The following is a 435511-nucleotide window of genomic DNA, read 5'->3' as shown; positions in this document are numbered from 1 at the left end:
GTTAAAGAGTTCAAAATAATGGTATTAAAGACGCTCCCCAAACTCAGAAGAAAAACAGATGAACACAGCAGGAACTTCAACAAAGAGATGGAAAATATAAGAAAGTACCAAACAGAAGTCACATAGCTGAATACAATAAATGAACTGAAAAACATTCTAGAAGGGTTCAACAACAACGAAGCAGAAGAAAGGATCAGTGAACTCAAAGACAAGGCAAAAGAACTCATCCAATCTTAACAGCAAAAAGAAAAAAGGATGAAAATAGTGAAGACAGTTTAAGGGACTTATAGCACAACCTCAAGTGATATAGCATTCACATTATAGGAATTCCAAAAGTAAATAGAGAGATGAAGGGGAAGATAATTTATTTGCAGAAATAATGGATAAAAACCTCCCTAACTTGGGAAAGGAAACAGACATCCATATCCAGAAAGCCCAGAGTTCCAAATAAGATGAACTCAAAGAGACCCAAATGAAGACACATTATAATTAAAATATCAAAACTTAAAGACAAGGAAAGAATCTGAAAAGCAGCAAGAGAAAAACAATGTGTTGTGTAGAAGGGAACCCCTATAATACTAACAGCAAATTTTTCATCAGAAACTTTGGAGGCTAGAATGAAGTACCATGATATAGTCAAAGTACTGAAAAGAAAAACTTCCAATTAAGAATATTTCTACCTACACAAGTTATCATTCGGATTTGAAGGAGAGATAAAGAGTTTTCCAGACAAGCAAAAGCTGAAGGAGTTCACAAACAGCCCAAAAAGAAATACTAAAGGGACTTATTAGACTGACAAGAAAGGGTGCTAATTAGTAACAAGAAAACATATGAAAGTGTAAATCTCACTGGTAAAGGTAAATATATAGTAAAGCTAGTGGATTAATCACCTACAAAGCTAGTATGAAGGTTAAATACAAAAGTGATGAAAAAAAACCTGTAACTGCAACTAACGATGTACAAGATGAAATGATCTAAAATGTGATATCAAAAACATAAAACATGGGAAAGGGGTAAAAATGTACAGCTTTAGAATGAATTCAAACTTAAGCTGTTATCAACTAAAATAGAATGTCATAAACATAAGTTGTTATATGTAAGCCTCATGGTAACCACAAATCAAAAACCTATAGTCAATACACAGAAGATAATGAGAAAGGAATCTAAGCATATCACTAAAGAAAGTCATCAAAACAAAAAGGAAGTCAGAAAGAGAAAAGAAAAAAAGAAAAGAAAAACAGAAGAAATACAAAAAAAAAGAAATTATCAAAATGGCACAAAGTACATACCTATCAGTAATTACTTTAAATGCAAATGGACTAAATTCTCCAATCAAAAGACACAGAGTGGCTGAATGGATAAAAAAAAATAATAAGACACATCTATGTGTCACCTATAAGAGACTCACTTCAAATGTAAGAAATTATATTAACATCTTTTCTGGCCATAAAGGTATGAAACTAGAAATCAACTTAAAAAATAAAATGAAAAAATTAAAATAGGTAACATGCTACTGAACAACCAAAGGTTGACAAAGAAACCCAAACCAGAAATCAAAAAATACCTTCAGACAATAATGAGAATAAAAATAAAATATACAAAAACTTACAAGACACACCAAAAGCAGTTCTAAGAGGAAAGTTCATAGAAACAAAAAAAAATCTCAAGCAAAAACCTAACTTTGCACCTTCAGGTAATAGAAAAAGAAGATCAATTAAGTCCAAAGTTAGTAGAAGGAAGGAAAAAACAAAAATCAGGGCAGATATAAGTAAAATAAAGACTAAAAAGACAATAGAAAGACCAATGAAGCCACGAGATGGTTTTTAAAAAGATAAAATGAACAAATTTTAGTTGGACTCACTAAGAAAAACAGAAAGAGGATATAAATACATAAAATCAGAAATGAAAGAGGAGTTGTTACAACTACTACTACAGAAATACAAAAGATCATAAAATACTTATATGAACAGTTATGCATCAGCAATTTGGACAACCTAGAAGAAACAGACAAATTCCTAGAAAATACAATCTTCCAAGACCAAACCATGAAGAAATAGAAAATCTAAACAGACTGATTGAAGATCTAAGGAGACTGAATCAATAATCAAAAACTTTTCTTGGGGTGCCTGGCTAGCTCAATCATTAGAACAAACAACTCTTGATCTCAGAGTTGTAAGTTTAAGCCCCACATTGGGTGCAAAGATTACTTAAAAATAAAATCTTTAAAACAAAACAAAACTTCCCAATAAACAAAAGCCCAGGACCAGATGGCTTCACTGATGAATTCTATCAAACTATTAAAGAACAGTAAGACCAATTCTTTTCAAACTCTTACAAAACCAAAATACAGAAGAAGGAACACTTCAAACTCATTTTACAAAGCCAGCATTATACTGATATGAAAACCAAACAAGGATACCACAAGAAAAAAAATCATAGGCCAATATCCCCAATAAACATAGATGCAAAAATCCCCAACAAAGTATCACCAAGCTAATTTTCAACAACACATTAGAAAGATCAAAAACCACGATCAAGCAGGATTTATTCTAGCATGCAAGAATGGTTCAACATCCACAAATCAATCATAGTGATACACCACATTAACAAAGGGAGAAAAATCATTGATCGTGCAGAAAAATTATTTGACAAAATTCAACATCCAGTTATGATAAAAATTCTCAATAATGTGTATATAGAGGAAATGTACCTCAATATAATGAAGGGTATATATGAAAATACCATAGCTAACACCATTTTCAATGATGAAAAGCTGAATGCTTTTCCTCTAACATTAGGAATAAGACAAGGATGCCCACTATCACCAATTTTATTCAACATAGTACTGGAAATTCTAACCAGAGCAATTAGATAAGAAAAGAAGGAAAAGTTATCCAAATTGGAAAGATAAAAGTGAAAGTGTCACTATTTGTAGATGACATGTTATTATATATAGAAAATTTTAAGGACTCCAACAAAAAACTATTGCAAGTAATGAAAAGATTCAGTAAAGTTGAAGAATGCAAAATTAGCAAAATATATATATATATATATATATATATATATATATATATATATATGTATATATACATATATAAAATTGTTATGTTGTACACCCCAAAGTAATATAATGTTGTAAGTGAATTAACCTTAATAAAAAAATGAAAAAAGGCAGACATTAAAAAACAAGAAAGATCTCAAATCAACAACCTACCTTTACAACTTAAGAAACTAGAAAAGAAGAACAAATTAAGCCCAAAGCTATCAGAATAAAGGGAACAATAAGAAATAGAGCAGAGTTCAACAAAACAGGGAATAGAAAAATAGAGAAAATCAATGGAACTGAAAGTTGGATCTTTAAGGAGATCAGTAAAATTGACAAACTTTTAGCTAGATGGACTAAGTAAAAAGAGAGAGAGAGAGAAGATTCAAATTACTTAAATGAGAATTTTTAGTGGACATTTTTATTGATTCTGCAGAAATAAGAGAATTATAAGAGAGTATTATGAACACCTATATGCCAACAAATTGAATAAACTTGAAATAGACAAATTCCTAGAAATACAAAAGCTATCAAGACTAAATCATGAGGAAATAGAAAATCTGAATAGACGCATAACTAATAAAGAACTGAATCAGTAATCAAAATCTCCTGACAAAGAAAAGCCCTAATCCAGATAGTTTCTCTGGTGAATTCTATCAAACATTTAAGAAATAATTATTACCAGCTCTTCTCAAACTTTTTCAAAAAAATGGAAAAGGAGGGAACACTTCCTAATTCATTCTATGAGTTTTAGCATTACCCTGATGCCAAAGCCAGACAAAGACACTACAAGACTACAGACCAATATCCCTTATGTGGCTATGAACATGAGTGTACAAATATATCTTTGAGATCTTGCTTTAAGAATTTTTTAAAGCAAATATTACATTATCTTGTGGTGTTATCATGCATATAAATGTAATACATATAATAGCTATAGCATTGATGATGAAGGAAAGGGAGACCAACATAATTACAAGTTTGCTACATTTTACATTAAATAATACAATCGTATTTACAAGAAATGCATACATTAATCTCTAAAGAAACTACAGAAAAATAATGCAAGAGAGATAGCTAAAAAGTCAATAGTTAAAATAGTTGCAAAAATTATTCAAAAAATCTAAGAGAATGCAGAAAATGGAATAGAGGAACAAAAAACAAAGGGGAATTAAAAGAAACAAATGGACTAAACATGGCAATTAAAAGGCAGATATCAAAATAAATTTTTAAAGAAGAGCAAGACTCAAGTATACACCACCTATAAGAAATACACTTTAATATAAAAACACAGATAAGCTGAAGACAAGTGGATAGGAAAGACCATGCAAACAATAAACATAAGAAAGCTGATGTGGCTACATTAATATAAGACAAAATAAACTATAAGAGTATTACCAGAGCTAGAGTCACATTTCATACCAGTGGGAGGATCAATTCATCATGACGATATAACAATCATAAATATGCTTGTGCCTAAAACCAAAGTTTCAAAGTATATGAAGTCAAACCCATAAAAAAGAAAGTCTCAAATTTTGCAAAATAATGTACCATTGGACTAAGAGTCAAGACACCTGAATTTAGCCATTTACCAGCTGACTGCCTTGGACAATTCATATTATCTCTCTCAGGCATTGTTTATTCATCTTAGAAATAATAATAACACCTATAGTTAAGATTTGTTTTGTGGATTGAAAATAATGAAAGTGAAAGATCTAGGATAGCATCTACAATCAACTAGAACCTAAAAAATGCTTATCACACGTATTGAATCAGAATTCTTTTCTATTCTTACCACTGCCTAAATCAAGGTAAGAAATGAAGACTGAATAAACAGTAAATAACATATTAAACAGTAACACTGCTGAAACACTTTTGATAGGGCAGAGGGACAGATGGTCTTTAATAGAATTATTGCAGAAGCAACATGGACCTTTGTATCTATTTCTCAGCTGAGATCCTAACCCAAAAGGGACTTTTCCTATGAAAAGGGATCTTCCTGGCCACATCTGTCTGTCAGAAACTAAAAACAGAGCACACATTTAAAATAAAATGAAAGCTTCAGGGCCCTACAGAAGCCAGTCATGGGGTTAATAAACAACCTGGGGGAGGGGGGGGAGGGGTAATAAACAACCTGGGGGAGGGGGGGGAGGGGTAATAAACAAACTGGGCAGCCACCATTTTCTAGAGCATATTAGTAGGAAGCAAAATTACTGGAGAATTTACCTATGTTGTAGTATTTATAATTTTGAGAACTTGTTAATAAAAAAAATGAGAATTTTTGACAACTGATAATATAGAGAACGACTATCACAGTATCAAAATGGAGTATAAGCATGACATGGGATGCATACAGGTGGGAAGAAAAAGAGAATTTCACAATGAGAAACACCACTTAAAAAAAATGGCAGTATCATATTTAAAACCTAAAAGGATACATGAGTACTGATGTCAAAAAGTGCCAAATTGACAGTTTATTGCATGTTTTCATTTATATCAATGAATATTAAAAATAACATGGGTTTATTCCTAAATACTTGTTCACTCTCAACTACTATTTTTGTTCTCTTAATAAATTTTCAATATAGATAATTGAGCCTATTATTGATATACCTGGTTGACCCTCTACCTGAAAACAGCAGAGAGTCTGATGCTCAGAGTTATCAAAGACAGAATATTTTCACAATGCTTTCTTCTTTCTGAGGGTGCTATACATGGCAAATGAATTTTCCCCCCAAAAAGGATATTTTTAACACAAGAGAATATTCCTATTCCAGAGTCATGTCTGATAGTTCTTACATGACTAAAATGATGAAAAGTTAGTATTAATGACAGGACACTGAGGCTTATACATTAACCAAATGTTCCTAGTGCTTCTAGAAACTTAAAAGATGTTATAAGTCAATCTCTACTTTTCTATGGCAAAGATAATTACCTGACATAAATGCAACCTCTGACAGACCTTGGGGAAAAAACACATACATCAACCTGTCATACTATGATTTCTTGATAGGTCAAATTTCACTCCCAGTGGCTCGCCAAGTGCTGAGCATATTACCACCTGGTACAGAAGTGTAAAATAATATTAGCTTCAATAATAACTCAGGCTCTACCTGTGACATTATAGGAAATCAAGCCCATGACAATTTTTCATGAATCTGAGTTACTTATTCAATGGGAAAATTATAATTCTACCATAATAATTTATATACAATATTAATATTAATGACTCATTTCCTGGTAGTTAAAAAAATACATGCTTAAGTGAATAGTCATAAGCAAAGGAAGAATGTGGTTCTGTCAATCATGCCGGTATTGTGTTTTCTATATGTCAGTAATTTAAAATTGTCTGAAAATAGCCAATGGATTTCCATCTAATATACACATAGGCCCATGTGATTTTCTGCATCAGAAAGATCCAAAATTACAAAATCCCTTAGAGATATTAATGTAAGACAAAAAAGACCATAATGTGATGGCACTCATCTGTTGAGTGATGAACTAAAGAGGATTACCCTAAATGTGACCAATGGAGAAAATTTATATTTTTGCATGAGCTTAAAGCCCACAAATGAATCACTTGATCACATTAATATGGCTGCTAGAATTTTTATAAAAGTGCTACTAATAGACTATACTGGCAAACAGTAACCATAGATACGGCGGCTCTGTTTGAGTGTAAATTTCAGGCAACCTGAGGGGCAGAATCAGTAGCAGGTTAATAGGAACTTCATAGGTATGAGTGACATTCACTAAGCAAAGTACTAGATTATACATCATCACTGAACACTTTAGACAAACCTGGAGAAAGTATAATCAACAGGAACATTTCTATATGGAATAACATAGCGTATGCATAGATAAAATGCTATCGAGTTTTGTAATTGCCACTTACAACATGGAGGAATAAGGTCAGCAAGAATTAAATGTCCAATTTCACACAGCAAGGCAGCCATGAAGCTGAAACTAGTCAACAGAAGAGAAAATTTATAGCTTTCAAATACCTGAAATATACCTGATGTGGTATACAGTTACTGCTTCATGCTGAGCTACCATTTGTTCTTGATGCAGGATAGTAACAAAAGAAATTAAAATTTAAAAGATTAAAAAGTTAAAACAACCCACCCACACAGACCTCCACCAAATGCATTATAGCCTTTGGATTTCCCTGGGACATAACCATTGGAAATGTGCATTTCAGCAATAAACATGGTACTTTTCTTGCATGTTCTCAGTGCTTTTGTTTTGAAAAAGCTACACATTTTACCACAGATGAACCCTTAAAGGAAGGAAGTGCACACATTTTCCTTTGAGTTCCTTTAGTTCAAGTGGCATTAGGTATATAATTATTGTGTTTGCGTATACTCCAGTAAATGCTCTCTTAAAATTTGCCTGAAAAAACTACACAGCATTTCACATTTCAAAAATGAAAGCTCTTTTTTAAAAAGTCAACCAAGATAGTCTTTTACCTATAATAACAGGCAAATCACTTAGACTTAGAACTCAATTACAGTACCCTGACATTCTAAGTTCACTTTTTTATATTGCTTGAATTCACTACATTTAAAAAATAGAACAACACACAAAAGAAATACAGTTAGAAAATAAAAGGAAAAAAATAACTTTCTTATTATAGTCGCAGCAATGTGTTTAATGATTAGATGCTTTTAGGCATAAGAATGAGACTTTATAACATTTACCTTCCATACAAACTATAAATATTATATATAATAATATATATTTATTATATAATTTTAAATATAATAAATATATGCAAAATAGTTGCTATTCTTTAATACACTAGCCAGTACAGCATCCCATTATAGTACTTCCTCCTTAAATTAGTACCTTAATGAAATTTTTTTGCAAATTTTTATCCTATCTGATACAGCAAATAATATTTATATATATATGCAAAATGGAAATCAAATGACTATTAAAAGAAAAGTTATTTTGATAAAGGTGTATAATAGAAGCATGCATTAGCTTTTTCTTTGTTTCTTTCTTTCTTCCTCCTTCCTTCTCTCCCTTTATTTTTTAGAGGGAGGGAAAGGAGAGAGAGAGAGTGCACAAGCAGGGGAGAAGAGGAGGAAGAGAGAAAGAGAGAGAGAAAGAGAGAGAGAGAGAGAGAGAGAGAGAGAGAGAGATTTTTAAGCAGGCTCCACACTCAGCATGGAGCCAGATGCAAGACTCAATCCCAAGATCCTGGGATCAAGATCTGAGCTGAAACCAAGAATCAGAAGCTCAGCCAACTGAGCCACCCAGGCAGCCCTAGTTTTTTTTCTTACTATCTACTTAACATAATTTTTTTCAATTATTAGAAACTATTTATTATACGTCCATATTTATATGTCCATATTTGTACAGGTTGAATATGTAACTCAGATTACTGAAAAATTTGTCATTAACTTAATATCTCTAAAAATCATGTCTAAATCTTGAAAAATAACTGATGAATAATTACTGATGAAAACATTATTTTACACACAAAGATGAAAGAATACTCAGCACTTTACAAACCATTAGTAAATAAAGTTTTACCCACTAAGAAATCAAAATATGACAGTTTGATGTATATCATTTCTTGAGTCATTGTGGTATTTATTACAAATTAGGTAAATGCTATTCATGACTGATCTATGTAGTATACCATACCTTTTTTTCCTTTCTTGCACAAATTATTATTGGTCTAATAATCTGTATATTTATCACTATTAGTCCTAAACATAATGTCTCAGTTATGTAAATCTTCACTCATCATATCTAAACCCATCAGGAAGCCTAACAATTCCATCTTCAAAGAGATATTTCTCCCAGACACCTCTGACTTGCTCAATCTGGTCAAGTTGCTCGGCAGTTATTTTCATATATCTCTTCATTCCCATCCTGAGATTCCCTTCCCCTCTCCTTGTCCCAGATCTCCCATTTATTGGATCCTGCATATTTTTTTCTCAGTTTACTCCCTGCTTTGGGAAAAGCACATACTTCAGTAGTTTCCTGGAAGAGAATACATGTAAGATTCTTTTTTCACCTATCTTGCGTGTCTGAAATGTCCTATTTTTACTCTTATGTCTGATTGATAGTATAGAATTCTAGATGGTAAATAATATTCACTGGAAATTTTCAAGACCATCATCTAGCTCCAGCATTGCTGAGAAGTCCATTATCATTCTGATCCTTAATCTCTCGAAGGAAATATATATTCTTTCTCTCTCTCAAAATTTTCAGTTCCTTCATGGATCGATCAGGTGACTTCACTTGAAGAGATAAAACAGGAAGCATATGTGATCAGTTGTCTCTCTGGCCTGTGATTTGCCTGTTTGGGCCCTCTCTGTTTGTGTACTTAAAGAGAGAAGCCAAAGAGTTAATTCATGTCTTAAACATCTCACAAATCAAAAAACAAATGATCTCAGAACAACACACCGTAGCTAAGGCTCTTGTCCCAAATCTCCTCACCATCAAAACCAGGGCCTGTTCTTTATTAGACAAACTCCCCACTAGGTTGTTACTTCGAGACTTCATACTCATTGGCTTATTCAATCCTAAAATCCAATCAGAGGCACAGAGGTCTATTTTGGGAGAGCGGAACATTTCACTGTGCTTAGAAACACAAAGCTTAATAATACTGAAAGCCAGTATTTAAGTGGCCAGGTCATGGTGACCATTTAAAAATATTCTCTAAATCACTCTCATAATAATATGCTGATCATGACTTGCAGGGCCCCTTTTCCCACAGAGAAACATTCAAAAAGATTTTTTTTTTACCTTGCACATTAGTTTTTATTGAAGTGTAGTTGACACAATATTATATTAATTTCAGGTGTACAACATGGTGATTCAACATTTATAAACATCATGAAGTGATTGCCAAAATGAATCTAGCTACCATCTGTTACCATACAAAGTTGTTACATATCATTACATATTACCAAAAAAGATTTAAAAAAATACACACACACACAGAAATTATAATGCGGGGCACCTTGATAAAGGACCATGATATTTTTTATAGAAATGTTTCCTCAATTTTATCTCCAAAATTATGAATTTTTACATGGTTTCAGAAGCTGCAAAACGATGTTCAGGATAAAGAATCAGAAAATAAACTAGATATGACTTTGAGATTCGATATGTTTCATTTGCTTTATTGACTATATTCTTTTTAAAAATTCCGGACGAGGGAGTTGAACTATGTACCTTAGAACTCTTAATCCAGGGTTTTTATTACTGAGCATAATTAAAGATATTAAACCATATTATCTTCTGTACAAATGATCATGTTGGTGTTGGGGGCAAAACAATGAACCTTTCCCTTTTCACAGTTGTGTGCAGAATTTTCTGTATACCTGGTTTTCCTTATGCCTCACTAAAATCTTTATGTTTATGAGGTAACATTAAAGTAACTCACTTGTGGAAGTTTTTCTAATTAACCAAAGAAAAGATTTTTTTTTAGTTTAACAAATACTATATGGTAGGCACACAATAGAAGTCATCTTCATTTGTCCACCTCATAATAATTAGTTCTCACTTGATTACTGCATAGCGAATAATTTTAGCCACATTTGACAAATTTAAAAAACTGAAGACCAGACATATTAGGTAACATGACCCACTTCCCAAAGTTATAAGTGACAGCATTAAAATTTACACGCAAGTCTTCTTTTAACTCAAATTCTTATGCTTTTCCAGTTTTGATGAGTAGATTTAAACAGAGTATGATGATGTTTGCTTGACTGTCACTAATAGAACATTCAAACGTTTAAGACATTTTCCTTCTAACAGGAAAAAACGTTTAAGTTTTAAAAATTGCTTTAAAACTTTACAACTATTATGAAAATGCACAAAAGTCCTTAATAATAATAAATGGTCAGCTATATCACTTTTATAATGGAAAGCATTTGTTTCAACGTCTGCTTCTAAAACTGGTAAGCCAGGTAATTCAGGTAAGATCCTGGCTAAAGATCCAGACTGAGAACAAACATTCTCCCCAGAGAACCTAATGAAATACAGTACGGAAATAATCATCAGGAATATGAGTATGGGGTATCACCAGTAGGCCAAGAAATTTAACACATTTCTGGAAGACAGCATACTGGGGCATTTCTCTTGATAAAAATAGGAGTGAGAATACACTAAATAGAACCCACAGGGCCAGAGTTACCCCATTTGTCTGTTGAAACCCCAAACGCAGCAGATGTAATAAGGGGTAAGGTGCAATACGAGTCTGAAAACAGTAGAATTAAGTGAAGATATGTGTACAGAACAACAATGAGGGTCAGATATTCCCTCATTCTTTTCCTCCACCCCAACTCAGGACACAGGCATCTGGTATTTAGCCCAGTCTTATCCCAATCCTAAATGGCTCCTCACTTAAGAAATTATCAAGAAAGGTAGTGTATATACTAGCTCCCTAGAATAATATTCTTCTCGTTCTGACATCTGAGGGCCTATAGCCTGATCTCCAATTCCCCACTTGTTCATTCTGTCTATCTGGAGTCAGTACAGGGAATAGAAACCATTCTACGTTGGTTTTTCTGTGGGGGGGGAGGGGGAGGTTGAATAAAGGAAACTAGATGATTACAAAAGCAATGGAAGTGATAAAGTAACAAGATCTAAATCAGCTTTCAGATAGGACCCTCACAACAGTACAGAACTGATCTATAAGAATAGAAGCTACTTCTGCCAAAGTAAAACTATGAAAACTACTGAGTTCATGAACATACAGATTGGAAAACAGGAACCAGGAAAGAGCTGCTGCGCGTTCTGACAGGCTCCAGAAAGCTGGAGATGAGAGCCTGAAACACTCCTGCAGAGGTGCACCTCCAACACCTTTACTGCCAGCAGGAAATGGCCAAAAGACAAGAGGGAGAAGATCTTTTCTATAGTGTGCAGAACCTACTTGGCTTCTAGAAACTTGGCCACTGGTGATTCTAGGGAATAGTATCTTGTTTTCCAGTTGGTGCAAAAAGTTAAGACTCAACAGAAGGTGCAACTAGACCATACCCCACAAACTCAACCCCAGGAAGAGCATGTGAACATTAGCACTTCATGACTTACCCCACAAGGAAATCCCAGTCAGAATACCAATCACAGCAGAGACCTGATAGGAATCCACACCTATTTACACAATAGCACAAAACCCCACACCACCGACCCATCCCTTCATAAATCATCATTAAGGACAACCAAAGATCATGAGGCCTGAGAGGAGAACCAACATTGTAAAAGAGAATGATGACCAAAATAAGAAATTTCACATCACCCAGGAAGCAGAAGAGACACCTCTAACATGATCAGGGAGATTAATGTAAGCTAGGATTCTTGGGGAAAGTGTTAACTAGAGAATGTGAAAGCATTCTTAGAGATTTATGTTAAAATCGCTACAATTAAACAGCATAAAATATTTGAAAGTGTAGAGACAAAAATATGGACAGAAAATATGAATAGAAGGAGGTAAATAAAAGATCTATACAAGAGATACAGCCTCCAAGTAGCAGGAGTTCCAGAATAAGAGAACATACTCAAATGCAGCCCAACCCAGAGAGCATCCAATCCAGACTAGAGCAGGAGGATAGGGGGGTCTCCAGGAGGAGAAAATTCTGGAAAAAGGAGAACTTCTCACATTAGGTAGTATAATGTAAAACTCAAGAAACTAAAAAAAAACTTCTCTTAAGAGTAATACAATTTTGGTAACACTATTCCTATAGAAATGTCATCCTAGCACACATTTGACAATGACCAACAATATAAATGCTGCTCACTACAGTGAAGACACTTTTAGAGTAAACCCAAAATTATCCAGATTTTAAATGTCAGCTCAAATGTATAAAATATTACATGGGGCAAATAAAACAAACACACAGGATGAGTCCAGGCCACAGACCCCAACCATCAGCTGACAGAACCGTCAAAATGGTGGTGTTAAGCCAGAAATTTTCAAAAGTTTCATTTTATTTGAGAAGTTTGTAGCCATTACCATGTTTGATTCAGAAAGTCAGGCAGGGGAGGAAAAGCATAAATACTATGGCTATGGGTTCAGAAAAAGTATATAAATGTCAACACATTAAAAAAAAATTAATCTATAGTTGATTGATCATGGCAGGCAAAAAAGTGGGGAAAGGTGAAAAAAAGGATAGGGAGACTGGAGTCCCTACCTTATGAGTGGGAAGCCAAGAGATACTGTTGGTAGTTGAGAGCATACGCACAAAAAAGAGAAGTGTAAACATAACACGAGAAATGCAGAAGAGATCAGTATAAGAAATTAAAATAGTTTAAATATTTGAAAGGAGGAGGAGAAAAAGTGAGCCAAATTCTCATGTTTCAGAGAAGGTGTCAGTAGATGTTTATTAAATACCTACTCCATGCCACACACTAGGCCAGGTGCCAAGGATGCAGTAATGCACACAGGAACAAGAGGGGGAAACTGATGCTTGAAAGGTATCTCATTGTTGTTCACCCTCTCTCCTCTTCTAGAATGCTTTATTATTCTTGTTTTCTGGAAAATGTCTATTCCTCCAACACAAATTCATGCTTAAATGCATGGAATCTGACCATGACTGAAGAAACAGAGGTAAAAATATATAATCTAGAGCTATGGAAGTAACCATTAAGAAATATAAAAACAAAGAGTAGAACAAGGTTGCCTACCGGTAATAAATAGCATTAGTGATGGGATGGGGAGTTGTGGAGGAGACTGTTCCTTTCCTTGAAATGCTCTTTGCACTAAGAGGCCACTGTGACTGAAACATGGCCCCTTCAGTGACAGATTTATTGCTCTGGCTGCTGGGAGTGCTGTTCACCATCAACCCCTTCAGCAATTGTCTCAGGTGCAGAAAGTCATTCCTCCCAAGTCAGGCAGCTTCCCAGGCAGCCACATTTAATGACAGACTGATCCTGAAGTTAAGGTTGGCCATCTCAACCCAACTTGGAACCAAGAAATCTTCAGAGCCATTCTAGCTTCTGCGAGTCACATGATATTGTCACTGGGCCTTCACTTGTACATATTTCTGCTTTCATTCCGTTCCACAAGGGTTAATCCCAATAGTGTTCAGTAATAACCCATTCACTAAACTTTCTCTCACAACTCTCTATGACAATTTAGTGGAGGTATTGCACTGATAAACACAAGTTTAAATGCTAGAGGAGTGCCAGTGATGGTTTATTCACTGTAATACACAACAAATAATTAGCCAGTAAAACAGAGAAGATTTGTGACAATATAATTCACTTTCACTTTTATTAACGTAAGTTTCACTTAATTTTATTCCACTTTGTTCTCTTTCATATTTTTGTTAAGGATTCTCTGCTTTCTACCTAATATCTAGCCCAAACATGAAACTGGAGTATCATTTTAAATACAAAGAAAACATTAGTAGTTGTTTATTACTGTGTTTCCTTTCTATTATACACTTTAATTTCATCAATATTTCCTTCATGACAAGATATCGTTACTGATTGGGCAAAAAAACACATCTCAGTTTTGAAATCTATTAGCTCATATATTTTTATAAAACTTTACCACCAAGTGACAGTAAATTCTTTTTTGCAGTGTATCTCTGCAAAGCAAAGATTGTAGCTACATTAGTTATGTATCTGATTCCTAAATATTTTACATAAGGCAGATGATCAATAAATTTTTAAAGCATGAGTGAATGAATGAATGAATGGACTTGCTTCATACAATATTTCATCTAGAAATCTTTATACAATTATTAGCACATGCTGACTTCTTGCTATTTTACCCATGATATTCTAAGTTCTAGGCATGTCAATCTCCTTGCAGTTCCTAGACACTCCAGGAAGTCTCTGCTCCTCAATCATTAAGTTCATAAGTATTTATTAAATATGTACTCTGGAACAAACTGAGTGTTGATGGGGGGTGGGAGGGAGGGGAGGGTGGGTGATGGGTATTGAGGAGGGTACCTGTTGGGATGAGCACTGGGTGTTGTATGGAAACCAATTTGACAATAAATTTCATATATTGAAAAAAAAAATATGTACTCTGTGCCCAGGTAGTATGGCAGGTGCTGAGGATACAATTACACTCGTGGTTTGAAATGTATCTTGTTGTTCACCTTCTGTCTTCTGCCTGGAATACCTTATTGTTTTGGTTTTCTGTCAAATTTTTATTCTTCCAAAATAAAGTCGTGGTGAAGAGTGTGGAGTCAGACGACCAACATTCAAAGCCTTGCCCAACAGTTACTATGAACTTGACTTTAACCAAGTTCCTTCACCCGTAAGTCCGTTGTTTTCTCCTATTTAAAATATGGATAATAATTACTTCTGCTTCTTACCAGTTGTTGAAAGGTTTAAGTGATACAATATATGTAAAGATCTCAGGTTAGCCCCTCTTCATAATTGTTTAATAAATGTTAGCTATTATTGCCAATATTACTGGGTCCCACTGCTAGAAAAATAGTTGAATGCTGACAACAAATTCCAAGCTATATTAGCTGCCACCAAAGTAGTGTGATGTTAGAACATCAACAGATCTTTTACTCTTTTTATGAAACTTTTCTAATCTGAAAACATAAAATATTGTCTAGTATGTGTAATAGAGAATTAATAACCAAGCTAACCTATCATATCCAGAAATCACTACAAAGTTGTGGAAACTGTGGGAAAAAGAGAAAAATTTGGAAAGGAACAAAGGAAGGGAACTCACATTGTTCTAGGTTTAAGGAAGCAAGTGTTTCAAAGCATATCCATTTTGCTTTATTTATTTTTTTTAATTTATTGTCAAATTGGTTTCCATAACATTTTGCTTTATTTGGTTCTTTGGCCACTTCTGTGAACCATGTAAAGCTTCCACAATTGTCCTCAAGATTCAAGAATTGAAAATAGTACACTGTTTTCATGTTTTCCTTTTATTATGGAATAAAACCAATACTAGAAACCAGAATATATAGCTTCTTGTCAAATGTTCTCTCAAGTATCCAAAGTTCTTAATATGCACACAAATAATTTTATTTTATTGTTTTAAGTGTTTATTTATATTGTCTGCCAGCACAGAGCCCTACGTCAAACTCGAACTCACTAACTGTGAGATCATGACTTGAGCTGAAATCAAGAGTCAGACGCTAAACTGACTGAGCCACCCAAGCACCCCCACAAAGGATTTTAAATCAAAGCCTTTTATTAAAAGGTTCTTTCCTGTGTCAAGCTTAAATGATCTCGATAATCACTGTGGTATCACTTATGTGAGTGCATGGATGTGCAGCCTCTCCATCAACAAAACACAGAGTTCCACAGGAGGGATAAAGTGGAAACAAGTGTCGCCACAAACATAGTGAATTGATACTCTTTTCTGCCTCCTCTTTCAATCGGGCAATCGATCAGCAGCATACATTAAGCACCAATCATACACTCATTCTGTAGGTAATCTAAGATATTGAACCTGATCTTACTTACCTGAAATTTAAGTGAATGCCAAACTTCTGCCCATGCAACAGTGAATATTCTAGGGTTGAACAGTTTTTCTACTTGGAGATCTTGGACTCAAGTGCCTTAAGTGTAATAAAATCAACTTACTTCCAGAGTTGTTGTGAAGATTAGCTGAGATACCATATGAAAGTCACTAGAGCACTGCCTAGCGCATAATAAGAGATCGAGAAATAGTAGCTAGTGCCATAGGTAATGTGCGTATCCGTAGTAGTGGACAGCTAAATTTTGAATAGTTTAAGCCTGTGGGTTCAAACGGTAATGACGTGCTTATGGAAGCATTAATGTGTATTAATTAGCTGGATGTCCATTTTTGGAGGAAGAGCTTTTTTCCCTAAATGAGATTTTACATTCCGTTTTAGGGCCACCATATCAAAATAACACAGACTGAGTAGTTTAAACAAGAGAAATGTACTTTATCACAATTCTGGAGGCTAGGAGTCAAAGGTCAAGGTGTCAGCAGGTTTGATTTCTTCTGAGGCCTCTCTCCTTGGTTTACAGATGGCTGCATTCTTGCATGTTCACCTGGTTGTATCTCTGTGCATGTATGTTTCTGGTGTCCCTTCTTCTAAGGGCTCCAGTCATAGTGGAAGATGGCTCACCCTGAAGACCTTGTTTTAACCTAATCACCTCTTGAAAGACCTTACTTTCAAATATGGCTACATTCTGAGGTAGTAGGGGTCAGCATTTCAATAAATGAATTCAGGGAGGACACAATTCAGACCGTAACACCTTTGCAAGGACACATAGCCTCACAGGGATGGACTATATACAACAAGCTTTATTATTGCCTTGTCCAAGGAACCCAGTGGAAAAGAAAAGAAAGGATCCTTAGCCAAAGTGAGAGAGATAAGGGCAAAGTCTGTGACTATTGCAGAAGAATGTGACACACACCTAAAGCATGAAAGAGTAAACAGACACTCTGTGGATGGATGTGCAGATTGAGTCTAATTATACAGAGGAAAGAGGAATGGAATTTCCCTCAGTAGGTCTCATAAGGTTTAACTACAGGGCACAGAATGAGAGTATGTCCTAATACCTCAGTGTCTGGAGAGATGATTACTGGCACAAGCCATCTCCTTCTTACAGGCTAGCATTGCTTTCTTTTCAGAGTCAACAGGAAACAGAAGAGGGTGTCTAATGTTATTTATTTGTGGTGTCCATGCACTCAGGGTCTAGAAATGCCCAGGCAAGATAAATATGCCAATACTTTAGACTGAATGATTATGAAAGTGTCATGGAAGATGTCACTATGAAGTACTATTTTCTGGAGCAAACTTTGACACCAGCAACATGGTCTTGCTCCATAGAAGCTATAATATGTAATGGTTAAGACTCTAGGCTCTTGCTCCAAAGTTGGCTGGCTCACAGTCAGAAGTGATACTTACTAGCTGGATGACTTTGGGTAAATTCCTTGACCATTGCTTCTCAACAACTTCATATCTAAAATGGGAATAATACTGGTTCTTTCATCACTGGGTAGCCTGGGAATTACCTGAGGTAAAATGTGCAAAGTGATACGAATATTTCATTACCAAGGAATCCAGAACAAAGAACTCAATCTCACTAGAGGGGATGAAATTTCCAAAATTTTCATTGTCAGATACAGCAAATAAAAATACAGGATACCCAATTAAAGTTTATTATCCTATAAATAATGACTATTTTTTGAATAAGTATGTCCCAAATGTTACATGAACACTCTTATACTAACAGTTTATTTGTTGTTTATTTTAAATTCAAACTAACTGGACAGCTTGTATTTTATTAGGCAACCAGAAAAGAAACGTATTGAGTGACATTGACAAAGAATATCAAAGAGCACAATACCTTGAATTTTGAAGTTGTTTAAAACACACATACCTTAGGGCTGACTGAATAATTTAGTAGAGCCAAAGGGCTACAATGTAGAGAACCTGTGAAAGAAATGGAGCATTCAGATTGGGATTGCATTAGGAAAACTGGGTAGCTACAAAATAGAAAAATGAATTACTAAGTATCATGAAAGTAGCAACTGAATCATCATCTCAGTTCAGCAGAATTTGTGCATTTAGAAGGTATTCAATAAAAGCCTGATACATGAAAAATTAGTGAATGATTAAACAAATAAAGAACACAACTATTTGAATGAATAAAATATTTGATAATAGTAAATTAGAAAGTATGAGGTAAATGAAAGGGATCATGGATTCAGGGAGATAAGTTAGGAATGGCTTGTGGGACTCCAGCTGGAGGGAATGAAGAACAGTCTAGAATAGATGGAGTTGAAATGGAGAAAAAAAGGTTCTCAAAATATTTCAAGATAAAAGTCACAGGACAGGGGAACTACACACAAGCTTTATTACCATCATCCAGCTGAGAATGCTCTCCTCAAAAATGTATCAGTTCACTGTCAGGATGGCTAAAATTAACAACACAAGAAATGACCGGTGTTGGCGAGGATGCAGAGAAAGGGGAACCCTCTTGCACTGTTGGTGGGAATGCAAACTGGTACAGACACTCTGGAGAACAGTATGGAGGCTCCCCAAGAACTAAAAATAGAACTACCATACAATCCAGAAATTGCACTATTAGGCATTTACCCAAAGGATAAACAATACAGGTTCAAAGGGGTACATGCACCCCAATGTTTACAGCAGCATTATCAACAATAGCCAAACTATGGAAACAGCCCAAGTGTGCATCGACTGATGAATGGGTAAAGAACAGCAGTCTACATAGATATAGATGATATAGATATAGATACAGGTATTGATATAGATAGATGTATATATAGATGATATAGATGTAGACATAGATTATAGATATACACATAGATGATATAGATATAGATATGGATATATATAGACAGATATTACTCAGCCATCAAGAAGAATGAAATCTTGCCATTTGCAATGATGTGGATGGGGCCAGAGTGTGTTATGCTAAGCAGAATAAGTCAATCAAAGAAAGAAAAATACCATATGATTACATTCATATGTGGAATTTAAGAAACAAAACAGATGAACATATGGGAAGGGGTGGGAGCAAGAAGAGAGGGAAACAAACCACAAGAGACTCTTAATGATAGAGAACAAACTATGGGTTGATGGAGGGAGGTAGGTGGGTGATGGGCTAGATGGGTGATGGGTACTAAGGAGGGCACTTGCTGTGATGAGCACTGGGTGCTGTATTTAAGTGATGAATCAATGAATTCTACTCCTGAAACCAATATTGCACTGGATGTTAACTAAAATTTAAATTCAAAAAAAGGTAAAGGAAAACCAAAACCAAAACAAAACAACAAAAAGAAATGCATTGGTTTGGATGCTTCAACTTTGTGGGGGTTTTTTTTTTGTTTGTTTTTGTTTTTAATTTTTTAAATGTTTATTTTTGACAGAGAAAGAGAGAGAGAGAGACAGAGAGACAGAGCATGAGTGGGGGAGGGTCAGAGAGAGAGGGAGACACAGAATCTGAAACAGGCTCCAGGCTCCCAGCTGTCAGCACAGAGCCCGACACAGGGCCTGAACCCACAGATAGCGAGATCATGACCTCAGCTGAAGTCAGTCGCTCAACCGACTGAGCTACCCAGGCACCTCTGTTGCTTCAAACTTTGTTTAACATGCATTCTAGTGGGCAAAACCCTTCCTATGAATCCATCAAGGCTTTCCATTTCAAAGATTGTGGGAAGAGTACAATAATGAAAACCAAAAATTTGTTGCTGTTGTTGTTGTGTTTTTTTCACATAAGAGGTTTAATCGTAATCAAAAGTAAATATTCATTAGACAGTGAAGAGTCACATTGTCTAGAAGCAGATTTTTAAAAGTAAAAGATAGGACATGTATACATAAGTATTTGAGAGACCCAATGTAAATAAGCTTCATCTGAGAATGTTGTTCCAGTATTCTGATCTGTACACATACCAGACACATCCGAAGACTCCCTCCTCTTGAATATAATACAAGAGAAAAATACAAGTAAACCTATTCGAAGTGGCAAATCACAAAGGATTTTCTCTTCTAACAGGTACACACAAAGTGCTTATTGATGCTGTATCAATAATGCTCATGCATGAACCAAGAAAGGAATAAAAAGAGTTGAAAGAAAGTCAAGTCATTATAAGGCTTATTTATATAAATGAAGTATATCTCTCATTAGCACAGAAAGGTATTGAATTTTTCAAATTGTTAATATTTCTTTAAGCTTCACAGTTATGGAAAATCTGCAGCAGGAATAATCTTATATTTACGAGAAATAAGTATTACCATTAGTGTGACTGAGTGTTTTAGAATTCATGGAGAAATTGCAGGGGTTTATTTTGTTTTTTAATGTTTCATGGTTTTGGCATATCAGAAAACAATTTTTAAAGGCATTGTTCCCTAACTTTCAAACTCATTTATTTAAAAAAAAAAAAAATGATGTTTCTGATGCAATTAACCCTAGTTCAAATTTTTGAACACTAATTGGTCTCATTAACAAAGAGATTTTTTTCCTTTTAACTCAGAGGGGTACAAAACTTTTCCAAAAAAACCCCAAATAGTTATACAGGGTTGAACTTTGAAATGTTCTCTGTGGAACTTCTACCAGAAAAAGCAGGTTGTCTAGTACACGCCATTTAGTTGGATGGCATGAGAGCAATGCCACAGTCCCCAGAATGATCAGACCAGACATTCACACCGTCCCACTTTCACCCCGCTCACGCTTTCGCCAAAGGATGCTGTGCTCCCACTGTTACATATTTAGAAACCCGTTTTCATATTTTCTGAGTATTCTATAATCCAGCACTTCAGGAATATGACTGCAGTAAGGATAGAACAGAATTAGAGCAAGAGCCAAACGGAGACACCAACAAGAGTGTTTCCACCACTATTTCTCCCTCAGAAGCAAGGACGGATTAAGAGTCTGTAGCAGTGACGTGAAAGCGGAATGTTCAAGTTCAGCCTATACTCTATGGCAAAATTAATACTAACGTTAGCAATATTCAAAATGAAAAGCTAATAGGCAAAATACTGCAAAGAAAAACATTTCTTTCAATTCCTTAGTCTTGTTATAATCTTAACACCTAATGGGACTCCACAAAATGCTGAGTTACCTCACAAAGAATTGATAATATTGTTACAAGAGAGTCAAAAGGTAATATTAGCAAGTAACCAAGCTTTGTTTTTATTCATTCAATATTTATTAAACCATAATTCAATGTGCTAGGAATTACAGGAAGTATATTAATAGAAGCATATTAATCTGTTACATTAAGTACAGCACATGAATAAGTCTTCATGTGGTTCCAAGAATCTATTAACATAAAAACTAGTTAGAAGATGGAGTGCCTGGGTGCCTCAGTCAGTTAAGTATCGGACTTCGGCTCAGGTCATGATCTCATGGTTCATGGGTTCGAGCCTAGGGTCAGGCTCTGTGCTAACAGCTCAGAGCCTGGATCCTGTTTCAGATTCTGTGTCTCCCTCTCTCTCTGCTCCTCCCCCATTTGTGCTCTGCCTTTCTTTCTCTCTCTCTCTCTCTGTCTCTCTCTCTCAAAAATACAATGAACATTAAAAATTATTTTTAAAATACCAGTTAGAAGCAAACACATGATGGTGGTCATGATTGCCACACTATGAGGGAAGATGCTATGTACATCTACGAAGTTTAGCTCTTGGCCTGTGGAAAAGTCAGAATTAGTTACCTAAATTAATGCATTTTCACAAATTAAACAATTTAATTTTTTAATAGAAATATTAGGTTCCTAAATCAAACATAATAAGCCAAAGAAGAAAATTAAAAAATGATATCTCCTCAGCTTGGGGGGAAAAACGCTCACATTCAGTATTACCTAAAATCAGAATCATAAGTCTTGCTTCAAATGAGTGTATAGTTTGTCAAGAAAAATGACTGATATCTAAATAGCTATAATACAAGCTAGAACATGATTAAATGCCATATGTGAGGACCAGAGTATGAGATGGTAGTTCAAAGAAGGGAGATAAAGTATACTGTTAGGAAATCTGCCATACTCCATAAGGCAGACAGTATTTGAGTGTGTGTCCAAGTCTTTGGGAGGGTTAGGATCCACTGGCCTGAAGAGGGAGTTCTACGTAGAGGGAATAACACAAGCAAAGTTGCAGAAGTAAGAAATTCTGAGACATATACCACCAGGTCCAGAGAACAATTCCATTGGCAAATGCTATGCATAAAGGGGAAATATAAGTAATAATAGGGAAATAGTGAGAACACATAGGGAAATAAAATTTCCCTGATTTCTGAGTGCTCCTGTAAAAAGCTGGAGACATAGAAATAAAAAAGAAAAATGCTTGCTTTCACTTTCCCTAGAAACATTTTACCTTCCATATATCATTAAGATTAGATCTTCACTTATTTGTACAGTTAACTGCTCTGATCTGTACATATGATAAAACTTCTCTTATCTCCCCTAGAGAGCCAAATGCTTACAATCTGGATTAGGCACCTAGATTAAGAAATCAAGGTATCACGAAGACTTTTTCCCTAGGAATTTGTAATTCAAAAGGGATAAAACCCAGACATTGGATACATCTTTTGGTTATAAAAGCTGTGGATCCCAGGGTTTACATGTTCCTTGGAAACATGTATTTATATTCTAAAAGGTTCCAGTGAGTGACAACCCAGAATCCTTTCCATTCCATTTCAAAAGATCAAAGGGTTTTTTTCTCCTTTCAGAAGGAGACAGGAACAGTTAGTTGTCTTTCTCCTCCTGAACAAATCCATTGTTCTCCATCTCTCCTCTAGGGAGTGAAACTCATCACTTGCCTTGAAAGTGTCCATAGGAGTTTATGTTCCCTCAGTCTAGCTGTGGAGAACGAAATGTCACAATGTTACAGTTGATTTGGTTGTAAGTATCAATACAGAACTCTTCCCTCACACAGCTGCCTCCTGTTCTTGTATTAACATATATATATATATATACACACACACACAGACACACACATATATAAGTCTAAATATACACACCCATATACATAGATATGCAGCATTCATGTACACAAATACACACATAAGGGAGAACATCTCAGAACCTTCATCGTTTTTGACAAAACAGAGATCATGATGAACATTCACTGGCAAGCCAAAAGTTTTAATTTTAAAATGCTTCCTTTTGAACTGCAGGAAACACCTTCCAAAAGCTGCAGGGAAGTGGTGTCTTATCCCTGCAGACATTACAACTGTTTCCAGCGTAGTATCATTTCTTTGAAAGATCGGCTCTAAAATGTCACTGCAGCCCACAACAGAGAACTTAGAGGCAGGTGAAAATCCAAACAGAAATTGAAACCTGAGACAATTTAGTTCAACAAAACTCAATTCTATTTAGTTAACTCTGCTCTTGGGAATTTGAGGATACTAAAAAAGATATTTTTCAAGACGGCTTCCTCCAAGGAACGGACTTTTTTTTTTTCTCATGAGACAAGACAAATACACACTTGAACTAGACCATGCTAATATTTTTAATTTAGACAGTAGTTGATAAAAATGGTTAGGAAGAGAAAACTCTGCATTTAGGAGACCGTATTTCTGAAGGTGTGTTCAGAAAGACTCTTCCTTCCCTACTTTGTAAGTAATTAGCAATTTCCTTATATTGTGGTTCCCCAAATGGAACTGATAACTCTATAACTACCTGCCTGCAACCCTTAACAATCTCCCAAAGCACCAGATGTCAAAGAAGATAAGGATGGAAAGGCTGGGTTTACCAGGGTTAGAAATCATTTATAAGAGCATCTAGAATTTGCTTGATTTTCTCATTCAAGATCTTTGTACCTCTTGACTTTGGAGTGAAATAAGGTTGAGTGTGATCTTGGACAGTTTACCTAATCTCTATGAGATACAATGTTCTCTTCTGTGAAATAATGAAGCTATGCAGATGAAATGAGATGGCAGGTATAAAATAACCATCATATCATCTGACTCACAGACACTCAATAAATATTGTTCTCTGCTCTCCTGAAGTCACTCCTCTTATATATTCCTGATTCTAGAAATGGCTTTCAAGTGAAATGTGGGACAACAGGGATGTCATTGTGTTGAGCAGAGGTGGATAGTCAGCAGTATATAAGAACATAAAATTGCTTATGATTTTCAGCTTTGGTCATAAATATGAAAGGTGACAGACACAGGAAAAATATTAAGAGAGAGTTCCCTATGGCAGTGCAAGCTGCAAAATCAGGCAAAACATGAAAAGCAAGTGTTTGATTGAATTTTTCTCCTCAATGAAAAAGTAGTAGCAGTGACAGGCATACAAGTGGGAAAAAGCATGGATCCAACTGAATTTTTAAAATATGTAAACAGGATTGTATTCAATTATAGGAAAAGTATCAACAGCACATAGTGTGATCAAAAACGTTTCTAAGTTAGAGGGCAAAAAATTAAGAATTCATGATTTTTGAAAATTTTAATAATGTAATTGGCTCAGATTTTCAATAAATTGCAATGTTTTCTCAGGAGAAAGAGCAAAGAATAGAAATTAATCAAATACCAAAAAGTGAAAATTACATTTGGTTGAACAACAGCAATGAATCTCAACATGTGCTGGAAACTCAGGAAAGTTGATTCACCATCAAGCTTCTTGAATGATTGGACCTGGGTGAATAATCTTTTCCGATAATATTCCTTGTGTCTTTTACTTCTCAGTGTGTGATCACTGTCATCATTTGATAACGAAAAAGTTTTTAACTGTAATAAATCAGTGTGTTTTCATAGTGCTACCTGGCTGCAAATCTGAGGTAACATCAGGCACAGGCTCTCTTTACTGATCTTAAAGTTTGGAGAAGGCAAAAATCAAGTTCTGTCTGAATATTGTGCTTTTGTTTTTCAAGATAAACTATTGCTGTTTGAGGGTTTTGTGGGTTTTTCTGAGTTTGCTTTATATACGTTTCTTCTAAAAAATATATTGATCTAGGGCACCTGGGTGGCTCATTCGGTTGACCTTTCGGCTTCGGCTCAGGTCATGATCTCGCAGTTTGTGAGTTTGAGCCCCGCGTCGGGCTCTGTGCTGACAGCTCAGAGCCTGGAGCCTGTTTCGGATTCTGTGTCTCCCTCTCTCTCTGCTCCTCCCCCGCTCGTGCTCGCTCTCGCTTTCTCTCTCTCTCAAAAATAAATATTAGGGGCGCCTGGGTGGCGCAGTCGGTTAAGCGTCCGACTTCAGCCAGGTCACGATCTCGCGGTCTGTGAGTTCGAGCCCCGCGTCAGGCTCTGGGCTGATGGCTCGGAGCCTGGAGCCTGCTTCCGATTCTGTGTCTCCCTCTCTCTCTGCCCCTCCCCCGTTCATGCTCTGTCTCTCTCTGTCCCAAAAATAAATAAAAAAAAAAAAAAATAAATAAATAAATAAATAAATAAATATTAAAAAAAATTTTAATATATTGATCTGACCGATATGATACCAAGATTTTGCTTTCTAAATAGGGAATTTTTAAGCTTCTCCTTTCTCATCTGATTACAGTTGCACCTGTTGAGGACAGGAATTTCATAGCTCACAGTTTTTCCCTATGTACCATATACCCAATAATAAGATTCTTGGTCAATTTCCCTCCTAAGACTTCAAGCCCCCTGAATATGTGGAATGCATTCACTGCTTCCCTCTGTCTTGAAAAAATAGAAATAACAAATTCATTATGTTAATTACTTTCTCAAGTATACTTACCAATTTGCATAAATTTCTCAAAAAATAAATCTGGCATTTTTTAATAAGCTTGCAAAGTTCCAATTAGAAACAATTTGCCAAAAACGGTACTAGACTGCTTTTAAATGGCGTTATTAAAGAGCGGAAGGGGACCTGTCCATTGAACCTGCTTCAAATGAGGTAATAAAATTATGATTAAATGAAATCAATGCCAAGGGAGGCTACGAGAGATCTTAGAACACCTGCTCCTGCCTCAGACATTTTTTTACCTTTTTATTGAAATGTAACATGTGTACCGAGAAATACACAAGTCATTAGTACATAACTCAAAGAAATGCCACAAATTTAATGTGCCTGTGCAATAAAGAGCCTCTTGTGAATTACTGTTCTGGTCACTACTCCTCTCCAAAAGAAAAACGACTATTCAAACTTTTAAACCATAGGTTTATTTTGCTGTTTTGAAGTTTATATAAATGGAATCATACAGTATATGCTCTTGTGTACAATTTATTTTGTTCCATATTAGGCTTATGAGATCAACCCACCTTGTAGGCATGAGACTAGGTTTGGGCAAATCTGTATTTTCTGCCTCCTCAAGTGGTAGACATTCCCAACCTGTAATATTCACATAAAATGCTGAAACCAGTAGAGTAATAGCTTTAAATTCTGTGAAATGGTCAACTTATTATGAAAATGAAGTATATACAAAAGTAGAGAGAAGAATGAAATGAACTCACACGTAGCTAGCATCTAGTGGCCACGACTTCGTCGGCTAAGGAATTCTTATTTCATCTAAAATTCCACTTGCTTCCCTCTCTTCAATTCACAATGTGGGGTTATTTCTTAAATACCCAGTATCATTCCATCTATAAACATTTCAGTGTTTAACTCAGAAAACAACAAGTTATTTTAAAATTTAGTTTAGGGGCTCCTGGGTGGCTCAGTCAGTTAAGCATCTGACTCTTGATTTCGGTCCAGGTCATATCTCATAGTTCATGAATTCGAGCCCTGGGTCAGGCTCTGCACTGACAGTGCGGAGCCTGCTTGGAATTCTCTATCTCCGTCTCTCTCTACCCCTCCCCCATTCACTCTCTCTTCCTCTCAAAATAAATAAACATTTTTAAAAATTTATTTTAAATACTATTATCATCCCTAAAAATAAAAGAATTTCTTAGTGTTCTGGTTAGCATTCAAATGTCCCAATTTTGTCATTTTCCCCATGTTTTCTGTTTGTCTGGTTGGTTGCTTAAAGCAGTGTCCAAAGTCCACGTGCTTTATTAATTAATTAATTTGTTTTTTGAGAGAGAGAGAGAGAGAGAGAGAGAGAGAAAGGGTGCACGTAAGCAAGGGGCAGAAAGAGACAGACAGAACTGGGGATCACCAGAAGTGAGACTCGTGCTCAGGAATTATGAGATCATGACTTGAGCCTAAGTCAGATGCTTAACCAACTGACGACCCAGCCACCTTTTTTTTATTATTATTCCTTCCTTACTCCCTTGAGAGAGAGAGAGAGAGAGAGAGAGAGAGAGAGTGCAGGGGAGGGGCAGAGAGAGACAGAGAGAGAGAATCCTAAGCAGTGTCCATGCTATCAGCACAGAGCCCAATGGAGGGCTTGAATTCACGAACTGTGAGATCAAGAACTGAGCTGAAACCAAGAGTCAGATGCTTATCTGACTGTGCCACCCAGATGCCCCAAAGTCCTTGTGCTTTAAATTAGGTTAATATGTCCCTAGCCACCCTTAATCTTGTTTTTTTCCTTGCAATTCATTTTTTTTTTAAATTTAGAAATGGAGTGGTCTTAAAATTTTGCCAAAGTATGGGTTTTAATGCTTGCCTTCCTTGGTGTCATTTTTCTTTTTCTTACTAGATTAGCTAGTGGTTTATTTTGTCTATTTTTCTCCCAAGGAAATTAGCTTTTACATTTATTCTTTAGTTCCATTGTTTTTATGTTTTTCAGCTCATTAACTTCTGTTTTATCTTTATTAACTCTACTTTCTTTTACTTTACTCTTTTTCTAGTTTATTGAGCTGTTTAATCTATTTCTTTTTTGTGTTACTTAAATAGACATTTGTACTCTACTTTTTTGTTAGTCATTCTGCTGGTGTCCCTGCTGGTACCCTGCTGGTATTTTTTTATGTCATGCTCTATAATTTTGAAAAAATTTTATAATTTTATTTTTTTAATTTGACCCAAAAGTTTCTTAACATTTTTTTTCTTTGATTTCTAAGTTGAACAACCTACTTGGTTTCTGTTTTCTAGTTGTTGTTGTTGTTGTTTTGGCCATTATTCTTTTGTTTTAAAAGTTTCCCCATGTACATTCTCTGTTGAATCTCTTGCATTTTATGCTTTATGAATTATTGCTGTGTTAGTGTACACATAAATATTAATAACTATTAAATTTATTGTGATTCATAGCCTTTAAGATTATAAAATATACTTATTTATCTCTTTGATGATTTTTGGTCTGACTTCTGCCTTGAAAGGTATGGTTGTGAGCCCTGCTTTCTTTTGATTTGTATTCATCTAGTATATCTTTGCCCATCTTTTATTATTTTTAAGAAGGTTTGCTGAGACATAATTTACACACAGTAAAATTCACCCTTTTAGGTCTACAGTTCTATGAATTTGGACAACCATAAATAGTCATGTTGCTGCCACCAATCAGGACATAAAATAGTTCTATCACCACAAAAAGTTGCTGTTTTTAGGCAACTAGTTAATAGTTAACCTCCTCCATCCCCTGACAATTACTGAGCTGATTTTACCACTACCAAGTTTTGTCCCTTTTTTTTTTTTCAAAGTTTTCATTTAAATTCCAGTTAGTTAACATACAGTGTTATCTTAGTTTCAGGTGTACAATACAGAGATTCAACACGTCCATACAACACCTGGTACTCGTCACAAGTGCACTCCTTTATCCCTAACACCTGTTTCACCCATCCCCCACACCCCCCAACCTCCCCTGGTAACCATCACTTTGCTCTCTACATTAAGGGTCTGTTTCTTGGTTTGCCTCTCTTTTTTCTTCCCCCTGTACTCTTTTGTTTTGTTGCTTAAATTCCACGTGAGAGACATAATATGGTATTTGTCTTTTCCTGACTGACTTATTTCGCCTAGCTTTACCCTTGCTTCCATAACTTCGCATAAAGCTTTTGAAAGCTATCCACATTGCTGTGTGGATCATGGGTACATTCATTTCTGGTACTGTGTGGTATCTGTTTTATGGTGTACATAGGTGTTTATACATTCACCAGTTGAAGGATATTTGTGTTATTTCCATAACTGGGCAAATAGTGAACAAAGCTGCTATAAATATTCACATAATAGTTTTGTGTTAATAGCCTCATTTTCCTTTAGTAATTACCTAGGAGTGGAATAGCTGGGTCACATGGTAAACATATGCTCAGTTTAATGAGAAACTGCCAGACTGTTTTCTAGAGTGGTTGTACTACTTTGCATTCTTATCAGCAATGTATTAGAGTTCCAGCTGCTGTCAGTTGTATTTTTTCCCATTTCCTTTGCTTTTCTTTACTTTCCTTTATTGCCCTTCCCTCCCTCCCTTCCCTTCCACCCCTCTTTTCACAATTCTAATTGGTGTAACATGTTAATGAATTATGGTTTTAATTGGCATTTCCATAATGGTGGTGATCATTTCATGTACTTATTTGGCCATTGGTAGTTCTCTGATAAATGTATGTTCAAATTCGAAGTCCTGCACCATTTACTTTATATGGAGTTGTGAGAGTTCTTATAGTTCAGATATCAGATCTTAGACATTTCTTTTGCAAGTAGTTTCTTCCAGTCTCTGGCTTGTCTTAATTTCTTAACAAAGAATTTAGAACAGCAGACGCTTTTAATATTTATGTCCAATTTATCATTTTGTTTTATGGTGTGTGTTTTTTGGTGTATGTGTTCTATCCAAAAATCTTTGCCAGATCTAAAGTCACCAAGATTTTCTCATGTTTTCTTCTAGAAATTTTACAGCTTAATTTTTACATACATTTCTATGACTCATTTTGAGTCACTTTTTGTGTATGGGTGTGAAGTACAGGTCAAGGTTCAATATTTTTGCATATCGATGTCAGATTGCTCCAGCACAACTTACTTAAAGACCATTCCTTTCCATTGAGATGCCTTGGAAATTTGTCAGTGTTAAGTGATATAGGTATGGGTCTATTTCTAGACATTCCATTGTCTTCCATGGTGTCTAACTTTCACTAATACCACATTCTCTTGATTATTGTCACTTTCTAGTAAGTATTGAAATCAGGTGTCTTTTTTTTGTTTGTTCTTCTTTGGGATTGTATTGAATCTACAGATCACTTTGGGGAAAATTGGTATATTAGTAATACTCAAGTTTTCCAGTCCATGAACACAGTGATTTGTTCATTTATTCAAGTCTTCTTTGATGTCTATCATCAAAGCTTTATACTTTTTAGTATAAAGTATTTCACATATTTGATAGATTTATCTGTATTGTCTGTTTTTTGGTGCAGTTGTAAATGGGACTTTTCATTTTTTAATTGTTCATTGCTAGTATATAAATTTGATTTTTGCATTATGCTTATATCCTGTGACCCTGCTCAAGTCACTAATTAGTTGTAGTGGCTTTTTTCAACATCCTTTGGAATTTTCTAACTCAACGGTCATATTGCCTGCAATGTGTCTGTAAATTTATTTCTTCCTTTCCAATCTGTATGTCCTTTGTTTCTCTTTTTTGCTTTATGACACTGGCTAGCAGCATCTATGAGACGTGAATAGAAATGGTGAAAAAAGACATCCTTGCCTTAGTTCCAATCTTGGTTATAAAACATTCACAACTGAGTATGATGTTAGGTGTAAGGCTTTTGTAGAGGCTCTTTTTCAGGTTAAGGAAGTTCCCTTTTTCTCCTAATATAATTCCATTATGATCATAGGTCATATTTTGTAGGATTATAATCCTTTCATAATTATTTTAATGGCTCATAATATGATCCATCTTGTTGAATATTCCATCATATATTTGAGAAGAGTGTGTATTCTCTTGATATTTATTATTCTATAAATATCAATTAGGTTAAGTTGATTGATAGTATTTTTCTACATCCTTGGTGATTTTCTATTTTATTGATTACAGAAAGAAGAATATTACATCCTCCCTGTCAGTTTTTGCTTCATGTAATTTGAAGCTTTATTGTTAGGTGCAAACACACATAGCATTATTATGTCTTTTTGGTGAAATTAGTCCACTTGGTGAATTACTCCCCCTTTATGTCTAGTAATTTCCTTGTTCTGAAATCTACTTTGTCTTACAGAAATATATTCCTCCAGTTTTCTTTTTATTACAGTTTGCATAATACATCTTTTCCACACCTTTTAAAAGTTATTTTTGTTGTTGTTTGTTTTCTTTTAGAGAGAGAGAGAGAGAGCACTTGCAGGAGCCAGGGAGAGTCGCAGAGGGAGGCGGAGAGAGGGAGAGGGGGAGAGAGAGATAGAGACAGAGACAGAGACAGAATGAATCTTAAGCAGACACCATGCTCAGTGCAGAGCCAGACACAGGGCTCAATCCCATGACCCTGGGATCATGACCTGAGCCAAAATTAAGAGTTTGACAATCAACTCCCTGAGCCACCCAGGCTCAAAATTCTTATTTTGAAAAACTTAGAATTACAGGAAAAAAAACTAAAGGGAGTGCAGGTAGTTTCCTTCCCCTTCCACAGTGTTAATATCATACAAAACCACAGAATAGTAATTTAAAAAAAAAAGCAGGAAATCAATGTTATACGATAGGAGCAACTAATACACAGCTCTATTATTTTCTGGCTTTCATCTTTCCTTTCTTTTTCTGGTACAGGATTCAATTCAGGATCCCACATTTCAAATAAATGCTGTCTCATTATTCTTCAATCTGTGGTCTTGCTTAGCCTTTTTTTATCCCCCTGTGTGACATTGACACTATTGCAAAGTATTGACCACTTATTTTGTAAAATTCCCCTCAATTTGACTGTGTAATATTTTTTCATCTTAGACTGAAGTCAATTTTCCAAAAACAAAAAAACACAGAAATAATATTGGGCCCTTCTCTAAGAATACCAAGTGGTAAATGATGTTGATATGATTTATTACCAATGATGTTAATATCGATCACTTAGTTGAGATGGTGGCTCTTATGTGTCTGCCCTGTAAAGTAACCCTTTTCATTTTTATATTTTTAAAAATTTTGTGGGAAGATGTTTCAAGTTTATGCAAATTATCTGTTTCTCATCATATTTTGGCCCCCAATTTTAGCATTCAGTTTTGATTCTTGTCTGTACCTATTATTACTGTGGTGTTTGACTAATGGTGGTTTTTATTTCCCTCATTCCATCTACATTTATTAATTGTATTCTACTATAAAAAGGTATAACTTCTATTTATTTATTATTTATCCAGTCACTTGTTTATATCTGTATGGACTTATGTACATGTAATTTTCTTCTGAGTTATAATATAGATTTTTTTTCTCAACTTGTCCCAAATTTGGGCATTTGAAGTTGGAAACTTTATTCTGCACATTCTCTCATTATTTTTCAATTCTTTGTTATTTTCAGAAAACACACAATGTTCCAGATTCATTTTATAATTTACCTCATTCATACTTAAAAACTTCAAGGAGCCCTGGTCCCTTTTATTGGGAAATATTTAGAAACCATGTCCTGGATGTACCATTTGCTTATTAATATTACTTTAATAAATTTTATCAAAATTCATTTAGGAAATTGTCCATTTCATCCACATTTTCAACTCTTTTTTCATAGATGCCTGCAATGTAATCTCATGATTTAAAAAAAAAACTTTCCTCTGATACAATACTTACCTCTTTGTTTTGTCTTAGCTTCTGTGTACATTCTTCTTTTCTTTTTTCACCAAATTAACTAGTGTTGTGTCTTTTGTGCTCACTTTTTTTTTAAAATGAGATTTTTGAATTATTGACTAGGTCCAATGTTTTTCTCTTCTTGACCTCATTAGCTTTTTATCATTATTATTTCCTTCTTTGAGTTTTGTGGTAGGCAGAATAATGTCCCTCTCAAAGATGTACATATTCTTATCCCCAGAACCTATTAGGTAGCAGAAGGAATTAAGGTTGGAGATAGCATTAAGGTTGCTAATCAATTGATCTTAAAATAGGGAAATTTGGGGCGCCTGGGTGGCTCAGTCGGTTAAGCGTCCGACTTCAGCTCAGGTCAGGATCTCGCGGCCCGTGAGTTCGAGCCCCGCATCAGGCTCTGGGCTGACGGCTCAGAGCCTGGAGCCTGCTTCTGATTCTGTGTCTCCCTCTCTCTCTGCCCCTTCCCCGTTCATGCTCTGTCTCTCTCTGTCTCAAAAATAAATAAAACGTTAAAAAAAATTTTTTTAAATAGGGAAATTCTTCTTGGTTTATCTGAGATCATGTGCGTTGTAGGGTTGGTTCCTTATGAAGACTTATGTTGTCCTGTTGGCAATCTCCAGCATTCCCAATTCAACCTTCATCTTCACTTTCCCAGTGAATTAGAGACTTCCCTTACTCCAGTAAGCCCCCCTCCTATCTTGACTAGTTACATCTAGAGAGACCTTATTTCCATGTAAGTTCACATTTTGAGGTACTGGGAGTTAGGACACAACTGAACACATAACTAAGCAATCTTTTGTTCCAAATCCAGTCCATTTTTGAAGTTTTACCAAATATACTACTTTCAGGTGATTCCTAACTGATGACTATAAACTTTAGGAGTGGATTTGTTCTTTATTAAGCAACAATTTAATTCTGAGATACATTCTGCTATCTTTTTGGATCAAAAATATTCAAATTCTACCATTAAAGGATTGAGTTGATTTATAAACTTCATAATTCTATGTTGATTTGCACTCATGACCTTGGAGATACTGAGATAAAGTTTAGGAAAGATTTGCCTAAAGTATAGCCTAAGAAACAATATACATAATACCCAACCAGGCATCCACAATTTAAAATAAACATTAAATAACTTATATTAAATACATTTAAATTATTTTAATTATAAATATTAATTTTATATAAATATTAAGTAAATCATTGTACATATAATTAAACGAATTAATTTAAGATTTTGATAAGACTAATAAAATAATGCATATTATAAATTAACATTAAGAAATACTTACACAATTTTATATTGCCCACAGATATCTGGAAAGGGGGTCTGAGAATCAATAGGATTGGCAGGGGTTTCCCCAAATGATTAATGAAAACTGTGGGTAGAAATGTCCAAATTGCATTACCATGTCAAGGAAGAGTAAGCTCATGTCATGAAACATAATACTGTGTTTTGGTTCCCTGTAATACATCTCTCCAGGCCACTGTTCCTTGTGTAGATGAAGAGTCAGGGTGCAAATGAATCATCTAATGGTTATTATATATCTCACTTTCTCTAAAGTGTTCTCCTTCTGTCTCAAAAGTTATATACGTATATAAGGGTTGATTATGAGGTTCCTCTCATTTGAAGTGGTTAGTTAATATATGGAGGTAACACAAGTAAGGAAGGATACAGTGGGGTCCCTTGGTCATTTGTATTACATTGCCTTCTATCTGTGTTTGAAACAAGTTCTGGTACAAACAGAATGCCTGGCCTCTTAGGATTATAAGCAACCCCACTTAACTGCCGAAGTAACATGCTTGCCCTGTACTCTCTCTGAGTCTTGTGACTCCCATGAACTGTTAATCCGTAGGAATTTTGCATTAACGGGGCACGCTGAACACTATATGATAATGGAGAGCAAAGGAACACTAGACACACTATCTTGCATGTACCTTCTCTGTTCACATGCATGCTCCCATAATTCTCTTACAAATCACAAATTCAAAGATAAAATTAAGAATGTCAAGAATGGAACTGGAGGGTATTATGCTAAGTGAAATAAGCCAGGCAGAGAAAGACAGATACCATATATTTTCACTCATATGTAGATCTTGAGAAACTTAACAGAAGACCATGGGGGAGGGGAAGGAAAAAAAAAGTTATAGAGAAGGAGGGAGGCAAACCATAAGAGACTCTTAAGGACTGAGAACAAACTAAGGGTAGATGAGGGCTGGGAGAGAGGGGAAAGTGGCTGATGGGCAGGGAGAAGGGCACCTGTGGGGATGAGCACTGGGTGTTGTATGGAAATCAATTTGACAATAAATTATATTTAAAAAATTAAAATAAAAAAAAAAGGAATGTCAAGATGACAACAGGAAAGCATTAAACCAAGCATACGGTCCTTCTCACTGTGGAATCTTGTGCAGCTGCTTAGGTCAGATGCCCACAAAGCCCTCTCTACTCCCAAGTTGGTTGTCACATACTCCTGACAAAGTGATAAAAAAGGCATATCATCTGTATATTATTCTGTCTAAAAGCTCATAATCCCAGTCCAATGCTGAAATATATATCAGACAAACCAAGATTGAAGGAAACTACAAAATACTTGGCTGGCACTCTCAAAACTATCAAGGTCATCGAATACAAGAAAAAAGCTGAAAAATTATCAAAGATCAGAGTACACTAAGAGACAAGATGACTAAATGAGATATGATAGGCTAGACTAGAATGTGGAAGAAAAAAGGCATTAATGATAAAACTGACAAAATCCAAATAAAGTGAAGTATTTAGTTAAAAGTAATGTGCCAATCCTGGTTTCTTAGTTTTGACCAATGTAGGGATAATGTAAACTGATAACATTGGGGGAAACTGACACCTGATGAGGGTATGTAGCAACTCTCTGTACTATATGAAATTCTTCTGCAGATCTTAAATTATCCCAAAATAAAAAGTTTATTTTTAAAAGGTATTTTATCCCACTTTCTCTTCTACCTATTATCCTCACTTTTAACCTGACAAATAAACAATGATAATGATAATATTATGTTTTAAAATAAACTTTTCAAGGTGCCTAGGTGGCTCAGTCAATGAAATGTCTGACTCTTGATTTCAGCTCAGGTCACAATCTCATGGTTTGTGAGATTGAGCCCCCCATCAGGTTCTACACTAACAGTGCAGAGCTTTCTTGGGATTCTCTCTATCCCTCTCTCTCTCTCTCTCTCTCTCTCTCTCTCTCTCTGCCTCTGCCCTATGACTGCATGTTCTCTCTCAAAGTATATTTAAAACAGTTTAAAAAAAAACTTTAAAATGAACTTTTCTCGAAGAATTTTAATGGCAACTAAGCTAATAAATGGAAATATAAATTAGAATTTTTTTAATGTTTGTTTATTTTTGAGAGAGAGAAAGATAGAGTATGAGCGGGGAGCAGGGGGGTAGCAGAGAGAGAGGGAGACACAGAATCTGAAGAAGGCTCCAGGCTTTGAGCTGTCAGCACAGAGCTGGACATGGGGCTCAAACTCATGGACTACAAGATCATGACCTGAGCTGAAGTTGGATGCTTAACTGACTAAGCCACCCAAGAGCCCCTAAATTATAAATTTTTCAAAGATATGATTAAATTATGCAGAGAAAGGGCTCCTGGGTGGCTCAGTCAGTTGAACATCTGACTCTTGGTTTTGGCTCAGGTCACAATCTCACAGTTTCATGGTTCTGCATGATCTCACATCAGGCTCTGTGCTGACAGCATAGAACCTAAGTAGGATTCTCTCTTTCTCTGCCCCTCCCCAATTCATGCGTGCGTTGTATGTGTGTGTGTGCACGTGCGTGTGCTCTCTCTCTTAAAATAAATAAATAAATTAAAAAAAGTCTACTAAATATCTTAGTTACAGAAAAAAAAAACAGCATTCATACAAGAAGCAATAGGTTCTGTTTAGGTAATAACTTCATATCTGCAACAAATATAGGAAATTCACATTACCTCTTACCATTCTCTATCTTTGAAATGGCAAATCTCACATTAATATCAAAATGTAATAACAGTTCCTTAGACTATTTTCATCTATGTTTCAACAAAAGCTATTGAGATAACTCTAATACACAAAGAAGTACTGTTCAAGGTTAAGAAGAAAAAATGTGGGATGAGGATAAAACCTTTGTGTCACCAAGTTTTATAGCTGATAGCAGATAGAAAAATACTGTGCACACCTTCTCAAACTGGCATCTCAGAAATCCTTTGTGTATGACTAACTGCCTTGATAAACTGCAATTACATTTGTAGCAAAAGGTCCTGGAGAGGAAAGGTACCGACCCAGGGAAAATGAAAAAATCCCAAGGCACTCTTTGAAGGCCATTTGTGGCCAAACTTAAATAATTACAACATGAGCCCAGCTTTTTAACCATATAACTCTTCAATTCGTAAGCTGAACCACAGGTGTATAACATAGGTTAATACATCTTTTATTTAGTAAGAGTATAGCAAACAATTCAGTAACATGAAAATCAAACTATTATGTAAAAATATTATACTAGTGCAAATTTTAAGGTCAACATAATTGTTTGGGTAATGCAAAATAGTTACTTTTGTGATAATGGCACTTATAGGTGATCATTTAAAATTTTAATTCAATGTTTACTAATATCAAAGTTACACATGTTCATAGTTTCAAGACTCCAACAGATTGTATGAGGCTTATCATAAGAAACAGCAGGTCTCCACTTGACTCCATCCCTATTTCCCAATCTTGAAATATTCAAATTCACTTTTTTTTCAGCTGATTCATTAGTATATAGTTCTGGTAAGTTTTTTATATCTATACGCATTTTTTTTATCTCAACAATAATACTGGGTTTCTGTATCAGAGGCAGACCAACTGTTTACTCACAGAATATCTTGCCTCAGTATACGCTATGCTCCATTTCATCCACAAGGCAATTATTTCTCAAGTTTCATTGCAGGCTCCGTTTTGAAGAAACCAATATAAAACAGGGTCTGTCTTCACTTTACGTGCAGGGATTCTGTATTTCCGATTCCAGAAATTATGAAATTGGGAGAGTATATCGAAGCTGTCACATCTACCCTCTCCCCTACCGTAAGAGACACAGAGACAGAGACAGAAAGCCTTTCTTGGAAGAACAGGGAAAAGTGTAAGCATTTGGCTCTGGGAGAGATAAGAAAAGTTTTGTTAACCTATTGTCCTTCGAATGGGGGCAGAGGGCTCTGCAATGAAGGATAACTGATTACAGGTCAAGCAGCCTTAGGGGATGTGAAGACCAAATGGGTCTGGGGGGAAAAGGAGACATTCTCTCCGCTTTCAGCAGTCAGCTTCCATTGCTCAGAAAGCCCTGACCATGCAGAAACACGAAAATATTCATATTGCTTCCTGACGTATTTCACATTTATAAATACCATACTTATATTGCTGTTTCTAACTTTTAAAATTGTAGGCACTACTTTTGGCACCTCACTGTTTCACATGCCCCCAAATGAATACTCTCTGCCCCCACAACTCTAAATGGAGTTATATCATAATCCTGGTTAGCTCAATATTCAACATGTATATTATTACTGCCATGTAAATGATACTCACTTTTGATGCATGTAACACACTATGATAGCTTTTGATAGCTTTCCTATATTGCTCAATAATAGTCTTCTCTGCAGTTAATAATGTACTTCTCCCCTCCCCCCTATTATTTAGTACTCTATTTACTTACCCACTAATTTAAGGCCACACTCTCCCCTCACCTATCTTTACTTACTATGTTAGGTAGATAGTCTACCCGGTTCACCTTGTTGAGGAACTCTTCGGAAGAATTATGACGTGCAGTCTCAGAGAACAACCCTGTAGCCATGAAAGTCAGGGATCTGTAGCAGTCACCTTTGCTTTCTCACCTCACATTGTCTCCCCTTGTGTGATTCCAGCTGCAGCTGGAACAGACCATGCCCTGTGATTTCAGACTTACCTTGTTGTGGCATCATACCATCTCAAGCTCTCTTTGTACAACTTTCTGCCCTCTGACCGGGCACCTTAGCCAACTCCCAAATGTGGCCCAGAAGTGAGGAGGAGTTAACCTTCCAGGGGTAAGATCAAACAACTGGGATGGTGGCCACTGGATGAGAGTTTCAGCCTCCTCTCCCGCAAGGGAACAATTCTTGGGGCCACTTTAGATGCTTCTCTGGAATGGAGTCTTAGTTGCTTACAGTGACACTAATACAGGCATTTTTATATTGGTTTTTTTTCTCTTTCTTTTTCCTCACTTCTCCATTCCCTCACTCCTACTCCCTGGGATTATCTCCCAACATAAGGCATTACCAAGTTCTTGTTCCAAGGAAACCCAACATAAAACAGTATCTCCCTTCACCATCATCCTGGCATTTTTTCTCCTCCTTTCCCTTTGGTTGTCATCCCTGCTCTATGGATCCGGTTTTTTTTTTTTCTCTCTCTCTCTCTCTTTCTTGGTTTTACCCTCTTTTTTTGTGAAGCACATCCTTCCATAGTCTCCTGAGAAAGTATCTTCCTTAGAATTTTGAAGACATTTTCCAATGTTTTCTGGCTTTCGGTCATGCCTCCAAGACATCCAATGCTTTGTAACAGATACTGTATTAAATATATTTTCCTCTCAGGGCACCTGGGTGGCTCAGTCGGTTGGGCATCCAACTTCCGCTCAACGGAAGTTGAACTCACAAATTTCAACATTTGTGAGTTCAAGCCCCACATCCGGCTCTGTGCTGTCAGCTCAGAGCCTGAAGCCTGCTTCAGATTCTGTGTCTTCCTCTCTCTCAGCCCCTCCCCTGCTCACACTCTGTCTCTCTCTCTCTCTCAAAAATAAAGAAACATTTATAAATAAATAAATACATACATACATACATACATACATACATACATACATACAATACCCCTCTCTGGAAGTTGCAGGATCTTTCTTTTTTTTTCCCCTTAGTATGCTAGAATGTCACTTATATGGTTGTGGCTATTATCCATTCACTTGGGAAACTGATTGAAAATTCTCATATTCCTACTCTAGAAAATTTACTTGAATTTTTTAATGATTTCCTTTCCTCCATTTCTTTGTCCCCTTCTCTAGAAATCCTATTTCACAGATGCTGGATTTCCTGGAATAGTCTCCTAGTTTCTTTACAGTTCTCTTTATAGTGCTCTTCTATTTTTCATCTCTTTCTCTCTCCCTCTCTCTCCCTCTCTCTCCCTCTCTCTCTCTCTCCCTCTCTTTTTAATTACTGTCTGGGACAGTTCGTCAAGTTTATCTTGCAATCCTTTTATTGCAGTTTTAGTTTTCACTGCATACTTAAAATTTCTAGAGCTCTTTTTGTTCTATGAATTATCCTTTTTTATTTCACCATGAATATAGGTCTTATTTATGGATTCTGTGTCATCTTTCATCTCATCGCATATAATAATAATAATGGGGGCAGAGGGTTTTTCTTTTTTTTTTTCCCTCCCTGAAATTGCTTCCTCAAAGCTGCTGTTGTTGATTTTCTCTCTCTTTCATATTTAATGTTGAAGCATTAGAAAGCTGACTGGGCCCTTCTGTTTGTTGTTCTCAAAAATTTCTGGAAGGTAACAAGGTTGGTAATTTGGGAAGTGTATTGTCTCTTTTGCTGATCTGAGCCAGCATTGGAGTGTTGACCCTCTCCTACCTGGAAGGTTTAGTGTGTCTGCCAATGCTCTGGACTAGAGTAGAAGAAAGCTGGAGTTCTCAGACAATGCAGAAATTCTTAGTTTTATTATCTCGAGAGAATAAAACTTCTCTTTTCTGCTTGAAAGGGAGAGGAGTAGTGAGCCCTGCCGTCAACGGAATGGGAGAAGGGATCTTGTGGACCCAATTGTTTGTTAAAGAATTTTTCAACTAATCATTCTGGTTTTAGCCCCTCCCTTATCTCTACAACTAAGAGTAACAAATCAGTAACAAGAAGTAACCAAAACCTGAGCCTCCTGGGAAATTTTATTTTTAAGTCGTTACCTTCACCACTGCTAATACAGAATTCAGCATTTTTGCATCTGCTAGGGCATTGGTCACTTTATCCGCTTTCTAGTTAATAAAATCTTTTTTACTTTCTCCTCTCTGAATTCTTTGTCCACGTGTCTTACACGATTTTAAAAGTCCTATACTATCATATTAGTGCTATTTTAGGAGGTAGTGATATACAATTGTGCACTCGCTGCCACAGTTTCAATCAGATGTGCTATGTTTAATAATTCATAAAATGTTCTTATATAGAAATATCTACTCTCTTGTCTTCATTTTCTTAAATAGGGTTTATCATAAACAATTTTACTTTTTTCCTAATTTATGGCAATTTGATTGATCAATTATATGATTTTTGTACAATAAATTATATCCTCAACATTTTATTTCATAATATAGGAGGCTACTTATCTTAAACTAGGTAGCCCCCAAGTTTTCTAATTTTGCTTAATTTTATACTTTTATTCTATAATTATTTGGTTTATTTTTAATTAATCTTTGTATCTCATTACTGACAGGATGAATTAGTGGCTTCTATTCCACCTATTTTACATACAATATGGAAGGCTAGAGTGGTTCTACTCTATAAAGGCATAAAATAAGAAATTACTGTTTCTCCTCTAGGGTTTTGATGGTTTCCTGTCTCACATTCAGGTCCTTCATCCATTTTGAGTTTATTTTTGTGAATGGTGTAAGAACTTGGTCTAGTTTCATTCCTCTGCATGTTGCTGTCCAGTTCTCCCAGCACCATTTGTTAAAGAGACTGTCTTTTTCCCATTGGATATTCTTTCCTGCTTTGTCAAAGATTAGTTGGCCATACTTTTGTGGGTCCAATTCTGTAGTCTCTATTCTATCCCGTTGGTCTATGTGACTGTTTTTGTGCCAGTACCATGCTGTCTTGATGATTACAGCTTTGTAGAAGTTGTGGTTTATATATACAATGGAATACTACTTGGCAATGAGAAAGAATGAAATATGGCCTTTTGTAGCAACGTGGTTGGAACTGGAGAGTGTTAGGCTAAGTCAAATAAGTCATACAGAGAAAGACATATACCATATGTTTTCATTCTTACATGGATCCTGAGAAACGTAACAGAAGACCATGGGGGAGGGGAAGGGGGGAAATGTTAGAGAGGGAGGGAGGCAAACCGTAAGAGACTCTTAAAAACTGAGATTAAACTGAGGGTTGATGGGGGGTGGGAGGGAAGGGAAAGTGGATGATGGGCATTGAGGAGGGTACCTTTTGGGATGAGCACTGGGTGTTGTATGGAAACCAATTTGACAATAAATTTCATATTTAAAAAAATAATAAAAAATAAAGGCATAAAATATTAAAATAAATTTTTATAGGTACTTTGCTGGAGGTCCTAACCCTCTATTTTCCCTCTCTTGCTTACATTTTTAATATGATTGATATTATTATAATATGGTCTTCGAATAAATGAGGCCTTGTTGTACCTTAATAACAATAATAAAGATGATGGTGGTGGTAATAATCAAAATTTCTAAAATTTATTGAGGACTCACTTTAAGAACAATTTTAAGTGCATTATGTATATGTCTCATTACAATCTTACAAAGAAGTAGTATTATCTCCACTGTTGTAACAAAAGGAAAACAGAGGACTACACCAAAGATACTGCCTATTCCTAGAGTGAAAAAAAACCGAGAATCTGGGATTTTCCCTCCAGTTTGACTGACTCCGAGGTCTCTGTTTTCCCATTACCATGCTATACTGACTGATTCTGCAAAGCAGCATAATGGATATCACAAATGGACAACAGATATCATAAGCACATTTTTGTATGATTTATAAAGTTTACATGCTGGCCAAGATTAAATCAAGGACAAGAAGCTCAATGAAAAGAGTCATTGCGGTCACAAGGTGAATGCATGTGTAGCGGCTGCCAATCCCCAACCCTGTATGTCACAAGCCTGCTCCTGAGTTTACAGAGAATCTGATACCAAAGATATTTAACATCCACTGTGACAACTTCTTAGATCAAGGCAATATACACTTATTCACAATTCACAGTGTACCGAACCGAGGTAACTGAAAAACTGGGGATATAAAGAAAAGATATATATTCTCTGCCTACAAGGGACTTATAGTCTAGTTGGAAATATAAAACTTGTATGAAAATTCAAAGAATTTCACAATATAATAAAATTTTTTAAAGGTTTGAAATGCACGCAGGATAGCATTACTTCAGAAGAGAGAGCTTGGTAGAGATGAGTAGTGGTGTGCAGCAGCCAATTCTTGAATATAGACTGAAGGGTTATAGAGCTTTCAGACTGACAATGAGGAGTCACAAGGTTTGCTCATCAGGTGGAGATACCATATGAAAGACAGAAATGAAAAGCATACATATAGTTGCAGGGCAGAGAGGAAGAGACACAGCAAAGAGGATTCCTACCTAGAGAGGGGATTGTGAGCAACGCAGTCAAATAGAGGCAAGGTGGTATAGTGGAATTGTCTCATAGAGGGGGCCATTGCATAAATACTAGTCAGGATTGAAGACACCAGGCAAATCAGGCTGAGCAATCTGGGCAGTATCCTCTGGCTAAAGGGGAGATTTCTTAAGTTTTTTCTAAGAAGAATGACATAATGGATCCTTAGGAAAAATAATCAAAGTGATATATAAGAAGGAAATAGGAAGAAGGGCAGGAGCTTCTCATGGCTGACAAGATATCAGAAGAAAACCGCAGAAATCTGGGCTTGAGGTTACGATTGCCTAGATACGTGAGAATGAAGAAATGCACAATGGGGGCCTACTCTTTTATAAAGGAGACATTACCAGGTGTCATGGCTAGTAAGAAAAGAAATAGAAAGTTAGAAATAGCGCTCGGGTTTTCAAATCAAATTATCAGAATTATTTATGAAGCTCCCAACACTCAGGATATGTAACATCTTAGTCATCCCCCATCGAACAGGCTCCCTGCACCTCTGAACTGAATTAGTATTTTTGATTTGGGCCCAGCTGGTAGTTCTGGGACGTTTGCCAGAGGATCTGCTGACCAGCTTAATAATTACATGTTTATTAGAATGTGTAATTTATGAAAACAACTTGAAAAATGAAACCCAAGACTGCCTTGAATGAAAGAAACCTTATTAAATGCAAAAACACATTTAATTTATTTATTTGATTCTATCCTGGAAAGGAAAGAGAGTAAACTCTCATACCTATACAGAAAACCCAATAATTATTTACTCATTTAACTAATTGCTCAATTAAGTCACTAACATACCCATTCAACAAATATGACATGAAGCACATACTACTTGCCAGGCACTGTACTAGGTATTGAAGATAGAAATAATAGTAGAATAATATCCCTCCCCAAGAGGCTCATAGAGTGGTCAAAAGAATAATTCAAGATGTTGGGGAATCACAAAGGGGTGGCAGTTACCCACATCACCTCTGAAAGTGGCAGGAATAAAAATGGGCAGTACTCTGATGTGGAAAAGGGCAAGAGGTGCTTCATCATTTAAGTGAAATAAGCTTTGCCCCTTTTCTCTTGCTCTAGAGTCATTTTTGATCTCCTTCTTTCTTTACACCCAACATCGAATCCATTAGCACATTTTAGGAGGTCTACCTTCACAATCTATCCCAAATCTGATTGTTTTTCTCATGCTATCTACTGCTCTGTACGCAGCTAGTTCCAGTTCCAGTTATCTCACACATGGACTAATGCAATGGTCTTCTCACTGGTCTTCCTGCCTCTATTATGGCCTCCTAGCATCTCATCACCCAAATTCAGAATGGGCTTTTTGGAGTTAAATCAGATCTTGTCACTCCATTGGTTAAAATCGATGCTCACTTAGAGTATAATGTGAAGTTCTAACCATGCCCCATAAAGCCCTACACAGACTGCACTTATCTCCAATCTCCTCCCCATTCTCCAGCCCAGCTTCCATGTGCCATATGGCCTCCTTGCTGTTCTCCAGAAAACCAAGGGCACTCCCACCACAGGCTTGCATGTTACTGTTCTCTCTGCATGAAACAGTTTTCCCTACATAGCTGCTTCTCTTCTTTTTGTCTTTGCACAAGTATCACTTAATATAGCATCTTCCCTAAATCTTTAGTCCTATTACTGTTTTATTCTTCTTGTTTATCACATATTTGTTTATTGTTTGACCCTCCCTGCTGAAATGAAAATGTCACAAGTACAGAATACTTGGTATATTTTTGTGTGCTGCAGTATCTCTAAAATAATGTGTGGCACAAAGAATGCCCAAATACAGACAGTATTAGTTGAATTAGCAAGTCAAATATAACTGAAATAGCTCAGGGATTTTTCTTATTTTCAGCCTGCTTAAGTGGGCAACTAAACAAAGGATAAGTATTGAAATGATAACCCTCATTTGTAATCATCAAGTCTTTAACCTGTAACACCTGTAAAGTTTAAGGAGCCTATAGGTTATCTTCATTCATATAGGATTGTACAGAGATTTCAGACTTATACAGATCATTTTAGGAAATTTTTAAAAATAGAAAAGTATGCTTTAAAAAATCAGCTAGAAATTTATTTCCCCAGGTTATCCATGGCTAATATCTTCACGTGGGTGTCATAATGCATGTACAATTTTATACTCTAATTTTCATTATCCAATATTTAGGCTTTTCTTAGCACTAAACAAAATTCTTTGAAGCTATATGTGTGTGAGAGAGTTTATACACAAACTGCTTTCCAGAAAGGATCTATCAATACACACCTCAGTGAACACACATGGTATCTGTCTCTCCTTGCTGATGCTGAGAACTCAGAGGCAAGGTAGTAGCGTGGTTGAGAGCTCAACAGCCAAAGGCACACTGCCCAAGTCCAACCCTAGCTTCGCCACTTACTAGCTTTGTTTGGGAAATGTGTGTCATCTCTCATTGCCTCACTTTTCCTAGCTATAAAAAGGAGCTAACAACAATACCAAGCTCACAGGCTTATCGTGAGAATTAAGTTGGGTAAACATAAGCAAAATGCTTAAAATAATGCCTAGCAACTACTTAACATATACAAATGTTAGCTGGGAAGCTGAAGAAAATAATATTCAATATTGTATACGAACATTTAAGCATGAGGAAAAAGTGATAATATCCCTTTATATGGTTATAAACATATTGACTAATTTTTTATTTCTTGATCATTTTTTCATATTTAGTCTAAGTCCTTTGCTTATAATTTATAGATACATAAGGGTTATTTATATATTGAGATTAACTCTTCACATATTTATTGAAAAATTCCTGTAATTTGTTGCACCATTTGTTCATTAATATTATGCATTTTATTTGTAATGTAAAGAAAAATTTTAATTTATATTATCAAGCCTATCAACTTGTGCTTTCAAATTTTATCCATTATTTTATGCTTCTACATTTTCTCCAATATTTTATGACTTAGAATTTTATATTTAGCTTTTTAAGTTATATGGAAATTAGTGTATGATAGGATGTGAGAATTTACCTTGAAGTTTCTATGGAGCAAATTTTCTCAATATCATTTATTTAAAAATCCATCTACAGCCATTCTTTTATTATACTTCCTTTAGACTAAGTTTATATGAATTTATAATATAAGTTTATTAAGTTTATATGTATATCTATATACACACACACACCCATATACATATATCAAAATTAAATTTTCTATCCTAAATATTATTTTACATTTTATGTCAATATTTATAGAATAAATAAATGAATTTGAGCTGAGTGGACAGTAAGGATAAAAAGTACATTGGCAGAGTTTTCTTTTGTCTGTCCAAATAAGGCTAAATATTTCCTTCATAGGGAACTTTTCATACTAAATTCCAATTAAAGGTAAAAAGCAGTGTGTGAGAACCTCCTGCAGAATTTGCTGCACGCAGATGATCTGTGCAACACTAATAGCTTCACATACTCAATGTGATTGTGCATGAGCCTGTTACTAATAAGCCCACTCAAATAAGCTGGCTAATGTATAGCACAATAAATAGAACAATTAGAAATGTCACAGCGTCAACCAAAGCATTTCTGAAATTCTAATCTTTGTTTCTAACCATTTGGGCTTGTTTCCCTGCTGTTGTTTCTAAAGCTCACACTCTCATTAACACAGAAAAGAACAGAGGCTTTCAAGACTTCTGTGGAAGGCCTGCTGCTGATCACTTGCCCCCATATTTTTTAACGAGCCTGAACATTTGAAAGTAAATGAATTTTAAGTGCAGCATCTTGAACTCATTTCAAAATGAGTATGTAGATCTCATTTCTAGTCCTTCAGTTATTAGAATTAGATAAATGAATGAGTGGATGGATAGATCAGTCAATCAGGTAAAAGGCCATCCATTTCCTGCCTTGTACTGTTGGACGAGATGACTGCAATTAACTGTCTGAGGTCCCTCCACTAGGGAGGAAGCACAGTCTTCCTCTGGGCACCCAGCAGGAGAGATGCTAGGGCTGAGGTTAACATGTTTTTGGATCACAACAGACCTCAGTGAGATAAACAATTAAGTTAAGGACATTCCAGATCATTTTATCCTTGAATTCTTTTTGACCAATTTTTCCTGGTCAAAGTTGCTATGGTAAGATAAGCTTGTCTTCTACATGATTTTTTATGAGGTATAAAAGCCACCCCTAATGCTTGTTTTCATTTTATGGTCAAATGTCTTTAGTGTTTTCGGTAGATTTATGTGTTTTGGGAGACATTATTGTGGTATTTTTTTTTCTGGTTTCACTTGTATTTTTGCAAAGATTTGTGACCCATTTGTGTAAAGAAATGTAGCAATAAAAAACTTTACTTTGTTAAAATCTTCTTGGGCTGTATTCTTTGTTTAATTCAAAATAACATCATCTGATACATGGATAGACTCCAATTAGGTAAAAACACAGAGCATCTATTTTAGAAAATAGGTATATACTGTATAAACCAATGCTAACATCCAGCTTGCTAATTAGGAATACAGACTGTCAAAGATCAACTTAGAGAGACACATGTCACTCAGAACTCCCAGGGTGCCTGGGGTGTTCAGTAGGTTAAGTGTCTGACCTCGGCTCAGGTCCTGATCTCGTGGTTTGTGAGTTCAAGCCCTGCATCAGGCTCTGTGCTGACAGCTCAGCACCTGGAGCCTGCTTCAGGTTCTGTGTATCCCTCTCTCTCTCCCCCTCCCCTGCTCGCACTCTGTCTCTCTCTCAAAAATAAACAAATATTAAAAAAAAACTCCCTACAAAATAAAGAAACTACCATGGCATCATACCACATTTAATCAGCAGATGATGAAGTCTATTTACAGTAGAGTTATGACTATTATATTGTTATGCTATATTCATAGGGTCCAAAGCAAGCTCTGAGGGAAAACTGGGACATCTGCAGATGTGTCAAATGGCTAGCAGAAAAAGATCAAAGTCTTTCAAGGTTGTGGTTATGGAGGCTCGTAATCCTGTGTTCCTTCCAAGTACAATCATATCCTGGCTACAACGTGAGAATCTTGTGAAAGCTTGGAGTGAACTTCAAATAAGGCTCTTGCGTATGAATCACATCCACAGGCTATAATAAATAAAGTATTCCATTTTCCCAGGAGAAAAGTATTTAAATTATTAATCGTGCTCAACCTATGAAGAACTGGCCATCAATACTACTTGTACAGATACTAAATTATCTCTCACCAAGGAATATTCCAAATTTAAACACCTCACATATGAATATCTGTTATCTTTTACATGTTCTGATGTGTCAACAGGCTTTCTAGGATTGAGAATATGATTGATTGTTTCAGTGAGGTGCTAATCATCAGGGTAACAAAAATAGAGAATGTCAGAAAGAATCATTCACAGAATCCTTTTTCAGTTTACTACATCAGGAATCCAAGTGAGAAAAGAGAAATAGGAAATCAGACCTTTCAAGGGAATCATTTTAATCAACCTCATCAGCACTGCTTTGGTTCAAAAATGTGGAAGATACACAGTTCCTTCGACATGTTTTCCATATTAAATATTTAAAACAATGATGAAGAGGCTTCCAGGATCAGCTATGACAAAGAGATTAGAAATTACCACCACTCCATCCTTAACAAGAAAAAGCCGGACAAACTGAAAATCAATGACTTGTTTTGGACCCATCAGAGAAATGACATCACAGTACAAACTAAAACCCCATCATCTAAAGAGATACATACACCCAGAGACACAGGCTAGATCAGCTCCCTTCAAGCAAAAGCGTCTGGGGCCATAAGTCAGTAATTCTGATGACTTGTTAGAGGCTGAATACTCCTAGTTTGTCCATTAAGACAATAATAATACATAAAATTAAATTAAAAATTATGCAGTTTGGAAATGAAGAAATAAAACCATTTTTATTCAAAGACAGCATGTTGTTTATGGACAACACTCCAAAGAATCTATTAAAAAAAACTATGAAGAAATTCCCAGAACCAATAACAAAAATGCAAAATTTCAAGATACAAAGTCAAAATACAGAAGTCAGTTGCTGTATACCAGCATTAAGCAATTGGAATCTGAAAGTTGAAAAGCAATCCCTTTTACAATAGCATCCAAAAACTGAAGTACTTTGGCATAAATCTAATACAGTTTGCACAGGATATATATAGCAAACTAAAAAAAAAAAAAAAAAAAAAAAAATAGAAACAAACCAAAGAAGAAATCAAAGGATCTAAAAGAGTCAATACAAAACTGAAGAATAAAGTTGGAAAACTTACACTACTTGATTTTAATGTTTACTATAAAGCTGTAGGAATCAAAACAGCACACTACTGGAGAAAGAATAGATCTATATCAATGGAACAGAAGAAAATCCCCAAAATAAAACAGCAATTCAATAGAGAAAAGGTAGCCTTTCCAACAAAGTGCTGGAAAAATTGGACATCCTTAAATAAATAAATAAATAAATAATTAAAATTTTGCAAAACTCTAGACCCAGACCTTACATCTTACACAAAAATTAACTCGAAATAAATTTAAAACCTAGATGCAGAACACCAAAGTATAAAAATTTTAAAAGAAACAGGAGAAAATCTGTTACTTCAGTTTTGGTAGTGAGTTTTTAGATAAAATACGAAAAGCACAATCCAATTAAGAAAAAACTGGTAAGCTAGACTTTATTAAAAATAAAGTTTCTGCTATATAAAAGACACTAGTTAGAGAATGAAAAAACAACTCATGGATTGAGAGAAAATACATGCAAAACACATGTCCAATAAAAAGACTTATACACAAAATACAAAAAGAACACCTAAAACTCAACAATAAGAAAGCAAACAACCCAATTAAAAAATACCCAACAGATCTGAACAGACACTTCACCAAAGAATAAACACAAACAACAACAACAAAAACAAAGTATCATTTGTCATTAAAGAAGGGCAAGCTAAATAACAAGAGCTCAACAACTAGGAGACTAGCTAAAATCCAAATTTTGACCATACAAATTGCTGACAAGAATACAGAGCAACAAGAACTCTCGTTGGTGGAATGCAGAATGGTTCAGCTACTATGTAAGGTCATTTAACAGTTTCTTACCAAACTATACTTTCAACTAGACAATCAAGCAATTGAGCTCCTCCTTATTTACCCAGCTGGTTTGAAAAACTTATTTCCACATGAAAACCTGTACTAGAATCCTTACAGCAGCTTTATTCATAATGGTCAAACATTTGGAACAGTCAAGATGTTCAATAGGTGAATGGATAAACAAACTGGTACATCCATATAATGGAATTATTAGTCAGTGTGATAGTCAGCTATCAAGCAATGTAAATAATAAGGATGAATCTTAACTGCAGATTCTAGTGAAGGAAGCCAGTCTCAAATGACTACCTACTACATAATTCTATTTATATGATGCTCTGAGAGAGGCAAAAACAATAGCATTGATAACAGATCAGTGTTTACAAAGATTCAGTGGGAGGCAGGTGCTGATTGGTGGAACACGGGAGTTTTTAGAATGATGAAACTCTTCTGTGTTTACTGTAGTGGTAGCCACGTGACACTATGGATTTGTAAAAATTCATAGGACCTCACAGGACGAAAAGTGACCCTAACCGATAGCTATTTTTAAAAAATCACTTAGGAGGGATCGAAGGATGGAATAAATATGGTGACAAAATAATCTAACTGTATCACAAATGTATGAAACAATGTCACTGAAGTGGATAGGGAAGAAGGATGCCCTCCCAAGTAATTCTGGAAATGAGTGGAGATTGTAAAACTAATGTCAAAAGAGGTATTTCTTAAGTCCTGTACTATAATTGATAGTTTTTTTCCTTCACAGGAATATAGATTAAAATTTCCAAAACTACTATAAATATATACTTCACTTTAATAATTAGGTAAATATATGGCAGATGGTGGGAGCCAGGTTTCTCAAAGTTGACATAGAAAATTAAAACTAAGTAAGCATTAAGGCTAGAATGCTCCATGTGATATTGGATTTGAGTTGGAGATATCAGTAAAGCTCATGCTTAACTTAATGAAGACACAGATAACATGCATAAAGAAATATAGATACTTATAAATACATGGGTTAGGAAGGAAAATACAATGGTACATGGGAGCCAAGTAAAAGAGCTCCTCACAACCAAAGTTGGAATACTTTTTGCTCAAATAAATGATATTCATACTAAAATTATAACTCTAATAGTAAAACAAATATCTATAGGTCCATACTAATAAAAATAAATTATTGAATAAAGAAATAAAATGGGAAGAATGGGAAGAACAGTTTATGTAGCAAATCCAAAGAAACTTTGTAGACGCTGTATGTTCAAGGAGCTGGAGCTCGACTCCCTACTCCTTAAGTGTAGGTGGTACAATGATTTCTTTCCAAAAGATACAGCATGAAAAAAAAGGGGGGAAATAACTTTAACTGTAGAGAAATTTAACAAACGCTACCTCAACCAGGTGATCAAAGATAACAACAGTGAAAATCACAATGATAGTATGTACCCTTGATATGATGTGACGATAACAGCACTTACCTCCCTGCTCTTCCTCCTAAAAACCCATAACCCCTGTAATAATCATGAGAAAAACATCAGACAAAATTGATTAAGAAATATTCTACAAAATACCTGACTAGTAATCCTCAAAACTGCCAATGTCTTCAAAAATAAATAAAGCTTAAGAAACTGTCACAGCCAAGAGGGCCGAAGGAGATATAACCAAATGTAATGTGGTAGCCTGGCTGAGATCCTTAAACAGTAAAAGAAAATGAGGTAAAAGGGAAGGAAATATGAATAAAATGTGGAATTTAGTTAAAAATAATGTACAATATGGTGACAGATGGTAACTACACTTAGTGTGGTAAGCATACCATAATGTGTAGAATTGTCAAATCACTATGTTGTACGTCTGAAACTAGTATAACAATAACTATACATCAAAAAATACTCGAATATCTTTAAAATAGAAAAAAACACATATGGATATAGAACAAAAATTAATTTTCTAAAAAATAATAACGCACAATACTGGTTCATTATTAATAGAGGAAATTGGGTATGAGGTATATGAAAATTCTCTATATTATTTCACAACTTTTCTATAAATGTTTAACTATTCTAAATTTTTTTAAGTATTAATATATTTTAGATACAACATGAACCCCTCACTCAACTGATTGTTTGCAAATATATTCTCCCATTCAGTAGGTTGCCTTTTCATTTTATTGACTGGTTTTTTTTCTTTGTAGAAGCTTCTTTCTCAGTTTGATATAGTCCCACTTGCTGATTTTTGCCTTTGTTGCTTCAGCTTTTCGTATCATATCCAAAAAATCATTGCCAAGACCAATATCAAGGAGCGTCTTCCCTATGTTTTCTTTTAGGAGCTTTACAGTATAAGGTCTTATATTTAAGTTATATAAAGAACGCAAACAACTCAATAATAAAAATAAACAATCTGATTATAAAATGAACAGAGGAAATGAACAGATATTTTTCAAAGGAGACATCCAAATGGCCAACAGATACATGAAAAGATGTTCAACATTACCAATCATCAGAGAAATGCAGATCAAAACCACCAGGAAATACCACCTCACATCTGTTAGAATGGCAATCTATAAGGAGACAAAAGATAAGAAATGTTGGCAAAAATGTGGAGAAAGGAAACTCTTATGCACTACCTGTGGGAATATAAATTTGTATAGTCACTAAGGAAAAGAGTATGGAGGATTCTCAAAATATTTAAAATAGAACTATCAAAGGCTTTCATGCAGACGGTTTGGAAAAAAACCAGGGAATAAGTGCCAAGCCTTAGCCTGTTCCTATGTTTTAAATGTGTTTCTTGACTATCTCATTTTCTAACTTCAAGTCTAGAATGGCAACTACTTCATTGGTAATTACTTTGAGTAGAAATGCCTGAGTCTTGTACCATACTTGGATATTGGCTAGAAGTCATGCATCATCCCTCTAAGCAGGAAATGTCAGCACAAACGATGCAGATTACAAAATGAGAAAATCCAAAACAAAAGTTCATGTGCAAGTCTCCCAGGTGTACAAAGTGGGACATTGAATGGATGAGAAACATCATGAACAAAGATTCAAAACCTACATGAAATGGCAAGTTCCAGAGGTTGACAAGTTGATGAGAAAGGTGCCCACAGGCTGGTATCTGGTGAAGGACACTTCCTGGTTCATATATGGCCATCTTTTCACTGTGTTCTCCTCACGTGGTAGAAGAGATCCAAGATATTTCTCTAAATCTTTCGAAGGCTTATGGATTACAGACATGGTGATGATCATGATCAATGGAAAACCTCAACTACTTTTCTCTGAATTTGAAGACATCATCTATCATGTTCTCTGTCATCTTCCCTAACCATAGTCCCTGAATGAAGACAATTCTCTACCCCTTAGAAAATGAAAACAGGAATATTATTATCTTTATGACTAATTCCTCCTTTAATTTTAAAGATGGGCATCAAATAAAGTTTATTGGTATCAATGGTTTGGACTATAATCTATAAAAGTTTAAATTATTCCATATGAGGCAGAAGTACATAATCATCCTCTGATCCTAAGAATGACCTTAAAGCAATCAGATTGGGGCATCTGGGGGGCTCAGTTGGTTGAGCATCCAACTTCGGTTCAGGTCATGATCTCATAGTTCATGAGTTCGAGACCCACATTGGGCTTGCTGCTGTCAGCACAGAGCCTGCTTCAGATCCTCTGTCTCCCTCTCTCTCTACCCTTCTCCTACTCAAGCTCTCTATCAGCAATAAACATTTAAAAAAAAAAAAAAAAGCAACCAAACTTATAGATGAGAATGGGAAAAAAAAGAACTATCATTGAGGTAACCATCCTACTTCTGGGTATATATCCAAAGGAAATAAAAACTAAATTATTAAAAAGTTATCTGCATTCTTATGTTCGCTGCAGCATTATTAACAATAGCCAAGATATGGAAACAACATAATCATCCGTCAACAAATCAATAAAGAAGACATATGATATTGTGATATATCATATGATACATGATAGAAAGATAGAAATCCTACCATTTGCAACAACACAGATGGACCCTGAGGGCATTATGCTCAGTAAGGTAAATCAGGGAAAGAAAGATACTGTATGAAATCACTTACATGTGGAATCTAAAAAATGTGAACACATAGAAACTGAGATTAGAATGGTGGTTACCAGGAGCTGGGGAGTCGGGGAATTGGGAAGATGTTGGTCCAAGATTATAAATTTGCAACCAGAAAATGAGTAAGTTCTAGAGATATAATGCACAGCATCGTGATTACAGTCAACAATACTGCATTATATACTTCAAAAATGCTAAGAGATGAGATCTTAAATGTTCTAACCACAATAAATAAATAAATAAATAAATAAATAAATAAATAAATAATATTTATATGACATGATAGAGATGTTAGCTAATGCCATGGTGATGATCATACTACAATCAACACTTCACACACCTTAAACTTACACAATTATATGTCAGTTAAAAGGTATTAATAAGATGCACACAATATTGAAGATTCCCCTGTAGCTTACATAGGTTTTTTCTCCCATCAATTTTTATAATTAGTGTTCAGGATTCAAATTCTAACTCAAATTAAATATTATTAGAATGCATTTTAAATACATTTTTATCAAGTTTAATTTTGACTATGAAAACACAGACCTTTTTAGTATGAACATACAAATATATATATATAATTGTCTTTTTATTTTTCTGTTAATTTTACTTGGGTGTTCCAAAATTTCCATTAGGTGGGTCATTTTTGGAAACCAACAGATCTCATTCAATAATTTCTCCTAAGTGAGAATCACACAGATGCATTTGCCACCCCCCCTCCCCCACCAACACACACTCACTACAGTTCTTTTAATTCACAAACTCTTGATGAATTTTTTCTTTAAATAATCAGCATATTTCAGTAGGAAATAGTACAGTATGGTGTTCTGATCCTATTTCTTTAAATAAAACTGAAAATAGAATTGCAAGGTTGAGGCTTGAATCTTTAATAGATTTATCATTTTGACAACATTATTTAATGTGGATTCCAGAACTCCAGGCACACCTTTACACATAAGAGATTCTGTGTGAAGAGAAAAACATATTACTTCAGTTTCAGAGTTTTCAAATTGATCTTAATGTGTAAAGCTTTTATACCTTCCTATCCTTGCTACAACACCATCAATACATAAATACTATGCAGTGTGTTTCAATCCGATCTTATTTTTTAAAGGGTTCATCTCCCATATGACTATGCCACCTCCACAGTTTGTTTTGTTGTTTCTTTCAAATCACTTAATGTTTCTCAGCATTTCTCTTAGAAGAGTCTAAGTGAGAGGTAAGAAGAGTTAACTTTTCAAAAACTGATTTCCTACAGACTGGTCTTTCTGAGAGGTGGTGGCTGCTGGCAGAGCAGAACCAACTGGAAATACAAACCACTCCACAGAAAAGAGATACAAACAAGTACTAAGGAATTCAATTCTATAAGAATGCTAAGGCAGTAGTGGATCAGGGTTGGAAGCCAAGGATTTGTTCTGTCATAGATCTACAACACAAGGCATGGACCCAAGTCTCTGATCATAGCAGCTAGGCTTATACTCTTCCAACCAAAAATAGTAATATGACAAATCAGTGCGGATGGTCAAAGTTCTATCAGATCATAGGACCATGACTACAATACTCAGCCTGCAGTCTAGACCATGTGATAGTACTTCTTCTGCCAGGGGACCAGCTCTTAGAGTCTGATATCTAACTGCCTTATATTCCTGTGGGCTCCTCCAGAGTGCCTTTTCAGGCTGCACTGCAAATCTGCTAGTCCTCCTATATCACAAGTTTCTCTTTACAGACATCCAGGCTTGGTGTGTGTGTTCTTGGGTCATTTATCCTCATTTGTTTGACAATTTGGTGCAGAAAGCTAGACATCTTGCCCCAAACTTACCATAGGCTTCAAAAGGGGAACCAAGGGATTAGAGATCAAGAACATATCCAAGGAAGGTTAAGAAATTATTCAGAGGATGGTGGGATCTATCAATGATGAGGATTTGAATTACAGGTTACTAATTTGTTACTTATCTCTTCTGTTAATTGTATCATACACCAGGGACCAAAGACAACCTTCTTTTGTTATTATTAATGATCTTGAAGGGATTTTCCCAGAAATGAAAAGTCTCCATGAGGGAGAGAGGGAGATTAAAGCTACAATTTGCTAACTGATAGGGGAGAAATAACGTTCTTTTGATTTCATCCTTTATCTTCTTCTGAAACTAAGTACATTAGTCCAAAACCAAATAGTGTTGCTAGGGTGCTCCACGTGCTCCACGTTCTGTGTATACAGAAATTAAGATTTAAAAAGACCAAAAACACACGGCCCTCCCATTAGAAAAGTAAGTCACATCTAAAGGTACCAAGTAAACCTGACAGAGTCACTCGATATACTTTTTTAAGGAGTCTCCCAATTATAAGGCTATAAAATAACTTTCAGATAAAGGACATGAATATGATGAGATCTATGATGTTCCCAACCTTAATTTATATAAAATAAAACACTGGAAGGTGGGAATGGGGGCATCCTTCAACTGACCAAAGAACTGGTGGGATTGCACTAACTGCTTAATACCTAAGCTATGGGATAAAGAGAGGGCTCAGAACTTTCTAAAAATGGAGGCAAAAGGGACTTCAAAACTATAGCTACTCCCTACGGTTTAAAGTTTATAAAGTGAATGGTCCTGCAAAGTAGCCCCTCAAGAGTCACCAGTCAGGGGCGTCTCATTTGCAGAACCATTGCCTATCCAACTGTGGATACACCCATATAGTTTAAGCACTAGAGACATTGTTCTATTTACCATTGGACTATCCAGATATCATCCAAACAAACAATGAAACACTCTTCAAAGATCTGGAAATACAACAGTCTAGTTCTGGTAGGGGAACTACTATCATGCTCTGCTTTAGTCACAGAGTGCAGCACAAAGGAGAAACTTACTCCAAAACCCTAGAACTCTGCGTTATGTTCTCTTTGGGACATAGCAGAGCCTCCATGTAGCATCCCCTTTTATCCTTTAAGTGTAATTGATCTACTGGGTCAAAGCCCTGAAATTTCAACTTGTTGCAAATCCTTTTCTTATTCTGGGACCCTTTCAAGATCTGCAATTAATCAGTAAATGAATTGAAAGAGCATCTCCAAATATGAAGTATGTTGACTTTGATATTCAGAGAAGCCCACCAATTGTGACTCTTTCTTTGTATGGAGCGGTAGGAGGTAGAACAATCCCTTTCATTTAAGGAGCTATCTTAACATTTCTGAGATCATTCAATCCTTAGAGACTTTACCAATGCAGCTGCCCCCTGAAATTTTATTTCCCATCCTCTGGCTTATGTTTCTTACTGTTTCTTACTGAGATAGCTAGGTACTTGCTCATTTCCTTTTCACCAACATAATGTCGTACATGTAACGGACCATAGTGAGGATCTATAGGATGATCAAGGTCCCTGTAGACTTTTATGATTATATTATGAATATACAGAATATACAGATATTCTACCATACCTACCTGAATTTTCCACAACAAAATAGACCTAAATATGGACATTTTAAAAAGGACCATCTCTGCATCTTTCAAGTATTAAGCCCATTATTCCTACTGAAATTAACGAACTCAATCCACAGCAGTATCTTCCATCGTATTTTATTTACCTTCTGCTGTGAGTAACCAGGACAAAATGATACTCCATTCCCCAATGTAGTTCTTAATTTCTTGGTGAAGGGCATGTCTGCCAGACCCTCCTAGATATGTAGTTAGAGAATGACTAAACTAGGTGTATACAAATATGTGTACTTCAATATTTCTATTTCACTAATTGTTGGGACTTGGTCCTCTAAAATATAAAATGGAAGCCCTTACATCTCACCTCACTCAACTGTGGGCAACAATTGTGTCGAAGCTTTGATTAACCAACCCAGTACACATAATCCCTCTCCAAATTGCCAGATCCAACAAATCTTAAATTCCAGTTAGCATACTCACTAATAAATCAACCTAATATATGTGAAAATTTTATATTCTTTATGGATTGGTCTAAGATTTTTTTCCCTATGTGCTCCCAAGTTACAATAGAGATGGCTGGAATCCATAACTCCTATGGTATCTAGGCTACCTTTTCCAGGAGAAGGGTTGGCAATTATTCCTGAGATACAATGGTATCAAATAGTTGCTATTGGCCTAGCAATAGATGCAATACAAAATAAATGAATAAATTTTTGTTAAATCTAATATTAGACTGTAAAATTATATTAAATAATTATAATTATTATAAGAATTATATTAAGTAAAAGTAATATATATATATATAATATATATATATATATATATATATATTATATATATATATTTTAGACACAGGGCACACGAGCAGGGGGAGAGAGGCAGAAGGAGAGAGAATGTAAAGCAGGCTCTACACTCAGTGTAGAGTCCAATGTAGGGCTTCATCCCACAACAGTGCAATCAAGAACTGAGCTGAAATCAAGAGTCAGCCAAGCCACCCAGGTGCTCCTTAGAAACAAATAATAAGGAAAATGAAAAGGCTCAATGAGGGGCGCCTGGGTGCCTCAGTCGGTTAAGCATCCAACTTCAGCCTAGGTTGTGATCTCACAGTCTGAGTTCAAGCCCCCCATCAGGCTCTGTGCTGACAGCTCAGAGCCTGGAGACTGCTTCGGATTCTGTGTCTCCCTCTCTCTCAGCCCCTCCCCTGCTCATGCTCTGTCTCTCTCTTTCTCAAAAATAAATAAAAATTAAAAAAAAAAAAATTAAAGCCTCAATGAAAAATTAAAATATGCAAAAATTCTAATTTTCTTGGGGGGAAGGAATAGTGATATTGTAGGCAAATGAAGAATTTAAGAGAAAATATTATTTTTCAATATGAGGGTTAAAAGAATGTAAGGATAACTACAAAAAGATACAATCTGTAGCATCCAAACCAGCAGTGGAAACAAAAAAGTTTAAATAAGAAAAAAGTTATCAGATTCACTTAACAGAACAAAGGAAAGAAGATGAAAGCAAGTTAAGAACATGGTAAACAAACAGGAACAAAAACAACAACAAAAATCTATGGTGGAAATAAGTCCATACCTTGGGGATATTGTTATTTCAGTTCCAAACCACCACAATAAAACAAATATTCCAATCAAGTAAGTCAAATTAATTTTTTAGTTTCTCAGTTAGGTTTACACTGCACTGTGGTCTGTTAAGTATGCAATAGTATTCTGTCAAAAGAACACAATTTTTATTGCTAAAAAAATGCTAACCATCATTTGAGCTTTCAAGTCATCATCACTGATCATATATGACCATAACAAATAAATAATCAAAGAATTTGAAATATTGCAAGAATTACTAAATGTGGCACACACATGACATGAGCAAATGTTGGAAAAATGATGCTGATAGATTTGCAAGATACGAGGTTGCCACAAACTTTCAATTTGTAAAAACACAGTATCTGCAAAGCACAATAAAGCAAACTCACTAACAGGAAGTATGCCTGTAATAAAGATAAATGTAAATGACCTAATATTAGCTATGAAAGAACAAACATCATTAGAGTGGAAAATTCACTGGTTGCTGAATTAATGAAATCTATTGTTTTGTGACATCTTTACCAGGGGGCTCTTAACAGTGTTTTTTTTTTAATGTTTAGTCATTATTTTTGAGAGAGAGAGAGAGAGAGAGAACAATCAGGGGAAGGGCACAGAGAGAGGGAAACAGAGGATCTGAAGTGGGCTCTGTGCAGACAGCAGAGTCCAACATGGGGATCGAACCCATGAACTATGAGATCATGACCTGAGCTGAAGTCAGACACTTAACTGACTGGGCCACCCAGGTGCCCCTCTACTCTCTACTTGAAACAGAGTCAGGACATTTCACTTAAATTATATCAGCTAGGAGAAAGAGCTATGTGCTATGCATGTCAGTACCACTAGGGTTCAATATAAATAACGAGTATAAGTTGCAATGTTTAAAGTTGGGTTTGTCTAGAGAAACATCTTTAGGAAAAAGAAGAGGAGAAGGGGCAGAGGAAGGAGGAGAAAAAGAAAAAGAAGGGAGGAGGACGATGAGGAGGAGGGGAACAATTAATCAAAGGCTCATTATCTCCTTCCCAACTAGTGGCAGTCAGCATAATTCATAATTAAATTACTAAATTTGAAATGCTGTTTAATGGCAGTTGCTACATAAATTTGACTGTTGTATTAATTTGATTACAGATATTAACAAATAGTAATTGGTCCTGGATCCACTTATAGTGTCTTTTTGGTTTGTTTTGTTTTGAGAGAGAGAGAGAGAGAGAGAGAACGAGTGCACATGGGGGAGGGGCAAGACAGAGAGGGAGAGAGAGAATCCCAAGCACAGAGTACATCTCATGACTGTTAGATAATGACCTGAGCAGAAATCAGGCATCCCTTGTCTTTTCTTTTAAACTATCCACCCACTCTTCATTTTTTATACCTCCCAGTTGTTGAGTCCTGTGGTTGGTTGTCTGTGTTTTAATATTTATAAACATACACACATTAGCCTCTTTTGCCCATTATATGCATGCTCCTTGAATTCTTAAAATACATATTGTTCTTGTATTTCTAGTGTAGAGCTTTGTTGATAATGGATGCCTTTTTGCTGTTTCTAGAGGTGAATAATAACAGCAACATTAATATTTGTGGTGGGTGTCCACTGGAAAGCCTCATGCCCTGTAAGACTTGCTTTACTTCACATGAGCAAGTACCACTATCACAATGATTTACTTACCTTGCCTCTACATGGGATTATACCCTGTGGGAATAAATATGCATTTAAAATCCTAAATAATGGCAGTGAATTTGCCTAGAAATTATGCATGTGGGTTGTATAATGTTTTGGCATGCCTCAAATTCATCATAATAGGTTTGGATACCTTTTCACAATAATTTACTTAGAAAAATACATTCAAATTTTCACAGCCTTGGATAATGCAATTCGTGTCAAGAAAAGGATTACTAATTCCCTTAATGATTCATTCGATACTCAACTCTAGAGAATGCAGGAGTCTAGAGGAAGGTATCATTTTGCAATAAATGTCAAAAACATGTTTTATCTAAATAGCTCAACATACAGTACTGACAAAATTTAGTTAGAGATAATTTATACCCTTCAGTGGCCAGAGTAATCTATGGGTTTCTTCAAATTGCTTTTGTCTATAAAATAAATTCAATTTGCTTTACCACATGAAGCACAAATTTAAAGCAATATTTCATAAATCTCTGTCACTGAAGATTAAAGTAATCTTTAATTTACAAATACTGCCATCAGCCTGTGAGCTTTATGTTGCTGGGGTCTGAAAATTGAGTTAGATAACATAAAGCTGATTTTCAACCTCACCTGCTAGTAAAGGCGAGATTTCTAATAAAATAAGAAGAGATAAGCCACTATTAATTGTCCCCAAAGATATCCTCTGTGCACTAATATGGTTCTAAACTCTTGTTTGTCTAAACAAGTTTCCTTTAATAGAGCACTCGGGGTAAGGCATTTCAGATATGTCCACAGTTGTCTGTCTCAGTAACTCCACACAGTAAATTTCATATAATGTTTACATCTGCTGCATAAAATCAAAGACTTGTATAACGTCTTTCAGCCCTTGTAGGAAAACACATATTACCAATAGATTCCCTCATCTAAAATGATTGGTTCAACACTACACATCAGTCACAAGCCCAGTGTGAACTGTAATGAAATTAAACTTTATACTAATGTATATATTAAATTTCCAGCAGGCTAGTGTCTAGCTACATCAAAAAAATCCATTTCAAAAACCAATGTAAGAAAACAGTTCAAGATGGCAGCTAAGGAAGATCCGGAACTCACCTTCTACCACAGACATTAAATCTACAGCAACATATGGAATAATTTCCTCTAAAATAGACCTAAAAAGTAGCTAAACAGCTTCTTCTCAATAAACACTAAAAGTCCCATATCAAGAGGGGTATGAGCAGCAGAGATATGGTTTCACCAAAAATCTACCTCTGGCATGGTAAACTCCAATCAAGGGGAAATATCACAAATCTATAGCTTCTACCTGAAGAGTAAAGGTGCTCCACATCAGACACCTCAACCCTTAGGACTTACATCAGAGAGATGAGCCCCCAAAATGCCTGGCTCTGAAAATCAATGGGACTTCACATCCAGGAGATCCAAAAGACTGTAAGGGACTGATACACTTCTCTTGAAGGGCTCATGTGCAAACTCACCTGCCCCAGGCACCAGCACAAAAGCAGCAGCTTGATAGTACCTAGATAATATATAGAGATTCATTTTCCCACCTCAAAGCATCTCTTTGGGGGGGGGGGTATAGGGGTTGTTGGGACGTTATGGGGATAGAGGTGCTGGTGGGAATCATTTCTGCATTCTCCCCCTACCTTGATAGTGCTGGCAAAAAAAACCCTGGCCCTATCTGAGCTCTATGCTGCCACACACACCCCGGGACTAAGCTCTCCTGATGCTTTGCTAAAGCCAGCAGGCACATGCAATCCACACAGGAGATATTCCTTAATCACCTGGCTCTGGTGGACAGAAACGCTTGAGTTCCTGGGTCCCAAAGAACTGTTAACAATTGGAGAGACAGTTATTGGCAGACAACCACCAACAGGGCATTGCACAGACAGCAGACTGAAACACATCCTCAGTTTTTCAGTGAAAAAAAAAAAAAAGGCCCATTTACTTTTCCTAGATCTTCTGCCTGAGGGTCACACTTGAAGTGTGCCACACATCTAGAAGCTACAGTGGAGTTCTCAGGGAATGTAAGCAGGGAGACACCATGCATGTACTCTCCCTTAATCCCACTGCAGCTCACTAATACCTTCCAAAAAGGAGCTTAGACTCTCTCTGAAGCTCTAATTACTGATACTTCCAGAGGATATTCCAGAGGATACTTCCAGATCACCTGGTCTGGAAACCAGCAGGGTTACAATGTTGTCTCACAGGAATATGTGTGTGTATGTGTGTGTGTGTGTGTGTGTGTGTGTGTGTGTGTAGACATAGATATAGATATACATAATATATGATATATGATATATATACACATATATATACGTGTATATATATGTGTATATATATATATACATATGTGTATATATGTGTGTGTGTATGTATATGTATACGTGTGTGTGTATATATATATATATATATATATATAGTTAAGGGTTTGGCATCCAATCAGCCAGACCTATCTTCAACAACTGGGACCTATTCAGAATAAATTACCCTGCTTAGACAATCACAAAGGTTTGAGAGACAACCAAGAGCTAAAGAAAGGTTGAAAGATAAGCTTCATTTCCTACATAAGGCCACTCCTTCAAGACAGGGAGAGGTAGCTGTTTTGCCCAAGATATAGAAACACACAGAGTCAAGCAAAATAAAAAAACAGAGGAATATGTTCCAAACAAAAGAACAAGATAAAAATCTCAAAAAAAAATCTTTAATGAAACAGAGGGAAGTAATTTACCTGATAAAGAGTTCAAAGTAATTGTTATAAAGATGTTACTGAACTTGGGAGAAGAATGGATGAATATAGTGGGAGCTTCAACAAAGAGATGAAAAATAGAAGAAAGTACCAAACAGACTTTACAGACTGAAGAATACAGTAACTGAACTGAAAAATAAACAAAAGTGGTTCAACAGCAGACTAGATAAAGCAGAAGAAAGGATCAGTGACATAGAATATGAGGCAGTAGAACTCATCCAAACAGAGCAACAAAAGAAAAAAGAATTAAAAGTGTAAAGATAGTGTAAGGGACATCATGAAGCAGAATAACACTTGCAATATAGGGGTCATACAAAGAGAAAATGAGAAAGGGAAAAAAACACCTTATTTGAACAAATACTGGCTGAAAACTTCTCTAAAAGAAACAGACATCCAGATCCAAGAATCCCAAATCCAAGAGTTCCAAATAAGATGAACCTGAAAAAGACCCACACCAAGACATATTATAATTAAAATGTCAAAAGTTAAAGACAGAGAATTTTTAAACAAGGGAACTTATTGCATACAAGAAAATCTGTAAGGCAAAAAGCAGATTTTTTAGAAACTTCACAGGCCAGAAAGGAGTGGAATGATACATTCAAAGTGCTGAAAGACTAAAAAAAAAACACAAAACTTCTAACCAATAAAACTATACCTAGTGAGTTATTATCCAGAACTGCAAGAGAAACAAAGAATTTTCCAGACAAACAAAAATTAAAGAAGCTCATCACTTCTAACCTGGCCTTACCACAAATGTTAAAGGACTTTCTTTAAGTTGAAAAAAAAAGGCATTGATTAGTAACAACAACAACAAAAAAAAATATGAAAGTGTAGATCTCACTGGTTGAGGTAAAATATAGTAAAGGTAGAAGATAATCACTTATCAAGCTAGTATAAAGGTTAAAAGGCAAAAGTAAAAATAGATGTAACTACAAAATCAGTTAAGGAACATACAAAATAAAAAATGTAAAATGCAGGGCACCTGAGTGGCTCAGTTGGTTCAGTGTCCAACTTCAGCTCAGGTCACAATCTCATGGCTCACGAGTTTGAGCCCCGCATCAGGTTCTGAGCTGACAGTTCAGAGCCTGGAGCCTGCTTCAGATTCAGTGTCTCCCTCTTTCTCTGACCCTACCCTGCTCGCACCTCTCTCTCTCCCAAAAATATATAAGCATTAAAAAACATTTTTAATGTAAAATGTAGTATCAAAAACATGAAATATAGGGAGCAGGGAGTAAAAATGTAGCATTTAGAATGTGTTTAACTCTCTCCCTCTGTTTTTCTCACACTCTTGCAGGCTCTTTCTCAAAAAAGAAGAAGAAGAAGCAGGGCGGGGGCGGGGGGGCGCCTGGGTGTCTCAGTCAGTCGAGTGTCCAACTGTTGATTTTGGCTCAGGTCATGATCTCATGTTCATAGGATCAAGCCCTGTGTTGCTCTGTGCTGACAGTGTAGAGCCTGCTTGGGATTGTCTCTCTCCCCCTCTCTGCTCCTCCCCTGCTTGTTCACATGTGCTCCCTCTCTCCCCCCCCCCCAAAAAAAAAACCTTAAAGGAATTCTCAAACTTCAGTTGCTATCAACTTAAAAAAATATCTAAACATATTATATATATAGGCTGTTACATGTGAACCCCACTGTAACCACATAGCAAAAACCTGTAGTAGGTAAACAGAAGAAAGGAATCTAAGCAGAACCCTAAAAAAATAATCCCACCACAAATGAAGAGAGTAAGGAAAGGAACACAGAACTGCAAAAAAGCCAGAAAATGATCAACTAATGGTAACAAGTACAGCCATAAAAAAGATGGAATCCAGCCATATGCTACCACAGGGATGGATCTTGAGGGTATGTGGGGTTATGCTAAGGGTAATAAGTCACACAGAGAAAGATAAATACCGTATGATTTCACTCATATGTAGAATTTAAGAAACAAATGAACAAAATAAATGAACAAAGGGAAAAAAGAGAGAGAGGCAAACCAAAAAAAAAAAAAAAAAAAACCCAGACTCTTAACTATGGAGAACTGATAGCTACCAGAGGGAAGGTGGGGGAGGGGGGGAAGAATGGGTTACATAGGTAACAGGGATTAATGAGTACACTTTTTGATGAGAACTGGGTGTTATATGGAAGTGTTGAATCCCTGTATTATATACCTGAAACTAATATTACATTGTATGTTAACTAACTGGAATTTAAATTAAAACTTAAAAAAAAAATGGCTGTACCATTTTTCATTCCCACTAGCAACGAATGAGAGTTTCTGTTGCTCCACGTGGTCAACAGCATTTGGTGTTGTCTTAGATTTTAGTCTTTCTAATAGGTTTACAGTAGTATGTTGTTATTTTAATTTGCAATTCCCTGATGAAATAGTATGTTGAATATCCTTTTATACACTTATTTGCTATCTGTATATCTTCTTTCTTGAGTTGTCTGTTCATGTGGTTTTCCCATTTTTAAATTAGTTTGTTAATTTTCTTAATATTGAGTTTTTATGTGTTTCTTGTATGTTTTGGAGACAACTCCTTTATTAGATATGTGTTTGCAAAGATTATCTCCATGTCCGTCACTTGAATCCTCATTCTCTTAAAAGAATCTTTCACATAGCAGAAGCTTTTAATTTTAATGAAGTCCAACTGATTTTTTCTTTCTTTACTTTGGTTTGTATATAAAAAGTCATCACTAAACCCAAGGTCACCTAGATTTTTTCCTCTGTCATCTTCTTTAAATGTTATATTTTTGTGGAGCACTTGGGTGGCTCAGTCAGTTAAGCATCTGACTTTTGGTTTGGCTCAGGTTATGACCTTGGGGTTTTGTGGGTTTGAGCGCCACATCAGGCTCTGTGCTGGTTGTGTGGAGCCTGCTTGGGATTCTCTCTTCTCTCTCTGCCCCTTCCCCACTCACACTGTCTCTGTCTCTCTCAAATAAAATAAAAAAATATTTTTAAAAAAAGAAGGAAAAAAACTTTTAAAAATGTTATACTTTTGTATTTTATGTTTAGGTTTGTGACTGTTAGAAAACTTTTGTTGACAGTGTAAGATATCTGTCATTGTTGTTTGCATGTGAATGTACAGTAGTTCCACCAACATTTACTGAAGACTCTACTTTTTCCATCAAATTTTTGTCATGAATGGGTATTAGATTTTTTCACTGTCTTAGTTCCTCTGTCAAAAATAAGTGGACTAATTTTTGAGGCTCTCTATTCTGTTTCTTTATTCTATTTGTTCTTTCACCAATACAATGCAATCTGGTACAGTAGCTCTATAGTAAGTCTTGAAGTCAGATAGTGTCAGTCCTTTGACTTTATTTTTCTTCAATACTGTTTGACTATTCTAGATATTCTGCATGTATATATAAATTTTCAAATCAGTTTGTCAGTATCCACAAATTAATTTGCTTGAGTTTCACTTGGGATTGTACTGAATCTATAGATAAGATTAGGAAGACTTGACATCTTAACAATACTGAATTTTCCTCTCCATTAACATAGAATACTCTCCATTTATTTATATCTTTGACTTGAGTTTTCTAGTTTTTCTCATGTTCTTTAAGCATTTCATTTTTGAAACAAAGTGTTCTATTTTTAATTTCCATATAAACAATGTTGTCTTTTCAATTTCAAATACAGTTGTTCACTGCTAATATATAGGAAAGCAACTGGCTTTTGCATGTTAACCTTGGGTCCTGCAACTTTTTTATAATCATTTCTTAGTTCCAAGAGTTGTTTTGTTGATTCTCTGGGATTTTCTACATAACCACTTTATGTCATCTGTGAACAAAGATAATTTTATTTCTTCTTTCCCAAACTGTATATTTTTATTTCCTTTTCTTGTCTTATTTCGTTAGCTAGGACTTCTAATACAATATTGAATAGGAGTGATGAGAGGAAAATCCTCCCTTTTTCCTAACCTTAGGGAGGAATTTACCAGTTTCTCATTATTAAATGTGATGTTACCTGTAGGCTTTTTGTAAATGTTGTTTATCAAGTTGTAGAATTTCCCCTATCTTCCTAATTTACTCAGTTTTTGTCATAAATGGATGTTATATTCTTGCTAATATTTTTCTGCATCTATTGATATGATTACATGATTTTTCTTTTCTAGTCTATTGATGTAATAGGTTATATTATTTGATTTTGGAATTCTGAGCTAGTCTTGTATACCAAGGATAAATCCCACTTGATGGATAATTATTTTGTTTTTACTTTTCTATATTTATTTTGAGACAGACAGACACAGAGAGAGAGAGAGAGAGAGAGAGAGAGAGAGAGAGAGAGAGAATCCCAAGCAGGCTCCACACTGTCAGCATGGAGCCTGATGAGGGGCTCAAACTCACAAACCGTGAGATCATGAGCTGACCCAAAATCAAGAGTCAGACACTTAACTGAGCCACCCAGGCACCCCTGGACATTTCTTTTTGTACATTATTGGATTTAATTTGCAAATATTGTGTTGAGGATATTTGCACATAAAGTTCATAAGTCCTATTCATCTACAGTATTCCTCCCTTATAATGTCTTTGTTTGGTTTCAGTACTGGAGTATATTTTAAAACCTTAATCTGATTTCAGAACCCATGGTTTTTAACTACTATATTCTACTACCTGAATGGGTTTTGACACTTGACTTTCTACCATGAACCAGGCATTGTTAGGTATTTTCACATATATTGTCACATTTTTCTGAAACAGATAGAAGAAAAGATAATCCTGGAAGAAATAAGCAGTTCGGTCTCATTCCTAAAATGAGTATAATCATAATGTCCCCTCATGAGGTTTTTATGAGGAATAAACCATGCAATGAATAATAAACACTTAAAGTATTTAAATAATTCACATACAATGTGTTCTTTGGATGATAGTGCTCTAAATGAATACCTATCCTATTATTAGACATTTCTTCTTCAATGATGGATAGGTTCTTCAGAATCAGCCTTTCTAAAATTAAATCTCTATTTCCATTTCTAAAACCCTGTTACCTTCTCTTCCATGTTACCTTTCTCTTCTAACAGTTTATAAGCTGACCTAGACATCAAGCTATAAAATGTGGAGTTAGCATTTTTATTTCTCCTTTACCCAAAACTAATTGTTTTGTTTCTCTTAACTATGGGAAGTACTTCCTAGGGCATCTCCCTACCTTCAATATTTTACTCAACTCATTTTATACCCTCCTAACAGAATCATATTTCTGACTAAGGTCAAAACTAATTCATCTCATGATCTATTTTATTATAGCATTCAACAGCTTTATATTTTATTATATAAATAGTCAATATATTTTATTATAGCATTCAACAGCTTTATATTTTATTATATAAATAGCCCATATATTTTATTATAGCATTCAAGAGCTTTAGCAAGCTAAAGCAAGCTTTAGATTAGCTACTTATCTAGCCACATATCTTAACATCTCAGCTTCACACTTTCTACTCAAGCCAGACTATAATACCTCCCTTTCTCATTAAGTACATACTCCATATATGTATTCATGCTATTTTTTTTTATACAACATGGCTTGGCTTTCTCTCCCACTTTTAAAATATCCCATTCATCCCTACAAGCCCAAAAAGACATCTCTTTCTTCCTGAAGATTTTATACACATTAATATAGCTCCTGGCTTCAGGCTTCCATATTTTCCCTTGAACAATATAGCATCAATACACTGTTTTATAGGTTTATGTGCCTGCCTTCCTGCTACACATGAGTTCCTTGAAATCAGGAATTACCTACTTGAATTTTGTATCCACAGTGCTTAGCATAGTGCTTGACACATAGTTGATATTCAACAAATCTTGTTGAGTTGAATACATAAATATTTTAAATAATACTCCCAAATTTTACTATCTTATTTTTAAAGCAAAATTTAAAAATTAACTATTACTATTAAAAATGGTGATGGCTAAAGGAGAAATATAAAATCAAGTATTTAAAAATGTAATTAAAAAAAGAGATGATCACATTTTCATGATGTAAAATATATACATGAATTTCATTTATCACTGTAAATATCAAATAAGATACCTTTTTTAAAGAAATGTAAAAAAACCTAGAAGAGATTCCACGTCACCAAAATTAAACATGTAGAAGATGTCTTTTCAGATTAATTACAATGACATTGTAACAGAGTTTAGAAACTTTTAATCAATATATATTTTCAGTAATGTATTGATAAAAGCCATGGATGAGCAAACTGATGCTTCCAGAACAGTCATATTATAACACTGTAAAACATCTTCTCAAGTTCTACCATCACTGAAATAAAGCACCATAGGAACTCTGCAGGCCCAATCACCCACTTTAGAAGAGGCAGAAGGGGACCATACCACTGTTCTTGCTGAAATTTCAACATGAAGTATAAGTACTATATTAAGATCAAACAAAACAAGAATTTTTTACCCATGAACTAATTGTGACCTCTAGTCTTCCTATTCATCAGAAAAAAAAAAAAAAAAGGAATGAGATACTCTAGAGCAGCAAGAGAAGGAAACCAACTATGTACAGCCTATAGCCTACTACTGTACAATAATCCATGAGCTAAGAATACTTTTGATATTTTTAGAAGTTTGTAAAAAGAAGAAAAAGAAAAGCAGAGGAAGAAGAGGAGGAAAAGGAGAGAAGAAGTATAAGACATAAACCATGCACATCCCACTAAGCCTAGAATATTTACTATATGGCCCTGTGGAAAAGTTTGCTAATCCTTCCTTTTGAGCAGTACTACCTAACAAAACTTCCTGTGATGGTAGATCCCTCTGTATTTTTGCTGTCCTGATACAATAGTGACAAAAAACCCAAGTAACTATTGAGTCCTTGAAATGTTATTAGACAGTCTGGTGGCTACCACACTGGATAACACAGCGCTAAAGCACAAATTTTACTGTTCCAATAGTTCTGAACCTTCAAATGCCATGAGCAATGAACAAAATAGAAACCAAGCCACTATTGCCTGATCAGTATTGAGTTATTTAGTTAATCTAACTCCTCCTCAAAGATTTTCCTTTCCTTCCATTTCATACCCTTTATTATTCTATCTCCCTATTTCTTTCCAATGTATCTCCAGCCACCTTGCTAACCCATTCTCTTATGTTTTAAATTGAAAAGTAGAACACAAGGACAACCTAGGATCCTACTTCAAAGATAGATCTATTTCTGTAAGATTAAGTCAAAATTCTAAATCATTGCGCTTAAAGGAGTATAGTAGAAGGAGTTTAATTTTTCTTTTTTGGTACTTGGTTAAATCATACAGATCTGACAGACACATTATGAACTGGCCTAAAGATCCAACCACCATGTATAATGTAATTTCTGTAGAAAATTCTATTCAGATTTCTAAACACCTAAACTAAAAACTTGCCACAAACTTTATGACAAACTAGGAATAAATTGTGTATAGTGTAACAATAAAAATCACTTACCAGTTGTGCAGTACTATGAGTCATGAAACATATTTACTTAAGCCCTATGGAAATTTTTATACAACTTCATATATAATACAAATACTCTGCATTTGGAACTAGCTAGTGCCTTAATACTTGCTTGCCCTTGATAATCACCTCTCTTCCAAGGCAGTTTTATTCTATCACAATGACACTTCCAAAATTAAACAAATCTCCCTCAGCATACAGGCAAAAACTTTTATTGCAAAAAGAATTGGACTACAATATCACCCTTAAAACATTTTCCAAAGCTGCATTCTTTTTAGTATTTTATTTTATTAACCACAAGGTTTAAGACAAGTTTTGCTGTGTAATATATGTACATTATTTCTTAGAACTTAGAATTACACTTCCAGTTTGCTAATTTCAGATCAATTCAGAAAGTGAAAATTAATTTTTGTGCCAAAGGAATTGTTTTTGTTAGATTTTCCTTTGGACTGTAAGTTAGCAACCTTTAATACACTTTTTTTGTTAGGTAAAAACATAAAATGGGCAATACATAAATGCTGAGAATATCATTCAATCATGTTTTTAAGTAGCTATCAAATGCTCTCTTTAGTAAGCTTCTCAAAGGGAAATGACTATGTCTAGAGTAAATGATACCAAGCATCATAAAAATACGCCAATGATTTTTATCTGTCAAAAATGGCTAGTAAAGGAAAAGTACAATTTCTATGGGCAGGAGAGGGAAAGAAAGACCTATTCCTCATTATCTTTATTATTCCTTAGAACCTTTATTTTTTTCTTTTCAATTTAAATTTTAATTAGTTAACATACACTGCAATATTGGTTTCAGGAATAGAATTCAGTGATTCATCACTTACATATAACACCCAGTGCTCATCACAAGTGCCCTCCTTAGTGCCCATCACCCATCTAGCCCATCTCCCACCCACCTCCCTCGGACAACCTATAGTTTGTTCTTTATCACTAAGAGTCTTGGGGTTTGTTTCCCTCTCTTTTCTACCACCCCCTTCCCATATGTTCATCTGTTTTGTTTCTTAAAGTTCACATATGAGTAAAGTCATATGGTATTTGTCTTTCTCTCATTGACTTATTTCACCTAATACATTCTAGCTCCATCCATGTCATTGCAAATGGCAAGATTTCATTCTTTTTGATGGCTGAGTAATATTTTATTGTATAAATATACCACATCTTCTTTACCCATTCATTAATCAATGAACATTTGGACTCTCTCCATAGTTTGGTTATTGTTCATAATGCTCCTATAAACATTGGGGTGCATGTACCCCTCTGAATCTGTATTTTTCTATCCTTTGGGTAAATACCTAAAACTATAACTGCTGGATTGTAGGGTAGTTCTATTTTCAGTTTCTTGAGGGACCTCAATACTGTTCTGCAGAGTGGCTGCACAAGTTTGCACTCCTACTAACTGTGCAAGAGGGTTCCTCTTTCCTTGCATCCTCGTCAAAACCTGTTCTTCTGTTGTTAATTTTAGCCATTCTGACAGTGTGAGGCGTTATCTCATCATGGTTTTGATTTGTATTTCTCTGATGATGAGTGATGCTGAGCATCTTCTCGTGTGTCTGTTAGCCATCTGGGTGTCTTCTTTGGAATGTCTATTCATGTCTTCTGCCATTTCTTCACTGGATTATTTGTTTTTGGTGTATTGAATTTGATAAGTTCTTTATAGATTTTGGATACCAACCTTTTATCAAATATGTCATTTGCAAATATCTTCTCCCATTCTTTTTTTTAAATTTTTTAACATTTATTTATTACTGAGAGACAGAGACAGACAGACCATGAGCAGGGAAGGGGCAGAGAGATAGGGAGACACGGAATCTGAAGCAGGCTCCAGGCTCTGACCTGTCAGCACAGAGCCCAACATAGGGCTCGAACTCACGAACTGCGAGATCATGACCTGAGCCGAAGTCGGACACTTAACCGCCTGAGCCACCCAGACCACCCTTTTCCCATTCTTTAGGCTGCCTTTTAGTTTTGTGGATTGTGTCCCTCGCTGTGCAGAAGCTTTTTACCTTGATGAAGTCCCAAAAGTTTATATTTGCTTTTGTTTCCCTTGCTTTCAGCGACATGTCTAGTAATAAGTGGTTCCAGCCGAAGTCAAAGAGGTTGCTGCCAGTGTTCTCTAGGATTTTGATGGTATCCTGTCTCACAGTTAGGTTCTTCATCCATTTTGAATTTGTTTTTGTGTATGGTGTAAGAAAAGTGGTCCAGATTCATTCTTCTGCATGTCATTGCCCAGTTTTCCTAACACTATTTGTTGAAGAGACTGTCTTCTTTCCATTCAGTCGTCTTTCGTACTTTGTTCTCTACTCTGTCCCACTGATCTATGTGTTTGCTTTTGTGTTAGTTCCATACTGTCTAGATGACTACAACTTTGTAATAAAGCTTGAAATCCAGAATTGTGATGCCTCCGGTTTTGTTTTTCTTTTTCAGGATTGTTTTGGCTATTCAGGGTATTTTCTGGTTCCATACAAATTTGAGGATTGTTTGTTCTAGTTCTGAAAAAATGCTGGTGATATTTTGATCAGGATTGCATTAAATGTGTAGATTGCTTTGGGCAGTATAGTCATTTTAACAATGTTTGTTCTTTCAATCCATGACATGGAATGTTTTTCCATTTTTTTGTGTCATCTTCAATTTCTTTCACAAGAGTTCTATAGTTTCCAGACTATAGATCTTTCACTTCTTTAGTTAGGTTTATTCCCAGGTATCTTATTGTTTCGGGTGCAATTGCAATTGGGATTGACTCCTTGATTTCTCTTTCTACTGCTTCATTATTGGTGTATAGAAACCCAACAGATTTCTGCACGCTGATTTTATATCTGTGACTTTGCTGAATTCATGTATTAGTTATAGAAAATTTTTGGAGTCTTTTGGGTTTTCTACATAGAGTATCAATCATGTCATCTTCAAATAGTGAAAATTTGACTTCCTTGATGATTTGGGTGCCTTTTACTTCTTTTTTTTAAATCTGATTGCTAAGGCTAAGGTTCCTGACCATAGGGGAAAGGCTCTCTGTTTTTACTCATTCAGGATGATAATAACTGTGGGTCTTGAGTATGTGGCCTTTATGATGTTGTGATATGTTCCATCTATCCCTACTTTGTTGAGGATTTTTTATCAAGAATGGATGCTGTATTGTGTCAAATGCTTTTTCTGCATCTACTGACAGGATCATATGGCTTTATCCTTTCATTAATGTAGTGCATCACATTGATTGATTTGCAAATATTGAACCAGCTCTGCAGCCCAGGAATAAGTCCTACTTAATAATGGTGAATAATTCTTTTAATGCACCACTGAATTCGATTTGCTAATATCTTGCTGACAATTTTTGCATCAATGTTCATCAGCGATATTGGCCTGTAATTCTCCTTTTTAGTGGGGTCTTTATCTGGTTTTGGAGTCAAGGTAATGCTGGCTTCATAGAATGAGTTTCCAAGTTTTCTTTTCTATTTTTTGGAATAGTTTGAGAAGAACAGGTATTAACCCTTCTTTAAATGTCTCCTACAATTCCCCTGGGGAAGCTATCTGGCCTAGGACTCTTATTTATTGAGAGATTTTTGAAGACTGATTCCATTTCTTTGCTAGTAATGGGTCTATTCAAATTTTCTATTTCTTCCTGTTTCAGTTTTGATAGTTTGTGAGTTTCTAGGAATTTGTCCATTTCTTCCAGATTGCCCAGTTCATTGGCATATAATTTTTCATAATATGTTTTAATAATTGTTTGTATTTCTTTGGTTTTATTTGTAATCTCTCCTCTTTCATTCATGATTTTTCTATTTAGGTCCTGCCTCTTTGATAATTCTGACTAGAGGGTTATCAATTCTGTTAATTTCTTCAAAGAGCCAACTCTTAGTTTCATTGATATGTTCTACTGGGTTTTTTGTTTGTTTGCTGCTATATAATTTATTTCTTCTCCAATCTTTATTATCTCCCTTCTTCTGGCTTTAGGCTTTATTTGCTGTTCCTTATCTAGCTCTTTTTGATATAAGGTTAGGTGTTGTATTTGGGACTTTTCTTGCTTTTCAGATAGGTCTGAATTGTAGCATACTTCCCTCTTAGGCCTGCCTTTGCTGCATCCCAAAGGGTTTGGACTGTTGTGTTTCATTTTCATTTCTTTTCATATTTTTTAAAATTTCTTATTTCCTAATTAACCCACTTATTCCTTAGTATTCCTCCATGTGTTTGAGAGCTTTCTAAATTTTTTCTTGTGGTCGAGTTCAAGTTTCATAGCATTGTGATTTGAAAATAAGCATGGTATGATGTTTATTTTTCTGCACTTGTTGAGGGCTTATTTGTGATCCAGTATGTGATATATTTTGGAGAATGTTCCATGTACATTCAAGAAGAATGTGTGTTCTGCTGCTTTAGAATGAAATGTTCTTAATATATCTGTTCAGTCCATCTGGTCCAGTATGTCATCCAAAATCATTCATTGTCTCCTTGCTGATTTTCTGCTTAGGTGATCTGTCCATTGCTATAAGTGAGGTTAGTTAAATTCCTTTACCATTATTGTATTATTATCAACTAATTTCTTTATGTTTACTAGTAATTGATTTCTATATTTGGGTTCTTTCAAGTTGGGACACAAATATTTACAATTGTTATATCTTTTTGATGCATAGACCTCTTAATTATGATATAATGCTCTTTTTCATCTTTTGTTACATTCTTTGTTTTAAAATCTAGTTTGTCTTACCTAAGTATGGCTACTCTGGCTTTCTCTTGACATCCATTAGCATGACAGGTGGTTCTCCATTCCCTCACTTTGAATCTGCTAATGTCTTTAGGTCTCAGATGAGTCTCTTATAGCCAGCATAGAGATGGATCTTGTTTTTTTTTTCCATTCTGATACCCTATGTCTTGATTGGAATATTTAGTCCATTTGCATTCCGAGTGATAATTTAAAGATATGACTTTCATGCCATTGTGTTACCTGTAGAGTTGGTGTATCTGGTGATGCTCTCTGGTCCTTTCCAGTCTTTGTTGCTTTTTGTCTTTTTTTTTTAACTCCACTCAAAGAGTGCTCCTTAAAATTTCTTGTAGGGCCACAAACTCTTTCAGTTTTTCTTTGTCTGGGAAACTCTTTATCTCTCCTATTCTGAATGATAGCCTTCCTGAATGGAGTATTCTTGGCTGTATATTTTTCCATTCAGCAGGTTGAATATATCTTGCCACTCCTGTCAGGCCTGCCAAGTTTCTATGGACATATCTGCTGTGAACTTATCTGTCTTCCCTTGTAGGTTAAGGACTTTTTTTCCCTTGCTACTTTCAGGATTCTTTCCTTATGTGTGTATTTTATGAATTTGACTATGATATGTCTTAGCATTGGATGGCTTTTGTTGAATTTAATGGAAGTTCTCTGTGCTTCTTGGATTTTTATGTCTGTGTCCTTCCCCAGATTAGGGAAATTTTCAGTTATAATTTTCCCACATAAATCTTCTGCCCCCTTTTCTCCATCTTCTGGAACTCCTATGATATGAATGTTATTATATTTAATAAATTGCTGAGTTCCCTACATCTGCCTTTATGATCACTGACCTTTGTTTCCCTCTTCTTTTCAGCTTCATTATTTTCCATAATTTTATCTTCTATATTGCTAATTCACAACACTGCCTTGTCCATCCTTGATGTTATAGCATGCATTCAGGTTTGCATATCGGTTATAGCAGTTTTAACTTTGGCCTGACTAAATTTTAGTTTTATTTCTTCAAAAAGGGATTCTCCAGTGTCTTCTATATTTTTTCATAGCTCAGATAGTATCATTATAATCATTGTTTGAAATGGTTTGATGTTGATCTAGCTATATTTGTGAGACAAGACAAGCCCAGGATCTCCTTACTATTCCACCATCTTAACTCCTCCTTCTCATAATCTTTTAAATGAGTTTTTCATGCAGTACAATTGTATGAAAAAGTGAAGTGTCTGCCTACATAAGTGTTTGGAAACTCCAGAGTCCTTTTCATTAGAACGACAATGTATCCAGATAACTGACTGATTTTTAACGTTCTCAGGATATTGTACTATCATTAATATTTATCCAAATTGTCCAAAATATGCTTAACAACAGAAAATATTAAATATCTAATACAAAATCTTCTGACAGATTTAAAGGAGTACTAATCACTGGCAAATTACTGGGGAAAACATTATATATAGAAACATATCAATGATAATTTTGAGTTTAAAATTTTCTTGAGGAACCTAAGATCCTTCAAAGTTCACATGGTTTTCCATTACCTAAAAATTACCAGATTTTATTAAACTCTGTATTATTTTGGCAGATAGAGACTTAGAAGAATTCTTATTTTTGTTGTGCATACATCCTGGACAAAGAAATTCAAGGCATAATACTTCATTTAATATTCTCTCACAGATTTAGCGCTATAAAAATGAGAAATTCAAATGAATTATAACTAGCATTCAAGGAATAATAATTGAATGGAAAAGCAGTAATAATTTTGGCTGGACAGATGGCAAATCTAAATACTCTGAGATTAAGAAGAGAATTAAAAAGGATCTTAGAGATCGAATAGTCTGTTTTTGTTTTAAACCAGTACACTGATTCCTTCCTTTATATCCTATATACAGTTTCAGTTCCAATATTTCAATTAACAAGGAGTTCTCTAACTCCCAACCAGTCAATTTTACCTTTGGAATATTCTAAATGTTATAAAGGTCTTTTTGGCAAAAATATAAACTACCTATAACTTTCTCCTTGTGTTTCTCTCTTTAAATACTAGTTGGGCTCTATCAGCTGCCAGTAGTAATTCAAGGAATTAACCTGAACTCTGAAATGGAGTGTCATAGAAGTCTACTCTAAGGCCTAAGAGTCCACTACAAAAATAATGGGCTCTGAGGATTGGGGATACAAACATGGTCCATTTCATGACAGGTTAACACAATAAAGATTATAAAAAAATGTTCACTGGATAAACTCTCTTCTGTGCCTATAATTTTAGTTTTGACTTTGAATCTCATTTGCAAACTCTTCTGAGGAAGTTATTTTCTCCCCTCACAGAGTGTTGTTATAAAGATTTGATAAGAAGATTAAAATACTTAGAAAAATAGGTACTATAAAACCACTGATGTTGTTATTTACTACGTTGTAATGGTAGTGGCAATGATGGGCTTGCTATTTTTATCAGGATTTTCATAAGAATAGAAAACAGATTAATCAAGATGTGGAATTGGCAGAATAAAAACCCAAGACTGGTGTATCTTAAATCATAATGTACACAGAATTATTTGGGAGCCTCTTTTAATGCAGACTCTCTGTACCCACCCCCATTGATTCTCATTCATTAATATGTAGTCTGCACTGTACTCCCAAATGGAATGTAATGGGCCACATTTGGAGAATCACACGTTTTCTCCCAAAATAACAGAGTCTAACTCTAACAGAAAACATAAAAATGTTAATGATGAAATATATTTTGTAAACTTTAGAAATAGAGGAGTAATTTGGGAAACAAAAGTCTTATTTTTTTTTAATTTTTTTTAACGTTTATTTATTTTTGAGACAGAGAGACAGAGCATGAACAGGGGAGGGGCAGAGAGAGAGGGAGACACAGAATCTGAAACAGGCTCCAGGCTCTGAGCTGTCAGCACAGAGCCCGACGCGGGGCTCGAACTCACAGACCATGAGATCATGACCTAAGCCGAAGTCGGACACTCAACCAACCGAGCCACCCAGGCACCCCAAAAGTCTTATTGATAAGTATAAATTTCTACATATGGATGCACAATAATGTATAGAAATGTAAGGCTGTCTACCAATTTACAGATTATAAAAATATATAAAGAGATCAAATGTCCTTTTAATTACCTTAATATTTGACAGGGACTTGAAAAACCAAGTACACAAGCAATTAGGAGGAACATCCAAATGAGAGGAATGACAACATCACTAAGACTAATGCTGGCTCACTTACTTGGACAATATCACTCTAATAATAGGGCAGATTTTTCTCAAAGACCCTCAAAAAAACAAAAATAATCCATGTGCTTCAAAAATCTCACTCTGGATGAGTCACAAGTAAAGCAGTAGAGTAGTAGTATTGGGGAGAAATTTATATCAAAGGCTGGATGTAAGAATAGAAGTTAATGCTACTATTTACCCTCTATGTGACCATGAGCAAGTTGCTTAGCTCTTGGGAACCTCAATTTTCTGTCTTGTAAAAAGGCGATCACAGTATCTGTCCCCTTTTAAGGTATTGTTGCATAAATCAAATGAAAAATAAGTGAGAAAGTACTTTCAAAATTTCTAAACACTACCAAGTGGATGGCATATGGGTATATGCAGAGTCTTACTATATAACCACCATCAAATCCATGGAAGGGCAATATGGCTTCAGGAGAAGTAATGACAGGTTTTGGATACACTTTTAATCTTAAACATTTCTGTGACAAAGGTAGGAATCAATGAGAAGTATCACTTAAGACATGCAGGCACAAAACAAATTTTCACCTTCTGACTGAGTTTTTTAGTGACTTCTAAGGTGCATTTAATGAGTACATCGCCATAACTGTAAATGACTCTGGGAAGAACAAACACTAGAGTACCTTGACTACTAAATTCTGAAATGTATCCAAACCATCTGCCATTATTATGAGGTTCTCATTATTCTTATCCATTCTCACCACGGAGTATTAGTAATACTCCATGTATTACTAGTGATGAACAGGGCCTTAAAGTTCTCCTCGGCTTAATTAAACATTAGACAGGCTTATTCCTGACTCTGGTACCTTTATCTTCCTTTTCTTGAAGCATTTACTTTAAAAACTTTCTAACTGCAAATTCCTTCTCTACCGCCTTTGAGATACAAATTTTTTAAAGTGTATTGTGTTCCAATCCAGGACTATCTTTCTCCAGGATCTGGCAGCTAATCCTTCCAGGTGTAAACATCAAAGAAGCTAGTGCCCCCACCTCCCAATCCCTGTGGGAGAGGACAGGAGCCTAACTTCAGACCTCTTCCAAGTTAAAACTACCGCCTATCACAAAGATAAGAGAAAATTTAATTTTCTTTTGGATACAGCAAATCAGCAAATACACATGGCCTGTGTTCTCTCTCACACCATACTTACAAATGTCCTCACCCTTCGTTTCATAAATAAAATAAATTTAATAATAATAATATTAAATTATTATTAAAAAATAATAATAAATCTTAAATAAAATCTTCCCTACCTGTTTAACTTCGTCCAGTGCAATTTTTAATTCAACATTGATGAGACTTCTTAGGACAGAAAAAAAAAAGTTTCAATTTGCAATCATGGAAATTGCAGACTAGAAGGAACGGTAACACGTGATAAAGATACAAGGTAAACAAACTATCCTTCCTGAAAAGGTTGCTACCAGTCCTATGAATTAACACGAAGCTTGGAATCATACATGTCTGAATATAATTGGTCTTGGGTAAGAAAAATTTTTGTACAAAATTATAACACTGTCTAAAGGAATCTGGACTGTGTTTTCCAGATTGCCAAAACTCAACACACGGCTGATAGCTGCTGCTTTGGCAAACGTGAAAGAATGCTAAAGAAAATGTTGCCTTCTGGTAAAAGAGAGAAAGGTGGTGGTCTTCAGTCTTTATTCTTTTTTATGAGACTTTACATACATGGTTAAACCAAAATGAACATACCCAGATAGAAAAAAGCCTACATTTTTATTTTAATAGATATAAATATGAAGGAATTCATTAGGTTACTATACTCTTACCATTCTTCCATTATGATTTTTAACAAATTATATTTCCATGTCATATGTTAATGAAAACATGATCTGGTCTGTGTGAGCACAGAATGTGAGCATGTACTGGTCTGTGTGAGCACAGAATACAACTGTAACTATTCATATAGCATGTTGCCTTTCCATTACTATAACTGTGTATGAATATATTCATGTATTACATGACTGATGAGTTTTAACTAAGCCTAAATATAAATCTCAAGTTATTTGAAAATTATGTTGTAAAGCCTCTATCCCTTTTTTTTTTTTTTTTAATTAGTGCCACACCGTTCAACCTCATTACTAAGTAATGGCAGTTTGTCCACTTCAAAGTCATTTAACTTTGCCTCCTTCTGTCATGTTTAACTGGTAGGGAGAGTCATGTTTCACAGTTAAAGACTGCGTGTGATTAATATCCATAATTATAAGATATGACTGAATTAAAATCAATAACCCTTTTATTTGCAGTAGATATCTCGTAAGCCTTAATTGCTGATTTAGTAGTTAATTGAGAAAATCCTTGTTAATGATCTGATGTAGCTCTGAGGGAATGTTGAATGAGTGAGAAATTGTTCTTTGGTAGAAACAATTTTCCCAACTGTGTATGGCTGATCCTGGAGAAATGTGAACGGAATGGGCAATGGAATCAGCAGTTCAATTTCTCTCAGCCACACAGTTACCCATGACAAACAGGCTGAAAATAATTAGGAATTATTCTTCTTAGTGAGAATCCTGATCAAGGGCACTGGTAACATACAAAAAAACCCAAAAAACTCAGAATAATATTCCCTAGAACTTATTTCTTAGGCATGCATGGAACGCATTCTATTAAAAGAACACCTCTTGGTTCATATTTTCTACATTCATCTGTCTTTTGCTTGTCTACTTCTTCTGTCTGTATCCCTCAATGCTTACCTTGCTGCTGAGATAATTGCTCCTGGAAAAGAGATTGTTAATGGTTCTGGCGGCATAAATTCTTCAGCATTTAACATCTCATCTCATCTGCGTTAGCCTCCTTCTGCTAATTTAAAAATCATTGCCCTTCACAGCCTTTACAGTAGGATCTCTCATTTTAAATATGTGTTATTTAGAAAAGAAGTACAGTCAATTCCATGAGACAATCCCTGTTTATAGAGGAAGGAGGAAAGAAAACACTCAGTGAAGCCCAAAGGGTGCTGTGTACTGTCCTAGGTATTTCAAATACATTATTTATTCTAATTCTGACAGCCACCATGAGAAGTGCTTATCACATTATAGATTAAAAAATAAGAAACTAAGGCTCGCAGATGTTGGGTAATTTGCCCAGAGACCAATAGCTAGTGAGTAATGAGAACAAGGATTTGAAACACGACTTCAAATCTATGCTTTCTTCTTCTATTTTTTCCCCAGCAAAAGGATGCATGTATAAAATAATCTGAATTTGGAATAAAAACATCAGTGTTGAAAAACATGTTTTGAATAAGTACGCTTGCATGCAAATTGTAATGTGTTCAAGTCAAAACTCTTGATATGTGTCGTATAATGTACACCAATGTTTCCCAAACTGTGTAACTGTGCCCTGGGATGTCACAGCAAATTCACCAGGAAGTATGGAGTATCTTAAATTTTTAAGAGAAAATACAGTGATACTTGACATTTGTCAGATTGCTGCAAACTAATAGCTTGAGGTAGTTCAGTTTTGGGAGTAGATTGTGCTAAAATCCTTTCAATGGCATCTCTTTGCATAGCTGGATTTTCAGTGATTGCTGTGAAAAGAACCAAATACTAAGCAATAAACAACTGTGGAAGAGTTTAAAAATTAGGGTCCTGGTGGCATCTACTGTGGTTCTGATCTCTTAGATGTGTGCCATACTCAAATAGAGACATATATCCCATTAGTAATTGTACTTATCTAAAAATTAAATGAAATTATTTTTTATAATCTACATGTATTATTTTCCTCAAATATCAAATAAGTGGTTAGGACCTAAGAATTTACTAAGTTATTTGGACTTCACTGCTTAATAAATGAAACTTTGAAGTATTTCTTTTGGTCTAAGGACATAGTTACAATATGAGTGAGGACTAAGCACCCCATGAAACAAGAAAACTTGGGAATCTCAGGAAACATTCAACATCTTCTTCCTCTATAATAAAGAGGTCTTGCAATCCATACATATAAACTAATCATGTGGGTAAGCCAGAAATAAATGAAGATTTGTCTGCTCATGCTTCAATTTGTTGTATTTTAGAGCTAAAGTCAAGGTAATCTCACAGAAGACTGTATTTCAAAGGAATATGTAATTCAAAACATATCTTAAGGTGACCATGTGGCCACGCCCTCTGAGGCTTTGAAATTGGCAAATTTACCTTGTGAACTGGGTATTGCCATAGGTGCTGTATAGTGTAAAGGACAGAGGACTTGAATCCCAATTCCAGTTCTGTCATTTTTTACAAAACTTGTCAAAAAATTAGTCATGCCGTCCTTACCTGAGAATGAATAGAATTCAATGAGAAGCCCTACTTCCTGTATTTCTATTGTGAGAATTAAAATTAATATGAGCCAAAGTCGGTTCCAGGCAAAAACTAGATGCTTAATAAACATTACTGCCTTCCTCCTGAGTTCACCCTCCCGCTTCATAGAGGATCAATAATTAATACTTATACCTCATACCAAAGGATTGCCAACATTTCCTTCTATTTTATTCTACCCTGAATATGTTCTACAGATTAGAAAAACTAGTCTCAGAGACTCTCTCCAAGGCCTTATTCATTATTCAGTCAAGGTTTATATTGATTCTCTTTGGGTCATTTCTACCATCTCCCAAGTGACACTCCATTCGTAGTCTATTTAATTATCTGTCTTTTCTACAAATATTAGACCAATATCCCCCAAACATATATCCAAATATATCACCTACTTCTACTCAAAAGTCTTTAGTAGCTCCTACATATTGCCTACAGAATTACGTCCAGATTACTGAGTACAACAACACGGCCCTCCATTAGAAATCTCCCTATTTTAGGGGCGCTTGGGTAGTTCAGTCAGTTGAGTTTCCAACTTCAGCTCAGGTCACGATCTCATAGTTCGTGAGTTTGAGCCCCGCATCTGGCTCTATGCTGACAGCTCAGAACCTGGAGCCTGCTTCAGATTCTGTGTCTCCCTCTCTTTGCCCCTTCCCCACTCATGCTCTCTCAAAAATAAATAAACATTAAAAAAAAAATTAGAAATCTCCCTATTTTAAAGCAACTTAGTCCAAGGGTTGAGAGCAGACTCAGTTTTGTGAATCAGAACTTTGTGAATACAACCAAGTTATTATCCTTTCCACACCTCAAATTGCTCATCTAAAAATGGAAAAAATAATAGAACCTACCTGATATGATAGTAAATGAATAAAGATAAGTACTTAGAATAGTACTTGGCACAGAATAAATCCTGTTTAAGTGTTACATTATTCATTCTACTATTCACACACTCCTAATTTCAACAAACAAAACTGCAGGATATTCCCCGAACAAAGCCTACATTTTTGGATGTCTATGATTTTTCTTTCGTTTTCCTAGTATTTAAATTCCCTTTCTAAGCATATCACCAGCCCACATCTTTGCAAATTATATCAGCTCATCAAAGCCTATGAAGTTTCCCCATATATCTTTCTTTTGCTTCTTATGGAAATTAATTTCTACCACTCATTTTACTGTTCACTTTCCACCCTGTATTGTCATCTATTTTCTTCACAGCTCTATTCACAATTTATAAGTAAATATTTCCTTGTTGGCTAATTATAATTATATTCTTGGTATATTATTAAAGTTCCAGAGAGTTACATGTGTGTTTTGTTCCCCTTGCACACACAGCTCTCATACAGCAATACCGAAGTAGCCCTGAGCGTGCTGGCCAATGAAATGTAAACAGAAGAAAGTGTGGAACTTCTACAACACGCCCTTTCTGCTGGCTGAAGTGAGGATGCAGTGTTAGAACTAGAGCAATCATCTCTTTCCATGCGGTTATTTTGGGAACTGAGGTCTTTGCAGAGCAAAAGAGAAGTCATGTGGTTTTCAGATTGTGTGGACTATCACACCGTCTTTCAACTGACTACTTCCAGACTCTAAGAAAGAAAGAAATTTCTTATTCTTATTAAAACCAAGGTTGTGTGCGATATTCTGCTACTTGTAACCAAACCTAATCCAATTAACACACATCTCTAAGCAATCAGATGGTTTTAGTCTTTTTTTCTTTTATTTAGAAAAACGTTGTAAATCTAATATCAACAGAGATACAAAGTCCCCTAAACTCTTACTTATGATGCAGTTATTGTACGACCTCCAAAAACATAATACAGTTAACCATCAAACAATGTCCAGATTCAAGGTGACAATCCCTCATGCAGTTGAAAATCTGCATGTAACTTTTCAACTCCCCCAAAACTAAACTGCTAATAACCTACTGTTGATTGGAAGCCTTATCAATAACACAGTTGATTAACATAAATTTTCTGTGTTATATGTATTTTATACTTTGTCCTTACAATAAAATAAGCTGATAAAATAAAATAGTAAGAAAATACCAAGGAAGAAAACATACACTTACAGTATCATACTGTATTTAATCAAGAAAATCCACAGATAAGTGGACCCACACAGTTCTAATACGTGTTACTCAAGGTCAACTGTAACTTGAGACTTCATTTGTTTAAACTTGGAATATATTACCAACGTCTTGAATTAAAATGAGAATACTTATATTTTATTTGGTATACATTAAAAGTATTTTGCTACTTCAGTTGCATCTAACAATTTTATTCAGAGGAAATACTGACTCCTAGTGATCTAAGCTAGACCAATCTTATTCTTTTCCCCGGGAACTAGAAGGTTGAGCAAAGTGCACAAAGTTGAAAAGTGGTAGCTGAGTCATGTCAAAACAGCACTGTAGCAAAGGGCCCCAAGTTCCTGCTTCTGTGACCCCAGGATGCTCACATTCCTGTTGGTGGCAGAAATTTTTGGTTGCCTTTCCAGAATTCACTTTCCCTTCCCCAGTCCTAACAGTACTTTATTGCCCCATTCATGTAGGTGAAATGGCATCATCTGATCTCTAATTCAAGATGTGTCCTCATTTTCTGAAGCCAACAGCATAATTCATCCCCATGTCATAGTTTCAGAATTAGGGCTAGTTATGTAACCTAGACCCCAGGCTAGGTGCATGGGAGCTGACTCATAGCAGCTCTTCAAAGCCAACAGCAGTCAGTTACTACATAAAGTTGTTATTAAAAATTAAATTATGAACTCGCACTTATATGAATACTCAAAATATATCAATTCCTATTCATTGTATATTATTTTATTATACTTTCTTAGCATTTATCTTCTTCAGATTGGTAGAAATTCTACATACTACATATGCTACTAAGTATGCTACTACATACCGTTTCCCAACTCTGCAGTCAGTGACATCACATTGGTAGCCAAGTAATATATGTTGTTCCAGTACTTGAAAACTACTGTCCCAATGAACAGGCAGTTCATTCACATAATCAATGAATGAATTGGTGAGGTTTCCCAACAGCTAGGATGTTTGCAAATCATTGTTGGATTGCAACCATAGGTTGGCTAGAGATATAAGAGTTGGCAAGTTAATAAAAGTATTCTGTGAGTTTTAATTAGTTATAGGGAATTTACATTGAAGAGTATTGTGTATTTTTTATTTGTGAATTATGTGCTAAACACCCTTTTCATGAGTAAAATTTATAATTATCTTATGTACATAGATACATGGTTGTATTTTTTTTCAGAGCTGATTTTAATCATTTAGCAGCAAACCAATGCCTAAGCTAAGTAGTTAGTGTATGACTTTCCATGAATGAACAAGTGCTAAAATTAGTCCAGTCAGAGTGGAATCTTGGGATTTTGATTCAATGATTGAAACAGACATTTCTCCCCCACACCTCCCTCCCCCTCTCTCTCTCTCTCTCTCTCTCTCTCTCTGTCTCTTTCTCTCTCTCTCTCTCTCTCTCTCTCTCTCTCTCACACACACACACACACACACACACACACGCACACACACTTGATATAAACCAGGAAGAATATACCCTAAGTAGCCTGTGGCTGCAGTCCTATGGTACAACAGAGTCGATGTCAGAGGGGTACAAAGGAAGGAAGGAGAGAGAGAAAGAAGCTAATTTCTTGCTGAAACTTTTGAGGTGCTGGATCAAACCAACACTATGGCAGGCACATGAGCCCATTAATTTCCTCTTTGTTTAAGGAAGTTTAAGTGGGATTTTCTGTCCTTCCTTAGATCTAACTATCTAGCTATTTAACTTTGCAAACTATCTCACTTCCCTTTCAAGAGACATCCTTCTTTTTTTTCCTCAAAATTTTTAAACAAAGTTTGTGACTCAGTCTTCTAAAAGATTAGTCACAAGATTTGGAAAGGGAAAGAATTATGATATATTGTTCTTATGAAAGGTACAATTTATTGTGAAATACACAAAAGATTCATTCTCAAGAGAATGTACTGGGAGGCACAAAAGTAAAAGATTTGGAATGAGTGCTGCTTTTCAAGAATCTCCAGATTGTTATGGACAATATACTTAGTTTGGTAGAGATGATATTCTCCTACTCAGATCCTAGACCCAACAGGTCTTAGGAAGCCACAGGAAGGCTTACTTACCAGCCTTTTATACCATCAACTTAATGTTCCTGAAATTATAATATAACAATATTTTATGATTGTGAAGTCACTTAGCAAGCCAGGTCACCTGTATCTATTACCCACAATTCATGTACAATTTTGTATTATGCCATTGTCTGCAGATTATAAAGTAATTAAAATGTATATTATTGTGTTTACCCAATATGCAACATAGCTACATCACGATGACCAGTCTGGGAATGTAGCATCAAAGGGCCTAACCAGGTACCATCACAATTGTGTCTATTGCTTTCATTCACAAATACCTTAACAGACAGGGAATTAGATACTGGGAGTAGGGCAAAGGCAGCAGATCCTCAGAGAAATTTATCTGTTTGAAATTTGTGATGTAGTTAACATGGAACAAAAGCACTGGGATATTCTCCCCCTTTCCACGATAGGAAAGTTCCAGCCCATGATGGTACAGAGCAGTCAATTAGCCAATCAAGTTACTGATTTTGGTTATTAGACAAGCAACAAAGGACAAAAAATTGTAGGGCTACGATATTATCTTTAGTATATCTAATGGTATAGAGTGATTTAAAATGAGAGAACCCTAAAAACTAACCTTGAAAATCCTACCTCAAGGCTGGGATTGATACTCCATTCCTGTAGGTTACCATGCTAAAAAAGAATCTTCTATTTTTTATAACCATAAAGCTGAAGCTACTAAATATCAAATACAGAAACTGATTCTCTGGGACGCTTAACTACAATACCAGCTAAATTCACGACCTCACTAATTCTTTTATATGAAAGATATGATATTGATAGGAAATTAAGGGTATCATTGAAATAAGGGTATCCCAGGAGGATTCAAAGGATTTGGAAACTCTCAATTCTTCAAAATGCTCTGTAATGTTCCCACTGTGTCTTTCTTGCCATACAGATCTAATAATTTACCCAATTCAAACATTTATAGCCTCTCTACTGTTCCAATTGGTGAAATGCAAAATCAGAATAGAGAATATAAGTATTATACCCAAAATAAGTTTTGTATATTTAAAAGTTTATATTATAAAAATGGTATTTTGTACAGGAGTATTTTGGGAACACTCAATCATGAAGAGTAGAGTATGATTTTGGATCAGGCTTACGTCTTTGTTACAGGTGAACATACAACAATTTGGAATTCAACAGCTTGCAGGTAGCTAATTGTGATTCTAAGAATTTGTTGGTTTAGTCAAAGCAAAACTAGATCAACAGATGGCTTATGCTAGGTAATATTTAAAGTCCCTGCTCGCACTCTCAAGAATAGCCAAATTATGGAAAGAGCCTAAATGTCTATCAACTGATGAATGGATAAAGAAATTGTGGTTTATATACACAATGGAGTACTACGTGGCAATGAGAAAGAATGAAATATGGCCCTTTGTAGCAACATGGATGGAACTGGAGAGTGTGATGCTAAGTGAAATAAGCCATACAGAAAAAGACAGATACCATATGTTTTCACTCCTATGTGGATCCTGAGAAACTTAACAGAAACCCATGGGGGAGGAGAAGGAAAAAAAAAGAGGTTAGAGTGGAAGAGAGCCAAAGCATAAGAGACTCTTAAAAACTGAGAACAGGGGCGCCTGGGTGGCTCAGTCAGTTAAGCGGCAGACTTCGGCTCAGGTCATGATCTCACCGTCCGTGAGTTTGAGCCCCACGTCGGGCTCTGTGCTGACAGCTCAGAGCCTGGAGCCTGGAGCCTGTTTCAGATTCTGTGTCTCCCTCTCTCTGACCCTCCCCCATTCATGCTCTGTCTCTGTCTGTCTCAAAAATAAAAAACAAAAACTGAGAACAAACTGAGGGTTGATGGGGGTGGGAGGGAGGGGAGGGTGGGTGATGGATATTGAGGAGGGCACCTTTTGGGATGAGCACTGGGTGTTGTATGGAAACCAGTTTGACAATAAATTTCATATATTGAAAATAAATAAATAAATAAATAAATAAATAAATAAAGTCCCTGCTCTGATACAAAAGAAGGAATTCAAAGACTACAGGAGAAAGTAATGTTAGATAGGATCCATCCTGTACATGTCCCCTCCCTATTTTCATTGCCAGGGTCCAGACAACTCTTAACTCTTTTTTTCAATTAGGAAAAGGCTAATGATGGAAGTCCTAGTTTCTCTGAAAAAAAAAATGCTCTACTTGGCTCTTAATTCTAGTAAACAGAAATAGAATAAAAATGTGATCCCTGATCTCACCAGGATTAGCAATAAGCCAAACCCAGCAGGGCCAAGACTGTGTTATTAACCTCCAGAAAGGAAATGTCACCTGCTAGAAGATCACACCGTTCCTATGGCCTCCATCTTCCAGATGTTTCCGCTCAAATTAAATCCCAATGACAGTAAATTTGATTACTCAAATGTGGCCCTGGTGTCTGCCTGAGAATTAATCAGTCATGGCTAGAAATAGGGCTTGATTACATTCACTAGAGCATCACTTTGAACATGATGGATCACTCTCCTTTGGTCTATTATGTTCTTTTTTACTTGGTCCTTAACCCATGTACACAAACACACACACACACACACACACACACACACACACACACACACACACCTTTGTTCCCTTAATCCAAAAATGTCACCACCTAATAAGATCTAAACTGTCCCCTGCACATGTACTTCCTCCCCACCAGTGTACAATGTCCAGTTATACCCTGAAACCCAACTAGTGTTCTTTACCCTATAGAAATAATCCAAAACTTCCACTTTTCCTTCCCAACATAATAACTCATGTTAAAAATTAAAGGGAGGGCTGCCTGGGTGGCTCAGCTGGCTAAGCATTAGACTTTGGTTCAAGTCATGATCTCACGGTTCATAGGTTTCAGCCCCACATCAGGCTTTGCAGACACTTGAACCTGGAGCCTACTTCGGATTCTGGGTCTGCCCCTCTCCCTGCCCCTCCCCCACTCATGCTCTGTCTCTCTCTGTCTCTCTCAAAAAGAAATAAACATTTAAAAAAACTAAAAAATAAATTAAAGGGAGACAGTATAAGGATTTGTTATTTGCCTTGTGCTGGTAAATTGTTAACAACTTTCGGGGGGGGGATAGGTCTTGATTTATAGTGTTTGCTGATTTCGATAAACACTTCCACTATGGCCAACTTTGAGTTACCAAAGTAAAGTCACTGAACTGCAGAGGGAAAGAGATGTGTACCATCAGCTCTGTAAGTAAATACAAAATGGCTCCAGCACGCCTATACAATTTTACAATCAGGAATTGGGGAGATTCTGGAGTTTGAGACCCTATTGATTCTTGCCGCAGGCATATTTAGGTCATTTGCATTTATCTTCTGACCCTCAAAATCTCCCTTACTGATAAAATTCACTGATGTTCTGTAACATAAGGAATTAATCAAGTATTGAGCCAGGATCCAATTGTCTCCCCCAAACTTTTTTATATCTCTTTTTTTTATATTTACTAAATTAACTCATCCCATTTGAAGAAAGACTGGATCAATTTTCATAGTATATACATTTAGTGTTACAATAGCATCATTTTCTTAAGCTTCCTCTTTTTCAAGATGGGGAATGGCTCAGTTCAGAAAAATAAATAATATACGAGTATCTGGTTGAGTCTCAGATCTCTTTGTCAGACTGTGATTTTTTCCATTAAGTTATTTCTATATATATAAATTCAAGTTGGTTAACATACAGTATAGCCTTGGCTTACAGAGTAGAATCCAGTGATTAATCTCTTACATACAACACCCAGTGCTCATCCCAACAAGTGCCTTCCTCGATGCCCATCACCTGTCTCTCCCACCCACTTCCCCTCCATCAACCTCAGTTTGTTTTCTGTATTTAAGAGTTTCTTATAGTTTTCTCTCTATTTGTACTTTTTTCCCTTCCCTTCCTCTTTGGTCAGTTATTACAGTTTTCATATTCCACATATGAATGAAATCATATGATATCTGTATTTCTCTGCCTGACTTATTTCACTTAGCATAATACCCTCTAGCTCCATCCACATTGTTGCAAAAGGCAAGATTTCATTCTTTTTCATCACTGTGTAATATTCCATTGTGTGTGTATGTGTGTGTGTGTGCATGCACATGTGTGTAACATCTTTATTCATTCTTCAATCAATGGACATTTGGGCTCTTTCCATAATTTGGCTCTTGTTAGTAGTGCTGCTGTAAACATTGGGGTGCATGTGCCCATTTGAATCAGAATTTACGTATCCTTCAGATAAATATCTAGTAGTGCAACTGGTGGATTATAGGGTAGTTCTATTTTTAACTTTTTGAGGACTCTCCATACTGTTTTTCAGAGTGGCTGCACCAGTTTGCATTCCCACTAACAGTGCAAAAGAGTTCCCCTATCTCCGCATCCTTGCCAACATCTATTGTTTCCCGAGTTGTTCATTTTAGCCATTCTGACAGGTGTGAGGTGATATCTCATCAAGGTTTTGATTTGTATTTCTCTGATGATGAGTGATCTTGAGTATCTTTTCATGTGTCTGTTAGCCAGCTGGATGTCCTCTTTTGAAAAGTGTCTATTCATGTCTTCTGCCCATTTCCTCACTGTATTTTTTTTGGCTGTTGAGTTTGATAAATTCTTTATAGATTTTGGATACTAGCCCTTTATCCAGTAGGTCATTTGCAAATATATTCTCCCATTCTGTCAGTTGCCTTTAAGTTTTGTTGATTGCTTCCTTTGCTGTACAGAAGCTTTTCATCTTGATGAGGTACCAATAATTCATTTCTGCTTTTACTTCCCCTGCCTCCAGAGACATGTCAAGTAAGAAGTTGCTACAGCTGAGGTCAAAGAGGTTACTGACTATTTACTCCTGTAGGATTTGGGTGGTTTCCTGTCTCAAATTTAATCTCTGATCCATTTCAAATGTATTTTTGTGTATGGTGTAAGAAACTGGTCCAGTTTCATTCTTTTGCATGTTGCTGTCCTGTATTCCCAGCAGCATTTGTTGAAGAGACCGTCTTTTTTCCAAATTGGATACTGTTTCCTGCTCTGTTGATGATTAGTTGTCCATATATTTGTGGGTCCATTTCTCGGTTCTCTATTCTATTCCATTGGTCTGTGTGTCTGTTTTTGTGCCAATACCATACTGTCTTGATGATTATAGCTTTGTAATACAACTTGAATTCTGGAATTGTGAGGCCTCTAGCTTTGGTTTTCTTATTCAACATTACTTTGGCTACTCAGGGTCTTCTGTGGTTCCATACAAATTTGAGGATTGTTTGTTCCATCTCTGTGAAGAATGCGCATGTTATTTTCATAGGGATTGCATTAAATGTGTAGATTGCTTTGAGTAGTATCAACATTTTAACAATGTTTGTTCTTCCAATCCATGAGCATGGAATGTTTTCCATTTCTTTGTGTCTTATTCAATTTCTTTCATAAGCTTTCTATAGTTTTCAGCACACAAATATTTTACCTCTTTGGTTAGGTTTATTCCTAGGTAGCTTCTTGTCTTGGGTACAACTGCAAATGGGATCGATTCATGGATATCTCTTTCTGCTGCTTCATTTTTTGGTTTATAGAAATGCAACCAATTTCTATTCAATGATCTTATATCCTGCAACTTTGCTGAATTCATGTAGTTTTCAACAGTTTTTTTTTCTGAAAATCCAGTGGAGCTTCATTAATTCAATCAAGTAGAAATAGTCAATTTTATTTCCTTATAACACATGATAAACTGACTGCAGCAGACATCCCTTACCAGACCATGTGCTACTCTAGGAGTATTGCACTCACTTTACTCCCCATCCCCATTATGTAACTATATACCTGTCTGCTTCAATTTATGATAAATATAATATAAGCTTCCCTAAAGGGAGAAGTGTTGTATGTTTTGTTCCAAGGATAGTTTCTGGCATCAAAGAGAAGGAAAGAAGTTAAGAGGGAGGGGAAAAAGAGAGGGGAGAAATGTTAAAAGAACATCTAATATGATAAAATCATAAAATCTTGAACCTTAAGAGTATCCAATGTTACCTCATCCAACAGCCTCATTTAGAGATTAAGAGATGGAATCCTGAAGCGGCCAAAATATTTGTCCACGGATAGTACATCTATAATTGCCAAATCATAATACAAGTAATAGAACATAGGTATCCTCACCTTATAAAAGGCAGTCTGCTCTTAGCCTTTCAGTTAGAAAATTGAGATTAAAAAATGGCAAACTGCCATGGAGATATGCAGATAAGTATACAAATAAAACAAAAAGCTGAAGAGATTATTTTCTTATACACCACAACTCTGTAAAAAGCATATTTTTTAAGTGGACTAGATAAAGCACACCAAAACTCTTGGATTATTGTTTTCAGCTTTCTTATTCTAAATTAACCTTAAAGTGATCAAGTTGACAATAAAGTTTCTTTTACCAAAACACAGATGACTTCCCTCCATGTGGCTTCCAGCACATTCTGTGGGGAGAGGGCATCTCAAACTGTGTTATTTTGGTATTGCACTGTTTGAGGGTCACAAACCCTTTCATAGAAGCAGGCAGAGTACATATGTTTGAAAAGCAAATGTTTTTGTTATCTTTGTTATCTTCTCCTTCACGTCTGCTGCATAATCCAAATTTGTATACCCCATAATGGAAAGAAGAAAGAATCATCTGATTCTGTTCAGTAAAAGAACATTTTTTGAAACACAAATAATATAATATTTAAATATCACTAATAAAATACTATAAAAAAATAAATTGAATTTTGTTTCTATAGTTTGATCTATGAATCAAAATCTTTATCTCAGTGAATAAAGTGATTTCTGAATGTATAAATCTTGCTTTATCAAAATGCTGAATTAAAGAAAAACAACTAAGTCACTTTGAGTATCAGAAAAGACCCAACTCTCTCAATCTCATCTGATCATGAAATGAACCATATTATCATTGCAGGATAGAACATCCAATTAAGCTTTCTTAGAATTTGGAAGCTTCTGTTCTGGGGCATAGTTCTGTAATGACACTCAGTAGATGAAGCTTTCACTTTCCCTAGTTGAAAGCTGCTTTTTCTTAGAGATGAAAATTGTGCCAATCAAATTTGAATTTTTCTAGAACAAGTAGGTGATTTAGGAAAAGACCAATGCATATCATCTGTAGCACTAAAAAATTATGTTATTTCAGTCATCCTCTCAATATAACTTTAGCTGCAAATGTACACAAAGGGTCTAAAAAAAAACTGAATAAAAAGGGGTGGTTATATAAGTTCGGGGAAGGAATGAGTTATGGCTAACAAAAATGACACACTGGGAAAGTTTGAAAATTTGGGTAATAATTCACCCAGTCTTTCTGTGTTCCAGGTAATCCAGTTTCTCATTTATGGAATGACGATGAAGAGAAGGAAAGAGAATGAATTATTAACCAAGCACATACTCTGCAAGATACTGGGTAAGTTACAAATCTCTCTGACATGAATACAATATTATTGAGAATATATGTCAAAAAGATAAGATGCTAACAAAAAAGAAGCTTTGTAGGATGAGGCATTTAGATAAACCTTGACAGAATATGTAGAATTGAACTAATCCTTGAAAGTTTAGTAGGATATTTAAAGCCAGTGAAGCAAAGGGAAAGGGTCATAATATTACAGCTTGGAGAAAAATAAAAGGGATGCTATATATAGATCCCACTTATATGGATTCAGAATCAGATGCAACTAAGTTTGCCCTAAATAGGATACAGGAACCTAGTTACTTACCCTCAGTGTAAACTAATAATAATAATAATAATAATAATTAATAATAATAATAATAGCTAATCAATAGTAAGTGCTTATTACCTGCCAGTGATTGTTTTAAAGACTTCTACATGCATGAATTCATATAATATTCAAAAAATATGTGAATTCATTAATTTATGATCATGTCCTTTTTGCAGCTGCTGGAATTGAGACATACAGATGTTAAAAAATTTGCCGAAAGCCCATTCAGCGAATAAGTGGTGCATCAGGACTCCAACAATAAATGGAAACAGGTTTTTTTTACTTAAATTATTTTAAAATAATAAACTAAAAATCTCTATAAGACACAGGATACAACAACTTTTCTAATCAAAAAACTCTGTAAACTCTCTAAAAACTCTGTTTTTGTTGTAGTTCTCCCATTTTCTTCACTGAGATTACTGCATTAAATCTCTCTTATATAATGACTATTCAAAAGAGAGCAAGTTACATGGAAATGGAAATCAGGCAAAAATATTTATTTAGCCAGGAGTCATTGTTCTTCTTGAAATTACTAGATATAGTAAATTAACCCAGGGCAATATTGTACTGCTGTATCAAAATGATACAAAATGTGAGTAATTTCACGAGTCATTTATCAAATGCAGAGCTGAATAAATTACTGAGAGTTCAAACAAACTTTAGGCACCACATGTTAAGAAAAAATTAACAAACGCTTAAGAAAGAAAACATTCAATATTATATGCACATATATTTGTAGGGTGTGGGTGCGGTGTGTGTGTGTGTATATGTGTGTGTAAATTCACAGCAATTAAATGCACATTACAGATTGTCTGTAAACTTTCATATTTTGAATTGATTATAACATACAGTGTTTTGTGTGCTTGCTTCTGAAGTGCTATTTGTTATTTTCAACCACATAAACTAGGAGGATCAAGAGAAAGCAACTTAAAGACATAACACAACTAGATATAAGTATGTAGAAAATATTCATGAAACCCTGGTTATCTTCATCAGTTCTGAACAAGAGTTCCAAAAGTAGCAGTCTGCTTACTCTTAACAAAGATAAAATTTGTCTCTTCATTTAGGACACTTTTTCATATTTAAGGCAAAGTGTATAGTAATTTCCTAGTCACGTCAATTATTGTACAACAGAATGGAGGTTATTTTTTTTTAACCTGTTGAGATCTAAAAAGTATTTCAGTGTCTCCCTTTAGCTTTCAGGATAAAATGTGGAATCTTTGTCTGTAACTAATAACCCTCCAGAATCTGGTCCTCTGACTACCTCTCTTAGTTGCAGCTTCTGACATTACCCCATAGTCACTAACAGTCACTGTTTTGATGTATTATTTGTAGCTTCAAGTATGCATAAGTACTGGCACATGCTCTTATGACATTCTAAAAATTCTATCCTTCTCCCTCTTACTAATCTGGCTAAGTCATGTTCATCCCTTTACCATGGTCATCCTTTTCCAAAAGCCTTTCCTAACAGTACAGTACGATTCTGTCCATGGTTCTAAGGAGTCTTATGTATCATAGCACTTGCATTATGTGGCATCACAGTAGTGGATTTTTTTTTGGTCTCCTTTACAGAAGTAAGCTATTCAAGGACTTATGTCAAAGACTTACATCATATTTGACTTTGCCCTATAAGGCACCTGGCTGTTGCAGAATGATTTACTGACTAATTTCAATAATTCAATGTCTGGTTTGATTCTTTATAACCAGTCTACAAGGATTCAAGTTATTTAAGCATGTTTTTAAAATGGATCCTTACATGTCCATTTACTGGATATGTGCATGAAAATAGCAAGAGAGAAATGGTAGCACGTCAATTTCTCAGTCCTTGCTTCTCCACAAGAACTCCATTTCACCTTCTTTTCCTCCCTGGTCATTTTCTTCCAGACACTAATGAGCCTGAGCATGCTTTCTGGGGAAATATTGTAACAAAGTAAAAGTAATGTCAGTGGCTCACCCTTAGTACAAGGATCTATCTTACTAATTGTGAAGAGAGTAAGGTTCTTTCATGAGGCATCATCATAATAGAATAAATGTCATGCCAAAGGCAGCCAACTTTTCTAACAACCCCTCAGAACTCTTGGGCATAAAAGTGGAGTTAGTTTCTCAACCAGCCTCTCAACCTAATGTTACCTCGGGAGTAGTAGCTGAAATGCTTATTACTTTTTGATTACATTTCCTTTTAAAATCTATTGGTTCAAAAACTTTATCAGTGACTTTGAGAGACAGATTTAATAAATGGGAACATTCTTCCAGCTGGGACCTTTTGAAACAGCATAAAGTTATATTTAGTTTCTGAACACATTTTGAGTCAAAATATGATTATTGAAATATTAATATTGTTTATTCTATCTTTCCCTTCTATCTTCTTATCTTCCAAAAAGAGATCCCTTATATAGGCTGACTATGGTCAACTTCTTCTTCATAACTGCCAGAGTAAGATAATCAAAAACAAAATACACAGAAATATTATTTTCTTTATACCCTATTAGACACCTTTACTTTCCTAGATAATTTCTTCAGTTATGGAATCATAACACCTTTATAAAACAGTATCAATTTGACATTGATATTGTTCTTGAATCAGTGCTTAATCCTACGCCCTAAGAAAACAATTCTGCTCCGGAAGATGGCGGCGTAGGAGGACGCGGGGCTCACAGCGCGTCCTGCCGATCACTTAGATTCCACCTACACCTGCCTAAAGAACCCAGAAAACCGCCAGAGGATTAGCAGAAGGGAGTCTCCGGAGTCAAGCGCAGACTGGAGGCCCACGGAAGAGGGTAGGAAGGGCGGCGAGGCGGTGCGCGCTCCACGGACTGGCGGGAGGGAGCCGGGGCGGAGGGGCGGCTCGCCGGCCAAGCAGAGCCCCCGAGTCTGGCTGGCAAAAGCGGAGGGGCCGGACGGACTGTGTTCCGACAGCAAGCGCGACTTAGCGTCTGGGAGGTCATAAGTTAACAGCTCTGCTCGGAAAGCGGGAAGGCTGGAGGACAAAGGGAGGGAGAGCTGCTGAGCCCCTGGACGGCAGAGCTCAGCTTGGCGGGGAACAAAGGCGCCAGCGCCATCTCCCCCGCCCATCCCCCAGCCAAAATCCCAAAGGGAACCAGTTCCTGCCAGGGAACTTGCTCGCTCCGCGCAAACACCCAACTCTGTGCTTCTGCGGAGCCAAACCTCCGGCAGCGGATCTGACTCCCTCCCGCTGCCACAGGGCTCCTCCTGAAGTGGATCACCTAAGGAGAAGCGAGCTAAGCCTGCCCCTCCAGCCCCCGTGCACCTTGCCTACCCACCCCAGCTAATACGCCAGATCCCCAGCAACACAAGCCTGGCAGTGTGCAAGTAGCCCAGACGGGACACGCCACCCCACAGTGAATCCCGCCCCTAGGAGAGGGGAAGAGAAGGCACACACCAGTCTGACGGTGGCCCCAGCAGTGGGCTGGGGGCAGACATCGGGTCGGACTGCGGCCCCGCCCACTAACTCCAGTTATACACCACAGCACAGGGGAAGTGCCCTGCAGGTCCTCACCACGCCAGGGACTCTCCAAAATGACCAAACGGAAGAATTCCCCTCAGAAGAATCTCCAGGAAATAACAACAGCTAATGAACTGATCAAAAAGGATTTAAATAATATAACAGAAAGTGAATTTAGAATAATAGTCATAAAATTAATCGCTGGGCTTGAAAACAGTATACAGGACAGCAGAGAATCTCTTGCCACAAAGATCGAGGGACTAAGGAACAGTCACGAGGAGTTGAAAAACGCTTTAAACGAAATGCAAAACAAAATGGAATCCACGATGGCTCGGCTTGAAGAGGCAGAGGAGAGAATAGGTGAACTAGAAGATAAAGTTATGGAGAAAGAGGAAGCTGAAAGAAAGAGAGATAAAAAAATCCAGGAGTATGAGGGGAAAATTAGAGAACTAAGTGATACACTAAAAAAAAATAATAGACGCATAATTGGTATCCCAGAGGAGGAAGAGAGAGGGAAAGGTGCTGAAGGGGTACTTGAACAAATTATAGCTGAGAACTTCCCTGAACTGGGGAAGGAAAAAGGCATTGAAATCCAAGAGGCACAGAGAACTCCCTTCAGACGTAACTTGAATCGATCTTCTGCACGACATATCATAGTGAAACTGGCAAAATACAAGGATAAAGAGAAAATTCTGAAAGCAGCAAGGGATAAACGTGCCCTCACATATAAAGGGAGACCTATAAGACTCGTGACTGATCTCTCCTTTGAAACTTGGCAGGCCAGAAAGGCTTGGCACGATATCTACAGTGTGCTAAACAGAAAAAATATGCAGCCGAGAATCCTTTATCCAGCAAGTCTGTCATTTAGAATAGAAGGAGAGATAAAGGTCTTCCCAAACAAACAAAAACTGAAGGAATTTGTCACCACGAAACCAGCCCTACAAGAGATCCTAAGGGGGATCCTGTGAGACAAAGTACCAGAGACATCACTACAAGCATAAAACATACAGACATCACAATGACTCTAAACCCATATCTTTCTATAATAACACTGAATGTAAATGGATTAAATGCGCCAACTAAAAGACATAGGGTATCAGAATGGATAAAAAAACAAGACCCATCTATTTGCTGTCTACAAGAGACTCATTTTAGATCTGAGGACACCTTTAGATTGAGAGTGAGGGGATGGAGAACTATTTATCATGCTCCTGGAAGCCAAAAGAAAGCTGGAGTAGCCATACTTATATCAGACAAACTAGACTTTAAATTAAAGGCTGTAACAAGAGATGAAGAAGGGCATTATATAATAATCACAGGGTCTATCCACCAGGAAGAGCTAACTATTATAAATGTCTATGCGCCAAATACCCGAGCCCCCAAATATATATAACAATTACTCATAAACATAAGCAACCTTATTGATAAGAATGTGGTCATTGCAGGGGACTTTAACACCCCACTTACAGAAATGGATAGATCATCTAGACACACAGTCAATAAAGAAACAAGGGCCCTGAATGATACATTGGATCAGATGGACTTGACACATATATTTAGAACTCTGCATCCCAAAGCAACAGAATATACTTTCTTCTCGAGTGCACATGGAACATTCTCCAAGATAGATCATATACTGGGTCACAAAACAGCCCTTCATAAGTTTACAAGAATTGAAATTATACCATGCATACTTTCAGACCACTATGCTATGAAGCTTGAAATCAACCACAGGAAAAAGTCTGGAAAACCTCCAAAAGCATGGAGGTTAAAGAACACCCTACTAACGAATGAGTGGGTCAACCAGGCAATTAGAGAAGAAATTAAAATATATATGGAAACAAACGAAAATGAAAATACAACAATCCAAACGCTTTGGGATGCAGCGAAGGCAGTCCTGAGAGGAAAATACATTGCAATCCAGGCCTATCTCAAGAAACAAGAAAAATCCCAAATACAAAATCTAACAGCACACCTAAAGGAAATAGAAGCAGAACAGCAAAGGCAGCCTAAACCCAGCAGAAGAAGAGAAATAATAAAGATCAGAGCAGAAATAAACAATATAGAATCTAAAAAAACTGTAGAGCAGATCAACGAAACCAAGAGTTGGTTTTTTGAAAAAATAAACAAAATTGACAAACCTCTAGCCAGGCTTCTCAAAAAGAAAAGGGAGATGACCCAAATGGATAAAATCATGAATGAAAATGGAATGATTACAACCAATCCCTCAGAGATACAAACAATTATCAGGGAATACTATGAAAAATTATATGCCAGCAAATTGGACAACCTGGAAGAAATGGACAAATTTCTAAACACCCACACTCTTCCAAAACTCAATCAGGAGGAAATAGAAAGCTTGAACAGACCCATAACCAGCGAAGAAATTGAATCGGTTATCAAAAATCTCCCAACAAATAAGAGTCCAGGACCAGATGGCTTCCCAGGGGAGTTCTACCAGACATTTAAAGCAGAGATAATACCTATCCTTCTCAAGCTATTCCAAGAAATAGAAAGGGAAGGAAAACTTCCAGACTCATTCTATGAAGCCAGTATTACTTTGATTCCTAAACCAGACAGAGACCCAGTAAAAAAAGAGAACTACAGGCCAATATCCCTGATGAATATGGATGCAAAAATTCTTAATAAGATACTAGCAAATCGAATTCAACAGCATATAAAAAGAATTATTCACCATGATCAAGTGGGATTCATTCCTGGGATGCAGGGCTGGTTCAACATTCGCAAATCGATCAACGTGATACATCACATTAACAAAAAAAAAGAGAAGAACCATATGATCCTGTCAATCGATGCAGAAAAGGCCTTTGACAAAATCCAGCACCCTTTCTTAATAAAAACCCTTGAGAAAGTCGGGAAAGAAGGAACATACTTAAAGATCATAAAGGCCATTTATGAAAAGCCCACAGCTAACATCATCCTCAACGGGGAAAAACTGAGAGCTTTTTCCCTGAGATCAGGAACATGACAGGGATGCCCACTGTCACCGCTGTTGTTTAATATAGTGCTGGAAGTTCTAGCATCAGCAATCAGACAACAAAAGGAAATCAAAGGCATCAAAATTGGCAAAGATGAAGTCAAGCTTTCGCTATTTGCAGATGACATGATATTATATATGGAAAATCCGATAGACTCCACCAAAAGTCTGCTAGAACTGATACATGAATTCAGCAAAGTTGCAGGATACAAAATCAATGTGCAGAAATCAGTTGCATTCTTATACACTAACAATGAAGCAACAGAAAGACAAATGAAGAAGCTGATCCCATTCACAATTGCACCAAGAAGCATAAAATACCTAGGAATAAATCTAACCAAAGATGTAAAAGATCTGTATGCTGAAAACTATAGAAAGCTTATGCAGGTAATTGAAGAAGATATAAAGAAATGGAAAGACATTCCCTGCTCATGGATTGGAAGAATAAATATTGTCAAAATGTCAATACTACCCAAAGCTATCTACACATTCAATGCAATCCCAATCAAAATTGCACCAGCATTCTTCTCGAAACTAGAACAAGCAATCCTAAAATTCATATGGAACCACAAAAGGCCCCGAATAGCCAAAGTAATTTTGAAGAAGAAGACCAAAGCAGGAGGCATCACAATCCCAGACTTTAGCCTCTACTACAAAGCTGTCATCATCAAGACAGCATGGTATTGGCATAAAAACAGACACATAGACCAATGGAATAGAATAGAAACCCCAGAACTAGACCCGCAAACGTATGGCCAACTCATCTTTGACAAAGCAGGAAAGAACATCCAATGGAAAAAAGACAGTCTCTTTAACAAATGGTGCTGGGAGAACTGGACAGCAACATGCAGAAGGTTGAAACTAGACCACTTTCTCACACCATTCACAAAAATAAACTCAAAATGGATAAAGGACCTGAATGTGAGACAGGAAACCATCAAAACCTTAGAGGAGAAAGCAGGAAAAGACCTCTCTGACCTCAGCCGTAGCAATCTCTTACTCGGCACATCCCCAAAGGCAAGGGAATTAAAAGCAAAATGAATTACTGGGAACTTATGAAGATAAAAAGCTTCTGCACAGCAAAGGAAACAACCAACAAAACTAAAAGGCAACCAACGGAATGGAAAAGATATTTGCAAATGACACATCGGACAAAGGGCTAGTATCCAAAATCTATAAAGAGCTCATCAAACTCCACACCCGAAAAACAAATAACCCAGTGAAGAAATGGGCAGAAAACATGAATAGACACTTCTCTAAAGAAGACATCCGGATGGCCAACAGGCACATGAAAAGATGTTCAACGTCGCTCCTTATCAGGGAAATACAAATCAAAACCACACTCAGATACCACCTCACGCCAGTCAGAGTGGCCAAAATGAACAAATCAGGAGACTATAGATGCTGGAGAGGATGTGGAGAAACGGCAACCCTCTTGCACTGTTGGTGGGAATGCAAATTGGTGCAGCCGCTCTGGAAAGCAGTGTGGAGGTTCCTCAGAAAATTAAAAATAGACCTACCCTATGACCCAGCAATAGCACTGCTAGGAATTTATCCAAGGGATACAGGAGTACTGATGCATAGGGGCACCTGTACCCCAATGTTTATAGCGGCACTCTCAACAATAGCCAAATTATGGAAAGAGCCTAAATGTCCATCAACTGATGAATGGATAAAGAAATTGTGGTTTATATACACAATGGAATACTACGTGGCAATGAGAAAAAATGAAATATGGCCTTTTGTAGCAACATGGATGGAACTGGAGAGTGTGATGCTAAGTGAAATAAGCCATACAGAGAAAGACAGATACCATATGGTTTCACTCTTATGTGGATCCTGAGAAACATAACAGAAACCCATGGGGGAGGGGAAGGAAAAAAAAAAAAAAAAAAAAAAGAGGTTAGAGTGGGAGAGAGCCAAAGCATAAGAGACTGTTAAAAACTGAGAACAAACTGAGGGTTGATGGGGGGTGGGAGGGAGGGCAGGGTGGGTGATGGGTATTGAGGAGGGCACCTTTTGGGATGAGCACTGGGTGTTGTATGGAAACCAATTTGACAGTAAATTTCATATATTAAAAAATAAAATAAATAAATAAATAAATAAATAAATAAATAAATAATTAAAAAAAAAAAAAAAGAAAACAATTCTGGAACAACTGTTAGAACAAGCCTCACCACAGCTGCTTGTCAGTAATGTTGATATGGTTAGTATTACATAATGCCTCCCCAAATACAGCAAGTGTATTTGCTCAAAAGGTATGTTATAAAAGATGTACTCAATAAATATTTCTTGAATAAAACCTGAGTAAACTACCAGATAAACTTTAAAGGAATTGCACTATAATTCCAAATCCAATATACACCATTTCATATATTAGTTCTTAAAAATGTTTGTGATGAAATTCAACCATGCTTTTTTAAAGAAAATAAGGGCTTTTAAAAATTAAATGAATGTTTTTATGGAGCAAATAACTACTCCCCGATTTGTTTCCTTTATATAACTTCTATTCTCTATTCTTACATTTATGATTACTCATTCTGTCTGCTCCATACTAGGGGATAAGTAAACCTACAGGGAAAATAATTTCTGTTTGTCTTGTATAATTAGGTCAAGGATAGAAAAGTCATGAAGTTTTGGAAGACGGCAAAGAAAATATATATTAACATGAGCATTACTCTTCTTTAGTGTTTGAGGACATGAAAAGGGAATTTATGATATTTGGGTTGTGGATCAGGGTATCTTTTCTTCTGAATAGGTCAACATGCATCTTTGAAAGAGTTATAAAATTCTGGGATTTGAATGTCTCCCAAATGTCAGAATATTATCATCTATTTCAAGCTTTATATACTACAATGCTTTTTCTTTTACATAATTTTACAAGATAAAATTCTGTTACATTGCTGTCAGTCATTTTAAATTTCAGTGATTGTCATTCAGTTTCAGATTCTCACATGAAATTTAGGCAAAGGTTAACTCTTCCCTATCTAAAAATTTGTTATTCAGAAGTGCCAAAAAGCATACAGAATGCTTTAAATAAATTACTTCAGGGGTGCATGAGTGGCTCAGTCGGTTAAGCGTCTGACTCATTTCAGCTCAGATCACGATCTCATGGTTTGTGGGTTCAAGCCCTGCCATGAGGCTCTGCATTGACAGCGTGCAGAGCCTGCTTGGTATTCTGTCTCCCTCTCTCTCTGCCCCTCCCCCACTTGCTGTCTATATCTCTTTCAAAATAAATTTTAAAATATAAAAATAAACTTAAAAAAATAATTTACTTCAAAGTAAGAAAAGAAAGGACCTTACTAATTAAAAGCCAACAAGTCACAATTAACATTGCTTAAGTGTAAATACTGGCTACACAGGGACAGAAAGCTGTGGGTAACTTTTATTTTTTCCTACTTTTTGATTTTTATAATTTTCTTTAATGAAAACTATGCCATTATTACTATTCTTCCTCTTTAAATGATTTCATTTCATTCTTTAATGAAAATTTGAAAATATGTGTTTTAAACAATAATCTTTTTCATTTCTATGATGAAAAGCAAATACAAAATTGGTATATAACTTTTATATAAGCAATATGAGATATTTAGAATCTGCACTATGAATATTGGCACAGGTCTTTACAATAAAATTCTATTGATACTATATACACTGAAACACTAGAAACCATGTGGCAGATACTGGCACTAAGAAATCATCTAGTGGTAGAAAAGTACCAATAATAAAAAAGAATATTCAAGTAAAAAATGAATGTCCTTTGCAAATATGTAAAGGTGACAATTATGTGGCCAAAATACTAGATCTCAGCAGTTCAGAGAAATGTTAGGATCATTACCGCCACTCTAATCCTTTTTATTAACATAGACTATAAAGAGTTCATGTAGCAATCATGGTAACTTTTTTTTAATTGTTCAAATTATCAATTCCTCACTCTTGGGGTTTGATGGCTTTATGCAAATGTACATAGCTAAGGATTGAAAGATGTCCTAAGAAAGAACAGTATCATTTTTTAAGTAAAGTCCACGGGTCTTGGTTTCTGAACAGAAAAATCAAAACCAAACACTGAGTTAAGAAGAAATGGAAGGATAAAAAGCATTGAAAACAATCAACTCTGGGAAGAAAATAAAGAATCCACAAGGGTATAAGGACTATGTTCTCAGAAAAGAAGAGAAAGTTGGGGGGAAAAAGTCTTAAACAAAAATTAAGCATTTTTTCTGGAAAAGACAGGAGAAGATACCCCAAAATTGTTTATTCATATAATAATGGGATACAATGATGGAACTAATTTTCCCAACATTTTCAAATGGAGGGAATGATCATAACATTAGCTAGTTTTATAGCAAATACGTATTTCCAAGAGGGGGGTGAGATGTGGCTCTATTCCACAAAAATGTCTATGTATTAAATTTATGCTGTCAAAGCTGTTTTATCACCTTTTCCTCTCCAAAATTAAACTCTTCTGGCACAACTAAACCCAATTGGCACACGTAGAAAATGATTGATTTTAGCTTTAGTTCGTATCTAAATACATAGCGCAGTGAAAATAAATGAAGAAACAACATATAGTGTGTTATCTGATGGGTATAATAATGTTAATTACCACTTTGCACTAAAAAGTAACAGCACTTAGAAACTTCATATTATCTCCTTCATTAAATAATATGTGTGATAACAATAACAGAAGATTTTATTTCTTCAGACCCCACTCAGCATGATGTAGGCTTAATCTAACAAAATCAGTGGGATCCTTGAACACTTAATTCATGCTGTCAGAAATGTATTAGAAAATAAATGAAGTGTGATGATCATTTTTAAAGTAAACTTGACAGGTATCAAAGAGAAAATGTAGTATCATTTAATTAATGAATTAAACATCTAAAAATTATAGAATCATAAATTTTAGAGCTCAGGGGGACTTTAAAAATCATTTGGAGCCAATGTCTCCATTTTCTCATTGAGATAAAAACCAGAGAGGTAAATTTACTTTAAACAGATCACAGAGTAACATTTTGTGCTTCCTGTATACTAAGAGCGAGTGACAATCAGGAAGAAACCAATCATAAAAAAGAGTCCCTTCAGAAATATCACATTTGTCAGTTTACCTCCTTTTATTTATTTTTTTAAATTTTTTTTAATGTTTATTTATTTTTGAGACAGAGGAAGACAGAGCGTGAACAGGGGAGGGTCAGAGAGAGGGAGACACAGAATCTGAAGCAGGCTCCAGGCTCCGAGCTATCAGCATAGAGCCCGATGCGGGGCTTGAACTCACGGAGTGTGAGATCATGACCTGAGCCGAAGTCGGATGCTTAACCAACTGAGCCACCCAGGCGCCCCAGTTTACCTCCTTTTTAAGTTGGAGTCACATTTATGAACATCTACTTGATGGTGGCAATTGATACGATATGGATCATGATTAGGAAATTCAGTGTCCTAAGAGTAGATCTAAGAAGAAAGAACCTCTAACAGGAAAATCAATCTGACCCAAAATCAAGACACTTCTAATCCGAAGGCATCCTTTTTCACGTTAGTTGTCTTTTCTTTTTATCAAGGGGATTGGATCTAATTGTCACAGGACGTATTATGCACCGCTTTAAAATATTAATTCCCACCAATAATTATTTGTAAAAGTACAGTCAAAGAAAAGCCTTTACTTGGACCCAAATTAAGATAACTTTTATCGAGCCAACACCCTCTCAGGAATCTAGACCTATTAACCATTTGCTTAAGAGGAAAAAGTATCAGTGAAGAGAGTGATGCACAGGTTCTATGGCCAGCAAAGAGAGAAGGGAAATGAAGAAGACTTCCCAGCCTCTATCCACAGTTCAGGCTCATGGACTGGATCTGAAGCCTTAGAAGGAAAACATATTTATAGACTTGTTCTGATGCAGGAATTTTAGGAAACACGGCACAATGTTTGCATCTCAAAGGTCTACAGCTTGGGAGTTCCAGGAGACATTATTTGACCAGGGTAGCAACTGGCCAGCAGTCCCAGCAAAGCTCTGCCAGATGTAGTGGAGCTAAGTGTCCATGAGAGAGGCACAGTGAGGAGCTCTGACTGCTGGGCAAATCCAGGAACTTCCAGAAATACACTGGTGAACCTTTCAAAGAGCTGAGGTCTGTTGTGGAAAAGTAGGAGAACTGTGTTCAGTGAAATCTGGATAGAAATGCAAAAACCTTATTTGGTGAGGCAGGTGAAGAAGCTGAACCCAAATACTACTTTAAAATACAGATGTTATGACCACAGGTCACTAAAGCCGAAATGGTCTCTATAGGTTATGTAGTTCAGCCCCATTTGATTTCAGATGAGGAAAGTGAAGTCTCGAGACATTATTTCCTTCTCAAGTTCATACTCTTTAATAGAGCCAGACCTTATGATCTCTGCTTCTAGTCAATCATGGTACAGCTTTCTTTCACTGTTGGTCTGTTTCACTTATTTTAAATAGCTTTGCATTTAGCATCTAGGGTTTTTTTTTAATTTCTGAGAAGTGAGAATTTTTTTAATAGAATGTGAGTTTTGCAGTTTTAGAAATACTAGTTATTGTAAATACCAAATGTTTCCCTGAACTAGCTCTTTGAAAGAGCTTTGATATAAAAAGTTCTTTCCAAAATAACTCCTTTGTAATGCCATAAAGAGCATCTGAGGACAATTTATCTTTTCTATGCCATTCATCTTATATCTTTACATTTAAAGTGCTGGTACAGAGTTTTGATTATAAAGACAAAAATGTTGAAATCGAATGCATCATTGAGCTGAAAATGTGTCCAGTGAAATCTTGCTGCTGCCTGGTCTTTTTTTATACTTTCAGAATGAAATGGTTTAAAGTTAGAAAGAGGAACGCCACATGCTGACTGAGAAGTTAATGATAATTTCAAATTAAGTACCATATGTTAATGTGTAGTTAAATATTGAATTGAGAAAGACGTGGCCACCACATATATATGGAAGCACAGACTTCCTCTGTATTATATAATTAGCAGAGATTATCTTCCTTATCACCATTAGAATAAGAGTAAGAATTGTGAGTTTTAATTTTAGCTCACTTTCTAACTGCTTGGTTTTCTAGAAGAATATGTATGTAGACTTTCTCATCTAATAAAATACAGCACCACAGATACTGTATTGATTCATGAAGACAACAAATGAGTTACTGATGTCGAATGTAATATGGACTAATATTATCTCATACAAATCAAGAATTGTTTCAGGTAACCAAGGAATAATTAGTAGGTGAATTTTTCCGACCATATGTATTCACTTCACAGTTTGAGTTTTATTAACAATCAAATAAAATATGTGGAAGTTTACTTTAAATTTTAAAGTTCCATTGAAATATAAGTTGTTGTTGCTGTTGCTAACTACTGAATAAACATTCCCATATAGCTATTGAGGCTATTCTACCAGTAGTCCCTTCCATCAGTGTGCTGTGGCTTGCAGTTGGATAGCATTGCTCTCAAGGTAAAATAGAAGATATGTTATTTCTATTTCATACTGAATTTATGGGATGCTGATAACTTGGCCAACTGTATCTTGACTGAGAGACACTACTCTATTCTCATAAGATCAACTTTGTGGTCACTTCTCTCTCCAAATCCTAACATTGGCATTGGGGTTTGAATTTTTTTAATTCTATTTTGGATAAATAACTAATAATTTTATCCCAGCACTACTTAAGAACCAAGAGCAAAGGAAAAGACAAAGGAGTCAACCACACCTTACTGAGTGGGAGAACAACAAGACCCTAACATAAAACAGAGAGCTATAGGGAGAGAGAGAAAGAAGACATTTAATTTTTTTCTAATTACTAGCTCAGAGGAGAAACAATCCATCTTAAGCCCCATCACATATACAGACACACAATATGGTAAATTCAAAGAATCATCAACCCATGGCCTCTAGACAGCTGACCAGAAAAGTTAAGAACTCTCCTCACAGAATTCCAAACGGACTGTGGTCTGTTTCTGCCCCATTTTGAAGTTGCTCTTCTTTCATTGGTCACCTGTATCACTTGATACACAAAGTAACAATCAAGAGTCAAGCCCATTAACATCACTCTACAGATAGATGCTGTGCCTTGCCCATTTGTCTAGGAGGGCATTCTCTCAGATATCTAAGTCTGTCTTGACTGATGGTTTTTATTATGTACTATAAACAATTTTCTATCTAGCAATATATCAAAATCCTCTTCGTGATTAACATTTTAGCCAATACCATGTTCTATCATCATTTAGGTAATTTAGAAGACAGCATGTGGATATCACTTCCTATTCTGTATGGTATGTGCACTCACGTTTTCTACAAGCATTGACTTCTTATCTTTAGTAGAGTTCCAATGAGCCAGACTGATTATCCTAAATTAATTTTCCTTCTTCACCTACTTTTTTTAAGCAGGAAGAATAAAAAGCGATGGCAGAGAACAGTTAGCAAGCATTCTGCGATCAGTCCTCTGTGGAAAAGAAGACTCAAGTTTGAGCTAGATATGGGTATTCAGAGTAGAGAGTTTACATAATTTACAGATATGTATGTAGAAGAGAAAGTTTAGAGGTTGTATCCTTAGCCTCTCCCACCTCAAGTACCTGGGTAGGTCCTCTTTGGGGATGCTCCCCACTTCTAACCTACCAGAGCTTATTTTTTTAATTAAAGTAAAATTAACATACAGTATTATATTAGTTTCAGGTTCACATAATGATTCAACAATTCTGTACATTACTCAGTGTCCATCAAGTTAAATCACACTTAATCCCTTTCATCTATTTTATCCATCTCCCCATCCACCTACCCTCTGGTAACAACCAGTTTGTTCTCTGTATTTAAGAGTCCTTTGTTTTTTTCATTTGTTTTGTTTCTTAAATTCTACATATGAGTGACATCATATGGGATTTCTCTTTTACTGACATTTCACTTAGCATTATACCCTCTGGATCCATCCATAATATGGTAATATTCTAGTGTGTGTGTGTGTGTGTGTGTGTGTGTGTGTGTATACACACACATATATGTGCCATTATACACATACATATACATGTATAAATATATATACAGCTACACATACATACCACATCTTCTTTCCCATTCATCTATGAATGGACACTTGCATTGTTTCCATATCTTGGCTACTGTAAATAATGCTACAATAAACATAGGGGTTGCATTTATCTTTTCAAATTAGTGTTTTCATCTTCTTTGGGTACGTGCCCAGTAGTGGAATTACTGGATCATATGGTAATTTTACTTTTAAATTTTGTTAGGAAACTGCACACTGTTTTCCACAGTAGCTATACCAATTTATATTCCCAGAAAGAGCGCACAAGTGTTCCTTCCCATTTCTCCACATCCTTGCCAACAGGAGGATTTATTTCTGGTTTTTTTTTTTTGTTTGTTTTGTTTTTTTTTGCCATTCTGACAAGTGTCAAGTGATATCTTATTGCAGTTTTAATTTGCATTGCCCTTATAACACAAATACATGAAAGATAAATAACATACTACTTAGCAATGAATGAGTCAACCAAGAAATCAAAGAGGAAATCAAAAAGTACGTGAGAATAAAGGAAAATGAAAACACAAGGGTCCAAATTCTTTGTAATGCAGCCAAAGCAGTTCTAAGAGGGAAGTGTATAGCAATATAGGCCTACTTCAAGAAACAAGAAAAATCTCAAATAAACAACCTAACTTTATACCTCCAGGAACTGGAAAAAATAAACAAAGCCCTAAGTCAGTAGAAGAAGGGAAATAATCAAGATAAGAGAAAAAAAAAAAAAAAACACAATAAAACAGATGAAAACAAGAGCTCATTCTCTGAAAAGATAAACAAAATTGATAAATTTTAGTCACATTAATAATTAAAATGGAGAGAGAAAGTACTCAAATCAAATCAGAAATAAAGGAGAAATAGCTAACACCACAGAAATACAAAGGGTTATAAGAGAATATTATGAAAACCTCTATGCCAGCAAATTGGGCAACCAAGAAGAATGGGTAAATTCCTAAGAACATAACTTTCCCAAACTGAATTAGGAGGAAACTTGAGAGCTTGAACAGACTCATTACTAGCAATAAAATTGAATCAGTAATCAAAAAACTCCCAACAAACCAAAGTCCCAGCCAAATGGCTTCACAGGTGAATTCTACCAGATATTTAAAGGAGAGTTAATACCTATTCTCCTCAAACTATTCCAAAAAATAGAAGAGAAAAGAAAGCTTCCAAATTCATTCAATAAGGCCAGCATTACCTTGATACCAAAACCAAATAAAGACACTACAAAAAAACCTGCAAACCACTATCTCTGTACAACACCAACACAAAATCCCCAACAAAATATTAGCAAACTGAACACAACAATATATTTTAAAAAATAATTCACAAAGAGCAAGTAGGATTTATCCCTAGGATTTGCAGATGACATGATACTAGAGAAAGAAAACCCTAAAGATGCCACCAAAAAACTCCTAGAATAAATGAATTCAGCATAGCTGCAGGATACAAAATTAACATAAGAAATCTGTTGCATTTCCATACCAATAATAACGTGGAAGAAAGAGACAATAAAGAAACAGTCCCATGTACAATTGCACCAAAAATAATAAAATACCTAGGAATAAACTTAAACAATGAGTTGAATGACCTGTACTATGAAAACTAAAACCATGATGAAAGATACTGGTGATGACAAAAACAAAGGGAAAGATATTCCATGCTCACAGACTGAGGGAACAAATACTATTAAAATTTCCATACAAACCAAAGCAATTTTTCACCGAACTAGAACAAATGTTCCTAAAATTTATGTAGAACTACAAAAGACCCCAAATAGCCCAAGTAATCTTGAGAAAGAAAAACAAAGCTCAAAGTATCACAACCCCATATTTCAAAACATAGTACAAAGCTATACTGACCAAAACAGTATGGTACTGGCACAAAGACATATCATTCAATAGAAGAGAGCCTAAAAATAATAATTATATGATTATAAGAGCAATTAATCTATGACAAAGGAGGCAAGAATATGCAATGGAAAAAAGACAGTCTCTTCCATAAATGGTGCTGGAAAACTGGACATTTACATGCAAAAGAATGAAACGGGGCCACTCTCTTACACCATACACAAAAAACTCAAAATGGATTAAAGATCTAAATGTCAGACTTGAAACCATAAAATTCCAAGAATATAGAGAATAGTTTCTTTTCCATCAGCCATAGATAACCTTTCCTAGGGAAACAAAAGCCCAGTTAAACTATTGGGACTGTATGACAATAAAAAAGTCTGTTGCACAGCAAAGGAAACCATCAACAAAACAAAAAGACAATCCACTAAATAGGAGACGATATTTGCAAATGATCTAACCAATAAGGAGTTAATATCCAAAATACATAAATAACTTCCTTCACCTATTCTTAATGAACCCTAGCTGATCACTGTCTTCAAAAAGCATATGAGAGATATGAGAAATCTCCCCCTTGGGGAAAGCAAGAAAATTGAAATTCTCTAAAATGGGTACTATACCTCTAATAGAGCCAAGGATCAGCTTGAATTCACCCTCTGAACTCTCTTGACACTGTACTCTTCTGCTGTCCACTGTATGCTTTAAGGCTCAGTTCCTTGTGTACTTTGTCTTGTTTAGCAGCCTCTTGGACAGAGAGGAGATGTCTACCCGCTGGGTAAGCCCGCAAGGCACCCAGCAGACCAGGGCACACAGTAATTGTTTGATAATTATGAATTTAACCTTTTGCACTTACAGTGAGTTCATGGATAAACAATTTCTTATACTGGGCTTATAATAAGGTTGCATACAAAATTATCTGATGAACTCTCTTATTAAATAAATAATATAAAATAACTCTGTTTAGCCATATTTTCATTTGAAATGACCATTTTATAAAGTGCCATCTGCGAAGCTTGGTAAATGATTCCTCAGTGTCAAGAATTAGATAATCTGCATTCAATAAGTGAATCATTTTATCCCCTTCTCCTCCATACAATCAGTGTCAATATAATATCCAAGGGGAGAGAGCATAAAGCATGTTTGGACACTGCAATAAATTCGATTACATTAACACCAAATTAAGCCTATCTTCATTTTGATATTATAAAAAAGCAGCAGGAGGTTTGACTAGATAACTTGCTTTTACTTTATTAAATTCCTTATGTTACAGGCAGCGGGATTGAGTGCTCCCTAGGAGTGAATTAAGACATTTGGGCCTTGTCTTACTCAAAACAGTGTGGCTCCAAGTCAGGCTTTTACAATTCACTTTACTGGGGCCACCAGAGGGAGATTAAGGAGAGCTCCCTAGTTTCTTGGCTGTTTATTGCCTTCTTTATGCAGAAGGGTTTTCCTCCTACTTCAGGGCATGAAATATCATGCTTCGGCATGAGGCAAGCAGAAGACTGACTTGTCCCAACAGGACCATCTTGTTGTCCAGGACAAATGTTATATAAATAAGAGAAGTGTCCTCATCCCTGACCATTTTAGAGGGAACTAAAACCCTACAGCCCTACCTCCTTTCAGTCAACACATATTTATAGCTGTTTTGCTCCACCTCAACAATGCTAATTAATTAAATGTTTGCTTAGTGGCCTAAAAGAGTATACCTTCTAAAGCTTCAGACAAACACGAAGAGGACTTAGATTCTGGCTATAAAGGAGAAAAGTCATTTCTAAAATGTGACAATCCTAGGGCACCTGGATGACTCAGTCGGTTGAACATCCTACTCTTGATTTCAGCTCAGGTCTTGATCTCACAGTTCAGGAGATTAAACCCCACATGGGGCTCGGTGCTGACAGCGTGAAACCTGCTGGGGAATCTCTCTCTCTCTCTCTCTCTCTCTCTCTCTCTCTCTCTCTCTCTCTGCCCCTCTCCTGCTCATGCTCTTTTTTCTCTCTCTCAATATAAATAAATTTGAAAAAATAGTAATAAATAAATTCTAAAAAGATAAAATGTGAGAACCCTTATTCACAATGCGATGCTGGTAAAGAGGGCACCTAAATAAAAGGGACCTAAATAAAACGGAGTCAACTTGAATCATCCTCAACAGTTCGTACAGCTAACACCTAGCGCATCTCCGTCCTCAGCCAAGTCTAATGAAAGCTCCAATGTGCAGCTTTCTAATGATTCTTCCACTTTCCCTTCTCAGCTTCTTGCTTCTCCTTTCATTGTGGTGTTCAAAATCTGTTTCTGTAGTCAGGTTGGTATTTTGTTTGATAGAACTTGGCACATTTTGCCTGACTGTAACCACATTATGAAGTCGGCCACACATTATCCTACCATCAATTACCAGGGACATGAATCTTCTCGTCTGTTGTTAAGGATTTCATTTCCTCTAGTAAAATGTGCTTTCCTGTGGCAGCTGCAGAAGAGCATTCATCGCAGCTGAAAAGGGAAGGCTGAGAGGCAGGGCTACCTACCAGCTGGAATCCACAGGGACCACTGGGGAGTCCAATGGGGCAGCAGTCTTCCTTACCAAGACACAAACAACATTTTTCTCAATGTGTTCCCTCTCGGTACATGCCCTCTAGATTTTCTGCAGGGCCACATTCTGGACTGGAGAAGAGGAAGGGGTACTTTCCTGCTCAAGACCAAATCAAGAACAAATTTTTTAAGTGATTGGTCAAACTGTAGAGAAAAGGCTCCTGATACCTTGTAACACAGACCATAAACTTTAATTGAAAAAAAGCACAGAAAAAACAACCCTCAATTTTTCATAGCCTATTTTATATGTTTGCAGGTGCGACACATTTAACTAGGAAAAGGAGACATCACTGATTTTGATACACATCAAAAAAAGGATTATGCATTGATGGAATACTTTGGGTATATTATAAACTGTGCTGTGTAAGAATACTAAGTGGCATGAAACATTTTCATGTCACATAAGAAAAGAGAACATTCACCGTAATTGTTAATCACTCTTTTTCAATATTTTTTTACATTTATTTATTTTTGAGAAACAGAGAGTGAGCAGGGGAGGGGCAGAGAGAGAGGGAGACAGAATCAGAAGCAGGTTCCAGGCTCCAAGCTGTCAGCACAGAGCCCGACCTGGGGCTAGAACTCACAAACATGAGAAATCATGACCTGAGCCGAAGATGAAGTTGTCCTATGCTCAACCCACTGAGCCACCCAGGTGCCCCATTAATCACCCCTTTTCAAGGCCCATCCACTCTCTTGTTCTCTGTCACACCCAGTTGACATAACAGGAGCCCTGCTTAAAGCCACCTATCTGCCTAATCCATGCCTGCCCCTGGGCATCAGAGAATGCTAATGAAAAGCACTCAACCCTACTGACAGATTTCCCCTAGTACTTTTAAGCACATACCTCCAGTAAACCCTCAGCATGTCTCTAGTCATTTGGTTCTCCCATAATCCAAGATGTTATTCCAGATGTCTTTATTCAAACTGCCAATAGTCCCTCCTCATTCTTTCCTCCCTCTTAGTCCAAGACCATATTCTCATCACCCAATCCACCTATTGGCTTCCCTATGTGTATATGTAAATGCTCTTCTTTCTCTCCAATTCTAATAAAATGTACTGTCCCTAAACCTGTATAAGTCCAAACACATACCCCCTTCCCCTGATGCCAGCCTATCCTTCCTCCTTCAGTCCAGGACTTTGCTCCTGCATTTTACGCCTCATCTACCTGCAAAACTCTTTCTTTCTCCATCTCGTTATCACCCAGTCCCATAACTGAAGTACATGTATTCAATGACAATACAACACACAATTTCCATCTCCAGCTCTGACTTCTCCCCTGAACTATGTAGATTTGTATACATAAATAAGAGTTGCATTAACTGCGCATCTTTTGTATACATTGGGCAGCTCGCATGTATTAAAACCACAAGAGAGGGGCGCCTGGGTGGCTCGGTCGGTTAAGTGTCCGACTTCGGCTCAGGTCATGATCTCACGGTCCGTGAGTTCGAGCCCCGCGTCGGGCTCTGTGCTGACTGCTCAGAGCCTGGAGCCTGTTTCAGATTCTGTGTCTCCCTCTCTCTCTGCCCCTCCCCTGTTCATGCTCTGTCTCTCTCTGTCTCAAAAATAAACGTTAAAAAACAAATTAAAAAAAAAACAAAAGAGAATTATGTATTCTCCACTTCCCCCCATATATCCTCCCCACCATTATTTATCCTTCTGAGGAGATGGTAATATCATTGTTCCTATGGCTCACACTAAAAATCCATGGGTCATCTTTTATAATCCTCTTTTCCTCAAAGCCTAAATCCAATTTGCTAGCAAGAATTGTATAGTTACACAAAATAGAGTCTAACGGCAACAGCTCATTACCTACCACTTAAGTTCAATTTATCATCATTTTTCATCTAGAGTAACTTTCTAACTGGTCGAGCTTTTCTACTTTTGTTCCCAAAGGTCTCTTCTTCACAGTATCCAAAGTGATCTTTTTTATAAAATGTAATTCAAGTTCTATCACTCATATGACCAAAATCACCTAATGACTTCATACTTGTAGTAATGTTAACCACTTAGTTATATATTTTTTTAATACATTCATGGTCCTATGATACGTACTGGTCTGAAATGTTTTTTAAGACTAATTAATTCATCCATTTAGAAAATATTTGTCAAATACCCACAATGTTCCAGGCACTATTCTAGCCTCTGGAGATAAAAAGATGAAGAAAAGAATCCTATAAGGAGTTACTCTATTTCCTTGGATGTTCCACAGCACATAAACATTGACTTTTCCTGCTGACAAAAATAGTACATGTTCACTATATAAAATTTTAAAAATACAGAAAACAGAAGATATGTAATATACTACATGCTTATATTATGTTCGTATTCCTCCTATGCTTTTCTGTATTTTACTGAACTGTATTATCCCTGTGGGCATAGCCTATGTTCTCTTCTTTCTTTAGTATCCAGGTCAGGATACTCCATCCCTGTTGACTTTTGGAATTTACTTCACTGCCGAGTTGGCTTCTCAAAGTCTAGAACATTCTTTCTTCATCAAGGTCTCCTGCTCTGAGGGCTCAAGGACGAGTTTCTACCTGTCTTTCTAGAGAATCCTCCCTTAATGTATATATTACTCCCTTAATGTAATGTATATATTACCTCTCAATCAAAAAAGCAAGAGGAGCCCCACGCTTCACACACGTGTCTTCCAGTTCTGTTAATGTAACCTCCAGCATAAGAAAAGGGAAGAACTTGGTAGGGGTTGTTTTTTTAGGGAGAAAAACAAAACGAAACAGTCAAATCAGAGATCCTGGGGAATTTTTTGGTTGATTCTAATAGTGTCAGCAAGTTTTTGCTGCCATTCATAAATATTAAGAAATAGAAAAGTCAAGCAAAAGCATGAAAACTTCAAATAAAAATCAAAAGCCCTGTGAGAATGTAGTTTTACCATAGAACCACTGCACAGCCTGGAATCATAAAGGGAAGCACCAGGGAACTGATTAACTAGGACTGTGGTGACAGTAAGTTAGAAAATACATTTTCTCTTCCAATGCAGAGCATTTGATGGCCCTGAATGATACAGTGCAATGCCACACACCTCAGGGACACCAATTTAAATCCAAGCAGGGTCATTTGTCAGAGCACAAGTCATTTGTGCCTAATAGCATTTTATTAGCCCATGTGAAATGTTCAAAGTTCAGAACCTAGTTCTTAGGGGATGTGACTACATTATCAAGCATACTACTCAATTTGCTCCCACTTGGTACCTCCAATGATAAACCATGTCCACATAAGACAAGAGAACAAAGCAGCAAATAATGGCTATCAGAGCAGATAATTTTATAATTATCATAGCAACAGCAACAAAACCACCTGGTATTTAGGTAGTACCTTATACAGAGTATTTTACAAAGCACTTTTATGTTTACTATTTATCTCTTTTAATGAACTTACAAGATTGACTAATTTACAAAGTAGTACCACTTTTATTTTACAAAGGAGGAAACTTCAAGTTCAGATTTGCTAAGTAACTTGTACCTTGATTTATCACCAGAACTCAAATCCTAACCATCAATAGAACTGAAACAGGACTCTAAACTGGGCACTCAGATTTCAAGTCTACCATTGTCTCTTGGACAGCATGTTATCTCTTTTAAGAGTCTGACAATTAAGTTCTTTAGGGGCACCTGGGTGGCCCAGTCGGTTAAGTGTCCGACTTCAGCTCAGGGCATGATCTCATGGTTCCCGAGTTCGAGGCCCGTGTCTTCAGACTTTGTGCTGATGGCTTGGAAACTAGAGCCTGGAGCCTGCTTCAGATTCTGTGTCTCCCACTCTCTCTGCCCCTCCCCAACTCGTGCTTTCTCTCTCTCACTCGCTGTCTCTCAAAAATGAATAAACATTAAAAATTTTTTTTAAAAACACAAGTTCTTTAGAATAAAGTAATTTCATCAACTGAACCATTTAGAGAATAAATGGTTGTCCAGATGTTTTTTCCTAGTGTAGAAATGTATTATTTCATAGTAGAGCAATTATGTGGTACTTTTAGGATAATCAGTTGAGTATGCTAAGATTACTCACAGTGGAAAACTTACATTTGTTCTTTCTTCAAGTCCATAATAAAATTAATAATTTTATAGCAGAAAACATTTATTGATTGGTTAACATGTGGCAATCTTTCTTTTTAAACCTCATACCAGCTTAACAAAATGAGCATTATAACCCTATTTTTCATATAGAAACTCAAGCATAAAAAGGTTAAGAAACCAAAACAAACCCAGAAAAAGGAATGGAACCACTGGGATACAATTCCTATCACTCCAGCTTCAAAGCTTGCTCCTCAATCGTTACACTTTCACCAAGAGGATAAGCACACAGCAGAATCATTAAGGAAACGTCTCTGAGGAAGGTACAAGGAAAACTAGACATTGAAAACCTGCATTACTATTTAACGGTTCATCTGATCAAGAAAAAATGCACAATACTGTTTTCTCAAGTACTATACTATTGTCCCAAGAAAATTATCAAAGGGTATATATTTTACAAATAGAATTATCATGATATACTAACAGAACAAATGCAAGCATGATACCCATTTAACAGTAGATATTCAAGGAGTTAGTATTGAGTGTAAAAGATACTGTGAACTCTGAGGTCTTAGCAATACAAGGAATTTAGGATTAAAAAAGAAAACGAAGGGGGCGCCTGGGTGGCTCAGTTGGTTGAGTGTCCGACTTCAGCTCAGGTCATGATCTCACAGTCCATGAGTTCAAGCCCTGCGTCAGGCTCTGTGCTGACAGCTCGGAGCCTGGAGCCTGCTTCAGATTCTATGTCTCCCTCTCTCTCTGACCCTCCCCTGCTCATGCTCTGTCTCTCTCTGTCTCAAAAATAAGTAAAAACATTAAAAAAAAAAAAAAAGAAAACGAAGAAGAATATACACACCTGCAGTCTTGGAAAGCCCTGGGTGGAGCCGCTGCAACCTACAACAAACTGCAAACGAAATAAAAGCTGTGATAGCCATGGTTCTCAAACTTTAGTGAGCATTGGAATCACCTGGAGAACCTGTTCCTGAGTAGATTCTTGCACTTCACCCCTTAAGCTCCTGATTCAGAAGGTCTGGGAGGGGTGTGAGAATTAGCATTTCTAACAAGTTTCCAGGTGATGCTGATGTTTCTGGTTCAGGAACCACGCTCTGAGAACTATCTCAGTAGAGGTTCACCAGAATTCTAAGAGAGCATAGAGTAAGATGTAATAAGCCTTCCAAAGCAGGAAAAAAAAAAATCATGGAGAGCTTAGTCTTTGAACTGTACTTTGACAAAGGAGGAGAATTTCAGCTATTGAGAGATAATGTGCTTCTGTCTCCAGAGGAGGCATAATCCTTCAGGGTCACTCATCCTTCTCTCATCCTAGTGATCTGGTGGCCTCACTCTGCTCGTGCAGAATGGAATGAAAGTTATAAAACCATCTCTCTCTCTCACAACTCAATACACACTGATATTTTCTTGGCTTCATCTGGGGTCCTGACATTGCAGAAAGGAATGAAAGAATACTTTTAACATATTTTAAGCCCTATTAAATTCCTTCTTTATTCCATTTCAAATAATCTCAATTTCCTCTGAGACTATATGTTTTGTATTGTCCAAACCTGACTTTCACATTCTAGGAATGATCAATAATGTGGATGAAATGTTGGTCAAGTTTTCTTTCATACATTTGTTTGATTGATTGTAATGGCTGAAGTAAGTCACAATTCCCCAAGTAAGTGTCCTTCCTACTCTTATCCCAAAAGGCAAAATAATAAATGGAAACAATTCTAAAAGCTTTTAACTGTATGCTAGAGCTAGAGAATAATCAAAGGGATAATGTACTGACTCATGAGGATAGTTTTATTCCCCCTTCCTCGATCATTTTACCACGTGATCTTAAAGAAATCATTTAAATTCTCACTGCTTTAATTTGCACATTTGTAAAACGGTGATAATATTTGCCATGAGGTTTAGTTAATGCTTGAAAATGCTTTTGAGATCATTGGAAAAGGAGAGAATAAAATAGTATTACTCTTCACTGAACTTTGGAACTCAAACTATAAAACAAGAGGATCTACACTCCTTCAGCAACCAACCAGTAGAGAAGGAATTTTTCTACAACTAAGCTGCTCACTGTCATGACAAATGTATATTGGACTCCAATATTGTCAAGTACTTTACAATCATTCCTTCTAATGGTTTTTATTCCATTTCTCTTGCCGACGGAACAACTAATGGGAAGATAATTCAAATACTATCTGTCAGTCTAAGAGTGAAAAAAAACCTTTTCCATAAGGGCCAGGTAGTAAATATTTTAGGCTGTAGGACACATATGAGCATAGAATCACATATGACCATGATTATGAGTTACGCTTAAAGCTGGGATAAGTAATCATCACTAGTCATTATCATTTTAAATTTTCCCCTAAAAAACATCAGCAGTTCCTTCCCTCTTTCACTTTATTTTATTATTTATTCAGATTTGGAGACTAAAACATAGGTGAAATTTGCTACCTAAATATTTGCTTTTTTAGTTGAAAAGTGGACCATTAAAAAGATAATACTGGTGCTTTCAAGTTCTGTTTTCCCAAAAACAATTTATTAAATCAAGTTAGTTGATTTTAGTACTCCAAACACAAACCATTCTGTTTCATTCACGTTTTCTATTTTGTTTTGCCTGCTGCTTCATTACTTGTGTTTCCTCATGAGCCTTTTGAGAAAATAATGTCATTTCTTCAGTTGTGCAAATTGAAAACCTATTTTTAAAGAGCTGTGCCCTAGCTGTTTTGATTATCCTACATTCCATTCCCCTCTTCATTTATTTAAAAAATAAAGAGACTATATATAAGTCCCCATGTCTCTCCTGGGAGTTATAGAAGCCGGTTTTATTCTTATTAACACGTTTACACACATTTTGTTTTCTTATTGCAGTGATAGTTTACCTTTCTGTTTACTTCTCTGTTTACATCGACTTTAAGAAGTTTTGTCTAAAGCACTCTATATAAAGATTCCTAATCAGCTCTCCATTTAAAACTATATAAGGTAGAAATAGTGAGTTTCACAATTTAAGTTACCACAGTTTACAAAATGGAAGGTAGTTGAAAGGTTTTTGCTTCCTTGTGGTTATAATTAAAAATTTTAAGATTAGGACTTCTCCTTTAACTGAGATGAACTTCTACATAAAGTTCCTCATAAATCCATGGAAGTCAATCAAACATTTCTTATTATAGGTTAATATAGAAGCAATTATGTTTAGTCTTATGTTATAGAAAATGAGAAAGGCAGTTATTTTTAATATATGACTGTAATCTCACAACTTAATGTATTTAAAGCCATTTTTTTTCTGGTTTTTCTTTCCCTGCAGTGTGTACTTCTAAAATAAGCCAATCAGTCTTGACACATGGAAGTCACACTGTGCTGTTTTCCTCACACTCATGCCATAATTAGAAATCAATCAATCATAGAACTGTCTTCCCAGAACTATGATTTAGCATTATGTCCTCAGCTTTTATTGAGGACTGATATAATAAAGTACTCTATGAAGAAACTTTCTGTAGTTCTGATAAAACTGCTATTAAAGATACCACCCATTATATTATTCAATATCTTCACACACTCACATTTTATGGGATTTTTCCAAGGTTCCAAGCAAGAAAAATATTTTCTCTTTTGATTTTATTTGGTCTTTTATAATTTAAAAAACCGTATTAAACTAATAAACTCAGCACTAAGTTGTAGGATACAAAATCAATATATAAAAATTAGTTGTATCTCCATATGCTAACAATAAGCAATCCAGAAAAAAAATTAAGAAAACATCTCCAGGGAAACACAATTCAAAACCACAAAGAAGTATCACCTCACGCCTGTTATGAGGGCCATTACCCAAATAGCAGAAAATAGCAAGTGTTGGTAAGGATGTGGAGAAGTTGAAACATGCACACTTTTGGTGGGAACGCAAAATGGTAAGGGCACTCTGGAAAAACAGTATGGAGGTTCCTCCAAAAATTGAAAATAGCACTACCATATGATCCTACACTCCCACACTGGGTAGATATCCAAAAGAACTGAAAATAGGATTTTGAAGATATATTTGCACTCCTGTGTTCATTAAAGCATTATTCATTATAGCCAAAATGTAATCAACCTAAATATCCATCAATGGATGAATGAATAAATGTAGTGTGCATATACAATGGAATATTACTCAGCCTTTAAAAAAAGAAGAAAACCCTATCACATCCTTCAACACAGATGACCCTTCAGGACATGATGCCGGTGAAATGAATCAGTCAAAGCAGGACAAATACTGCATGATTCCACTTATACAAGTTATCCATAACAGTCAAACTCCTAGAAGCAAAGTAGAATGATGGTTGCCGAAGGCGAAAGGGAGGACAGACATGGTGTTGTTAAACAGGTATCACTTTTCAGGCATGCAAGATGAAAACTTCTAGACTCCTGTTATACAACATGGTGCTCATAGTTAACAATACTGTACTGGACATTTGAAAATTTGAGAGGGTAGACTTTATGTGTTTTTTACCGCAATAAAAAAAATTAAACTACAGGACTTTTAGAGGAAAACGTAAGAGAAAATCTTCATGACCAAGAGTTTAAAAAATATATCTTAGAAGGACAAAGGCATGATTCAAAAAACAAAAAACTGATAATTGAATTCCATCAAAATTATGTACTTCTACTCTTTGAAAGACACTCTTAAGGGGATTAATAGACAAGCTGCCAAGTGGGAGAAAATATGTGCAAATCACTTATCTCATAAAAGACCTATATCCTGAATATATAAAGAACTTTGAAAACACAAGAAAAATGGGGAAAATGTTTGAATAGACAGTCTACCAAACAAAATATACAGGTTTAAATGGAAAGCACACCAAAGACACACACACACACACACACACACACACACACACACACAAAGCATATAAATATATACTCACTAGCATTAGTTATCAAGGCAATGAAAAGTCACTATACATTTCTTATAACTTCTTAAGTTAAAAATTTCCACTCTACAAAATGATGGTAAGGCTGTAAAGTAACTAGTGAAGTAACGAGAACTGTCGTATGCTGCTGATAAAAATGTAAAATGCCACAAACATTTTTTAAAACACTTGGGCAGTTTCTTAAATAGTTAAATACATACACTCCATATGACCTAGCTATTCCAGTCCTTGTATTTACCTAAGAGAAATGAAAAAATATGTTCATACAAAGACTTGTATGTCATTCAGAGAGGCTCTATTAATATAAGCCAAAACTCAAAACATCCCAAATGTCCATCAACAGGTAAATGGATAAACAAAACTGAAGTATATTCATAGAATGGAATACTACTCAGCAAATAAAGGGAACGGGCTCCTGGATGAATGTTGATATAATCAAGGTGAGTGAAGGAAGCCGGGAAAAAAAGACTATATTCTGTATGATTCCATTTATATAAAACTCAATGAAATGCAAACTAATCTGTCGTGACAGAAAGCAGAGCAGTGGTTGCCTGGGAATGGGGATGGTGTGCAATCGGGTACAAAGGGCAAGACATGATTATAATGGGGCACATTGGGAAACCCTTTGTCAGAGGGTGATTGGAGGCAGCGGTTATGTTCATTATCCACATTCTAGTGAAGAATCTACAGACGTATACATATGTCCAAACCCATCAAATATCATACTTTAAGTGTGTTTAGTGTGTTATCAATTATACCTCAGTAAAGCTGTTAAACATTTTCCTCAGGAAGCTCTGAAATGATCTGCGTTGTGCTTTAAAAGGGTGACTATGATGCCACATTCTCTAAGATAAAAGGGAGACTGAGGCTAGGAGTTCAGTATAAAGGTATTTTGCAGTAGTCCTGTGAGAGGTCATAAGAGACAGGGTTGGACAATTTGTGTGGAAATGCAGAAGAATGAACGATTCAGTACTGTTGGCTACCTGACAGGATATCCCCCTATTCCACAAACAAAAGCTGAAAGCAGTTTGGCCTCAGAAAGTCCATTGTAGTTTTATAAAGCATGACAATTTTTTTCCTTCAAGTTCATTCTCAAGTTTGCCAGAAAGGCAAAGGAATATTCCATAACTTCATCATACTAATTAGGTTCACGATCATGTATTAAACCAATGAGTATCTTCTTATCACCTGCTGACTCTGGGCAAGGCTCTGGACTAGTCACTAAGATAGAGGGAATTCCACACACAGGTGCTGGCGCAGAGGGGTTGCCAATGCACTTAGCAAGACGAACAACAGAATTAAAAGATTGCCTCTCAGAGCCAGAAGTGATTTATTGCTCTGGTGTTAATGCCCAAGGTTTCCAGATTTGGCTTTTAATTAGCGTCCTATGTATCTATACATATAATTTTTAGGATATCATGCATGTACCAATTACCATGGTGACAGGTATAGTCCAAAAGTCCAACATCTATCTTGAGCGAAAGCTTTGTGCCCCTACATCAACCTGTTTGTCATAGGCTGGCCTCAGGACAAATAAAATTACATATAAATGCACCCTGACTTTTATTTCCCATCCCAGGTTCTAAATAATTTCGCTGTAACTCTTTGGGGATGACATTCATGAAAAACCCTATAATCTTCGTTATTGTGTTTCTCAGCGGCAGGTACTTCCAAAGCTGTGATTTATCTAAATTGTATTTTTGTCAAAGGGTTATAAAGGGGATAATGTGAAAAGTCTATTGGGATATTGTTAGTAAATTTATAAAATTACTTTCTATATCCAGCTAGACCAAGTAATTTTTTCACTCGTTGCTTTTAGGGCAGGCTTATGGATCATTGAAGACTTCAAGGGAATAAAAGTTAAGCACATAAACTAAAGATTCTTTGTCTAAAACCATGCCCGTTAGGACAAGTTTATCATTTATGGGACTCAAGGATAGCCTTTAGATGAATGATCTGAGCCTAAAGCCACAAAACTACACACAGATATTTCCAGAATTCTTCCTCTTGCCCACTTTACACTGTTCCTTCAGATCTAGTACTGAAGTATTCATCCCAGTACCATATATGTACCACAGAAGCATATTCTCACTGCTGCTTGATCCAACCAAGGTGGCAGTCCATCCTTTGGGGTTTACTCCAAAGAGAGGTTGGTCTCATGTAATGGATGTTCTTTAGCACTGCTATCTCATTCGGTGGCCAAAAGGAGACGATGGTACAAAACACCGAGGAGGGTCTGACTTCCTCTGGTCTTGTGCACATGGGGTCTATTAGCAATGCTAGAGCACCAAAGAATTTTGGAGTCTCACCTTACTCTTCGATGGTGTTATGCTGAGCAGTTGGTGAATAGGAAACATTTGAGATTCTGAGTTCTGGAACCCTTAACCCTATGTCTGGAACCTTTTAGTCTTAACCATCCAGGAAATTTCTGTGGATCCAAGAGAAACATAAAAGGCCTATGAACCAAAAGTAGGTAGCATAAAGTCCAAACTAAAGCTAGCTGGGACTAGCAGCCAGATAACCATGTATTGCAAAAACTTTTAGCAACAATTAGAACATTAAGCAATATAGCAAAATAGCAATATAGAAATAGCAATTAAGCAATATAGAAATAAGCAAAGTGAGCGAGAAGAACTATCAAAATCAGACTAATTCGGGGCACCTGGGTGGCTCAGTCAGCTAAGCATCTGACTCTTGATTTCAATTTAGGTCATGATCTCATGTTTCATGAGATCAAGCCCCACCTCAGGCCGCACACTGACAGCACAGAGCCTGCTTGGGATTCTCTCTCTCCCTCTCTGCCCCCTCCCTCACTTATGCACACTCTCTTTCTCAAAATAAATGAATAAAAATAAAAAAATAAAAAGACTGATTAATTTCCTATATTCTAAGATATTTCAGATTAGTTCATTTAGTTGCTGGGTTACAAAATTGAATAAAAAAAAAAAAAAAAAAAAGGAGTGCCTGAGTGGCTCAGTCGGTTGAGCGTCCGACTTTGGCTCAAGTCACAATCTCGAGGTTCATGAGTTCAAGCCCTGCATCAGGCTCTGTGCTGACAGCTCAGTGCCTGGAGCCTGCTTCAGATTCTGTGTCTGCCTCTCTCTCTGCTCCTTCCCTGCTCATGTTCTGCTTCTCTCTCTCTTTCTCTTTCTTTCTCTCTCTCAAAAATAAATAAACATTAAAAAAAAACAAGGAAAACTGGGGTGCCTTGGTGGCTAAGTCAGTTAAGCATCTGATTCTTGATTTTGGTTCAGGTCATGAGATCAAACAGGAATATGCATCAGGGTCTGTGCTGACAGTGCTGGGCCTACTTGAGATTCTTTCTCTCCCTCTCTCTCTGCCCCTCTCCTACCCAGACATGCAAGCACACTCTCTCTAAATAAATAAATAAATAAATAAATAAACAAACAAACAAACAAACATTAAAAAGAGAAAGAGACAAGGAAAACTGATAATTTGTCCCAGATCAGCAGAGACTAAGAAGACAAGGGAACTAAATGAGTGTGGCATCCTGGACTAGATTCTGGAACAGAAGGAAATTAATGGTAAAACTGGTGAAATCTGAATAAAGTTTAGTTCATAGTAATGTATCAATGTTAGTTTCTTAGATTTGACAAATATACCACAGTAATGGAAGATGATACCATTAGGGAAACTAAAATTGGGTGGGGGTTTTAAACGGATTCTCTGTGCTATCTTTGCAATGTTTCTGTAAATCTAACATTATTTCAAAATAAAAAGCTTGTTTAAAAATGAATAAGACAAGATTCTTATCCTGGAGTAGTTGGAGCACAATTGGGAAGACATTAGAGTAAAGACACCAACTCAATTCTAGCACTAAATGATTTAACGAAAAAATGCACAAGGCTCAACGGTGCACAGGACCTGCAGAGCTCCTAGACTAATCTAGGATTTAATGAAATACCCAAGATCAGTCCTAAAGGAATGGCAAGAAAAGGAAAAAGTGACCAGAATTACAGGTAGAAGGAAGGGCATGAAGTGTATGGAGAACAGAAAATCTGGAAGGACAAAGGGTAGGACTAGAGACAGGACCAGATCAGACCGTGTGAGGCTCATGTGCCTGGAGCTCCACCTGGAGATGATGGTGAATAAAATCACCAGATCTGCAACAGCATACAGATATATTTTTGGAGGCAGAGCTGAAAGTAGGGACACAAATTGAGAATCTTTTGTAATGGCGTGAATTAGGCAGAAAGAGTAGATATGGAGAGAGGAGTATAAATTGAGAACTACATAGGAAGTAAAACAAGCAGGATTTAGTAAACCTAAACGGAGGCCATTTAGTATACACAGAAATTACCTAGCAGACAAAAAAAATGTCTTCAGGTTATCATTGTGCTATAACATGATACAATAATTTTCAAACATAAATATCTGACTTGTGAAGAAAAGGTGAAAGTAGGCTTGGTAAACTCTACTGCAGATACCATACAAAAACTTGCACTCGACAAGGCACCATAAATTCATGCTTTTAAAACCTATATGCTTGAAACATAATGGTAATTGATAAAATATTCAAGGGGAAACCAAAAACACATAGCTAGCTTGGAAATAAGCTAAGATCTCTGTGAACCAGAACAAAGACTCAAAACCTTTTCTTTAAAAAAAAAACTTTTCTAAAATGCAAAGTTTATGTTTTAAAAAAAGGAAATAGGAAATGAGTTTAAAAGAAAACAATAAATCTGAATATGGGAACCAAAATCACAACATACATTTTAAAAGCAATAAATAAAGGAGAAATTTTCAAATTTCAAACAAAACATTTGGCCAAAGTAAACAGAGCATAAGGGTAGAAACTGCAGCCAACGTTGTGCAACTGAAATTTTATATGTGAGTGGTTATATCCTTATCTGTTTATTTCTTTGGGAAACTGGACATTTCCATATCTTATGACTCTTTTAGGAACCATCAGTACCAGGATCTCTAACTGATAATAAATAAATGACAGCAATGAGACTCCAATTCCTTTTCTTGAAATAAATAGTGCTGCAAAACTAAAAATGCTGCTATATGGGCATTTAAAGCACTTCCATAGTGTCTATCACACAATAAGCCCTCAATAATTCCATTATGCCCCTAAGCATCAATTATATATATATATATATAATGATATATTATTATTATTATTACCATCATTCTTCCACATTCTCAGCATTAGAGATGATACAAGGTATATGATAAACCATGACCCCTTTCCACTCTCTTCTATGAAGATCTACCAGCTCTAACTTGGTTTTGATTTCCAAAGACCTCTGAAAATTCCCTTGTCATCATTTCATTTCACTTTGCAAAACACGTTCCCTTTTTCCCCTTTATTTCTTGTTTTCCCAATAATAAGAACCCCTTTTGATTACTTTGTTTCTGTAAACAGTGCCATCATTATTCCAGGCTTGAAACCTCAAACTAATCTTTTAATCTTCTATCTTCCTGTTCAATTCAATTAACCATCATCCAATAGAAAAACAAAATGTGTCCTTTAAATCTCTCTCACATCTGTCCATTTCTTTCTGTCATCATCACCAGCTTTAGGGTTTTAGAAACTCATTGCTAGCTAGCTATTAGTACACCCTATCTGATTTGATTCCCCACGTCTCCTTAACTAAACCTTCCCCTTTACACAACAATTTGTAAATATTGTATTCAGTGAGCTGGACTCAATAAGGTGCAGGTAGAAAACAGGATTATTTTTTAAAATTTATTTATTTAAATTCAAGTTAGTTAACATACAGTGTAGTACTGGTTTCAGGAGTAGAATTTAGTGATTCATCACTTAGATATGACACCCAGTGCTCATCACAAGTGCCCTCCTTAATGCCCATCAACCATTTAGCCCATCCCCCACCCATCTCCCTTCCAGCAACCCTGTTTGTTCTCTGTATTTAAGAGTTTCTTATGGTTTGCCTCCTTGTGTTTATCTTATCGTTCCTTCCCTTCCTCTATGTTCATCTGTTCTGTTTTTTAAATTCCACATATGAGTGAAACCCCAAGATATTTGTCATTTTGTTCTGCATTCAAACATGCTGAACTAATTCTCTCCCTGCATCTACCATAAGTCACAGGAACATCACAAAATTTTCTAGGCTCTTTTGATCACAAACAGTCTCATTCTGGTCCATAACAATTTAAAAAATCTTCCTCTCCTTCTCCCTGACCCTGAGAGAGTCTTTATCAGATTTAAGCCCAATGCAGGGTTTCTTCTCTACTTCTCTGTCACTTTCTTCTCTACTCCACCTTTGGCTTTTCTAAAGGACACCTCACGAGCCAGGACCTTGAAACAGGGTAATTAGAGATAAACAGAGTCGTGTCATGTGGTTAACAGAGGTGTTTCTCCTTCTGGATATGATGGATGAACAAGTACTGTTTCATTTCAATTCCTTTCTCATTTGGGCAGCACTTTGATAGGTTTTCCAAAGACCTCTCTTAGCATTGCTGACTGCAGTTATCCAGACACAGAACATAGCTCCCCTACAAGGGCAATAGGTGGACATATAACCTACAGGCACCTCTGTCCAGAGAAACTCCCTCTGGTCTGTTCACCCTCATACATTTCAAAGATGGAAGTGAGCATTCAGGACACTGGCAGCAACAGGTCTCCAATCCACTAGCATGCTAGGCACTGGCAATCGTGCGGGATTCAAAGCAGGTATGTGATCCCTCTTAGTCTCCATTTCCAGTGAAAAGTTCCTTTTTTATAGTTTGTTAGTTTTTTTCAATTCACACTTTTATGAAAAATCATCATATGCTCATAAGGCCCATAGGCTATTTTCTTAGTCTAAGATTCTTAATCTAAAGCCGTCTCTAATCTTCTCTGCCTGGTCATTCTAATCTATTCCCTACTACTGAGCGAACCTGGACATCCTCTGCTGCCCCAGATTTAATCATTAGTTTCTAAATTCTGGACTTCTTGAATCTCCAGCCTCTACCCCACTTTCCACTCCCAGTCAGGATTCTGTTTTTAATCTTTATTTTCAATGAAACTGTGAATTTGTTTAAATCACACAGAAAAGGAATTAATTGGAGGGATGGTGGAGAGTTCACAGAATCAATTGGAAAGCTAGAGAAGTATATGTGGAAGGAAATTATGAAAGGAAGAAATCCAAGATTACATAATAGGGATGACCTGTTGGGGAGGCCCTCAACATTATCAAACTCTCATCATTATAGCACTGGGCCTTCCAGTCTTCTGTAGCCACAGCAAATGATCTCTCTCCCTGGCCTTTTTTCCTTTGCTTTATTTCCACAAGATTTAAACTGCCAGGCAAAAACACATGCTTAGCCATCACTGACTCAAATGTCTACAACTCAAAAACCATGGGGCAAGGAAAAGTTGCTTAGCATTAGAAATTAGTCAAATGTATTATTTGGGGCACATAATATGATTGTTTTTATAAAATCCCAAGAGGATATATTAAAAGTAACTAGAATTCTGGGAATGCAAGCTGGTGCAGCCACTCTGGAAAACAGTATGGAGGTTCCTCAAAAAACTAAAAATAGAATACCCTACGACCCAGCAATTGCGCTACTAGGCATTTATCCAAGAGATACAGATGTGGTGTTTTGAAGGGACACATGCACCTCCATGTTTATAGCAGCACTATCAACAATAGCCAAAGTATGAAAAGAGCCCAAATGTCCATCAATGGATGAATGGATAAAGAAGATGTGGTATATATATATACAATGGAGTGTTTACTCAGCAACCAAAAAGAATGAAATCCTGCCATTTGCAACTATGTGGATGGAACTGGAGGGTATTATGCTAAGCGAAATTAGTCAGTCAGAGAAAGACAAAAATCATATGACTTCACTCATATGAGGACTTTAAGAGACAAAACAGATGAACATAAGGGAAGGGAAACAAAAATAATATAAAAACAGGGAGGAGGACAAAATAGAAGAGACTCATAAATATGGAGAACAAACTGAGGGTTATGGGAGAGGTTGTGGGAAGGGAGATGGGCTAAATGGGTAAGAGGCACTAAGGAATCTACTCCTGAAATCATTGTTACACTATATGCTAATTTAGATGTAAATTAAAAAAAAATAAAAAATAAAACAAGTTAATAAAAAATAAAGAAATAAAATAATAGTTAAGTTTTAAAAAATAAATGTTTAGGTACTACAGGTAAAATCTGGCTTGCTTCCTAGCCTCAGGACTGCAAATAATAAGAGGCTTATAAAAGTCCAATCTGATATTACTCATAAAAATTTATATCAAAGCAAACTTCAGAAGACCATATGGCAAATTAACACACTTGCTGCACCTATGTAAATAATCAGGTCAAATCTAATGAGACAAATCATATTTTGTGACGAAGATAATCTTTCTTTGAGATTGTTTTTGATCAAAGGAAGGTAGAATTGTAATAAAGAAATCAGGCCTGTCTGATAGAAATTTAACTGACTCCCCCCACATCCCCTGAGAAAAACAAGTTTTGTCTCCATTTGCAATTCATTTCACCATTCTTTTACCATATAAAAATGTTTGCTTTTTTGACTTTTCTTTTGAGTCAGTTATATCTACTTGGTTTCCTCATATCATGGGAGTAAAATAAAACTTTAACCCATGTTTATTTTTATCTATAGGAAAGTCATTTTTTTACTTTGTTACCTTTTAAAAGTATATTTAACTTTTGAATACCTTTCTAAGGTTAGATCACACAGTTGATATGTTATATGAAGTATGATTTAACAAAAAGGATTTATAAGAAGTGCTTGGCTTGCATTCGCATATAATCTGGGTGACAACTTAAATAGACCTTAAGTATCATTTCAGTTTCATAGTCTATTCCTCATCCATTTTCCACTATGATTCCCTCTAGCAAACAAGTCTAGAGAATCAGAAGCTGTGCAGAGGAATTAAGAAATGACTTCGGCTATCACACGCTAGTAAAACAAGACAAACTTTTCTGGAAGCCATTTCTTGAAAATTTGCCATATGCAATTTATCCCCTAACCAAATCATATTTCACTCTCTTTACTTATGCTTCATTTCCGCTTTTTCTGGTTGTGTATGGATATTTTAAAACTAATGTTTCTTCTCATTAGCTTAGAGAAAATTATTATATTGTCTACTTTAGTTATATGAAACTAAATAAACTCTCATTACACTTTTGGCTTGCAAAACAAGACTTATTATAGTTGTTGGTATTTGGTAAGACTACGTATCTTCTTAGGTCCCTCGGCACGGATTGTGTGTATGTTAGTGTGTGTGTGTAAAGGGCTGAAGATTCTTGATCTCATTCCTATCACTGTGGCTATGGATTCCTAGTATGAACTATTCAGAAGACAGGAAAAGACAAGGAAATAAATGGTAGTTGATTCCGTAACCTGAAGTGCAGTTATGAACCCTAGGTCTTCCTATAAAATGTGGATTATTATCGCCTACTTTCATTAAGTCTATTGTTCATCTATTACCCATGTAACCCGACAGTACTAAACTTTACAGATTAAAGTATCTATGTAGTAAAAAAAAAAAATTAGGATTCAAGGGATATATCCACAAAGTAACTGGACACAAGACATATACGCAAAAACTCAGTATCCCTCTTATATACAAAAATAAACAAAACTACAATGACAAGGACGTCAATGGCTTAAACAGGAAAAACGAAACATAGAAGAAAACTTATGAAGAAACCTATAAACACTAATTCAGATGCGTAACAGAAGAATTTAATAAAAACATTATTTTGGGGTGGAAAGACTGACTATTTTAAAGTAGCTCTTTTTGGGAGTGTCTGGGCGGCTCAGTTGGTTAAGCATCCAACTCTTGATTTTGGATCTGGTCACAATCTCACAGCTGGTGGGATCAAGCCCCATATCTGGCTCTGCATTGGCAGTGTGGAGCCTGCCTGGGATTCTCTCTCTCTCCCTCTTTCTCTGCTCCTCCCCTGCTCATGCTCCCTCTCTCTCTTTCCCAAAATAAATAAACTTAAAAAAATAAAAGTAAAGTAGCTCTTTTTTACTCTACCTATAATCCAGGATGAATCTGGATTATGAATTGTAACTGTGCCCCTCCTTATTGAACAACAGGAATTTGGTGTGTGAATTTAAATTGGTTAATTTGACTGAACCTATTTATCTTTTATGTGGGGAAGGAGTGGTGTGTGTGTGTGTGTGTGTGTGTGTGTGTGTGTGTGTGTTCTAGAAATGTATTTGAAATTGGCATATAGACAAATAGAGAATTACGGATACTTAGACTAACAAACATACTTGATAGTAAACATAAAGTAATTACACAGAAAAAATAGCTAAGTTCATGAAAGAATTGTGGCATCCATATTTCTACCCAAAGAAATGTTCATATTTTAAATCTGAAATCCCACTAAGGAAAGAATGTTAATTTTTAGCTTATTTTCCAACGTGTCAATCATTAAATATGGCCACTTATTCATGGGCAATTTCCATTGTACCTTCCATCTCATTCAGAAACTATTAGGTTAGATTATTCTTAGTATTTTGTGCCCTTTTGTTCTGCTATTGGGGGTTTGGGCAGATAAGAATCGATGGGATCTAAGAACATTAAATTCTTAGTTGAAGAACCTCCCATCTAATTATCAGGTTATACTCCAGACACAATGCCATTACTGATGGAGATTTGATGAGGGTTGGGAATTAGAGCAAAAAATAAAGTTAAGAACAATTAGGGAATTATTGCAAATTGCTGGAACATACAGAGTATACAGTGGATGTCTAGACCAAGACTTATTTTTTACTCCCCTGCCCCTCACAGCTTCCCTTCACCAACTCCTGTGATTGAAAAATATCAGAATGTCAAAAGTCCCTTGTAACCATACGGAACCCTGAAGCGCTGCCTCATATCACTGTTATTGCTCTCAAGTGTTTCTGCTAGATCTCCAAATCCCCACACACTGTCTGCTTGGTGTAGAGCCACTGGGGGAGGCTAACTAACCTTGCTGCACTCCAGTTTGTCCCATTTCTCATTTCAGAATAAAGTCAATGTGCTCTCATTATTCATTTTTTTATCTTGATGAAGTGACATGTGGATTTGTTTACAGAAAAAAAAATGAAAACAAAACAGAGACAAATAAATAAAATGGGAGCGTTATTCACCTAAACATCTTCTTGCAGATACAGATAGACTCAAGTGAATCTATTGGTTAGTTAAGTCCTTGCTGGTAATATCCCTTGACTGAAAAGATAATTCTTTCATAACTAAGAATATTTAAGCTCCCTTTGTTTGGAGACAGAATATAATGTAAAATGTAAATATAATGTAAAAATGTACCAGAACCAAGTCCCCTTTTTCATGGTGATCTAAGTAGTCCCTGATATAGATAAGATGTCTCTCCCACCCACCCATCCATTCAGAAAGACAAGGCATTCATTCACTCATTCAACAAACATTTACTGGACAGGTACTAGGGCCAAACACTGCAAACTCAGTCTTGATCAAAAAAGACAAAAATTCATATCCATGGACTTGTACACTCCCGTGGGGAGAGACAGACAATAAACAAAATCAACAGATAAGCCATTCTCTGGCTCTACATTAGCGTACTTCAACCACAGTGTTCCTTGAGGCCACAAAGTTTATGGTGTCTACTGACTTTGGGCTGGTTGGGATCTTGTTTCTAATAATTTTCTCTGTTACTTTTCCTTCTTGCTGGTCATCTCTGCTCCAAGCGTTTTTCTTTGCTACTACATCCAATTCCAGAAATGTCTGTGATTTAATGACTTTCTGCTAAAAACAGTACTACCCCCAGCAAGGCCCATTAAATACACAGAGGTGCAGTGACTGGAAAAGAACCATTGTTTATTATATTTCAAGAAGAAATAAGCCGGGGATGTACATTATTTATAAAATGTTTATGATGTCATCTAACACTAACATAAATACAGACTGACAAAATATAATAAACACGGCAGCTGTTTCCTCTACCATTTTAGTGTTTGACTCTTATTTCAGAGTTCAGGTTTTCATATTTTCATTCTTCAACCTTTTATGCTACTGACTGGGCTAGTAATATGTTAATTAATCTTCATGCAAGATCTCATTACATAGCCAGTTAAATACAATAAATCATACATTCAAGATGTAAAAAGATAACACATATTTTTGAAACAACTTTGTTAGAAATAAAAGTTATAAAACTTATTGGGCTCTGCAAATAAATTTGGTGGGTGTGAATGCTCTAAGTCTGAACTCAAAAAGCTAAATTTCTAATTTGGTTTTCTTTGAAGTAATGGAGCTTCTGTCTATTTTAACACCTCTGGTGTTAAGATAAGTCTTTGTAGATTCAGAGATTAAGTAAACATTGATTTGGAAGTATTTGTACTTCATCTTTTTGATAAGTGTGTTTTAAGAACAATAAAGAGGGGCACCTGAGTGGCTCAATCGGTTAAGCGTCCAACTTCAGCTCAGGTTATGATCTCACGGTTCGTGAGTCTGAGTCCCACATCAGGCTCTGTGCTGACAGCTCAGAGCCTGGAGCCTGCTTTGGATTCTGTGTCTCCCTCTCTCTCTGTCCCTCCCCCACTAACGCTCTGTCTCTCTCTGTTTCTCAAAAATAAATAAATGTAAAAAAAAAAAAAAGGGGATTTATTTGTCACGTAGGAGTGAAAATATTACGAATGCCCTTACTGCTTTGGTATTTCATTAAAGACAGTGTATCTATTGCAGATGAAGCCTGAAAAGAGAAGGAATGGACAAAGTCTATTGAGCAACAGATAGTAGGGCAGGGAGGGGAGCAGAAGGGACATGACACATCCTCCCTTTATCTTTTCCTAATAGACGAGGTATTTAGGAAAATCAAAATAGCCATATACGTAAGAGACTGTCTATTTAAAAAAAAAATCATTGATGGGACTCCTGGGTGGCTGAGTTGGTTAAGCGTTGGCTTGGGCTCAGGTCATGATCTCATAGTTTGTGAGTTCAAGCTCCACCTCAGGCTCTGTGCTGCCAGCGTGGAGTCTGTTTCAGATCCTCTGTCTCCCTCTCTCTCTGCATCTCCCCTGCACTCTCTCTTTCAAAAATAAATAAACATTTAAAAAAGAAATAAAAAATTCATTGATTATGGTATTTTTAATAGTTCTATTGTGAAGGGCAATCATTTTTCAGATTATAATTCTGTACTAAGAACTCTGCTTTAGTGAAAATATGGGCTTGTCATAACATGTTAATTATAAATTTATCCTGACTATAAAATTAAACATGTTATTGATTTATGATAGAGAAGGTGTTAATAATGACCAATAAACTATTTAGGAGTCGGAAATGGGACAGTAAATGTCATTGTAAAGAATAAATTTGTGCAAACTTATCTCTCTTTTCTGGGACACTAACCTTCAAAACACAGTAAGAGGTGATGTAAGTCGGCACTACCCACTGTGCTGCCCATGACCATTAACTACAGGTCCACAACAGGATAGGGGAGGAGCTGAGAGGATGGGTTTCTAAACTTTTATAGTTATTTGGTAGAGTAAGATTCTATCTGTTTAATCTAATGAGAACTATGGACCCATATTATTTATTTTGCATATTTCATTTTTCTACTAATTTATTTTACAAAAGTATCTCTCTGAAGTATACAGAAATCAAAAATAAAGAAAAAGAAGAAAAAGGACATGCCTTCACCAAACTTAGAAAACAAACAGAAAAACACCAATCAAACAAAAAGAATAGGTGTGGGGAAACAGAGGTTGGGCTTTGTTTTCTTTTACTTGCAAAGGGAATTTTTTGGACAAAAATTCTATCACAGATGTTAAGACAACTTTTTGGAGGATTTTTTTTTAATTTGTTTCCTCCTCTCCATTCCCCGTTTTCCTTCATTGTTGGTAACTCACTCTAGCATTGATTTGATTGGGTCAAATATATTGCTTTCATAAGCTTCGACAAGGCACACTTTTTTCCATTTTATTTTAATTTGTCAATAACCTCAACAACTGTCCTTTAATTTTTTCACATATGCACATACTTCTAATAGAAGTTTAGGACTTAACCAGAGTCAGTTTGAGATCCTTGGTGTTACAGTAGGTAATTGGTTGCTTATCTCTCTTTTTCACTCCTGCCATAGATTTATCCATACTCAGTGAGTGTCAGTGGCAAAATGTGGCTGGTCTTTGTCAAGCTTTCTTTTCATAGGCTCTTGGTGGCTTAGAATTGGAACTAATGGAAAAATTCTTACAATCAAGAGACTATACTCCCACCACTATCACATCAGCTTAGCGACAGAAGCAAACAGTCATGTATGTTTAGTTTTTCCCTCTTCTCCAGCTTGTGTATTACCACAGCTGTCTGTACATGATAAGTATATTGAGGGAGCAAAGAAAAACAACAAATAAGGAAGGCTAAATATTTTCAACCCCATGAAATAATCAAGTTCTTTACCTACTGAGCAAATTCCTGTTGTAGAAAGCACAAGTGAAAGTTGAAGTCTGAAGGACAACTAAGAAAAATACCCTGAGAGAGCAGATCCTAATATGAAAATTCGGTGAGAAAAAATCTACCTATCATTTTTTCCGCACCCTGCTTAAAAAAAGCTATTGATTGGTTTTATTCCTTTTATTTTGTTTTATAACCTGTTTTTGTTTTTTATTTTTATGTATTTTTTCAAGTTTTTATTTCAATTCCAGCCAGATAACATACAGTGTTATATTAGTTTCAAGTGTACAATATAGGGATTCAACAATTCCATACATCACTCAGTGCTTATCATGACAAGTACACTCCTTAATCCCATCATTTATTTCTCCCATCCCCCCAGCAACCTCCTCTCTGGTAACCATCAGTTTGTTCTCTATAGTTAAGGGTCTGTTTCTTGCTTTGTCTCCCTCTCTCTCTCTCTCTCTCTCTCTGTTTTTCCCCCCTTTGCCTGTTTGGTTTCTTAAATCATTGGCTTTACTCTTGAGCAGAGATAAAATTACAGGAGCTTTCAAAAGGCAATTCTTTAGTATTGGCAATAAAGAAGACTGAACTGCTGATACTTGCAACAACATGGACGAATCTCAGAAACATTATGCAGAGTGAAAGAAGCCAGACACAAAAGAGGGTACACAGATTGGATTCACTTATATGAACTTCTACCAGAAAAACAAAACTTATCTTAATAGTAAAAAACCAGCATGAGGATTACATCCTGAGTGTGAGGGGTAGAAGTGCTGACTTACCACAGAATTTTCTGGAGTCCTTATAATATTTAGTATCTTGATAGGAGTTTGGATCACACCTGTGTATGCATTTGTCAAACCTCATCAAATGGTACACTTGAGATATATGCATTTTTCTATATGAAAATGTTATATATGTATGTACATTAAAAATAGCAACATAACAAGTATAGAACCCATTGATTATATGCATTAATTAAGTTAGAATTAAGTGTACAAATGTCTATAACTCCTTTTGAAATTCCACTTAAAAACAGAGACAGGTAGGTAGAGATTAGGGTAGATGGACAGATATGCAAATATCCATAGATAAGCAAATATAGAAAAATAATTGTAGAATCTTAATCTACATGAGGACTATGGGTGTTCACCACACAATCCTTTCAACCTTTCTGTATGTTTGAAATTTTCTCATAATAAAAGTTTTATTGGGAGAAAAGCAATTTTGGCCTCTCTGAGCCTGAATGTATCTCCCCAAGACTCTGTCAGGTGCTTTGAAATGGTCCTCATTAAGTACTACAAGATCATTTTCCAGTATCTTTCACTTGAAATGAAAACTCAGATGGGATGCAAAAAAATACTGAGAAGAAGAAACCCCATGATTCATATACCTGGTACTAGCAGTATTTCATTTAATTCTTGAAAGAACTTCTTAAATTCGGTATTGTTTTGAGTGCCAAGATCATGTTTTTTAGTAACAACACCCTCTTAAGTTCCATGGTCACTTAAAAGAAAACAGAAATTAATGTTTCACACAATGCTATAGATTTTATTGATGTCTTGATGCCTTTAGGGGTAATGGGGGAAAATTTTTTTTTTTAATTCTAAAGCTCGCAAATAAACATTCTGATGAATCATTTAAAAAGAGAAAAAATACCTTTCTCCTACCATTCTCATAAGAATGCAATCCCTTCTCTTTGACAGGGAATACCTTAGAAGACCCTTTTCTGTCTTCTGGTGAGCCTCAGCAATGTATGGCATTTAAGTCAATATCTTGGTGCTTGATATCACAGTCAAGCCAAATATTAATCTTTAAGATACAAGAATTACAATCGTACAATGTCTTTCCTCTGTTTATACCTCAGACCCTGGAGAAGTGCAAGTGCAACTAGCTCCAAGCAAAGGAGCAAAACGAATGGAAGGAATGATGTTCCATGAAAAACAACAATTTGTTTTGGGAGATAAAATGTTGGCTTAAGCTCATAAAAATGGGGTAGAGAACAGATTCTGAAGTTCATAGCTCTCCAAGTTGGGTATCTAGAAAGGCATGCAGTCTTCCAACTTAAGCCCATAAATAGCTATCATACAGAAATTTACAAAGAAATCACAGTTTAGAAAACATTCTTAGAACCACACAGCTAGCATAGGGAACCGAAGCTCAAACATTGAATGGTTTTCCTCTGCACCAAGTTATGATTTATACCATGTGAACTGGTTTACTAGATCAGGATCCAGATACGTTGCTAAAAACTAAGCACTGAGGACAATAGCAGCTCTCATCTGAAAAGAGAACAATATTGGCATGTGAAACCCTACCAGGAGATGGTAGGACTGGATGGAGTGTCAGGAGAGTCAAGAACACAGAAAGAAAACATCAGACAAGGTGTAAAGACCGTAAAAAGGAAAAGACAAAGTAAACTTCATCCATTTCCCAGTTACACATTATTCTAACTGGTTATTTCCATAGCAGAGATAGGATCAACATTAACCACAGTTTGTCCAGCACAGTTCTGGTTTATTCCTTTGGTCCTCTGGATTATAAATTTCATGGATACCCTATTTAGAAAGCAGAGATTTATACTGACAAGTGATTCATTAGAAAAAAAAAGAGGGGGGGCTTATGAGAAGGGGCCTTTTTAAGTCAAATGTAATTGTAATTAAACTGTAGCCCATAGTATTTTGTGTAGCTATCTTTTTAGTAACCCTGCTGTTGACTCATTGGCTTATTACTTCTTAGAGAATCAATCCAATCAGGATGATGTTTTATGGGGAAGCTTTGAGCTCACAAAAATTTTGTTCTTCTTTCAAAAAGTGGTCTCTCTGGTCTAGGCATATTGCCCAGATTCTCAGGTAATTTTTCCCCAACTATCACACTTTCATTATTATATAATGTCTATTTCATGTTCAATATGAATTTTTATTTATGCTTTCAAATATGATATGAAATCTGCTTAAAGAATAGGAAACCATCATCTCTGGTTCTTAAATTTCAGTCCTCAATTTACCTTGTACTTATCGCTTATTTTACTTATGTGGTGAAATAAATACAATGATTTAAAGATGAAATAGACTGAAGAAAATCTCATTTAACTTCCTGCAAAACCAAGATAAAGGTTCTAAGTTTGTTGAGCTATTACATAGTGACAATTTATTACAAGCCATTTATACTTTGTCAAACTGCTACAAAGATGTGTGTTATCTGCATCATGCAAACGGACTGCCTTGGTAGAGTTCAAAATAAATTGATTGTGCAAGCCATGTCACTGATAAGACTGATAGAGGAAGGGAATGTGGGTGTGCATCCCCCTAAAGGATCTTTGTAAGAATTGGAGCCTCTCTTGTATACATCACAGCATTAACTAACTATATAACCTTGGACATATCATCACAAGCCTCTAGATGTCAGTTTCCTCATTTGCATAATTAAGATGTTAGGTTTGAGACCTTTTCCAGCTTGGGTGCCTGGATGGCACAGCCAGTTGAGCATCTGACTTTGGCTCAGGTCATGATCTCACCACTCATGGTTTCAAACCCCATGTCGGGCTTTGCATCGACAGCGCGGAGCCTGCTTCAGATTCTATGTCTCCCTCTCTCTCCGCCTCTCCCTTGCTGGCACTCTCTCACTCTCAAAAATAAATAAACACTTGTAAAAATTTTTTAAAGACCTTCCCACCTGTGAAACAATGTAATATTTGGATCACAATTTGAAAAAAAAATCATTCACATGTCTTATGCCTTTTGAATCTTGAACAAAAAATATATATAACTTAAGGACACACTGAATGCTTAGTGTGCATCAAACATTGTGCCCGTACTTTCCTTATGGTGTAGCATTTGATATTTAAACTAATCCTGTGAAGAAGCTGAGGAGGGATCACATACCTGAGGGTAAGATACTAAAGCAAAAAATAGAACAAATATTTACAAAATCACCCAACACCATAGAATTAGGAAGTGGCGGCACCAAGCATCAAGGCCAGGCCTCTTAATTCCAAACCCAATGTTACTAATCAAAAGCATATCCTGCTTCCTTTCCCTCTAATTCCGATGCGGGCATGTGGAGTTGGCACTCTGAAGAAAAGCTATCTGTTGCTCTGACAGTAAGTAACTAAATAAACTCTGACAAGACTTTTCCCGGGACCACGGTTTCCTCATTTTTAAGTGACAGACTCAGTAAGATGGCTTCCAAGACCTAACCTTCTGTGGCGATTATTTGACTGCATACCATGTCTAATCTCAAGTCCTTTTCTGATGCCAATAAAAACATGACTTAAGTTACATAATTCACCTCACTATTGCAATGACCTGAGCAAACAAGTGGTGGTAGTTCAAAACTGGTTTTTTTATAGTGAAGATGGAGAAGAGCAAAGAAATTTGAAAGACATTTTGGAAAAACAAGGTCTACAGACTTCAGTTACAGACTGGCCATAAAGCATGAGAGAAATTGGAGGAGGAAGGACCCTTTGATTTCTGGCTTTTATAAAAGGCTGATGCCATGTGATTCACAGTTGGCCAAGAGCGTTTGATAAAGGGACAAGAGTATTTAGTATAGATCTAATTTTCAATTTCATAGTTAAACATTTGCATCTGACATAAGATTTGCTGCTGGTCCTTCCCAGTGAGAGAACAGCAGGCCTTGTGGGAAAATATATTTGCACAATAATCTGAAGGAGTAGAGCAGTAAGGGCACCTATGAAATAGGAAAGAAAAAGTCTTAGTCCTTTCTCATCATTCTATAAATATGCTTATATAGATAGATATAGATCACATTTATATTTCAAAGATCCACAATCAGAGCCCTATGCACATGGTTCCTGTGTTCAGTCTAGATTCTCTCTACAGCACAGCCATCCTTACGTGCTGAGTATGTTTTTGGGGTTTGGCATAGACTCACTCCCAGGCTGACATGAAAAAAACGGAACTAAAATTTCACTGATGATAGGCGCTTATTGGTGCTTTTCTTCTCTTTCACAGAGCTCAGTCTAAATGTTTCAGATTTTAGGTCATAATCTTAAATCTATTTTCATGGGATTATGTTCTCTTGAGGAATATGCAAGAGGAATAAGATGATTGTCCCTCTAGGACTCAAAAACAGGAAAAAAAAAACCCTCATAATAAATAATACTGGCAAAAGCCTTCTCTATTTCAAAATTTCTCCATAAAATCCCCCATGAACATTTTTCTTCAAATCCATTCTCTTACTACATCCTTTATTGGGGCCAGGCATAATATGATAATTAATATTCAAACTTGGCAGCTGCTTAGGAAGGAAGGAGGATTTCACTCTGTAATTCTACAGCTGTTATAATTGCTGCTACAGCAGTTCACTATTCCTGATTTTCAGCAAAATAAAGATTCAATACATAGATCATTGTCTCTTAGTTCTCAAATGTCATTTTTGATGGTGTCTAGAGAATATTTTTGAATTATACTTTTTAGAAGTTGCTAACAGGCAGAACCTAGTGGTTTATGATTCTCTTCTCTATAATAGCCAAGGGAGCATTAATACCAGTAGTAGGAAACAGCACATAATGTTAACACACACAGTGTCATTGATATAGATACATTTTCCAAGTGTATATAATTTATATCATCTTTATTTATTGCAATATTCATGTATACTTTTATTATTAATCTTTCTGACTTAATATATTAAGATCAATATATTTATTTATAAATATGAATTTATTATAAAAATGAAAATTATATCATTATAGTTTAAGCTAAAAGATGAGTTTTTTCCAAAGATGTACTAAAATAAGCTTATACCTATTTCTGGTAGACTGCTTTTAAAGATGACTCTCAATGATCCCCACTGCCTGATGTTCATGCCCTTGTACAAGCCTCTCCTCTTGAGTATGGATTTGACCTAGAGACTTGCTCCTAATGAACAGAATACAGCAAAAGTGATATGATGTCACTTCCATGACACCCTGGCAGCACCTTGACCAGCACAATTAACTCTTAACCTTTAGAGGTGGGACCCATGCATTAGTATTTATTTTTAAGGTCTCTTGGTAATTCTACTTGCAGCCAAAGTTGAGAAACACTACCAGAAATTTAGGACTGTGCCAAGGAAGGGCCCTTGAACCTTCTCTTTTCTCTAGTAACCATTATTCCTTTAGTGATCTCACCAGAGAGTTTCACTGCTCTAAATACTATGCAGGCACCTAAGACTCATTATCTAGATATCTGTATTTCCAGCATGGATTTCTCCTTGAAATCCAGACCTCTATAGCCAACTACCAATTCAGTTGCATACTATTCCAAATAAGCATTTTAAAACTGTGCTCTTGACCTTACCCCCCAATTTTTTCCTCCATTAACTTCCCCTCAGTAATTGACAATCCCACCCTTCAAATACTTGAGGAAGGAAATGTGTATCTCACATATACTCAGCAAATCTGTAGGTTCTATTTTGAAAATATATCCAGAATTCAACCTTCTCCTGATTCTGCGGCTTCAGGCTCCCCTAGGGATTCTTGGATCTCTCCCATAATCCCCCCTCCCAAAACTTAAATGTGAAGACTATAATCCAGCAATTCTACTCATAAGTGTCTACCCTAAAAACATACCTGTGTATGTGTACATATACTTACAAACATGTTTAGTGCAGCTTTGTTAACAGTGAAACATTTAAAATAAAACTGGTGCATTTATTCTTGGGGGGAAAAAGGAGAGGTGCCTGGGTGGCTTAGTCAGTTGCGTGTCTGACTTCAGCACAGGTCATGATCTCAGAATTCATGAGTTCGAACCCCACATCCAGCTGTGTGCTGACAGCTCAGAGCCTGGAGCCTGCCTTGGATTCTATGTCTCCCTCTCTCTGCCCCTCCCCCACTCGTTCTCTCTCGTTCTCTCTCTCTCTCTCTCTCTCTCTCTCTCTCTCTCTCTCTCCCTCTCTCTCTCTCTCTCTCTCTCAGTCTCTGTCTCTTAAGCTACTACTACCCGGGTCCAAGCTGCTGTTATATATCACCTGATACATAGCAAAAGCCTCTTAAGTGCCCCATTGCTTCCTTTCTTTCTCTTTACACTCTATGATCCACACTGCAACCAGAGCAATCCTTTTAAAATACGTTAAATCATTTCACTCGTGAGATCAATGGTTCCTACTCTCACTAAGAATAAAACTCAAAATCATTACAGTGATGTAAAAGAACTTACAAGATCTACTTTTCCCAACCATGACCTCCCGGTCTTCATCTTCTAGAACTTAAGTCCAGCCACCCTGGCCAACTTGGCATTTACCACACACTCCAGGTTTACTGCCACCTCATGGCCTTTGCTATGATCATACTGCCTGAAACATCCTTCAGAAATCTATGTGTGCATTTCCTTATTGTATTCTTCTTCTTTATTTTTTTTAAGTTTATTTTGAGAGAGAGAGAGAGAGAAGGGGTTGGGGAGGGGCAGAGAGAGAAAGAGAGAGAATCCAAAGCACGCTCTGCCCTGTTAGCATGAAACCCAATGTGGGGCTCAAACTCACGAACCATGAGATCATGACCATGAAACCAAGAGGTGGATGCTTAACCGACTGGGCCACCCAGGAACCCCTCCTTATTGTTTTCTAATCTCTGCTTAAATGCCACCTTCTTAGTGAAGCCTTTCCAGACCCTCTTTAAAACTGCAAACCCCCTCCATATCACCCTTTCTTATTTACTTTTTCTTTATAGTCCTTATCACTATTTAAACATGTATACACACATACAAACACAAACAGATATGTATGTATATATACACACTGTTGGGAAGGAATAATTTTTTCTTCTATTCTTGAGGTTCTTTTGGCTGGTCTAAAAATTAAACTGACACAAAACAGGTTAACCTGAAAAAATTACACTTAGTTGTATACATATGGGGAATCCACATAAACACAAGAGATGCCAAAGACAGGCAAGATGAGGTATGTATGTTATTCTGGACATACATAAGAGGTGGAGTCTGGGGTTTCAAAGACAAAGAAGAAAATTCATAGGAAGATGAAAGAGTAAACGTTTGGTAAAGGAATATTTGTTGGGCCATCCAGAAACAATAGGACATAGGACTTTGATCAAACAGGCCTTGCTAGTTTCCTTCCTATCTATCATATCTGTTCATATTATACTGTAGTTATCTATGGTGATAGCTCCCACCTTGGAGAAGTTCCTCTGTCTAAATACTTCTGGGCAGTTAGGTGAGAAGGCAAAAAAATAAAAAAATAAAAAAAATAAAGAAAAAGGAAAGGAAAGGAAGGAAAAAAAAATTCTTGAGTCTTCTTTTATTTAAAAATAATCAGCCTAAAATAATCCACAAGCCAAAGAGGCATATTTTGGGATGGCAAATTTTGCTCTCCTATAACATACATACAAACATACACATCAATATTATTGTCTGCCTCTGTCCATAAGAATGTAGAAATCCAGAAGAGATTTCTGCCTGCTTTGTTCACTGTCAGTTTGGTTCACAAGAATAGTGTTTGGCACACAGTAAGCACTTTATTAATAATATTTGCTGTATTATTAGTGACAAATCTTGTTTGCTTCGGGAAAAAAAAATGTGATAAACATAATTTTACTATTTCCTAATGAATGGCAACTACATAAACTTGGGGGGAAAGGTATTTTACAACTTAGAGATAGATTTTATTACATTTTACTTAGAACCATTCATGAATTTTTAATAAGTCTTTCCTTTGAGACTATGGCCATAAACTGTGGGACAACTTTCCATTCTCGTGGATGTACTATATTATATTCCTCCGCCACAGATTACATTGCTAGGGCCATCCATGGAGCCAGGCATTAAAATAAATCTATATAAATGTTTAATTACAGCCAGCTTCCCATTCCTGTCTTGTGAAGTACAAGTTTTTGTACAGTGAAGAAAAATGACAACAGCCACACACTTTATTATTAATCACCATTGATTCTTTTAGGTTCCTGACTTGTCAGTAACATCGTTTTTCAACCTGATATGGTTGTACTCCAAGTAACTAAGCCATCACCTTAAAACCCAGTTATTTTTCAAGGTTATAATCTTTTTAAAATTTTTTTAATGTTATTTATTTTTGAGCGAGAGAGAGAGAGAGAGAGAGAGAGCAGGGGAGGGGCAGAGAGAGAGGGAGATACAGAATCCAAAGCAGGGTCCAGGCTCTGAGCTGTCAGCACAGAGCCCAACTCAGAGCCTGAACCCACGAACCATGAGATCATGACCTAAACCGAAGTCAGAAGCTTAACCGACTGAGCCACCTAGGCACCCCAAGGTTATAATCTTTAAAAAATTAACTATTTAAAATTCTGCCAAGCTATCCACTAAGTCAAGAGGATATGTTTCTTATTCATTTAAATGTTATTTCTTACTCTGTAATGTTTAATAAGGACATAAGTCCTTTTTTGTCTGAAAAGCCAATTTTGTGATAGAATGTTGTTGTCAAAAATCCATTTCAACACATAGTTAAGTGGTGGTTTGCACTGATAGATTAAAGTTTTCCAAGATAAATTATTCTGAATAAAAGAGGTTGACAGAATGATTGCATCTTTGCAAAGAGACAAAGAGAACTCATTTATAATATAATGATTACAATTTAGGTAATGCTTAATATATGCCAGGAACTTCATACAGATTTACTCATAAAACCCATGCAATATCTGGAGATGAATCGTATTATCCCACCTTCTAATAACAAAAAACAAGGCTTGCCAAGATCATATATCCTATATGATATCAAGGTTTCAACAAGTTTTCTTTCCAAAACTGCTTTCCCTTAGTCACTATGTTAATTTCATTGCCAAATTCAACAAATAATTCAAAAACAGCTAAGGAGAGACTTGGTTACTCAAACTAAAATGTATGACTGTATTGTTATTAGAATGATTTACACCAAAAAGTTCCCCACTAATTAAAATATTTTGAGTCTCTGTATAATTGAAGGTGCCACAATCTAAGCAAATCAGCAATGAACTTGGGCACCATTTCAAATCAACTACTTTGGTACCATGCAAAAGGCAGATGCTCTCCATTTGTGGTGACAATGTCCTCACCACAGCTTTCAAATCCTAGATATGATTTTTAACAGACAGAATTCTGATGCCACTTCCTGCTAGTATCTTCCTTGGTCCTTCTCTCACCTATTTCTGTCTCACTTAAACATTTATGAGGCCGGAGTCAGCTGTAGTAGCAACGAAGAATTGGAGTTTTGAAAGCACATCTGAAGTGGGGCTAATTTTTCCCATCACGTGTTTATCAATTAGGAGTAATAGAAAGAGGCAGGTGGGTACTTGGTTCGGCACTACAAATCTCACCTGCAAGTAGGTCCATAAATTAAAGACCCAGTTCTTACTAACAATGCAGGTTTGTGAAAGTAAAAATTTACACTGGTGGAGAAAAACAACAACAACAACAAAAAGAAAACCTCCTTCTAAAGGATTTCTATTAACCACAGAGATTTGTGTAGGATTGTCACTGAGCTCTAGGGGGCTTTCCCAAAGACTGCCAAGGTCTCAAAAGAGGAAGCCAGGTTCAAAACAGAAAGAAATGTGACCTGTTCAAAAGATTGGACCCCATGGCAGTGGCCAAGAATCCAGTTTTCTGATAGTGTTCAAAGAAGCATAGTGTCTCTAACCAAATGTATGGGTGCAAGATGAAGGGTCCCAAGAAGGTTTAGCTGGCCTCGTCTCATGAGTTCTATAGAACAGAGTTCTTCCCCATCATATAAATTATTACAATCTATTAACAACAACAACACTAAGAAATTACTATGTATTGCCAGATATTGGACTACATGAATTATCTCATTAGAGGGGTCAAAACAGAGCTCTGAGAGAAGTATGGATAATATCCCATTTTCAGATAACAAAACCAAAAGAGCTTGTCTAAGTTTATGGAGCAAGAAAGTTATAGAGGCAGAATTTGAAATGAGGCTATCTGACTCCAGAGCTGAGTAATATACTGTATGGTAGCATATTATACTTATTCATCTTCCCATCACTAGATTCACAGCATCTGGCAATGAGTCTAGGAAGGATTCAAGAAAGATCAACTGAACACATAAATGACAGAGGCAATATCCGGACCATAACATGTAAAGTGTCAAGCCTTTATTCCTTTAAATAACTTAACTCCACTAAAGAGCAAGAAAAAAAAAGGCTAAACATATACTAACATACCCAGAGACCACCTCTAAAACAGGGGTTAGCACACTTTTTCCATAAAAGGCTAGACAGTAAATGCTTTAGGCTTTGCAGGCAATACAGATTTCTGTAGCAACCACTCAGTTCTGACATTATAAGAAGCCTATGTATTATACAATACACAAATTAATGAGTGTGGTATGTCATAATAAAACTTTATTTATGGACACTAAAATTTGAATTTCATGTAATTTTCACACGTCATGAAACATTATCCTACTTTTGATATTTTTTCAACCGTTTTACAATGTAAAATGCATCCTCAGTGCGTGGGCCATGTATCCCAAAGCCAGGAAGCAGTCTGGAGTTGGCACACAGGCCATAGCTGGTTGGCCCCTACCTTAAATCACTTTTGCAATCGCCTTACCAATAGAAAGATTTTGAAAGGCAACAGAGATGTGACTCAAAATTAAGTGAGATTCACCCAAATATGCTGTGTTGTTTTGGGGTCTTTTGGGGAAGAAATGACTGACATACAGAAAGTAGAGCCATTTAAACATTGGAGTTGTGCAGATGAACAAGTCAAAGAACAATGAAGTAGTAAAAGTGAGAGGAAGAATTCTGGTCTCCAGTTAACTAGCAGGAATTATGTCATTTATAAGATAATGAGAGAGGGGTGCCTGGGTGGCTCAGTCGGTTGAGCGTCCGACTTTGGCTCAGGTCATGGTCTCATGGTTCATGGGTTTGAGCCGCGCGTCGGGCTCTGTGCTAACAGCTCGGAGCCTGGAGCCTGCTTCAGATTCTATGTCTCCCTCTCTCTCTGCCCCTCCCCTGCTCATACTCTGTCTCTGTCTCTCAAAAATGAATAAATGTTAAAAAATTTAAAAAAAAAAAGATAATGAGAGAGACAAGAGGACACTTATTTTAGGCACCAGACACATTCAGAAACAGGTCAGAAAGATAACATCGGTTACCTAAGGCCTCACTACATCTCCTTCAGCCAAGATGGCAATTAAATGATCTTTTTTAAGTGAGCGAATTCAAATTCTTCATGCTCAGTCATTAAAATATACCTAAATAGTTAGACTGTACATAAGAAGAGAGAATACAGATCTGGGTGTTCTATTTTTCATCTACACTGGAAGACTGAAGAAGCCTCCATTTCTGTCAAACCAGATTTCCCCCCCGTCCTTTCAAAAGAATTTCTGCAGCCAGCCCAGACAGCTGACTGGGGCCAGAGAAAACCATATAGTCATGCAGGTGGAACAGAGGCAAAACCTTTTATCCTCCTCTGGCCACATCCTTCTCCCTGTCCTCACAGAAACTACACAGAGTCCTTCACCTTTCTCAAGTGCTAACCAACCCCCTCTTCTCTCCAGCTCTCCTCTCTGCTGATGACCTTGTTTCTGTGGCACAGAGAATTTGGAGCTGTCAGGAAGAACGGCCTTCAACTTCCTGCCCTCTGAGTGACAAACATCAGGATCTCATCCTCACTCTTCCTTTCAAGTCTCAGAAGCTGAAATGTTTCTTTGCCTTGTTTCAGGCAAGTCCCTCTACCTGTGACCTCCATCCAGCTGCCCCACCCCCATCTCATCTGGCATAAGGACTTTGTTCCATTTCTCTACCCTCTCTTCTGCATTGTCACATGTCCCCTCTTTCACTGCTCTGTCTGCACAGCTTGTAAATACACAGCTCTCTCTCGGGGTGTAAACAAATTCAGGAACCTGGATCCTGTCCACCTGGCATTGGCCTGCAACTCTGCTTGTACCTCACGGAAACTTCATATCCAGTCCTTCAGAACATGCAACTTTCTGTCCACATCCTCACCTCCCATTCACTCACGAGGCCCCCCGCAGCCCAGGCTCACCATGGTACTAAAACATCTCTGGCAAATATTCCCAAGACCCTTCCCTCCCCTGAATTAAATGTGTACTTTTATTGCTGTACTAATGGAAAATGTAAACATAATCCTCTATATGTCTAATTCCTAGGTTTAGTTATACTATTTTAAAGTTCTCATTAAATAATTCCAAACTGAAAATAAAGGTTTCATGTGGTCCTCATAAAACCTCTGATATAAAACACCAAGCAATGAGAACGCGGTAAGTCCATATCCATGTTTTCAAGATAATTTCAGGTCTCAAATGACCCAAATTTGTACCCCACTAGTTTTACCATAAGAGATAGTCAATCACTCATAACACCCATGCTTTAAACACAAAGCGAACAAAATATATTATTTTCTCCCTTTTTTTGAATTCCTCATTTTTCTGTTTTTTTCCAGTAATGATTATAATTCATTATAAATGCAGAAAGTAAAAGTCTTTCCATACTCTGTCCTCCCCCAAAACATCTATTATTATAATTGCCACTAAGCTGCCTAGACCTCCATCCATAAAGAACATATGTGTATGTATGTATGTGCAATCTGGTCAAAATTCTAATTCTCTTTGGTCTCATTTTACCCAACATCTTCTTAACATCTGACACAACTGATTCCTTCTCTTTTCTGGACACACTCACTTCTCTTATTCAACGAAATTGATTTTATACTTAAAACACCTTCTTTCCTTTAGCCTACTTCTCTTACACACCGAATTCTAACAGATTAGTTCAGGAAGTCATGTTATCTCAGCTGGACAGCTACATTCAACTTCTAACTGGTCTCTCTGCCTCTATTCTTGCCCATCTCTAATATATATTTCATACTGCTACAAACATAATATTTTTCCAATGAAATATGATCATGTCACTTTTCCAGCTGAAGGGCTCCAGTGACTTCCTTGGATGAAACTCATACTGCCCAACACAAAATGTAAGACCATACATGATCCGACCCCCATTTAACTTGTCATCCTTAGCATTTACCAAGTCACCTTCTCACACATCATGATTTAGCAAAAGAAACTATAGTTCTTTGAATTTGCTCCTTCTACCTGGATTACCACTATCACATCCTCCCCTATCTCTACAGTCTGCTTAAGAGACAACTCACCTTTGAATACTCGGTTTAAGCAATATCATTCTGATGAATGCTTTCTTTCCCCTAAGCCTTCAGGTAAAACTCAACATGCCTGTTTTATAGTTTCTTGTATTTTCAGAAAAATTTTAAGCCTACCTGCACCTAATGAATTATAAGCTATTTGAAGGAAAAGACTGAGCCTGAGCTGTTGCTATATCCCTAACAAATTTTTTAGGGATACTTTGCTCATTTATGGAGACTATTTACTGAGCATCTATAATGACTTGGATATTATTCTAGACATCTTATATTCATTATCTCATCTAATATTCACAATTACCCCATCTCTACTTTACAGATCAAAAACCAAGGGATGATATAGTCTAAATAACTTAACCAATGTTATGCAGCTAGTAAATGTGGAGCCAGAATTCAAGTATGGCCATGGTAGTGTGGTTTCTTCTCCCACAAAGTAGCTCTGACTTAGCATTTGATACTGTTATTATTTATTCTGTCCTATGTGATTTATCCCCAATTTATGCCCCATCCTCAATAAGAGACAATGGATCCTACTCCCTTCTTTGGTCTTGAGAGAACACTCAATATACAATCAATACAATATAATATACAATATATTGTATAATGTATTATACAATATAAAAAGAAATTTTTACCATATCTGCCTACATAGAAATCAAGAGAGATGAAATTTCCTTTATAAATCCAAGATCGTAGGTTGCCATATTCTAGCTATAATTCCATTGTTCTACATATGTCCTGGTTTGGTTCTAATTTGTCCATTATTATTTTATCAGAAGAGCAGCTAAGTTGCTGGTAGATGAAATATTTCTGTTAAGTTCATGTCATAATTTTGAACACTTTGAAGTTTGGATGTAGAGTAACTGAAGCTACAGAAATCTATCTTTACAAACTTCCTGGTGGTTGACTGATATTTACTAAATACAATTCCTCTAAAATTATATATTATCTCACCACTCTTGCTGTGCCATTAAATCATTCATAAGATTGTCTGTACATGTACAGACCTTGGACCCTAATACTCCAGCATGGACATTGAATGTATTTATATTTATAGTATCAAAAAAAGGTATAGAATGTATTTATATTTGCATGGGAATTACATAGAGAATTGCTCATTTCCAATAATGTGCAATATCAATGTGCCAAAAGGACACCAATTATTAACTAAGTATAAAATATACTCTGAGGGGCGCCTGGGTGGCTCAGTCAGTTGAGCGTCCGACTTTGGCTCAGTTCATGATCTCGCGGTCTGTGAGTTTGAGCCCCACATCGGGCTCTGTGCTGACAACTCAGAGCCTGGAGCCTGCTTCGGATTCTGTGTCTCCCTCTCTCTCTGCCCCTCCCACGCTCATGCTCTGTCTCTCTCTGTGTCAAAAATGAATAAACATTAAAAAATAAATAAATAAATAAAATATACTCTGAGTTGAGCATTAAAACAATCCACTTTATTCATAAATATAGAGTAAAGTAATTTTCTTTAAAATATAAAATTAAAAGGAAATTAGCAACTGTTCTTTTATTTATAAGAAAGAAGTTAACTGTGTTGTGTGTAAATAAAAAGTTTAAGACATAGTGTAAACACTGCAGTGTAAAGAGGGAAAATGCTACCAGAAGACACAGTGGATCTGATCAGGGCTTACAAAAAAACATAGTTGTTTATACGTAACTTTATTTCTTAGCCTCAGGGGTAACCGTTTCATTCTGGAGAGGCAATATACTTTGCCAGAAAAATCTGTTTTCCATTATTGATCTAAAGGAATCATTAAAAATTCCATATCCTTAAAAAATGTGCTTCCACATTCACTGAATAGTTTCTTATGCACATTTGACTTGTTGCCCAATACATTACACACACAACAATGACTATCACATGCCTACTAAGTATCTGGAATTTCTAAACCAATGCTTCTGTGTATTTCTAATTACTTTACGTCAATTTTTTTTTCCTTTGATATTGACTGAATGTCGTCTCAACAGAAGACAACACAGTCAAAATGCCCTTGCAGTTAAAGCACTGGGGTCAAAATACCTGCTATGATCAACCACTGTGCAAGGGCTAAAGTCATGATATATTATAAATCTGACCATCCCAGAGCCTTTAGTGTTGTTGGGAGTAGAGAAGTAAGGCATTAGAGAAGTTGGCTGTTACACAAAGCAAGAAGCAATCCAGGTGTTGCTCAAGTCCTCTCAAATCACGAGTCATTAATTTGAGCAAGAAATTCTGAGCTGGAATAAAATAAGTTTGGAATAAAATAATTTTAAAAGCCACAACTACAGTCTTCAAGTGGCCATTTTATAGCAGTCTATTTCATGAGGTTCACTCAGCATCTACCATTAAATAACTCATTTACAGATCAAGAATTTTGGAGAAAGTTTCTTCGTGTATGGTATTTTTAAAAATCTGATGGTTTTAGTGATCTAATATTAAGAAAGCATTTTACATGCTGAGTAGGAAAAGATTCACTTCTCCTAAGTGTTTCTCTTTTTCTTTCAAACTACTACCACACTCACAACGCTTCTGACACCAGATGGGTGGGTTTTGTTCCCCACACCAAGCAGTCTTCTGTGACACCAGCTGGGGGTCCTACAATTCAATTCAGTTTTGACACTAAAAAGAATTAGTGCAAACCCCACGGGGTAAGGGCTCAGTCTCACAAGACTGTCCCACCCCCACTTCAGATACCAAGCCCAAGTAGTATGTTCCCAGCTTACCCACAACTTCTCAAACTTGGTTCCCATGACCCCCTGCTTGGAATTGATTATTTGCTAGAATAGCTCAAAGAACTCAAGGAAACACCTCCATTTACCAGTTCTTTATATAATAAAGAATATGATAAAGGATACAGGTGAACAGCCAGATGAAGAGATACATTGAGGCATTTTAGGATCCCGAGCACAAGAGTTTCTGTCCCTGTGGTGTTGGACTCCACCACCATCCCAGCAGGTAGATGTGTTCACCAACACAAAAGCTCTCCTAACCTCTTACTTTGGGGATTTTTATGGAGGCTTCATCACGTAGGTGTGATCAATCATTAACTCCATTTCCAGCCCCTATGCCCACTCTGGAGAATGGGAGATGGGGTTGAAAATTCCAAGCTTCTAATTATGGCTTGGTCTTTCTGAGGAACAGCTCACATCCAGGAGTCCACCAAAAGTCACCTCATTTGAACAAAAGACACTGCCAGCATCCAGGAAATTCCTAGGGATTTAGGAGCTCTGTGTCAGGAACCAGGGGCAAGGATCATTATATATACATATTTCTCATTATTTCACACATGCCTAAACAAATTATTTTTAGGCCTCAAATCCATCAGCTAACATACATACAATTCATACAAATTCTTAACCACAGCTTCAAAAATAATGTAAAGAATACTTGCTCTGTTCCTAGCACTATGTATGAGCTTTACCTCTAACTGCATCTTTGAAAGCCTCTAAGAACCATATGAATTGATACAAGTACAGCCCCAATTTTACAGATAATGAAACAGTCAAAAGGCATAGAGGTGGTTTAAATTTAAATTTTGAACCCAAGAAACCTGAATCTCATAGCCCAGGCTGTTATTCAATATATTATTCTAAGAGCAACCCAACAGCCAAATGAGGAATATATAGAATCAAAGGGTTGTATGATAGATAGATAGATAGATAGATAGATAGATAGATAGATAGATAGATAGATGATAGATAGATAGACATGCCTGCAGACATTTAAATTTATTTATAAATTTCTTTTTTATTGTTTTATTTATTTTTGAGAGAGAGGGTGAGGGGAGACAGAGAGAGACAGAGACAGAGCATGAGCCAGAGAGGGATAGAGAGAGAGGGAGACACAGAATCTGAAGCAGGCTCCGGGCTCTGACCTGTCAGCACAGAGCCCAACACGGGGCTTGAAGTCGTGAACCGTGAGATCACAATCTGAGCCAAAGTCAACCAACTGAGCCACCCAAGTGCCTCTATATATTTTTATCATATATACTCAGTTGCCAAGACCTATCAAATACGAGCTCCATACTTTATGCTTAATAATATACTGAGAAAATATTCAACTTCAGCTTTTCTGAAAAAAAAATCCAAAGGTTTTCTGTTCTATGTATTGTTTGCCTGACTTAAATTATTATTGCAAATGAAAATGTTAGTTACTATATGTAAATCTGTTTATATTAAAATTTAATAAACGCAAAATGCTACATTACAAATATTCATTCAACAAAAGCTCCTTTTAAAATCTTATTTTATTTTTTTTAATTTTTCATAAACCTTTTTTCAGATAGGAAAAAGCAAACCAGATGACCATTAATCACGTTACATTTTGACATTCTATGACAAAAGTGAAAGCTCTTTTTTTTTAATCTAGTACTCTGTTGAAAGAAAAAATAAAAGAAACTAGTCTCCCACCATATTAAATATTAGACAATTATAATAACCAATATTAGAAGCTATCTGATAGTTGTCAAAAATTAGCAATAAACATGAATTTTAGCTGGCTCTTGCCATGCCTGAAACTTATTTAAGAACCTACCAGAACAAATGAAATTTTGTTCTATTTCTTAAGGCCCTGTTTCAAAAACCTGCTGCCTCTGCTGACATTAACAATAGCCCTTCGAAACCTCATAGCCATCATCTAAAACAGCAACTCTCAGAGTGTGCTCTTATGACCCCCCAAGACCCTGTCTGGGGGTCGGAGAGCTCAAAACTATTTTCAAAATAATACTAAGATATTATTTGTATTTTTCACTCCCATTCTCTTCCAATTATACAATGCAGTTTCCCAGAGGGCTACATAATGCGTACTACCATGACAAACTAGTGCAGAAGGTAATGTGAGAATTCAGTGATCTATTAGTCGGAGATATTAAGGAGAGCTGCAAAAATCTAAAACAATACCCCCATTATGACTATTTTTTTTGAAAACTATAGTTCTTTTAAATAAATATGTCATTTTGACATTAACAAGCAATGAAGGTATTATTTTGAAATGAACATATAAATTTTGAATACATATAAATCTGTATTAACTTTTCTCAGTTTCAATTACCAACACAGAAAATATAGATAGATATAAACAAAAGCTCTTTGAAGTCCTCAATAATTGTTAAAGGGGATTTTGAGAACCACTGATCTAAAGCACTCATTATTTGTCCATTCCTTACTCTTTCTGTGCTTAGCTTATTGACTATTATCATCCTTGATGTGTTGTTCCATTTTTGGTTGTCTGTTACCTTACAAAATCTAAGACAGTACAAAGTCTTCTGATTCCTACTTTTGAACAGACAAATTAGTCTCAGTCAATGATTCCATCTGAGGGTATGATACATCAGATGGTGCTATTCCAAAGACAGACTTGACAGAATCTGTTCTGAACAACACGATGCTTTATCTGGAATATGCCATGCCATTATGGAAGTCTGGGAACTTATTGTTAAAGAAAAATTTGTTAAACTTTATTGTTAAACTTCTTGATGTCTGGGAATTTTCATGTTGGTATTACGTAAGATGATGAATTATATTCAAAGCATTTAGACCCTCAACATATCAGACTCCATACTGGGCCTTCCACAGGTTCAATACTGATAAGGGCCAGCCCAGACCATCCATATGCCTGACTTGGAGCCTGGCCTGAGTGGCTCAGAACAGAGGAAAAGGAATTCCTCTCAGCAACTTTGAACACTTTTTGCCAGTCTCTCCATTTCGAAACATTCTCTCCCTTTATGATTACCCCACCATATCCCTCTGGTTCTACTCCTATCTCTAATTATAACTGTCCATTCCCTAAACAAAGGTCTTTCACAGTGATTTCTCCTCAGCCTTTTTTACTAGTCATCCCATAGGATGAGAACTTCCATACCAAAGTGTGCAGATATCAGCCCTATCCAAATGACCTTCAAATCACAAGTCTAACCTTGACTTTGTTCATGACTACAAGACCTCAATTCCTAATGGACTATTAAATGGGTGTTTTGTTAGCTTCTCTCATAACCTACAAAATCAAACTCACTATTTTCCCCAACAAACAAAAAACACTTAAAATTGCTCCTCTCCTTCTATTTTACTCATTCTCAGCTATAGGAGATTTTTCTAAGGGACATTTCCCAACATCTGGAGACATTTTTGGGTTGTCACAACTGGGGAAGGGGGTGTTACTTGCATCAGGTGAGTAGGACTGCTGACGTTACTAAGTATCCTACAATACACAGGACAGCACCCACAAAAAGGAATCATCTGGCCCAATGTTAACATTGCTTAAGTTGAGACATACTGCTCTATTCCTATCACTCATCCATCGTCCGTCAAGCCAAGCAAGTGATCCATGGCTCTGGCACAGATGTGGATCCCAGGAGCCTTCACAGCTGGATTTGAAACTCAAGTAGCTCGAGGTCCTGAAGCAATAAGGGCCTGAATACAGTAGGTTGGCCTCCACGGTGAAGGTGGGTTGAAAATCAAATGGACGGTAACTGAAAGCAGTGTTAAGTTGGAAAGTTCATCTGAAATATCAACACATGATAAACACTGCATTGGAAAGGGGATGCTAGACTATATGTCATTTTTCAAAAGGTTGAGTTAAGTATTAATTCCACGATTCAAATATCTCAGGCATGTTGAGAATTAAAAATGGCATGAGAACAGAAATAGAGAGCATTTTCGTGCAGAAGGTATCTTAGATTGCTGCATTTGTACCTGGGTCCCACCTGTTGAGGAGAAGACAGAAGAATGATGGATGCCTGCTCCTTATTTCAAGCTGGTGAGAGAGAGTTCATAGAGATCACTCAGAGTTTTTTTGGTTTATTGTTTTTATTTGAGAGAGACAGCGTGAGGAAGGGAGAGAGAGAGACAGAGACAGAGAGAGAATCTTAAGCAGACTCCACACTCAGCACAGAGCCCATCATGGGGCTTGATCCCACAACCCTGGGATCAAGACTTGAGCCAAAATCAAGAGCCGGACGCTCAAGTGACTGAGCCACCCAGGCATCCTGAGATCACTGTATTGATGTGATCTTCTGTATTTGATGTGTCTTCTGTATTTGTGGAGAGGTGGTAACTTATTGTTGGACTCCTACTTGGGCAATCAAGAGGTTGAGATGGGTTGGACAGTAGTTTTAGAAGCAGCATGCTGCTGACTGAGGATAGATTTGTTTTCCTAAAGCCTGTCTTGACCAAAAACGTATTCATGCCTCCCATCGACCAGATGAAGATCAGCCAGCATGTGAGCTGTATTAGAGCCTCTCCTGTAAAGACTGCCTGTGATGAGCTCTCAGCAGACACGTGCTCAAGATGCACCAAGGAATTGCTAAGAGCTGCAGAGGAGTAAGTCACTAGCTGAAATCGGAAAACTTGCATCTGCATCAAGGAAATTATAGGTGAGACTCTCCTAGATATGCAAGGGTCTCTAAAGATCCCACAAAAGTGTTTACAAGAGAATCAATTTTAATCATCTGATAAGCTGAGAAGGCAAAATCTTGTTACAATGGTAGTGAAAACACAAAACTTTTGCATCTCCCTTCTCTCTCCTTCCTCCCCCTGGATCTAGCAAATTAAACAAAGAGAAGAAATTCCAGGACTGAAGCCACCAGCAGCCATTGCAAAGCATGTCCCAGCTTGGCAAGGGATAGTGGGAGAAGACTTCAACTTTAAATCACTTTCTGAGTGTTATTGTTATTTGACTGAATATTCTTCTTATTGAACCAAGACAAATTATTTAAAACAACTCTAATTCTTACTCTTATCTAAGAATGAACAGAAAAGTTATGGAGTCTGCTCATGTTTGTATCCAGTGACAGGGAGAATACTATCCCTACTAAGCAGTATAAAAAGATCAGTGGGGGGGGGGGGGGGGCACCTGTGTGTGACTCAGTGGGTTAAGCATCAAACTCTTGATATCAGCTTAGGTCATGATCGCATGGTTCATGAGTTCAAGCCTCACATAAGTTTGAGCCCTGCATCTGGCTCTGTGCTGACAGCATGGAGCCTGCTTGGAATTCTCTCTCTCTCTCCTCTCTCTGCCCCTCCCCCACTCATGTGTGCTCGCATGCATGTGCTCCCCACCCCTCTCAAAATAAATAAATAAACATTTTTAAAAAGATTAGTGGGACACTGTTTTTTTAATGGGGTTGCTCTTATGATTACAGTTCCCACATGTATATCAATTCTTAGGTGTGGGCAGTGAGGCAAAACCTGGATTTAACTGAGGTATCTGGTGCCATTCAGCCCAACAATACCAATGCATTTGCAAGAAGCAAACTAAAGAAGGGATCCAGGACATTCCCTGTATTTATGGGAGTCATTGAGCAACTACTAGGTGAAGGGAATATAACCTTAAAATGCTAAGATTTGGATATCACCCAAGTTAGAGCACCCAGTCCCCCCCTCACAATCCGTATGGAATCAATCATCAATCAAATCTACCTCCAGAATATTCTACAGCCACTCCTCTCCATTCCCACTACTCTGGTTTCGCTTGTCAAGTTCTCATTCCTGGATCTCCCAACTGGTCTTTCTTGCACAGGATCTAACCATAGTCATACTTGACTCAGTTTCAAGAGAGTAGAAATGTGGTTACAGCAGGGAGACAGAGGAAATGGGAAGATACTGGTCAAAGGGTCCAAAGTTGCTGTTATGTAGGATGAATAAGTCTAGAGATCTAATGGTCAGAATGATGACTATAATGTATAATACTGTATTGTACACCGGAAGTTTGCTGAAAGAGTAGATTTCAGGTGCTCTCACAACAGACACACACACACACATATTAACAAATGAATATGCCAATTAGCCTGACTGTAATAGTCATTTCACTAAGTATATCAAAACATCATGTACACCTTTCATATATACAATTTTATTTAAAAAAAATAAAAGAGCTACATTCCTTAAGTTTATTTATTTATTTTGAGAAAGAGACAGTATGAGCAGGGAGGGGCACAGAGAGACAGAGAGAGAATCCCAAGCAGGCTCCGCGCTGCCAGCGCGAAGTCCAAGGCAGGCCTCGAACACACAAACCTTGAAGTCATAACCTGAGCCTAAATCAAGAGTCAGAAGCTCAACCAACTGACCTACCCAGGTGCCCCAAAAGAGCTATATTCTTAAAGCCCAAGTCTGAACATGTCACTCTTCAACTTGACAACCTTTAGGGGCACCTGTTTTAGCGGACAAAATCTAAACACTTTACCATGACATTCAGGGCTCTCCATGGTGTAGCCTCAATGTACTCTGCAGTATTCACCTCCTGTTACACACGTGCACACGTGCACGTGTGCACACAAACACACACACACTCACACCACAATGCCTAACCATTCTGGACTGTTTGCCATTGCCCAAATAGGTCATGCATTTTCTTGTCACTATGCTTCTTCTGATATTTTTACTTTAATCCCGATTACTCTTTCCCCAGTCCCACTGTCCATTGCCTTCCTCTCCAGCTTTTAAAACTCTACTCATTGTTCTGAGTCCAGCTTAAGGTAGAGCTAGTAAAGCACTATCTGGCCTCTGAGTCAGAATTACCCCCCTTCCTCTGAGCCCCAGCTATTTTTTCCACACTTATTTGCACCACTTGTTTTCACTCTAACTTATAATATAGATCATTTATGTCTGTCTCCCCCAACAGTTAGTAAATCTCTTGACAGCTTACCTACAACAGACAATCAATAGATTTTGTTGAACTGAATTAAAAGCTACTGACCAAAGTCCTTTCTTCCACACTTTTAACTTTTCTAGAATATGCCATTCTTAGGTTTTATTACCCACTGATCGCTCCTGTTTCAGCTAAAATGACCTAGAAGAAGCAATTTATTTCTTTTGTAAAGAACCCAGGACTAACTTTTTTTTAAAACATGGAGGTGAAACAGAATTTTTTAAATGTACCTTTTTTAATCAAGCACCGCTAAAGCTAAATAGATGAATTTCTAAGAACAGTGATGTGTTTCTCTTTTTGAAGCATAGGTCTGTTTTTAAGGGAAAGCAGCTAAAAAATAAATGATCTAGACTTGATTTTAAAGATACCCAATAATTCTGACCACATAGCAAAACAGTTTCTTTCCCTTAATAGATCAGCATTCTGTCTTCTTTTTTTCTTCTTCTCTCTCTCTCTTTTTTTTAAATGTCTGACTTAGGTGTTACCTTTTAAGTGGATGAGGCAAAGATTATGTGACTAAAAATATTCAGTGACTTTAGAACTCCAAAAGCTTCATGATCCATAGCCTATTTCATATGTGCTATTTTCATCCTGCCCCTGCAGAAGTAATAACCCTCTCCTCCGTGGCAAGCATGGAACTAATCTCATCATAGCAGAGTTCTATGTTCTTTTTCCCTACTGAACTTTGGATGCCCAGAGGGCAAAGACTGCCCTATTCACGTTTGTTCCCCTACCACAGTGATTAACATTTTATAAGCACTCAACACATACGTGCTAATTAAGTGAGAGACAAAATAAAGACAATGAAGTTTAACAGCAATTTGACATCATGGATAAAAGATGGTCTTTGGAGTCAAAAGACTTGAGTGTAAATATTATTTCATAGTTTACAAAGAATTTTTATAAACAAAACCCAAGAATCCTACAAAGTGATAGGACAGCCCTAAGTACTGTTAGCAAGATATTTCTCTCTTCCATATTTATAATAGAATAGCATTTCCTGGCACCCTTGGGATTGAGTGGGACCACATGACCAGCCAATGAGTTGAGTATGCAAGTGACATCTGTCACCTCCAGACTAGACCACTTAGTTGACAATGCGATATTCTTGAGCCTTCTCTCTGTCCTCTGGCATAGAGAAAGACAGCATTCCACAACGCTCTGTCAGCTTGAGTCCGAGTGACTATGAGAAGAACAACCCCACTCTCTCCTGCAAATCTTTAAAGAACATGTTGCTTAGGTGAGCAACAACTTTAAAAGGGTTCTTTAAAGCCACTGGGATTTGTAGGTCATTTGCTCGCACAGGATAACCTACCCTATCTGACTGATACAGGCAGGCAAAACAAGCACTGATTCCACAGTTAATAGGTAACAAAACTGAGTTGCAGAAAAACCAAGGGACATTTTTAAGATTGTATTAGTCAATAGCTAGAAGGGTAGTAAGCAGCAGAAATAGACTTCATTGCAAGGATTTCTGACTGCAAATGTAGGGCATTTGTATACCTGGTTTAAAGGAAAAAAATGTTTGATGCATTTATCTAATTGAACACAATGGTATATGTATGTATGTATGTGTTATATACATATGTATACACATATATACACTTTTAGAACAGGTGTAGGATAAAATGGAAGTAATCAAAATGATAAATTCTGGTATAATTCTTTTAGAATATTTAATTTTAGTCTTCTTTAGTGAAAACTTTTAACCTTCTTTTTAAACCTAAAATTGTTTATAATTTTAATTAACAAAGAAAAGTCTGAAATTTTAGAATTGTTTAGACATGCCAACTATCTTGAGTTTTTGGAATGATGTTTAGAAAAAAAATACATTTTTTTGTTTATTTGGAAAATGGACTTTAATTCTAATTAAGCTATCTGAAGATTATTTCCAGTAATTAGACACCTTATAATTATATACTCTTGTCAAAGTTACTTGCATCTTTAGAATTACTACCAGAAAAACAAGAAACATTTTATATATTTACAATTATTAAACTGAGTATTATGTGGATATGAACTAAAATAGAATTTTCTGTTTTTGTCATGTAATCTCAGAATTTGCATGTCTTTGCTGAAATTCATTGTGCTTTTTCTTATTCTCATTAACTGTGACAAATAATATATAAACAAACTAATCTTTGTGTGGAACAGTAAAAAGTATTTTCAAGAACGGTAATCAAATATCATTTATACTTTGCTGTGTAGGCTACTATCAATGTCCTTCCTCTTTCCACCAGCAATTTTTATCTTCAGGGAACTGAAAACGTTTTCTCTAGTTTTAACCTCATTCTTCAAGCACATTAGACAAAGGGACTGGGGAACAATGTACATCATTGAGAAGCCATTTCAACTCAAATATACCCATACACAAAACATGAAACCCTGGATGGTTTTCATGATTATTGTATTCCTCTGAAAATTTTAACCACTTAATGATCTAGGATCAATTGATAAAAGTACCTGTACAGATGCTTCAGAGAGAAAAAAAATCTACAAAACAATAATTATCAAATAAGTAATTTATATTCCCCACTATGATAATCATATCCAGACATAACAATGTCAGAACACTAGAAAAGTATAACATCAGAAAAGGATGGTAGGTTGAATCAGCTAAGGATCTTTGACTGAAGGCAGCAGAAAACAACCCTTATTAACTTACAAAAATTGAATGTATTGGAAGGACGCTGACTATCTCACAGAATGCCAAGGGAAAGTTAAGGTCTTGGGAAAAATAAGGACAGATAGTTGAGGGGTGCTTCTAACCCATAACAAGAGGAGTTGTCACCACTACTGAAATGAATTGATTCAAAACGTTTGCTGTCCTTGTGACAAGGTCAAGATTCCTACAAGGAAAAATCTGATTCTCCTAGCCTCAGTCACATCCACAAACTCTGGCCAGGAAAGGCTGTGTGGCTCTTCCACTCCCTGTCCTACCATAACCAAGCAGGAGAGGTGGTGGAGGAAAGACAATTCTCAGGGGACAATTGGCATGTTCTAGCAAAATAAGGAGGAATAGATGCTAAGCATTCACAAATCTGATGTTCAGTTGTTTTAGAGTCTAAAGCAGAAAGAGAGTTCTTGGAGGCTTTATTAAGTTCCCATCTTAATCCCTCTGTGATACCAACAGAGTTTTGAAAAATAAGACAGGATAACAGATAGGGTTCAGGTATATAGAAGGCTTATTTTCACACATACCTGCCCAATAAGATTCACCTTTAGGATTCTGTGGAAGTTAACAAAAGATGTGATAAGTAATGAAGTCTTCTTTCCACGGGTCAGTTATCTAGTGAACTCTGGGATTTCAGCTGAGGAAGCACTTAGCTTACTGGCAATGATCCTATTTCCAAGCAAGGTCACATTCTACAGTTAGGACTTCAACATATGAATTGTGAGGGGGTCACACTTGAACCTGTCACAGCAAGATTCTGGCCTCAGGATGTACCAGAAGTGATACTGCTCTTGTTATCCAACTTGTAGCAACTAACCAGTCATGACAGCAGATGATCCGTGGTCTCCTGTACCCTGCAGTTTTGACTGGGCATAAGGCATGTACTAACATTTTACTCTTTCTATCATCCCCCTTTTACAAACTAGTTACCTTCCCACAATACTTGGCTGGTATATATATATATATATATATATATATATATATATATATATTATGTATATGTATATATATGCCATGTATATATATATATATGTATGGCTATGGATATATATATATAGCCATACATACTGGCATCCTTTAAATGCACCAGTTAAAAACAGTTAAAAACAAAAAGGAGGGCTAGGACTAGACTCCGGGGAAAGTATTCAAATTTTTAGGTGAGGCTGATAGGGAACTGACCTCTTGCATATGAAAAATGTCTAACTTTCCACAGCCACTCTTCTGATACACCCATCAGGTGCTCACTCCTCTATTCAGGTACAAAAACTACAGGCAATCTCTGCCACCACTGAGAAATGCCCAGTTTCCCTCATCAATGCTGACTTCTCACAGACTTCATAATCTCTCAGGGCTGTTCAGAGTCATAAAAATTACTAAGCCTTCATGCCATATCTACCAACTATTAGAGTCACTGCTCTAGAAAACAGCAGGTTAATATATAAGAACATCATGAACATCCATTTTATGGATGGATATGCATTGCAGAGAAAATTTCTCAAAAGTTCAAATTTTGCTGTTTGAATCTTTTACATGGCTCTTCATAGAATTTCTGACTTTGTAACATGTGAATCTTTATACTCGCATTAGAATGGTATCACTAATAATGTTGTTTAATTTATTCCAGTTGCTTAGATATTTTTTCAGTGACCAATCACATTGAAAGAAAAAAATTCTATTTCTATTTTAATATGTTGAATACCTTCTAGTAGAACTTCTCCCTCCAATTTTTTAAACAATCTTATAAAACAAGTTTTGAACTTCTTTGTGTTAAATTATTAAAATGTTCAAAATCTGTGTGGCCCTTTCCAGGATTAGAAGAAAAATGGGAAACACAACAGAGAAAACATTCTACTTATAATTAGATCCCAGGGAAGCACTTGCACTAAAACTCAGATTACTTGAAAAGATCCTTGCTTTGGCTTTGTACCTGAATTTGAAATCATGAAGACTGCTTCTGATTAGTTTTAAAATAGAACTACAAGATTAATTGCTATATATATTCACTGGAGTTTTCAAACGGGAGAAGTTCCACCAAATTATTCTAAAATGGAAAAGTAAGTGAAATGGCTTTATTCTACAGGTGCCATTTATGGGTCAGTAATTGTAAGTCATCTTTGTCAAACACAAATGTGAAAGATATTGGGGTCAGATCAAACTGGGGATAACTTCATCCAGATGCAGTAAGAATTAAATCACATAACTATATGTATACAACTTGGTTAATCACATTCATTATTTTTGTGAGTTCACAAAGAGGTAAAGCATATATTTAAACCTAATACTTCATTTTATGATTTTCAAAGTGTCTTGAATAATTTTCCTTAGTTATTCCTTACCATTCAAATTCAATTGTATAGAATTTAAATGCTTTCAATTTTACTTTTTCTTAAAATAAATAAGGTTGAAAACATAATCACAGAGTAAATCAGGATAACTTTCATCTTCCTCTCAACAACCACTATCCATTTTCATTTTGTTCTGTGCAGGTAGAGGTGTCAAAGAAGAGCCACTGACCTGGATCGTGACATTGACATTTTCCTGTGGACTCGACCAATATCAGGCACCACCAGGAGATGGCAGGAGGGAGTGGAACTGGTTGCAGGACTTCTTCCCCTAGTTTCCTCCTGTAGGGTTGCCAAGGGCTGACTGTGTCTGTCCAACAAAAACCCAGTTCCTGTCAAGCAGCCTGCTCCATATATGTACAGCTGTCTCTACGTTCAGGTACTGGGAATCATACACTCTCTTCACACCTTGAGGCCAGGATTAGGAAAGAATCTTCTTCCTAGCTACAGCATGCTGTCCTTTTCCTTGTGGTGTACCTACATTCTACCCATATCTTTGAGAATAGTCCTAAATGAAACTCTATTCAAAATATCCTAAGTTGAGGATCCCATCTAATCCCTGCTGGAACCAGGACTGATACTGTAATCAATCTAACAAGATATGCATCCCAAAAAACTAGAGGAAGAAGGGTTATTCATTTAACAAATCTGAGAAAACTGAATCCTAAGAAGACAGTGGAGTAAACAACAAAGAAAAAAGTTTACATGGCAGTATCTTAAAAAGTAGAGGTGAAGATGCGCAAAACTAGGAAGAAAGATTTACAAATCTGTTAAAGAACCATCTGGACTGACAGATCCCATCCTCCCTCCGCATACAGGCTTGTAGCTGCCCCTCTCCATCCCAGCAGAGGACCAGGGGTTTGTGGAAAAGAACCCTTCAGGCAGGAGTTTAGAAAATCACTTAGAGAATCCAAAAAGCTGCAGAGAAGAGAACCCAAAGACACTGGGAGCAGGAATTTCTTAAGGAAAAGGTAAATCTAGAATTACCCTACAGAGAATTCCACAATTGCCAAGCCCCATCCATGAGAACAGAGCCACCAATGTCTTTTAATACCCCATTATTAAACATGAACATATATAGTCAAGTAAAGCCAGATTTGATAAGTCTCTCCTATGAAAGTCAAGGATAACAACAACCTACAGAAATAAGCAACATGGAGATAACAAAAATGATGCATAGAAGCCAACTCTAAATAAGCCTATCAGTCATATCTTCCAATAGGTAAGAAAAGAACTTGAATCCCTGAACAAGAACAGAATGCTATAAGAAGAAATATTCTGAAAACAAAAATATGAACACTTGGACATTTAAAATACAATAGCAGAGGGGCGCCTGGGTGGCTTAGTCGGTTAAGCGGCCGACTTCGGCTCAGGTCATGATCTCGCGGTCCATGAGTTCGAGCCCCGTGTCAGGCTCTGTGCTGACAGCTCAGAGCCTGGAGCCTGTTTCAGATTCTGTGTCTCCCTCTCTCTGACCCTCCCCCGTTCATGCTCTGTCTCTCTCTGTCTCAAAAATAAATAAACGTTTTAAAAAAATACAATCGCAGAAATAAAAATTCTTTTGGAGAGTGTTAGAGGATGAAGTTGATAAACTCCCCCCTCAAAGTATAGCAAAACACAAACTAATTAAAAATAAGAGAGGAAAAATTAAAAAAAAAAAAAAGAAGAAGACCAATGCAGGAAGTCTAATATATGAATAGTAATACAGAAAACAAAAAAAATGCAAAATCAGAAATCATCAAGGAAATTATTTAAGAAAATTCTCCATGGTGAAAAATATGAGTTTTCATGCTAAAAGGAACACATTGAATAACCAGAGCATTGGATCAGAAAGAGACCAAAGCACATTTAGAACACCAAGAATAAAGGGAAACACTACAAGCATGCAAAAAGGGGAGGAAAGCGGTTATAAAGGTCTCAAAAATTATGTTATAAGACTTCTCAACAGCAACCCTAGAAATTTGAATATAAAAAGCCAATGCTCTCAACAATGTAGGGCGAAATGTTGTACAGCTTAGAGTTCTATATCAAGTCAAATTCAGATATTCAACTGTCCATAGAGGGCAACCAGTCTGAGGAGAAGCAGTTTAGAATGCCTGAGAAGAACTTCAGCAGGTGTTGCCAATATACCTGAAGGGAATGAATACTTTGAAAATAAGAAGTTCAGATACGTGGCAAAGAATTTGAGATTGAATTATTGATAAATATGTCTTCAGAAATTAAGCACAAATGATAGATTCATTAATACTATGGAATAGGTGAGGAGGTATTAGTGATAAATATGTTTTAAAATTAAGCAAAAAGAAGGCTGCCTGGGTGGTTCAGTCCGTTAAGCATCCAACTCTTGATGTTGGCTCAGGTCATGAATTCACAGTTCATGAGATCAAGCCCCACATTGGGTCCTGTGCTAACAGCACGGAACCTGCTTAGGATTCTCTCCCTCTCTCTGCCCCTCCCTGATTTGCATGCATGCGTGCACTCTCTCTCTCAAAAATGAATACACTTTTAAAAATTAAGCAAAAACAATACAATTACAATTAAGTAAAAAATAAATACAGTAATGATAGTTTAGTACATGGCTCCATTCTAGATAATTTTCATATTCTGAGAAGACACATATGAATATTAATACACCAAAAATGATGATAGAAATATATTGAGACATTGGAGAAATGGGAGGTGTGCATATGAGTAGTGGTAGAATACTGGAAAATTCGGAAAAACAGAGCTAAATCCTTAGTGGAAAGGCCAAAGATAGAGCCTACAATTTTAAAAACAATGAAATAGCAATATAAGCACCTTATTTAGAGACATAGAAGTTATCATCAAAAGAATCAACCAACAAATCATGAAAATTTCAGTAGCTGATTCATTATTCCCACTTGGAAATCTTGAACTAATTACTCTCAGCCTCCCGCTGCCTTCAGTCTGCTCAACCACCTTTCCTCCCTTCAGAACAAGCAATGGTTAATTCAACCCACGCTTTCCAACCCAAGTTTTATGAGCCTAGATCTGCAATGAAAGTGATTTAATTGAATTTATTCATTCATTAATATATTTGAATTATGAAAATGTATTTCCTCAACCTAAATTAGCTCAGTTGTAGTCAAATATGGAGAATCCAGCCACTATTTATGCCCTTTCCTAAGCTCTCTGCCATCTGACTTTTCAGAGTTAGCATAATGCTATTTGGGAGTTGGCCTTGTTAACACACTTCTCCACATTTCCTACATCATAAGAAAAATTTACATTGGTCTTTCTTTAAATTCCAAGGGTTGGGTTTTTATGTAAAACTTTTTTTGATGTTTGGAAAAGTTTTGTTACCCTTCATATAAAAGTCGCAATATCAGAACAAGAAAAGGATTGCTCCTAATCCCCATACTAAATGGGGTATTATGTCATCCATGAAGGATTTTAACCAACAGTCAAAAGATGAGAGGTTCCTTAAGAGGACAAATGTCTCTGCCATACACAAGTTATTCAGTTCCTCGTCATCAGGTAGGAGTGTTACAGTGTCAGACTTCGTGAGCAGAAGATGAACAGTTGGGAATAAGCAATGCATAAGAACTTTCCCTAATGTATAGTCAACCCACTTTCTGCCTGCCCCTAACTTTACATATCTTTCCATAACTCTAAGACCTGGACGTAAAGTGCAGTCATCAGGGATATTGCATGGATTTATGGTCTTTTCTGTAGCACTAGGGGATTCGTGCCCTGGCCAAGAATTATAATCATTCATATATGTAGGGTTTCTTTTTTTCCCTCTGTGGCAGATGTAACATTGACTTCTTATTTCGGGAAGTCAGTTAAACATGATTCATGTCAAAGATATAAGTGAAAAACCTATTTAACTATTTCTTAGCCCAAGTACAAAAAATACACTGGATGAAATGAGGGGCATAAGATGGCTTTTGTAGCAGGTGGCAAAGCCTTTAATGAAGCAATAATCATAGTTTCCCTGGGGTCAATTACCCATGGATACTTTAACATAGGGTTATGCACTTTAACCCCTAGTTCTTACACAGAAGCTGGTGGGGGTGGGAGGAGACAAGAGAGAGGGGGAGGGGTTAACTTTAGTATTTGCCAGCTTCAAGTTCAAGCCAAATCCAAACATGACACATTTCATGATATTCCCCTCCAAATCCCTAGGGCCACATTTATGGTACTTACACATTCATGGTGCAGTGATTCTGCAAAGAAAGCAAACACTGTATTATTTGGCCCATTATGATCCATTCTGATTCCTCAACTGATGTATCAGTGCCAGGCTCTGATCTGGGCACCTCACATACATTATCTCAAGTAATCCTCACAATAATCTTTGAGGTAGGCACTGTGATACTCACTCTATGTGTGAGAAAAATCAGTATTATAGAGTTGAGACCTGAGCCATGATCAGAAATCACTTTGTTATATTGCCTACTCCTCACACATCAGTGATATAATCACTGTGATCAGTGATGTAATGTGGCTTTTTTTTTTCCTGAGCGAAGTCACATCTACACAGATTGCTGCCTGAGAAACCCACCTCAGAAAGACACCTTGTCTCCTCCCTGAATACCATCCCTCTTTTAGCTTGACGACTTCTAGGAACATAGAATATGAGAAATAGAAGGGAAAATAAGGTTGGTAGATACCAAGGATGGAGGGGGGGGGGGGAAGGAGATGAGGGAGAAGAGTTTAGATTTTACTTAAAAATATGTAAATAAAACAAAAATAGGAAGCAAATATGGAAAATATTAGCAAATGCTAAGTAGGTGGCATATTGGTTTCTGTTATATAATCTTTGTACTTACCTATATGTTTTATATTAAATTTTAGAAAACATGTATTTAAAATGAAAAGTAGGTCTGGGCCAAATTGGGATAAAAATGTTAATTCCACACTGATGATTTAGACTGTGGTCTAAAAGAAATAGTCAGTGAAGCTTTCTAAGAAGGAAATGACAGTCTTGGGACTCTGATCATTCTCACAGCTGAGTGAAGAATGGATTGGAAAGGGGAAAGATGAAGGTCAGGGAAATAAGTGACAAAGCCACATGCACAGTTATGATAGAAGGTGACAATCTGAGGCACGGTGAGGGCAGAGGGAATTGAGAGGGAAGGATGGAAGTGAGAAATTTCCAGTAGTGAGCTCCCTGTGACTTTGTGACTGATGGTCTGTCAGGGCCAGGGGTAGACAGAAGAGTCAAACATAATCCCAAGATTCCCAGGACAGTTGGTTAATCTGACATGAAACCAAGGAGAAAGTGCAGAGGTCTGGAAGGAAAAGTCACAGATTCAGTTTGGCACTCCCATTTAGAAGTACTGTCAGGGTACCAGAAGTGAGACATTCATAGGCAATTAGGAATGGGGGCCTAGAGCCCTGGAGAAAGATCAGGGCTGAAGACAGATAACCAAGGATCTTCTGCACAGATCTGCTCATCCAAGCCATGAAGCTAAATAAGGGTGTTCAAAAAAGGGAGCAGAGAAAAAAAAAGCAAAATGATAGAGAATGGGGGGCAGGGGGGAAAGTCTGGAAGTCTAACAGCACAATACAGTTCAGAAATACCTGTCTCACGTAAACACACCCTCAGCAAGGAAATTCTCAGGACCTTGAATACGTCCTCCGTGAGTCGGGGCAGGAGAGAATTTCCAATATATCCATTATGTCCCAGGAACAGCTGTAAGTGTTTCATAGGATAGTATTTTTCCCTCACAACAGCTCTCCAAGGTGGTAAGACGATGCCAGTTTTATAAAAGAGAATCTTGAAATTCAGAGATAAGTCAATATTTACCCAAGTTCACACAGTGAATAAGTAGCAGAGCTGGGGTTCAAATCCACATTTGAGGACACCTGGGTGGCTCAGTCAGTTGAGGGTCTGACTTTGGCTCAAGTCATGATCTCACAGTTCATGAGTTCGAGTCCCACATTGGGTTCTCTGCTATCAGCACAGAGTCCACTTTGGATCCTCTGTCACCCACCCTCTGCCTGCCCCCTGCTCATGCTCTCTCTCTCTCTCTCTCTCTCAAAAATGAATAAACATTTTTTTTAAACTCCACATTTGAATGATTCCAAAGCAGATATTCTTTCCTATGAGTTCTGAAACAATCCGAGGAGCAATTTATACGTTTCTGATAGGTCATATGTTTTAGAAGGACATGGAAAATCTGTGTGTGCTATATTCCTTAAGACATGACAAAAATACTTCATTAACACTTCAGATAACCATTTGTTTGGATTTCAACAGTTATGATTTAGTCATTTTAATCTGTTTTTTTAAGAGGTGGGTGATTATACAAAGAATTTATGCGTTTGGTCTAGATATTTGTTTCTCTAACAAGAGAATCCCAGTAAAATATTTGTCTCAAATAAGTTTTTCTTCCATGCTGAGGTAAAGTGTTTAGTCAAAGCAGCAAGTGAACAGCAAACTTTGGAGGCCTTACCTCAGTGCTGGCTCCAGGCTTGCTGGCTGCACACAAGTAAGTAATGAGTAAGAAAGTGTTAACTAAGGTCTCGGAATCAGGAGGAGTAAGTGGATGGCCTGTGGAATAGCCTGATCTTTAGCAGGTGCCCAGCAAGGACACCAGCCACTGTAACACGCCCTAAACACTGTCTGTAATCCTCAGCACAGAGAACTGGTGAGAAATCTGCTTTAGAAACAGCAGTGTTAGGTGCTGTCTCTCACAAACAGAGTGACAGGTTGACACCATGAGTGCCTAGGTTAAAGCTGACGATGACCATTTACAGTGTTGAGTCTCAACCCATTCCAAGTAGTTCACTGGCAGCTCATAGTCAGGTAAAGGAGGTAAAACAAAAAAACAAAATCCAAATCAGTACCATTGTTACCATGGAGTCGGCAGGCAAGGTATACTGAGAATCAAAGCTCTGAACGATCAAGAGAGATAACAGAGTTATGTTCTAAATCGGTGCTTAGTTCATGCTACTCCATAAGAGGTGGCATAAAACTGACCAGGTCTGAGCTCTCCATATCAGCACTCAGTCAGAAACAATGCTTTTTAAATCCCAAATTTTAAAAAGTCTACTAAAAGATGTCATTTTAAAAATCGACAGATTTTGACAATGACTCCTTGATATTGCATTGTCCTAAATATCCTGAAACACTGTGTCACCTGTATTGCTCAGGAAAACTATGAACCTTTGCCAATCAAGATACAGAATAAATTTTGCACACAGAAGCAGAAAATATCCTGTACCTTGGTCACTGACCTTGAAGGATGGAAATTATGAGGAAACTAAAGTTCTTCAAGTATGTATTTGTTTACTATCATTCTAGGTGAGCCTCATCACATATGGCCTAGAAAATATTTAAAGGACATGGAATGGATCTGGCAGAAGACTATAAAACTAAACTGTTGCCAACATGATGTTACTAAAAGTACACAATTCTTCCCAGACAGACTAAAGAACTAGGCAAACATCAAGTCATTCTTTTTCTCTCATCTGGTGTGGAAGTGATAAACAGACTGAAAATCAACCTTGTGTTGACTTCTCGCTTTAATGCGCTGACTTGTTAATCTAATAGCTTAGTTTTATGGGCCAGCTATTTCAAATCAAGAGTCGCACTCCACGAACCAATATATTACAATACCAACTGTGCACCAGATATAAACAAGTACAGTAAGCACATGAATCAATGAGACACATGAATAAACATGTCCATGTGGCAGCAGAATACTGTTAAAAGAAAAGGAAACAGTAGTTGAAGAAAAAAATAACTCTGCTTAGGAGAATTTATATTCAATCTTCCTCTCTTTAATGGTTTTGAAAATTGAAAGCAGAAAGATACGATACATTACCAAAATAGTAAATATTCCTGTGTGATGTGTTGCATAAACTGTGTATATTCATTTTGATTTCTTTAAACCTCTTGTTCTTATAAACACTGACTCAAATCAAAGGAAATACTGACACATTCGAGGTGCCTTGCAGAACTTATTTTAATGTTTTAGCTTTACATTAATGAAGTACTTTTTGTAAACTGTATGCTCTGTTTGAAGCCAATTCAGTAAACTATCATGCACACATATCCATAAATACGTTTTTTGAATATTTTTTTAAAAAGTTTTGACTTGCAGGTGCCTTAGAAAAACATCAGAATTTGAATGTGGATTGAAATTCAGTAACTTAATATTGGTTTAGTTTCAGGACATAGTTCATGTCCATGATTAAGGCACATTTTTGTGGAATGTACAATCCATACTAATTTTCCAGATTTGGTGACTTGAAACAGAAGCTTATTGGTACTTCCAAGAAGTTTTGGGAAATCATTAATACAGCTCAGAAATATGGATGGTTTTGCCTGCTGCCTTTCTGGTTTAATCTCAAACTATCCCAACTCATGGGTGAAGGAAAAAATCAGACTCATCGATTTTATTACCATATTTCATCAATTCTAAGACATTTTTACATATTTAACCTCCTGAAATTGTGATGTGTCTTTAATCTATAGCATCTTAGAATTAATTAGAAACATTTTTCTTGCAAAATGGCATATAAAATAAATGTGTATGCTACTGCTGTTGGCATTTTGGATTAGATGAAATATGATATAGTTACATCTCACTATTTCTTGGTATAATAAATATCATTTCAAATTAGTGAAAAGCAAAAGCTCTGAATTACAGAGTGTTTTTAATATATAGTTTTATTACTTTTAACTAGTCTTAATAGCAGTTTGCAACTTAAAAACCTTACAGGAATTTTAAAGTATGAATTTGTCAGAGGGATTATATTACAGTAATAACAATAAATATAATAAGTGTTTAATATTTACCAAAGTCTATATTATAACCTTCCTGGATGCATTTTTCTTATTTAGCTCCCTTAGCTACTTGTAAAGGGAAACAAAAACTTTATCCATGCGTAAGCTATGAACCAAATTGAAAAACAAAACTAAAAGTAAGAGAGACAGGAGATCCAAATACTACCTTTGCTATTGATAGGGCTGATCGGTGAGAATATGACCTGTCTGCATATAACAGGACTGATACAGAAAGAAATAGTAGGGCTAGAAAATACATGTTCCATATCTACACATTTGAGGTAGGAATAATATTTCTACAATAAAAAAGAAAACTGAGGTACAGAGAGGTCTGACTATCAAACGCTAGAATGTATAAAGAGTGACTTTCCCAAAATCCTGTTAACAGGCTCTCTAGTTATTAATTCGTTCTAACTTCTTCTATTGATTCTATTACTAGAATTCTATTAATTCGTCCTAACAGATACAATGAGGATGAATTTCATGCCTGCCCTCCTAATCACTGGACAAGTTGCTTAACCTCTCCTTGCCTCAGTTTCCTCATCTATGAAATGGAGAACATTAATGAGATCTACCGCAAAGGGATGTGATGAAGAAGCTGGCAGATAACAGATAACATGCTTAGAAGAGTCTGACAGTAGTAAACACTCAATAAATACCAGCTACTAGTAAATTGAACCATATAAACTTGCCGTTTTAAAATCAATAATGGCCAAACATGAGCAATTTCTTAGAGTTCAACTCACTGTCATCTGAAAGAACCGCATTTGGCTAACATTTCAAGGCTAAACATGGACTCACTGGAGAATCTTTGTTATGTTATATTTGTTATATAGTATGTTATATTTACAAAAACACTTCAGTTTTCTTCACTTTTTCAGAATAGAAACTGGCAAAGTCAGAGTTGAAACATAATGAGAAGAAGCCATTCTTTTTTTTTTTTTTTTAATTTTTTTTCAACGTTTATTTATTTTTGAGACAGAGAGAGACAGAGCATGAACGGGGGAGGGTCAGAGAGAGAGGGAGACACAGAATCTGAAACAGGCTCCAGGCTCTGAGCAGTCAGCACAGAGCCCGACGCGGGGCTCAAACTTACATACCACGAGATCGTGACCTGGGCGGAAGTCGGACGCTTAACCGACTGAGCCACCCAGGCGCCCCAAGAAGAAGCCATTCTAATGTGATAAAATCCACCCAAATTCTCACCAGAGGGTGAAACTCTTGTGTTTATTAGGTTTTCTACAGTTAAAGGGGGCTGGCGTCAAAGATCGGCATGAAAGCCACTGCCCACGCTGTATTGTAAACCCTAACAATTTAATTAAAACACTAACAAGTAAACACAAATTTTCCATTAAAAAGTTTTATGTGCTCCCAGTTTGGGGAAGAAAATCAAATATGAATGATCATTTAAGTTATTTTCCTTATCTTCTTCAAATTTGTAAAAATAAAGTAGAAGAAATAAAAACATTTTTAAAATTCTAGGAAGGTACTTAAAGACCCCTCCCCTTAATTGCCTTTTTGTAAAAATAATGCCTGATTTTTAATAAATTTACTAATGTCTGGGGCACCTGGGTGGCTCAGTCAGTTAAGAGTGCAACTCTTGATCTCAGCTCAGGTCATGGTCTCATGGTTCGTGAGTTTGAGCTCCAAGTCAGGCTACACATTGTCAGTGCAGAGCCTGCTTGGGATTTGCTCTCTCCCTCTCTCTCTCTGTCCTTCCCTCACTCACTCTCTCTCTTTCAAAATAAATAAATAAACTTAAAAAAAAAAAGATTCTCTCTCTCTCTCTCTCTCTCTCTCTCTCTCTCCCTCTGCCCCTTTCCTCCGCTCTCATACTCTCTCTCAAATAAAGAAAATTAACTTTTTAAAAAATTGTTTTGGAAGAATAAATATTGTCAAAATGTCAACACTACCCAAAGCTATCTACACATTCAATGCAATCCCAATCAAAATTGCACCAGCATTCTTCTCGAAACTAGAACAAGCAATCCTAAAATTCATATGGAACCACAAAAGGCCCCGAATAGCCAAAGTAATTTTGAAGAAGAAGACCAAAGCACGAGGCATCACAATCCCAGACTTTAGCCTCTACTACAAAGCTGTCATCATCAAGACAGCATGGTATTGGCACAAAAACAGACACATAGACCAATGGAATAGATCAGAAACCCCAGAACTAGACCCACAAACGTATGGCCAACTAATCTTTGACAAAGCAGGAAAGAACATCCAATGGAAAAAAGTCTCTTTAACAAATGGTGCTGGGAGAACTGGACAGCAACATGCAGAAGATTGAAACTAGGCCACTTTCTCACACCATTCACAAAAATAAACTCAAAATGGATAAAGGACCTGAATGTGAGACAGGAAACCATCAAAACCTTAGAGGAGAAAGCAGGAAAAGACCTCTCTGACCTCAGCCGTAGCAATCTCTTACTCGACACATCCCCAAAGGCAAGGGAATTAAAAGCAAAAATGAACTACTGGGACCTTATGAAGATAAAAAGCTTCTGCACAACAAAGGAAACAATCAACAAAACTAGAAGGCAACCAACGGAATGGGAAAAGATATTTGCAAATGACATATCAGACAAAGGGCTAGTATCCAAAATCTATAAAGAGCTCACCAAACTCCACACCCAAAAAACAAATAACCCAGTGAAGAAATGGGCAGAAAACATGAATAGACACTTCTCTAAAGAAGACATCCGGATGGCCAACAGGCACATGAAAAGATGCTCAACGTCGCTCCTCATCAGGGAAATACAAATCAAAACTACACTCAGATATCACCTCACGCCAGTCAGAGTGGCCAAAATGAACAAATCAGGAGACTACAGATGCTGGAGAGGATGTGGAGAAACGGGAACCCTCTTGCACTGTTGGTGGGAAGGCAAATTGGTGCAGCCGCTCTGGAAAACAGTGTGGAGGTTCCTCAAAAAATTAAAAATAGACCTACCCTATGACCCAGCAATAGCACTGCTAGGAATTTACCCAAGGGATACAGGAGTACTGATGCATAGGGGCACTTGTACCCCAATGTTTATAGCAGCACTCTCAACAATGGCCAAATTTTGGAAAGAGCCTAAATGTCCATCAACTGATGAATGGATAAAGAAATTGTGGTTTATATACACAATGGAGTACTACGTGGCAATGAGAAAGAACGAAATATGGCCCTTTGTAGCAACATGGATGGAACTGGAGTGTGTTATGTTAAGTGAAATAAGCCATACAGAGAAAGTCAGATACCATATGGTTTCACTCTTATGTGGATCCTGAGAAATTTAACAGAAACCCATGGGGGAGGGGAAGAAAAAAAAAAAAGAGGTTAGAGTGGAAGAGAACCAAAGCATAAGAGACTCTTAAAAACTGAGAACAAACTGAGGGTTGATGGGGGGTGGGAGGGAGGGGAGGGTGGGTGATGGGTATTGAGGAGGGTACCTGTTGGGATGAGCACTGGGTGTTGTATGGAAACCAATTTGACAATAAACTTCATAAAAAAAATTAAAAATTGTTAATGTCCATTTCCATCTTCCAGGTATTTTTATTTCTTGTTTCTTTAGAATCTTAGCAACTGGAAACAACTATTTTGCAACTTCAGTGATGATTTGCATCTTTGAAAGCTTAAGAAAAGGTTATGCTCACACCATTTTTCTTGTCACAATATTTCTTTACCTGATTTTGTTATTTTCATTAATTCCTTCCCCCATTTCATTCATTTGTTGGTTGGAGCAAAGTGTATTATAAATTTAAATACTGAAATACACACCATAATTTTTAAGAACTCATTTTTTTGTGTAACTAGTAAATTCAGTATTAACTTAATGGAAAGGGACTCCATTTTATTTTATGCTTCACCCCTTGTCAGTAGCCATATTTATGTAAGAAAATAAGACACCAATACTCCCTTTTCACTCTTCTAGCTAAATACACATTTCATATCTTCTCCCCTAATATTTATCACCATTCATTATGGCACTATTTAAAAGTGGAAGCCTTTGAAAATTTATATTCCCCATAGAAATGAGCAGAATTGCAGCATATTTTACATGCCCAATCTATACTCAGTGAATGAATCTGCTCTCAAAAGATTCCATACAGCTGAATCTGTTGGAGAATTTCACCCGGTCTGAGCAATGATTTTACAAGGTGACTTGGGGGTTGGTTTCCTGGAGGAAATTATCGTTCAGTGGCATTTTGAACATCTGCAGAGGAAAACGAAAGCCAAACATGGGAGAAGGAGGAGGAAATCACTTAACAAAAGTATCAAGAAAGACAACATAGCCATGAAAAAGTAAAAAATCATATTGGAATGAGGTGGCTGGCCAAAAGGGTTAAAACGAGGCCATTCTTTAATGTAACAAAAGATAAGGGGCCATGGAAGATGAGGTGACAGGATGAGACAAACAGAAATGTAGAGTACTTAATACTTAGCAAGCTCTATATCCTTCCAGCAGCAGCATGGATACGCTGAATGAATGTCAGGCTGATTGGAGCAAACACCCATCCATTTTACTCCAGTAACAACGTGGCACTGACAACATTGCTTGATTTATGGGTGCTGCCATCTGGACTTTATCACTGTTCTTTTGTTGTATATTTCTATTAATGGTGTGTTTTCTGCCGAACTCTCTCACAAATTTACTGGTTTGGGAGCTGTTTACATGGGAAATTTTAGAAGAGGATTGCTTCTGTATATTAGCTTTGTGTATGGTTTGTTTTTTGTTTTTTTTTTTAGATATAAAAATGCAAACCAGAGTCTTTGGAAAAATTTCAGATACTAAGGCACTTATTAGTGTTGTTAAAGAAAACTCTTCAAGTTCTAACTTGAAACCAGATTTTCCTATAGAGTATGGATATAGCCAAAGGACTTCTCATAATCAATTATCTAGAATAGCTAACATTTCCTTAGAGAAGCAGTATGACAAAATACATCCAATAAATATTCATAAATCATATAGTCTTATAAATTTGAGATATTTTAGATAGAGAGGGGTTCTCTACACTAGGAAGAATAGTATTTGAAGTATTCCCCCAAAAAGGTTATCTATTGAGAGCATTTTTTTCTGGTTGTACAACTCAAAATAACATGCAAAGTAGCAGGAAGTATTGCTTACATAATGAATTGAACCAAAAATCTTCAGAAGCCAGCTGAACTTTGCTCCCTTCATGTTAATGCTTTTGGCTTTGAGGACAACTCATGTTTATATACCAACTATGTCCCCTAAATTTCATTAGGAAAACTGGTATCTCCAAATGCATACACTAACTTAACAGGACAGCATGGTCCCTTCATAATTTGTTTATAATTTAAATAGAATAATAAAGGGATGAGACTTAGACACAACAGAATTCTGAATGTGGCTGACACAATAACTTCGCAAGCCAAAACCTTTAAGTATATTTTATTTTTAATTTTTATACTTTACTATTTTATTTTTTATGTATTATTATCAAACACAAAAATAGCAGAGGTAAAGTTACTCATGACCTAAAGAGATGCTTAAGAATGGCAAAGGAACCAAGATTTTGTGAAAACTACATCATTGTTCAACATCTATTTCCATGTTTGTACTTAGTTTCCTATAAAATTTGGCCAAGTTATTTAAGTTTATTTTTCTATAGCTCTTTCTTCACCAAACAGAAAATTGACAATTATCCTGTGAGCTAGTACTATGTGGTCAGCAAGAGAATTTGGGTTAATAAGTGAAATTTTAATCCCAGATAATCCAGTGACCCTATCTCTGTGTATAGGGATTTTGCATTAGTATAGGGAAGAACAATTAACTTGCAAAAGAGAGATGGCATTAGATTACAGATAACACCACACTCCTCTAAATTATGCATGGAGGTTAAATGAAAGGATAGTGCTATTTTAACTCTGATATCTTAAAAAGCCTCTGTAAATTAAGTGGCCAAAAAAAAAAAAAAAAATACCAGACACTTGTTTAAAATTTACATTATTTTAGGAAACCTCAAAATATACTAGGCTTTACACTCACTCAGCTTGGTATTATGTATTCAGAGAAACTATGCAGTTTGTCTTTCTGATTGACCCTGATTCTACTGTCTCCAGGTGCCAAGCCTTGGCGATGATGACTCCCACCATAGGAATGCAAGCCTGTCGTGAGCCCCACCCATAAAGGCATGATCTTATGGCTCCCTACCAAACACATATTAAGAACCCACTGGGGCACCTGGGTGGCTCAGTCAGTTGGGTATCCAACTTTGGCTCAGGTCATGAGCTCATGGTTTGTGGGTTCAAGCCCGTGTCCGGCTTGTGCTGACAGCTCAGAGCCTGGAGCCTACTTAGGATTCTCTGTCTCCTCTCTCTCTGCAGCTCTCCCACTTGTGCTCTTTCTCTCTTTCTCAAAAATAAATAAACTTAAAAAAAACAAAGAACCCACCATTTTCCAGTCCCTAGGGTTGCCATTGTCAATAAGGAGCTCGTTTCAATACTTTCCTCTACATACTAAGATACAGCACTTGCCCTTATGAAAGTCACAAGAAGAAGCTCATCTACTAGCTGAGTGCAGGTGGATATGAAGTCATCTGAAGTAGCTAAATGAAAATAGGCTCACCAATCGCTGCCACTGAGAAAGGGGTCTCTCTGCATGGCCCAGGACCTTCTGTGGGGTCATGCAACAACTTGGAGCTCTCCATGGCTACACTGCTCTGAAGATTCCTATTACATTATAGGATCTTTACACAACAATACTGTGTCCTCTCTGATTTTAATAAGTTTCTGGTGGGCCACAAAAAGTGTTGCTCACACTAGATGCTCCACACATTTTATAAGCATCCATGGAGAGACTACATGCATAGTGCATACACTAGGTTTGAGGACAGGGGATACAAAAAGGAGTAAAAGTGAGTCTCTAAATCGTAAGGGAATTACATGTAAAGGAGGAGAGACAGAAAAACAATTATGTGATATGAGCTACTCATTATGGGATTACAGAGTAAAAAGTAATTGTATTTATTTGTGGGAATTTTGTTTGTGGGGCAGATTTATGAAAGCAGCAGCACTGAATTGAACATGAGGGAAAGGGCAGAATTGTGCTAGGTAAATAAAGAGGCAGGACGTGCCAGGCAGAGAGAATGCCATAATTATATTTACGGAGGTAGGACAGCATCAGATGTTTCCAGAGAAAAAGAAATACCGTATTTCCTTCTGGCTGCTTAGCAGCAAAAAAAAAAAAAAAAAAAAAAAAAGAATGCTGGGAATGCAGTCTGGAACCAAAGCAAGAAAATCTTTAAATGCCGTGCTTAGGGACGTGTATTACACTGTACAAGCAATGGGAAATCAAAGCTAGAATCAATCTTTTTGCTGGGAGCATTCAGCCCACCCCTCATGGTGGAGATAAAAGCACTAAAGCCAGAGAGTGATTTGGCTGACGTCACACAAATGATTAACAGTGGAACCACTGAATGCTTTTCAGTACAGGGTGGTAATGATCTGGTTCTGCTTCTAGAATGTTATTCTTAGAACATGTTATGGAACAAAGTAGAATAGGGAGAAATGGACAATGGGAGAAACCAGTTAGAGAGATCTATCTTTGACTAAATAAGACATAATAAGAACCTGAAACAGGATATATATGAAAACAGTAAGGGGATTACAGATGATGGTGATGATGATGATAGCAAACTTGTGTGTATGGTGATTACTGTACTAGACACTATTTGAAATATGTTACATGTTAACCCATTTAGTCCTCACCACAACCCTACAGATAGGCGCTATTATTCCCCTATCTTACAGAAGAGGGAATATAATCACAAGAAATAAAGTGATTGCCAAAGTAACACAATTTCAATGGAGGACCCAGAATTCAAACCTGGCATTCAGGCTCTAAAGTATAATTTCCAAACAAGTGGATGTGAGAAAACTTATAGAACACAGTCTACAGGCAGAACTAGGTATTGATATTGTGGCAGAAAGGAGATTCAAAGCTATGATAAAAGGTTAAATAAAACCTGAATGCCTGGGAAAATGGTATCTCTTTAAAAAATGAAAATAGGGGGACACCTGGGTGGCTCAGTCGATTAAGAGTGTGACTTTTGGGGCGCCTGGGTGGCTTGGTCGGTTAAGCGTCCGACTTCGGCTCAGGTCATGATCTCACGGTCCGTGAGTTCAAGCCCCGCGTCTGGCTCTGTGCTGACAGCTCAGAGCCTGGAGCCTGTTTCAGATTCTGTGTCTCCCTCTCTCTGACCCTCCCCCATTCATGCTCTGTCTCTCTCTGTCTCAAAAATAAATGTTAAAAAAAAAAAAAATTAAAAAAAAAAAAAAAAAAAAGAGTGTGACTCTTGATTTCAGCTTAGGTCATGAGCTCACAGTTCCAGAGTTTGAGCCCCAAGTCGCATCAGGACTCCCAGCTGGCAGTGCAGAGCCTGCCTGAAATTCTCCCTCTCTCCCTTTTTCTCTGCCCCTCCCCCCAAACACCCACAAGCTCTGTCTCTCTTTCAAAATAAATAAACTTTAATAAAAAATGAAAATAGGGTTGTCCTTAAAAGGGTATTTGAGATATGTTTGTTTTTGCATGCTGGTGTGATGTCAAGGGAGAAAGTGAGGCATTAAGAAATAGAAAAGTAAAGTTTAAGAGAGTGATTTAAGACAAGCAGATGACAGATTTAAGAAGAACAAACACTGGAAGTCAACCTTGGAGAGGTGAGAGTTTAAATCCCAGGCATGAATGAAATCCTCAAGGAAAAAGAACTGAAAAGAACTTATCACTAAGGAGTGAATGGAAAATGAGTTCACGAAAGATGCTGAGATCCTTTCAGAGAATAAGGGAAACCAAGCAAGTGCAGTGTCATGGAATCCAGGAATAGAACATTTTGGGAAAGGTCACGTGTTGGGTAGAGACCAATCAGAGAAGAGAATGAGAAAAGGTGATGTGATTGGTAACTAGGAGTCACTGGTGACCTCTGGTGGGGCTGGGATAGGACAGCTGTAGGTGCAGAAATCAGATCAGAAATGATTTAAAAGGTATTGGGAGACCGTGGTATTGGACACCACGGTCAAAGGGAAGGAGAGGGGTAGGCCGATGACTTGAGAGCAGGAGAGAATCATGTGAGGTCTCTGAAACTGTTGAGAGCCACTCATATCTGTAGACAAAAGATGTCTGTATTGGCCATATGATTTTTTAACATACCAGCATTCATATAAATCCTAAAGAAGGTACCCAAGTTACTGAGTGAATTCAGAGAGAACCTAACATATCTAGACAATAAAATACTTGCCAAATGAAACTACCAATGAAGTAATGATGATATCAATGCATTGCTTAAAAGCAAAGTCCCTAAAGGAATTTTAATTCTGGATCAATCAGTATGGTTTCTGCACAAAACAGAGTATCAAGGAATACAATAGAACATGAAATATTTAAGGAAGCAAAACTAAAATGGCCAATCACCGTACTGTCCTCAGCAGCAACATCACACCCACCACCAACCTAGGAAACTGTCATCTTTCCTCTACCTCCAACATTCTTGTAGGACTGCATCACCAGCAATTCTACTATTCGATTCTTGCTTCAAGCAAAACTGTCTTTTTCATTCCCACTGCGATACTTAAAGAATGTTTGCTGGATTGAATTATGCCAATTAGAACAGACTTGAAAAGACCAGCTCGGTGCTTGAGACAGAAAATGTAGGGTGCCTGAGTGGCTCAGTCAGTTAAGCGTCCGACTTCTGCTCAGGTCATGATCTCACGGTTTGTGAGTTCGAGCCCCGCATTGGACTCTGCTGACAGCTCAGAGCCCGGAGCCTGCTTCGGATTCTGTGTGTCTCTCTCTGCCCCTCCCCTGCTTGCACTCTGTCTCTATCAAAAAATGAATAAACGTTTAAAAAAATTAAGAAAATGTAAGAACCACAACTGCTCTCTGCCGAGGGCTTTTATTCCATTGAAAGAAAATATAGTATATAGTATGTAGGGGCATCAGCAATGGTATCAGAAAGAACTGGCCTCAAATCCCACCTCTCTTCTGCCTATATAAGCAACCGTGGAAAACTTATTTAATTTCAATAAGCCCTAGTTTCCTTATCTACAAAATAAGGCTAATAGGGTTAATGATAATCCTTTTTGACAGGACTTTTGTGAGGACTATATGAGGCAATGAGTGTACAGTGTTTAAGCGCCGATCCTCACACATTTTAAACTCTACCACTCTTACTTCTTACTTTTCCCCTTTTGTCCTGAGAATAGTACTGTGACATATCCTGCCACATCACTTCTGTGAACCATCTCATCATGTTTTCTTCTACCGCTCTCTTTGCCGCCACCCCTCCTCTTCTTCCTCCTCCTCTTCTTCCTTTTCCTCCTCTTCATGCTCATGCTCCTTCATTCTTTCTCCCCTGCCCCTGCCTCCCATTTTTCAAAAGACATGAGTATCATAAGGTTTGGTTAAAGGAATAAAAGGAAATGTATTTGTTTGCTCAGGCTACCTACCATCACAAAAACCACAGACTGAATGGCTTTGATCAGAAATCCATTTTCCCACAGTTCTGGAGGCTAGAAGTTCAAGAACAAGATAGTTTCTCCTGAGGCCATCTTCTCACTAGGACCTCACAGCAATGTGGCCTTCCTTCTCTGCAGGCATCCCACGCCTCTCTCCTCTCTTATAAGGACATCAAGCATATTAAATTACAGCCCCCTCCAATGACCTCTTCTAATCTTCATTACCTCTCTAAAGACCTATTTCTTTTTTCTTTTAATGTTTTATTTATTTTTGAGACAGAGTGCAAGCAGGGGATGGGCAGAGAGAGAGGGAGACACAGAGTCCTAAGCAGGCTCCAGGCTCCAAGCTGTCAGCAGAGAGCCCGAAGCAGGGCTTGAACTCACAAACCATGCTCGAACTCACAAACCTCAAGCTCATGACCTGAGCCGAGGTCAGACGCTCAACCGACTGGGCCACCCAGGCACCTCTAAAGACCCTACTTCTAAATACACTCACATTCTGAGTGCTGGGAGTTAGGGCTTCAGTATGTGAACCTCAGTGGGATACACATTTCAGTCCATTACAGGGGAAAAAATAATATTTTCCCTTCTTTGTGCCTATATATTACTTAAACTAACTTAGGTAGGAAGAATGCCACTTTTATATTTTTTGAAGTTTATTTATTTTTGAGAGAAAGTTAGAGCAGGGGAGGGGGGAGAGAGAGAGAGAGAGAGAGAGAGAGAGAATCTCAAGCAAACTGTGATATCATGACCTGAGCCAAAATCAAGAGTCGGACACTGAACAGAATGAGCCACCCAGGCACCCCAAGCATGCCACTTTAAAAAAATAATGCTGAATATTGTTAAATAGATCATTTGTTTCCTTTTGGTCAATGTCATTGTTTATAATATAAAATATATATATAAAGAGATTGGATATAATTTCTTTATTGTAAAGAAGTATCCATTTTATATAACATGTTTTAATTTAGCTTAGTATTTACTTGGAAAAAAGTATAATGGCATTAGTACATTTAGAACTATATCAGAGATATTGAGATGAATTCCTAAGAACATTGAACAAATAGATGGTTGCATTTCAATTATACTTTGTTGATCAGTGAAAAGAAAATGCCAGTGTAAATACATTGCTTAAATATAAAACATCAAAAAGGATTTTTTTTTATGTACAACAACTGGCAAAGTGTAAACACAGAATGTTGATGTTTTTCATGTTTCTCTTAAAATGCTGAATCAAGTTCAATGCCAGAGGCAGGGTGCCAGGCTACTGGCTTTGACAAGCTCAGCTGAAGTAAAGCTGCCTTCCAAATGGGAAGGGCAAGGAGCCCAGAAAAATACCTCATCCCTGAAACTCATGAACACTTGAAGCACTGGACTTTTTCTTTAGACACATCAGCTTTGTAGCATACCTAGGGAAATGATTTTAAATATGAATATGCTTCTTATAAATGAATAAGTGAATCTTATAAATGTGCTCTGTATTTATTCAACACTAGGCATTCAGTAGGGAGTATCTTCTAACCTGAAATGGAAAAAAAAAAAATCTTTAATCCAACCTTTAAACTTTTCCATCATTTAATCAAAATTAAGTTTTTAATACATAGTTTTCTTTAAACTATAGCTTGACTCTATTTAGTATTGTATTTTGAAGAACACCTAAAAACTAATTCTGGAATATCGAAAGAAATCACAAAATATGTAGCTCTTGATGGCTGCTTATTAATGTCAGAAGAGAATTTCTCACACAACCACAACAAGAACAACAAAACAAAGGAGAGAAAATTTGGCGAAAGCAAATTTTAAAAAGCAAGTGTAAAGATGATGTTTTTGACGGTAAATTTTTTTAAATTGAATGTCCACCAAGAGTCTTTTTTAAAAAGTAGAAAGGTCTTAATTTGATCAATTTCCCATGTAAGCAAAATCATTCTACATTTAAGTGAAAAAATTTAAGAATAACATTAAATGGCATAAGATAAAATTCAGCTGGGAATTAAAAGTTTGCTGCAATAAAAACTACTCCTGTTAATTTAACTGTACAAAGTTAGGAAATTCCACTAGGGTACACATGCCTAAATAATAATTGAATATTGAGAGCTCAATTAGCAAAACAGATCAATTATTTAGAAGAGTCATCCCCTCACGACTGCATTATCTCATCTCTCCAATTCCTTTCACTAAAGCACTGAAGCTTTTCAAAGTAATTGGACTCTCCAAATGAGTAACAGGAGAAGCCAGTGTTACTGACAGGTAGTAATCAGCCAAAATGGGATTTCCAGGCAAAAAGTTTATCAGCCTCGATCACATCCTCGATGGAGGCATGTAGTCTTCAGATTGTTTCACTGATCCAGCTTTCGGGCCAGTAAAAAATGATAAAGGAAAACAGAGTGGGAGGGAAAGAGAGGATCAGAAGAAAGAGGAGAGGAAAACGTCAGCTCAGATACCCAGAATGAAATGACATGTTGAAAGTGACTAAGTTATCCACAGACCTTGATGTGTACATCATCCAGGCTTGCTATGGTTGACACATAGAAATGGCAGAGGGTACCCATTTGCATGTTGCCAAAGGCAACATTGAGCCTCCTGGAAGCAATCTTTAATCAGCAATTATGCTCAGGAATGTAAAGAAGATGGTATGTTAAAGCAACCTAGCTAATAGCATGCACTCACTCAATGATTTATAATAGACCAGTAACAAACAACGCCAATTCAATTTATTTAACTGTCTGTGCGTCTCCTCAGGGAAGGGAAGACTTACAAATTTTGGTAGGCTGATAAATGATTTGTACTTATTTGGAAGCCTGTGTTAGGCTGTGCATCGTTTCCCCAGCTATTCCAATTAGAAGCACCCTAAGCAAGTGGAATGCCTAAAATGTTCTTCGCATCTTTCACATACGAATTCAGGCTAGCTTGAAATTTGGCAAGGTTGGTAAAGATGATTGGACCATATGGGAATTGCTCTAGCAGTGACCCTGATACTCTAAATTTAACAAATTTACAGTTCCAAATAAATTTTCTGAATATTTATTCACATTCACACACACACACACACACACACACACACACACATGCACACACTTATATTAGACATTTAAATAAACACAGTTTAGGGGCACCTGGGTGGCTGAGTCAGTTAAGCGTCTGACTTCAGCTCAGGTCATGATATGGTTTGTGGATTTGGGCCCCACATCGGGCTCTGTGCTGACAACGCAAAGCCTGGAGCTTGCTTTGGATTCTGTATCTCCCTCCCTCTCTCTGCCATTCCCCCACTCATGTTCTCTCTCTCTCTCTCAAAAACAAATATTTTTAATATATTAAAGAAACACAGTTTATTCATTCAACAAGTATCTATTAAACATCTCCTAGGTGTCAGAGGAAGTACTAGTTGCTAGGAATAAATTAATTAAACATGATTCTTGTCTTCAGAGAAGGTGAAAGAGAAAGGGAAATATCATATATTGAGCATCTGTCATTCCACCCAATGTATATAATCACAGCACTGTTGTGAAGTTGGTACTACTTTCCTCATTTTACTGATAAACTAAGATTCAAGGAAACTGCTTATTTATTATTAATTACCCAGTAAAGAACAAAATCAGTGTTTCAACCAAGATTTGTTGAACTGCAAATTCCAAACTCTCTCCACCAAACTGCCAATAGCCCAAGCAGAGAAGATAGGAAAGTAAACACTAATAATAAAAAGTTTATGGGATAATGGAAATATGTATAATATAAAGTAATGGCAAAATAAGGGAGTAAATCCTACTTGGGGTAAAGGAAAAGGATAAAGGTCTGCTAGATCTTTTCCAAAGAGACATTATTAGAACTCTGTCTTTAAAAACAGATAGTAGGGGGTGCCTGGGTGGCTCAGTTGGTTGAGCATCTGACTTCAGCTCAGGTCATGATCTCCCAGCTTGTGAGTTCAAGCCCCGTGTTGGGCTCTGTGTAGATGGCTCAAAGCCTGGAGCCTGCTTCGGATTCTGTGTCTCCTTCTCTCTCTGCCCCTCCCCATCTCAAGCTCTGTCTCTCTCTCAAAAATAAATTAATATTAAAAAAAAATAAAACAGACAGAAGTTCTCTGTCACTATTGGGGCACACAGTGCCATGCTCCTATTAAATCTTTGCAATCCCCAAAATACACCATATTCTTCACCCTATTTTCTCATGGTCCATACTGTGTCCTTTACAAGAAATATCTCATCTTTGTCTACCTGGTGAATTCCTGCAGTGAAATCGAATAGACTTACAGAAGGGAAAATGTATGTAAAAATTGCCCAATGATTTATTCATTTAGCAGATATTTATGAGTACCTACTTATATACTGAACATTAAAGACAAGAACCAACAAATCCTGACCCGTTGAAAATCTAGTCAAGGATATAGAAAATGAAAATGATTACTATAATAAAATACTTGCTATATTAAACAGAAGCACAAGAGATGTGACAGAACAGTGTAGGCCACCAAAGGAGTTTTCCCATAGAAGAACACCCTGGTCTGCATCTTAAAGACCAAGTAGTTGTTGATATGCAGAGAAAAAGAGAATTAAAACAAACAAACAAACAAAACACCTAACTTCTTGGTGTGTTTTGTATTGTTGAAAAATATCATTAAAGTCTTGGCAGCACTGATTGAATTCTTAATTATGTAATGAACAAAAGAGCTGATTAAATGCATGAGACCAGCAAAATGACATACAAAAACAGTTCCACAGTATAATTCATGTCTTCCCTATTCACCAGGGAGAAACCTGACAATGATGTGTTCATTGGAAGAAAGATAATTCTGAACCTAAGACTCCATCACACTCAATTTACTAGCAACATCGATTTTCTGATATAATTTGCAAATAAAGGGAAATGTAGTTGATTGGCATCAGAGAGGAGAAATAATCATGACTCCATTGACAAATGGAATGATAACCCTATTCTGACCTGAAAGACATGTCTATGTGAAGAACTTTTCTAGAACAGGTTAGCCCAACAAGAGAACATTTATTCCATATTCTGTGTTTTTCTCTTCCTCTCCCTCTCCCTCTCTCTCTCTCTCTCTCTCTCTCTCTCTCTCTCCCTCTCTCCTCTCTCTCTTTAATGCATATTATATAGCATGCATTTTATATATACCTGTGTGTAAACATATAACACACACACACACACACACACCCCTACCTTTCCTTCTTCATATTCACTGAATCACTGCAGTTAATAGTGACTGGTGTTGAACTATCACAAGCCAGGAACCAAGTTGGCAGTATCAGTGATTTCCTCACTTTCCAATGTTCCCAACTACAGCATTCACCTTGCAGCTAAAAGGTCCTCTTTAGTATGAAGTGTATGTGGTTTCTTTTTTATTCAAAAATATTTAGTTGAAAAAACACTGAAAACCTACCACAGGCATGACATGTATATAGGCTTACTGTATACCCAGTTTTATAAGATTAGTATCTTGCCCTTACTGTATTCCCAATTACACACACACACACACACACACACACACACACACACACAATTCTGCTTTCTTGCATGAAAATATCTTTTCAAGAATATATTGATAAGAAGCTTAAGAATCTATTCTGTCCTTAAGCTAAATGACAAGCCAACAATTTGACAATGGAGTATTATAAAAATCTGGTCCTTTGATTGTGTTTGTTGCATATGTTTTTTTTTTTTTAATCAGATACTAAATAATAAGAAACACTGGAGAGGGACTACCTTCTTCTACAACTTTTACTTGTCTTTATCATTTTAATCCACACAACCACACTAACTAGGTAAGCATTGCTATTATCCCCATTTTACAAACAAGGACCCGAGCTACAGAGAGGTTAAGCGACTTGCCAAAAGTCACAGAGCGTTCAAAAAGGAAAAACACATCTTCAGAAAAAAAAACTGGCCCTGATGCTCATTGCCTTTCCCAAGTGAACTAAGTTCACTGAAGGTAAGTAAGGGTTAAAAAGGAAAATGACAGAAAGACAGTTTGTATCCTAACAACAACAATTTCCTTTGGATTTCTCTTATCACAACCTAATGTTAAGCACCTTCACTTTCAACATGCTCAGTCTCAAATAGCTTAGGGCTCTTACACCTGAATTCTAAGAAGAAGCCTGTAATTCACACACTTTTTCAGTGAAACATAGCCTAGCTTTCAAGCTTTTCACCTTCAGGTTTAGACTTTCAATTATGATGATATTCCATTTTTTTAGGCTTTTTTTTATTATCAACAAACACTAGACTATTTTTCTGATCAAGCACTTTTCTAAATAAGTGTGCAAATTATTTACAAAAACACCAGTGTGTTATAAGGACTATGGTAACACCACTTCAATTCTATCATAAATATCTTCATCAAGTAATGATTCTGTATTCAGATCTATGCTAACAAAGTAAGGTATAATTATAAATCAATTAGTAAAATTCAAAAAAGGGAAGGGAGTGAATAGCATATAAGTGCTGGAACGGTCTTAAAGAAATACTTAAACAAAAAAAAATGCACATTCTGCTTAAGATAGCTGGATAATTCCTTCAAATCTTTGTTTTCTTTGCTGGTGTAGACCTGCCCCATATCTCTAAGATCACTTTATATTATTTTTTCATGAAACATCCATGATAAAATTCTCATTACTTATGCTTATTTTTTTTATATGTTTAAGTAAAAGGTAAAAATGAAAAGCCTCAATTTTAGGATTTTGGAAGGAAAAATTAGCTACGTCCTCCAATTAAACAAGAGGTTTATTTTACATAGTTATATTTTAAAAACAGGACACCTGCCTGTTTATAGAAAAATGTCAAATTATCAACTAAGCATTAAATAACCAGTACAGAATTTAAAATCTGGGAGGATTTCCATAAAAAACTGAATCTTAATAAAGTGCTGGTATATTTTTCCTTATTATTTTAGCACTGAAGTATATTATCTACTCCCCAACATCTTCTTAGTGCTTAGATTTACATTCCTACTGATGTTCTTCAGAAAGACAAACTAAGACATGGGTTGGCAGCTTCCTGGAAAGATGAAAGAGGCTTTGGAGCCCAAGCTGTGCACCTGGCCAGATTCCAGATGAGTGGTTTCTTCCTGAGCTGAGGCTGAGTCAGCCAGGAATAGCCCAGAGGCAGTAGCAGTGAATGGCAAATAAGTAAAATGCAGTAAAACGACAGAAGATTAAGGGAAAACATAATACCTGATTTCTAATTTTATACCAAAGACTTGTTAATTATAAAAATCTGGTCCTTTGATTGTGTTTGTTGCATTTATGTGCAGAAGCGGTCCAAGGGAGCGAGAAATGTGTGTTTCACAGAAAAACTCAATGAGCAATGCATTTCTTCTACATCCTTTCCTCTCAGAATGAAAAGATACTCATTCTGAGAAGCAAACATAAAACTGGTTTATAGGAGTAGGCCCATGGTGCCAGAAAAGAGTTTGTCTTCATTTTCCAAAATAGCTGTTAAAAAATCATCAGCAAGTGTATTAGAGTTCTCCAGAGAAACATGAAGTGCACATGTTTTTTAAAGTACTGATGATACATATGGATATATATAAAGAGTTTTATTATAAGGAATTGGCTCACACAATTATCGAGGCTGGGAATCCCATGATGTGCAGTCAGCAAGTGGGAGACCCAAGAGAAATGATGGTGTAGTTCCTTTCCATAGGCCTAAAGACTTGAAGCCCAGGAAGAGCCAATGTTTCAGTCCAAGTCCAAAGGCAGGGGAAAAAAAAATGTTCCAGCTCAAGGAAGACAGGCAGGAGGAAATTCCTTCTCATTTGCAAGAGAGTTAGTTTTTGTGTTTTTTTTTTTTTTTGTTCTATTCAGGCCTTGAACTGATTAGATGAGGCCCATCCACATTAGGGAGAGTAATCTGCTTTACTCAGTCTACTGATTCAAATGTTAATCTCATCCAAAAATACCCTTATAGACACACCCATAATAATGTTTGACCAAATATCCGGGCAGCCCATGGCCCAGTCAAGTTGACAAATAAAATTAACCATTACAGCATGGTCAGACACAGCATGGTAAGAAAAATAAGACCGCATGTAACCTAGTCAAGTCTCTTTTTTTTTTTTTTTTTTAAATTTCTGAAAGCTGAACCACCCTCATATCAAAGGATTTTAGCTGGAATCAGATCGCATATGCCTAGGCTCATAGCACTATGCAAATTACACCACACTAGCTTTCCAAAAAAGTATACTTGAAACTTGAAAATGTTACCTTTTTCTTTTTTCTCTTTCTTGATATGTTCTCATTAAATGCCAGAATATTTTCTCTAGTATTTTGAAACAATTTTAATCTGCTTTCTAAATTCACATTGACCATCTTTTAAAACTCAGAAAAGAAAATAATAACTATTGACAAGCAATCTCATTGGACTGCTACCAAAAATCTCCTCTCACTAAGATAAAGTGCATTCTGACACCGAATGTAACAAATGCCTGTATTTAGGCCAAGGTGGTATGTTATTCCTAAGAGTCCAAGTACCACACAGGAGACAGAAAACCAATTTCAGTATTTGTTTTTTACAAACAAAAAACAAATGATGCAAACCCGTCTGAACAAATGGCTTTATCCAAGCCTCAGTCCTTTCTCTTCCCTGGATGATAACAGGAAGCTGTCTTACAACAGGCCAGGTGGCCGTGGCCACACTGACTTGAAGGAAAGGCCCACAGTTCATACTGTCCATGCCGAAGTGTCACCCCCATGTGTTCAATCTTCTCCATTCCGTTGTCTACAGAGACCATAATCAGCTCCTAAAATTGCCACAAAGGTGACCAGCAGGCGTAGAAGACCTCTGAGCAATTTGGACCTGGGATTTGCGGCCCCTTTCTGTGCACCACCACTACCAGTGGTGACACTGAATGGGAAAGAGTAAGCATATCTCTAACACAGTAACCTCCACCCCATAAATTCCCTCATGTCCACCCAGGGCTGACCATGCCCGGGCTCCTAGGTCAGCATTCATTTTGCACTTACCGCACAGAAACATGAACGGTATCCAAACTTACGATAGAATAAAATGCAACAGGATGCCCAGAAGAAGAGGATGTTTGCTGTTGTTTATTTGTGTATTTTGAGGAATCAGAAGAAGGCACAGCCTTATTCCTTGCCTGGACATAAAAAACATTTTCAGCAAAATCTTCTTCACATGGTCTAGAAGGTTCTTCATCATCTGGTCAGCAACCAGCTCCAGCCCCATCTCCTAGGAATCTCACTGTTCCCTTCTCTGTTCCCACCACACCGGCCTTGCTCCTTCCCACCTCAGGGACTCTACATGCTGTTCCTTCTGCCTGGAGTATCTGCCCCTCCACTCTGTGGCAGGACAATATATTTTTAAATATTCCCTGATGGTATTTTTCCTTGTCTGTAATTTGAATTTTTCTCTGCAGCTTCTGCTATTAAGACAAGTATGACTTTAGTACTTGTTTCTTTAAGTAGTGGAGGGGAAATATCTCTCTGGGAATCAGAAGGAAATGATTTAGGAACATCCCTGCCTGACAGGAAGAAAAAATGAAAAGAGAAGTCTGGGGGGGGGGTGAGGGTGGGGAGAGGGAAAACCCTACACAACCTTCCAACACAGCCCCAGAGTCAAATGGGGAGATCGGGGATGGGGTGAGGAGAAGTTGTGACTGTAAAACTATGCAAATAGTTCATCTGAATTCTAGAATAAGGGAGTGTGCTTGCATACCCAGACACAGTCTCCAAAGGCACATGCCTTTCAGAGGAACCCTGAGGGTGTTGGGGGGCCATATGGGAACATGGTACCTGAATGATAAGAATAGAAATGACTGAGTGGAGGGGCCAGGTGAATGTGCTAAAAATAGCTCTCTATTTCCTCTCAGCCTGTGATGGCATTTAAGGGGTACAGAAACCCCTCTGTGATGTACTGGTGGACTCAGAAGACAGCTGAAGCTGCAAGTTCACCATGAAAGTTGGGACCCCCTAGCAGAAGGACACACGGTCAGCTCCCCAGTCCAGGAATCAAAAGGGAGGGCTCTGGGAGTGTGCGTTTCCAGTGAGAAGTGGTGGCCAATCTATCTGGGAGCAGTTAGCATGGATTGTATGTGCTATGAAAGGAGAATACAGGTCATACCTGCCACCAACAGGTCAGCAACAGAGGCAGCAAGGACAGAGAGCAGTGTCCAAAGAGCTGGCAAGAGGAGCTACACCTCACCGAGAAGTGGAAAGGAGCCAGTGAGCCCCACTCCCATCACCACGATGTTCTATATGCTTCCCCCTGGTCCTGAATGCTGGCAGGAGATGGGGCTATGGTAATGGTGAGATACAGGCTGGGAAGCAGAGGGAAGGACAGAGAGGAAAAAGGACAGAGAGGAAAGATCCTGAGAAACCGAGCACTGACCCAAGAGATTGAATTCACCAAAGAGAGACTGTTTTAAACTTGAAGGGACTCAAAGATGTTCTGTGACAAAGCCAAGGTTTTTCTCCATTGTTGATAACAGTGACTGAAATGCTAGTCAAAATCCACTAGGGAAAAGAAAGTAAACCTATGTGGCAAATAATTCATCATGTGTAAATTTCACCCCAGCTCTTACTGGTGACCCTATTCAAGTGTCGTAAAAGTCTATGAGGGAAATTAACTTGCAAATAGGCTATTTACAAAACTTAGACTTGGAACCCAGCCATCTTCAGAACAGTAAGATGACCCAGTTTAATAAAAAGCAGACATAAATACAATCCATGTAAAGGCAAGAAGGAACGAAGGAAGGAAGGAAGGAAAGAAAGAAAGAAGGAAAAAAGGGAGGAAGGGAGAGAGGGAAGAAGGGGAAGAAAGAACGGAAGAAAAGAAAGAGGGAAGACAGGGGACAGGGTGGAGGGAGGGAACAGAAGAAAGGAGGGAGGGACACAGGAAGAGGTTGGGAAGATGGGAGAAGAGGAAAACAGGGAGGAAAGGGGATAAAGGAGAGGAAAAAAGGAAGGGCTGAGCAATGGAGGAACTCAGGAGATGTTGGTCAAAGGGCACAAACTTGGAGTCAGAAGATGAACAGGTTCTGGACATGTAATACACAGCACTGAGATTATAGTCAACAATACTGTATCATATACTTCAAAGTTGCTAGAGGACTAGATCATAAATGTTCTTACCACACACACACACAAAACATAATTATGTGGGGGGATGGAAGTGTTAGCTAATGCTATGGTGGTAATTATATTGCAATATATAAATATATCAACCGTTAGATACCTTAAACTTAGTGCTGTCTGGGGCGACTGGGTGGCTCAATCGGTTAAGCATCTGACTTTTGGCTCAGGTCATGGTCTCATGATTCATGAGTTCAAGACTCCACAATGGGCTCTGTGCTGACAGCTCAGAGCCTGGAGCCTGCTTCGGATTCTGTGTCTCCCTCTCTCTCTGCCCCTCCCCTGCCACTCTGTCTCTCTCTCTCAAAAATAAACAAACGTTGAAAAAAAAATTTTAAACTTAGGGCTGTACATCAGTTATAACTCAATAAAAAATAAAAAGATGGGAGAAGTGTAGATCTCTGTAATAGGGCTGTAATATTAGCCATTAAAACGTAACCAAAACCTGTTGTGTCTGAGAAAATGAACTTCCCTCAGTGTAACCACTGTTTGTGTTTCTGTTACCTGCAGCTGAACTTATGTCTTAACCAACACAATAGCATTGACTTTTCATTTACTTTTTTAACCAATCAAGGGTTTAATCAATATCAGCAGACATTCATGGGAGTATGGTGTGTGTGGATTTCATCAGTCCTGGGTGGTACAACCAAAAACAAAGTACAAGGATTTAAATATGATGTCTGAGCCTGGACTCACTGAACAATGAATTTTATTCTATCATTTTCTGACATTAGCGAAGCCAGATCATTTTAGAGGTTTTTACATTCTTCCTAGATGCTATATAATTCTTTAGAAGATGAACAAAAAATAATTTAACAGTCTACTAACTCTCTTACTTTCTCCAAGTAGTTGGTCATTTCCTTTTTTGTTACTATTATTATGACTATTATTATTATTAAGATAGAAAGTTCTTATTAAATTTAATATGTTTAAAATGTTAAAATTATGCACTTTTCATTATCACCATCATTTAACAGATTTTTTTTTTTTAATTGAGATTCAAAGAAGCTAAATTGTATCTAAGCTCATCCCTTAGAAAATTTCAAATGTGTTCAAAACACAAAACTCTTGGATCTTGGTTACTGGACCCTGGGTTTTCCTTATTCCAAAGAATGCCTTAAAAGGTTTTTTTAAATATATTTTAAACAATTTGTAAGAAAGTCAGTTCCATCTGAGCATTTTCCCCGTATTACTGGTCATTAATGGATATGCCTTTTACATTTATTGAACACGATTTTTTTTTTACTTTCTCTTTATCAAGATGCTCACTACACTTATATATATCTTAACCCCTAGAACTTTCTAAGCTTAAAAGTAAAAGGGGACATTACAATGGAAATGATAGATATAGTTATCTACATTGGAAGTCTAAAATTATTTTATTCACTAAGAACATATGAAAAGCAAGCAAAAAATGAGAAAAATATCCTTATTTTAATATTTCCATTAAAATACTTGCATTAATATAGCAGAAAACATCCATAACAGATGAAAAGCTCATAAAATCAATTTTAAAACCACTAAGACCACACAGGATAAGTGGGCAAAAGAAAGAACAGATGCCTCATAAAATAGGACATCGGTTTGTGAAAAAAATATTTACTCAACATAGTAGGAACTTCTGGTTCCTGCCCATATGGCAACTTAACATGGGGCTTCTGGCTCCCTCTGTAAAATGAACCCTGGAATAACTACAGAAGTGAGGGGAAAGTGGATTTCAAAAACTAACCTTTCCAGAGAGATACTAAGCAGAGTTCATGGATGTGTTGAGGGAAAGTAGTTGTCTGAAGCTCAGGACAGAGGACAGCTGAAGGAGCAGTGAGAGGTTATGTTAGAATAAAACTAAGTATTGGGGCACCTGGGTGGCTCAGTCAGTTAAGCCTATGACTAGGTCATGATCTCACAGTTCCTGAGTTTGAGCCCCACAATAGGTTCTCTGCTGTGAGAGCCTTTGTCCCCCTCTCTCTTTGCCCCTACCCCTGCTCACGCTTTCTCTCTCTCTCTCTCTCTCTCTCTCTCTCTCTCTTTCTCACTCTCATTCTCTCTCAAAAATAAATAAACATTTAAGAAAAAAAAAAACAAAAAACCTCTAACTACTGTGTTGGCCTTCATCTGCTATACTGGCTTGGGCTTTCTTCTGCTGCATTTGGGACAATCATTTCCTATGCCTGCACCATAAAAGTCATTGGCAACCTTTCAGATGTCACTGCATGTGTTCCAAGGTATATTCTAACACAAGATTGCAAATACCCCACCAGGGTGTGCACTCCATATAAATAGGCGCCCAGTGAGCTGCTGCCCCCAGACATTCACTTTTACCCCCTCCCTATCCAATCCCCCAGGGCTGGTTACAAACTAAGTTACAAACTAAGGAAGTAGCCTCCTAATGCTGCTTCTCTTTAAGGCTTTCCAAGAGGCAGAACAGACTGTGCAGGACGCAAGAGGAGAGTAATCACGACAGGGTGTGTTGTACCTGAGGCTCTCAGCACTGCGGCTTATCCCTTCCACCCTCCTCAAGTTCACCAAACCAGCAAATGCTGGAAGCCAGTCGTCAACCCTTCCTCAACTCATATTACTAAATACAACAACGCATCTTCCAAGGGATTCTCGAGTCAAAATAAGAAGCATAAGTATCTCAATGAGTTTTTTTTTTTTAACTGGATAGAATATGCCAACTGAATTTTTTCCAAAAAGTAGGTCAAAAACTTAAAATAAGCTTGAAAATGTATTGAGAAGATAAAGAAAGAGTCTCCCAAATTTAAATAAAAGACTGTGGATTGAAAGGCTCACCAGGTTAGAGACAAGCGAAAGTCCTACAAAGACATGTCAAAGTCAATGAGGCAACTCTAAGTGCTTCCAGAAAGGGTAAATCTTTTACAAAGAAACAAAATTCACCTTGCCATCAGATTTCTCAACCATCATCTCTGGATCCAATAACACAATTGAGAAATATATTTTAAATATTAAAAGAATTTTAAACTTAAAGTTCTATATCTACTGTCTCATTTAAATGTAACCTTTAAAAAAAAAAAAACAGCATAAGAGCAAACTAAAAATACGTTCAGGAATGTGCCATCAGAATATTTACTACCAAAAGCCCACACTGAAAACATTTTTGCCGGAAGTATTCAAATAAAACAAAACAAAAAAAAAAATCCGGGAGAGGCTATAAGAGATCTAGAAATTAGGGTTTATCGATTGCTATGTTTTTGAAGCTAAGATCAAAGAACAGGAAAATAGAATATATAAATAATACCCCTAGCATTGATTGTGATAGAGTTGGAGAGTAATTGGGAAAATAACAATCATCGTCCAAAAACTCCAATAGATATAAATAGGTAATTAAAAATGCACACATGCACACATAAAGCTAGCAAGCATATCACAAGATGCTAAAAATCACTGATATTCAGAGAAATGCAAATTAAATCTATGAGACAAAACATATTTTAACCAAGTGTTGATGAAGACGTGGGTATAGAGAAAACCTATTGTACTGCTTATAGAAATAAGTGTACAGTTCTATTTAGTCAAAGTAACTACTGCAAATACAACACTGAAAAATTCCACAGAAATTTTCACAAAGGTCCATATGGGAATATTTATAAGGGTATCTTATGTACCATTTATTTTTTGTGATGGTGGAAAGATGGAAGGCACACTAGAAATCTATCATAGGAAAAGAGAAATGGGAAAAATGTGGCACACTGCTGAGAATTTTGCAGGGGTTACAGATAAGGATTTGCTATACAAATAACGACATGGATAGATCTCAAAACTTTTAATGGGAAAAAACAGGAAATAGGATGAGATACATAATAGGATTAACATAAATTAAAATACATATGTAGAAAACAATACACATTTTATAAGAAAATTTTCAAGTTGAAAGTTATACATGAAACATAATAAAATGGTTATATACAACTCTAGGAGAATGGGAGTGAAGTGTAGAGATCCATGGGAACTGATATGTAAGTACATATACATACATGATGGATGGATGGATGGATGGATGGATGGATGGATAGATAGGTAAGATAGATGGATGGGGGTGTGGATAAATGATTAGATGGCAAAGTCTTGCATACATGCATAGTAAGAATGTGCCATGATCCAAAAAGTATAATTAACTCAAAAACTTGCACCTGAATCCCAAAATAAAATGTTCATTCCCACTAATAATTAAAGAAAGGCAAAGAAAAGTAAGATACCAGTTCCTTCTTCTGCTGTGTAATTTGTTAAGGATAATAGCAAATTGACAGGAGTACAGAATAACTTCATTTATAAATATGGCTGATAGAAGCATAAATTGGTACAACCTATTGAGGGACAATTTGGTAATAGGTAATAAAGCATTAGAAATGATCATGCTCTATGATATAGTAATTCTTAAAATCTACCTTTATAAAATTATCATAAGTTGAGAAAACTTTATGCACAAAAGTGTTAGTCATGGAAATGTTTATGAAAGCATGGAAGACATCCAACATAAACAGGGTGGGTCATAGCAAAGACACAGGAAATCCGAAAGGATTTCCACTGATCAAAGATGGACAATTGGATTATCAAATTGTGGTGTGAAAGTACATTGATTCATAACAAAATTAGAAAGCAGAGCTATGACTCTGAAAGACTGAATTTGCAGGCGCCCCAAGAGGAACCTTGATGGATAATACAGAAATGTGGTGAAAAATGATACAAGGAGTGCCAGAGTTCTTTATTTAGGATGAAAATTGGATCATGTTTAGAATGACATGATGAGCAAGGCATATTAGCAAGCTGACTTGCTCAGGAATCAGCAAAATACCTCTTTGGTCACCATTAGAGATTATTCAGGCATTAACTCATCAGAAAAAGTGAGAAATAAAGGGAAAAAATCAGATCTCGTCAATACAAACTATTGCCAGGGGAGACCGAAAAATAAGAACAATTAAGGGAAAGTTCTTCGTGGATCATAAATGCAGAAGAAAAGGTAGAATTAGAAAATTAACATTTTGCAAGCCCTAACGAAGTTATGGATCTAGTCAATCCTCATCAATAGGTGTTAAAACAATTTAAAAGAAAGACTGAGGAAAGCTCTATTGGGCTGACAACACCTGATCTATCTTAACATCACTAAGCGTGGGCAACCAGATGGCACGGGCTTCTGGAGGCAACGCAGTAAGGAGGCAACAACAGAAACTACATTCTTGACACAAAGAAATTGAACCTGATTTCAGTCAAGTCTCTAGATATAACTATCAGTTTACAGTAAATACAGGGGTGAGAGGAAGGAAAACAAATCATGATGAATCCGTCAAATCAAGAATGTGGAACACACTATGGAATGAATAACCTGGTCTCTTTTCAAATAAATGACATAAGCAGGGGGCTTAAGGCGCCTGGGTGGCTCAGTTGGTTGAGTGACCAACTCTTGATTTCAACTCAGGTCATGATCTCACTGTGGGTTTGTGAGTTTGAGCCCCAAGCATCAGAATCTGCTCTCACAGCCTCACAGCATGTAGCCTGCTTTGATCTTCTGTCTCCCTCTCTCTGTCCTTCCCCCAACTCATGCTCATGCACATGTGTGTCCTCTCTCTCTCTCTCTCTCTCTTTCTCTCTCTCTCTCTCAAAAATGAAAAAGAATGAAATCTTGTCATCGGTAACAACGTGGATGGAACAGGAGGGTATTATGCTAAATGAAATAAGTCAGTCAGAGAAATACAGATATCATGTCTTCACTCATGCGGAACTTGAGAAACTTCACAGAAGACCATGAGGGAAGGGAGAGAAAAAAAATAGTTAAAAACAGAGAGGGAGGCAAACCATAAGAAATTCTTAAATACAGAGAACAAACTGAGGGTTGATGGAGGTGGGGGGCGGGGGGAGGGGATGGGGAAATGGGAGATGGGCATTGAGGAAGGCACCTGTTGGGATGAGCACTGGGTGTGGTATGTAAGTGATGAATCATGGGAATCTACTCCTGAAGCCAAGAGCACACTGTATACAACCAGGTGCCCCTTTTCTCAAATTTTAATTGTTTTTCATGTTGATTAATCCTTGAGCCTATTAATAAAATTTATAACAGTGAAAAAAAATTTTTAATGGGGGGCTGGAACCTTGTTATAATTTAAATGAGATTTAACAAACCTAACAACCAGATGCACTGTTGGCTTCTATTTAAACAAGCCAAGGGTAAAAAAGGTATTGAGACAGGTAGAGATATTAGAATATAAACTGAGTATTGGATAAATTAAGAAATTACTGCTACCTCCTTTAGGTATGATGGTGGCATATCCATAAAAAAAACATGTATTAGATACATATTAATGCCAAAACTTGGGCATTTGTTATACTGTTTTCTCTATTTCTATGTGTGTTTGAAAATAACCATTAAAAGATTTTTTTTAATAATAAAATGAAAAGTGGTAAATTAATTTGGTAGCTTCATATGCTCTCCAAAAACAGCATTTTTATCAACTTTAATAATTTGATGAAATGTATTTTCTATAATGATATGCCTTTTAAAAAGGCAGAAAACTAAATTTCAGATGTTCTCATGTATTTAACAAATAAATTCACATAGGAAAAAAGGGGAGCTCAGAAAGAAATCTAAAACATATTCCATTTTCAAATAGGATAATGAGTAATATTTTTTACTTTTCTATATAATTTTCTGTAGCTTCCAAATTTCAAAGTTTTTTACTTTTATCATCAGAATACACTTTTAAGAATATCCTGTATTTCTTCTCATTTGAATGGACGAAGATTGTCCAATTAGGATTTTATTTCTAGAATTTCCTATCCCCCAAGAGCCATATATTTTTAAAATCCTCATCATGGCAAAATACCTATGTTTCTCTGACCTTTTTGGAACAGGATTTCTAACGTCTCAGCTATAAGTCAAAGTACCTTTTAAAATCCTTTACCTAGTGTATTGTGTTTCAAAATTGCCAGCTCAGTTCCTCCTGGATTTCTATGACTTCATATAGCAAATTTTCCATAGTAAATGAGTGAGCTACAGAACCACAATTTCTATACACTATTATCTGAGACATCAAAATTACAGCACTGTGTACTGTTGAAATACATGTTTGACCCACACAGGTCCACTTATACCTGGATGTTTTCTGATACATAGAGTACAGTACTATATGTATATTTTCTCTTCCTCATAATTTTCTTAATAACATTTTCTTTTCCTTAGCTTATTTTTTTTATAAAAATGTGGTATATAATACATATAACATACGAAATATGTGTTAATTGTTTATGTCATCAGTAAGGCTTCTGGTCAACAGTAGACTATTAATAGTTAAATTTGGGGGGAGCCAAAAGTTATACGTGGATTTTCAACAGTGTAGGTGTTGGTACCCCAACTCCTGCATTGTTCAAAGGGGTCAACTGATTTTTCTTTCAGTCAATAGCCATCTTTTGAGTCCTTAGCTTTATAACTAATATACATTAACTAAAATGCTATGTCAAGATAATAAACAGGATGTCTGATAGAAATCCATTCCTAATCAACTCTCTGTCAAGAAATCATGTAAATTTAAAACTTAAAACCTATCTCTAGGAGTGACTGCATTTATTCGGTTGTCTGAAGACCTTTCAGCAATGTTGGGACAGCACTAGTGAGATATCTGCATGATAAAAACCCTGCCATTCCCTTAGCTAAAAAAAGTTCTGGCCTGAAACAACCCTTTTCTTTTGCTAATAACTTTCTTGCCCCACCTTTTTCCTATAAAAACCTTCCATTTTGCACAACTCCACTGGAGCATCTCTCTACTTGCTGGATGGGACGATGCCCGATTCATGAATCACTTAATAAAGCCGATTAGATCTTCAAATGTATGCAGGTGGATTTTGTTCTTTAACAGGCTGCAGATTGCTGTGGGTGTGTGAAAATTTATAATAGCATATTGTTTATGTTAGTCAAAACATACACATTTTATCTAGTATAAATTCCTTTTTCTAAACAGCCCAAGATTAGAGAGAAAGGCATTAGCTAAAATATTAACTGAAAATATTAAGGCATTAACTAAAATATTATACTATGATAAAAATTTTATATAATAATAATATGATAAGGAAAAAAATGAGCTAAGGAGAAAGTGAGGGAGAGAAGCACTTAGAATACTGAAAATAAGATCTGCCCTTAAGTCAGAGGGAAAAAACACAAAATGGTATTCTTGTTACTGTGTTGCAGGATTCTTTACCTCAATACCTGGGATTTGTTGTCTTGCCGCTTCGAAGAATGAAGAGGTGGCCCCAATAAAATGAGCAGCAGGCAAAAGTTTATTAGAATATAAGATTAAAAAGTAAGAATAGTATGAAAGCTCTCTTTATAGAGAGGGGACATTCGGAAGTGAATGCCTGTGACTACAGGCAAGGGACTTTGCTTTATAAGGTTTTGGATGCCCCTCCCCTTCCCTTCCCCCTTGTTCTTTCTCAGGTTCTATCCTTACTGGCTTGATCACTCCAGGTACTGGGTTGTCTGTTCTTGATTGGCTCAATTACATTGTGTGAGGAGTCTGATTATGGTCTTATTGTCCCTCATATAGCATAAGGTTTATGGTTTACTTATTTTAGTGAGTATTTTGATTGTCAAATTCCTGAGGGGAACCTGAGGGGGAGTAGGTGGTGCCTATTACATTCCTAAGAGGAACCTTATGCCTGAAATGCCTGAAGGAGTTTGCTCAATTCTGATGTTCTGCACAAAAAAATGTTTTAAAATACGTGTTTTCCCCCAACCAGGGACCCTCAAGCCCTAGCCTCTCCCTTTCTACCTACTGAATTCTATCTTTCCCTATCAGTGGGACTGGTTTGAACAACTGTCTCAAAACATAGGCTTCTGCTTTTCATTTCATATGTCAAATGATGCCCTTTGTTGGGGGAGGGGTCTATTAGGGTGTTCTGAGACCTAATTTCCAATTGGCAGAGGGGTCCCTACACCAAAAAGCGATGTTCTGATATTAACTGGGTGTCCGAAAATACAACTCAATTGCGATATTATCTACCTAGAGATAGCATCAGATCCTACAGGTTAAGGCTGAACCCTACAAGACTGTTACCTCACTTCAGATGTTAGTTGTAAGTCCTAGTCATTACCTGCACTTTTGACCAACTGACTGTAAATCAAACGTTCCCCAAACCCCCTCAAGTTCAACTGATTTGCTAGGATAGCTTATAGAACTCAGAGGAACATTTTACTTACCTGATCACTGGTTTATTATAAAAGGATACAATTCAGCAACAGGTAGATGTAAGAGACGGGTAAGGTATGGGGAAAGGCCATGGAGCTCCCATGCCCTTTCCGGGTGCCCTTCTCTCCCACATCTCCATGTGATCACCTATTACTATTTATATATTTTTATAATATAATATGTATATTATCTATACACTATTATTTGCTACCCAGAAGGTCTCTGAAACCTGTCTTTTTGGGTTTTCATGGAGGCTCCATTACCTAAGTCCAATTGATTAAATCATTGCCTGCTGGACATAGAACTCAACGTCCAGCCCCTCTCCACTCCCCCTGATGTTCAGTGTGGGACTGAAGTTCCAACCCTCCAATTATTGGCAACCAGCCCCCATTCTTAGGTGCAATCTAAAAGTCACCTCATTCACACAGCATAAGGCTTTATTGTCCTCATCACTTAGAAATTTCCAAGGGTTTTGGAAACCCTGTGCCAGAAATGGGAATGAAGATGATAGGTAGGTAGATAGATAGATAGATAGATAGATAGATAGATATCTTATTATAAATCACAGTATCACAGGATAACAAACCAGCTCAATGAGATCGCTTTGGGAGACACGTTTACCTGTGTCCTTACCTCTCAGAACAGTTCTACAATTTTTGTAATTTCTGCATCTTTTGAGCCAAAGATTAGGAAACACACACACGGACATCTTGCCCTTCCTATTTTTATTATTATTCTCTATAAAAAGAAGAATGGAAGGGGGATAATACAGGGCTTAAAAATGTTTAAAGAAGGCTTAATCTTCATTCCTAAGTACTATAGGAACGACTCATCATTTAGAAAGGAAATTGCATACCCTACTTGGGATTATGGATTTAGAATTCAAATCCAGTTCAGGAAGACATAGGATAACTTTAAGTCAGAAAAGATGGGCAATCCAAGAAATTCATATACCCTTGCTTATCAGTATGTACTTGGATACAGTTTGGGAGGTTTTGGTTTGGTTTGATTTTGTCTGTGGTTTAATTTGGTTTGGTGTGGCTTATTTTTTTTTAATTTTTTTGATGTTTATTTACTTGGTTTTTTTTCACTATATGAAATTTATTGTCAAATTGCTTTCCATACAACACCCAGTGCTCATCCCAAAAGGTGCCCTTCTCAATACCCATCACCCACCCTCCCCTCCCTCCCACCCCCCATCAACCCTCAGTTTGCTCTCAGTTTTTAAGAGTCTCTTATGCTTTGGCTCTCTCCCACTCTAACCTCTTTTTTTTTTTTTTTTCCTTACCCTCCCCCATGGGTTTCTGTTAAGTTTCTCAGGATCCACATAAGAGTGAAACCATATGGTATCTGTCTTTCTCTATATGGCTCTGTATGTAAGTGAACTTAGCATCACACTCTCCAGTTCCATCCACGTTGCTACAAAGGGTCATATTCCATTCTTTCTCATTGCCACGTAGTACTCCATTGTGTATATAAACCACAATTTCTTTATCCATTCATCAGTTGATGGACATTTAGGCTCTTTCCATAATTTGGCCATTGTTGAGAGTGCTGCTATAAACATTGGGGTACAAGTGCCCTTATGCATCAGTACTCCTGTATCCCTTGGGTAAATTCCTAGCAGTGCTATTGCTGGGTCATAGGGTAGGTCTATTTTTAATTTTCTGAGGAACCTCCACACTGCTTTCCAGAGCGGCTGCACCAATTTGTATTCCCACCAACAGTGCAAGAGGGTTCCCATTTCTCCACATCCTCTCCAGCATCTATAGTCTCCTGATTTGCTCATTTTGGCCACTCTGACTGGCGTGAGGTGATATCTGAGTGTAGTTTTGATTTGTATTTCCCTGATAAGGAGCGACATTGAGCATCTTTTCTTGTGCCTGTTGGCCATGTGGATGTCTTCTTTACAGAAGTGTCTATTCATGTTTTCTGCCCATTTCTTCACTGGGTTATTTGTTTTTCAGGTGTGGAGTTTGGGGAGTTCTTTATAGATTTTGGATACTAGCCCTTTGTCCGATATGTCATTTGCAAATATCTTTTCCCATTCTGTTGGTTGCCTTTTAGTTTTGTTGGTTGTTTCCTTTGTTGTGCAGAAGCTTTTTATCTTCATAAGGTCCCAGTAGTTCATTTTTGCTTTTAATTCCCTTGCCTTTGGGGATGTGTCGAGTAAGAGATTGCTACGGCTGAGGTCAGAGAGGTCTTTTCCTGCTTTCTCCTCTAGGGTTTTGATGGTTTCCTGTCTCACATTCAGGTCCTTTATCCATTTTGAGTTTATTTTTGTGAATGGTGTCAGAAAGTGGTCTAGTCTCAATCTTCTGCATGTTGCTGTCCGGTTCTCCCAGCACCATTTGTTAAAGACACTGTCTTTTTTCCATTGGATGTTCTTTCCTGCTTTGTCAAAGATTAGCTGGCCATACGTTTGTGGGTCTAGTTCTGGGGTTTCTGATCTATTCCATTGGTCTATGTGTCTGTTTTTGTGCTAATACCATACTGTCTTGATGATTACAGCTTTGTAGTAGAGGCTAAAGTCTGGGATTGTGATGTCTCGTGCTTTGGTCTTCTTCTTCAAAATTACTTTGGCTATTCGGGGCCTTTTGTGGTTCCATATGAATTTAAGGATTGCTTGTTCTAGTTTCGAGAAGAATGCTGGTGCAATTTTGATTGGGATTGCATTGAATGTGTAGATACCCCTGGGTAGTATTGACATTTTGACAATATTTATTCTTCCAATCCATAAGCAGGGAATGTCTTTCCATTTCTTTGTATCTTCTTCAATTACCTTCATAAGCTTTCTATAGTTTTCAGCATACAGATCTTTTACATCTTTGGTTAGATTTATTCCTAGGTATTTTATGCTTCTTGGGGCAATTGTGAATGGGATCAGTTTCTTTATTTGTCTTTCTGTTGCTTCATTATTAGTGTATAAGAATGCAACTGATTTCTGTACATTGATTTTGTATCCTGCAACTTTGCTAAATTCATGTATCAGTTCTAGCAGACTTCTGGTGGAGTCTATCGGATTTTCCATGTATAGTATCATGTCATCTGCAAAAAGCGAAAGCTTGACTTCATCTTTGCCAATTTTGATGCCTTTGATTTCCTTTTGTTGTCTGATTGCTGAGGCTAGAACTTCCAACACTATGTTAAACAACAGTGGTGAGAGCGGGCATCCCTGTCGTGTTCCTGATCTCAGGGAAAAAACTCTCAGTTTTTCCCCATTGAGGATGATGCTAGCTGTGGGCTTTTCATAAATGGCTTTTATGATCTTTAAGTATGTTCCTTCTATCCCGACTTTCTCAAGGGTTTTTATTAACGGTGCTGAATTTTGTCAAAGGCCTTCTCTGCATCGATTGACAGGATCATATGGTTCTTATCTTTTCTTTTATTAATGTGATGTATCACATTGATTGATTTGCGAATGTTGAACCAGCCCTGCATCCCAGGAATGAATCCCACTTGATCATGGTGAATAATTCTGTTTATATGCCGTTGAATTCGATTTGCTAGTATCTTATTGAGAATTTTTGCAACCATATTCATCAGGGATATTGGCCTGTAGTTCTCTTTTTTTTACTGGGTCTCTGTCTGGTTTGGGAATCAAAGTAATACTGGCTTCATAGAATGAGGCTGGAAGTTTTCCTTCCCTTTCTATTTCTTGGAATAGCTTGAGAAGGATAGGTATTATCTCTGCTTTAAACGATTGGTAGAACTCCCCTGGGAAGCCATCTGGTCCTGGACTCTTATTTGTTGGGAGAGTTTTGATAACCGATTCAATTTCTTCGCTGGTTATGGGTCTGTTCAAGCTTTCTATTTCCTCCTGATTGAGTTTTGGAAGAGTGTGGGTGTTTAGAAATTTGTCCATTTCTTCCAGGTTGTCCAATTTGCTGGCATATAATTTTTCATAGTATTCCCTGATAATTGTTTGTATCTCTGAGGGATTGGTTGTAATCATTCCATTTTCATTCATGATTTTATCTGTTTGGGTCATCTCCCTTTTCTTTTTGAGAAGCCTGGCTAGAGGTTTGTCAATTTTGTTTATTTTTTCAAAAAACCAACTCTTGGTTTCGTTGATCTGCTCTACAGTTTTTTTAGATTCTATATTGTTTATTTCTGCTCTGATCTTTATTATTTCTCTTCTTCTGCTGGGTTTAGGCTGCCTTTGCTGTTCTGCTTCTATTTCCTTTAGGTGTGCTGTTAGATTTTGTATTTGGGATTTTTCTTGTTTCTTGAGATAGGCCTGGATTGCAATGTATTTTCCTCTCAGGACTGCCTTCACTGCGTCCCAAAGCGTCTGGATTGTTGTATTTTCAATTTTGTTTGTTTCCATATATTTTTTAATTTCTTCTCTAATTGCCTGGTTGACCCACTCATTCGTTAGTAGGGTGTTCTTTAACCTCCATGCTTTTGGAGGTTTTCCAGACTTTTTCCTGTGGTTGATTTCAAGCTTCATAGCATTGTGGTCTGAGAGTATGCATGGTATAATTTCAATTCTTGTAAACTTATGAAGGGCTGTTTTCTGACCCAGTATATGATCTATCTTGGAGAATGTTCCATGTGCACTCGAGAAGAAAGTATATTCTGTTGCTTTGGGATGCAGAGTTCTAAATATATCTGTCAAGTCCATCTGATCCAATGTATCATTCAGGGCCCTTGTTTCTTTATTGACTGTGTGTCTAGATGATCTATCCATTTCTGTAAGTGGGGTGTTAAAGTCCCCTGCAATGACCACATTCTTATCAATAAGGTTGTTTGTGTTTATGAGTAATTGTTTTATATATTTGGGGGCTCCCGTATTTGGCGCATAGACATTTATAATTGTTAGCTCTTCCTGATGGATAGACCCTGTAATTATTATATAATGCCCTTCTTCATCTCTTGTTACAGCCTTTAATTTAAAGTCTAGTTTGTCTGATATAAGTATGGCTACTCCAGCTTTCTTTTGGCTTCCAGGAGCATGATAAATAGTTCTCCATCCCCTCACTCTCAATCTGAAGGTGTCCTCAGGTCTAAAATGAGTCTCTTGTAGACAGAAAATAGATGGGTCTTGTTTTTTTATCCATTCTGATAGCCTATGTCTTTTGGTTGGTGCATTTAAGCCATTTACATTCAGTGTTATTATAGAAAGATACGGGTTTAGAGTCATTGTGATGTCTGTATGTTTTATGCTTGTAGCGATGTCTCTGGTATTTTGTCTCACAGGATCCCCCTTAGGATCTCTTGTAGGGCTGGTTTAGTGGTGACGAATTCCTTCAGTTTTTGTTTCTTTGGGAAGACCTTTATCTCTCCTTCTATTCTAAATGACAGACTTGCTGGATAAAGGATTCTCAGCTGCATATTTTTTTTCTGTTCATCACATTGAAGATCTCCTACCAATCCTTTCTGGCCTGCCAAGTTTCAAGAGATCAGTCACGAGTCTTATAGGTCTCCCTTTATATGTGAGGGCACGTTTATCCCTTGCTGCTTTCAGAATTTTCTCTTTATCCTTGTTTTTTGCCAGTTTCACTATGATATGTCGTGCAGAAGATCGATTCAAGTTACGTCTGAAGGGAGTTCTCTGTGCCTCTTGGATTTCAATGCCTTTTTCCTTCCCCAGTTCAGGGAAGTTCTCAGCTATTATTTCTTCAAGTACACCTTCAGCACCTTTCCCTCTCTCTTCCTTCTCTGGGATACAAATTATGCGTATATTATTTCTTTTTAGTGTATCACTTAGTTCTCTAATTTTCCCCTCATACTCCTGGATTTTTTCATCTCTCTTTTTCTCAGCTTCCTCTTTTTCCATAATTTTATCTTCTATTCACCTATTCTCTCCTCTGCCTCTTCAATCCGAGCCGTGGTCGTTTCCATTTTATTTTGCATCTTGTTTAAAGCGTTTTTCAGCTCCTCCTGACTGTTCCTTAGTCCCTTGATCTCTGTGACAATAGATTCTCTGCTGTCCTCTATACTGTTTTCAAGCCCAGCGATTAATTTTATGACTATTATTCTAAATTCACTTTCTGTTATATTATTTAAATCCTTTTTGATCAGTTCATTAGCTGTTGTTATTTCCTGCAGATTCTTTTGAGGGGAATTCTTCCGTTTGGTCATTTTGGATAGTCCCTGGAGTGGTGTGGACCTGCAGGGCACTTCCCCTGTGCTGTGGTGTATAACTGGAGTTGGTGGGCAGGGCTGCAGTCAGACTGATGTCTGCCCCCAGCCCACCGCTAGGGCCACAGTCAGACTGGTGTGTGCCTTCTCTTCCCCTCTCCTAGGGGCGGGATTCACTGTGGGGTGGCGTGGCCCGTCTGGGCTACTTGCACACTGCCAGGCTTGTGGTGCTGGGGATCTGGCGTATTAGCTGGGGTGGGTAGGCAAGGTGCGTGGGGGCAGGAGGGGCAGGCTTAGCTCTCTTCCCCTTAGGTAATCCACTTCAGGAGGTGCCCTGTGGCAGCGGGAGGGAATCAGACCCGCTGCCAGAGGGGTGGCTCCGCAGAAGCACAGCGTTGGGTGTTTGCGTGGAGCAAGCAAGTTCCCTGGCAGGAACTGGTTCCCTTTGGGATTTTGGCTGGGGGATGGGCGAGGGAGATGGCGCTGGCAAGCACCTTTGTTCCCTGCCAAACTGAGCTCTGTCGTCCCGGGGCTCAGCAACTCTCCCTCCCTTTGTCCTCCAGCCTTCCCGCTTTCTGAGCAGAGCTGTTAACTTATGACCTCCCAGATGCTAAGTCCCGCTTACTGTTGGAACACGCTCCGTCCGTCCGGCCCCTCCGCTTTTGCAAGCCGGACTCGGGGGCTCTGCTTGGCCACCGGGCCGCCCCTCCGCCCTGGCTCCCTCCTGCCAGTCCGTGCAGCGCGCACCGCCTCTACGCCCTTCCTACCCTCTTCCGTGGGCCTCTCGTCTGCGCTTGGCTCCGGAGACTCCCTTCTGCTAGTCTTCTGGCAGTTTTCTGGGTTATTTAGGCAGGTGTAGATGGAATCTAAGTGATCAGCAGGACGCGCGGTGAGCCCAGCGTCCTCCTACACCGCCATCTTCTCCCGATCCTCTGGGGTGGCTTATTTTTAATAAGAGGTTTATTCTTTATCTTGGGACTAGCCACTTAAGGAGTTCATTTTCCAATTTTGAGTAAACATATATCCACTCCTCTGAATTAGAGCGTACCTGAGGGATGCTACTATCTGCAACCCCTGTACTCAGAAATTAGTGATAAGGAAAAATAAGGCCAATTTGTAGGACCCAAGAATCTTTTAGAATTAATAAGTATTTAAACCCTAAATCCTACAGTGTGAAATTTTAAAGCAGGGCAATTTTTTCAGGATATATTAAAGCTGCTCACCCCTAAAATAATATGACCATCCAGGCCGGTGACACTAGTTTCATAATAAGATTACAGGGGAAGAGTTGATTTCTGAATAGTGTATTTCTAATGCTGGAAAACCTTCAGGGTCCAGCCAGTCTGGTGGGGTGACTAGGAACAATGAGGAAAAATGGCTAACCGTGATGAGTATACTAAAGAGCTGTGGTCCTGGGAGAAATAGTGTATAGGCTCTTAGGCAGTGCTTAGCACTTGGTGGTGGTGATGGGGGGTTCAGGGGGATGGGTGGAGCTCAAGCTTTCCCCACAGAAACACACATCTGGACAAGTGTCCATGGGGCCATACAAACTCAGCATCAACAGTGACACCTTGATTGAGTTCTCAGGTTCCTGGAACAATATGGCAAAGGAGACTGTGGTCCTCATGCAAATGCCAGATACCCTGCTAGTAGAGAGTTCATGGGTCAAGGAAGTACATATAATAATAAGAGAAGTGACTGTATTTGTTTTGTAAATTTCAGAAGCAGGCAACATTGATCACACACACAATTTTGACTCTTCAGTAGTCCTCAGTATTATTTTTTAGACATGACTGAGACTATCATTGACTATAATTATTGGCTTCAACAACTATTGAGGCATGAATTCTATATATGATCACATAATTTATGGTATAATATACCAGTTGATTCAAATGAATCAATATTGGTAAAGACTGGAAATGTGCCAATACCTAGTAAGTTCTATATAAGCATTTGCTGTTATTTGCTACACTTGTTTGTTCATGCTGTTATGAGTTTGAAGAAAACTGCCCACAATGCTCAATTAAGTCTTTGATGTGTTTTAAAACAGAAAGTCATAGAAAACCATCCATTGTGTTCTACTTTGCATGTACTGGTGAATACTTTTATGACTGATACAAGTGGAATTGAATGTGATATATATTCTGATACCTCAATAACACTTAAAAAAATTTCATTCCATGAATTATTTGATAACAGGCATTGAGAAAAGGACAAAAGATTTTTAAATGATTACCTAGGCCACTTATATTTTTTAAATGCACTAAAAATGTGTAGGAGGAGCAAGAAGCAAGCTTCTTACAAATCTTAAATAACTTACACCAGAAAAATAAAATCATCTTTGGACTATTACACATATGAAGCATCTGTAAGTGTCCTAAATGGTTGTAACATCTCTGGTTCTAGATAAAGGGTTTTATAATTTACTGAAGTCCTAAAATGTCATTCACGGACTTAGTTTTTAAATGTATTTCCACTGACAGAAGACAATTATTTCTCAGCAGTTTCTAAATGTTTGGTACTTTTAAGTAAGGTCTGGTCTAGTTATTTTAAAACACTACTCCAGTTGGGGCACCTGGGTGGCTCAGTTAAGCATTTCACTTCAGCTCGGGTCATGATCTCACAGTTCATTGAGTTTGAGCCCCAAGTCAAGCTCTATGCTGACAGCTCAGAGCCTGGAGCCTGCTTCAGATTCTGTTGTCTCTCTCTCTGCACCCCCCTTAAAAATAAACATTAAAAAAATTACAAATAAATAAATAAATAAAATGCTATTCCAATCTAAGAAAAATAGTCCTGGCGTATTAGAGATTCTTAGAGCCATATACACAAAAAGAAATGTTCAGTAACCAACTTAATTTAAAATATTTTTATTTTTATTAACTAAAAAATATGTTTTGCTATTACCGTAGCTTGTCTTCGATCTGAATTTATAAGGTTGATCATAAAACTGCAGTCCACACACAGGGTATAAGATGATATCTAAATAATAATTGGTAATATATACTTGATAATGAAGAAACATTCCTAGAGTGCTCCTGGGTGGCTCAGTCTGTTAAGCTTCTGACTCCAGCTCAGGTCATGATCTCACGGTTTGTGAGTTTAAGCCCCATGTCAGGCTCTGTGCTGAGAGCTCAGAGCCTGGAGCCTGCTTGGGATTCTGTGACTCCTTCTCTCTCTGCCCCTCCTCTGTTCTGCTCAGTCTCTCTCTGTCTCTCAAAAATGAATAAATGTTTTTAAAAAATTTTAAAGAAACATTCCCAACTAATATAAAATTAAATTTATCTTCCTTCCATGAAAATATGAATTTCTACCAAGAAGAAGAATGTTACTAAAATGAATAAGCAATTCTTTTTTTTAAGTTTATTTATTTATTTTAGAGAGAGAGAGAGAGAGAAGGGAAGGTGTAGAGAGAGGGAGAGAGAGAATCCCAAGCAGGCTCCATGCTGTCAGTGCAGAGCCGGATGCAGGACTGGAACTCACGAGCCATGAGATCATGACCTGAGCCAAAACCAAGAGTCAGAAGCTTAACTGACTGAGCCACCCAGGCGCCCCTCACACAGCTAAATTTCTAAAATGATAATCTGATCATGCCTCTTTCCTGCTTCTAGCACATCACTAGATTCCAATTCCCTACCAACTAAAGTCCAAATTCTTCAGAACTACATGGGGAGTCTATCATGATACGGATGGATGGACTGAATTTCCAAACTTACCTCTGCTACTCTTCTCACACTTTATGCTCTAGCAATTCAGAACAGCTTACAGCATCTCAAGAATACCATATTTCTTACATATCCACATCATCGAGCATCTCCTGTTACTTACAAATCATGTTGCCTCTCCTGAAGTGCTCACCTTTACATGTTCCGGTCCCAAGCCACCCTCATATATACACCTGTTTTCTGTCTGGATCATTCCTTTTCCAACTGCAATATCCAGTTCAAAAGCTGCCTCTTTCCAAAAGGCTTTCCTGTCACCTGGCTTCTGTTAATTCAGAGGAGAAAGAATCACTCCCTGCTCTATGCAATCTTTGTTTCCTCTACATGTGCTAATGAGTATGTTCTCTCTCCTGCATTAGAATATGAGCTTCCTGCAGGCAGAGCCTGTGCCTGATTTGTATTTACCCCAGGACTTAGCCTAGGAGCACGAGGAGGCACTCTGTCCTGTGTCTGCTTGAATGGCTAGATTCAAGGGAAACTTTACAGCATATTTTCTTGCCTTGTTGGCTTCAAAGTCACAAAAGAACCCTGAACCATCAGCAGGCTCTGTTGTTCTGTATGAAAAGGGCTTTATCAATACTGAGTCATTTAACAAAGAAGCTCTTTCTGAAAATATCTGAACCATCTTCACTTATTTAAATTTCCAGAAACTTACAGTAGCAAGCTTTCCAGTCGCCTCTGAGCAAATTACACAACCTAATTCCATTTCTGAACTTTTATAATTTCTAAGGGCAGACACGAGGAGAGAAATACAAATGCTTCTTCAGATAAAGGTTGTGAGCCTGCTTTAAATCACTTAGAAGCTCTGCTCTATGGGGCAAAAAATCATAATGAAACTAAATATTTTTACCAAGAATGGAATTTCTAAGATACTACATCCTTCAAAGTGACAACATAATGGCAAATTATGACCCGCCAAACTCAGAGGAGCAACATTATGTCTGAAGAAATACAGACAAAATCAGTGCTAAGCAGTGAGACTTTTTCATGGAAAATTAACAAGGTAATCACTGAGGCTTCTGGGTGCTGAATCCCTTAGTACCTGATGGAGGACCAATACTAGAGAGGAGCAGTGAATCATCTTAGAATGCTCTAAGCCAACCATGAGTTGATGTATCACGACAGGGGTCGTCAAAAACCAATAAGCAGATGTTTATGTATATGCTGAGGACTGCAGGAGGAAGGTCTTGTGAATAATACCCAAGTGATATAAAACCTAATCCCTGCCTTCAAGGAGTTTATAGTCTGGAAAGGGAAATGGGGCTTAAACAGACAAAATCACATAACATGCAAATAATGTGATTTTCAAACACAATGCAAGGTAATAAAGGATGAAGTTTCTGCTTGACTTATTCCACCAACATTGATTGAGTATAACTGAATACCTAGTACTTGGCCTCAGAGTGATACAGACAATAGGAACAAGGAGATTTCAAAGGAAGGAGATGTCTATACATTCATCTGTTGTCAGAAAACTGCAAGGAGAGATGTGAACTGAGTATTCAGAGGCAGGTAATATTTAGATTTGCAGAGAAAAAGAGAAATGGCCCAAGGTGGGGAAATGGGTGGGAATTAAAACACATTACCAGGTGACATTTTTAATTTTTATTCAAATTTTTTTAAAATTTTTTAATGTTTATTTATTTTTGAGAGACAAAGAGAGACAGAGCATGAGCAGGGGAGGGACAGAGAGAAAGGGAGACAGAATCTGAAGCAGGCTCCAGGCTCTGAGCTGTCAGAACAGAGCCCGATATGGGGCTCGAACCCACGAACTGAGAAATCATGACCTGAGCTGGAGTCAGACGCTCAACTGACTGAGCCACTCAGGCGCCCCAATTTTTATTCAAATTTTATAATGACCTATGGTTTGAGGTGTTTCAAGTCCTTCACTTGTGCATATATACACCATGCAACTCTCCTTTCCTTCATGCTTAACACTGATTCCTTCACATTACCGTGTTCTATAATTCTACACACTTTCTTGCCTCTTTAACAACAGAAAAAGGACAGAAGAAATCTTTCCTGAATTGAGAGAAGATGCACTCTATAAATGACTTGTGTGTTCATGGAGTATATGAAGAGAGACGGATACACAAAAAAACCCTGGTTTATTTGCTGAAAATTTTAAACATCCCCTGTGGCTAATAGGCTCATCTAATAAACATATTCAACACTTCAATAAACAGCATGTATTTCTTCTTGCTTCTTGGCAATTGCTTTCATCCAACTTGCTCAAAGCTCTTCAAAGACAGGGAGCCAGATTTTCCACAAGTCACTCCCTGGAGGTAATTTGGCTGGTTAAGGAGGCACATTAATTCTTTCAGGCCACAAAGGGCCATTTATTGAATACAGAGTGAAAAACCAAAAGAGAAACAAAATTCCTCTGAGCCCCAAAGATGGGTGAGAACTCTTCTCTGGGCCTTTGGGGAACATCATACTCCCTAAAGCACGTTGATTATCAGCACAGAGGAAGTAGAATTCTGCATCTGGTTTTAATAAATCCAAGGAGAATGTCCACCAATGACTGACACTCTTATTCTGAAGTAAATTATTTCTTCACTATTTAAATGTGTATAAGAAAAACTTTCAGGATCGCCTAGGTGACTCACTCGGTTAGGCATGTGACTCTTGATTTTGGTTCAGGTCATGACCTCACAAGTTCATGAGATCAAGCCCATGTCAGGCTCTGCACTGATAGCATGGAGCCTGCTTGGGATTCTTGTTCTCCCTCTTTCTCTGCCCCCTCACACTTGTCCTCTCTCTCCCTCCCTCTCTCTCTCTCTCTGAAAATAAACATTTAAAAAAAAATAAAATAAAAATTTCCATCTATGACTGTAACTGTAGCAGCCATTCAAAAACATCAACAATAAAGATGAATTAACACAACTTCAATGTGAAATTGTACCCAAAGTTTAGAGATAATAATTTTTTTGTTAATTGTATTGTTCCTACACTTAGATATTATTTTGCCTTGCTTAAATATAAGGCAGTTTGCAAAGATGATGACCTACCCCAAAGGCCTCCTAGAGACATGTCAAGGGTTTAGAGACTTATTCAATTCTGATCTTGAAAGCACCTTGGAGTATCATTTAGCCTTGAGAAAGCAGATCCAGACAAGTACACACTGAGAGAATAAAAAATTAAGATCCTCTTCTCCAGCTGGATTTGTGCATAACTCCTGCTAAAGCCAGGGCAAATTTGAATCATAATGAGAAGATCATGTCCTTCAACTAGTTTCTGGGGGCAGAAAAACATTAAGATTTATGCTTCATCCTAGACCCCTACTCTTGTCTTGTCAGGTCTATTTTTAAATCTCAAATCATTAGAAAATGACTATTAAGAATTTTTGCACTTAATTCTTTCAAATATTTATAAGCATTGTTGAAACCACGTGTACTAGGGAAAATATAGAGAAAATGATGGGTTTGCACCTACTTTTTGTGATTTGTGATTCCACAAGATTTTGTTTTCAAAAATCACTTTGAGCTTCTTAGAATTAAGCTGTTCCATTTTGGAAAACACAATTTTATCAAAATAACCAGTGATAAGACTCACCATTTATTTTCTATAAAACTGTTTAAAAGACATCTACAAATTAGGATTATCCAGTATATCATTAGATTATGATGAGGAAAACATAATCTAACACAGCCATCTCAATAGAAGGTAGCCACTTACAGAGATGTGGGAAGAGATGAAAACAAGAAAAGTAAAGGTAACCAGAAACTAACAACAGCAGGAAGTTGCTACCATTTTTAGGGCAAGTGAGCAAATAGAGCAGATGGTGTTATCAGAGGCAAGGAGGGAAAGCCTGCCCACAGGAGCTGGAACCAGGCAAAAGCCACTAGGAGGGAGTGCCTTTCTGACTGGATCTAGAACCATGGAGGAGATGCAGCCACTATCTTAAACATCCCCAGAAGCACCACCAGCTTCTTCCCAACTCCTCCTGCCAATGTTCTGGCAATTCCTCCCTTTGTTTAAAGCTAATCGGAAACCAGTGGGCAATGTGGTTTACAGAAATTGGGACCCTTGTGAACCAGGTCAGTGTAGAAGAAGAAAGGGGAATGGATCTGAGCTTAACAGGCAAATGTTTAGCACAGTGTATCCTGTTTGCTCTCCAGCATCCATCCTCATGCTCCACTTGTATTTAAGTTTCCTATAACAGGAACTACTTATATATGCCTGTCATGGCACAACATCCTTCATACGAACTAAGCTACCCTCACCTTCTCCAGAGAGGGATAGAACGTCTCCATCAGTGTTGATTTCTCATCTAACTCAGTCGAAATCCTACCAGGGTATTCTGTACTGAAAAACTAATGAAAGAATTAAGGACAACACTCTTTATGCGAAAGAGTAGATGAAGGGAAAAGAGGAAAAGAGAAATGTGTGGTTAGTATTGTCCATGTCCTTCAGCCAAACACCGCCAGTTGAACAAGGTGAATAAGTTGGGTTTATTACTTGCTGCATTGAGGGAGAACTAGGATGAGGATAAATCCATAACTGAAAAAGTAGCAGCAGTCACTCTTACTATGTGGGAGAAGGGGACATTTGGTGGTTTGTGGCTTGATTAGTGTTCTTCCTTTTGTCTCATTGGATTATGGTCTCAGAGTCACCATGTCCGACATTAATTTTCTGTGAGATTATGTCCAATAGGAGAAAAACATGGCTTACTTAGGAGCATCAGACCAGTTACCAGATGTCAGGAGCTGCTTTTTGTCTTTCTCAATATACACAGAACTTATATTCATAATATATTTTTAAATATGTAAGTAAAATATGTATTTATATGTAATATACATAATACACATCTTTTCTGTTCTTCCTTCTAGTAACGGATCATCATGAGTGGTAATTAATATTTTAACACATCCTTCTTCTAACACATATTCCATGTTCCCCTTGACCTTAGCCACCACCTTGGCAGTAGAGATTCTCCACCTGACGCAGTGACCTAGACATTATTCTCTGCAGAAGCTAAGCCTTTGGTAGTCCAGCCTTTATTGGCTTGTCCTAACCTCCCATAAACTTTCACTATTAAAGTCCCCAGTGAATCTTCTAAGTCCCATCTCAAGAGCAATCCAATTTTCCTTTGTCAACTGGAATCAGGCATGTCAACCAGGTTAGTAACCTCTTTATCTATCTATTATATTGGTTCAGTGGTATGAGGAGCCCTAGATGGCCAGGTGTTAATCTAAACTGTAATTCAACTCAAGAAAACCATCTTTACACCACCCCACCCCCCTGCCCACAACTCCAGTAGTTGTGAGAGTAGCCTACTTTCCTGGTAACAAGATCCTCTGAAACATCTAAACCCAAGGCTGTAGGAATGAGAGCAAAAATCATTAGATAAATGATGAGATTTATAATGAGATAAAAATCATGAGGGAGGGAGGAGTTCTTAGCTATAATAATGAAAGGAACCATTCCTAAGCCTCTTTCTTTGACTATGGGAGATTTGGCTATGGGAGAAGGAGCACTGGATATTAGATACCAATTCAAAGCACAGATGGCATCTTGTAGGACAGCATCACCAACTCATGGTGTATCATACCACAGTTGGAGACATACTGGGTTTTTAGTAAGCCAGTTCACAGTTCAACAATGCCAAGTTTTTCTGGATGACAAGGTAGATGTATGACTGGAGGATTCTGTGGCCCACTGGCTCACTTCTGCTGTGAATGATTTCCTTGGTCACATACGCTATTGTATGAGATAACTTTATTCTGAATAAGTCATTCCATGAGTCCACCAATGGTGTACTGTCAGAAGTATTTTTCAGAGAAGCTGAATGAAGTGCATGAGGAACTCTTTGCACTATTTTTGTAATTTTTTTGTTAAGTCTGAAATTAATTCAAAATTAAAAGTTTAGAAAAGAAAGGTTAAGTAGAAGAAGAGGAGTTGTTCCCATTAACAAGGAGACTCAGGAGGAAATAGAATTCAATGTTTATCAGATTCAAGGAGAAATATGCTATATTAATCAAAACTGCATACCTTCTTTATGTTCAAAATAAGTAATTGTTAAATACACTGATATACCATAGCATTTCAACTTATTTGAAATTGCTTTGAATTACTAACATTTTTTCCCCCATCAGGCCTATATGTTTAATATTTTTTTTCTTTTTTTTATTTGGTTTATTTCTTTTATTACCAGGGCAACATCTTCTCTATAGATTTTGTTCTACAAGCATGTTTTTCTTAAACTTTTGAGAAGGATTTTTTTTTTTGACAGGGGCACATATTTTCCAAAAGAGCTTAAAATTTAAATACAAAAACAAACCCACTCATTGCTAATAAATTCTGAAGGAATTTGTATTCTTTTCTTTTTTCTTTCTTTCTTTCTTCCTTCCTTCCTTCCTTCCTTCCTTCTTTATATTTTTTACAGTTAGCTGCATTTCAGCTGCTTGTCTGATTGTTCTCTGGGTTGGTAATCTGCCCTGTCACTTCAACTTGAAACTTGAATCTGCTCTACCCACTAAAAAGCACTCACTGGATAAACCAGTGTGCAGTACCTATGCTGTGTTATATTTTTATTTTCACACAAGGCACCATCTCCTTTGGCAGAGGGAGAAACACTTTTTATTTTTGTCCAGCCATGAAAAAACTTACACTTAGATACCTGAATTAACTGGTTCCATATTTCTAATTTATTCTAATCACAATTTATCATCTTCCATTGGCTGGTACCTGGAATAACCACCCAACTGACTACTCCTTAGTTTGGCATTAGTGAGAAAAGACTCTAACTATGAGACTGGAACAGTCCAGTCCTTGACACCATTTGCCCATTTAAAAAAATATATGGCAGCACCCAACTTGTGTTCACTTGAGGTTCCTTGACAATCCAATTCTTAAGCCACAACAGGATAATTGGTGAGTGACAAGGAAGGCAGAACAAGAAAGCCAAGATGACCAAATGATGAAACAGCCGGCAAACAGTGCTAAATGCACTGAGGACTTTAGATTTGCACTTGATACACTGAAGAGCCAGGAAAGGACATGAGGCAGGGGAATAGTTTGTTTGGCATTTTCAAAATTTATTAAAAATTACAAGGTTCTTTTCAATATGCAGGTATACGTGAGAAGTTAAGTCTCTGTCATTCAAACTTGCTGCGAGCTATTTTGATCTGATAAACAGAGGGCAGTTGGAGAGGACTTTGTTTTAAGGAGGTGAAGATGGACAGTGCCCCAAATAGATTTTGTCTAGAGCCTGCTGTCTACAGCATATCATGCCGGAAAATTGTTTCCAGTCACCTGCAGCACTAGCTAGAAGTTGTATATGTCTATGAATTTAAGGCCAGTATGCACAATGTTGCCCTAGGATATGGTCCTAAGACCACTATCTTGACTTCATTTTTTAATTAAATTAATTTGGGGATTAGACTTATTGGAATCTGATTCAATCAAAAATATTATGAGTGAGGGGCCCTAGGCATACAACCTGGCTCAGAACAATACCTAATCTGACCTGCTCATACTACCTCTTCAAGAGTAAACCCTTCCCTGATATAAAAAATATATTACCAGTGTACTTTTAAAAGCAGGATTTCAAAGAACAAAGCCAGAACCTGTGTAAGCCAGATCTGATGTCTTTTCAAACAGTCACTTTGCTGAACTTTAAGAAAGATTAACTTAACTTAAATTTTATTTAATTTGATTTATAATTTTTAAAAATTGGGGGGAAGCGCCTGGGTGGCTCAGTCAGTTGAGCTACGGCTCAGGTCATGATCTCATGGTTCATGAGTTTGAGCCCTACATAGTGCTTTGCACTGAGAGCAAAGAGCCTGCTTTGGATTCTCTGTCTCCCTCTCTCTTTCTGCTCCTCCCCTGCTCACGTATGTGCTCACTCTCATGCTCTATCTCTCTCAAAAATAAAATTTAAAAAATATACACACACACATATTGTGTGTATATTTTTAGCCTTTCTCTTTCTGTCATCTTGGAGCCTGTGGAGGCCTTCTGGGAACAAGACTCTTAAAACAACAAATATGTCCAGAAGGCTGTGGTTCAAGGCCATTTTTGCTGGCTATAAGAGGGCCTCCAGAACCAGAAGGAGCAATTTTACTCTTAAAATTGAAGGTATTTATGCTCTAGATGAAACCGAATTCTACCTAGGCAAGAGATGTGCTTATGTGTACAAAGCAAAGAACAACACAGTGACTCCTAGTGGCAAACCAGATGAAACTGGAGTAATCTGGAGAAAAGTAATTCATGCTCATGGAAACAGTGGCATGGTTCATGCCAATTTCCGAAGCAACTTTCCTGCTAAAGACATTGGCCACAGAATCCATGTGATGCTGTATCCTTCAAGGATTTAACTTACTGAAGAGTAAATAAATAAATGTGTAGATCTGCTCTTATTAAAAACAGTTTGCTTTGGGGTATCCGGGTGGCTCAGTCAGTTAAGCGTCCAACTTCAGCTCAAGTCATGATCTCGGGTTTGTGACTTCAAGCCCCAAGTCGGGCTCTGTGCTGACAGCTCAGAGCTTGGAGCCTGCTTCAGATTCTGCGTCTCCCTCTCTCTCTGCCCCTACCCCCCTCGCATTCTCTCTCTCTCTCTCTCAAAAATAAACATCAAAAACAAAAAGGTTTTTTTTTTAATTTACTTCCTACACATCATTTCCTGAAAAAAACCAAAATGTCTCTGTGATACCTTTATAAGCAACTCTAATTTTGAACTGATAATTTGTGCATCCACATTATGCCCAGGAAAGCATGAATCATATAGATCCCATTATGTGATTATGCAAATGCACACTAAATATACAATTACAAGCATATATGGGCAGTGAAATTTAATTAATTATTATGACTTAGCTCACTTGCCCAACGTAGTTTTATTAACTAACAGTCCACAGATGTGTTTCCTCTCTTGATTCATTTACATTTTAATACCATGTAGAAATGATAAATTATCGTAACAGCAGATGATAAAAACAGATGGAATTAACATAATTGAACCCAAGATCATTTACATAGGTTTGAATTGAACAGTTTGTGTATTTAAGTCAGTATTAAATGCTTTATTCTTGTATGGTGGCTATTTAGGAAGAATTTCACAAACACATACACGCAGACATTAAAACCAGCCAAGGACATTTAAAAATGCATATTTAAAGGCTATTAAATAGCTTTTAAAGTGATGAGCAATCACTAATTATACTTAAAGGTATAAATATGAAAAGAAAAATGCGATCAAAAGGATCGACAGAGTAACACAGAGGTTATAAAAATTATCAGTAAACACTAATGCTAAGTGAAATGAACATTTGACAAATTACTAGGTATCACTGAAAATCTCAGCCACTTATAGATTACATTGTCCCCTGGAGGGCTGCATTCTAAACTTAAATAATTGATGATCTTTCTAAAGACAAAATCTAAAACCATAGGAATCACTTCATTCCATTCCAAAATAGTATTTGTATGTTTGTGTGTATGCATCCACAAGTCTTTTAATGGGCATATATCTGAATTGACATACAAAACTATTACTCCCGTTTCTTTGAAATCCCATCAAATAAAATTGCAATTACATTAAAAAGTCAATATTTGGGTCATCAAATTTCTCCAATGTCAAAAAAGAAAACTTGTTCCTATTTGTCAAAAAAATCATTACAGGAATAGCATAGAACATGAACTGGTTACCAGATAATAACTGCTCAGTGGTCCATGGAGAGCCTTCCTTCCCTCATTTATATCATGATATTCCTGGCAGAATCCTCCTTTGGTGGGAAATAGAGGATTATAAATGTGTGGACTTCACATTACCTTCACTTTCCTCGAATAGTTTTTTTTAACCGTAATTCATCTCTCAGGGGGTATCTTCAACCTTAACACTTTACTTCTAGCTTTATGTGCATGGTGCTAAAAGAAAGAGCCTAAAATTGTGTGAATAAGAAAAGACCACTTCCAAAAATTGAATTATTGTATAGCCAAATATGGGAAAAAAATTTAAAACATTGGGGTAAGTATTTCTATTCAGAGCTTCATCTTGCCATACTGCAGAAAATGACTTTTTTTTATCCCAGGATTGCCTTTAGGATTCAGAGATATTTGAGATCTGGGTTTACCCCTTCAGGTTAAAAAGGCCAAGTGTGTCTGCCATGAAGTCATTAAGGCTAATCAATACTGAAACACCAGTAGAAGTGGGCCTCCAAAGCTATACCATCTAGGGAAGAAGGGGAGGAGCCAGAGATGAGTCAACTGCAAAGGATTAAGATACAGTTTCATCAGAAGAAACATGACTAAAATGGGTGAGAATCAACCACTTGGCTGTCCACAGACAGGGATTTTTTGTTTTATTTTGAAACTTCCAAGAAATTATAAAGCTAAGTAGGTACAGTAGAATAGTCTCACTAGAAAGAGAATAAAATCACATAGTGTTCCTCGGCACAGTCATCATTTGTGCTTGATGTAAGTATAGTAGCTTATTTCTTATTTCTAATTAGATTTCTGAAATAAAAAGATACAATGCCACACCTCTCTCCATACCCACACCTCAAATCTGCATTCACTGCCCTTGTAAGCCCTTCCTTCACCATTTTTATATTCTCAGGGTCATCAAGGAGCCTCTTCAATGGTTAAAAATAAAATAACTGTATTTATAAACATAAAATGGCTAGTTAACTAGCTAACTTAGAACCTCATGAACAACTTAAAACCTAGTAATTTCTATGCTTTATATTTAACCCACATTGTTGGCAAATATGTGTTTATTAGCTTATCTTTCCTGGAATAACCATAAGAAGGTCTTAAAATCCTGATAAAGTTTTCTGGGAATTAGAACACTTTTCAGTGTTATATACTATTAAGCCACTTTTATTGGTAGCTATGAAAATTTTATACCTTCATAAATAAAAAATATTTTTATAACATCAAGTCCTTACTCTCTACAGTAATATTTGAGTTCTAGAAACTTTGATACCCATAGTGAAGAAAGGAAGTTACATTTGATGGTGATACCACACCACATCTGTGCCAATGCTCAAGAGCTGGGCGAAGACCTCCAACCGATGGCTAATACGACTGCATTGACTGCTCTGCAGAGGATCATGAATCACATTCTATCTATACTGTTAATCCTGCCTGCATTTGCAGTAACAATTGCCATCCCCACTTTACCATTCTAAGTGTGCTCAAAATGGTTTCACTGTCAACCATGGAAAACACTACCTTGCAAATTCACTGTTCACAGGTATATTTCCAAACCTTTTAATGAAGCAAATGAATTATCTCTATCACAGAATCCTTCATTCACAGAAGTTTAAAATACCGGTGTTGCAGCACCTCTAAACATGTAATTCAAAACCTTGGTTGCTGTGGGAGGCTCCAGTAGTCAAGCAATCAGACTGCAGATTATATTGCATATACAGCTTCTCTTGAGCTCCATAGGTTTAATAACTCTGATAATTGGTCCTAATTTGTTTTGTGGCTGTTTTACCTTCTAGTTGTTTGGAATTTTTGTTGATTTCTGTTTAGAGGAAATTGCTTTCCTTGTTAGATATCTTAGCTCTAAAATTAAATCTATTTTCTATGATTTAATGGGCTAGTTCTTCTTGGTTGTCTGAGCCCTTCAATTTACCAGAATTTTTAGATTTGTTTTTAATCCCAACAGAAGACCAGAAGAGCTCCAACTCATCCATAGTTAGAGATTTCTGGACAACTACATTCCCCCCCTCCCCCCCCCCCCCCCCCCCCCCCACTGAGCTCCACATTAGGTATTTCACTCTGAACTACTTGGCCCACAATACCTTGAGGGAAACTGGGGACATAATACTGCCAACCTATTTTCTAGCTCAGTTGGATGCACGTTTGTTGGCTGATTCTTCACCTTCAACTTAGTCATAAATGAGCAGCCATGACTCCCAAGTCAGTGATGTGATTTCTGTGCACTGTGTGCTAAAATGAGATACCTAACAGATCTGTGCTGAGTGTTTAACATGCCTTGTTTACCATCTGATCACAGACCATCTCTAGAATTCCACCTCTCAGTATCCTCCTGCTGTATGAAACTCCAAACTCCTGTGGCCACGTTTCCTTCCTTTCACAAAGGAAGTTCATTCCTGCTCTAGAGCCCCTGCAGTTGCTGTTTCTAGAAATCTCTTCTCCAAAATCATCCTGACTTGTACCTTCCTATCATTTAAGCCTCAGAGGAAATGTCCGTGGTGCCTTATCTGATTCCTCATTCAGAGTGCATAACCTCACCTCCTCGCACACATCACACAAATAAGGAGGCTTCCAGAGGTTTCCCAAAGAGAAGGTAAGAATGACTAGCAGCTTAGGCTGGCAAACAAGACATTACTTTGCAGAGTCAAAGCTCTGAAAGTTAAAAAACTTTTCAGAGTTTCAGAAGTTGATATAAGGTTAAAGTCTGAGCTTTTTCATGACATAGTCTTGAAGTGCCTTCTGATAATCCATACTATTTTCATGATGAGGCCATTTGATTTCATTTTAATACTTTCCAAAACAGCATTCTATGTGACAACTTTGATAAGATGCAAAATAAATCTGAAACAATTTGTGAGGGCACCTAGCCTGTGCTTAGGACACAGCAGATGCTTAATAATACTTCTTGACTGACTACACATATAGTATATTTTAAAATGACAATTACCTTCTCTGACAGATGCCAGGCTACACAAGTCAACTCTGCTGCTACCAAGAGTATTTCATTTTGAAGTCATTCCCTTCCTTTTCTATTAGGGACCTCCTTTTGAAAGGCAAAGACTTAAGGAAATTGTAGCAAACCCCTGCTGGGTTGTATAGTCAGGCTCTCTTCTGCAAGAAATCCCCCTTTGACCCCAAACAATAAAGGGGTTCCTGAAGCCAAGTGTCTCTGTGATTTTGCCCTAACTAGGCCAGTGAGACTTCTTCTTCCAAGTACTTAAATTTCTGATCTAAAAGATACAAAAACTGCAAGTTCCTAACACCTGTAAGACAAACAATAGAGTTCTTCATCTGTTCCATACAGCAACCACTAGTTGTAGGTGGTTACTTAAAATTAAATTTCAAATTCAATTAATTAAAATTAAAAATTCAGTTCATCAGTTGCATTAGCCATATTTCAAGTGCTCAATATTATAGGCCATTTCCATCATCACAGATGATTCTATTAGACAGATTTGCTCTAGAAGAAGGCTCAACTAACTCATCCCACAGGCCAAATCTTTCTGTATAATTAATGAGATGAGAAGAGGTTTTTTTCATTTTTAAATGGCTGGGAAAAAATTCTTAAAGGTGAGTATTTTAAGATATGTGAAAATTATGTGAAAGTCAAATTTCTGAGTTCACAAATAAAGTTTTATTCGAACAAAGCCATGCCCATTCATTTGTGTATTACAGATGGCTGTCTTCATGCTACAATGGCAGAGTTAAGTATGTGCAACAGAGATCATATGACCAGCAAAGTCTAAAATATTTATTTTCTGGCCCTTTATAGAAAAAGTTTGCTAACTCCTGCTCTAGAGAGAGGTGCCAAGGACTCTAAAGCTTTCTCAGATTCTGAGAGTTTATGAAAAGACCAGATAATTCTTACACTGAGGTGCTAACAACTTGACAGGCATGTGAAAAGGTTTTCCATTTCTGTGATGGAGATTGGAAAGGAGAAGGACCATTGTGAACAGGTGGTACTGGAGGGAATAAAGGGGAAGAGTGCCTTCTTCCCCAGTGTCAACAGACAGGTACCAGAGCATCATATTTTATTGCGCTTAGCTGCAGTATACTCAGACCTCCCACTGCCTAAAAAGGAATGGTAAAAAAAAGAAGCCCTAGCATTCCCTAGTCTAAACAAGGGGCTCCTAGATCTCCTCTGCGAGAATCCTGCTAAGTTCCCTTTAAGTGAACACAGCACCAACTCTCCCTGAAGCTGCACAGCCAGACATACAGGCCAGAGCTGATGGGCATAATTAGGCCTCAAACCAGGTGTAAGTGCAATCGGAGTGGAAAATATGCGACAGCATCCTCGGTGAACTGTGAACGCCTCCCTACACCAAAAGGAGGCACGCTGGTTATGTGTGAGTGTTTCTTGAAAAGATGTCATTACATAAGGGTAATCACAAGTCAAGAAATGTCCAGGGTCATCCACACTGCATGAGTTATACTTTACTGGGACTTGCCATAAATTGACAGAACAAAAAAGAATCCTAGGCAGAAGAATTCAAGAGATCAAGATAGAATTCCTGAAATGGGTACAGATATGAAAGTGTCTAGGGGCTCAGAAGAAAGGCTGAGCTTCACAGAAATTCTGGGTCACTTGCTGTGACAAGTAATTCTCGACTTAGGACTCTCACAATAGGAGACTCCAGAGAGTCTTCTCTCTAGTAATGAGCCTGACAAATCATGTTTCATTTTCTCAAGGAGGTGCCAGGTAATCACTTTGCCTCTAGCTCTAATATAATCACTATGGGAAAGTGGGTTAGAGCACCAGCGTGACATCAGATGACCTGAATTTGAATCCTGTCCCCACCACTTATTAGTTGTCTCATTCTTCTCAAATGTAAAACAAGATACTTATAAATTTGTTTTGGTGAATAACCTACATACTTAAAAAAAACAGCTTACCTGAAATACACGAGAGTGTAAATATGGATGCAGATTTAGAAGATATTACTAATGGCCTGGCCAATGGCAATCACTGCCACCACCTTCATTGCAGACTCCTGAGAATGTCTGGTCACTGTCTAGTTCCAAGAAATGGATCATGATATGTTTAAATCCAATCTGACAACCTTGTTCCACACTTTCCCAGTCACCATTACATTTAGTGCTTGTCAACTGTTCCAGTTCTGGCCTACCAGACCTTTGTAGAAAGTGCCTGTTGGAGAGATGGTGGGGGTGGAGGTAGGCCTGGGAAAGCTTTGGTTTGCTCACTTGGAAGGGGACAGTGAAGTAACAAATATGAAGAAAAGGCCACAAGAATTCCAGAGCCACAGCCATAACACCCCTTAGCCACTGGACCAATAGCCAATACTCCAGAGTCCCCACGTTGTGAGAAAAATAAACCTCTACCTATTAGACATCATCTAACCTTCACCCATTCTTAAAAATGGATTAGATAGAATAAAGGTACCCAAACTGCACTGACCATTTTTTTTAATTTCCCTAGAAATTTACCAGTCACCCATATGGAAAAAATGGGAAAAGAAAGAAGGGACAAGTGTCAACCAGAGTTTCCATCCCTTGCAATCACCTCCTGGGGAGTCCTTTAAGCCCTAATCCTCTACTACCTCATTAGGAAGTCTACAGTGCCACAGAGAAGTCATCATAGCTGCCACAAGCAGCCACATTTTCCTTGGTTGGAACCATCTAATGCTGCCAGGAGACAGACACAGGATAACAAAAACTGACACTTTTCAAGTACTTACCACATACTAAGGACTGTTTAAGACAATTATACCCATTGACTTATCTAATACAATTATCCACTAATGTCACTACTATTACTAACCCCATTTTATAAAATGGAGAAACTGAGGCACAGAAGATTTGAGTGATAGCCAAAAGGTGATGGCCCCAAGATCCAAAGTGAAGCAAAATGAGTCTGTGAATTTAAGCACTACACGCTAGTACCCCTTCCTCTGAGGTGGCAACAAACCCGAGGTTCTGCAAGGTAAGGAGTTGGAACTGATTTGGTAAATTGATGGGGCAGACCTTTCAAAAACCCCAATCTCTTATTCTGCCTAGTCAACTCTTTACCAAGCTCTTCTACCTAGAAGAAGTAATAGGTCAGAAAGTTAGCCAACCTAAATGCCTACCAACCGCTACAAAGGAGTGGAAGGTGTTAGCTTTGAAAACAATGATGAAGAGACCCACCTGAGGGGAGAGAAACTCCCCAGAAGAGAGATATAAAGATAGCACTTTATACAAAGATATAACGATAACAAGATAGAATTTACAAGGTGAGATACCATTTATCCCCGCCTGGACCGGCACTCAGACTGTCAGGATGTGGCTCTTACTCTCACATCTCCTCTGACCCTGATACTAAGTTGGTATCTGTCCAGCAGATCTGTGCGGCATCTCAGCATCTAACCTGGGTAACTGCTTAAGCCATCGTCTTGAAGTCGAGCAATCCAAAGCTCATCTAACTTGACACAGGCCTATTACTGGGGAGAGAGACACAGCATTAGTTTGGGGCTAAGTTGTCCTGTTCAGGATGAATGACTCAGCTGAACAACTATAAAATTTTCTTTTCATATTGTACCTGAAGTAAATTATATGTAATTTCATTAAAAGAAAGGACTGGCTTAAGTGACCAGTAAAAGCATCTTTTGGTTCTACTGGTTCTTGGTAACCACTGCAGTATTTCTAAGGGAGCCCACATTCGTGTTTGTTTACATACTCATTTGTTTAAGATACAAACTACTGAGTTCTTGCAATGTGACAGGCACAACGTAAAATCATATTAACAAAGCAAGCAATGTGCCCCATATCCCTTCAATTTCCTTCTAGAGGTTTTAGGAATGGAAACTACATTTAATGCTGCTACATTAATGTATCTTGTATTTGCCTGTCCTGTGAAACAGAACCTTGAATTCTCTGATAAGCATGATGGCAGCAGAGTACAGATAGGCAGCTCTTCTGGAGAGGGTCTATTTGGAAAGTGATTAGCATTTGAATTGAGAAATGATTGATGACTGAGGACAATAAAGTGTATAAGGTAGGGGTTCCAAAAAAGGAAGGCTGACTTTTAAAGCATTTGATAAATGTCTGACGGATTTCACCTCACAGATCCACTCTTTCTTATTCTAAAACGTCTGTTCCTTCCTTTATTCCATGCCATCCCCCAAACTGTCTACTGTTCCCGGGTACACACACACACACACACATACACACACACACACACGCTCAAACACCAACTGTCACCATTCACCCTAACCCCCTCCCCCAAAAACACAGATTTAGGGTATTAAAAATTATTTTTTCCTCACATACACACACACAAAACAAGTCTGCTGAATTAATATCATTACAAAATTGTCTGTTTTGATGGGTGATAATTGTTCTGAAGGAAACTGTCTGCATGTATTTTATCGATCACTTTTAGGAAGCCCAGTAACCTATAGAATTCCAGATACTTTTTAAGGAAAAGAAAGAGGTTCTGATATTGCAAACTGTGAAAGGCCACACAAGTGTTATTTTTAAGGAAAAAAATCCCACATTTTATACTTAAAAAAAAGACACCATCCAAATTAATGTTTAAACTAGGTAAAAACATACAAATTAAACTCAGATCCCCCCCCCCCCCTCTTTTGATATCAAGAAAAGGAAAGGTTTCCAGGTCCATGGAGAGCACAATTGCCCCTGATTCTGGAAGAATGACAGTGAATGAGATGAAGAGACCACGTGGCAAGTCATAACACAAGTTTATCTTCCATCTGGGAATTATGTGCATGTGTCTTTCACTGAAGCTCTGTGACCATGATTTGGTCAAAAAACCTTATGACCTGGTATCATTTCCTGAAAGCACAATGTAAAAAGTTTTTATACCAACCCAGTAGACGTTTTCAGCTCTCATGGAAATGAAGGAGGCAATTCAAGAAGAAAGCTATAGGTGGTTACACGGTTCACCTCTCCTCTGGATTTACACCAATTGCTTTGTGTTCAGGTTTTCAACCCCTTTGGCAATGTCACTTGCCAGAAACCCTTAATAGAGCTGAAGAGAAGCAAAACTGTCAGCTGCAATAGAAGGCCACAACAGATGAATAATATATTTCCAAATTAATTGAGTATGAACAGTTGGCCATGTCTGCCAGGTTTATTTTATTGTATGATTTGCAGGCTAATAATGAAGACTGAGTTCTTAATTATAGGATTTGCATTCCTCTACTCCATCATAAAAGCTCAGACAAAAGCTGTTTTTTCCTTTACTGAAATAAGGATTTGAATGCATGATAGAGAAGTGGGGATGGGTGGCAAACGTAAAGCTTTCCTAAATAGTATTTAAGGCCTAAAGGTCCCTCTCAAGTTACCAAAAACTATCAGTAATAAAATTCAGCTCTTGGCCCCACAAGTCTAGATGCTCCATTTTTTGTACTACAGGCAGGAAAGAAAATGTGGAATACTTTTTTTAAATATGAAGAAACCCATCTTAGGGGAAGATGGTGGAGTAGGAGGACCCTAAGCTCATCTTGTCTCATGGATACAACTAGATAACACCCACATCCATGCAAATAAGCCAGAAAACAGCCCAAAGATGGGCAGAACAGACTCTCCACAGCTAAATGTAGAGAAGAGGCCACATCCAAGAGGGTAGGAAAGATGGAGGCATGGTCGGGACCTAAAGGGCCCTGTGGGACTGTCCACAGGATGGAACAACACAGAAGCCAAGAAGGAAAAGAAATAAACCTTAACACCAGGTACCCAAGGCATGGGGAATCCCCATAACATTTGGTTTTGAAACCCAGCGGGGCATAATTTCAGGAGTTCTTATAATCAGCAGGTCTTAACACCTGGAACCTTATAAATCAGCAGGCTTGGCTCTGGGAAAGCCAGGAGGGTGATAGGAAACTGAGTTCTTGCCCTTAAAGAGACAGCACAACAAACAGCCCCACTGATATACAGCACGGAAGCAGCACTCTGGAAAACCCCTGGGGTACACCAAAAGGAGATTTGTTTACTAATCTCAGAGTCTATGCTGGAGGAGCAGAGATCATTGGGAAACTTCTCCAGGAACAAAAGAGCTGGTGGGCACCATTTCCCTCTCCCACCTTCCAGCCTAGACGCATAAACACCTGCTGAACCAGGACAGTGCCAATACTCGCTACCTAACTTGCTAACAGCACACCCTGCCCACGTATTCTCCTGCAGACCAGCCCACTCCAGCTAGGCCCACATCCTCTCCCACAGCACAACTGTGCAAACCTTGCTAACAACATGTGTCCAGCCTCTGCCTTCTCCTGAAGACCTGCCCTCATCCAATATACCATTGGCTAGAACCCATCCAAAGTGATGCCACAAGCCTGGAAGTGTGCAAACAGCCCCTACAGGGACCAGTACCATTCCAAAGTGACTCCTGCCCCAGAGAGAGAAGAGGAAAACCACACATACCAGTCCAACTGCAGCCCCAGCAGTGGACCGGGGACACACGTCAGGTCTGACTACAGGCCCTGCCCACCAACAAAAGCTTTTCAGGGGACCACACAGGGAGGGCACCCTGCAATTCACTGGAACTGCAGCTCTGGCAAATGCCTCATCTGACCCAACTCAAGTCCAAGGCAGTCCCGGATTGGCCCATTAACAACACAGGGACCAAACCCTGCACAGTAGACAAAGAGAGCAATTGCAGATGAAGAAACTGAAAGAAAAAGTGGTTCAGCCACAACAGCAGGGTGCATGCAACACACATAGGAGATATCTCAGAGGCACCAGGTTCTGGTGAACAGGGGACACAGCACTACAGGGCACTAGAGGATCTCTTCTTCACCAGGCCACTACTTTCAAGAACAGGAGATGGAGCTGCCTTTCATAACATAGAAAATAGACACAGAGAATTAGACAAAATGAAGAAACAAAAAATATATATATCTAAAATAAAAGAAGAAGGGGTGCCTGGGTGGCTCAGTCGGTTAAGCATCCGACTTCGGCTCAGGTCACGATCTCACAGTTCGTGAGTTCAAGCCCCATGTCGGGCTCTGTGCTGACAGCTCAGAGCCTGGAGCTTGCTTTGGATTCTGTGTCTCCCTCTCTCTCTGCCCCTCCTCTGCTCATGCTCTGTCTCTGTCTCAAATATAAATAAAACATTAAAAAAGTGTTTTAATAAAAGAAGAGGACAAAGCAAGGGAGCTAAACAAAACAGAATAAATTAATATGCCGGATAGAGAATTTAAAGTAATGGTCACAAAGAGACTCACTGGACTTGAAGAACGAGTGGAAGACCTCAGTGAGACCCTCAACAAAGATAGAAAACATTAAAAAGAACCAACCAGAGATGAAGAACTCAATAATTGAATTTAAAAATATATATATTACATGAAATAAATAATAGACTAGATGAAGCAGAACAACAAGTCAGTGGCCTGGAAGACAGAGTCATGGAAAGCAATGAAGCTGAACAGGAGAGAAAAATTAAAATAGACTTAAGGAACTCAGTGACTCCACCAAGCATAATAACATTCACATTATAGGGATCTCAGAAGAAGAAGAGAGAGAAAAGGGGGGAGAAAGTATATTCAAAGATATAATAGCTGAGAACTTCCTGAATCTGAGGAAGGAAACAGAAATCCGGATCCAGGAAGCACAGAAAGCCCTCAACAAAATCAACTCAAAGAGGTCCTCATCAAGACACACAGTTAATTAAAATAGCAAAAAGGTAGTGATAAAGATGGAATTTGAAAAGCAACAAGAGAAAAGAAAACAGTCACATACAAGGGAAATCCCTTAATGCTATCAGCTGATTTTTCGGCAGAATTTTGCAGACAGATGAGAGTGACATGATATATTCCAAGTGCTGAGAGAAAAAAACCCTGCAACTAAGAACTCTACATAGCAGAACTATCATAGAGAATAGAAGGAAAGATAAAGAGTTTCCCAGACAAATAAAAATTAAAGGAATTCAAGCCCTACTAAACCAGCCCTACAAGAAATATTAAAAGGGACTCTGAGTGAAAAGGAAAGACCATAAACAGTAGTAAGAAAAATAGGAAGCAAAAAAGCAGTAAAATTAAGTATACCTATAAATATCAGTCAAAGGATTAAAAAAATAGAATGATGTAAAGTATGACACCATATACCTAAAACATGTGGGAGAGAGGAGAAAAAAATGAAATTAAATTTACATGGCCGACATCTTGATATAGACTGCTATATGCAGAAGATATTATATACAAACCTGCTGGTAACCAAGATCAAAAATCAGTAATACATCTGCAAAATTAAAGAGAAAGGAATCCAAATATATCACTAAAGAAAGCCAGCAAACCATGAGAAGTGAGCAAGAGAAGAAAGCAACACAGAAGAACTACAAAAACAATCATAAAACAGGTAACAAAATGGCAATAAGTACATGCCTATCAATAACTGCTTTGAATGTAAACAGACTAAACACTCTAATCGAAAGACATAGGGTGACAGAATGGATTCAAAAAAGCAAGACCCATCCATATGCTGCATATATGAGATTCATTTCAGACCTAAAGACACATGCAGATTGAAAATAACAGGATGGAAAAAGATTTATCATGCAAAAGGAAATGAAAAGAAAACAACAATAGCAATACTTGTATAAAATACTTTAAAACACAGATTGTAATGACAGACAAAAAAGGACACTATATAATCATAAAGGATCCAACAAGAAGATGTAACAACTGTAAATACTTATGGACACAACATGGGAGTACCCAAATACACAAAGCAGCTAATAATAAACATAAAGGAAGTAATCTAGAGTAATGCAATAATAGTAGGGGACTTTAATGCCCCACTTACATCAGTGGATGTAAACAGAAAATCTAAACAGAAAATCAAGACAGAAACAGTGGCCTTGAATGACACAATGCACCAGATAGATGTAAAACGTACACTTAGAACATCCCATCCTTATACAGCAGAATACACACTCTTTTCAAGGGCACTGGAACACTCTCCAGAATAGAGTACATATTAGACCACAAAACAAGTCTCAACAAATTCAAAAAGATATGCATCTTTTCTGACCAGAACTCTATGAAACTAGAAGTGAGCCAAAAGAAAAAATCTGGAAAGAACACAAATACATACAAGAGTTAAAAAACATGCTTCTAAACAATGAATGAGTCAACCAGGAAACAAAAAAGAAAGAAAAAAATAAATGAAGACAAATGAAAATGAAAACACAATGGTCCAAAATCTTTGGAATGCAACAAAAGCAGTTCTAAAAGGGAAGTTTATAGCAATACAGGTATACCTCAAGAAGCAACAAATATCTCATATAAACAACCTAACCTGATACCTAAAGGAGCTAGGAAAAAAACAAAAAATAAAACCAAAATCCAGTAGAAGGAAGGAAATAATAAACATTAAAGCAGAAATAACACAATAGAAACGAAAACAAAACAAAACAAACAAAATCAATAGATCAGACAATAAAACCAGGTGGTGGTTCTTTGAAAAGATCAACAAAATTGACAAAGTTTTAGTCAAATTCATCAAAGGGGGGGTAATCAAAATCAGAAATGAAAGAGGAAAAATAACAACTGACACCACAGAAATATAAAGGACTGTAAGAGAACATTATGAAAAATCATATGCCAACAAATTGGACAACCTAGAAGAAATGGATAAATTCCTAGAAAGTATAACCTCCCAAAACTGAGTCAGAAAGAAAGAAAAATCTGAACAGATTATTAGTAACAAATTAAATCCATAATCAAAAAACTCCCAATGAACAAATATGGTCTCACAGGCGAATTCTACCAAACATCAAAAGAAGAGTTAATACCTATTCTTCTCAAACTACTCCAAAAAACAGAAGAAGGAAAGCTTCCAAATTCATTTTATGAGGCCAGCATTAGCCTGATATCAAAACCAGACTAAGACACTACTAAAAACTACCAAAAAACTACTAGAACTGATTAATGAATTCAGTAAAGTCACAAGATACAAAATAATATACAGAAACCCATTGCATTTCTATACACTAATAATAAAGTAGCAGAAAGAGAAATTAAGAAAAAAAATCTTACTTGTAACTGCACCTAAAATAGTAAAATACCTAGGAATAAACTTAACCAAGCAGGTGAAAGACCTATACTTTGAAAACTATAAAACACTGAAGAAAGAAATTGAAGATGACACAAACAAATGGAAAGATATTCCATGCACATGGACTGAATTAACAAATATTGCTAAAATGTCCATACTACCTAATGCAATCTACAGATTTAATGCAATCTCTATCAAAATATCAACAGCATTTTCACAGAACTAGAACAAAAAATGCAAAAGTTTGTAGGGAAACATGAAACACCCCAAAGAGCCAAAATGGTCTTGAACAAGAACAAAAACTGGAGGTATAACAATCCCATATTTTAAGATATAATAGAAACCTGTAGTAATCGTAACAGTATGGTATGAACAAAAGAATAGACATATAGACTAATAGAAGAGAATAGAAAACCCATAAATAAACCCATGATCACATTGTCAATTAATCTGCAACAAAGGAGGCAAGAATATGCAATAAGAAAAAAAATAGTCTCTTCAACAAATGGTGTTGGAAAAACCAGACAGCTACAAGCAAAAGAATGAAACTGGATACATCACTTCCTCACACCATATACAAAAATAAATTCAAGATGCATTAAATATGAGACTGGAAACCATAAAAGTCCTAGAAAAGACCACAGGCAGTAGTGTCTCTGCCACCATACTGACATTGTTCTTGATATGTGACCTGAGGCAAGGGAAACAAAAGCAAAAGTAAACTATTAGGACTGCATCACAACAAAAAGTTTCTGCACGGCAAAGGAAGTAATCAAAAAACTGAAAGACAACCAACTGAATGGGAGAAGATATTTCAAATGATATATCCCATAAAGGGTTAGTATCCAAAATATATAAAGAATTCATAGAACTCACTACCAAAAAATAATAATAATAATAACCCAATTAAATAGTGGGAAGAAGACATAAACAGACATTTCTCCAAAGAAGACATACAGATGGCCAACATGAAAATATGCTCAACATCACTCATCTTCAAGGAAATGAAAATTGCAACCACAATGAGACATCATCTGACACCCGTCAGAATGGCTAAAATCAGAAACACGAGAAACAACGTGTTGGCAGGTTGTGGAGAAAAAGGAACTTTCATACACTTCTGGTAGGAATGCAAACTGGTGCAGCCACTGTGGAAAAGAGTATGAAGTCTCCTAAGAAATATTAAAAAAAGAATTACCATATGATCCAATAATTCCACTACTGGGTATTTACCCAAAGAATACAAAAACACTAATTTGAAAAGATATATTCACTCCTATGTTTATTGCATCATTATTTATAATAGCCAAATTATGGAAGCAGCCCAAATATCCACTAATAAATGAATGGATAAAGATGTGGTATAGATCTACAATGGAATAGTATTCCAGCATAAAAAAAATCTGATATCTTTCCATTTGCAAAAACATGGGTGGATCTAGAGAATATGATGCTAAAATGAAATAAGTCAGAGAAAGACAAATACCATAGGATTTATTCATACGTGGAATTAAAGAAACAAAACAAATGAATAACTTAAAAAGAGAGAGAGAGATCCCAATAGTTCATTTTTGCTTTTAATTCCCTTGCCTTTGGAGATGTGTCAAGTAAGAAATTGCTGCGGCTGAGGTCAGAAAGGCTACTTTTTCCTGCTTTCTCCTCTAGGGTTTTGACGGTTTCCTGTCTCACATTCAGGTCTTTTATCCATTTTGAGTTTATTTTTGTGAATGGTGTGAGAAAGTGGCCTAGTTTCATTCTTCTGCATGTTGCTGCCCAGTTCTCCCAGCACCATTTGTTAAAGAGACTGTCTTTTTTCCATTGGATATTCTTTCCCGCTTTGTCAAAGATTAGTTGGCCATACTTTTGTGGGTCTAATTCTGGAGTCTCCATTCTATTCCATTGGTCTTTGTGTCTGTTTTTGTGCCAATACCATGGTGTCTTGATATGGATCCTGAGACACTTAACAGAAGACCATGGGGGAGGGGAAGGAAAAAAAAAGAGCTAGAGAGGGAGGGAGCCAAAACATAAGAAACTCTTAAAAACTGAGAACAAACTGAGGGTTGATGAGGGGTGGGAGGGAGGGGAGGGTTGGTGATGGGTATTGAGGAGGGTACCTGTTGGGATGAGCACTGGGTGTTGTATGGAAACCAATTTGACAATAAATTTCTTATTAAAAAATAAATAAATAAAATAAAATAAAACAGAGAGAGAGAACGAGACAAACAAAAAAACCAGACTCTTAATTGTAGAGAACAAATTTATGGTTACTGGAAGAAAGCTGGGTTGGCAATGAGTGAAACAGGTGAAGGGCATTAAGAGTACATTTATCATGATGAGCACTGAATAATGTATAGAATTCCCACATCACTATATTGTATACCTGAAACGAATGTAACACTGTATGTTAACTGTAATGGAATTAAAATATATGGAAATAAACCTATGTTATCTCCATCACTTGAGAGAGGCACTGAGTAATTTCATGGTGTGAATTTTAGTTTGAACTAAACACCAAGTGTAAGTGATTTAAAGTTATGAGGTGACAGGTTGAGAACAGAGATATACTGCCCAAACTCCAGAACAAAATGGATCTAACAGGTTCATAGTTAAAGAGAATTCAGAGGGTTAACCTCCAGAGCCCTTTGATGCAACATGCTGAGCAAATGCATACCCCTGCACTTACCAGCGCGGATGTACTGATGCACAAGGTATAGCCTTACACAAACGTGTGGGCTAGACCAGTTGTGGTAAACCAAAGCATAGGGTTGGCTATTGCCAATATTTTAGAAAGATACAAAAGGAAAGAAGACACAACTTGCTCCAGGCAAGTGGATTTCTTTGGGACAGAGAACTGGAGAGAGGCCACCACACAAGAAGGTTCTTGAGGGTAAAAGAAATTGGAGTTTGCAAAAGGACTGGATTTTAAATGTTAGCTATTGGTTAAGGAAAATGTTGAATAGAGAGCAAGAATGCGTATCTGTCAAAGTGGCTGAAAAAGAAGAAGACTGGAATATCCATTTCAGTGGTTCTCGAACATGAGCATGCATCAGAATCTCTGGGCCCCACTCTGATTGGGAGGCCCATATTGAGGCTCAAGAGTGTACATGCCTAACAAGTTCCCAGGTGATGCTGAAGCTGTTGGTCTGGCACCACATTTTCTGCGAACCACTGACCTACATCAAGGTTTCTCAATCTCAGCATTATTGACATTTGGGATAATTCTTGTTAGGGACTATCTTCTACATTGCAGCTTGTTCACCAGCATCCCTGGCCTTAACCCACTAGATGTCAGTAGTGACCCCTGCACATGTGACAACCACAATGTCTCCAAACATTGCTAAGTGTCCCACAGTGAGGAAAACTGCCCACTGAGAACCACTGATCCTGATAGATAGCAAAAGTGTATCTTTTTTTTTAATCTCTGAATGCAAATTTTTCTATCTCTTCAAAGTGAGAAGGTTAACCCTGGTCTTATTTTTATTTTTCTAAAAATCTATTTGGTAACTAAATAGTTGTTTTATTTAAAGGTCAGATGGAGAGATAGGTAAAATTTTTTCAGACTAAGAAAACAAGACTGATGTCTCGGTTCTGATTTATTAGGCTACAAAAGGACACAAAGCAACATTTAGCTGCTCATTCTATGACATACGGTCTTTCCCTAAATCTCAGATATCTGGGTATGACTGAGATGTATTCCTTAAAGTGCTTTCAAATTCAAATACTTTATCCAACCTAGAGTAATCGCTACAGAAAAGATTCTAGACTCACCTAAAACCAGGAAAATGATGACGAACACAATCATAACAAAAGAAAAAGAATTAACATACTTTAAAAAAAAAATCCCAGGATGAAAGAATATTATCCAAGTCAGGTAAAATGTCTAGGAGGGAGGTAAAACACACTGACACTAAAAGCAAATATAATGCAACCGTTCATACACAAAACTTTTTATTTAAAAAATAAATCAAATGTAAACATAAGTCTTTGGGATGGAGATACTACTGAACACATTAAATAAATAAATAAATAAATAAATAAATAAACTCCAAACCAATTGCCCTCAAGTAACACAATATGCAAACATTTCTTCTTTTAGAGTTCATAAAAATGTTAATTTAATATTAAATTTAATTTTAAAGATTATAAAGATTACTGGTAAAGAGGACACCAAAAGTCATTCCCACAGCTCACAAGACAACAGCAACAAGATTGTCTGTCCATCCCTCTATCCTTTCTAGCACAAACTTCTGGTTTTGTTTGATAGAAGGAACTAATAAGGTTTATCATTACATTAGGGTCTTAGTGTACAAATTATGCTAAAGGAAACAGTTTAAATAGGAATTCCATTTCTAATTCAATAGCTTCCCAATCACTCTCTTTTTTCCTTTACTTTGGAGCACTCCTATTTCATAGTTGGCTCTATTTTCCATTATTTGTTTGGTCTGTTTAGTATAAATGAACACATTCAAGCCACACAGTGAAGCCCTATAAGATTAAACAGCAGGGTGCCTGGGAGCCTCAGTAGGTTAGGCATCTGACTTCAGCTCAAGTCATGATTTCACGGTTCTAGAATTCAAGCACCACGTCAGGCTCTCTGCTGTCAGTGCAGAGCCTGCTTTAGATCCTCTAGCTCCCCCTCTCTCTCTCTCTCTGCTCCTCCCCCACTCTCTCTCAATAAATAAATAAATAACATTAAAAATATATTAAACAGCAAACATATCAAGCCAAGGTTTCAAGAGATGCCTTGAGGCTATATCTAGACTATAAATTGGTGACTATAAACTATAATTTGGTGACTCTTAAAAGAAGAGAACTTGGGAGAAGGATTTAATTTTTTTCCTGCATATACAGATTGCCTACAAGGCCCAGAAAGAGTGGTAGAACAGAAGAGTGAGCTCTGTTCAGAAGAGATTTATCAGAAGCTTTTGAGGAAAAATAAGAAGACAAAGGATCCACAGACCTTAATGGACCTTGGACTTTGGACCCCATGTAACTTATCATCTAGTGATATGGGATTGAATGTCAGAACTTATGGCTCAAAACAATGGTTATCAGTGCGGCAGGTGGAAATAAGGGTGGAAGGGAAGGTAGGAGGGACCATCCATTGTGTTTAGTGCAACTGAAAACTATAAAAGATATTTTATATACGCTGTGCAACTGAATCATTTTAAAATATCTCATTTTATTTTTAAAAATCAAGAATTCTAAACAGGTCTTTTATCAGATGCGCCTGCACGTAAGTGGATCCTGGCAGCCACCAGGTCACCATACAGCTTTTCACAGGAAAAAAAGACTGTTGGTATTAGTATCCGTTTGTAACACTACTTGCTAGATAAAAGGGGGATGTGGCAGCCATAGAATTTACTTCCTAGTTACATATGTATCATATTCAGCAAGTACAACATACATAATATTGCTTGAATGCTTTTTGATCTTTGAGTGTGGATTGATAGTTACAAAAGATATTAGTGGATATTATTAAATAAATAAATAAATAAATAGATAAATAAATAAATAAATAAAATAGTTTTATTATAAAATAGTTTTATTTTCAAATGGAATTAACCACTGAATTAAACCAATTCAAAAGTATTTCTTCACTGCACAAGTTTCAGACCTTTAATATCTTAATTATCCTTCAAGAGTGATATATATTATGTAAAAATTCCCAAAATCATTTTATCATGAAACTCCATTTGTTTTAAAAAAAAAAAAAAAGGCATCCTGGGAGACCATATGCCAGCAGAACACAGCCTAGAAAACAGTGAAGGGCATATCTTTGATTGCATTTTATATTTCAATGCCATTTTCATGTTGGGGACAAAGTATGACAATAGTGCATGTAGCTTTCAGTAAATATTAGCTCATATATTTCCTCTTTTGTCCACGTAGGATCTTATCCCTGGCCTTATCCTGATACTCTTGGGTGTACAAGATTAGTGCTGAAGAAAGTGAGAATTTTGTCTGTGTAAGACTTTCTGGATTGGACCCAGAGGTTTTTAACTGCTTTAGTCAATTACTTGTTCCTCAAAGCCTGGGGCATCACACCAAAATTGTTTAATTGAGTTGAAAAAGGTTATTTACAGTATTTTCCACATAACTGACTTTTTCAGCCAACTGATTTGCATATAGTACAACATTGCTAATTTATACTAATGACTGAGAGAACACTGGAGATTACAAATTTAAGAATTAGCAAGTACAGTAAGTGAAAGCATGAAATTAAAAGCAATTAGAGCTGTCTCATCACAAAGGGACTTGATTAGTCCATGCTTATTATTTATGGTAGTGATTTATAATACACCATCATTTATTTTGTAATGAAACCTTTCACAATGTGACATTTTACTATCATCCTACAAGAAAGATGGACAAAGCTGCCAGAGAGTTGGTAAAGCTTGTCAGATTTCCTGACGGGCCCATTCATTCACTCAGCATTTACTGTACTATGTTCCTGCCCTGTGGAAAGTACCTTTAAGCATAATTTTAACAGCTTTGGTCTATTACTGTAAGACTAATAGGCTTTCACTAGAACCTCAAAAGCACTGAAAATACAAAGAAGAAAATAGAACAAGAGCAGCAATAATCCCATCACCTAGCGATGACCACTGCTAACATTTGCTATGTTTACTTTCAATATTATCCTATGTATACATGTGAAGAAATTGTCAAGTATGTACGTATCTTTGCATAACTGGGATCATGTTTTATTTTTAATTTTGTGTTCTTGTTCTTCACTTAGCTGTTGATGAGAACATAGCAAGTTATATACATAACTTAATTATTGCTGCACATTTTAAGTGGATCTTAGCAGCTCCTGGGTGGCTTAGTCTCTTGGTTGAGCATCTGACTCTTGGTTTCAGCTCAGCTCATGATCTCATGGTTTATGGGTTCGAGCCCCGCATCCAGCTCCACACTGAGAATGGGATTCTCTCTCTCTCCCTCCCTCTCTCTCTCTGCCCCTCCACTGCTCATGCTCTTTCTCTGTCTCTCTCTCAAAATAAATAAATAAATAAATAAATAAACAAACAAACAAATAAATAAATAAATGTAGATCTTAAAGTCATTTATGTCAGCCCAGTCAATACTTAGGAATCAGCAGTTGGTTAGCTCCAATTGTTTGAAAATAAATTAAAATAATTCCAATAGTCTAAACTGGTTTTACATCATTAGAAGTATGTCATGTGTACATTTTTCTGAATAGCTGAAGTTGACTCGGTTTGGAAGCCTAGACAAATGCAGTTCAAACGTGGTATTCCTCGCACTTGCTGCCAAATATTCCCTGTGTGAGCAGCAGCAACTTCAGGGAAACAGGAACAAGCACTGGCTCCGTCTATACTTAGCCCTCTAATGAAATCGGGCTTCCTCAGTTGTTAAGCTGCGCTATAATTTCCATAGTCAATTTCATCCCACTTCTATTTTGGGGAACTTCCATTAGAAGTTCCAGAAAAGTAAGTCTTATTTCCATTGTTACTATTTCTAATTCACAGGTGAATTAATTGCAGCACTAAGTGGTAGGTGACTTTTATAGGACCGCATTGGAATTGAATTTCTTGGCATTCTTAAGGGTTGTGGGTTGTTTTTTGGTTTTTTTTGTTTGTTTGTTTGTTTGTTTTTTTTATCCTAGATGTCCTACACACTCTCTCAACTGAAGACTAAAGTTGTGCCTAAAGGAAACAGATGTGGTGCAGTCATTCTCAATAGAAGCTATAGCCACCACACGAGAATAATTGCCATTAATTAATGTGTTTAACAGCTTTAAGCTGACTATGCATTTGCACAACTCCCTAAAAGCTTCCTAACAGCATCCTCTGAAGTGTACCTAACAATCTCTTTGAAAGTCCCTTAGAAGTTCTTCAGTCATCTCGATAGAAATATTTTGCCCACTGTAATGAAAGCGCATTAACGTTTAGTAGTTCTGGAATTCACGAGGCCCATCTCCTCTATGTTCAGTGCCACAAAACACCTAAAAGCCTACTCACAGTAGGTTCTCAATAAATATTCACAATCACATATTCTTAGTGGAAATTTGAATGGCTACTGGGTTCTTTTCAACTCCAAAATTGATGATTTTCAGTCTTTTCATTTATATTCCCTGGAAAGTTGCTATAGTCTTGTAATTTCTATTGTAAATCTGAGGCATTCAGAGTTAATAAAAGAGAAGCAAGAAGTCTTTGTTCCATTTCTTCCAGTTCATCAATTAATCTCTTTAGTGTATGTTCATATGTTCAGGCAAGCTAAATTCCTCTGTGATACCCAGGAAATAGTATAACATGAGTAATGAAAAGCATTCTTTATCAGGAAAAGAAAATTCACCCTTAGTGGTCCTGCTCTGTGCCTGCCTTGGGCTGGCAACTTTATACTTACCATTGAGTCCCACAATGACTAACAGTGCAAAGAAAGGAAAGCTCAGGGGTGTTATGTCCAGAATCTGACCTGATCCTTCATCTATATGACTTCAAGTTGTCTTCTTTCCACATGGACCATTTATCATTGCTTAACCCAATAGATTTCCAATGTCACAATCTATGCCTTGTAACCATGAGGTCCAAGGATCTGGCCACAAAGGAGATCCAGTTGGTACCCCTACACCCCAGTAAGTACGTTCTAGAACCTGTGTCACTTTACAAGAATGTGAGGTCTAGATAAAGTCTGGAGCTTTTCCTATCTATGTGTTAAAGCACCAGAGAGGGTGCTAAACATGTGGAATATTTTTGTAAAATCTTAAGAAAAAAAAAATTGTAGTTTTCCAAATGAAAAACATCCCAAGCCAGGAATCCTTAAAAGTCCCCCACAATAGACATTGACTTCCTCTAGCAAAGAATCATGTCGTAAGAAACTCTTAAGGACTGAGAACAAATAAGGGTAGATGGGGGGGGGGGGGTTGGGGAGAGGAGAAAGTGGATGATGGGTAGGGAGGAGGGCACTTGTTGGGATGAGCACCGGATGTTGTATGGAAACCAATTTGGCAATAAATTATATTTAAAAAAAAATTTAAAGGAATCATGTCAGCCCAGGAATAGATAACCTCAAGTCCCAAAATACCCCAATGTCACTCCTGTCTATATTATAACTGCATACCTAGGGTAGCAAGGTTCCTAGAATCACTTGTTCATCCAACAAATATGTTTTGAGCAAACACATTTTGCCTGCTATAATTGTAGGCACTCCGGATATTCTGTCAGTGAACAAAGAAGATTCTAGCCCTTGAGGGGCTTACATCTGGCAGGATAGAGACAAGGAACAATAGATATAATAAGTAAGCACATTACACATCATATATCAGGAGGTAATAAGGGCTACAGAAAAACATCCAGTATTGTAAGAGAACTTGGGAATGTGAGGGTGGCACAGTTTGAAATTTCAGACAGGACAATTTTAAATAGGACAGTCAGAGTAGACCCCATTAAGGAGTTGACATTTGAGCAAAGCCTTAAGTGAAGTTAAGTGGTTAGCCATGTGCACTTCACGGGGGAAGAAACTTCCTAAGAGATGTACAAAAGCATTAGGACAGAAGCATGCTTGACTTGTTTGAAGAGGCAAGGACGCCTGTGTTGCCAGAGTGGAATGGACATGAGGTAGAGCAGTAAGATAAAGAGAGAGAAGGGGTCAGACTATGAATTGCTTTGTAGGTCAGTGTAATAACTGGGTCTTATCCCAAACAGGATCTATTGCTAGATTTTGAGCAGAGAAATGATATGACTGACACATTAAAAAGACTCACTCTGGGTGTTGTGTTTCAACTGAACAGTAAAGTAGTGGAAGGTGATTAAGGAGATATGGGCAGTAGTGGGAAGCCCATGTTACAAGGCTATTCTAATAATTACGGTAGGCGGTAATGGCACCCTGGACCAGTGAGAGCAGTTCATGTGGTGAGAAGTGGCCACGTTCTGGAATCCACTGTGGAAAGAAGTAACAGTAGGTTCTGATAAACCAAATGTGGGTTGTGGAAGAAAGAAAAGTAAAAGATGGCTCCCCTAATCCAGGCCTGAGCACACGGAAAGATGGGTTTGCTATCACTTGACAGGAAGAATGGGATTTCTCAAAAGGTAGGTCAGAAGTTCACTTTTAAATACATTAAATTTGAAATAACGATCTAAGCATAAAAGAACTAAGCAGCCAAAAAGAAAAATACCACTTTGGGTGCAGCTGGCTCAGTCAGAGGAGCGTGCGACTCTTGATCTCGGGGTTTTGAGTTCGAGCCCCACATTGGGTGTAGAGATTAGTTAAAAATAAAATCTTAAACACTTTGGAATTAGTAAGAAATGTTTGATGGGATGAGGCAAATTTGCAAGTGATTTTTTTGTTTGTTCATTTAAGCCACAAGATTGCATGAGATCAGAGATGCAGTGAATGCAGACAGAAGAAGGCATCTCTGGAAAGACTACTCCCTGGGCATGCTAATATTAAGAGGTCTGGGAGATGAGGAGGAAACAGTAAGGCAGATGAGAAGGAGTAGCCAGTGAAATATAAAGAAAACAGAGAGCATGGTGTCCTGGTAGCCAACAGAAGAAAGTTTATTAACAAGAAGAAAGAGATCAATGTGTCAACTGCTTCAGAATTAAGATGAGAACTGAGAACTGACCACTGTATTTAACAACAAGAAAGACGTTGGTAACCCAGACAAGAGCAGTCTGGGGACAACAGTGAGCATAAAAGCCAGACTGAAAAGAGATGGGAGTAGAGAAATTGGGAACTGAGTTTAGACAACTGTGCTTCAAAGAGTTTTGCTGCAAAGAAAATTGGCAAGAGGTGCTGGATGAAGCAAAGTCAAAGAAGAGAGGCGTTTTTTGTTTTTGTTTTTGTTGTGGGTTTTCTTTGCTTCTTTTTATTTTTCTTTGGTTTTCGGTTTTAGTGTGGTAAAAATGGCCATGGGTTTGAATGCTGATGGTAATGACCCAAAAGACCAGTAGAAAATAACAACAATAACAAAACCTAATAATGTCAGAGAAAGAGGGGAGAATTTCTGGAGGAACGTCCTTGAGTAGGGGAGAGAAGATGGAACCTGGTGACTTAGCTCGGGGTACACTCACCTCCGGTCACAGCTGGGACGGCAGAGTGTGGGGGTGCACACGCTGGAAGGCTTCAAAAGGACATGTCATGAGAGACTGTGCCAATCCTCTTCCAACATTTTAAATTTCTCCATGGCAGTGAAGGAGGGGATGAAAGTGCTGAAGCTGCCGAGGAGGAAAGGGTAAAATGGGTGCTCGGAAGAGGAAAGAAGTGAGTGGGTTAGCAAAGCTGGGCATGAATGTCAGTGGGCACTCAGAGCCAGCTGACATTCAAGGTCACGAAAGTAAAGACAGACTAGTCAGCATGATTGTGTACTCTTCCAAAACCACATGGGTGCTGTCCTGGAGAAAGTCAAGAGTTGGAATTAATCTGTTATGGTTTGGAGAAGATGAAGGGAAGGGGACAGAAGGGAGATTATAGCCACTGAGCATGAAAGTTGGGTTGGACATGGGACAAATAAACGTGGCAGATCACTGGTTGATTAATTTCTCCTCTTTGACAGGTTCTGAGAAGGAAACCCAAGGTGGCATGTGTTACATTCCTGAATAATTTGTACCTTCAGGCTCCTGGACCAAGCCCACATAGGTCTGCTTCTCATCCAATGTGAGAATTTGCCCAAATCACATCATCTTTATGCACTTTTTTTCCCTCCCATCTACAATTTGGAGACAATGACTTCCTCGTATGATTCTGAAAACTTAATGAAAACATGGTAAAGACTCCAAAATCCTTGAATAAAAGCATAAGTATTATAAGAAGTTCAATTAAAAATTAAATTAAAATGCATTTATATTTGCATTCCTTGCAAAAGTATGTTCTCCACATGGTTTGTACAAAAGTACTTTATCATTATTATTTGTATGAATAAATCTTACTACTGACGTCAATTGTTTTAAGTGCCTTTCTTTTAAATCTCCTTCATTTTTGCCAATATAACATCTTGCTGATGCTGACATGCCAAGAATTAGGTGCAGAATTTAGAAGAGACATATGAGTTTCCTGGCAGATTTATTACATTAAAAAACAAAACAAAGGTAAATGCTAGTAAATGTGAAGCATATTTTTAATATTCAATTTAATGTTCAAAACTGGGCTATGGGTTGGCTATTATTATCAGCCTCGTTTCACAACGAGAAAACTGAGCTCAGAAAGAGTCATTTGTCCAAAGACACATCAATTGAAACTGGTGAACCCAGATTTGAACACAGTTATACATTATTCCTTACATGTTGTTCTATTCCAATACAACTCTAAATGTATAAAGTGGATTAAGGCTAATGTGGTTCTGCTTTACAAAGAGTGTTCCCAACATGTAGAAACTGAGAATTCAAAAGAACCCATGCTACACTACTCAGGGGAGCTTAAATTGTTAAGTTCCCACACAGACTGAAGTCCGATAGCCTCTTTCCCCACTTAGCTGTTCCAGGCATAATCCCACCACACAGGAAGAGGATCCCCTGTGAATGGAAGAAAAAGGAAGTCCTCACAGAAGGAAATTCACGGAAGTGCTAGATACTAGTAATACAGGAAATTGTGGGATTAGTTGGTGGTCAGGCCACAGTCAGGAAAGTAAACCTAGATTTTGGTACAGGTCTGTACTCTGGCCAGCACTTAGCAATGAGTACTTAGTGAAGATCTGCTCAGTGAGGGAAAGTACTGGTCACATTGGTGAAAAGATAAATGGAAACATGAGTTCAACCTGTGTGAGCGATTTGAGATATTTCACACACTGAATTCCATTTCGATTTGGTTTTCGTTGTCGTCTCTTAAGGATGCTTTATGTCCTTGAATGTAAGGGCTCTGCATCATAGACTAGTAAATAAGGGGGGAAATGTCACAATTGGGGCCAGCAAGTTTCCCAAATAGCCGCAGCCAAATGCTGAAGTGTTTATAATTGTGAAAAACCTAGCTGAAATAAGTGAGGCTGGTGATAGGGGAGCTAGCCAAGTATAGTCTTTTATAGTAATTTACAAGAATTTGAATAGTGTGTCTAATTCTTAAAAACCAAAACTCCTTTCCTAAAGCAAGGAGCTCTCCCTAGCAAATGCATTCATACATCGTTCATGTATCTGTCAATTCCTAAACATTTAACTCTAGGAATAAGAACGTTACATCTTCCTAACAAAGTGCACTCAAAGTGGATTCTATTTGAATAAAGCAGAAAACCTGACACAGAATGAAACCATAGCTGTTTGAATGCCTTTTAGTGGAGCATTAAGGTAAGAGAAAAATTAAGGGATTTGGACCACCAGGTTGCTACCATGACATTCATTTTATAAAACTAGAATTTCCTTAGGAAAGGGAGTATAAAAATCGGGACTTTACTACAGCCCCTCTCTATCCCAAGGGAATAGATTGTATTTTATGTTAGAAGTTACTTTAGAAAAGTTATCCCACAGTTGTCTGCAAGAGGGAAGGGCCCATACGGGGCGAGTGGGGACTTAAACTATGTGTTGCTTCACGGCCCCTACATGTAGACAATCACCTGCCATCCCACAGTCCAGACACGGTGCCCACCTCCTCTGAAATAGCACGTGGATGGACTGTGTCAGCAAATGCACATTTGTGATGCTCTCATCGAGCAAACAGGTCATTCTACCCAGCCACCCCCGAAGGAAAGAACTCAGCTTTAAGCCCAACCACATCGTTATAATTATGACACCTTAAGAAAACCTGCAGTGAGGAATAAATCTTCGCGGTTCGAAGCTGCCATCTCCTCATTCTTAGCAAATGCAAGGGTGCTTCTCTCCAGAATTTGTGCTCCAAGCAGAGAAGTGTCTTTTCAGCACATCCTTGAATCAAATCAGCACATCAGTGCAGGCAGCCCAGGGAGCCATGAGGCGCCACTTTGCCATCCTCATCACATTCTCCCCCAAATACATCCCTAGTGAGGCTTGAGAGCCCCACAAAAGTGCTATTGCATTCAGTGTGCAGCACAAATGGAAGCCCTGTCATTAAAGAGGAGGATGTGCTCATTTCTTACCAGTTCCCCTGCATCTGAGGCCCCATTCCATGAGGAACGCCTATTATCTTGAGAGAAAATGGTATAAACTTAGGAACAGCAAAGGCAGTTTTCTGGGCCCAGGGGTAAATCTCAGTTTACACTGGGTCTGGCCACAAAACTGGCTCACACGCTCCGGGCAAAGCATCCCTGAGGTTTGTGAGTATTCGTCTCCGTGTAACAACACAAGTGTATGGTGATTCATAGGATCTGCAGCTGACAGTGCAGTTGTGTACAGCAGGGAATGATGAGGTCTGGGAATACAGCAAAACCCCAGCCCCCTCTCATGATTCCAGGCACTCATGAATCGGAGGTTTCCTGTGGTGCTTTGTTGACTGCTGTGTGATACTGTTTGTTTTCTAAGAAGCCTTAGTGCAACTGTTCTTAACCTAGTGAACAGATGACATAAAGTAATCTTGTATCACTGTCAAGAGGCTCCAATGATGTAAAGGGTTTTTCTTCAGAACCAACAATAGTTCCCACAAAATATGGAAACATTCTAACCAAAGACTGTAAAAAGAAAAAAAGAAAATGTATTTCCAAAGTCTTGGATGACTCCTGGTGTAAATATCTATGGAGGGGGAAGAGCAAAATGCCAAGATTTAGAGGATTAATAAGAGAAAGGACATTGAATAAAGTCAACTGTTGGAGGAAATCTAGCCCCTTAATCCTTGTACTCAAAAGAAAAACAAATTAATATCACTCAGAAACGACTGTCCCGGCCGATAAGGATGTGGCACTCATGGCTTTGAAATAAAATCAAATCATCTGGGGGGAAGATTGGATTACAGCAAAGAAATATTCTGAAGAGAATGGGGGGGGCTGGAATAGGATAGTGATTCTCTCGAACAAAAGAAACACTTGCCTGACTTCTCAAAAGAAAAAGCCAATAAGCACACGATGGATGTGCAGCCAGAGAATGGGTGTATACACAATGCCCAGAACTGGATGCCCAATTATTTCACCAGTATTTTGTGGCTTTCTTGTAACCCACTGTTCTGAGGGCAGCAAACACAGGGCAAGGTATTTTACAGATAGATGATAATGGCTTTCAATGTTTCTCAAATTGGCTCAAAGCCCATACTGTGTAAATTGCTAAAAGCCCATATGTAATTCTAAATTTCTTGCAGGCCCAGAGACTCTGTGTGCTGGTAATAATTACACAGACTGGATAATTAACTCCTGACATAAAAAGAAATGAAGGTGACAGAAGAAAACGCAGACCTTATCAACTTTTACTTAAAGCTAGGGCACAAACTGACAAAAACCCTGGGGCATTCATTTAGGGAAAAAATCACTGTAGTCTGTCTCTCCAATGTTTTCCTACAAGAATGGGAAGAAATTTCTCCACATTCACATGATTGTTCTTTTCTGATATTTCCCAGTGTTACAGTCTTATTCATTTTAATTTTTGTTTAGACAATGTTGCCTCATCAATTCTAGGATTCCTTTCAGAAGACATAGGCCCAAAGTACATGAGAGCATGGAGTGTTAACACTCCCACAGGAACAGAAGATTGACCTCCGCCTACAGTGAGCAGAGAAACTGAAATGGAGCCCTCTATAAAACACACTGCGTTGAAGAGCTGTCACTTCCATGAAGAAAGAATTCGAAAAGCCTGAGGAAAGAGCAAGAAGTCTGCCATCTGTCCAGGGCTCTGAGGGAGGATAAAAATAAACTCATGAGACATCCAACCCCAGGAATGTGGGGTCTCAATCTACACTAATTATAAGGTAAGGCATCCTGAAGATAAGAAATTAAGATCCAGACCTCTCCACAACCACTGAAAATGTTACGGCTCTGGAAGAAGCATCCATAAAACTGCTCTTCCGGAATGGTTTCACAACCAGCGTCTCCAGGGACTCCCATGGGGGAAAGTAGCTAGATGAAAAGGAAGTCACAGCAAAAATTTTACATCACCTAAGGAAACAAAGTGCCATGAGGGACAGAACAGATTCCAAAAGCAGGCGAGGGTGAACCCTGAGAGCTGAAAAAGACAATAAAATAAACTTTTTAGAATTATTAAGATGCTACAAGAATAAATAGAAACTATAACGAAAGAACCAGAACACTATGAAGACAGCTCCAGCTGGGCTTTAATAACGAGACAGAACTTCTGCGAATGTAAAAAATGGAGTCATTACAATTTAAAATTCAATAGATGACACTAATCTTCTCGGCAGATTTGGAAATACATATTTTCATAAGTAGAAATAACAGCAAGGTAGAAAGCAGAATGGAGTGAGAGATCTCATAAGTAATAGCACTGAAAAACATGAAATACCAACAACGAAACCATTATGAACAAAACTTTAGAACACCACTAAAAGACATAGAAGAAACCATGACCAAATGGAAAGATACACCATGTTCTTGAGAAGAAAGACTCAATATCATACTCTTAATTCTCCTTAAAGAAATGTATAAACTTAACACAATGCCCCCAAATTTACTTTTTTTTTTAACTAGATGAGTTAATCTTAAAGTCATTCAGAAAAATAATCAGAATAGTCAGGGGAAAAATATATATATGTATATATGTAAAATATATACATATATATATATCTAAGAGGAGATTATTATTATAAGATATTAAAACATTTATTAAATATTAATAACCAAACCAGTGTTGTATTGGTACATGAATAGACCAGTGGTGTAGAAAAGAAAACCCAGAAATAGACTCAAATATCTATGAGAACTCACTGTATGATAAAGATGGAATCTTACACTGGTGAGAAAGAGAGACTAATCGAGAAATGAAATCATGTTGAGACAATTCCATTGTTTTCTGGGGGAAAATATAGTGAAATCTGTAACTTCCATATCACACTAGGGAAAATTACAAATGGAACAAAGATTAAAATAATTTTTCTTTTTTTTTCTTTTTTTTTAAATGTTTTTAACATTTATTCATTTTTGAAAGGCAGAGAGAGACAGAGCGTGAACAGGGGAGGGGCAGAGAGAGAGGGAGACACAGAAACAGAAGCAGGCTCCAGGCTCCGAGCTATCAGCACAGAGCGTGACACAGGGCTCGAACTCACGGACCGCGAGATCACGATCTGAGCCGAGGTCGGCCGCTTAACCGACTGAGCCACCAGGCGCCCCTAAAATAATTTTTCAATAAAGTAATAAAAGTAACAAAACAAGATATGGAAGAATTCCATTATAAGGTCTTTTTATCTATGACTCAGAATCCAGAATCTGACATGAAACAGGTTAATTTTAAATACCTATGGCAATAAAAATTATAAGCAAAGTCAAAAGACAACTGAAAAAAACAGAAAAAGGTACTTTGCAACTCATGTTGGAGACAAAGAATAACCTCTCTAATATATAAAAGGTTCTTAGAAATTGATAAGGAAAGAAAAATTTATATAAGAATGGTCAAAATATATTAACAAGGAGTTCACATAAATATAATGATTCTCAAACATATGAAAAGATGCTCAATTCACTTAAAATACAGAAAATTATTAGAAATATAACAGAAATATATTTAGAAATGTTTTCACTTATCAGATTGGCAAATTCTCAACTGAAGTTTCATCAAACTTCAGTTAGTAAGATTATGAGGAAACAATACATTCCATGTATTTCTTGACTAAATTGGTACAGCACCTAAAGAGGACAATATGACAATATTCATCAAAATTATAAATGAATATACTTTCTGACTCAGCCAATTCACTGCTGCACATTTGAAATGACTCATGTCAAAGTCACGTATAATAGCTAGAGTAAGGAAACAATCCAAGTATGTACCTGTAGGGGTTGGTTAAATAAAGTATGGTACATGTGTATAATGGAATACTATACAGCAGTGAAAAACAAATAAGGGAACTTTCTATGTACCATTATAGAAACAACTCTGAGCTACACTGTTATGGACATTAGGGTATGAAATCATGAACAAATATGCTAACTTTGATGTACTAAGAGGAAAGGGGGATAGAAATCTGGTGAAATACCAGTATTATATTCAAATATACATACAGAAATTCTGGAAGCAGAGAAATTAACTAAAAATAGTGATTACTTTTGAGGAGATTGGAATTCAAGCATGGGGGGGGGGAATTTTTCTTTTAAAATAATTAAAATGCCTTTAATAGTTTCTGGTTTTTGAACAATGTTAATGTATTACCACATTCAAAAATGTTTAAACTCAATGATAAAAATGAAATTAAAATTAAAACATTGATATACTACCTATACCTCTAAAATTTATAATTACTGTTAATGACCATTTGGCAACGGCCTAACAGAAAAGAGCAAACTTATATACAGTGGCAATAATACAAACTGACACACTCTTTGGAGCAGTGTTGGCAAGATTTTAAATCTTTATACTTGCTGACTCATCAGGTAGGGTTCTGGAAATTTATCCTAAGACAAAATATGCACATGGATTAAGATTTTTTTTATGAGAACATGAGGAGGAAATGGAAATTAGAGAGGTTAGGATCCAAATGATGCTTCAGTTTTATCTGTAACATTTTATTGAAAATAAAATTATGAATTAAATACAGTAACATGGCAACACTTGTTAAATTCAGGCAATAGGTATCTGGCTATTTGTATGTTATTCTCCATACATTCTGTATGTTTTTGTTTTATATTTAACTGATTACAATTGTCCATGTAAATTAACAACATAGCTTTTTTAGTACATACAATAAGAATTTTACTTCAGGATGAAAAGAACTGTGATATATGCATATTTACTATTAGATATTATATTATGTTATGTTATGTTATATTATATTATTTATTATACATTATTTAATACTGTGTGGATATCTCTGAAATATTAAATACAACATTTAACACATTTAAGTGCTGGTTTCAAGCAAAGAAAAATGAAATAACTTGAAATTTATGGAGAAGAGTAGAGGTGATCTAATGCTTTATATCTCAAACACTTGTGAACACCAGCAATGGTGTTTCTACGAATTTCAAGATCCAATATCTCATCTATAAAATCTGTTCTTCAGAAAGATAGGTAGGCAGTATTTAACAACAACAAATTCGGGGTGCCTGGGTGGCTCAGTCGGTTAAGCATCCGACTCTTGATTTCAGCTCAGGTCATGATCCCACAGTCATGGGATTGAGCCCCAGGTCAGGCTGCACACGCTGGGTGTGGAGCCTGCTTGAGATTCTCTCTCTCTCTCTCTCTCTCTCTCTCTCTCTCTCTCTCTCAGCCCCTTTCCCCGGCTTACTCGTGTGCTCTCTCTCTCTCAAAAAAAAAAAAAAAAAAAAAATTAACAAACTGCATTCCAAAGTCTGAGGCTCACTGTTTGAAGATATAGAATAGGACTTCTTGAAGTATTGAAAAGCAACACCTCCATTGCTTGAAAACATTACAGATTCCTTGATCCTACCCAAGATCCTTCTCGTCTATCATTCTGATGCTGGTGGCCTCAGAATCAGATTTTTAACAGGTACCCTGGGTTATTCTGATACAAGGTTTTAGAAATACTGGTATAGATCATTTTTTTCTCTTAGAACAATGTTCAAGATACTGCTGGAGGGATGAAGACTAAGTGTAAGGCAAGAACTGATTAAATGCCAAAAGGTATTTCCAAAGGAGGTTATAAAATCTACTGTTCTGAAAATGCTGAAAAAGGCAGTCTTGCTTAGTAGCAGAAGGCTCTGGACTTCTGGAAAGCTTTCATAGCCCTATAAGTGTGTTGAGATAAATTAAATGCACAAAGGTAAAGGAGAATAAGAGATTGAATTGGTTTGGGGATGATAAGTTAATAATATAATAATGGGCTAGGCAGGGACGACTTTGGTGCATCCTCTGAAGCTGCATAATGAGTTTTCAAAACCTTTAGGACTAAAGAAGTATGGGAGAGCACGTGTGGTACCTTAACCTTCTTTAGTGACCCGTTGAGACAGCAGGCGAATGGGTGAGCAGGTAAGCAGAACCTGTGTTATGCTTTCCTTCAGCTGCACAACTTGTCCTGGCCTGAGCTGGTTTCGCCATTGTTACCTCACCTTTCCCTAAGCATGACCACCTGTGGATCCTGGCAAACACAGCATACACACACATTCAGAGCTGTCCCATGAACACAATCTAATTCACACACACACACACACACACACACACACACACACACACACACATTCAGAGCTGTCCCATAAACACAATTTCCCAAGTCAATGTGAATGGCCTAAAATCGAGAGAAGGAAGATGTTAATTTTCATTAAGCTCAAATTTTTTGCTGCCCTGCTGTGACTGTATAAAGGGGTTATCAATTTCAAGCAACCCCCTAACCTCTTTCTAAACTTTATGGTATCCATGCACACACACACACACACACACACACACACACACACACACACACCAAGGAGCACATTTTTTGAAAAACAAAAGCAATTGCACAGGAGTGAGACAACCAATCACACGTCCCTTCCAACCCAGTTATTTCTGGTTTCAGAGACTGAAAACATGAGTACATTGTGTCATAAAGGAGAGAAGACTGGACTTAGAATCGAAGTTCTGAGTATAAATGCAGATTCTAACCTTCCCTAGGTATACCATTTATTCCCTACTACATGTATGCAGTAAACATCTTTAAAATGCATTCAGTGCAAGTATTTTCAACAATAAGGTAAGTGGAGCAAAGATAAAATAGGAGCAGAAAATGAAAAAAAAAAGTCACGGTATGATCAACACTCAAATAATAGCATTATTACCTTATTTTGTGATTGTAGGTCACAAATTTGGTTCTAAACCCTCTAGAAGGCAAGGCAAGTGAAAATGCATGCCCAGTTACATAATTTACAGCGTCCATAAGACTAAAACAAAGTTTTTCATTAGGAGTGCAACTGTTACTGTCACGGAGTCCAGAGAGAAATTTTTCCCATTGGGTTTTTATAATGAGAACTAATGCAGTGAACAATGTCCTCCAAATAGTCTTAGAATAAACCCAAGAATGAGTTTCTTATCATGTACCTCATGTACCTTGATGTAAGCTGAAGCACAATGTTCTAAAAGCACGATGTCATAAAACCAGTTCTACAAGAGACTAAGTGATGTGTTAGGTATCATTCCCTGAAGGGGACTGGAAGCACCTGAAGTGGAAATCACAAACAGGCAGAAAATAGGCTACATCTATCCCCCACAGATGTATTTTCCTTGGTCTATGTGGGGGTTGTTACTATTATTGTTTCCCACATTTAAACTGAAAGTTCCAAATAAGATCCATATCCGGTGTGTGCTTGTTACTTAGTGCGTCTTACCCCCACCCCCCACCCCCGGGCCACAGCCCCACATGAGGATGTCACTGGAAACCGGAAAGCAGCTGTCTCCTGGTCACTGCCCCCTCTCTGACCACCTCAGCCTTCAGCTCTGCCTCCTCGGCCTCCTTAACTCACATGAATTTGAAACCCCCCCCGGGAGGAATGGGTGGAGTATATTTACCTCAGACAGTGCAGCCTCAATATTTCTCTCCCCAAGCTTTGAATAAGGATCAGGCAGCAACGACATTCACTGTGTGGCCTTGAACAAGGGACTGAATCATCTCTGAACGTCTGTTTCCTCATCTTCAGAAAGGAACTAATAATACCTATTTTTCAGAGTTGTGAGAATTAAGTGATATATTTTCAAAAACACTAACTGCTAATAACTATTCAAATGAACCATATTATTACCAGAAATTATCCACAATTTACCTCATCTTAATCATAATGGATTTTTGAGAATACTTTCTTCACCAGCTTACTCCTGGCTTTTTCATAATCAGAGGCTGCTTGGGCTCCACTTCAGATCTTCTTGGTCTACCTTTTGCTCCAGCCCCTCTTGCAATGACAAGTTCAGTGGCAGTTTCACAAGCATAGTACAGGTACTACTTGAGACAGCTTCACCTGGGATCTGCAGGATATACCTCCTGCTTCCTGCCTCCTCCAGCATGCACCATGGGATGCCATCAGAAACCAGCTTAGCCCTGACATGCACGTCTCAGAAGTTAATACCCTTGGGACCAGCCTTAACAAATGGGTGATTGACAACCATTAGCAAAATACTCACTCCCTTTGTCCCACGGATGAATAGTTCTTGAAACACATTTTATAAAGCTCCTCAGAAAGTCCCAGCAATAATCAAGTAACAGTCCCCCATACCGGTGGCTACCTCAGTTATACATCATGCTTTTGTCTTTCCCTCCTTTCCTGGTCCCACTTCCTTCCTTGTTCCTCACTCCTGCTCCCTGAGATGACTTCTCACCAAATTACCTGCATATAAGCTTTGTCTTCAGCTTTGCTCTGAATAAAGCCAAGGTGCAAGTATCCTCCAAAATATGTTCTTAAATAGAAATTATCCTTCAAAGGACTCCATCAAGAAAACAAAAAGATAACCCAAAGAATGGAAGAAAATGTTTGCAAATTATAGATCTGTTAACAGACTTGTATCTAGAATATACAAAGAACTCTTATACTCAATAATAAAAAGTAAAATAACCCTAGACATCTTTCCAGAGAAGATATACAAATGGCCAATAAGCAAATGAAAGGATGTTTAACATCATTAATCTTCAAGGAAATGCAAACCAAAACCACAATGGGATACTACACTTCACATTCGCTAGAATGGCTATAATCAAAAGTCAAATAATTAAGTGTTAATGAGGATGAGGAGAAATCAGAATGCTCAGACACTGCTGATAGGAATATAAAATGGTACAACCACAGGGCAAATAGTCTGGAAGTTCTTTGAAGTTTAAAAACAGAGTTAATATATGATCCAGCAATTGCACCCCTAGGTAAATACCCCAAAGAAATGAAAACATATGTGCACACAAAAACTTGTACATGAATATTCATAGCAGCATTATTCACAATAGCCAAAAGGTGGAAATAACTCAAATGCCCATCCACTGATGAATGAATAAAGTGTGGTGTATCCTTAAAATACAGTAATCAGCAATGAAAAGAAATGAAATACTGATTCATACTACAACAAGGATGAACCGGGAAACATTATGCTAACTGAAAGAAGCCAGTGACAAAGGACCACATATTGTTTGATTCTACTTATGTGGAAGGTCCAGAGTAAGCAAATCTATATATATACAGAGAAAAAAAAGCAGATTGGTAGTTGCCTGGTGCTGCTGCAGATGGAGGGATAGAGGGGAATAGGTAAGGGGTGTAAGGTCTCTTTCTGAGGTAAGGAAAACCTTCTAAAATTGTTTTGTGCTGATGCATGCACAACTCTGAGAATGTAATAAAAGTCATTGGTCTGCACACTTTAGATGGTTGAGTTATATGGAATATGTATTAGATCTCAATAAAGCTATTAAAAAATAGAGGTCACCATAATTTTTAACCTATGACGGCCAAATAAAATGCTGCTCATTTTTACAAAACACCACTGAATTCTCCATTTGCCTTTTTCTTTGCCTGTGGGTAATTTTCAACTACTTCAAAGAGTAGCATCCAGAACAGAGAAAGTTTCTGCAACATTGTTCATTTCTACCTTTCTAGCTTTCTCATAATCCTGTTGTATTTCTGTTGCCTATTATATAGGACATCTGAAATTTGAAAACAAACTCACCAAAATCCTAGCTGAGCATTATACTCACTAAACTAAAAGACAATCACATCTTCTCACCCAGCCCGTACCATGCCCACATGGTCATCCATAATCACCCTCCCGTCCCACACTCTAATGATTTAATTCATACTCACGGCTCCCTCCCCCCCCACACACACAATTAAATTCAGGTTTAAAATACTTTGAGACTAGGGGTGCCTGGGTGGCTCAGTCGGTTAAGCATCCGACTTCAGCTCAGGTCATGACTCCCAGTTCATGGGTTCGAGCCCCGCATGGGGCTTTGTGCTGACAGCTCAGAGACTGGAGCCTGCTTCAGATTCTGTCTCTGTCTCTCTCTGCCCCTCCCCCACTCATGCTCTGTCTCTCTCTCTCTCTCTCTCTCTCTCTCTCTGTCAAAAATAAACATTAAAAAAATGGCTTTTAAAATACTTTGAGACTATTGTTCCTGACTATTGAACCTGTAGAAGTGAGTGATAAGATAGCTACACACACAAATCCCAAAACACGAAATAAGAAGCAAGGTAAACAACCCCATTTAGTCAATATCAGAAATGACAAGGGAAAGATGTAGAGGTTGATGAAAATTCATCCACCTTGGTTTCACTGTACGTCACTCTAAATAAATCTTATGTCTTAGGTTCTGCTTTGTATCTCATTCTTGGTGGAAAAGAAAATAACGAGTGTTCACCCTTTCTGGAAAATGATTATTTTACCATGTTTCAGCATTAACAACAGACATTTCTGGAATTTTTCTTAGTCAGATCTGAATCTTCTGAAATTCCATTGATGACTATTCTCAGACTTCAACTGGAAGAAATTTATACCAAGACATTATTGTCACAGTAGAAAAATAAAAGATGTATTGCCTACAGTCTTTGCTCTTGTAAAAGAATAGTTGTATTTTTAGATAGTTTGAGAATGGCATTGGACCTAAATTTTTCAATTTTAATATCAGGAAATATTGTTCCAACAGTGATCCCACATATCCAGTGAGTTAAAATGAGCTGACTTAACTGCTCAATGTCAGCATGTAAGCCTGATCCAGGAAAGATGTTCAAGAATTATGATGTTTCAGTGGATAACACTAGTTATTACTCCTATTATCCCTAGTTTCTGAATTTCCTTCCATCCTGGGCCTTAGGCCAGGCCTGCTGGGAAACTATAAGAGAGAAGAAACAAAACTTGTTTATCATAATCTCTTTTCAAGCTGGGTACAGAGTTATCACAATTTTAGTTCAGAAATAGCCTAACTTAACTGCATGAAGGAGGCCTATCCCTCACTTCATCTTTTCCAATCTCGGGCCAGGAGGGTTTAGAAATACAATTTGCAGCTTTTCAACTTCTCTGAACTTAAAAAAAAAAAAAAAAAAACCTTTAAAAAAATTCACCCCATCAGAAAAATAACCCTTCACTCCTCATATATAAATACATTTATTTATAAATCATATATAAATTACTCATGTATACTATCAACAGATACAAAACAGAAATCATAAATGAAATGATTAATATGGAATATACAGTATTTATGATCTATTAATAGTACCAAACTGTTTTCCTCACACTAAAAATAATAATGTTTTAGTGAGGTAAAATAACACAGTTAAAGAGAAGTCAAACCACAGAATAGGGAAAGTGTCTGTTCTGCCCTTTTCTTGCTGTTCATTTGTGTCAGGATTATCTTCAATCTATAATTGCTTTCCTAAAATATTATTAAGTCATTTAGCCATTTTGTAAAGGTTAGTTTAGCTAAAACTAGAGAACATAATCCATGATTCTTCTTAACCAACACAAGCAACATGCTAATTGTTAGAATATGCTAAAAACAAACCAAGAATGGAGGTTGTGACCACTAATGCTTCCATGTTGTAAAATTTTCCTTAGGATGCATGATTGTTCAACATACAGTCAAGGTACCACAGTCAATTCATTAATTAAATATGAGTAAATCTTAACTTGTATATGATTATATTATTATTATTAGAATTTTTAAAAGCAATATTCTAACATTTTCCTCCTATATCCCAATGTATCTTACACTTACTATGGTATATGTTTATTCAGTTTGGAAACCACTGCTTTAGAGGTCAGCCTAGCTACAAAGTAACAACTCTTTGATTAGATATCAAATCCTTGGAATAAATACACATGTGTCATCAGAAATGGATTTTGCTGCGTGTTACAAAATGGACAAAATAGAGTGGCTTAAACAAGACAGTTCATTCCTCTCTCACATAAACAAAGGTTGGAGATAATCTATAGCCAAGAGCTAAATTGGCACTCCATGTTGCCTATCTCCTGTCTTGTTCCTCTTCTGTCCCCATACATGCTTCCCTTCATGGTTCAAGATGGTTGATGGGCTCCAGACATCACATCTAAATTCTAATAAGCAATACAGAGAAATGAACAAAGAAAGACATTTCATAAGTTTCACCCAATAGTTTGACAGCACCCATTTGAGAGAAATTACTCCAAAGTCTACAACTGGCTATAAGAAATAAACAGGGATTCCATTATGGAAGAGGAGAGCCAAGAGTCTAAGCCACAATGCATAAAGATGTATCAATACATACACAAAGAAACAGAGGAGAAGAAATGTTAACAAAACTCCAGTCCAAGATAGCAGTGTAGGAAGACCCTGAACTCACCTTCTCCGCAGAGCACAACAAATGGTACTTATTTATGGCACAGTTCCTTCTGAAGAAGAATGGAAGGCTGCCTGAACAGCAGATGAAAAGATGGAAGAGAAAGAGAACAGCAAGAGAGAAGGAGACTCAGTAACAAAGGGAAGCCCCACCCCCAATGCTACAAACTGCAGTGGGAAGGGATAGTTAGGGACCAAGAACACATTCCTCTGTCATTGGACACAGGAAAAAACAAGCCATGTCTAAATGAGCAACTAGTGTATAAAAGATCCAGCCCTAGAACTGTACCAAACAGTGGAGGAGTATCTACAACTCTCTCTGGGTCAGAGGGTCTGGCAAGCGACATGGTTTACACTGCCCCCTCTACCTTGAAAACTCAGACCAGAGCAGGGTCCAGGTGCCCTAACCAGATTGTCACCTCAGTGAGGTCCAAGACCCTAGCCTACACCTGCCTTTGCTGTCCCACAGTAGCCACAGGGCTGGTTAGCACTCACCACAGCTTCAGACTTCACACCAAGGTAACAGGTGCAGAGCACCCTGGAACACTCCAGGCCCATACCACTTCAACTTCTGACAGTTTGCTAGGGCATTCCCACAAGAGCACTCCTGGACCTCCAAGCTTCCACCTGTTTTGGATCCAGCACCTTGAAACCTCAGACCATGTGTGCTTTGGTTTCAGCCATCCTGCCAGGGCACCCCCTATGTGGAGCACACCAGATCTTCCACCCATGCCAACCCTGGCTCTAGTCACCTGGCCAGGGCACCCCTTGCAATGAGCACCCCACAATACCCTGGCTTGGACCAACTTCAGCTCCAGCTATCCTGCCAGGGCACTTACTATGTGGAGTACCCTGGGACACTCCAGCTTGTGCATACTTCAGCTTTATTTGTCTTGCTAGGGTATCTGCTGGAGTGAGAGCTCAAACACTACACCAATCTGTGCACACCTCAATTTTAGCTGTCCTGCCAGGTTACACACTGTATGGAGAGCCCTGGGACCCTTAGCCTATGACAGCCACAGCTGTCAGCCATCCAGCAAAAGCCAGACAGCAAAGTTACCATGCACACACATTCTACATAGGGGATGACCATACACAAAACCATTCCATCAAGTTTAGAAGTAGCTATTCTAATAATCCATAGAAGCAAACACAGAAAGTCAAGCAAAATGTGGAGACAAAGGAATATGCTTCAAAATAATTAAATGAAATGGAGATAAGCAACCTGTCTGATGAAGAACATAAAGTAATGGTCATAAAAGTGCTCACCAGGCTGGAGAGAAGAGTGGAAGAACTCAGTGAGACCTTCAGTAAAGACAAATAAAATATGAAAAAGAACCAGTCAGACTAGAATACATAACTGAAATCAAAAATACATTACAGGGAACCAACAACAGATTAGAAGATATAGAAGAATATATCATCAATCCGGAAGACAGGGTGAGGGAAAGCACCCGAGGTGAAGAAGACAAAGAGAAAATAATTTTTTAAAATGAGGATAGGTAAAGGAATTTCCTGGACAACGTCAAGAGAACAAACCTTCATATCATAGGGGTCCCAGAAGAAAAGAGAGAAAGGGACAGAAAACTGATTTGAAGCACTAATGGCTGAAAACTTCCCTAACCTGGGGAAGAAGAGCCCAGAGAGTTCCAGATAAGAGAACCACACCAAAACACATTAAAATTAAAATGTCAAAACTTAAACACAAGAAAAGAACTGTAAAAGCAGCAAGAGAAAAACAACTTTTTACGTACAAGTGATTCACCATAAGACTATAAGCAGATTTTTCAGCAGAAATTTTCCAGGCCAGAAGGGAGCAGTATGATATATTCAAGTGCCAAAAGGAAAAAACCAACAACTGAGAATACCGTACCTGGAGAGATTACCATTCACAACTGAAAAAGAAATAAGAGTTTCCAAAACAAACAAAAGTTAAAGAAGTTTATCACCATAAACCAGCCTTAGAAGTAATGTTAAGGGGCCTTCTTTATGTGGAAAAGACCATAATTAGACTAAGAAAATTATGAATAAAAAGATGTAAAATATGATAGCATATACATAACACATGGAGGAGGGAGTAAAAACAAATACATTAAAGATGTTGGTTTAGAATGTGTTTGTACTTAAATGACCATCAACTTAATATAGACTGCTAATTATTTAGAAAGTTATATATGAACTTCATATATGTATGTAAACACAAACCCAAAACTTATAATAGATATACTAAATAAATAAATAAATAAATAAATATAAAGTCAAACATAACACTATAGAGACTCATCAACCACAAAGAGACAGAGCAAGGCAAAAAGAAAAGAATAGGGAATAACTACAAAACAACCAGAAAAAAAATTAACAAAATGTCAATAAGTCCATACCTATCAATAATTACTTTAAATGTAAGTGGTCTAAATACTTCAATCAAATGACCTAGGGTTGCAGAATGGATAATAAAAACCAGACTTCTCTGCATGTTGCCTACAAAAGATTCACCTTAGACCTAAAGACATACACAGCCTGAAACTGAAGGAATGGAAAACATTTACCATGCAGATGGGAGTGAAAAAAAGTCAAGGTAGCAATACTTATATCAGACAAAATAGACTTTAAAACAAAGACAAAGAAGGGCATTACATAATGACAAGGGGATCAATTCAAAAGAAGATATAGCAATTGTAAATATCAATGCACCCCGCATTTGAGCATCTAAAAACATAAAGCAAATATTAGCACACATAAAGAGAGAAACTGATAGTAATATAATAATAGTAGGGAACTTTAACATCCTACTTATATAAGTAGACAGATCATTCAGGCAGAAAATAAATAAGGAAACATGTCTTTGACACATTAGACTAGATGGACATAACATCTATATGCAGAATATTCCATTCAAAAACAACTGAACATATGTTCACATTCCTTTCAAGTATACATGGAACATTCTCCAAAACAGGTCAGATGTTAGGTCAAAAAACAAGTATCAATGAATTTAAGAAGACTAAAATCACAGCATGCATCTTTTCTGACCACCTGGTATAAAACTAGAAATTAATCACAAAAAAAAAATTGGAAAAAGATATCAACACATGCTGGCTAAGCAACATACTACAAAACAACCAATGAGTCAACAAAGAAATTTTAAAAAATACATGGAGACAAATTAAAATGGGGGAACAAATGCTCCAAAAGCTTTGGATGCAGAGAAAACAGTTCTATGAGGAAAATACATAGTGATACAGGCCTACATCAAAAAACAAAACAAAGAAAAGCTCAAATAAACAATAGAAACTTATATCTAAAGGAAAAAGAAAAAAAAAATAACAAAGTTCAAGGTGAGTAGAAGAAAGGAAATAATAAAGAGGAGAGCAAAAATAAACAATATAGAGACTAAAGAAACAAAACAGAAAAAAATCAATGAAACCAAGAGCTGGTTCACTGAAAAAATAAACAAAAGTAGGAAACTCTTAGCCAAACTCACCAAGATTGTAAAGAAAGAAAGGACCCAAATAAATAAAATCAGAAAAATAGAGAAATAACAACTTATATCACACAAATACAAAAGGCTATAAGAGAATTCTACAAAACATTGTATGCCACCAAATTGAACAACCTAGAATAAATGGATAAATTTCTAGAAACACACCATCTTCCAAAACTCAATCAAGAGGAAATAGAAAATCTGGGGTGTTATATGTAAGTGACAAATCACTAAATTCTACTCCTGAAACCAATATTACACTATTTGTTAACTTACTAGAATTTAAATTAACACTTAAAATTAATTAATTAATAATTAATTAATTAAAATAGAAAGAAAATCCAAACAGATCAATTACTAGTAACAAAATTGAATCAGTAATCAAAAACTACTAAAAACTAAGTCCAGGCCCAGACAGACTCACAGGTGAATTTTACCAAACATTTTAAAAAGAGTTAACGCCTATTCTCTTTAAACTATATCAAAAAAATAGAAGAGGAAGGAAAGCTTCCAAAAACATTCTATGAAGCCAGTATTACCCTGACATGGGTAAAAACACCACACACATACACACAATAAAAGGCACCACAAGAAAAGCTAGAGACCAATAATTCTGATGAATACAGATGCAAAAATCCTCAACAAAATATTAGCAAACTGCATTCAACAATACATTAAAAGGACCATTCATCACAGTCAAGTGGGATTTGTTCTGGGAATGCAAGGATGGATTAGTATTCAAAATTAATCAACATGATGCAGCACATCAACAAAACAAAGAATAAAAATCACATGATCATCTGATCAGATACAGAAAAACATCTGACAAAATTCAACGTTTGTTTATTATAAAAACTCTCAGGGCACTTGGGTGGCTCAGTCGGTTGAGCGTCTGACTTCAGCTCAGGTCATGATCTCGAGGTCTGTGAGTTCAACATAATAAAGGCCAAATGTAACAAAACCGCAGCTAACATGCTCAGTGGTAAAAAAACAGAGCTTTTCTTCTAAGATCAGGAACAAGAGAAGGATGTCCACTTTCACCACTTTATTCTACATAGTACTGGAGTCCCAGCCACAGCAATCACACACGTAAAAAAATAAGGGATTCATATTTGTAAGGAGGAAGTAAAACTGTCACTATTTGCAGATGATATGATGTTCTATAGAGAAAATCCTAAAGACTCTACCAAAAAACTATCTGAAGTAATAAATGAATTCAGTAAAGTTGCAAGATACAAAATCAATACCCAGAAATCAGTAGCATTTCTATATACTAATAAAAACGTAGCAGAAAAAGAAATTAAGAAAACAATTCTGGGGTGCTGGGTGGCTTGATTGGTTGCATGTCCAACTCTTGGTTTCAGTTCAGGTCATGATCTCAAGGTAGATGAATTTGAGCCCTATGTCCAGCTCTGCACTGACAGCTCAGAGCCTGCTTGGGATTCTATCTCTCCCTCTCTCTCTCTGACCCTCCCCTGCTTGCACTCTCTCTCTCAAAATAAATAAATAAACATTAATAAAAAGAAAACAACTCCACTTACAATTACACTAAAACTAATAAAATACCTAGGAATAAATATAACGAAGGAGGTAAAAGACCTGTACTCTGAAAACTATAAAACACTGAAGAGGGGCGCCTGGGTGGCTCACTTGATTAAGTGTCTGACTTGGGCTCAGGTCATGATCTCAGAGTTCATGAGGTTGAGCCCTGCATCAGGCTCTGTACTGACAGCTCAGATCCTGGAGCCTGCTTCAGATTCTGTGTCTCCCTTTCTCTCTGCCCTCCCTGACTCACACTCTGTGTGTCTCTCTCTCTCAAAAATAAACATTTTTAAAAAATGTAAAAAACAAAACCAGTGAAGAAAGAAATTGAAGATGGCACAAACAAATGGAAAGATATTCCATACTCATGGATTGGAGGAATTAGCATTGTTAAAATGTCTATACTACCCAAAGCATTCTACAGATTTAATGCAATCCCTATCAAAATACCAACAGCATTTTTCACAGAACTAGAATAAATGATATTATAGTTTGTATGGAACTGCAAAGACCCTGAATAGCCAAAGCAATCTTGAGAAAGGACAAAGCTGGAGGCATCACAATTCTGGATTTCAAGTTACACTACAAAGCTATAATAATCAAAACAGTATGGTACTGACACACAAATCAATGCAACAGAATAGAAAATCCAGAAATAAATGCACATTTATATGGTCAATTAATCTATAACAAAGAAGGCAAGAATATACAATAGGGAAAAGACAAGCTCTTCAATAAATGGCACTAAGAAAACTGGACAGCTACATGCAAAAGAATGAAACTGGGCCACTTTCTTACACCATACACAAAAACTAATTCAAAATGGATTAAAGACCTTGGGGCGCCTGGGTGGCTCAGTCAGTTAAGCGGCCGACTTCGGCTCAGGTCATGATCTCGTGGTCCATGAGTTCGAGCCCCGCATCGGGCTCTGTGCTGACAGCTCAGAGCCTGGAGCCTGTTTGAGATTCTGTGTCTCCCTCTCTCTGACCCTCCTCCATTCATGCTCTGTCTCTCTCTGTCTCAAAAATAAATAAACATTAAAAAAAATTAAAAACAAAAAACAAAAACAAAATGGATTAAAGACCTAAAACCATAAAAATCTCTCTAGGAAGAACAGTCAGTCATTTCTTCAACATGGGCTATATCAACATTTTTGTAGATAAGTCCCCTACAGCAAGGGAAACAAAAGCAAAAATAAACTATTGAGACTACACCAAAATAAACATCTTTTGCATAACAAAAGAAACCATCAACAAAACAAAAGGCATCCTAGTGAATGGGAGAAGATATTTGCAAATGATATAGCTGATAAGGGGCTCATATCCAAAATATAAAAAGAACTTATATAACTCTACACCAAAAAACAATCTGATTAAAAGATGGGCAGAGGACCTGAATACACATTTTTCCAAAGAGGACATACAGATAGCCAACAAAGACATGAAAATATGCTCACCATCACTAATCATCATGGAAATGCAAATCAAAACCATGATGAGATATCACCTCACACTTGTCAGATCAAAAACATAAGAAACGCCAATTGTTGGCAAGGATGTGGAGAATAGGAAACCCTCAGGCACTGTTGGTTGGAAAGTAAATTGGTATAGCTGCTGTAGAAAACATTTTGGAGTTCTTTAAAAATTAAAAATAGAATTACTGTATGATCCAATAATTCAATTTTAAGGTACTTACCTTAAAAACTGAGAATACTAATTCAAAAAGATATGTGCACCCCTATTTTTATTGCAGCATTATTTACAATAGCCAAGCTATGGAAGCAGCTTAAGTGTCCATTGTTAGATGAATGGATAAAGAAGTGATGTGTACATAAACGCACACACACCCACAGACACACACACACACACACACACGCACGCATGCGAGATGGAATATTACACAGCCATAAAAAGGATGAGATCTTGTCATTTGCAGCAATATGGATGAAACTAGACAGTACTATGCTAAGTGAAATAAATAAAACTGAGAAAGACATAGATCATATGATTTCATTCATATGTGAAATATAACAAGCAAATGAATATACAAGCAAAAAAAAAAAAATCAGACTCAGACCTATAAATACAGAAAACAAACTGATGGTTGCCAGAGGGAAAGGGGTGGTGGATGGGCAAAATGCACGAAGGGGAGTGGTAGATATATTATTAAATGAATAAACTTAATTTAAATGAATAAATCACAGAAATAAAGGTACAACATAGAACATAGTCAATGATGCTGTAACTGCATTGTATGGTGACAGATGGTAGCTACACAGCACAACGTATAGAGATGTTGAATCACTGTGCTGTACGCTTGAAATTAATGTAACATTGTATACCAACTGTATTTAAGTAAAAAATAATAAATTATTTTAAAAAAAGAAACAGGGGAGCTCTACCCTATAAGTATCTTTTTACTCTACCACTATGGTCCATCTGAAAAAAATCTTGATCTGCAAAATATCTAGCCAAAATGGACTGTGGACAAGGATATCTCTCAAAAAAAAAAAAAAAAAAAAAACCAATCCAACGGTGAAATAATCAAGTTACACAAAATACATTTATAGTTCTCTTGACTGCAGTCTAGTCTGAGAACTATGGGATTAAACAGTAATGGAAAACTGTTTTGTTTTGTTTTTCTCAAAAACAACTTTATATGCCACCTAGGGGAGTACAAAGCTTTGCTTTAATAAGCACCTTTCTGAGCTTGGGTACACAACTTTACATGTGGGAGTCAGGCCAAAACTGAATTAATTGCTCCATATAAGAGGGCAAAGGTGTCAACTGAAGGATGGCAGGAGGCAGACAGAATCCAGTAGGAAAGGAGAGGAAACCTCAAAGTAGAGCACTGACTGGGAAATGCCCAAAGAGACACTCCCCCTGGCAGAACTACTGAGAAAAGACTTTGCTTAAAATGGATTTTACGTTGTTTTCCGTGGAGTGCAAGACATATATGCCCCCCTTCTTCTTTCCTCCTTCATTAAAATCTACTTTGCTTACTTATGCATTTCTTGTAACTGAGACAAAGTTGAAGTTATGAATTCTGTGTCCAGTTGACTTTGGGCTCCAATAGACACAGAAATTAGAAGACAAGGAAGGATCAACATGAGAATGACAGTAATAATGTGAAAATAGAGACTTTCCCATTCTCATTAAAGCCAAATTTACATATGGTTAGGTAAAATTGGCAAGAGATTTTTCTTATCTTCCATGTTCTCACTAATAGATCCAGAAATTAAATATAGATCTACTTACGTGCTTTGAAACATTTTTAAATGCATTTAAAATTTACATTGAATATTTTGCTTTAGGTTAGAAAGCTTCACCATGCTGTAAAATCTTCAGGGTTCATTTAAATGAATGTACTGTAGTTTAAAACATTGAATACAAAACTTCCTATAAATAGGAACTGACTGAACAGAGCAGAGACAGGAGAAAATGGGCAGAGAGAAAATGAGGCGAATTCAGGGCAGGAGGGAGCAGTAGTACACTTGCAGTAGGAAGAGAGCCAGGCAGCTCTGCACAAGTGAACTAAAAGTCGGAAAAGCCCACAAATCTGTGTAGGATCAGACTGGATCTTGGTCAGAAGGGAGATCGCTTCCAAGAGAGCTAAAATAAAAGGTCAGCATAGATAAGCTGAGGGCTAGGACAAACGTCCCAGTAACTCAGGCACACTGTCTGTGCTGACACTGCTAGTTGACCAATCCAACTTCTATCCACAGCGTCCCTATCCCATCCAGGGACTGGGCTACTGATGATCATGTGACAAGCCAGTAAGATAGCAGCAGTTGCTGGGTAGGGCTTTCAGAAAAGCTTTCTCAAAGGGAGAGAAGCAGATGGTATGCATGTTGCCTTTCTCTTTCTCCCTAAAAAGTAAAACACACAAAAGTCATCTTATAAAACGATGTCAAGTAAAAAGCACATGCTAAGGATGGCAAATCCAGAAGACAGATGGAGCCTGGATTACTGAGACCATCTCTGAGTAGCTGCATTACCCCTTGGACTATGAATATCCAAACACCCAAAACAAACAAAACCCTTACCTGTTTAAAGCAGTATTAGTTTGTATTCCTGTTACTTAACAGCTGAATGAATTAGTAAATGATTCAGACAGAATTTGGTGTCCAAAAATAGGGTAGTGCAAGTAACAGAACCTAAAATATAGAATTGTCTGAGAGGAGATATTATCAGACACTAAAGACCCAGATATCCCAAGCTGCAATGTAGAGGACTTTGTTATGTGGTGGCAGAACACTGGGCCACACTATCTTGACCAATTTTGGAACGCAGACCCAGATTTCAATACAGGATGTAATTTAAAAATGGTGGAGACATTTCAGAATGTGTAAATAGGAGGGTTAGTTGTCGCAATTTTCAGCCAAGTCCTACAACAACAACAACAACAAAAAGACAAACTGAGACTACAGCAAGCCATTCCACTTGCACAAGTGGAAAGTAATACAGCATTACTGAGATACACTCTTCCTTCAGCAAGCAATCTAGATTGACTGAGAGCCCTCAGTTGGGATTCTTGCAGGGTGAAAAAGCCAATTGCTTCTGTACCCCATAATGAAACTCTTACAAGTTGTGAAGTGCAGCCTTGACAGAAAATGAGGTTGGTGACCCTGGGCTTGCTAAGCACATCCCATTAAAAGTTCTCTGGCAGGAAGGATAGCCTACAGTAAAGGTAGTCATTCCACCCAAAAAAGATATTTCCAATTGTTATAAAGCAGCAGCCATTAAGCTAATGAGGGGGTCCAAACAGAAGCCAAAAGCCAAAAATTCTCAAGCTCCAAACTTAAAAAAATTTACTGTAGCTCCTCATACTTAAATCTACTGGAGGGGCGCCCGGGTGGCTCAGTCGGTTAAGCGTCCGACTTCAGCTCAGGTCATGATCTCGCGGCCCGTGAGTTCGAGCCCCGCGTCGGGCTCTGGGCTGATGGCTCAGAGCCTGGAGCCTGCTTCCGATTCTGTGTCTCCCTCTCTCTCTGCCCCTCCCCCATTCATGCTCTGTCTCTCTCTGTCTCAAAAATAAATAAACATTAAAAAAAAAAAAAAAGATCTACTGGAAACAGCTACACTAGAAGCCTACTAAGTTTCTGGGGGATCCAAACTGCCAACTCTCACTGGCAATGACTAGTAACAATATTATTCCCAGATAATCAATCAGGACCATAAATGAGAATAGAATGCCATCAACATAAAAGAAATTCAAGGAACAAAAAACGAGAGAGAGAGAAACAGTTGTTTAAATTTCAAACATAATAACAAAATTTTTCAAAAACTCAATAGAAGAATCAGAAAGGTAAATTTGAAGAAATGAACCATGAGAGAATTTTGTAAAAAAGAAAAAGACATAGGAATGGAAAATGGGAAACAGAAAAATCAAATACTAAAATGATAAAGTCCAGAGTCCAAGAATCAAATTATAGAAGAACCAAAAAGAAAGAACAGGGTAAGGAAAACAAGTATTAAAGAAATTGTTCAAAAAGTGGTCAGAACCAAAGACCACGTGTCCAGATTAAAAGAACCCATCAAGTTCTCAGCACTACATGAAAATGGATTTCCACCAATGCATATCATTGCAAAGTTTTAACACAGGAAACAAAGAAGAAATCCTCCAAGTGTCCGGACAGAAAAAAACAAAACAAAACAACAAAACAAAACAAACAGATCACACTCAAATGATCAGGAAGGAGAAAAACTTCAGTTCAGAAACTGGAAGCAGTCCTCTTCAGATTCTGCAGGAAAAGTTATTTCAACCTAGAATTCTCAATCTAGCCAAAAATCTAGTTCAGAGTGTATAGGCAGAAATAAAGACATTCTCAGACTTGTAAATCTAAAATTTTAACATTATGCACCCTGGAAGGCACAAAGGATGAACTTCATCAGAAAAGAGGGAGTAAATGTAAAAAGAGGAATGTTTAAGGTACAGGCAACAGGAAGTGCAACACCAAAGAAAAACAAAAGAAATCACATAGATAAGAATAAAAGGAGATCCTAGGACACCATCTAGGCTGCCTCTGGGCAAAAGGCCACCTTCTAGTCCATACTGGAGGAGGTTATAACTCTCTGGGAAAGAAAGGAAGATGAATTTGATAGAATACATCATATGAATGAGATTAGAAACCTGGGAAATAATTTGAAGTTGAGTTATTGATAAAGACATAGAAAACTAAGCAAATCAAGGAAAAAGGCAAGTTTGAAAAAAAAAAAACAAACCACTTTCAACCAAGAGACACAATAAAATTGTTCAAGAAAGGAAATTAATCATAATTTATCTTAAAATTTATCTTTTAAAATGCATTATCATAATAATGCAAACAACAAATACTGATTTAACAAAAATTATGTGTAAATACAGTATGAGATTGGAGACATGAGCATATGTGTGCTGGGGAAAAAATGGGGAAAAGAGGTGTATCTTCATATCCCATAGTGGAAAATCAATTGACTAGCGTGTTTTAGACATGCAGAAATAAATGCCAGAAAAAGTCAACTCTAAGAATTGAAAATGGTTGCCTCTGAGGAAGAGGAAATGGAAGGGCAGGAAGAACCGGGACTACTTACTATCTTTAACAAACTATTCACTTAGTAACTCCTTAAACTATGCGCCTATGCAACTTTGATTAACAATAAATACATTAAAATTCAATAAGAAGACAAACATCATAGTAGAAAAACAGGTAAAGGAATTGAGACATTTCACAAAATAAGAAATGACATAAATGCTACGAGATACTTTTCATATTACTATATTGAGAAAGAGCAACACCAACAACAATAGTACTTTCCATAGGGTATATAGAAACACGATCACACTACTGATACACGTAGAAATTGATATGGCTCTCAGTAGAGTTCTTCAGCAGTATTTACGAGTCTTAAAATGTTCATATCCTTTCACTCAATAATTCCAGGCATTGCAATTTATCCTAAAGAAATAATAAGAAATGTGACAAAGATTTATATACAAGGATAGTTATCATTACTTTGTTCATAATAGTAAAGAACTGGAAACAATACATCCAACAAGAGCAGAATATATAAATACAATAGAAAAGGCAGTATTTTACTCCTGTTAAAAGTGATAATGTCGATCATATTGGCCTGGAGAAATATTCACACAAATTTTAGGTGAAAAAAGATTACAACATCATATACATAATAGGATCTCATTTTTGTTAAAAAATAACTGCAATATTGCAGAAGTAAAATCAAAATATGTACAACAAAACTCCTTGTGCCTCTGTACACAGTGTTTCAGATTTTTTTTTTAGTTAATATATGTACAACACCCAAAATAGTACCCGGTATACAGCAAGCACTACCCACAGATGTTGGCAATGACTAGCTATCATCATCTGTAGAAAAATCAGAAAATTTTTCTACAATGACTACTTTTTATTTAGGTATTTAAAATTGAAATGGAAATTAAAAAAATAGCAAGGATCTCAGTAAGGATATAATTGGCATTCCCACCTCAGAAATTGTGATATACAGACAGAACACAGGGAATCCCATGTGCACGAAGACCATGTAAGTCCAGAGAGTAAATGATGACTGACTTATGATAATCATGACTCTTTTGAGCATGAAGACAAGGACTACCCTAATGACTGCACTAGAGAAGTTAGACAGAAAGAAGTAGAAGAGAATACAAAAATAGGTGCCTCTACTAATCAAACTCCTGGTAGGTAACAAATGGCACAATCAAATGGAGTAATTAAGGGCAGTTCATTAAAGTGATCATTTACAAAAGTGTGGGCAAGGCTTAGGAAAACAAGAAATGGTGCAGTGTCCCAGGCCAGCAATAGCACAGTGTTACTAGGACACTTAAGCCAAAGGCATGACAAGAGGGAGCAGTTACCAGCACCCTGAGAAAATGGCTATCAAGAGGGGACCAATGTAAAGAGCTGTGGCTTTGTGTAGAAAGTCACAACCAACCCACAACAACTTGGCCATGATAGAACCAGCAGACTAAGTACAGCTGTTGCTTCTCCTATCATTATTGATCATTTGATGGGGCCTCCCATTGCCCACACTTAATCAGAAGCCAGAGATCAAGGCAACTCATACAGGTCAGATTCCCTGTGCAGAGAGTAGCATAGAGAAGAATACAGAATGCTTCTGGAAGAGTAAATGTATTCAACAGAGTATCGATGTTGGGGTATGGGTTGCATTAGAGAGGAAGGTACTTGTCCATCCCTCAGTAGTAGTGTAGGTTGTTGCCCCAAACCTAGCAGGATATATCAGGTATCATGTAAAGGAAACATTCTGCCACATACCTGTTGTTTCTCAAGTGACCTTACTAGCATCCTAATAGTTACCTCATTTGTTTCCCCATCTTTGCAGTAAAAACCATTGATATCATTTCAATCTCATTAGCTTGATGTAAGATCCAGGTACTCTTGGCCTTGGCCTCCAGTTCTTTCCTAGGTATGCTTTCTTCTCTCTTCATGGAAAAATATTGCTCTTAGCTCAGCTGAAATCACGTACAGGCAAATGCCTAAGTGACCACTCCAGCCTTGTGCATGGGACCGGAACATGCCATCCCCTGCTGATCAGCCAGGATAAGCTAAGTCAAAGTATGCCAACATAAACACCACAATCTCAATGGCTTTTGACAGCAAAGTTTATTGCTTGCCTACTCTCTCATATGTAAGTCAAGGAACTATGTTCAATGTTATCACTCAGGAACCCAGTAGTCGAAGCCTCTTTCTTAACACGTTTTCCATGATCTCAGAAGCAAGGAAAAAACATGGTGAATTATAAATGGCTGTTAAAGCTTCACTTCATGGCAGTGACAAACATCAATCATTCTGCTCACATTTTATTATGCAAAAGAAGTCACATGACCAAGGCTAAGTTCAAGCTGGCAGAGAAAAACAATCCCACTATATACTCACAGTGAGAGAAATTTCATTTTTGAGCAGACCCTAATGACTAACTTGTCTGTTCTATTCGTTCCGTGTTTTTCTTAGGAGACCATAACATTGAAAAAAATAAAATAAAACCACACTGTGAGGTAAAAATTGTCCTTAAAGCAGCAAAAGTTAGAAGAATTTATTATAGGTGTCAGCAAACACTTGAAACTAGTGTACCAAGCTGAGAGATGTGTTAGAAGCTAGATAAGGTCAAAAGACCTTTACAAACTAGTTCCTCCCTTCAGATTTCTCTTGAATGCAATAAATATTAATACCTTTGGTCATTCAGGAAGGGGAAAATCATGGGTAGAAAATGTGTCCTTGGAGAATAGGCCTTAGAATAGAAACAGAAGGGGTCATATTATTCTCTGACTTAACGGGGTGTGGAAAACACGGACTCCCCCCATCTCCATGTAGCAACGGGACTGACTTTCTCACTCTAGGCCTCAGCTGAAATGTCATTTGGTCAGAGACACCTAACTGGCACACTTTATACCCTATGGTAACCCTTCCCACGATCCCTCAATCTTTTCCTTCTGCTTAAATAGGCTTTGTCTTCATAACACTTATCACCACTCTATATGTTTTGTATTTATCTCTTTCTTCCTACCCACTAGAACATAAACTTTGAGCACACGTAATTTTATATATCCCCAGTGCCTAGAAGAGTACTTAGCACATAGAAGGCACTTATTAACTGTTTGTTGAATAAATGAGTACATGAGAGCTCTATTAGGTGTTTACAGGAAAGGCTAGTCCTTACCTGTGGGAGAGACTCAGCAAGAAGACCTCTTTCCTTTGGAAGAAGCACATGCAATGAGCCTTGGGGTCACAGACTGAGTGCATCTATATTGAGCATACCATTGTAAGAATTTCTGAAGTGTAAGTCGTATACACTGATAACCCCATGCCTACACCAGGGCCTTGCTAAACTATTTAAGCTGGTTTCAACTATTCCACTTTATTCAATGGAGAATAATGAGATCACAATATATGCTTTTATTACTCCATAGAAAATAGCTCTGGAGTAGAGCTAGGTCTGTAGCCAATGGCTCCCTTAACACTGTGCCATTCTCCTACAACTTCCATTAAACCTACAATCTTTCAAGTCTCGCCACCTTAAGAAGCATTTTCTGAACCCCAAACTAGGTCAAGTGCCAGGACTAATGCTCTTCTCATGCCTTGTAAACTTCCTCCATTGCACATTGCATACTTGGAGCTCCAACAAGTCAGGAACCAATCTGGTTGGCCTCCTCTCTATACCCATCACTTTACACAGTTTCTAGCATGTAGTACATTTATGTCAATATGTGTTAAATGAAAAGTTAATGTGGTGAATAAATGAATGATGAAGAACCTAAAAGAATGCATGTGCACATCAGACATTGTCTACATAATGAATATTTCCCTTACATATATGTGCTACTGTTATTCAAATGTCTGGAGATGCTTTTGATACTCATGAAACACAAATTTACTTTAAAGGTTTATTGAATTGGTAATAACATTTTGAAATTATGTATTTTCTCAATTAATGAGTGCTAAAAACACTACTATCATGTGAAGATTCCAGCAATGTTTTGATTTTTTTTTAAAAAAGATTATTATGCTTGAAGAAGTTGCTAAATTAGTGAGCTAGGAGAAGACAATGAAACTAAATTCACATATAGAAAGGTGTGATATGGGCTGAAAATATACTGACCCTACTAAATATGCATACGAAGTTTACAGAAAATTAATTCAGTCATGATTTGACTGACTCAGTATAAATGGAGAAGGAAACTCATGTTAATTCTTCTCAAAGACTATAGATTTTCATTTCCTTTTAATGGGAGTTTCTCAGAGGCAACACAGTTTTATATATTTTCTACTAATGAATCTAACAATCTCCTCTTCACCTCCAACATAGACAAACACACAGCAGTAGACTGTTACACAATCTCACATATGTTATAACCAAACACAAACTCCTAAGGCACTGACTACAAAATGAGAGGATCTAGCCAGATAATCTTTAAGGTCTTCTTTTTAGGTTTAAATTTTATAAATTCCTAAGAAACCGACTTGAAAGGCAGATTTCATTATTACTCAAGGGAGTTTATCAATTAAAGCAATGATAATATGGTTAATCCAAAATTATTATAAATCCCATGAAAATAACCACATAGATTATTTGTTCCCACTATTCTTGCCTTGATCCTAACAGAATGGAGTCATTTTATCAGAGAGGTGGGACAGTTTTCATCAGCAAACTACTAACAAACTTTGTAACCGCAGTGGTCTGTTGGAGTAAAGCAGTTACTAAGCATAAATTTGGAATCATGCAGACCAAGACTGAAACCTACTTCTCTGTCACTTATGAGCTATTGATTATTGGACAAATCACTTAAGACCTCCAGGATTATTTCTTTCACTACAAAATGGAGGTCACAATACCTACTTCACAGGATATATAGCACAGTACATGGCACTTGGGAAAAAACTAAATAAACGGCATCTTCCTACATATCTACCAGATATATTTTAACTTTATCTAGAGCAGATATAATAGAACACCTTACCTAGTCAGTTCCTTCATTTCTAAGCTATAGAATATGTTGCCACTTTCAAATCTTGAAATGAGTACTGGTCGTTTTTAAGTTCCTCATCAATTATAAATAAGTTCAAATTATGTGAATTACAGGACCCTCCTCTGAACACTTGAATAGAAAGTACACTTTGTGCTCTGTATCATCATCCCCTGGATTGTATGTTCAGAAGACTCTAAAAGGAAGAGATTCCTTTCCTGCTGGTCTGATATCTTCTCATTGAGAGAGGGAGAAAAAAAATACCTTGGAAGTTTTTACACAGAAGTCTAATATTTTAATGCATGACCTTAATGAAGAGACAATCTCCACACCCATATTTTGGTAACTGTAAGAAGACATACTTGAAGTCACATACACAAAGGTATGACATAGGCTGCAAATGCGCTTTGTCTCTACTGAGTAAAAATATATGGATTTTATAGCAAATTAATTCAGTCGTGATTTTGATAATTGACTCCATGTAAATGGAGACATAGTCACCTGTAGGGTTAAATGATGAATACTTATATTTTCATGTCTCATCAACAAACTACAAGATTATTTACTGATGTCTTACACACACACACACGTAATTTTCATATTAAGAACTGTCCATAATAGCCTATAAATCTGTATGTACAGGAGTTTGAAAACTAAAATACCCTAAGAGAGAATTGTATATCCCAGGGATGTTTCTTCAATTGCTCAACTGAGGTCTTAAAATTGGAAGCCACCACTGGAGGCCCAAAGTTACATAAAGGAATCAGGTGAGTGAAATCCTTTTTGCAGAAGGCTCTGGCCAGACTATGCTCGTGGGAGAATCAATCTGAATTCTAGCCCCAAGGCTAGAAATGGAAAATAATAGAGCAATTTTTCCCTGGAGGAGAAAGCTTTTGATCCTAGCACCTATAAAATGCTATTGCCTCTGTTCTTTGAAGATTCTGATTTATCCAGGCTCTGAAAGGTCTGACTCTCAAACACAGATGAGGTAGCCAGGTTTATCAAATACCTGATGCTCCTCTTTTCTGTGCTACCTGCAGTCCACTGGGTTACTTTTAATGGGTGAAAGTACTTAGATGAGTTAAGAATAGATCCCAAGTTTATTTTGAGCCCAGTAGTTTTCAGTTTTCTCCCTTCTGACAAATATATCTTCCTACTACTGCATTCTGTTAGTTTTCTAACATTCAGACATTTTTAATCAATTTCTAGTTATTCCTATATTGGGATTTGAGCAAGAAAATGAGTGTGTGTGTATGTGTGTGTGCGTGTGTGTGTACTGTATTCAGTGTATTCTAAAAAAAGGATTCTAGCATTTCAAGTTCAAATTCCTCATTCCAAAAGGGAAATTCCATACAAAGAATAGGTTGCTGAAGGCATTTAATAAACAGCAAAGGAGAAAATGAGAAAAATCAGACATTTAAAGATGGGGACATTGGCAAGTTTGATTTCTTACAGTTCACCTCAAAGAGAAGCAGGTCATTTTGCCAGAACAGAAATGTGTCAATGTCAGCTAAGTAAAGGGAATTCTTAATAGAACACGTTGAGAAGAAAGAGTAAGAGTACTGGACAAAAGGATATTTCATAAGGAAATAAAACATTTTGAGGCCACTGATCAGTTATCTAAATTTGTTTAATAGTTGTGTGATTGCTCATTGGATCTATCCTATTGGTTATTATACAGTTAAGTTTTAAAGAAAAAATAAAATTTCAAATACAAAATATTCTTAAACATACTAGCTACATAAAAAAGGGATTTAAGGCTTTTTTTGTATTGATTTCAGTGAGTGATAGCCTATTACAAAGATTGTTTCATTTTAAACATTAATGAAAGCATACCATGTTTTACAAGGCTTCTATTTCATTATTGTCTGTTCTAAATGCAGTATTTGTGTTCTATATAATGTACTCGTTGACTGTATTGCCAATTGATAGGTGCACAATGTACCATATAATTATGCATATGATGTATTCAATTACAGTGAGTTATTTACTATACACTGTCTCCAATTTGCATCACCTGTTTAATTTTAAAACATAGCTGTGTTTCCATAAATGTGAAATCATCACATGATTTCAAAATAAGGTAATGGTATCAATTGGGCACAACACTAGTGAAAATGTACCTAATCTCCATTTCTATACTAAATGAAAGAATGTATGCACATTAAAATGGGTATATCAGGGGTGCCTGGCTGACTCAGTCAGTGGAGCTTGCAACTCTTGATCTCAGGGTTGTAGGTTCAAGCCCCACACTGGGTGTAGTGGTTACTTAAAAAAATGAAATCTTATAAAAATAAAGAAATAAAATTGTTATATAAAATCTATGAATTTGGAACTCCGTGATGGCAGATCAAATTAAATTGAGCAAGACACAGATTAGCATATATGCTTACTCAGTATGTGTGCACATAGAACCAGAGCTTTCCACCATGGTCACTGACCAGAATCTGCTACATGGAAGCTCAATGAGAACAAATATTTAAAGAACATAGGGAATGTAGGGCACCTGGGTGGCTCAGTCGGTTAAGCATCCAACTCTTGATTTCAACTCAGGTCATGATCTCACGGTTCATGAGAACAAGTGTCAATAGAGCCCCATGTTGGGCTCTGTGCTGACAGTGCAGAGCCTGCTTGGGATTTTCTCTCTCCATCTCTCTCTGCCCCTTCCCCCCTCAAATAAATAAATAAACTTAAAAAAGAACAGATGGAATGTAACTCACCAAGTTTCTACCCAATACTGTGTATTCAATAATGATCTTATTAAATACATGGACATAGCTGAAGATCATCTAAAGAATTATAGTTATTACTACTTTCCTCGCATTAGGTTGTCAATATAATTAATATCATTATTTGCAGGCTTCAACTTCTAAATTTTGGTGATAAACCATGTAAAGTAAACATATTTTATATACATATTCATGGAAGTGGATATCAGGATACTCTAACTGATCACTGTGTGAATCCTCTAAAGTTTACCTCCCTTAAAAAATAAAGTAAAACCCTTCTAGAAGTGGGGTATGAATGTGGTGAGAGAACAGATGCACTAAATTATCATTTATTCTCTCAGGCAAATAGTCCACTTCAGAAAGAAAACACCTTCTGTCAAGGCAGCATACCTCTATGGTAGAAGTTTAAAATTTTAGAATGTAGAATTCAGCCTGTCTATTGCCTGCCTTCTACTCTACTTATAGTCTAGTCTTCTGTCTTTTCAGGCTCCCCAGCTTCTCCACACAGCTCTAACTTCTGCCACCGCCCACATGCAGCCTGTTTCCTACAGTGTGAGTTACATCACAGCATTATCATTTCATTTATTATTATCCAGAAGCAGAGGCATTTGTAGTTTTCAACACTGAGCTGTTAAACATACATGCATTTCATGACCATTACGTGTCAGATACTTTACTTGTCACTGGAGACACAAATGTAAACAAGAAACTTTGACTTGCTCTAATGGCACTCAGAAGCTCTCATGGCAGTGGGGCTGGGGAAGAAAGGGGAGAAGACAGGAGCAGTGATGTGTGGAGCCAGAAACCCAGCCTCCATCTACAATGCTGGGAAGAAACCCAGTGATGGCAGAATGTGTGAGGCAGCTATTGCTGCTGTTGGCTGGCTCTGTCCTTTTTATCCACTGAGTGGCCAGGCCAGACTTCTAGCGTCCCCTGAAAATGGCCTTTAGCAGTATCCTTACCCACAATCTGGATTTCCAATGCCAGCCATAATGCTAAATATCAAGTGTCAAGCACCTTCTATATTCAATTTAATCTTTAAACCATGGCACAAGAAGGAACTAAGTCTTCAACTTCTTTTATAACTTTCCAAGCAACTTCATTCAATTCCCCAGGCACATTCCCTAGGGATATAATAGATGTAACTAGTTACATTTTTTAACTGGGCTTAGTTGAGAAACAGTTTGAACTCATCCAGTTTTACATTAATTTAGATCCTGGAGTTCTATCTGAAACAAAAATATCTACTGAATGTAGATAGTGATAGATATTCATGGATACTTGAACTGAGCTGATAATTTTATACGTAATAGGAGGTTCATCCTGTACCTAATTTGTGGACCTCTTTTGTTTTGGAATGGTCTGTACTCATTTAACCTGCTATTAAAAACACAATGGCACCCAGAGAGATAGACAGTTTGGGAACCACTATTCTTTCCCCAATTACAACAAACAACATTAGAAGTTAAGACATGTGAAAAAAAAACATTTGGGAATGTGTATGTATATCTGCTGAAGGCAAAATGACTAGAAATGCCTTAAAAATGTCATGAGTGGGCCACTTACATTCCTGGAATCATGGATGTTTTTTAAGCCTACGACAAACTTTATTTTGAGAATAAAAAAAAAAAAGGTGCTATATTCAAAATTTATCAACAATTCCAACTTCAAATTTATATGTACAAAAGTTTCTAATTTGGGAGCATAATTAAACTTATTGTTGCTGCATTCTATCTAACATTTTATATTATTATCCTAATAAAATATGTAAGGAAATGGTACTTCATAAAAAATATTTAAGCTTTTAGGGGTGTGTGGGTGGCTAAATCAGTTGAGCATCTAACTCTTGATTTTGGCATAGGTCGTGATCTCACAGTTCATGGGATTGAGTCCTGCATCAGGGTCTGCACTGTTAGTGGGATTCTCTCTTTCTCCCTCTCTCTCTCTCTCTCTCTCTCTCAAAATCAAGTAAATAACATAAACCTTTAAAATATATATATATATGTATATATATATATATACATATATATATATATATTTAAGCTTTCCTACAATTTAGCGAGAACACCCATACCAAAAGTGGCACAAAAGATCTTTTCTTTTTCTTTCTTAGATTAACTTTATTAACCTATAATTTACAGAAAATAAAATGTATCTACATTATGTGTGCAAGTCCTATATGTTTTGATACATGTGTAAAGCTAATCAATATCAAAATCCAGACATGGAACATTTCCAACATTATACTTCTAGGCACTCAGTCCCCAACCCCCAGGCCCAGGCTACTAATAATCCACTATGCAGATCAGTTTCACCTGTCTAGAATTTCATATAAATGGAGTCACACAGCATGTATGCTTTATGTCTGGTTACTTTTACTCAACATAATATTGTTGAGACTCAATGTTGCATGATCAGTAGTTTACTCCTTTTCATGGCCTACTGGTATTCTATTACATGATATGCCACAATTTTTTTTATCCATTCACATGCTGATAGACATTTTGGTTGTTAGGTAGTGGCATTCTGTCATTGTTCTCACTACAACTGCATGCACACACATGTGTGTGGGCTATAGTGAAGGGAGAGGTATGTGTGTATAAGGTGTGTTTTTGTGTAGTGTGGGAGATGCAGTCTTTGGTCATGTATAGGCTAGACGGAGAGTGAAAGCGAGGAAGTAGTATTTCTAGCTACTCTAACTGTGGAATTTCTCCCCCAAATTACACTTCTGGGGAAATTCCCCAGCCTTTGACTTGCTTAAATGAACTAAGAAGTCTTTTTGTTCTAAAGGTTTTACCATTGGTGGTTCAGGAGAGCAGCCATGGATGACTGAGCTAACATCAAAGTGTAATATGCACCGAGTTCTAACATGGTGGTCCCTAGATGATCACACCTGATGCTCTCCTAAATGGTCAATGGTCACTTCTTTTTTTAACAAATAAACAAATAAAAAAGTTTATTTGTTTATTTTGAGAGAGAGAGAGAAAAAGGATGTGTGCATGTATGAGGGGGAGAGAGACAGAGAGAGAATCTTGAGCAGGCTCCTCAATGTCAAAGCAGAGCCAGACCCAGGGCTCAATCGCATGAACTGTGAGATCATGACCTGAGCCAAAACCAAGAGTCGGACACTTAAACAACTGAGCTACACAGGCACCCCTGAGATGGCCACTTTTAACTGGTCTTTCAGGAAGGCTATTTGAAAGGGAAAAAGGGTTAGTTTTCCATAAAGAAATCTTGCCAAAGACCTGAGGATGCCAACAAGGTTGTTTGCTGACCCACATGGAATTTTTCTTTTCTGAGACCTTTTAGAGTAGGTGATGGTCAGTTCACTGGGCCTCTATATCAATTTCCTAGGGCTGCTGAAACATATTACCACAAACTGAATGGCTTAAAACAACAGATACTTATTTTTTCACAGCTCTGGAGGCTACAAATCCAAAATCAATGTGTTGGCAGGATGGCACTCCCTCCAGAAGCTCTAGAGGAGAATCCATTCCTTGCCTCTTCTCACTTTTGGCATCTATCTGTGTCATTCCTTGGTTGTGGCCACATCTCTCCCTTGCTGCAACCTCATATTACCTTCTCCCCTGTGTGTCTTGTGTCCTCTCTCTTTGCTGCTCTTGTATAAGGACACAAGCAATGGCATTTAGGACGTCCCCCTAAACACTCCAGAGTCATCTTATCTTAAAATCCTCAGGGTAATGACATATATAAAGACCCTTTATTCAAATAATATAACATTTAAAGTTCCAGGAATGAGGTCTTGCTATCTTTGGTGAGCATTATTCAACCCACCGCACCCAAGGCCAGTTTCTCTTGTCTCACAAAGTCACTGGGCCTAGCTGAAACTCAGTGCTCTCATGTACAAAAGGTAGTCCACATACAGTTCTTTACATACTAACAAGTTAGGTTCCAAGTTCATCTGTTTATAGTTCAAAGTGACCAGAGAAAGATTTGATTTTGCAGGCCCTAATGCATTTCTACAACATAAGAGTGTTAGTTTGTTCCTTCAAAGCTATATATACATAACTCCATCCAAATATAGTATTTTCCTCCTTACTGTCATGTATATATTAATTTATTAGTTCATTCCACAAAGACTTATTTGCCTATGCTTTGCCCAAAACTCTCTGAGGCACCAAACAAACAAGATTCCTGCCCTCAGGGAATTTATATTCTAAAGGAGACAGTCTCTAGGTAATTGTGCTCTCAGGCAATTGGGTAAGATAGGAAAGGAAGAAAAGCCAGTGAAAGGATGTAGCTAGAGAAATGGGGGCTCCGTTCTGCCAGAACTGTCAGGAATGCATCCCATCATTGCCCAGTAGAAAGACAGGAGCCTGGAACATTGATCCATGGGCTCCTACCCACCGTTAGGGGAGGGTTATCTCCAGGATATTAACTTCTGTATACTTTGGGCTGCACTTGGGTTCAGTGTGAGCAAGCTCCTGCCAGTCCAGAGAAGGTTCTGGGACAGAATACATGTACTCTTGAGGGTGACGCTAGTATGTGAGGTGAGTCTGTGCCAGTACAGACTGGGGCTGCAGTGTGTGTGCAGGTGTGGCACACACCTGCAGACTGTGGCTGCAACGGAAATCCACACTGGACTGGGGGGGGACATGACAGGGGCACCAGAGGCATCTGCTACCCTCACCTTACTGGCATTTTGCACATTATCTCTGCCTTTATACTTCCTGCACACAATATAGTTAAGAATACTTGTGAAAAACTCAAAACTAAGCACAAAGACTTCATAACAGTGGACTGTGAGCAGCTACAGAGGACCAGAGTGGCTTCATGGTGCACAACCACCATCGCCATCTGTTGGTGGAAAACAGAACTGAAATGCTTTTATTCTGCAAAGTAGCTCTGTTTGGATTCGGAAAGGTTCATAATTAAAAGTTTGTAAGCAGAGAAATCTCTGTCATTCTTTTATCTTACAGGGTTTTGGTGAGGCATAAATAATATGATTCATGGGAAATCACTCTGTCTATTATAATACATTATATAGGGTGCCTGGGTGGCTTGGTCAGTTAAGCATCCAAACTCTTGATATCACCTCATGTCATGATCTCAGGGTTTGTGACTTCTAGCCCCACACTTGGCTCTGTACTGTCAGCGCAGGGCCTGCTTGGGATTCTGTCTCCCTCTCTCTCTGCCCCTTCTCTGCTTGCTCTCTACAGCTCTCTCAAAATAAATTAATATAAACTTAAAAAAAAAGATTTTTAAAAAACATTATATAAATGCTAGGTTTTACCAACATATAGGAGGGTTTAAAGCCTCACCTCTGTTCCTAGCTCAGATTAAAAAGCCATTGTAGCCAGATACTCAGAAAGTATCCTAAAGTTTATAGAATGCTTCTCTTATTTCTCTTATTTTTTTGCCTTCTGCATGGAACATCCTTTGTATGATATCCACTTGCTAAGAATCAAAGTCCAGATCAGATGTCACTTAAGAAAATAGATCACTTCTTTCCATTTATTCCTTTTGCATCATCATGAACAGACCACTTGCCATAATACACTGTAGTTCATTATAAACATTTCTCTGGCCTCATTCAATAGTGAACTTCTTGAAGGCAAGGACTATACCTGATTCCTCTTTGTATGCCTGGCACGTAGCATTATATTTGGCATATAGTATGCATTCGATAAATGTTTGTTGAAATTGTTGAATTAATTTGCCATCACATAACAACAGCCTCCTTCCCACTTAGCTGTGTCTCACAGCAAGCAGCCAGGCCCAGCAGGGTGGAGGAGATGAAGGGAATTCATCTAAAATCAATTTATTTGGGGAGAAAATGTACTGTATTCAATGAAATGATTCAGTTTCATCTTTCCTGTACACAGCTCCAGAGCTGTACATGATCATAATTTTATGTCAAATACCAAGTCCCTTAAGTCATGTGGAGATATATTACTTTTTGTACACAGTAGAACCCTGTAAAAATAATACTAACAATCCCACAGGAACTAAATCCCAGAATTATAGGAAGTGAAAATATTAACAGCTCACCTGGTAGTAGCTGGATTTTATATTGCTTAAAAAAATAACGAACTAACAAAAAGCTCCTACAAACTTACAGATACTTAGATATTGCACATAGTCTTAAAATTATCAATTTTAAGAAAATGAAAGACATCACTTCCAAAGCAGAGAAAAACCTATGGTTCTTTTTAAAATCAGTAGGCTCCATTTTAATTAAAATGATTGCAGACCAGAAGACCACTCAAGATGGTTGTGATGACGTCATGAGATTCTTCCCCATCTCTTCTTAGTGAGAAATACTCGGGATATGTCAAGCCGTGGATGAGAAAAATCTGTAAACCTGACCGCGCAATAACAACTTTGAACTGGAGAAAGGACACGTTGAAATGAAGCGTCCTAATTGACTGGAATGACGCCCAAGAGGAGTTAGTTTAATGCAGCCATGCTAGAGAACATGTTTTCTTACCAGGAGATGAAAACAGCTGCCAAGTAAGATTTAGAAAAACAGAAAAAAAAAAAGATTTTTTTCCCCCTTTGAAGTTCAGTGATGGTCTTCTCTGCTCAAATATCAAGGGCTTGGCTAGTTCATTTGCAGTATCATTTTAATATGGGCAAAATCAATGGCTATAAAGAGTAACCCCACCCATCCGAGACAAAGCTGTGATGCAGGTAGCCTTCTGTTCACTCCTCTCCCGCTCCTGTGCCTTCATCTGTCCCTCCGCTGAAGAGGGGCAATGGCAAAGCCACTCCACTCCTCACTCTCTTCACTCCTTCTCCTACACCTCCTGCCCAAATGGGCTGACTTCCTTCATGGTTCATGCCGCAGTCCCTTTCAACTTACAGCTCCCTGCACTGGGCATGCTGTTATCAAGCAGGCATTTGCTCATGTGCTATTGCCTCAGAGGCAGCATTTATTTTTAATAGAGGTTTTCCTGGAAATCGTCATTAGAGTCATTCCAATGACAGCTTCAGGTCGAGGCAGTAAGGAAGATATTTTCTGAAAGTCCTTTTAGCACCCGCCAGGTCACACCATAAACAGCTTGTCCTTCTCCCTTCTCCCAGGGGAGACTACTTGATCAGCCAACAGAAGGACAAATGTTCTCAGGCCTTGATGACTCTCCAGGAGCACTCTGGGGGAGGCCCCGGGACAGTGGTCCCCATGTCCTTGTCCCAAAGGTCTCTTTATTATTTTCATCCCACAATTCGTGCCAACTATTCATGAGGAAATAGTGAAGCAGCTCCTGAAAACTTGTTAATAAAATTACTGCCAAGAGTCAGCCAGGAAAACTCACAGGCAAAAATAACTCGTTGTTTTCATGAAGTAGCATTGGGAATGATTTGGGGACAGGGGACACATACTCCACCTTTTCCCCAGAGGAACAAAGGGAATTTATAGCAAATGCAACTATTTGGAAAATGTTATCCAAAAATCAAACAAAAGAATTCAGGAAGAGGGAGTATCCTTTTTGTTGTTGTTGTTGTTCTCCCTGAAATCCCTTTAAAGGGATTGGTAGCTCATTCATGGCCCTGGTTCTGTTCTCTGAAGCCGTCTATCGCCTGTTTTCTCTCTTCCTTCTCCGCAACTGCCTCTGCTTTCTTCACATCAGCTTTCAGAACTTATGGAAAAGGCTGGATGGGAAACAGAGTTCTGGGGCTAAGAGAGGCAACCATACCCTTCATAGAATATGTGCTCAGACCCAAGGCCTCCACACATGTGTCCCTTCTACAAAATGTGTTAGCCTCCCTCTGCCTAGGGTTCAAAGAATTCTAAAAAGAATGTCCATGAAACACTAGAAACACCAGAAACACTAAATTCAAACACAGAGAAAGAGTTATCTACTCAGGGAAAAAGAACTTTGCAATTATATTTCACTAAACTGAAGTCAGCCAACTGCATTCTGACCTTTCAGGAAAAAGACAGACAGTCAATATAAATATATGCAAGAAAAAGTGAAACCTGAAGAAACTGTAAGACCCTAAGGTGACAGATTCCCAGGACTTTCCAAGTGAGGACACTCTGAATGTGACCAAAAGGGGTACAAACAGTTGTCTGGACTGTGGAAACTGATTCATCAACCTTCACAGTGGTCTAGAATAAATATTTCCTTTTTTTTTTCTCCTGAATCCAGGACCTCAAGCATTCTTTTTGATAATAAAATTGAACTAAATTTTCTAAGTCCCTCAATACCAGAAAAACAGATATTCTGAATAACATACACAAGCATTCTATCATTGGAAAAATGTTACCACCCTTAGGGTTTTTATAAACCCCAAGTTAGCCATAGGGTTTATACACCTTCTCATGTAAGCTTGGTAAAGTCTGTTATCATGATACTCTGATTTTGTTCCTAGTTCAAAGCTGAGGACCATACCCCTAATAACTTCCCCAAGAAATAAAAATAGCTACCATTTGACTCTTTCTTACTATATGCCAGATATTCTCTAAGCAATTTATATACATTAATGTATTTTATCCTCACAACCATCCTATACAGTAGGAATTATTATTCCCCCCATTTACAGATGAGGAAAAATGAGGAACTTACTTATGATAACAGAGCTGGTAAGATCCTGTGTCCTTAAGCCCTAACCAATGCTGCTGTTAAAGGGGCATGTGCATTGGCAGCCCTTGTCTGAGCCTCTAAATTAGTTTATTCAAGTGCTGCACCTGAAGTTGTGTAAAATTTTTTAATAAAAAATTTGTTAAATTTTGAGTAAATATTATAACTGACATGAAAGAAGTAAAACTTTTCCTCATGTTTTACTTGGTAATATTTGATACTCACAAAAAAAAAAAAAAATCCAGCATTGTAAGCCATAAGTGTAATCATCCCTAATTAATTACAATATAACCTTCACCACCGCATCCATCCGTGTGCTGTGTCTAGATTCCATTCCTTTGTATGGGGACCCCCCATTTCCACCCCATAAAAGAAATCACTATACCAAATTTTGCATTAGAATTCCTATCTTTTACATTGTAGTGTGTGTGTGTGTGTGTGTGTGTGTGTGTGTGTGCGTGTGTACACATATACATGTAAATATACGTTACTGAGCTTTAGAAAATAGTATGTTGCATGTATTTTTCCTTTCCTTTTCCATCCAAATTTATTTCCAAGTTTCATCCACATTGGTGCATGTTTGTCATACATTCAGTTCACTAACTTCCCCTAACTATTCCCCAGTCTGAAAAGTTAGGTATAAGTGATTTAAATACAAGTCAGCTCCTTTATAGAGATTCTATAATGGAGCAATAACTGAGCTCATTAAAAGATAGCTGATTTGTTTAAATGGAAAGGAAGAAGGTGAACATTTGAGAAAAAAAAGAGAGAAGCATAATACAAAGGCAGGAAAACTCAAGACCTATTCAGGTGAAAACACATGTTTGCTTAGAACAGTATGTTGAGGCTGGTGGAAGACAGTCATGGTGACTGTGAAGGAACAGTCAGAGATGTGAGGAAAACAGGGAGTGTAGTGTGTGTGGAGCAAAGCGAGGTCTGGTTCAAGAAATAAAGGACAGGGGCGCCTGGGTGGTTCAGTCAGTTGACCACCTGACTCTTGATTTTGGCTCAAGTCATGATCCCAGGGTCGTAGGATCAAGCCCCGTGTCAGGCCCTACACTAAGCATGAAGCCTGCTTGAGATTCTCTCTCTCTCTCTCTCTCTCTCTCTCTCTGTCTCCCTCCCTCCTTCTGCCCCTCTTCCCTGTTCACATGCTTTCTCTCTCTCTCTCTCCCTCTTTCAGGAAGAAAGAAAGAAAGAAAGAGGAAGAAAGAAAGAAAGAATGAAAGAAAGAAAGAAAGAAAGAGGAAGAAAGAAAGAAAGAAAAAGAAAGAAAGAAGGAAAGAAAAAAGGAGAAAAGAAAGAAACGAAATAAAGGAGATGGTCAACTGAGCTGAAAACTGCCGATAAGAAAAAAGTATCCCTTGGGTCTTCAACACTACCGTCAAGCCATCCATTTAGCACTCAATTCATCTACTGCTCCTTGTTCTGATTCCACAGTCACCCAATCACTTTCTGATTAAGAACTGATTTTACATGCAATTCTTATAGAGGAAGAATTCATCCAGAACAAGGACCTCAAGTATCTCTAGTTCTTCTGCGAAGATATCTTATAATAAACTAATAAAGCAGTTTCTGAATATGAATGCTCCCCATACATGATTATAGGAGTTTGTTTGCTTGGGTTGCTTTAATAAAATACCATAGACTGGGTTACTTTAAAAAAAGATATTTATTTCTCAGAGATCTGGAGGCTGGAAAGTCCAAGATCAAGATGCCGGCCAATTCAGTCCCTGATTAGAGCTCTCTTCCTGGTGTGTGGAAGGCCACGTTTTCTCTGTGTCCTCATATGGCAAGAAAGAAAGTGCTCGCTCTTCTTCTCCTTCTCTTTCTTCTTCTAAAACCACTAATCCCACCATGAGGGCCTCACTCTCATGACTTCATCTAACCCTAATTACTTCCCCAAAGTCCCATCTCCAAATAGCAAAACACTGGGAATTAGGGCTTCAACATATAAATTTTAGGAGAACAGAATTCAATCCCTATCAGGGAAAAATGTGGGTGTTCCCATGTGGCCATAAAAGCCTCAGCACAAACTACTACACAGGCATCTGTGTTCTAATCAGCACTGAATGTATAATGTGAGTTCATCTCAAGTCCTGATCATTCTTTTCTTGCAAAATGCACATCTCCGAATTCATAGTGTTAGTAAAATCTGGAGTTTGGCACCTGAACAAAGTCAGTACCAGGTAAAAGTTGACCTGTCTTCAAACAGCTTCTGATTGGTAACAATCATAGGTGAAATCCATCTACTGAACTGTGGAGAGCTTCAGCCTCCTTGCACAACAAGAATTATACACATTTCCCTATGTATAAATACCACTAGGACACAGGAAGTTCTAAAGCCATTTTCAACTTGCATTCATGAAGGAATCGAAGTAGCCCCTCAGTCACAGCAATCAGAGAAGCCTTCTCTTTCTGGATCTATAGTCCTCTACTTTGAGTTCTGGTGATCATTTTTGTGTGTTGTGTGCAAGTCCAATTCTAAGTTCTCTAGCAAATGACACAAAATGTTTCATTGTTGCTTATGCATGCTTACAGTAAAATCCCTAAGCACCAGGTTTTACTAACTGATTTACACTCTGCCTTCCTCTAACATGTTCTGCAAAACACTGGCTTCCTCCTCTACTTGCCAAAAGAAAAGGCTGAATGAGTCAGTGACTTTGTTTTCCCCAACTAACCTCAGTATGTTCCATCTTTGTTCTCTCTGCTCTGATCAGCATTAGCATTCTTCATATTTTGACCGTACCAAAGCATTTTTACCCTTTTTTTTTTGCAGGAAATGTTACTTCTTTGATGTCAAACCCAAAATGCTTTCTTCCCCCTGGTTCAGCATCTGAGTATTTGCATTAACCAACCCTCTGCCCACAATACCCACACCCACCCCATACCTGCCAACAGGGCTCATAGGGTTAAGCAAAGTTTCATTAATATATATATATGTTAATATATATTCATATTTCATATATGTTAGATTGTTTTATTTATCTCAAAATTGTCTATTAAAAATTGACTTAATAATTTCATTCCTAGACTCTTGGAAGGCTACGTCCATGCATGTTCTCATAACAACGCGGTTTTGTACTTAGTTGAGCAACTTTTTTTTGTTTTAAATTTTTTTAACGTTTATTTATTATTGAGAGACAGAGAGACACAGACCGTGAGCAGGGGAGGGGTAGAGAGAGGGGGAGACACAGATTCTGAAGTAGGCTCCAGGCTCTGAGCTGTCAGCACAGAACCCGACGTGGGGCTTGAACTCACAAATTGAGAGATCATGACCTGAGCCGAAGTCGGTCGCTCAACCAACTGAACCACCCAGGCGCCCCAAGCAACTTTTTTTAATAAAATTTAATAGAATATGTCTTAATTTTTCTGCACATAGACTTCATTTCTACATTTCACTCTTGGCTGGCTAACTCTCCTAAGTTTCTACCCCCTCTGGGGTGCAATATTTTGCTACTTCCTCAGGATTCACCCATAGCACAGAGCTGATCTGCCCATTTTTCACGCCTTCCATTCTGAAGTGACTGCTATTTCTTAAGTTCATAAATTGCATCAATATTCCATTTCTCAAATATTTATCTGAAATATAGTTGTATGTCAAGTCTATTTTGTCACTGCCAAGATTTGGTCATTGCACAACTGATTTAGACCTAACTGGTGTCATTCGTTTTGCAGAAGCAAGGGGCTATGACAGTTTCTTGTAACAAAACTAACACTGCTTACTGGTAAGGAAATCAGATTATGAAATGCAGCTTCCTTTTCTTCATTCTAATGATGCTTTTTCTTTAACTAAAAATCACCTGTAAGATTTCATTATTTATCTTCTTAATTAAGTATATTCTTCCTTCATGGTTTTAGCAACTGGTAAGCAAACTGTACTCCAAAGCAAGAAGTCTAGTTCTTAGAATATCTGTTCCCATAACCCCACATAACCATGCTCATTCTGATGCTTGACTCTGTTGAGAGGATATAATATCACCCATATCCTGGTTTCCAAATACCTTTTCTGAATAAAAGGAAACAGGAATCCTTGGAGAAACAGCTGAATCTCACAAGTGGAATTCAAAATACATTCAGAGAATCTTGTGCCAGAAAAAAGCAAAGTGCCCCCAAAACCATGAGGGAGTAACCAGATAACACAGAAGCCAGCTTTACTGGACTCTCATAGCTCAAATCAAGGACAATTTTATCATGAAAACAAATATACCAAAAACCCACACACGAGTATTCACAGCAGCTTTATTCATAATTGCCAAAACTTGGAAGGAACCAAGATGCCTTTCATTAGGTGAATGGAAAAATAAATGGTGATACATCCAGAAAATGGAATATCATTCAGTGCTTTAAAAAAATGAGTATTTAAGCCATGAAAGAACATGAAAGAATCTTAAATGCATATTACTAAGTAAAAGAAAACAATATAAAAAGGCCAGGCAGTATATGATTCCAACTCTACAACATTCTGGAAAAAACTAAACTATGGAGACAACAAAAAGATCCGTGGTTGCCAGGGGCTGAAAAGGGAAGGGAGGAATAAATAGATGGAGAGAATTTTTAGGGAAGTGAAAATATTCTGCATAATACCTTAATAGATACATGTCACCATACGTTTGTCCGAACCCATAAGAATGTACAACACGAAGAGTAAACCCCAATGTAAACTATGGACTCTGGGTGCTTACGGTGTGTCAGTGTAGGTTCATCAATTATAGTAAGTGTACCACTCTAGTGAGTGACATTGATAATGAGGATGCTTTCTGGGTGGGGGGAGGGGGATAGCTGGGGTATCTCAGTACCTTCCTCTCAATTTTTCTGTTAACCTGAAACTTCTCTTTAAAAAAATTTCAAAATAAATTAAAAATACAGAGGGTAATACATTATAACACTGAATTCAATAGGAATCTCTGGGTCCTTGTTTATAATAAACAAATGAATAAACAAATAAATGACAGAAAGGAAAATTCTTTCTTACAGTAAGATGCCAATTCATAAAGAAGCAAGAACAGAGTTGAAAAATCACCACTTTACAAGCATTATAGTAAAAACTGATCCAGGCAAGAATCATCAAGAAGTGCTAAATCTCCGGGGCGCCTGGGTGGCGCAGTCGGTTAAGCGTCCGACTTCAGCCAGGTCACGATCTCGCGGTCCGTGAGTTCGAGCCCCGCATCAGGCTCTGGGCTGATGGCTCGGAGCCTGGAGCCTGTTTCCGATTCTGTGTCTCCCTCTCTCTCTGCCCCTCCCCAGTTCATGCTCTGTCTCTCTCTGTCCCAAAAATAAAATAAAAAACGTTGAAAAAAAAAATTAAAAAAAAAAAAAAAGAAGTGCTAAATCTCCTGGCCAAAAATTTAAAAGTAACAGGTTATTTATGTGGTCTCAAAGTATTTTCCCACAAAGTACATATTAGTTTCAAAAGAAAAAAACAATAACAGTAGAGTGGAGGGACTGGCAACAGCTTAACTAAGTGATCAAAGTAACATCACCTAATGAGGTGTGCTTTCAAATGTGAGAAGGAAAATAATTCGTATGTAGTATTCCACCAAAAATATGTAACCTGGATGCAATCAAAGCAAACATCAAAGACATCCAAGTAGAAGGCCATGTTGTAAAATAATTGTCCTATGTTCTTAACAAACATCAATGGTATGAAAAACAAAGTTGAGGAGTTCTTCCAGTTTAAAGAAGACTACCATATGAAGACATATGATGACTAAATGCAATACACAATCTTGAACTAGGGGAAAAGTTCTGTAAAGGATATTGTATTTGCATTCTCCAGAGAAACAGAATCAATAAAATGTGTGTGTGTGTGTGTGTGTGTGTGTGTGTGTGTCTATATTGAAAGAGATTTATTATAAGGAACTGGTTCAGGCAACTAAGGAGGCTGGCAAGTCCCAAAATCTGCGGGTGAGTTGGCAAGTAGGACACCCAGGAGAACCAATGGCATAGTTCCAGTCTAAAAAACCTGCCTGCTTGACAATGAGAAGAGTTGGTGTCTCAGTCTGAGCCTAAAGGCATGAAAAAGCTGATGTCTCAGATCATCAGACAGGAAGAATTCATTCTTACTCTGGGACTGTGAGGGTGAGTTGTTTTTTGTTTTTTTGTTTTTTTTTTTGTCTAGTTCAGGCTTTTATCTGATTGGATGAGGCCCACCACATTAGGGAAAGCAAACTGCTTTATGCAGCCTACTGATCTTAATGTTAGTCTCATAAAATGAATGCATGCATGAATAAATAAATAAATAAATAAATATTAATCTCACCCAAAAACACACTCACAGAAACACCCAGAATAATGTCTGACCAAATCTCTGGATACCCCATGATCTAGCCAATTTAACACATAAAATTTTAACTATTGAAGACACTACTGGAGAAATTGACAAAATCAAAATACAGTTTACAAATGAGATAAAAGTATTATATAAATGTTAAGTTTCCTTAATTTTATTCCTATAATTTGGCTGCATAAGAGAATATCCTTGTTTTAAGGAAATACACACTGAAAAGTTACTGGTTCAAGAGGCATGCTGTATACAACATATTTTCAAAGCAACCTATGGCATTGGAGAAAATATCTGCAAATTATGCATCTGATAAGGGGTTGATATCCAAAATAAATTTAAAAATCCATTCAACTCAATAGCAAAAAATAAATAAAATAATTTGATTTTAAAATGAGCAACAGATCTGAAAAGACATATTTTCCAAAGAAGATATACAAATGATCAACAGAAAATAGGAAGATGTCCAACATCACTCGTCATCAAGGAAATGCAAATCAAAACCACAATGAGATGACATCGCACCCCTATCAGAATGGCTAGTATCAAAAACACAAGACATAACAAGTGTTGGTGAGGATATGAGGGAATGGGAACCCCTGTGCGTTGTTGGTGAGAATGTAAATTGGTACAGTCTAAAAAGACAGTATGGAGGTTCCTCAAAAAAATGAAAAATATAACTACCATATGACCCAGCAATCCCACTCCTGGGGACATATCTGAAAGACATGAAATCACTAAGAGGTAACTGCACCCCCCATATTCACTGCAGCACGATTCACAATAGCCAAGACATGGATACAACCTAAGTGTCCACTGACAGATGAATGGATAAAGAAGATGTAGTATATACACACAATGGAATATTATTCAGCCATACAAAGATGGATATCCTGCCTTTTGTGACAACATGGATGAACCTAGAGGGCATTATGCTGCGTGAAACAAGTCACAGAGAGAAAGGTACGTCACTTAAGGTGGAATCTAAAAAAGCTGAACTCATAAAAAAATACAGAGTAGAATAGTGTTTGCCAAGGGCAGGGTGGTGGGGGACATGGGGAGATGCAGGTCAAAAGGGTACAAACTTCCAGCTATAAGATTAATAAGTTATAGGATCTAATGTACAATATAGTAATTATAATTAATATTACTGTAATGTATATTTGGAAGTTGTTAAGAGAATAGATCTTAAATGTGATTACCACAAAAAAGAAAAAATGGTAATTACGTTAATGGATGGAGGTGTTAACAAACCTTACTGTAGTAACCATGACACAATAAATACGTGTATCAAATCACCAAGTTGTATACATTAAGTTTATATATGTTACATGTCAAGAATATATCCATAAAAGCTGAGAAAATATAAATGCTAAAAAAAAAAAATAAAAATTATCAAAAACAAAAAACTACATAATTTCAAATAGTTCAGAAAAAAATAACAATATATAGAGAGATAAACCAAATGTTGTAATATGTCAAAAACTGTTGAATGTAGATTAAAAAAAGTATAACTGAGTTTCTGTAACTTTTCTGTCAGATTTAAATTATTTCAAAACAAAACGAAAGAGAAAGAGAGCCAATCCCAGATCCCTAGAATCAGTAAGTTTCTTATTTAATTGATTAGAAGTTCTTATTTAATTGATTTGGGTTGAGGCTATATGTGGAGTTTTTTTAAAGCTCTCCAGGTAATTCAAAAGTACAGCCAGATTGGGGTGCCTGGCTGGCTCAGTGGGTTGCGTGACTTTGGCTCAGGTCATGAGTTCGAGCCCCATGTTGGGCTCTGTGCTCACAGCTCAGAGCCTGGAGCCTGCTTCTGATTCTGTGTCTCCCTCTCTCTCTGCCCCTCCCCCACTCACATTCTGTCTCCCTCTCTCTCTCCGCCCCTCCCCTGCTCTCCCTGTCTCTCTCGCTCTCAAAAATAAACAAAAACATTTTTAAAAAGTTAAAAAAAAACAAAAGTACAGCCAGATTGAACAATCATGCAACTAAAGGTACCTACTCTCACCTGTAAAATGGTCCCATGACATGTTAAATTGAGTTTAAGCACTAAATCTACTCCTCCCTCCTACCAGTTGTTTTAATAAGATCAAATTATTAAGTATATATAATCGGCAAAAAGTTTAATAAGGCAGACACCAGAAAATCCATTTCTGGGGCTTACTTCATATATGAAATCCAGAGTCTACACCCACCTGGCATCTGTGAGTCTTCCTCTCACACCACCCATGGGGTCATTAACACACAGGCTGAGCACTGAAGCTGAATGCTCTGTATGGACTGAATTTCATCCTGGGGGAAGAGAATTGCCCTAGCTTGAGACTGTGTGAGTGACAAGACCTCGTCTTCCTAAGCATGACAGTTAATCCCGAAACAACCAGCTGCAGACAACCCAGTGAGTAATGAACTTGAGCAGGTCAGTAGAGGACCACATGATTTACATTCATTAAAACTAATTAAAACCACAGGCAGGAACCAAAAGCTGGTGACTTTTATAATCAACAATTATTGGACTGCATCACAAACTACTAACAACTCTTTCAAAAACTTTCTTCTCTAACCAGTTAACTCTCTGTATCCCACACCCCAGACCAGAGTTTAGTATTGCATTTTGCATTCTGCCAGGGAGGTTATTTTATTATTCTGGAATAGAGACCCTAACGATAATGACATTTATCTCCAGTGTCAAATGTAAACAGGCTAAGCAGAGATCTATGACTTCACCTGATCCAATGGAGATGTGGCGTTTCATACAACCCTTCATTCTTTCTACAAACATTTGTTGAAAACTTACGCTCTGAAAAGTATAATACAGTTATATTTGTGATCCAAGAGCCAGTCTTTGCGAAGTATACAGATGGCCTCTGAGGCCACCTGTGAGGACCATTAGATCCACTTTCCTGTCAGTGCTTCAACGTACAGGTCTGGTTTAATCTCCAACTCAACATCATAATCAATCCTCAAGTGAAGTTCTTTGACTAGATAATAAAAACCGGCACTTTCCATTCCAACTCCAAGATCTGCAATGAATGTTGTAACGTTGATAAACTCAAATGGTGCATTCCAGTAAAAACATTGAGTATTCAGTGCTAATGATTCTGTACTTTTAAATAGATATTCACGGAATGGTGTAAGAGGTATGCTGTGGGAGTCATAAGAGATAAAGTAGAAAGAGCAGTTTAAGAAGATGACCAAGCCCTTGGAGTTCATCAAAAGAGATGAACAAACTGTGTTATAATTTACCACACACTGGACCTCACAGTTTCCTAACAACTGTATGACCTGTCATACCTCTGTTCCTTGACACATCCTATTCTCCGACTGGGAATCTCCTTTCCCTTCTCTCCCTGGACAAAATCCATCCCAACTGAAGTGAAGTCTCCTTACTTAAGGCAACTTCAGTAACTCATATTACACTTAGCGGTTTTTGGGTTTGATTTTTTTTTTGGGGGGGGTTTTGTTCTTGAGAAGTGCCTGTCACCCATATATTATTAGCTCCTGTGGGACTGGACTGTCATATTCATCTTCATAATCTCACGTGACTAGCAAAGTGCTTGGGGTACAGGGTAAGGCCCCAATAAATATCTGCTAAATTTGAATCAAACTGAAAGGAATACTATCATCCTGAATTACTAAGGCAAAGATTTTTCAGATCATTGAGCAGATGCTGGTAGAGAAGAAAAACATTTTTTTTAAGTATTGGCCCCCAGCTTTTGACAAAAAGAAAAGGATGTGGTAGCAAATATTGCTACTGTTCAGTACAATTAGCAAGACATATACACAACACTATACACAACACAGTGCTTTCAGAGACTCCTTAAGGAACGATTCAACTCCTTTTCCCAGTGAGATGTAGCATACAGTTAGCGTTAAACAACAGTCACACTGTGGTCTGAGGCAAGATAAGCATTTAATAACACCTGTGCTGCAGCAGGCCGCATCTTTCCACCTTCAGGCTGCAGATTCAAATAAAGAAAATCAGTTCCACGTCCCCTCTAGGAATCAAACCAAGCCAACATTATTAATAACTCTTCGGTCCTGGAATATTTACTGATGTGCCACTTCCCTTAAGCCAACAATAAATATTTAGCTGGTCCCATAAAACTAACAATCTGAGAGTCAATCATAGTTCTGTCAATGGTCAGAATGGTCAAACAAGAAGCCATTTTTTGTTTCTTTGGCTTTTTTTTAACCCTTTCTGATTCTAGCTTGCATATCCTATGACTGTCTCTTCAAGTCAAAACTAAAGATGCTAGTTCAAACCACTTCTGTGAATATTCTTTAACTTTTCCAAAAAAGAAAATTATCAACACTCTTTAATTTTTCCCAAAAGATATTACATCCAAGCACTCATTTTTACTCTGTTCTATTTCAAACTTATCTCCATGGCCAATTAAATGGTCTTCATTATTTGGAAACTAACGCGGTTTTACAGAAAAACATTTTCCTACAGTTTCTAAGAATGCCATCTTTCAACGCCAGGTGAGCGTATCGTGTTCACTTAAAAAACTAAAAGTCCAGTTTCTACAGTTTTACCTGGCTACATTATTCATATTGAGAAATATCAAATGAAAACAATTCAAATGACCTTCAAAGATCTAGTATCATCCCATAATCCTAACCAAACACTATTCATAAATTTACTTTGGTGTCATTATAGTTTGGTATAAAACATAAACTTATTTTGCAATCAAAAAATTTTTAACCTGAAGAACATGAGGAAGATGATCAACAAATTGGTTAAATGCCAACATTTCAGATAAAATAAAACATTACAATAAGAAGGAAGCCCTATTCTTTATCAAGTTCACGCTGAACGATGTATGTCACAAGTGAGAATTCATTACTGCATTACAACTGGAGGAAACATTGAATTTCTTTTTTCTGTTCAATTATTTTAATGACCTGAATTGATTGCCATTTTTTTCCATGCACCCCACTTCTGCAAATCGATATCAGATCATGGTGAAAAAAAGGGCCTAGACAAAATGAGAGATTGAAATTTATATTCCTCAAATATATTTTTGTGCCCTTCCAGTTACTCTTAACTTCAACTGGTTAATTTGCACCACACAACAAAATTCAGTAATGAGAAAATTATATATATATATTTTTTTAATGTTTATTTTTGAGACAGAGACAGAGCATGAGTAGGGGAGGGGCAGAGAGAGAGGGAGACACAGAATCTGAAGTAGGCTCCAGGCTCTGAACTGTCAGCACAGAGCCCGACGCGGGGCTCGAACTCACGGACCATGAGATCATGACCTGAGCCGAAGTCGGACGCTTAACCGACTGAGCCACCCAGGCGTCCCAAGAAAATTATATTTTATCCATATAATTCCTATACATATTTTCACTTCAAATGTGAAACTGGAAAACGACCACTACAATATTCATTGCAATGAAAAATTGGTTGAAGGGAAAGAAGAAAAAAATTAACTAGAAGTGTATGGGATTCTAACGAAGAGTCACTGTCAATTAACCAGAAGTTAAACTCTAGGAGAAAATATTCCAGGCTTAAGTGAGCCATCACAGCTTGTAATTTGTTTGAAATATTTGGCTAGACAGTATTTAATCCAGCGTGATAATAATAATAACTAACCACTCTAAATGCCTCACAACAACTGAAAAGGTAGGTACTATCACTACTCTTGCTTTACACATATGGGGGTAAGTTCAGAGAGGCTAAATAGTTTGCCAAAGGTTCTGAGGGAGCTGAGATTCAGGGTCAGAGCACCTGACTCCAGAAACTCCACTTCTTACCGTCATCTAAATCACTTCCGAACCACACATGCTCAGATCAGGCCCTGCATCTAAATAACGAGGTCCCAGAAAGTAGGGTAGTAGGTACTCGGGCACACACCCTCCGCAGAAAAAGAGAAGACAGTCATCTATCTGTCTTGGCTTTGACAACGCTAGCCTTAGATGATGTGAACCAAGAATAATTAATTCACTTAATTTGTTTTCTATCTCAAACTTGACGTCTCTGGGTCTTTCTGAAACCCGTGGGTCTACACAGTATTTATTCTGTGTAGTTTTACGGTTTGTGAAAAAGGAGCCCCTTTCTTTATAAGAAATATTGTACTCCGAAAATCTTTGATTTATTGATCTGAATCCGCATGTGGGCAACATGACAAGAGCTTGTTATTCGTGGGGGGATTCAATCGATCAAACTGCTGCCACATGGAAGGGATTTTTTTTTTAAGAAATAATTGAGAACAGTAAAGGAAGGAGAGGATCTTCAGAGTTTTCAAGGCAGGAATAAGGAACAGAGAGACAGATTTATGCTGATTGCGGTTACGAATGAAGAGACCTTTAAGGGTGTGTTGGAATCCTGAGCTACTCTTGCTGCAGCAACGGTATGAGACACGTGCAAAAGTGCACTAGAACAGAGGAAATAAATGGACCTGAGACTCATAAAGCTGTGCCAAGCACTTAATTCAATCCGCCACTGAAATTGACTGTATCTCTTTGAATAGACAAAAGGGCAGAATAGATGGTATTTTTAAAACAGGAAAGAGAAAAACCGTCAGATCATTTCCTGACTCCAGCAGTGTTAGTTGTTGCTAAATTAACAGAACATTTAGTACGTGAGCAAATTATCAAATCTCTAAATACAATTATGGTGCATTTTAAAATATCAGTTCTAATTATGTTTTCTTTTGACGAAGTAATTATACTTCAAGGAACTGTGATCAGAACAATTTTTTTGCTGCCAAATCTGAGAACAGAAGGTGGAAAAGGTGCATTTAGATTATCTTACGAAAAGCTGGCTAAACTTTATATAACCCTCTTTCCTAGCCTTATAAAAGAAAGGCTTAAAAATAGACCAACAAACAAATTTTAATCTTCTTTCAAGTCACTCATTGATTTGTAATTTCATGTTCTTTAGTACAATGGTGGTCACATACTGTAGCCTGCTTTTCCCTCTACGGCTATTTTTTGTTCATATTTAAAATCATAGGGTAGAGCCAGGAGCTTTTTTGTGTTATTAGTCCAAAACAAATGAATTGAACCCTAAGCCCTCTTTTTCCCCAAGAGGAAGCAATACAATGCCCTTGGCTGGTACTTTAGACTTCAAAATTTCCAACAATATCTCCTCCCAGGACTCTATAACTATTTCTTTCCTTCTGAGGTCTTCGGCCCCTTTCACTTCCTCTCCCCCTCAACTTCTGTCTTAATGAATAAATGTTTCTCTCTTCACCTGAACGGGATTCATTCTGCCTCTCTGCCCTGAAATTGCTCCCTCAGGATCCTATCTGGCTCGCCCGCAAAATCTTTTGCACAGTTTAGGGGCAGCCCACAGCTACAAGGTCTAATATTCCTCAGCTTTATCCTTTTGTTGGTAGTTTTTCTTCCCCGATAAGGGAAAAAAAAATCTATAAAATGCAAATGTGCAATGAATAAACCAGAGTGCAGACATATTGGTGAATTTGCTGGCACAGTTTTTTCTCTCTGTAGTTAGTGTAACTCTGAATTAAATTCACCAAGAATTTAGCAGTAAATATTAAGAATGACCTGCATCTTCTGAATTAAGAAAACGGTTATGGAGAAGGATAGGAGAAGCACAGGCCACACTGATGGGGGCAAGGGAGGAAGGTAAGGAAAAAGAAATGTAAGACGTCTCTGCCCCCAGAGGCCTCACAATCTGGGAGGGGATATTTATATGCATGAAAACCTTTGAAAAGGACAGAAGAGAGCATATAAAGTACCAACTTATGCAATACTTGGCTCTTTTAGGTGGGTCTAGACATGTAAATAAGCCTCACTAAACTATCAGCTGCTTCAAGGTTGAGAATGTTCTCTGCTAAAGATAGAGGGAATTGAGGCTGACACAAACCTGAAAGGGAAATGGAGGAGGAGTGATTTCAATTCCAGGAACTTTTATCCCCAGCTGAGAGCAAATCATTGGTCAGCATACCAATGATTTACAAGTGGTACAGAGATCCTGGATTAAAAACTTTCCATTCCTACACTGCTGAAGACCATAAGTGACAGTGTATTTTCTGCACATGCGCTAAGAATAAAGCACCCTGGAGCGGGAATGATGTGGAAAATTTACAGCAAGCAATAAACTTTGCTTATTTGACTGCTCCTAATCATCTTGGTAAATGAGTCTATTTCATTTTTAAAAACCCCTAAGTATCATTATCTTTTTCCTCTTTCTATACTTAGAGGTGTTTTGCACATCAGAAAACAAGTTTGGTCTCTCTTATCCTGACAAGTCCTATACTTTAGAAGACAATACTAAAATTTGAATGACATACTGGTTTTTCTCCTCTTCTGTCATTTGTATATAATTTGTATTCATGACAAACTATAAGGAAGTTATTCATTTTTTTAAGTCTAAAGGAGGAGAATCTTGCTTAATCTTATTTGTACTCTCTCTTCAATGCAAAGCACAAACCTAAAAATCTCCTCCTTGATGTATGACAGTTATTTTATTATGTTCTGTGAGTTTGTCTCTTACTCATATGATTTCTCTCCTGAATAGGTGAGATGAGAAAAAAACAGTCTCCTTTTGGTGGGAATCATGACTACTGGGTGTGTCAAGAAAATTTTAGTGCTTTCTTGGTTAAATTTCAGGGATTTTTTTTACACATTCTGAAAAGTCTAGCACAAGTCCTAAAAAAAATACAATTAACATTTTTTGTCCTTTACCCACAGGAAAAAAGTTATTGATGATGCTAAGTAGATCAATTATGTCATCAAGAAGAATTCAGTGAGGCAGGTTCTCAAAATACGTAAATTCTCCTAACGTCATAAATCAGCCATCTAGGAAGCATCATGGATTCAGTTAAAGTACCTAGGCTACTCTAGAGCAAATGGAAATGTCACATACTAACTAAAGGGTAGACTCTCCCTCTTTGACAATCCTAAACATACACTATCTTTTCTACTATGATTCCTAACACTTCCCCAAGAAGTGTTTCCAGGTTGGATGGAATACACTTATGGTGAACTTTCTCTTACTGTGAAACCCTATTGCACTTTAGGAACTCACCCTGCTCTTTATTATCAGGTATTTGCCTTGGACTCATTCTCAAACTCCTCCATAATTTTGTCTTGTGCTCCTCAACTAGACTGTCACGGGCAGAGAAAAATTATGACATCTTTTTACTCCTCACAGATCCTAGCAGAATCTGGGACCAGCAGTCATGCTTCTGAAATCATGGATGGGTAAATGGAATGAAAGGACGTATTGACTATTCTGAAGCCCCAGTATGTTAGTAACCCTGAAGGAATAATACTGCACAATGTACAGCTGAAAAAAGTCTGCTTTACAATATATTTTGATTTGTTTGACTTTTTGTGTGTTTCATACTATCAACCTGGGGGGGTGACAAACAATGGGCTTTGTTCAATTTTTTCACCTTGCTTTGCTGTCACCTATCAGCATTTACATACTTATGAGGTTTCCTATTGAAGGAAGATACACAGTTGGCCTTCATGTTGGGTTAAACCATGATCAAATAACAGTAATCCCATGTGGCTCAACCTAAGAACTTCTTTTTTAAGATTTTTATCAGTTTCAGCCCCACCACACCACCTGTGGGGTGTGTCTGTGTATATACGTGTCCTAGGGAGCAGGAGACTGGATGAGAAAACCTAAAACTTGGCAGAAAGAGAAACTGAGGAGAAATGAAGTAATCTGCTCAAATACTACTCTGTTTCTAAGATTGAAAAAGAAAACCAGCAGATGAACTTCTGCCATGGTCTGTTGTATATATTGCATTGTTGTTGCTGTTATTGCTTATTTTTATATGTAGTTTTGCTCCCCTAAAACATTTTCACATTCAGTCTTTTCCCATAGGATGCAAATCAAAAGCAACGGGAAGAGAATTCACACAGGAGTCGTTTAGGGTCCAGAAGTCTGATGGAAAGGAAGCCTGGGGAAGATGTGGGAGCCGCAGAGAGTAAAGGCACTCATCCCGCATAGAGCCAGCTAGGGTAGACATACTCCAAAGCTGGGCTGTCCCTGCTGAACAGATAGTTTAAAGTTCTCTGGTGGTTATGAGAATGCTGAAGCTGCGAAACTGCTATTAATGGGTCGGAAAATCTGTTTAAATTCCTATAAGACTAAGGATTTTTAACTGAAAATGTATGTAGGCTCCTGAAGAAGCCTATTCAACGATGATCTGATAAAGGTAATTTTTGCCTTGAGTTTTTTTTTTTAGTAAGTTAAAATGTGTTTAATTTAGTTTTGTTTCCTAAAGGACTCATTAATTACCATATTATGTTCTTTTTCTTCTAGCCATAGTGTCATAAAATTAGTTCTAATATATTTATGGATAAGCAAAAATGCTATTTGATCTCATGGGGTTTTTTCAATCATTTAAGCCAAATGTATTAGGATTACCTTAACGATCTTTAAATTCATTATATGTTCTATTTCAAGATGAGTATTTATTCGAATTGCTAAACATCATTCTTCTGTGTCTAATTATGTCTAATTAAAGCTTAAAATAGCATTCCTGGAAAATGGAGAAAAAGAAATTCCTATTTAATAAAAGGGGAAATAATTTACCAATTAGCCCATTAAAATAAAACAAAAAGAAAAGATGAATAAATTGCTGATTTGGGGAGAAATGCACATCTTCACAAATAACTAAACAAACACAAATCAAGATCATTTTTAAGTGCCATTACATAGTCATTAAACTAGCAGAAAGGAAATAAAATTTAAAAGCCAACACTGGAAAGATCGAGGGAATGAAAAAGGTTGGGGATTCTGAAAATTGTTCACTCTTTCTGGAGAACAATTTGGCACATGAAAATTAAGGGCAGAAACCACATCTCTTTTATTTTTAAATAATCACCATCATATGCCCAGCAGCTAGCACAAATTCTGACATATATCAGGAAATGAATAAATATTTGATGAAAGAATGAGTGCATAAAATGGTTCCTGCCCATTGCCTTGTTAATTCCACTTTGGGGAATATGGACAAAAGAAATAACCTACAAGACAAATTAAGACTTCACACAGCTATTCATACTAGTGAAAAATTGGAGACATTCCATAAGCCCCAAAATAGGAGAATATACAAGCCTGATTAAATGTTACCTGTATCATGGTATATGGACCATGTTTAAACAACAACAAAGTGTCCGCATAGGTTAATACTGAGTCTCTTTGGAAGACTGAGGGAGCAAAATGGACATAGCGAAGAAGGGAGCCCAGGTGAGCTCTGTTTGGGCGTCCTGATAAGAAATGTCAATCGCCCAATGAAATAAATTTGAAATGTTCCAAAATGGCTCCAGTAAGTCTAGGATAGACAGTATACAGCAACATTGACATTTGAGAAAGAAAATTTCTAACCACTGACAACAGAATGGAAGGAAGTGGAGCATTCTCATGACTCACATTACCCTGAGATTATAAAGATTTCCTTACCTTTGATGACCTACCTCTGTAGGTAAAGAAATTTTACAGAGTTGAAAAGGAGATTTAAACTGAAAAACTAAAATTGAACTGCTGAGAAGCTATAATCCACAATCCACCCATTACTGGATATATCTTGAAAGCAACAACTCAACTCCGAGTTTGTATAAAGTGATACCTCAGATGCAGCAAGGAATACATTTATAGAGCAGGCACAGTAAGGCTGCTAAATGTTAACAGTGATCATTTAAAGGGACGTTGATTTTATTCAAACAATTGATGTGTTGAAGTATAACAATGGAGCTGGAGGCCCATTTTCAATTAATTTAATGTTATTATAATTCCCAATATTTAAATAAATTTAGATAGAAGTTTTTGTTCTTTTTGACACTAAGATAATAAAAATATTTGAGACTACCAATAATGGGACACTAAATGGCATCAAAATCATTAAGCCTCTCATGGTTACTCTGTATATTTTAGTTCAATCAATCGAATAGTAAAAGAAAAGGGATATATTAAAATAGTTCTGTAGATAATATACAGGAATTAATAAGTGTAAACATTTCTTTGCAGTGTTTGATAGGTGCTATCAAAATTTCACAATAATATGCTAAATCATAATTTGTTAAATCACTTCAAGTGTCCAGACAATTCTTGAGCCCATTAAAGAAATTAAAATATTTTACTCTATTTCTTCAGTAAGTTAATTTAGATAATCTAATGATTATCCTTTTATTTATCTTAACCTATAGCAGATCTTACAAAATTAGTTTAGCTCAGCCATAAACACACAAATCATGTGTTTAATACAGAAGGTTAGGAAACCATTTATGAAATTAAAGTCCAAGGCCTTTAATACTGTGGATTTCTGTTCATGTTATGTTTCCTCAGGAAGGTAGTTTATTTGCTCCTATATTGAGTAGATCCAAAGCGAAAGGGAAATTTTTGTTATTTTTAGTACATGACTCCTATTTGAGAATAAACTATTTATGCCAGAATTATCTCAAATCTTTTGGCTTATAAGGATGAAGAGAACATTCTAAAAGTCAGAGGTAGGAAGAATCATTTAGCCAGGACTCAACTGTAGATAACAGAAACCATTCTGGCACCATTCAATTCAGGAATAGATGTAATGTTGGGAATCAGGGCCTTACCACATTGCTGGAAGGACCCAAGGAGCAGGAATGACTCCCAAAACACTGTCACTGAATTGCCCAACCAAAGAATCTCTGATCACTGCTATAACCAAGAACAAGCATTTAGCAAACTCCTCAACAAATGTAAATAAAATTGATTATCTTTATTCATGGTAGTTATGTTCTATAAAGTCCCTGTGGACGCTGAAGTACTGAATGTTCCTTGGGAAAACACAGGGTTAGATTCTTGCAAGCCTCTGATCACATTTCCATCAACCAACTGACGCATAACCTTGTTTTATGTGTATTTCAGATTAAAAATGCCTTTTTAAATATATATTAATGATTCATTAATGTAGAAATCACAGCCAAAATGCTTGAATGAAGTTTACCACACACATTATCTCCATAAGGCACATTACAGCCTTCTTGTGCATAGGAGCACAAGACAGTATTTCAGCAATATGCTTAGGGTCCATTTTAAATCACCAACAAAAAGCACAAAAATGCAAAACACATGGCACTAAACAGACAAGGCAAAGGATGTGTGGTCGCAATACAAAAGCTAAATCAAGAAGGCAAAGTGGTCGGCCTTGTTTGATCTCAGGAACATGTACATGGGCCAACTCTAATTTTTCACACACATGTCTATGAATGACCTCAAAAGTGCCATGAGAATTGATTTTAGGGTTACAAATAAATTCCAGTGAGTAGGAGAATTCACAAAAAATGGAATCCATGAAAAATGTGGATCAATTGTACCTGAAAGGAAAGTGGAACCTCACCCTGATTTTCCAATAAGTTCTTAAAACCAATACATAGTCAATACATTTTAAGAACAAAGCAAGAATACTTAGGGATGGTACATTAAGGGGACATGAAAAAATATATAATTTCCGAGAAAACTTAAACCTCATCCTCTTTTCTAATGGCCTAGTGCACAGAAACAATCATAAATATTTGTTGAATGAATGAATAGAGTTGAGAACACCGCTTCCTTTAGCAAAGCTAATTACAAGGCTGGTGGACTGGGAATGTTCAATAAAATTTCAGTATTTGGGTCTCCCCAGAATCTGCAATTCACATCATCAGGAAAAACCATATGAATAAATTTTACATTTAAACTTTCCATTAGAATGGAGTTTGCAAAACATCTTTGGTTATAAAGGGAAAATCTTGAAAAACTGTCTAGGAAATAGGAAGACAGCTTTGAAAAAATGTTTTAGATGTACCTCTTTATGTATTTAAAGCACTTATTCCATGGGGCCCGTGGGTGGCTCAGTCAGTTAAGCGTCCCACTTTGGCTCAGGTCATGATCTCAAGGTTCATGAGTTTGAGCCCTGCACTGGGCTCTGTCCTAGCAGCTCAGAGCCTGGAGCCTGCTTCAGATTCTGTGTCTCCTTCTCTCTCCGCCCCACCCCTGCTCACACACTGTCTCTGTCTCTCTCAAAAATAAATAAACATTAAAAAAATTAAAATACGCATTCAATTAATTCTGATTCAATTTCCAAAGGGACAGCTTTTTTTCAATCTTTGTTAATTCAATCTTCTTTTTCTATGTGAACTCTGAAAAAATAAGATGTCATTTTAAAAGCGGATGAAAACATTCTGCTAATTCAGATTCTTTCACTAACCACTGACTTAGAAAACGAAGCATTTCCTATATGATCTCCATACTCCAACATCCCACGATCCTGTGATTTGTCCACATTATTGAGGCCATTTTTACATTGACTGTATATATCTATAATAAGTTTCCATCCTCTGAACAGAGATTGCTTTCCCTTTGTCTCTAGCCCCTATGTAGGTTTACATTTGAAGGCATTTTCTCCTCCTTCTCTCCTCCTTTTCCTCCTCCTGTTACTCTTCCTTCTTTCCAGATCTGAGATTAGTTCTAAAAGTACATATCCATTTCCAAAATCTTAACTACATTTCTAGTTTAAATTCCTTTTTTTTTTTAGTAATGTTTATTTATTTTTGAGAGAGAGAGAGAGAGAGAGAGAATAGGGGAGGGGTAGACAGAAGGAGACAAAGAATCTGAAGCAGCCTCCAGGCTCTGAGCTGTCAGCACAGAGCCCAATGCAGAGCTCAAACTCACAAACCGTGAGATCATGACCTGAGCCAAAGTCAGACACTCAAGCGACTGAGCCACCCAGGCGCCCCTACATTTCTAGTTTAAAAAGAAAAATCTACAAGTCACAAATTCAATAACATCTGTAGTATATGGGATTAACTCATATTAATAAAACCCACTTTCCTTTATTAGACACATATATTATATGCCATCACAACAATTCAGAAAGAAAGGCGGGTGATATTCGTATCCCCACCCTATAGGTGACACAAGTGCAACTGGCCCAGAAAGACTAAGAAATTTGTTCTAGGTCTCGCAGCTAGGAAGGGGAAGAACACCCATAGGTTGTCAAAGCCACTAATTTAATCACTATGCTATTCTGCTTCTGGACAGACATAGGATATGGGTATTAAAGGGATGCTTGATCCCAGTGCTTCATTAATATTCCTCCTACTAAAGGGAACATCATGATTTTATCTCCTCTTAACGTATTACTTACAAGGTTGTTTAAGTCCTTTAAAATATTAAATATTTAATTAGTCCTATTACAGCATCTCCCTGAGGCAAATAGTTAGCCTGTATAATTGTTATGTTGGTTAAAAAGAAGAGCAAAAGGAAGCTTGAGCATAAATTAACAATAATAAAACAGATCATTACATTTCATGCCTGGAGATTAACATGGATAGCTTGCTTCAAGTAAAATTGTAAGGTGATTATTAAGGTTAGTCTTTACAGATGACCTTAGTCATTACACTTTAACTGGGTCTCCATGCAGCAAGAATGACCAGTCAGTCCATTAAATATAAGGTTACCATTCTCACCCATTATCTCTCAGAGTGTCCACCAAGGACTCCTGCTTTTGAATCCCCTGGGGATTTTGTTTAAAAATGGAGATTTTGGTCCTCAACTGAATTGTTTTTCCACATTTTTAGCAAGCATTTTCAAATGATTCTATGGTAAAATATCAACCAGTTTCTTAGGGCTATGTCCTTATTCATAATATAAATTTATAAGATACTATTTCTAATTAAATAATAGTTAAGAGAGTTTTATTCCCTTACCAGTCTGCAAATACCTTGAGACAAATTTGAGACCATGCTTTATTCAATAATTATTCCATGTTAACAAAGAAACTGAAATAAAATTGAACCTCAAACTGTTTAAAGGTGAATGGCCTTCAACATGGTTGACTGGATTTTTTATTTATAAAATCTTCTTTTAGGAAAAAACATATATATTTATATAAACCACGTAGCCATAGTCTTTAATAATCATCCATAACAATTCTGGGAAAGATATTTAAGAGTTGCTTCTTTTGTTACAGGGTTTAAGAGTCACCTATAAGCTCTCAGAAAATGGTTTCTTCCATTATCTAATCAGAAGACATTTGCAACAGTGAAAGTTTCCACTAAAAAGAGAAAAACGCTTTTCACAATGGGATGTCAACATTTCTGCCAACATGCCTGGTATTCTAAGCCTCCTTGAACCAACAGTAGAACATTTTATTACTTTACCCACGTCTGAAAATTCAAACTTACTAAGATCTCGTATGTGCCAAAAGCCCACTTCAAAAGCACCTAATGTAGGAGGGAGGCTCAGTCCAAGGGACATATTAAATTGCACACTTAAATAAGGCTCTCAAGCTCTTGCCACTATATTCAGCTGTTTGATCTTCAAGAAACAATATACTACCATCATATTATTTTCATTCTGTCCCCAAAATCATTTTGCAAAATCTAAATTTCATGACCTTAGCGTTTTCTGAAGACTAATAAGAAAGGTATATTTTTAGAATGCGTTTCATTTTCTTTTGCAAAGTATGACATTATATGTTACATTGCCTTAGGAAGTTTTATACAAAGAGACACCTAATATATTCCTCTTAGTATTCACTAGTAGGAAAATGTGTTTCTCTCCAGATGAACATGAATGATCCTATTTATTTTACATTGAGAACCCAACAGCCTCTTACACTTCCCTGTTTGACTTCACTGCCCAAAAGATGAGAATTAAATTCAATTTTCAACTACAGCAACTAATCATTTCTTACTCAAGGTATAAGAATGTTTCACCTTCTTAAACTTATTTGTATAATTTTCCCATTTTTCTATGTAAGATAAAACTTGCTTGTTTTAAGTGGGTTTTATCACTGCAAGTCACTTCTAATGGTTTGAAGAAGGAGACAAGGAAAAAGCCAACATTCTTTTAAAGAGTTAAGCAAAGGTAAGTCTGGAGGGGAATGTGACCAGATTATCTTTGGGCTCTGTGCTGACAGCTCAGTGCCTGGAGCCTGCTTCAGATTCTGTGTCTCTCCTGCTCTCTCTGCCCCTCCCCTGCTCGTTCTCTCTGTCTCTCTCTGTCTCTCTCTCTCTCTCTCTTTCTCTCAATAATAAATAAAATTTAAAAAATCTTAAAAAAAAAAAAAAAAGGTTAAAAGTTTCACACTCCCTGTACTGATTACTATATCACCAAAACCTGGGGTGCAATCCAAATTTTTATTTAATAACCAAGAATCTCTATGTAAGGTAAAATGACCATGACCTGCAGGGCAACTGAAAAGGAGGGGCTCCATATTTGAGAGGAAAGACAGGCCGCAAAAGCAAGAAATTAAACAGCATTCCCAAACCCAGGATTATTGTACACGATTCTTAAATCCAAGTTCTCACCTTTGCATTCTTAAACAAAGAATTTGTCAACCTAACAAAGGGGTTGTCAATTTAAATTCTTTGCAAAGCCAAACAAGACATAAATCATTAAATAAATGAATAGAATTTCTAAAATTGCACAGAACCATATTAATAACCCAGGTAGTCAGATTAAGAAATTTGTTAGTAATGACAAGAAAACTTTTACGAGAAAGTGAAAGCTTTCTCAGCACTCATGACCAATTTTTGCTGGCTTTTCAGTTGATTTTTGACATGGGGTTTGTATTCAGGGTCAGGAAAAACATTTTTTTCTGCTTTGAAAAATCAAATATTGGCCTGAAGTAGACAGAAACCTTGGAGAGTTTCATTCTAACAAGCAGAAATGGTGGTATTTTGCTACACCTAAACTATGATGAAATCTCTCAAACTGCATAGCCAGAAGCAAAAGCCTCATGAGACTAATAACACTTTAACATTTCCAGTTCACATGTGAATGTTAATTCCACTCTCTGAAGAGAACTACCAAAATGGCATTCATTAAGATTAAAGCCACGTTACTATAGAAAAGGGAAATTTATATGTATGCTTCCTATAAAATGCAAATATTGCCGAAGAATGGGTCTCCACTGAATTCTCCTTACACCTATTCCTTTAAAAAGTTAAATCACACCAGTGAAGCACTTATTAAAGGCAGTATGAGATTCTGAAGTAGCAGGTATTTCCTGCTCTGATGCTGAGGCAGCCCCATAGGCCGTTGACGACTGTGTGTGCCCCTGATGAACGCCTGCTTACGGAACCAGTACAGGGCCCCAGTGATGGAGGTGGACAGCAGACGTTTCAGAATTTCAGAGGCTGGAAAAGTGGAGGTGGCTCCTGCAAAGCACGACTTGTGATTGGGGTTGTCTTGCCCTGGAATCAAATGTCTTACCTGATTAAGTCCCTTGAAGAATGTGATTTGCAATGGCTTTTTCCCATGACTGCAAAAAACAAAAACAAAGCAAAACAAAAGGTTTCATAAAAACCAGAAAATGATAGAGCTCTATTTTTCCCTCTGTGTTTTCCTAAGGGAATATTTTTAACAGGTTACCAACAAACTACAATAGACAAATTAATGATTAATTACTGGGACTGTTTGGTCTAAGGGAATAAAAAGGAGAGATGGGAAAAAAATATAGGTTTGAAGAGGGGGTAAAGCATGAGAAAAAAATAAGGAGTAACAGTAGGAGCTAAAAGTTAAATGGTGCTTTATATATACTAATTCAAATGATCCTCCTAAGAATTCCACAACCTGATAAAAGCTGCATCATCCTGATTTCACATATGAGGAAACCATGGCACAAGATGGTCAAAGAACTTCCATGAAGCCCGAAATGCAACCTGATTCCAGACTGTCTGGCTGCTGAGACTCCACTCTTAAACACAACACTCTTCTGCTTCTATTCCCTGTAGTATTGCTGGGTGCCGGTCACATATCAGTGCTCAATAAATACTGTGAAATGAATGAGAGATTTTACAACCCCTGGGGGCCATCATCTACTACACAGAATGTCCTTGAGAGGAAGGGCTGTCTTTACTCATCTTGTCCTAATTGCCAGCATCTAACTCAATGCCACGCACATGCAACAGTGCTCAAAGTTGTTTTATGAATGAATGCATATAGGTCCAAATAGCTAGAAATAATAAGAACCATGAACACACAGAATCACATGGTAAAATGCAGACAGGTGGGTGTGGTAGTTCATGTGGTAGTCTAGAATAATGAACACAGCGATCATTATTATCTAGTTTTTCCTATGTCAAACGGCTAGTAGATACGGAGTACAAATTCTGAATTCCTCTTTGTACAAATCACTCCCATTTTTGTGATACAGTAACAGCAGATCCCTGAAGGAGCTCCTGTTTCAAAAACATGGTAAGGGGGGCCTGGGTGGCTCAGTCGGTTAAGCGTCCAACTTCAGCTCAGGGGATGATCTCATGGTTCGTGGGTTTGAACCCTGCATTGGGCTCTGTGCTGACAGCTCGGAGCCTAGAGCCTGCTTTAGATTCTGTGTCCCCGTCTCTCTCTCTGTCCCTCCCCCACTTGCACTCTCTCTGTCTCTCAAATATAAATAAACATTTAAAATTAAAAAATAAATAAAAATAAATAAAAACATGACAATATGACCATTTCCACCTGAATGAAAACAACTAAGGTGATATCCATTTCAAACCTGAATAAAAAATTAGAGGGGCGCCTGGGTGGCGCAGTCGGTTAAGCGTCCGACTTCAGCCAGGTCACGATCTCGCGGTCCGTGAGTTCGAGCCCCGCATCAGGCTCTGGGCTGATGGCTCGGAGCCTGGAGCCTGTTTCCGATTCTGTGTCTCCCTCTCTCTCTGCCCCTCCCCAGTTCATGCTCTGTCTCTCTCTGTCCCAAAAATAAAATAAAAAACGTTGAAAAAAAAAATTAAAAAAAAATAAAAAAATAAAAAATAAAAAATAAAATTAGGTACCCACCAGTGCTTCTCAACTCTGTCCGGTAAAGTAACCTTGGTGGCACTTTACTTTCCTTTGGGACCCAGCTAAAAGCAGCCCGCTTCAGTGCAAAATTTCAATAGGGTTCATATTTTATCTTAAGAATTCACCAATTTTTTTTGTATTCTGCTTGTTTTCCTCTTACCACAAAAATAACATTTTGATTATTGACCATTATGTAAAATTCAAAGGCCACCATTTTTATCCTTTAGCATTCAGTACCCTGTGGAATATGTTAGCCCATTCTGGAAACCAGAGACCACAGCATCTGGTAAATATTCTCATTTAGAAGTCCAAACATTTAGAAGCAAATTATAAATACATTAAGTGAGATATAAAGACAGACCCAAAAGGAGTATAATGAAATTAGGATATTTTGGTGTAAGATTATGGCATCTAAGCACTTAGCAACTACCTGCTTTTTGTTTTTTAATTTTTTTTAACGTTTTTTCATTTTTGAGAGACAGAGAGAACAGAGCATGAGTAGGGCAGGGGCAGAGAGAGAGGGAGACAGAATCCAAAGCAGTCTCCAGGCTCTTAGCTGTCAGCACATAGCCAAATGCGGAGCCTGAACTCACTGACTACAAGATAATGACCTGAGCCAAAATCGGGACACTCAACTGACTGAGCCACCCAGGCGCCCCCCACCCTGCCTTTTCTTAAATTTTTTAAATATTTATTCATTTTTGAGAGACAGACAGAGACAACAGAGCGTGAGCAGGGGAGGTGTAGCAACTACCTTCTTAAAAACTATTCTGGAGGCACCTGGGTGGCTCAGTCAGTTAAGCATCCGACTTTGGCCCAGGTCATGATCTCCCAGTTCTTGAGCTTGAGCCCCACATCGGACTCTGTGCTTACAGGTGAGAGCCTGAAGCGTGCTTCAGATTCTGTGTCTCCCCTCTCTCTGCCCCCCCTTGCTCACACTCTCTCTCTCTCTCAAAAATAAATAAACATCATAAAAACATGAAAAAAAAACTATTCTGAATAACCACATACAAAAGTAAACAAACACTAAAGTTGGTTATGATAAATATTGCTCATGCTCAGGAATATTTCTGCTTCTCCTACACAACAGGAAAAGATTAAACCTCCCTTGGTCCCTAAATCTGGAATGACCATGTAATTTGCTGGGCCAATGACATGTTACTGGAATTCATCTATGTCAGTTACAGGTGAGAGCATGAAGGAGTTAACATGCAATTTCCCACGTTCTCTTTTCCTTGCCACACCAACTAACAAGGCCATATGATGCACCATGGCCGTAGGATGTACTTGGAGCAGTGCAGCTCCAAGATGAGGGCACCTTCTTCAGCCTGGAAGGCAGAATTGTCATACGTAGATAATTGTCTGGGAGAGTCACTCAGATGCACAATGGACTCCAAAGAAGAAATAAACCTTTGTTGGGTTAAACCAAAGATGTTACTGTAGTACCACCTAGCCTGTACTGGCGGGTCCTCTCCCACATGTTACCCTCAAATTCAAATAGACCAGACTCATGAACATTAAACGGCCCTACCTTCTTTCTGTTTTATTACTATAGAGCTACAAGGACAATCTACAACCAGTATGGTTATTTGTATTCTTTGCCCAATAATTGTGGCTAAATTGACTCATGAACTGCTCTTGAAAAAAATTTCGGGGCGCCTGGGTGGCTCAGTCGGTTAAGCATCTGACTTCGGCTCAGGTCATGATCTCACGGTCTGTGGGTTCGAGCCACGCATCGGGCTCTCTGCTGACAGCTTGGAGCCTGGAACCTGTTTCAGATTCTGTGTCTCCCTCTCTCTCTGCCCCTCCCCTGCTCACACTCTGTCTCTCTCTGTCTCTCAAAAATAAATGTAAAAAAAATTTTTTTTTAATTTCCATCAAATTGGGCATTTATAAGTGTGTGAACAAGCAGTCAATTGACACTGTTCTTTTCAAACCACTTCCATTGGTCAAAAAGGGAAAAATCTATAGCACAGTACAAAGTTATCTACTGACACAGACCATATGGGTGAATATATGACATTAAATACTCATTTTTACTTTACTACCAGTAAGTCATGCCACAAAGCAAATACAAATTACCAAAAAACATTTTTTAAGTCACCGTAAATTTTACTAATTTTCAAAATTTTGATGTCCCATTATTTAACAGCTCAATCGATTTTGTAAATTGCCTGAACTTAACTATTTTTTACAAGGTTCCATCTATTTAGGCTAGGGTTCTTTAACTGTGGCACCATTAACATTTCAGGCTGGATGATTTCTGTTAAATAATCATGGCCTCTGTTAAATTTGGCCTCTGCAAACTAGATACCAGTAGCAACTTTCCAGTTTTGACAACCAAAAAATGTCTTCAAATATTTCCAAATGTTTCCTGGGGGACAAAATCACCCCCAATTGACAACCACTAATCTACTCCAGTGGTCCTTTAAAAAAAAAATGTACTCCATTCTTTGGCCCCACTGTTGCCTCACTGAAGCGACTTAACAAGTACATAAAGGTGATATGATAAGATTTTACTTCCTTTTCTTATTGCATAAGGAAAATACATATTAATTGTTAAACATTTTTAAATAAAAACTTGCAAAACTAACAAAATAATTATTTGTAATCCCATCGCGATTAGCATGTTTACAGACAGGTCTCTCTGGATGCATTCATTCAACAGTTAATAAATGACTGCTTTGTGGTGGGCACTGTACTAAATATCAGAGATAGAGCATTGAGGCAGACACATTCTTGCCCTCCTGGAGCTCACAGCTTTATGGGAAAAACAGATTACGGACCTTAAATATCAATGGCAAATGATGGTACAGATCATGAAGAAAAGTGCAGGCTCCTAAGATATCAGTATTGGTTTAAGGTGGCATCTCAGTGAGGCATCTTTGAGGAAATGATATTTTAGTTGAGAACAGAAGGATGTAAAATATCAATGGCTAGCATTTGAGTATTGCTTACTACCTGCCAGGTATTTTTCTAAGCTTCTATGTATAATAACTCCTTTAATCCTCTGAACAACCCTGTGAGGTACCTGTAATTATCATCCCTGTATTAAAGATAGAACATGGGTTTGGAGAGATTAAGTATCCTGCCCCAGATCACAAAGCTAATATGTGGAAGAAAGAGAACTGGAAGCTGGTCTTGACTAGGACAAGCACCCACACCCCCGAAGTGAGACAGGCAGAGCAGAAGGAAGAGGGCTCCTGATAGACACGGCTGTATTGCACTATTCTCCTAGGCAAGGAGGAGTGACCTTCCAGTCACCAAAGAGAGGATACTGAAATCCACCTCATTATATATTTATGGTAGTTTCCTAGTTAAATGCAGCCTCCTTAAATCCTTTCTTGGGAGAAGATGGGGCATAAATTATTTATAAATTAATTAATTATGATGGGAATTAAGCAACAGAACAGTCTCAAACTGAAAATTGAAAAGAGAGGTAGAAAGTTCCAAAAGGCTGAATTCATAACAGCAACTCACTCTAACACATATTTTTGATTAGTCAGGAGGTTTAACAGTGCTTCTAGGCTAATAAATTAGTATGTTCTGAGCTAAAATGAATGCTCTCATTTAGGTCCTATAAATTGTGTGTTTGCAAGAAGCTGAGGTGCACTCTCCTAACTAAAATTATTTCCAACAACTTAAATGATTTAAGTCACACACTGTGATGATGACACAGTTAATCTTACAAACATAACATCATTTCAGGATGATAAAAAGGATTCCGATGCTACTGAATATGTTCTTTTTATTGCTGTTATTGTTTGAGGTACTATTCGTTTAATTTCTGCATGACCATATTATATATGAATTTTAAATGTCACTAGGCAGAATAATAAAAGTAACTTCTTTGCTTTGCAACTCACTTCCTATAAGAATGATAGTTCTTCTCAGAATTTACAATATATATAATCATCTGTTGGTTGGAATGCTAGGCTAATAAAGATATGTTTATGGATTTAATGCACATGTGATTTTGCTCACCGAACATCGCTGCTTCAGGTACCTCAATACATAATATTAGCAGATTCGGAAATTTCATATATGAGGCACCTTGTAGGCACCCAAATCTCAGGGAATGAGCTACTGCATTTTCTAGATCATTGAGAAAAGCCTTAGCATCTCATCCTTATTAAAGCTGAAAACATTTACAGAATATACTGGTAGATGTTCTTGCCTTAATAAATAATACTTTAAGCTTCATGTGGGAATGGACAATACAAAGGGTGATCAGATGGAAATTTAAAAAAATATATGTTTACAATACTGCAAATGGAAGTGAGAGAAGAACACAAAATTGAGTTGAATGTGTACTCAACTCCGGATATAGCCTAACAATTGCTTTTGAAAAAAATACTAATGTTTATTCATTCCATTATCACTTATCCCATTGTGAGAAAATGAATTACAGAAGAAAACAAGCTTGATTCTTGCTAGTGTTACTGCATGATGAATGACTGAGAATGATAAAAAAAAAAGAATATGATAATTTAATTCTCTTATTTTTACTTCCCACAACAAAAAAAAAATCATCTTTCTTTTCTATTACTCTTATTTAATGTTTATTTATTTTTGAGAGAGAGAGAGACAGAACGTGAGTGGGAGAGGGGCAGAGAGAAAGGGAGACACAGAATCCAAAGCAGGCTCCAGGCTCTGAGCTGTCAGCACAGAGCCCGACGTGGGATTCGAACCCACAAGCCATGAGATCATGACCTGGGCCGAAGGTGGATGCTTAACCGACTGAGCCACCCAGGTGCCCCTCTATTACTATTATTAAATGTAATTCTCAGCTATTTTGAAAATCACACAACCATCTCTACCATAACTGATATCCCTTAAGTGTATTGTGGCTTATTTATCAGACAATTAAGAAGGAACATTATATTGGATTAAAAAGTGGTATATGTGCATGCATTTTTATTTTTAAGCTCACTCACATGTGCTGCCTAAACTCAAGTCTTGTTGGGACTTTTGCAACAATTCTCTCTTGCTTTTACCCTCCTGTGTATTTTTTTTTTCTTTTTAAGGAAAAGGGTATTAAATCATTTTGTTGAAACTAACAAAAGACATTAGTTCCCTTTTTATGTTGTATGTTGTAACTATTTCCTACCTACATCTTACAAAAGTGACTGTATAACTCAAAGGGCAGTGGCATGTTTATAATTACGCCCTAAATGCACAAAGTTGAATGTGGGCACTTTTAGAGTCATTAACCGAGTGAGTCTCAAAATCTAGCCAGAGACCAGCAGCATTAGCGCTAGCTGAGAATGTGTTAGAAATGCACATTCTCAGGCCCCAACCCAAACCTACTAATTCAGAAACTCTGGAACTGGGACGTGACGATGGTTTACCAAGCCCTTCAGGTGATTCTGATACACACTGGAGCTTGAGAGCCATCTAGTTTTCTCTAAATTCATTAGGAAGGGAGAACCAGATATTATCCAGACTACACTCTCGTATGATACAAATTTCCCCAAATAACTCTGAGAGAATCTGGTCATTCTCCTCACAGCTATCTTCCCCCAACTACCTCACTGTGAATGCCTCTGCTAGGCCTACAAGATGAAGATTAGTGTTACCACCGTTGTTGCCAATTAGTGGAACTTGACCTGAGTTTCTTAGTTTGACCAGATTTTTTTTTTTTTTAATTTTTTTTTTCAACGTTTTTTATTTATTTTTGGGACAGAGAGAGACAGAGCATGAACAGGGGAGGGGCAGAGAGAGAGGGAGACACAGAATCGGAAACAGGCTCCAGGCTCCGAGCCATCAGCCCAGAGCCTGACGCGGGGCTCGAACTCACGGACCGCGAGATCGTGACCTGGCTGAAGTTGGACGCTCAACCGACTGCGCCACCCAGGCGCCCCCAGATTTTTTAAATGTTACAAAATAATATGCGTATTCTTCTCATTTACATTGTTTCATGCAAATAATATTGTCATTACTAGAAGAATAAAATGTTACCAATGAATTTCAATGTACTTTAGTAAATGGAACTGATATTCCCAATGAAACTGAGAAAGAGCGTAATGCTCTTTGTATCAACTGATTGGGAAAATGAGTCAGAAAAGGTTTTTTGACAGGTTGCCATTTCAATAAATGACAAATACTCAGTTATGAAGCCAACCAGCTACATGGTTTGCTTTTTCAACTGCTCTCCTCTTGCTGGTTGGAAGGAAGCATGGGATGGAGAGGGAGGTGAAAAGGCAGGATTCCAGGCCCACAGAGAAGGGGAGGCAGGAAATCAGGTAGATCAGGACCTTAGAAGATCTGTTAATGGTGGAGGGTAAATTATGAGAGAGGATCAGTCAACCTACGAGGCCAGAAGTAAGCAGGGGCTTATCAGGAAGGATAAAGTGAGGATTTGTTCCAAAAGGCAGTCAGAATTCATTATAGGATTTTAAGACAGTGAGGTGATCAATCTAGCATTATAGTACAATCACTTTGCCCACAAAGTAACAGAAGGATGGAATCTAAGGAGAAAATGCTGAAGAGCAACTGCCGGCAGGAGAAAGGTGATAAGAACCAAAGCCAAAAAGCAGTGTCAGTGGAAACAGGGAGGAGGAAATGAGTTTAAGGGATCCATAGGAGGTAGAATAAACAAACCTACTAGAGAAGTCTACTTAGGAAATAACAACCGTAGGCCTACAGTCTTCTCTCAAGAGTCCCCGCATTAAAAACAACTGCCTAAAAGCTTTTTTTTTAAATGTAACTCACTCCTCAATTACACTCACATGTAAACATATGCTTGAGAGGAAAGAGCACACCCTCTGTCAAACACAACCAGATTTTGAAGCCTAGTTTTGACTCAACTTGAGAAATAATTCCCTACACACACACACATACGCACGCACACACACACATGTGCTCATACACGCACACATGCTGGAACATTAGAATATGGCCTTAAAATGGAGTTTGGAAAGGTGTCTGTCTACACCACAGTCTGGGCATTCTCTTTCCTCCTGAGCCTCCCCGACCCCTATCCGAGCCAGTTCTTACACGGTCTACTGGATTTGCTTTCTCTGTTGGCTGTGCCCCCCACGCCAAACAGAGATTTTGATTCCTTCCAGTTTAACTTTTAAAATGCCGTGATCACTTTAAGAAAAGAACCTGCCGTGGGCATAATTTTGTAAATCCCTTTTCCTTTCAATTCCCTCCACTCAAGATTATGCCCTCGTCCTTCCCTCTTTTCCATCTTTTCATTACCAGCTAGTTGTTTAGAGCTTCCACAGGTGAGAATGGGGGCAGTTTCACTGTGTTATTACTGTTGGACTCTCTGATTTTTGAGTACTATTTGGGCGGCACTCATGGTTGGTTGCTAAGGCATGGTTACCATGGTAACATCTCCAGATAACATTATTTTTTTTTTGAATAGCAAATTAAAAGCTTGTTTTAAATGAAATAATGAGGAAGTAATGAAAGCCCATTCAAGAGTCAGTTACTACCAAGTAATTCCCCTCTCCTGGGCACACAATATTTATTTTTAAAGCAGTCATTTTCCAGTGGAACATTAAAGATAAATAGTCTGCTTATTTGCTTTTGACTTATCTCACCGTGTATTTTTCAGCAGGGAAAGTTCCTGATGTTTTGGCCCTTAGCCTTTGGTGTGGAAGGTATTATGTCTGCTCCCCCATAACATTGCTGGTGAAACATCTCTGAGCATTCCTCTGGCTCAGGGTGCAATTTTGCAATCCTAGAACCTCTCAGAAATTTTCTCAGCCCTTCACTATTTTATCTACTCTCGCAAGAACTTCTGTTAAGAAATCCCACTACCTTGAAACCTCAACAAGGGAGAATAATAATAATGAACACGTCAGTCCCCTGGCAGCTGATACTAATAGCCGGGCTTATGCAAAACTAATTTCTTAGGTTGAAGTTGGCTTATTGTGTGAGTTATGGTATTATATAATGTAATATTTAGCTGTCCTATTTAATAAGAATTGTTTCTATTCTTGGCAAGTAAAAGTTTTATAATTAAATTATGCAATTTCCATGCCGTTCAATTTCTTACGTGCCAATGTTCTAGAAAATCTGATTTAAAATATAAATAAGAGAATATTACACTGTGTACAAAGAGATATTCCAGAGTGATCTGAACTTTTTTTTTTGCTTTTTAAACTATATATCTTTTGAATGCACATGTGGACCGCTCCTGCATTTTCATAACGTCTGAATTCTGAAATTCTAAGCAGCAATCAAAACTGCAGGAGCTGACCTACTGCAATTTTACTGCCATGGCAAAATCAGCCCCTTTATTCTAAGCTACATATTTTCAAAGACAGTCTCAGCAGTATGCTTTTTTTATGACTCCGGTTTATGCAACTTTTCCTTAGGACCTTAGCTCATCCATATATCTGAGAATCCTAAATGCAGTGAGCTATCAAGCAATAGCATTATTTTCTTTTTCATCAGTAAATTATGAGTACAGAACAGCCTATGAGTAAATGGGGGTCACAGGGGCATGGCAGGTATACATCCTCTATGATATTTTCAATCCAAGTTATGAAAATGTCGAGCTGACACTTGTACATTTAAAGGTATGTACACTCAAAAGGAAAAGGGAATAAAAATCACTGCCAAACTACGGTTCTTTGTGAACGAAGGGAGAGAAACCCTGATGGGCATTGCGAGCCAGAAGCTCACACAGTGCCACAGCTGAAATTAACAGTGAGCAATTTCTAAGCAAGACCTCCAAGGGGAAATGACTGAAAAGAGGAAAATCATACTGCACACATTCTTTGACTCCTCGCTGGAAAACCGAGGTCTTACCAATTCACTGAGATGTCCAACAAGAACACAAGTGGGATTCTTCCACTGGCTGAAAAATCAAAAATGACCATGTGGAAAGGATGAGAAGGGGGCTTCTTAGTTAAGGGGTATAGGACTGGGCAGGACTATTGGGGTCAGAGACAAAAATGTTATCCTTTGAGTAATTATGTACTATCCGTGTTCCTGTGGTGCTTGGAACTATAAAACCAATGCCTACCAACATAATTCCTATACATTTTGGGAGACTTCTTCATGTTTATCTTTGTCCTTAATTAAGCATTCATTTGGAAGGGCCAGTGTCAGTAGAGCTGTAGGAATATGAGCATAATCCTTTCCTCCACCCCCCACCCCGCCCCAGGGTCTGGAGAACAGTGCAGGGTCTGGAGGAACTTCACCTGCCACAGGTAGGACTCTCCAATAATTTGCAATTCTGGGAACACCAGAAAGAGTTTCAAGGGAAAGGAGTTACTCATCAAACAGACAAAATAAACATCCGTTCAACCCAGTAGTGTGAGAGCCGAGCAATCCACTAGAGTGAGTAACTCAAGAGGTCATCATTTTCAGGGCCACTGGTAAAATCCAATTTCATCTTTCAGCAACTTGTAGTTGATAATACTTGTCACCCGGATGGCCTACAGATGTGTTTTAAGGATAAAAAAAGACACTGAATTTAATTTACATTTTTTTTCCTAAAACTAAGAGAGCTCCTTCTGAAGTTGACAGAAAATATAACACTGAGAAACAGAACACATTCTCAGAGACAGACAAATGTTAATTATATGAGCAAACCAAAGGAATTGTTTATCTATTTCAGTTAAACTGTCTTGGCCTTGATTATGTAGCACGCACATAACTGGTTAGAATTTTCGAGAAAGTAATTTAACTGTTTCAGTTACCTACTACCTTTTATCATTCATTTGCCCTAAAGACTGGGAAGAACTTGAAAAATAATAGAGCTATCTGGGGCACCTGGGTGGCTCAATCAGTTGAGTGTCCAACTCTTGATTTCGGCTCAGGTCATGATCTCACTGGTCGCTGAGCATGGGGCCTTGCTTGAGATTCTGTCCCTCCCTCTGCCCCTCCCCCACTTGCAATCACTCTCTTTCCCTCTCTCAAAAAACAAAAAAATAATAAAAAATTAAAAATAATAGAGCTACCTGTTAATTACTCATGGAAAAAGTGTTAACAGTAAGAGAATCTGTTTAAGTTTCAGACTTCCATTGCCACAATTAAGTAGAGATATTAATAGAATCATTTGTCAGTTACTCTCCTGCCATATATGTATTTGTGATCTTTTGCTTATCATGTTAAATCAAAGTGTTTTATCATCCATCCGACCTGGTGAAAAAAAAGGATAAAGACTATCTACCTTATGTTGGCGATTTGTATTTCTCCAAAAAATGACACTATCAAATCCCAAAATGGAAGCCAAAAAGCCAGCTGAGTTAATTTTCAGTTAGATGATTGGATGTCCTGTATATAAAGTTTTGATTTCCCACGCATTTCAATAAAATCACTGACAATCAAATAAACACACATTAAGACACTAGAACAAATAACTGTGGATTACCTACACAAATGCTACTTTCCCTAAAGGAAGACAATCCAAAATTGACTTTAAATAACCGTATACTGATTGAGCATATATTCTACATGATAGCCTAGCACACTAAATACTAAAATTTGTTTTATTAATTCAAACACTATTCTGGAGGAGGGAACTCATCAATGATTAGCTTCGCACGAATATAAAATTAAGTAGACTAAATGCCTATATTAGTCCCATGATCTTTCTTCAACTAGAGGATGTCTCTGCATTTCATAAAACTATTTCACCTTACTTAAATACTGTGCTGCTTTTGATAAATCATGTTGTCATATTGAAATTAAAGGTCTGTAAACAAACAGAGCTTTTCTTAATATTACAAAACAAAGATTTTCATTCCATATTTGCAGTATCAGGTACGTGTATGTTTGCATTTGAGAATAAAAACTGAGCAGAATAAATTTTCAGAATTGACAAATTAAACGATACATGTGTCCAGATGTGGAAATAAATTGCTGAAGACAGTGTTATTTACTACGGAACCACATGACTCATTTTGCAATCCTTGTGCTTGGGGAGGAAAGGGAAGAAAGGATGTGTTAATTATAGGTGATGAATGATTGTCACTTCCCGGGTGTTAGGACAAAGATGAAATTTTGAAAGGTTTTCCTGGGGGGGTATTTCATGCTTCAGATAAATACGTGTTTCTTCATATTTTTACATTTTAAAGACTTTTAATAAAGATAGCAGAAGCACATTATAAATTTTGGCTTGTAGAAATACACGCAAACACACACATATGCGCACACACACACACACACAATTACTTATATTCAATTGTTCTCAATATTCGAAGAGTCAACCCCCCAGTTTCTATAAGCAAGACGGATGGCCCCATTTATTCATGTGCTTATGATTATCTAATGATTTTATTTCTCCCTCATGTTCTAGATGGTAGTTTGCACCTTGTTGGTGCTTCATATCTCATTCAAAAAACATGAATAACAGGCTCCAGTAATATTGACACATATGGTAACATTATGATTACCTATAAGAAAAGGGATGGCAAAAACAAATCTCACATCTGAAAAGTCATTATCCCAAAAGGCTACATCCAAGCATTGTATCAATATTGACCTTTGTCTTAAGATCACACTGTTTTAAGACAATTAAATCTATTCATACATCTGCTACTTCTGAGACAATAAATTCAAACTATCCCAGAGTTCTTTCCATGATCACATAAAAAGTTTTCATACAATACATTTGGAGACCTTAAAATCCCCACATCCTAACCAATTCCCTTCTTCCTCCTTCCAGCTAAATTTTTAAAATGAAATTTTTATCTCTTTCCTATGGTCTTGTCTCAGATTTCAGAGGCTACATTGTAAATATAATAATGGATGTTCCCAACAGAGAGAGACAGCAGTTGATAAAGAAAACGTGTTCATTCCAAGTCATCATGGACACCCCAGGGTGCCCCCTATATCCCTGCAAGTAATTTCCTAATCAAGTAGATTGTAATATACAAGGCCCGACTACTGACATTTTTTGCTCGAGAGGTTGTTCCGTGATATGCAGTGCTGAGATATTCTTGAAATAATGTGTGAGGTTGATTTCTCTTCCTTTTTCTTCCCTCACCTCACCACACCACCTCCACAATTAATTCATTGCCCATCACCACAGCTCTCAAAGAGAATGATTCCAGGAAAACAGTAGGCTAACCATGTACCAGATGTGTGGGCAACGTAATCACCCCTTTTGTCTTTGTCCACCTCTCTCCCATGAGCATCTAAGAGCAGGCACCATGTTTTACTCTATTTGGTACCGACAGCATGCAGCATGGAATAGGCACAAAATAACTGCAATCTGAATGAATTGAAGCCACTATTTAAAGCAGTATCTACTGATGCCTATGCAATACTTCCGCAAGCTTCAAAACCAAAGAACACAGGGACTCTTCCCCTTATGTGTAACTTGCCAATGAGCAATGAAAAAGCCGCACTGGACTGGGCAACAATTGCAACTTCTGCTTTACACAGAGGGCTCCCTGCCTCAGGTCCACAGGGACCCCATGATCCTTTCGCCATGAGAGGTGCGGAGGGGGAGGACAGGGTGCAGGCCAGTTCAGCGGTGCAGTGCAGAGAAGAGCAGGACTGACCAGCTGCCCTGGTGAGGCAGATCCGTGAGACAGAAAAGGTTCCTGTCCCGGAAGGGTTCCCAACCCCAAAACATGCCTGTTAACTCTGATCCATGCAGGAAAAGCAGAGAAGAAAGGCCACATTTCCCCATTTCTTCACACCCCTGGGCATGGAGAACAGGGTGTAAGTTAAATATTGGCATTTAGATGTGCTGCTGTTTCTAAGAACCAAAGTTTGTTTTGTTTTTCCATTCATTTTCAGGTAGATGCCTCTGTGAACACCTAGGAAAGTACTTAGAGCTCTGCCTTCTTTGTTTTCTCATATCACTATCCATGTGCTTCCCAATTAATTTATGAGTGAAAAGTTCATGGAGAATGAAAAAAATTAGGCCAAAATACAGAAAGAGGAGGCAAGTGGGATTTAAATAAAGATTTGCCTCTCACACCTTGCTGCAATTATACTGGTTTAACATGTCATATTCATCCCAAGAGGCCTGCATTTTATAACTACAAGAGTTCCTTTCCATTTGTTATAGAAAAACTACTCAAAATATCACTTTCTGTGACTTCCCTATGATTCCTTTGGTAGGTGCTTCTTTAGGGCACCAACTTTCACTAGAATCTGGTATCACAAGGTGCTGCACCAGGTATCAGGGAAAGCGCACCTCCTCTTCCCTCTCCTCTTTGAAAGTCAGCCGTCTTCGACAAGACTACTTATGCTGATTTTTTAGAAAGTACCAGAATTCTCCTACTGAGAAGCTATGTCAGAGTGGTGTGCTTGTGTTGTGCCCCTGAGCTTCCTGTCTGTCAGAACTTTGTGACCAGCCCTCCCTCGCCCAACACATTTTGTCAGGGAGAAACGGAGATTAGGCACATTCTTTCATTTAAAGAGCAACATATGAAAAGCTGTTGGGATGCCTAGTAACTGCCTCAGAGCCTACTAATGTCTCATATTCTGATGATGCATGCCGTTCAACTTGAATAAACCAATCTAATTTGTATTAGTATCTCCTCAGGTTCAAATTCTGCCATTTTCCTATGCGTCACGTTCTGTGCTTTACCACGTTTGCGGGTTTAACCTGCGCAACCGCCTAATAACAGAGGCACCGCGGCTTTGTCCAGACTACAAATCAAATTTCAGAGAGTGCACCTACCTTCCTCAAGAACACACAGCAAACGTGGGATTCAGATCCAGACCACACAGAGTTCTGAGTCTGAAGTTTAACCACTCTGCTCTCAGGCCACTTTCTTAAGATCTCTCCATCTGCAAAAAAAAAAAAAAAAAAAAAAAAAAAAAAATCATTGGTTTTAAAATACTAAAAGGCTGGAAAAGAAAAAAAAAAAAAAGGAAATACTGAGAGGCCAATCTCCCAAGAATGTTTGTCTTTTTAAAAATTGATGTGCTAAAAAAATAAAATAAAATAAATAAAATAAAATAAAAAAATAAAATAAAAATTGATGTGCTATATTACACATCCTGCTCTCCTACATTTAAGTAACTATTTTTAATAGGGGTATACACTGGCCTAAAAGTATAAATTAAGCATTTATGTGAAGCGCATAATTAATAACTTCGGTGAATGGGTACTGCCACCTTCCACTCCGTGTGCGCGGACCATGAAATCCGCTGGGTGCTGTGGCCACTTGCGCCGGCGGCGGTGGGAAGTCTGCGCCGTAGCGCGGTGCTCCTCTGCCACCTAGAGGCTCTGCTCAGAACAACGCCGCGTCACGTCCTTCAGGCTAAATGAGCTCTGAAACGCATCCTTGCGCCTCTTTTCTAGACTATTACTCTGTTCTGAGATTTTGGTCTCCTGTTTCCTTTAAAAACAAAATTGCTTTCTTCATAAGTCTTCAAACTTAATACTAGAAAAGTCCAATTGTATTCAATAAAATATGATGTTGTTTTTGTATGATAATGAATTTGTTTAGAACAGCAATCATGGGGAAAATATCTCATTAAAGAGCTCTGCCTCTGGGGGGCGCCTGGGTGGCTCAGTCCATTGGACGTCAGACTTTGCCCAGGTCATGATCTCGAAGTTTGTGAGCTCCAGCCCCTTGTTGGGCTCTGTGCTGACAACTTGGAGCGTGGAGCCTGCTTTGGATTCTGTGTCTCCTTCTCTCTCTGCCTCTCCCCCAGTTGCGCTCTGTCTCTATCAAAAAGAGAAAAAGAAAAAAATTTTTAAAGAGCTCTGCGTTTGGCATAGGAATACATGCACTACTTTGCGTACAAAGTGATCAATTAGCAGAGCGTGTGAGCAGTGATTCATCCCTCTTTGAATTCATCTAGTATTTGCACGTTCCTCATATAAGTTGCTAGATGTTTTCAAATAGCAATTAGAAATAAATATTCTCAAAAACAAATAAGTAATTAAAAAGAAAAAAACAAGACCTAATTTCCTAATTTTTGTCTTACATGAAAAAATCAGAGGAAAAATTGCTAGTGGCTATTTTAGCTGATCATTCATAATAATAATTATAATGATAAAACAACTAAAACATATTGAGTCCTACTGTGTTGAGATAGTTTTATATGTTCACACATTATTTCTAACCTCATGACAATTTGAAAATTACCAGTATCATCGTTTGAGAAATAAACTGAAGCTCAGATAAATATAAGGCTGGTGAATTACAAATGATAATTGATGAAACTGGTATTTAAAACAAGATTCCAAAAACCCACTCTTTCCCACTAAGTTATGTTAATTTGAAAATAATAGGAGATATTTTTTATCCAGAGTAATAAGTGATACGTTAATATCATTAATCTAAGTATTTTGCATTAAAGAGAACCAATAAAATTATTTAACTCGTCCAAAATTGATTGAAAGTCACTGAAATAGGATAAATTTTTAAAATGAGTTTACAGGTTTTTTAAATTATTTTTTTAATTCCAGTAAAATTAACGTACAGTGTTATATTAGAATCAGGTGTACAATATAGTGATTCAACAATTCCACACATCACTCAGTGCTCATCAAGACAGGTGTACTCTTAATCCTCATCACCTGTTTCACCCATACCTCCCACCCCCCACCACCACTCGGTAGCCACCAGTTTGTTCTCAATACTTAAGAGTCTGGTTTTTTGTCTCTTTTGTTCTTTCTTTGTTTTGTTTCTTAAATTCCACATATGAGTGAAATCACATGGCACTTATCTTTCTCTGGTTTATTTCAAAACTGAGTTTACAGTCTGACCTACTGCCATGACACACGAAATAGCTTAACCTGAAGAATAACCCAGGGTGAATATAACAGAGATCAGAAGAGGAGTATGGAGAACCCCCAGGTGAGGGTGACTTGATAAAGTGATACTGTGTAATGTTCATAAGCATCTTGCAAAAATAAATCACTGCATCCAGGTTCATAGGCAGGTGTCCTGCCTCCAGAAGAAGAGTTGGACTATAATATCTGCCATCTGAGGGATGCTGATCCTTCCATAGCAAGGGTCTAGATATTCCTAAAGAACACAGCCCATCATCACATTGTCTGCTTCTGACATCCTTTCCCCAGACACTTTGGCCTTCTCCAGAACCTGTCTATTATTAAAGATTTCTGCTGAGATTTATATTTGTGACATTTCACTCACTTATATATACTTCAACAAAAATATGTCATAAATGTTGAATAATGTCCTAGGAGATTTTTTAATGCAAATGTTTACATATAATGACAAATTCTAATATATCACTGTGGAAAATGCATGTCCTGCCATCTCCAGATGGGAAAAGAATGAATATGAATCCTTAGAGAGGTATCCACAAAAGGGAGGGGGGGCAATTATTTTTGTTAGTATTTAAATGTGGATTCTTGTATATTTTTTTAAATTGTAAAAGTAGCATATGGGCATTATGATCTTAGAATGTCAAAACTAGAAGGGATGTAAATATCATCTATTCTAGTCAACATTACATTTCTCACAGATGAGAAAGCTGAGGCCCATAGAGATGAAAGAACTTGCTCGATCCAGCAAGATAAGGCCAAATCCAAGAATAGAACTCGGTGTCCCAATTGCCAGTTGATCTTTTGATAGATTGTACAATATGTGCTGTCCCTTCAAAGTCCCTTCTACCCACACACAATGTAGGTAAGATTGATGAATACTCAAATGTCTTTGCTGGGCTGCAACAGACAATGGTAGGTCCTATAGCAGTGCCTGGCACATAGTAGGCATTCAATGAATACTGGATGAATGTTGAGTGCCTATATGAGCACATTCACATGTTGACGTTTACATCCATCTATATAAGAGAGAATGCAATGGAAAAGAGGATATCCAAAAGATCATTTTTGATAAGAAAACCCTCAATTTTTTGTTCTTCATCTGACGGAAACGGGGGGAGAATTACAGGTTTGTGATAATAGAAAATAGTACTCTTTAGTCATAATTCCAAAGAACTTACACAGGAAAGAAAAAATGTTTGGCATGATGCATGAAAACAAATGAATTAATAAAACAGGTAATCTTAGGATATGTAAATTATCTGAAGAAAATACAAACTCACAGTTATGAAACTCTCATTTAAACATTGAACTATCTCCAAGAGAAAGAGAGCCACACATGAGGTGGGCTGTGTCAACTTTGATATCCAAACACAATCACTGGTAGCTGGAGGGTCCTACATGGGGGCTGACCTTCTGAACAGCCCCCATATGATTTCATGTTGCCTAAAACTATAAGAGTTCAAGGGGCATAATCTAACAGGAATCCAGAAGAAACAATCAGGATTGGATGATACGTCTCGACTTCATTCATAAAAAAAGAAATGTGAATTAAAACTACACCATTTTTACCTGCCACCCTGTTAGAACTTTAAATTGTGATAACACTCCGTTGGCCAGGCCGTGGGGAAAGAGTCACAGTCCTACGTCACTATTAAGATTGCCTCTCTGGAAGGTGATTTTCCAAAATCTATCAAAATTACAACTGCAGATACCCCTTAGCCCTGCAATTTCACTTTGTGGATTTATCGTTCATATATCCTTACACTTGTGCAAACCATAACGATGAAGCATTTTTCATTGCTGACTACTAATGATAGTGAAAGAATGGAACAAACTCAAATGTCCATCTACAGGGGAATGGTTAAATAAAGTATTGTGCATTCATATAAAGAATAATATTTACAACTATAAGAAAGGGTGAACAGTAAGCAAGTGTCTTGGGTACAACTCTGGAAAGGTCCCCCCAGGAAAAATTGCTAAGTGAAAACAGGAGTGCATTGCACAGCACCAACAACCTCCTCTCTTTTGTGTAAGAAATAGAAGAAAGTACAATTTGCGTGTGTGTGTGTGTGTGTGTGTGTGTGTGTGTGTGTGTGTGTTTTAATTCTGGAAGGACACATAAGAAATTGCCAACAGTGGTTAACTGTGACTGGGGGAAGATAGAAAATGGGCAGATGGGAGATAATAGTGGGATGCAAGGTTTTCACAGTACTTTTTATTTCCTGTAAGCTGTGAAAATGTTGAATTGTCTTGAACTTTAAGAAAAGATGGGGGGGCGTTAAGATGGATGGAAGAAAATTAACTGTTCAACCTAACTTATTGAATAGGGAGTATGTCAGGATGTTCAGACTTTATGTGGGGCAGCTCAGTGAGGAGCCCTGGGCAGATCAGCAGCTAGAAGAGTAAATGGGTGCCCTGCTGGGCTAGTGCACTCCCAGAGAAAGCCAAACCACTGCATTCATAGTGGACCCCAGATTGAAAGGGGAAAGGAAGATGAGTGACCTATTGTAATTTGGGGATATTCCGACTCCTGACATGTGCTTTGATACAGAATCTGGATCCGGATGAGTTTAAACTGCGCAGGTCTTGCAGAAAGCTTTTCCTTTCAATAGACAACGTACTTGCTCTAAGTGGATGACACTGTAAGGGAGAGGATTATAAATGGGTATAAAAATGAAGGCAAATGGCTGTCCTCCCGAGAACGGATGCACACACACTCTCACATATGCATAAAAGTCCAATCATAAGGCCACTGGCTGTAAAGCCTAAACCCAGTATATTGTGAATCCATTTTTATTTAACTGTAGAGAAATATAAGTAAACTTACCAAAAAAACACAAAAGGAAAAACAAACCATATACATGAAGATTTGTTGACAGAAGCATCTTAACAACACCAATACTCTCACTCATATACTTGGATACTATAAATAAGAAAATCATGTGGACAAAAGGATGAAAATAGGATTCTTCACTGCAACATTACTGACAAAAGGCACAATTTTATTCCCATGGTCTTTGGCATAGTTAGGCATCCCTAGAGATTTCCCAAAGCTGTTGACAACTTGTTTCTCTCTAAATCTAAATGTTATTTTCTGCTTTGAAATGAAGTCAATATGAGAATTATACAATTTCCACTCCATTTACCTTAACCATAATTTTTAAAACATGCCATTGAATACCATGGGCTTTAAAACAGAAAGGTCTTATAACCATTACTCCTCTAAGTGTGTCACTAAATCCTAGCACAGAAAGTTCACAAGAAGACCTTTTTTCTAGCCACTGTCTACCAGGTAGAGGATACAGTTCCTTTAAAAAAAAAAAACAAACAAACAAACAAAAAAAAAAAAAAAACAACTTCCTAGCAAAGATTATGGATCTCTCAAATACTCTCCATGGGTAAATTCTGCTTTTAAATTCTAATACCGAATGTAAGCATAAAACCCGGGAGAGTTGTTAGCGTACTGGTTCCCCACTAGGGATGGCTTTGCCCCTTCCCCACACCCCCAATGCTGGGACTTTTGGCAATGTGTGGAGACAATTTGGGGAAAAGGGAGAAAGCTGGTGGTTCTAGCAGCATCTATAGTGGGTAGAGACCAGGGTTACTGCTAAATACCCAACAGTGCACAGGACTGTTCCCACAACAAATCACCTGGCCCAAAATGTCTATAGTGCTGAGGTTGAGAAACCCTGGTCCTGTGTTACGTACGAGGAATAACTGCGTTTACGTTTCTCAAATTAATCTTGGAATTCTGGCTAGAGCACACACGTGAAGGATGTTTCTGTTATCGTATCCATTCCTAAGGTTAACTGTTGTTTTCAGTATACCTTGACACCAATACTTTAGAAAGTGAAAACGATACTGCATTTTTTAATGTGCTTGAGTTTAACGGGTTTTGCTTTTTTCACTAGGAAGCACTTTCGTTTGTTCACAATCCTGATTCAAAGGATGATAGCCTTGGGAACAAGGGGAAAATAAAAACACGTCCTAGATTTTACTAATATTTCTTCTCTGCTACGAATCACAACCAAAATTGTCTTTAGATGTGACACATGTATCTGTATTGTTTTACAATTTGGTATGTTATGCCAGATTGCACCCAAAACATTAGCCAGGTATATACCACCAAAACTTAATGAGTCGCTGACACTGACTGTGGTTCGCAGAGTGGTAAGAAACAGAGCCTAATAGACATGTTTTCTTATCGCCATTGAAGCCAAGCAGTGAAACTGTGATTGAACAAACTAACCATGTGGACTTAAATCAATCTCTCTAAAATTACATAGATAGAATTTTCATAGTCACTTTAACCATCCCTATAACATTACATTTCCTTTTCAAATAACTCCTCCTGCCAAAAATCTTGACTTTTTAATGTAGGTCAAGTGGAGATAAAAAGTAAACAAACTAGCAACATGAGAATCCACTGACCTCTATTGAACTTGCTACACTGGGGAATCTGGAATTTACTAAATGAAGCAGGGGAGGGGATGAGAAGACAAGAATGAACATGAGAAAACCCAGAACTTCAGATTTCATGGTTTAGACAAATGCCTTTAATCAAATAGTATGTGTTAATAATGATACTTGATTATTTTCCAGAAATAAGAGGTAGCAAAAATTCGACCAAAACCTGCAATTTTCTAGCAAAGTAACTATGAGATGAATATGAATGGGGGCTTTCACAATCATGTGGGACACTGTTTCTACCTAAATTTAAATGTGTTGTTGAGTTTGCAACCAGTGTCATGAATATCAATCATTCACAAAGCAATTCAAAATATATCTGCGACCACGTACACTCAAAACAACTGTTTTCCTTTGGATTTTGTGTGTCATATAAAGCACTTTACAGGTCAATGGGAAAACAAGCCTCACATACAGAGTTGCATCTTTTTTTCTAAATTGGGAAAGACAACACAGATGACTTCCTTGCCATGACTCTTTCACTTTATAAAAATGGATCATGGGGCACCTGGGTGGCTCAGTCGGGTAAGCGTCCGACTTCAGTACAGGTAATGATCTCACAGTCAGTGAGTTCGAGCCCTGTGTCAGGCTCTGTGCTGACAGCTCAGAGCCTGGAGCCTGCTTCGGATTCTGTGTCTCCCTCTCTTCTCTCTCTGTCCCTCCCCTGCTCATGCTTTCTCTGTCTCAAAAATAAATAAAAACATTTAAAAAAATTTTTTTAAATGGATCCTGAAAGTCAAAGCATATAAAGTTCAAAACCTAAGCTGACATCTATGGCATGAGTCACCTTGACAACTGAAGAGTCTGGCCCAGACATCCAGAGCCTCCAAGCTCTTTTAATGTCTCTGATCCTCCAGTACATGGGTTCCCCTCACTGTCACTGATTGCTCCTATTGTCATCCCTGAAGAACAACATTTCTTTCATTTCTGTACCCTACAGCACAGCCCTCAAAGACTAAGTTGCAGCTCAGAATATATGAGCTGAATTTTTTAAGTTCTCCAAGAGTGAACCAGAGAAGTCCAAACATCAATTAAAAAAACATGGAAACAACATGATGCCCTGTGCCTCTTAAAGGTTCTTTAAGAGAGGTTTTCCAGGATGTTGTGTAAACCTTTCGTCCTCTTTTCAAGATTAATTAGACCATGCCCATGTCTTATGGATGGAAAAAGAAATTTTTTTAAGTTTATTTATTTATTTTTGAGAGAGAAAGAGAGCATGCATACAAGTAAGGGAGGGGCAGAGAGAGAGGGACAGAGAGAATCAGAGGCTGGCTCCATGCTGTCAGTGCGAGGCCTGATGGGGGACTCGAACTCGTGAAACGTGAGATTATGACCTGAGCCAAAATCAAGAGTCAGATACTTAACCAACTGAACCACCCAAGTGCCCGGAAAAAGCAATTTTGAAAAACAGTGATACTGTGTCACTTGTTTTCAGTAACTTATGATTTGCAAATGTCTTTCAATCCTTGTAACAAGCATATATAATTAGGTATCCCTTGCCATTATTAATTATATTATTAATATTATTGTTAATGTTATTTCTGTTGCTGAGAGGCAGCTCTAATGGACTAGCCAAAATAAAGACTTAAATTCATAATTGGCCAAAATAAAGACTTAAGTTCAGAAGATCTGAGACTGTATTTTCTGTACGGCTTACCTGTATTAAATTCAAGCGAACTACTTTCATCTTGAAGATCTCTCTCCTCATCAATAAAATTGTCCTAAAATAGATATAGCATAGATTTACAGGGAAAATTAAGCAATACATACAAGTGGAAGTGTCTTACATAGTGCTCACAATACTGTTTATTTAATCTGATTTTTCTATCTCATTTTTTAATGACATCATGGTATCTCAAAGAAATTAGGGGATTTTCCCAAGCCTCACAGATTATCATAGAGCAAAACTGAAATTTAAGTCTTTGAAGTGGACGCTATGGTGAACCAACCAGACTCTCCCTCTGCCCACAGCACACGTCAGGAGTAAAGTACTCACTCCCCCAGCTGCTGATAGCATTGGTGGCTGAAAGCTCACAGAAGCAACTTTCTCCAGGTATTGCCTTAGGCCTAAGGGAGCTAGCTGCCTCTCCCAACAGGAGCCCCCTCCCCATCCTGGTCACTGCAGGGTACAGAGGCCTGGCCCCCTTGCCTCACTTCTGGATAACACTGAAGGTCCACCCAAGCTGCAAGGATTCCTGTAGGATCAGCTGAAGGTTACCACTGCATCGTACTTACCCCTCTCTCTCCACAGTGTCTTATTTCCCTCATGCCTCACAGGTGCCAATCTCCAGAACACTCCCCAATAAACCTCCTGCCCACAAATCCCCATCTCCCAGTTTCCCAGGAACCAGATTTAATATAGTCTCCTGGCTCCAAATTCCATGTTCTTGGCACAGCAGTACATGTGAGAGTGGGCAAAACTTTCTTCACAATAAAACTATATCTGCCTGCCAAGTTATCAGCAAATCTTTTAAGAATGTAAAATAGAACCTGTAATTTTAGATAGTTGTGGGGCAGCTCCAGGATCATGAAGAACAGGGCCTGAAGCAAAATTAAACACCAAAAATATCCCTTACCCTTTACTTTGTGCAAGGAGGTACAAAATGGAATAAAATTGGCCCTTATTGTCAAGGACTTTGCAACCAAGTTGCCCAGGATATTAACTCTCGATAGAGAATGAGAGCAGAGACATAGCTACTACCCAGAAGCCCCTGCTTCAGTGGTCTGCCTCCATCAAAGTGCATAAACAAAGCATATGGGTGATTGGCCACTGACTAGGCACATACCACTTCAGGAAAAGTTATCTGTAAAGTCTGCTCTTTGGGAACCATGCACCATACCCACAGGGGTCTTAGGGCACTTGTGTTTCTGCTGCCTTGTCCCCTTGACTAGAATTGATGGGTTCAGAAGATGATACCTGAGTCAAGCTGACCCAATCAAATTCTCTTTTCTAGTCATTTAGAGTTTTAAACAAAGGGACCCTGAAACTGTGGGTCTCAATACTGTTGGTGAAACTGTAGAAGAGGGACCACAAATAGCTGCTGCTGAGGCCCCTGGAGCAGCCCTGCTTCCAAAGGCCTACATGGACCTCTTCCTTGGAGTCTCAAAGATACATCATTAATTTTCCAACGAAGTTTGTTAAAGTAATCTGAGATGGAACTCTGTTATTTCAAATCCAAAAAACTTCACTACTCCAAGGCCTCTGTAAAGTTTTATAAAAAGTCCCAGAAATTTTAATTATGCCTCTGGCAGAGAAAGAACATTTATCTAATCTAAACTGTCCCCCACATGGTGATGTTGACAAAAGCAAAAGAAAATTTGAAAAAAAAAAATCTCCTCCTGTCTCAATGCCACAGGACAAGACCATGAAAGCAGAATTAGAAAAATCACAACAGCAACCAAATGTTAATAGGTCACATCATTTCTTTATCAAAAGCCTTCACTAGCTTCCTACCACATTTCAAATAAAATCCAGGCTTTATGTCATCTCGACTCTACATAACCCCCCCTTACCTGACCTTTGACTATCTCTGACTCCCCCAACCCTCCTCTTCACTTACTCCACCCATCACACTGGCCTCTTTGTTCTTGTCAAGCATACTCCTACCTCAGGGCCTTTGCACATACAGATATCCTACAGATATCTGTATGGCTTATTCTCTCTCTTTCAGGTCTCTACTGAGATCCCACCTTCTCAGAAAGACCTCCCCTCACACCTCTCTCTCTCCCTTTTTATCTTCACATTCCACTTAATTTTTCTTCATAGCACTTGCCACAATCTAACACTACATTATGAAAGTGCTGCATATTTGTTAATTATCTGCTATCCTTACTAGATTATAACTTCCATTATGGTCATGAATTTGTGTATTTTCGAGCAGTGTGGAGTTCACACCCTTTAGAGGTACCTGACACATCGTAAGTTCTCAATATGTATTTATTAGTTGGATGATAAATAAGCAATTAAAATCTAAGTACTGAGATATTTCTACTTGGAGGCAAAGTGTCAAGAGTGTACGTTCAGGGTTATGAATGACTTTACTTCAGTCCTTCATGTCTCTTGGGTTGAACAATGACAGCAGGTGGAACTCACAGGAAAACAATATAGGCTGAGGCCCACAAAGGGAGCCACTGCAGCATACCCCCACTATGGGATCGGATGATAAAAGGGCCTTGAGCCTTCAGGAAGACAGAAGGCCTCTGTGAAGTAGAGAGCCAAGTGGCTTTAACGGCTGCAATCCAAGCAAGATGGCAATGAGAACAGAGAAGGGCAATCCCAGGCTGCAGTACAGGAGCGAGAGACGAGACCTGGGGAGGGGTCAAAGGAGATGTCAGACTAGCAACTCTATGGAGACACTTGTCCCGAAAGTTGCAAGGTTTCTCCTACAGGTCTTTTCCTTCTTTCCAATAGCCTTTCTAATAATTCTGCATACATTAACCAGGCACATGCTCTTCTAGTTTCAAAATGTAGCCAGAAATGTGTATCTTCACATTTGAAGATGTCTTACCCTGTAGTTTCACGTCCTTTAGACTCAAAGGACAAATTAAGTTCCTACATAGTAAACTTTATGCCTTGCAAAATGAATTTGGTTTGAGAGTTTTCTCTCCTTAAAGCCCATTGGCTTGCAAGAGAATGGGCCAAAGAAGTAGCACAAGTGCCATTCTGACTCACACAGCAATGAAGAACTGGACTGCATCATGATCCCTAAACAAATAGGGGCGTGGTACAGCCCGCTCTGGGACATTCATGCCACATAACGGCAGGTGCTTTCCCTGCCATTCTTACACACTGGACACAGGGGAAGAACTAGGTTACAAGGGGCTCAGGTAAGAAAGTGTGAAGACAAATCCATGACATATATGCGTCCTTATGTTATTTTCCTCGACAGATTGATCCTTATTTTACTTAGTGTTTGGAGATCAAACTAGCTGACAATTGAATATAAAACTCATGTTGCCAAGAGCAACAAAGCTATTAAAATATACCCTTAGAGACTGAAAATAGGTACAATCTGTTTGAGAGAAAAATATATCAAAAGCCTCAAAAATGTACTATTCTTTGATCGAGTGTTTTTTATTTCTGGGACATTAGACTAAGATAATAATCACAGATGTGCAGAAAAATTCAGTTACACAGATGTTGGCATTGTATATAAGCATAATCATGAAAATTTGGAAATGACATAGATGTCTAATGATAGGGGCCAAGTAAAACATGCCATGAACATCCATGCAGGGATGTGATGAAGCCAGTACCATGATATTTAAATATTTAGAGATTTTAAAGAGTAACTACAATACAGTTTTAAGTTTAAAATATATTCTTGTTTAAAAATAAAATAATTTACAATACCACAATGCCAATTTAGTTAAAAATAAATGTGCAGGGCTTCTGGATGGCTCAGACAGTTGAGCATCCAACTCTTGATTTCAGCTCACGTCATGATCCCAAGGTCATGGGATTGAGCCCCACGTTGGGTTCTGCACTGAGTGTGGAGCCTACTTAAGATTCTCTCTCTCTCTCTCTCTCTCTCTCTCTCTGCCCCTCTCACCTGTTTGTGCTCTCTCTCTCTCTCTCTGTCTCTCTCTCTAAAATAAAAATAAATAAAATAAATTTTTACTCAAACAAAAAATTCTGGAGGGAAGTACACCAAACACTATTAGTAGTTGCCTATAACTATTTGAATTACACATAATTTTTATTTATTTTCTTTACACCTTTCCTCCAAAAATCAGCTATAATGAACGGATATTGCCTGTTAATTAAAAAAAAAATCCTATTTGTCTTTAAACTATGTGATTAAGAAAATGTACTGTATGTGCAGCAGAAGATTGGAAAGAAAAGCAGCTGTTCCTTGCAATGACAGAGAATAATTTGTGTATTACCTCTTGGAGATATAGTTCTATCTTGCCACCTTGAAATGATAATAAATAACAACTACTCTTACACTGAAGTGGTGTCAGAGTGCTACAATGGGAAGCCAAAGTAATATTAATTGTCTCAAAGTCGTATGTCAACCAAATGCAAAAGTTCCCCAGAGACAGATGCTGGTAGAATAAATCATCGAGAATAGTAGACAGTACCTCTGGTAAATAGTGTTTTTTGTGAGGTTGCATAAACAGAGTTCTAACAGCATGTAAGATATTACTCACGATACTAATTTTGATGCACAGTGATAAGCATTTCAAGAGTTATGTTATTAGATTCATATAGTCACCACATAAAGATTTTGTGAGAAGAAACATTTGGGAATTGGGTCCACATAACCACACTTAAAATGTATTTGTGTTAAAGCATTTATAAAAGCATTGTACCTGCAAGTTTATGAATATATTTACCCTTCAAATGTAACTTCCTTTAATCTCTCCCTACCCCACCTGAGCTTACGTGCTCCCCAATACACACACGCACACACACATACACTCATTCTTATCACCATGATAATCAAAAACAACTCATATTTCTTTTCACTTTTACCTGGCAAATTTTCTGCTGTCTGGTTATCCAGTTACAATAGAGCCTAAGTTTTCTATTTTCGCTACCTAGGGAAAATCCAGAGGAAATTGAGTTTCTTTGATTCATAAAGCCACCGCTAAGCTTATGAGCTTCTCTTTTTCATTCAAATCACATCGACAGTAAATTGATCAAAGAAGAAAAGTGTAGGAGTAAAGTTTCATAGAAATACTCACCTTTTACTCATTCACTGCAAAGAGGAATTGAATCAACTCTGCACTTTCCTCCCAGCCTAAGAGGACAAATTTTTCTATGCCTAACAGTTTAGGAAGAGATTCTTACTGTCATGCTGGGGGAGAACAACGAGCATGTATGACACTTTGATTGGGGGAATCAGGAAGTTATGTCAGCAGAGCAGAGAATGTTCCAACCTGTGAGCTTGTTAAGGCCAAGAGCACTGTGGGATTGTTCAAATGGGCACAGTCTGGGTTTTGTACTATTTCTTGTCCACTGCCACTTAACAGCTCGCAATCCCTAAATAATCCTAAGGAAAAAGACGTCAGTGAATGTAAAAATTAAATACAGAGTGTTTTAGTTTAGGCTCCCCAGGAAGTAAGGATCTGAGTGAACGTTTCCTTGGGAGGTTCAGGAAACTCCAGTAGCAGAGTAGGAAAAAGATAAAGGCAAGGGAAGGCAACAGACAGTAAGTGGTTAAGCAAATGCGTTGGTTAGTTTGTCCCACATAACAAGCCATTCCAATGCTACTGACTTTAAAATTGAACATGTATAGTTTCTCATGCTTCTGTGAATCATCCAGATGATTCTTCTTGTCTGAGTGGGCTCAAATGATTCCTGCATTCATCTGGCAGATCTTTCAACGACTAGGTGTCTTCCGTGGTCAGACACATACTTCTAATGGTTGGCCTAGGCAGCTCTAGCTAGATAAGCTCATTTCTAAGTCAACTCTCATCCTCCAAGAGGCCAGCCCTGGCTCCTTTAGGTGGCAGCCTCAAGTTCTAAATGCTGCAAGCAAACAAGCCCCAGCAAGCAAGCACTTTTCAAGCTTCTTATTGGGTCATATTTGCTAATCTCCCAATGGCCAAAGCAAATTCACATGACTACCTAGATTCAAGGTTAGGGGAATGGATTCCACTTTTTGATGGGAGATCTGCAATGTTGCATGGCAGGAAGGAGGATGATTTGCGGTTATTTTTCAAATTACTACCACCAGCAGCCACACTGAGAGGTGGGAATTTAATCCAGCATACAATTTCTGAATTAATCTATGCTTCAGAATTAATTCATCCCACCCAAGGAAGGGAGGAGGAGCCTGTGGTATTTATACACCAATCCCCACTGGTCACTGGAAGCCCACTGCAGGGTTACTAACACTCCAGTTCCAGCTGCCTGCACCAGACCAGCTAGATTAGCTCACTGATCCAGATACTGGCAGTCATGACTCTTCTGTCACACCCAGAAACAAGCCCTCAAGATAAAATGAGACCATGTCTGTGAATGCTATACACAGCATGTATTTACCATTCAAAGTGATTCAAAGCATCCAAGGCTAATAGTTTCAATCAGTTTGTAATTCTAGTTCTGCTCTGTGTGAGGTTTCTGTTGCTGTTGTTGTTTGAATTCCTGAGACAGTTAAATGCCTGACAAGTGGCATGTAATAGCCCTCATCTGATTTCTGAGGAAAACAATGGCATAGTTGCTCTCTAGTGCCTCATTAGGCAGCCAGTTACCCACCAACTGGAAATGTCTGAGAATTTGAACTAAAAAGTCAACTTGTTCAATGAACACTACTCAGTGTTCAAAGATACCCTTCCTCTTTACACAGAGAGGAATGAACTATAAGAAGCTAGCCTAATCTTAGTGTCACACTTTATCTTTGCACCAACACCAATGAATAAGGATCAAGTCATTGGCATGTATTTTCTGAAATGGAATTATCAGAGAAGAGCAGTGATAACATTATTTCAGTCACTTTGAATGAGATGTTACCAAAGACTCAAATCCACAATGAGATCCTAAAAACGTAACATTTTTTGTTTACAAAATACTTGCATTTATTATAGGGACAGGTACTACAGAGCAGTGGTCAAGATCATGATTCTGAAGTCAGATGCTTGGGTTAGAATCCTGACTTGGCCACATATTAGCTACCAGCTTGAACAATTCATTAAAGTTCTCAGTGCCTCCATCCTTTCAACCAATAAAATGAGGATAATAACGCTTCCTATCCCAAAGAATTATAGTAAGAATTAATACATATAATGTTCTTAGAACAATACTGGACAATATGATTACTTTAGTAGTGAATTACTATTTCCACATACTGACTAGTGCTCTATTAACTCGAGTTAACAACAATTATTTGAAAACAGAAGTAAGCTAGAAACAGTTTACAGGTTTGATTTAATTGCACCTAGATGTTAGTTAATACCTTGAGGAAATTAGACTCTAAAACTCAGAGACAAGCAGTTCTGATTTCAGTAGATTCAAGCTTTTCTCAATGACTTCTTGGTAAGCAATGAACTGCCCATTGCACACAGACACCCACTTACAATACCTACGTCCACACCCACACATACACACATAAACTAATATACTTACACATATACACCTAAAAAATGTTTCATGAAGCAACACTCATTGTGATATTCTCTACTTTCTTTTATCTCAGTTTATTAAAATGTTGGTAATAATATGTCACTGATTTTGCCATCATTAATGGGTCATGACCTCATGTCTGAAAAAATACTATATGACCAATCCTTTCAATGAGATAATTACGTGGGAAAAATATGTGCTCTTCCCATTTCTGGCCACTCTTCAGCCCAGTCCCGTCCTGTAGAACTGGGATAAGCTCTCCTTAGTACAAAGGGAAACAGAGACTCTTTACAGACTTTCCCTACTAGATCAGACTACCGCATCTCTAGCCCTGTCATCAGCTACTCATTCTTCTCAGCACGCTTCTGAACATGCAGGATGTGGGAGATGAATGCTTCTGCCTGGGAAAATAAAGACAACTCTATGACCTAAAGTTCTTCTGCCTATTGTGGACGTGGGAGACATGAGGTTGTAGCAAGGAGAGGTCATCAAACCTCTGGAGAGCTGTGAAGAGCCTCTTTCCAGCCCTAGAATAGAAATTATGACCGCTGACCTATCATCCAATTTGTGACCAAAGCGGCACACAGTACAGCATCTGATCTAATCCTTGACAATTAAACACATGACAAGATTTTAGAAATGGAAATTCTGTGGGGACAAGGTCAGGTTGAGTTTATTTTTAGATAAATGGTGCTTATCTCCAACCACAAAATCACATGAAACACAGTCCACTTGCTTTTTCAAAAATCTCTTTCCACCTGTGCCAACTGCACTTCACTTTTAGTCATGATTCACTTTTTTTTTTTTTACTTTATTTATTTAGAGAAAGAGAGAGCACATGTGCACTCATGAGTGGAGGAGGGGCAGAGAGCAAGGGGGAAAGAGAATCCCAAGCAGGCTCCATACTCTCAGTGCAGAGCCCAACACGGGGCTCAAACTCATGAACCCAAACCAGGAGATCATAACCTGAGCCGAAATGAAGAGGCAGACACTTCACTGACTGAGCCACCCAGGTGCCCCAAAGTACTTCTACTCCTTGATTTTTACACTTGGTAGGTTGAACTAGAGGTGTGAGAATTTCACCTCACAGAACAATATTAAATAAGAGTTCTAGACAAAGGTGGTGGCGATTTTGATAGTATGGCAATGTGAATGTACTTAATGCCACTAACCTGTACACTTAAAAATTATTAAGATGGTAAATTTTATGCTATATGTGTATTTTACCATGAATATAAAATAATTTTCTTTTAAGTATTACATAGAAGTTTTTGAATTCAGGTTACATATTTAGACCCTCCTCCTACCTCACCCCCTCATTACTAAAAAAAAAAAAAAAAGAAAGAAAGAAAGAAAGAAAGAAAGAAAGAAAGAAAGAAAAAAACACAAGCAAGTGTTACATTTTATAGTTTGTTAGTCAAGAAATATTTAGTTAGCTATTTAAATCTTTAAACCTAAATGTCATCCGTCACCACTTGCTAATGTCTGTGGTTTTGGGGGATAACCAGAGGAAACGGAAATACCCCTCTTGATATCTTATTCACCCAAAAGTTTCCACACATCCAAACACCCCATCCCTGAAAAAGTTCTTCATAATAAACATGTCTCCAAAAATAGACTGATATTTTTACTGATGCCAGAATTGACATATTAACTTAATCTTTGTGTTCAGGAACCTACTGACTCACTCAAATTGAGCAGTCAAAAGTAATAAAAATATATTCAAAGAATTATATAAATACGCTATTCCAAAAAATATGAAAAATGGAGGACTTGTTTAAAGCTTGTGCTTGACTACACCTTGAAAATTCAAGAAAGCAAGGACATTTTACTTGGATGTCTCTAGTAAATGAGGCCTTGGAGAAAACCAAGGGAGCAGTTCGTTGAGCATGTGTTTCTCATTGACCTGGGGAGATATCCGTCAGCATCTTTAACAAAAGAAAACTGTGAATAAGTATGGTCTCTTACTGTTGAATTTTGATGGCCTTAGAAGCCACTCAAGCTTCACCTTCCTGGTTAATGTATCATCAGAACCTATTTCTAGTCATTTTGTGGATAGCTTTGTTGTAGCTTTCAATTACCATACTATATACGCTTCTCTCTCTTGCCCACCTTATTACCCAAACCAAACACTCTACTTCCTAAGAACAAACTTATTTCATGTAATACTCATTTTTAAAATCCTTTACATTAGCTTTTTATCACAGCGCTTGAATGATGCATGTAACATCTCTGTCCTAATTCTAATCCTGAAATCGACCTTATTCAAACCTAATGGCATAATAGTACTTTCATGCCCTGCCCCACCCCTCCTAATTTTCCAAAATAATTGATTACATAGGAAATATAGTATGATTGAAGTCATGAAGAAACACTTAAATTTTAAAGCTAACTATGCAAATGCCTATTTTTCAATAAACAGTTCTGCTTAAGTTAAAAGCATTAAGTAAAGAATATTTTGTGGCATTGTCCTAATCCAGAACTAAAAGGAAGTTCTAAACATAAACAGCAAGTCAAACTTTCTGATCAAAAGTTCTGTTGTTCTGTTCTATTCTATTCTGTAGTACACAACCACTGTACTACAAAGAGTTGAAGAGAGTCACATGTACCTAGAATTTCAGGAACAAACAATACAAACAGCCCTGACAAGATCATTTTCGGGTAACTACCAATGACCAAATTACATCAACAAGAAAGATTTTTTAATTGCTTAAAGAGATTCTGAAATTAACATAATGGTCAAAAGATGAAGATGTATACGTGCATGCCTTGCATAGTGTAAACCTCTTTGTAAATAAGGAAATCTCAACCTTGTAGCCTCGAATTCCTAAATCTATAAACAAGAAAGTGTAGCTCACCCAAATGTAACTGGCATTTTATTTGCATTAAACAAAGAACTATCAAATAGCAAAGAAGGGTGAAATGATAGCAAATGCATTTCATACACAGACCAACTCACATTCCTTTAATCTTTGGATACTCCTCCTCCTGAAACCTTTTCGGCCCACATCCAGGAAGCCCTTTCAAATGACTCCGTATATCAAACTCTTATTATCACAATCTATTTGGCTTAATCTATGACTTCTAAGAACTGTTACTTTTTCAACTCCCAAACCTAACTGTACTACTAACATTTCCTACCACCCAATTCAAAAAGAAGAAATGGCATCAGGAAAGTAAAAAGAGGAAGGAAAAAGGGGGGAAATGTGAGGAATCAAGAAAAAAAAACAAGTAAAATCATGATTATAATAGGGCAAAATACCTCATTCCATTATTTTCCTTTTCTCCAGCTTACTAAATTCAGTAGAAAACTTTTCTAGTAATAATAGCTGATGTTTGCAGAGCAGCTATTATGAGCTGAGCATTGCTCTAAGCACCTTACAAGTATTATCTCACTTAATACAAGTCAATGAGGTAGGTATGATTAAAATTCCATTTTACAGACAAAAACTCTGAGACCCAGAGACCCAGGTCACAGAGCTAGTAAGTACCAGATCCAGGATTCAACCCAAGCAAAACTACTTCTGGAGACCATATTTTTACCCAGTTCTGTGTAAGAGAACCTGTTACTGCATCCACTTGTGAGTTCCATTGTGACACTACAAACTCAGGGGGGAGGAGATCCTAGTAATTTGTTCCTTCAGTAAACATTTATCATGGGGGCCCCTGGGTGGCTCAGTGAGTTAAGCGTCTGACTGCTTCAGCTCAGATCATGATCTCATGGTTCTCGTAGGTTCGAGGCCCATGGTCAGGTTCTCTGCTGTCAGCACAGAGCCTGTTTCAGATACTCTATCCCCCCCCCTCCCCCACTCATGTGCACTCTTTCTCTCTCAAAAATGAATTAAAAAAATAAAAAATAAAAACATTTATCATGAACAGACTCTAGTTTCAGCTTCTTGAAGGGAATACAAAAATGAACAAATCTTATTTCCAGCCTTAGATAAACTCAGTCTAGTGGAGGATATGTTATTACAACACAATGAAAACAGTGCTTATAGAGCTCCATCCAAACTGCTACTGGGGATATGGAGTGGAATGACTAACTTTGTGGAGAATGTCAGGGGGATATCAAAGAGAGGTGATATACAATCTAAGTTTTTCAAAGGACAAATAGAAGTTTCCAGAAATAGGATAGAAGAAGTAAGTAGGAACCAATGTTTTCAATAATAATGAAGACTCATTTTTTAATAAAAAAAATTTTTTGATGCATACACATACACAGGGTTTAGTCCTCCTCGTTAGTGTAGTGGTGAGTCTCCCCGCCTGTCACATACACAGGGTTTAAGCCAAGTCCACAGAAGACATAAAAATAAATTACAATTTCTCCTTTCAATAACTAGATCACCTAGAAGGGAGGTAACACACAAATGAATATTTTAAGGCCATATATATAATGCTGTAAGACATCTAGGATATGCCCTTTAGATGACCTAAGAACTTCTTAGAATGAATCTAAGGAATTCTAGGAAACTAATGCCTATTCTGCTTCTATAAGCCTGAGTTCAGGAATGTAGTTGGATCAGCTGAACTACCCTCAAGGACCCAAGGGTAAAGGATGAGAACTGAATGTACTGCTTCAATCACATTTTGCACTCTCTAATTTTGAGATTGATGACCTGGACCAAGTAAGGACATATCTGTACATACCCAGACTAGACAATGTGCAGGCCTCCTCCAGCCTTAAGCATAACACTGGGCATGGAAAGGGACAAGTTATACTTGTAGAAAGACTTACAATCTGCACTCACAATGGTGTAACCCCTGGTTAGAGGGGGTTACTAGGAAGCTTGTATCTTTGTACTGGATGCTGCTACTGACCTTACCACCATTATCCTAACTCCACTTTGTACTTACTGCATTCCTAAGATAAGTAAAGCATGTCTGATTTACTCAAAGAGAGAGGGATGAAGTAGAAGCACAAAGAGAATCAAGGAACAGACACAAAAAGAGTACCCAGTGGTTTTGCCACCCTTTGAGACTTTACTGTACCTTTGAGACCTATCTGTACTCTTAGTGCTGTATTCCATTTCCTTCCATATAACTTGAGTTGGTTTCCATTACTTAAAACCAGGGTCTTAAATAGTAATATTGCAGAATCTGCAGAAGGCCAATTAATATTATCCCATTCACTAGGATACAGTGGCCAAAAGAAAGAGAAGGAAGGAAGAGAAAAAAGGAGAATAGAAAGAAGGCAGGGAGGCAGGAAGGGAGGGATGGAGGGAAAGGAAGAGAAGGGAAGAAGAGAGAGAGAAGAAAAACCTCCCATTCTGCTCCCCAATAGGAAAGGGAGTAGATTCACAGCCTGAGTTTTGAAGATAAGTGCATGTGCATAAGAACAATGAATTTGGTGGATAAAACAAACAAAAATTCCCAGACTAATCCTAACAGTGCTTTGGGAAAATGACCTGGTGAATGGGTTTAGGGGTGGTGGATGGAAGCAGGGGGGAAAGATAAGAGATATCATTTGGGAATTGAGAATTAACCTTAAGAAGGAAAGGACTGTACAAATCGAACAGACAAGAGGAATGCAATTATGTGTCATTCCCAAGTTAATTCAGGAAAAAATGGTATGAAAAATGCTGAGAAAGAAGACTGGACAACACTTAGCAACCAATAGCCGTGTGGGATAATGGAGGAAAGGAGGAGTCAAAGGTAACTGTCCCAAGTCTGGGGGCTGGGTGGCTACAAGAATAAGACCAGTGAGTCCATCACAAATCAGGAGGAGCGATGGTTTAAGAGGCCGGAGATCATGCGTATGGGAGGTACCTGCCTGGCACTTTCAAATGACTCACCCAGTGGGGGTGTCCACCAGTCCAGGAGAAAGACAATACAGTGTCTACAGATATGGGGGTTGGTCTTCTGGGCTGACAGTTGACATGAGCTCACTTAGGTAGAGCTTTACAGAGAGAGAGAGAAGGACCAGTAAGGCCTGGGGGAGGAGCGACATCTGGGGATGGACAGATGTGGGCAATAGGACTACAAAACCCCAGAGAAATCAAAGGAAATCAGGAACTCACAGTGCCAGTGATACTAAGAAAGAAGACAGTGTTCAGGAGGCGGCAGTCCACAGTTTAAAACAGCTCGGAGAGGTCAGAAAAAAAATTGAGAATTTGAGACTAGCCATCAAAATTCACATTAAAAAGTCACTGAGCACTTTTCAGTGGCTTGATGAGAGAGAATATCAAATGACAAAGGTCCCAGGAGTAAGTAGTTACGAGCAAGTGAGAACTCTTCCAAGGGTGTTTGGAGATGAAGAGAAGCAGACAAGAGAGGCTTGATCATGAGTGTTGTCTTTTTTCTCTTGTTTCTGTTTGGATGGTGGCTTTGGACTGTTGGTTGTCAATGTTTTGAATAACGAACACCTAATTGTAGGTAATGGGGAAAGGACCAGTGACCCCAGACATTAAAAATGCATGAAAGGGAGTAAAATTGGTAGAAATAAGATCGTGGAAGGGAAAAACAGCACCAGTGTTCCTGAAGAGAAAAGTCTGATTTGGAGAGGGAGATTGTTAAGTGAGGTCTTCCATTCTCTGTAAAGTCACAGGAGAGGCCTACCAAGAGAGATGGAGATGCTAGCACGTGAAATCACAGTTCAAAACACAGGCCCTGCAGCCAGTCAGCACGTAACAAACATTTGTTGAATGAATAAATGATTCTCCTACTCCAATATGTATGTGTGAATATAGACATAGATTTTTTTTTGAGTGACAGAGAGGGAGCAAGTGAGTGAGGAGCAGAGAGAGAGAGAGAGAGAGAAGTGGGGGTCACTCAAAGTGGGGCTTTTCACCTGAAGCGGACCTCATGCTCACCCAAAGCGGGGCTCGAGCTCAGCAGATGGGGGACTTGAACTCGTAAACCATAAGATCATGACCTGAGCCAAAGTCAGATGCTTAACTGACTGAGCCACTCAGACTCCCTGTTGCTGATGGTTTTCGAAAATTAGTTCCGAAAAAAGAGAGCATTCTATAACCAATAACCCTAAAGAGAGCCAAAAATAACAATAAGCTCCACTTGCCTTGAACATCAGAGAAGAGGTATGCAATTATGTGTCATGCCCAAGTTAATTCAGCCACACCTATACACTCAGAAGCCATAGCATCAGCAGAATAATTTTCCATGATGAAAGGCAAAGTAGTATAAACAGCATTTTCATTTCCATAAAGGAAACTCCATGACACCCTTTCCATATGACCTGCCTCTAATGTCCCTGTTTTCTCATAAATGACTTCGTGTCTTCCAGCACAAACATTCTGAGGGTAGCATGCACCCCATCTCCAGTTACAAGCCAAATAAGGAAGGTCAGTATATGACCAAGGCAGAGTAAAGATGATCACGCATTCAGAATCAATATCAAGAGCTACAGACGACTAATGATAATAAAACCCTCCGCAGAAAACTAACAAGACGTGTTCAATGTGGCCGCCAAAAAAGCTGGTACACAAGATGTAGATGTAAATAAAATGTAAAGTAACTAAAGAGAACAAGGGCTTGGTCATTTTTGGAAAACTGGAGTGTTACTTACTGCTATTTGTCTATGCCCTTGAAAGGAAATGTGCTAAACAACCCAGGTTTCCAGAAGCAAATGATTTAACGGCCTCAGACCTTGGTCGTCTTTCTTTCTAAGAGCTAATGCAAGGGTTCTTAAAATTTTCTGTGCCATTGACCTCTTTGGCAGGCTACGGAAGCCTATGGACCCCTTCTCAGAATAAAACTGATAAAGGCATAAAATAAAATAAGTTTACCAAAGCAACTGAAATTGAATTACAATTGAGTTTCATTTTGTGTTTAATAAAAATAGAAAATTTTTGCTGTGAACCTGAATTCACAGACTCCAGGTTAAAAACCCTTGGTTGTCCCTTTTATGAATAGAACTAACGTAATTGGCATTCACCTACTGTGATTACTAACTAAATAAACACAAGCTTTGGCCTTCTAGAACTATTAAGACTTCAGCAAGTGATCAGAGAGCAAGGACCTAGAACTGTGACTGCAGCAAGCACAGGAAAGATTCAAGTTCATGGATGCAGAGAATCTCTGACACACTCTGACAAAATTCACATCACCACTACCCTGGCTCCCGGAAGGGCCCTGAAGAAGGATGAGTGAAGTGTTCCTTCAGTTATTCCAGCCTAACATGATTCACTCTCTGTGTCCTGAAAACCTATAACGTGCAAATGACAATCTTAAACTGTCTAAGATCATGTTGCTAAGTATGTTTCTCTCTGTATTATTTTGATTAAAATTCTCTCAGAAAGAAGGTATATTTCATCAAAATTCTAAGTTAGGCATTGTTCATTGAAATATTGCTAAATACATGACAATTACAATTTTTATAATAATACACATGAGATACTTAAAAAGAAAAACCACAGGAGCACAGATTTTTTAATATACTCGGGTGGTTGATTGTTGTTGGTATTGGGTTGTCTTTATTGCAAAGGTTGGGAGAAACCACCTTTTACCCAGGTATACAGTGAAAGTGGGCATTTGACGATGTATGAGACAGGAAATAGCCATAAAGGAAGCAATAATCAGCAATAGGTAAGGATCTTCTTGGCATTGCTCAAGCCATGAACTTGTTATTTCCCCACTAAAGCCAAGTGTTTTAATTTCCTACAGGTGCCATAAAGGTTACCTCAGGACTGGTGGCATAAAATAACAGAAATTTATTATCTCACAGTTCCAGACAGCAGAAGTTGAAAATCAAGGTGTTAGCAGGGTCGGTTCCCTCTGGAAGCTCTGAGGAGGAATCTGTTCCAGGCATTTCTTCCCGCAACCCTCAGCATCCCTTCACTTGGGTGTGCATAACATCTCTTTACTTCGGTCTGCTTCTGTCTTCACCTGGCCTTCTTTCTGTGTCTCAAGTCTTTCTCTTATAAGGACACAATTTATTGGATTTAGAGCTCACCCTAAATCCAGGACGATCTCATCTCAAGATCCTTAACTAACTACATTGGCAAAGACCCTACTTCCAAATAAGTTCACATTCACAGGTACTCACAGGGCTGGGGACTGGAATATATCTTTTAGGGGAACAGAATTCAACTTACTACACCAAAGAACCTTAAAATTCCAGACATGCTAGCTACAGAGGCTTTTGGTAAAAGATGATAGGAGGCAATGCAAAGTATAAAGCATTTTTTCTTATACACAGTATCAGTAGATACTTCTATATTTTTTTTAAAAAAATGCATATCATAAATTCTTAGCACTGCAGATCTGTGCAATAAACACAGGGAGTATATGTAGCTACAGAACTGAAATAGAGTTGGTGCAGACTGTGTAGTTGAAACAGAAAGTTAAGATATTTTAGGGACTTAACTTTGAGAAATTATAGACACATACCAGAAACTCCCGGTGATCATCTCTGAAATGAGCTGTGCCCAGGCCAGTCCGGGAAGGTGTGGGCTAGTGTAGGATGTAAAAACAGGATGAAGACAGATGTCTCCTTAGTCACTGCTGCCTAAGGGTATTCCTAGTTCTTTAAGGAAATAGGCTGAGTATCACCCAACCCATGTTGGAGCTATGACTGAATTGTTTAAGATATGCTGTCTATATTTGTTCTTAAATTACCACTTTGTGAGTTTTCAAAAATGTATAGTTCATCTAGTGGTATGTGGCCAACTCTACTAAATTAAGGCTTTTGTGTTTACATAAAGTCCTAAAAAAGTGGAGAAGAAGACACTTAATGTAGTACAAAGAAAAATGGTATCAGAACTGGGAAGACCAATTGATACTTGCATTCAGAAAGGGGATTCTGCTTGATGCCCAAATATGAATATTCTTATTTGGATCCAACACCCTTAATATATCCTAAGACTTTGAAAGCTAGGTGCCAAGGTATGGTGATATGGCCTTTATCCAAGTAATCTAACTTCATGAATATTTTCCATATCTTCAAAATAGAAAGAATATTGTCACCTAAAAACTAGAAGTATGCAAAGGTATAAATATTTTATAAATTTGTTCATTTTATTTAATGATATTATACAGTCATTTATAGATGTACAATCCTTAGACTTACTAAACATATTACTCCTGTCTTTTCCGAAAGGACCCCGTCTTATTCTTCTTTGGTATCTCTCACAACACCTAGCACAGTTCCTGGGGTGTAGTGTATCCAAGATCAGTGGTGGCTACAAGATTGCCTGATACTTTATGCTAAATGGTTGTTCCTTCTTATGGAAATGACGACCAGCAAATGTGATGATCTGAAGGGATTTAGGTTAGATAAACACTGCTCAACATTTTCCCCACTGAGGCAACAATGAAATCTAGGTTGGGAAATACCTAAGTGTGCGGGCATGTTCTGTGCCTCAGTTTCCTCATTTGTTGTACTTGCTTCAGAGGGCTGTTGTGAGGCTTAAACAAATGTTTTAAAAGTGTCCAGAAAAATGTCTGGCACATAGAAAGTTCTATATAAGCATTTTTATTAGCAGTGGTGTTCATATTATTGTTTTTCACTAGCCTTCCAGAACTGGATTTGTTTGAAGGAGAAAACACAATAATACATCTTTTATCAGCATTGCTGGGGAACAATTTCTTCCAAATTATTGTAATTACTACCTTTAAGTAGTCAATCAGTCAATCCATCAGTCAGTATTGAGCACCTATTGAATGCCAGTGACTGTTCTCTGACAATACAGAACACGGTAATGAAGAGGCAGTTCCTGGACTCCAATAAGCTTACCCTCCAGTGGGAACAGAAATACATAAACACATCAGTAAGAAGCTAGGCACTCTCAGACACTATGTACCATGAGGGAAATAAAATTATGTAATGTGACATACGGTGCCTACCTGAAAGGTGGTAGATGGGAGAGCTAATCTGAGCTAAGAGGGTCGTTAAAGGCAACAAGATGAGAAGCTGAGCTGAGAACAGAATAATGAGGCAGTCACTTGTAGATCTGAGCAAAGTCCTTTCTTTCCAAGCAAAGGCAGCAGTAGCTACAATATGCAAACATCCTGTAGCGGAAACAAATACACAAGGTTAGGACAGGAAGACATTACTTGAATGCTATCTGACATAATCCAGGGCACAGGGATGAACCAAAAACTGGGACAAGGAAGAAGATAATTGGAGGAGTGGTCTTTTTGAAGGTACTTCTGGGTGAGATCCAGAGTATACCTGGACAAAACGGCCTTAGGGGCACATTGGCAGAATGTATAAGTATGAATATGGGGGGGCTCTTAGAATTAGTGGTAGGAAAATGAGATCATGGTAACATCACAGCATGTGATTGAGTGGGGAAGGGAAGAAGAGGTTTAAGGAGTCATTTCAGAGAGTGAGACATTGAATCTGCTTGGCAGACACAGCAGGATGGCACTTAGTGTGGTATGCCTTTGCCACGTGTGCTCATGGTTTTGAAATGACTGTAGTCAGCATGACTGTGATTTTCCCCAGCAACAGTTACCTGCTTTGAGTGGAGGTCCAAAGTAGGCAGTTAGCTAGGGGAAACCGAGGTTGAGATTTTGCCAGATAAGGAAAATGGACAAAGAGATGGCCAAGGGAATCAAAAAGCATTTGTGAGCAAAGGGTCGCGGGAGTAGGTGGAATCTCGGCGAGGTAAAAGAAATGAAAAGACAGGAGGAGCAAGAGCAACTGAGGAGTATAAGAGTAAGCAAGAGCAGAGGTCTAGATGAGGTCAGAAACCAGCAAGAGTGGGACAGACAGGGTGAGTGGGCTGGATGGACAGAGGTAATGATGAGAAAATCAGAGTGAAAATGGAAGTGTGGCAATTATTAGTTATGAAAAGGTGGATGCAGGTGACTGTGAGTGGTTTCTCAGGAGAGAGGGTGGGTCAGTATTAAAAACTCACTTCATGACAATCATTTTGGATAGAAATGCCATTAAAATGGTTTTTATACCATTCCTTGTATTATGGAAGCACACTAAACATAATTTTTCTTATAACAGGGCTATCAATATAAAGATTAATATATTATAACATATATAGTAATTCCTTCAGCATATCCTGATTGTTTTGCTCCTATAATAAAGTATCCCAGTCATATTTTGAGTCTTGGGTCTGCTTTTTAGAGTTTTCCTGTCTCTTCCTTTTCCCCTTCCAAGTAGAGTGGTCTAAAAACTGGTCTTAGACTTAACTAAAATGTCTTAATGGCACTACATTTGAAGTCCATGAACTTGACTGAATCCGTTTGGGTTCCCTTGGCGTCCTTAACTGGGCTTCCTTCCCTCCCTCTGGTCAAATGAGGATTTATTCTTTGAAGAGGAGAAGGGGGCACCAGGATCGACAGATACCACCCTCCCCTCCAAAAATAATAAACTTTTATTTCTAGCAAGTGGATTTTGACAAGATTTGATAAACTTCTTTTCTCTACATAAATTTCTAGTGTTTAATTAAAATATTTCTCTTGCTTATGAATGGTATTCTTAATGAATGGCCATTAAGTTATGAATGGCCCTGGATTTAAGTTCAAAATTAAAACAGTTCTGATCTAAAGTATTAAGTAATTCACATTTGAATGACATAAAAAATTATAACCTACCTCCCCACTGCTTCCAAGTAGTCTTTCCCTTGTGGCTTTCCTTGTGTGTAAAATCTATTATGTAATCATTGCCTTACCAAATGCAAGAAAGCATAAATTAAGAATATTCCCAAATAGTCACTAGTCCCACCAAACCAGATTATCTATCTAAAGAGGATCAGTAGAATAAGCCATTTATTTTGTTTTTCTCCACCTCCTCTTTTTTAATGATTTCAAATATTTTTTACTTATACCATTTGAAAGCCATCTGTCCACATCTTTTCCCTGCAATGGTTATATAAAAACAAAGGTGACATTTCTGAGGAATCAAAACTCTTTCAATGGCTCCTGTACAGTCCTAAAATGTGAAGAGGGTAGTCTTCCCTCCCTTTCCTATAATGAATGCTGGACACCCTTCCATGGCCTGTTTACAAGTGCTAATTGCTGGGACTGTGCAATGTCTCACTACCAAGACACTTTCAGAAAAAAAGACCCAAGAATTCCATCACATTTTCACAAAATGCTATTGCAGACTTAGGAGATACGGAGCTGGGAGAGAAGTAATTAAATGAAAAGGTTATAGCTGCAAAAGAAGTCTGAAAAAAAGCAGAACCCTGGGAATAGCAGGAGAGAAGTAGCCAGAGGCACTGGCCTTTTCTGAACGAGTTTAGCACAAAAATGTTTGGCCATCAGTAGAGGCAGTTAATTGAGCATTCCACTTCCACTGGTGAAGAGTGGATTTAACCACATCAACACAGTGTTTACATGAATGGTTTCAAAGATCTTAAATTTCTACATATCTCTCTTAGGGGTTGCTACCAGTCCATCATTGTTCCTTCGAAACATATATTCACTTATTCATTCAACAATATTTACTGAGACCCTGCTACGTGGTACCAACCACCATTCCAGGTGCTACATACACAGCAGATTGCAAATGACACAAAAATGCTTTGTTCCCGTGGCTCCTGCAATCTAGGGGAAGACAAACAATAAACACAGTAAATCATTCCATTACAGTGTGATAGAAACTAATGAGTGCTATGGAAACAAAGCAGAGAAAGGGGGGAACAAGTAAAGGAAGCTAGGCATGTACCGGTATAATTTTAAATAGACCTGCCTTGACTGTTCTTTCTGAATGATCTCTAAGTTGCACCATTCAGTGAGAAAAGCAAGAAGTAGAATGTGACTAGTAGTCTGCCGCTTGGATTTTTTAAGACTAAATATACAGGCTTTTATTTGCATAGTTTGTCTGTGAAAGGAACCCAATAAATCATCAACATGGTTGCTTCTGGACAGGAGAACTCGATGTCTGGGGGGAAATGCTTTCTAATGTTACTGCTTTCATATCTTGAATTTTGCACCTGTGCATCAACCTTTCAAATATTTTAATTTAATCCTTTAACATGAAGTTTTACATAACCTAAAATAATCTATAGTAGTGAAATCAACTGTTTGGCAAGTAATCTATAAATATAAAATAAATCAACTATATTTGGCATTCCCTTACCAGCATGATAAAGAAAGCTTTATAGTTATCTTTAAGGCAATTCCAAGGAAGAAAAATAACTCTTAGCAAGTAATTGATCTTTATAAATAGTCAAAAGTAGAAAAAAATGGGCTAATGTTTTCATTATTCTTGTCCTTTTCCAACAATGATCTGCTTTATACTAATCTCATTGCAAAGTCTCTTTGAACAGGACAATGGATTAAGCTACATTCACTTTTTTCTTCTTTTCTTTCTTTCTTTCTTTCTTTCTTTCTTTCTTTCTTTCTTTTTTTCTTTTTTGGTCTCCTCTTCAGTATGTGACAATTTAGCTAACCTCCCTTTCCTGGAACCAGGCACAGGCTGGCTGTACTAGAATCACCTTTACCAATAATATTTCTAGTACTAACAGGAACCACCACCCACTGTGGAAACAGCTCTCCCAGCACCTTGACAACCAGCTCCTTTACCAGGAGGCTGAGGTAAAACTTATTTTCAGCTTTTGAATTACAAAAAGAACATCTCTATTGACTTATCAAAAAATGTATCATTTATCAAAACATTAACTTGACTTAGATATTTCCTCCATCTCTTCAAACTTTGAAGATGTTCTTTGATAACATCATAGCCAAGTGACCTCATCCGAGACCAGCAGGTATGGCCTGGACCAAGTCCAGATTTCTCTTGGGGACGGTCAGTCCATAGTCCTGCCAAATTACCACAGACCTTGTGACTCAGAGAGTCAGAGATGCAGATAAATACAACAGGGATTCCTCCCCCATTTCCCAATCCCAGAAGTAGCTGCCCTTTACCTCGAGTCAGTGACTTTTTAAAGTGCTATTCACTCATTCTCACACACTCAACTCTTCTACTTTCACCTTTTCTTAAATTTCTAGTGACAGAGCCAGGGTCCTCAGGGCATGTCTTATTTTTAAATTCTTTATTGTTATTCCTGACATCATCGCCTAGCCCAGTCTCCATGATTGCCAGTGTCTGGCATATTTTCCCATCAGTGGTTTGGTTTTTTGTTTTGTTTTGTTTTGTTTTTTTGGTAACAGGTGGGTGGCAAAATGTTGTTTGGTTTTGCTTCCTGCTTTGTGTTGGCAGGAATCCTAGAAATTGGTATATAGTAAGTAAATTCAGGCCATGGACCCGGTTTGAACCCTTTGTCATTTCGCATTTCATGGAGGAGAAAAGGTGGTTCTATTAGCTCACCTCCCAGGAGAGTAGGAAAGAAGTAGAAAAGAAGTTGGCTGGGAAAAGAAATTAAACTTCCACATCTACCGAGAAGTAGCCGAGAAACTTCAGCCACACAGGTTATTTACTCAAGCCCCAGATTTGCTACAAGAAAATTCAGGAAGTTTGTTTTTCCCCCAAACAATAAATGGCATCCGAATCCCAGTGGTGTGATGAAGCCACCTTAGCGGGCAGACTGGAGAAGCAAGACTGAGCAGGTGCCCTTCCCATCCTACCGTATCCCATATCGTTATGCAGGATGGTACAAATAGCACACAATTATTCACACACGTAACTAAAAAGCCCAGGGTGTATAATCCTCTTCAGGTGTAGAGTTCCAACAGATTCAGAAATAGATCCCTCTCACCTCTTTGCTCTCCTTTCCCTTGACGGGCTTCTTTCTCAGGCTCACTCTCTCCTCTAGCAGGTTCACCTGAGGTCCAGGAAAGATTCCTATTAGCCCAGCCTAGCTCACGTGTCATCACGGAACTAATCACTGTGAACGAGACTGTGTGCTTTGACTGGCCAGGCCTATGTCACGGGTCTATTCCAAAAACCAACTCTCCCCCCATCCCCACTCAGTGTTGTCACTTCCACCTGGACCACAGGGACTGAGACCTGTGCTAGGGTGTTTCCCAAAGGAAAATGAAGATGTGGTTAGCACAAAGAAAAATGGATTCTGCAAAGGCTAGGACAAGAGGAGGTCAGTGAGGCACCAAAGAACCTAATTTAAGGAACACTCATTTTCTGGTTCACAAGGATCCATTTTAAGAGTGGATAGAGTGAACCCCGCCTCAAATTTTGTGCCCCTAGGCTCCTCACTCACCTCACCCCAGTCCCGACCCTGGATACTGGGCAAGCAAAAGACAAAATACTCATTATACCCATATTCAAAATTATCTCCCAAAGTGCCTGAAATCCAACCCCCCTCATTAGAGATTTATTTCTTTGGATAAGCCAGACATCTCCAGGAATCCTTCAGTTTTGTTTTGTTTTTCAAAAACAGCTAGAGGGCAAATCTGGCGTGAAGAGATTCCCATATATGTGCTAATTATAGACTATCATGTCAGTCACCTCCAGAGCCAGCACCCCATGATAATGTGTGACGCACTGTAAGAAGAGGTTTCTGGGAAGAGGGAGGAGTGGTCAAGACCCAAGACTGCAAAGAAAATAAGCCCCAAAGAGGAGAGAAATGACATAGAAAAGGAGACACAAGCTATTAAAGGCATACTTTCATTCAGTCATTAAGTAATAGCTCCAGGCCTACTTCATCAATTGTCCTAAATTCTGCTACATGGAGAGATTGAGACAGCAGGCTGGACCAAGAGGAAGTGGCAGGAAAGACTTAGGGCGTGATAAATGTGGAAATCTCTAAACAGGAATGCTATGGTGTGTGCAACATCTGGGAAGGCTTATCCGGAGTTCTGATGATAAGCTTTCAGGAGAAGGATGAATTCTGCCAACGGCAAAGCCTTGGTCTTCAGGCTGCTGGTATCTTTGAAAGTTTAATTTTCCCTACAGCAGGGGTTTAAGGAAAGACTGGGAGAGTTAGGAATTTTGTGTCCCTCCTAGGACCCAGGGAAAAATCAATCTTTAAACTACAAGATAAATAAGTCGAGTACCTCTTAAGTTTAGTACTAATAAAGACAATTTCTTCTATCCTTCATATTTCAGTAATTTAATCTTCCCTTTCTGGGACTCTAGTTGCCTTTGGCAAAGAAAAGAGCTTACATAACTGAAATATATCTGCCTTTCATAAAAATCAGGTTTAAAATTTTTTTGTCCACCTGAAAATAAGTATAAATAGCAATGATTCTATTATTAGTTGGAGACTGCATTTGGGATATGATTATCCATATGTCAATTCATCATGGATCCAAACACCACCCAGAAACCAGAATGACCTTGTCCACAGACCCAGCAACATGCTGGTGGCAGATATGTTACCCTGGTGTCAATGGTGGGTGCTTAGATGCCAGCAGCCTTGGAATGTGATACCTCACTCCCCTGTTTATAGAGCAGACTTGTGCATAAAATGGCTTCCTTGGGATGTTCCCCCAGGGAAAGAATGTGATGGCTAGAATGTTTGGTGCCCTCCACAACTGTATTTTCATAGTAATTATTTTCTTTATATTCCATTTGACGACTAACAAATCAGCATTACAGTTGTAAGTATCAGGGTCAGTGTGCAAAGAATCAAGTTTCCGTGCTTAAAGCCAGATGCTAGACCAGGGGCAGGTCACTAAAACCGTGCTGATTAACCATGAGGCCTCTAAGGAACACACCAGGAGGCCTTCTTTCCTAGCTGCACACCTTTCTCTCACTCTGTCAGTCTTCAAACTGGGGAAACTGATGCTATAAAATCAATTAATACTTTCTTAAGCTCTCCCTTGCCCAAAGAAACTATCAGATGAACCTCTGACATAGGTTTATCAATGAGTGCACTAAATATCGAGTACCTATTATAAGCAAGCACTGTTTTAGGTGTGGTGGAGAATCCCAGGCTGAAAACAATAGGGTGTCAACCCCGGGAGCTTGCAGTCCAGGAGAGGAGATGTAGACACAGTAACTCTCTTACAAGGCAAACCATCTTAACTGCTGTATTGGAAGCATAAACTACCCTGTATGGAGAAAGAAAAGTTGTATTGCAACCAGAGGCTCAGAGAAGACTTCTTGGAAGACATGGGGTGAGAGCTAACACCACAAGATACTCTGCGGAGAGCTGCAATCCAGGCAAAGGAAGGGTTGGCTCCAAAGTGCTGGGAACAGGCCTCCATGTGGCTGAACATCTGGATCTTGACAAGTATGCCATGGAACTTAAGACCAGATGGCTTGGCAAGAGACAGATTAGGAGATTTTAGGTTCTAAACTGCAGAGTTTGAGGGGTGCTTTGCCCCATAGGTTACCATGATTAATTAAATCTTAAACCCCCATAGCTGTAGTTTCTGAGCTCCTCCTATATAGGAAGACATATCAATCCCATTTGCATATATATAATTATGCAATATATATTATTGCATATTATTATGTAATATTATCTAGCTATAGATCAACAATAAGGCATCCACATCATCATCCCTCTTTCTTTCAGCTTCTTTTGAACGACTTAATCTACCTAAATGAAAACCTCCTAATTCAAGATCAAGTTATGAGCCCCATGAGAACCCAAGGCTTCCAGACAGAGGGGAAAGATGTCACCTTTTACTCTGAATTGAGACAAAATGGCAGCAAGAGAAATGCCTCGAAGCCTAGACCAGGTAGTGTTTTCCCAGCTACTCAGAGTTGTCTGGCTCCTTCGGGAGAGGGATCCTCCTCAGTCTCCCTAAATTTCAATCTGCCTGGAATGCAGATTCCACGGGCTCTGGGGAAAACCCTTGAAAACCCCGCAGGCTGATACCAGCAGCAACATCTGCAGCAACGGCCACAGTGGCAGCACAGGAAGTTCTGGTTCTTCCAGTTGCCCGGGATTCCCAGTTTGAACGCTTCCTGGAAACGCTTTCTTCACCGCTTATCTTGCGAAATCTAGCGGGCCCTCCCTCCTCTCTCTGGCCTCTTATACGAGCGAGAGGCGCCACCCGCAGCCCGGAGCTGTGAGCTGACCCCCGGCGCTCCCTGCTGCAGCTGCGCCTGACCGTGGCCGCCTCGCCTCAAAAGCACTTCCTAGCAGGTGGGTCCCTGTAGCCCGCTACTGCCCCGTACTTTTCGCCGCGCGGCTCCCCTCCCTTATCTGCTTCAGCCCACCTCGAGCCCCTACTTCCAGGACCCTACTCTCCAGCCCGAAAGCACCTGGAAGAAGGTGCTGGCAAACTCCGCTCCGCGCCCCCCTTATCCCCGCGCCCCTCTCCAAGACGGGCCATCCAAGGGTGTCCCGCGATGAGTTAAGCAATTCAGCAAGCATCTATTTTCCTGGAGTTTTATCGCCCATCTCTACCCCAGGGTGCAGAGAAACCCGAAGACTTAGGGTTTATATTCCTCTATCTTAACTTCTGGATGAGAGCGGTTTTGTGGCGCTCACCAGGAAGGGCGCCTGGAAGAATGTGGCTTTGGCAATCTCCGCAGTCTCAGATCTTCACCAAGAGCTGAAATGTGTGCCGAGATCTGCAACCACTTCCGTCCTCGATCTCGATTTAAACTCCCTCTTTTGTAATTTAGCGATTGCTTTTCCAGAGAAATACTGTTGGAAAAAGTAATTTATTGTGAAGAATAAATAAATCTCTGTTTGCCAGTTTGTCCAGAGGCAGCTAGAAGGTAGTTCCCCTCCCTCCCTGGATGGTAATTTAGGAACTTTTTAAAAAGACGACTGGTGTCATGAAGGGGAGCTGGACGGAGAATAGGGGAGGGAGGTTGGAGAATTCTATTCCTAGTTCTAACTAGAAGCTCACCACCTCAGCCTCATTTTCCACATATGTAAAATAAAAGGCTCTTGGACCAGATGATCGACAGGGTCCAACACTTTACCAAGGTGAAAATCAATGACTAAAGATGCTTGCTGGTTTGAAATATATAGAAAATCTCATTAATGCAGTAAGTATAACCAAGGAATTACTTTCTTCATACTAATGCAAGTTTCAGTGTTGTAGGGAAACTACCCAGTTTTGGAGTGTCTCTTCCCACACAAGTATCTTAGACTTCTAACACATTTATCATTCAGAGAATACTCTCAGCTTTCAAAACCATTCTTCAGCCTTGCTCTGTGAGAATGTCCTATTCCCTATAAATGGCAGTCATATAAATGTCACTCACATGAAAGAACATTTTTTCTGATTCAGTAGGTGTAATTTTATGAAATGGCACATTTATTTGAAGCAGTAACTTTTTTGAGATATGGCCTTTTGCAAGGCCCCGAGTTTTTCAGAATGCTGTGATTTAGCACAGAATGAAATTCCGCCTGCATGCATTCTACCTGCGTGGCAAACATTGCCAACCCAGAAAACCTATTTATCAGGCTTTGGGGTTGTAAAGTAAATGGTACATGTGTATAGAGAAATTGGGTCAGAGCACTTTCTCCATTGGCAACATTTATGGCTCTGCAGAAGTTCACAGAGCAACTTCATGTTCAGAAACCGATGTGTACAAGACCTGACCCCTAACTCGAAAACAATTTCCAGACTTTTGTCTTGCTTCAGCTTACTAACTGTTGTTAGAAGTAACCAAATAAAAGCTTATAAGCCTGTTAATAAGTTGAAAACCCTGGGCCTTGAGCCTTGTTCTGAACAGTTTTAAGAAAAATAGATTCATTTGTCGTAGAATTTCAAAATTGAAGAAATCCTGGGCACTCTGCATTTCACGATCTCCTGAAGGACCACCCCTACATCATTCCACCATTGTTAATGCCGTTATTAAAAGGACATAGATTCTCCTTTTAAAATCTCCCAAGTAGCTGATTCTGCGGTCACCCTTGGAAACACAGTCCAGTGTTTCGTGATCCTCACCATCTGGTTCTTTTTATAAGTCACTTAGATCTGTCGTCAACTGCTATTTAAAAATCATTTCCTTTTAAAATCTTAAGAAGGCTAAAAAGCTACTGGCAAATAGATGTACATAATCACCCTTCAAACTTGAAGACTTGCTAGGGTACCTTTTTGGTAGTTTCCCCTGAGTTGTCCTCTGAGAAGGAGGCCATTTGCTAAGTCTCTGCACCCACATCTACCTATAATTCTTACTGTTAAGATTCTACACGGGCTACGAATAATGTGGTTTTCTGGGTGGGAGCATTTTTTTGAAGTTACATTTATGCCATAAATAACAGAAATAAGATTTACAAAGACAAGAGCTCTGAAGTCACCTGTTTGTTTCTGTTCTTTGTAAGCCCAAAGAGAATGGGTCATTAGTCAATTATGAAGACTTACTGAGCAGTTCTGCATGATGTGTTAAGCCTACTTGAGACATTTTGAATGACTTTTCAAAATGATTTGAATTAACACTTGTTCTTTTGTTGAGAAGAAATCAGTCCTGGAAGGAACAAAAGCGATAAATAACTAAAGGATAATTAATGCTTAAAACAATGCATGATGAGAAAACTTATTTGGCCTATATACATAAACAGTTTGTTTTTCCAAAACCATTAAGGAAAAGAGAACAAAGGATGCTTGTACTTTATGGAGATCATCTTTCCTAAATATACCACTACAAAAAGAATACACTCTTCTACTAGAAGAACTATTTCCATTCTAACTAGGCAGGACATTGACATCCTAATCCAAAACCTTCTCCACAATGTTCTAGAAGAGTTTATTAAACCATGTGAGAGAGATCTTACCACATTGTACTTTGACAGTCACATATTTCTGATAAGTTATTTTGAGAGAAATATGTTTCTTTTAAATGTAGATTGTATGAGCAGTTCTAATGTCAGGCTGAAGCAAAGTTCAATTTTCATCTTAAAAGGAAAAAAGTGTGTGCAAAGGGTAATTTTGAAAAGTTAGGACCTATAATTCTGAATAAAAAGAAACCTAAGAGGTAACAATATAACTACATAGTACACCTCTTAGAGGGTTATTAGAACCCAAACTAGGTAGTCTCTTTTGCCTCAGTTCCAAATACTCGGGGGGGGGGGGGGGGTGGCATTAACAATAGAGCAGGGGACTCCAGTGAGGTCTTCAGTGGTGACGGCACCAAAGCTGAGGAACATGAGAATATGAAGGGGCAATTAATGGTCCACACTGATTATGCATGTTTCATCTGCACCTGCTCTTTTCACAGGGTGTGGAAACAGCTTTAAGCCCAAGTTAAATAGTGGCTGAGGCAATTTTGCGCAGACTTTAGTAAACTTCCTTGTCCTTTTTCCCAGATTAACTTGTGCCCATTCTTTAACCTGGGACCCACTTTGCGCAATCCCTTGCTTGGGTCCTTACACACTATATTATAGCAGTTTGAGGATGTGTCTACGTCCTCCCCAAGAGGGAGTACAGCACAGTGCCTGGCACAGAGAGTCTGTTCAAAAAGTCTGTTGCAAACATGAAAGCCTATCAACATGTTGATAACACTGATTTTTATTTTTGGAAGATAAGAACCCTTATGAATGTAGTAGGTTCTGAGCACAGATGCCCCCTGCACTGTACCACTTAAGGTCAAAGTGTCCAGATTTCAAACATTCGCCATTTGGGGAGAAGCATGAGATTGCTTTGTACTGTACAGTCAATATAAAATAAATAGTAGGAATTACTGTAAGTATTTTTTTTAAAGGAGGAAGAAATTGCAGGAAACTTGGTGGTTCTTCTCATTAACGTTAATTTTAGTAACCCTATTATGTTGCTATACCGGGTTTCATAAAAAAATGTGTAACTATAATACTTTAGAGTGTAATTCATTTTAAAGAGTGATCTAATAGGATTAAGGCATTTAACTGAGGCCAGGAAAATTGGAATATTGAATTTTTAAAGGTTTTAATTAGTTTAACTTAAGTAAAACATGTTAGCCCTTCTTTAATACTTGAAAGCATGGTATAAGATACAAAGCCTAGTGAACAGTTCACAAGAATTAAGTTGTATCAAATCATTCTTATACAAAAAAAAATTTATCATACTTCCAGTTATTTCTTCTCCATTACCCAAGTACTAAAATGATTTCTTCATCCTATTCAATTGCCCTGACTTGGGTGGTATCGGAAAGGGGAGGATGTTGAGGAGAAAGCAGTTAGCAGCTTGGCAAATGGTTTGATTCAGTTGATAATGAAAGCGTATCAATTGCCTCTGGTTTTCCTAGACTAAGATCCCAAATTGTGCATTCTTGAAGCATATCTGAAAAATGGAAAGATACGTGTTTGGGGATAGCAGTACACAAAGAGGCTCCTGTCTCTATCTCCCCCAGAAAAGCAGGAACTACTTTCCCATTTCCATGGTCACATGCAATTCTTGGGAATGGGGGGAGGGGGGGGAGGTGTGGGAAAGGTAGGGAAAGAGCCAATGGGGTGCTGGTAAATGGCTCTCTGAGAAGAAAAAAAAAAAAAAGTCCTGATTGATCGCATTTGCTGATTTCCATGGCATGAAGATTCCCACCATGCCTAATGTCAAGCTCTTACCTGGCAAGCCAGATACCACTGAAAAGAGCTGACATTGAAAACCGAGGAATTTAAAAGAAGGAGCTGTCTCATTAAAAAATATTTATCAACTAGCACTGCTCTCAAGTTTGTATATCAGAGTATAACACAGGGAGGAAGGGGAGCAGTTTCAAGAGCACTTTGTCCCCTGGGGTAAGACACAGAGCAGCTACAAGGCCAGACCCGGCCCCAAAGCTCAAGCTGATCAGTCCTGGCAAACATTAGAGGCACTCTGGCCACAGCGGAGTCCTTGCCTCTGAGAGCTAGCTTAGAAAGAGAAGAAAATGGTACCCAAAAGATGAAGGAGACTATATTCCTAAGAATGTGTGAATCTCCCCTGCCCCCAGGAGATTTATTTTTTAAATGGTAAGAAGATAGACAATATGAAGCAGAATTGAGTTTCTTTTTTTTTTTTTAATTTTTTTTTTTTAATGTTTATTTTTGAGACAGAGAGAGACAGAGCATGAACAGGAGAGGGGCAGAGAGAGAGGGAGACACAGAATCAGAAGCAGGCTCCAGGCTCTGAGCCATCAGCCCAGAGCCCAACGCGGGGCTCGAACTCACGGAGCGCGAGATCGTGACCTGAGCTGAAGTTAGACGCTTAACCGACTGAGCCATCCAGGCGCCCCGAAGCAGAATTGAGTTTCATCAGCAGGGACTTAGGAGTGGGATCAGATCCACAGCAACACTCCTCTACCCCCAAACTAAGTTGGCAGTTATCAATATTTAGATAATTCCTCGTGGCCTCAATGTGAAGATAAATGACTATTCATAGGGAATTTACTTAAACAAAGTTAATTCAGAATTGAAATGATCAAATCACTTGCCAAATATCCCTGACCACAGTAGTCCTAGAAAAAGCAAACCCCACTAATTGACACTAAATATTAAGTGGGTTGTCGCGATCACCAAATTATCCAATAAGCAAACCCCCATGTAGCGTGTACAAGCCAAATGCCACCTAATCAGCAAGATAGAGTTATTTTTCTGATGGTGGCAAGTCCAGTTCTGTCCTGATGCTGAATGTGTGGTAAACTACAGATTTGTAAGAAGTTGTCCAGCATTTAGAAGGTAAATAGAGGTCAAGGCAAATTAACTCAGACGTGACTAAATTCCTGACCTTGTTGTCATGAGCCCCAGGCTTTAATCAAATAAATTAACCAACCTAGTCAGTGGCTAATGAACCTATATGATAAAATTCTTGGCCAGGGAATCTTGACAGATGTGGCTGAGATCCAAATGTGAAAACATGTATTAGTAAGGTTTTTGGTTGAACGAGAATTTCATGGAGAACTTAAGTTAAAAATAAATAATTTTTTCTTTTAAAGTACAATTAAAATAGATACTAGAGATCTGCATTTCCTTGCTGTCTTGGTAATTCATTGGGTGGCAGTGAAATGTTACTAACAGAATCATTATAGCTGCAGCACAGGCCTTAGCTGGTTCTCATTATTAGCAAATCCCTATAGAACATTAACGTGAAGGTTATATAGTTATGTTCTTGTGACTTGATCAAACTGTACAGGTTAAGACTCCTGTTTCCTTTTGTATTATTCTGTTGGCCAGCGTAAAAGCTAATCATCCGTAAACTTGGTTGCTATGAGATAAATAATATTTTCTCACAAAACAATTGAAATAATTTATCAGTTTTTCAGCAACCAACCTACAGTGGTTTTTAATTGGATTAAATGCATTAAATGCTAGATATCTTTTTGTCTGTGGCTATTACTAACAGAGGTACTTCTAACTACAAGGCTAAAATAAGAAAGGCACTATTTTATTTTCAAATAACATGTGCAACTGAAGACTGAATGTCAAAAAAAAACCAATTAATTAGAAAAATCCATTGATTATAGACATGTTACATTTTTCATAAACTGCAATCAGAAGTCTTTTTAAGCCACGGTCTTCTGATTTTGCTGCAATAATATATACCTGTCAGTAAAATAATACATGCTTAAATGTGAATATGCTTGCTTTCTCTGAAGAACCTTGAGTTCACTAAATACAGAAAGAGCTCAGTGAAAAAATTGGAGGAGTTCATGTGTTAGTGGAAGGTTTTAAATTTTTTTTAAGTACGTTTTGCTTTCCATTTGTCCCTGGGATATATTAAAACAAATGCTCTAATCACAAGAAGACTGGCACCATTGCACAAATCCCTGCTGCCCCTCTGCCTTGTGATGAAAGGAGATACTTGATTGATGGGCTTCAGCTCATTACAAATATGTTGTCAAGTCATGTAGGGCTTTCAGGTTGAAATTCAGAAGGAATAATAAAACAGAAGGAGGGACTTAAAAAAAAATCCCTGTTTACAGGCATCAAATTAAAATGAAAAATCGTGTCACATCTTACAGAGTTTAAAAATGTTATTTGTATTCTAACTCTTTGGAAGGGGCCAAGCAAGATCCCTGGGTTTGTGTGCTACAACACCAGGGGCAGTGTATGTGTCCATTGGGGATAATACCTGCCAAAAGAATTCAAAATCTTGGATTGAACAATCGTTTCAGAATTCAAAGCTGAATTATTAAGTGGGGAAAGGTGGAGAATATCTTTAATAATGGTTTTGTCCAAATGATAAAAGAGATAGTGTATGGCACCATTTGAGAGTTACTATTCAAATTCAGGAGCACTGTAGTAGATCTGTGAGGGGATTTGATCCAACAAACTTTGTGGCTCATGGAGAACAACCTGTCAAGGTTTCCTTGAGATAGGAACAAAGCAAAACCCTATCTGGCTGTCTAATACCAAACCCTGAGTCTGACTTCCTCGAGTTTCCTCTTTGTGGGTCCTGCACACTCATTCCTGCCTCTGGTTTTCATAAAAATAGGAATTCTAGGCTCTCAGACTCAGCCAATGAGTATGTGGTGGGAAAGTTGAAAAGCAGGTGAAATGTTCCTGCAAACCCTTATAACGTCATCAACACCCTACTTTCTCTCTGTCTTTCCCTTCCCTATCATCTCTCTCCAAAAAAGATAGACTTATCTTTTTTTCATTTGCAGTGGTTTTCAGCCGTGGTTCTCCTTAGAATTGATTGCTTGTTTGGGTTGGGTTTTTGTGTTGTTGTTTGTTAATACAGATGTCTGGACTCTATCTCAGACCAATTGATTCAGAATTTCAGGGGGTGGTGCCCTAGCATTTAATAGCTACCTAGCTGATTTTAATGTATGACCAGGAAGAGAACCACTGTAGCAGACCATTAACTGAAAGCTAACAGGTAATGGTTTGCATTCTTGGCTCAAGTAGAATCATCAAGGGGAGCTGTTTTTGAAAAAGAAAATGCCCAGACTCTACCCTAGACCAGTTGACTGAGACTCTCCAAGAGTTTGATCATCAGTATGTTACAAAAGTTCTCTATGTGATCCTAATGTATACCAAGGTTGAGAACCACTACTTTCTAGTGGTTCCTTTGTATGGGTGTTTGCATTTTATAAACCTTAGTGATTCTAAGAATTCACCTTGATGGTTGAACAAAACTCTGGAAAGAGTGCCAGGAAGACATCTGTTTGTCTATACCACCACCATGGCCCCTCTCCCTGCATTCTTGTCCAAACCAAATTCAATAAATGGGTCCTTCTTTGCCTACTTAAGGTTTTATCATGGTTCCCAGCACACTTTCTATTACCCAAAATTGTGTGTTGTGATGATGATAGAGCTTTGTCTTTATAGTCCTTTTCATGATTACCTCCAAACCTTTTTCAGTGAAACATTTTTTTTTGCATTTTTAGTTTGTATAAATATATAAAACTGGGTAAACTAAAAAACAAGTAAGCCTTCTAATATTGTGTATTAATATAAGATTGGATCTTTATATCAAAGAATTTACCTTAATTTGTATTTTCTATAGATTTATCAGTATAGAAGATGTAAGAGGATTCATGAAGGCTAATTTTTCCTTTCAGGGCTCTCTGCACCTGAGAGAGAGGGGAAGATTTTCTTTCCTCTTTCCATTTTTAAAATGGTCTTATATTCATAAGTATTTACATATTTTCCTCTTCATTCTGTGAAAACATTAGGGGAAAGAAATGCCCCATTTTCCAAAAGCAAGGCGACAAAGTGCCCACCTTTTAGAATGGGCATGCTTTGGGTTGTTGATCCCTGTTCTTCTTACTAAAAGGAATGCAGAACAGGATCTATTCCAGGGCACAGAGAGGGGAGAAAGATCAATTTGCCTCTGGCTGCTGATACACAAGGGACTTCAAAATTTTATTTTGATGTGTTCTCCAAATGAGGTCTATGCATATACAGAAATATACTGCTTAGGATAAAAAGAAGTCTATTTTACAAGTTTAGATTTGTATCTACTTATCAGATAACTGCACACTGCTATTATACTTTAATATGAATTAATATTGTAATACAGCCCGTGATTATCTCCTAAACAAAACAAAGAGATTATGTTTTATTCTCAGAAAATGTCAAAAATCATTGATTTGTTAAGTATAAGCATTTAAAATATACAGTTTTTATAGCTATGGATAAGATATTACAAAAACTTATATTGAAAGGCAAAGGAACTAGAATATCTAAAACAGTTCTGAAAATTAAAAAAAATGAAGTGGGAAGAATGAGTCTACCTAATTTTAAGTCATCAAAACTTCATAGAATTGGCAGAATGTAGAAACATAGATCAATGGAACAGAATAGAAAACCCAGAAATAGAGCCATGCATGTGCAGGCAAACGATTTTTGACAAAGGTACAAAAGCAATTCAATGAAAGAAGAATAGTCTTTTAAAAACTGATAGGGAAGTGATTATATATTCATAGACAAAAAAAATTATTTAAACCTCAGACTTTGTACAAAGATTAACTCAAAATGGATAATGGATTTATATGTAAAATATAAAACTACCAAGCTTTGAGGAGAAAATATTCAAGACCAAGAGCTAGGTGAAGAATTCCCAGACATGACATGAAAAGTACAATCCACAAAAGGAAAAGGCAATATATTAAATTTAATCAAAATTAAAAACCTCTGCTCTGCGAATGACCCATCAGAATAAAAAAACAAGCTACAGAGTGGGAGGAAATATTTGAAGACCACCTATCTGACCAAGGACTCATATCTAGAATATATAAAAATTCAACAGTTAAAAAAACCAAAAATCCATTTAAAAAATGGATGACTTTTCAAAAACAGGACATATAGTAGCAAATAAGCAAATGAAGAAGTCCATACGATGGACCAGTAGTCAGCCATAAAAAGGAACAAACTGATACATGCACCAACTTGGATGGATCTCAAGGGCATTATGTGAAAGGGAAGGGGGAGGGGGGATGCCAGCATGAAAAAGTTACATTTTATGTGATTTGTTTAAATATTTCATTCTAAAATGACAAAATGATAGAATTAGAGAACAGCCTGGTGATTTCCAGGGGTTAAGAGAGCAGAGAGGGGAGTAGAGCTAGAACAGTTCTGTATCCTAATGGCGCCAGTGGATACATGAAGTTACCTATGGGATAAAATGACAGAGAACCGTACACACACATTCTACCAATATCAGTTTCCCAGTTTTGATATTGTACTACAGTTATGGAAAATGTAACCCCTGGAGGAAATGAAGGATCCCCAGGAACTTCTCTTACTATCTTTACAACTTCCTGTGAATCTATAGGTATTTCAATAAAAATATTCTTTTGTTAATAGCATTGATTTGTTAAGCATAAACATTTAAAACATGCAATTTTTGTTATCTTGTTGAGACATTTCCATGTTTTTTAAAAGCCAGAATGCTCTTAAATTGGAAGTGGCCGGGCCCTCTCTCATCTCTGACCTCTAGGAGGTGATAGAAATAAAACACACAAGCCAGACAAGCCCTAACTTCCTCAAGAGAAGCCTAGTTGGAATACCCCAGAAGAAGGCTGTCTCAGGTTCCCCATGCCTGGGCTGGGATCTGCAGACAGAGGGAGATGACGGGCAAGACTCTACATGACCCACACCTAGTCCCGCTCTGTGCCTTACACGCACGCACATGAGTGCACCCATGCGCAGGCACACAAGCTTCTCTGGTGGCTGCTACCATGGCCCTTCCAAGTCATCTTCCACCTTTGCATCTGTGCTGTTGGTTACCAATCTCTTAATCTATATGAACGCCCAGTGGGGTCACTATTACCTGTCTTGGCCTTCATCTCAAGGAGCCTCTGAATGATTTTCCAATCCAGGGAGTATTCTTGTGTTTCCTGTGACAGAACTGAGGTGTGTAAAGAGCAGAAGGAAAAAGAAATCACTATGTCATGTTTTAACTATCTTAACTCTACTTTCCCTTAATACCTCTGCTTCCTGTGTAACACATTTCTTATTTTCTTTGTTCCTACCATCCTACATTTAAAAGTAAAATAAGATTAGGAAACTTTTTAAGTGGCATAAGAAATCTTACTACCTCCAGAAACCCACGTTTACACACGGGAGCTATTTTGAGTTACAAATGGTAAGAAATGGGCGTAACTTCCTTTTTTATATAATACCTTCTCTAAAACGAACCCTCAACTTGATCTCCCTTGTGGTTTCAATTATGCCTACATCTCCTTTTTATGAACTCCTGTCATTGGAATTTTTTCCAAGAGTTCAGAATTAAATTCTTCCAAAGAATTAATAACTTTATTTTTCACATGTTTTTTCATCATCCCAGTTATGGTAACCTGAGATCTGATCTTTTTTTCTTTTTCCATGAAAACAAACAATAACCAAACTGTTGTATTATCCTGGATTGATTGGCAAGCAGAGGCTGTGACAAAGGTATGCATGCAGAATTTACTAGGGAAGTGATTCCAAGGAGCGGGAGTGAAGAGCAAGGGGCATAAACTAGGAACATGAGAAAGATGGCAGGAGAGAGCCTTAATTTGGCCACTGCTAAGGAGGAGTGGTGCTGTATTCTGCTGTGGCTTTCTGAGGAGCCTTATAAAACGTGTCAGAACTGCGTGCCAGAAGATGAAAGGGTCAGCATTTATCCAGGGGGCCACGTCCTCCATTGGGCTATGGTGGCCCCATGGGTCATATGTGTCTGAATGCTAAGCAGGTACAGGTATCAGAGAAACCTCAGGACAAGAATGAAGAGGGTCCCCAAACTGGGTCCCCAAAGCGAGCCTCTGATAGGCAGTGGAAGTTCAGCAGAGCTCCATTACTGCCCAATAACTAAAAGTAGAACCAGGAAGATTTGAAGAGGAGCTCAAGATGTGGCCAACACAATTATCAACCTTATAACTTCTGTAACTTGATAAGGAGTAACTAATTGCCCTATTTCTTTCTAAATCAATCAGTGATATTTTAATACCTCCTTACCATCTTTGTACCTCCAATTTGCCCAGTAATATCTCTGAAGGTTTAAGACTGAAAATATTTTTTTTTAAGGTTATTTTCAGAGAGACAAAGCACGAGCAGGGGAGGGGCAGACAGAGAGAGAGAGAGAGAGAGAGAGAGAGGGAGAGAGTCCCAAGCAAGCTCTGCAGGGTCAGTGCAGAGCCCAGTGTGGATTTCGAACTCGTGACCTGAGCCAAAATCAAGAACCGGACGCTTAACCAACTGAGCCATCCAGGTGTCCCAAGAGTGAAAATAATTTTAATGTTTGGTGTAACAACCCAAGTGTGTTACACTAGATTGTTAAGCTGCACTTTAAGAGTAAAATATTAAAATAAAATATGAAAGAATTACAAATGAGAGAAATTCACACTTGAACTGTTTATATATCTATGTTTTGATAAATTCATATGCCCTAAAGCCATTTCACACAGGATTTTTAAGAAATAAGTGAGGAAAGCAGAAACTTCTTAAGAATTATTGAATGCTATTCCAGATAAATTGTATATATTTCCAATAATCCGTTATAGAAGCAAAATTAACCCTTACTTTATAGAATTTATATAAAGGTTTCATTAATTAGGTAACTAATAGATTGGTTAATTAGAAAATTACTAAATTACTTGAATAACCTATTAATATTAGATAAGTTATTGAGCATTTTCTATATCTCAAGAACTATATTAAGATACACTAGTTCATCGAATCCTCACACTGTCTCCAAAGTAGGTACTATCAATCTCTCATTTTAAAGATGATGAAAGAGAGACACCAAGAGTTTAAGTAACTTACCCAAGCTGAGAGTGGTAGTAAAAATTGGAGCAAAGAAAGAGGCATTTAGGTAGCTTAGTTGGTTAAGTGTTTGACTCTTGATCTCATCTCAGGTCTTGATCTCAGGGTCTTTTTTTCTTTTTTTAATGTTTATTTATGTATTTATTTTTGAGAGGAGAAAGTGCGAGCAGGGGAGGGACAGAGAGAAAGGGAGACAGAGAATCCCAAGCAGGCTCCGTGCTGTCAGCTCAGTGCCTGATGTGGGGCTCAAACTCACGAAACAATGAGATCATGACTTGAGCTGAAATCAAGAGGCGGATGCTTAACCAACTGAGCCACCCAGCTGCCCTGATCTCAGGGTCTTAATCTCATGATCATGAGTTCAAGCCCTATGTTTAAGCTTCACTAAAAAAAAAAAAAAAAAAAGTTGGAGCAAAACAATAGTGCTGTTTAGCTGATATGTTCATTTTTTTTTTTAAGTTTATGACAGGTTAGAATAAATTAAGGTAGTGGCCAAACTGCCAAAATTGAGTCTGGAATCACTCTCACTTTGCAATGATTAAGATGATCCAAGTAAGAATATGTCAATAAAGATACCATCCATCTCATTAACAGTTGCTGGTAACTTTATCAAATCTGTATTTTGCTTGCAAAGGTTCATCCAAATATAAGAGATAGAAAATAATGTTAGGATAAAAGACTGGATGAAAAGTGAGGGGACAGCTATCTGACCTTCTTTGAACACACTCACAGTCTGACAGTAACTAAGGCATCATTTACCAGTTTGAGGGGTTGAGTTGTAAGAACAAGGTGTTAACTGATTAGCAATTAACCAATATAATATAAATTGCTAACCTAGTTTACATTTGTAGATGCTACTAAAAATTTTTCAAAGGCACAGCTACGTTCCCATCTGAGAGGCCCTATATCATCTTCAGGTGCTTCCCTACATGCGGTCACACCCGTCTCTGATAAAGTTCAGGGTATCAGTCACCAGCTGGTTTTAAAAATGATTCAGTTGCTATGATTAATTCAGTTATTCAAAGAGTTCCTGTGGAAGCACAGGAGAGTCTTGTATGTCCTGTCCTTTTCTTCCATGACTTGTGACTACCTCCAAAGCTCTAACTGGTCTGCTTGTGATACAGGTACACATTTTTAGATAAGCTCAGGTAAGAGTATAGGTGTTTTCCACAGGCTAAATGGAAAGGGCAAATTTCTGAAATCCCATTAAAAAGGTACAAGCTTCATATGTCCTACAATCAGCATGAAAGCCACCCTGTAGAAATTAAATAGTGACTACATCTGGTTTAAAATTCCACGGCAAATTCACTGAGTGTTACTTTAAACCCATTTGGATTAAAGAAGCAATGTCTTTACAACATCCTCCCCAACTTCTCTCCTTCTCCCTTATTCTTCCCCGTGCTTATATCATAATCATTCAACTTCCTCTTCATTATGTGCCCCACACTGTGCCTGGCACACAGAGCAAACAGCTACTTCTAACACCTACAATGCACCTTTCTAATATCATTCAACAAATTGTAGCAGGAAGTGTCTAGTCCATCATAATCAATGCTCTTGTTAGCACTGGGGATACATTACTAAACAAAAGAGACAGATGAAAGAAAGAAAGAAAGAAAGAAAGAAAGAAAGAAAGAAAGAAAGAAAGAAAGGGTGAGAGGGAGGGAGGGAGGGAAAGAAAGAAAGAAAGAAAGAAAGAAAGAAAGAAAGAAAGAAGAAAGAAAGAAAAAGAAAGAAAGAAAGAAAGAAAAAGAAAGAGGAAGAAAGAAGGAAGGAGAAAGAAAGGAAAGAAAGAAAAAGAGGAAGAAGGAAGGAGAAAGAAAAAGAGGAAGAAAGAAGGAAGGAGAAAGAAAGGAAAGAAAGAAAAAGAAAGAGGAAGAAGGAAGGAGAAAGAAAGGAAAAGGTCAATTGAAAATTTAAACTAAATAATAAATGTTATTTAAAATAAATAATAGGGGTGCCTGGGTGGCTTAGTCAGCTGAGGGTCTGACTCTTGGGTTTGGCTTAGGTCATAATCTCAGGGGCATGGGTTTGAGCCCCACATCGAGCTCTGTGCTGAGCATGGTGCCTGCTTGAGATTCTCTCTCTCTCTTAAAAATAATTAATTAATTTTGGGAAAAATTCAGTACTAAAAGAAAAAAAATATTCTAATAAAACAACCAAGTTTATTTTATTACATTGGAGAAATTTGAGGACTTTTATTTGATTTGTTTTTAATTTAAATTTCACAAACTTCCAAAAAGTAACTCACATGGTTTACAACAGTATCCAACTTTAGTTTCAACTTGCATTTCTTTTATTTTGGGTAAGATTAAGATTTTTTTGTTTCACTACATTAAAAAGTCTTTCATATCACCTTAGGATAAACAGTCAACTTATATCCTTTGCCTAATTTTCTAAAGGACAATTTTTTAAAAATATTTATTTATTTTTGAGAGACAGAGAGCATAAGCAGGGGAGGAGCAGACACACACACACACACACACACACACACACACACACACACACACACACACCGAATCTGAAGCATGTTCCAGGCTCCGAGCTGTCTGCACAGAGCCCAATGTGGGACTCGAACTCATGACCTCATGAGATCATGACCTGAGCCGAAGTTGGATGCTTAACTAATTGAGCCACCCAGGCTTTCCAGAAATTATTTTTTTTTATTTGTAGGAGTTAAAAATATTTTTTCCAGTTTGTTGATCTTCTTACTTTGTTTATAGTGGTTTCTGCTTTGCGGGTATTATTTATTTTTATGTAATCACATTTATTCCCTTATTCTTTAATGGTTTTAGGAATTTATAGGAAAAGAGCCTTTCCCCTCTAAAGTTATAAAAGAAATCTCAATGTTTCCATCTAGTTCTATTATGGTTCTACTTAGATAGATAGATAGATAGATAGATAGATAGATAGATAGAGACAGATAATTTAAGTGTTTAATTTTTCTTCATCTAGTTCTTGTACCTGTCTTGTTATCTTGTTAAGTTTATTCCTAAATATTTTCTCTATTTTGTTGCAACTGTAAATAGGACCCTTTCTTCTATTAAATCTTGAACTTATTTTTTAATAAATGAAAAATATTGATATTAATTGGCTTCCTGAACAAGACGCTGGATTGATTTTATTACAGTACTTTTTCAGTTGACTTTCTCAAGTTTCCCAAAATTAAAGTTTGATCATCCACAACTCCTTTTGACTTTCTATATCTCAAATCTTTTACTCTGGTCTAGTTGTGTTCGCTAGAATTTCCAAACAATAATAACTAAAGTGGTCAAAGCAGATACGTTTCTCTGGCTTATGACTTTATTGGGAGTGTCTCTGGTCATTTTTTTTTTTTTTTTTTGTAATTCTCTTTAAGTATAATACTAATTGATTTTAGGTTGAGGGAGATATTTTGTATGTTAAAGAAATATCTCTCTGTTCCTTTTTGACTATGAATCAAAAACAAATGTCAAATTTTAACATATGTCCACTTAGCATACATAAATTTGACTGTATTTTTCTCCTTAAATCTTCTAATATATTAAGTTATATTAGTAGAGTTCCTAATATTGAATTTAAAGAACTAATCTTTATATTTATTCCTAGAATAATCCCCATTGGATCAATGCACACTTTCTCTTGCCAAGCTACTGGATTCCGTTTGCTAATGTTTTATTTAGGATTTTTGTATCATAAAACATAAGTAAATTGGTCTACAATTTCCTTACTAGTGCATTCTTTGCTAGATTTTGCTCTGAGAACTCTAGAAACTGTTAAGTGTTAGGTAAATGCAGTTATCATTGTAACACAGGTCCATGGTTTAAAGCATCCACCAATAAGTGTCTTGGTTCTTCACTACATCTCTTTATCCAACAGAAGTTTTTCACTAATGACTTTGTTAAATGAGACACATGTGAGCATATACATGAAAATTTTTACTCTTTCCAAATTATGTGGGAATTACGCTTGAGATAATTCATGAGAAGATGAGAGCAACCTCAGATGATCACTGTTTCCTGGATATGATTCTCATTAACTTTTCCAGGTTGAGCATTCATATTTTGTTGACTATTTCTGTTATTATATTTCAGTTATGGAAAAAACTTCTACAGATGCATTTCCTTTTACTATGAATTCTTCAGAAAAGCAAGAGACTGTATGTATTTTTGGAACTGGAGATTTTGGAAGATCACTGGCACTTAAAATGCTCCAGTGTGGTTATTCTATTGTTTTTGGAAGTAGAAACCCCCAGAAGTCCAGTCTGCTGCCCAACGGTGCAGAGGTCTTGAGCTATTCAGAAGCGGCCCGGAAATCAGACATCATAATCATAGCAGTCCACAGAGAGCATTATGGTTTTCTCACAGAACTAACTGAGGTGCTCAAAGGGAAAACATTGGTCGACATCAGCAATAACCTCAAGATCAATCAGTATCCAGAATCTAATGCCGAGTACCTTGCTCAGCTGGTGCCAGGTGCTCACGTAGTAAAAGCATTTAACACCATCTCAGCCTGGGCTCTCCAGTCTGGAGCACTGGATGCAAATCGACAGGTAATATTAAATGATTACTTTATACTCAATCTTTAAAAAAGTAAATGTTTGAATGTCCACTTTCCTCAAAGATGCCAAAATATAATTACAAAACAAAATACCCACTAAACATTTCAGTTTGCTAATATGTGCCATGGATAATTTTCTTGGGCTTAATCAAGTTGTCAATTGTTGTGATTTATTTCCCACTGTCAGCACCCTCAGCTTTGAGTTTGATTGAAGCCAATGGTGTCAGTCTCCAGAGGCCTCCTATAAATACTAAAAAGTAACACAGTTAAATTGTTGATGGATATCCTTTCCATTCCCATCACACTGTATGAAACTGATTCCATTTATTCACTGAGATTAAAAGTAATCCCAAAGTGATATAGTACCCACAAATACAGAAGAAAAATCAAACCATCACCCTGGGAGAACCAAGTCCTATTGTGTCAGTGTGATATACTTAAAACCACTCTCAATTTCAACCCTGGTACTTAACTATCCAGCACGCATGTGCAAGTTGAAAACATGTTGCTTCTATATCCTTGTTTGAAAAGCAGTTCACTACTACACGTCCTTGCTCTGCACAGTGCTTACATAGACTTTCAAAGTAATTATTAAAGAAAGAATAAGTACAAAATAAATTATTCTTAACCCAGGTGTTCGTCTGTGGAAATGACAGCAAAGCCAAGCAAAGAGTAATGGATATTGTTCGTACTCTTGGACTTACTCCACTGGATCAAGGATCTCTCATGGCAGCCAAAGAAATTGAAAACTACCCCCTGCAACTGTTTCCAATGTGGAAGTTCCCCTTCTATTTGTCTGCCTTTCTGTGTGTCTTCTTCTTTTTCTACTGTGTTATAAGAGATGTAATCTACCCCTATGTTAATGGCGGGAAAGATAGAACATTTCGCATGGCTATTTCCATTCCAAATCGTGTCTTCCCAATAGCAGCACTTACACTGCTTGCCTTGGTTTACCTCCCGGGTGTTATTGCTGCCATTCTGCAACTGTACCGAGGTACAAAATACCGCCGATTCCCGGACTGGCTTGACCATTGGATGCTTTGCAGAAAGCAGCTTGGCTTGGTGGCACTGGGATTTGCCTCCCTTCACGTCCTCTACACACTAGTGATTCCTATTCGATATTATGTACGATGGACAATTAAAAACAGAACCATTACCCAGGTAAATCTCTACTCATTTGTATTCTCCAGTTCCTTAAAGCAAAGGGAAATCTTGCTACATCATATTTCACTTCACAATTATAGAAAATCACTCTTTTAACCATCTTTTTTTTTCTTTAATGTTTATTTATTTATGTTGAGAGAGGGGGCAGGAGCAGAGAGAGAGTGAGACAGAGAATCCCAAGCAGGCTCTGCACTGTCAACACAGGACCTGACACAGGGCCGGAACTCACGAACCATGAGAACATGACCTGAGCTGAAATCAAGAGTCAGATAGTTAACCGACTGAGCCACCCAGGTTCCCCAAACCATCTTTATTTTTTTTTTTTTAATGTAGACTATAGTTCCTGTTTGGGGTTTTCTTTGTTTTGGTTTGGTTTGGGGTTTTTCTGAGTTTGGGTTTTAGGGTTTTGTTTTGTTTTTGTTTTTTTTAATGAATTTGGTTGAGATCCCATAAAACTAGTGAGAATGAAAGTTAGATTCCCAGGTTCGCTTGGGTGCAGATGTGTACTTGCAGGATTCACTGGGATACCGGCAAACTGGCAGATTTGGAGGCTGAGGAAACCTAATAACACTTACTTGAATTCCTTAGGGAAGGAGAGCAGTCAAGAAATGTAAACCAATGAGTTTTTAAGCTTCTCTTGTTGTGCATGCTACTTCCTTTTGGAAGTCAAAACCAAACATCTTATAAAAGTAAGGGGACTGTTCAAACCTCTGTCACAGGAAGGTAAACAAATTCACAAAAGGGTGCTTATACCTCCACTAATGTTTGACTTGCAGAAAGCCATCCTCAAAAACTAGAAAATTAAACAATTTTGAGCAAATGTCAAATACTATTTTCTGCATAGTGAACAATTCAGAGAGAATCAGCTCAGAGAGTCATAAAGCAATCCCAGAGGAAGTGCTATCTATCCGTTCTAGTTTGGAAGTAATTGGTTTTGATCAATCTTACTGAAGTCTCAAAGTTCCTTAGTCAAAAACTCATTGATGGTACTTCTGTGGATTTCTCTACATTATTTCTCAAATACACAGGAGATTCTTAGGTAACAGTCCCATTTAAAGGGCCTGGATTTTCTCAGTCTGTGGTATGGGCAGACTTGATGCTATATTATGACATAATAAACATGAAAGAACCCAAACGTTGTGTGTGTGAATAATCAGCATATAAAGCAGATGAACAGAATCCAGATATAATCATTTGAGAACATCAAGTTTTGCTTGAGGAACAAGAAGCCATATGGTAAAGAAGGTTTAAGTAAATGTTTACTTTGTTTTAGAATTTATAGGGTCAATTAAAACCTTCTACACAATTCCTAGAGTCAACTATATAATAAAGTCCCAGCAGAACCAATTACTTTTTCTACCAAGAAATATCATTTCCAAGTACATATTTCTCTATAGTTATTTTCAAGTGATTATTAAGAAATACATACGATTTGTCCTGAGCAAATATAGTATGCAGAGGTATTTTTCACTGCTCTTAAAAGTCTGGGCAGTTTGTAAAAAAAAAATGTAATTTTTAAAAATTGATAATAATTTTTCTTAGGCAACAGCAAAGAGAGAAGATCCATTTAGCACCTCTACTGCCTGGCTTAGTGATTCATACGTAGCTTTGGGAATCCTTGGATTTTTCCTGTTTGTACTCTTGGGAATCACTTCCTTGCCATCCGTTAGCAACACGGTCAACTGGAGAGAGTTCCGATTTGTCCAGGTAATGACTTCAAGATATAATCTACTTTATATTGCAAAATAAGTCTGGCTTTACAAATATTTTCATTTTTCTCTCATACAATGTACAGATTTTCATTATGCTCCTTCACTTCCACCGCAGTGTCACAAAAATAGCAAGTGAAACACGTTCAAGTCCAAAAATGCTAAACTCTGGTACCAAAAGGCATTGCATAATAGTTTCATTTCCTAGCTGGGCATCACATGCCAAGACTGCTGACTACTCCTAGAGCCACAGGTGTGAGTATAGAGTGAAGAGCACCAATAACTATTAAACTTTGTGTGTAGGGATATGCTAGGCACAAGGTGAAGAGAAACCCAAAGACAAAATTTCTACTTCTGATATCTGCCTTCTAATAAGGACATATTGATACAAAAAAGGCATATATTAAACTCAACTTTAAAACCACCAAAGCAAGGTTTGTTAGACTGTCATACCAGACTCAGTCCGGGTCTATACAAGGAAGAATTGGTTTTGCCCACATACCAACCACCAGACACCTCACTAAAAGCAGTTAGTTACTATTCTTATAGACCAGTAGTCCTCAAAGTGTGCTACCTAGAACCTCAGCATCACCTGGGATCTTATTAGAGACACAAGTCCCCAGGCTCCACGCAGACCAAATGGATCAGAAACTCTAGAGGTGTAGCCCAGCAATGTGTTTTAACAAGCCTTCCGAATTATTCTGATGCATGCTCATTGTGAATCAGTATAATAGAAAAGACCATTAGTAACTGGAATTGGATTTGAATTTTATAAAACTATTTGAATTTCTGAAAGTCTTGCAGTTTCTCCCAGAGAACAAATGCAGTCAACATTTTCTCATGTTAACACCTTTAGTCAAGGCTATTAAGACAGAAATAAACATTGAGCTTTAGAATTTAGGCCAAAACAAACAAACAAAAGTAAAGTTTGCTAATTGTTCTTTACTGCAATAGAAATTAGCTAGCATCTGCTTTTAGTCTGTAACATAAACTAATGTGGTGCTTCTTAAGGACATACTGTCTTAGCATCTCTGGCCTCCAGAAAAGTTGATCAAGGAAAGAGTTCACCACTGGGGAAGAAGCCACAGTATATTACTTATTCTAACTCAAAAAAGTTTACTTCTGGAAAACTTTCCCATCTAGCCAGGTTAAGATGAAACCACCACTTAATCCCTTCACCTATTTCGCCCATCCCAGGAATGAAAAGTACGGGGAATATAGTCAATAATATTGTAATAACATAGTATGGTAACAGCTGGTGCTACACTTGTCATGGTTAGCAGTACAAAACATATGCAATTGTCAAATCAATACGTTGTACACCTGAAACTAATGTGACATTGTATGCCAACTATACTTCAAGAATAAAATTTTTTTAAAAAAGGATGAAACCACCATATCATTTATAAGCACAATATTTTTTAAATGAAATATTTATTAACCTGAAGGAGGGTTAATGTTTCTCCAGTACTTAGCAGAGTGTTCTAAATATTACAGACGTCAAAGGTTTGTGGTTGGTAATAAATATCCTGCATTGGCTTAGAGTGTTTCATTTTAAAATATAAATATAGTGTTAATGTACATATTCTTTTCTTGCTTATCCAGTCCAAACTGGGTTATTTGACCCTAATCTTATGCACAGCCCACACCATGGTGTATGGTGGCAAGAGATTCCTCAGTCCTTCGAGTCTCATATGGTACCTTCCTTCAGCCTACGTGATAGCACTCATCATTCCCTGCATCGTGCTGGTGATCAAGTTCGTCCTTGTCCTGCCATGTATAGACAAGACCCTTACACGGATCCGCCAGGGCTGGGAGAGGAATGCGAAACCGACATTGAATGGAGAAAGATATTTAAAGCAAAGTTCAGTCCACCTGGACTCTGAACTGTAGTAGTGTATATTTAGAGAAGACTACGTAATGGGAACAGTTAAGAAGCCATTTTCTTCCCACCATGACCTGAAGTTTGTTAACAGAGAAGGAACTGTTGCCTGACTTTAAGAACTTGACAGATAGGAATAGAACACCAGTAAATCTCAGGTTAGTGATGAATCTGTGTAGGTCCCTGCCTCTCTTTTTCCCAGAGGCAGCAGGGCTGAGGTCATGGTTATCTTTGTGGTTTCACACTAAAAAGTTGTTTTGTCATGGGCAACGTGCATGACCTAATGTCTTGCAAAATCCAGGGGAAGTACAGCAACTTCCTTCTCTGGATCAAGGGGCTGAGTGGAATGAAAAAGAAAACAGTATGATGGTGGCCACTGATAAAGGCTTTCTGAGGTATGTCTGAAAAGGAGGACCAATGAAGTGAAAGGAATGTGAATTTTTCTTATTGTTCTTTGTAAGTGAAGGTGGTCAAAAATATTGCCATAGTGAATTCTATGGTTAAATGTGCTCTTTGATTTTGCTTTTGCCAACATGGATGTGTACTGTGGAGAACCATTTTATAACACAACAAATAATTTCACAATTGATTGGAAGTAACCATGGGTTGGATATATGCAAGTCTATTACTGTTGTCGTAAGATCCTTCCTTTACAAGGAATAAGTACAGGGAAGATTGAGTTACAATTGAGAGATATCCACTTGGATTTTCTCAGTGTACAACAAGCAAGGAAGGGTTGATAAAACCCTTGCACGAAAAGTTCACATAAACCAGAATTTTAGACAGCAAGCTACATAAATTTTGTAAAGCTGCACTATACTAGGTATGTATGATTTAGATATTGTGGTATGCTTTGTGAATACTATATTCCAAATATTGGTCAATACTAATCATCTATGAAATGGATTTCTAGTATAAAAAAAGTATCTTCTCTAATTCTCAAGGCTTATTATAATTTTAAGCAGTGACATTAAATGAATAATGAAAGTATAATTTTGACAAATGCATAGATGAGAGAGAATTATGTAAAATCTTAGGGTAGGGAGGCATGAACAGTAGCTGAAATATAAGACTTGGTTCTTTCTCAAATCTTTGTTGTAATGCAGATGGTTTGCTCTATTTTTCCTGTGCTGATAATACCATTTCCAAGATGACTTTCCACAGGATTAGCCTTCCTGGCTCATGCATGAAGCTGAAAGGGGCCTTAGGCACCCACTTCCCACAAAATGAAATAACCCAAAGGCTTTGGGTTTGACATTTTTCTGCCTACTCCATAAAGGCCACCTATTTTTCTTTCTGTTTTAACTTTTATTATCATATATTCTACATGATGCAAAATGATTAAAATATATTAAAATATCACCCACCATCCAGGAGATTTTTCTATGAAACTTCTTGAAAATAGTTTCATCTATACTGTATATTCAACTTCACATCCTCCCTTTTTCACTTAATATATCAGTGGTTTTGTTCTCTTACTTACATGGTATATGTATATTATTAATGGCTGCATTAATATTACATCAAATGGGCACTTATTTAACCAATGCGCTAATTAAACACGTAGGTTATATCTGTTTTTTACTAAAACAAATAACATTTCAGAATATCTTAGCACTTATAACTTTTTTCCATACTTTAAATTATTTCCTTGGAATACTTGCCAAGAATTGGGATTACGAAATTAAAGAACTTTTTTAATGCTTATTTATTTTTGAGAGAGAGAGAGACAGACAGAGTGTGAGTAGGATAGGGCAGAGAGAGAGACAGAGACAGAATCCTAAGCAGGCTCCAGGCTCTGAGCTGTCAGCACAGAGCACAGTGCAGGGCTGGAACCCACAAACCACTAGATCATGACCTGAGCTGAAGTCAGACACTTAACTAACTAAGCCACCCAAGAGCCCCAGATTTTGTTTTTTATTTCAGTTTGTGTTCCCTGAGAAGGCACACAGAATGCATGCTCCATTAATTTATCTTTGATTCACTCAAGCAAGGTTACAAGAAACCTGGAAAACTGTGAGCAGAGCTGAGGTGTGTGGCACTGACCCTAGAGCATCAGTGGGAAAGACAGAGAAAATGTCATTACTCATCTACTCTGTTTTGTGAAAAACAGCCAAGTGTTCTAGGGTTGGAGCCTGCTCTTTGTCTAGAGAATGGTTGCTTCAAAATTAAATACTATCCAGGCTGATATAAAGAAAACCTCTGGGGTTAATCATGCTTTTTGGTATGTTTTTACTTGATCATAGTTCATCACTAAAAATAGAAAATGATACAAATGGGGGGGGGGGGGGGAAGCTGCCTAGAGTAAAACTCTACTTTTATAACCTAGTAAAAATGTTTTACCTATGTAGTTAATAAAAGCCATCCATGAAGCTAGAAGTTAAAGAACACGTCCAGTGGTTTTGGTGTAACAGTGCGTTGCTAGGCCTGACCCTCAGCTTCAACTACAAGGGTCCCCAGCCCCACCGGTGGACCAGAGAAGCCAATTTCCTCCTTTCATCCCTCTCAACATCCCTCCTCCCCAACCATCAAACCAACTTGGCCATCCTAACACAGCTGACTCCTCCAGTTCACCTAGGGTTGGAAAGAATGAGTTTGGAGCAGACGAAAGTAGCAAACTATATTCCTTTTAACAGGTCCAGACTGTTTTACATAAAAAAGTTAGACTAAACTTCACTGTATTCTAGGAAAATTTTTATTGAGCTCATAAACATTTTGTTTTTGTATGTCTGCCCCATGTTAAGGGATGACTGCTTTTGTAAATTTGTACTCATTAAATGTCATTTTAAAAATACATTCCAGGTTTGTTTAATTCTGGTTTTGACTCATTAGCGTTTCAAAAGGAAAAAAAAGGCAAGAAAAGGTTGGAAGGATTTAAATCACAGTAGTTCTGGCATCTGGAAGTAAAAATACCTCCTTTCAGGCATAAGGAAAAGGAGAGGCAGGACATGGGCTTTAAAGCACATTAACAGATTTGCAGCTTTGTGCAATATATGCTTGAGCTCATCAGTGGGTGCACTGCAATACCCTATGCATTTCAATTTTACCCTCAGAGAGGCGAGAGCATCAGCTGGCCAAACAGGGGTAGGGGTATATTATCCCACACCAGATTTCAGTTAGAAGTAGAAAACAAAATGCCTTTCTTCCTCCAGGTAGAGGCCACCATGGCGGGGCTAATGACTTCACCAGGGGACCGACCTCAGGTTGGAGTTCAGCCTGCAGACCGGATATTAAATGCCCTGCACAAGTGGACAGCTGCAGGCCTGATGGGTGTAACCATTCTTTCAAAAGCAAAATAAAAACTGGGAAATGGAGGGCTAGCAACCTGGAGTAGGCTAGAAGCAAACAGAAAAGCCCCCACTGAAAAGCTACTTCAATCAGATATTACATTAAAAGCTTTTCCTGCATTGATTGTTCAGGGACCACAAAAGAGCCATGATAATGATAAAAGTGTGTAATGAATTTTACCTCTAGGAACCCAAAAGATTCTGGACCTTCTCCCCAAAATCAAGGTGGAATGACAGTTAAGGTGCCGCCCACAGAGCTTGCAGGTTTTATTCTCTATCCCCATAACCATCATCCACACCACCCACCTATTACATGTTAACACACCGAACATATCCTTGCATGATCCTACTCCAATTCTCTATAATGAGTAAGAATTACAATGTAGAAAAATCCTCTACTCTTCTAAAGATTTGTTCAGTAGAATTTAGGAAAAGAGAGTTTTCATTACTCTTCTATGCACTGCCTTTCCTCAAGCTCAAGTCAAAGCCCTGAAAGTTCCGGGCCAAGATGGCAACCTGGGAGGCCACAGAACTCACCCCCTCCCTCAGACACAACAAATCTGTAGCTGCACACATTGCAATTCCCTCTGACAGCCCCTGAACTCATAGATAAGAGGAAATAAGAAGAAGACTACAGTGAGAAGGAGCAGGATCAAGGGTGAAAGGGAAAGGATTGGGGGTTAGAGAAAAGGGGACTGTGGCTGAGCAGGACAGTGAACCCCTGCCCTAGCCCAAAAGAGAAGCATCCATGTTTCCGGCCACAAGGGAATCCTGTAAGGCTTTTAATAATGCTTGTTGCCTAATTCTATGGGCAAAGCCTGTGCTAAACGCTTCACATGCATTATCTTACTTAATCCTCATGCCAATTCTCAGAAGTACTCATATTATCCCCAATTCTCAGAAGCAAAAAATGAGGCTTAAAAATATTGAGTGCCTTGCCTGATAGGAGGCAGAGCTGGAATTTGAACTGGAGGCAATGTGCCTCCAAGGCCACTCCCTTTTAACACCACAGTATAATGGAGGACACTCATGCCATCCTCCAAAACATTCCTTCAAATGCATATATTAGGCTGGATGGACTGAACCACTGACAACTCTTTTTCGAAATATTATTTAAAGAGGGGGCTCATTAGTACTTTCAATATCCCTGATTGCCCATCTTCAAGACTCCACATTTGCCTAGTGTTGATTTTAGCACACCCTATGAGACTGTAGTGACTGCCATGGCAGTTTCAAGAGTTCAACTTTGTTGCAAGTGCCATGAAAATCTTCCTGCTCCAGTCTGATGACAAGCTAGCATAAGCCTCAGAGAGAGAGCTTGGTTCAGCTGGAGGCAGGCAAAACCCCTGACCTGAGGACTCAGAAGAGTAGCCAAGAACAGCTGAGCTCTACTCCGGAAGCTCAAACTCAAATTTTGTGTTCTTTCTCTCTGGTTTCACCTCAGTGCTTTATGCAGTGAATGAACTTCTTTGTTCTTGAGGTCCAGTGACTCACCTAGGAAATCTCTTAACATTGTTCACTTAGTATTTGAATGCCAGTTGAGAAACTTCAGTGCTTAAAAAAAAAAAAAAAAAAAAAAGATTCCATACCATTACCTAGTTGCCAGTTTCCCAGTTCTGTAAATTACGAACAGTCACTGGATGAAACTCACAATACACCAAAGACTATCAGAACAGGATCAACCAGAACTAAACTTTCCCCCATAATTTTTATGTTTATTTATTTATTTTTGAGAGAGAGAGAGAGAACACAAGCAGGGGAGGGGCAGAGAGAAAGACACAGAACATGAAGCAGGCTCCAGGCTCTGCACTGACAGTGAGGCTAGAACCAGTGAACCTAGAACCAGTGAACCGTGAGATCATGGCCTGAGCCGAAGTCGGGTGCTTCACCAAGTGAGCCACGGAGGCGCCCCTCCCCTATAATTTTTAGACAGTCAACAGGTTTTCAGGAACACAATCAGCATATTAGTTCCATTTTTACTAACGCTGTCTCTTGTTAGAAACAGAAGAAAATGAAACAACTAGAGAAAGCAAATAAAATACAAAACATACAGAAAGAGTAAAGACTCCTTAAAAATTGTAAAACGAAGAAAAAGAATGACAGAGTGACTGCTCAAATTCCATTCAGACAGAGTGGGAGAATCTATTGAAATGGAAGAGTTCTGCCAGAATCTGAAGCTGGCTCCAGGCTCCAACCTGTCAGCACAGAGCCCAACGTGGGGCTCAAACTCACCGACCCTGAGATCATACACCCTGAGCCGAAGTCAGAGGCTTAACTGACTGAGCCACCCAGGTGACCATAACCAAAATTTTTCTAGTTGTACTTCCACCCATTGTTCTTAGGACCATCATTTAAAGTTAGGGCCTCTCCAACTATCTGAGGTAAAGGCCAGATTTTTTGTTTTTGTTTTCTGCCAGTTTACCACAGACTCTGTGTGTGTGTGTGCGTGTGTGTGTGTGTGTGTGTGTACACAAAATCGCATGCTTACATGTTGTGGCAACATCATATTGCTATAAAAATTTCTAAAGTTTTAAGCTCAAATTCTGAATTTATCAGATGGCTAACAACCAGGCCACAAACCGGCGCCATCTGCAGACCACACTTAGAATAGCACTCAAAGATAGGACTAACAACATGGTTAGGCTTGGGTTCCTCCAGAAGCCGACACTGAGGCAAGGATTCCATTACACACAGTTTACTTTGGAAATGAAATCATTAAGTATAGGAATAGAGTAAGAAAGTAGAGCAGAGAAGGAATAAAGTGTGAATTTTCAAGCTGGTTTCCATTGTGGGCCCAACTCCCCTGGGAAACTCTGGAAGACAGTGTTAAATGTACCTGAGATTTATCCCTATTGAGGGGAAGGGAAGATGGAGGTTTTATGCACCAAATCTGTTTGTTATTGGATAAAAGAAGCTTCTAGGGCATTAACTTTGGCTCTCCTGACTTTTGCTATATACTCTCACCCCATTTGCCAACGTGGCCAGAAAAAAGCCTGCAGGCAAAGCATTACGGGTGTTCATACAAGCAGCTTTCAGTTTGCAGAGGTGAATGCCAAAAGGATGAGGTATAGAAATAACAACCACTACATAATCCAGTACAAAACCGTGCAAAGGGTATGAACAGAGAGTTTATGTGGGAAAAAGTATCTCCAACATATGAAAGGATATTCACCTACATTCATAAAGAGATGCATGAAAACTGAAACTACATTAAGATGCCATTTCTCACCTAATAGGTGGGCAAAAATCCAAAAGTTTGAGCACACTCTGTGTGGCTGAGGCTGTGAAGACACGTATTTGCATACATTGCTCTTGAATGTGCAAACTGGGACCACCCTTATAGATAGCAATAAGGCAGTATCTTTTGATACCAAAAATGCATAGTTAAGTTCGGGCCCAGAAGCCCCACTCCCAAGAATTTATCCTATAAATATCTCTGCAAGATTTTGAGGTGAAAAATAGGCATTGCTGCTCATTTTTCTTGTTTTTTCATGAATGGCAACATCATACAAACAGAAACTGGGCAAGAACTCAAGCAATGATCTTTGGAACTGGTTATGTTACCTGTGGTGCTTTCACAGATGGAATTCTATACAACTATTTAAAACAAATGAGGCTCCCTGGGTGGCTTTGGGTGAGTGTCAGACTCATGATTTCAGCTTAAGTCATGATTTCACAGTTCATGAGATCAAGTCCCGTGTCAGGCTCTGTACTGACAGTGCAGAGCCTGCTTGGGATTCTCCGATCTCTCTCTCTCTCTCTCTCTCTCTCTCTCTCTCCCTCTCTCTCTCTCTCTCTGTTCCTCCTCTGCTAGTTTTCTCACTCTCTCTAAAATAAATAAATAAATTTTTTTAATGAGGCACCTTCTTTATACATATATGGAAAGATCTCCAAAATATATTACTAAGTAAAAAAAATTCAAAGTGCAAAATAACATGCATAGTTTGATTCCTTTTGTATATGTGTATTTGCTTGTAATTGCCTGAGGAAACACTGTGGAAGGATTCAAAAGAAATGAATAAAAAAATCATACCTAAACAGGATGGGGAAACAGAGTAGAAACAGAAGTAGATGCATTGATACCTTTTCTATTGTTTTGATTTTTTAATTATATGAGCAGTTTACCTAATTTTTTAAAATATATGTAATTTAAAAAATAATTCATTGCATGTTTCTGCTAAGTCTTCTCTTGTTTAGGCTAAACCTCTCGAGCAGTATCAGTATTTCCTCTTATATAATAATTTAAAAATCTTTCATTACTCCACTCTCTCTTCTTTAGACCTTGTGCAAACATTTCAGTGTTCCTTTCCTAACACAGTTGCCTGAACCAAAAATAGAACTCTAGGTGACGTTTAGCCAGGTTACAGGACAATATGATTGGTGCTTCCCTTATTCTGGATCATTAATGTAGGTCTCTATTAATGTAGGTATTAGGTGCATTAGGTGGTTGTTGTGGCGTTTTTGAAAGTCACATAATATCAGGACTGCATGACATAATATACCTAAATTCTTTCCACACTGTGCCCCAGTAGCCCCATCTCAGCCCCTTCCACCACCACCCCACCCAACACTGATTGCCACAGATATTTTTACACTTAAGTGTAAGGCAAAAACAAATAAGCACTCTGTACTATCTTCACCATAAATCTGTAAATCTAAAGCTGTTCTAAAATAAAAGGCTTATTAAAAAAAAAAAAACAGACAAACAATCCACCCTATCATTATTAAAGTTTATTTTGTAGAAAATAACCTATTCCTCAGGCCTGAAAGATTATTTTAAATATTAATTGCATTTTCCAACATGTGTGCTGTCCAGACATTTCCTAAATATAGCGTCCGTGTCTTTATTTTAGTTTTTGATAACAAATCTAGAAAATATTTTATCCATAACCTCCAACTTCAAGTGCAATATTTCATAGGCTAGATGAAGCCTAGAGATTATCTAATCTAATAAACTCATTTCCCAGATGTGGAAACTGAAGTCCAAGGGGGTGAAGTAATTTCTGCAAGGTCACACAGCTACATCGTAACAAAGCAGAATTAGACCACAGATGAACTGATTCCCAGGCTAGGAGTTTTTCTGGTCCTTTTGGAAGATGATTCAGTTGAAATCAAATTGGCTGGAGATCAAAATCAAAATGGTCAAAAGGACAGACTGATCAGAAACAGGTACATCCAGTCACCAATTTTGGACTTTTCAGTCAGTGAGGAGTACCTCACATTTGGGAAAATAAAAAATAAGACTAAAATAACAGCACTATCTAATGGTGTATTTAGATTGCCTACAATTATTGGAATGGTAAATAATGAAAAATGATATTTTAACTTCTTTCACATTCTCTAATTAAAATAATATTTAGATTCTTAGACATTTTAGGAATATACAGCAACAAAAGTTGTACATTATTGATCTCTGTTGGAATCTTTGCCCCATATGGGAAGAAGACTTTGTCAAACTGCTTTAATATAGAAAAAAAATTACGTTAAAAGTGGTTTTTAAAACTGGCTAAATGTATCAGGTAGACATCGGCGGCAGCCATAGAGATGACCCACTCCCATGGCCCTTCAAGAGAACCTGCTGATTGACAGGAATGCAGCACCTCATTCACTCAATCCACGCTCCACATTGAAGCTGGGCTGCTCCTGGCCAACAAACTGTGCGTGACAAGGGGACTGGAACCAAGCAATTACCGACCGCTTCACACAAGATTCTCTAACGGGCACATTTTGTTTGAGTATTTCCCATTGCCCCACCAGGAGTTTTTCACACCTGCACCAGGATCTGAATCCCTTCCTACCCCATTGTTCCCTCACTTCCCTCTTTCACAGGTGTAAGACCTGCACTGCGATATGAAGGCTCCCTTCCGCCTTATCCATCATGGCATTTCCTCCAATGTATCTCTTGTTCTACCTCGCTGTCTGCTTCTTGGAGGACCTGACAAGTATTGGTGGCCGTAAAGTCACAAAAAAAATAAATTATTTTTTATTATAATATATATAAAAAAATCTTCACACTTACTGCGTCTTTTGTTGAATACACCCTTTAGCAATTAGCTTCACTGACTTGAATACTAAGACAAGATGGGCATAAATAAGCAAAGATGCGCATTAACGGTGTGTCGGGACAGTGCTACTAGAAGTGGTAACTTATGTGGATCCTGAGAAACTTAACAGAAACCCATGGGGGAGGGGAAGGGGAAAAAAAAAAAAAAAGAGGTTAGAGTGAGAGAGAGCCAAAGCATAAGAGACTCTTAAAAACTGAGAACAAACTGAGGGTTGATGGGGGGTGGGAGGGAGAGGAGGGTGGGTGATGGGTATTGAGGAGGGCACCTTTTGGGATGAGCACCGGGTGTTGTATGGAAACCAATTTGATAATAAACTTCATATATTGAAAAAAAAAAAAAAAGAAGTGGTATCTACTTCCCAAGTTCAAATCCCATACCTGTAAAACAGAAGATAATATGTGTTCCTAAAGATTTAAAGATATAAAATATCCTTCAAAACACACAAAATAAAAACATGTATTTCTGTTTCACTGAAAATTTTGAAACCGATGGTCTCAGAGAGCGGTAGCTTGGGCAGCAGAAGTTGAAATGGCCAAATGTGAGTGAAAAAGTATGGGTTTAGCCTCTCCTCTACCCAGAGACTGAGGTGGCCAGGGGAATGAGGGTTGTGGAATGAAGCATCCAAGTGATGACAGCCGCCTTACGGAGTCTTAGTAAGACGCAAAGGTTTTAGCAAGAATCTTCACACGATGTAGTGAAGTGCTCTAAGAGTTATCTCTAAGGACACTCAAAGCGAAGAGCCTAAATCAAGCCAACTCTCAACAGCAGTAGCACATAGCCAGAGGAGCCAGAACACAGATGCCAACGGCTGTGTGGACAGGACCAGACCCCACCCCATCTTCTAGCCACAAGCAATCCCTGGCTCCTGCTTTGATAAAAAAGTAAAAGAGCATAAGACACAAAGAGTTCCTCAAATTGAATCTGGCTAGTTGAGTGGTAGCTCCAAAGAGTTGTTCTGATTTAGAAAATTAAGAATTGTAGCATTCCTTATACCCAGGAATTATGCATCAAAAGTTACAGAAGGATAGAAAATGAAAATTGATGGATGTCAAAAAGTGAGAAATAAAAACTAAATTAAAAAGAACACACAGGGGCACCTGGGTGGCTCAGTGGGTTAAGCGTCCAGCTTCAGCTCAGGTCATGATCTCACAGCTCGTGGGTTTGAGCCCCACATCGAGCTCTATGCTGATAACCCAGAGCCTGGAGCCTGCTTCAGACTCTGTGTCTCCTTCTCTCTCTGTCCCTCTCCTGCTTGTACTTTCTCTCTCAAAAATAAACACTAAAAAAAAAAAAAAAAAAGAAAGAACCCACAAATAGATGCCATGAATGCATAGAGAGGGAAAAGTGAAGGAAGGAACGCAAACAAAGTTGTTGTTGTTGTTCATGTTACTGTTGTTTTTAAGATTTAGGAGAAAATATGACAGAAAAAAATAGGATAAAATAGGCAGAGAGGGAAAGGATTAGGACCTAAGGGCGCTGGGTGGGGAAAGACATATTTTGGAACAATGCTGGGAGTGTCTGACCACAGCAAACACTTTCAGGTGACTCCCCTTCAGGTTTCCTTTAGGAATTTGACAAAAGATCTGACTAAAAATAAGTAGACCATAAAACCTATGACCCACAAGGAACTGGTGTGGCCACAGATCACCCCTCATACAATGGAAATGAGCTAATCAGAAATGGACAACCCAGCACCTACAGTTATCCAGCCAATAAAGATAAAACCTGAGAAGGAATGAGGGGAAAGGGAGGGGTGAGGGTGGGGCGGCCAGAACCTTATAAAACAAGGACCCTTGCCTATTGTCAGGGTTCCCTCTCTGTAAAGAGAGCTCTCCTACTATTCTTCCTTTTTAATCTTACATTCTTTTTTTTTTTAATTTTTTTTAATGTTTATTTTTCACAGAGAGAGAGAGACAGAGCATGAGCGGGGGAGGGGCAGAGAGAGAGGGAGACACAGAATCAGAAGCAGGCTCCAGGCTCCCAGCTGTCAGCACAGAGCCCAACGTGGGGCTCAAACTCACAGACCGCGAGATCATGACCTGAGCCTAAGTTGGACGCTCAACCGACTGAGCCACCCAGGCGCCCCTAATTTTATATTCTAATAAACTTTTGCCTGCTGCTCATTATGTGTCCACCTCTTGAGACAACGAATCCTGGGTATTGTGGTAAAAATCCTGCAACAAAAGTACTAGAAATAGCCAGAAAATAAAAGAGAGCTAATACAAATGCATTTGGAGAACTGTAAGATAACATCTAAGAAATGGGACAAATAAAACGTTTAAAACCATAACTCGAGAAGTTTTCTGAAAAAAAAAAAGAAAAAGAAAAAGAAAAAAAAAGGTTTCTTGAATTAAAAAGTGTTGGATCTATATACGTATCAAGGAGAAATGCTGCGTGATCAGGTCATGATCTTGCGGTTAGTGGGTTCAAGCAGTGTGTCACGTTCAGTGCTGACAGCTCAGAGCCTGGAGCCCGTTTCAGATTCTGTGTCCCCCTCTCTCTCTGCCCCTCCCCACTCATGCTCTGTCTGTCTCTGCCTCTCTCTCTCTCAAAATAAAAATTTTAAATAAAAAGGAAAAATGCTATATTAACCTATAAATGATATATTTTATTGGACATATCTTAGTAAAATTATTGAATTTCAAATATAAGGAAAAAATTCTTTAGGTAGTCATGAACAATGAAAATCAGATTGGCACCCATTTTCCAAGCAGCAATATTTTGTGGTAGAAAACACTGGAGCAATATCTTGAAGATACTCAATGAAAGAAAATAAGGAACTAAGGATTTACATCTAGTTAAATTGTTCTTCAAACGTAAAGGCGACAGATAGAGATGTAAAGGCTCTTCCTGAAGAAGGTACTAGAGAAGGATCCAAGCAAGTGGATGGCAGAAGGTCCAGCATAAAGCTGACAGGTAAGCACGGAACACACTCAACTGTGGAACAAAGACCAAAAGACAGGGGTAAGGCTGACCAAGTAGTATGTACATTCCAAAATGTCCTGACAATGTGTAAATAATCCATACAGAGAGCAAAAATGCGAGGGGAAAGAAAAGCATACAAGGAAAGGAGAGCAGATATAAGGTATGAACCTTCCAGCGATACCTCTTAAGATACCCAATGAAAGAAAATGTGAGCTAAGGATATCTCCTGAAGGTGATAAGCCGTGTCATAGTAGTTTAATTGTCCTTAAGAATATACAGACTCAAATTAGATAAAACTATCACGTTCTGTCTTTTTAATACAAAAGATCAAAATTAAGACAAAAAATAAAATTGAACAGTAGGGGAGAGGAAGAACAGAGGAGAGGTAGCAGTAATAAGCTATTTTAAGTCCTGGTTCTCATAGGAAGCCAGGATCTAAACAGAGAGAAGATTAAGGGCATTAGCAGAAAAGTAATAATTAGAATAAAAATGAAAAGTACTCCTAATTATCATCAGATATTAAGACATATTGTACAGTCACTATAATTAAAACAGTGTGTGGTAGAGGGGCACCTGGGTGGCTGAGTCAGTTAATCGTCCAACTCGATTTTGGCTCAGGTCATGATCCCATGGTTAGTGAGTTCCAGCCCTGCATGGGGCTCTGTGCTCACAGCATGGAGTCTTCTTGGGATTCTCTTTCCTCTCTCTCTCTATCCTTCCCCTTCTCTCTCAAAAATAAATAAATTAATTAATTAATTAAAAAAAAAAAAAAACACTGCTCATTTTGTGTCTCAATTTGCTCTTGAGACAACAAATCCTGGGTATTGTGGTAAAAATCCTACAACAGAAGTACTAGAAATAGCCAGAAAATAAAAGAGATCTAATACAAATGCATTTGGAGAACTGTAAGATAACATCTAAGAAATGGAACAAATAAAACATTTAAAACCATAACTCGAGAAGTTTTCTGAAAAAAAAAAAAAAGAAAAAGAAAAAGAAAAAAAAAGGTCTCCTGAATTTAAAAAGTGTTGGTACAAATAGAACAAAAAAGAAAGTATGTAATAGACTCAAGTGTATATGGAAATCCAGTATCTGATAAAGGTGGCATCTCAAATTACTGAAGAAAAAGATGAACTATAATAAATAGTGTTAGGACAACTAGACATAAATTAGGAAAATAAAATTAAGTCAGGTGAATACTTAATACCACGATAAATTCCAGATAAGCCAAAGTTTAAATGTTATGAACTGAAAAACATACTAAAAGAAAACATGGGAGAAATGCCTTATCACCTGAGCAGAGGAAAACCTTACTAATTCAAAATCTAGAAGCTATGAGATAAAACATTGAGATATCCCATCATGTTCACATTTCCTTAAACTATTGGCATTGACACAACACAACATAAGCTCAAAGCTAAAGGTAAAAGACAAATGGTAAACTGAGAAAATATATTTGCATGTAAGTGGCTAATATGCTTAATTATTAAGAGTTCTTACTGAGAAGAAACTAACAACCTGATACAAAAGCAGCAAAATGTATCAGCCACCATTCCCAAAGGAAGAAATGAAGATGGTGCCTAACTATATGAAAAGATGCCCAAACTTACTCTTATTCAGGAAATGCAAATGAAAACTACAATGAGTTTTCATACAATTTCTCATATATCAGACTGGCAAACATCCCAAAGTCTGACAACGTACTCTATTGGCAAGGTTCTGGCAAACAGCTGATGAGAATACAAAATGGTACAATTCGCAGGCAATGGAATTTGATAAGATCTTAAAAAAAAAAAAAAATGCTACCAATCTATCTAGAAATTTCACTTCTAGGAATCTACCTCCAAAACATTTCAGCAAAAATAAAAAATGACTTATATGAACAAAATAAAAAATGACTTATGTGACTAATATAACTCTGTATGTTAACTAACCGGAATCAAATTTAAAACTTAAAAAAATGACTTGTATGAAAAGTATATTTTTTCAATGGCAAGATATAGAACAGTATACATAGTAGGATAACATTTGGATTAAAAAAGGAGATTATTAATATATATGTAATTTTGTTATATTTGCAAAAAGAGAAACTAATAAAAATGGTTATCACTAGAACAGTGATTCTCACATATTACATAACATTCACCTGCAGAGACTGACTCCCAAGGTTTCTGATTTAAAAGTTCTGAGATGGGGCCCAAGAATTTGTATTTCTAATGTTCTCAAGTGATGCTAAAGCAGCTGGTCTGGAGACCATACTCTGCCCCCTATTTAAAACAAATGAAAACAATCAAACCTGTCAATACATCCAAATAATGACATTGTAACACAAACAATAGATTTATTTCAAGTGGTTTTTGAGTACTTTGTAATCTTAAGTGTAATGTGTTCTAATTAAAAACAGAGCTTTAGGGGTGCCTGGGTGGCTCAGTCTGTTGAGCGTCCAACTCTTGATTTCAGCTCACGTCATGATCTCACAGTTCACGAGATAAAGCCCCATGTTGGGCTCTGCATTGATGGCATAGAACCTGCATGGGATTCTCTCTCTCTTCTCTCTCTGTCCCTCCCCCACTCACTCACCTGCACGCGCTCCCTCCCTCTCTCTCAAAATAAAAAAATATACATTTTTTTTAAAAAACAGAGCTGCAAATAAGTCTTGAATTTAATTCAGTAACTATTAGTTTTAGTATTATTAATTTGGAACTAGTACACACACAAATGCACACATTTATGCATGAAGATAAATTAAAATAGTTCAATGTTGCTAAGAACCAAAATTATTAGTGTAAGAGAAAAGAATTTAAAGTTAAAACAGCTAAATGAAAATTCTATGCTGTTAAATTTGAATTGAATATCAATATTAAATATCAGTATTATTTCATTATTTTTCTTTTAAAAATATGTATTCCTTAGCTTTACAACTGCAAAGATCTAGAGGACAGTGACCACCCAAAAACAAGAGAGCCCCAGTGCCCAAATTCTGGTCCCTAAGTAGCATTTTCCACTAAAAGGAACAGGGGTCTATGACAGAATTCTGATTCTCTATTTGGGGAATAAAATGCATTAAATGAGTTTGTGGTGAGTTATGTCAGAAAGCAAGGAAGCAATCAAAGATTAATGGGACATGTCAGAAGCAAATATAAACAAGCAGGAACAAATATAAGAATCCCACTGGAAAAAATATGCAAGCAATGAAAAAAATAGTAACTGAAATTAATTAATTAGAATTCGTGAGTTCATTCCATCACTTAAAAATAAAAAACCCCAATACACACAGATACAAAAACCTAGTTGGTCACCTTTGGGTTTAGAATATTCCTTACTTTGAAAATTGGCAGAAGAAAAGAATTAGGCATTTAACCTGACTTCTCTGCTCAACCCAATAACTAAATAGCCCTAGTCAATAAAGTAAAGTTCTTCTCCACAGAAAAAATCCAGTTAATGAAAGTGAAAAAAAGAAAAAGAAAATTAGAAAATCGCCGTTTTACCTAATGAAATGATTCCAGCAACTTTCATCAGTAGATGAAATTGCTAGAGGAAAAGTTGATGGGTAATTGTATCATGTTAGCATCACATAAGTGTGATGACTAGACACTAACACTATGTACTTTCTATGAAGGAGCCAACACCACAAATGTTTGCCAATAGAGTTGAACCTGAATCTCATCAAACACTGAGTATTCAGTTAACAAGAAATACAAGGGGTAGACCAACAAGTTAAATGTCACCAACAGGAAGTACAGAGACAAATCCAGAATATGAAACATTCTACAGGACAAATAACACAATTTTTCCAATAAATCAACAATACAGAGGATGTGAAACTAGATCAAGAGATTTAACCAAATGCAGAGTGCGTGGTACCTTGTGTGAACCAATCAAGTGTAAAAAGATATTTTCGAAATATTAGGAGAATTATAAATATATTAGACTTTGTGAAGAATTGCTAATTTTGTTAAGGTGATAATGGTTTCATGATTTTTTAAAGTCCATTTTAAAACAGCGCATACTAATATATGTCAGAATAAAATAATACAATGTTCGGGATTTGTTTTCAAATATTTCAGCAAGGGGCACCTGGGTGGCTTAGTGAGTTAAGCATCCAACTTCAGCTCAGGTCATGATCTCATGGTTTGTGAATTCAAGCCCCACATCAGGCTCTCTGCTCTCAGCTCAGAACCTGCTTTGGCTCCTCTGTCTCCCTCTCTCTCTTCCCCTCCCCCCCACCTCAAAAATAAATAAACATTAAAAAAGTAAATATTTCAGCAAAAAAGAAGAATGGATGAAACCAGTGATGCAAAATGTTTACGGCTATTGAATCTAACATATGGGTATTCATTATACCTTCGTTTCTATTTTTATATATTTAAAACTCCAAAATATATTTGACATAGTGGAATTGAAAAAGTGAAATTGGCCCAAAGAACTCTGTTAATTTTTTTAAAGTATTTCATGTTACTTTTATTGAAGTACAATGGAAGGATCTAGATTATTGATAATTACTGCTTTCTCATCATTTAAGAATTTAATCTAAATCCAATGTAATAGAAAATGTCCTAGAGGGGCACCTGGGTGGCTCAGTAGGTTAAGCATCCAACTTCAGCTCAAGTCATGATCTAACAGTTCATGAGTTTGAGCCCCGCATTGGGCTCTGGGATGACAGCTCAGAGCCTGAAGCCTATTTCAGATTCTGTGTCTCCCTCTCTCTCTCTGCTCCTCCCCCACTTTCGTTCTGTGTCTCTCTCTCAAAAATAAATAAACACTTAAAAAAAAAGAAAAGAAAAAAAAATGTCCTAGAATAAAAGTCCAGTGGGAAACCTAGGGCCAGTCTCTGACATTAATCTTTCGAATTTGGACAGGTCATTTAATCTTTTCAGATCTTGTGATATGCAAATTTAGGAAATTAGGCCAGATGACTTTAAGTCATATTTTACCTCCAATCACCAGTTTCAGCAAGGCTGTTGTTTCTGTACTTCATGCTTATTTACCAATAGGATAGGAAAACAAGAATTGACCAATTGGTTTCTAACTTTCTTATCTGTGTATCAAAGAAAGAGCCTATTAATGATGGAGAGGGAGCAAGTTAAGTTTTCTAGTGTAGTATTGCAACATCTCAAGAGACACCTAGTGCTGCAACCCCAGATGAGCATCCTTTAAGATGGGCTCTCCCAGCAAAACAAGTTAGGACTAAGACAACAACTGATACTGAGTTGGAGAGTGTAGAGTGTCAGCACTCTAAACAGAAGATAAGAATTTTAAGCAATCTTGGTAAATGATTATATCTCAAAATATTACATTTGATGAGTTGCCATAGTAGGTAAAAGGGCTGAGGGGAAGCTGTTGGCCATGACTGAGACTGATGACTGAAAGTTAAAGGAGACACTGTTCTCTGAACCCTGGGGATGAGAGCATTCTCGTAAGGACTACTGCTTTCTAAGGTGGAATGGATGGTCTCAAGAGACAGTGAACTTATTGCTATCGAAGGCTGTTTCACCAGAGGCCAGCATGCATTTTATCCACTTTTTTAAGTTTATTTATTTATTTTGAAAGAGAGACAGTACAAGTTGGAGAGGGGCAGAGAGAGAGAGAGAGAGAGAGAGAGAGAGAGAGAGAGAGAGAATCCCAAGCAGGCTCCACACTGCCAGTGCAGAACCTAATCTGTGGCTCGAACCCAAAAAGCCGTCAAAGTCGTCAAAGCCATGAGATCATAACCTGAGCCAAACCAAGAGTCAACGCTTAACTGACTGAGCCACCCAGGAGCCCCCTTTTTTTTTCCACTTTTTTTTTTTTAGTTTATTTTAGTGTGCATTTTATAAAGTGATTTCAAGCATCAAATATGTCATAATTTATAAAATGTGTAAATTTTTAAAAAGTGGAGGTGGAGCTTAAAGAAGCTACTCTATCAAATTTTTAAGTATGTTATGATTCTGCAACAGAAGTATAATGTAGAGATCTATATTACCAGTAATCACTGTTTTTTTTCTCATTTGAGAAAATTCCAACTCCCAGTTAATGGATTCCTCACTGGAAATTCTAATTTGTCTATTCTATTTATAAAATAAGGAAAATGGTTATAAATATTTGTTAAATGAATGAATAATGTGAAATTTAGGAGGGAAAAATCAACTCATGCAATCATTCAAGAGTTTTTGAAAGTCATCTACGCACCAGAAAGTGGTAAATCCCTTGTTTTCATGGAGTTTATATTCTAGCGGAGGAATCAGTTAATAAATGATTTTTAAAATTACATGTCAGATGACTATTGTGCTGTACACCTGAAACTAATAACATTATATGTCAGTTACACCTCAATAAAAAAATACATCAAGTGATAACTTTTATGAAGAAAAGTAAGTGAATAGGGACAATAGGGCAGCTATTTTCGATGGAGTTTCCAGGAAAGCATGTGTCATAAGGTAACACCTGGGCAGAAGTCTGAAGGAATTTGAGGGAGATGACCACATGGATATCTGAGGGGAAGGGCCAGGAAGATGGAAGAGCATGCACAAAGACCCTGAGGCAGGACAGTGTTTGGTGCTCAAGGAAGGACAAGGAAGCAAGTGTTGCAGGAGTAGAATGAACCTGAAGAAAAGCAGGTGGCAACAGCTCAGACAGATAACAGGGTCACTCCGCAAGCCTGGGAAGCCAGAGCAAAGACTTGGGCTCTTTTTTTTTTAATATTTGTTTATTTTTGAAAGAGAGACAGACAGATAGACCATGAGGGGGAGGAGCAGAGAGAGAGGGAGACACAGAATCCGAAGCAGGCTCCAGGCTCTGAGCTGTCAGCACAGACCCCAACACAAGGCTTTAACTCACGAGCTGCGAGATCATGACCTGAGCTGACATCGGACTCTTAACGGACTGAACCACCCAGGTGCCCCAAGATTTGGCTCTTTAGTCTCTCTGAAAAGGAAGTCATTTAAAAGGAAGAGTGGCATGTTTCCAAAGGATCTCTCACTTTGCTAAGTGCGCAGTAGACCATGAAGGGCCAAGGGAATAGAGGAAAAATTAGAAGATAATAATCCAGGAATGAGATTATGGTTTGGACTGAAGGGGTTGCTGGGAATATCGTGAGGCTTGGTCAGATGTGGGAGAAACAGGTTTGCAGGGAGGAAATTTCATTTTGAACATGTCAAATGAGAAAGGCCCATCAGTCATACAGGTGGAAATGTCAGGTGTACAGGTGTACAGACATGTCTGAGAACCAACTGGAGATGTAAACTTAGAAGCCTTTCACATATAGGTCTTTAAAGCCACGGGATTGAAGGAATCACCTGAGATGTGAGTGAGACAAAATCAGGTCTAATGACTGAGACATGGTACATCCTAACCTTAGAGTGTGGGAAGATGATGAAGATCCAGCAAAGGATATTGAGGTAGGCAGAGAATCTCAAAAGAGTGGAGACCTGGAGGCCACATGAAAAAATGTGCCCAGCAGGAGGGAGTGATGACCATGTTAAGCACTTCTGATGTGCCCAATATGATAAAGCTGATAACTGGATTTGGCAACATGGAAATCATTTGTGACCCTAAAAACCCTAATAACTCTGGACCTCTGAGAATATTTTACACACAGTGCATTTAAAAAATATTTGTTGAATACATGAAAAGATATAGCCATACACCATAATTCTGAAGTTTTATAGAATTCTGTCATTGAGCCACTTAAAAATATAAAAAGTTATTGCTCTGATTTAGCATAACAAAAGTACAAAAGAAATAAACTCTATGCAAACAGGTTGCCCAAATGCTAGAGATACGCCAGAGAAATTCTCTGCATATGATTTAAAATAAATTTTAATGCTGACTGTTGTATTTAGATGAATAATTTTTTTCATTAAAAATAAATAAAAGCACAACTCACTAGACAGCCTGCGGGAGGAGATAGTAATGGATGTGATTAACATAAAAACAGTAGCTTCTAAAAGACGGCTACAGAAAGAAGTATCCTGCCTCCAGGGTGACCAATCAACCAGAGACCTCAGGGTAGACTTTCCAAACACCTGCTTAGAAACTGGCGTATTTTCCCAGATCTATTCCTGCGGTTGTAATTAAACTAAAGAACATATCAGTTTTTATACTTGGTATAAGCTGTTGCATTTCCAACTGCTCTCAAGGTTTATAAATAACATGTGCATCAAGGGTAGAAGACATTGAAGTGTTATGGCTTACTTTATGTCATTTCATTCTGTGAAGAGGTTTAACACCAACACTAAGATGATGTGGGAAATAGGAGACACAGAGTAACGAGTACAAAATACTGGACCTGAAAACCTGTGATGATTTTTCTGAGATATCTTCACATTTGACAAAGTATACTAAGTACTCAGAAACTAGGAATTAATATTTCAGCACTATCAATCAACTAACAAAGTATTTGAAAAACATACTGTAGGGGATACAAAGAAATGTAAGAAATGATCAACTGATAATCACCTCATTTACAACTAACCAATTGTACAGCTGACATTTGTGTCAGGAATTTGAATTTAACTAACACTTTCTGAGCATCTTATATAGGCCAGAAATGAGAACAAAAATGCATTAAGACTTCCTGCTTCATACATTTTACGAAGTAATAATTATTTGTTTCCTCACTCCAAGGTAAGAGCAGATTAACTGAAAGTTAACGTGAAGGGAAGTTCAACAATTAGGCAGCAAGCCCATTGTGAGGGTGAGGAAAGGCCTTTCATGATACCCTGGAGAAAGGACATGACAGCAGCATTAGGTTTTGTGATCTACAGACAAGAAAATAAAGGGAAATGCAATGCATAAGGAATAATTAGGTTAATTTAAATATAGACTCAGTGTTACAATTATTCATAATTACTGGGAAATTAATGTTAATTTTGTCATCTGGGACAATGGTACTGTGTTTATATAGAAAATATTCTTCTCATTTAGAGATGTCATATGACATATTTGGGGGCAAAACATCATGATTTTATTAATTTAAATCACTTGAGAAAATTAAAACACAAGAAGTGAAATGCAAGGGTATCAGATACTTTTGCCTATTATAAATATCTGTCTGCTGTGCGTCTTCGATCCATAAAATTGGAGATACTTTTGTCTCTGTCTCCCCAAGCAACTTATATTGATCTGAGAACCACTGTTCTGAGAACTGACAGAATACAGTTACAGGTCATTTGAAGATTAAATGTGTTTTTAGGCTTCTAATCACACTGAGAGAATATGTCACATATGCAGATTTTTCTCTTGTACTGGATATTAGTTGTTTTTTTTTTAAGTTTTTTTTTAAGTTTAAATAATCTCTACACCCAATGTGAGGCTTGAACTCACAACCCTGAGATCAAGAGTCACATGCTCTTCCAACTGAGCCAGTCAGGTGCCCCTCACTATTCGCTTTTATGATGAAATAGACCTCACATTAGAAAATATATTTAACTTTTACATACAACTTAAAAATATACACCCGGAATGAGACTGAATCTATATATTAATTTGGGGGAAATTGACTTTTTTTTATTTGGAATCTTCCTACTCTTGAACATTGTATGGGTCCCCTTTACATTTATATTTAGGTCTTGCTTTAGTATCTTCTAATGTTTTATAATTTTCTCTACAAAATGGTGTTACACTTCATTTGTTAAATTTATTTCTAGGTATGTTATTTTGCTGACATTGTTGGGAATAATTTTTATTTTTAAATTTTCTATTTGATGCCAACATATAAATACCAATCTACACACAGATGTAAATCTGTTCATTCATCCAATGTATTATGTTGATCTTATATCTGGGAACCAGGCTAAGCTCTACTATTATATTTAGATTCTTTTCAATTTCTACATAAATGATCACAGAATTTGTGAATCTATCTAACTCTTTCCCTTTCTGGTCCTCCTGCATTGGCTAACGTCTTTAATGCAATGTTAAAAAAAAAAAATAAAGTGGTAGCAGCAAGAATTATTTCCTGGTTTTTAATTTCAGACAGAAATGTTTTCTAAAGTATATACAATAAGTATTTTTTTATCTGTTGCATTTCACTTTCTTTAGATATCCTTATAGGTTAAGGAAGTTACTATCTATATCTAGTGTTAGAGCCTGCAACATAAATTAATTAAATTACAGTGACTGTATCATTGTTCTCTTATAATCTTCTATACCACTATGGTGACTTACATTAATAATATTGCATTCCTGGAATACTCCAACTTGGTCAAATTGTATTATTTCTGCTATACCTTGCTAGATTTGATTTGCTAATAAAATAAAATAATAAAATATTTACTAATATTTTACTCGTACTGAGGGCATGCATGAAATTGGTCTAATGTTCCTTTCTCATATTATCTTTATCCAGTTTTGATTCCAAAATTTTATCAGTCTCATCAAATGAGGTAGAGAATGTTTTCTTTTTATATCTATAAGTAGATGTAAGATTGGAATTTGCTGCTCCTGATATGCTTGTAGAACTTGCTAATGAAACCCACTGAGTGTTTATAAGAGGGATAATTTTTGACTACTGATTCAACTTTTTCAATGTCTTAGCTGAATTCTACAGGTTTTCAGATGTAATGTTTTTATTTTACATAGTTAAGTATTTTCTAGTTTCTCCTATAATTGCTTCTTTGACCAACAAGTTGGTTTAAATGCTTTTAACTTCTAAACATACGTTATCTATTTTGTTACTGACATCTAATTCAATTACATTGGTCAGAGAATGTGGTCTCCATACCAGTTCTTAGAAATATGTTGAAATTTGCCTTATGGACTCACATATTTTCCACTTTTATTAAAGTTCATTGTGTGCTTAAAAAGAATGTACAATCTCCTGTGGTTGACAGCAATGTTCTGTATATGTCCATTAAATTAAGTTTGTTGATTTTGTTTTTCTTTTTATTTGGTTCTTTTAAATCTTCTATTTCCTTAATCATGTTTTTGTCCACTTGATCCATCAAATACTGAGAGAAGTGTGTTAAAATTTTCAAATATGATTGTGAATTTGTCTTGTTTCTTTTGTAATTCTATTGGCTTTTACTTTATAGAACTTGAAACTATGCATGGGGCATACACACTTGCAATCATTATTGTACTGAAATTTTATATATTACATATTATACATATTATACACATATATCAGTACATTTAAATTGACTGTTATTACTAATATATTTGGATTTATTTCAAATGTGTTATTTTGTTCTTTTTGTTTATGTTATTTTATAATTCTTTTTCCCCTTTCTTGCCTTCTCCTGGAGTGATGGACTATTTCCCTTCATTCCATATTTTCCTTTTCCTGCTTTGAAAGTTATAGTCTATTGTAGTCTTACAGTAAGTACCTTAGAGATTACAACATGCATATTTAACTTTTTTAAAAGTTTAAAGATAATCAATGTTTTTGTTTTTTTTTTTAATTTTTTTTTTCAACGTTTTTTATTTATTTTTGGGACAGAGAAAGACAGAGCATGAACGGGGGAGGGGCAGAGAGAGAGGGAGACACAGAATCGGAAACAGGCTCCAGGCTCCGAGCCATCAGCCCAGAGCCTGACGCGGGGCTCGAACTCACAGACCGCGAGATCGTGACCTGGCTGAAGTCGGACGCTTAACCGACTGCGGCACCCAGGCGCCCCGATAATCAATGTTTTTATCCCTTTCTGCATAATACAAGTACCAAAAATGTTTTAACTCCAACCCCTATCTCCTTCTACTTATACAGTCTTGTTGTTAGATTTATTCATGCTGTTTATTTATTTACTATCTCCCAGCTCCAAGTCCACTTTTTTCTACTCTGTTCTGTGCTGCAACTCTACAAATGATACTTCCCAGACTTTCTTGCCTGCTGACTTCCTATTGTGCTGATACTTGGGACACAAAAGGAATGTGAAAAGTCAGGGGAGAAGAGAAAAACATTCCTTCCAATTTTTCAATTCTGGCCAGCATTGCCCATCAGCAACTTTGTTGGTCCAGCCCTCACCTTTTTCCAGAACTTCCAATACCAGCTTTGGCAGTCTCCTTCAGAGCAACCAGCAGCCTCCAGGGGGACTCCCTCTGGAAGTTCAGCTTACTAACAAATGGGAAAATTAGGAAGAGTGAAAATGCAAGGCCGGTTCCAAAATAAATATAATGTTACAGTGACATCTTGTGGATACTGGCAGTATAGCACTGACCCATCAGTGAAAAGTAGCATTGTAACTACAAAGCTGCTAGGTATTTTGGAACTTAAAAACAACAACAACAACATGTTTTAGCTAGACTAGAAAAATTAAGATCAAATAAACACAGGACAACAGAAAGTACAATTGGTTAAATCATGTTTCCATTCCTTGTGTTGCACAACACTAGATTGCTCCTTAAAAACACCAGCTTGTTCACATGAATAGACACTTTTACAAAAAAAGCCATCGAGATGGTTAATAGACACATGAAAAAATGCTCAGCATCACTCATCATCAGGGAAATACAAGTCAAAACCATAATGAGATGCCACCTCACACCTGAAAGAATGGCTAAAATTAACAACTCAGGCAACAACAGATGTTGACAAAGATGTGGAGTAAGAGGATCTCTTTTGTACTGCTGGTGGGAATGCAAACTGGTACAGCCACTCTGGAAAACAGTATGGAGACTCCCCCCAAAATTAAAAATAGACCTACCCTACGACCCAGCAATTGCACTAGTAGGTATTTATCCAAAGGATACAGCTGTGCTGTTTCAAAGGGGCACATGCACCCCCATGTTTAAAGTAGTGCTATCGACAATACCCAAAGTATGGAAAGAGCCCAAATGTCCACTGATGGATGAACGGATAAAGAAGATGTGGTATGTATATACACAATGGAATATTACTCAGCAAGCAGAAAGAATGAAATCCTGCCATTTGCAATAACGTGAATGGAACTGGAGTGTGTTATGCTAAGCGAAATTAGTCAGAGAAAAACAAATATCATATGACTTCACTCATATATGGAATTTAGGATACAAAACAGATGACCATAAGGGAAGGGAAGCAAAAATAATAAAAAAAACAGGGAGGGGTACAAAACATAAGAGACTCTTAAATACAGAGAACAAACTGAGGGTTGCTGGAGGGGTTTTGGGTGGGGTGATGGTCTAAATGGGTTAGGGGCATTAAGGAAGACACTTGTTGGGATGAGCACTGGGTGTTTTATGTAGGGGATGAATCACTAGAATCTACTCCTGAAATCATTATTGCACTATATGCCAATTAACTTGAATATAGTTTAAAATAAACAAATAAATAAGACCAGCTTGTTCCACTTCAGTTTGCTGCCATTTTTAATTTCTCAAGTTTAAAGACCTAATTTCTTCTTCAAATAAATCAATGATCCTCACCCTTTTTTCATAACTAGTGTTTTCCTATTTATTATATATTTTTATAGTTGTGTTCTGTACATTTCTACCCTTTTCATTAAAATTTTCAACTTGTCAAAAAGAAAAACACAACTTTTAGCAATCTATCCTACTAAACTTTGTTTTTGTGTAAGACAAAGACATTAGCCCTGATATAATTGTAGTACACCCATTAATTTTTCTAAATTTCTACATTTTCCCTTTATTAAACAACTTGCTGGTTTTTAAAACCTTCTGTTATTATGTTGTGTATGTCAGTTACCACTTCAACAGAATTTAACCACTTTCATGTTTTTTTTTATTTTTAAAAAAAATTTTTTTAACGTTTATTTATTTTTGAGACAGAGAGAGACAGAGCATGAACGGGGGAGGGGCAGAGAGAGAGGGAGACACAGAATCTGAAACAGGCTCCAGGCTCTGAGCAGTCAGCACAGAGCCCGACGCGGGGCTCGAACTCACGGACCGCGAGATCATGACCTGAGCTGAAGTCGGACGCTCAACCGACTGAGCCACCCAGGCGCCCCAAACCACTTTCATGTTTTAAAATTAAAATAGTATGCAAAGAAGTTTAGTAGGCCATATAACATATTAGAAAACAAGATACTTGGTTTGAGAAGACCTAACCTCAAGGCTAGCCTTGCCATTTATTAGTAAGACTAAGGAAAGTTGTCTAATTTAATTAGCCTCAGTATAATCATCTGTAAAATGGGGATTCCAACAGGACTCACAAATTTTACAATATTAAATAGGAAACTGTACATAAAATACTGATACATTGTAAAGTATTCTACAGATTCCGTTAGTTGAGATAACATGCATCATGTTCACAAGAGTCTACTTAGTTTAGAATTTTGTATGGAAGAAATTTAAAGTAGCCCATTCCATACATCTGACAAACAATCCTCACATAATTACTCAGAGTCTATTTTTTGCAAGATACTCTAAGAGATATAAAGGCAAATGATTCCCAGTGACAGCCTTTAAAGTTTTATACTTTGTTTTGAGGATTCATATATACCTGATAAGCTAAATTACAAAGAGATTTAACTAATCTTTATTTTTTAATGTTTATTTTTGAGAGAGCATGAGAAGGGGAGGGGCAGAGGGAGGGTGGACAGAGGATCTGAAGTGGGCTCTGTGCTGACAGCAGTAAGCCCAGTGTGGGGGCCCAAATCCATGAACCTGTGAAATCATGACCTGAGCAGAAGTCTGACACTCAACCAACTGAGCCACCCAAGTGCCCCTAACTAGTCTTGAGGTGACTTCACAAAAAAAGTGTTCAGCTAGGTTTGGGGTACAATGATGGGAAAAATAAGCTGTGAACAAAAGAATACTTTGATTTTCCCTGTCTTAGCACTGCTACAGTATTTACTGTTTAAAAAAAAATACTGTTGTTAACTTTTGGCTCCTAACCATATGGTGCTTTAACGTATAGTTTTGGTTCCCAAATATAACTTCGGCTCCTGTTTAATTTAGGATTTCTGCATGGATGTTCAATTAAGCTTGGTCAACGATTTCTTTTTCTGTTCTAGTATTGAAACCAATGTCAGATTACCTTTTTAAAAATGAATTAGATGGTGTCTCATCTTCTTCCATGTTCTGAAATAGTTTGTATAAGATAAGAATAATCTGTTATTTTACGATTTGGTATCACATGACATTTGCCAGTGGCAAAACTTTGCAATACCCATTTTTCTTTTGTGACAATTCCTCTATTCAGATTTTCTACCAGCCCTGTCTCAGGAATGGAGGTGGATATACTCTATCTTTTCCAAAAGAACTGCAAATTTAAGTGACAAAGAGCAGCGATATAGGGAAGGATATAGTGTGAACATAAGGAAGGATATAGTGCGAACAATTATGCAAAATACCACAGACTGTATTGTGTTAAACCATATTTTTAAATTTCCTGTGTCCTTTTTTTTCTCCTGTTCCTCTCTTCTCCTTGAGAAATCATACAAAAGATTTTTCTACATTATTACATTACATAAAGAACTAGCTTCTAATTTTATTAATGAACTCAAATTGATTTTTTGGTTTGTTTTATCTTTCTTTAATATTTATTTCTCAAATTCCTTCATTCTACTTTTTGGAGGATTATTATGTTGTTCTTTATCTCCGTATCTTTGCTCAATTATAGTCAATCTTTCTTTTCTAATCACAAACATTTAAGGGTATAAATTTCTCACTGGACACTAATTCAGGTGCACAACAACATATTGCTTTTTTAGCCTAGTTCCAAATTTTTATAGTTTGATTTTTATATGCTATGTTTAACCAAAAAGTTATTTAAATGTATGTTTTTAAATCTACAGCTATGTATAGAATTTTTAAATATATCTTTCTGTTGTTGATTCCTTTTTAATACTATTCAGGTCAGTGAACAGGTATGTATGCATGTTTGGGGTTTTGGAGGCCATTTGTGGACAACTTTTCTCTTTGGTTGATTTTCAAAGATATTCCATGTTGAAAAGAACATGTGTTCCCTTTTTGTTGGGTGCACAGTTGTATATGTATACTACGTTGTGCTTGTTAATTGTTCTGGTCTTCTCTGTTCTTATTTTTGCCTACTTGATCTTTCAGTGTCAGAGTGATGTGTTAAAAACTCCCAACAGGCTGTATTAGGCCATTTCTCCTGATACTTCCATCAATTTTGTTTTATAAAGTCTGACACTATGCTGTTCCTGCATAAATGTTAATGACTACAATGCATTCTTGGTAATCTGTTGGATTTTTTTTCCATATAAAAGTAACATTCTTTAGCCTTTTTATCTTGGGAGACTGAGTGAGTACAGGAGCTGTGTTTTATTCAGAGGACCAAATCCTAGTGCTCCTGGGAGCCTGTACTGAAAGCTGCACAGAAGATGGCACATAGTGGCCTGGAAAGTCAAGTAAGAAAAACCTTTTAAACCACACTGCAAGACAAAAACTAAATAAATAAATAAACAAACAAACAGATCAAAGAGATTCTGTTCAAGAGGGAAAGAAACAAACACACACAAAAAGGTGGGGCGGGTAGAAATTAGAGAATTAGAGGATAAACCTAAGAGATCTAATACGCAAGCAAATGTTCCAGAAATAAAAGATGCAGAGGAAACAGGTTATAATTAAAGAAATAATAGAATGGGGCGCCTGGGTGGCTCAGTCAGTTGAGCCTCCGACTTTGGCTCAGATCATGATCTCACGGTTCCTGAGTTCGATCCCCACGTCAGGCTCTGTGCTGACAGCTCAGAGCCTGGAGCCTGCTTCGGATTCTGTGTCTCCCTCTCCCTCTGACCCTCCCCCATTCATGCTCTGTCTGTCTCTGTCTCAAAAATAAATAAACATTAAAAAAAAGAAAGAAATAATAGAAGAATTTTTTCCAGAGCTGAAGGAAGACCTAAAAAAAGTTCACCCAAGGATGATTAACACACACACACACACACACACACACACACGCACGCACACACACACAGAGCCAGAGACACATTCTAGAAATTCCTAAACTCCAAGAATAAAGTGAAAACCTTATAATCATTCAGTCAGAAAAAAAGTTGCCTCATGAGACTGGCAATGAATGTTTCATCTGCAACATTAAAAGATGAAATGGAAGGCTTTCAGGGAAGATGATGGAGTAAGAGGACCCTACGCTCACCTTGTCCCACGAATACACCTAAATAACACCCACATCAGTGTAAATAACCCAGAAAATGACCCGAAGATGGGCAGAACAGACTCTCCACAGATAAATGTACAGAAGAGGCCACATCACAGTGGGTATAAAGGGCAGGGATACAGTCGGAACCAAGTTCTATCCATGGGAGGGAGGGATGGCACATGGAAGATGAATCCTCATAACGTTTGGCTTTGAAAGCCAGAGGGGCTTAACTCTGCAAGTTCTTACAACCAATGGGGCCTAACATCTGAAGATGTTGGTTCTGGGAAAACCAGGAGGAAGACAGGAAACTGGGCCCTCTGCCTTAAAAAGACAGCACAAGAAATAGCCCCTCTGACATACAGTATAGAAGGAGCAGTTTGAAAAATACCTGGGGTACACAGGAGGGAGATTTGTTTACTAATCTCAGAGCATGTGCTAATGGGGCAGAATCTTTAGGAAGCTTCTCCAAGAAAAAAAAAAAAAAAGAGCTGGTGGGTACCATCTGCCTCCTCTACCCCCTTGTGTAGACACAGGGACACCTGCAGGAAATAGTGCAGCACTCTGCACCTAGCTTGCTAACAATGTGCCTCAGCTCCACACTCTTCTGCAGATGACCTAATCCAACCTGTCCTCAACAGGAGTTTGCCAAAGCGGCTCCAGGTCCCTTCCCACAGCAGACCTGTGCAAACCTTGCTAACACCCCAAGCTCTGTTCCCTTACTCTCTTGCAGGCCTGCCCCCTCCAACCCACCCTCTGCAGAATTCCATCTAAAGTGGGCACCTCAAGCATGACAGTACACAAGCAGCCCCAACAGGTGCCAGCACCACTCCAAAGTGACTCCTGCCCCGGGAAAAGGGAAAGATAACCACACCAACAGTATGACTGTAGCCCAGGCAGTGGGCTGGGGGCAGATATCTGGGGGAAGATAGGCCCCACTCACCAAGGAAAGCTTCTCAGGGGACAACACAAGGAGAGCACTCAGCAGTTCAGTGCTACTGCAGCTCTGACAAATGCCTAGTCTGATCCAACTCAAGCCCAACATGGCCCCAGTCTGGCCCATTAGTAAAATGAGGACCAAAACCTTTGCACAACAGGTAAAGAGGGCCATGGAAGACAACTGGACTGAAGGAAGATGCAGCTCAGCCACAAAAGCAGGGCAGACACAACACACACAGGAGAAGCACCATGTACTAGTGAACAGGGGATATGGCACAAAAGGACCTCTTCTTCATAAGGCCACTACTTTCAAAAGCAGGAGATGGAGCTGACTTTTCTAACCCATAGAAACAGACACAAAGAGTTAGACAAAATGAGGAAACACAGGAATGTGTCCCAAATGAAAGAAGAGGACAAAATCACAGCACAAGAGCTAAATGAAACACAGATAAGTAGTATGTCAGATAAAGAATTTAAAGTAATGGTCCTGAAGATACTCACTGGACTTGAGAAGTGAGTGAAGGATCTCAGCGAGACTCTCAACAAAGAAACGGAAAACATAAAAAAGGAACCAATCAGAGAGGAAGAACTCAATAACTGAAATAAAAAATACACTGGAGGGAATAAATAGTAGACTAGAGGAAGAAGAAGACCAGATGACTGAACTGGAAGACAAAATAATGGAAAAAAATCAAGCTGAAGAGAAGAAAGAAAAAAGAAAAAGAAAAAAATGAGAGTAAACTAAGGGAACTCAGTGATACCACCAGGCATAATAACATTTGTATTATAGGAGTTCCAGAAAGAGATGAAAGAGAAAAAGTGACAGAAAATGTATTTGAAGATATAATAGCTGAAAATTTCCTGAATCGGGGAAAGGAAACAGAAATCCAGATCTAAGAGGCACAAGAAGGTCCACACCAAGACATATAGTAATTAAAATGGCAACAAGGAGTGATAGAGAGTTTTTAAAAGCAGAAAGAGAAAAGAAAACAGTTATATACAAGGGAAACTCCATGAGGCATTCAGCTGATATTTCAGCAGAAATTTTGCAGGTCAGAAGGGAATGGCATGATAACTCAAAGTATTGAAAGGTAAAAATATACAGCCAAGAATACTCTATCCAGCATGGCTATCATTCAGAATAGAAGGAGAGATAAAGAATTTGTTAGACAAACAAAAGTTGAACAAATTCACTGCCACTAAACCAGCCTTACAAGAAACATTAAAGGGGATTCTTTGAGTGGAAAGGAAAGACCATAAGCAGGAGTAAGAAAAGTAGGAAGCACATAAGCATTAAAAATAAACATATCTATAAAAATCAGTCAAGAGATTCAAAAAATAAAAGGATGTAAGTATGACACCATATACTAAAACGTATGGAGAAGAAGAGTAAAAATTTAGTGCTTTTAGAATGGGTTCAAACTTAAGCAACCTTCAACTTAATATAGACTGCTATATGCATAAGACATTATATATAAACCTAATGATAATGACAAATCAAAAGCCAGTAATAGATATGCAAAAAAATAAAGAGAAATGAATCAAAGTATATGACTAAAGAAAGCCAGCAAACCATGAGAAGAGAGCAAGAGAAGAAAGCAACACAGAACTACAAACCAACCATATAACAAGTAACAGAATGGCAGTAAGTACATACCTTTCAATAATTACCTTCATTATAAATGAATTAAATGCTCAAATCAAAAGACACAGGATGTCAGAATGGATAAAAAGCCAAGACCCATCCAAATGCTGCCTATAAGTGTCTCATTTCAAACCTAAAGGTGCATGAAGATTGAAAGTAAAGGGGAGGAAAAGCATTTATCAGGCAAATGGAAATGAAAAGAAAGCTGGGGTAGCAACACTTACATGGGACAAAACAGACTCTAAAACAAAGAAGGACACTATATAATCATAAAGGGGAAAATCCAACAAGATATAACAATTATAAATATCTATGCACCAAACATGAAAGCACCCAAATACATTAAGCAGCTAGTAGTAAACATTAAGGAAGCAGTCAATAGTAATACAATAATAGTAGAGGACTTTAATACCCCACCTACTCAGTAGACAGACCATCCAAACAGAAAATCAATAAGGAAACAGTGGCTTAGAATGACACATGAGACCAGATGGATCTAACAGATATATTCAGAACATTCCATCCTAAAACAGTGGAATACACATTCTTTTCAAGTGCACATGGGACATTCTCCAGATTAGATCACATACTGGGCCACAAAACAAGTCTCAGCAAATTCAAAAAGACTGAAGTCATACCCATAATCTTTTCTGACCACAATGCTATGAAACTAGAAGTCAAACACAAGAAAAAAATTCTGGAAAGGCTGCAAATGCATGCAGGTTAAATAACATGCTACTAAACAATGAATGGGTAAACCAATAAATCAAAGAGGGAAGCAAAAATACATAGAGACAAATGAAAATGAAAACACAATAGTCCAAAATCTTTAGGATGGAACAAAAGCTGTCGTAAGAGGGAAGTTCATAACAATATGGGCCTACCTGAAGAAGCAAGAAAACTCAAATAAACAACAAACCTGACACCCAAAGGAACTAGAAAAAAGAACAAACAAAACCCCAAACCAGTAAAAGGAAGGAAATAAAAACTTTAGAGCAGAAATAAATGAAATAGAAACTAAAAAAACAATAGACGAGATAATGAAACCAGGTGCTGATTCTTTGAAAAGATCAACAAAATTGATCAACTGTTAGCCAAATTCATTGAGAGGGAAAGGAAGAGAATGGACTCAGATAAATGAAATCAGAAATGAAAGAGGAAAAATAACAACCAACACCACAGAAATACAAAGGATTGTAAGAGAATATTATGAAAAATTATATGCCAACAAATTGGACAACTTAGAAGAAATGGATAAATTCTTAGAAACATACAACCCTCTGAATCAGGAAGAAATAGAAAATGTGAACAGACCGATTACCAGTAATGAAATTAAATCAGTAATAAAAAAAACTCCCAGCAAACAAAAGTCCTTGCCTTCACGGATAAATTCTACCAAACATTTAAAGTTAATAGGTATTAACTTCTCAAACTACTAATAGGTATTCTCCTCAAACTACTCCAAAAAATATGAGGAAGGAAACTTCCAAATTCATTTTATGAGGCCAGCATTACTCTGATACCAAAACCACATAAAGACACTACAAAAACAAAAGAATTCTCTGATGCCAAAATCTCTGATGAACATAGATGCAAAACTCCTCAGCAAAATATTAGCTTAACCAAATCCAACAATACATTAAAGAAATCATTCACCACGATTAAGAGGGATCTATTCCCAGGATGCAAGGCTAGTTCAATATTTGCAAATCAATGTGATATACTACATTAATAAAAGAAGGGATAAGAACCATATGGTCATTTCAAAAGATGCAGTAAAAGCATTTGACAAAGGACCACATCCATTCATGATAAAAACCCTCATCGAAGTAGGTTTCAAGGAAACAGAAGAAAGGCCATATATGAAAAACCCATGGCAAATACCATACTCAATGGTGAAAAATGGAGAGCTTTTCCCCTAAGATTAGGAGCATGATAAAAAGCTTCTGCACAGCCAAGGAAACAATCAACAAAGCTAAAAGTCAACCTACAGAATGGGAGAAGATATTTTCAAATGACATATCAGATAAAAGGTTAGTATCCAAAATATATAAAGAACATAAAAAACTCAACACCCCCAAAATAAATAATCCAATTAAAAAATGAGAAGACATGACCAGACATTTCTCTGTAGAATACATACAGATGGCCAAAAGACACATGAAAAGATGCTCATGATCACTTATATCAGGGAAATGCAAATCAAAACTACAAGGATATATCACCACACACCTGTCAGAATAGCTAAAATAAGGGGTGCCTGGGTGGCTGTCGGTTAAGCGTTCAACTTTGGCTTAAGTCATGAACTTGCAGTTTGTAAGTTCGAGCCCCGTGTTGGGCTCTGTGCTGACAGCTCAGTCTGGATCCTGCTTCAGATTCTGTGTCTCCCTCTCTCTGTGCCCCTTCCCTGCTCATTCTTTGTCTCTCTCTGTCTCTCAAAAATAAGTAAATATTAAAAAAAATTAAAAACAGAATGGCTAAAATAAAAAACACAAGAAATAACAGGTGTTGGCGAGGATATGGAGAAAAAGGAACCCTCACGCACTGTTGGTGGGAATGCAAACTGGTGCAGCCACTGTGGAAAACAGTATGGAGGTTCTTCCAAAAGTTAAAAATAGAACTACTACATGATCCAGTAATTCTACTACTGGGTATTTACCCAAATACAAATATACTAATTCAGAAAGATATTTGTACCCCTATAATTACTGCAGCATTACTTACAATAGCCAAGATATGGAAGCAGCCCAAGTGTCCACTGATTGATGAATGGATAAAGATGTGATGTGTGTGTGTGTCAACTCTACAACTTGACATTGTGTGTGTGTGTGTGTAGTGGCAGGCATAAAAAAGTATGACATATTGCCATTCGCAATGACAAATGACATGGTTGGAGCTAGAGAGTATAATGCTAAATGAAGTAAGTCACACAGAGAAAGACAAACACCATATAATTTCACTCATATGTGAAATTTAAGAAACAAAACAAATGAACCCAGAAAAAAACAAGAGAGACAAACCAAAAAACAGATTCTTAACTATAGAGAACAAATTGATGGTTACCAGAGGGGAGAGAGGTGGGGGATGAGTAAAATAGGTGATAGGTGATGGGGATTAAGAGTACACTTATCATGATGAGTGCTGAGTAATGTACGAACTATTGAATCACTATATTGTATACCTGAAACTCATATAACAATGTATGTTACATACACTGGAATTTAAAAACTAAAATTTTTAAAAAAAATTTTAAATTTTAAAATGGAGATAGAATGGCATCCACCGACCAGTGAGAAATAAGAACTGTATTCCAACTACCCCGTGATGGCCATAGATTTGCGGATATGCAAAAATTTAGAAAATACATCTGATTTGAGGAAAGATTTCCAACAACAAATGAATGTGAACAAGAGTACTCAAGCTAAGAGCATGTGGAGAAGAAAGGAAAAGAGTGATGTGCAATGAATCTTCCAAGTTAACTGTCTTTAAATAGTTCGATATAAATTAATAATGAGAAACTGAGGATATGGAAAATAAATAAAAACAAAGAGCACTGAAAAAGAAGAGACACAGTGCCAGAGATATTCTAACCACAGTCACGAATGGAAAGCAGTAAAGGTACTCAGCAATTCCTAGTAGCAGGTGGTTGCGATAGGAAAGAAATACAAGCATTACAAATGGGTCCAGAGGAGGCTGGGTGCAGAGCAAGGATGATAAATTATTCTAAAGATCTCACCTTACTGGGGAAAAGAGTGAGGAAGGTGAGTATTCTGGTGGGGGAAATATTGGTTATCATGTTTCAAAAAATAAAGAAATTGATGTCTAATCATAAGTGCTAAAAATTGAAAAGTAGAGTGGCATTTACAAATTAATCAGGGGGAAAAAACAGTAAAGACCCAAGTAAAAATAAATAATAAAGAACTATGGAAGGAATACCAAGAATATTAGTCAAGACATAAAACTCCTACAAATACTATCACTGTCTGACACTCTGCCAGATTCAACGGAAACTAAACCTGGCTGCAGTCTGTTTCCAAGAAAACAGAATGGGAAAGGGGTAAAGCAAGGCTGGAAATGAAGAGAGGGGCAAAAAGCAGAAAAACATAAATTAAGCAAAACAGGGGCAGGATGGGCAATTACGATCAGGAAAGATTAAAGTGAAAAGTGATACAGTGGACAGTCATGTTTACATATGTAGATATGGATATATAAATAGACATACATACAGAGATATACATGAGTTCTTACAACTTGTAAAAATAAAATTTCCAATGGGTAAAAAATGTCAAGTTGTAGAGTTGAAATTTTCACAAAGAAGCAACAAAAGCAGCCTGTGGACTGCTGGACACAGTCCACACTGGCAGCACCTAGAATACTTGTTCAAGTCATTTGCAATGTTTAAAAAGTGTGTGTTTGTGAGGTGCCTGGGTGGCTCAGTTGATTAAGCATCTGACTTCGGCTCAAATCATGATCTCACCGCTCATGGGTTCCAGCTCCCTGTTGGCCTCTGTGTTGACAGCTTAGAGCCGGGAGCCTGCTTTGGGTTCTGTGTCTCCCTCTCTCTGTGTGTCTTCCTCTCTCTCTGCCCCTCCTCTGCTCATGCTCTGTCTCTCAAAAATAAATAAATGTTAAAAAATTATAATAAATAAATAAATAAATAAATAAATATTTTTTTTAAATTAAAGTGTGGTTGGGAGGGTGGAGGGAGAATCTCCCAAAAGAGAATCTAGAAGCAATTCCTCAGAATCCTGTGTAAAAATAGCAGAATCAGCTTGTTTTTGCTTTACCATAGCAACAAAGAATAAGATTTTGAGTTTCCAGTTTGTAAGTTGTAAGGGCATTTGCACCTAGGTCAGTGGTTCTTATCCTGGGTGATTTTGCCCCATAGGTACGTTTGGCAATGTCTTGAGACATTTTTTGATTGTGACAACCAATGGTGGGAAGTCTTAACTGGTATCTAGTGGGTAGAGGCTATGGGTGCTGCAAACATCCTACAATTCACAGGACAGTCCCCCAAAACAACAAATTATGTGCCCCACCATGCCAATAGTTCCAAGGCTGAGAAACCTTGCTAGAGTGACCAACTAATGTGGTTTGCCCAGGACTGGAGAGTTTCTCAGAACTAAGAACTTTCAGCTCAAAAACCAGGAAAATCCTACATTATTGTAAATCAAAATGACAGGCAAAATAATATGGCTGTGTAAGGAGCATTTTGGGGCACTCAAGATACTGACCTTAGTTGGACTCCTATCTGTATCTCTACAGATTGCTTCACAGCTCCTTTAAAGTTAATTTGGAGCTACAAATATAAAAATATAGAGTTTACTCCACTTTCAGAAAAATTTTCTTTGGGACAGTGTCCTCATAATATTTTTTAACATAGTAAATGGGCATAAAAACTAAGCCATAAAGCGCTATACATCTTTTAGAATAAAAACTATATAATTAAAAAGTGGAATAATTCTGTTCCTAAATGATACCTAAATAACCCTGATTTTATAAAGAAAATCTTCTCTATATTTCAAAAATAATTCTAATTAATAGACTAATTCCTAGGACCAATATGGGTTTTTAATAGATATATAGTTAAGATAACTTGCCAAAAATTCAAAAATAAAATTATGCTTTAGAAATATTCTGTTTTTTTTAATTTTTTTTTTTAACATTTATTTATTTTTGAGACAGAGAGAGACAGAGCATGAACAGGGGAGGGGCAGAGAGAGAGGGAGACAGAATCGGAAGCGGGCTCCACGCTCATCAGCCCAGAGCCCGACGCGGGGCTCGAACTCACGGACCGCAAGATCGTGACCCGGGCTGACATCGGACACTTAACCGACTGAGCCACCCAGGTGCCCCGAGAAATATTCTGTTTTTTAGGGAAGATGTTTCTGCACTGTAAAATTAAATACTCAGAAGTATGGCAACTTTATTTATTTTTTTTTTTTTTTGAGAGAGGGAGAGAGAGTGCACGCAAGTGAGGGAGGGACAGGGAGAGAGAGAATCCCAAGCAGGCTCTGTGCTGTAAGTGCAGAGTCCGACAGGGGGCTCAGTCTCACAAACCATGAGATCATGACGAAGTATGGAAACTTTACAGATGCAGTAATTCAGTGGTCTCTTTACGTGTCCTGAGAGCCTGTTGGTAGATTTATATTCAGAATAACAATAAAACAGATATAACAATTCCAGACAACCATTTCTACTTATATCACTTTCTTAAAAGCAAACAAACATTTCCTAGATTCCCCCCATATGACTTCCCTTTTAATCTTACTGCCAGAAGTAGGTCACATGCTCATTTTTTTTAAATTGTGATTTAAAAAAGGCATACAGGCAAAAGACAGGGGTATCCATTCTCACCACTCCTATTGAATTAGCATAGTACTAAAAGTCCTAGCTAGAGCAATCATTCAAGAAAAAGAAATAACAACATATTAGAATTGGAAAGGAAGAAGTAAAATTGTCTCTATTCGCAGATGATATGATTTTATATATATAAAATCCTAAAGACTCAACCAAAAAACTATTAGATCTAAGCAATGAATTCAGTGAAGTTACATCATACAAAATTAATATTAATATACAAAAATGAGTAGCATTTCTGTTCATTACTAACGTATTTTCCAAGAAAAATAAATCTATACCATTTGCAATAGCATCAAAAAAAAAACACTTAGAAGTAACTTTAACCTTAACTACAAAGATGAAAGATGTCTACTCAGAAAACAAAACACTGATGAAAGAATTGAAGGAGACACAAATAAATGGGAAAGAATCCTATAATCGTGGATTGGAAGAATTAATGCTGTTAAAATGTCAATATTATCAAAATTCCTCTGTAGATTCAATGCAATCCCTATCAAGATTCCAATAGCATTTTTTTACAGAAGTAGAAAAAACATTGCTAAAATTAATTTAGAACTACAAAAGCCAAATAGCCTGAATAGCCAAAGAAATCCTGAGAAAGAAGGAAAAAGAGAAGGCATCACACTTACTGATTTCAAGTTATACTATGAAGCTTTAATCATAACAACAGTATGGTGCTGGTATAAAACAGACAAACAGACCAATGGAACAGAAAACCCAAGCATATACAAATCAACTAGTATTTGACAAGGGAGCTAAGAATACTCAATAGAGAAAAGACAGTCTCTTCAATAAATGGTGCAGGGATAATTCGATATTCACATGTAAAAGAATGAAACAGGACCCATATCTTACACCACTCACAAAAATTAACTCAAAATAGATTAAAGACTTACGTGTAAAGACCTCAGATCATGAAACTCCTAGAAGAAAACAGGAATAAAGCTCCTTGTCATGGGTCTTGGTAATGAATTTCCTGGGTATGACACCTAAAATACAAGCAACACAATAAAAAATAAGTTGGACTACATCAAACTAGAAAACTCATGCATGAAAAAAAATCAACAAAAAGACTATTTATAGGACAACTGTGGTTAACAATTCATTATCACCTAAAATGTGCCAGGAATCCACTAAACACTTTTCAAGCAAGCACTAAAACATCAATGATGGAAGTTTTACTCTCACTTAAAAATATTTACAGTTACTTGATTAATTGAGCTCTTATTCTGGGCAGTTAGAGAAGGGTGTCTGTGATTCCCAAGTGAAGATCCTAATCTTCATATCTTTCCCCAACAATCTTAAGAAAATGGAGATAGTATTTATGGGTTCCCCATGTTGTTATCAATCATCCCTATATTTTTTGAGATCTGAGCTCTCTCTAAAGCAAAGTTCTTTAAATCATGACGTAACACACCAAGATCAGAGTTAAAAAAAAAAGTGGAGACCTTAATCTGGTAAATGTCGTTGCTCATTTCTTCCTGATACATTAGACCTGGGGTTAATTCAAATGCAGGAAATAGTGAAGCAACTTCAGTTACTGAGCTGGAAGGTCTCCTTCACCCTTTACTTGAGCAGAGAAGTTCCACCTGCATGCTCTATGCAATTCTTTATTTCCTTTTTATCAAATTATAGTTGACACGCAATGTTACATTCATTTCAGGCATACAACATAGTGTGGGTACAACTCTATACATTATGCTATGCTCACCATAGTGTAGCCTCCATCTGTCACATACAACACTATTACAATACCACTGACTCTATTCGCTAAACTGTCCCTTTCATCCCTGTGACTCATTCATTACACAACTGGAATCTATGCAGTACTTTATATTAAATTTTTTCCAGGAACAAAGAGAGTGTTCACACAGCCTTTAGTCTTGAAAATAGAATAAAGGTGGATTGGGGACGGTAAAGCACAAAAGAACGAGATTCTCTCTGAGAGACATGTTCAGCTAATGCTATAACTTAAATTGGAAAAAGTGAAATATTTATATCAGGCTAGGACAGCCCTTCAAGATCTTGGGCCAGTCATTTACCTACTCCCATCCTCTCTCAGCTCTTTCATCGTTTTCATAAAACAACATGGCTGGAGAAGATGGCAAAGGTTATCTGTGATTGCATTGATGTCAAAATGACTATGATCCATAGCCTATCTATAAACCTCACATAGCTCTCACCCTAACCCATATTGCTGCCACACCCCTCAACCATTGTGGTATGGCTGCTTAATTTCTGTAGTCTTTTTCTAGATCTTAGCAAATTAAAACAAATAACACAGTATTTTAGTCCCCACACTGTCCATAGAAGTTACGAATCCCTCTTCCAACTATATAGCTTGGGTGTTCTTTTGCTGAGTTTCTTTAAATGGCTTGAGGATTGCAACACCCGTATCTAGGACTCTGTGATCTGAACGTATAAGGGTAAGAATGGATTCTGATTCCACTGAGGTTTTTATTGGGTTCAAAATCACAGTAGACACAAGGAGTGGACTCTCTTTCTCTAGGTTATATTTAGAAATGGAGGAAGTAAGTAGGCATAGCTCCTTGATGATTTGTGTGGTCTTGCCCAAGGGTGACTCGTATGACTTTGGACAGTTTTTCTACCTCTAAACATTCGTTTTCTGCAGCCCCTCCACTGCCCCATTTCCTCAGGAAGCAGTACAATGAGGGGGGGAAATGTGAGTTTGGTTTAATATCTTTGTAGTTTTTCATGTTTTTTTAAAATGCCCATGCTTTAGAGTTAGGTAGATCAGAGGTCAAAGACATGGTAATAGCCTTGGGAAAGTTACTTATGCCTCAATTTCCTCATCTATGAAATGTGGGTAATTACATCTCCTTTTTCAGGTGATGTTCTTTAAGTGCAGTACCATAATGAAGTATCTTGGCACTTGGCACATACCAAGAACTTGGAAGTTGTTTATTTCTCCCTTCATCTTCACCCCTTCCTTTGGAATGAATGTCAAAACCATAAAAATAAATTGCCTGTATTACTTCTGTTTTTGTAGAATTCCTATTGAGTACATGTTCTTGATTTTGGGGGGTTCGACAATACTCAGCCTATGAATAAAGTAATCCATGATACATGGATAAACATTCAAAGCTGGCTTTACATCCAGCTTTACATCCAGCTTTACATCCAGCTTTGTCACTGAACATGTCATCTAGCTACTACTACACAGGATGCAATTGATAAGTCAGGGATTCACAGTGTCCCAAAAGGTCATCTCACTGGACTACAGGAAAGACTTTGAAGAAGTCATTTTATACATCAGATCCTATCCCAAGGAGGTCATCATTTCTAAGTGTGACTCAGGCACTGCTACCCACAGCCCTATCCTAAAACCAGCAAAGCATTTGCTAAGGTGCTCTTCTCCTGGGGTCATAGCCAGAATCCTAGAGGGGTTTTCAGCAGTGGTTGGCAAACTACTACTCAAGGGCCAAATCTGGCCCACTGCTTGTTTTTGTATAACGGGAGCTAAGAATGATATGTACATATTTTAATAGTTGAAAAAAATAAAATGAAGAATAATGTTTCATGATATGTGAAAATTATATGAAATTCAAATTTCAGTGTCTGTAAATAAAATTGCTTTGAAACACAGCCACACCCATTCATTTGTGCATTATCTATGTATGCTTGCATGCTACAATGGCAGAATTGAGTAGTTGCTACAGAGACTATATGGCACACAAAGCCTATTATATCTACCAACTGGCCCTTTACAAAGTTTGCTGTCCCCTAGTGTAGAGCACAGGCTCCAGGGCCATGTGGCCTGGAAGCCAAGCTCAGCTCTGTGTTCATCCCACTTAGGAAAATTCTCTCATCTCCTCTGTTTCCTCAACTGTATAATGAGGATGATATAACCATTTACCTTATGGGATTCTATGAGGTTTTAGTGAATATATAAAGTGTTTAGAAGAGGGTCTGTCACATATTAAGTACTGTATGTATCTGTTGTTATTAGTTGCCACAATTTTTTTCATAAACTAAAACAGCAGCAACTTAACAATTTGTTAACAATAATTGTAAGAATTTCATTTGTAGCACTCCATTAAATTTAATTGTTTAGCAGTGGGGTAGTGGGAAGATGTCTGAAGACAACTGAAAACACAATTAGCATAGTTGCTTATCCATAAAGTTCATTCTGCACACTCATAAATATTTCATACATTATATGATCTTTCAAACTTGAGTCTTGAAAGAGCTTACACTCAACTTTGAGTTCAGTCCTCTCCATCTATTCTTTATTCTTGGTTACTTCTACAGAAATGGACTTCAAAGCAGAGGTCAAGTAACAGAAGAGAGAGCCCCAAAATAAATCTGTGCATATACAATTAACTGATCTTCCGCAAGAATGTCAAAAATACACCATTGAGAAAGGATGGTCTCCTCCACAAATGGTGTTGGGAAAACCAGATATCCGTACACAAAAGAATAAAAAAAATTGGAATCTTATCTTACACTATACACAAAAATCAACTCAAAATGGATTAAAGACAATATAAGACCAAAAACTATAAAACTCCTAGAAGAAAATATAGGGGAAAAATTCCATGACATTGGAGTCTATCTTAAAACCAGCTCTATCTTAAAACCAGCAAAGCATTTGCTAAGGTGCTATTCTCCCAGAGTCATAGCCAGAAGACAATGCCAAGGCAATGATTTCATAGCTATGACAACAAAAGCATAGGCAACAAAAACATAAATAGACAAGTAGGACTATATCATACTAAAAACCTTCTGCACAACAAAGGAAACAACAGAATGAAAAGGCAAACCATGAAATGGGATAAAAATGTGCAAACCATATACCTGATAAGGAGTTAGTTTTCGAAATATATAAGGAATTTTTACAACAGCAAAAAACTAATAACCCACTTTGATAATGGGCTAAAGAAGCCAACAGAAACATGAAAAGGTGTTCAACATTAATGGTCATCAGGAAAATGCAAATCAAAACCACAATGAGATATCACCTCACACCTGTCAGAATGGCTAAAATCAAAAACATAAGAAACAATAGGTGCTGGTAAGGATGTGGAGAAAAAGGAACCCTCTTACACTGTTGGTGGGAATACAAACTGGTGCAGCCACTGTGGAAAATAGCATGCAGGTCGCTCAAAAAATTAAAAATAGAGCTACCTAATGAGCCAATAACTCCACTACTGGATATTTACCCAAAGAATATGAAAGCACTAATTTAAAAAGATATTTGCACCCCTGTGTTTATTACAGCATTATTTACAACAGCCAAATTATGGAAGCAACACAAGTGTCCACAAGAAGGATGAATGGATAAAGAAGATGCAGTGCATATATACAATGGGATATTACTTAACCATAAAAGAGAATGAAATCTGGCCATTTGGAACAACATGGATGGAGGTAGAAAGTATTACACTAAGTGAAATAAGTCAGAGAAAGACAAATACCGTATGATTTTTTATATGTGGAATTTAAGAAACAATACAAATGAACAAAGGAAAAAAGACACAAACCAAAAAACAGATCCTTAACTATAGAGAACAAATTGGGAGATGGGTGAAGAAGTAGGTGAAGAGGATTAGGAGTACACTTATCATTATTAGCACTGAGTATAGAACTGCTGAATCACTATATTGTACATCTGAAGCTAATATAACTAATATAAACTAATTTAAGTATACTGGATTTAAAATTTTAAAAAAATTTTAATGGGCTAAATAATTAAATAAATATTTCTCCAAGGAAAGTATACAAATGGCCAACAAGTACATGAAAAAGTGCTCAATGCTACTAATCAGGGAAATACCACACTGAGCTATCACTTCACACCTCCACTATTAGGAACCCCCACCTGACCAGACAATAAGTGTTGGTAAGTATGTAAAATAATTGGAATTCTTGCATATTGTTGATGGGAATGCAAAATGGTATATCCACTATGTAAAACGGTATTGAGTTTCCTCAATTAAACTAAATTTAAATTTAAAATAAAACTACCATATGATCCAGGGGTGCCTGGGTGACTCAGTCAATTCAGTGTCTGACTTCCCATGGTTTCGGCCATGATCTCATGGTTTGAGGGTTCAAGCCCCACTTTGGGCTCTGTGCTGACAGCTCAAAGCTTGGAGCCTTCTTTGGATTCTGTGTCTCCCTGTTTCTCTGCCCCTCCCGTGCTAGTGTTCTCTCTCTGTCTCTCAAAAATAAATAAACATTAATTTTTTTTTTAAAAAAGAAAAGAGGATTTCAAAGAGCTATTTACACAGCCATGTTCATCGCAGAATTATTTGCAATAACCAAGATGCAGAAGCAACCCAAATGTCCATCTATGTATGAATGAATTTAAAATGTGGCATATAAACTCATCTTTGACAAAGCAGGAAAGAACATCCAATGGAAAAAAGACAGTCTCTTTAACAAATGGTGCTGGGAGAACTGGACAGCAACATGCAGAAGGTTGAAACTAGACCACTTTCTCACACCATTCACAAAAATAAACTCAAAATGGATAAAGGACCTGAATGTGAGACAGGAAACCATCAAAACCTTAGAGGAGAAAGCAGGAAAAGACCTCTCTGACCTCAGCCGTAGCAATCTCTTACTCGGCACATCCCCAAAGGCAAGGGAATTAAAAGCAAAAGTGAATTACTGGGACCTTATGAAGATAAAAAGCTTCTGCACAGCAAAGGAAACAACCAACAAAACTAAAAGGCAACCAACGGAATGGGAAAAGATATTTGCAAATGACACATCGGACAAAGGGCTAGTATCCAAAATCTATAAAGAGCTCATCAAACTCCACACCCGAAAAACAAATAACCCAGTGAAGAAATGGGCAGAAAACATGAATAGACACTTCTCTAAAGAAGACATCCGGATGGCCAACAGGCACATGAAAAGATGTTCAACGTCGCTCCTTATCAGGGAAATACAAATCAAAACCACACTCAGATACCACCTCACGCCAGTCAGAGTGGCCAAAATGAAGAAATCAGGAGACTATAGATGCTGGAGAGGATGTGGAGAAACAGGAACCCTCTTGCACTGTTGGTGGGAATGCAAATTGGTGCAGCCGCTCTGGAAAGCAGTGTGGAGGTTCCTCAGAAAATTAAAAATAGACCTACCCTATGACCCAGCAATAGCACTGCTAGGAATTTATCCAAGGGATACAGGAGTACTGATGCATAGGGGCACCTGTACCCCAATGTTTATAGCGGCACTCTCAACAATAGCCAAATTATGGAAAGAGCCTAAATGTCCATCAACTGATGAATGGATAAAGAAATTGTGGTTTATATACACAATGGAATACTACGTGGCAATGAGAAAAAATGAAATATGGCCCTTTGTAGCAACATGGATGGAACTGGAGAGTGTGATGCTAAGTGAAATAAGCCATACAGAGAAAGACAGATACCATATGGTTTCACTCTTATGTGGATCCTGAGAAACATAACAGAAACCCATGGGGGAGGGGAAGGAAAAAAAAAAAAAAAAGAGGTTAGAGTGGGAGAGAGCCAAAGCATTAGAGACTGTTAAAAACTGAGAACAAACTGAGGGTTGATGGGGGGTGGGAGGGAGGGCAGGGTGGGAGGGAGGGCAGAGTGGGTGATGGGTATTGAGGAGGGCACTTTTTGGGATGAGCACTGGGTGTTGTATGGAAACCAATTTGACAGTAAATTTCATATATTAAAAAATAAAAAAAAAAAAAAAAAAAAAAGAACTTGGAAAAAAAAAAAATAAAATAAAATAAAATGTGGCATATACATGTAATAGAGTTTTATCCAGACTTAAAAAGAAGGAAATCGTGTCATATGCTACAACATGGATAAATTTCAAGGACATTATGCTAGGTGAAATAAGCCAATCACAAAAAGACAAATACTTCAAATGATTGTAATTATTGAGGTAATTACAATCATTATTGTAATTATTGAGGTATCTGAGATAATCAATCTCATAGAAACAAACAATGCTGGTTTTGAGGGGCTGGAAGAAGGAGCAAATGGGGAGTAGATGTTAATAGGTACAGATTTTCAGTCACACAGGATGAAAAGTCCTAGAGACCTGCTGTATAA

General features: G+C 37.4%; 2 protein-coding genes and 1 pseudogene across 5 annotated transcripts; 2 read left to right on the top strand and 1 right to left on the bottom strand.

Annotated features, from left to right (window-relative positions):
• Positions 1–140004: 140004 nt before the first annotated feature.
• LOC144615632 (uncharacterized) lies at positions 140005–428420 on the bottom strand. Of its 3 annotated transcripts, XM_081795031.1 has the most exons (6): positions 428342–428420; positions 377983–378060; positions 359422–359586; positions 333015–333124; positions 317837–317885; positions 140005–140113 (listed from the first exon to the last, which is right to left on the bottom strand). In XM_081795031.1, exons 2-5 carry the CDS (start codon positions 377996–377998, stop codon positions 317841–317843), a joined length of 336 nt encoding a protein of 111 aa, XP_081651157.1. In that variant the 5' UTR covers positions 377999–378060; positions 428342–428420; the 3' UTR covers positions 140005–140113; positions 317837–317840. The 3 variants fall into 3 exon arrangements, with proteins under 3 accessions (XP_081651157.1, XP_078298615.2, XP_078298614.2); XM_078442489.2 differs by lacking the exon at positions 140005–140113 and having other exon boundaries at positions 313981–317885; XM_078442488.2 differs by lacking the exons at positions 140005–140113; positions 428342–428420 and adding an exon at positions 379956–380092 and having other exon boundaries at positions 313981–317885.
• Positions 224165–225285, top strand: LOC132679149 (large ribosomal subunit protein eL33 pseudogene; annotated as a pseudogene).
• On the top strand, positions 367379–392045 carry STEAP4 (STEAP4 metalloreductase). 2 transcript variants are annotated; one of them, XM_060632424.3, is made up of 5 exons: positions 367379–367499; positions 384029–384486; positions 385128–385655; positions 387201–387365; positions 388973–392045. In XM_060632424.3, the coding sequence occupies exons 2-5, from the start codon at positions 384031–384033 to the stop codon at positions 389258–389260; spliced, it is 1437 nt and encodes a 478-aa protein (XP_060488407.1). In that variant the 5' UTR covers positions 367379–367499; positions 384029–384030; the 3' UTR covers positions 389261–392045. The 2 variants fall into 2 exon arrangements, with proteins under 2 accessions (XP_060488407.1, XP_060488408.1); XM_060632425.3 differs by lacking the exon at positions 385128–385655.
• Positions 428421–435511: the final 7091 nt, after the last annotated feature.

This window comes from Panthera onca, chromosome A2, assembly GCF_046562875.1.
Source record: "Panthera onca isolate mPanOnc1 chromosome A2, mPanOnc1 haplotype 2, whole genome shotgun sequence".
NCBI lineage: Eukaryota > Metazoa > Chordata > Mammalia > Carnivora > Felidae > Panthera > Panthera onca.
This window is presented reverse-complemented; position numbering and strand designations above follow the sequence as displayed.

Excerpts from the sequence above, each read along its gene's own strand:
- LOC144615632 (XM_081795031.1), bottom strand. Across the intron at positions 333,125-359,421 it reads TCCCATCTACCACCTTTCAG|ATGGAGAGATCTTAAGAAAG; the intron begins GTAGGCACCGTA and ends TTTTTTTTGCAG. Across the intron at positions 317,886-333,014 it reads GCTGTGTGTTCTTGAGGAAG|TCATGGGAAAAAGCCATTGC; the intron begins GTAGGTGCACTC and ends TGTTTTTTGCAG.
- STEAP4 (XM_060632424.3), top strand. The coding sequence starts at position 384,031 with ATGGAAAAAACTTCTACAGATGCATTTCCTTTTACTATGAATTCTTCA. Across the intron at positions 384,487-385,127 it reads CACTGGATGCAAATCGACAG|GTGTTCGTCTGTGGAAATGA; the intron begins GTAATATTAAAT and ends TTCTTAACCCAG. Across the intron at positions 387,366-388,972 it reads GAGAGTTCCGATTTGTCCAG|TCCAAACTGGGTTATTTGAC; the intron begins GTAATGACTTCA and ends TTGCTTATCCAG.